Source organism: Battus philenor, unplaced genomic scaffold, assembly GCF_028537555.1.
Source record: "Battus philenor isolate CCGP_79_NKW_IND1 unplaced genomic scaffold, ilBatPhil1.0.hap1 SCAF_16, whole genome shotgun sequence".
Taxonomy (NCBI): Eukaryota; Metazoa; Arthropoda; class Insecta; order Lepidoptera; family Papilionidae; genus Battus; species Battus philenor.
Genome location: NW_027181678.1, coordinates 7,794,970 through 8,371,685, shown reverse-complemented (window position 1 = coordinate 8,371,685; position 576,716 = coordinate 7,794,970). Strand labels below are relative to the sequence as shown.

Below are 576,716 nucleotides of genomic sequence, written 5' to 3'. Positions count from 1 at the left end.
GCTTCTAATAGTATGAAAATAAAAATATTGTTATTATAAATTATTATCATACTAGGGTTCAATGTAAAGCTCATTAGTCAGCAAAAAAAAAACTAAAGCTTTCATATATATTTCAAAACACCCTGCAAAAAGGGAACACTGTGTATAATGTTACATTTTTTCTATTGGAATGTGACAGGCCAAACGCGTTACATTACTATATTACCATTACGTTATTTATTTCTGAAACAATTGATTTTTTGACGGGGACAACCATACATTAATTGACAGCAAATGAGGTATATGTACACCTTTCTAAAGCTTTTAAACTAAAACCAATCACCCTGTCTATATATATATATATATATATATATAAATATGTTTGAATGTAATGTAATTGAATTTTTCCGATTAATAAAAACCAGGAAAAAGCAGTATAGTTTATTATCTTAGTTATCAACCAAGATAATCGAAGGATTTGCGCAGTTATCTCGTATTAAGGAAGCTATTGAGGAAAGTACTAAGATTTCTCGTGTGTTGTTGTATGATAGTAGATTACACCTGTGTGTCGTGAGTTGAAACAGGAGGGTGTGCTAATTAGCTAATTAAATTATATTTTACATCCTCAGTAGAGGTTATAGAACAAGTCCGAGAGGGGAAAAGATCACAAAGCATCCGCTGCGTGTATCTACGTATTCTGTTCTGTTTGTGTAGATAAAATATAGTTTTTTTATGTACACATATTCTAGATTGATCTAAAGAAATGTCTAAAAATTCGATTATCATCATGTCAGCTAATAGACGTCCACTGCAAGGCATAGGCCTCCCCCTAAGATTGCCACAATCTTCGTCTTCAACCAGCGACATACCGCTACCTTGACTCGTCAGTACACCTAATGGTGGACCTTAAAAAAAATATCCGATAATCTGAAATATTTCCTGAATAGTAATAAGTCGACTTACATATATGTACTACATACATTGGTTAGAAAAACTTGGGTCATAAAACATTTTTTTTAATGTTACATTCAATTCTGTATAATTTTAGACGGAGGAAAATATTTTAAATTTACAGATAAAAGCTTAAAATGGTCACCGTTATAAGTGTGGCTTTTTGATTCATTAAATTGTTCACACCTGGCGCAAGTTTTATCTCAAATAAATAATATTAAAAATGACAAAATATCATGTAGCATTGACGGGATACATTTTTACGTTTACAACAGCTTACATTATGAAGTGCCACTTAATATGCTTGTTGCGATAAGCGTATTCGCGATATCGTCGTGTGAAGTACTACAATATGCGGTTATACTGCAGTCGCCTATATTAATACAGGCTTTTTTCTGTTTCGTGCGAGAATACTACATAACCTTCCATTGCGTGGACTATGAAAGTGTTAAGCCTGACGCCTACCGGTTTTCAATGGTCTTCTTTAAGGAATTTTATTACAACTACGAGAATGCTTTCCGTCGGTGGCCTATTTTCTAAACGTTTAAAGGTAGAGCTGAACAGTCCCACCCGCCCGGGCATTATGCGAGGCGGATTTGACTCTAAAAGACTGAATGAATTGACTTTGAATCCGCGAAGTAAGAGGAGGGCGTGCTATCTCCTACGTCCTCGGGCTTCCAGGTTTTCATTTTTTATTGTTCAAAAAAATTAAAATTGATTTTATTATTACATTTTTGAGATCGTAATCTTTCATTTTATTGTTGAGGGTCTGCTTACGGAAAAAAACATCCGAAGATCAACAAAATGATCTTCGGATGTTTTTTACATCTTATACATTATTTTAGCCGTAGGGCGCCCACGGCTGGACAATAGGCAACCCCATAGATTACCAAAAGTACCGGTGGGAAGCCGACTGCATGCAGCGTTTTTCGACAACCCATATAAAGGTCAACTACCTTGTGTTGGAGGCCACAGTGGACATCTGTTATGCGCACTAAGTGGCATACCTACTGCTTCTTCAACCCGCCAATCCTCTCCATGGCTCGTTCAGCTTATCAATGATGCCCAAAGTATGCCTTCATAACATATTTATTTATCTATAAAGTAACTCATTAACCGTTTTATTATTCTTTTGCAATACTTTGTTAAATTTATCGTCCAATCACCGAGTAAGTCTCGAGTCGCATAAGTAAGTACCTAAGCATTGTGAACAAAACTTAGTAAGATTGATACATTCTCTAATCAACAAGTCTAAATAGCCATTGTTATTAGATGTTGACACACAATATATTATGCACTCGTAATGTACTTATTCGGTCTTCTTCTGGTAATAATTTCTAGTTTCGAACTCGGCACACTACGCGGCCGGCATCTGTAATGGAATAAGAGCTTACCCAGCTTTAAAGCACTGTAGCGGGTGTAAGGCTTTCGTCGGTCTGCAGAGAGAATTTATATATCTTGACAAAGCGCTTCGAGACCGCATATTATGAAGAGAGTGGAATAAAAGATTAAGATACTACCGACAACTTAAGTTTAAAAGTTAAGTACTCGAGGCGTCAGTGAAAGCAATTATCAAAATTAGCTGAGACTATTCTATTCTAGGTATAATGTTTAAAAAAATAAAACCACACTTTGCTCAAATAACAGTGAAGTACCCTGGTTTTTTTTTAACATAAAAACGTACGCGGCATCCTTTATTGATGGTCATTAAGCTCCAGTACGTCAGCATTATGAATTTACTAGCTACTGTGCTTTTTAAGCCCGAGCTCAGTAATGTCCTTCTTTCCGGTGAAAAAATTGTGGTCTTGTAATTTCAAACCAGCACTTTAAAAAGTTTAAAAGATATTTTGCTATTTGTAAATGTATAAGAAGGTTTTACTTATTTGCGTGGATCTTTAGTTTTAAATGAAAATGAATACTTCTTCATTACAAATAATTATGTTTACACTTTGATTGCTTAATGTGATGCGGCTTCGTCGATCGCGATAGGCTCCAGATATCTTGTTCCACCAACTCCATTGCAGTAAATCTCGTAAGGTACGATACTTCAACTTGGATGAAGAATGTGACTTTACCAGTAGTCTAGTTCCCTTTTATATTGAAACAACATAGCAATCGGCTTTTTATGCTAGTTGTCGTTCCTTGGTCGGCAGCCATCCAGCTGTGCTTGTTACTGTAGCCATCAATTGATTTTTTAACTAAACGGATTGAATGATTATCTTGATTTTCAACTGATTAAAGCCAAAGCCTTATGTTTTACTCGTACTGTGAGTATAAGTAATGTCTCTTCAATTATTTATCTTCGTATGTGGAAGAGAAAAAAGTTAGGATAATTTAGGAGAACAATTTGAACAACTAAACAATCTTAATCAAACGATAATAGCGGACATAGACCAACGGATTGGTAAGAATCAAATTCGACATAGTGCGCAGAACACATGGACGATGGAGCCTTAAGGTTTTAGAGAAGAAACCAAAGGACGGTAATCGCAGCATAGGAGACTGGAGATCCACCTACTAGATGGACAGATGACTTTGCTAAGATCGTAAAAGTAAAAAGATAATTATTAGATTTTGAATATTGAATTGGTAAAATATCAGGTGGTCTACGTAACAAAAGGGCCCTTGCACCTAGTGAAAGCCAAACTTTTGCAGCTTCCTTATTCGGTGCATCATTCCGAGCCGTGGTTCCCGAGGGAGATCGCTACTATAGTTATCTACGCCCGCAGCGTTTTACAATCTTCAAACCATTGAACCTGTAAATAATAATAATCATTTTCCATCACAATAGAATAAAATAGCAATATTTAACAAAACACCAGACTTAAGATAAATATAGGCACAACCTGTCTCTTCAAGTGATTTATGTAAATGTTACATTTTGTTAACGTCGTTAAAAGACGTAGGATGAAGGCCGCTTTCAACCCATCCTATTGCAAAGCTATGATACAGTAATGATAATTATGATGATAATCAACGAACGGGTGTGCTGTGTTAAACAATATCAAAAGAAGTTGAAATCTCTAGGGATAAACAAAAATCTGTCTAAATTTATTATATTATTGTATGCATGTAAGTGATTTCCAACTTAGTACTATTTACGAGTTACTTGGAACCATAAGGCTTAGAGACTTGAAATTTGGTAGAAATATTCCTTTCGCCGAGTAGAGATCAGCTAAGAACTGAGGATTTTACGAAATTCCACCTCCAAGGGGTTGAGAGAGCGTTCATTAATTTCGCGAAGCTATCGGTGGACAGTATCCAATACGAATAATAGTAGGGTTAAAAATGAGAGAGCTACGATACTATAGATATGTTTTTCATAAAATTGGCTGTGAATAACGAGCTAATTTAACAATTCTTTTGTGATGTCAACAGGACTAACAATGATATTCCGCACGCCAAATATTTAAAAAAAAAGTAATTGCACTTAATGCATTTTTATATATTTGCAAACGTACGAAGAAAATATCTCGACATTTTCTATTGTTCGGTGGTCTCACTGACAAAAAAACTTAATTAAATATTATGTCGGAGGTCATTGTGAATCAAACTTAAATTAAGATTTTAATTTATCATAAGTAAAATGATATAATAAAATACATATACGCGGATTTGTGTTCACATCATATATGTGGAAATAATTGTGAAAATAAGATAGCTCTGCCCATTATTGTTTTCATGGTTTATTAATAACAAGCCCTGCTAGTCTGTTTTAAAAATATAATACATTTGATTAAAACTATGTATAGGACATGCTTACGCACATATGCGAGCCTCGAGGACTGTACGAACTAATTAGTTAACCTCACCCTTTCCATCTCTCTATGATCTAATCAAACAATCCCGTGTTCGTTCCCCCATCATGAAACGGACCCTAAACAACATAACTGTACAATTTTATTGAAACACTCATGTAAGCAAACGATTCTAACATACGCACGCTGCGGAAAATTATTAAATATTTCTACAAACTAATACAGGCAATAGGTAGTATGTCAAGATATTTTCACATTTTATTTTCAATGACTTTCAATCAAGCTCTTAATTACAAGAGGTTTTTTGAAACAAAGTTATATACGTGCAGAAAACATGAAAAATACTTTTCATTTGTAGAAATTACCGATTAACATACAATTTCATAAATATTATTTAAGCACAATGTTAATTTTGTTTTATTAGTCACGTGTATTTTTATGGAAAAGATTTTTTCATTCGTAACTACTGGATAGCGCATGTTTGAATAATTCATTTTGTATCAAGTACGGATAAACATCACGTTGAACTAAATCCAGTCACTTGTTTAAGTATCTTTATAATGTAGTCAAATTATTTGTGTTAGCAGGTGGATGACGTCAAGAGCCTTCATAAAACAATGCGTGTTATATTACAGAATTTGCAAGATTCAAATACACAAAAAAAATGTCTAAAGAGCAGGATAGAAGAGCCGATAGTTTCTGATGCTTAACGTCTCGACAAGACATCGATAGCCAACATTTTCTCGTCACGGAGACTGAGGTAGAATTATGATATCGAGGGAAACAAGTGGTAGAAACAATGAAACACATTAAACAGATTCTCAATTAATATATTCGTGACTTAACTATGTTATACCTTTTAAGTAGGTGATTACTTCCATTGACTAAATAAATAGAATTTTTAAAAGTTGTAAGTAATAGATAATAAATAAATTATTTACGTTTTCTGGTTTGAATTGAGTCTTTTTTAGTGTAATTCAATTACTGTAAAAATTAATACTGTGTAAAAATTAAATGTATAATTTTTACATAACATTTTCATTTTTTAATTTTGTGTTAAAAAGTTGTTCGTTTTTGATGAGCAGGAGAATTTGTGAAGCTATGAGAAAAAGAAAAATAATTTTCCCTTTTTGTCACAACAAAAGCCTAAAAGTTAGTGTTCGTTTAGCAATAAATGGATGGAGCGCAAAGGGAGTTGACTTTATAAACTCCCAGTTGTCTCGTATGGCACGCGATATTCTAAAGTGCACTTCACTCTCAAAACCAAAGCTGAAAGGTGACGGCTTGTGTTCTGTCGAGCGTTTAACAACTGTTTTTATGAAATAACACATTTATTTTATATTCATTGCCTTTGAATAAATCATTCGAATTCAACTTAATTTAATTCAAAGTTTTAGTTTTTTCTTTGCAATTATTTTCTAGATTACCATTATAAAATTTTAATAATTGTATTTAATTAAAAATTTTCAACTTAGTGAATAGAGCCCATTAACTATGAATATCCACAAGTATACGTAGGCACATTATTCAATGTCTTTTACAGTTATTTTTTATTCTCATTGCGACATGTGTGAAACCGCTGGCGTGTCTATGTAAGTAAATATTTTGAAAAAAATAAAATAAACTGATTTAAGCTGGAAAGTGAATGGTTCGAATTTATAATTTTTTTTAATATGAAGTAGTGGGGTAAATAAAGGAACTTAATATCTAGACAAGCGCTGGAATACATATTTTAATTGTTTTAACAAATAACAGGCTAAAAAAGAATTATTGATAGTAATAGATACCAAAATAAATCGTACTATATATTCTTTATTTAGAATACTTAGAATGCAAAGATTCGTAAAATAACATATACGTGGCATTAACGTCTGTGTTTACAAAAATTATTTTAAAATGGTTAAAAAAATATTTTAATCAGTTTAATCAGTTCAACCTAAGTAAATGATATATGGTAAATGTACATAATTCGTGGAGAAATAAACTAGGTCAAGACCTTTACTTATTTGTCTAGTTATTCTTTTTAAAACCCTGCAATGGCGGACTTAATGTGTTCAGGCATTCATTGCCAATCAACCTTATAATCCTGGTACCTCACCTTGAATTTTCTCATTCCAAATCCTGTGATTTTTACATAGATCGAAAAATTAGCAGTAATGTTGCAAAGTATTTTACATAAGTACTTAGATCTCTAACGACCACAAATACTCTATTTTATTTTAAACAATATTTTACTCTTTTCATTTTAAATTTTAATACTAAAATACGTGCTGTATTTTGTTTACAAGAACTGAGCCGGCGCTCTTTCAAAGAATATCCGTGCGACTACGCACGTCATCTGTTTCCGCCACAGTTTGGCGTCTAGACGACACGGTTCGGCGCCTGAGAAAAATGCGCCTACACTGGAATAGTTTCAATAGATATTATCGTTGAACTTTACGCTAGCCGTGTTTCGAGTGTCAAGAGGTCATTTATTAGAGGTTTTGTGAAATCTATTAAAAATACAATAAAGCTACACTACCGATGATTATCTATTGTTTTGTTTTGCGTAGGAGTGTTAAATACACACTTATTTATCTTGAACGGTTATAAAATAAAAACCATACAGAAACTCCACATTATTATAAATATTTTAATTTGTAAATAAGCAATTGATTTATCAGTACTATATATTGAGCTTTCATTAGTTGTGGCAAGCTTAATTAAGTAAAAAAGATAAACTTTAAATGTTATAAAGCATAAATCACATTTAAATATATAATTTTAAAAATAATTGGTTATCCAAAAGTGAGTAATTTGCCTAATAATATAAAGATATGTTGAATTTGAATTTAAAAGGATTTTATGAAGAATTAAGTTGTATTGTTATTAACAATTATCGAAAAACTTTCGCTAGCTGAAACAATTTATCGAACAAGACATTTTTGATTCACGTTTCAAAATTTATTGTATTGCCTCACATAAATGGTTAGTGACTAAATTCTTTTAATAATTGTTATTCTTTTATCCCGATTAAAAGACCTTGGTTTCAATTTTTGATGTTTTAACTCTTTTTTCTTTCTTTGTTATCAATTATTTTTTAATATATTAACGAGTATGTTAGCGTATTAGTAAAGGATATGCTTATAGTTGTAATGTCAACCCAAGGTATTCAAATACAACATTAAACGCGCACTAAAGAGGCACTCATCGCATTCTTGACACATTCCTTAAAAACTTAAAAAATATTTGAACAACGCAAACCTCATTACAATATTCAGAGGTTTCATCAGGAAAGTTTTTTTTCAATTATTAAATAATTAAATTTTTAACCGATATACTTTCTACTTTACGTTTTATGAATAAATGTATGAAGATATATGTAATACTTAAAGATTATAACTGTGAAAATGCGATTAAATTAAGCGGCAAGAAATTAATATCACGATTTGCTACATATGGTAGGCGCCAGACGTCTAGACGGACCGTCGCGTCACCTGAAGGCTCTACAGGAAGGTCGCCGAAAACCTCCCACTCCGCTTTGCTGCCGAGCCGTGTCAATTGAGTGATAGTTGACGCACCTTCTATGTATGGTAACCATAAATGTTGAAAATAATATGGGACAATACCAAATAATATAAGAGATTCGTTCTTATTCGATCTTGGTAATTTCTATAAAATGCCTCTAAGTTGAACATATCTATAAAATTATAATTAAATATATCCTAGGGTAGATAAATTCTTGGTACATTATCAAGCCAAGTCAAAAGGTTTTATTGGAAAAAAATATTAATTCGATTATCTAAGTTTACTCTACTATACATATTCACCGACACATATAACACAATTTATACGACATAACTTTTTTGCACATCACTTCGATTGTCTTGGATAAAGTAAATACTGTTAGCCCTGGATACATGTGAGTGTGCGGCTTTACAAGGCAGCGAAGACCACCCGGCAGTCTAAGGTAGGATACTGATCCCTCCTTGATCGCGGCGGTAGGGGTAGGAGACCATCCTCGTATATGCATCGGTTTGTAAGTACGAGTAGTGTGGTGCTCGGCTTTGTTGGATGGCACGCGATGTAGAGGGAATGGCGTTTGCAACGTTGTGGTTGTCTGCAGCGTGTGTTATGTGGCGCTTTGATGGTGGGAATCGGTGATGAAGCCGTAAGGGCGCCTCTTTAAGTTCTTGAAGGAGATGCGGGGGTATACCAAGACGCGCTCTCTGTGAGTGGGTTTGGATGAATAGAGGCTGACTTTAAGAAAGTCTTTGTGCAGGGCTGAAACAACTCTTGGACTGTTAGGAGGTTTACGGTGGGTTGGAACCACTCTGCCTCGATATCGATTCGATGGAAATAGCTTTAGGACGTTTGAAGTACGTTTGAAGTAAGTTGCATAAGAAAATACTACTACTTGTAACTCCGAGATATTTGACCAAGTCCTTCCATGGGTTCAAACGGTTCAAGTAGGACATGGTGCACTATTGACGTTGCGCTTCTGACTGTAATCGCAGGCTGATTGAAAGACTCTAGAGAATAGAGTCGCTTGGCTCTTGTTAGTGTTCACGTCAATTTTCCATTTCCTAAACCACTGCCACTAACCACCACACAAAAGGTAGGTGACTGCGGATTGAAGTTGACGCGAGAAGAGGGATGGGGCACTACCTGATTTCTATAGCATGGTATGTTATTGGCAAGGGGCTAAGTTAATCATAGTGTCATTAGCGCTAGTGAATAGCGACAAAAGTAAAGGAGCGAGGCGGGATCCCCGAGAACGCCTGCTTGTAAGGGACAAGCGGTAGAGACTACATCTTCAGCTCAGTATCGAAAACTGCGATTCGACAAGAATTCTCGTACGATATTCACGAGCTAGAAAGCAAAAGCTTATCTGACACGCTGAGAGTACAGCTTATATAATAAGTTATCATGCCAGACTTTGTCGAAGGCCTTCACGATATCGAATAGAATACCGCATATACAGGAGCGATGATTGCGGAAGCCGAACTGTTCGTCTGAGAGAAGATGTTTTTCAAGCGCGACTTATTTGACGCCCTTGAGTATGATACGCTCGGATAGCTTCCCCGGTGTGTTGAGGAGGCTGATAGGGCGGTATGAAGAGGGAAGGTTCTTGGGCTAGGGAATCCCTTTACCACTGCTTCCTTTCAGATGTTCGGGAAAGTACAAATGGTGATGGGGGAGCTCAATATGGACACTAGTAAAAGGGTGAGATGAGGCGGGAGGATTTTTTCACTCTGTTGGAGATGTCATCGGGTTAAAAGCTGACTTATTTTCAGCCTCAGTGACCTCGTCGAAAGAGACGGGAGGGACGTCGGTGCTGTCGGGAGTTAACGCGGATTTAACTTGGATAATCAGCCTTTCTCAGAAGAGACGGATCCATGGGAGAATTTGAAGGAGTGCATTGACGCTTTTAACTGTCCGCCAGGCATTCAACTTTTTCGTCGTCCTCAAAAGCGAAAAAGGAATCTGATTCCCTAATGAAAGGTGGCTTGAGAACGTCTCTGTCTGCTTTGAGATTGTGGGTCAAATAGGCATTCCAGACATCAAATAGGCAGCAACTGGTGCGGCATAGTTGAGGTGGTGAGCTTGCGGGGTGTAGAATGAATGCTAAGCCTCCTCTCCTTTCGGCAGAGAGAGGACTAACCTAGCTCCCGGGAGTCGTTGAGTAGAGCGACGCGGAGCTAAACAAATGGTCAGCTACCTAGCCGATGTGGACATCCCTATTGTTGTTAAGGCGGGAGCTAACGCCGTTGCCAAACACCACAATGCCTGTCAGATAATCTAACAACAATAATTTAACCTAACTCGATTTTGACGTTCTCTTTACCTTACCTACCTAATCATAGCACACATAGACTCATGCCGGGGCCGAGGGCCGAGAAAGCGGTGCCGCGCGGTACGTGATCACCGTACTGCGCGTGACGGTGTAGCAAGCGACGCGTATCTAGTGCACACTACAACTGTGTTCGACACTTTGTTGCACTTAGCCGACCGGATCAAAACGGTAGGAGCAGCGGATGTCACGGCGAAGTGCGATCACTACCAAAGTTAGGAGCCGCCTCTATCATGGGCAACATCACTTAGGTGTCTTATGTCTATGAGGTGAACAGGTATATGGTCTATGAGGCGACAGCCTTGTCAAAGTTTTCGGAAGACGGATGCAGGCCGATTCCATGCGGTCCCAATGGAAATTTCATCCCAGCGAATGCGGCTAAAATGATGATAGTGACTTTTATTGAATATGTATTTTTAATTCAATAAAATGTTGTAATAAATAAATAATGGCTTCAACTATCCGGCACATAGATTTAATGTGCTATCTCTACATACGTGACACCATTTCAGGGAAGGCGTTTGGAGAATGTCCTGCAAAGAAATAATAAATACCATTCATTTCGAAATATTTTTTCTATGTTATTTTTATTGTGTATAGATGAATAAATTAGAAAATATTGATTTTAATAGTTTTTAAATTTATTACTGTTAATGAGGAGACCAAAAGATAAGAAACATCACACATCTGTGATCTGTGATAAATTGCTGCAACTAATTTATGTATACCAAAAAAAATTGATTTTGTCATAAAATAAAGCCCTTTTTTCCACTACTTCGCCTCGATTTTAACCACTTCGATGTCACTACCATGAAAATTTTACATGAGACATTGCTTTACTAAAATCCGTGCAAACATGGATAACTTTATTTCAGTTTTTATTGATTACAGTTGCGCCTAATGTTTAACGCAAAACTAAAACCAGTGCAAAATTTAGCAGTAATCTATTTATTGAATTAAGACTTACCTAAATTTTTTAATAGAGACCTTACAAATATTTAAATCTGACGCGAAAACATAATCGAAATCGTATCATAAGTTTATATGCAAAATGCAAATATAAAAGAACGAGGCCATATAAAGCGGATTTAAAAAAGCGAAAACAATTCGGAATATTAATTATGTCAGCATAATTTATTATATAATGCATGATCCCCTTTAAAACACTAAGGAATTCATCGGCACTGTTAGTAAGGTTATATTTAACATTTATTGGAATTCGCTTAGCGACTTCTGTTGAGAATAAGTCAACAAACAGGTTTGCAATTAATAATTTATGTATGCACGAGCCACAAATTAACAATAACAACAATCAATGGATTCAAGGTTGCGCGCAACAGACGCGTGTAACACTAGTTTATATTTTGAAATATTAAAGTTTTGTATTCGGGTCCAGTGTTATTTAGTTTCTAATACATCAATTAAATCAGGAATAGTATGTCGGTTTAAAGTGTAAAGTTTATGTTATTATAATGTTGATTACATTATTATCTATATATCACCTTTTACTTGTCGTTAAATATCAGAATTATCCATAATCTTTTTAACTTCGGATCACGATCTCTATCACCTTGTTCTTATATGTCCCTTCAACGTTTCAGTCATAATTCGCGTAAAATGGGTCGATTTAGCAACTCTTTAGGAAAAGCAGTCAAGCATCATCAATTTGCTGCAATGGATTCTTTTAATTTGTACGGCACCTATTTCGATCTTTTTTAAAATAGCTAAATAGTCACAGACTATCATTTTGCCTAATATTCAATAATTGGGCGACATAATAATTGCCCGTTTGATATTCTAATGCATTTTGTTGATTTTTATCAATATTTTCGTCTAAAGGTCTACAAAAGCGTATAGTATTTTTGATATTCATGTCACGAAAATAGAACCGTGGGAATGTCCGCACTGAAGTCTGTACAAAAAAAAGTTATTGGCCGCTAGCTACGCTTTTTCTTCTTGGTTGGAATAATAATAAAAATTATAGAATATTCTTTTTTACCGCTCTAACATACGACTTGATTAATTAAACATAAAACACCAGGGACCTTATTTGCCTTATACCGCTTCAATTATATTATTGAATGATAGGCTATAAGGAATATATATATATATATATATATATATATATATATATATATATATATAGATATATATTATTATATAATAGAGCATTGTTTCTTTAATTGTTGTATTGTTACCAATTCCAGTTTTTACTATAAACGAAAGAGTATAAAATACGACAGTTTATAAGTGATGGAATGCCAACAAAAATATACTTCTCGTAGTGTTAATAAAATGGCACCTGGACAAGCTGAAATCGCTAAGCCTGGTTTACTAGAGTGGTAACGTAACGATAATGATATCCGTGAATTAATAAGTATATATACACATAGCAAAAAGAAGAGACGGAAAATTTAACCTTAAGACAAAAGCGATACCGTTGTAACAGGAAAAATATTTGCTTAAAAAAGTGTTTGCGGATTTGCGCAATGAATAAAAATTTACCATTCGGGGTCAGTTAATTCCGTTAGGCCTTTAACACTCTTAAAGCAAAACAGACATTAGACGAAGTGTTTAACAAATAAAAAAAGGAAAAAAATTGTAATAATTTAATTGACATTATATTTTACAATTTATTTTGTTAAATTTATTACGAAATGTACAACTATTTTATGATTAGATATTTAATGAATTTTTATAGATACTCGTAGTTAACAAAATTAATAAGTAAAACTGAAAATGATAGGTAGTAAAAATAATATATAACTATAAAGATTAAATAAACATATAAATACGTAGTTCATTTTATTATTGCATGTCAGCAGTTTTCCACATCAATAAACGAAATGAAGGCGATGTAAAATGTTTTATTTTTATGTTACGATATGCAGACGATGCACATGTTTACGACTTACGAGCAAGGACCTTTATTCGATATCGAGATCCTAAATGCAGTCGAGACGATATTTTTCGTTAAATTTTTAATTACAGGTCGTTTACCCAAAATTGTCTTGTTCTTTTTCCGGTCCATGTAATAAATGAACACCTACCTTAAAATTTGAAAGCATCGTCTTCTTTTGCAAATATCGTTTCGTTTTTAAGAATCGATATAATTTACCGAAGGCCTTGGGAGTGAGCAGTTTGGTCTAATCACATACATTTCCAATACTAATTCGTTTAAAGTTGTTGGCCTTGGTTGATATTAATGGATATTTCACTGATGGCATTGTTACAGTATTTTTAGGAAACTAATAACAAAACACCTATAGCAAGATATTTGACAAAACGTGGGACATTTCGTAAGCTTAATAGAAGTTGCAGTGGGCAGACCACATAGCGAGCAGAAAAGATGTCCAGCATGGCTTTAAGGTTCTGGAGTGGAGACCACGGATCGGCAAGCCTAGCATAGAACATTCACCCACAAGATGGACAGACGACCTTGTTAAGTTTGTCGAAAGACACTGGATGTTGCAACTTACAACTAGTCTTATTGGTAATTCATGGGGGACCTATCTCCAGTAGTCCTCCGGCTTAATAATTTGGACATTCTATATACTTCATCAAAATATATCTGCTCGTGCTATCTATTGAAGAACATATAATGCGTGTTAATCGATAGTCACTTTTAATATTTAAGTATTTTTAACTTCATTAAAAGTAAATTTTTGTAAATAATGGGATTACCAATGTTTTAACCTATTTATATCTATATAAGACAACATCAAAGTTATCGGACTTTAGTCATTGACGATAATCTTGCACCGATATGAGTCTCATTATCAGCGAGCGATAGCGATGCGGTTAGTTTGCAGACAACTTCAGCTCGTCTGGGCAAATGTTTGTGTAGCCAAGTCTGCGCAATATTAAGGTCGGCCCGACGTGTTCCACTTCGTACGTGCTGAATAAATGGGGCATGTCTCGATCCGTTGCAGTATTATCAATTGGAACGTGTCAATGCACTTTAATTCTTTATTCAATTCATTATTAAATCAATACTTTTGTCGTACTCGTATGTCCTCGTACAATATAAACTGTAAATAGAATAATTGGAAATAGATGTAAAAGTTTTAAAGAGGTGAATGTATAGCTAGTTTAATGTTTTTGATGTATGGTACGCTCTATCTAAAAATCAATGTTTACAGAAATAATAAATATCATAATGATAATATAGAAAAATCACTTTCAAAATTCGGATTACTACATATTTAAATTAGTTTTTGTTTATCACCTGTTCATATAGACTCAGTGCTAACAGTAACTGGCATTCTAATAGGAAAAATAAATTAATGTAACATTTTATTTTTTATTTCAATGTGGTCACTTTATAAGGTTGATTCAAAATAAGGCAAAAAGTTTTATGTAGTTTTGAGATAGTATTTAAAGAAGACTTTAGAACAATTTATATGATATAACCACTGCTATAAATGCACTCATTTTACATCTTATTCAAAAACCTTTACAAGTTTTCACTTAATCGATTTAATGCGCTTATTATAACAATCGACCTTCGATACTGATTGAAATTACCTATACAATTACGTTTATTTTTTAATTTTGAGAATAAATGTGAAATTATTTTTAAGAATATTAAATGCAAAGATTATGATTTATAATTTTACTGTTTTTAATATATCAATTATAATTGTGTAGCATATAACGTTTCAGTATTTTGCGTTATAAAAATTTAACTTTTATTTAATATTCTTTATTGTAGGCGCTAGAAAACATACGTTTTAAATAGTTTCATAATAATAAACAAAAAAATACAACGAGCGGACTTCTAGCACGAGGCAATTTCTTAACGACATAAAATATTATGTAAAAAATACGTAAATTAATTGTATTCATTGATACGTGTTTATGTGTCAAAAATATATCACTTGAAACAAATGAGAAAACGTTGTAGACGGTCTTATCGCACAAGATTAATAAATACACTGTAATTATTTTACTATATTTTAGACATAATTCTATCACTCAGGTAGAGCCGTTAGAGGTAATCTATGTGCAATGGCAAACGAGACCCAAATTAGCGTAAAATTCTCTAGATTTTTGACAAGAATGCTATGTATATTATAATATATATATCTCCGTTCAGGATATCCAGACAATATCTCTACTAGAAATAGGCATCAAAACCTTTAAAATATATGCGTTATTATAAGTTTTAATAGTTATTTAGGTCCTAAACTTTTAATTATACAGAATTCCCTCTACTCTAAAACAAGTTTCCAGAGGATAAGCAGCAGCGTACTATTATACCACACTGTGGTCGCCAATCCACCTGCCAAGAATGGTGATTGTAGGCTACCCCCATAGATATCTTTTGCGAAAAGGCCTATGTTTTGCAGTGGAGGTCTATGTAGAAACGACGGGTGCGAATTAACTTTTTCTAAAAGATTTTTGTAATAAAATACTTCACAAAAATGATACTTAAGGACCCGTTTAAATTTTTGTTATGACGAGTTTTGAAATATGAGATATTAGACATATGTTGATTACTTTCTTTGTCTACCGTTATTGACATTAAAATTGATGAATTTGTTGATTATTGATATATTTTTTGTATAAAATTAGCACGAAACTACACAGTTCTTCATTTGTATTAACATAAAAAAGCTTAAATATTCCTTTAAACGTCCATTGTTGAATGTTTTGTTTAGCAAACACAATATGGTTGCGTAATGTAATAGCATTTGATATTCCGCGTATTATCGTCAGCAGAGGGATTAGGCCATAAAGTGCGTGCTTACGCGTTCACCTGCGTGCATTCTGCGAACGATGGCCAGACAGGTAAACACGTAACAGACGCGGCGCTGAGTCACGCGGCCCGTCTGCAATTGTTCGCTCCGCCCGATGCTGCATACCTACATATACCGAGACGTGAACTAGGCCCGCGCCCTCGCGCCGACCTTGTCTCGACACGGATTTATACGTGCGTCACCACGAGCGCCGCAGTCAGCGGGTTTCTCTCGACCAACTTTTTTTACAAAAAAAAAAAACCTTTAAACTTTACTTACCGACAAGTAATCGATCATGAACTTTCTTATTTTTACCAGTTAGTTGCGAAAAATATTTAAGACACCTTTGTAAATCATACAGTCTTCTCATAACATTGACTCGTATGAACTTTTCCAATGCATATTGCATGTGGAGCTCATCGTACGGATATAAATCTCTTTATTTTAATTTTCGTTTTATTGTGTTTAATTTTCTCTCTTTATCTACAGTTCTCGGTGATGGTTATTTAGATTAAATCTAGAAACTAACTACGAAGTATAAGTACCTATATAGGTGCATACATATACTGCTATAACAGATTACTTACTCTGCGTTCTAATAAAAAACAAATAAATACAAGAAAATACAAATAAATAAATACAAGAGTACAAAGAAAAAGTTATCTAATATCTCTGATTAGATAGAAAATCAGCATAATTTTGTCTTTTGATTTTAACGTAAAAAATATTTTTTGCTTTGTAAGCCGGTCGGCCTCAATCCAAAATTTGACACCCCTGCGTTTAGATGAGAGTTTCGTATTAAATTTAAAATAAAATGTAAAAAACATTTTTAATATTGTGATAATCTTAACATACGTCTATGTCGTAAATATATATGCAACGAATAAAAAGGTGGAGAATTCAAAGCTAAGTGTTAATTCTTAAAAGTAAGAGAATTTTATAACACGGTAAATGTTACAACACACGGTAGCTAGACGTCTAGACGGCGCGTCGCGTCGGCCTGAAGGCTCTTCAGGAAGGCTGCCGAAATATCGCTCTCCCCCCTGACTCCCTCGTCGGTGCGGGCCGACCCGATTCGCTACGCGCCCTTCTACGATTACGCAAAACGTAGACGCTTTTAACGTGCACTGAATTTGGAAACACCGTTATGAAATTGAATTGGGAAAGTGTGACACAACCTTATAGCGCTCTTTGTGCGTTTTTTACTTATATTGATATTATAAGCTATTTATCATTATAGAATTATGGTGAATGTACGAAAACATTTATTGACAGACAGTCTTTAAGCGCAAACATATTTACCTGTTATAAATCACTGAGATAAGAGCTACTCACATAATGGTTGATACATTCCTAATTTTGATTAATTATTTCCTGGAAAAAAGCATCATCAGTTTGTGGTAAAACAAACAAATGTTTTTATTGTGAAAGCACTGTCCTACAAAGACTCGCTACAACCTCAATGCTAATTTTTGTATATATCAGTTGTTAAAACTGTATGTAAATATGATTATTTTATTTCAAACACGCAAAAATCAAAAATTATGTTACGTTGATAAATAATTTAGTTTTTAAAATTTTCTACTATTGATACGACATACTTTCAATTAAACTTCGCTGCTTGTCCCTAGCTAGAATGAAAAAGGAGGAAGGTTTATTTGGAATAGATAAATCGGGTGCAGAACCCACAATGCAAAATATTGGACGGAAGATTAGTAAATCTGAAATTGATCCACTCTCATGATCTGTTTAATTTGTTGCAAGAATATAAAAGACAATTGAATTAATTTTTAACTACCGAAGCCATTTTCTCTTGAGTCGTTATTTTAACAAACAAATGAAATAATTTGCCAAAAAAAATTATTATATATTCTCTTATTATTGCTGATTGATGTTGCTGTTGTTGAATTGAATCTTTATTCTTCTTAGTTTCGGCAACAGAGCAACATCTCACGCCTGGTTTTGACACAGCGGGACTCTTGAATTTAAGGCTTTTTGATATCTTGCGTATACCAGAACAAATCATACAGAAAAAGGAATTATTTTTCATTATGTAATTTAATATATAATAGCATCTTATGTAAATCAATATTTATAATTAAATAGTACATAATAAAATAGTTGTAATTTTTTATGGTTTTTTAAATTAAAATTTAAATTAAGATATTACTTTTAGAATTTTGAAGGTTTTTATTAATAGATAAACTATATTAATACAAAATTAATAATCGTGAAATAAAATAATATTTTTCCTATCAATTATTACACTTTACTACTATTTTTGTCATTGTATATCTATGGATAAACAACGATTAATAATGGTTATTTGTAATAGATTTAAATAATATTGTAGCTGTAATTACGATAAATGTTTGCAAACAAAAACTAATCCCGGTTTTGGAACGAACCCTTGAAATGTAACACATCCAAAATTGTTAGTAATAAATAAAAAAACTCCCTGAAACTATTATCGTATTCGAAGAACTGAAACGCTCTATAGTAAATAAATTACTGATAGTTGGAATTTAGAACGGTGATATACTTTTCTATTTTGTTAGGATATTGATATAAACCTGCAACGATGATAATGACTATGTTTATAACCAATATAACTATAATGACTATTGCTTATGGTTTACGAGTTAAGGTCGAAGGTTCGATGCCCTACAACAAGCAGTTTGTTTGAATAACACTACAAACAGTGAACAAAAACAGTCGCAAATAATAAGTGCGCTTAAGAAATTGCATGAATTTTTGTACATAAACAATTTAAAATTCAAATGAGTTGCATTGCCGAAAATTTGAAGTAATGTAATATTATTGTTGCACCCACAATGTCATTGTACGGATTATGAGAAAAAAGCGAATTGACGTATGCAATACAATCAGAGTGTATGAGGATTAGGGAGAGGTCTGAGAGAATGAAAAGGAGACAAACTACCATGAAATAAGTTCTTAAATTACGCAAGCTAAAATAGGATACAGACTTTGATATGGTTTACTTATAATAATAATTTTTGTAACAACTTTTTAAATTAATGTTAAATTTATTTAGTGCCAGTAATAATTTAGTTTTTCTTTTTATATTCCGTTTTATTATAACTCATACACGACAACTTGAATGCGACATATACAGATTGCGGAGACTTAGTGTATTAGTTTTATGGTACCTTGGATATGATGTAAAATATTTTCCCGGCGAACACATTCGTCAGCAACGATATATAGATAAACATAGCTGTCAAGACTGTCATATGAAAACTAACATAGAAATCAATCAACTGGCCAGGAAGTATCAAGTCACGTTTGGGCTGTGTCGTGTGTGAACGCAGAATTGACGGTATATCGGTAAGAACAACCGGCGTGACGCTTTTTGACGTCAATGACTGTTTCTGGTATTGCTAATCTAATATTGTTTCCAATATTTACTAAGATTTCTTGTTTTTTTTTTTGTTTATTACGATCTCACACCCGTTCATAAAACATTAACTAAATTAATCAATACTCTAATTGTAAAAAAAAAATTAAGTACGTCTTAGGTTTGTTTTTATTTGTAAAGGTATTTTTTTAATTTTCAGGTCTTCGACATAAAAAAAAATGTAAAAGAAAATCGATTTCTTTAAAGAAACGCAGTTTCATTTAACCAAGTAATCGCAAGAGCCGCCGTCTTGCGATAACTTGGTTAAATAGATTCTTTATAACAAATGATGCTTTATTTTTAGTATATAGAATTGTCTTTTATCATTAACAAACCTAAAGTATGGTCGTAATAACATAATGAGTTATGATACGAAATGCTTATTTTGTGTTCGTTACCTTGCAACGTAACAGCGTAACATTATAATTATATTTCGTCCAACGATGCCTGGAGACGACTATTGATTAGTGATCTTTGTAATTTTATTCTATTCTTTGTGAATCTAAAATTTAAAAGTGGGTAGTGAAGCAGCATTGACTTCGTCATAAATATATCTAAACATATTGACAGAGACGTGCGGTTCCCGATTTATTGTTTGGTCAATTAAACTATTTGAATAATTTTAACCACAAAAGTACATTAATGCAAAAGATTTCAGTTTCCGTATCATGCTGGATGTATTTCCTCAACTCTCATGAATATTGACGAATTTAGCGTTCTTTAAATTTAATTAGTAAAAATCTTAACATTTTTAAAGAAAATTCGCAAGGCTCAGAAACTTTAGAATTTTTTTGTTATTTACATAAAAACTTTACTTTTACCTGAATTTAATCAAAGATCGTTTATAAATAAAATTCAATTTTTTTATTACTTTATGCAATAAATTATTTTATATATTTTATGAACCGATCTATGGTTCCTTGCGTCGATGCGCGTTTATCAAACAACTGTGTGTAAAACAACGTGCAGACATATATGTACAGTGACATTCAAAGAGCGCAAGAGTAATATTGAACAAAGTAGCGACCCTTTCGTCTAGACAATTATTGTATCACCCCGTTTAGTTGTTAAAATGAAAACATGTAAACATTAGTTAGGTAATTTAGTAATATTTTTACACATTTCTCTTTTACGCCTACTGCGAGGTCGCCGCGACTACCGGTCTTGCGCTCAAGAACCTTTCGGTCCCTACCCCAACGATCATCGGTTGCATGATCGTCGTGCCCCACCTGCAATTCTTTATGCTTCATCGGTAACCTTGGTTCTTCTTCGCATCTCCTCATTTCCGATTCGATCTCGCGGCGAAACTCCGAGAATAGCTCTTTCGATTGTTCTCTGGATGTCCTTAAGCCTTCTTACATATTGATTATTTTTAAAACTATTTTACAAAAAGATAATAACTTTTCCTTCCATTTGTTTATTATATTACAAACGAAATGTTTGCATAACCTGGAAGTGATTTCTCCGAAAATGGGTCTGCAAAAACTTATTAAGCTTTATATTACGTTACTCAACTTCTACAGAAATATCAAGTGTTCTGTAATTAATAGTTATATTATTATTTTAATATAATCATTAACTTAAGTTTGTATATTAGAAAGTAACTGAGCGGAACCTAGCTATGTCCTTTAAAAATAAATGTATTTGTACAAGTACATATTGCATATTTTAATGAATATTACAAATTTTAAACACTGGTAGTAAACTAAGCGATTATTGCGGAACATTACAGCGACTGTTCATGTAGGATACATTGTTTACACATTGGATAGCCGGACTGATAAGATTCGTATATTTTCAACAAGCGACGCGCATATAAGTGCTGTAAACATATATGCAAGCGGGCAACTTATTACGTTGAACGTATACTGTCGCAGTAAATGTTATACATATTTGCTTGTTATAATAGTACAAAGCCATATGAAAAATCTAGGAATTTATTCAGGTGCCAATAAATTTACATTTATGTCCAAGAACAGGGTAACTTGATGTGAAAAATAAAACAGGGAAATTTTAGAGTTAATAAAGATGACATGTTAATTTCATCGGCATCATCATTTCGTCATGGACTGATGGATGGATATCATGGGCGTCTACTGCTGGAATAGGTCACCCCATAGCTTTTCTATAACACCGCTTTTATGTGGCATGCATCCAGCGTCTTATGACGACCTAAGCAAAGTCATCTGTCCACCTTGGGGTTGGAAGTTCTACTGCACTTGCCGGTTCATGGTCTTCATCCAGAACTCGAACTACCACGTCAACTTGGCAATCCGCTATGCTGTATTGGTTACTTTTGTTTGTCTGTAAATATCCTCATGATATGGGTATTCGATATAATTTCGAACATAGCCCGCTTCATGTCTCGTTAAGTAACTGTGAGCTAGCCAGTGAGGCTCAAAATGAAAGACCACGAGTCTGTGCCGTAAGTCATCATTGATAACACAAATTGGTTTTAGATCTTCTTTTAGCACTGAGGGAATATCCCTCACCTCAGATGAGAAGTTGTTTTGTAGACAATTTATTTTCATATTATTACACCGAGGTCAATGTCACTTTCATTAACCATTGTGTATTCTGAAGCCAGTTATATGGATTATACAGTGTAATTATTCGAGTTTCGCTTCAAGTAATATTAAAATAAAACTACAACATGCAGGTAACCAGGTGGGTTATGAACAAAAGTTTGTGGTTTTTTGGCTTGGCTACGTAATTCGTCCGACACCTTGACGCGTCCTTCGGCTGACGTGTGATTCACTCGTTTTTAGAATTGTATGAGCACTTCGACCTAAAAGCGTGGACGAACAAACGCAGCCGGTTAATTTACTTCATAATTGCTGTATTTATTACAAGAAAAAAAAGATTGAAATCCGTTCTTAAGTGAATAATCAATAATTTTGCTACTAGTGTAAATTATTTTACTTAGAACTGATTAATTATTTTACACAAATATTTCCGTTAAATAGCTTATCTATTAGAAACTGGCCAAACAAGTTAATGGGTGATAATAATGACGTGGGAGCAAAAAAAACCAAATCAACCAGGATAGCTATAGATAAAATATGGGCTTATGAATCAACATTGTCACCTTTTAAGCCATAGGAGGCCCACCGCTGGATTTCCGATAGTTTTCCAATAAAACCGGTAGGAAGGGACCTACATACCACCGTTTTTTCACGACCTTCATAAGGCTATCGGTCCTCCTTGTGGACGGTTGCCTTGGGTGGCGCTTGCCGATCCGCGGTATCCATGTTAGAACCTTAAGGCTAGCAGCCATGTGTCAAGTCACGTCATGCCACTTCAACTTACCCGTACGATGGGCTATCGCTTACTTTCGTTTGCCAATGGGTCTCCTCATTTTAGTATCGATCTCGTAGGTGGATGACTTACTTTGAGTATTGTACACTACATCAGTAGGCTTTTAAAGCTATTACTATTCAAATTTACGCAGCCATTTACATCGAGCTGCAGCTATTTTTTTACTCTTGATTATGTTTAAATGATTATTTACTCTTGTATTTAAAGATCAGAATATATAAGATATAACTTAACGAATAAGGACATGAAATAGCCCTAAATTGTTTCTCATAATAAAATAATAATTAAATACACATAATCAAAAATAGCATACAAAACGTACTACTAACGTCCACCTACAAGACTGGACCAGGCCGCATTTTACCAGTCTTGTTGGAATTTTACGAACGAGGCCGAAGAATAAAGACAAAACATTTTATTCAATATTGGCACTTTAAATATTATTGATTGGCACCCTTTATTAATGTGTTTTATTATTGACTACTCTGCTTTGCAAGATGTAATAATTGTGTAGAAGAAGTAGGCAGAAACTTTGTAACACATCTTTTAAACAAAAATTTAACATTATTGATTTAAGTAAACATACCTTTTCCTTGCAGCGTACATTTATCGTGTATATACCATACCTATCAGTATTTATGTAGAAAAATTTATAATTAATCTGGTAATGTAAAAATTTTAAATTTGACAACAACTGACCTATTAAGAAATTTCAAATATTAAGGTTATATTTTCTATGTAAGACATGCAACAACAAAATTGCTTAAGAAGTTACCCGATCGTCTTTCAGGCGTCTGGAGGTTAAATCCACTCCTCACCGTAGTTGTTGAAAATTTCATTACGTTGCCAGTCTAGCTGATAACACTTTAGTTTTTTTTTTTATTTAGACCTAATATTATTTTTTCCTTAAATTGTAAAAAAACAGAAAAATCGTTGTGAAACTACTATTGTATTTTTTGTGTGACCACTTCACCTTCAACTATTTTTGATTAAGGCAAATTTATATTTATAAATAAGCAGATTAATAACTGCTCAATTTTTGTTTTGAACTTTAGTCGAATGGGGGCAATTTTTATTAGTTAATGTTGTAAAGTTTCATTATCTCAAATAATTAATTTAATTAATGACACTGACACTGACAATAATAATTTGTATGGACGTTGCCTGAGATCAAAAAATTATTAATGTTGCCCAAAAAGAGTAAAATAAGCGTTAATGTTTCGTTGCCCCCGGGCGTACATGAAATTAATTAGTTTCGAAAAATATTGTAAAAAAATTGCACCTACAAAATTTGAATACTGGTTTAAAAGATACCTGAAGAGAACGAAATCTCTTGTCAGACGAATATTATAAACTTTTAACAGAGTTCTCAGTTAAGATATTTGACCTTACCCACGCTGCGTTCTACAATAACTGCAACTACAATCCGATAGGTTATTATTATTCTATTGGTTAACTTGGTAATAAAATCTGGAATTTAGTTCTTTAGCCTACCATAAATTCAAGGCAAAAACTTAATGTCTAAGTGAACGAGATTGTTATGGTTATCACTTCTTTCAATTATTTTCAGTTACACTCATCATTCTATTTTTTCTTCACTTTGATAGGATTTTTTCGATCTTTCCTTGCATCTGAATGGTGTATCATACGGTAATTTAGTTCCACCATCCAGCAAAACACTGCTCAGATTGTTCTTCTCGTGTTTATAGAAGCTGCAATTCGTATGCGCCACGTAGACTGGACGTGCTTCATGATAGCAACAATCCACTCCCTGAGACTCAATGTATAACCAGATATAATAGCACTTAGGGAGCCCCCATCCTTTCATATACATCTAAAGTAGATAAATGTAGTCCACTCAGAGCAAATACCACGACTATAACAGGTAAAGGCTATGGGTACAGTATAGAGTGTGCGATTTGTAATCATAATAATAATGTTATTTCCGACAAATGTACACCAGTAGGAGCAGGTTCCGTTAAGATTTAATATATCTTTTGTGGGCAACTGGGTACAGTATTACAATACACTCCCATGTTGTTTCTACAAATTATCTTGTAATAAATGTAAGAAGTTCCATAAATAAAAACGTATAAAATCCTATCATAGTGTGAAGAACTTTTGGTGACAATAGTAGCAAAACTGACTACAAAAAAAAAAACAGTTTTTGTGGGCATTTCTCAGATTAGACGCGTATGAAACTCGTATATTTAAAATGGAAATGTAGAGGATATTAATCTGATTCTAATTTATGTCAAGCAATGTTATTCTTGCATTCTACCCATGATGTACAAGTGCTCATTTTAAATAACCCTATATGAATAATCATATGAATAAATGAATAAAGACAGGACAGTTTACAGGCTAGAATTTAAATCGCAAAACGAAACATGAATCTATATTTCGAAAATAGCTAAATAAATTTCGAAATGAAATAAAAATTTTACATGTTTCTTCCCTTGTATACATAATTCACATTTTTCTTATCTTCTTAACATATATAATAAACTATATTGTAATTTCGAACATGGAATAAAAATATTGAATTAAAATTGATAAGTGTGCGTCATGAAATAATACAAATGTTATTGCGAGTTGAAGTCGTCCACAGGACGGTAAAGGTCGCGCAGGGCGCAGGTCGCCTCGGGCGGCGCAAGGGCGCTGCATCTTGCCCTTGCGGGCCAGACGGTGGATGCACCCTGCACTCCCCCGCTCCGTTTTCCCCTCGCCTCGCACCTCTGACATCTCTCCCACCGACATTGCGAAGCTGCATTTTAATGATATAGACTTGTACGTAACACAATTTTAAAAACTAACAATTACGTCAGAGAAACGTTTCGAAGTAATTGCGGGAAATACTACTACAGCACAGTACTATTGTTTACTTATATTTGAACCAATTTATAGTGTCCCTTTAGGATTGAATGCTAAGTTTATTTCTGTAGTATATTTCAGTATTTTACAAACTAGACTTTACAGGCAAAACATACAGACAAAAAAAATCTTTGAAAACAACGCACAATTTAATTCAGTACTTATAACATGCATCCTTTATTTGCGTTTTAAATCATTATTTTAAACTTTTAAATATAGCATTTATAACACTTACAAAATCATTAATTCGATAAAAAAATTAACACTATCTTTAAAAATTACGTGTCACGAAAAATACTTGAAAATATTTAATTTTTTTCTATGAAAAATAAAATCAACGTTATAATGTATTTGTCGTGATTTCGTACACAAATATTCTCTTGAAAAGTCCCCTAGAACTTTACACGGAAAAAGTTGTGTGAAAAGATTAAAAAGAAAAACTATAACTTAAATTCAAACGTGTACTGCGTTTCAGTTATTAATCAGTTAATGCCTTTTTTTATATAAATAGACGTAATACGTACATACGTTTGTTATCTTGGAGTATTTAAAGTTTAAACTTTATCAGTATTTAGTTATTTTTGTAGTGCTAAAATATGTGGAAATTTTACAAAGATATCGAAAGTATTCGAATAATTTTTTTGCTGTCCGTCATTACGTACTAAAAGGTATATAAGGCAAACACTAAATCTATCTTTTGTATATTGCATTTATAGCATCATGATTTTGAAGGTTTTAAGTATTTATTTATTTTTAACAGTTGTTCAAGGAAGAGAGTTAGAAAAGCAAGCAAATCTTCAACATGTAAAGGATGAAGGTTAGATTAAAAATTCATGAAGTTTGTTACATTTATTTTTCTTCAATATTCAATTGTTAATTATCAACAAGAAGTTCATTCTTCTCAATAAAATTTTTATTCGTTGATAGTAACATAGTATATTTTACCGAAAATTTACAACCTAATTTGAAAAAAATAATAAAAATTTTAGAAGTAACCTGTGAACTTAAATTTATTTTTTGTGTAAATATTGCCGATTTTCCTTGTGTGCAAGTGATATTAGATAGATATTTATGATTTTTTTTGCAGCAACAATTTGTAATAAGAGTTTATTCAATGAAGAAGATATAATGACTATCATTAACGATGTGGAAAATTCAATTGCAATTAATGAGACGATTTTAAATACAACGCGATCGACGGCTATACCTGTACGGGATAAATATGTAAACCGTATTGAGAATTTTAAGAAATGGTTTGAAGACCGCCCAGAACATTTGCAACATATTTTACAGGATATTTCAATGAAACGACAGTACATGAATAAGAGTATAGTTGAAATTAAAAAAACCCTAAGAGATTATCCTAAGTACTCTCAATTATATGAGGAAAAGGTTGGAAAAGCAAAAAAAATAGTTAAAAAGCTTTTACGTAACAAGCAACTTTGTGACATCAACTGTGAATCTTCGGAAGGTAATTTAATTAATAGAATTTTTCAATTAATACGTACTACCTTGGACATAAAATGCGATATAAAAAAGGGATCTCTGTGAAGCACAGAGATCCCTTGACAAATGTCTTTTTTCTTATAATTTTTTTTGAATAATGTTTAATAAATAACTGTTTAACATTGAACCTTTTTTTTTGCAGTGGTATTCAAAAATAAACAAACAAACATTTCCTCTCACTATTGTGGGACCATTACTGAAATTAAAAAGATTATCCACTCGCAGTTGAACAAATTTGCAAAGGACTATTCTTCATCCATTATTGAAAAGGTTAAAACAGCAGATCTTGAGTACGATAAGAAATTTGACAATATGTTTAATGGAATAAAAGATACAGCACTTAAAGAATTTGGACGAACAATGTACGGCATATTAAACTTACAAGATCAGTATCACCATATTTTGAACGATTTAAAAGAATTTAACGCTGACTCATGGCCAGTAACATTTGAAGGATTAAACGTTAAAATGGATTCCTTGTTTTTGAGATTAGAGAATCTAGTTGACGTTTTTGGGATGTACTGCAAAAATTGTGATAGTAAGTATGTTGTTTATATACTAATTGTTGTAAAAATTGTTATTCAAATACCATTTGAAATCCATAATGATTATATTAATACTCCATAATAATGAATAGAAGCCATCTTCTCTCCTTATGCTTACAATGTAATGTGTCATTGCTTGTACTCGACTAAACATAAATAAACAGTTTCCTTGTTTAATTCATTCGTTTATATAATACAGAAACTTTAGGTTTCTTTCTTTCACTCGTCGAGTATAGACAGACAAGATGCGATATAAGAATTTACATTACGGTTCTACCAAGATTTCTAAAATACAAAGCGTAATAATATGAATTTTATTAATTTTCTTGTAGATCAAAGAATGAAAATTTCAACTGCTGTTTTTTTTTTCAGAAAATCATCTTGAAAAAATTGTAATAGAAGACCGACAAAACATTAACACTGAAGTTTATACTAATATTTTAGATTCGCTATTACATATCAAAATGAACGAGATAAACAACAATGCCGAAGCAGAGTTGACAAATGTATTTCAAGAATTAAATGATAGTTTAGATAAAAGACTTTTGGAGAACTTATTTATGGAGAACGTTACGCCAATGCATAAAAAAATTACAGAAATGACTAAAAATGAACTTGAAGCTTTTAACACACTTACTAATTCTAATTTTAAAATTAATAATGAGCTTATTAAGAAATTAATAGCCGCTTCTAGAGTTTTAAAAAGCGCTATTTCGAGAAATTTTCAGGCAATGGTATTGGTTACAGAAAAATTAACGCCCCAGTAACCAAGTTCAATTCCAAACGATACTTTTTTTAGAAATGCTATGGCTGAAATAATTTAAAAATGATGATGACAAAATATTATATTACTCTTATTTTTTATATCTGTCCTAGTTTTTAATAAATATATATTAAAAAAAGGTTTTTTTGTTTTTTAATTAAATAAAATACCATTTATAAAGAATGAACAAAGCAGTATAACTTGTTAATGTCGGTTGGAAGATGCTGGATGCATGATTCTTCCTACCTGTCCTACTGGAAATTTATGGGAGAGACCTGTGTCTAGCAGTGGGCTAAAATGTTGATAAAGGTTTTTTAATGTAGTGACCTTAAACAAAAATTCATCCTAAATATAACCTTGGGTTAAAAGTGTATTTAAGTATTTTAACTTAAGTAAATTCAAACTTCTAGTTTAAATATGCAATACATACAAATACTATATAAAAGGGACGTATTGTTACTTATTAAATTATTTTTTTAAATATTTAATAAAGCTCATTATTTTAATAATTTAATAAATTTTGCAAAGCAAATAATTGACGCAACGGAAATAAAGTCAAGAAAGAAATGATCGAGTTTTTTAAATATTTAAAAATGATTAATAATATTTTTTTATGTATACTTTATTTTCTTCAACAGCCTTGTTATACATTATTGTATTCGTTGACAATTTTTTTAAATTTCGAAATTTATACTTTTCCTTCTTTATAAATGACTAAAAGTAAAAGATTAAGTTTAACACGAGAACGCAACTAAGCAAAAACGCCATGTCACTTGTTATTCTTCTTGCAATTTATAATACAACAAATAATGTAGTAATATTACAAGCACGACATTGCTCAAAGTTGACACTCAAAATAATCTTTCAATGCAGTGTATATTTTAAAGTGAACGTGTCTGACAAATTGATGTCATCGCCTGCTTGAACCACCGTTTCCCAAATTTAATTCACCATAAGCCGCAACACTTTTGTATGCGTCCGCGCACAATGCCTATTCAGATTTATTGAGGAGCGCAGAATCGGCAATCGTCGATCCGCCCGGTCATTGAACTTTTATTATAAATTCAATACAAGGACATGTTTTAGACAGGACAAAGCTGCTTTAAAATTTGTATTATTATCATAAAACAGTAGCTATACATAAATTATTTTTTTTCTCTTTCATAAACCGATTACTTACGTCTATGATTACAAACATGTGTATAAATTACACACGTTAATGTAAATGTTTTTAAAAAAATTGCTATTTAAGTTTTAATTTTAAAAAACAAGGCAATAACGTCCCCACTAACAGCGTATGTTGTATCTTAATCAAAATTTTTTTAAAGATTTTTACGTTGTTTTATCATTAAAGACAATGTTGTTATTATTTTTCATCAGCGAATCTTAACAGGGAAATTTTTGACATCATCAAACCGGACAAATAGGCCGCCTGGCAGTAATTTTTTGTTACAGAGTGATTTCAAATAAATATTGCCTGAAGAAATCTTTACCTGTTCATGTTCATGTTCATCTTTTCATCAAATTTATTCTAATGGCTAGTAATAAAAAGTGATCAGTGTGCAATGTGAACACATGAGTTTAGTTCTATGGTGTGTTCCTGATCATCACTCGATGACGATATTGTAAATAATACTCGAGAATTATTTTATCTTTTAAGTCTAAAAATACATTAGTCATAACATTTAACAGCATGTGTATAAGAATATAATAATTATACAAAGGAAAAGAACCGAATTTTCTATGCATAATGTATATTCAAAAATTAAATAAAACATAAAATTTTATTTAATGCAATTTATTTTTCAATAATACAAAAAAATTTCCAACGGCCTTTTAACAATAGCTTGCTAATAGTAGACTGATCACTAAGGTACGACATCCTTAATCACGGCTAAGATGGCAAAAATTTCTCTTGAAAGTGCGTCGATAAACTTTTTCGTATTCGCAATCAGTTCTTTAATAAGTTCCTTGTCTATTTTGTAAACCACATTGTTTAAATCTCCTGCTATTTTTTTCCTTTGGGACGCATCCGATAAATACGTTTCATTATTGCCAAATATGTCTATTACTCTGTAGTTTAAAAGACCATCTACATCACGATCATCAATGTTTTGTAGTTTAGCTTCTTGCTTCGGTATATTTTGAAATTGGCTCTCTGGAACTTTAAATAGTATTAAATATTTTTTGTTATATATTGAGTACATGTACAAAAATCCACACGGACAAATAGTACACAATAATCACTTTAATTTGTAGAACTCACAATTTTGAATACTATAAAATCGCTACTTTATTTATTATTTCTGAAACCATTGCCTTTTGGTTAAAGGTGTACCAAAAACTAATTGAAAGCAAATCAAATGAATTACACAATTCACACCTTTAAAGGTTTTAAGTCTGTAATCAATTACCTGTTTATAAAAAAGGGGGATGCCTAAATTAAAAATAATGTCTTATGTCTTTGAGAAACGATACGTGCAACATATACACAACGTATAGATACACGTAGAGTCGCACGTGTCCGGACATAGGGTCAAAAATGCTACTGCCTGTTTCAGAATACTTAGAATATAAAGAAGAACCTGTGAAGAAACTCGAAAGTTATTATTTTAACGTTTTCTGCTTTTTACGTGAAAATCACCATGATACTAGTCTCCGTATAATCCCAGACATGTTTGTCTTCTATAATCTTTCATATAATATGTTTTATTGATAAATCTTTTCACTTCATAATAAGCATTGAATTATTTCGCGCATTAATGTAAAAATAATCCAGTGATTTTATTACAGGAGCGTATATCTTGCCTCAAAAAGGATGAAACAACTTTATGCAAACAAAAACCGGGTGTTACAAGCTCTTCTTGTTGTTGTAACCTTTTGCTAAAAAGCTTTAAGATCTCAATAAGTACAACTCCATAACTTTGTTCTAGTAAAACGGAGCTATTTATCATACATTTAAAATTAATTTAATTAAGTACAAAAAATGTTCTCAAAAAAGTCATATTGAAGAGGGGTGATGTTGAGTGGCCATCACAAAGTTCTCATTTGTCGCCTTGTGATTTATTTATAGGGATATCTCAAGAGTGTTGGATAACTCTTGTAAAACACTTGCTGAATTTAATCAAAATATCAGAGAAGAAATGGCAGGGATTTCAATATATTAAACTTGCTGGCATGTCTTTGAAAACCTTTAGTGTTCTTTGAAAGAGTTTTTACGAAGATCTATCTGGACAATATTATATTGCGAAAATTCGTCGTTATTGTTTCAGACCACAGATGCCCACTGTAAGGCATAGGCCTTCCAACGATATCTATGGAGTATATACCATAATCGCGACGCTTGGCAGGCGGTTTGGTGATAGCAGTGTGGTATTATGGTACGTAGAAGAAGCCATTACCCATCCTTTGGGTACTTGTTTGTGAGCAGTGGCAATCCTATAAAAATTGTTGATGAAAACAATGTGTGAATTATATAAGACTCTTATCTCATAACCGCGACCTGTGATCTCAGTTCTATGCCGCTGGGCTACCATTGCTCAGAAAATTGATCATATTGTATCTTTTATTTATAATATTTAAGCATATTTTATTATATAATTTTCAAAAGCGGAATTTATTATCGTGAATCTGAATGATGAAGGTGTCATCAACTCTGCTTTCTTACCTTGTAGTACTTCCTTTTTGTTTAGTTTATTGTCGCCTTCATTCAAAGTCTTTCCTTGAATGATAGTTATTAGTAGATAAATACTCAATACTTTTAACTCCATAATGATAACAATCATTTACTAAATTGTATGTGTTAATTCATGCTTTTTAAATAGTTTAAAGTTTTAAGAAAGAGGTTAAAGAATTTTTAGAATTACATAAATTTTTAATAAAAATTCTTGTATATTTTACAACCATATTTATAAACATAGGATAAGCAGTTAAGAATTTAAATAATTAAATATTTTATTGCTGTAAATATATTATGTATTTCCGTGTGATAACACGTGGAATTTGCTAAAGCAATAAAACATTCAACTTGGTGGTTTTTTTCCATGGCTAGCCTAAACGTTTAAGAATAAGGAACATGTTATTAAAACCGAATTGTTTTTAATTTTTTTCGTAAAATTATAAATAAATATATAGTAGAATTTCTTAAAATGTTATATGATCACATATAAGCGGTATAAATAATTTGGAAAATCTTACAATAAGTCACGGAGAACCATGTTTGTGATGGAGCCAGTTACGCGAAAATTATGGATTTTTTTAGAGCTTAATATGACATTATACTTGTTTTATTTCGTTAGCAGCTCCTCTACTTCTTTTTCTTTGACGAAGGTGAGAGAGGAGCGCCATCGTATGATGTTGTAAGACTGTTCATTCACATTGAACACATTGAAGATCAACAGATTTTTTCCACAACAGCATTTTGTTCGTAACGGTGTGTCAATATGGCGAACCGTCTTGCCTTATTTATATTTAAGTTACGGCAGATTGACGGTGACAGATTGCTAAGAACGTCTAGCCTAGCAGTTTTGGAAATAAGCTCCACAGTTTTTCCAGAAAAGTCAGCTAGGGCCCTTACAATGAATGTTTATTTAGATCAGTGATTCCCAAAGTGGTCTATATCGACCCCTAGGGGTCTGTGACAACCTGCAAGGGGTCTACGTCAACGAAAAAAAATTTGGGGGTCCATGAAATGAAACTGGGGCCACGATAGTGGCTCTCAACACATACACTGATATGAATATTTACTTACATCATACTATTTTATAATATCAAAACATTATTTATAAAAGTTAAAAGTGAAGTAAAAAAAATTATTGCATATGTGATTTTATTTATAGTTTATTTTATGTTTATTTAATGTTACGTATATTTTACATAACAGATAGTAGATTTTTCAAAAAATACAATTCTTAACCTCACTTACCTCATGGCTGGATTTCAATGAATCAATACAATAAAAAATAAAAATAATGCCAATTATGAATAAATTATAAATTTTTTTCTACACCGATTTAACATTTAACGTCAAATGGCATTGTATCAAAATGTATGCAATATGTATAGGTATATACTCTTGTAAATTGTTAATTTTGTTTCTTTTTTAAAATCGTTATGAAATATAACATTGACGTATTACATAATTAGCCTTCATATTTGTAATCAAAGTTTAAAGTTTAAAAAAAATGATAAAAAAAACTATTAGGATATTACAAAGCGGGAGATTGACAACCGAGATCTTGCCCTTAATTTTATTTTCTTAATGTCTGCAAACACAAAGACATTTTATTTCCATGTTTACAGTTTATATTATAAATAATAAGTACAGACATCGATGGTTTTATTAACTGCTGTGAACTTCGACCAACAAAGCTCTGGCTATAGGGGTGGTACGGTCCGTAGTTATTTATCCTACGGAACGTATCATCGCTACCCGTGGAGCGCCTGTGTATATAGACAGCATCCTGCGGGTGGCTATACCATCATGCAGGGATATATGACTATCAGCTCTGGTGCACTTCCCGTTTCTGGATTTTCTACAGGACATGAATACGGGCCAGTACAACCAAATTCGCATCCTCCACCATGACACCAGTGGCGAACTACTCGTAGATCATGTATTGCAGGCGGTCGATCGGCGGCAACAATAGTTCGCGACATGTCGCCCCAAGCTGGCAGAAGAGCATGCATGTTGTTGATACATTCTTACCCATCTTCAAGGCCTGGATACAGCAACGAGATGGAAGGCTCACCTTGCAGCTAAAAAAGTTGATCTGTATAGAATTGGATGCGAAACGATGACGATCTGCTTCCACTTCTATGGAATGACCAAGGATTTTTGGCTACCTCACGCTCACGTAATGTCTAGTTTGACAGTCGAGGCAGTTGTGGCTGTTCTTTTCTTATTAATTCATTCGTTATTTAAAACTATAAGAATAGTCAAATTAACGTCAATTCTTGGGATCAGAAAAAGTTACAAATGTTTATACATACTTTTAAATTTTTTTACATAATAAAAGACGCTCTTTAATTTAGTAGAAAATTTCAAAGTTTATAAAGGCATTAAATTATAAAAACCTGTACAATGTTAAAATATATGCCAATTTATGAACCGTTTGTATTTAAAAAATTTTAACACGACTATTTGGTATTTATGTTTTATTATGTTCATGTTAAAATGCCTATAAAAGCATATGATAATGCACAAACAGTTAATGTAGTTTGAGCACTGCAGCTAAAATGATATTCCAAGTGTTTATTTGTACATTACTATCCTGTAATATTATTGTTTTAGCGCAAAGAGAACTTACTGCAGGTATGTAATAATTTATTAATTGTACATTTAATAAGGTAGATCAAGTTAACCAGGGTCATTTGTAGTGTCCTAAAAACGGTGATATGGATATACTACACTATATTTACCTGGTTGTTTCACTGGATGTATCTTGGGCTAAAGGTGTCTTTGAGCTAAAGTTCAAATACCTAATCTACATGCAATTATAAATTTGTACATTGTTCTAATATAGAAATATAATAATTTCAGATGAAGATCAATACTTGAAATTATCCAACAATTTGCATACCGATAATTGGGACGACTTATTCAGTAGTTCACCACACCTATTTAAAGCGCTCAATGGCAATAATGGTCAAACATCACTTAACGTGAAAAGTTTAGAAACAACACAAAAAGAAACTAATGAAGTTGCACTAAATGCACAGAGCAATACAGCTGTTGGTGAAGAGAATACTGAGGTTAAATCATTAGTCTCGGATGTTTTAGAACTGATTGCAAGTACCAAAGACTTAATCGACAAACTTATAAAAGAAGTGCAAATAATAAAAAAAATAATGGAATCTACCATTGTATAAAGAACACTAAACCGTAAACGAGAAAATTATTAGTCCTTGGTAAAAACTATCTTAAAGTAAATAAAACGATTCTTCCTAATAGGTGATTTTTTGGTTTATACATAAAATTTACGGTTTACCAGTTTATACTAAATATTGTGAGTAACGCTTCGATACGGATAAAAAGTTTCTGTATTATTTAAATTAGTCGTGGTTAACGTTGAAAACATATACAATAAAACTCAATAAACAAAGTGCTTCCTTGGAGAAAAGTTGTTTTATTTCATAAAGTATTTTAGTTTTTATAAAGTACCATGATTAAAAACAAAATCTAATGGTATCTTACACAGTCAGGTTTAGCAAGTAAGGAAATGAAACGAAATTACTCATTCTTAATTAATATTTTCAGGAATGTTTGTATTTGTAACGGGACATATTTATCCAAGGTTAATATTTATTTATATTACTGTTCACTATAAATCAATAACAACGAACTTTTGTGTACATAATGAGAAAAATGCCAGAAGAACCCAATTTGACAGAAACCAAAATTAGGTTGAGCTCCGCTACATAAGTCTTCAAAAAGCGCCCTGATCTAAAAATAACCCCTTAAATTTAAGACAGTAGTTGAGCAACAACAAGTTTTATTATCATTTGAAAATCCTTTATACTGTAATAAAACTTTTACCAGTTGAAAGAAGAGCTACTAAGATTGCCAATCTTAAATATAAATCGAAATTTTTCTAATATTTTGTAATAATCTCATGTATATAGAAGAGATAGAGAGAGTGAGCAGAAGTAGCCTAGTGGTAGAGGATTGAGACTTGCGATCGTAGGTCGCGGAGTGGATTCACGGGACACATTCTTATACAATTTACACTTTGTTTATGAATAGGATTGCCACTGTTCAAAAACAAGTTTCCAAAGGATGAGCAGTTATTTCCTCTGGGTATCGCAATACCACACTGCAATCGCTAAACCGTTTACCAAGGGTGACGATTATGGTACTCCTCCATAGATATCTTAGAGGGAGGCATCTGCCCTGCTGTAGGCGTCTATAGACTGAAACGACGACAATACCTAGGAGATTATCTTTTGTATCAACTGTGTACTGTCATAATTATTTCTTGCACGAAAGTTTTTTTTTGTTGTTTTTGGGTCTCATGTTAAAGCGATTTATTGTGTCGATAAAAGAAATAGTCATTCTATTTTGATACAATACATGTTAATACGAACATACTCAGAGATATAAAAAAAACTTTGTAATTACGTATTTCATTATTTAGCACAGGTAGAAAAAATACTAAAATATATTTGCGTGACTTAATTTTAAATGCGTGTTGCCTTATTAAGATAAAAAAATAATTAATTTTGTAAAATATTTAAATGGTTACATATTACGAGAGATGTTAATTTTACATAAAACATATTAAAAAACATATTTCATAATATTTACATTAACTATTGTTACCTTCTTTTATTAAAATTTATATTTTATTGTTCATTTGGATTAGAAATTGCAATGAAAATGAATTTGTATGAAAAAATAGGATATTTGAGCGTATTATATTCAATACAATCATAAAGTAAATATACATATTCATAAGCATATGTTGCAATAATTTTAATCAATACCAAGAATACACTATCTACCTTTCAATTGTTAACCAAAAATATATAATAAAGAAGAGCTAAACCAAAATCTCTTTTCCGAGAAATATAGTTATAAAATCTCTTAATAATCATTTCTCTACTTCATCCATACTTGGTGACGTATCCAAAGAAAATACTCTTAGGCCGACGCCTAACCGTAACTCATCCAACTGTTCGCTCTCTACTTTTAAATCGTTTGCTGCATATGATATTGAGAGAAGCATTATGTCAATTTCTTCAAGAGCAGTTGGAAGTGACTGTGTTGGTCGCAAAATGATCTTTCCCAACCATGACATAATCTTACCAATTATTTGCCATATCCTTAATTTCTCTATCACTAGAGGGACCTTCCCAACAATTTGGAAAAATGCTCAAATCACTCTCATTCCTAAAAGTCCCTGTCAGACTCTAGACCTGTATCAATCCTGCCATGTCTATCCAAGGTCTTGGAACGCTTAATCCATACTCAACTCTGTAAATTCCTGTCTGAAAATAATCTTCTTAACATCTTTCAATCTGGCTTTCGACCCGGTCACAGCACTACCACTACTCTAGTTCATATTAAGAATGACATCACACAAGGTGTGGAGCAAGGTAAGTTAACAGTTCTTGCTCTCCTTGGCATATTGAGTTCTCTTAACATATCTCAAATGGCAATCACGTAGTTTCGCAGTTACCTGTCTAGCCGCCGACAGCGAATTTGCAGTAACGACAATTATTTCTCTTATTGCGCTACAAGCGCCGGTGTCCTACAGGGCGGTGTTCTATCTCCTCTTCTATTTACTGTATTAAATAATACAATTTCCCAACAATAACGGTCTGCCTGTCACCATTAGGCAGAAGATCTTCAAATTTCTTCTCAAGTACCATTGGATATGATTACGGAAGCTATTGCATATAGTTATATACATATAAATAGCAATGTCTATGGATTAGCTGACAATCCATCTAAAACACAAGCCGTTGTAATCGGCAGCAGTAGGATGCTATCCAATCTAAACTGGGCGTTACTACCATCACTAGCTTGAACCGGCACAGTGATTCCTTTCAGTAAGACAGTTTTTTTTTCAGAGACCTTGGCATTCATTTTGATAAACTGCTTTCGTCGGGTCCACAAGTTCGGGAAATAAGCCGTAAACTATTTGCATCGGCAGAGTCTTTGCGACTTCTTAGCTACTTTTTACCTACTACTGCTAAAATTTCTCTTGCACAGTCACTCCATCTCTCCCCATCCTTGATTATGCAGATGTCAGCTATCTAGACCTCACTGAAAACTAACTAAATAAACTTGAGCGCCTTCAAAGGTCTCTTCCTTGTTCCTTTCATATTTGGACTCCAAAAGTATGATCGTGTTTCGTAATTTTGTGCTAAGCTCAATCAAATAAAGCTCAATTGCTCAATTTATCCATAAGGCTTCGCCAGAATGCTCACATCCTTTATCTACTTTGTAATATTCTTTTCAATCCACTCACTCCCTCTTACCTCAAATCAAGGTTTCAATTTCTTCATGATACGCATGAGAGGTCTTAAGGATCAGCAAATAATCTGAATTTAAAAATACCGGCTCATTCTTCCTCGTTAATGGCCAAATCTTTCACCACACAGGCCGTTCGATTATGAAATAATTTATCGCTCAATAAAAGACGTACTAAGTCACTACCCATTTTAAAGAAAATGGCTAAGAACTATTTACTAGACCTATGATAATTTATCTGTTCATTTATTCCTTTATCTTCCTCTGTTTCTTTATTTTTTCTGAGGCAAGTGCAAACCAAATCAGTTTGATGTTTTTATTTATTATATATAGTATTATATTTATATTTCGTATTATACCTTATTTATAATAAATATATATGTTATATACACATTTATGTATGTTAATGTACGTTTGTTTGTATATGTATACATAAAAATGTTTATATATATGTTTTGTATACGTTAACTACCATCATTAGTATTTCTACCTTGTCCAATGGTTGTCTGTAAGAGATTACCTTATGTGATAAGACCATCATTTGTACTTTTATGTATATTATTGTGTAACTGTTTAAATGTATCCTTACGTGTACAATAAAGAATATAAAATTAATCATGTGTTTTATCTTTTAACCTTAACCAGTCTCTTTTTCCTTCAGTTCAACTAGGCGAGTTTTCATGCATTGTAGTACTTAACATTTGAAAAAGTAAGTCAGATGCATTAATTGGATAGGAGAAAAATATAAAAGAAGCTTTTGTAACGCAAATGTAATTTAATTAAAATTAATTTAAACATTTATGCAACATTTCAAGATAATTTCTCAAAATAAATGTTGAAATTTTAAGCTCACACGAACTATTTGTTGTCAACAGAAGTTTTCCAATAACATCTTATTACCGCATATCCAAAAAAGAGTTAAAGTTTAGAGAAAATACTTTTGATCACAGCAGCGATTAATTCAAATTCTTTTTTACATAACTTGCTAACCTCTTTGGTGATCATAAACAAGTTTTCTAAATCTTCGGACAAGCCCTGAACATTTTTTTTCTTTTGAGTAGTTAGCGATTTGTCATTAATATCATTAAAATCCATCATTGTATTTCGTATCAAAGAATATATGTCAGTAAGAATTTCATGTACCTTCTCCATGATTAAATGTATATTGATCCTTATTGTAATGTCATTTGCTCCCAAAGTTTCTTGTCCTCTTCGGATGTTGATAACATCGTTCTCTATATAAAAATTAAATAAGAGCGATTTATATTTTTAAATATTGATGGAACAAGATATGACTGTGCCTCTAATATAATAATACAGCTACAGCGTTCAACAAAGGACGGGACTTGCCTTTGATAACAAATTTGGAAACCATAATAAATTATTTTGGTTATCTGTTTAGTTTTTTATCACAAATTATTATTAACTAACAATCCACCTAAAAGGTTTTAGTGTCTTTGACACCGATGATTCCCTGATTGTTAAATAGTACAAACTTATCTTAAACAATGAATGACAATGCTGAAAAATTATTATACATATATATTATACAATAAAACAGTTACCATTTTTATCCACGTATAAAGCTGCTGATTCTTTTAAGGCTATAGTGGCCACAAGTAAAAGTGGTAGAAATATTTTAATAGCCATCTTTGTGATTCAGTAATTTCGCACAGTGTTATTTTATCAAGTATACGCTTTTTATATACACACGACGATTTTTAGAATGTTGAATATTTATTGCTTATTTGACAAACAATAAATATTCAACATTCTATAAAATACTCTGCAGTTTTAAAATATTACAGTAAAAATATTTTAGTTTAAAAATAAATTATTCATTTTCAATTTCTTTCATGTATATAGATATTACATGAAAATGTTTCATTTTGAATTCTTCACGTTGAATTTTTGACGGCGTAAATTATCTGACAGGGAATAATTACAATAATTAATTAAATTCAGTTAAACTATTTAATATCGGTTGTAAATATTTTCTTTAAAATCTTTATATTCAACATATAACGGCTGCTATCGTTCTTGTTAATTTTAAAATTCGTAGTATACTAAGAGTAAATTAATTAACTTCAAATAAAGAATAATAATATAATAATGAAAATATTATCCCAAAAAGTACATGGCAAAGAAAACGACAGCTTCCAACGCTACATCATTAAATATTATTCATTTTTGTATTATATACAAATATAAACCATCCTAGCGATACCTCGGGGTAACTTATTCAATTAAAAAGTTGATACCAGAAGACACTCGTATCGTTAATTGGAAAATAACACTAATTAAGCATTCACGTGACTTATGCTTAGAAGGAAAACGTGAGGGAGCATACCGTATCAGAGATGTTTAGAGATCTGCAGCACCTACCTGCGATACAGCAGCAGTTTATTATCCTTCTAACCCTCTATTGTGAGAGGTCTGTGCCCTGCAAGGGGATGTATATAGATTGCATTTTGTAATCAATTAGGGGAACTCTCACAATAAACAATCTGCTTTCATTTTACCTCGCTACTGTTAATAATTAAGATAGCCTGCAGCTAAAGTACTTTTTATGTTAGAAGCATAAAGCTATCTAATATCTTATAACTTTTTTCTACATAATTAATAGGAATAAAGGTGAAGATGCCACAGGTCGGATAAGAAATTAAAGGAATAAGAGGTGAAGTAAAACTTTAATGCGAAATAAATAAAAAGAAAATAAATAAGTCAGAAAGTTATATAAATAAGCAAAAATAGTTTAATTGTGGTAAAATGTGAAATTAAATGAGTATATTAATTAAAGATATTGAATAGCAAGGCAAGAATGTAAGCCGGTAATAATAAAAGTATTAATACCTGTATCCGAAATAGTTGAAGAACGAGGTGATGTAAGTGAGGCGAGGCATGAAAGGCAATTAGTATGTTATGGAATGCTAGAAAAATTGTAGAACGTAAAAAAGAAAGATCATACGACGAATGAAAGATGAGCAAAGAATTAAAAACATTACGTGAAAAAATTAATATTATTGTAATGCCTTGCCCCATAAATAAAATAAGGGAGATCGAGAGGCCCTCAATAGTGGCGGCTATTAAAAATATCAATATCATAATTTAAAAATATTACTACAAAATATTTAACCAAAAAAGGTTGTACAGGAAAAACCAATTATGTTAATGTTTGTTTGTACCCCATTACACAAAAAGATTTGGTAACTCTGTGGAAAAATCCAGCATCCATAAGAGAGGCTAAACAAAATCTGCTACAGAGGATAGACAAGGCCGCAAACAAGCAGCATTAAATCATCAATCAGCATATCAATACATTAGAGAAAATGACGAACTTAATGATAGAAGATCTCTAAAAAAATAATATTCATTAGAATCGAGCATGTGTTTCACATCATCTCTACAGAATAACTTCAAGGCGAATTAATTATTATATCGTAGCTTAAATCGTAATTTTGCATATTTGACGTTTAAATAATTAAGACATGTATCTTATTGTATCTCATTCATCACAAATTATTATTCATATCATACGAATGCATTGTGTTTGTCCTACTCGTTCCGATCACCATGACCTTACCTCATCAATTTCTTCCCTTTCCTCTCCCTTAATGTACGCGACATCATACGACTTACATTGCATTTCCGCCACCTTAGTATTTTACATTGCCTTGCCTAATTTAGATCATCAAGCACTCAGTAGAAATTACCCACAAAAGCGCGTGTACTCATCATCTTTATTATTATTAACAATAAACTTTTCAGAGGTGCCATATCTCTTCAAGCAGAGAAGGTTATTTGAAATCATTTTGGCGATAATACAGCCCTGCTGATGAATTTTTCGGAAACATTTTCCTCGAAGATTGGAATAAGAGAGACGTTCTTTTATTTCCTCTCATCACTGCATCTAAGAAAAGTATTCGCAAGCAATGCGGTCCTTAGAGAAGAATCAATTTGCTTTTAATATTATAGAATGTACCCAGTATGAATTTCATAAAAGTGACGAATGCTTCACTTGAAGATATTTTACAGACGAGTTTCAGTATGATGTAAGTTATAAACATATTCTTTAGAACTGGAATCATCTTTAAGGCAGTGTAATATAATAAATAGCCCTGGCAAAGGTTTTGAGGCAAATGTTCGGTTATTGTAACACAACTCTCTCTTGGCAATTCTTGGATAACCTTGATTTACCAATCGTATATTAGCCAGTACTTATTAGTTAATCCTCATTAATATATTAATCATTTATTTTTCATTAATATATCATATTACACTTTTTTTAAATAAGTTTTTGTTTTTTTAAACTAATATCGTGATAATAACGCACGCTGCCAATTTATTTGCACGCAGCTTTAGTTATTTCTCCCGAGAGATTAGACCTAGTTTACACGAAAATCTCGATAATATTTTAAAACGTATGTAAGAGCAGCCTAACATTGCTTTGGATTAACAAAATTACTGGATCCATTTATCGGGACGCGCCGGGAAGGGGTTTGGGGAGCATGTAGGTGGGTGGTGGCGAGGCAAGGGGTGGGGTCAGACGGATTTTCAAGGTTAAGGGTAACCTGCGCCGTCTGCCCACGGCACGCCAGCTTAATATTACTTTTATAGAATTTCATTGCTTTAAATATGTATTTTTTTAATACCTACTCCACATTTATATTACATTTTAGAGTAGTCGCTAAAACATATAATAACGAAAACATATTCAAATAATTCTGTCTCAAATTTTAAACATTGTTTATTTCTAAGAAATTAAAAAATTACAACATTATTCACAAGTAAACATTTTTAATTGACGACTTTTAATAAAAGTATTCGTGGCCTTTACCGCAATCTACTTACAGTTACTTCTTCGGCTTTATTTGGTATTGATTTTCAATGTGCCCTCCACATTGAAAATCAATACCAATTTTCATTATTACTATGTTAATTTAGTTTTAAAATGTTATTAGATGTGAAAGTTAATTTATCTTTGGCAATTACAGTATCAATCACCTGCAGAAGAATTTTCATACATGTTTCCATATTTCGGTGTTAAGCCTACATTATAGGTATTGGCAAATAACATATGTCAATTTTATATGGTTTTCAATAACCAGTTTCAGACGAAAGTCACGGCAAATGAATTATAACAGCATGAAGGGCGTGCGTTAAATTTCGCGCCTAAACATCCGTAACGAGGAATGACGTGCGCTATATAAGCTCATAGACTACCTACGGACAAGGTGCAGACGACGCGAGATCGAAAATGTGCCGAATGACGTTCAAGGTGCGATGCATGCTCGACGCTCCCCAGACTGAGCGACGCGCCTGCCGCCACTAACGTGACGTCACAAACGGTGTTCCCAATATATTCGTCTTTATCAGGACAGACTAAATTAAAGCGAAAATAGTATAAATTAGTACAAATAATTTTTTAATTGAAGAAATAAATAAATACATAAAAATGAGAAATGTCGATAACAAACAATATTGTTGGATTATTATATTATATCGAAACTAGGTAATTACAGTTTTTATATTTAATCAATTATGAATAAGATTTTGTGTGGTTGCAGTCAGGAACGTTATTTCGATATCAGACATTATTGGCATGAATTAAATTATAGATTCTGACTAGTTTTGTCTGTTGGCTAGGGCAAAAAAATCTTTTTATTTCGCGCTGGAAAGTAGCAATAGTTTTAAATTTTCTATCAACTCAACATAACTATTTCTTACAGAAACCCAGGGAATATCTAAATGATTCCGACGACGTGAGGATGAATGTGCGCTGTAGTGATAAACCGACATTGTGTAAGGGGACACCACGTATCCAACCGCGACACCATCCGTTACCATCGGTTACGTCAACGCGCATCAAATAACAATTACCCAGCTCAAATGTTTCGCCCTCATTGTCCCCTTGCGGACTAAATCATGACTCACTTCGTTAATGGTACAGGTGTACAATACAACATTTTTTGTGTAACAATTTTATTAAATATTAAAGTCAACAGTCACCGTTAAGTTTCTGGCCGGCTCTTCTAAGCAGAACAACATTTCGACCCGGTGGTAGCTTAATAATTATAATTTTAAAATAATCGACGATTCAATAGTACATGTAAATGCATATTGGACAAAGAAATTTTAGATTAGATTTTTATTATCACGAATAGATTTCAATGATGAATAGTACACTAAAACATAACTCAATATCATGGTTAATGCCGGCTTCATTTTCTAAAAATAACTGATATTATGAAACTGCACCTTTGATTATTTTTTCATAATAAACGTATTACGTTATTTCAATTATAATGAACACTAAATGAAAAGATATAGATAATAATATTAATATCGCAATAATTTTAAAGAAATACAGCATATTAAATCGAAGAGCACATTTAATTAAATATTTAAGCGAATGTTTAAAATTAAATAACAATTATTGTACTTATTTTGGCTGTATCCGAATTTTTTTTTCCATAAAATGCGATAAAGCGAACAGGGCATTCCTGTTAACAGGTGAAATAGGCTTATGGATAATAAAGTTTCGTAATGGTACGTCTCATTTAAATCTGGATTGATATATAATAATGATAATGCTGGCTTTTGTGCAAAACTATTTCATAATAGTAGCAAAATGCTATGTGGAAACAGTTTTAAGTAGAATCTTATATTCTACTTCAATCAATGAAAAGGTTTTTTTTTAATTCAATTGAATCATTTAATATTCCACTGCTGGTTACATTGAATAAATGTCACATCAAAATATTTTATTTAGACGAGACGTTTTGGATTTTAGCCAAGTCTAGTCCATGTACATATTTAAAAGTAGATACAAACCACTCGTTCTTCTTGTAGTTAATTGTTTAATTTCATATAGTTTCTTCCTCACTTGTTTTGGTTTCGACACATGGGTAACTATAGTGTGATGGTAATTTTTTTTAACTTGTATTTTTTTTTTTGGAACTAATTCAACTATCTAATTTATAATATAAATGGCAAATAACTTTGGGCGGTAATAGTCATTGTCTATAAATATATACAATATTCTACTCTTCAGAAAATAGAAAATTCTGCTTGAACGTTCTAAAGATGTAATGGTTCGAAAATGCCCCTGGCGCCAACTTTACATATGTTGCCCTACACTTTAGAGTAAAAGTTTGCATATAGTTAATAGTACGTCTCTCACACGATGCCGACCATTAAAGTTTTTGTCTCGGGCGGCTTTGTGTCTTAATGCTAAGCGGGTATTTTCCACGAGTGACAGACCAAGCCAGAGCCGAAGCGATCAAATCCTCGGCGGCCTCTCAATTCGGTAAATTAAAACAGTATGTAGCGGCTCGTGTCCAGGCTCCTCCCGTAGCACACAAGCTTCACTTACCCTAGAAGAGGTCTTAGGCTTAGGCCAGATTCCTCCTGCGCCCTGCCACCTCACCTGCCACCATAAAAAAAACTTTATCCATGACGTTGATATTTTTTAAATTAAATTAATAGGAAAATAATTTGCGCTCGGAATATCGACACGGATCCTATTCTCTGACTTGTTTAACAAAATGTATGAAGGCTATTTAAAAAAATCACCAATAGATAGATTTCAAAAGTTACAAGACATATTTTATTTAATTAAATATGAATTAGATAATAAAAAGTAATTTAAACCATAGGTATAAGAGATGTATATTAAAAATTTATTTACGTGTGTTGTTCAATAGTTTGTAAAATAAATAAATGCTTGAAAATAAACATATATAAGTTACACAAATTTTGTAATAAACTTAAAAACATAACATTAAAACAAAAATAAATAACATTAAAAACTAGTGGTAAAATTGGCATGACTACTTGCAAAATAAAAATATTTCCCTTCGTGATCTTATGACTAATTTGGTACCTTTGTACATTTTTATTACTAATGCAATAGATTTGTTAAACTGTATAAACTGGTTTCCTTAAAATGTACTGTTTTTTTTTTCAATGTTTTATAATCATTGATATAGGATTCCCGAAAGATTATTGAAGGAGATTATAGTGAGTCAGACAGGGGCCAACCGACGGAAATGAGTCCTTCCTCCGCGCTATCGGCCGGCACTTTTGTTAAATTAAAATGGATGAGGTTTAAAGTGGTGCGGCCGTAACTAACGGTTGGCGCGTCGTCTGCCCGCGATTACGACAATCTGCTGCGCCGCAAAAAATAGGACGTCGCGACGCGTGGGGTCGCTCCCTCGCACGCCCGGCACTCACCTCGTACGCAAGTGTTGCCTCCTAATCGCTTTTTATTTAGACTACAGCTCACAACGTAATGTAAACTGACAATAATAATTGCAAACTGACCTGGTCGTAGTTTTATTGTCCACCTTAGCGGTGGCAACAAACATTAACTGTAATGAGAAAAATATTGATAACCTAACAATCGATGACATTTCAAACCCACTAGCGTGTGATTAAATAGATTTATTTGATATAATTCATCATCTTATTTACAGTGACCACATGTTTATGTCATAAGAAGAATGTCAGTAGAGCCCAGTTTGATAGATACTAAAATCAGATTGAGCTTCGCTGTAATGGCTTCCTCCAGCTTAAACCTACGAGGATTCTAAAGGCATCATAATCCAAAAAAACACAAAAAACTCAAACGTCTTTTTTGTGGTCGCTTTCATAATTTTCTTAATACACTGGTAAAGTAATCAACTCGAGAGTTTTTTATTACTTGAAAATCTTTCACATTGTAAAAGAATTTTTGTCAAATTTATTTTCTTTTTCATTGTTATATATTTTTATGAAAAAAAAAATATTAAATTTACCAATGGTAATTACCATTATTGGGCGACAGTGAACACTTATCAATGTAGTTTCAAAGTAAGGAAGCTAAAAACACCTTTCGATGATGAAGATTAAAATGAAAGCAAAAGTGTTTCGACGCGCAATCAAATCCAACGTCTCCCGCAGTGAACCAAAACAGCGAAATTGATTCGCGGCACCGCTACCGTTACATTTAATTATCGAAGCCATTGTAATAAAATAGCCAAGATTGTCTAGACGGTAGTCTGTGTTGCAACAGACTACTAACGACCATGCGAAAATGTCCGAGGCGCGATGCTATCGAAAATCAGACATGAAGAGTCTTCACGAAATATTAATTTCAAACACTTATAAAAATGGCCGTGTTTTTAGGCATGTTACGTGAAGAAACTTCCAGTTTCCTCGATATTTTTTCTTTTTTTTTTCAAATAAGTCGTGTAGTATATATAGAACACTAATAAATAAAGTATGTTTGAAGATCATTCTACACAACCAGATAATAATAATTTAAATGGTAATATAGTATAAGTTATATACATTTTAGCCACACGTAATGAAAGTCATATGATAGGGGTTGATCAATAGATGCAAGGTACCTTGGTATCAAATAAAGAGACTTCATTTCAGCCACAAAACAAAAAATGCCTCCCCATAGGAGGTAGATTTCATCCAGCGTCTTCGGAAGTTTGTCTGTCCACTTTGTGGATGGGACGTCCTATGCTGTACTTGCCAGTCCGCGGTCACCGCGCTACAACATTGAGGAACCAGCGACTATTATTCTGCGCAATGTATCATGAAGACTGCCAATATGATTTAAAATTAATAATAATAAATCGGTTAAATCATAAGAATAAGTGACGTTCTTAATAGACGTGTGTATTGATTAATAAATAATAATTTCGATCGACTTTAAAAAATGTCCATGTAAAATATTTACAAAAGCGAATAACAATATGCTTATTGAACTTTTGATTTGTGTAAATAAACGTCTAGGTATATAAATTTCCATAATGCAATTCGTCTAGACTTGACAAAGTGCGCTCGCAAGCGCGTGCCTAGCGGAGACACCGTCTGAAGGTGAGTCGGGTAATACTTGCACCGCGCTGCACTCAATGACATTCGCATTAACAACTTATCCTTTTATATTTATTTCACCTTTGCTTTACAACGTTTTGTTTTGAATCTCGCACCGCATATACACAGAACAATGTCGATTATATCGACACTGTTTATTACTGAAAGGAATACTGCTCTTAACTATGACGGCATGCAAAATATTACTCACTGTATAATCCTCATCGCTTGTTTGAAGCTACACGCGTGATAGTTTTTATTTCATTTATTTCAATTATACGTGACAATAGCAAAAAATGATATACATTTTCACACTACAATGTTAAATATGTTTGCCTATTTTAGGCATACAAAGACCTGACCGTAATCATGCTAACTTATTACTAAAGGTTAATAAATTATTAGGATAAAAATAATGTAAGGGCTCGCCAAATAATAATATAACAAAGTAATATAATACGACAGTGCATTTTTTACTAACATTATTTTCATTCATATTATAGAGAAATGATTTACGAGTAAATATAAATCATTATATAATTTTACCGCAGGTAAAATAGAAACAATTTTATGTAACAAAATCAACATATAATGACTACATTCAAGGGTACAAATCCAATGTTATCATTAAAGGTAGGTTTTATACGCAGGGCTTAAAAACCAACTTTTTCAAAGGAATATACCGCCATTTAGAGCCAGGATTTATTTGACATTAGATTTAAAATAAATTTTAAATTGTTATTTGTTATTTTAATTTACTTAATTACTTGTTTTTGATTTAATAACATATTATGTATGAAGGCGAGTGTTGCTGGGTTGTTCAATAAAAAGGGCCAAGCTAGTACTCGTTGTTTGTCTAGTACGGTGTAGGCTAGTCTAGACAGCTGGCAAGCGTGTCGGAGGACAGAGGACAACAGACGAGGCGTGCGAAACGTCTGGAGGTGAGACCAAGGCCTCTTAGCTACCTTATAAATGCACCGACGCCCGTGTTGTGAAAGTGCGCCGATACGGTACAATGCGCACGTACACTTTGATTAAATTAACAGCGTCGTTGGGATATTTTATTTTACGGCTTCAAAATTACAATTGCTGTTTCAAGAATCCTTAATTTTTATAGATATGTGACAGAAAGAAATACACATATACATGGATATTGGCGGTTTTCCATGTTCCCATAAGCACTCTAGTAGCTAATTTAGCGTTGAAATTATCTTTAAAAAGTCCTCATTGATGATATTTAAAGACAACATTTTTAAAATTTGAATGCAAAATGCATATTTAATTCTAATGTAATATATACATTTAAAAGGTGCATAGAGAGATGCAATAATATAAACAATATTACATATATATGCAATAAAATATCGACAGGCAGACTTAGCAGTACGCATCCGTTATTACTTGCGACATCCAGGAAGCAACGGAAGCACTCGGCTGTGGGGATTGACGGTGGCATTAATTAGCGGCTCGTAGAGGCACAAACAACAACGGGCCCCATGCCTAATGGTAGCCGTCTAGACCTAACCCCTCCCGCCATCGCAATAGCTGCCGTGGCAACTCTAACATCTGGACTTTTGTAAAACTGATTTAATATAAGTCCTTAGAGGATTTGTTTAATCTGTTTAAAAAACGAATCACACGACAGACGTATACATGCGATTATTAATTATTTACATATTTTTTCTAATCACAGATCGATAGTAGACCTTCCTGCTTATAATTAAATTATAAACAGGCATAATACGCAAATACGCTGAGCAGGCGGCTTGGCGATCGCAGTGTCGTATTGTTGTACGTAGAGGACGGACGGACCGACTACTGGCCATCCTCTGGACACTTGATTGTAAGCAAAGGCAGTCCTATATAATTAATGCACAAAATGTTATATAAGATTCTGCTCCGGGAATTGAAGCCGCGACCTACGATCACTAGTCTCATTCCTACTGGGCTACCGCTGCTTGTCATCAATATAACTAATTCAAATTGAAAAATGAACTAATTGTGCCTAAATGTAATTTTTTTTTAAAGTTTCAGTTGAAAAATAAAGTTAAAATTAAGATTTATGGAAATTTATTACAATGACCAATTGTTTAATTTATGTGAACCATTTTGTACCCGTATATTATTTTATTTACTAAATAATAGGAATGTCATCTTTAGTATATAAAAACCAAATGTTTACTGCTGTGTAGTGTAAACGAATTTATAACCGATAGAGATTTTAAAATATCCCCTACGTACTATAACATAGATACGTAATATATTTAAAAATAGATTAATTTACATAAGCTACAACATTACAACTTAAACCTGGGTAAAAGAAGAAATAATAGTGAAAAATTTAAGTACAAAGCAATATAGTCTCAAATTCCATTTATAAGGTTACAGTATTCGCCATTAAACACGACACCAGCGAGCACGTGGTTGCGTGTGAATTTGTATCGACTGCCCATACAACATAATGTAATACTATGTAGAAGTCTAGACGTGGGGGCGGAAAAGGTGTAGGTAGGCTACCGACTAGGGTTGCCATACCAAATCTCCGTATTAAAAATTCACATCTAGGTTAATTTTACTCTTTTCTAAAATTTGTCAGTCCTTATGAACATTAAACCACCTATTTCTTTACAATATCTTTAAATAAAATGATCAGACATTACACAGGGCAAATTCATAATAAAAAAGTAAAGCGTTTTGTACACAACGTAGGTAACGTTGCGCTGATGCGATTTAAAACAACATCGCACATAGTTCAGGAGTTTTACAACCGAGAAACTCAATAACCGCATTAATTAACGCCTAGTTAGTTCCAGGACTGTTGATCAATCAACCGCTTGAACGAATTTAATTTCGTTCCACACAATTTTTATTTATATATTAATAATCAGAAATGTGGAAGTGTTCCCGTTTTTCTGCGTGAATACAATTAACCGTGAATATCACTGAAAACCACATCATAAATTACTAATAATCAATGCATTCATTGACTATATAACAGATTAGGTGCGTGTCTTAAACTTTTGATTTATCTAGTAAGCATTATTAAGAATTGTACTTGAGAAACATTGGACGAGTTTAGTGAGTTCTAATGCAGACTCCCGAAAATTGGTCCTCATTAGGATAGTTCTAATTTAGACTCCGAGAGAATCACTGATCACCAAAGTTCTACTTGAGACTCTAAAACAAAATCCTCAAAACCGACTTCCGGGAAATCGCTCTCTAAACCCAACACATAAATCGACTCTAATGTTATATCTTATTTAGATAAACACGTTTAATTCATTATGTAATTTACAAAAAAAAATTTCAAAACGAAGTCTGTGCGTCAAATTCAACCAAGTTTTAAACATTTTGTAAACTGATGCACGGTTTTCTTTTTATTATATATTCGAAAGTAGAAATCGTTTAGAAAACAATGGGACATTGTAACCCTATTTTGATTCACCGGCGCGAGACGCCGGGAGCGCCGTAAATTTCACGACCCTAACGTTTCAGGGCACGCCGCTCCTTTTATTCGGGGAATTAGGTCATGCAGTGGAATATACCTACACCTATATATGGCATCCTTTAACAAATAATTACGTATTCCTGAACTAAAAAGCTTAACGATCGCATTACTTTACTTTTTTACAACGCGAAATTACATCATTAACAAAGCTTTCGTAAAAGTTAAGATATAATCCCGCCCTCCCGTTCCAAATTAAAAGTTAAGTCTAAAAATATTTATAGCTAAATTATAGAGCACTGATATCAACTTTTTAAAAGTAATTTAATTAAGGTTTTATAACATAATTACATAGTCCTTTTTCTTTATATCTCAATCACTTCAAGGCGAGAGATTCGTTGAGATTCTATTATTTGTCGTTTAAATAGGATTTCTAAAATTGAATATTTATTTTTATATCAACCTATGCGTGTATAAGTGAAGCTATTTGCAGAAAGGTTGAGACACACATATAACTATACATCTAAATGAAACACTAAATGAAAATTTTCATTATATTTAATTAAACTGTACGATATTGAGAAACATATTTCAAGTATGATTGTATATGTATTCTGAGTGATTGTTAATAAATATAGGCAACTGTAAACCTACCAGTTTTAAATGGTTTAATGTATAGCTCATTTATTGTCAATTAATGTTTGGTACACCTTATCCAAAAATCAATGATTTACAAATAATATATATCGTAGCGATAATAAATCAATAAAAAAGATTTTCAAAGTTTGGATTACTACATATTGAAATTTATTTTTGTTTACTATCTGTCTCTGACTTCGTACCACCCGAAATTATTGGTTTGTCATTTCTATAGAGAAATCAAATTATTGTAACATATTTCTGATTGATCACTTTACACAAGCTGTTGGAAATATGTGTAAAAACTTTAAAGGCAAATATGCTATACATTCACAACCTTAAAGATTTTACTACTTATTTCCGATCACCCGTACATGGTTTGTAAGTTTTTTGTGTTGAAATATATATGTACATGCATGAATACTGGGTGTAAAACATTTTATATACTGTCTTATTCTAAATACGTATCTTTAATTTTTGTACAATCTTTCCGCTAATTGTAATGTCTCCATCCAAAAGACGTATGAAAAAGATCGACGTTTTTACGCTGTTGCGTGAAGCGTTTACCATTAATTTATTACTTTTTTTATTGATTTTTATCCTTCTAAATGTATTTTATCGTATACAATGAAGTATAAAATGAATGTGTCGCTATTAGCAAATTTCCTATTTAATGATACCCAGACGATTTAAAAAAAAAATTTCCACGACCGTAATTAGCGGAGTCAAACTCAGAATTTGAGATTTGTTAATATGTTTAAGACTCCCAGGGGTGACACCGTCTAGTGACGTCTGAAGGGTTCATAAATAAACGGTGCAGGTCTAGATTAGGGCAGGGTACGACAGAGACGGTATTGACAAGGTCCCCTGAGCGTTAAGTTGACACTCAAAGTTGTACAAATGTATTTGCTACTTTAAAACGACTTTTGCCTTTAAAAAAAACATGTTTATGCTTATAAATACTGAACTCCCGCCAATGCATTTTGGTGCTAAAATTCAAATCAAAGTGGCAGGCCAGATTTTATTATTTACGAATGTTTATAATTGCCCTTAAATATTATTAACTAACGCGAATCATAAATAATTCAAGGTTATCACCACCATAGGGGCCGAATGGTTCTCAAGTGGCGACCATGAGCCGGTAGACGCGACGTGGGTAACCCCCCCCCCCCTCGGTGAACCGTCCTTTACTGGATTTAAAAAAAAAAATTTTTCAGATATGTGTCGGGGAACCATATCTGTGCTTCACATCAACTTGTTTCTTTTAACTCCTTAGCGATATAACACTTTATGATTTATCCAAAACTACTTTAGGTAATCGGTTAAATTCGTAAGTAGGCCGTTCGGTCTAGACGAAGTGAATAACCTTCTTGCCTCCATCCCCGTCGTTAATCCATGTCAGTGGCAAAACTACGTAATTTACCGTTTTTCCTTTTTCGTTTATGAGTCAATTTTTTTTAAACGGAGCTATATGTAATCTTAAATTATTAACGTATAGAAATCTCCACATCAATTAATATGCGAAAATATTTACGACATTCTATTATACAAGTTTATTTGTTATAATTAGGACACCATTGCCTTTTTAACCTAAAAAATAACAAAATGAGCGTCTACCAGTTTATAACCGTGTATTGACACTAATGATTTTTAAGTACAGTCCGACCAGAACCGCTGTACTGCACGTTAGATACGCTCGCTTTCTTATCGCGCAGTACTGAGGTACCGGTGGAACTATAGTCGCAGCATCTTTCCCAACAAAACAGATATCAGATAGACAACAACAATTTGAATAAAGAAAGCAATAAACATAAACGAGGTCATATATTCTTAATTGACTATTTATAAAAGAAATAACTTAGCTATAGCATGTTTTCTTATAATATAAAAGTTATCACTGGCGTAATACAAGAGAATCGTGTTTGTATTCCGCCGTCAGTACAGATAAAATAAAATTAGCGGGCTACTGTTTAAATTTCTATCTATAATGTTTTTTTTTTATTTATATGTATTTTTCTGTGATGCAGAGTTTAAGAGAAGGTAAGTTTAATAAACGTAATATGCGCCTTAGCGAGAAATGAGTTTAATCAATAAAACCTTGGTTACGCGTCGGCAACTTTATGAATATCGCCACGGCGTAAACAACAACAATTTTATATTCAGTTCTTTCGTTCATCACCAGTATTTACATGGAGAATACGGGTCAAGGACAAACGGCAGTGACCGGTGGACGACGGGAGCCGTCAATAGATCCAGTAAAAGCTCAAGGAATTTTGTAATAAACTTTTTTTTTTTTAATCCTTACACAATATTGTTTCCCCCACGCCATATAGAAATTGTCATAAATGGCATAGATAATACTTCTCTAATCAAATCAGTACTAAATGTTTGTCTTAGTAAAAACAGTAATGATATATTCATTAATAAATGATACATAGTTCCAAGTCTTCGTATTTAAAGAAAAACTGTCATATAAAACATGGCCATTGTTAAAATCAACGCAATTAGATGTTAAACTAATAAAAATGAACAAAATATTTAATGTATATCATTAGTAATATATTTTTATTATTATATATTATTGTACAATATTTTTTAAAATAACATTTTTTTCCTCTTCAACATCATTCAAAGCATTTTTATAATCACAGGTTTTAATAAACAAATATTTAGTGGTTAAACTTTTTGCATTCATCTTCTTCTTTTCGGCCGATAGAAGCTCACTGCAAGGCCTAGGCCTAAACTTAACTATGACGTCAGTCTCGTGGTCTCGTGGTCGCCACTTGAGAACTTTTTGGTCCCAACGATCGTCGGCTGAACGAGCGGTGTACATACTTGTATTTTATTCTAGTTCACGGACCCTTCCGCTCCGTGAACTTAGTACCGATGAAGCTGTAAAAGCCTTTAAGCTAACAGTATTAACATCTTCAGAAACTATAAATTGCATTTTACATTATGTAAAGTGCGATACATACATCCCTAGATCGCTACAACAGCAACAGTTATTATTATACATATCTAAGAAATTAAATTAATTATTTGAAAATCTTTCTATCCTCATAGAACGTCAGTGACTAAAAAGGAAAAACATGCAGCACGTTTATGGAAGCAACGATGGGGATTTTACACAAAGATGAGAGAGATACAAGAAGAGGAAGCTCAAAATATAGGTAAGGTCACACTGGTTTTAGGGACGGTAGGTATGTAAAGTTTTTACGTATCCAATACTTTATAACATTGTTTACAATAACGGAAAACAACGCCGTACAACTATTTCATATATTTATTTGACTTCTTTGCAATTTTTAACTTATGTTAAAAAATGAAAATGAACTGTTATTACCTTATTAAAATTATATATCCATCTCGTATATATTGGAAATGAAAAAAATAAATTTACATAATTTTACTTATGACCATTTTAACTTACCCGATGTTATATTCACAATGCATTTAAAAATGATACCGATGATCGAACTCTTGAATTAATTTTGCTGCTTTAAGATTCGAGATTGGTCTCCATCCGAACTTAAATTAAACACTAATGTGAAGTCAAACGCTTGACTTTACTAATGCTAGTTTTAAATAAATTATTCAGCTATATAAAGTTCTGATAGTCCTGCGGCCTATCGAATGGTACGCAGATTGTTGTAGCGACGTTTGTAATTGCAGTGATTTTTTTTTGTAACAGACTATCGCTGCTGCCCAAATGGCATTTGCAAATTCCGTAAGGTTGGGTTGGCAGGGGGCAGGGGGCGCCTAGTCATAGCACTCTTTTAAAGTAATTAAAATCGGAGGGCTCCCGGGGGAACCTCGGCTCGGGCCACCACGTACTATTTTACCAAATTGTTAGACCACCCAGCTCTTATATCGCTACGGTAAACGCTGCATTTAGTTACCAGGTTCAAGGGCTTCCACAAGGGAACCTTGTCTTAGGCTACTACTCGTCAATTATACCTCAGCGATATTTAAATTTTAATACAGAATGATCGATTATTGATGTAAAAGTTTTACATCTTTACACGTATATTATTGGCCCGTAGTATTCCAATAGAATATATAAAGTAATATAACATATTTTAAAGTGAAGATTTTATACGGCTTGATTAGAAATAGGTTAAACCTTTTACACCTAAAACTGATCAACCGGTAAAAAAAAATGTTTCAGGCATGTCAGTCGAGGAATATCGCGCAGCTCTCCGCACAGTGAGTTGTAAACCGGTGGAAAAACATCCAGTAGACATCGAGCCCAGTCCTATACCCTTGCCTTCAACCTCTTCAGGCAAGTAAGAATATTGATGAAGAAAAAAGTAATTAATAAACAATAGTCAGACATTCAAACAAAAATCGTCAGCATGTTAGCCCATAGACGCCCTCTGCAAGGCACAGGACTACCCCAAAATAAAAGTTTTAATGTTATTCGATCAAAACCTAGATCGTTGTATTTTCTAATATTTAATTTTATCTTCATTATAAATTGATTAGATTGTCTTGGATTGTTTTTGCTGTCTGTACGCACTGCTTATTAATAATAAATTTTCCACTACAGAATCTATTCTGTATCAGAAGAATGGATTGACGAACTAGCGTCCACGTTATGCTCATATAATTCATTGCTCGTAAACGTCCACTGCAAGGCCTAAGGTTCCCTTAAAAGTATATATTTATAGTATGTCAGAATCTTGAATCGGAATTGGAAAGAACAAGATACTTTTTGTGAAGTACTGTACTATAGTGCACCCGAAATCGCTGCACCGCGCCTTAGAAAGATGCTGTGATTCAAGGACCAGAATGACAGAAGACTGGCGAAACAAAGCAGGTTAAACTCTCCGCCGCACGCATATCTAAGACGCGGTACAGCTTTGTCGGTATGTACTTGCCTCTTGCTTTTCTTAAAAATACATCAAAAATTGTCTTAATAAATATGAATTGCTTTAAAAATTCCTGAACAGGTATGATTGGACGTCGTGCTCTCTGTCCACTAGATCGCTACGGCCCACTTGTTAAAACTGGACGCAACTACCCGACTCGCCCACCGCTCCCGCCGGGACAGGTCTACGATCCTTACAAGCAAACCATGATATTCTTAGGGTAAATAATTTTATAAGTAAACTATTACGTCTTTCAAAAAGATAACTAAAAATTACCGCATATGTTTAGCAAAATGAGACATAGTTTGCCTCAATAATCAAACTAAGTTACTAAAGTTTTTATTGATAGTAATAAAAGACTTTTTATAAAAAACAAATGAAAAGGTACAAGTAAATTTTAAAATGTATTCATATGCGACTATTTTTAAAAAATGGCCAAATTTTTAAATTTTTTTTTCAACAATTGATTGACACAAAATATCGTCTATTTGGTGTGAGTCATTCACTGCGCTTGTCACCGTTGTTCAAAAAACAAGCCCGGTATAATACGCTAGTTAAATAGTAATAATTTCAATACCAAGTAGTTGCATAAACAGAATCATTCAATCTAAGAGCAAGAGATGGCGTACGCACCGTGAAAATTACAGGTGCATGTAGACGCATTCTTAACTCGTGATTATTAACCAATCAGATAAATTGTGCATTATTAACTGTATGTGGTCCCAGGCGCAAAGTTAAGACAGTGCTGCTTGGTTGCGAAAACCAACCCGCAAGTACACAACGAGACATCTGTGTCTGATAAAGAGAGATTGCGCATTACTGAAGATAATTACTGCTATTTAATTTTTCTATTTCATAAAGTTTATTGTCGACGTCAGAAAAGAAATACGTAGATGCATAATAATTAATAGAAAGTACAATTTTTATTTATATACACCTTTACAACAATATCTTGTTATCATTTAATGTGCATGACTTTTTTACAGCGGAGGTATAGGAGATTTGATATCTTACAAGCTTCCCCCGGCGCGCTCCGAGGTTACCGACGAGATGTGGTCACGACCACAACAACTCACTGTTTCACCGTTCGAGTTTTAATACTTTGAATAATGATTGCCAACCTACATTTGCAGCATAGAATAAATTAAATCAATAATATTGAGTATTTTAATTTTAAATGTCACAATAAGGTCATCAGAAAACTGTGCAGACACCGCTTCCAATCGGTCATATTTGAAATCCATGGGAGAGGTCCTATGTACAGCCGTAAACAGTTTTACAGCGGATATAATGACGATGAAAGTATTGAGCATTAAATTACTTATGCTATCAATCACAAGGCGACCTCTTGCGTGACAAACCTGCAACTTTTGACTCAAATATTTTCAGTATTTGTTATACAACGATTTTTTTTTATTTCTTTATAAAAGTATACAAAAATGGTTAAAAAATTATTTTTTTTACTATAACAATAACATACAGTATCGAGTTTTCGAAATATCAACCTTGTTCAGGCAACTTTTAATAATAATTTAACTTCATTTCACTATTACGATTAAGACTATTAAAAATGAAACTACGATTATATCGTATGATTTAATATAACAATTACATTGTTCTGTGCCATAGTACTATAAATCATATTATCCCATATTATGCCTTTTAGTTGCTAAAATGGGTGGAAGTTGGGATACAATATTTTCAGGTAAAATCTCTAGTGTAACTGCTTCGTCGTCGCCGATCCAATGAAAACCCGCTAAATACTGTAATTAAGAAAAAAACATTTAAAGCACTTTTTTCGGTAACTATATATACAGAGTGATTGGTTATAGATGTAAAAGTTTAAAAGTGGTAAATGTATAGCTCATTTGCAAAAATGGTCATCGACAAAACTTACTTTTATAGGTATGATTTTAAGATTCATACCGTCGTTATTTTTATTGAACTTTTTCTTGGGTTTTGGTTCATGACTGGTATTCTGAAAAGTACATACAATTATTAATTATTATTTTAAAACAAATAAAATTACTTATATTTTTTCACGTCCTTACAATATAATATAAAATTTTAGACATGATTTGCAATCAATATCAGAAATATAACAGAAATAATAACTAAACGATTGAATGTATGGAATTTTCGCTTCCATACATTTTGATTTTCGATTCAAATACATTTTGAATTCAAAGAAACAGAGCTTAGGTTAAACATTTTCTAGTAAATAAGCTCAAGGCTTCCCAGCATCTTATATCGCCTAGGCGGGAAAAATGCTCTGAAGATTGACTGAGCGCAAGCTCGGCTTGTGACGTCATGCAATTATTATTACGTCGACATATTATAACGATATACGTCGATTGATAATACATATAAAATCCTTAAATAAGTGAATGTATAGCTTATTAGCTCTCAATTAATGTGTGGCAAACTCTATCCAAAAATCAATGATTTCAGAAATTAATTTATAATTTCTACGAACTAATTTAAAATTTTTCATCTGTCGGACTGCGACAGGCCAATGGCTTAGGACTAAAGTCTTTTGACGGAGTTTTAACATTTTGATTATTACAATCGAAAAGTGAAACAACATTAAAGACATATAATATTTGCCGGCTCTATGAATGTACACAAAATACAGGATATAAAAGTTATAAGTGTAAAAGTTTTTATGTATTACTCATTTGTGTCAATTAAAGTATACCCTCTCCAAAAAACTATGGTTTCAGAAATAATTATTAACGTAATTATAGTAAAAAAAGCATTTTCAAAATTCGAAGTACAACATATTAAAAATTATGTATTATATAATAATTGTAAACTATCTGTCCATGGGCGCTTTGGACTGCCAGAAGTAATTAACCTGTCATATATACAGGGTGATTAGAAGTGCAAAAGCATTTTATTGACAAATATGTCATATTTAAACAAATTCAAACGAAAATATAGTATAATTACCTGTGTATTTTTATCCATAATCCATAATGATGTGTCATCTTGAAACACAAGCGCGTCTCTCTTAGTGTGCGTGGTGATGGAGGCGACCGAGTTTTGACGCGAACGCCACTGCACCGGCAGCGCGTCGCCTGGCCACTCGGTGAACTTCTTATTCGGCAGATCGTACTCGATCAACTGTAATGTTGTATTTTCTTAGATAATATAAACATACTTTTAATTTTACGTGGTAAATAGTATATACATATAGTTTTGCTAACTGAAATTAATAAATGAACATAACAGAAAAATAACAATAAAACTACTATATAAATAATAATATAATAAACAGACAAACAATGTAAAAATAATTATAGACAAGATTATGTAAAATAATAGAGCATTATACATATCCGATCATTTAAAGCATTTACGTAGACTAAAAATATTCAATTCGGAAATGTTGTTTAAAAAACTTTACCTTTTGATCCACATAAGCGATTATGATCCTTTCCTTTTCACTGTTTATAGTCATTGCGGCCGGGAGGCACCGGTACTTAGGTAAGGTGACATAATGTTCAAATTTTTTATTACTTTGTACCCAGACTACAATGGTGCCCTCTGTGTCCGCTATGATCAAGTACACTAAATTTGAAGGTGTCTTTGATGACACGTGAAAATGTAGCGCAGTTTTGCTGTGTAAATCTAAAAAATCATAAAACTATTTAAGTAAAATTAACTAACGAAAACATGAATACTCAAAATTGTACGATTTGTAGTCTAATATTTTCATATAAGGTATTTTTGTGAAAATATGATATACTGTCTAGTGTAACATTAAATCATCATCATTTCAGCGGAAAGACGTCCACTGCTGAGCGAAAGCCTCCTCGCATAAATTTACAATTGGGCTGATAGGAAACAACCAGCATCCAGCATCTGTCGAGGACTTTTACAAGATCACCTGTCCACCTCGATGGTCTTGACTCCAAAACCACAAGATCCCAGTGGCCAACACTTTTGTGATATATGGCACGCTCATTGCCATTTCAACTTGCAAATCTGCTGTGTTATATTTATTATTCTACTGTTCTCCTCATTCCGGCTGAAGACAGACACCCGGCATCGGTTGGTTTTGCAACTGGAACTAAAGGTCCGGTTGTTTCGACTAGAGTACTGCGGCGACCAGCAGCACGCTTACTGCGAGAGCGGTATGTACAGGTTATTGGTGTTGGACTCGTAGTGAATATATGGTTAACTCCAGACTTCGGACTTCCAGATGTTCGTTTGCTTGGTTTGGTCTCTGACCGGACGTTGGGCGTAGCGCGAAGTGAGTGGTTATTGTCACAGATCTTACGAACGGGCTGCATGAAGAGCGGTCGCGCGGTTGGGAGCGACCGTTAGCGCTTGCTGGCAACCGGCGAATTGCACCAGCTCGGTTACTTGCCTGCTCAGTAAGATGTATATGCAAGATAATACACACCGTAGCCGGCTGTAGTTTAAGCTAGATCCCGTGATGGGAATCAAGAAATAAGAAGACCTTACAACTCACCTTACAGAATTTATTATTGAAACGGTGGAAGCAAGGCCTACCGTAAAAAGTTCCCTGTTGTGGGGTTCACAGTAGGGACCTTTTTAGGAATAACATAACGGTTGAGAACTTTCGGAACAGTGTAATCTACCAATTAGAAATAGGTCAGAGAAATATCTGATCTCCTCTTTCTTTGTTCAATTTCATAGAGAAATCTCGACCATATCCCACTCTATTGTTCAAATATTTTTTTATTAAGTTATAATATTGAAAGTGGTACTAGAAATAACAAATTGTATCTTTAAATTAATTATCTATGATTTGTTAGTTCCATATCAACAGCATCACATCCCCATTTTGATTTATTTTATCATTCAGTAAAGAAACCACTTGGCAATTTAGAATGTACTTACAGAGACATTGTTACTCTAGTAAGCCATAATATAGTAGTATTGAAGGTAATTTAAACTAAAAAAGTTAATCTTCATCATCAAGTCAACTGAAAGACGTCCACTGGAAGACGCAGGCCTCTCCCAAAGATCACTACGATTATCAGTCTTGTCATTAGTCCACCTAATGGGATCCCTACCCACGCCGTGTTTACTGACTCGTAATCACTACTTGAGAACTTTACTGTCCCAATAACGGTTGGTTGCACGAGCGATTTCTCCAAACTTAATACCTAATTATATTACGGACATAAACTATGTTGTTATTAATGTACATTACGTTTATCTGTCGATATTGTTTGTACAACAGTGGCGCCGGCCTCCGGGTCAACATGGAGAACTTTTATTTCTCCACAAGAATGTACCAACATTGTTTGCGAGTCCTCAGTGAATGTAACATGATTACACATTGAGGATAATCCACTAATTGATACTTTCGTTAAAGATATGTTGCTCTCGTCTTCCTGTAAAGTTTTAAAATCATTAATCAAATCAATAACGTGTACTATATGTATTCTGAGTAATATTTTCTGTTATATTGTGTCACTTAACAGAGTCGAATTGGTATTTCAGATCAGTTTAATTGCTAGATCAGATAGATAAAGCATTCTGTCACATCTACTTTATTGTTATCAAAAACGCTAGGAGGAGCGCCAAAATAAAGTATGTGAACTGCCTTTGCTGCAGAGCTGTAGCTGTGTGTACTTGTAAGCGTGACAGACACTGTTGATAGAGGAACTTCATAGAAATTTTTACACGCACCTTCCTAAACTCCATAATAATATTACTTAATAAGTTGTAATTCAGTTGTGAATGATTTCAAGCAAATTATAAGTCAATCATCATTCCAGCCGACAGACGCCTAAACTATGCATTGCTGTAGCGTCCTCCAAAGATCCCCACGATAACTGGGCTTGGACTGTTCCCCTGTGCCCTCAACTGTCTGAACAATGTGTATACCTTTAATATTTAATAAATTTACTAGACAATACGTAAACATATTATTAGCCAAGTTTATATTTGTCCATAAGTGAAAACCCCTTGTCACAAATCACATTTTTAAATACTATTAACAATTTAATTTTTGAGTGTGTAATGTTTATATTTAAAAATAATACTTACTGTATCTAATTTAAGCATTCTTATATTGCTGTCAGTTGAATATACTATAAACTGGCCATTTGGTGACAACTGACAACTGAGAATCTGTTTGTTCTTTTTAGTTTTCACTGAAACTAGTTGAACTGGCTTTTCAGTTAATGTTAGTTTTTGTGGATCACTGGTATTCTTATTATCCTTTTTATAATCGGCTATCGCTGTGTCTTGTTCAAGCATGGTGTTATCATTACCTTCCTCTAAATTTTGTTGAATATTTACATTCATTATCATCACATCACCTCTTTCATCAGTGCCATATGTACCCAGTTTCCAAACCTCCAAATGGTTGGAATACCTTTAAAGATGTAAATACATGCAACAAACATTAAATTCAAATAAAAATGTAAAAAGTATAACATACTTTTACTATAATAATGTCAGTGCCTAACAGAAATTATGTAAAATTACATTGATGGTCAGCACCATAATGTTTTCACAGTTGGAACATTAACTACCTCGGTGATGAGGGTGTGGACGTGGGTAGACTTCTATAAGTGTGTAATAATATAATGTTCTATAAGTGCAGATTACTAGATGTCAGATATCTTCTGGTTTTTGGCCTGGTTTTCTCACGTTTTCTTCAATTGATTGCTTGAAATTGAAACTGTGACTTCATGAGTCTGCTCAATTTATTAATATTATGCAACAACTCAGATACCTAATAGACTATTTTTCTTGACAGTGCTCTTTAAACAATGCAATTATTACCTTAATAATAAAAGTTTTTTTTGTGCACATACAGATGACCTGATTGCAGGTATCATTGGTGGTATTCTCATAACCCATTTGGGTGGATAACTTGATAATGTAAGATATCCATCTGCGCCAACAGAAACCAGCTTATCTCCATTCAATATTAGAGCTCTGAAAAGAATATATATTTCATTAGGAAATTGGGGATACTTTACAAAGAAAACAAAATCATTCTGTTTTGAAAAGATTGTTCCTTTGTCTTCTCTTGTCATGTCCTAATGGGCTGGTTTTCAAAACCAAGCGACACTGCGCCCATTTTGCGTCAAATTCGTTCACTTTAATAATGTAAAAATTTCTTTATATAAAATTATGACCAAATTTTACGTTTACGATTATACTAGAATGCAACAAGACTAATTTATTATGGCAAATTATATCCCACAATTGTGTGATATTAGACAAGGTTTTACAAAACAACCAGGTAACACTTTGTATAACATCAATAAAATCAAAATAAAAAGAAACCAGAAATGGAACTGTGTATGTCATGCCAAAATCAGAACATAATGCTTAAATACACTGTACAATATGGTGATAGGTTTTGCCTACCTATATGGCCTAATTAGCAACTTTACATTAGTCTGTTTGTGTTTATACATTTATAATTAACCTAATTAATATATTAATAACTTATCTGTGTCTTAAAAAATATATGATCTAAAAACATTAAATTAAAAATGTATACCTGACGTCATGTTCATGAATGTTTCTCTGCACATTCTTCACCCACTGAGCACCAGATATTTTACCAGAACCCTTGCTGACTTTAATAAAATTCATTATGGCTGGGTCTACCCCACTGCAATACAAACTCTTTTCATCATCAGATACCACTATTGACAATATATCAGACTTATGAGTTGTATATGATTCTATCTGAAAAAATAAACTTCACTAGTGAACTTAAACCATGAATTAGTATTTTTCATATAAATATAGAGCAGAAAACATTTTCTAAAAGGTTTATTCCCATGTTCAAAAATATCTGAAAAGAATGAACATTTACCTGGTCACCAATGGTACCATCCCAAAATGTTAGCCTCCCATGGCTGTCTCCGGACACTACAATGTTGTCAGAAAGCACTGCAAGACACCACACTATTGTCTCCTTGCCACGTCTACTAACAGATATCCTGCAGGTAGCATGACCTGTTTCTACATTCCAAACCCTTATTGTATCTGTGGAGCCTAAAATTATTAAATTTTGTCATTATTTTTCATTTTATTTTATTATATAAATAAAAGGTTGACACTTCTCCCAACAAAAAGAAAAGTTCCAATTGTAAAAAAAATTGATTGGCCATACACATGGCCAATACATGGTAAACAGATATTCATGAAATTGCAAGAAAGGACTGGAAATGAACTACAACCAAAGGATTCAAATAAAAAAAAACTATCAACTAACATTAATGAAACACTAGACATTACTAATATTATTTTAATGTAAATTTCTCAGTATTGGTAATATATAGCTTTCTTATAATTAACATTATTAATTACATTATAATTATAACTGCCTATTAAAAAAATACAATAACTCAACCAATTATTGATGTCTTTTAAATTATTGGTGTGTAGTACACTTGGTACAATTATTGCTGATTACTGATTGTACAATCACTTTTAAACAAATTTGACTATTGTGATAGGTAACAAAAGTTAGGCAAATTTGCGACTTTGGTTTATTTTAATCAAATCACAAATATCAAATTTTTATATAGTATGAAACTTTAGTTAACATAATAAAACAAATGCTTTCAATATTATAATGACAACAGAATAATACCTGTTACTAAAATATTTCCAATTTTGTTGAATTTGCAGCACATTATTCTACCTTCTTGCTTATCAAATAATTTCTTATATAAAATTTCATCATTCTCAACAGAATACAGATTAATATGTCCTTGTTCTGTACCAACAGCCACTAAAGTATTGCTTGGATTAACATCAAGGCACCAAGCAGCATATCCTGTTAATACTACTGTATTTTTAATACTTAACGTATTAAGATCCCATTCTAGTAAAGCTCCGCCAAGCCCAGTTGATAATAATCTATTATCAACCCATCCCAGTGCTTCCACAGACGTATTTTCTGCACCGGGTATAAATTTTATTAGAAACGGAGCATAGTTTAAGTCCCAAATCTCAATTGAAGCATCGGCTCTGCAAGAAATAAGAATTATTGGTGTAAGTAGAGCACAATAAAGAAAAAATAATATCTGTGTTATGGATTTATACCTTGCAACTGCAAGTAATTTTCCGATTTTGTTGAAAGACACGGAATTTATAGGTTCTGGTTTGGGATTATAGTAACGAACTCTATGTAGTTTGCACGCCATTTTAAAATCCAAATTAACAATTCACAATCTTAAAACACTTTTAACATTAAACATACACATGGTACATGAGTAAACTATAGATTGACAACTGATGACAGTCAAGACAGCCGCCGTCAATAACCACGTGTGTAATATTTACAAAGATTACTAACGAGATCTGTGTGAATGACAAATATTGTAAAATTGTAATGAATGTTTTGTCATAACATTAACAAATCGTTAATTATAATTTAAAAACCTTATGTTGTTACTTTTTATATGTCCATTTGTTACAATTTATCAAAGTATTTATTTTTTATTTCTCTATCTATTTTTGTTCTTTGTGTTAACCTTGTGTAATGCTCCTGTGGGTGTATACGGTTGTGACTTAAACCTACTTTCATCGATAGCGTCCAAGTCTACACGGGCTAAATGTGGGTGGTTGGTGGATTTCATATATTTGCTTTCTTAAACCTACGTTATTTGTATCGATTACTGTATTATACAATTTTTCATCATTTGTGATCCTATGATTAAATGCACATAAAGTAAGTAATCGTACCAGTCATCTACTACTGTATTGAGGCTATAGAATTTTAAAGTTTTAAATTTATATTTTCGATGAAAATTGTTTTACTTCAAAATTCAACTAGTAGCCAAGTTTAACAAAATTTGTACTTTAAAAAAATAAATGAGAGTGTGATATTATAATGAAATAATCATCAATTGATGCATTTTGGTCTTTTATTTATTCTCTTAGGTAGGTACTGTTTTATTTGTTTAAACCATATATTAATTTTTGTCTATGGAACCATAAACATAATCGATTTGACGTTTTAGGTTTTTCTTTACTTGTTCACAGTAAACTGGTATGACAATTTTCGTCCAAAGAATTCCTTGTTCGCGTAAAGATATTTACATATTGTGTTGTTGAAATTTTCGTTATCCAATGGGGGACGGACAAAGCGAAAATCAACCCCTTCTTAGGGATGGTAAGTACTTAATATTTTAATGGTCTATGAGTCAACGATTTCGTAGTATTTTTATTGTTAAACAATATATACCTAAACAAACTGATAGATAGTCTAGTTACATTGATAGTTTACGTTGTGCAACTAATTGTTCATTTATTACGTTGGTTTGCATTTTTGTTACGCATACACATCACGTAATTTTGTTACTTTATCCCACAGAAGAAGTGAATGTCAGCACAATTTCTCCTATCGGGCCGGATGAACTTCCACCGCCCTACCAACAGGCAGGAATGCCTATGGTTACATGCCGCGTTTGCCAGTCTATGATAGATATATCAGGAAAAAGGGAACAACATGTTGTAAAATGTTCAGTTTGTCATGAAGCTACGGTAAGGTTCCTACAATTTTTTATATAAAAAAGTAACTCTATGATCAAAATTACAGTAAACTTCGTTGATGACCCTAAAATCAGTTGTTTGATTTATTATTTGATTTTGAGAGTATCAAATGAGATCATATCAATTTTTTTTTCTCATCAAGTAAATTATCACAATAATAATAATCTTTATTATCACTAAGTATTCCCATTAACAATGTATATTATGTATATATTATTTTCACATAAATTTGTTTCATATTAGAAACTGCACTAATAAATGAAAAATAATTTAAATTTAAATTTTAACAATAAATGTTCTTTAATGTACGTAAATTTTTCCTTTCAATAACATTATTATGTTTATGACACTATGAAATTTGTTATTGATTCTGTAGTCAGCACTGCTCTTATGCATTCATAATACAATTCTAACCAAATAATAAGCACATCATCACCTTTTGTATAACAACAATCATAATTTGTATTTTCAACATAAATATTTAATTTGACAACTAAATCAAAGATATCTTAAAGTCACCATTGTTCACATCTTTTGGAAATGTCTAATAAGAGATAATTTCAGATGTATGAAAATTTGTACAAAATTAACAGATTTAACAATTAACAGATTTTTAACACATTAAAAATATAAAAAAGAGCTAAAGGGGTATTTATTTATGTCAATAATGTAATGAATTGTGTACTAAATTGATTTGTGAGTGTGTTAATGTATAAATATAAAAGGTATAGCAAAATCTGATTGGAGCCTACATATTGTAAGAAACTTGAAAATTAGACTTTGTTGACTAAGGTCTACAATATTAAACAAAAATTATCAAAAATAACACATCTTAACCAATTAACAAGTCTGCAAATGTAGATAGGGAGGGGAAGTCTTAGAATGGACATAATAAACCAATGGTTTTTATTAAATTTAATCAACCAAAGTCAAAAGTTTTAACCTGATTAATAAATTCCAGGATATTTAAAACTTAAGAAAGTAATGAATTTTCTTTTTTTGTTATGAAATCAAAATTAATAAAAAGAAACTTATTTTTATCATCAATCAATTATTGTTTCATTAAACATGTTCTTTCTTAGTTAAAAATATGTTGCATATATTACTACAAATACAAAAACATTTAGTTTTTTTCTTAGATTTCAAATAGTTCATTAATCAATATGTACTTTTTATATAGAAAACTAGGAAATTCTTTCTGTCCTATTAACATGATGTATTCGGAAATTCATACACAGTGCCTTTGTAATATTATAACAGTTGGGATATAGGCCTCTTTGATTATAGAAATTTGGAATAGTATGTTGTATATTGGTTGGATTACTTAAAAAACTACTATCTTTTGTTTAAGTAAGTAAAACTGGAACATGTTCTCATCAAAAATTTTAAAAAATTAATTAACATAAAACACAAATGTAGATATAAGATATGAGTAATAATTATCAATATTAATTATGTAAAAATACTTTTATGATAGCTCAGCAATGATACTTCCTATTATTTTACTCTACTATTATAACTTTAAAATCTTCAGTTTCAAATAATTTGTCTTAAGTAATAGAGGCCAATTATAGATCTTGCCAAGACACAAAATATTTTTCCTTTGCATTGATTCCTGGGTAACCGGTTTGAAACAAACAATAACAATTACTTAAGGAACCCTTAGGCCATATTTCAAGATGACAATCATAGACATAGTAGAGTTTGATGTTGTAAAGCCTTGCTATGTGCCACACCTTTATGGATGTGCTGTATCACTTACCTACAGATATATAACAATGCTTATCAAGATCTTTTTTTTTTCAAATTAGAAATACCAAGTTAATTGTAACAATACCAATTAAAACAAAATATTTGTTTGTAATCATTTGTCTGACCTATTTTTAAATTAGATAAAAAGAGTTTATTGTACCTTTTATTTCACCAAAAATACACATTCAACAATTTATTGAAAATGGATTGGACCTAAGTCCAGTAATTGATGTTTTAATGTTGTAATATGATGACACTTCACACATTTGTTATTGCCAAGTTATTTGTGTATTTATAATACTTATTAACCGCTGATAGTAGTATAATTATTAACAGCAGAAATATAAATTCTATAAGTTGTTCTTATGAATATATTTATATCTTTTTTCAGCCGATAAGGAATGCACCTCCTGGGAAGAAATATGTGCGTTGTCCTTGCAATTGTTTGCTGATCTGCAAGTCGTCATCGCAGCGCATTGCGTGTCCCCGACCTGACTGCAAGAGAATTATTAATCTTGCTCCTTCACCAGTGACCCCTCCGGTGTCCACACTGCCTGGCATGTGCAGAGTTATTTGTGCACACTGTCAGGACACTTTCTTGGTATGTAGCATAGATAATGTTTACATATCATAATTATCGAAATAAAAGCCATTATTTTTTGCCTTGTATTAGCATTGTTCATTGGCATTAACAGTTTTACAGATTTTGAAGTGTCACTGTAATGGATGGCATATAACCTAGAAATATTTAAGGTAACTCTCTACGAGATCTTCGCCAGCCGCGGCTTCATTCATTCTATATTTGTTTCAGCAGACTGGATAAAAATCTTTTTTGTAAGTGAAAAGACCATGGAGTGACCTCGGCTTGGGTGTCACTTAAAAACTCTTTAATGTGTTGATCGAAAGGTGTCAAATTTTGGCTTGACCATTTGCTCCAACCAGATTTTTATTAAACCATATCGTTATAACATAATTAGGTGAGAAAAATGTAATCATACAAAACAACAGTGATTACTTCAACAAGTTTTATAGTTCTTTACAGCAGGTCTTAATACTTAAGGGGGTAATAATAATGGGATTTATTATTTTCATTGTACTGTTTAATTTTAAACAAAATGTTTGTTTATTAGATTGTATTACGATGTTTTTAGTTTTGATTGACGAAAAATATTAGACAGTTATGGACAAGTATTTAATTTACTTGGTTGGTATTTAATTTAATTTACTTGGCTAAGAATATTGTTATTTCTTTATTATTTATTTATTATAATTTTTCAATTTTTTCTCGCCATTAAAATTTCCTTTAAATAATGGTAATATTAATAAAAGCCACTTATTTATAAATCATTATCATCCAAATATTATTAGTGTTTCCTGAATGTTTGTTGTTAGTAATTTTATTTTTTAATACTTCTTTGCAGGTGGGCATTTATACAATATTTATATAAATTGTGACAAAATTAGTTCCTTGATAATTTTAATCATGGTGGATAAATTATTACTCATCTAATATTTCGCATGAGCATATTTTATTTAGTTGATTTTCTTACATTTGTTCTTTTTAATTGAAAACACATTTATTTTTATTCTTTATTGCATATATTAGTAAAGTAATATGTGATGCATATTAACTAAAAAGAAGTACAAAGGGCGGTTAAATTACTCAAGGCAATTTTTTACAGACAACCAGTGTATGGAAATAGATAAACAAGTAGTGGGTATTCGACGTGTACATACGATCAAAGATATATTTGTTCTTCTCCTTTTGCAGCCGATAGGCGCCCACTGCAAGACGTAGTAGATCTCCCCAACGATATTCAGCCTCGCCCTGCTCGTAATCAACGACATCCCGTGACCTTGATTAGGTCGTCGGACGAATAAACAGGGGGGCCTACGCCGCGTCTACCGGTTCCTGGTAGCGACTAATGAATCTTTCGGTCACAAAGATCGTCGGCTGGCTCAGCCGAATTGTCAGATTGCTACGTCGAATAACTTACAATAAATACACTACTTCTTTTGTGATGAAAAATGACGATTTATGTTCCCAAGGAATGATGTTACTACTGCAATATTTACAGTATCAACGCCTGAGGAATGCGCCAGCAAGATGTCCCCACTGCCGCAAGGTGTCATCCGTGGGATCCCGCATGACCTGTCGCGGGACCATTTTCGCGGTGCTGGCGCTCATATTCTTTGCGATCGCACTCGGCGTGACGCTGGGCACTTATTCCTCAGTCAACAGCCATGGCATCTACGTCGCGTACGCCGGAGCATTTGCATTCGCACTGTTCCTGGCCACGCGTTCCGTTCATTACTTCGGAATGAAAGTGAGCACTATCGACGACCCAATGTAAAAACCTACTCAACGGTACTTGATTTTGTGATAGTATATTTAGGAAATGATAAAATTATCTCAATTCCATATTGCGTGTGTACACTATATAAAGTTAAATAAAATGGGTGACCATATTAATATGATCACATAGACTCATTTTGTTTCTGATAATCAATGAATTAGCTGGTCATGAAATACTTTGCATGTTTAACCAATAACTTAAGCTCTTTTATCGCATTACTTTCATGACATTAATAATTAAGTTGGATATAAAACAATTTGAAGTATTTAATTATAAATCTCAATATGATGTTTTCAATGTTTTGCCATAAACAGTCTAAACATTAATGTACTTTTTAAAATTGATTCCATTTTCTTTATTAATTTTAGTAATAGGATGTATAATATCGTAGAAAATTGCTTTTAAAAAAATTGTGGTTATATGTATGTGTGAATCATCTAATAAGAGATTGTCATTTTTTACTATTATAAAAATACAATTAATTTATTTATTTTAAATTTTATGATATGTTATAAAATTTGACTACTTCGTGGAACAGATATGGCTTTGTTTATTTACTGTTTATTAAAGATTTTTTATACCATATATTAGAATGACAGGTTTGAGTCCCGGTGATAAGTGATAAAATTCTTGGCCTGCTCACGTTTACCAACACTGGATTGTCATTTTAATAAAACGATAATCTCACTACACGAAACCGGGTAAGAAAATTTTATAATGGGTATTTTTGGCGCTGGATTGATAAGACGCTAGAGTCGTTCAATAAATACAATCGTTGCTGAATAGAAATTCAATGTTTTGGCCAAACCATAGTTTACATATATGTTAGTAATACAAAACAAATACGCAATAAATGTATTTCGGCAATATTAATGTTGATGAGATTATTATTAAATTTTTTAATCGGTAGACGAAAACAATATTGACAGGATGGTGATTACGTCGACATTTTCATCTGAAGCAAAGTAAGCGTTGTACAACGCGATATAAAAAATTTAAAATTTCAGTCTTGTTGTATCGGAAAAAAACATAAATTTTGTTTATTTTTAACATACAAAATATTTTATCGCATACAATTCTGCTAAGTGGCTAGCCACAAATTGATTCTCGTCTCAATATTCCCAGACTGACCTTGCAGCCCAATTATGATTTACCATTTTGACAATAACAAATAATAACGCAGAGAGTATATTACATATAGATAATAAATAATTGGAAATGTAAGTGTCGTTTAAATATTTTGTACTTTGTAAATTTTTCACTTACTATTTTTATAAAGCACTAGTGAATGGCCCTACGTTATTGCCGCTCTTAATACATTAAAATTTGTAAAAGTGACCTTAGATAAAAACTCATTCCTTTTGAATTCAATGACTAATAGAATTATGTCTTATCAGCAAAAATTTATCCGCAGGGTGTTGTTTCTTACTAATAAGACAGGCAAATTGTTTATAAATTTTGTTCATATACTTTTTTTGTTCAATTTTTAAACATCTTAATTATTATGATTTTCAATAATTTTGATATGTTCTCAGGAACCTTTGTTCTGTGGTATATGTAATTTCTCTTCATGCTCATGCAATGAAAAGTTTACATAATTATAATAGCTAAAACTGAAGATAAAGTTCTGTTTTGATTGTAAGCTTGCATATGTTTACGAAACCAAAAGTTGATTGAAGAATAATTGTTGTATAATAACATGATGTACCTGTCTGCGAGGAAGTACTGGGAGCATAGCCATATTGTTAATATCTAAATTTAAATGTTTTCGCTTAATTATATGTTTATTTGTATATTAAAGGTAATTATTAATAATTCATTTTTGGTAATGTTTAAGTTAATGTTGGCTTTTAAAAATTAACTTTTCGACTTTGACGACTGTTGTTAATGAAGCCAAAATCATTGATCTTTTATGACTTTATAAGCCAAATGAAGTAAATGGACAGAAACATGTGAATTGAAATTGTGTGTAAATTATTGAGAATACTAGCTCAATAATGAAACTAGCAAGATCATTAAATATGTTTAGAAATTTATATTCAAATATACGTATAATGATAGCAGCAAACCTATTATTATGATTATTGTCAATATGCATACTTTCATAAATGTTACGGCTTTACATACATATATCTGTAGATTTAAGTCAAATAAATTGTACCTATGAAATTTTGTTTTTTTTTTACACGAAAATCTATAAGTAGGTAAAAAAAGTAAAAGATCCTATCCTAGAATGGCAGTAAAAAATGAAAGATTAAAGTAAATTCCTATTAAGTAATTTTGTAATTACTGAATTATTTGTCAGCGATTTAATTAAGTAATAGAGAAGACATGGCTTGCAAATTTTTATTATCAAAAAATAATGTTAGTAGTGATTTTTACAATATAATATTTTTTATTCTGATAATTAGGTATCACCTCGATTACATGTTTGACAACAACTGACCTTGTGTGGTATCCCTCATTTCGCAGTTATGGCATTTGTGCCGGTTTTTGACGGTATATATTGCTTGAGCTACTGTGGTTTCGAGCGCTCTTCCGGACTATATTCGACGCCTGATTAAACAAAAAAACGCTGCCATGAGACTCCACGATAGGTTGGCACCGAGGAGAATATATAATAACTGCGCCTTCGCAAACTTCAAAAGCTGGTCAAAGAACGGCTCGCGGAGCACAGAAACAAAAAATGGGTCGATCTGCTTAGTGACCTCAAGCCTACAAAAGACGCGTCTGGCTCGAAGTCTCAAAGCAGACGATAGCTCACTCATGCTCCCCCTCTTTGAGAATCCGACTCCTCCTAAGCGTTCGAGGACGACAACAAGGATGAATGCCTGGCCGACAGCTTAGAGCAACAATGCACGGAATCATCTTCACCAGTGGAACCCATCCATCTGCGTACGGTCGAATCTGAGGTCCGGATCAAATCGGCGGTCCCACCGAGCGGACCGGAAATCCCTCCCGTCTCCTCCGAAGAGGTCGCAGACCTTATAAAAGGTTTTAAAAACAAATCAGCCCCAAGACTTGATGGCGTATCCAACAGAGTCCTAAAAATCCTCCCTCCGCACCTTATTCTCCTTTTACGTTTCCATCCTCAACGCCCTTATCGCCAGCCGCTCTTTTTCAGATATATGGAAGGAAGCGGAGGTGGTAGAGATTCCGAAGCCTGGCAAACTAAGAATTCGCCCGTCATCTTATCGCCCTATTAGCCTCCTCAACAAGTTGGGGAAGCTATTCGAATGCGTCCTTCTCAAGGTTTAAAGACGTCGCTCACAAGCAAAAGCTCCTCCCGGACGAACAGTTCGGATTCTGAAATCACCACTCGTGCTTCCATCAAGCACACAGATTCACGGAATCCATACTCACCGGCTTTGCACCACACAAGCCTAGAGACACAGACGCTATCTTGCTCGATATCGCCAAGGCCTTCGACAAAGTCTGGCACAACGGTTTATTATATAAACTTTACGCACTCAATGTGCCGGATAGACTCGTTAAGATCATACTAGCCTTCTTGTCGAACCGCACTTTCCGCTATCGTGCGTAAGGAGTTTTCTCTACTCCCTGTCTCATCCGGGCAGGTGTCCCTCAGGGATCCGTCCGCGAACACAGTACCAACGAAGCTGTAAAAGCCTTACGGCTAACAGCAATAACATCATCAGAGAAAAAGCGAAGGTTTCGAGTGTGGTTCGAACCAGCGGAAGGGCTGCTGTAGGTTCTACAGGCAATAAACGAATTCGTAACCTTAACTTCCAACACCACATATCAAGACAGCCGACGCGTAATCGATCCGCCTTTTTTAAGATCCAAATCACAGCCCCATATAAAAATATGGAAAAATTTCTAAGAAAAGAAACCACATGGAATAATTATGTTTATTGAAAGGTACAATCAACTTCTATTTAAGATATTAAAATTATTTAAATTTACGAGGACATGGTATTTTATCATTTACACTTTAATATTTTCCAAATGTCTTTACAAATATAATATTTTTTTGTACACACCATATTAAGACACTGATCATAAATTAATAAATAGTCATAGAAAAGGTTAATTAAAATGGGTTATTTTTAATAATAGACTAATCTCAAGACTAGACATAATTACGCGATAAAAACAATTTTACATGTTCTAATTTTAATATTTGATAAGATTTTTTCAGTTTTTTTTTAATGAGGAATTAAAATTGTTCATTAAAAAGCAAAACTTATTTGTCCACCATTCATTCTTTCATAATACACGACTACAATGCACGAAATACTTAGTAATATAATACCATTTTATAGTAGAACACGTCTTTTAAAAGCTAATTTAAAATAAAATTTAGATTACGTTTTCGTAATTATTATAAAATTTATGTACCACAAACAGATACATCAAGTAAATAAATGAATTTAAATTATTTTCGTGACCATAGACAATTATGTTCTATTTATATATGTCAGTCAGTACGTTCCATTTAATTTAACGTGTTTATCCCTGTTTATCACGCATCACCTTATGGAGAGTTTTCCCCCATTACTTCGTTCAAAATTTTTAATCTCTGTCATAAATTTATGAAGTGTTACCACATCCAACTACCGATAAGTGCTTTAATTAACTCTTGATACACAAAGTGCTTTAAAGACTAAAAATCGTGCGTGCGCACATTATAAAAATATTGTCCAATATTTGATTTTGTTTGCGCCACATAACATGGGCGTTTTCACAATCTACATAAATAAAATAGAAGACTTGTTGTCGACTCAACTCTTTTCGTCTTTCGTAATTTACAAAAAAATTTTGCGTCATGGTATAAAATTAATGTTCTTTATAATGAGGCTGGTATATTTCGATTTAAAAATTATTTGTTCTTAATAATTTTTACGGAATTAACCTAGTTATTAAATTGTTACATAAAACATGCTTAAACAATCTACTTTGTAATATTTATGGAATTTTAATTTATGTAATATTCAATTGCAAGTTATTTTCCGTGTTAACATATTAGGCATGTAATTACCACAAAAGGGCAACCTTAACTGTGTTTGGACTTTTATTAATGGGATTTATCGTAGGTATCCTTATGCTGGTATCCAGTGACGTAGCCCGAGGCGTCGACAAGTTCCTTACGTCCGGCGATGCCTTTGCCTTTTCCGGTGTTATCAAAACGTTGCTTGTGAGAGCCGGTGTATTTGCTTGTATCTGTCAATCTGTCCACAGCTGCAGCAGCTGCCGGAGACTTTGGCAGCTGCAAAGTTTTGATGGTTTAAATTTTTACTTCAGAGACAATAGCTTAGAGTAATATTATATTAAAGTTTTGTAATTAAATTATGACATTTGTCGAGAGATGTAGATATAAACAGTCTAATGAGTAAAGACAATGAAGTCAGAAGTAGAAAATTTTAGAAATGTTTGTTCTACATAATTTACCTAGGGCCAATGATATATTTAATATGCTTGGGAGCGTCATGGAATAACTATATTTTCAGCCATTTGTGTCTATTTATTATTTGAAATAGGACCGCCAGTGGTAGTTATAATCATTGACATGTACAAACAGTAACGAATTGTGAACAAATATTGTCGTTCCTATTTATAATCATATTAATAAAGACAGTGACAACATCCACCATTTGTGATTCTTATTAGCACTGTATTTAATTAAAAACTAGAGCACCACAAAAACTTAAAACTAAAACTGTGTAATGCACAGGAACATAAAACCGAAACCTAAATACATAATTAAATGAAGTTGTGTACAGAAGCCATAGCATTAAATGAGATAAACAAAAACACAATAATAATAATCAGGTAATCAAAACTTGAATAGATATAATTGTTTGTGGAAAATAACTTATACCTTAATGGCTTTAATTGCTTTCTTTTGAAACTAAATAATATTTTATCCCAAATATCAAAAGATTTGTTAAAAATGCAATCAAAAATTTTCAAGCCATATTTTTATACAGTTTTTTACAACTACAATTATGATGTCAACTAATATTGAAAAAATAATACTAAATGTGTATAATTACGAAACTTACATGAGTCGTTATCCCTGGTTGTCCACAGGTAGTCAACTTTCTTTTAATGTCTTCTAATTCAACTTTCTTGCTCTTGGCCAAGTCGTCTAGGAATTTTTGGTAATCGTCAATGCCTACTTTCAAGGACTTAAGCTTTTTGAAATGAATAGCCGTGTCCGTAGTTGTTATTTTCTTCCCATCGATCACTTTTGCTTGTTTCATCCATTTGTCGCTCTGTGACAATGTGATTAATTTTCCGTCGGATTTCGGATCCCCGAATTTTGAAAACAGCTTAAAAGCATCCTGTGAAGGTATAAACATATTTGTTTTTATTATCTACGTGAATTATGCTAGTAATAATAATGAACATACCGTGTTCATTTTATTTATAAGAAATATACCTGGTACCTGAACAATGTAATCATTTCAATCAACACAAGTTTTCCGTTAGCTGAACGAAAATTTTGTGCCAATTAATGACAAAACTAATCTAAACTAACTCTAACTTGATTGCACCAATTACTCTAAACTAAATTTGTAGTAGCAGTGAATGTAGTATGAAAATTATTACGGCACGCACGTAATATACGACTACCCAGCCTATTTCTGTGTTATGTTCTTCGGGTTTTCTGAATAATAAATATAGCGTATCGCTCCTTTCCGCATGAAGTAAAAGATAAATATCACAAACTTAATAATTCCACTATTTTCAAACCAGAACACAATGTTCTAGCGCACTAATATTTAGCAGGAGAAATGGTTATAGTAGTACCGAAACCGCTGTACCGCGCCTTAAGTACGGGCGGCGAGACGGGGATAATATTGACAACTCCATTCTTTAAGTCCGTCGACAACGAGATTCTTTTCGTCGACCCGCACCACGTCGCGTTTCCCTATAGTGCGGTATATGAGTTTCGGTACTACTATACCTATCTAAACGGTTTGTTTAAATATGTTTCGCCGCTAAATTCTTCTATATTAAAAATCACAAACTTTAACATGTTGAGTTGTTTTATTACGTCGATATTTTTCCGTTCTTTTTATCACAAAACTTTCTACAATTGATTTACCCTACTACAAAACCTCATGCAGAAGAGATTAAATCGATTTAGGCTAATATTCCATGGATAGTACAGATTATAGTACATGTATTATAACGCTTTGTTTTTTTTTTTTCAAAAAAAGAAACAATACAATTGTAAGTAACTATCTAAACGTGTAGCACTTTTATTGGTCTCGTTTTAACAACCTTCTAAAAAAGTTTTCACTTAATGCTTTACGAACCTCGCTCAATATAGTACGCCTATTTCCTTAAAGGTAACATAGTCTCTTTTGTTTAATGAGTCATTTTATTTATAAAACAATGTTATCAACTTGTTTGAGAATCTCACAAACATCGTAGAAGTACCTGGTACGGTCGCGTGTCTTTAGTAAATAGCAGTAAAACTGATAAGTCGAAAAACGTGTAAACGCCTAGATTACTGCCAATTCTAACATAAATTAAAAAACTTCCAACTAAACGTTCTGAAATAAGGGTTTTTAGATTTGGATATTTAGATACAAATGTTAATAACTGTTAGTTTAAAATTCAAATCGATTTATTCACGTAGCGAATTCATTTTAAGCTTTAGGTTTAATAGCAACTAAAATTTTTGTTCGTTAGTTTATTTAACATTTTTAACATGTGATCCGATCTATGCCTCTCTGGTTTACCTCAACCTCTCGCCGTCACAACGCTTTGTTTCTAACAATAGGGTCTTTCTTTTTATCTTGAGGAGTGCCCTTTCATTTTGTCAAGGTACTCACTAACATGTGTTTGGCACATATGAAAGATACTCAATATAAAGAGATAACAACACTAAACACTAAAGGCCTTTCAATAAAGATTTTCATTTCCTATCGTGTGTTTATATTAACTTGTCGTAAATTGGAAAAAGTTTTCTTTAATGGTATTTATTTCAGTTAAACATTATAATGTTACATATAATTCACCTAGAAAAATATTACTATTATCGCTAATAGTTCGTTAAATCCTGGTTTAAAGTTTTAGTCTGGGTGATCATTGGGATTTTTTTTGTGAAATACTTTTACCTCGGATAGGCTGTAAGGTGAAAAACGAAGATACAAATGTTTAATTACCTTAAAGGGAATAACATTGTCCTCATTCTTGGTTGGCGTTCCATTGGACGCGCGCGGGGCTGTTCCATTCTCTAACTTGACGTCCTTGATATCCTGCGTCACTTGTTCCACGGCATCCCGAGTTTGAGAATCTTCAGACATTTTAGAGAACTGAAATATTTATTATATTAGGTTTCAATTGAAAGTAAAGTTAATTTATAGACGTTGCCGTAAAAAAATTTAGGACGGTCGTCTTCTCACCAAAAGAACGATTGAAAAAGGATCTGTGTCATGTTACCTGCAAAGACAATATTACGGTAATTGATTGTTCTCACAATTTTACCTATATTTAATTATTGTATTAAGTAAACATATAGTTGGTTTTTATCGGGGGGCCTTTGCTAGGTACATTATTTGTGTAATAAATGGGTGTGCTTAGAACATAAATAGTAACCGGAAATTACTGACAAGAGCTAGTTCAATAATTCATAAAAACATAATCAATGTACATTATTAAATAAAAACCTTGTTTGTTATAATAGCATCGGTACGTAACGTACTTGAAAATTTTTGCCTAAACTTTTTTTTAAAAATAAAGGGCACCAAGATATACTTTGTTAAAATTAATTGTCTGCTTAGTACACGTAATCTTGTGCATAGAGATGTGCATTGTGATGAGATTCGTGTTATATTAACAATTACGATGGCTTAGTTACGGTCGAATCAAACGAATGGCACTCGTTGGTTAATCTTTTTGATTAAAGAGATAAAAGTAAAATTTCATGTTGTAATCTTATTGATGTAATGAAATTATATTGTATTTTTGTGAGTCTGATTTCTAGGTTGTAATCTTATGTAATAAGGACATCCTTAGCATTAAACTGAAAAATGTAGCAGAGAAATTTAAATATGGTATTCTTCTGTTTTTAATTTTATAGTTGTATAACAACATAAAACTAACTGCAAACGCTGGTGATGTCATGCAAAAATACACAAAACGTAGCTTTATTGACAACTTTAATAGCGCCTCACGTCTTAACGCTAAACTAGGCAATTACATCATCGGCCTTGTGCAACCAATTCCCACACAGTCATCGTAAATATCAGCTGATATTTAAAACTAGCTTCTTTATAAAAATCTTTCCAAAGCCGTAGGTTTAATGACAATGAACATTGTTGCTTATACTTATATTTAACACACGTTTAAGAAATCAGAATTTATTTTGTTATTTATGGGTATTATTTACACCATGATTTTTATTAAGTTATTATTGTCAGTCATTTGTTACATTAACAATTTGAAAAACAATTTCATTTTTAATTAAGTTTGTTTTTGAACAACGAGTTTAATAGATTTATGAAAGAAATAAAAAAATAAATTAACCTTATTACTATTAGTAGGTTAAATCCATATTACACATAAAAAAATAAACATGTACGATATTTGAATTATTTTGGACTCAACGAAGCCTGAAAAGAATGAGTAATTATCATTGATTTTAAAAAAAAAGCTCCTAAGAAAGACAATTATTGTTTTTTCAGTGCGTACCAGTAAACATGTGTATAACAAAACAATAAAATTATTTTTCTTTGATGGAATGGAATGGAAACTTTATGATTAATTAAAAGAAATTATTTTTCTGAATGTGCCCCAATCATTATTAGAACCTTTGATAACTCTATCCTTGGTTAAATCTGTAAAACCTAATAGTGATAACATTTTAGTTATTTTGGACTTTACTGCTAAGAAAAAAGTGTGTTTATGAGGTCATGTACTAAACTTGAAATATAAATAAAATAGGATATGACATCAAATCTTTATTCAGCTTGACCTTGATGAGAGACCTCGACACTGGCGATCAACTAAAGGTGCACAAATAAAACGATACATAAATAGGAAGGAGACAAGAATTTAACAATTACTCCTCCGCTAGAACTGTAGGTGCCTGATATTAAAACTAGACTAAATTACCCGACCCACGTGTGAAGGACGTTGCGATGATGTATGTGGAACTATCCGGCTAAATTCAGATTGACCGAATGCGTAATGGATTTAGAATAGCACGCTACTCATTCAAAATTTCTATATATACAGATGGTGTTTTAAATTTTCTGTTCAATTAGACTTATTATGAAACTCTACATTTGTATTTAGGTTAATTTCCGATATACAAAGTTTTTAAACAACAAACTAAATTGCCATTTATTTTTAAAAATGATTCAAATTAAAATATAGCTAAAGGATTATTTAAAATGGTGTCACAAGTTTCTATTCTAACTTAAAGGAATTAATAACGTCATCGTTAAGTAATTGTTATAAAATAACTACGAGCACATTGTCTGCCGACGTCCACTGCTGGACATAGGTCAGCACCATAGATTTTCAATAGAACTGTTTGAAGCGACTTGAATCAGCGTCTTACGACAACCTTAACAATGTCGTCTGTCCATCTTGTGGACAAACGCTCTACGATGCACTTGCCGAACTAAGGCTCCGGCAACCATTCGTTCTGCGAGCTATGAGAGCTGCACACTGCCACTTCAACCTGCCATTCCTCTGGGCTACGTCGGTTTCTTTCGTTCGTATACGGAACTCTTAATTCCTGACTCAATCTCAAAGTCTCCATTACTCGTTATATTAAAACAGTTATGGGAATTTGATTTTAATTTATAAATAAAAGAGCGGTTTTAAACAATAACTCGCTGACTTAAACGTATTTTCGTTAATGTATTCAGATCAGTTACAATATTTAGTATTTGAGTCATTTGCATGATAGAAGTAAAACTAAAAAAAATATGTTTCTAATAAATCAAAATGTTACAAAGCATTCGATATGAAACAATTTAATGTTAAACATTGTTACCTTAAGGTCAAACGACACTAACGGTTCACAGGTTAAATCAAGCGAATTAAAAGTCGCATTGCGTAGCGTCGATTGTCTGTCATACCTGTATGATTCTTCAAGGTTAAAATATTAATAAATGGCATCCATTTTCTATGTTTTATTTGTTCGAGTAGAAAGAGTTAATATAATAACAAAAATTCTGATACGAAAAAACTATTTTCGAGTTTATTGAGCAAAATCAATTATTCTACCGTATTTTTTACGACATTAACTTCAATTTCTCCACAAAAGTCTTGAGTCTTGAACGACAACGCGAACGAAGTTTCCCTGGACGTAATGTAGAAGACACATGAGATTGGGTCAGCAAACAATATAGCCAGTAATTACCCATCACTACTTTAGGATTTTGATAGCTCTAGATATTTGTGATAGTTTTGAGGTGTTTTCAGTATTAGATCTTTGAAAGATAAGGTCGTTGTCATGGCTTACATCACAGTATGTATGTGTTTTTAATACAAGTGGTAGTGAACAAACATTTTGTTTCTACATAAGTATGGTGCTGCACCGTATTTGAAATTATAAAAGGTCGCGAGCTTCGGCACAATTTTGCTACTGTTTCTAGTAGTCGTGTTGCTTAAAATTACAAGAAATACAAACTCTGATACGTCTTTACTAATAAAAAAGTGTGTCAGAAAAACTGTCCGTACGTCGATTACATTAACGCAGCAACACCCTCATTAACCTAGTTTCCTTATTATGCAATCCCGACGTGAGTATTTTGGTTAATTTTAACTAACAGCCTATACCATTTAAAATCAATACTTTCGGAATACTATTAGAATTCCAAAAATGTACCTAACTGTGACGCAGGTAAATAATTTTGCGCTATCATGGAACTTTACAATTATTAATCGTTTACAGAAGTCATTAAGAACATTTTACAGTTAACGAACATTTCAAAGACCTCAAGTTTGTTCTGTATGCCTTCTGTTACAGTTAAAATGTTTCTTCTGCAAGTATTTCAAGTGTAATGATAACGAACTTTACCAAATATTACATGTAACTTTATAAAATTATTTTATACATTTTATTAATTTCAGCCAGATCTATTTCTGTGTTAGATCGTATCACCTTCCCCCACTTCATAGATTTCCGTTATCTAAGAAATCGAATTATTATTTTATATCTAAACAGCAACAACTATTATGTTTGTTTTTAAAGTATTCTTTATTTATCCTGCGCTGTTCAATTTAATCACTAATAGAGAAATATCATACTGAATTTATATCTATAGAAGCTCTGAATCTTAGAATTTATCATTATTTCTACCTAGTCTCGGAAGTTCGCCGATAACTATTTTTCCCTGCGTCTAAAGCATCTCCTTCCTTCAACCTTGCCAATCATGATAAGTTGATGCAAGTTATATCTATCATGTTTGAGCACGTGACCTAGGTTCCTTACATATCGGTTTTTTACGGTCTGTCAGTTTTCTGTTCTAACACTACATCGTCACACAGTCTCATACTTCACCTTGTGTTTCCTATTACGGTTTGACACATCTTAAATGCTTATGTTCACTTTGGAGGCCATCCGTCGCATGTACAAAACTCGGAAAATACAAAACATTTTTAGCCAAGCAGTAGCAACCGTCTAAGTTCGGTACTCTCTAAGCCGCCCTTGTGTCGGAATGCTAAGCGGGTATTATCGACGAGTGATAGCCCAAGCCTAATCACTCCATGCATCAGCCAAAGCAATCTATGAGTTCGGCGGCTGCCTAATCTAGCAAAAAAGTAGTCCTTTTTTGACTCCTTCTTCCCTGTTGACCATTAAAATTTCCTATTATATTTGATTATAATATCTTGTAAGCGCGCCATGAATTCATTAAGTTTTTTTTAAACAGACTTACTTCTTTAAAAATCCTATTTAAAGCAAAGTTAATTTGGCAATATATAGTTAGTTGTTTATAGCTAGGCAATTTATTTGTTAAATATAAAGATTGCTACCCTGTCAGATATTTTTAGAAATTCCAGTATTTCATTTTAGAGATAATTTTAACTCCATTTACGACAACGAACACGTTATAATAAAATACAAAACTGCAAAGATCTAAAGAAGGCTGGTGATAAAGGTATAATGTTACATAAAGGTGCTAATTCATTATGATATTCATTTAACCCATACGCCGTTTATGTGGTATCGACGAAAACAAGCTTCTGTATAATTGTAAATAATGTTTAAAACGAGAAAATGATTCTTAATAGTAATAATTCAAATCTTGAGAAAAAACACGTAGTTTACGAATGTTAATAATCCCGATTACAATGTAAATCTAAAATTTTTCAGTAATTGTGAGACGAATACATAATATTAATTTAAAACAAATTTCCATTATCACTTTTATCATAAGCGCGAGTGACGCACAAAACTATTAAGTAGTAAGTAGCGTTTCTAATGAGCTACTCGCTCAAGCTTAATTAGTTAACAAACGAGTAATTGACGAGTTAAACGTAGTATATTTTTAAAGTTGTAAAACGTAGTATACTTTTAATATGACAAAATTATCGCAGGTGACATTTATGAATCACATACAACCTAACATTTTCTGCGCTTCAAGCATGACTCATAGTAACAGGAGGGGTGATAAGAACCTCATTTATAATGTTGTACTTTTTGCTTAAGAGAGGTCGTTCTGTCGTAAGTGACGTAAGTTTTCAATGCGAAAAAAGAAATGCAGAGTACATATATACATAATCTATCTATTCTTAAATTCGATATCGGAACAATATCTGACGCTTTCATATATATCAAAAATTTCAACGGCACCATAAATATTTTTGTAAACTATTTTATTATAAAATTATTTTGACCAAGAAAGACAATTCGCACCCGCGCTACTTTTGCCGAAGTTAGTTCCAGGTTAACTTCCAGTCAATCTCATCTATTTTTGCTTCGCGAAAATACACTCTCTGTATTGGGTATGGTTTTTGAGGCCTTGACGGCATAGGAAAAGGGCTAAACATCGTTAACTACAAAGAATAGATAAGTCATGGTTATAAATTATAATTAAATCAAGTGTAATTTTACTATTTTTGCTGTTAATGTGTGTAAATGTCCAAAGAAAAATATAGCTTCTATAGAAAACGACCGAAACATTTAAGAAAAAGTTACTGCTTTAACAATATTTCTACTTTAAAAATTATAAAAGTGTAGCTAGTTATAAATATCAAGCTTAGAATAGTGTTACTAGTTCTGGTTAAGAAAACAAAAACTAAACTACTAAACTTCCCTATTATACATATGAGGTTTATTTTTATTCCATGCTTAAGATGCAAGATCACGCCCCGTCCAAAAGTGAATATGGCACAATAGGATGCGTCATCATAAATGATGAATGATGTTCATCGACTACTTACATCCTTTTCTATTAATAAAAGATTTGGGTTTATTTATATTATACAACTTCAGGTACAGATAACCATTGTAATCCTGTTTACGAGATACCAATTAAACGAATGCAAAAAGTACTGATATAATGCAATTGAAAATCATAGCAATTTACGAACACAAAAGTTAAGCTAATGATCAATAAAGTTGTGTCAATAAGTCGTCTGGATTTATCAGAAAAACTCAGGATTATTTATTGCACTATAAACGGTCGACCATGTTAAATAATAACAGAATCTCTTTCAGTTCATTTACGATATACTAACCTAGACCATCGTAAGTCCAAAATTGTAAAAAAAATATATTTAGGAATCATAATTATATATTCTAATATTTCTTTACAACCGGAATAGTCGGTCGACGAGATTATTCTTACTAATTAAACTTAATTTGATAGATGCGAATTATTAGATATCACAATGCAGTGCCGCGTACATCTCAAGACGAACAACAACAGTACAGCATTATTGCTTGATCATACGGGATTTGGTATCACAAAGCCTTGGTATAGCTCAACTCATCTTGGCCTGTGCCTTTACGTACGTTTGTACTTGCTCGTAAACAAATTAGCATTATGTAGCAATGACGATGTCAAAACATCATTTGTTGTCATGGCTTTATTGTGCAGGTATAGTCAGTATTAAAAATTACTTCTTCCTCTAGAAATTTATGGACGCCCCAAATTTCTTCTTAAATTTGTTAAGCCGTATATATCTTTAGCTGCCTTTCAGTAGAAGTTATAGTAGAACCTACATACCAACTGCCCGATTTTTTGACTAGATTTACAAATATAAGAATTTCGTTTAAAACATCCATTAGGTTTACTTCACGCAACAGTGATTATTTCAGTTAGGATAGGAAACATCTCTATTCCTATACTTTTAATAAATATAAAAATCAAACAAATTCACAAACTTTCGCTATTAAAATACTAGTGAGATTATTCGAGTGGAGGCACAAAACAAATAAACTCCCGTTTATTTCATTAAATCGGTCACTATCTGTACAAACTTCACGCACACAAAGCACCGCGCGCCAATATAATTTGATGTACGTATACATTGTCAAAGACTAAGCGTGTCATCATGGACATGCAAGGTTTTCCGTATAATCGAGATAAGTTAAAAATTCTTACCTTTTCCTTTGTAAATTCTCTAACTAATTAACTGGTACTTATATACTCAAACGTCTAAGGAAATTATTAAAGAAAATTACCAAAACATAAAGAAGGTATTAATAAATAAAAAAACCGGTGTTGTTCAGTGATAACCGAATGATAAATAACTTTTGAGAAAAGCGACTGTTGTGTAATGACATTATATGTAAACAAACAAACTTTGATTTTTTTAGTTACTTCGATCGATATCCTCTTTTCATCCATTACGAATATAAAAATATATTTAAGGTGTTCCAATGTAAATACAACTATGTAAAAAAAAACTACTAAACGTAATAACCAAACAGATTTGCAATCACATACATACATGCATCTCCGGCAATATTTACTATATCTAATATAAATTCTCGTATCACAGTGTGCGTGATTGAACTCCTCCGAAACGACTCGACCAATTTTCGTGAATCTTAGCGTGCATATCGGTCAGGGTGGAGAATCAGACATCTATTTTTCATCCCCCTAAATTTGGTCCACCCCAAATTTTTTTTTATTTTTTTGACAAATTTTTTTGTTTTTATTTTTAAAGAAACAGCATACAAAAATACATACAACTCTAAATTTTCATTCCTCTACAATCAACCCTTATTTTTTATTTGTCTTTTAATGTTTCCTAGAAATAACATACATGGCAAAACAACGTTTGCGGGATCAGGTAGTAGTATAAAGATACTAGCAAGTGAATATTGTCGTAAACGTTTAATATTTAAATACAATAGATTTACTACTGATTAAAAACAAAAAAAAACATGATGTCATTTTTAAAACAAACTACTCGTTTACGTAATGAACGAATATAAGTAGTATGCATGCATTACGTAAGCTTCACAATAACAGGTTTTAAAAACATCCATAGTTTAGAAATTAAGTACAATGTAAGGAGCTAAGAATTAAAGTTCTCGTGTATAGTTTACTGCTGTGAATATTGGCGAGTCCAAAACGCAGCTAACCGTTAGTAGCCTCTAGTTAGTCATGCATGGGTCATAATGAAATGGCACTACTATGACCATTAAGTGAACAAAGTCATATATGAGGGGACGTGTCTCATTCTCTTAAGTCCTTAAAAATGTAGACTTTTAATAACCAAACCATCTATTAATAAAAGAGCCGTTGGTAGAGTTTCTTTCAGATGCCAGGAACCTCTTGAACCAAGGTCCTAGCCCTTACGAATTAGAATATTAAACGCGCATCGAGTGACGGCACTAGTCGAGGTCCCCACTCGGTTGCCTCCCATTCGTTCCATGGAGCGTCCGCTTAACCCTCCGTGTGCTGTGACATGGCGCCTTGTTTATGACGATCTTGTGGTCCGTAGTACATCCAGAGAAAACGATTTCAAACTTTATTTTTAAGTAGATTATAATGTAGCCTACTTTATTTCGAGCAGATCTGACCCGTACCTAAGGGAAAGACGCTTAGTTATAAAGAAGCTAAGCGTCTTCAAAGTTCTATCACTTCAATCCGGTGAAGGTGTTAATGACAACGGATAAACAACTTTTGCTTTTCCCAAAAAAAATAAAAAAAACATTTTGTAGCAGTGTCGTTCGAACATTATTCGTCTTCATCTGTATACATATATTGTGCTTGCAATGTATTTATTAAATACTTGACCTTTCAGTTTTCATGTTAAAATAAAAAATCTACTATTTTCGTTTTAATAAACACTATAACCTGTGTAAACAGAGGGAAATCCGAAAGTGAAAATAGCGTGCGAAGTTTACCGCGCTAATGGTCGTATAAGTTTCTACGTCGCAAATATACAAGGCAATATTACATAAATTTTCCTAATGTTACTTCTGCAATTCTCATTTTATTGATAATGTTTTGAATATTTCAACAATCTTGCGTCTTTTAATGTATACTATAAATTATCATTTTAAAATTAAATAGGCATTTCAGGAAGATTTACTGAACGGAAGACGATTTCTATCACATAAATAGTAGTATAGTAAAATTAACATGTTTACAACATTTTAATTTTGTTTCCAATAATTAAAACGACAGTATGCTCATAGCTCACAAAGGTGTTTATCTTATCTCGAAATCGCATGAATTTGTTCATCCAATACATTATAAGACCTTTGATAAAGAGCTTATCATTACGAAATTTTTTATGAAAATATCAATTTACCATATTTATTTTATGCATTTACTAATAAACAAACGATGTACGCAATTTATTCCTATCTATTCATCGAATACAATATTGAGTAAAAGTAGAACTTGAGAACTATCTCGTGGAAAGGGTGCCTACCAAAACTAGAAATCACCAAAATAATTCACCCCTCAATTAAATTAACAGCTGATACATTTGATCCGATTATTGGTTTTATTATAATTTTTAAAAAGGGTTTTAAGTGCCTTACTACCATTTTATTTCTATTTATTACAAAAATATTAAATTTAATTTGCATAATTAAAAGGTTTTAGGCAGATAATTCTTTTTATTACATATTTTAATCATGCTACTAAACATTATTAAATATACTTTAATATTAATAAATATAATAGCTTACATTAATTCGCCGAGATGCTTTAAATAATCACTTAGGGTGTCAGAGGCGATGATATGTGCGTACAACACAGACGTCCGGTTCCCGCACTGCACCTATTACTACGAACGACTTATGCCGTACTCTATGTTGTCTGTCTGCCGACAAACCGCTACGGATTGAGCGCCGCGCAATAGAGCGCATGCGCGTTTATGCTCCGCACGCGCCATTTTTGTTTTTCCCATCTCCTTGCCCTCTTTATAAGCATATCCCATGAATGCTTTTGATGCTCTGCAAATGTCCTACTTTCATCTTTTATGATGCTACAATACGACGCTATTGGAAATTTACAGTGTTTTATTAGAAAGCGTTAACGGAGTATCTGCTTATTTGTATATTTAGATATTGATTATTAAACAGTTATTTAAAATCAAAGTAATTTAACCTGTTGTTAATAGCAAAAAGGGTCGTTAAACAACGTATTTTACATTCCCACACGGAGTCGAATTAATAAGGTACATACATTTGATTAACAAGGTTATAATACTTAGTGAACGTATATATAAAATATTTTCAAATCAATTATTTAATCTAATTATAGTGCACTTTACAAAATTTCTAGACGTGTGTATTTATGACAAAACCCAATATTTTTATACACACTCTAAAAATGAATCTATGGGGGAGGCCTGTGTTTAACAGCTAAAATGATGATGCGTTTCCTATAAATTTCTAATAGGGTTGGAAGCGGCCAGCATCAAATATTGTGACATCCTTGTCGTTTGTTTGCCTTGGCGGTTGTCCTACGCTGTGCTTGTCATCGTGTGCTTCACTTCAGAACCTTAAGGTCACAGCGGACATTTATTCTGCAATCGTTTGGGTTTTGCTGTAAAAGACACCTGTCTTTAACCCTTAAATGCATATTGTTGTTTTTAAACAACATACTAAAAACCACAGGTAAAATTGACCTTCTTTTAATTTTTTGTTAAACTTGACAACTAGTTCTTATTTCTGTACTAATTTTGTACATTTTTTAATGTTAGCACTATCCAATGTTTATAAGTATTGAAAATAAGTTAATGTCAAATGACATTTTGAAGAAAACTTTTCTAGTGCCGCGAAACTAAGTTTTGTAGCTGTGTTTGGACTTTGATAAAATATCATGTAAGTATATAATATATTTTTATTCGCTTGATCATATCTTCAATTACATGTTCACGTTGTAAAACATCGAAAATCACTTGATGCTACAGTCGAATAGGGCGAAATCTGGTATGTTGTAGGAAAACTACAATGCGCATTGCCTGCTAAATAAATGCATGTTTGGTGAAGGATATTTCTTTTGGTTTTTACCATGCCGCGATTACAAGAAAGCGAAATTACAAAGTATTTAGAAACTCTTGTTGATTCAGAAGATGGTTTAGAAGAGTGAGACCCTGAAGTAGAGGATGAAGGTCACTATTATCAAATCGCTCAAGATGTTCTTCGGAACCTTCAAAATAGTGATGACGGTGAGAATGCCCAGCCTGATGAAGTGGATGCTTATCCTCTTCTCGTAATCGACAACGATGAAAATATGCCAGACCCTCCTATTTTGGAAGCCGAAGAAGCAGCACCCCAGAGTAAATCACAAGGGATTCCTAGACGACCTCTGGTTTCGCGAAAACGAAACCTTGTTACTGCTGAAGACAGCCTTATTTTTAGGGGAAAAACTCAGATAACAGAAGCATTGAGGTCTTGTAACACGTCGTATGTTTTTTTTTACATTTTATTTTACATCAGATCTAAAAAAGAAAATTGTAGAACAAAGTAACTTATACGCAGCCCAGAAACAAATCTACTACTGCAAATGGCGCTAAACGTGGTGAACCTAGTGGGAGCACTATACAAAGAGAACTTGTAATGAAGAAGTTCCGAGAATCAGCTCAAGCAATTCCTTTGAAAGACGTCAGATTGGATCAGACATGTCATTGGGCAGTTGACTGGATAAGCAGCAGCAAGTGCAAATTCCCAAAATGTCCAGGCTTCACATTCAAAATGTGCCAAAAATGTCGTTTATCTTTGTGATACGAAAAGAAGCAATTGTTTTTATAAATATCATAATGAAGCATAAATAAATACTTTTCAAAAACAGTATTTACTCTTATTTTACCCATACTTGCAAAATCTCAATGAATGCGCAATGTAGTTTATAAACAACATTCACATTATTGCAAAAAAAGTATAGTAAATTTATGTCTAGATTTTTTTTATCATTTTTCCTAGGCTATAATACATGTCTATTAACAAATATATTTTTTTAAACATGTAAAAAAAATCGTGCATTTAAGGGTTAATTTTTATGTCTAATAGGCAGTTTCGTCATTTTCCTTCTGGGTGGTCAATGCGTCATTTGTTTCTATCACCACATATACGTGCCAGTTACTGTTCTGACGGCGTGACAAATAAATTACCTTAATATATTTATTGCGTTAACTTTTTCAATGTGAAAAACGCGAATACCAATTTGCGTATGAATTTAGGTTTCAGGTCCTGGGTTGCACTGCCTTGGGGGGGGGGGGGGACGGTATAAAACTTTACATTATACGAATATGTTACTAATTTTGAATGGTTATTAAACGAATTTTGAAAATAAAACAGTCTTAAAATTATTCATAAGATATAGTGTTAGACACGGTAGTAACACTGTTTCAAACTTATTTTTTTAGTAGCAGTAATATCGTATTTATTTAATAATTGTGTTCCTTACAACTTTTCAAAAACACTCAACTTTTTTTTACTCGGTAGATACGTTGCGTAGAAAATTGTGCAAAAGAAGTAATAATGTAATCTTCACTACATAAGTATTTATAAAATAATACAATTAATTTTAATACCAAAAAATTTAAATAGTTTCCAATAAAAATTCAATTGAAATTAGGAATAAAAATAAGTTATGCAATTATTCCACGCTCCCTGATAACATGCGTGCACGTTTATTACGAACAGAACCAAAAATTCTATCATTAGTAGATCTGTAGGGTTTGATTAAAATGAAGAATTTCGTTCTGTAAAAACGGCTTTTGTTTTTGCTATAAACTGACCGACGGCTTGTTTACTTACTACTTATATACACCCTAGCTTTACAGTATTTTTGCAATTGTATTTTGTTACTTAATAGGAAAGTTTCTGTAAGACACTGCAAAAATTATAACAAAAAATAGGGATTCGTGCTAGAATAAAAAAATCATTTATTCCTATTGATGCACCACGATATTTTAAAATCGTGTAAAAAGATAGTGGGGCGTATTAAGAGAAATGTTAATTTCATGGCAATAATTATTTTTCATTCAAAACATGTTTGATTTAATAAATAAACTTGCTAAATCCAAGTATCAAAAAATTAGTTTCTTTTACCTAGAAAGTAACTATATTTAGACTCATTCTCCTCAAAACAATGTTTTTGAATTATAGTCGTATCGGATAGGAAAATATAGAAATAGCAAAATATCAATCTGTCAGAAACAATGCCTCATAATAATTGAAAATATGGTCAAAGAATACGTTTTCGACTGATTAATATTTGCCACGTAGTTTCCTTACTCCTAAAAACAAAAAAAAATAAAAAAGAGTTCGAGTATATAGTGTTGTGAAGTGGACACAGTACCAATTATCAGATGACACTCAGATGATAGATAATACAGTATTAACTTATTTTAGACTGATAATTCATAATTAATTAAAATTTATTAGCAATTAAAATGAGCTTGTATATTTGTTACCTGTAAGCCAATCACTATTTCAGGAATGAGAATATTTAATTTTGAACATAAAGATATAATTTTATTGTGATTTGAATTCTTTTATCCAATTTAAATACTTGTATTTTAAAAATCATAGATATACTGATTAATTTCCTGCATTAAATATATAGTTGATCATATCATTCAAGGCGTCAAGTATGGGTGATAATACAATGGAATAAAACAAAATCTGTACACAAGTATTATTGTTGTTAAAAACGTTATTCTTTTCGTCCAATTGTTGTTGATAGCAAATACAGATGTCCAGCATGTAAAGGATTTAAATATAGTCTAATAAAACATATATCACAAAAAATATGGGCATATATCTATTATTCTTGGATTACAGCAATGCAGGAAGTTTTAACTTAATATATTGTGGTGACGTAAAGCGGTACATTTTTTTAAAATTTAATGTCTTGTCATTTATCAATGTCTCTGATACTGAACAACAACAAATTGACTTTTTGTGAAAAAAATGTAATGTAATAAAAAAAAAAATATGACCAATTTAAAAAAGATATAATCATAAAGCAAACATCACTTTGTTCAGTATTATCCCAGTAATCCACAACAGAGATTGTCTAAATTTGCAGTGTTTAAATCTATATAAAATAGATAACATTTGTTTCTTGCTACTAACATTAAAACATTGACAATTTTATGAAAAGCATTCAACAGAGCAGATTGAAAATAAGCAAAAAGGTTAATATGTTTTCTATGTGAAAACATATGTCTCTAACCTGGTAATAGTAAAAAATAAGACATTTAAAATAAACATGTTGGTATTAAAATATCACATCTTAGTGGTTAATTGCACTATTAAATATATAATTGCACTGCTTATAAAATAAACAATAAATAAATTATCTAGGACTTCTTTAGAGTTTTCTATGTTTCTATAAGTGATAATAAATCTCCTAGTTTCGGCAGAACAACATCCGGCAATGGTTCAATTTTATCTTTACTTATTTTCTCCAAGTCTTTGGTTGATGTTACACCCGTTAGTACAAGGAGGGTTTGAAAACCACAGCGAACTCCAAATTCTATATCAGTATTGCACCTGCAATAAAAATTGTGATGGTTGTAAGTGTAAGTAATATAAAAATTAAGAATATAATTCTGATATTACGAATTTTTAACCTATCTCTACAATTACTATTTATTATAATAACATAACATGAACATAATGTGTATCTGTATCAGCTTGTAATGTAAAACACTCTCATCATGAGTGTGTTAAAGAGCAAGAAGGGCGCTCAATGTCGCAGCAGGTAAGAGTGGGCTGTGCACATTCACCTGTGGCTGTCGGCTTAAGCAGATGCTCATACCAAAGGGGTAATATAGTAAATGTCTCAAGAGTCTACATATAGTAAAAGATGCTAGCTCACTTCTCTTTCAGCTGAATGGGACATAAAGTCCTTATTAATTAAAAAAACATTAATTTCTCAACATTGCTAGATGCTAGTAGAAATAAACTAAACTTATCCTAGAAATTTTTTCTTTTACTAGTAGCCTTGAGAACTTCATAGACACAATCATTTTATACTGGATAAAACAACAGCTGGTAAGAATGTTTGAGACACAAAAACTATATATGGTTACATACTGTTTGTCCTGTAATTATTGGCTAAAGTTTATAGATAGAGAAGAACATGTTTACAGTTGTGATTGTATGATTAACAAGTTGTTCTCCCTATTGCAACAAATAAATGTCCATAAGTAATAATACTATTATTAAATGCATAGATTTCTATATTAATAAATTAAACCTACACTGAATGGAATATATCTTAACACAAAAAATTATAATAAAATCTAAATAAGTGTCAAGTAATGGCAGATTTTAAACATGTTTGCATATAATTTATGATTTCAAAGTATACCTGTCACCAATCATCAATGTCCTTGCTGGATTCAAGCCACTGGATTCGAGAAACTTTCTGATGTATTCATTAGGTTTTCCAAGTACTAAAGCTTTTCTCTCTGAACATGTTTCAACTGCTCTCACCAATGTACCTGAACCAGGTACAACAATTGAGCTAGCTTTTGGAAAACGCTCATCAGTATTTGTTGCTATAAATAAACAATCTTCGGAATTTAAGTAAGTAGCAGCTTTCATGAACTTTGGATAACTGACATGCTCATCAAAACCAACAACTACTGCTCCAACTTCAGGGTCCAAATCACTTAGTTGCATTGATTTAAAATCCGGTTTAACATGATCTGGCTAGAATAAACAAACATGCTTAATTAGCACTAAATACAGTATACTAATAAAAATAAGAAATTATGATCTAATGCTCTTTCATTTAGTCAATGATTATCAAACAAGAATTAGTTGCTAATTTCTTTTACACAAAATTAGAGACACAAGTATGTTTTATTAATTTGTTTAGCTAGATAATATTATATGTAAGGTAAGCAAGTAAGATTTCAAAATATACTTGTCAACTTTAAATTGTCTTTCAGTTTATATAATTCTGTAGGTTTTGAAATAAAGGAAACAAGATTTTGAAACTGCTTGTTATTCTAGTAAAGACATTGTTTAAAAAGTTTTATCTAAACTCAATTGGAAATTAATAGTTTTAGAACAACAACCTAAGTTGGTTTTAATTTTAGAAAAAATGATCTTATAACAATAATCAATATCTTACCCCCACTCCCACATGTTCTATACCAACAGCTTTCAACTCATCCCCAATTCCATTAGATCCTATCAAATAGACTTTTCTCTTAAATCCAATACTTTTAAGATAGTGTGCGACTAAGTAGGAAGTTGAAAGTATTTCATTCTGTAAAAATATAATTGATTAGACAATTATCAAGTTATTCAGATTGATTTACCATAAACAAAATGCTTTAAAGAAATTTACCTCACTTGCAATGAAACCTAATTGTTGAGCTTTGAGAGAGAAATCACTGCGAATTTTTGTAGAGTTATTGGTGACAAAAAATATTCGTTTGCCGAGTTTTCGAAAGTAATTCATGGTATCTGCGGATCCAGGAATTGCATTGTTGTCGATCCATAAAACTCCTTAAAAATCATTCCAAAAATAAATTTAATATTGAATTACATTATTCAACAGTATCATATCTATCATTGTCTCTTACCATCACAATCACTAAGAACAGTATCAAATGAATTAAGAAACTCTTGAACTTGCTCTTTTCCAGCATCTTTTAGGTTATATACAGCAGACTTGAACATGCTAGTAGAAATATTAATACTTGGAGGTGACACTGAGGCTATGACGTTCAAAACACCAGGCAGTCTATAAATATGCCCAAAAATATGTTTTACACTTATCTTGCTTAAAACTCTAGTCATTACAACAATCAAAAAACTTGAACGTCTTAATCTTAATTTATAACATAATCATAACTTCCTAATAATCTTTACTAAGACTGGTTTTAATTATACTATGTACTTATCTTACGTTCTGTCAAGTCAATGTCACAATCATTTATCAATGTTACCACCTCAGATATTCGGATTCCCTTGCTGCAATCAGAAGTTTATCATTAATAGCCAAATTTTTGCTCTTGTGCGCAGGAAATATTCGGGGTAATAAAAGTTATCACTATCTTAAAAGACTTGGTGCTAAACCAAATAATTTCATCTACTGCTTATTAATGTTATACTTAATACTTAAACTTCTTCCTAAAACATGTAATCGTCATACTCAAATCTCCATAGCCCTATAGCAACAAAATCCAGTGTCTAATAAACAAAGCTACAAGAAAGTCGTGCTCAACGCCTTTAGAATATAAGATGTTTACTAACCATTAAAACAAATTCCGTTCTTGAATTTCAATGTAGCTTTTTACAATTACTTTTTACTTTATTACAATAAGATAAAGTTACTCCTAGTTATTATAACTTTCCTTTTCAAATGGTAACTTTCCTAGGTATGAGAACACAGTATGGCTTATTCACCTCCAGTAGTTATTATTTTCTATTGTATATTTAAAGTGTATATTTAAACTAATTTGAGCTTTTCAGTGTTGTTAATGTGAAGAATATTTATCTAACGAATAAACTACACTCAGCCCAGTAGGTCAATAACAATATTTGATTTTAATGAATTGTTAAGTATTGTTTAATTATTGGCGAGGTTATATTTGGCTTGTTTGTTGTGGTAAATAGCTCTGGATAAATGAATCAAACATAAATTAATGTAATTTTAACTAGCCAGTTTACCAGATGAAATAAATTAATAGCAAATAATAACTGTCATAAATTTTTTCTAATGATATTTTACTGAATCCTTGATTGTTAATCTTCATTTTGTCTTAGGCGTCTTTTGCATTTTACAGGTTTATATTGTTTTAGGTCTTGTTCATTAGATAAATTAATACATATAGCATTTCTTAATTGTTCCAGCTAATATTTTCGTTATAAATTTCAATAACATTACGTAATTTTTATGTAGCTATATTTGCCCGTTACTTTGACTAAAACTTGTGAAATCACCACACAGATAAATAATGTATGACAATAATTATTTCAGATTCTCAATATCTAATTTCTTCAGAAATGGACGCAGAAAACAAAATTGTTGTCAGTGTTAGAGAAGCTGTAAAGTTGATTAGATTCAACAATCCTAAAAAGAAAAATGCTATTGACAAAACAATGTATCGTAGCGTAACGGATATACTAAACCAGACAGCTGTTGACAATGAAATAAGTATGGTTGTGTTAACTGGTACAGACGGTTTTTACAGCAGCGGCAATAATTTTTCAACCTCAGATATGGTCGATGTAAATACATTAAAAGATTATGTTAAGGCGTTTATTAAATTTCCTAAGTTACTTATAGCGATCGTTAATGGTCCTGCTATTGGAATTGCAGCCACAACTTTGGCTCTTTGCGATTATGTTTTCGCTTCTGAGAGTGTACGTTCTTTAAATATTATTTTTGTATTTAATATAATTAAGCAAATTTAGGAATCTTTATGAGTTTCATGTATTTATACGTACCGACGTTGTTATTAATAAATATGACATCATCTCAGCCGTATGGCGTCCACTGGACATAGCGCCTTTATAAATTTCCCACAAGACCGGTCGACGTCCTACGCTGCGCTTGCAAGTACGTAGTCTCAATTCCAGAACCTTGACGCCCTAGCGGTCCAATAATAAGTTAATTGAGGAAAAATAAAGACGTCAACTTTCACATCCTAATCTTAATAATAACAGCCATTATTGCGCATTGTGTTGACCTGTAATTCTAGGGAAAATATTTTAGGACTACAGAACCAAAGGACTAGGAAGAGGTTCCCTATCCTAAATGAAATGAAAGACTGTGATGTTTTCTGATTTCTGTTGACTTAAATCGGCACGACTATTACATAGGGACTTTGCGGAATGCTTGTATTTATCAAAGTTACATGGGTATTTATAAAACAGAGGGAATATAATCATGAAAAGTTCCTCACAATCGCGCGACGCATAAGCTAGAGTCCTATGGCATTCTTAGATGGGTGTCGGTAAAACGGTTATTTTCGCGACGGAATTTTACACCTAGTAAAAAATGTAAACGTATAAGAATTGCATTGAAATCAATTAACGATTTTTGTGATACACTAATTCGAATACGCGTCATGTACACTTATTTATGATAAAGATACTATTTTATACTGTAATGTAACTAATGAAGTATTTCTAAGCAATAACAGAAATTTACTCTTGCAGGCTTATTTTTACACACCATTTACAAAGCTGTACATTACAGCTGAAGGTGGTTCCACACTCACATTTCCTAAGATACTCGGACAAAGAAAGGTTAGTTATAATTTTTAACCAACGCGACTTTTTGGATCGGAATCTCTCTGCTAGCCAAATAGCATTAGCAGATTTCGCGAGTTTAAGGTGGCAGGGCGTAGAGGGTGCTTAGCCTATGACCTCCTTAAGGTAGCGAAACTCCAGGGATCCCGTGAGAGCCTCTGCTTGGGAGCAAATGCGAATATCGACTAGCTTTTTGTACACAGTGTTTTTCTGTAAAAAGTTCCAACTTTAAGATTTCTTTCTGACATTTTAGGCTGCAGAAATGCTACTTTTTAATCACAAAATGACAGCGAAAGAGGCATTAAAATGCGGTTTCGTCAATCGCGTCTACACATCCGAAGAATTGGAAAGCAAAGCCTGGACAAAAATAATGCAATTTTCTCAGCTACCTGCCAGTTCAATACTCGTTACCAAAAATTTGTTACGTAGAAATGATTACGTCGACTTGCTAAAAACTAATGAAGTTGAAATGGAAGTATTAAAAAGTATTATTAATCAAAGAAGCAGTAAATTGTGAATAAAGTTCGTGGTATCGAAAAGCATAATTGAGTTATGTGTGGTTATAAAATATATCTTTAAAGACTAAATTAAAAAGTTGTCATTTTTTAAAGTCAAGACTCATTTTCTCGTTTTTATTCAACTTATACAGATATGTTAAAATAAGTAATATCGTACACTGTATCAATTCGTGACAGAAGCAAGAGAAGCAAATTCCTAGACAAGTTTGTTCTAAAAAATAAATATAATGTAAAGTAGAAGTAACAAAATGTAGCGATAAATCCTTTAAAGTGAAAATTTAAGTGCAATATATGTTATTTATTTTATTTACATTATTGTCGTCGAAACAAGGAAATAAACCAAAGATGAAAAAGACGAAAATATGTATCTTTAATTATAAAACAGCTTTGAATGAAGTGTAGCAATTATGCAAGAAAATTTCCGCAAAAAAAATTAAAAGGTCGAGACCTACTCGATTAAAAATCAATTTGATTGATTTTAAACATCAACGACAACTGCAACAAGATGAATTCAAGAACAAGTTTCTCGTCCATCACCGAATTGTTCAGGCCAAACAATCCTAAAAGACTTAGATCAAGAGATCTGAGCAGTATCCGTTTAAATGCATTGAAAAAGGAAATCGAAACTGACACTCACCTTATTCCATTAAGTTCGTAAATATAACGTTTAAACATAATAGTCCAAACTAAATGTGTATATATTTTTCATAGCCCATTTAGTGAATAGTAACATCCTCAGAATTAGAGATCTTGATTAGTGATAGTTATAATGACATCATTTCAGCCATAGGACGTCCACAGCTGAACAAAGGCCGCCGTCCTTGATTTCCAATTGGAATCATAGAGTATATGGCGATTCTCACCACGCTTGTATGTTGTGTTGCTAGCAGTTTTCTTTGTATTTTTAATGTAATTAGAAGATAATGCTGCCCATCGTCCCTGAAAAATTATTACCCATGAGTCGGCTTTTTCGGCAACTAATGATGGAGAGGGTGATGACTATATCAATCATCATTATCAACAACGCGTCTCATAAATGTTTCTATGGGAAAATTATTTTTAGAAGTTTACGTGATTGAATGGTTTGAGATGGACTATCCAGAAGTAGCCTCTCCGTAAGAGCATAGTGGGCAATTTAGAAGGCGAGGTTGTAGTATGCGGAGTAGAGGATCGTGGCTCTCTATATGATTGAGACTGTTTTCACAGCAAAAGATTCGCGTAGGGAGAGGTCAGTTTATATACATAATCGCCATGCTTTCATCCCTACGATTTAGCAACGGCATTGCGCTTTGAAAAAAAATCCGAATATCATCCGTTAGCGATTAAATCTAATGATGATTCGTCAAGGCCGTCTTTAAATAAATTGAACTTAAGAATATTTATTTGGTGAGACTAAAAGGTAAAAGGGAATTTTATCATTTTTTAAGCGGGTGCTTGGGGCTGCAGGTGTAAAAGTGAACGTGAATCTGCAGTGTAAAAATAAAAAAAATGTACCGAAGAAGGAATTTTCTTCTTTTAACATTCTGGTTAAATGGACAGATTATACTTATGCCTTACATATCTGGCAAGCAGTCTCTGTAGCCAATTAGTCGTGCTATGCGACCGACCAAGTGTTCAATGTCACATATGTCGTGAAATAAATTAATTCTATAAATGTTTTTTAGAAGATCTTTACATTCGTTTTGGAACGGATCCTGTCAAAGGTCTGACGAATGCTGCGGCAATGGAATTACTGGAATATTATGGTTCAAACACTCTTACGCCAACGTCGCAATTTCAATGGCCCAAAATGTTATTAAAATGTCTATTTACAGGTAACACTGAAACGATATTGATTTTTATTATTAATTAATCAAATCACTGAAAATAGCTTTTAAACATCAATAAATTTAATTATATAATTAATTTTAAAATTCAATGTTCAAAATTTTAGAACAGGAATTAAATATATACTTGTCTTTTACGTTCTTTGACGAATTAATGATTATTACGCATGAACTGTGATTCAACGAGCCATTGAAAGGACTAAAAAAAGGAATTCAAAAAAGAAATGAGATCTGTAAAGTACGACGTACTACGACATAGCTCAACAGATTGGAAAGTTGAAATTAAGGAAATGGGTAGCCGAATAGCGTGCAGAATAGATGTTATCTGGAACCTTAAGGTTTTGGAGTGTAAACCACAAACTGGCAGTCGCAACGCAGGACTTCCTCCCATAAGGTGGATAAATGCACGTCGCTTTTCACGTTTCTTTTGGTAACCTATAGGGGAGGCCTTCGTCCAGCAGTGGACATCGTACGACCCAAAAATTAACAAAAAGAAAACAGTTTTCATATCGATTTCATGTTGTTGAAAGGTTTCTCGATATTAATTTGGCTCGGCGCATTGCTTTGTCTCCTTGCGTATATTATTGAATCATCCATGAAGGCCCGCCCCAGTACGGACAATCTATATTTAGGCTGCGTGCTCGTAGCAGTGGACGTAATCTGCGGTCTCTTTAGCTTTTTACAAAGCTTTAAAAGTTCAAAGGTAACGTTTATTTATATATTCGTTTTTTCAAACGTGTAATTTAAAAATAAAATACAAATGAATGATTTTGTTTGCGCTAATTTTTTTTTCGTGGTGACTTGTCATTTTCCAGATATTAAAGACATTTAATAATATGATTCCTATGTATACAAAATGTATTCGGGATGGAGTATGGAACACGAGAATGCCGGTTATTAGTTTAGTCAAAGGTGATGTTGTGCACGTGAAGGCTGGTGACGTAATTCCCGCAGATATACGAATTATAGAAAGCAAAGGATTCAAAGTAAAGTGAATAGTAATTTCATTGCATTTTTCCAGCTAACATATTTACACCTAATTTAAATACAAGTTAGATGTTCTGTATAAGTGGCACACCTTTCTTTTAAATAACCTGTTCCCGCGGGTCGCCTGCGGATCTGGGTGATACAATCATAGTCTTCTATGAACAGCAACAGAGGAGTCACAAGCTTTAATCATCAGACCCCTCGCTAAAAAGAACTTAATAGGCAATACTTAAATAAAAGTTTTTTTTTAAATCGAAAATTAATATATAATTAGTACTGTTAATGAAATGATATCCTATCTTTTATGGAACTGTATTAAAAAATCCGCAACAGGTAACGTTGCGGATTTTATATATATATATATATATATATATATATATATATATATATATATTTTAGGTGTATCCTGTTAAAAGATAAAATTTGGACATTTTAAAAAGGAATTTTCTACTCTTTTTTGTTTTGCTTACTTAACAAAATGTTAGCAAATATTTAGCGAAACCGGAAAATATCAACTCTAGCAACTTACCTCTTTACTTTTGCTTTTGTAAACTCCCTTACCTTTTAATTTATTTTTATTTCTGAATGCTTAAAATAGAAATAAAAAATTATTAAGTACATTAACTATTTAAGGTTGATAATTCGTCGTTGACTGGAGAATGCGTAGCTGTTATGCGTTCAAACACAGATGGTACACCCAATATTTTGGAGTCACAGAACGTAGCATTCTTTTCGGCACAATGCGTCGAAGGATGGGCAATTGGTAAACAAAAACTTATTAACTAACGAACGCCATCATGTAATCATGACTTTAGAATGACAAATTTATTTAAATAACAAATTACCAGTGGGTAATCTCTTTAAGAGTCCATCTAGGCTAGGACTACAACGGCGTTTCATAACGTCAAACTGCTAATAATCATACTGCAGGATATAAATCCATCGTAATTAGTTACAGGTGTAAAGGTATGTATAGCTCATTCGTCAGAAACAATTTTAAATCTTTTGCTACACCTATTTCCATATATTTGTACAAAGTGATGACTCTGAAATATGTTACATTTTTTTTTCTAATGAAATGTGACGAGCCTATAACATCTGACAGTCCAAAGCCTACAGGGACAAACAGTAAACAATAATTAATTATAACATGACGTAATCCAAATTTCGTAAACGGTTTTCATTACTGTATTATCATTACTTTATTTACTATTTATGAGATCATTGGTTTTTAATAAGGTGTACCATATATTAATTTACTACTACATTTACACTTAAAACTGGCCATCCTGTGTATAAATCGTAATGATAATATCATGTTGGAACGACTTCAGAAGTACAAATAAAAAGTATTCTCCGACGCTTATTTACGATTAATAATAACATTGATTTAGTACAATATGAAACAGGCAAGTTAGTCTCGTCTGTTTTAATCCTAAAATCAGAGACAAAAAATTTAAAGAGAGATTATGATATTTTATCAGTATAACCAAAATCGCTTTTCTTTTATATTTATAGAAAAAGGTAACATGGGAGAACGTTTAATTTTGATGAAAAAATAATTGCAGGCGTTGTGTTGTGTTGCGGTGACTTAACAGCTCTTGGTAGGGTAGCCGGATTGGCAGCCCGACTTCAGCCTGCGCCTTCACCTCTGTCTCGAGAAATTAGTCGCTTCATGCGTTATGTATCAATATGGGCTATCGTACTAGGAATTTTCATAGCAACGTCTTCGATTATGCTTGGATATCCCTTTATACAAACTACGATTTTCGTGATAGGAATTATAGTTGCTAACATTCCAGAGGGTAAGTTGTAATTGATACTTTAGTAAATCGTTATCGAAACAGAGTAAAAAAATCGCCATTCTTATTTTAATTTAAATGAATTCTTTGTCAAAATATTACATTATCTATTAAAAATAATAAACAAAATTTTATCAGAATACTAATTTTTAATAATAAATAAAATCAATTTTGTTTCTGAATTTAATCAGGATTGCAGCCAACTGTAACAGCTTCATTGACGTTAACTGCCCAACATATGGTTAAGAAAAATTGTCTAGTTAAGAATCTAGAAGCTATTGAAGCTTTAGGAGCAGTCACTACAATTTGTTCAGACAAAACCGGCACACTCACGAAAAACAAAATGTGTGTATGTAATATTTGGACTTGGAACCGTTGTTACTCTATTCTGGACCCGCAATTTGAAAGTAAATATAATTATTAGCGATAGTATAATATTACAATATTCTTTCATGTAATGTATCTGAATTATGGAGTAATAAATTTAAGAAGTTCACTAATCTAAAACTTGTTAAATTTGGGAATGAATTGATCTATTACTGTGGGACATTATGAAAGTGACTTAAAAAAAACTTGTGTTTGTTGCGGGCTCTTAGATGTTCTGAGCTACCAGGCTTGCAAAAGCGATTTGCAATTAAAAGCCTGGTAGTTTGAGGGATGCCATTATAGGCAAGATCAATCTGATTCTAGTTTCCATTAAATTGGGCTCTTCGTGACTTACATAGATAGTCGCTGTAAATAATTCTATGTAGATAACAATATCAATAAAGATGTTGCAAATTATAGTCTTTCAGTGCAGAAGGTATATACGTGCACGATACTAGTGTATTTTTTGAGTTGTTAACAAAAGTGCTACTTCACTATATTTTCGCAGCTAATGAAGATGGACAATTTTTGTATCCAAGAGATAACGTGTAATAGTTATTGTGTTCAGGTAGTAAATACACTAGGGTTTATCTTCAAAGTGTAAGTGTAAATAAGCTTTGCTCTGTAATAATGTATTCAATAAAGAATTAAAGGTATTAATTATTACGGAAGCCGCTATTCATTAACTGCAGACTGATAGAATTGAGCAGCGGGTGCTCCCTTGTCTCATTGCGCGGGACCCCAAGGCGCGGTACAGCGGTTTTGGTAGCATATAACCGTCACCATATATATAAACCGAATATATATATGCATATACACATATATATACATAAATATATTATTCTTGCATTGCAGGGCTTTTAGGAAACAACCAAGGTACATAAAGTATTTTATTTGGATTAGTTTCGTAGAATATGTTTAAATATTATTTATATAACATTATATATATAACGTGACTTCCTAAGTATTTATTCATAATTTTAAAAGTTTCCTTAAAGTTTCTATATAGATGTACATTTTTAGTGTATATAACAATTAAGTTTTATTATTGAGATTTGAATACATACACTTATTTAATATATATTAGATAAACCATTATTGACATAACTTAAATATACAAATCCTAAATTTGTATGTCCGCAATATATAGTATGTATTTATATATTATTCACACTCCATTTTTATCACTTCTTTTTGGGAGCACGCCCATGTTGGAAAAATGTAAATTTGTAATTTTTGTGTACCATTTCCTCTGTTTTTAAGAAAAAGTACTCTTCGAAGTAAATAATTTTTAATCGTTAAAAAACATAATACCTTTTGAAAAAAATCAATTACATAATTTACACCTATTGAAAATTCTGAATTTTGTTTTAAATCAAAATTGTTTTTTTTTTGTTTCTTAATGATTTTATTACAATTTTTGAATGTTTTGAAATGATTTTTTTTTAGTGACAGTGCGGGTTTCAACGTGCCCCCATAATTATTCCGATAGATTAACAAATTCCTTAACTTCTGTAGCAGTCAATGTATGTATGTAAAGTGAAAACATCTTTAATCGTCTGTTTTTAGCGATAACCGCCCTGAAAATATGTGGCGCCTTATGTAGCACTGCAACGATTGAAGAAAACGGTGAAATACACGGCGACGCATCCGAAACGGCTATTTTAAATTTCCTCTACACGTATAATGATCCGATATCAATAAGGCGTAATTTTCCAAAAATATTTGAAATTCCATTCAATTCTACTAATAAATACCAAGTATGCAATATTTTTCTTGAACATCGGCACGATTATTAATAATATATATACCATGTACTAAGATTTCTCATAAATTTTAAGACTCTTTAATATTTAATGGAATCAGGCGTTATTTTACGGAAGTCCATCCTAAGTAAGAAAAGGACCAATATTTAGCCACTTCCGCACGTGCAGTGGTAGTCGTGCAACAAAGTACACCGCCCTGAAACTGTGTTGTTTGACAAAAACCGCGTGACTAAGAGAGTTCCGTCAGTAGCGTGGTGACGTTTGTCAATGCGTCGACGTGCAGCTGCTTTCTTGAAGTCGAGTTGAAACAACAAGGTTTTTAAAAAAGTATTAGCTTAAAGCATACTATCGGTCTAGGCCCGCGGGTTAAAAGTTGTGCGACATTTGTGTAATATATAGGCAACTATAGAGTCCTGTTTGTAATAGTGGGAATGCTACTCGATGACATGCTCTTGATGACAGAAAGATTCTCCATATTTATTAGGTAGTTTCTGTCCGTAGACGCCTACTGAAAGACAGAGGCATTTCCCAAAGGTTTAGTGGTGGATATACCATAATCGCCACGATTGGCAGGTGGGTTGGCGATAGCACTGTGGACGCTGTTGCCCATCCTCTGAAAAGTTGTTTGTGAGCAGTGCCAATGCTATATAGTTAAGGCATAAATGTGAATTATATAAGTTTGTATCCCAGGAATCGAACCCGCGACTTACGACCGCAAGTCCTAGTCTTCTGGGCTAACTCTAGCTTAGCTAGTTTATTTATTTAATCTTTATTTAATGGGAGATTCAACGTTTTGTAGGAATTTTTATAAATATATCTATTTACTATTTCAAATTGTGTAAACTCAGTCTATCTTACTAATTTTTAGGCCAGCGTACATTTTGATAAAAAGACAAAAAAACATTTTGTTGTAATGAAAGGTGCCCCGGAGTGCATCATGTCGCGATGTAAAACAGTTGCTTCGGAGAATAATAACGTAAACATGTCCAAGGAGATAAAAGAAGCTGCAAATAAGGCCACTGAAGATCTAGCAAACACAGGTGAATAATAAGACTTATGCCGATGCATAATTTTAATCAGATAATAAAATTGATAATTTTTTAAGGTGAAAGAATATTAGCATTCGCAGATTTGGCACTGGATCCTACGGAATATCCTATAGATTACGAATTTGATACGGAAGAAATCAATTTCCCATTAGAAGGTCTGCGCTTAATCGGTATAATAGGATTAAAAGACCCACCACGGGAAGAGGTATTAAAAAATAATCGTCTTAAAAAAATAACAAAAGAATTGTTCAATATTAATTACCTCAGTTTTATTATTTTACTTAAACTTCTTTATTGTGAGAGGTAAAAAATGCCTACTCTTTTAATATAAATCTCTTGTAGCATTGCATGCTGGAAAAGAGATTTGTCCAAAATAAACACTTTAGTCACAAATAAAGTTTGTGCATTAATTATATTTATTACTTTCTGAGATGCAATTTTATACCACTGCTAACAAACAAGTTTTTAGAGAATGAGCAGCAACGTCCTACACGTACCATAATACCTCACAAGATCGCCGGCCCGTCTGCCAAGCGTGGCGATTATATCTCCCCATAGATTTCTTTGGGAAAGGTCTATGCCTTTCAACACTGAAAGGCACACGCCTCTACGGGCTGAAACTTTGTAACACGAATTATTACGAAAGAAATGTAACACATTTTGCCAAGTATAGAATCGATCTCAGAATCCTCAAGAAATAGGAACTTATCAAGTTAAAGGCTACGTGAAAAATCGAATATTACCATTTAGGCCTACCGACACACCGGTGCATCATCTCTCACTGAATCGTGTAAACAATCTCCCCTTTTGTTGCTGTGAGCTGCGGTATAAGGTTCACCGAAAACGATTGCCATAAGCTTCACGTACTACTTAACAAAACGTACATAGAGGTGAGCCGCTTGGCCCCGTTGCCCAACATTACGGCGTGGTTCTCAATTCTTATGAAACATTTAGGTTTTGGACCTTTTGCTATATCGCTGAAACTAGACGGCAAATGCCACTAATTTAATTTATGTTTAAATATCTGCACTTTATATACTTAAGAATGTAAATCTCAATTAATAAAAAAAATTTATTGGGATTTTGGCCTGATTTTGGCTTGGTACCAAAAAAGAGATAACTTAGCCTAAGTTATATATTATAGGTCGCAAAGCATACGTGTTAAGATAAGATAGTTAGTCGCCTTATTTTTTTCTTAATTCTCTTAATTATTACCGTTCCTATAACACTTTTTTTTTCAAAATACATATATTTTCGTAGTACTTCAGAAATGTACGTGCTTGTTGTTACGACAGGTAAAAAATGCAATTAAACGAGTACGAGAAGCAGGAGTTCGCGTAATAATGGTAACTGGTGACCATCCGGCTACGGCGCGAGCTGTGGCACTAGAAGTGGGAATCGGTACCACCACGTCATGTCACGTGGTTACAGGCAATGACTTAAGGAATATGACAGCCGATCTGCTCTATTTAACTCTGGAGAAGCATTATGAGATAGGTGAAAATAGAATTTGAATAACATTTCAATTTAAATACAACAGCTTAAATAGCATTTCTTCAAAAAATATTATTAACATTTTTAGAAGGAGGAAGGAATTTTAGGTTTTATTATTAACATTGAAAGTTTTTAATATTTCAGAATTGAGGCTTATACAACATTCGAACATGATTGATGGCCTTTTCAGGTGGAATGCTTTTACAGTATCCTAATATTGACAAAATTACATGGTTAATTATACACTTGCGGGAATAATTTCATGAGGGGTTCTCATAGTTGCGCCGCATGTGAATGGCTAGTGGTTATTCGTGAACACGGTGTACTTTAGTAGTAGAATACTTTGGGCGTTACTCGAAATTATTGATAGTGAGTCGCAATACAAACCAAACGATTGTATTCCCTTGACTCAAAGGTGCCGTCGATCGGGACTTGCGGGTACGACTGCGCCTGTAGCTTCTAGAGTGACAGTTACATACTTATACGTGATTTTTTTTAATTCGTTCCCCTATCTTATTTGTGGGACAGGGACGTTTTTATCTTTTAATGATTCACTTTCTTTTCTTTTTTATTTCCATGCCCTTCTGTCATACTCCACATGATCTATCTTTCTTCTACTTACGTTCCACAATTTCTATCTTTCTTTTTCTTACTTTCTACCGTTCATTCATCGCCTCACTTTTTTCGCCTCGTTCCCTACTACCTCAGCTTTTGGTTATCACATTATTTTTACTTCATCTTATCTTTTATTTTATATTTAATCACAGATTACATAGGTTTTCTTTTATTTACTACCTGTATTAGTTTTGTTTACATTTATTACATGTTTTGCTATTTTTTTCAATAATCAAGGAACACTGACCAATCGGGTTTTTGGTCTATTGATGAGGCGATGGTGTTCTCACTTTTTTTTTACACAACCTGTTTTCAAAATCGTACCGAAATCCTCCGAACGAGGGACAGTGGGCTACAATGTGGACCACAGTCTTGTTCACGCTCCGTTCACAGACTTATACGCGATTAGCGGGTGGTAAGTTACCCCCGAGCTGTCTGTTTGTTTCTATGAGACGAAGGTCACCGATGTACTTGATTAGCAGTTGGAGGTGACTTACCCCCCGAGCACGTATTCATTCCTACTTTATGGCGAGAAAGATGATAACTTAGAGTGGTAGAGGATGCGTATTTTTATATTTATACAGAGAATATTTATAATTTACATTTTCGATCCCAACACGATGGCAGTACCTTTAAAGTATAGTTGCCGTGGCCAACGATACGAAGCGTGATACGCTACATACGCGGAAAGTAAAGACGTTTAAAAAATCAGTAATTAAATCGTGACGGATGTTTCGTAAACAAGTATATATGAAATATATTCAATGGCCTAATTGAAACATTAATTGCTTCAGTTGTAAATTTAAATTAAAACCACTTGAAAATGTTCATTTTTCTTACACATAGTATTAGAATCTCTTAACCATATTTTTAATTGTCTTATTTAGTATTTGCTCGAACATCACCAACGCAGAAACTTCAGATAGTAGAGGCATGCCAGAGACACGGTAGCGTAGTGGCAGTTACTGGTGATGGCGTGAACGATGCTCCTGCCCTAAGACGAGCAGATATTGGCATTTCAATGGGTATTACAGGTTCACAGGTGCTTCATCTTATATGTTACCGAGTTTACTATAAAAAAAACAATCACCTTGCGGCAACATCTGTCATTGTTTTAATTATTTAGTATATATATAGTTTGGTTCTTTATAACATATATCAACATTGTACTAATACTTTATATATTATTAATTAAAACTCAGTATTTTTCCGATATGCACAACCAAAACTCTGATGGTTTTTGTTAGAATTTGTCTAATGCTGCAGTTTATACCAGATTACTATCACTTTGTATGTCTTACAAAGTTTTCACTATTAAATACTTAATTCACTACTTGAGATCAGAGAGAAGTGAAAGCATTTTATATTGTGAAAGCTTTATATTTCTTTTTTTAACCGTTCCGGTAACCACTTGTGCACGTCATGAGAAGAATGCCAGAAGAGCCCATTTTCTTAGTTACTTGAATCAGGAGTAGAGAGCTTCAGGAATAAGTCTCCTTATTGATGAAGCTCTCTACTCCTTACTCAAATGAAAAAGAGAATGCTTGCAATGTTTGACAAAGTTACAAAGCTTTTTATACATCTATGGAAGTAATAACAACCATTCGTGTTTTTGGTACGATTTAGGGGCGTTACTCGAAGTCCGTCGCCTGTCAACAAGACAATTATACCCTCTTTGCTTAAAGTGTGTCGTCGGTCGTGACTTTCGGGTTAACAATTGGCCGATATAAGGTGTTGAAGTTACAGCAACTTCAATCTAAAGCCACGAGTGTTTCAAACGCGTCTTGATCTATTCAGAAGAGCCTAAAAAACTCAGTATACCTAACGTGAGCAGTTTTTAGGAGATCGAACCGAACCCACGTTAACTTATGATCACAAATCTGCAACCAAAGGGTAACCGCTATTCGAAGTTTTTATAAAGGCCTTGAAGAAAAGTCAAGTTTTATTTTTTTTTTACTAAGATCAAAAAACGAACAGTGCTATGTGGCCAGTACGAATTTTTTTATTCCTAATGCGTAGTACATGAATTATTTTATAGGTTTCCAAACAAACGGCGGATATCATTCTAATGGACGACAATTTCGCTACGATTGTAACAGGAATTGAAGAGGGTCGGAAAATATTTGACAACTTGAAAAAGTCCGTGTGCTACATTCTTATATCAAACGTGCCTGAAATATTGCCAGTTTTAATGTTTATCTTGTTTTCTATACCATTACCATTGGGTACGTTGAAATAGAAACATGTCCTTTTAAACTTTAAAAAATTTTAAAAAGATCTTTGAACTATAAAGAATAAACTAAATGCTGAATTCTTTGTAGGTGTTATGACAATATTATGCATCGATCTGGGCACCGACATGTGGCCTGCGGTCACTTTATCCTTCGAGAAAGCAGAGGCAGACGTAATGGTCAGGCCACCGAGACAGTCGGATCCATTAGTCTCGTCACGCATGTTAACCCTCGTGTACGGCCATCTTGGTCTCATGGAATTCGCTGCTGGCATGTTCGCCTATTTTACTGTTATGGCAGAACATGGTTTCTACCCTTCTGAATTGTTTGGTATGAAGAATTTTTTTGAATTTAATAGTTTTATATTACCTAGTTGATTTAGATAAAGTTTTAAAATCTTGTAATTTAAAAAATATATGAATTAAGGACGTGTATATTATAGTGCGTGCGGAAGTGCTTATTTCTGTCTCAGGTACATGAGTGGGTAGGGTAGGGTGTTATTGAGCAAGACACACACGTGATTTTTGAGACCAGATGGCTTATCTCATCCCCTTTCCTACTACTCAAATACTGGGGTAGTGACTAGCACTTACGCGCACTTTATAGCAAAACATTTCCATTATATTTGTCGACAAAATAATATACCACTCTGAACACAGCTTTCAGAGATAGGTCGTTTCTTTAATTTCTCTTATTACATAATTTTAAAAGTGTATATTAGTGTATATTTAGTGTGTTTGGATGAGTTGTAGGAGTGAATTTTTTTAATACCATTCATCTGATTTACTGTCAGTTTCTGAGTTTCTTACTTCAATAATAGAATTTTAAGCCTTTGATTCCATGTCGTGGTATATGGTATTATTTAGTTCATTACGTTTTAGTTCGGTATAAAATCTAGCTAGGTTACGAATATAAAGATTGAATAACGACGTCAAAAACAGGACGTTAACCGCGTGTGCACTCGTAGTCGAGAGAGTAATGTAATGTGCCAGGTGACCTGGTGCAAAAGCGAATCAGTAAACGAAATATGCGCAGACGAACAATTTAAATAATTTAACTTTGGTTGACTGATAAGATGAATTTAACGCTTTTACATTATAGAGAACTACAAAAAAAAGATATGTAGTAACATCTAAATAGTGGGCTGATATATTATCAAAATATAGTAAGACTGAGTGACACAAAAATAGAGAATTATGAAAGTGGACTTACAAAAACCACTGTGTAGTTAGGTTTTAACATAAGTATAAGTTAAATATACTGACAGGTCTAACAAAGATTTGAATTGTAAAATATTTTTCAAAAGTGTAATAAAACCTCTAAAAAGCTAACTCGCTGCTGTATGAGAGGTTACTACTTGGAAGCGGCCTGCAGCCAGCGACTTTCGACAATCTTATCAAGGTCGTCAGTTCATTTTGTGGATGAATGTTCTACGCAACGCTTCCTTGGTATCTTCTTAAATCTTTTAAATCTTAAGGCCGCACCGACCATCTGTTCTGCGTGTTATGTGGCCTGCCATCACTTTAATTTGCCAATCCGCTGGGCTACGCGGTAACTCTCGATTGTCTACGGGTGTCGTTTCTGGTTTAATCTTGTAAAGAAAGACCGAGCACAACCCTCTCCGTAGTTCGTTGAACAACCGTGAGCTTGTCAATGAGGTCAGTGTCATACATGTATTAAACTAACATTTCGTTTTAGGTATTAGACAACGTTGGGATAATGAGGCAATAAACGACGTTCGTGATTCCTTAGGGCAAGAGTGGACTTACGCGGAAAGGAAAGAGTTAGAGCGAGCATGTCAAACTACCTATTTCGTCGCAGTCGTTATAATGCAAATGATGAACGGTGTGATTTGCAAAACTAGATTTAACTCGATACTGGACGTCGGTAAGGAACATAATGTTAACTGTGGTAAAAATACTGTCAAGTGTTATCATAGAGAACATATAAATTTTGAATACAATATTATTTAAAAGTCAATTATGTATTTTAAAAATTAATAATTTAATTTCAGGCATGAAAAATAAAGCACTAAATATGGGATTGGCGTTTGAATTAACGTTGGCTTGTATTCTCTGCTATGTCCCAGGTCTTAATGATTTCTTTTATACATACCCACTGCGATTTCAATGGTAAGTTTAAACAAAAAGAAATACATATTGGGGAAAATTTTAAGTATTTTAATTATTTATTTTAATCTTGTTCTACTAATAAAGGCATAGAGAGAATTGTGAAAAATCAATATTTTTTAAAATATGATTACTTTGCCTCAGGTGGTTTTTGGCACTTCCATTCACTGTTCTGCTACTTTTTTTCGATGAGTTCCGAAAATATTGCATTCGAAATCAACTTTTCGGCGGATGGTACAATAAACTCACATACTATTAAAATTTAACTTTGAGTCAGAATTATCTAAAACTAAATCGGGGTACTAATCTGTGACCTGACCGGGTGACCCGATTTCATAAAACTTTACTTGTAATAATGTATTACAAGTTTACACAAATAAAATCCATATTTTCAAATTAGCGAGTTTCATTTCATTAGGAAAATAGATTTACGCTATCAAGGCAAATAAAAACAATAAAATGATTGGGGCTGAAAAAAATATTTATTATTCTCATAGCCATGATCCCTCATCTCTTTAACCACAAACTCATTATTCTTAACAAAACTCTCAATTAAATTAATGAGCAATCGTTTATATTCAACGTAACACCACAATTCAAAACATATTTCCATGAACATTTAGCTTCTTACAATTTGTTTCTACATTTGATATTTATTACGTAACTATCGAAATAAGGCACAGGAAACTATTTCTCGCTTATTTTTTTAATTATTAATAAAACGAAAATAACAATATAACATCATTTGAGTGTGCAAGATTGAGATTAACTCTAAAATTAATTAACTTTGTCTAAGCATATACAAATAGAAATATTTTAACTACTCTATATAAAATATTTGAAGAATAAAACAGAATTATATGAATTTAAAATCAAATATACACAGATTGCCATATACACAAAACTAAAATTTATTTATTAAAGGCATTAAGTAATTATCTTAAATATTATAATAAAACAATGATCTTCAATTTAAAAACTTTTTTGAAAAAATAAAAACAAAACTGTAAAACTTTATATTTTATAAATCTAAGTATTATAAACAAAACAGCAGTACTAGAACATGAATATTTGGTTTAATAACAGCCAAAGCATATTTTAAAGCAATGGTCTTAATTTTTTTATTTATTTGGAAAATAACTTTATTTCTTAATCATTTTGTGACAAACTGTTTATGAAGACTTACAAAATAAGGTTTACACAAAATAATCTTTAAACTAAAAAGCACACATGATCCAAAATACTTATATAATGTTGCTGCAATTCTTTAACTTGAACTTGAAACTTTTTACTTTGATAATTATTATATTTTATTTACGGCATATAGGTGTGCAGTATTTTGTATGTTAGTAGCTCTAAAATACATAAGATTGTCAAGATTAATCAAATAAACTTAATTAACCCCTTGAAGCAGCAACTGTGATAAAAAAGTTATTCTTGATTGTGAAACATACTTTATACAAAAAAATATATATTGCCAACATACCATTAAGCATTTATTATTACATTTCATTATTACACAATAAAACAAAAATTAAATATATTTTTTATCTGATAATTTAAATTTACTTTTGCAAAAAAATTAAATTAGGTTCAAGTGCATTAATCAAAGTACCCTGACTACCGCACTAAAATGTAAAATTTATATGATATGGATAGATTCTTTCCTAATCTAAAGTCTAGACTTTCAGTAATAAAATACTTTAAAATGTAGAAGTAAAAACCGTGATAAAACATCAATATTTCATTCACAAAACTAATGTCTTAAAATTAAATGTATACTAATAATAAATTGCACTTTGCTTTGATTTATTAAATTAACAAAATATTTACTAAATTAAAGAACAATAAATTTATAACCATTATCTTTGTCTTAAAAGTTGAGGCAAGTGTTTCAATAATATCTCTTTTTTTTTAAAAGGTAGGTATTTATACCATTTTCAAAATAAGTATCACATAACTTCCCATAAAATAATAATTATAATCTTAACACTTTAAACGGTATCCAATATTATTGTATTTATTAACCATCATTAGTGTAAAAAGTAGAACAATAAGAAATAGTTTTAAGATATATTTCTCTGTGGCCATTAATTGTAAGTACTTTTTAAACATTATATAAAAATTTGTCAAGTACATACGTAATATACAAAAAGGTCTCTTAATAATTGTTTCTCTATTTCTGATATGAATTACTTAATTAATTAAATAAACAATATACTTCTAAAACAACACTTCATTTTTTGACTAGTTGGGTTCGTGTCTTTTTTAGTTTTGGCACTAACAGATGATAACAATATTCTAACTATGGAAACAATTGACAAGTTTTAAAATATTCTTATGGTGATAGGACGTTTTGTTACTGTGTCTGTTAATTTCTTAATCATTCTTTTGTCTAATAACCGCCAGCGTCAAATAACATCAGACAAAGCCCATTGTATTTTAACTTCAAAATACCTAAATCAAAAATACTATAAGATAAACATAGATAAGATCTCTTCTATTTCCTCACACAAAATCTTTAAATCTAGCTAATTTTTCTAAATCTCCAAAATATAAGGAATTAATTAAGTATTACTATGATATTCAAGTTCATTTAGTTCATTGAGCGAAATTTGTCTGCTTACCACTTAAAGTTATACAACGGTCCATGATGTTAATAAACAATAAATTTATCTTTGTACGTACATAAGGGCATCTGCTAATATAAATTTCCCAAAAATTAATTATAATTATTATAGATGAAAAAGGTAAGTGGTTAGGAATGATTTTCCTAGACAGTGTTATATATATTATTGAACAAGAAAAATCTTAAAATATCTAGATGACTACGAAATATTTAAGTATGCGAGTCTAGTGTAAGTAACAGCCGCTTACTAATTTGTTGTTTGTCTACTCAGTACGGTTCGGGCGAGGTGTACATCCACCGCTGGGACCCCACGCAGATCGGCGATGGAATGCCGAGTCTTCATTAAGGCTTCCTCTCGACAAACATTATCTTGTAGTATACAGTCCATAATTTTAGCTACAATTGTCGACGGTGGAACATGCGGATTCCCTGTAATTAATTGTTTTTCAATTACTTCAGTAATTATGTTACTTATTTCTACGGTGAAGTAAAGAGACGGATAGGTATTAACCAAATGGCAAATGATACGTCCAATCGTAGGCAACACTTTCGTGGCAACAATCTGGGGGCAAAAGTGACGCCACAACCTTACCTACTTAGCTTATTTGTTACAGCCCCGATACCGTTTGTCAGATGCAGTTTGGTTTGAAGTGCGGGAGCGCTGAAGGCGTTTAGCTTAGGACCGTTAACTAAGGTTCAGGCCTTTACAGGAAGCCGTGGAAGGCATTATCCGGTTAAAGGGAAACGCTTGATAAAGTCATTGTTTATCATTTCTACCATCTATTATTTTGGCGTAGTAAAAGGTCCATTTCATGCAAAACCGCGATATTTTTGTGTTACACACAACTATGTCAATCCTTGTTGATGAAAAATGGTTGCAATTTGGATTGTAGTCGAAGTTGATGGTTGCAATTTGAATTGTAGTCGAATTTATTTATATGCACCACTATGGTTATACCTCGATAAGCATAATCAGATTATTGTGAAAATATTTTAACATTTTGGAAGGGTTAACTAAAAAAACCTACTCTAAAATATTTGTTTTCGAGAAAGTTTGCGGTTTTAATTTCTAGAATTGAATTGTTAGAGTGTAAATAATAACAATATGCAAATCTTACTGACGGATATTTGTTATGCTAAAATATATTACAGTTAATGTTAAGAGGTAAAGTAAATAGACTTTTAGAATTACATTGTTTACGTAAAACCAATTCCATTTTAAAGTTTTGAATAATATTAAAAGTCACATCCAAAACAATAAATAGCTCGACATAACTTGCAGGAAGTGCTCAATTTACTTGTTGACGAGATACTTAAAATAGTCGCTTACATGTTTTCCTTACATGCAAGGTCAGATTACTCAATAGATCCCACACACTAGGGAAGTAACTATAAAGAACATTTACATGAATTCAAACAATAACAAAAACGTGATTTCAAGGAATATGTTAGTAAAAAAGCAAAGTTCTGTGAATTTTATTAAAAACAAATTATCAAAAGCGATAAGAAATACACAATCTATGGATTGTCACAAAAAATAGTGTTCATGCAATGTTAGTACAAATTATTGAAGGCAATACTATAGACTGTTAATATTAAATATACATAGTTATAATAATCAATCAACTAATCAATTCATTCATATAAATGTATTTAATTCTTATGATTACTACTTACTGTATAGCTATATCAGGAATCTGATATGGCCCCTGAAAACCTGTGGGCACAGGTTTCATGAAACGGCATACAGGTGTGCAGTGTTCTGTGAGTTTATTAGTCTTGTTAGTAGCTCTAAAATACATTAGGTTGTTAAATTAATTACATATAACCCTTTAAAGCCCTTGAGTTGGCAGCAGTGATAATGGGATGTATAGATGAACTTATGTACCAATGAACCCATTCCTTACAGTATACACAAAAACTTTTAAATATGATTTATCAAAAGTTTATGTTAGTATCATAAATATTAAGACAGAAAGGTGAAACTTTTTTAAATTTTACATATGAACATTTTAATATTAGATACTGACTGAACAAATGTTGTTTACCCATTAACATTGACAATTTTATTAGAATTGTGACTGAGTTGAAGGTAATTAGGCTAGATCTGTTTAAATCGAGGCTCCTGGGACAGCTTAATCTCTTACTTTATTTATTTTATCTACTGAATGATCATCAAATTCTTAGGTTGTTTAAACCAATACCAATCCATGGAGTGATAGAGAAAAAGGACCCCAAAGAAGCTTAGTTTGTAACTTTTAACACAGTTCCAGCTTGATTAGTTACTATTATTGTATTAAAATAAAGTAAACTAGATAAAGTTAATATGAAATAAAATCCTATGCAGCAACATCTTTGCTCTTGTCTTCTTATCACATGTAATTATGTTTTATTGGCATAGCCATAGCATTAGTTTACAATTCACGATGAAAAATAAAGCTCAACAACTAAGTTAGTATGTAAGATAGATATTTCTAAAGCAATTTAAAGACAACTCACCGGTAAGACCTCTGTATCCAAATATGCCACAATCATGCATACGCATTGAAAGTTGTTCATCCTTAATAAACTGTTCCGTACTTATTCCTTTTAACTGTAAATTACATTGGCCAATTATGTATGAAATTAATAAATGAGCATTGTAAAAAGAGACTCTTGTCATTTACCTTTGATGGTACCAGGAATCGGTCAGGTATTCTTTGCAATTTTTGCTGTTTTTCACTTGGCCCAAAACCCAATGCCAATAGAACTGATTCAGCATCAACCTTTCTGGCACCAAGAACATTGAGTACTGAACTATTGCTCGATCCACTTGCATCGGACTAAAGTAAATAAAAACATGTTACCCACAATATAAAATATAATGCTGAGAGTTAGCAATTATAACTAAGTAGTAGCACATAAGTTTATTTAATGTTTTAAAATATATTTTCAAAAAATGAGAATTGAAAAACATAGTTTTATATAACCTGTAGCGAATGATCTCTCAGCAATGGATGTTTAAATCTTGATGAACAGCCTTCTGAATGCACTGAGTTATCTCTTTGTAGTTTCTTTTTAGCACTCCTGTTATTTGGTGTGCTAGTAAGCATTCCACTTTCTAGAGACTTCCTTTTCCATATTTCTCTTTGTGAAGGAACATCTAAAGTTTTATCTTCATTAAACTTTGCTTTGTCTGCTTCAACAACAGTATTCTCAGTTACTGATTCTTCAGCTTTGTTGTCATCAGATTGTGATTTTACAGTTTGCTCTTCTGGCATTTCTTCAACATCGGTATCGGTGGGTAGAGAATCTAGCCATTGCTGGACTGGGCTACTGCGTCTCATGTCTTCAATGACTCCAGAGAGCCAACCTCGAACTTTTCTCTCTAATATTGAAGAGACTGTTTCATTAAATGTATCTGAAAGTTAAAATCATGTTATGGAATTTTATTGTCTCTGATGTATAATATGTTATATTTTTAATTTTTAGTTATAGCTTGGTATTAATATATATAATTTGTATTATATATATTAATACAAAGCTAATATATATTGCTAATATATATTCTTTGTATTAACATATAATACAATTTATTTCTAAAAAAATGCTTAGGTGGAACATTTATGTCATAACATATTCAGATAACAATTTAATAAACTAATATTGCAAATTAACATTTATGTATGTGCCATGAAAGGCTTAAAAAAGTTTATTATGTTTCGTCTTTGCTTCTAAAACTTCAGAGATATTTATTACAACGTTGAAAATGTAAAAAATGTTAAAAAGAAACTAACATAAAAAATAAGTTCTAAAACATGTTTAGTCTTCAATAAAATTTAGCACATAGTGGAAAAAATCAAGAATTATGAGTTAAAAAGGTAAAATTTTTTGGTCTTTGCTAAAACAAACCTTGTTTGTGCTCCATTCCTCGTATGAGATGAGGCTGCATGCAAGAGAGGAGAGGTAAAACAATCGTGCAGTACCAATAAAACATGTAACACACATAATATACCAAAATTCGATAACCAAAAGTCTACTTACCACCCTAGTGAAGGAACGAGGAATAAAATTTAGACTGTATTATTTACTTCTTACTTTGACGAATATGCAACTATAACACATTCTTGACATTGACAGTATAAAAGACAGTCTTGTGACAGATAGAATACATTACAAGTAATAATTTTTTTTTTGTCTAATAATATTATTATTTCTTTTTTACAAAACGTTCACAGTTCAGCTTAAAATAAATTATCAGAAGTCCAAAACAGTTATATTATTAAATAACAACCTAAGTTGCTGCCTCTTCCAATAATTTGCGAGATTCTTCCCAAAGTCGGTAGTTCAAGTACTAAGAAGAAGTGTGTACATTCATCAAGATTAGCTTATATTTATACCGATTTAAAACTATAACAACAATGTTCAAGCAAACCTTAAAAAATCACAAGTCGTGAAGAATTGTAGAACGTCCTTTTTTACCCGATGTATATAAAGAATTATATTTCTATGGAATACCTCTTTTCGATGCGCCGCTGCCGATGATTTTATGTAGTTATTACAAATTAAAGCTCTTTGACCAATCAAGGGTAAATTGTTTCTTGATATTATGAGGAACATGCCGTTTTCTAATATCTTCCTTGGCGTTTATTAAAAACTTCAAAAAATAATAAAAACTAATATCCGAAAAATCGATCAGTAACTTTTAAATAGTGAATAAATGTAAGTTGTGAATATGACATATTGATTTAAAGTTTTACATTGCCAATTTTAAGTTTATTAAAACATTTCATAATAACTTGTTGCTGTATTGTATATAGTTTAAAAATCATGTTTATATTTTAATTTTCGCTTTTAATAATTATTTCCTATTGTCTGAGGAGATTTATTCGTATAGATATGAGCTGGAGAGTATTTCTTACAATAAGGGCCGAATGGCTCCGACAGGTTCCGACAAGCTTCGAAAGAAAAGACGTTCGGCGATTATCGGCGCTAGTGTTGTGCTTTGTATAGAAACTCGGCGCCTATTACCAGCGCAGATTACTCGCGCTGGCTGGTTCCGATAAGCGCTAGTAGATCGGCGCCGGCTACCAGCTTTCTTTCTGTATGCGGCTTAACTCGTTGCTCCCAAGTGCTCCTATGACGAGTATGTACTTTTCGGCAACTCATTTCCACTGTATAAATAAAAAAAAAAACAGAAAACTAAATGTTTACATTAAAAAGTAACACAAGCTGTGAAAAATTGTGCCGTTTATAGACTTAGTATAAAATTGGACAAAGTTATTTCAATATGGAATTGTCACCTTGTAGTAGGACGTTCGAAGCTACGCTAAGTGAATTAAGGCGCAAGCAGACATGCCTTCTATGCATTATGCGAGTTTGTCAATGAGGCCTGTAATGAGAGGCGTTATAGCGTCATAAGACATTACTAATAACACACATTTACTTTCGTGTTAATACATTGGGAGATGTTGGACTAAAAAAATATTTTGTAGTTTCTGCAACGCTACCCAGACGAGCAGATTCGACGATTGTCCATTTTATTAAAGTTGGTCATATATTGAGCTTGCGATTGATATTAGGTTGGAACGATGCAGGTGTTTGACATAGTTTTCGTCTTAACCATGTATTAGCGGTGGTTGATGCCGCATCCTTGCTTTTCCAAGAACTTAAAGATATCTTTTATGCTGGTAGTAAACAGTTACGCAGAAATAACGTCTTCCCATCTCAAATTCCTTTTCAGCTGGATTTCTCTCTTCGTCTACTCATATAATCGAACCCACTTGGTGGCGTTATTATATAAACATTTCAATACTACAATGTACGAATAGACATTTGGCGTCACTGGAGGTACTTAAGCACCGCTCATGTTTTGACAGAAACGAACGCTCTTTCATAGTTTAAAAACACTAAACGGAGCGGCTAATTATAAAACATGTTTTTTTAAGGGTCTGCAATACCGGAGGGAGTGGTCTATGTTACGAAAGCGTTTTTGGAAAGTGGCTTCTCAATAGATGAAAAATTATTAAACCAGAGTTTGAGACACTTCGCGATGTCCCTTGAAAACAGCTTATAAACATGACTTAAAAGCATTTTAGATCTGTAATTCTTCAATAAGATGTTATTAATACATTTTAGAAACAGCATTACCCCCCTTTTTTCATAGTTTTGGCGTTTTGACTAGTTAGTGTCAAATCACTTTTCGAAGTTCTGATATTATTCTGTTACGCACCTTTTTTTTGAGTTATTTCAGGGTCATCCTAATCTCTTACGTATTAATGTCCGCGTTATCCTCAATATAGTGCTGGGATAGCTTGGCTATTAGGTATTTAGCCATGTTATCAACAGGCTTAGCGATCGATATGTACAACTGTTCATACAACCATGTGAACTCCCTTGTACCTTGGCCTCAGTCGAGCTGTTTTCTCTTTTCAGCTTCGTCAATAGGCTTTTCCTACAAATTTTGCAAACACTTTGTGACCTATTGTTGTACTCTATCGTCTTTTTAATAATATTTTCATTTAAGATACATACATCGTGTTGCAAGCACTTATGTATCTGTCTATAGAGCTGTCTATGCAACTCAGCTTCATTGGGATGACTGCAGCTGTAGGGAGCGCCGACATAAGATTTCGATGCTGATGTTGGTCATGTATTTTTGAAGTCTATTTTTACAGCAGAGTCTATCATATGTAACTACACCTCCGCCGTACCATGGTTAGTACGGGCGTACCGCTAAGCTGTTACTCTCGCCAGAAATAGCGTAGCGGACGAATTTGTGAGCTTGATCTTTTAATCTTTATTCTCGTCAATATGCCATGCTTGGCATATGAGCTTGCGAGCACAGTTTTTTTAATTTAAAATATGTGTGAGAGATGTTGGTATCATCGTCCGTCTATATTTTCACTTAACCGGCTTACAGCAACCATGAGAGGAGAGGATGGGGACTATTCTATATGCCGGTAGTTTAAACAGTCGATATGTTACGGATAGAGGCGGATACTACTTATGAAAAAAAAGTAGAAGAATATAGCCAATACGATATGCCTGAGGAGATGACAGTGGGATAGCAAGGACGTTATTTATAATAACGTTTTGTCATTGATCAGGATGTTGATTAACTACTAATAACTGCTGGAAAGATTCAGATAAGAAATAACTGACCGGAAGTGGGAACGTCCAATCTTCCTCATGATATCGTCACACTTAACTCATATATAAACACTCTTTTTCCCGACCTATAAAACCCATTACAACACTGCATTATGGCATATCATATACTATATCAGGTTATAGTAGCATTTTATTTGGATGGTTGGAAACAAGAGCGAGATATTCGGCTAGGTTCGTTTTTGTAAAGCATCATCTTTGCCTATCTTAATTGCCAGGATGTGAGTGGATAAACTAAAGAAACCCGCCGAACCCAGCCGATTTTTCCCATAGGTCTTAGTCTTCTGCTCGAACTGCCAAATCAATTGCCAGGTATTATAATACTCGATCAGGGTCTTTTATAATCACTATATGTGTAAGTAAAATGAGATCCAGTAAAATAAAAAAAATCTTTTCCTAAAAGAGGTAGGAATATAAATAAAAACTCTAGGAGCAAAAATGAAACCTTTTGTATTATAAATAAAGAATATTTATTTTTCTATAAACACATTATTCTTTTTATATCATCAATGGTTTCACATCATATAAATCGCGAATCGCATTGGGCTTTCGTCAACGAAGTCGTGTGCGTGGATGGAGAATAGTTCAGCGGGGACCCGCAGGGCAACGCCGAGACGAAGCGCACAGCGCGCGCGGCTCCTTAGCTAAACAATTTGTGCATCGAGGTCTGGTAGAGATTACTTTATTCGCTAAATCACATTTGGACACTAATATACATGTATAACTACGTTCAACGAGTGTCAATATTGAGCAGTGGGAGATGGGCCGCGGGGGGGCGGCGCGCAGCCGGCGTCACGCGGGCCCATAGGCACACTCGCCGCGCCGCGCACCTGCCCACGCCTCGCCTGGCAGCACCGCTGCGCGCCGCCACTCGTCGCGCACGCGCTCCACGTGCCGCAGCACGCGCACCACGTTCATGCCGGCCAGCTTGCGCACGTCCTCCTCGCTCCACGCGGGGTCGCGCAGCAGCTCAGCCAACAGGTGCGGGTACCGCGCCACGTCCTCTAGCCCCTCCGGTGGCGCGTCGATCCCGTCGTACCCCGCCCCCAGCCCCACATGCTCCACCCCCGCCACCCTCCTCACGTGGTTAATATGCGCCACCACGTCTTCTACAGTTGCTCGCTCGCCACATGTTACTAACTTCGCATAAAAATTAATCATCACTACGCCTCCGTTCGCAGCAACCAATCTTAGAAGATCATCTGGAACATTTCTAGTAGAATTGCAAAGCGCCGCTGCACCGGAATGTGAGAAGACTACGGGAGCCTGCGACATTTCTAACGCGTCTCGCGCTGTGTCTTCACCGGCATGCGAAAGGTCGACGATCATCCCGAGTCGATTCATTTCTCGTACAACGGCGCGACCGAACTCTGTTAGTCCACCCGAGGCGCCAGCGGCTCGCGCCCATTTGTTATCACACGTGTGCGTTACTGTGAGGTACCGAGCGCCCAGTTGGTAGAAAGCCCGTAGTACTGCGAGCGAGTCACCTAGAGCGTGTCCACCTTCGACGCCGATCAGTGATGCTATTCTACCGTCTCTATGTGCGTCCAATAACTCCGTGGCATCAGTAACCAATACTAGATGTGCAGCATTCATTTCAACCAAGCGTTTGATAACATCCATTTGTTCAATAGCGAGCTGGACGGCGTCGCGATCTCTCGCCCCGCACGGAACGTACGCCGACCAGAATTGCGCGCCAACCTGGCCGAGTCTGAGTCGTGGGATATCTGTGTGCGACCAGCGCGAACGTGCCCACGGCTCGAGGCCTTCCAAGCCAGCTGAGAGATTAAAGTCATTAATTTTATTGTGAAGAAATTTTCGGACATTCCAAGCTAAATCATTGTGACCATCGACAAGGGGATAATCTCGAAGCAAGCGGCGTATGGTGACGAGGCGCTGTTCAGGTGTGGCGCGGCCGCCGCCGCCGAGTGCGAGCGGGAGAGCGAGCGCAGCGACGAGGGCGGCCAACACGACGAGCGCCGCGAGGGCAATGCGCCAGCGCGGCCGGCGAGGTGTTGGTTTTTCGTCGGAACTTCCTGAAGCGGATGCCGACAAAGAATCCGGAGCCCAACGCCCGCATCGCTCTGCCACATCTGGCAGCGACCCGGGAAACGTCATGCCCTCTGGAACTGCCGCCTTCAACAAAAATAAAATATTTTTGAGTACATGAATGTTTTTATTAATTATTGCTAAGAGTGAAAGTTATTATCAAGAAAATTGACTAATTATCAAAAATACAAACATCAAAATTCATCATCATCATCATGTCAGCTGATAGACGCTCAAGACATGTGCCTCCACCAAAGATCGACATGGTTATCGATCTTGAGTTGACCGTATCCTACCATCTTGACTATGTCGTCGGTTCACCTACTAGTACGCTACCTTCGTCAACGACTCGTTGGCCTCCTGGGAAACATTCGACACTATCATCCGTCGGTTTAATAAGCGGCGTCCTTTATTTATGTATTAAAATTATAAAAATATAAAAATGAGCGATTTTGATCTCTATTATCCAATATCGGAACAAATTCCATCTCTATAACAGTATCTAATATTTAATTAAATAAATAATAATAATAGAAAATAATGAAAAGAAAATTTAAAACATGAATTATTTTTAGAATAAATAAATATGTAATCACAACATCATATATGTTTTTGTAGCTACACAATAAAATGATACCAAAGAGAACATAACAAACGATGGCCGAAAATAAGAAAATTGGTCCCCAATCATTAGCCACTCGCATTTTCAGTGTGAAATTGTAACATGAAAAGGCTTTCACTTTTTAATTAGCCTCTTCTTTATCTTTGTTTTTCTTTTTCAAATGAAGCGGGAAAAAAAAAGAAACCAATACTCTCTAGATGAAAGTACGAACGTTAGCTTTTATAAAATAGTACATGGGTCAAGCAATTATTGTCGCCGGGTCACGGACGCCATGTGCTTGTTTTTGAGCACATCATAGATATCTTAATGCCCGGCGCCATACATAGATAACATAAAAATATTTTAGGACCTGCTGTTTATTTCTGGCTAAATTATGTTTTTTTTTTTAATTTATTGCTTTGCTTGTGCATTATATTACAGGGTATATTAATAAAAACTTATCTGTTACATAACTAGTTCTATATATATTTTCATTACTACAGAACGACCCATCAAATTATTGTTAATTAGGTATCAAAATATGAACAGAAAACATACAATGTGTCATATTAAATACATGTTCAAAAATTGTAATAAAATCAAGAGAAATAACTAAAACTTTAAATTAACAATGGACACATACATGTTTTTTATATGTAGAAATAGATGTAGAAAAATAATAATTAAAAACGACCCATGTATGGATAAATTAGAAATGTGGTTTTTATTTTATTCACAGTAAAGCAGAACATATTAAAATTTAAACAAACTTAAAAACAACTGCAAACTTAAAATTCTATTATGAATAAAAAAAATGATAGGAGACAAATTTGCAATATTGAATAAATCCTAAATTTAATCTCGCTTCAATAACAAGCGACGCGTAAAGGTCCATCCGGATTGGGTTGTATATTAATTTCCAGTTTGGTATTATTATTATCACAAATAATGACTATCACTCTATATTGTCTGTACTTTATGATTTATTTTTTTCCTCACACTTATTTCCTGCTCAAATAATGTATAATCTGTCAGACATGGCGCCTACAAATGATAAATATATGTGAATAGTTTTTATTTATGGTCAATAGGTAACGTTCATACACATTATTATAAAAATAAAAAATACTAAACGCTTAAAATGTAAATTTCCTTATCGAGAAGAAAGGCTATAAAATTCTTTAGGAAGATTATAATGCCATCCTTATAGAAAGAATTAAAACATTTTTCATTAACTTTAAAAGGTTATAAAAGTAGAAGAGACATAATTCACTGTAATTAACCTTCTGGGATAATCACTGTCAGAATATTTTTTTAATTTTATCGTAATATGAAACTTAATTATTAATACGAGTTCTTTGACTCTGTTCGCATAATGACATTTTTAATGATGGGAATTATATCAACTCGTAACTGAGTCATTTCTTGTTCAAACCAAATGTTATTGAACATTTACGATAAAGAAGTAAAACGTCGTATTATGCGAAGCACCATCCCATTCTCTTCTGTTCAGTGTTTTGTTTTTCAAAAAATGATAATGAGTTAATATTGATTTGTAAATGCCACATCTGGAAATTAATACTGAATCACTATTTTGTACTCTTACGTGGCATTGATTGTGACCATCTACGTTAAAATCCGTATCCCGGTCACGTTGCTTCCAGAATAAATAGCTTAGCGGTTCTCATTGTTAAGTCGTAACCTAATCATCGAAAGAGAATTAGTAATAGTATTAATATAGGCATTACATTATTCACTGACTGAAAATTATAGAAATTAAATTAACAGTAATTTTACAAATAAAATAAAACATATACCGTAAAATAATATTGAATAACAAATAAAGCCTAGTATAAAAAAGTAGTTATTTTAGATATATTATTTAACCATAATTAGACATAAAACTTAATAAATATTGTTATACAAAGATTTAGTTACATATATAACCAGCTAATACGCCCATACTAGGTTTATATGAGATGAACAAGTTTGTAGATTTTAAGAGGTGCAGATGTTTGTACCTACAGGCATGACAATAATTTGCCGCGCGTTCAATTATGCAAGGGGCACACATAATACGGGGAGGTGTCAGGGGGACCTGAATAGCCTCTGACCCATTTACAGGAGAAACTGGTACGAAGGCTTCCACTCGCCGGGATTTTAGCCCGCCGTGATGTACCAAAATATTAATATTACACCATCCAGTACTAAAAAAATATATAAAATGGTTATTATTATTCATTAACATTTAAACAATATAACTTCATTCTAGATCAATATTTTACAAGATTTTTGTCAAAAATGTAAAGACATTAATTGTTTGTTTATTGTCACTTTCTATTTCATTATACCCTATGCTTGACTTGAAGGCAACATTTTCATATGGTTAAAGCTTAGAGCGGTTCTCTACCACGATCGCTCCCATATAAGGTTATAAAGTTACATCGAATATGTAAGAATAAATAAATAATTTATTTAAAACACAATGTGTGATGAACCACCAGATAAATTTGGGTTTTAAAATAAATTATAACCTTTTTTATTCCAGAAATTTACATTATAGAGGTGCCTTTTATAATATATCTTTTTAGTTGTTAATGATTTACAAATACCAGCAAATAGTCAAAGATTTTAAATCGAAATAGGTGGAATCGTAAAAGGTTTCGTGCACACGCATGTATTAATAAAATTTATATATTTATTTACATTAATACTGTATTACAATTAATTCTTAGCGAAATACGTAAATATAAACTCATGTGTTAAATTAGAACCACTAAAATGGATATTCATTCCGCATAGTTAGTACTTAATACAGTCGTTGCCGGTTCCAGAATTTCAAATAAACATTACGAAAGGCCTTTCATCTGTTAGGATAAAGCAGACAAAAAGATGTGACTAAAAGTGGATCTATTGTTTTGAGCGCAAAAACAAAACACAATCCCCACAACAACTGTTTCCTTTCAAAGAATTATCATCACCTTTCGCTTCTCACTGCCTTTGCAAATAAAGACAAATAATGCTCAATGCAGGATAGCGAACGCTGCTTCCTAACTTTGTTTGACATAATATGAGAGCCAGGTTTTGATCTAATAAAATGTTTCTACTAGCTTGGTAATTGTAATATTTTGAAAATTTTGTAAATACTAACAAAAAGAAAACATAAAAAAAAATTAATGTTAAAAAAACTTATCTTTAAGGAAAACTTAAAAAAAAATTAGTAATAATTCAATAAAATAAACTGTTACAGTTTAAAAAACAAAATAATTGATTTTGATGTAGCTGTCATGAAATAAATTAATCGATGATTAATTCTTCAGAAGATATTTAACTAGCTAATTGGGTAAAAAATTAATAAAACCAGTAATATATTTTTACTACTTTACTTATAGTAACGTAATAAAATATTGTTTATAAACTATTTTATGACAAATTGTTTGCAAAGAAAAAAAATAATTATGTTAAGTAGTACCGAGACGGCGTTTTTGGATTCTATGTTCCACTAAAAAAAAAATTATTTTTGAATACAACTACTTTCCTCTACAGAAAGGCTAGTTGTTCTATTTAGGTCTTAAAATCCAGGACAAAATGTTGAAATATTCAATTGGAAACATTAGCACATATTATAGGAATAATGTAGATGAATATATTGAAAATAATGCTTGCATATTTGCAAACTAAATTTTACATTTCTTTGCAATTTCATATAGAAATATGTAGAAAATGTGCATTGCCATAAATACGTAACTAGGTTAACGGGTTTCAATTACAGCTGTTCTAATTATCTAAAATACAGTTGTTTTAACATGAACAGTAGGTTGTTAAAAAACTTTACTTAGGAAGACGGTCAACCAGTGCAATCATGCTACAGTTAATTATGTTAAAATGTCAACTCTTTTGTATTTTTATAACCTCTTACGTAATAGAGCTGTTAGTTAGACCTCTATAAAGTTTAAAATTCATAAGATGAAGTATATTTTATAGGATGATCAATCTTTCTAGGTATGTAAGAGAAAATGTGCCTTACCGGAAAAGCTATGGGTGCCGATGGAATATTGTCTTTTATACTAAAACCTGTCAACGATGGAGTCATCAACATTGCGACAGTAGTGCCTAGGAGTACCTGAACATGTCCTGCAATAAGTATAATTTCGTTGCTATAACTTATCAATTCTAAAACATTTCATCTCGGTCGGATTCCCTTTAGTATACAATTAAAACCCCAACACTTAACTCTCGCGAGCTCTAGCCCTCTACTATTGGCAAAGGATACTTAAGCCTAGTTCTTCATAGCCTGGAATTAAAGTTCGAATAAAAAAAGACTCGAAACACATTTTCAATATTTCGTAGTTGAACGGATGTCCAATGAGCAATATTTATGTTTTAGTAAAAAAATGCAAAAAGATTATTTTCATAACATAACGAATTATCACGATAATTCAAATTGTTAACTTATTCATCTCAGGCTATAATATTTAGATGTTTCAGAGATGTTCATAGTAAACGTAATATATTAAAACACATTGTTACCTATATTTCTCTGTACATGAATAAATTGCAGTTATTTTAAATTATTATACATTTTCTCTAACAATTTATAATAATATTGGTCTTATTATTTTATAAATTTATGCTTAAAAATGTTTCTTTATGTGAATCCAGTAACTTATTACGAAAAACGAAATGCACATCGTATTGATCAAAAAGCCGCCACAATCCTAATTGTGAGCAATAATTTCTGGGCGCTTAGCGAGCTTTGTTCCTGACACGAAATGTTACGACCTTGCGAGTCCTAGTTTAGACGTAAACATTGCTATTTAGGGGAAACTTTATCTGCCAGCACTAATTAATGAACTTATGCTGTTAACTTTGTAGAAAAAAAAGCATTAAAGATCTGAATACTTAATGTCTTTCGTTTCTCTTGCTTCTTTGAAATTTCTATAGTGAAGATAACTGTTGCTTACCCAAATCAAGGATTTCTGAAATAATTTCTTTGTTAATGGTAATCGCATATCAATAAACTAAAATCTACTATGTGACTAAAAAGCAAATTTTACAAGTTCTCAGTTCTATCCATTTACCAAGAATATTGCGACCAGTTGTTTGCGCACGTTTTTATTAAAAACCCGTGTGTACATGGGACTTGACTTGCAAGTTTTGGATTTTATTATTTTATTATCCTTTGTGAAAGAAAATAATATTGAATATTCCTAAGCATATTTACATATGACGTAACTGTAAAGTAATTGGGGCCTTACGGTATTGGACGGGTATATACGCCGTGTACGAATTACTTTGATTTAAGTAAGTTTATAATAAAATAATCCCGTTTATTCTGTTGTTTGAAATAGCAATTGCGTATTTAGCATAACGCATTTAGAGAAAATATAAGTGAAACATTCTATTAGTGGTATGTTATACATGAAAAAAGAAGAAAGTTCTCAGTATGCTTTTCACTAGCGCAGATATTTGTACATTTTGAAATTTATATCTATTACAAGATGATTCTAAGAAATTTAACAAAAATGCTATCACCAAAAAGTAAGATTACCATACTAACTTATTAATAGTTAACAAAACAAAAAATTAATCCCGTTATGACATTTGTTTTTAATTTAATAATATTGGAACAGAGATACATTCTGTAAAAAAATCGTTAAAAACTTTGAACACTGCTACCCTTAATACGATGTATTTTGATTTCGCCTATTGGTATCTATTGGTATCTTCACGATATTTAAAAATAACGTTTCCTATTACTTTAATGCTTAAAAAATTATATAAAATTGTACATAGAATTAATGATTTATTATAGGACAGTAAGAATTAAAATCTGTCTTGTCCTGGCTGACGCCTCAATATCTTGTTTCATTTTATTTTATTTGATACATCATCGACGGATGATCAATCAGAAAGTTTTTAGAATTAATCTAAGTATCAACTTTAAATAATATTTACTGTTTTTTTTTTAAATGTCCTCTTGTAATAAAATAAAACTATTGTTAAAAGCTGTAGCCCACTCCTTTTCACACGAAGTTTTACAATGAAGCTATCGTTTCTTTGACACCTTGAAACTGTATTCAACATTTTTTTAATTTTTTTTAAGGAAAAAGTGAAAGTCGCACGGTTAAGACTGTGCATAGATAATCACTCAATAATCTAAATTACACCAACGTTAGTCAAACTTAGTTGTTCGTTTGGCCGAGTCCACTGACGGGTTGTCCTGTTGAAGTAGGTTTCGGTTGTGCGGATTCCGCCTCGCTCACGTTCGCGGCCCGGCGTGGCAGTCGGAGCGGCGGATCCTGGCGGACGAGATCGGACAGGACCTTTCCTCGCCAGCAGTCGTGTCGGCGATGCTGAGCGGATCATCAGCGTGGAGGGCCGTGGCCTCTTTTTGTGAGACCGTCATGGTCCAGAAGGAGGCGGCCGAACGGGATCGGCAGAGGACAGATCCCGCTCGGAGACAACGCCGTCAGCGCAGAGACGCGCCTCGCGACGGCCCTCCGGTGAATGGTGCTCCCCAACCATATACGGGGCCTTCGGAGTCGCGGGAGTTTAGGGTGGGGGCCCTAAACTCCCACTAGCTTCGGCGACTCTGAGGCGGACGATGGTTCGACGTGGTCTCGAACCATCCTGATAGCACCACGAGGGTTTCGGGGGTAGCGTATACACGTATACCCCAGGACGGGCTATCGAAAAATAGCACAGCGCGAGGCAAGACCGCGTGGCGATCCCTGACCGGGAGATACCGCGGTCCCCCGTTTAGCGCAGAGGGCGACCACCGGGGGGTTTTAGTGGGTAGGAATCCCACATACCCCTGTCCTCCCCCCAGAGGCAGGGCATCTTGAATACCGGAAGATTTCCCCCACCGAAACAAAAAAATAAAAAAAAGGTCTCGGTTGTGTGGATCTTGTCGAACATTTTCCAAACAACATGCACACTAATGTTAGTGTACCACTCTGTTGTTATCGTTTTCTTAAATTCACAAAATCATCAAAACAATTGATTTCATATTAGATGTCACTGTTTGACTAAATAACGAGGTCAACTTTTTTATATGCTTCTCTGCTTTCTCTTCTAATTATACACAAAATTCTTCTAAAGAAAACACCCACTGTGAAAATTGTCTCCTTTTTTCAGGATCATAACAATAGATCCAAGTTTAGTGTGTTTTATTTCAAATACAATATTTGAAACCGTATAATTTCAAAATCATTTAACGGCACCAATGCAACAGTCTTTTTGAACATCGATCGTCAAAGTAACGCCTAAATGATAATGATAAAGATGAACTATAGAATGATGTAACATACGAGAAAATAAAGAGACCCATTTTCAAATTATAAAACAACTTTTTTTAACTGGCCAGTTTCAAAGACTTTCAGTGTGACCATTGTAACATTGGACATTATCCATTATCATCGTAGAAAAATTTAACGAGTAAAGGTGCTTTATTACAATTACAACAGTTGTGAAGAAATAGACTTTCTTAATATTCCTCAATGAAATGGAGATATTTGAAGGTGAACGGTAACAATGACAACAACTGTAGAGAGCATAACTTTCATATACTATCAACAATACAGTTTTTTGATTTTTTTTATAAAAAAATAACAAAATTTTTCGCTTTTTTAGATTTTTAGTAATGATACAATTCTACTATGCATAGCAACGTTTCCTTCCTGAGCTACGTCGAGTGAATGTTTAAAAAAGTATCAGACGTCGCTTTGTTTTTGATAGCATCCTCGAAAGCCGTGCATGTGAAACAAAAAGTCTAGTCTCAACATGTCGCAACGTCGGGGGTCAACACTTATGTTTTATCTTCTATTGTTGTGTTTTTACGGCAAACTGTTGAATGCTATGTGTAGCTGTCAGTGCTTATATATTTTAAAATAATTCTCTTAAAAAGTTTATAACGTTAAATAATAAGAATTTAAAATTAATTTTGTTAACAGATTACGCCAAAACTTTTTATAAAACATATGGCACGAGATATTAAGAACAATTTGTTTCTTTTGTCATTACAAAAACCACGTTTCCTAACGTATTGCAGCGTTTAGTAAAAACGGCTAGTGTCTTCTAGTAGACCTGTCTAATTAAAGAGATTATAATATTCAAACTTCTATTTTGTCCTTTTAGAATAGATATTTAGTGTGTAACAGTTTACGTATAATTATAAACATTCTTTGATATACTGCGATATAGCTGAAGAAGTTTTTGAAACTATAATAGACAGTTGTACTATTGTTGCACGGAAAAATCCTGAAAGATTTAGCAACTCGTCTGGCAAACGTAGCAAATATCTTTATTAGGCACTAAAACGATATGCCAATGTTTTTCCGCCCTAGTGCTAACAGCCATTGGTATATTTCATAAAAGGCGACAGGAACAACGTAAACCTAAATTTGCTTTGTCGCCTTGTATTGTGCTTCTGAAGTCACTAAAATTTCTGTTTTACCTTCTTTTTCGAAAGCGTTTGTACGCTGAAATTATTTTGTTGTTTGTTCATAAAAATAGCGATTATTTACCAAGATTTAAATATTTTTATTACGGTAAGCTTTTACAACCGTCTATACCATTGTTCTACAAAATTAATAGTTACATAAGTCATACAATGCAGTAACGTTTGTTCGAGATAATTAACACTATATTTGCCTTAAAATTAAAAATTTATTCTAAAACAATTGGTGTCATTAGTTAATACTACTATTTATTGTGTAATTAATATAAAAAAACTGTATTTTCTTAATAAATAGTTAATGGGAAAAATTAAATCGATGCTTAAAATCATAAAATAATGTTTTTATTACTTTTTAATATTATTATTAGAGTTAAACGGTTACATTTAATTTTGAACACGATAACTAAAATAAATTGTTAGAATTTTAAATAAAAATGGGCATTTAAGTTCTTAAGCTGTTTTGTGTAAATATTTAATGGAATCAGGCGTTACCTTGCGGAAGTCTATCCTAAGTAAGAAAAGGACCAATATTTAGCGACATCCGCACATGCAGTGGTAGTCGTGCAACAAAGTGCACCATTTTAGGTGCACCGTTATTAGGTGATAGCCGATCTTCAAAAATATGAAATGTTTTCCAAAAAATATAAAATCTTTTTTGTTCTGCGATCCAACGATAGGAACATGTGTAAGATTAATATATATATATAAAAAATCAACATTATAACACACAACTAAATCCTTAATTTCATATAAAATTTTGGAACTTTCTTTAAAATTTCCTTAATATTACTTGAGAAGTAATCTAACCATTATGCGATCTCCCAAGCGTGAGATGTCAATAATGAAAGTAATCCCGTCACGTCATTAAATATGTTTTGAGAAATTCTTTACAATTACAATGAGATATGTAAAAGTAGTATATAGTGGTGATAAAATAATAAAAAAATCTGTTTTCCTTTACGAAATATTATAACTTAGTCAAAGGTAGATATTACTTTATTAAAAAAAAATTAACGTTTTTGTAATCATTATTCTTACTATGTGCCTCACGCCAAAATGTTGCTTTGACAATAAAATCTCTTCCGTTTTGTGCGGTTGAAAATGTAAAAAAATACTGCACATTTAAAATTTCACCTAGTGAACGTTGTTACATATTCAATGTTTGACGTTCTAAAATATTGATTTATTCCAAATAACGGAGTGTGGCAAACCTTGTTTGATTATTCGGCAAATATTCGTATTTTGTCGTGTATAAAATACACTAGATTTACAAAAGTACAAAACACCATTCCAAATTAATATTTTCCTAAAAATCGACGTTATATGACTTATGTCGTTTTAAATGGAAACTTAAATATTACTACAATCAGTGAAATAATTTTTATGAAAATTGTTAATTAAATTTAATCTATTGCTTTGAATGTTTTAAGACGTGTTAAATCCTGCACTGTTTCTCTATATTAGGAATTCAAAATCAATAATAAAAAAATGTGTTCATACTGATAGATTTTATAAATTACTGCTGTTGATATGGAGAAAACCTGTTTTTTAAAACTATGGTACTCCATCGGGTATAATAAACAATTTGAAAAATGTCTTCAGAATGTCGCAAAATTGATAAATAGATGGAATTAGACAGCAGTTTTCTTGAATTGGAGTAAAGTAAAATTTGATTATTTAGTGGAAGTATTTATAGTTAACACAGATATTTATACATAAGGCCTAATCTATTATTTTATCGACATATTGTTTTAACTGAAATTTAATAGTGATTTATAAATTATCATCTTATAAGTAATTAAACGTAACTATATTGGATTTTAGAGTTTTTGCACAGATAAAATAATATATTTTACATCATTAGAGCATAGTAATCAATGAACAGTCATAAACTTAATTGATGCGTGGTTCAGAGGCGTTCAAATAACATGTATTTGCGTGGACTATTACAATAGTACAATGTATCCTTCTCAAGGGAACGCCTGAAGTAATTAGCGGAAGACGTCGTCGCGGTTGAAAGGCAACCAGGCGGAAAATTCTTGAATTGTAGCTCTTCCTACGATCATCTTTAAGCTTTTGAAGAAATAATCATACTTTCATTAAGCTTAATCTATTTAAATTTGTTCAAAATAAGAGTTTTGATTAATATGTGATATATTACAAGAAAAAAGTTTTTAATGTAGATAAAAAACCGTACATTAAAATTTTATTCTGCTTTGTGCGTCGTGTTTTGCAAGTACATTTAAGCCGTGTTAATGTTTTTCTATTATATCTTAAGATTGACTTAAATATATATTTTGATAGAAGTTACATTCCAGAAAATGCTATGTAATAAAAAAAAACGGTACTGAAAGACGAAGTTTTTCTACAGTATTGTACAATTTACAGTTAAGGTAGATTTACTTTATGGTTTTAAAGTTTAATGGGGCAACAGACAGTGTTGATAATAGCGCGAACAATTTGCTAAGTGCACACACAGAAGGCTATACGGTGGTTAACAACGTTACTCATTTTATTTACCGCAAGCTCCTAGTAAGTTTGCGAGTGAGAGTCGCGGCTAGGCGGCGACCGACGGGGCCGGGAGCGAGCAAAGTTGCGAAAACATCTCGCGGTAAGGGACGCAGAGGTGGGGCGGAGCTGCATCGATTCCCTGCAAGCCAGACACCGGGCTCTCTCGGCCGAGGCTGCCCCCACGGTTGGCATAATGTTGCGTGAAATTTGCGCCCCCATTGTTACCTTACTAGCCATCCGTCCGCAGACAAGCTCTTTTATAGAACGCGGACCCCGATGCTTCCCGAACCGTGTCAGCTACGTGTATTGGAACGCGCTTAACTTACTTTCATCTAGTGGAGCAAACACTTTGCATTGTTATTTTTGAAAAGTCTAATTATACAAATACCTCAATAGTTTTTAACCCTTGAATAATTTACAATAGTTTATTCAAAACCTACGAATATTTAACAGAACAAATAACATAAATTAAAGTTACAATAGTATTATGTGTTTTATCTAAGAAAAATTTGCTTAAAAAAATTAAAACAAACATTCCTTATTTTTTTAGTAAAAAGACCGCATTCTTAAACCTAACATGGAGGTAATGCAAAAAGTACTTTAAATTGAAAAAGTACTTAACACAGGTTTCTCTTTGAATTTATAATTTTCAATTCGTCTAAAAGTATTTAAAACTGCGAATTATTATGAAATCATTTTAATTAATTCCTCTTTAGCGATTACTAAAGTAGGTGGAGGAAAGGGTTAAACTTTGATATAAGCCACTCGGTAATAAAAAATTGTCACATTTATTTTTATACCTTGACTAAAGCAAATATTAACTGATATTAAAAAATTCGGATAATTTACCTGTCTAAAATCAGACCACGATGAACACTAAAAACGGTTAAACTTTTTTAATAACTACATTTTTTGATTCACATTTGAAAAATTTGGTAGTGCGAATATTTTACACCAGAAAAAATTTAAAACCTTTACTTAATTTACCTAATTCATAAAAAGACTAAATTTCTTCCAGACTAGATTTGAGTACCACGCACTATTATTTAATCTGAATAAAAAAGTTATAAACTTACTAGTCATAAAATCGCTTTTATATAAACTTTCATAATCCGAGGGGAGACATAAAAGCCTTTTTGATAAATTTGAGACTGCTTCAAATCGGTCCAATTGTAAAGCTATACGTAAAATCTATGTCCCACGATAGACGTGTTGTGGCTGAAATGAAGATGATGATATATGGTAAATGTTTGTATACAAATGAGTAACTGAAATAAAACATAAATAACTTGTTTTCCTATTTTAGTTGCGACGTATGCATTTAAATAAAGTCGATTGTAATAATATATGACACGCGTAATTGTGTTAAAGAGTCAACTACAACGCGAACCGTGTAATAGCTGCAAAATTAAGATCATTGAAACAAGTCGATTAAATTATTTTGTAAAATCTTTCTATATTTAAACTCCATGTAGGTTTATTATTAATATCATTAACGGTATATTGTCATTGTTATAAACCTTTTATAAATAGGATAATATTATTAAAGGTATTAAGTAACTAAGGCTACAGAAGAAAGTAGATATAATCAAGGTTTATTTAAATTATTTGCAGAGAACTTTCTCAGTAATTGTCATATCAGTTATGCAATGTGGCATTGCATTAAAATGCTGCCGACCTTTTAAGTTGGCTTTTCTCGAATTAAAAGCAAAAAAAATGTGAATGTTCCTTTACTTGACTGGAATCTTAACAACTTAAACATTAAAAATGATACTTTATGTTTAGTGGAGATTCCATTTCAATGTTTCGATTGTATTTATATAATTTGTTTAAAAAAAGATTTATGTTTTATTTCAGCACTCTGTAGGATTGTCTTGTTAGTCATGATTGAGAGAACTAAAGTAAAAACCATTTTCAGTGGATAAAATAAAAACTATTTTAAAAGTATATAATATTTTAATTATTAAACAATAGATTAGTGCATTAATGATTCAGTTTTCTATTCGTTTCTATATTAGTTATTGGTTATTTAACATAACAGTAAAATAAACCACAATTGCTATTTTTTTAGAGGGAGAATCAACACCTAGCACTTGCGCTGGGAATTCTCTTTTCTCTAAGCTTCTCGTAATTTTGTTTTTAATTAAACACTTGTGACATATTGTGTTCTCAAGCATATTTGAAGCATGTAATATAATAAATGAGCTCTCTTACAGACAGGTTGTTGTAAACGACGACAATGGTTTTTTTAGGACTGTTTGTATCGCATAAAATTCGCTTGTTTTCACGCAGTGGTTTGTTAAGAACAATGTTAAAATATCTGTGGTTGCTAACAGTACGAAGATAACAACGAATAAACATACTTAAATTTTTCTTTATTCTTTCTATTCTTCTACATTTATTTTGTTTCTGCTGTAAAGTAAAAAGAAGAACGGATGGCTTGAGACTGTTTATTCTTCTTGAATTTAATCTGAAGGCGTAAAACCTCATTTGATTTACGACATTGTGTTTTTTCCATCCATAAACTTTTTAAAAATAGAGTGTAATAATTTTGACGATGGTAGTGATAGAGTGATCGTAGGTGATTATGCTAACTTCAGGTGAACTGTACTTAGTTGTTGGCATTTATTTCCCTAATTTTATTCCATATTTAGTAATCTATGAAATTTCTTCTACCCAATTAATTACATCGTAGATGACTTTTGTAGCTACTAGTAATTATCCAAGGATATAATTAAAGTCCGCTTTACGGCAAAGATAACTATTCCAATTGCTAAAATGTTTTGAAAGCTTATCGCAGAAGAAGTGAGGAATACATGTAATTATTTTTATTCATTCCGGAAAGAGCGTGCCGTACAACTTTTTATCGGTTCGACTTTCGTTCTATCGCTACGAGAAACTCGATTTATTTAACTGTTATCCGCGAAACTTTTTATCGCACAAGTATCCGTATTTGGCGATAAGGATATTCTTTATAATTAAAATCTGAATATTATTTACGTTACGTCAATGTGAAAAAAAAAATTAAAAATAATATGAAAAAGGTACCAATTTTTTACCCGCATATTTGACAGGGTGTTTATCCACATTAAGAAGGAAATAGCTTGTAAAATTAAAAAAAAGTTTTAGGGCATGATAACGTTAAAGTAAGGCACCAATTTACGTAACACAATTTTGTTTATTGTAATTATGTTTTTTTTTTGTCATTATTGAATTATGATCTTTTTTGCATACAATATTAATTAACTAAATATTTATTTAAGACAAATCCTTAGCCTTAAAAGATAAGTCTCAAGTGTATTACAATACTCATACTAATTTAGTGACTCAAGTATGTAAAACATATTAATGTAATATATTCTTGACTACAAATTATCCTTTAAATCAGTAATATAATTTTTATTATTAAAACAATTTGGGTTATATATCCCGTGAAAGAGCATGCACTTTAAATATATTGTACAAAGCATAGAAACCAGTCCAATGAGGCAACATGCCGACTTTATTACACTTTTTCAATGACTGTCGTAAAGGAAACCTACTTTACTGGGATATTCCGAAGCACGTGTAATATCTACTAGTCTCCATTGAAGTAACGTGAAATATGCTATAAGACATACTTTTATGTGCGAAAGCCTCCATCCTTTTAGTAGGTAAATACTATTGAATTTTTAATACTATTTAATGCCTCAATAATACTTTTTAATGTTTTTAAATTTCACTTATTTTTAAATTGTTTCTTTTGAAACATAGTGTTAATTTACAGTCTTTTATTTATGTGTTTTTTAACTTAGTTTTTTTACTCATTGGATTTACACATATTGTTTTCTCTATTATCTGTGTATATCATAAAACACAGATATTTCCTTTTATATAATAAAAGGTATTGGTTAATTACAAAATGTCATTACACAAGGGTGGCATTGATACATCTAAAGTCGTCAACTCTATTGTCCAGCTGTTAACCGAATGACCGAATAATCGAATTACGATTTAGTCCGCCGACTCTATTTTGGGTACAAATGTGAAAAAGAATATTTTAAATATAAGATAATTAATTCATATTTATTAATAACATAATACAGTATCGTAGATTTCGTATAATGACACATTGCCGACAAAATTTATTATCTTATTCCGACTACACGACCCACAATCATCAACTCGTCGTACCACAGGCTACATTTATCACAAATAAAACAGTATACCAGAACATTTCTTGCTAAAGAGGTGCACGAGAACAAAAAAAACCAAAGGTCTTTTTAATAAAATAATAAAATTTAATTATAATACGTTACCAATTGCTGATACTATGTACTTTAAATTATTAATATTATTCTTAATTTTAGCTAATTTTAAATAAAAACGATGATTTTAATGGTTGTCGGTAGAATTTGTCAGTTTATGTAATACTAACTTTTACATGAGAATTTGTGCGCCATACAAATCCTTAAATTGTCTGATAAAGTATCCAAATTCACACTTTTAATTTTTTGTCGTCATATAGTACAAACAATATCAAATTTATTGCACATGTGTGGAAATAGCCTAAACATTTTGAAAACGAGAATGAAAATAAGAAATAATGTTAAGAAAAACATTGAATTATATTAAAAACAAACTATTGTGATAGCTATAACACTTTTAGGCTTTTATATTGATGACTTTCAATAGTTTGTCAAATCAAAAGAATATATTCCATTCCAAATCATAATTAAAGTAAAAGAAAACAAACTGTGTCAAAATTTATAGTGTAACATGGCTATAAAATCAAATTAATAGAGTGAAATTTTAAGTGTGTCATCTACAGGAAATGAGAGATGTATGTTAAATATGTTTGTTTGCCTACAATCCAAGAGGTTTATTACAAATTCATGCAAATGAAATGACAAGAAAACTTTTTATAGCATATGTCAAGACAAAATAATCCTGAAGACATTAATGTCACGGACTCGTGCCTTCACATATTTAAACAATTATTATTCAAAATGAATTATACATTCATTACATTATGGATTAGTTATAATCTTAAAGCCATAGCTATAAAATTTAATAAATACACTTATTAATTCTTTTATACAATCTGTTTGCTCAAAAGTTTTACTCCCACAACTTTGAATGCAACGTTTAGTTTAACAACGCTTCACCTAAAAATGTTTAAAGAAAAAAAAATGAAAGGCGTAGGTTTTATTTTTTTCTGCTTAACGAAGCATTGAGTAGAAATTTTTGCCTCAAAATATTTACCTTATTTTAGTTGTTTAAACTTTACAACTAAACATTGTCGGAAAATTAAAAGTTTAAAAATTTTAGTTTCATTGTTTTAATCCGATTGATGCTCCACAAGACAAAAATTATTAAATAAAATTACTCCCAAAACTTAATCTATCACATTTTAAGATAAAAAGAGCTAAAAATATATAAGCAACGGAAAAGATTTGGTATAGAAGGAAATGAAAAGCAGAAATGATCTAACAAAACATGTAATTAAAATTTACAACCAATAACAAATCGTGAAAAAATGATATTGTAAGCTGTACTGGAATCCCTCACATACCGCTGTCCACACAGCACATCTACTGCATACAATGTGGGTGACATTGAACACTAAAACGGAAGAGCGTGGAAGGATCCCTAGAGGAACGGGCATGCGGGACGAGGCCGGGGCGACTGCGACGCGGCAGCGACACGTACGTGGGCGTGCGGCGAGGTGATCGCGCGGCAGAGGCAGGCGTGCGCCGCGGGCGCCACGCGGTAGTCCATGTAGTTGCCGTAGCCCATATGGTCGCAGGTGCAAGCACAGTTCTCGATGTGCCGCCGGAGCTCCAGCTCGAGCTCCCAGGGCGGCTCCATGGGCGCGGGTCAGCGCGCGACGCGAGCCCGGCGCGCGGTTAGCGCGGCAGGCGCGCCCGGCGCCGCAACGCGCATGGCGGGACCCGGCGGGCTAATGCCGCGAGCCCGGCCGGAGCCCAGCGCACCCGGCCGCGCAGCCGCGGCAAGCTCACCACGTGCCGCCCCCGCCCGATCTCCTCGCGGCAAGTTGCCCTGCGCCCACCGACCTCCCGCCCCCTGCCTCCATCCCGCCTTCAGCCCGCCGCCCGCCGGACAAATCTCTCAAATGCACAATCGTCAACCATCAATTTAGTCCGCAGGTACAGCTGCGGCATTCATGAAAATAATGCAATACAATTTATTCGCTATTCAATGTCCTCAAAAACATAATTAGATTAGTATTTAATTTTCCTTGTTGCTTACAATATTTGACGCGTAAATATTACTTCTCTTGTGTGTAACGTTTTCCGAATCTAGGTTAAACGGAATGACTAACATTTCAGCTAAAAAAAACATACCGAGAATAAAAGTAAAGTAGTAGTAAGATCTATAACAAAGATTTCATCTACGAAAAGTTTCTTTTAATGTTTTCTGGTCTTTGGTCTGTTCATAGATGCGTAATATGTCTTGATACGTAATCACCGCGGGATCTACTTCAGTCGTCAAGTAGTCGTGCGAAAAAAACAGTTTCATTCTAAAGGGTGTCTTAGTGAGCTAATATACTACGTTAATAATTTGTGCCCTTCATGTTTCGCAACAGATGCGGCATTACGTTCGGTTCTATAGCACAAAACCTGAGCAGTGCCGTTATCTTCCAACAATCTTATCAAAGCTTTCTGTCCATCTTATGAATGGACGTCCTAGGTTGCGCTTTCCCATTCGTGGACTCCATTCTATACCCTTAAAAGTCTACCTCCTATATGTTCTGCGTGCTATGTGCCCTGCCCATCACCACTTAATTTCAAACACGTACGTACAGTCATGACAAAATAAAGATATTTAAATAAGTTTCTATTATATATTAATCACAATAAAAATACGAAAGGCGGCTGCATATACTTGACGTGAGGTTTCTTAAAACGATAAATAAACATTTCTCTCGAGTGAAAATCACAGATAAATATAACGAACATTACGAAAATGTGCGCTACTGACTTGCTTGAATTTAATCCCAATTGAATTATTCACTTTTCGAGCTCGCGTAGACGTACCCACTCTACCGCGTAAATAGAAATTTCACCTAATGCAAAATTGTAGAACAACTTTGTTTTTCAAGTAATTTTAACTATCATACAAATTACTAACGCAAAAACGGACAAAAGTAAATGAACATTAAAATTCTGTCTTGCACAAATGTAACAATATTTAATTATTACGTACCTTGTAATCCTGAGATTTAAATAGACGGAAATACAAACAGAAAACAAATACACTCGTGCTGCATTTTTTTATTTGTGAAACCTTGCTTTATGAATCACGAAAACTAATTCTTGAATTTTTTTCTATTTCAAAAAATGTTCAAAAACATTTTCCACGTTGTCGAATTCGTAAATTATTACCTTTGTTTTAACAGACGAAGCGAGAATTTACATTAAAATGGAGCAAAGCATGAAAAATAAAAACAATATGTTTGTTTTACAAACCCATTCCACTTAAAAATCGTCTTAAATAACAATTAGTTTATCATTATCAATGTCGAAAAAGCCCTCGTCCAATAAAGCAAACACTTATACAATTTAAGGGCAGATGAACACATCTCTCATCAATCCCTGATAAGATATTCTGCTATGACTGATTGTTTTAATGTTTCAAGAAAAATATTGAAACTATCGTATTCATTGCATTAAACTTTATATTAATGTATTATTTAATTACCTAGTTTTGAAAATTCAAGTGTCTCAAAGATACATATTTGTGTACCATAACGTTACCACACATATGTACATTACAGATGAAATACTAAGCATATAGATAGAAAATTACAAAAAAAATATTAAAAATATGGGAGGAAGAATATGAGGAATTTGCTGATTAATTCTGAATAAAAATAGTCCGCTTTATTGTAATATGTCAGCTCTTTGGCATGTACGTATTTTTAATATAAATTTACCTGACCAATGGACCAATCTTGACTACATTTGTGTGAACATGTAGCCAAGAGATAGTTTTACACAACTAAATCTAATCGTATCGCGCATCTCGACAGTCAGATACTGTCGAGTTCATTTTTGTAAAAAAATCCTGTAGCTTTTGATTTGTTAACAATATATTTGTTTGCTTGTTGTAATTATATAAGATATTATAAAAAAAAGTATTATAAAAAAAATGGAGTAAACATTTTTAGACACACTAATATTTATTTATATATCAAAGTAATTGTCAATAATGTTTATTTTTCAATAAATGTTCAATTGAAATAAACAAAGAAAAGTTACACCTCTGCTCTATATACAAACAGTAACAAGATGACAAACAATTACGACAGGCTGAAGTCATAACAATTGATTACTTTAACTATCTTTAATTTTTTATTTTATTATAGGCTAGAAGCTAGCTTCACAGAAACAGGTATAAAACATGATAAAACAGAATTAGTATTATACTACCACACTTTTGTAAATGCAACAAAACAGGCAATTGAAAAATTTGAAAATCCCTGAACCGAATAATATAAAACACAATGTTCCATATTATAATGCACAAGACCCATAACGTATTTTATTTCAATGTTTGTTTGGCTATTTCTGGCATGCTACCGCCACTCAAATTGCATTAACGAGTTTAATCTTACAGCATTCAGATTTTAGCATGAACTTTGTGTAAGAGATTTGAAATTAATACACACGTTACATCTCCATTAAAAGAAGTATATTGTTCTTTTTATTGAAATTGAAATATTTTTATCATCAGTTTAACTTTAGTTAGCGATTTTATTATGCACGCAAATTTGTATACCTGCTTTTGTAGTTGATTAATTAAATGCTTCCTGTAAGTTTCAAGTTTCGCTTAACTTTCATTTAATATGGAATTCACTTTATAGAATTCGTTTCCAATACAAAAATTTTACTTACTACCAGCACTTAGTATTTGTGTTATACATGAAGTAAAATTAGTCTATTTTACGGATTATTATTTTATTCATTTGACGTACAAAATGTCCTCGTGACATCGAACATCGATAGCTGGCAAGACTGTTTAGCGAGTCTTTTGAAATTAAACAATACACTTATATTTCAATAAGAAAGTTACCTAGATGCTTCCATCGACTCTGTAACACCTAATTAATATACGGTGTAAATGGTTATAAGTGTAAAAAATTAAAGCCTTTTTGCTGACAAACTATACAATAGCTATACCAACTACCGTAAATAAGTATAAAACAGAACATGATACTGGAAGGACTAATGATTACATAAGCACATTCTGCATAAACCTTACAATAATAATCAACAAATTTGTAAATACATCGGGTTATAATAATAAGATTAAGAGTCATAGTGAGAATTATGCACGAAGTTTCTCTACGAGACTGAATCAAGAAAGAGGCGATCCCTAAACGAATAAAAGTATGGGCCATAGCCTAGCGGATTGGCAAGTTGTAGTAGGAAAAAATAGGAAAGCCGCATAACGCGCAGAACGGATAACCGCTAAGGCCTTAAGGTTTTGGAGTGCAAGCGCAGCATAAGACGTCCACTCACAGGCCGATTGCGACAGGTCCTATAGGAAATCTATGAGGGAAGTCAAGGTACAGCTGTGGATGTCCTACCGCTGAATTGATGCTGACGAAAGACATCATAATGACTAAGACATATGGTCTCAGTCCTCGGTTTTATCGGCCGCGGTTTTATATTATTTATTTGAATAAATCTTAGTAGAAATTTGTCTCGAGGCTTATTCCTTTGATGATACACAATACTAAGTGAAACATGAAAACAAAATTCTTGGATTCCATTTTCATTACAAAAATAAACGAAATTAAATTTTAGTAAATTTCTAATATAAACAAAGTGCTACTAAGCACTTTATGTTTATATTAGATAGATAATGTATAGTTTACATAGAGATAAAATCCAACTACTTACTTTGAAGATATCTTAGAGACAAGACAACAAATCAATTTTAGGTATATCAAATCTTCCTAATAATATTGAACTTACTTCCCTAACAATTACACCAATATTAAAACAAATCTAATATCAATTTACGTTCTCCGAAAAATGAAGCTTCTTTAAACGTGCAAGATGTCATCACTTATCGACGTAAATAATTCCGGCAATAGTAAATAAAAAGGCAAATAGTAGAACGTTCAAATATCCGTAACAAAAGAAAATGCTCGTGACGTCGACGTCACTATTACAGCGAGGCGGATGCGCCCGTGACAAAAACCGACCGGACCATGATACGAATAAGGATTGTTATATGTTATTCAAGCTTTACATCCCAATTCTGCTTACGGTACGTATTTTTAGCGTAATCGCGTCGTTCTATTACCGCGGAGCGACGACGTCTGGAAAACGAGTCGTGAAACCGAACGAGCTTCGAGATGGATGTATCAAAAAGTGTTCTTGAAGCGATTGTTTTTAGAGTCAATTTCGTTTATAGAGTAAAAACGGGGCGCCAGGAGCCAAGAGGCTGTGCGCGCGCCTCTCGCAGTTGCCAGTTGGCGTGGACCGCAGTCGGCATGAGGCGCGCGCGGAGCGTCACGGGGCCCTTACGGCGAGCCCACCCTGCCTCTGGGGCCACCTGGAATGTCCAGGTACACGCCCTCACCACTCTCACAACTTATTAAAATTACTAATCTAATGTTAATAACCCTTAAAACATTTCTATGGTGCATTTTTTAATTCATACGGTTACAAATTATTTAAAAGGAAAGAGCCCGTATTTAAGTGACTATTGGAAACATACTCAACAGTTTGCAGAGGACTTGTTGCGCACGCAGCTCCACTCACTGCGTTGAATACATTTAAACTATTATTTATTATCATCGGCGTAAGTGACAGATGAATGGAAATTGAGGTGCTCGGTATTTATTTCCTCTGCCCCTTCCCACAAAACGATCGATTACCCGGCGCAAACATGAGAGTTCTCCTTTAACGCTAACACACTATGTTAGTCTTGGGTAAAGTAAATACTTTTTTTATTATTATTACTCTTCAAAACTTTGAAAACTTACAAAAATAAATGAAATTTTACTCACGATATTCTTCTAAACTTGGATATTCACTTGAATCTCCAAGTTCTCCAATCTTGGCCTATTAAGCGTTTGATTTCTTTTGCTGTGAAAATTATGTGGTTCACAACTAAATATAAAAATTTCAGCACCCAACCAACCCAACTTAATGTATGTTGAGTGTGTGTGTAGTATACTATGTTATGGTTACCTGTGGAGACGGCCTGTCTTGCAGTAGTCTATCGGCCGGCATGAATAAATGAATAAAATATATTTCTTTAGGTGGTCCGGGGCAAGATGAGCTCGCAGTGTCTGTGGCACGCATGTCGAGCCTTGTCTGCAGGACTATTGCTGATGTTACTAGGAGCGGCTATGGCTGTTATAGGTACGCACACATTTACGGTTAAAATTCTATACTGAACGTGTGGTTTAAATCCATGAGCGTGCATTTTCTTTCGTGCAATTCTCCAATAAGACAAAAAGTTATTTTAAAGTTAAATATTATTTTTAAATTCAATAAATAAGATGCCGAGATAGCTTTTTAATGATGCACTTAATGTAAACAAATCGCCATTACTACACGGTTTATAGCAACGCCTAGTGTCAACTATAAGACTACGTAAGTATGATTCATATTAAAATAGCGGCCAGTTAATAAATATTACACATACTAATTTAATCCCGATGGAAATAAGAGTGGGTCGCTGCAGTACAAAGAGAGCTTTCACTAGTTACCTTTCCGTTACTGACACTTCCGGCTTCCCGCTTCCAACTCATGTTGATGGCAACGCATGCATGTGAATGCAAGCAGTATTACATAATAATATCGCAAAGTTAAAAATTTGCTTAACTAGAATTGGTTGATGAAGTTAATAAGGTAAGACATTAAAACAATAAACATTTAAAATTTGGTCATATTTTGAAATGAAAATTTTAGTAATATACTTTAAAAAGCCTTGAAAAAAAAATACATTTTGAATAAATTTCCAACAAATCATGCATCAGCACAAGTTCTGTTCAAAAACACAGTTTACTACAAACTTACAACAAAACAAAAATAAAACTATTTACCGACACATGTATAAAAAGACCACTAAACATGTTCAATAAAAAATCTTTAATTATTTATTTTATTCTTATATTTCTTTACGAGAAGTATTTATGAAGTAGGTATTTATAGAGCATATGTTACGTTATAATTCAGAACGGACAGTAAAATAATGAAATTGTTTTAGGATACTATGCAGATACGTTATCGGTGGCGCAAGAAATACGAGGAAATGCTACAGTTTCAGTAAAGGATGAGGCTAGAGGGTTTCACCTCAACAATCTCTCTTACGCAGGACCAATTGTCATGGGATTTGGAGGTATACTTGCTTTTGTATTAAGTTTTTTTCACCCATGCTTAAGGCTTCTGAAACTTCAAAAAAATACAGTTCTGTAACAAATAATGTCTATACACACAGAACACGTGGAGAATGTCATATCAGTAGCAACACTAAGTATACCTACGGCAGGGTTGGGGTCGTGGGATGCCTCGGGATGCGGGTTATCATGGTGGTATTTGGGAAAGGTCTTGTAGTGCACGTCTATCGGCTAATATGATGATGATGATTATGCCATAATCTATTTAGTGTAGCTATTTGTCCTCAGTTCCATTTTTTGTAATTTTGTAATTGTGATGCGGAATAAATGTTTATCTTATCTTCCTTATGTTATAGTAAAATTATAAGATTAAAACGTAGGACAGTTAAAGTAGTTTCTCTGTTGATTAGGTTTTATAGTAGTGGCGGCATGTGTGATGACATTTGAAGCGCGTGATAGTGCTGCCAAGGTCACACCGGCGAGACCTCAGGCTTTACCAAGACCCTTACCTAGGAGAGGCCCACCCTGCGCGCCGGCACGCCTCGACCAACTAGGCGTATACCGGCTACCACACGCTTTGCCGCTGCCACTCCCACACGCCTTGCCAATACCAACTACACACAGAACGCGTCCGACTTATCTATACACGAGGTATTTACTGTAGTTGAAAATAATTTTAGCTTTGTCTTACGTTAATATATCTAGAAACAGTGCAATGGAATCACAAATCCATCATGTTCGCGACTTAAGCTTTATAACCATCGGTAACCTTGCTTAAAGTAGTCTTACAATCATTGTCTAATGTATACATTATAAGCGATGGGCATAGTTTAATCATACGTCCAGTCACCGTTCCATCTCATTAATCATTAAACAGCGACGGGAACCAGTGAATGTGTATGACACAGGAGTGATAAGGCCAGGGAGCGAGCGAGATTCGGTTCTGCGCCGGATTTACGTAGCGGTAGCGCGAGACCACCTCTGCCGGTGAGTGCGCTACGAAGACCACTACGCCGCTACGCGCTTTCTGTTGACGAACCACCTCAATCAGCAGTCAGGTATAAGGATGGCACGTCATAAATATAGACTTACTTTCTTTTAGTATTAGTTGCTTACACCTAAACCTATACTTTTATGTACTTTATTCAATATGAGGCTAATGAATTACTTTTAAATTTTATACAAGTAAAAAATTTATACCTGTTAGAATAATAATGTTTTTCTCAATAATAGAATGCATAATAGAATTATTATATTGCAGAACCAGAGAATGCTATATGCATGCAATATAGTCTCTTGCATCCATATGATATAACTAACTAACACCAGACAAAATTACAGAAAAGCGCTTGTGTAAAAACGAATAATAAATTACCGAATACACATTTTAATGATTATCTAATGCACTGACCAGCATGTTTTAAATAATATTATATCGCTTAATTAGTTATTATATGTACGCCTCTCTTGTGCGTATTAACAGATTACAGTAAATATAAAGATAATATTTTATTCTTTGGTATAATAATAAGATGGAGTAGTTCATAACTTATATCACATAAAACATACATTTACATGGAACGTATTAATAAACGAAAACATCCAAAAAAAGGTAATTTTAAAGCATAACAAACTCGCGTCTCATAACTTAAATAAATATTTCTTTAATGTATTTTTAATAGCACCTGTTATTCGTTATGTAAAATCAAGAGATTCAAAGATTAAAATAATAAACATTTTTGGCAAACATTATTATTAATTCTGTTCCCAATTCTGAAAGCCATAAAGCGGTCGTTTCTTTTTACTCACATGCATAAAGAGCTACTTATACTTAGCATACTCTCCACCGTATTATTCAGTAAACCGTAAAAAATTTTGCTCTTAAGGTTATTTTTTTATGTTTGTGTATATATCAACCATCTAGTTTATTTTTATAAAACTAATTGAATATTTAAGTTTGTGAATTATTAAAAATTAAAACGCGTCTAGTGAGTGAATACGAGCAGGGGCGGTAACTCAACATATTTGTATTCATCTTAATGGCGAGGAAAACGAATGCCTGGTGTGATCATTGTGGTATGTAATATATGTATCCTATTTAAAATTTTGTCCCGAACATAATGGCAGAGACAGCATCACTGATTGCGTTCGAATTTAAATTTGTACTTAATATTAAACATTACTAAAAAATTTAGCATAAATTGAATTCCTCGATCATAATTGAAAGATCTTTTCATTATCATTATATTATATAAGTTCACTGCAAAGCATAGGCGTCCCCCAAAGATCAACAAAATCGTGGCAATTACCGGTTTTGCGCTGTCTATATTCAGCTACTTCCTGCGACGTGCCGTATGTTCTTTTTTAAATTTATGTAAATACAAATAGTTACAAAAGGTTACATAACTGCATAAAATATACACTAACTTCAACTTCTTCCAAAACCTTAAAGCTGAACATAAATAACAACGAGAGAAACGAATGTGGTTGTATCATATACAATGGCTTAAGCCGTTGTTAATATCGTAATACAAGTAATCGCTTCTTGACGTCTTCTAACGCAAGTCTAGCATGCATATCTAGAACATTTGATTCTTTTGATTTTTTTTCTTTTTATTGGTGAGCGTACATAGCGCTTTGACTTTCCATGGGCTTATAATAAGTTTTTCTTATTTGAAATACTCGAGCTATATGAGAGCTTAGTATAAATCATACAAACTTTTTTGCTACTTACTCCCGATTTTAGAGCGTTAAAATTGATTAAATTATTAGGGTAATAGAAGAACAAAGCTAAGATAGTATGTGTTTACAAAATAAAACAATGAAAAGTCAAGGCATCAATATAATTTGGATATAAATATATATTTAGAAATTGTATTATTGGTTGCATTTTTGTGAATATACTATTGCCATATTCAAATTATTCATTCCATCAAGAAGACTCTGGAATAATGATAGTTGCTCTTTTTAAAATAATTTTACAATTTTGTTGTCTTCTATTTGTCATTTAAAAATCAGCATGCTAAGCACAGGCATGTTTGTTTTTAAAATAATATTTTATACAATAATATGCTTTATTGATCAATCTTTCCATTATTGTATAAAAGTGTAGATAGAGAGGAGTATTTTTTTACTAAAAAAAATATATTTTTCTACTAAACCTTGTTATTCTAGGATCATACATTTTACTGCTTATTACCAAAGAACAAATTGTGCATTATCTATGTGTTGATGCATAAAGAGGACGAAAGATGAAAATAAAACAGAAAAATTATAATAAAATCTTTTTAAAACATGAAGGGTTTTTAAGTGATAACAGAGCTAAGGAATCAATTGCTCTGACTGCTGTTAAAAGAATATTGTAAAAGTGACTACAAAGAAAAACCCATCTGAGTTTGTTTGTGAGCTCTTCTAAGCGTTTGGAACGCTAACAACTTTAGGTTGAAGGATACTTTATAGGTTCAATATGCTTCTTGTTTCTATCAAATCGAGCTCATATGGCAATACTTTCATGATCTATCCAATAATGATCTATTTAAATGATTTATGTGAATAATAAATTAAATAACTGAATATACAATATAGAGAGGACACAAAATTTTCTGGGACATTTTCTTCTGATTTGAGTAGGTTGTATTTATTACAATCATAAATTATTTACACTAGGGTATAAATATAACAACTGATTTATATAATACTACTATTTCCAAAATGACGAAAGCTGTATGTAGTTAAAAATAATACCCTGAGTATTATTTTTACTAAAAATCTTGTTTTTTTTTTCAGACAGTTTATCACTTTTTTTTAAATACGAAAAGTAATAAAATGTTCAAGGGGGATGAACGTTGAGATTAAATAGAGTCAATCAATAATGATAGAGCTTAATCACGCAATGTGAGTGAAATGTTCTAAATGTTACAGTGCAAGTGTCGCGGAGTCAGAATGCGGGTCGCAGTCGTCCTTGGCGCTAGATCTGCACGGGAGTGGCGCGTGCGCAGGAGTAACTTTGCGCGTACGGGACAATACTCGCCGCCGTCCGCTTGCCCGGCAACAGCGCCTACGAGAAGATACTCTCTTTCGTGAGAATATTTTACACGATTATTAAAATACAATACAATACCCGATCTATCCATCCTATCCTATACCTATCATATTTCTTCAAGATTAAAAGATTATGAAAATTAGCCCGTCAGATAGGGTTCTTACCATTAAAAGTTATACCTTCTGGCTGTACAAAGTCTGCAGGGACAGATAGTAAACAATAATTTATTTTATAATGTACTATTCCGAATTTTTAAAACACTTTTTATTACTGTATTATTATTACGTTATTTATCGCAGTGTGATGTTATGGTACGCAGAGGACGCTGCTGCCTAAGCTCTGAAAACTTGTTTGTAAGCTGTACCAAAAATCTCAGGCCTTACCGCAGGGCTACATGCACCAATAGGATAGTACTACGTAGGGAGGGGATAGGGCGTATCGTACATTAATTGAAAGCACATGAGCACTCACCCTGTTTGCAAAGTTTTTACACTCACAACCAATCACCTGTAGACTCGTTTAATGTGTTAATGCTAAACAAAGATTACTTACAAAGATAAGTTCTATATTTGATACACTACAAGCTGTCAGTATAAAGTGACTCATAATCATCGTTTTAGCCATAGGATTTCCGCTGCAGGGCAGTCTCTATCTCACAGATTTCCAATAGAACATTGTGGAAGTGGCCTGCCCACTAGGTATCCGCTAAGAATGCCGGTTACTTTCTATCATCTACGGATCTTATTATTCCTGATTCGAACTTGTATCATAGCTCTTCCCATAGCTCGTATAAGAGATACGATTAGTGCCAAACACAGAGTGAGCCCAGTGTGTTTGGCACTAATCGGTGTAACATAACTCCTGAAGATGCCCCGTGGAGGGGTGAAACCGTGTTGAGTAATTTCGCGGTGGCGGTTGTGTGATTCGCATTGTTTGCCGCATACGCATTTATCAGCGGGCTGGCGGGCGGTACACTCGGTTGCACGACTACCACTACATGTGTGGAAGTGGCTAAATATTGGTCCTTTTCTTACTTAGGATGGACTTCCGCAAGGTAACGCCTGATTCCATTAAATATTAAAGCATTACACCTTATACCCATGAAACAAAATTTAAGGGTCACAAAATAGTGTCTATAATAAAAATATGGCCATGAATATGTTTAAAAAGTTACGAATAGAAGTGATAATAAGAGCATATCAGGCAAAGGAAACAAAAGTAAAAATTTAGAAAAAACTTAATTATTTCTAAAAATTTCATTATTTCTACTTTAATTATTAAATCTTTCAGCGCTGTCAGGTGAAAATATCAGCAGCATAAATAATAAAGAAGAATCGTTACCGAGGTAAGTACTTTATAAAAATTTAAGATTTTTTAAAATAATGGTAGTGGTATTAATATATCGGCACTGAAGCATTATATACACTATACCCATAATTGCACGCCAAACCCGCCCACACGCAAAATACACGAATCTTAGAAACAATCCTGCAGCGCAAATTAGTGACGAACGGTATTATTAACTAAAGTTTAGTTTATGAAATTGTTAAACATTTTTTCCGAATAAACTGTTAGCCTAATTTACACTAAGTATGATCATTAACAATATTTATTATCTTACCAATAATTGAAAAAAAACTAAAACTTAAAGGATAATGAGAGGCTCTGTCATACTCCATAATAACGATGATATTGCATTTTTCTGCAAATAACCTATTATGGTTTTTTATGGCCCCCGCTATTAGGGGCCTCTTGTTCCCTTATCTTATTTGTGGTTCAGGGACGTTTTTATCTTTTAATGATTCACTTTTTTTTCCATGCCTTTCTGTCATACTTCTCATGATCTATCTTTCTTCTACTTACATTCTACGATTTCTATCTTTTTTTTCCTTACTTTCTACCGTTCATTCATCGCTTCACTTCCTTCACCTCGTTCCCTACTATCACAGCTTTTGGTTATCACATTATTTTTACTTCATCTAATCGTTTATTTTACATTTTATAATTTGGTTATTTTACATTTTACCACAGATTACATAGTTTTTGTTTTATTTACTTTATAATTATTTCTAATTGTTTTTAGCTACTACCTGTATTAGTTTTGTTTACATTTGTTACATGTTTTGGTTTTTTTTTTCAATAATCAAGGAACGCTGGCGTGTCGAGTTTTTCTTCTATTAATAAAGCGACGATGTCCTCACTTATTTTTTTACTTAACCTGCCTTCGAAATTGTACCGAAGTCCTCCAAACGCGGGCTACAAGGTAGACCACGGTCTGGTCCACGCCCGGTTCACAGAAGCACGAGGGGTTCTCCTTGTGCTTAAACCGGTGAAGGTACTCGAAGAACCCCCCAACTTAACTTATTATGTTAAATACTTGACAGTTACTTTTAATCAAAGTAAGCGACAGGAACAGCTAACTAAAATGTCAGAAAGCTTTAGATAAGCTCTCCAGAGAAGCTTTTTTTAGTATTAATTTTTTCAGCCTGTTTGCTATTCTTACTGGGAAAATGTTATGTAAACTTCTTGCCAGTTTCTTGGAGCATGAAAAATGCGTTGATATGCTGTTTGTTCCGGAGTAAATTTGGTCCTTCGCGTTTGCTTTAGTTAAATTCTATTATCTGTTGTTCATTTTACGTGGCATCTATAGATTAGTAACCGTGTGTTTCAATGTCCGAGACTAATAAATTTAAGTATTTCGCTTTGTTAATTTTTCTAAGACTGCATCAAAGCAGGTTGGTTAAGGCTTTACTAGACTTCAATAAAAAAAATTCAACGTCTTATTTTACAAAATCTATATTTCTTTTACAATCAAGTAACACCGGTTGCCCGGTGACAGAAATTACTTAGTATTAATTTATTGGTAACCGCTAAGCGAGAAAGTTGGAAGGTAACTGCGCTAACTTTTTAAATCGTAATTACGAACTATAATAATAATATAATCATAATGTCGAGGTGTTAGAGAGAAAAATGTTGGTTTGCAATCGACGCGTATTGTAAATCAAATGATCCGCTCGTCGCAGATATTTATTCGCGGTACAATATTCGACGTTTACTATACACCAATGTAAAAATTTTATTCACATGGATATTTGGAATTTTAGATTCATTTTTATTGATTATTTTCTGCCAATGTTGTACGAAAATGCTGCTCTCTACTCACACATAATTTAAACAAGTGCCACTCCTCACACGCTCAGAGAGACAATGGTGCTGCTTCATAATTTCTCCAGGTAAATTACTAAGCCAACGATCATTTTGACGCTACAAGAAATAATTTTTCACTGAGCTAACGGCAGCTCTAGGTTTTATTTTAACAAGTCTAAAGTTTACTTCAGCAAGTGGCAAGAAATTTTGAGGCCAGAATCCAAAAGTGTGTTCAGCGTGTAATTTTGATCACAACTGTTTTTTTTTTAAATTTAATTATGCATTTTTAAAGTTTTAAAATTAATGTGTACGTTTATTATTTAATTTTCAAAGCCTAATTCTGAAACCGGAACCCTTGTACATATTCTCAGTTCTTTAATAACATAATTTCTATGCTTTGATTGAGCATATAATCCCAAATTATCTACTCTATAATCTCCCTTAGGCCTTTTTACTGTTAATGTTTCCTTTAACCTTTTACTCGTCTAGAATCGTAGATGGCGATGTCGCAGCTGACCCGGTGGAAATGGTGCATTTGTCAGTCGAACAAGAAATGCGCTCCAGTAGCGCCCCTCCGCCGTTATACAACTCTCCCACCGCATCGCCCAACGAAAAAGAATCTCTTCAAAACTCTACCTTACCGTCCGTAACTGATACTTGTATACTTATCAATGAACCTGAAAAAATGTTCACTGAAAGCATTATAATCGAAACACAAGAAGAAAATTAAAAATAATGAAAGGAAAAAATAGACATCAATAGAAAAGAGAATTTAATACTTTAACACGTTTTTAAACTCTTAATGCGTTGCAGCCCTCAAGACTTACAGTGAACAGTGTTCTCCTATTTTTAAAGTCTCAAATTAGTTGCATATTTTTATAAATTTAGATATACAGTATCTAAAAAAAGTATTTACGAAAATTGAGTAAATTGAAACTTTATAGAGGCCGCCGTAATTGATTAAATTCTTTATATAAAAATGTTAAATTGACTAAACTATCTGTTCTTATAAAATTGAAAATAATAACTATTAGATAATTTATTGTACATTTCATACTCTGGTTTTAAATGACACGTATCTAAAAAAACTCTTTAGAACCCCTTGTTAAAAGATAAAAGACTGATAAAAGCGAATTTTGTAAAAAGAATCTACTATCTAATAACCACATAATTTTATTGTAATTAAAACAGTAAAACTTTTATAAAACTACAAAACGGGAAGTGTATGTTGCGCTTTGGTGAATATTATCGTCGTTTCAATCATAAGATATGTGTAATTACTGTAGACATGTGGTGTTGTATTCTTGTTTACAATTATTTATTCTTAATCTTGTCCATAGAAAAATGTATTTTCAGTAAACATATATACTTCTATTATAACTATTAACCTCTCTACCTAATAAGAGGATCCGTAAAAATGCCATTAAAAACTTTGATCATATCGAAGAACATGACATGTTTACGCGTTACTGTCTTCACGGTGGCCTCTTAATTAGGACTTAAATTAGAGTACCCTCAAGTTAAGTATGTGTCAAATGTGATAATTGTGTCTAATTGTTTGTTAAAAAGTGCCATCTATATCAGTGTATCGTAGAAAAAATAAACAAGGTAATTGATTAGATGAATTCTGTAATAAGTAATATCTATAATTAAGAGTTACCGAAAAACATTACTTAGGCTTGGACGTCGACGTGCGTTGTCTCTATACTCAAGTGTTCTAGTGTTATGATGTGTATATTGGTAATAATGTAGTTTGTCGTATGTTGTCGTAACCTTAATCCTTATATCCCTGACAACGGCTCTAAAATAACAACACGCACTTTTTTAAACTTAAAAAAATATTCTTTCCTTATTTTTTCCAAAAAAAAATAATGTTCTTTTGAAATAAAATTATAACTAATAAAGCATTAAATTTAAAGAATAGTTAAAGCACAAATAACTTCATGCAGCATAAGTGCACAGTAAGTGAAATAATGTTTATTTCTTTGTAAAGGTAAGAAGGTATAAAAATACGTTATAATTAAACTGTTTTGGTACACCTTCTGTAGACAAATGTTATTATAAGTTAATATAATTATAATTAAAAAGGTATCACAGTAAAAAAGAATATATTTAAAATGAAGAAAATATTAATATTTTGTTCAATGGATTAGAAGAATTTTTCGTAATTTAAAGCATTTAAAAGAATTTTGTTCTTACTAAACTAATAAAGCAATAAAGCCCGTATTGACCGTCATGTAATAAAAATTAATGCTAAACCATGATGAAATTTGAGGCGTATCCTTTTAAACAGATTTATTACAGTTACGTACTTGTTGAATTTAGAGTCTCAATTTTTAAGGCAAAAGCCTAAAACCTTAAAAAAACTATTAGTATTTATTTTGTATTTTTTAACAAAACTTTTACCATTTTATTGTATTAAACAAATAACGAGAGAATTATAAAAAAAATCTACTATACATTTTTAAGCAATATTTTAAGTGGGAACCTTGTAGATTCTACATTTCGTTACTTTCACATCAATTGTTACATTTTTGTTATATTATGCAATTTTTATTACATTTGTCATAATATGTAATTAGATAGATTGAACATTAATTGACATTGTTGTGTAGTTGTTTACACTATTTAACGAAAATAAATATTAAAGAAAATCTTTATCGGTTAAAACATACAAAATTAAATGTTCTTAAGAAATTTTAAATGTCAGTGTGTAGAGAGTATTACAAGAACATGGAATTTTTTTACTAAGCATAGATAGCTAGATCTAAAAGTAATAAAACTAACCAAAATTGTTGAAAATTGTCAGAATTTTTAATACATCAGTGTTATGAACATCATACTAAAACAATAATTTGTAATGGCAAATAAAGGAAACAATTTTAAAATTTATTACGTTGCGATACAGATGTCATCTTTACTTTCGAAAATAAGTTAAAGCAAATATTTAAGTTCATGGTTCGGTAAATAAAAAAGAATAACTTAATATTTTTTCTATTGATTTTTAAATTATCCAAAGTGAGTGCAAAATGCAGCCAATATTTAAAATCCACCCCCGTAAGATGACAGGTTTCACTTAAGATTTATATAATATGCATGATATATTACAAAATTTCTATTAAATATCGAATTGAGCTGCCTTTATAACACCGTTCCTTTAAAATCTCTTCTTAAAACTTATCGAAGTAAGTAAAATATGCTAGTAGTAAACTAGTGTATTATTGAAACAGGTCAAGTTTTTAAGTAATTGATAAACATTTACTATGACATTTATCTTTGACAGGCTTATGAATAAATATACCTTCCATGACATTTAGTCTTAAAAACCAACAATAATTTTTCGCCTTTTCTGTATTTCATTTAGGCTTTAATTTCCGTGGTTTTAGTTTTGTGACGTTTTGTGGAGCTTTAAGTTCCAGTGGTTGATTTCAAGCATTTTTGACAGTTTTATACTTACATTAGCATTTTTATATTGGAGAGAAATTTACAACGTACTTGAAAATTTTAGTGTGGTATAAGATTATATGTAATTAATCCAAATGGTTGTTGTGATGTCTATTAAAATTGTTGATGAAACCATATGCTTTTATTTTTGAAAAATTAATTATGCGATGGGATTTTCTTTTTCTTAATTATTATTCAAATACGAAAAGATCTTTAAATAATAAATTAAACTATTGTCTAGTACAGGTACGTTAAAGCGACATTTATATGCCCATTGGCATTTACAAATTACTAACAAACTCGGGCCATTTGAGAGTCCCCGAACTCTAAGCCGCTTATTATAGGTGTGGTTTCGCTCACTCCCCGACTCGACTAGTTACAAGGGCCCCAAGAAGGGACCTCGAGCTGTCACTCGAATCGCATTGACCATTCGACGACAACCAAGAGAGATGGACCTTAGCGGGACCGGTCGCTATAATTAGATTATCGAGAAAAGTTCTAAAACAAACTTTACTACTACTGGAAGAAACCACCTCTTCTTTCAGAGTTAATGTAAAAAGAAACATACCGGTATCGTCAGCATGCCTAAGACCGTGGTTTGGTAACAAAGCCGCTTAATTTGGTTCTAAATGTTGTCACATCATCCGAGAGGATGAGAGCGTGTGTCGGTTTTGCGGAGAATGCAATGCTTGAATTTCTCTAGGGTCTTGAAGGTGATTACCTACGATCATAGAGTTGCTATTGATGGCAGTGTCACCGACCTGATCCTTTTTTAAATAATTGGCCCATAGTTGGTAGTTCCTGCGTTGACAAAGATATTCAATGCAAACGTACGGAGCGCCAGCGCCCAAGAATCCGTAAAAATTCAGCGTAACAATTTCCGTAACCTCAAACTATAAGATTTATCTAGGTATTTTCTTGTAATTTGTCTTACTAATATTTTAGCAACACAATTTTTTAAAAGAAATGAAACTTAGAAGCATGTACGTATATTTCAATAGTATACAATACTTGAAGATTGTGTCTGTCGGATCGAAATAAATAACATTTTGTATTATTCAAACTAAATTAAAAATAAATGTGTATCTACTTATTAGATCTGCGAATAAAGAAATTTTCAGTAGCGAATACAGTAAAAGGGTCGCAATTTTTTGATTGATTGATATTTTTTGCAAGGAAGCGCGAATAAGGAGTTTTGATTGTATATAAAATTATGTATATAAAGTAATAATAAAGTAATATATTAATTGAAAAATTTGGTTGCCTGTAAGAAAGTGCCACAAGCCATAAGATCGCCCATTGTACTGTTTTAGTAATGTTTCTATATATTTCTTTCTGTAACGTTTAAACAAAAAAAATATTAAATAAATGAAAAACAAAAACTAAAAAATATGTCAGGGTAAATTAACTTAATTAAAAATACAATGATTAACTAAAAAATACGTCACCGTATCTTCGTAGGACACGTAATTCCCCACCATCCAATTACAGCAATGTTGTTAAAGTTCAACGGATTTAATTATTAGGCGTTAATAGTCACCTCTTGTTCAAGCAACAAAACGAAAAGCTCATTAATTATACGGTTTCACTTAAAAGCGTTCTCTTGTTACGACACCTTTGATTCCAATAATAGAAATAAGCATCGCATTCATTATTGGAAATCTATGTCATTGGAATCGTGGAAATCTCTACTAATCCTATCACTGGAATCTACGTGGATAATCCGTTAAATTTCATTAGCAAATGTCAGATATATAACGAGGGAACGGAGAACAACAGTCAGCAGTCAGTCAGTTGGTGGATTCAAACACACTACCGAGGGCTGCTCACAAGATGATCCCGCCCGCCGTGATGGACAACCACACCGATAATAATTATAACTACGGTGCTTACTTTGCACCTTACAGGTATGTGTTTTACTTGATTTGTACATATTACGAAATATTTATTCGAGAATAAATATTTAAAAATTATAATAATCAATTCAGCCATAGGACGTCCAAAGCATGACATAGGGTCCCCCCTAAGTTTCCACCGGTTGGAAGTGGCCTGCATCCAGCGTCTTTTGACGATCTTAACATGTTGTCATGTTTTTTTCCACCTTATAGGTGGTCTAGCGCTATATTGCCGCTCTGTGATCTCCAATAAAGAACTGTAAGACCCCTACGGCCATCTGACTTGCACGCTATATGGATAGCACTTTACCGCTTCAATTTGCAAATTCGACCGGCTATCTCGGTTATTTTCGTTCGTTCAATATCTCTTCATAGAGAATTGCCAATTCTTAGTTGCCTGCCACGATGACTTACAGTTATCAAGTAAACTACTTCTTTATTTATTGCATATTTTTAATGGACATTAAAACTGATATGTCGTTACTTTTATAATCAATATTTGTCCACAGATCAGATGAACCCGTGGAGATGTTAGGAGCCGGTTTAACTGGTGTTGATTTGGAAGCGATCCCAGAGCATTGGTTCGCTTACGCTGCACCTCCTGCGAGCGCCCATACGGCTCTCGCCCTCGTTTATGTTTTCTTTACAGCCGCTGCTTTAATCGGAAATGGACTGGTCATTTTTATATTTTCCACGTTCGTATGAAACACTATTAACATTTAAATAAAAAAGATTATAGTACTCACTCGGTTGAATTAAATAATTAAACCAAACTTTATTCTAACGATAGCATTCCTCATACAAACTTATGTTTCTAGAATCGCTTAACTCCCGTTCATACTAGGAAGACGCGTTGCTGGAGTTTCTTCTCCCATCGCTAACGCTTATCTATGAAATAGTAGTGTTATTAGTCAGGCAATAACAACGACCTAGTTGAGGTTCGGTCCACTCGAGTGTAAATGAAATATGAAACTGTTGAAATTTTTTTTTTTTTAAATGAACCTGATATTTCATGGACGTTTTTGAGCCCAGTGACTTTGTGGAGCCATCCGACGAAACGATTTAAGAGCTCGGCCTCGTTCGAATCCGTTGTAATAATAGTACATAGCGCCTCGGGACGGGACTCCCCTAGGAACTCTCAAGTTTTGCTACTATAAAATAGATCTTGAGCTATGCGCCCTCTGCGCCCTGCCGCCTAGATCTCACAGAATCAGGAAATATCACTTTGGCAGCAGTGAAAGTTCCATAAAAAATAATCGCTTAAATTTACTGCAGAAATAAAAAATGAATGCCGATTGACAAATAATTAATTTTCCAGAACAAAGAGTCTGCGAACTCCTAGCAACCTTCTCGTTCTACAACTGGCTGTCTTAGACTTTTTCATGATGTTAAAAGCACCAATATTCATTTATAATAGTATAAAACGTGGCTTCGCTACTGGCGTTATTGGGTGTCAAATTTTCGCATTTATGGGTTCGTGTAGTGGGATCGGTGCGGGACTAACCAACGCTTGTATTGCCTATGACAGGTGAGCATTATTTGTAATTATTTAAATACAATATAGCCACTATCTTCATCATAACTTTTTACTCAGAATTTGAACCTTAATTCGTGCATGGTGCGGCCAAAGCATTAAAACCATAGTCATATTTATGGATCTATATGTATTTTTGATCTCAACAAACCATCATTATCCTGTCAGCCGACAAACACCCACTGTAAGGCATAGGCGTCCTCCAAAGGTCGCCTCGATAACCAGTCTCAAGCTGCCCATAATCCCCGCTTTTATTACCCTTCTTACAAGTCTAGTTAAATAAACATTTTTAAATTTCTGCAGGCATTCAACAATAACTCGACCGCTTGACGGCCGACTCTCACGTGGTAAAGTCTTACTGATGATGGTCTGCGTTTGGTTATACACCGCACCTTGGGCAATACTGCCATTGCTACACATCTGGGGTCGATACGTACCAGGTAATTTATAATCAATTCATTTTAATTTTCATTAAAAGGGACGAATGTTACGTTCTTTACAAATAAATGTACAAAAGAATAATTAATAATGTTAGAACCTCACTTGATTAAATCCCTAAAAACATTTTATTTTCACTACAAAAGGTAATTACTAAGTTATTTGCAACTAAATTTATTTAAAGAATCATCATTAATGTAATTATTTACTTTATCTGATTAAATTGATATAAAACATTTGTCATTAAAAGAAACTAATACTAAGTTTGTTGCGATTAAATGTAAAACATTGAATGATTATTAATGTTATAATCAATTTCAGAGGGTTTCCTGACATCCTGTACCTTTGATTACCTTACCGATACATTCGACTATAAGCTATTCGTAGCTTGTATGTTTGTTTGCGTCTACGTGTTTCCGATGCTTGCCATTATGTATTTTTACAGTGGAATCGTTAAACAAGTATTTGCACACGAAGCTGCTTTAAGGTAAGTATACATAATCTTGTACATAACATTAATAACAACACAATCAATAACAACAAAGATCGATAATTTATAAGTATCTGAAAAAAAAATTGACTTTTTAACTCCAATTTGAAATTTAATGTGCGTTATGTCAAATAGGGAACAAGCGAAGAAGATGAACGTTGATTCGCTAAGATCGAACCAGGCCGCTGGCGCGGAATCGGCAGAGATTCGTATAGCCAAGGCGGCACTGACCGTGTGCTTCCTCTATGTTGCATCGTGGACTCCCTACGGTGTGATGTCACTCATAGGGGCTTTCGGTGACAAAACTCTTTTGACGCCTGGGGTAACATTGTTATTTATTAAATAGTAATAAGTATCTCTTTCGTTGAAAGACACTGCATGCAAACCCGTCCTGACCGGTCCCATTAAAAATAAACCTGCAAGACCTTCTTTGATTCGGTTTTTATCTCCTCAATCCTGTCAAAATGACTAACCCGCTTTAGCCTTCTAATTTTGCTGATCAGCCAGAAGTCACAACAAGCCATATCTGGCGAAAACGATAATTGCAGAGCGATAAGAATCGAATTTTTGACGCTTTTTTCAAAAATTTAACTATTTTGGTACCAAAGGAAAATTAACACGTTTGACTCAAAACATCTTTTAAAATGATTTGGACTGAGCCATATGATATTCGAACTATTGACAAATAAACACTTGGTAAATGTTATAGACAGTCCAACCAAGCTAGGAAAAAAAAACCTGCCTTCCTAATTCCGGGGCATTTTAAATGACAATTTCATCTTCCTTTTTGATAACTGTACTATATGGGAGAATCCAATAGTTAGCATCCTACGGTTGAACCGATGATGATGATAAATAATGACTTCAATTACATATAAAGTACTAAAGAAACGAAAACACGTCTTTGATTTATTGTTTATAATATCATTAATGAATTTAAATATCTGTTAGTTCTGCCATAAACAGAACAGTAGATCCAGATAAGTCGCACGCTTTCCTCATAATGTTGCATATCGTCATCGGCTCGTTAATCAAACTTCACCAGAATATAGTGCAATATAAGTAATTTTGAACGTGTTATAGATAATTAATATTAAATTGTTAATTTTTTCCCCCAGGTAACAATGATTCCCGCCCTTGCATGTAAGGGTGTCGCTTGTATTGATCCATGGGTTTATGCAATCAGTCATCCAAAATACAGGTTGGTATGGTCATCAAATATGAGTTTCCGTAATCGTTTCAAAATATATAGATTTAGAATATAGAGCTATTATAGTAAAAAAGGAACAAGATTCAGAGATTGATATAAGAGTAACTACGCTTTACATCTTAATTTTTTTATAGTTTTAACAATAATTTGTAACGAAATTCGATTATTTTTACATTTCAGACAAGAACTGCAACGTCGAATGCCGTGGCTCCAGATCGACGAGCCCGATGATAATGTCTCTAATGCAACGAATAACACAGCTAACAGTGCAGCAACAGCGTAACTTTAGAAAAATAATAAGAAACATAATGCGCAAAAAGTTACTGACAAACACAGCTTGAGATAACTTTTTGTAATGGAAAAGATATATAATGGTTATCCGAGTAATATAATATTTAGATTATTATTTAAAATATGAATAATTAATACTCAATATTGTAATTTAACCCCATAACGATTAGTATTATTATATATAGCGTAACGAGCTTACAATGAGTTTTAAAAAAAATCGGTGAAAAGTAACGAAACGGCTCGATTCATGGACTTCGAATTATTATACTCATTATATTTCATGGATATGTAAAAATGAAGCATTAAAATAAACTGGAATTGTAAAAAAATATAATACTTTTAATTCTCTTCGCGTACATCATACGCAATCAACCTCTTAATATCAAATCTCTAGTAATCCGTAATTTAAAAATGTTAACGTTTTACAAATAAACCTGTCAATAAGGCTAACAATGTGGTCGTAAATATAAAGTACAAAACAATTTAAGCCTTAACAGTAATTATCAGTACATTGACAAATACACAACTAGTCTGTGTAATAAAAGTTAATTTACGCAAAACTTAAAAGATCTTAAAACAATTTTTTTAAATATATAAAAGTAAAATGTATACCGATTATCTTTTATTTTTATTATAATTATTATCTATTTATAAAGTGGTACTTTAATTAAGCACTTAATTGAAGTACTGCTCTATAAATAGAGTATAAACATAGTAGTAATAAAGTATTAATAAGCCTAATAGTAAATTATAATTATAACACTTCATACACATCTTGTAGTTTATCATTAAAAATAAACTCAAAAATTATACATGACTTGTGTTTTTTGTAACTCATCCGTTTTGATAATTGTAATGAGTTGCAACACTAGGAATTGAGAACCTTTGGAATAGAGGTTCTCTACTCTATGGGTTCTGAAGATTAATTGAAATAAAAGACTGTTTTATGAAGTAAACCGCATGACTGTTGCAGACGGAACGGTGTTATGGAATGCTCGTGTTGACAGAGTTACATGGCTATTTATGCACCTGCGGGAATAACATCATGAAGATATTTAATAGAATCAGGCGTTACCTCGCGGAAGTCCATCCTAAGTAAGAAAAGGACCAATATTTAACTCCTGAAGATGCCCCGTGTAGGGGTGAAACACGTGTTGAGTGATTTGGCGGTGGCGGTTGTGTGATTCGCATTGTTTGCCGCATACGCATTTATCAGCGGGCTGGCGGGCGGTGCATTTTATTGCACGACTACCACTGCATGTGCGGAAGTGGCTAAATATTGGTCCTTTTCTTAAATCATGAAGAGTCACCACAGTCGCACAGTACATGAGTTACAGGCCTGTTGCGCTTTAGCCGGTATTTGAAGTACGTCGTCTGTCAATAAGAATATTATTTTCTCCTTGCTTGAAGAACGACGTCAGTTTGAGCTTTTCAAGGTTCAAGTAGGGTAGGTATAGTAAGTAAAGTCTACGGGTAATTTGATGAGTTCGCGAGAACTGAAGTCCAGTTTATTGGCACGCTTCCTGTTGGCTCGTCGGTAGACTTCCATGAGTTTGATGAGTCTTCGTTGCTATGCTCCGTCGAGCTTAGGTATACACACTTAACATGATGGATTAACATTGTAATCTGCTGGAACTGATTCATACTGGCCAGGGAAATAGCATCTTGATTTACGTGTGAGAAGTTCGTGTGCCTTGTTCTTATTGTTGATGGAAGGCGTGAAGTGGTAGCGCATGTGCAGCGTAGAACATTCGCTGTAGATTTGCTTGTAGAGGCAGGCACTTAGATTTACTGCACCTTCAGACTATCGTATTACAAAAGAGTAAGTAGCGCTCAGTCATGCTGCAGTACCTACGTTCGCTAAATCGCCGATGTGCGGTGTAAACGCAGTGAATCGTTTCGACACAGAATAATGCATTGGCGATGACGTTGTTAGTATTTGGCGCGGAGTTCCGCAGTTTTTTTTATTTTATTTGTTCTTTTCCAACATTAAATAAAACTTACTTGACATAATTTTAATATGATGGTGTAAATATTTAAAATTATCTACAGAGTCCTTTACTAAATTAATTGTTCTAAAATTATAATGGTGTCCTCTTATTTTATTGGAGACTTAGCCGAAGAGTCGATATCAGTAAGAGTCGTTATGGTCTTACAATGTTTAAAAATTGTACAATTAAATCTTCATTTACTCGCATGTTCTGTTTAGTAATAACATATAAAGTGAAAAAATATATAAATCTTTTTCTGGCAACTTTGAATTGAACTTTATTGAATTCACAGGAATCAAGTTTATGAAAAATTTAAAAGAATTAAGCAACCGCTTTCAAGTATCAAGTATTACATTCGTTTGTTTTAAATGAATGTCCTGTAATTTCTGTTGCTTTACTTTTACAACTTATCATAACTATACTTGGAAATCGTAGATCCGGAATCCCAGACCTTAAACCACTTATCAAAATGTAATATCATGCAGTGAGCTTTAGCTTAATCACAGTAACTTAATTTTGTTACAATTGTAAAATAAAAACACTGGTCCGATTGGAGAATCACAATAAGATTCACTTTCATTTTGATTGTTGAGTTGGATACAGAGAAGCAATATATTCTTTAGTCTTATGTAATGAAAGAATTAAGTCCTTGTTGTAAAAACTTTCAATAACTGAATAAACAGTTAACAAAAGCACAAAAATTTTTTCCAGAGCAGATAGAAAATATTTCTCATTGGGTGCCTAACTGCCTACACAGTTTAGCTCCGAGTTCCCCAAACTTTTTTGTGTCGTAGACCCCTTGCCAGGTTTTCCCGTGTTGGGTAGACCCCCAACTTACCTGATATTGATTTCCTGTAAATTTCTAACTGTAGTGAAGTTTACTGTTAAAAACTTAAAGTAAAAACATGTTAATTTAAACATTTATTAATTGAATTGAATATAAAACTACTCAAATTAAATTTTGTATCTGTTATGTAAAATATACTTAACATTAAATAAACATAAAATAAACTATAAATAAAATAACATAAGCAATTAGTCAATATTTTTAGAGAGAAGGATGAACCTGATGCTTTAATAATAAATTATCAACATTTGGCGTCAATTTTGTAAGGGTTAATCTTAAATCTCTTCGGCTAATTATGTCCAGTCTGTTTCTTTTTTTCGTTAGGAGATTGGTAACAGCGCTGAGCCCTCTTTCCACTAGGTATGACGATGGAAAGGAAATTAAAAATTTCCTTGCTATATTCCATAATACGGGATAAGTAACGAGTATGTTGCTTTGCAGCCAGAATTGCTGATAAAAATATCCTCAAACCTAGATTAAAAATCTGAATAGAGGGCATTTTAATGTTGAATGTAAGTTGAAACGTCGTCTTCCTGGCAGCTTGTCTGTGACAAATTGGGGAACTAAGAAAATTCGCCCCGTCCAATATTATGCTTCATTAGTTTAACTTTGGCAAGAAACGCTGATAAGATGGACTTTGTTTTAATCAAATTTAAACAGTCACCTTGTAATTGCAAATTAACCATATTAAATTTTGTAAACAAATCTGTTAAATAGGCGATGTCTGATTTCCTCTTCATTAAATTTTCTTTTAATTTTTTTTCTTTAGTATCCAGAAATTCTAAAATAGTCTCAAAAAGTGCAAAAAATCTTGTCAAACATAAGCCTTTCGACAGCCAGCGTACTTCAGTGTGAAGGAGTAATTGATGAAAGTGTTCGTCATTTTCTTCACACAACTGCGCAAATAACCGCGTATTCAACGCGTTGCTTCGGATTCGGTTTACTGCATCAATGACTAAATGAAGTGATTCATGCAATCTAACACTCAAATTTTTAGCAACCAAATGTTGTCGATGGATGACGAAATGACTAACACTAACACCCTGACACATTTTGTTTTAAATAGCTTATAAATCCACGATAACGTCAAACCATGGCAAGTGCTCCATCTGTAGCTACTGATATTATATTTGGTAAAGGAATTGCTTTTTCAATGAAGTAATCCTTCAAAACATGAAATATTGATTCCCCTTTAGTAGCAGTTATCAAAGTTCTTGCGAAGAGCAGTTCTTCGTAGATTTCTTGATTTATAATAAAACGAACATATGCCAATAATAATGCTGTATTATCAGGTGAAGTGGACTCGTCCAGTTGTATAGAGAAATGGGTCATTTGCAAATAACATAAGAAGCTGTCAATATCAGAACTCATTTCATCAATACGTCTTTCAACAGTATTATTGCTTAAGGGAATTCTTTTAATGATATCAGATGCGGGTTTGTGTAAAACAGTTTTTAAAACCTCTTCAACGGGTGGCAAAATTAACTTCTCTCCGATAGTATGCGGTTTTCCGGATTTTGCTATAAGTAACGAGATGCCCGCAAACCATCATCATTTCTTTGCGACGTCGAAGCGAACATTTTGTCCAGAGTAGGTCTCTTCTGTAGTTTATCTTTGAGTGTTTGAAAGTATTTCAAATCTTTCTCTGTTTTATTAGGGTGGCATCTTCTCAGATGATCTTGCAGTTTAGATGGTTTCATAGCGTCATTGTTCAAAACTTTGTTGCATAAAAGGTCGTTTGTCCAGCAATGATGGAATCAAGCCAAATTTCAAATAATGAACACTGTACTGTCTACATTTTTTTTTAGATTCGGACATCAGTCATCTGTGGGCAAAATTAAATTATTTAAATAAGACAGAAAATCCAGCAGGTGTATATTAAAAATATTTTTGGATTTTTCCGAAAACATTCCATAATTCGAACATCTTGCAACAATTAGCTCGAATTATGGAGATTGCGCTGTAATTATAATACCGATTGCTAAAACTTTCAAAAAGAAACTATTGAGGAGTACTCGTGTAATTTTGCATAATTGAATATTAAACTACTAATAACTAAAGTCATGATTGGCTAACTACGGGTACAAAACTAAAATTTAATAAAAAATAATGTACTTACTTTTCTCCAGCACTCTCAAACAAAATAACACTGACTCATTATAATTTGTGTGATATACTATCTGTTTATATTTTTTAAAATATTTTCTTGGCACTTTTCTTTTCAAGATTCAGGAAACGAATAAACGTATTTATCCCACATTCGTATTTATAGAGTGACGAATTGAACAAGTCAGTGCAAGGTAGCTAAGCTCTGAGACTGCGACTCTCAGGTTTTTACAAGTTCAAAATGTATTGCAACCACAAAGCGAATACCAACATCCTACAACTTACACAATTTTATAAACATATATAATAATTTTTTTACTTCATAGGTACCTTTAAAAAATAATATAAATGTTTTGATATTATAAGATAGTATGATGTAAGTAAGTAAATAGGTACTATCAATGTTTGTGTTGAGATCCACTATCGTGGACCCCCATTTTCATTTCATGGACCCCCAAATTTTTTTTCGCTAATGTAGGCCCCTTGCAGGTTGTCATAGACCCCTAGGGGTCGATATAGACCACTTTGGAAATCACTGGTTTAGCTTAATCATAATAAATCCCTCAATGCATGTTAACTTAAATTACAAGTTTGAAGTTCATTGGTTTAACCAGTAAGTTTAAAATTGTCATATAAATATATTGAGGCAATGATTGTTAACATTAATATTCAGAAAAATTTACCCCTATACTGGAAATTAAAAAGAATGTTTCAATGAAAGAATATATACGAGGGTGAATCAAAAAATTCTTGGAATCAATATTAAAAAATGCAAAGATTTAAATAATAATATTTTATTTTTCTTAAATAATGCAATGCATTTAGAATAACGCGTTTCTAACTTGCTTATTCCTTGTGAAAAAAAATTATTTTCTTGACTCTCGAAAAAGTCCTCTACGGCAGCTATAACCGCGTCATTATCGTGAAATTTTGTTCCACGAATTTCCTCTTTCAATTTTGGAAATAAGTGAAAATCACTTGGGGCTAAGTCCGGAAAATATGGTGAGTGGTCAAGGAGATTGAAGCCAGCACAGCGAATTGCGTTGAGCGCAACTTCCGATCGATTAGCAGGAGCGTTATCTTGAAGGAACGACACGCCCAACGACAGTTTTCCACGACGTTTTTCTTTAATCACTTCACGCACTTTCGGGATTAAATTTGCATAATAGGGTCCAGTAATCGTCTGGCCTTTTGGCATGTAATCAATAAAAAGGATTCCTTCACTATCCCAGAACACAGAGGCCATAACTTTGCCAGCGGTAGGAGCAACTCGAAATTTCTTAATGGATGGAGAGGATGGTCGTTTCCAAGACATGCTTTGTCTTTTAGTTTCAGGATCAAAATGGTGGACCCACGTTTCATCCATGGTGACAAGACGACGGCAAAAATTATCCGAATCACGCTGGAACATTTCGAGATTACGCTTGGAAATTTCCAAACGTCGCTTTTTGTTTTCGTCGGTTAACATTCGTGGCACCCATCTTGCAGACACTTTTTTGAACCCCAGTGAATCAATTAAAATGGATTGAACGCTACCAAAAGATATCTTTAGGATCTCAGCTATATGTTTTATAGTCATTCTTCTGTCTTCCAAAACCAGATTCTCAACCTTTTTGACATTTTCTTCTGTAACGGAGGTTGAAGGCCGCCCAGAACGCGGGTCATCTTTACAGCTTGATCTACCTCTTTTAAATTCAGCCACCCAGTACGCAACCGTAGAATAGGGTACAGCATCACCCCCTAATGTCTGCTGAATGTCCAAAAAAATTTCCTTCGTAGACATTTTTTTCAAACTGAGATATTTTATCACCGCACATAACTCACTTTTATCTATAGTTTTGACTTTTTAGCAACTCATTGCACAAAAAAATTTATTACATGCGAACGAACTGACAAAAACAAGTGACAGTCTGTATAAATATAGTGTGATAGACACTCTTTAATTGGAATATCGAACTTGATCCAAAAAGGTTTCATATATATGCACTTCTAAGAACTTTTTGATTCACCCTCGTAATAATTTTATCTTAGCTCTAACCATATTTTATGATAATGAAATCATTGTTGTATACTCATCACCATTATTTTTATATACTATCAGCGAAACATGTTTCATGAGTATAGTAGTAGTAATAGATCACACAATGAAATGAAACACATCAGAAGTTTAAAAGTTATGGTAATATTTACAAATAATTTTTATTACATACAATAGTATCCATTTATGAGATTCTAAATGTTATACATGTCATTTCTAACAAACAATATTTACAAAAAATAATGTTGTTATCTTAAATAAATCTAAATTTGCCTCATTAATGCCTAAAAATGAGGTAAACATACTTTGCCTGCAAATAACTCTGATATAACAGTTATCCACAATGATAGTACAAACAAAATATATGATATCCCAACTTGATGACTATTTGGCAGTTGATAGGGCTGACCACCAATTTCATCAACATGAAATCCCATTGGGAAGATTACAGCAGCAAGACAAAATGCAACCACTGAAATATTAATGTTAGCTTTATATGGTATTTAAAGTATCAAGTAACTAACTTTTATATAACACACATACTTGCTGCAAATCCAACCCATCTTGCATATGGAATTACGTTCCGATCAAAATGACTTGAAGCCAGAAGAATCACTGTACTTGTAATACAAACACATCCAATCAGTATACATATTAAAGCTAGTAACCATTCCGGTTGTAAATCTGGGGTAAAACAAACTTGAGGTCTATTATACAGCGTCATACAAGACCACATTAATCCAAGTCGAGTGTCACCTGAAATTAAATAGATTAGAAACAATTTCTTTCGTTAACATGTCATCTTATCCTTCAGAATTTTACCTCCTACATCTGTAATTATCCAATCAGGCATAGCAAGGCTAACAATTGCAAAAACATCTGCTGCCATAAACAGAGTTCCGGATATAACTGTAAGCTTATCCATAATCACTTATTCTAGAATATTACTAAAAAACAAGGATAAACAATTTGTCACCAGTATGTAATAACATTTACTCTATGCATGAGAATAAAAGACAGTCACTTGGTATAACTAAACCATCTCAGTTGTGAGAATTGTTTATCTTTTGCTGAATAAATTCTGTCTTAATATAGCTGTCACTGACTTTGAATGAACTACAGGTAATAAATATTCAATGTATTTTTGAGCGTATAAGTCTCTATTCTATGGCGGCAACAGTGATGAAACTAAAATAAAATTCCTTTGTAGACTTCGTATACTGAAAATAAAATAGACCAGACAAAGTTATTTCTCATGTTATATCAATATTGTAGGCATCAGTTACTTAGTCTGGCCATAAATACTATTATTGTAAAAAATAAACGGAATATTATTTTCTAACTTGAAATCTGTCATTTTTATATGATTGTTCATTGTATTTCTAATTTTCGCGCCAAAATATTGTAAAAATATTTAGTGATATTATAATAAAGTGAAGTGGTAAGTATTAGTATATTGCATTACATTAATTAGGTTTTGTGTAAAATATATTTTTTTTAAATTCTCCTTACGTTTGGTATTAGTCAAATGTTTGTGTATGTATGACTATTGATAGGTACAATTAAAACTGTGTTGTTTGTAATTGTGTGTTTGGTGCGATCTTAACTGCGAAGAAATGGCTTTGCCATATTTATTAATGAAAAAGGTACCAAAATGTCGTCACAAGTGTATTAAGACACAATTCTTGAGGTGGTTAAGACTCTTAACACGTTGAACGCCATGGCGGATACCATGTGTCCGACAGCATACTGTCTCCTGGGGCCACACCATTAAATCGAAAGTCGTCAAAAAATCGCCAAGGTGTTTTTTGCAAATATTGTCAGTAAAACCCTTAAAAATAATGGGCGACTTACGGAAACAGCGATTTACCCATTATTTTTCTGCGAGGCCGCGCGGGTCACATGCCTTTAAAAAAACAGTCGAAACACTGTCCGTTGGCTCTCTAGAGGCTTGTGAAGTGATCGAGGGCTTGCGGACACATGGTGTCCGACACGGCCTCTTGGACCCAACATGATGGCAGTCACATGGTGTCTGTCGCGGCCCACTGAACTATACATGGTTTTTAGTCTGGCGTTCAACGTGTTAACAACGTTATGTTCAATAACCAAGAATGGTTCTAACAGCAAGATTCCGCCTGGATTATAAAGCTTGATGCACCCAACCTCGGTTAGAAACAATGTTTTGAACTTCCTCATAGCTGAAGATCGGCAATATAGTCCTGATTTTAATAAACTAGATTAAGCTTTACTCTAAACACTGTGATAATTTGGAGTCCCTAAAACAATCCATAAAATTGGCAGCCAAGCCTTTTCTCTTCGAAAGAGTGCATTCTGCTATTGACTACTGGCTTCAAAATTTAAGACTATAACAGCCAATGTAAACCATTTCGAATAAGCTCTCTATTTACTATATTAATTTATTAAACTAATACACTGTAATAGTAATGTTACATATAATAAGAAAATGTTTTTTTTAACAATTTTTATAGCAAAACTACTTTGTAATAAAAGATATTAGACAGGCAAAATATTATCTTACTCTGTAATTTAGAAGCACTATAGTTGTTTTTTTGAAAATAATATTAATTAGTGATTTATAAATAACACAGACACTGCTGTTGGCATATAAACCAGTTAAAGCCCGGCATAAAATAGAAGCTAAATTGAAAATCTCTTTCAAATTATTTTGACACAAGAAAATGAAAAAGTAATTACTTAAAACTTAAAATGTTGATAATTCATTAGATTTATGTGACCTAACAACCTAACTCGGTGCCAAAAAATTAGCCCATTTTATTAGTGTTAGCAAAGCACTCTGGCTTAATGTAACAGTCGTTTGTTTTCTTTCAATCACAAATTGAAGTAAAATTCCATTGATATAAATTATTTTTATAAGAGTTTTGGAAACTGAAATTATAATTACAATCATAGTATATAATAAATAAGATATTTATGGCTTAGCTTAGTAAAAAAAAAAGGAAAAACATTTAGCAATTATTTACTAAAATGTGTAAAGATTTGCTGAAAATAACCAAAATAGAATAGATCATAATCACAAATATGAAGAACTTGAGAAATTCATGTAATATGAACTAGATAGTAATCCAACAGAACCTCATATTTTAAGTCATTATCATTTTAAGAAATCTTGTGATTTATAACGACAGATCAAAAACTCCAGGACAAAGTAAATGGTTTCTAAGATATTATTGTAACAATGCATGTCATAAAATATCTATTATTACCAGCAATGTTGCATCACTCTAAAAGAAAAATTAAATAAAAGACATGTTTTAACTTTTTTTTTATTTGATATAAAATCACTTTTACCAACATATTTAACTATATTAATGAAGCACATTACTCAAAAATATTTAATATCATTCAAACTTTATATACAAAACAATTGCTTTACATGCTGTCCATTATTAACTGCACTATTTCTTCTTAAAGTCAGTAGCACTATAACATAGTTTAACACAAACCTCCCAATTTATAAATAGTCTATCACATCTTCATAGTATGATGATTGCATTTTGAAAAAATGAGGATTTTCACGGCAACCTTCTTCTGTAGAATATTGATATAAATTACTTCGCCACCATAGCATCCTAGTAAAATCCTGATGAATTTGATATGTGGTTTGTTGGTGCAGCGCTGGACTATTGACACCCGCAACTGTGTGGTGATTACATAACCACACAACAACATGATACTACAAGAGGATGCCTATTAAACAGAAAATGTTAAATACCCATAGCATTTGGGAGGCTGGCTTTGCAATCTAGTTGGGTTTGATCACAGCCAGTGTATATAAATGAAAATTGATTTAAGAATTTTAGGGCCTTGGAAGTAGACTCAAATGCCAGCTCTCGAACGATGAAGTCCACAGGAACTGACTGCCTGTAGCTGAACACATAAAATAATGTTATTAAAACAAAACCAGCACAGCTGGTTAACACATTCCAATAAATTTATAAATCCTTTATAATATTATATTTTTATGTTTTCAGAATTCACCTCTAAATACTTACCCAAAAGTGAATATTTTTGCTACAGTAAATACCACAAACTTTTGCATTAAATATGTTTCTAGTATATAAATAATATATGTAACAACTAAGATGAAAAAAATAGCCTTTTCCTGTTTTAGTCTACTAAGATAGTTAGCATAGATATACCTTCTGTTTAATTAATTTATTAATGCATCATTGGTATTTCGTAAAGGAAAGTTACTAAACAAGATTTTTTGGTTTAATTTGAAAATTGTGCCATCCTTAACACAAGAAGGGATGTTTAAGATTCCAATGACGAAACAATTTATCGTGTTTGTCTAATATTTGCAGAATAAAAGATATTTTGTGTAGCATGATGAGTAAATATGTATTAATGTATGTACATTTTTTTTAAATATAAGCTTTTTAAAAACACATTGTATAAATTATAAGCAATATGATTAGTGCATGTTAAATGATTTAATTTCTTGTAATGTTAATTTAGACTAGGTGGATGGATTACATAGTCAAAGTTGCAGAAAATCACTGGATGCAGTGCACAACTGGTCATTGTACAATCTTTGGATAATTTGGCTTATGCCTAACAGTAGGAATTTATTGGGTGACATCATTGATGATGACATTGATTACTATTTAGATAACTTCAAAACCAGTTTTTCAAAAATGCATAGAATGCAGGGAATACAAATCAAAATAATGATTATCAATTTTGGTGTAGAAATAATGCTATGTCATGCTCATGCTTTAATTCAGATTCGAAAGTTAACTTAAAGCTAGTTAAAATTTTGCAACAATGATAAAAACATATTATAAAAGTAAAAAAAACATACGACTTAATGATGTATTTCATGTATCGTTTTCTTTCTCTCTCCACAAACCAGTCCATGAGATATCCTGCCATTAAGGGGGCGGATTTATACAACAAGAAAAATTTATGAAGATTTCCTGTTGTCCATGCATGCCTTGTGAGAAGTGCATGTTTTATGCATTCATTTTCTCTATCCTCTTTAGAAAGAAACTTAAATATTGTTATCAAATCTAAAAGAAAACATTTTAATTTATGAAATATCTGTAAACTTAATTAGATATGATTATAAATTAGTTTAAAACTTTTTTTATTACATTCTTTAAATATTCTATTGTATTTAGTAATCAAATACTATTTATGTTATATCTTATCTACCAGTTAATAATGTTTATGTCTAATTTAAGAATTCTGTTCATATATTAGCTTTACAGATACGTTTCATTGTGCATTTTTATTACAGATAATTGTAATTAGGCAGTTGTCAGAATTCTAACATAATTTAAACATTCATAATTTATTTATTAGTATAAAACATGTTTCACATTCATGAACAGTATTTAAGATATTATAATTTGAGTAATGTAGTAGTAAACCTTTTAACTACTTACCTAGAGTATTTGTCGTAAATATGTAGTAAAGTATCCTGTAAGCAGTAAATTCTGCTGCATTAACTCTGCTCTCTGGTAGCTCTGAGTAGAGCATTTTCAGCTGCGTTTGGCATTGGTTGAACTCCTCATGATCTCCTCTCTCTAAGGCTATCCTTGCATGCGTTTCATATACTTCTACTGTAAAACTATCCCTAATACCCTGCACCTAAAAAAATATTATGTGATACAAAATAAATTTTAACAATCTTGAATTTTGATTTAAATTTGTAAAGTACTTGTAAACAACCTTTGAATTTCCTATTTTAGATTAGTTAAATGAAACAAGAGAATGAAAAAAAACGAAATGTTTGACATATAGGTACTTTTATACACATGACATAATAATTTTGATATTTATTAAAAAATAATGATCATCATGTGACATTTTAAGAGTTTCTTGGTATTGTTCAAATCCATATTAATATACAAAAGTTAAACTACTACTTGGAAACTAAGTATAAAGGTAATAATAACCAGAATTTATGATTTCTAGTTTAGAAATGGTCTTGTACAGTTAAAAATGATTTATAAAAAGTCTTACTGTTAAATCCTGTCTTATAGATTTAAGCTGGTCACATGCATAGCGGTAGTCTTGTTTCTCTATCCATTTCTCTTTCACATTTCTGAGTGAATTCTTCAAAATGGAAACAGGCCTTACTTCACATGCCTCAGGTGCCTTTGTTAATCTTAAAAATGATTTTTCAATATCTAAACATGTACCCACAATATGCATATTATTTAACTCATAATCCCCTTCTGTATCTTGAATAAATGGTCTTTTAATACTTGGTTCCAATTTACGGGTACTCATTTGTATAGAGCTAGCAATACTAGGTACACTTGTATTCCCAAATCTCTCTGCACGCTTTTGCAATTTCTCAGCATTTCCTTGTACATCCTCAACAATAAATTGATTATAATTTTTTTTCTTGCCATTTTTATTGTATTTATCAGATTTTTTTTGATCTAATGACAATCTGTCTTTAACCTTAAGACGATTTTTATTTTTCAAGGTTTTCTTATCCTCGAACTCATCACTAGATGTTGATGAAGTACTGTAAATTAATTTAAAACATAATAATATCAAGTTAATAATGGAATATAACATGGCAACTAATGAGTGGGTCCCCCATTAGTTGGAACGACAACATACTCAAGTTTCTGGAGAAGTCATAAGATGCTGGAAGAACCAGACTGGTCATTGTGACAATCTTCTCTTAATCGGGGAAGCCTTTACCTTGCAGTAAGCATCTATCAGTTTACATGAATTTATAAAATATGACAACTTGTCTCAGTAAAAAGTGCAGATCTGGAGTAACAGTTATGAGCATTCTTAATTACTTACCACCCCTAAACAATATATTTTGGTGTAAAAAATTTAGATGTATACCTTGTATGCTTTTTAGGACTTCTAGATCTGCTTCTGGAATGTGGTCGACGACGTCGTTGGGGAGAGTTTTTATGTCCACTACTGAAACTCCGGCTTCCTACATTACTTCCTGACTTGGGTTTAGTATCTGAAAGATTCTCATTCTTTTGATATAAAGGTAAAGTGCCACGCACAGACTTGACCGTTAAATTATTGAGTTCACTATGAACACTTGGAATTGGTTCTTCATCCCAATTTCTGGTCCATATTTCATCTTTATTGGCAGCTGCTGTAATACGTCCCTTTAAGCATATATCAATCTGATCACGATCAAAAGCTGTTCTACATTTTTCATAGCATCTTTTAATATACCTTTCTAAGTTTTCAGGCCATGCTCCAGTTGATGATGGACATATAGTAGACGATTGTAAGAAATTTGATGAATTTACACTTGACACATTTTTTTCAGCTTCTTGCTCAATATTTTCCCCATTTATTTTTTCCTCTAAAGGTTTAGGAATATCTTCAGTTGCTAATGGTGGAGGTAATGGTACATCAAGGGGTGGAGGAGGCGGTGGTTTTGGTAAATCTGGTGGAGGACATGGGGGTAGTGGCGGAGGGTGATCAGGTAGGGGCGGTATTATAGTCGGTGCATTATCATCAACTATTTTATTATTTTTCTTACGCTTTTTCTTATTATTATTTCCGAGGAGAGGATTTTCGTTAGGAGGAATAGGAGCAGATTTTCTGTAATTGTTTAAATTGAACCTGATTGGCGACTGACAAAAAAATGGACGATTGGTATCAAGAGGTGAAATCCCAAGAAGTGGTGTTGAAGGCGGAGGTTTCGAAAAATGAGGATGGGCAAAATTTGGCTTCGCCTCATTATTTTGGAACTGATTACAATCATTGTTATGAAACCCTCCATTATTTACCATATGATTATAATACTGGTGATTGTAGAATGGCGGGCACATGCCACCGTGATATCCATTATATTGTGGATGTACACCGTACATCCACATATTAGAATTAGGAAGCCACATGTCGGCATTTTGTAATGCAGAATCTTTTGACGTGTTTTCTGTCATAATTATTATTAAAAATAAACCTTAAATATTTCAAAATCTTTTTAACGGCGAAATCACCATCCACAAAATGGCGTCGCAGCAAAAGCATAAAAGGGTCAACTGCATTACTCTTTACACAGCCACATCTTCCACTTACTTTTATTAACAATTAGATGTAATATTTCCGAGTTGCAACAATGCTCAACACAAATATATTCCCACTTATTGAACAAATTATGATTGAAGAAATAACTAAATATTCAGACTTCTTGCACGTACGTCACTGTCTTTACGACAAAAAACTGCAGATATTGACTAAATCGGTTGCCAGATATATCGCGATGTATTAAAAAACATCGATATTTCCCTTTCGTTGTATCAAAATGTTCCGAAACGTCGGACCGTGAAATTGATTTTATTCGATTCAGTGATGTATTTTTTCGTAAAAGCAGAGACTTTCTAAGCCTCTAGGAATCTTTAATTTTTCGATTTACCTCACGCCGTGAGCTTATTACTATCAATCAATAATGATCTGTTTTAAGTAGATGAATGCATCAGAATTTTTATTCGTCGTTGAAGTTATAAGTAGTCAAAAATTGATACACCAAAACTTTGTTTCCTTTTGATATTTCAATAAACATTGATGCAGTCGTTTCGACAGATGTATCGAAAAAATATCAATATATATTTGAAACGAATTATGTAATTTTCTAGGGTATTCCATAATACCTCAATGTTTGCCAATAACATTGCAAATCGTAAGGCATTGTAAAAGTTGTAGCTACTCCGAAAGTTGTATTTTTTAAAGTAAATTTGATGAATAGTTGGTTCCGCGAGACAAACATCATTAAGATAAGCATATTTAAGATAAAACGAATGGAAATGTTATATACATTTAAAATTTATTTATTATTTAGGTAATGAATTAGTTTACAGGAGCTACATTACGAGTTCCTCATAAACATTAATTCTTTATATACATCTGGCGACAAAGCGCACTCTACAATTCTCACGACTTGTGCTTGGTTGACGATTTTTAATGATCGGTATAAACATGGACTAAGCTTGAATGAATATACACATTTCTACTTCGGACTTTGTGTTATTACCTCCAAGACCAAGACCTGCCGGCCCTAGGAACAATTCCATAGGTTAAAGTGTTTTTGAAAACCACAGAAAGCCTTTCGAAAGTTACCATTGCCTTTATTAATGCGCGAGGTTATTTCATAGACTTGTTGATTCTCCCGTTTGTTAAAATCATTCCAATCGATATCTTGAATAGAATTAGGAAGTACAGTAGAGAGAAATCACAAATGAAATAAAAGATTGTTGTGTGAAGTAAAATGCATGGCGGGTACAAATGGAATGCTTTTAAGGAATCTCGTTATAATAGATTTACAAAGCTATTTATACACCTGCGATAAACTACTTAAGTAATATACAGGTTGTAGCCCGCCGCAACGGCAACAAGAAAATTATTTAAAAAAAGGCCGTTCCAATGTATTTATATATATTTTCATATTTCATTTTATTGAAACTTTATTATATTTCTCCATATTTATTTACCGTTTTTCCGATAATTCAATTTAATAAACGCTTTATTTAAAATAAATATAATAATAAAAAAATTAAGAGAATGAATGTGTTATAATTTCTTTGGGAAATAAGTCGAAAAACTTAAGTATACCAGGTACTTAATACTTTAAAAAATCTTTATTATATATATTATAATATCGATAACAATTTTATACCCTAATAATATTGACATATGGCACTGTCATTATAATTAAAGGAAGATATCACTTCTGGGAAATGAATAATCATATTATTGTACGTTATTTATTACAACAAATACACCATGGGATAGTGAACAGAAATTCAAGTACATTACATTTTTATACAAATTAATATATTTAGATTTGTTACCAGGAAATCGTTTTTTAACTTTACAAAAATTTTGTTACACCAGTAGTAACTAAAAACCATTGTTTAAATTATTTATATATTTTTTTATGCTGTTTGGGTGGTCACTAGAAAATGATTTCGGTAGTTTAAAAGTTTTTAATAGAATTGTATTTAATAGCAATATGTGAACTCCGTCAGAGTAGTTATACACGTAATCTAAAGAAGGACTTGCCAGTGATTAAATAATTTATTTATATTACTTTGGAGACATCATGGATTTGTTAAAAACTCCATCTATTCAATCATTATTAGATTCTGATCTAGAATCTGTTGGAAGTGTTCAATATGTGGATATAGAAGAGGTATATGAACCTTAAGTAGATTATCTAATTCCATAGAAATGTACCAAATGTTAAAGAAATATTGCTTTTAGCTTGATGAAATAGAATATGCATTACCAGAAAGTGAAGCTCCTACTTTAGCAGAAGTCCTGTCTACAGAAGATGGGGAAGTTGAAGATAAGACAAATATCAAAACATTTAAAGATCCTGTGATATGTTCAGCGCTTCAAGTAGAATTTTTACAAGCAATTTCACAGCAATTAATGCAAGGTCAAGTATGTATGCTGCATTTTGAACAATTGTTTGTTAAAAATAATTTTATCTCAAACACTGATTGTGTTCGAACTAAATAATAATTGTGATGAAAAAATCAGTAATGTAAAAATCATACTTTAGTACTTGGTACTATTGATATGGTTCAATAAACTCACTTCTATAGTTGTTGGCCCAAATTGGTGAAAATGCTATATGTAGAAACTTTAGCCAAGGTTGCCAAAGAAGCTTTGCTTCTTTATAATGTTTTAGGCTAAGCATTCTCTGTGCTTTGCCCCCCTATATCCCATCTGCATAATCTATGAATGCCATTTAGGAAGAATAAGTCAATTCAGAACAAATTATTGTTATTGTAAATATGCATTTTTATCCTTAGTCTTTAACGAAATTAAATTTTTGTTATAACTGTCAAGTGTTGCTCATTCTTGAATATTATATATTTAATTATAAAATGATGGATAAAGATGAAAAGAGAATTTACACAATGAAAAGTAATTGCTCTTGTACTGTATCAACTTCCTTCTTAAGTATATGTGACACATAATCTTACATATTGCTGTAGTTTTATAGGATGTAACTGTTAGTTCAAGTTAAGAGCATATTTTATATTTAAGTAAAAATAATAATTATTTTAAGTAAGTCAGCCAAGCTAGATTTAATTTTATATATATAAAAGATGGATATAAGTCCTGAACTGATGTGAGAATTTACCCCTAAAATGTAAAAAATGTATGAAAATAACTTTAAATTGGCATTGAACTTTGATGTATGACTGCACGTGCGGAAGAGGCTAAATATTGGTCCTTTTCTTACTTAACTTTAAATTGTTTGGCTTCAAAATGTTTTTGTTAAACTATCGTGTTTATTTAAGTAAAATAATGATATTGCCAATTTTTTTCAGTTAAACTGTTACTATGTTTTTATCTACTTGATGATATGTAGACTAAAGATTCAGAGCCCTGTGCTTATCCTTTTGAATCTTACATCCAATGGCATCTTTGTTTTGTCACCAACATAATATAAGCTGAAATGACATTTTATATGAAATTTTGGCATCCCAACATTTTTATTCAGAGCCTTTTCACCATGAACAGAAAGTATAGTTATTAAATAGCCCTACATCATTAGCCCATTAGTGAAGGTCTTAGGCAGCACGAGGATATCACTTATGATGTGATTTGTCATTAGCTTAATAAGATTTTGCTCTATAAACCAAAACTGTAATAGTTTATAGGGGCTACATAACATTAACATTGGGGGCGCATTGAACATGGCTATATTTTGACATTTATTATACATTCTGTGATAGTTTATCTCCATTTTTGCACAATAGGAATGCAGTAAATAAACTGATTTTTTAATCATCTTAAACATTTTTTTAGTATTTTCATGTTTATGTTATTACTTTAGCAAGAAAACATTGGTTTTAGGAAAGGACCCTAGTAGGTGCAGCAACAGCTTTAAGTGTTGGTAATACAGGAAAAGCAACAGTAGGCACAGCTCGTGGGCATCTATTATCATTCCAAGATCAAACTTTGAGATGGGTGTGTGATTTAAATGAAGATTGTGGTGCAGTTACTTGTTTATCATACAATGTTGATAGTACACGACTATTAGCAGGATATGCACGAGGTCTCGTATTTCAATATGAAAGTGTAAAAGGAGTTATTCTAAGACGAGTAACTCTAGGTGGAGAAACATGGGGAGTGCTGCGAGTTACATGGGCTGGTACTTCTGGCTTGGCACTCGATACTGGTGGATCCGTCTGGTTAATGAAATTCTCTCGACCACTCGGAGTTCGCTCTACGCGCGTATCCTGTCTTTTCTCAGGCGCACGTGGTGAAGTAGTAGCAATGACCGCAAGGGACGCACGTATTTTGGCTCTGGCGACGCTATCACGCGTTATTATTGTTGCTGGTGGGAGAGCTGCTGGAATAAAGTTGGATGGACCAGCTGATACATTGCCAGTTTTGGAATGGTGTGAAAATGACAACAGAATGCTAGTGTGTGCACGATTTAACAAGTTACAATGGCTCTCTATCAATATAACGGGGACAGCAATTTCGCTACGTCCAGTGCAAAAAGTTGAATTGACCGCAACACCACTGTGGATGGGCTGGCTCGGCGGCAGCCTCGCCATATTCGACGTCAATGAAAATCTTCGAATATTGGGTGATGATTATGACAGGCCTTTGGATCTGTGTTACATTGAGCCAGTATATTCATCAGCTTTTTTCAAGGTATAAAACTATAACATACCTTATTATTAATGTACTTTTCCGCAAATTAACAAGATTTTTTTTGCGAATACTTAGTAAACTGTAACTCACCAATTGTATAATTTCATGAATATTGTTTTGGATTTATTAACGGGTCCCTCCGTATGTAATCATCCTTATGTTCTTAGCCATATAATCTGAATTGAAGAAAGTTGAAGTTACGAGTTATTACCTAATATTATGAAAGAACTTTAGGACTTAATAATTCCATAACACAATTTTATTACAGCAAAATAATTAAAAGGAATATAAAGTTACAAATAAAACAGTAGGTATAGGGAAAAGATTTCGACAGATATAACTATTGTATAACTCAACTGATAATTTCAATTAAATGCAAATATAACGTTACTTTCTTTATTTCTCTTAAAGAAATGATTAGAACTGTTTATATACATAGTTTTACTAAGTTATTATTGTATGTTTACGCTGTTATATTCATAGAACACTATGATGTTTAATCTAGAACATTTTCAGGGTCTATGGACAGATGGTCGTGTATCGGTTGCAATGTGCAAGGCCGGAGAAAGTGCGTTAGCTGGAATTTGTATTTCAGAAGGAACTTTGTCAATACTTGGACGCAAAGGCATCATTAGGGTACGCCCTCGAGACGTACTTGCCAGAACTCAAGCGTTCATTGCCTCCGGACGACATTTGCAGGCTTTAAAACTACTATGCTCTACAAAAGGCCCTAATGCTAAGACTGTAGCCAAAGATCTTGTGAACACATTGTCCGAAAGGCCTCACATACTAGCCAATAAGAATGTCTCAACACAAGCCATCAAATTATGTTTGAAATTTAACTTAAAGTAAGTTATTTAAAATTTCTATGTTATTCTAATCATTATATATTTATAATCTGTAATTATAATTATACAACATATTTTTAGCGAAGAGTTATGGTCTTATCTTTGGGAGAATTGTTCTCATGAAAAAGCTTTTGTGGAGGCATTGGGGGATGCTATTGTGCGTGGAGAATTTTCTTCTTTACTACCAACCCCAGATTATATGCAAGTATGTAAAATCAACTTTTTATATTACTTTGGTTTATTCCAAACAGGGACATACGGTGCAGTTCCAGAATTTGTCTGTAAATTAAGAAGCTATTTTAAAAGTGCAATAGAGATGTTTCCAATAATAAACGTTCAAGCAAATACATGATGACTTAACCTATTAACTCTCTTACAGAAGTACCTAGAAAGGTATATATTTATAGACACAAAGTTTACTAAACAGAAAAAATTTAGATAGTTGCTACGCGCTGTACCATTATGTGAATTTATCAAGTTGGTAGATATTTTTAAAACTTACTAGGGTCCTGCATGTTTCCCTCTTTACTTCTCCTAGTAGGATCAATGATCCCAATTCGGAGACAAATATTCCGTTTACTTCATTACCACTGCAGTAATAAAAAGAAAATAGTGTCTGCATTGCTATATACAGCCCTTTCTACCATATCCAAGTATGAGGTATAGCTCTATTACAGAATTAAAGTTGGAACTTGAATTAACTACCATAATCCGGTAAAAACCGTGAATTAGATCCTAATTACGACGTCAATCTTACAGTGACCACTTATAGTTAGCTCGCATTAAAGCGAGGGCGGTCAAGAGAGACCCGTGGCGCTCCCGACCGCTGATAAGTCGTCGCTCCGCATAACTTAAACTACACCTCATTCACTACACTATACACCTTCACGGGTATAGTCCGTCTTCGTGCGTACTTCTTCGATGTAACTAAGATACGATCACCCAGCGTAATTTTTTAGTCCGTGAACCTCCTATTTCCGCGAAATCAATTACGATGAAGCTGCACAAAGCCTAAATCGGCTAGTAGCTCAACTTCAAACACATCAAATGCAAATGCACTTATAGAGTTTTATTGAACGTGACTCACGACGAATTATGTATCATTTGATTTGCTTCGTACATGGCTAGGCCGGCGGACAGTGATTATTGATTGCATTTTTATCACTGACGGGCTGTAGGTCCTGAAGCCAAGCAATAAAAACGAAAACTATATGCATCACAACAGGCCACCGTGGTCCAGTAAAACAGATGAAATAACTTTGAGGGATTTATTCGATACAAGTTAGATATAACCCGCCCATACCCATGCGAGAGAGATTATGCTTAGGTGTGTATCATTATTATAGCGTAGAACGTCTAATGGTGGACAGCGCCTTTTTCATTAGTTTTACGAACAGACCGGTCATCATCCAACGCCTTCCGACGACGTTAACAAGGTCATCTAATCTACCTTGTGGGTGGTCGTACTTCGCTGCGCTTGCCAGCTCGCGGTCTCAACTCTAGAGCCTTAAGGCCCTGGCGGCCACCTGCTCTGATCTGCGCTGTGTGGCCTAGCTAAGGCATTATGCACGTTTAAAAAAACTTAAAAACTAATCATCAACACGCTAATCAACGCAACATTCTAGTTGTCCATAGCACATAGCTTTTCGTTGATTAATACGAACACTGTAAGTTTGAATAATATATAATATACAAATATATAAATAAAACATTTTCTTTTTAGGCACTTATTGAAAAGTTATCCGACTTTGAACCGGACCTCGTGGAGAGGGTCGTTGCATCTGTTCCTTTGACGTCACTTGACCCGCATCGCGCCAGTGTTTTTACAAGAGAAAAAGGGTTATGGCGCGGAGTTGGCGCCATTGCGGCAGCGATTGGTAAAATATATATTTATGTTTGAAGGCAAAAAAATACTAGATATATGACTTAGTGTCAGGGAAAATTGTTGGTATAAGGCAAGATTGTGACGCATTATTACATTTCTATTTAGAATTAATAGACTAATAATCTAGCATTGCAGGAAACCTTAGATAAAAAACTTCATATTCAAGAAACCAAAATCCCAAAAGTCCAATCCGCGCTGCGCCTACTTTTGCCTACACTGATTTTAATTGTGTCTAAATCTTTATCTAATCATCTTGAGCATTGTCTAACACTGCATGCCAGTCGAAGATATTGTTTCGACCTAATTCACTCTAGGAGACACTACGAGGCTGTGCCTAATGCAGGATGTTTTGTTATGCAGTATTTACACTATACTGTTACTACTACATTCGATGTTATGGAATTCAATTTATTATTATTAAATCTACGATAATACGTTTTACGTCACGCAAGAATGCTTATAATAATGGCTAATCTCTCCCTTGGGTTAGAATTATTAATCTATACTCTTACTGGAAGCAAATTTAGATCAGCTTGACTGGGCTAACCGAGTCTTTTGTTATAAAACCATAACGATTTTCTTATAGATGGTAGCAGCGGAGCAATGCGTACTCTAGCAGAATACGTATCAGATGATTGCCCGGCGCGTGCAGGTGGAAGATGTGTTTGCGCAGGGGCAGCATTGTTGTTGGCGGCGGCTGACGCACTGGCGGGCCGCGGGGCCGCGGGTCGCCCGCTGCCAGAGCACGCACGCCCATTGGCGCGCCATGACGCACTTCACACATTACTTCTAGAAGTAACGACTCATTTCAAACCAGTTGATTAGTCAATTGAAATTATATTATTAATGTGCGGTCGTTCATTTAGAAAGTTAAACCTTACGTGTCGTATGTTATATGAACGGCACCTGACAATACCAAAGTTATTTAGAAAATGTAGCATATGTAAAGTTTATTTTGTAATAGTGCTTAGTTTAATTTTGTAAGGTCGTTTTAATTGTATATTGTAGTTATTTTGATATTGGTAACTTAAATAAAATTAAACAGTGCTTTGTTTACCGCATGCGCATTTATCAGCGGGCTGGAGGGCGTTACACTTCATTGCACGACTATTGCTGCATAGCGGAAGTAGCTATATTAGCCTTTCTTAGTTAGGATGTAATTGCGCGTGGTAACACTTGAATCTATAAGACATTTAGATAAAATTATTATATTTTTTGTGATTCTTATTTTAAGAAGTACATTATTTTGTTTACGCTATTACAGCCTGCAAGTTATTAAACATTCCAAACAATACGGCGTAGTTAGTTCCAAGGGGTAACGGTACCAACCCATATGGGTGCTGAAGCTTTTCATGAGTAATAGTTGCTCCAAAGACAAACAGGGAGATGTTATGTAATACCTCTTTTTTATGTATTATATTTTTATTTCATAAACACGTTCCTCACCTACAAATACTACAAGTAAAGACAGAAATTTGTTTTCTTTGTATAATTAGCCTAAAATTGATATAATTAAATGCTTTGTAAACCCTACCTAGGTTGGAATTTCTTTTTCTAATAAATTTGTGCATATGTTACGTTATAGTGCATAAAAGGTTGGTAACTTAGGCATAATGGAATAAATAATATTACATTAAATTAAAACTAGATTTAGTGAATAGTGTGGCTGAGTGTGAAACTAAATTTTATTTATTATTAATCTCATTCTCAAAGTTCTACTTCGTAGTAATTTTCATTATAACATTCTTTTTGTTTAATTTTAAAGGTTAATAATGGCATGTCACCGCTGGAGGTGTTGGTGCGTCATGATGCAGCGGCTGCTGTAAGGTTGCTGGAACAAAGCGCTCGGGAACCCCCTTTCGCCGGCCCCCTCGCCAAGCAGAATAGACTGAGGGTAGCGCGCGCATTACTCTCCCTCGCACCCAACATACAGGTAACATTGTATTCAAAAATCAGATGTGATTGATAAAAGGTTGTCAAATATCTCCCTTCCGCCTTTTTGTCTTTTGAATTTCGCGGCTATGTACAAAGCGCTACAGAGCTCGTATCTGGCAATACTATACATTATTTGAAAGGTCTTGACATAACCTACAAAACGACGCTAGACGTGTAAACATGGAGTTCACTAACGCCGAAATTCGCGCTATTTTAAAGTTTTCCTTCGTTAAAGGCAAATCCGCTAGAGAAACGTTCCGTGAGATTAATGGTGTTTTGGGGGATGGTACTCTATCACTTCGAACCGCATCGGAGGAATGGTTTCGACGATTCAGAGCCGGCGTAAACGACACCATGGATAAGCCAGCCGGCGGAAGACCTGTGACGACAAATACCCATCAAATCATGGACTACATCGAGTTAGACCGGCATGTGGCATCTCGTGACATCGCCCAGGAGATGGGAGTTAGTCACCAAACCATTTTAAACCATCTGCAGAAGGCTGGATACAAAAAAAGCTTGATGTTTGAGTGCCGCATGATTTGACGCAAAAAAACCTTCTGGACCGAATCAACGCCTGCGATATGCTGCTGAAACGGAACGAACTCGACCCATTCTTGAAGCGGATGGTGACTGGCGACGAAAAATGGATCACATACGACAATATCAAGCGAAAACGGTCGTGGTCGAAGGCCGGTGAATCGTCCCAAACAGTGGCCAAGCCGGGATTGACGGCCAGGAAGGTTTTGCTGTGTGTTTGGTGGGATTGGAAGGGAATCATCCACTATGAGCTGCTCCCATATGGCCAGACGCTTAATTCTACCATCTACTACGAACAACTGGACCGCTTGAAGCAGGCGATCGACCAGAAGCGTCCAGAATTGGCCAACAGGAAGGGTGTAGTGTTCCACCAGGACAACGCCAGACCACACACTTCGTTGATGACTCGTCAGAAGCTACGGGAGCTCGGATGGGAGGTTTTATCACATCCACCATATAGCTTGGACATAGCGCCAAGTGATTACCACCTGTTCCTGTCCATGGCGAACGCCCTTGGTGGTGTAAAGTTGAACTCAAAAGAGGTTTGTGAAAAGTGGCTGTCCGAGTTCTTCGCAAATAAGGAGGGGGGCTTCTACGAGGGAGGTATTGTGAAGTTGCCGTCTAGATGGAAACAGATTATCGAACAAAACGGCGCATATTTGAACTAAATCCGATCACTGCAACACTTTTTATAAAGCATTGAATAAAGAGCAAAAAAGCGGAAGGGAGATATTTGACAACCTGTTATTTAATTATTTATTTTATCTTGAACTTATCGATATCACTCGGCTCTTATAGTGTTTTAAAAAACCATCTTATTAATTGTGTATATCAATGAAGTTTCCTTTTTATTAATCGTTTTTTATTTGTTTGATATTTTTAATTTGTATGTACTGTTTCTTTAAGTTAATAAATTTATAAATCTTAAAAAATATAGATGACGCTTCAATGAATCGTCAATGAATTTTAATTATAGAAACTATTTATGAAGTTTCTACCTACGCTCAAGAAGATGTGGTTTATTGTCGCAAGCGCATTCCAGGTTCTTTTCGATAGAAAAGTGCTATCAATAATAAGCCAACAATAACAAGTGTTTAATGTGTCATCTGTTTCTGCAAAACACATATTAAACAGAAAAATGGAATTGCTAATTTTAATATACAATAGACAAAATAGCTACAGTGAATTAAGAAATGGTAAAAATTTAATATTTAAATCGAATTTAGAGATCACTTACTGGACCTCCTGAAGTTAATGAACACGCCATTTTCTTACACCGCTTTAAATCTTGAGTTGAGAACGTTTTTTAATAGCCATTACTAATAATGTGGATACAAAACTGATTTCGTTATAAAAACAAAAAAATAAGTTCATTTAAAACTAACATGTTTGTTTCAGGACCCTTCTTGCCGCATAGAGATACTTGATTTTATAAGCGGACAGTTACAATCGGGCTCGTTGCCCCTAGACCAAGAAGTAATAAAAGGGATTCAATTATTAGCTGAAGCCCTGGTTGGTGAACGGTCTGACCGTGCATGGCTCGCGTTGATGATGCGTCTACGTTCGCAAAGAGACTATTCTCTTACCAATTATCGAGATGCGATACTTCGGCCGCGCGTGCAGTGGAGAATTGATGCAGCTCTTGATTGCCATGATAATGTCTTAGAACATTTTTTAAAAATAGAAAGTCCGTCCTCATTGGATTTAGACGAAATTTTCGAATATATACGATCAAGATTCGAAATAGATGACAACATCAAAACCCGCCTACAACCACTTCTACCGAATTTTATCAAATTATATCCACAAGCTACTGCAGCTATTGTCAAGGAACACTATGATGTTTCTATTACGAATATTTTAAATTCTTTAGAAGACGAGGTTACTCTTCAATTTGGTCAATGTCTTCTCGATATGGCATGCCTAAAGGGTGACGCCGCCGCTTTATATCTACGTAGCCTATGCATGTTACGGCCTGCGGAAGTAAAAGACTTCTTAGGCAATTGCGTCGGCATCGTTCGACCAGAAGACGCTTTAACTATAATTAAGGAGCTCGGCCCTCGTGATGCCGAACCGACGTGTCTTGAGGCTACCGGTGATGCATCTGGTGCTCTAGATGTTTTACTTGAACTCATTTCTTCCAATAACGACACTAAAGCAAAACATATTGCAGAAGCGTGTGATTTATGTGTTCGCGTTGGGCCGACGGTACCGCCAAACGTATCTGCAGAGATGTGGACCCGACTGCTTCGGAGGGTAGATGAGGTACCCCCATCGTTATTGTTCGAGGCGATCGCCTATCTGCCGATAGACGAACTGTTAGTCAAAACTTGCAACTCGCCAAAAGTGGCATTAACTATATTGGAGAGCGGAGCGGGAAGAAAGCGTGTCTGGGAATGCGCACGGCTCATAACTGAACGCGAATCTCACAGAGCTTTGGTAAAGGCGTTAGCGACAGCGCGCAGGGGACTGGCAATCAGAGGCGAATGCCAAAGTTGCGGTGAAAGATTAGTGTCACGCATGGCTGTTCGAAGCACGCATTGCTCGCGTGCAGTTCACACAGATTGTGAGGGAGAGACGGCTTGCCAGATATGTGGCAAACGCGTCCCATCCCCAGTTTACATTTTGCCGCCGCTGCACCGTCGCTTAATCGCATCCACGCCGCAAGACTGCCCGCTGCTCTTAGTGGCACCGCCCAGACCTGACCTCGATGGCGTTGCATAATTAGGCCATTAACTTTGTAAAATATTTTAATTAATATTCTTTGATTATTCACTATTATTGCTATTTTTAAATTATTATATAAATTTTCGACTATAATTTCGTCAACTTGTTTAAAATTTCGTATTCGTTACAGAATTATTTTTATACGGTACATCATTCGACATAAATTAGAAAAGAATACTCTAACTTTCTTGAGAATAGTTTTTACATCAGTTTCGCTCTTGTTTCAATTCTGTTTTTTTTTTCGTTGTCTACGATGGTTTGGTGTTACTAGCTTATTTAATTATCTCTATTATTACAATGGCATATATACATAATAAGTGGCGCCTAATGAACAAATGTTTGTCTTTGCAAGGGTTTTACTGGGTGATAAAACCGATATAGTAATGAAATGCCAGGCAGAGTTTCAAGATAATAATAGAAATAATAAAAACAGATAATGTTGAAAAAGGTTGATATTTCCGTTTAGCCAAATCAAATGCCGGATACTATACTCGTTTCTAACGGAAAACTATTCGAAAGAGGTACTGTTATGTTCCGGTTAAAATAATAGTACAGTAGATAGTAAAATAATCGATAAATGGAATTTCATCGAAGCAAACAGCAAATTGAGACAAAAAGTATTTTCTGGTAAACCATGGGTCAATGGCCTCGTCGTTGCATAGTGAAATTAACAGAATTAAACTGGTTGAACAAAGTAGAAAAAACTCAATAACAAAATAAGATTGTACGAAAGGGTTCTTGAAGTGCATTTACGTTTATTAAAACATACTTAATATTGTATTGTAATTAAAAATATGCTATCTTTAATTAAATCTAACAAAGTTTATTTTACTTCGCTTTTTTACAACATTCCTATATTTAACAGTCATATGAATTTAACTTTTAGATTGACAAATTACATCACTTTACACACATTCCTCCTCAGCGATAGTTTTTAACAAAAAAAAACATACAAACTTATGTATCGAAAGAGATCTAGTAGTTTAAAAAATAAAATTATATGTCACTTAACCTAATAAATGTTGCAGAGTTGAGATATAAGAAAAATTTTGTTTTTAAAAAAAGTAACGTTCTTAACGTGACAACAACTATGACAAAAATCTGGCACTGCATTGAGCTGCGCTACATTTTTAGTTAAATGTAAATTTTAAACAATGGGATAGGCCGTAAAAACTAAATAAAACTACGATAATGAAGGTTACGGAGCAACGAAGTTCTCAAAGTTATTATCTTTTAATAGCCTACATGGTTTATTCAGCTAATTTACAATGGCATTCATTACAGTACGCTTATGAAATGTTTATATTTACTATAAGAAAATAAAAACACAGGTATTCTACAATAAATGTAATACACTCCAAGTAATGACGACATACAATGCTCTTGCAATGTTTTTATGTAAACTACGCTTTAGGATTGATATTAATTAATAACAAAACAACTTCGTAAAATAAATATTAATTTCTGTAAGCCGACTGACAAGGTTCGCTTTAATTTAAAATATAGCAAATTTTATCATTCTAGAAGTTTGGAAGGATTTTACTATATGTGAAAATATCTAAAAATTTTAATTTATTTAACACATAACGACTGCCTAGTATTTTTATGTAGCCTCTTGTTTCGTACATTTATTTAATTTAATACTTTTATAGCATAATTTTTACAAGACAAAATATTAAATCGTGCATTTATTTGTGCTATCAAAAAATATAAAAGTTATATTTTTATAAACAAAAATTTAATCACAAGGTTTGTTAATTAGTGTTGTAACATTTTCAATCTGATATGTGATTGTAAAAATATGTCGGGAAAAGTTTTTTCATATTTTATTTTCATAAGTTACTTTTGTTAACTTTTTTTACTTTTAGTATAATTATTATAGCAAATGATTGTTGATAAAATTATGAGATTTTATAAAACAAAAACGTTTAATGTTAACTTTCGATTTTTTAAAGTTTCAAAGAGACTGAAACAAGCCACAATTCATGTAAGGTCTGTGCTGTATACTAGAAAGAATAACACAATCAAGCCTTGGCATTCAGCTGTTAGCTCAATAGGTGCACTTTTAACCTCACTATATTTTAATTTTATTTGTATGTACTTATATTATTAAAATATATTTTATTTATTTTCAAACCTCTTCTCATCAATTTTAATATATTACCTCGGTAAATGTTTAAAACTATTGAGATTTTTAAGCAGTACATTATAATACAAATTACTGCATTATCACAAGAAAAAAATCAAGATTTCATTAGAATTTTTATGCAAACACATTTTTCTTCATGAAATTGAAATATTTTTAAAATTATTTTAAATTAGTCTTGATAAATAAAGCTATTGAACTTAAATATGAAACCCAAAATTATTTGGTTTTAAAAACATTTAAACAAATAAAGGATATAAATTGAATAGTCTGGAATTAAACTTAACCAACTGAGGTTTGAATTAGTTGAAAGTTTATAAAATAAATAGTTTTCTCTCTATTTGAACCTGACACTGGTAATAATAATAAAATAGGTAGTAGTAGTAATCCAATCGAAACATGTAACGCCTCTATTTAAAAATCAAACTTGCAACCGAAAAATTCAGTGACCATTAATAGTTACTTCCAATTGATACTCCTGGTTTCTTTCGCTTTGTGTTCAGCTACTATTTCCTTGCGCAAATTTTGCGCTCCTATTGAAACATTTAAGTCTAAGAAGCTTCAAAATATGTTTCATTTGTATTGCAAATTTCTCTTTTGTAACCTCAAAATATAACGAGTTTATTACCTACACCTGCTGTTTTAACAACCAAACAAAATGATATCAAAATATTTGGACATTTCATCTTTTTTCAAATATCATCCATTTAATAATTATAAAACACTAAAAACCAGTCAAATAAGTAGAAGTAAAGAATTTAATCAGGTTTTGAACTGTACTTACATTAATAAATACCAAAAAACTTTTCCTCAACCTGATAATATTGGAACAGCAGTGTTTCAATGGAAAATGTCTACTTTCACATGTTAAAATCTGTCTGTCGCAAATAAGTTCTCAAAAGGAAATAAAAATTGTACTTTTTAATGTAAAACTTGACCAAGCGGGGAAATGACTAAAATAAATCATCTTCTAATGATTTTGTTATAGTATATCTTAGCTACTAAAATTTAGAGTTAGGATAAATATTTTTTTTATAATCTTTTAAAAAACAAAGTAATTTTGAAACTATCTCTGAATTGATACCGAAGTTTAATATTTAAATTTATATATATATACATATGTATATATAAATAAATTTAATAATAATACATACACATATATATATATTGCACAAACGTATACAACTACCAATTTATAAACCTTGAAATGAAATATGTTATTTCTAAAATACATAAATGAATATTGGTAATAAACTCTTTAAACTATTTTATGTTATTTTAAACTCGTAAAACTATTTAATGAAATGATGAATTATTGAATATTAATTACATCTATTGATGTAGCTATAAATTCAATAAAACATTATTCAGCATTATCATAACGAACCCTGAAACAAAAAATAAACAGTAGTAAATTTAATATTATTACGAAAAAAAATACTGTCATAAATCAATACACTTAATGAATACTTAATTAAGTTAGTTTAGTTTGAGTCTTTATTACAAAAGATTAAGGTTAGTAAGTAATATGCAAGCACTGTTATGACTCTGTTATTCAAAATTCACAATATTGCACAAACAGCACTATATTGTTATGGGTAGAATTGTTCATTACATACATATGAACATTTGTCTTTGAATTTTGTACTCCATTTAGTGTCCAAATATAAATAAATATAATCAATATTTAGGTTATTAAAACAGTGTTTTAAGCTCTGTGCACAAGAGACTGGTGCAGCAGTCAGTGGCTCGACACACTAGCTTATCAATGAGACCCTTTTAAAATAAGATCAGATTTACTAAGTGCTATTTTTTGCAACTAATACATAACAAAGGCTAACTTTGCCAATGGCTTTACGCATACACAAATTATATTTTTAAACGAAAATAAAATACATAAAAAGTTACCGTTGACGCTGATTCTTTCTTTTGCTGAGTCTACGTCCTGAACTCGGAGCTTGTAAAGTAAATCTATTTGTAGTTTCAGGTGCTACTCTCAAAGTTCGAGATTCAGTTGAGCGTGCTGCATCTACCTGTAAATTGAATTCATATGAATTATTGTAACTTTGTGGATTTTTTACTTTAGTTCTAATGAAGAATTTATTTTCTCAACCATTTTTTCCAATCTTCCTTTTTTCATTGCTTTAAGCCTGAGAATATTTATTAATTGGTGAAAATTGACAAAAATGCAATTTTACTAAAACAATTTATTAATCAATAGTTAACTAAAATCATTGTGATATATAATAGGGATTTTTTTCCCTGCTTATATGCAATCAGTCTTGGATTAGCAAAGCAGATTTCCTTTTCCTTTAACACAATTAAGATGCTCCTCAGCAGAAGATACCTCACCTTCACCATCTGTCACCAAGTTTTTGTATAAACATATTGTGGGATTTCAGTCATTTAGTATTGGATAAAAGAAATTATCACTAATTGTTGGTCATATTAAAACATGTCTTTAAATATGTGTTTGCGTACATTTGTCACACAAATTTTTACTTTTATACACACAGTGGAAGGCAGTACAATGTCTTAATATTGTGCTCTATTTTGAAAATACACAAAGTAAAGTATTGGTAATTGTATTATGAATAAGAACACCTAGAAAATTGAAGTGACTAATTAGCCAATGATATAAAGGTTAATTTGAAACCTTGCATAAGAGGAGTTTGGATATTAGGATCACATTAGTGTAATTGTTTCATTACATGTTCCAGTTTGTGGGCACCTTAATGAATTTTTTGAGACACCTCATCTTATCTCACCTTGATGAGAGCAATACATAAAATTATATAACGAAAAGCCTTTGTAGCATCATACTGTTATGGGTGAACCATACCATTTACCATAAGAGGAACACACATTTTTTGACATTGTAGTGTATAAAAACGTTAGTTGTTTTTGTAAAGATTTTACTTTTCGATTTTATGTTTCGCTGGTTATATTTTTACTATTTAATTTAGAATGCATAAAGTATAATTAGTTTATATAAATACTATTTTATTACCGAAAGATTTTACTTAACTTGCAAAAATAATGTTTTACATTAATAAATTATGATAACAGGTGGCTATCAAAACATAAATAAAAGGTATACTTATTGGTTCATACTTTTTCCATAAATTTCTTTATTAATTCAGGACAGTTAAGATTGCTTTCTGGTTCCCAAGAATCAAATTTGCTTGACCATCCCTTCCAGTGAATTAGAAAATCTCTTTTTCCTGATTTCTTGTGATGCACTTCCAAAATACGTTCAACCTTTAATAAATTATTACATTAAAAGTTTGTGAATATAATAAGTTCTTGCATTTATTGTGACTTGAATTAGATAGTTAACCTCATATTCAGCACCTTCTTCTGCTTTTTCGCCATCCCATTCTTTATTTTTTGCCTTCTTAGGTGGCGGTTTGCTTTTAGTATTTGATTTTCGCTTATTGCCTTTTTTCTTTTGTGTGGAATCGATATCTTTATCCTTTGAGTTTTCTGCCTAATGAAATAGAAACAAAAAACAGATTTAATCAAATTATCTTTCCAAGATCATATTCTACTATGAATTTTATTATATACTTTATAAAAGATGTAATCTTTCATTTACCTACAATATATAACAAAATTTTCTATATACAACAAATACATGGTAAATGAGGGTTCTAAATCATACACTGGTCACATATTTTACCTGATAATAGATCTAAGTGTTGTGTGAAAAAATAAAGTTTATTAATTTCAGAAACAAATATTTAATGTTTATGATTTATTCATTTAACATTTAACTATTATTTGAATTTAAGTGTAAAACTGTGTACATATATATGCTTCTGAAATAATGGTTACACAATAGTTTTAAAGGAAAAGAAAGGAATAAATGTTTATTTCTATTGCATTGCTTATTATAAGTGTGTAAAATACCAAATTTTTTTATCACAAAAAAAGCTTGAGCTATAGGTGTATATTGTTACTATTAGTACTCACTTCTTCGTTAAATTTATTGATTAATTCAGGACATGACAGAGTATTTTCTGGTTCCCAAGTATCACTTTCAGCAGAATAACCTTTCCATCGTATAAGATAATGTAGCTTTCCTTTAATTCTTTTAGAGTCAACCACTTTCTCTACCTGTAAAATTCAACATTCCAGTTATCATAAAATTGAGTAACCGTGTAGACGACCGAAAAGACTATAATAACATAAAACATACTTATTAATATCAAATGTACAAACCTCATATTCTTCTTCAGCTTCCTCTATTTTCTTTGATTTATAAGCTTTCTTCTTTTTATTCTTACTCTTATTTGTTTTCGGTTTTTTAGGAGTATTGGGCTCATCTTTATCGGAACTGTCAGTAGAATTATCTTCACCATCAGCACTCTTGGCCATTATATCCCTTGCGTTGTCTTCATTTGAATGCTCTTTATCTTGATTTCCGTCATTTTCCACAGATCCAGATCCGTTTGTGGATGATATTACGTCGTCGTCTGTACGAGTTTTTGATATCTTCCTCATTGCAAATGGATGATTTTGCGACTTCTTTAATTTTTAATGTGTATAAATAATACGTAAACAACCACAGGGCACAAATGTCGCTATCATGAAAAGGAGGGAAAACGAAAGCAAGCGTCTATTAAATGTTACCAACTCACTAATAAACAAAAAAAAAATTAGGTACCATGTTTAAATTAACCTACATTACCATATTTTTACCCTAAGTCATGGGCCCTATTATGGAGCAAATTTAGAATAAGTGTTTTATATTTTATCTCATTTAAAAACCTGATTTTAGAGATGACCTTATATCAAGGGTCAAATTATGAAACACTTTATGAGCAGGAGTTGTCTAAGAGGGTCTTTGAGGGAAAAGTTCTTTATAAAAATTTTTCTGTTTTAAAATTTGAAACATTATTTTGGAAAGATTATTTACATTTAACTATAGTATGTAAGAGCCATTTATTCGATAAGTTTTTTTTCTATCTTGAACGTGACATCATGAAAAAAATGAGACAAGTAGTATTGTTGCGAGTACTAACCGACATCATCCTTAGAAGCAATAAACCGACCCAAACCCAAATTGCTATTGGACGACCAGTTAAAGTGACAGCGAAGGCCGACAACAGAACTATATCTCAAGAACCAGGTAGTAGAGATATCTCCGGTTCGACCCTAACTCCATCCTACGGAACATTAAATTATCAAGAACAAATAAAGCAGAAATTACAAATTTAAAGCTCTCTACTTCACCGACACGAAAGCTGTTCCTGCCATCGTTCTTGGTCACGTTCACGTAAAAAACAGTCTTAACAATAGCACGGATATTGTTCTTATCGGCAACAATGCTAGAAAATGTGCATTCCCGTGCAACTTCATAGGCTGGGCGGACTTCAGCGTTAGGATGTCTTCAAGCAACCTTTACGTAACTGACAAGAAATTAACTATACAATTTCTAGGGAACACGGGTGCCATAATCCCAGTTATACTTTAACACTTTGATGCCACCGTTCAACCACTCTTATTCAAGCTGTACACCGCACACAAGACCGTTATACCTACGTATAGCGAAAAGATGCCGAAGCTCTACTTAGATCTACAACGTTCATGCAGATGGAAATTCATAGCAAGCATGAACAAAGCCATGCTCGAAGCCGATTTTCTTTAACGCCTTAATCTTGACGTCTATATCGAAAACGCCAATTAATTGACAGTATTACAAGCTTAGCTGTAAATACGCCAGCTTTCAAGTGCACCACACTGACAATCAGAATATCGAGAAACAGCAACAGAAGTAACAGAATAATATCGGAAACTACCTATAAACTGTAACCCTGTAACTGTTTTCCAGCTTTGCTTCGCGCACGACCACTACCACCACATCGCTACATAGTTGCGAAGGAGAATACGAAGTAATGGTATAGTAAAGATTGTGTCAAGCTAAGCAAAGCTCCTGGGCCAGTCCGCTTCAAGAAGTACCCAAAAAGAAAATTCGTCCGGCAAAACACATTTTTGGCGGAAACCACCACCACCTGAACGCTATACCGAAACCTGAACGCTGCCCCATACCGATTTCACGCACGTACTTCATGGAAATAAATTGTTTTGAACATTAGATTTCACCCGAGTACATTAACAAACCGCTGTGTTGACCCGGCATTGAAAGTCCCTTTCCCCCCTCCTTTTTCCTCCCGCGGATGTCTTATGAGGCGACAGTAGGATTCAGTTTTCAGAGGATGGGCAGCAGCGTCCTCTGCATACTATAACACCTGACTGCGATTTCCAACCCGCCAGCCAAGCGTGGTAATTTTAGTATATCCCACCAGTAGTACACTTAAGAAATTGACCCCTAATCCCCTGCGGCGTTGCTGTCTCTGGCTACAATAGCAGGTCAGGCAAGAGGTTCTAAAATATCTGGCAAGCACAAGTGGCAAGCACCTCGTCAGCAATGTTATCAAGATCGAAGTTTTCTTATCTGATACTCAAAATAACCAAACGATTTTCGTTGAAGGTCATAAAGGTGAACGCCCCGATCTCGACTTATTTCGATGATTAGGAGGAGGCAAAGTATAAGGTGTTACTTACTACAGTTGTATGTGTGAGTGTTATGTAGTTGATATGGGGGACTTCAACGCATGGCTGAGAACACATTAAGGTGACGAGCTGCGAGAGGGACAATTTGACTTAGGCTGACTTAATCCTCGAACCAATCCAATTTTTTTTTTTTTTTGTTTTTACTCTCGTTCCCCTATCTTGAGTGGGACAGGGACTTAATCTTTTAATATAATTTTTTCACAGAATTTTTATTGTCTTTCTCTTCTATCGTTCTTCACATAATCTTTCAGTCTTGTCTATCTTTCATGTTACATTTCGTCTTTCTTTCTCATTCGCTCTATTCTTCTGACATTCTTCCCTTTTTTCTCCTTTTTACATTTATAATTTTAATTTCATTTAACATTGTTTAACATTGATCTTATACTATTATTTTACATTTTTGTTCTTCTAGCTTTTTATTTTGTTTTATATTTTTTATACAATGTTTGTTTTGTTTCTGTCGATGGCTTTTTTTGCGATTTCTCGACATAGGGATAAAAATGTCTTTTTATTTTCGCCACTGATCAGGGAGGGTATTGTCTCCTCCCTGACTTGAATTCCAGACCGGCACTCGAAGCCGAACCGGAGTCCCCCGAATGCGGGACACCGGGCCACAAGGTGGATCACGGTCTGGTCCACGCCCGGTTCACAGAAGCACGAGGGGTCCTCCTTGAGCTTAAACCTATGAAGGTACTCAGAGAACCCCCCGTGCCCCGTGAAGAGCTGGGCCGAGACCGCGTCCACCTCGATGCTGCGGAGCACGCGGTAGGCTGAGACGGCGTCCGGGAAAAACATCCTCGTTACCGAAGCCGTCGTTCCTTCCACATACCTCCTGTTCCATTCGTCGAGCGACTCCAGTCTCAGTTGCCGCTTGACGAATGAAACAGGGCATCTCTCGTACTCTGGTCGTCTTTTACTCTTCAGGGCCGCTTCCTTGGCCAGCTGGTCCGCCCTCTCGTTCCCCTCCATCCCCGCGTGCGCTTTCACCCAGAACAACCTTACATCCTTCCCTTTTTCTCTCGCTTTCATTACATTCTCCTTCACTCTTAACGCTAAGGGATGGAGGGTGTCCGATCTTGCGACAGTTTCGAGAGCGGACCGCGAGTCGCTCAGTACGGCGCAGACTTGCGCCGACTCGCCGGCCGCGTACCCTGTTGCCTCAGCTAGAGCCAGCAGCTCTGCCTGGTATACGGTGCAGAAGTTGCCCAACTTGAGTTTCTTTGTGTATGACTCTACGGCGCCCCGCTTGACGCAGAACGCCGCACCCACCTTATCCTCTATGCGGCTGCCGTCGGTATAAATTACCAGATCGGCAGCCGCGGTGGCAAGTCGGACTTCCTCCGCACTTTCCCCCAGACAGGAGAACTCCACACCAACTTGACCAGACGGGTGTGGTAGTCTCAGGTAGCTGACCGGTACCTCCAGGTCTCGAACCAATCCAATTGCAGAGAGGTATTAGACGTGGAAATGTTATTTCTCCGAAACTGTTCACCGCTGAAGATGTTTTCAAGCTCATAGGCTGGAGGGGGCTTAGCAGCAACATAAACGGCGAATACACCACTCACCTTCGGGTTGTCGATGATATAGACGTAATGGCTGAGGCCATGGAGGACCTGGGTGCAATGCTCGATGATCTCAGTAGAGCCTCTGGACAATTAAGCGTTAAAATAAACATCATAAGACAAGTGATGAGTAATATCCATCATGACGAGCCACCTCAAGTAGCTGTAGGAGGTGCTACACTCGTAGTTGTGGACGATTGAATATACCTGGGACCGTTCGGCTTCGTAAGTAAAATTTCGAGAAAGAAATCGATCATTTCCATAATTTTTTTTACTAATTCACGCCATTGGTTTTAGTGTTAGAAAATTTTCTCCAAAGTAAAGTAAACTGAAAGTATTTTCAAATCAAAACATCATAAACTTCTTGTTATAATTATTAAGATTAAAATTGTGCTCAAACAATATTTTGTGGGTGGAAAATTACTTGCAATCCTTTTAGTCATTACTACTTACGACAAAAATGTGATTTATTTCAGGTTTTTCCTTATGTTAGGTAAATTTAATGATAAATTAAGAAACGTAAAAAAATTAATTTGATCCAGCGGACGTAGTATGTTGACCTTCGATTTAAATATTTTAATAAGTGTTATAAAACAATAATCCAAAAGTACCTTTCATTTGACACAAATGTATCATTTTTCCATGACGGTGAAAGGTGAAACATAAGATGAACATAAGTTAAATTCGGGTAAAATATTAACTAAGTACGCTTTTAGTTTCAGTATCATTTACATTAATATAATATCTACTACAATTAATTAGTGACTGTGGCACTATCGGAATACGACAAAAAAGTTGTTACTGTCAATGTCAAATGCCAGTGTCCTCATTTAATTTTTAGTAAAATTATTTGTACAGCAAAGATTAATGTAAATTTGGTAAATCATGACTAGCAGAGCCAATTTAAAAAACTCACGGATGAATTACAAGTTTCAAAATGAATCTCCCCATGATTATAAAGGAACAAAGCCTATTCGAGAGGCTTCGTCTATTTTAGAAATAATGAGCTTGATGATTGTGCACATTTGCAAGAAAATGCTATTCTATGACACCAACTTAAAAATAGCTATATATTTAGGTGCTCTTTTTTTACTATCTCTGATTGCAGATGTGCTAAGCTTTCCTAAATCGTATTTTTCTAGAAGTGATAATATTTTTAATCAATATTTTGTGAAAATTGGTTGGTTTTGGACATTATTCTTAACAGTGCCTTATGTTTTATTAACATCATTCACCACTTGTTGCGGAAAAAGAAGAATTATTATTACAGCACATATGTCTAGATTGGTTATTGCAACGTTTTGTTGGTATACATGGACAACAATATTCAATATAATAGAATCAAAATATGGTCGTTGTAATTCAAGATCTTTTGACAGTAAGACAACCTGCCTAAAAAATGGACATTTCTGGAATGGATTTGACATTTCTGGGCACTGTTTTATACTGATTTATTCAAGTTTAGTTATGATTGAAGAAGCCAGAGCTATAAATGGTTGGGAAAGAATTAAAGATTATATAAGAGACGAGATTTATACACGAAGCCTTAATGACAAATCAGTAAGTGTAAATCCCCTTAAAAATGTTTCTGTTGATGAATTGAACATCCTTAAATCATCTTATGAAACAGTAACACCATATGTAAGGGCACTGTTGATATCTATAGCTTTATTGCAATTATTGTGGGATATTATGTTAGTCTCTACAATACTATATTATCACATCATGATAGAAAAATTTATCAGTGGTGTAATAGCAATATTGACCTGGTTCATCACATACAGAGTATGGTTCACAATGCCTAATATTTTACCAAACTTACCTGGACAAGGTTTATTCAAATACAATGGTGGAAAAGCAACAGTTATAACTCCAAATAGAAAAAAGTTCAACACTTCAAATGGTAAACACTTCATGGGAATGCCTATTAATACAACACAAGATACAATGGAATCATCTAATGAAGAAGTTAAATAAGTATAACTTTTTATAAATTTAAGATTTTTCTGCCTAATTGATTTGTGAAGGATTTTGTAACAAAATTGGTTTGGACAGTAAGTATTGTACATATTGTATGTAATTAATTTAAAAGTTGTTAATGTTTTAATTTATTTTATTTATGTAGTCTCATTTTTACTTGATAAATTTGTTATGGGAATTCTTGACAATGATGTTTGCTTTATTGGGGTCTGTTTCATCTTTAAATATTAAGAGAAGGTGCTTTAAATAAAAAATTTTACTATTTTATCTGTGTTTAGTTTTATTTACTGTATGACATAGACATACAGAAAATTTTTTGTTACAGTTATTAGTTTTGCATAGATAAAACTTAAAAGGTTTATGTAGTACTCACCTTCAAGTAATTTTAAAGCAGTCTATTTTATAAGACTTATGTTCAATGTTAAAATGTTATTGTTTAATGTGCATCCCTATATATTTTGTTTCGCTGTTGCATTTGTATTAAATAATATAATGTTGAGTTTTTTTCCTAATACATATATAAATCAATATTAAAATACTCCATTTTGTTTATAATATAGAAACTTTGAAGATAACATTGAATATTAAAGATTTCATTTTATATACATACATATATTATATACTTCAGACAAATAATAACTGAAGTATGAATATAAATAAATGAAGTAATAGCTTCATAATACTGATTTATTTGACTTATTTAATATTGCACATGTTAAAACATAGATAATCTAAAAACTACAAATATCATAGCAAGCTAAGTTTCATTAAAATTGTCTGTTTCAATAAAATTAGATTGGTATGTAAAGTTTATGGATTTAACCATTTTTGTTGTCATCACTTAACACCTAAATATCCAATATTCTCAGAATACTGGGGAATGTGTAGGTTTTCTTGATGATTAAATAATTTTTTTCAACAAATAAGCTAGAGTAACAACAATACCTACTGACACTAGACCAGCTGCACCTATATATGCTGGGGGTTGCGAACTTACTATCATCTTTAGGTAAATAGCTATATTTGGTACAGTTTTGATAAAAGATTCACGAAGTTTTATTCTGTTAAAATAATTTTCAATGTGAGGTCGTTTTCCATTGGTCCAGAACCTTTCTTCAAATCCAAGTTCCCATAAACGCTGAAGAATCATGGCCAAATTTATATCAGCAATACTAAAGTTTTCACAGCATAACCAACTGTCTGAGAATATTAGAAAAACATATATAACCACAGAATTCTTTATAGCAGTGTGATACAAAAAAATGTTGGTGGCAGTGTCATGATTACATACCTTCACCTTGCTCTTTTAATTGCTCTTCTACTTGAGACAGTACAGCATCAACTATGTTTAAAACTTTTTTATACTCTTCTTCATTTGTTAATATTTCATGTTTTCTTTCTTGAATCTGAGCTTTATACATTAAAATATCTTTCACTTTAGGATTTTCTTCTGCTAACTTCCTCAGATTTTTAGAACTGACCAAATCACCACCTAAGATCATTGATGCTGTATATGACATTAGCATAAAAAAATATCATAAAGATTAAATATGTACTCACTCTTAAGTACCTCTCTTACTGGAAAAATAAATGGTAATTTTGGTTTTCCACACAAGTGAGGATGGAAAAATGAGCCAACAGTAATGACACCAGCTGGTAATGCTTCCAAAATATCTCGAAATTTGGTAATATTCTTAATTACTTTGCTATCATGTGACACATTTATAAGAGGTTTTGACTCTAAAATAAAAAAGGAAATATGAAACTTGGCTATTGTTGAGGGAAAATTAAACACAGAAGCTTATGATTAATAAACCTTGCTCTAAATGATATTCTAGATAGTCTATAATTCTAGTAGAATCTGGAATAATTTCATCATGGACTTTCAGAACGGGTACTTCCCCACGAGGATTGAGTTCCAGAAACCAAGAGGTATATTGTTCGCCTTTTGTAATGTCTACCGTTAATGGCTCAAAGTTGACGTTTTTTTCGTATAAGGCCATTAATACCTAAAACATAAATTGCACTTTTAGATATCACATTTTCAAAAATACTTATTAAAAAAAAAATAAGTGTACTAACCTTTTGCGAATAAAAACTGTAGTAATTACAGTAAAGAAATATATTTGTTTTATTTCCACTCTTCTTATTATTTATTTTATGAAATTGGTATTTTTCTAAATATTGGTGAATATAATGCATTGCGGTGGTTGTAAATAACTTTGCCAAATTATTAAAAGAAAACTAAGCAATACTATGTATTACTTAAATATTATGAATAATACTATTCCTAAAACTAAGAACCTAGTGATAAAAAACTTTAACAAAACATAATTAACATAGATCCAATTCAAAATAAATACTACCAACATTATCACATAAAAATCAGCTGACCGTTCTGTTTTTTTATGGTAATGCCAATAATCTAAGGACTTTTGCCAGTGTATAAACTATATATAATATGTCGGAATTCTTTGTTATTTTCATTATATTTTCGTTTAAATTAATAAAACAATATCTTTTAAGTACTACTCAAAAAAGTATTTAAAATGCTTAGCGATTAAACGCTAAAGTATATTAATTTTTGCGTTAAGATTTGGTGAATTTAAGTTGAAAGATATATACTGTTGTAGTTTGATTATTTAAGAAAATCTTATTTCAAATAATATTAATTCTGGTCACTCGAAAATTAACAACTAGGGTTGATATTAAATAAATTCCAACTTTACCATTCATCCGATTTATTCTGTATCAAAATTATAACAGAGATTAAGCAATTTAAAAATATATGTTTAAATTAAAATTTGGCTACTAATCACTAAATTTATTTGTAGGCTCTCTATTTTTTTTAACAATGTTTGGCATGGTATTATTTAATTTCGTTTGGCTAAAAACTCTGTATGTATTTGTTATAACTCATATATGCCTCATTAAAAAGTTTGAACTTTCAAATGCAGTCTGTGTTTAATGCTTAAACTTAGACTTCGTATTATTGTAAATGTATTCGTTAATCATTTCATCAGCAAACTTAAACTGAAAAAATCTAAGATTAATCTGTTTGAGGACAAAACCCTTACGACTCAATTCTGAAAATGTATCAATAAATTATTTTAGGAATTGTGTGTAGCAATTGCAGTGAAAATGGAGGTCTCAAGCAACACCGACGCCGTGAATTTGGGCGTAGGTGAAGTAGAAGAGGAAATCGGAGAAGAGCTAAAGCAACTGGAAGAAGTAAAAGATTACGATACTCGTAGTGAAGTATCCAGTTCAACTTCAAGTGATTCCAGTGCACCCAGCATTAGTTCTGTAAGCTCCAATTCTAAAGATAGACGAAATAATCGTAAACGAGCTAAGTCTGATAGTCATTCCCCCATACAAAACAAGCGACGGTGTGTAACAGCAGCTAGTAAAGTTAAAATCTATGATTATATGACAAAATTAAACTATTTGTTTCGAGACACTCGGTTTTTTTTAATCAAGTCTAACAATGCAGAGAACATAACATTATCAAAAGCAAAAGGTGTTTGGTCCACTTTACCGCAAAATGAAGCTAATCTGAATCAAGCATATCGCCAGTCTAGAAACGTACTACTTATATTTTCTGTAAAGGAAAGTGGCAAATTTGCAGGTTTTGCCAGATTAGGAAGTGAATCTCGACGTGACGGTCCACCGATATCATGGGTATTACCACCGGGACTCTCATCAAAAGTGTTAGACGGAGTTTTCAAAGTGGATTGGATATGCAGAAAGGAGTTGTCATTTAGCAGTACTCTTCACTTGTACAATCCTTGGAACGAAGGCAAACCTGTAAAAATTGGAAGAGATGGACAAGAAATTGAACCTAAAGTAGCTGAAGAATTATGTAGACTATTTCCAGAAGACGATGGAATTGAGATGACCCCAATATTACGGAAATCAAAGGAAGCTTCAAAAAAAGCATACTTAAAAAGTGGCGGAACCTATAGAACATACAGAGCACCCTTGGTCTCAAGAGGTACTAATTTTAGGAATCGTTTGAATCCTTCATCTAGAAGCAGGAGAAAAAGTTTCATATCACCAAGAAGTCGGTTAGCTTCTAATTCATATAAAAGAAGATCCCCATCACCCTACATGCGTGACCGAATACCTTCATGGTTTGGAAGAGGCCGTGATGCTTACAGCAGTAGTAGTTCTGCTGCTGCAGAAGCCTATGTTGCAGAGTACATGCGGTCAATGCACCACCAGCTACCACCTCTGCCATATGTACCACCACCAGGATTCAGTGGAGCACTAGCAACCTATGATGGGTTGCCACCACCACCACCTCCTCCACCAAGATATTATGATTTGGCAGATTATCCACGTTCTGTGCTTGTGTATGATAAAAGATCTTATGAGCGTTCAGTAGATGAGTTTTTGTGGCGTACTACAAATCGTTCTCGTGCTCGTAGCAGGGATAGGGATTCCCAAAGATCATACAGAGATCGGCGATAACATACAATTTTCCATCAATGTATTGAATATTTCATATAATGCTAATAAAGATTGTGTTTGAACTTTGAACTTTAATTGTAAATATAAGTGTTGTGATGAACTTTAAATGATTGGAACATTCATTTACTTATTTTGGACAGTCCTTACAACTGTAGCTAGGTTTTATACAAGGACTATTATGAGAAATAAGTGAAATGTAGAAATGATCTATGGTGAGGACTATTCGTCTGAGTTCTTCACAATGAAAGTGTGCCTGTGCTGTCACTATTTTAAAACAATTTACATCCAAATCAACCTTTAATTTTGTATGTACCTTCAAGTTTGTAAAACTTGATTGTTATCAAATAACATAGGAGGTTTGAGTGTAAAAAAATATTTACTCTTAGTTATAATTTTGAAACTAGATAATATGTTTCTAAATCATAAATGAGAGTGGTTAGTACATGAGACTAGCAACTATTTATGGTTGTGTAGCTTATCTGTGATAATAGTTAAAGTATACAATTTTTCGCACTCTTTACCAAATATACTATGAATAAACAATATTACTATGATATAAAACATTAATTATATTCACTACATATATGTTTTTTCAAGGCTTAAATAAATCTACATCATTCATTCCAATATATAATAATATGGCAACTGTGTTACTCCACATCATCTAGCAGAGTTGCTGTGAACAAGGTCAGGCGCAAAGGGCAGAGCCGTGTGCTCAGACAGCGAGCATCGATGACATCGGTGCCCATAAGCAGTGATGATGTAGATGCTCTCAAACATTTATCATCCTAGTGAGAGCTCCAGCACGGTGGCAAACCCATTTGTTTCTTTTGTTTATTTTCATACCGCATGACCTATTAAAAATTATTTGGCATACCTTATAAACTCATATTCACAAAAGTGTTGATTACAGTTCATATCTGATGAGTTATGTCCTATAGTTATGCAACAATTATTAATACCAAAATTCTTACAATCCATTACATTTTAATGTGACATTTTTAATATAACCAAAATTATCACCACTGATTTCCATTTGTTCAATTCATACATTTAAAATTAAAAAGTAATTCATTTTGTGGGAATATCTCAAATGCTACTAGATAGTATTTCTTTGTAAGCAATATTACTATTGCTAACATAGAATTACTACATAGTACATTGGTTTGCTAAACTGCTATTAATCCATTACATTCTGAAATATTAACATGATCAGTTTACATAAGTTTTGTAATATGTATTAAATATACACAGTGGCGTACCTAGGGGGGGGCGGTGGGTGCGGTCCGCACCGGGCGGCACTTACCTAGGGGCGGCATTTTTTATATTTACTTATAGTTGTAAAAAGCAACTTTTTCATTTCAAATTTATTTTCTTTCTTGAATAATAAATTATTATTATAAGTTTAATATTTGATTTATATAAATTATGATTAACTTTATGATTTCGAATATTATTCGTCGGTGTATATAAATGCATTTTAGTGTAAATTTTGGATTCTAATTCAAGAACAAGATAATAATTTTATTTTATCGTATTCATTAAAATTCGTTGAATTCGTAAAAGGATCTTTACGACTTTGTTCGGCAATTTTTCCTAACTAAAATTTTTTGATGTCAGTTTATAAATGTCATTTCTTTTGAAAAGTTTGTATGATTACTTTGAAGTGATATATCAATATTTTTTTATTATTTATATTTTGATTGACATATAATAGAAAGGGCGGCAAACTGGAGATCGCCCCGGGCGGCAAAAGTTCTAGGTACGCCACTGAATATACATAGTCTATTTGAAATGTTGTGACAGCCAACATTAATTTTAATTACAACATTCAATCTATTTACCCACATTAACAAAGCTTAAATTAGTTATGTACATGCAATCATACAATCATAGATATTTATAATTCTTAGCAACAATCTAATTGACAATTAGTTCATCCCAAGAATATCATTGTGCTAAAACTGCCAGTGGTTAATTTGTAATTTTGGTCTTTCCGTCTTCAATACAGTTATGAATTGTTAAAATGGCATTATTATCTACACATTTATATTTTTATTATAAAAATGGTGAGCGAAAAGGTTGCTGGTTGCCATTCTTAGCTGTCTAGTGTTGTGTATATTTGGCACACATTACCAACTTTGTATAAGGCACACCAGTGTCCAAGTTGAGGCCTGCAGTAGGCTATTGAATTAAACTAATATTAAAAATTTAATGCTAAATAGCTAATTTATGATATATACTATTTATTGAAACTTTATCTTAACATTATAGTTTATTTTTGCATTTTTATATTTTTTTCCTTGCAAAAGGAATCCATACCGGATGCTCTTGCTTAAATGAATTGTTTACAGATTTTTTCTTTAAATTTTGTTGCTGTTATATTTGATATTATATGCCTTGGAACATAGAATGTCATGGTAGAATTGATTTAAAAGCCATGTATGAGCGAATTCCGAATCGTGATTTTTTAAAATGTCAAGTGCAATGAAAAAATGCACTACACTAAGTAAATTATTCTGCCTACTGACATTCTGCAAATATGGTCGTAATCAGTTTTACCCCAGGCGAGACCCACGCCTCACAGGAGTCAATTCGAAAGTCGATTCTACATGAGTTTAACTCTTTCGCTATTTTAAATAAAAATTATGAATGTTGGAAAATATTGGTTATGGGAAAAAAATCCAGCAGCAAAGATATGGGAATTTTTCGTCAAATTGAGATAGATATTATTCTCAAGCAATATTACGATAAACGTATTTGTACCAAAATTTATCCACAATTGTTTTTACAGGCTACTTAAACCAATCTTTAATAACGGATATGGTAAAAGAACATCACAGTATCTAATACCACATCGCATAAATAACATATCTACGGATATCAAAATAAAATTTACACAAAAATTTTAAACGTCTATTCTGGTTATTTTTCTTGAATATTTAACCATAATTCATATACATAAAAATATTTCGATATTATTTACATTTTACTATTTGTTGTAGTTTTTATTTTTACACAATTATATCTATATATCTATTCTTATTTACTAAACCTATACTGCTTGATTTATGACAATCTTGGAATCTTGCTCGACCCTTTTTAACCCGCTTTTGAGTCGTAATCTTTTCTACTGTATATTGTACTACTTTCTTGGAGAATTCTTGAAATAAAGGGGAGATTTCTCGACGTCCACGATGGAGACGATGCTGCTTTCTTGGATCCTCTTCCTCATCTCGACCTCAAAATAATGGCGGACTTTACGAACTTCATGACATTAGCCGGTATTTTGCTTGGACCTGGTTTTTAGTTACCATTTTATTTGTCACAAGTACGGCAGCCACAACTAATTCGGGTGAATGCAATGTCATGATAAATCTACTCAAGGTTTTAAGATATTAAGTGTCATTTATGTACTAAAAAATATGTAAAGTAAATAGATAAAATTATGTTAATGCCCGCTTATCTCATCCGCCCCTTTCAATTGCTTACGAAAGTGCGATTGAAAGATCCTTATAATAACTAGGTCCTGCGACTAATGTATAGTATTGCCTTTAGTTCTGAGTGGTGGCTACATCAATAATAATAGGATTTTTAATTTTCGTTTAGCTAAATAGCGAAGAAGACAAAGGTGTTTTTCTTAAAAATACAAAAGAATTCGGTTGAACCATTGTTAAGTTATGAACGTACAACATTTAATTATAAGAATACACACTAGGCGGTTTGTGGCTTTATAATTTTTTTATATAAAGAACATTTATCATATACTTCTATTCATATTATAACTTAAACGAGTTAAAATTAATAAGGCCATAAAGTATTTATTCAGAAAAGCACTCCTTTAGCAGATGAAGAAATTTTAATACACTCGCTTTTTTAAATTTTGTACAAAATTCATAATATTTATGATATAAAATAGCAAATAAGTAACAGCAAGAAAAACCGGTTAAGACTAATAGCCATATACATTTATAAGTCTCGTGTCGTTGACGATCTTCCTTGTTAATGACGATGATGATGTCGATTCTATCGGGCGGCGCCCCTTTTCTTTACGTTTATGCGGTGAAACTAGTAAAGACATCTATCGGCGCCGGTCGCAACTACAGAGTTCCGACGTATTTATTTCAAAAATAACCATCTTTATACAAAAGTTGTACACGTAGGATCTTAGTATGATGTCTGAAAAATAAATGTGTTTTTAATACTGACGTGATAATGAATAAATGCGAAAAGAGGCTAAAGGCCAGGTAGCTGATAGAAATATTTGCCTTAATTTTAAGGGGCTTATTTACGTTACATATGGAACTTACGTATTTTTAATCTCCCGTTATCAAGACAATAATTTATGTAGTTGTAACTGATGAAGTTAATCCATTACGCTGCTAAGGTTCACACGAATAAGTATTATAATAGAATAACCTACACTATATATCACTGCTTATCGCTTTAAGACATAAGACAGTAACTCTTGCCGAATACAATGATAAAAATTAAATTAAAAGAAAAAAATAAATACTTCCATACTATACATGTTCCCGCCTATAAAAACAGAGAATGCTACAGAAGAGCCTTACTTTAGCACAAATATTGGAAAAAATATATAAAGGCATAAAAGTGCCTGGTTATGATTTACCTGGAGATGGCTACGTGTTGTGTTAACACTCATTTATAAAAAAATATATTGTTGATATATTTATAACCAACATTAAGGTAAGTAGTGGAGATTAATGTAAATTACTCTAAATAAGGGGTAAAAGCTTGTTTCAATGGAATCCTATTTAAAACTTTTCAAGTATTATTTATAAATTGCTCTTAATGTTACAGAAAATGCATAGGTAATAATGGAATATGTTGTTATATAATAAAAACTAAATGTATATTGCAAAAATTTTAGCTATGCTGATTATCAACGTCTTAAAATAAAGTAAATATTTTCAAATAGCTTTGGTACATGTTAAATTTAAATATTTTTAAATCTTTAATTTCATATTTCCTCAAAGATTTTGACTAAAAATTATCATAATTAATAATGATAAGACTGAATTTAGTTTAAAAAAAAGTTATTCATTCCTATAGATGCCTAGAAAAAATTTAAACCCGTTTTGAAAATTGAGTGGACTAGAAGAATGATTTATTAAAGCTTAAAACAGAGATCAGATTTTCCTGATACTTGGTTAATGTGGCTAAAATACAAAACAAGTGGCTACTTGAAGTGTCTAGTCGGTTGCGAGCTTAACAGGGCTTTGTAGACGTTTAGCTTCGTTACGTAACGTTTACAGGAGGCGTGGATTTTGTAAGCGTCTGACGCATGCGCGATTACTGGAGGCGCGCAAGGGATGAGGGTGCGTCAGTCGACGCTCGGCGACTGGAGGTGCTCCGCGCTTTGCGCCGCGCCCCTCTCCGCCAGAGCGTGGCTCGGGGCGTGGCGCTTACGTAAACACGCGTGGTACTAACTGGCGCTGCAGGCGGCCACGCTACTGTCCGTCCTAGATCGACCCCATGTTGACCCGCCGCTTAAAAGATATATGTGGATAACTCGCAAGCCGCTGCGCCGCCGACGCGGCCACTGCCACCACCGTCGCTTATCGCGCTTATAGGTACCATTTGCAACTTTTTATCTGATATGTGAACAGTCTATCATCATTATTGTCTTGATAAAATTATACAGTAACATCAAAGCTTTAAGATTATGAAAAACGCGTCTGTTAAGGATATCATTAATGAAATTTGAAATAAATGTTAAATCGGATTAATTAATCTATATTCAATTTTGCTATTTATTAATAATAGAATACATAAACGAAATAGTACTTAATTTTTTTTATTTATTAAACATGTGGCAATATTTATGTTGCTTAACATATAAAATATATTTTGTCAATTTCACGAATTTTAAGTGTTTATAAATAAATAACGATATCCTTGAAAAATCATAATGCATTAATTATTAGGATGGCTATTTAAAGTTAAGAGTTGTAAACTCTCTGGATGTATTTCTGTTGCAAAATATCCGACGTTTTACTTAACATTGTACTTTTAAAGAGAAAAGTTTTATTAAAATATGTGCGATTTAATTCATGCATTTGTAATTAAAAGACAACATTAAAGAACTCAGAGAGACCCATAAAAGTAAATGGAAAGTAAAAACATTTTACATACACAATTTGATTATAATAAGTACAGTAAAAGTTGTTTTTGTAAATGCGATTGATTTTATTTATTTTGTTGTTCAATACGTTTAAAAAAACTATAAAGGAAAAGCCTCTTGACACTTGTTCTTACTAATTATCAAAATAGGAAAAAAGTGAATTAATCTTAACTTCTGACTTTTTTAAAGATGAAGTACTATTTATAATTTTAACGTTAATTTTTTAACCTACAAGTAAAAAAGGATCCAGCTTTTATGACTTGAGTCTCGGTATTCTCATCGGTGTCTTAAATAGTATTCGTAATTATATTACAACAATATTTATTATTTTTATATAACAGGAGAAAATATTAAAACGCGCTCTAGATTCAAACAATTATAATTAAGATAGAAAAGATGCGCTTTGTAAAAATTTCGCTATAGACTAAATTAATGTTACACAATTTTCAATATAATATAAATGAAACTATTTTCAATTGGCTGAAAATACAAGAGATAACATAACTAATAGGCCACAAAAAATTACCGGGTACAGATAAACCAAAATATTTTCAAAATTGTTTGAATGGCCCACTTGTATAAATGTGTTACAAGATGCTGCTTAATAGACTAGTCTGAAAATATAGTTAATTTGTTAAATTTAATTATAAAAAAATAAATTCATTATTTAAAAAGGCGAAAAAAGATGATGGTATATATTCTGAAAAACGTAAAAAATTGTATATTTCCCTCGTTAATCAGTGCATCAGAAATGATTCTGCACTGATACGTGAAGTGTACACTATACTCGTCGATAATATTGCCGGCATTTCAACATGGAATTCTCTAAAAAGACCATGGACTTTGGATAACTCTTGCAAGGGAAAAAATCAATAATGATGAGACTGCCACAAATTACTCTTCAAATAATTCCTCGAATCCCACTTTAAGGATTGTTTAAGAAAAGATAAAATTGCCGAAGTTCATTGTAGCAATAATAATACATGGTTTTTATAATTTCTTCCATGATTATATTTTGATTCAAAACTACAAATTCATATGTAATGTCCACAAATGAAGTTCAAGAAAGAAGTGAGTATTGACTATTGTAATAACAACATCCTTATAAAGATTGTATCTGGCGGTTTCATAATTGTGCATTAAAAATTTGAAAATAGCAGGTATTAGGAGACATTATGTTAAGGAATCGACTTTTCTCAAGGGGATGACAAGCCGTCGCGAGGGATTAAGTGCGAAACAAATTTTAATAGATTCGACATTCAATAAGATGTCAACTCTGACACGATTCTCCTACGACTTCGGAAGGTAATTAATTCTATCAAATAGTCACAAACTTATTTTGTCATTATTTGCTAGAAAGCATGACGGATGCAATAGACTGGTTAAGAATGCTGATTGGCTATGCAGGATCTAACTGACCGTTGTAATGATAATACAAATCACTTGGAATAAGTATCAAAGTCCATGAATATCCGAGAATTACGCATAAGTTACAAATTAAATAAATACCTTAATGAATTTCAGTCGTCTGTATAATTTAATACCTCCTCTTTAAAAATGTAATTATTATTCTTTACTGATAAAAATTGTAAGAACTCTGGTAATTTGGTCATACGATCATTATTATATAATATTGTAGTTTTTATGACAGGTCGAAGAAAAATATGTTATTTCATAAATTTTATTCCACAGTTCCTCAAAAAATTGTTAGTATTTAATAACGTGAACAAAGTTTGTTAAAAAGTTCATCTCAATGTTCTTTAAAATTTTATGAAGTAATTATTACTGCGATTACAAGCTATAGAGGACCTAGCATTTAGAAACTTTGAGGCTTACATGGGGATGAAATGAATAGATATTGATATCCCCACTACTGCTCTACGTTTGATCCACCGAATGTGTACTTGTACCACCCTGTACATTCTGATATATTCAAACAATATTTTCTTGATGATGATGATGATTCATGATGTCAAAAGTGTAGACGACCAGGTCACCTACCTGGTCGTCTGTTTGTAACAAGTGTGTTTTGAATAAAGGTGTCGTTTTTATGATGGACTAAATTTAAAAAGTATCATTGAATTGATGGCCTGGAATATCGTCAGAGTCCTATAAGTTTCAGATATAAAGAGGAAATTTTGAATAAGTATAATTTTAATCTTTTATGCACGAGAAAACCCAATGTATATTTGGTCAGTGAATCCAAGATGTAGGTCCCGCATGTGTTACCTTCACGTCTGCCAGATGCCAGCTAAGATTTAAATTCCATAGAACACGTAAGACACTTTAAAAGGAAGAGCTTTAGTAATGTACACGATAACGTTTTTTTATTTAGTGTATAATAAAAAATTGTCTATGCTAAATTGTCTTGTGAGTATTATTGTTAAAAATATTAAAAACTCAGTATTTGCATTTTTGTTTAAGAATTGCGTTAGTCAAGACAAGTTTAGAGATTTTGTTAATTTTATTTACATTTTAATTAAAATTAAATAGTGTACAAAAACCCAATCTGCAATAGGTCCCACGTGTTTATGATTTATCGAACAAGCATCATCAACCATCGATACCACCATATGCAATCTAATCAAAAAACTAAAATTCAATAAATAAATTAAAAATGTCGATACTTTTATCAGTTTATACTGCTGATATCGATACAATTTTTGTTATAAAAAATGGCTTTTCTTTCAATAATATGAGACGTTGAGTCTTTCTTAGAGAGAAGGTTTTGTTTGCTGGAATATAGATTATGGAAATACTTAGTCAATAATATATTAAAGTTAACAAAATACTGAATTAATGTAAAAATGTTTATTGCAGCATCAAAAGCCGAGATGCAGGCGCGTAGTGCGCTGATGGCGTTGGCAGCAATAGGCGCGCTGACGGCAGCGACAGCGGAACGCGGAGGCGGCATCAAGGTGGGCAGCGCGGCGGCGGGCGGAGCGCGGGACTCCGGCCGGGGCGGCGGCGTGCGCCTGGGCGGCGACGGCCTCCGTCGCGCGCGTACATCGCCCGCTCCAACCGCGCCACGAACGCCCACCATCATCACCGCCGCGCTGGTCGTACCCCACAAAGCCTTTGGCGCGCGCGACTATACGCGCGCCGAAAAATCGGCCTTAGCTAAACTTCCTCGTAAACTACAAAAACTCTTCTCGCATGTGCGCCTAAATATTACGCTTTCTATGCAGGGACTAACGCCTAGTCCCATGTGTAAGTATTACTCTGTTTTATTTCAATAAATTCTACAGTAACTATTTATTCTTCAAGACCATCCTCATTAACATGAACAGCTTGCAAACTTTTACATTATCAGAGCGTTTGAATACTTGAGCTTAAAGGCTTTGTCGACAGACGAAGATTCGTTCGTTGACAAAATTGTCTTCGCTTTGTATTCCAAAAGTGATAATAAGCTTTGATCTATTCGATTAGTGTACCTATACTGTCAGCTTATCGACATTCTTGGTCGCGTACGAAGGACTAAGGAATAATATTCTGTTTTAATAATTTTATTTGCTTTCAGCTATCTTGGATTCGCTATGTAAAGAATTTTTAGCAGTGAACGTGTCTGCTATCCTTTATCTTATGAATCATGAACAATACGGGCGTTCTACTGCCTCTGCACAATATTTTCTACAACTTGCCGGATATCTTGGCATACCGGTAATGCTTACATACTTCATTGCTCTTTCTCCTGTTCTCTCAATCTCTTTTCTTAAATTCGTTGGTGTTGTTTGATTAAAGTGTCTCTTCAATTTATGTTCTCTCTACGCAGGTTATTGCGTGGAACGCGGATAATAGCGGTCTTGAGAAAAGAGCAGCTCATGCATCATTACGACTTCAGCTGGCCCCGTCCATAGAACACCAAACCGCCGCGATGTTGTCGATATTAGAACGATATAAGTGGCATCAGTTCAGTGTTGTCACGTCTGCTATTGCCGGCCACGATGATTTTATACAAGCCGTGCGTGAAAGAGTCACCGCTCTACAAGTATATTCCATATTATGCGTGTTATGGATCCGTCTAACAATATTACATTGAGTTCTAATTTTCTTTTAACTTCGCAGGACCGATTTAAATTCACTATTTTAAATGCAATTGTCGTAAAGAGAGGTTCGGATTTAAATGAATTAGTGACCAGCGAAGCACGAGTTATGTTACTGTACGCGACAAGGGAAGAAGCTGCCGATATACTCTCTACGGCAAGGGATTTGCATTTGACTGGAGAAAATTTCGTTTGGATTGTTACTCAAAGTGTTCTCGGTTTAATGCAACAACCGAACAAATTTCCAGTCGGGATGCTGGGTATGTGTTCTTTTTATTAAAATTTCTTCAATTTGTTTGTTGTACTGTCTATTGACTGTAATAATAAAATTAGAATGTAACAAAATCTAACTTTGTTAGTACATTGCTATGTAAACATCTTAATAAAGGAGATGATGTTGGTGAAACGTGTGTGGTAAATAATAATAAAGTAAAATAAAATGAATTGCTCAATTTTACTACCCTGCTGAGGAGGAGAAGTATATTTTCGAAACAAGTTCCACTAGCTAATGTCCGAGTACCATGGAACATTTGGAGAACGTACATTATCATATTACGAACGGTAAATATTATGTGAATAACAATACTTGCACCACAAGTCCGGTAAAAAAGAAGAATCAACACAACTGCTAGTAGATATGGTTATAACAAATAATGGGCTAAGAAAATGCTAAAGATGAAGAATCTATTAATATTTGGTTACATCTTTAAAATGTTCTAGCGCATCTGATTACGCCACTTTTAGATTGCAAGAAACTATCAAGCGCAACAAGGTATTAATTAAAAGACTGTGAAAAAAGTAGAAATAGTAAGGATATAGCCCACAAACTGTTGAAAGAAATACCCGTAAAGGAAGACAGAAAAATTACAGAAAACTCGTATACAACTATATGAAACTATAGTAATTATACCAAAAACAAGGCCATAGATTTATTGTAGTCCGTTTCTCAAAAAACAAATTCCGAGCTATACTAAAAAACGTAGTGGACGGAAGAGTTACTGACGTGTAATTGGATAACGATATTAACGATAAGAGTGACAATCAAAGGATGGTTTGAAAATTTTGAAACAGAACAGATCTTCAACAGATCACTCTCTTGCCATAATATACAAAGATAAGTTCCATGAGAAGTCTGAATCTACTAAAATCAACGTGCCTATTCAACAATTCAGTGATAATAAAGCGACAGGTAAAGTCAATATCATAGAAAAACTTATAAAATATGCTGGAAGTCCCACGACAGAGTAAATTAACTTATATCAGACGGACTTATAGTCAAATTATTGACTTTTTTTAAACGTTTTGTTTTAGAGAAGAAAAAAAGGTATTTTCTTGATTATGAATAAATCAGCAAACTGCAAGATTTTATTCAGCAGAAAGTAACGGTATGAACACAGTTCATTTGAAATCAATTAATCCCTTTGGGCCAGAAACATAAACATTTACTCGGAATCTCGACTATGTAGCCAAGCGAACAAATGATTTAGTTCGTAAGGAATATAATGTGTAATGTATTTACAGGAAATTCAAACTCTATGTTTGTAATAGCAAGCATATTCAAATACTGGTAAATATGTAAAAATTGGCAAAAATTCATAAATGTATTACTGTAGCTACCATAAAGTTGAAAGTATACACCTGCACGATTATGTATATACGCGGTCATAACCAGCGACCGTAGTTCGTGTGGATCAACCGTTCGGTTTACTTCACACAACAATGTTTTTATTTAAGTCAGTCACTACTAAAATACTTACCGCTGACGGCCTATCAACAAAACAGTAATTACAACTATCATCGCCCTACGACGAAACCACCATTGCTCTACGGTGCACGTTCTACATCTATACATTTGTCTTCCTAAAACTCGCTTTAAACGCTGTCCATGGGATACTTCACTCGGAAATAAAATTTAAATACAATATGTATAATATAATATATTATGATATACTGAATCGTCGATGAGATGCTTATATTCATTAGTATTTCTACCATGAAAACATATATTCATTTTTAATAAAAATATATTCTCATTGAAATTTTCGATCTGTTTTTATTGTCAGGTGTGCATTTTGATACATCGTCTGTAATTACGGAAATCGCAACGGCGGTAAAAGTTTTTGCATACGGTGTCGAGTCATACGTTTCGGAAGCAGAATACATGCGTTACCCCCTCGGCACAAGGTTGTCATGTAGCGGTGTGGGTACCGGAGAAGCGCGCTGGTCTACCGGGGAACGATTTTACCGCCATTTGCGCAATGTCAGTGTCGAAGGTGAAGCTGGCAGACCAAATATCGAATTTACTCCGGAAGGCGAGCTCAAAGCCGCAGAACTAAAGATCATGAATCTTAGACCAGCGATGGGTGAGCAGGTAAATGTTTATCCATTTTATTTAAAATAATTTTAATTGGATATTTTGTAGTGTAAAGGGCATGTTTCATAAAAGCTCCATTCAGCATATAAGTAATGTGTGTCGAATGGACGGAGATAATACAACAAATAGCGATTACAATCGTATCAATTTGTCCTGAAATATGTAACTATAAAATTTACTTGTGATGTTAAAATAAAAGTATGAATTTATATTTGAAAACTTATTAACTCGAATCCGGAAAAAAATTGAGTCAGGAATGAGGAGATCTGTAGCCAGACGAACATAGCCCTGCACATTGGCAAGTTGAAATGGCAGTGGGAAAGCCACATAGCACACAGAGCTAATGACCATGGACCGGCAAGCCCGGCGTAGGACTTCTTTTCAAAAGGTGGACTAACCTAAATGTTAAGGTCGTCAGAAGACGCTGGATGCAGGCTACTTTAAAACGATCCTTTTAATAATCTAAGTGGGAGGCCTATGTCCAGCCGTGGATGTCCTACGGCTGAAATGATGATGTTATCTATCAGATGTATCGATGCTTGTATTTGTTTTTTTATACTTTTCTTTACAATTATATTCGGCGTATTGTCTATGTTATAGTTGGTATGGGAAGAGATTGGAACATGGAATTCTTATCCAAGAGAGCGGTTAATAATCAAAGATATAGTATGGCCGGGCGGATTGCACACGCCTCCTCAAGGTGTGCCGGAGAAATTTCATATGCGAATAACATTTCTAGAAGAACCACCTTACATTAATCTCGCGCCGCCAGATCCTGTGAGTGGACGTTGTTCTTTAGACAGAGGAGTGATTTGTCGCGTGGCGCCTGAGGTAGACGTTGCCGGGTATGTAACATGATACTAATGCTGATTTAAATGCCAGTTCTTAAATATTTGCGACTTTATTATATTTAGAATAAAACCAAGTGAGCAGGTTACTTAGGCGTCAAGGACGACGAATACCGTAAATCGTTTGCCCGAGAAACAAAATATCTTGTTTGAATTTTACAACATTTTCTCCACCATAGGTGTCTTTCACCGTAACGAAAACCATTGTAATGAAACTAGGGTATCCGATAGATGTGAGATCCATTAAAATGCTAACAAAAACGCTGTACGGCGAGTTGGGGATCTATGATAAAAGAGCATGAGCGGCGCGGTCGTGAACGTTGCTGGTGAACTAACGAAACAAAGAGGCCGATGCTAACTACGAACTAAATTAAATTAACTAAACTTAATTACTAAAACGTGGTGCAGTGGGTACGGTAGTACGCGTACGCGTCTACTGGCCTCTCAGGTTTATACAATAAAGTGGGTACATCGACAATTTTGACGAAATAAAACATAATTTGGTGAGTTCAGTTTCCTGCGATAAGTCCTGGCATTTAATTATTTATTTTTACTTTGGTGGTTCTTTAAAAGACAAATTTTAGTTTTTATTAATTAGTCATTTGTTAGTTGTCTCTGAGCCTTATTAGCAAGTTCACAATCCCTCAATGAGCCGGACATACTCTGGATTTTTCTACGAGATCAATTGAGGAGAACTATAGATGAACGAATCGACATAGCAACAAGAAGTAGCAGTGAAAACCAGAGGCTGACAAACACAGCGTAGGATGCCCACCCATTAGGATGAACTTGTTTAGGTCGTCGAAAGTCGCTGGATGCAGCCCGCTTACAACCGGTCTTATTCGGATCAGAGAGGGGAGGCATATGTACAATAGTGGACGTCCTACGGAGTGTTATTAAATAATAATATCTCAGATCAACAATGTAAGCGTACACAATGTTTCCGAAATTTTATTTTTAGTGGAAACTTTTTTTTAATAATTATTTCATTTTGCATTCATCATTTCTGCCATGTGAATCAAGCAAATAGGGTCAAATCGTTTAAAGGAAATGTTAGACAAAACTAGAATAGGAATAAAATAAAGGATTTTTTTTCGAAAGACCTACGATTATTGCAATTTAATTTCGTCTGTAGGATAGAAACAGGCACAGCACACAGAAATAGCTCGTTATACCAATGCTGCAGTGGTTTTTGTATTGACTTACTGCAACAACTGGCGGAGCAACTTGGCTTTACGTACGAGCTCGTGAGAGTGGAAGATGGCAGGTGGGGTACACTGCATCATGGAAAATGGAACGGTCTCATTGCGGATCTCGTAAATAAGAAAACTGATATGGTAAAAAGGTTTTTTTGAAAAACTATAGAGTTAAGTTTATTGTGAATATATTAAATACAGTACTTAATTTTAATTTGCAGGTTTTGACGTCACTAATCATAAATTCAGACCGAGAGGCTGTGGTAGACTTTAGTGTACCTTTCATGGAAACGGGTGTTGCGATTGTGGTGGCAAAAAGAACCGGGATAATTTCACCTACGGCCTTTCTAGAACCCTTTGACACGGCCTCGTGGATGTTAGTTGGCGCCGTCGCAATTCAAGCTGCAACATTTTCCATATTTTTTTTCGAATGGCTCTCTCCGAGTGGTTTCGATTGTTCAACTGGAAATAATTCTAAACGGATGCCACAAAATCGTTTCTCTTTATGTCGAACTTATTGGATTGTATGGGCTGTACTATTTCAGGTAAGAAGACCTTATTGATATACATAATGATATCTATTATATTGAGCTATAGATAATATTGTTTATTATTATCAGGCCTCAGTGCACGTGGACTCACCGCGGGGTTTTACGGCGAGGTTTATGACAAACATGTGGGCGATGTTTGCGGTGGTATTTCTCGCCATCTACACTGCAAATTTAGCAGCATTTATGATAACCCGTGAAGAGTTTCATGAACTGAGTGGCTTGGATGACCCAAGAATAGCGAGGCCGCTGTCTCAACGTCCACCGCTAAAGTTCGGCACTGTACCCTGGTCGCACACAGACGCAACTCTTGCCAAATATTTTCCTGAGCCCCACGCTTACATGGCGCAGTGAGTACAAAAAAATTGTCATTTCTCCAAAAAGGTCAATTGGAAACGGCCTTCATTAGTCGTCTTCAAAAATATCTCTGCAATAACAAACTAAAAAAAATTTCAACGATTGCTGCCATTGCGGTACATGTATTTTGATAGCATGGTTAGATATGGTTAAAAGAGATCATCACGTTGAACATTAAAATATAATTCTGTGTTTTTTATAATTGCGACGAACGATGATAACGAATGCTCATATAAGCGAGGTTAATGATCTAAAGACATATTATTGTTGTTCTTTTTTTAACTCTATCAATATATCAATAAAATATATAAAACGCAAAAATAATCAATCAAAAATTATAGCGTTCAAAGCTAATGAAAAATCTTCAACGTTTTTTGTAACGACATTATTTATAAAGTTATTGTTGACTATTTGAAAATCGCTAAATATAAAAAAAATGTTATTTAATTTAATATAACGACTAGAGTACTAAATATGATATGATAATAAAAAGCCGTCTGAGCTGCCAAGTGCAGACAACTGAAGAGGGCACTTGGCGTCTTTTAGAGATGTTACTGTATTGTCCTGAGAAGAAACAGCACTTTCTAAATTGTGTTTTCTAACTTAAATTTCTTGTGTTCAATGTATTTTGTAAGTATTATTGACGCATGTTTTTCTCTCAAGGAATGTTTAAAAGAACAAGTCCGTTGAATATAGTTTATTTCATATCCACTCTTTAGACTAAATATGAATGGTCGTAATGTAATGGAGTTTATATTTCTTCTATATAGCTTTTGATGATTTCGAAAAGTGGACATTAGATTAAAAATAATGAGGTATAAAGTTTTTACTAATTGTCGCTATTTTAATTTATTCAGATTCAACCGTAGCACAGTGGGCGCTGGCGTTACAAGTGTTCTTACCGGGGAACTCGACGCTTTTATATATGACGGGACGGTACTGGACTACTTAGTCTCACAAGTAAGTCAATCTATTTCTAAACCATGCGATGCTCTATTGTTATAAAGAGATAGTTAATTTGACACAATCATTTTATAGGACGAAGACTGCCGGCTTTTAACAGTAGGTTCGTGGTATGCGATGTCCGGCTATGGATTAGCGTTTACGCGTAATTCTAAATATCTTAGTATGTTCAACAAAAGATTACTAGATTTACGTTCAAATGGAGATCTTGAAAGATTACGCAGGTCGGTATTATGCTAACTTTATTATAAATGTTGTGCGTGAACATCAATTCCATCACTCAGACTCATGTCGTGCATCATGGACACGTTTTCAATACAACTCGTATCATCAAAGCGAATCATTGAATACACCACTGAGCACCGTTGAACTAAGCTTTTAACTATTTGGCGGATTATATGAAAAGTTATTGACCTATTTAATGGCCGAATTTGTAAACGCTTCAATAGCCATTTCGCTTATTATTTAAACATTAGCTTAGGAGAGTTAATTGGTTAGTACTCATGTGCATGTGCGTGTAACGTATATGATTTAATTATGTGTCCTTTGTTAAAAAAATCGATTATTTTCAAATAATAAAGGAGAAATATTTTTAAAATTGCAGATACTGGATGACGGGCACGTGTAAACCTAACAAGCAGGAACATAAATCTTCGGATCCATTGGCCCTGGAGCAGTTTCTGTCAGCGTTTCTGCTGCTTATGGCCGGGATATTGCTAGCAGCACTCCTGCTGTTACTTGAACATGTTTACTTCCGCTACATGCGTGAACACTTGGCTACCTCGAGAGTGGGCTCGTGTTGTGCCCTTGTCTCTTTATCCATGGGTATATTATTCATTTTCAATAAGAAAGTAAATTATATAGTAAATGAAAAAAAAGGTATTTTTAAATAGAAAATTGATTACTGCTTGTTATAAGACTAAGTTGAATTTATTTATCTGCCACGCTATAACCATAGTGGCAGACGGCACACTTCATCACGCGTAGGGCAGATGCCCGCCTGATATCTTTAAGATTCTGGAGTGAAGACAGCAGACCAGTCGGACGCAACTCACAAGATGGATAGACGTCCTCGTTAAGATCGTTGGAAGACGCTACAAGGAACCCGATTTTAACTGATCCTATTGTAAATCTATGCGAGGGGCAGCGTCCAACAGTCCTATGGCTAAAATGATGGTGACACTAGAACCAAAATACTATCGCACAAATGATAACCCTCGAGCCCCGACCGACGACACGCTTTGAGCAAAAAGAGAACAACATCTTGTTTGGCAAGCGACTCGCCTTCTAGAGTTTCAAGTAAAAAAAGAAATTAAAAAATGGGTTTACAAACGTTGCCTCAACGTTCCATTCACACGCCGCGCGACGGAACCCTTTATTTCCGTTGTGTAAAATTAGCTACTTAATTTTGTCAATGCAAGTATTTCGTATGAGACCCTCCATGCGATATACTTGTGTCATACAATTTAGAATAGAGAACCTTTCTACTCTTAAAATTATTGCTTATTGTGTAAATCTCAAGAGATTATCATATACCTAAAGATTAAACTTTTTCACAGGACAATCATTGTCTTTCCACGGTGCGGTCGTGGAGGCTGCTTCTCGTGGTTTCGGTGCGGGCGGACGTGGCTATTGTCGCTCGGCGGTGTGCGCAGCACAGGTAAGCATTTGTTTTTGCTCTATTTACTCGAATATTTATTTGACATTAGCCCCGATACTCGCTAATCGATAACCAATCGGTTTCCTCGGAAACAAGGTCGAATCGTATATCACAGGGGACGCCAACTCCCGATCGTACTAGATGCAAGCGTGGCTTGAGTTTCTTCTGTCACATCTTCTTCCAGCGCCAACGCTTTCCGAAGTGGTAGAACTGATATTAGGCACACAATCGTAACTGACGATTGACAGCGCAAGCCAAGGTCCCCTCAAGGGACCCCTTGTGTGTAATCTCTATTAGCAATCACTATCACTTAATGAAACATCCTCGGTAGTGGTATAAGACCTCGGCAGCCTCCCAATCCTGTAAGATAGTAGTAAGTAGCAGCGCCAGCAGAGGCTCCTCCGGAAGCCCTCCGGTTTCATTACTTTAAAAGAGGTCTTGGGTTAGGCAGCTTCAGCCTGTTACCTCGTGGATTCTGCAAATGGCATTTGGGAAGCAGTGACAAAAAAACCTCGTTATACTTCATACTGTACTAATTTAGCCCGACGCAGTTCATTAAAAAAATAAACAAATAAAACGTATTTCTGAGTGATTACTTTATTGCTTGATTTAGTATTTCAATAAAGAGTTCCTCGAGAGTTCTCGATATAGAAAAAACTTTAGTCAACACTAATCAATTGTGCCTTTAGTTAATTTATACAAGCATGTGTGGTTGACATAGATAAATATACTATCAATCCAGTAATTATGTATGTAGTATCTCGAACCTTTTTATGGACATGTTTATTTATTTGATTATTTATAATTTATATTCCATTGACTATATGTGTATAAGCTACAAGGAATACCTCTACACCAATCAACTAATATTGATTGATTTTGTACATTATCTAGAACAATGTTTCCTAACGTGGGGCAATTTGATAGTTAAGGGGTGGCAACTCGCAAGTGAACTCGACACGATTTCAACCCTTTAAAAATACATATGTTACTACAAAGGTTGCCGCAGAAATTTTAGAAAGGATAAGGTGGGCCATGCCACATAAAAAGTTGAAAAATACGAGTCTAGAAGATTGAAGAGTTGTATTTCGCGTTTGCCGCACGCGCATTTATCAGCGGGCTGGCAGGCAGTGCATTCACGACTTCTTACTTTCATTGCAAGACTACTACTGCATAGCGGAAGTAGCTATATATTAGTCCCTTTCTTAGTTAAATAAACAATAAGCAACGATTACCTACAAAAATTATGTTGCATGACATTTTCATTCCAATCCTTTATAGCACAAGAAATATGTTTTAATTTTCTTTGCAATTGATATGGGAAAAGAAAAGTGAAGATTTTAATATACTCGTAGCAAATATTCCTTTTTTAGTTACTTTGTTACCCCCCTCCCCTTAAAATAAAATATTAAAAATTGACCATTTGTAGGTGTGGCGCGCCCGTCACGAGCGGGATGCTGCAATGGCGCGCGCGCGGCAATTAGCGGCGGCCTTGGCTGCACATGGGTTGCAGCCGCCTCCTCGGCGCCTAGCGTCGGCCGCTGCTCTGCTGGCCGGAGGTTTGCCCCATGACGCTACGCGCCCCCGAACGCTACGGGCGCCCGCCGACCTACTGCCAGACTTAGATCGTCCACTTTCCTGCGGCGATTTGCGCTCCAGGTCTGGAATTCCTTTGACTTACGTCATCATCGACGTCTTTTACCATACCGACGACCTTATTGGCATTTTTTCATTGGCAAGCGCAGTTAACATACACCCATAAAGCAGACCCACAAACCTATTAAAGTCATTGAAAGACGCTGGGTACAGGCCGTTTCCAATTAATCCTATTAGAAATCTATGAGGTAGGCGTGTATCCAGCTATGTGCGTCCTACGTCTGAAATGAAATCTACTTACTTATTTTATTAAATGGATGGCTGCAAAGCAAGCTGCAAAGAAAATGTAAAAAACCGCACAATTAATCTTATTTTACGTAATCCCTGTGGCATACGTTTAATTATATTTTTTTCAAGGCAACCATTGAACTTTAACAAAACAAAAAAAAAATTTGGAAAATATTGCCCTATGTAAACATAGCTGCAGTGTTTATTAAATTCTCGACTATAAGATGTTATAAATAGGAAATTTATTTTTACATTGATTTTGGATCGTATATAACGAACAATTAGTAATTCTTTCCTTTTCCCGATGTAATTACTGCTAAACTTTCCTGATTCGTGTTTAAAATGTAGGCTTCACACTCACATACCGCGATCTATTCGTGATTGGTAAAGTCGTTCACTTCACAGAGGTTAGGTATTAGCCAAGTGTTTCGAATATTTCGAGGTACGCTCAACAATCAATAAATTTGCATCCTAAGTAAGAAAAGGACCAATATTTAGCCACTTTCGGAAGTGGCTAAATATTGGTCCTTTTCTTACTTAGGATGGACTTCCGCGAAGTAACGCCTGATTCCATTAAAAATTTGCATCCTTATATCCATGTGCACTAATTAAAAATAAATTATTTTTCCAAATACATGGTTGGAAATAAGTATCAAACTACTCCCGATGACTCGTAATGAGATGGCTCGGTTCTCTCCGGCGATGAGATCCATAAATGAATGTGAAATCAATAAAGTCGGGCGAAACATAGGCAATTGTATTTATTTACTGGTGGAATTAACTAAGGTTACAAAAGAGTAGCAATTACATGACCTACGATATTTATATAATTTTTTTATATGAAATTGTAAATATAATGCGGATTCGGCGAAATACTTAAAGGTTTATATTTAAAAAAATAAATTAACAAATTATATAAAGGTTTATTGATTTGAATAATGTTCGGTATATAAGGACTAAACGGTTGTTGATTTCAGAGAACGGACGCGCGTGGAAATGGAAACAGTGCTGTGAGGTGCATATTGCACCACCCTATTTCAATTCCTGAAGGCTGTTCTTACACCAAGTTATACAAGACGAAGTTAGTTTATATCTAATGTTAAAATACGAACAGATAAAAGAAGCGTTGTAATTATTAAATAAATTATTCCAATTATTAAAACAGAGAGAAGGATGTAGATAGCGAAGCGTTGTTGCAGAACGCGCGCGCGGCATAGGCTGGGCGCTGGGCGCGCGTTCCAGTGTTGTCTACTACAATAAAATATATTTTTTGGACAATATCACATGCCTTTCATTCCTTACCTTTAAAAAATATAATAAATATCATAATTATAACTCTTACTCTCTAGATACATTTGAATTGAAATTATCTTAGTAGATTCACGGAATCTCCAGTCTGTTTAAATTGACTACAATTACACACTAATGTAGCAGCCCGAGCCGAGGATTTCCCCGAGCTCCTGTCGAAAAAATCTGACGTGCGTTGCCTTACGTGTTCGGTAAGATGTTTCGATGTGGCTGTCGATGTTGATGAAGACATGAGTGGCCTGAAACGGCTGTATTTCAGATGCACAATAAACCTGATGTAGTGACTTGGTCACGTGGGCGTGTAACAGGCCGAGGAGTGGCTTAGGAAATAGTTGAGTAGCAATTCTATCTAGCTGTGATGCTCGCGTCTTGAGAGTAACAACTTCAAGCATTGTTATGACTATGAACTACCGTTTAGACAGTAGTTCCGTCGTAGCGGGTTGTTAGTCATAGAATAATTCTTCGTCAGTTGGCCATCATGTCGGTGGCAAGGAGTAGAGTAAATTGATGCTCCATCGTAGCTCTATCAAGTCGAAACCATCGCTTTAGTTATAGAGTACATTAGGTGTAAAGAAAAGGTATACCAAGATCCTACAATATACTATAATGAATTTTACAAAATGCTTGTATTTGTCAAAGTTACATGGCTATTTATACTCCTGCGGGAATAATATGATGATAAGTTTTCACTCGCCGAGCGTATCCAGCTTCAGCTCTCACTTGACAAATAAAACGGGGCATTTCATACTCTGGTCTTTTTTTAGTCTTTGGGGCCGCGTCCTTTGCCAGCTGGTCTGCCCTTACTTATTCTTCTCCGCGTGCACTTCACCCTGTACATCATTATATTCTTCCCTTCCTCTCGTGCTTTTGTAATACCGTATTTCACTCTCAACGCTTCAAGATATTTTATATTATATTAGCGGCCCTGCACAGCAGACGATGATTTTGATATGACTATTGAACATGGGCCTATCATCAATTGTGAGGCCTAATATCCGGACCTCCTTCCTAGTCAGACCAAGCGAATCATCTCCCAGGTCCAGTAGTGGGTTGTCATTTAGCCTATTGGATAGCACCATCACCTTTACCTTGTGAGGGTCGAACCTAAGCTTGTTTCTGACTCCTTACTCGCGTACATGGGCGAGAACCCCATTGGCCTCACTCGAGATATCCTGAGCCTTCTGCCCCGTGAACCAAGACCACCACGACGTCATCGGGTGCGTGAAGTCCTCCTTGATTGTCTTCTGCAACGCTACAATCACAGCCTCCTTTCATCTCGTGGGGAAGGGAATGAGCGCGAAACACCGGTTAGAGAACGCGAGAAACAGAACGGGGTTTACGGCGACTGTCGCACAGCAGATGTCCGCTTGTCCTCCGGTAAAAAACATTGGCTAGCATGCCAAGTAGATGTAATATTTTGCTTACAATTTTTGGATTTGATCGTCGCAGTACTCTTGTTTCATCGCACTGAACAATTTTTTTCTATAATTTTCCCGTTTATCACAGGAAAAATCTGGGACTGATCATATGTTGTAGGGAAAGAAGAGGCCCCCTTTCTCCCGCCACAGTTGCTACGTGCACGTTGCCACGTGCTGCTAGTTGATACGTGACTTTACGTTAAAAAATCTATAGCGTATCGGCTTTTTGGTTTTAAGCGTATGACACCTTTTTGACTATTTTTGCTATTTTTTAAAAATCTAGTTTTTAATCCTTTTTTATTTTTCTTACAACCGCGTGATCCTGAGCTCAGGACGAAAATCAGACAGACTTTTCCTCAATTTTTTCGTGATCTAATGTACGTATAAAAACAGCGACGGGACGTGTTTACTGCTCAAGCGTGCTGATTTAGAGCGATTGATTAATATTATGCTCTGCGGGTGTTTGTACTAGACGTGAAAAATCGTGTGATTGTTGACATGGTCATAGTTCTTGTACGCGAGCAACTTGATTCTTATTATTAATTCTTATACAGTTAACATGGCATTAATGATACGTCTTCTTACTTCCACTTTCTGCAATATAAACTTATTTATAATGTACATAACGACAATGTATGTAAATATTAAATATACTCTATGAATTTAAGTTGTCAGATTTTTACCTGTCAATTCATTAGTGTAGGTTGTAAATGTTTTGAGTATAATACTTTTTAAAAAACACTCCACCGGCCGTTTCTCAATTTTTCTCTTAAAATGTCGAGAGATATGGTTGTTCTTGTTCCAAATGGAAGAAGGGTGAAAGTTCACTGTACAGCCGATACTAGCATCTTACAGGTCTTAAAATATTTGTTTCATATTTTCGCTTATCATCACAGTATTCAGTAATATAGTAACATTATGTTTATAATTTCAATTGTCATGATTTGAAACGCACTATTTTGTTTTTATCAAAGGTTTTGGAAGATGTTTGTACAAAACAAGGTTTTCAACCGTCGGAATATGACTTGAAACACCACAACACAATCCTCGATTTAACAACTACTATCCGGTTTTGTAATTTACCCAATAAAGCTATGCTGGAAATGGTAGAAACAGATAGAAAAAGAATAGAAACTAATGTCACAATTGGGTTAACATTAAAAGATGGTAAGTTTTTTTACAGAAAGGGGATAAAGTGGAAAATTGTATTACTTTTCCATATAAAGGTTACCTGTCGAAATCTACCTCTTGATTAGATAGCTAAACTTTGACCATATTACCACTACCACTACTAATAAAGGTATAGTACAGATATAAAAAATGTTATAAAAATTCTTACTTCTTTTTAAAATATTCATACCTAACTTTAAATATTTTGAGAAGAATTGCATTTTTTAACTATGTTAAAAAAATTGAGGCAAGTACTTAATGTGTGTAAATAAATAAGTGGACTACTAAATTACTGAATATACATCTCTTTTTTATTAGAGGCTATCTAAGTAATATTTTGTTGCAATTACAATTGCTGCCAAAAATGTGATTTGCTGTGTTAATTTAAGGATACCATCACACATAAAATTACAGATGCATCTGTCCATAACAGCAGATTGACAACATTGCACTTTTATAGGTATGCTAACTGACCTTTTCACACACTGGTTTTATTATTTTACAGTATAAATAAACATAACATTGTGTAAATATTTAGGCCATTGATTAACTTGTAATTGTAAATACACACATACCTCAAACAATGTCACTCCTTCTATACAAAACTTTCATAAGACCCAAATTTTCCTGTGCATGTGTTTTCTTCACCTGCTCCCTATCTTTAGTCTGTTATCTTTATGCAAACATTTCTCAATTGGTGTATGATCAGGCCAGTTCAGTGAGCTCTTATTATGCTCATGGGGTTGCTTAGTGCATAGGTCTCTGAAAGATCTTAGATTGGGTTGTGACTTGATATGTTCAAATCATAGTTTAAGTAGTTACTACTATCAAATCATACAATTGATATGGTTTTCTAACAATTCCAGGAGAGAGGCGAACAGGCGATTTCCCCCCTTGCACATCCTTATTTGAGATGATCATGTCTCTTGCTCCAGAAGAACTACCTTCTTTAGAACATCCCTCAATACTTTATATGCGACAAGAAGTTACAGGTCTTGAAGCACTCAAAGAGAAAACTCTACGGCAATTGGGACTGATTACTGGTAGAGCAATATTAAGATTATTGAATAAAACAGAAGCTATGTAAGTGTGTTTTATGAGCATGTTTACTTCAATTTGTTTTTTATAAGTAAAATATTAAAAGATTTTTTTGATTAGGCTATTACATAAACCCATATTATATATTAACAGCCTTATTTCAATGGCTAATTTACTTCTAAAAGGACAAGACTTTAGAAAGTGTTTCTTTTTTACTGTGACCGCCTTTATATGTTGCCATTACTGAGTCATTGGTATAAATACCCTCAGTATAAAGGCAACCAACAGTTAGTGGAACCTTATACTATAATATACCATAGAATTCGGTCTGAATTCTTACCCAATTTCTTGAAGAATTATTAATTAAGCATTCTATTTATTTGTTATATAAAATTTTACTCTTTAGTGGCAGTTGAAACCTTTTCCTTGCAGATTTGCAATATTTTTGGTAGCATTTTCCAATAAAAACGAATTTTTCACAAACAGATCTAAGAACAAAGTATTCAAATTGCTTATTTTTGTAGAACTAATTGTTACATATAAACTCTAGGCAAGCAAATGTGTCAAAAGTGTATCGGCGGCCTCAGATTGAGAAGCAAGTAGAAAATCATAACATCAATGTCCCACCAGAAAAAAAACAACATTGTGATGAGCCGTCCTTTCCAGGACCATCAGGAATTCATAAAAAGAGCAACACTGTTACTTTTAATCCCATAGAAGCCTTAAAACAAGAACAGCTAAAAAGGGAAATTCCCATAAATGAACCATTAGAAAATGAAGATAACACAACTGAAAATACTGATATGAAAATGGAAGTGGATATGTTGGAAACAAACATATCTGAAACATCGTCAATCAGTACAAAAGAATCCCAAGTGACTTGTCCAATGTCACAGGAGAAACTAGAGAGGCATTTAAGAATAGAAGAAGAAGTTGTATTTGTAAGTCTGTTTAATTATGGTTAAATTAGAATGTATTTATATGTTTAATAACAGAGATTGGACATTTGGCAGCATATTTACATAAAGGTAGTGTTACCTTGTCATATAATGTAATTTTGTGTTGAAGAAAACAAAAACAGATATATGTATAAGTATGCTTGTATGAAGGTATTGACTGAAAATGGTATAGTATGTAAATGTAGTGCAAATCATGAGGTGTTGCTGGAAGTGCGCAGTGCTAGATCAGTCAACATGTCATAAAGCTTCGCTTAGCATTGAGTTAGTTGTTATATATGACCTTTCGACAAAGCAAAAGTTTGTAGGCAATGTCCTGCAAACTCCTGTTAAAATCTTGGTCTCGTTAAATGCAATTTTAACTTTTAACGAACAAGCGCATTTTTTTAGAACGATGACCAGTTGGTCGACGGATTTTTAAGAAATTAAATGCTTTATATCCAGGCATTCGATTTTTTTAGAATTTTTGCAATGTCGCGAGGATGGCGGCGTTAATTCGCTACGGGTTAATTATTTGAAGCCTTGTTGTATATTATCTTACACCTATCACTATTACACCTACCATATTAAATACTTAAAGTTATGTATATAAAAAGAAAGTAGTTTAGTAGTCTACTGAAGGCATTTAATCAAAACCGGCTATTTGCTTGGCTTTATTTATTATTATGTGGTTAATACGAAAATTATCCAGGATGTAGTAACCAACGGATCGGCTCTTTTAAAGATCTGGCAGATTGCACAAATATGCACAAAAATTACACATTACTATTATCATGGTATTCATATATTATTATCATGGTACACATTACTATTATCACATGGTATTATCTATATCTATGGTATTATCTATCCATCAACCACATAATGAGGTCTGAACTTATACTTTAGTTAGGCGCACAAAAGGCGATAGCGTTTATGCAACCAGATGAAATGGAAGATGAATCTCACGACTTACCAGATGATTTTTACGACCTAACTATAGAAGAAGTTCGCAAAATATACCATGACTTGAGAGAGCAACGGATAAAGCTCGAAAACACACCATTGATGACTTCTTCACAAAAAGCAAATATAGAAAAACAGGTAATTGATTTCGCTTGTAATTCCCTACATTTATTAAAAGTTGGCAATCAGTTTTGCATACTACTTGCCTCTTCTCTCTTGTTTCATCGTCATCAATTTGATCTGTACTACCTCCACTGCTAGACATACCCTTCCCTTATAGATTTGCAATAAAACTGGTTAAAAGTGCCAGTCCACCTCTGTAATTCTTGAGCAAAGAGGCTTAATTTTTATTTATGATTCTTTCTTGAGGAAAGATTATGTTTAAGGTGATTTGAAATTAAAAAACCATGTTTGTAGATACTCAATGATAGAATGATCACATTTTGTTGCCATAATCTATTCATACCTACCATTTCTTATATGCTTTCTTGATGGACTGGCAAGTGCAACATAGGATATCCATTCACAAGATTGACAAACAAAAATTAACAGGGTAAGAGTTGTTGTAAGACACTTTATGGGACCCTATTTATAAGTCTGCACAGATCACTTTCAACCAGTTGAACCTTTGGAAAATATATGGAGAGGACTATCTATGTCCGCTAGTACTCGTCCTACAGCTGAAATGATAGTGATAACGCATTCTTGCTCTATTACATGCAAAACACTAAAAAGTGACAAGACTCTTTGCATGCCTTAATCCTTTTAATTTAAGTTAAAATAACGGTTTGATGCTACGTTAGAGCTTGTAGTTCGAAATTCCTGGCAACATCACATCTGCACACTAGAAGGTTGTACCATTTCGTTAACCCGGTATCAGAAATCATGAACAGATTCATGAACATGGGCGATTGATATTCTGATTTCGGATACCTTATTACAGTGGCCTCTTGTATTTTTACAAGCTACACTATGCTTTTCGGACCCTTTCCGAACCTTTTGTAAATGTAATCCTCTGTTTTATTGAACAATGTAAAATCAAGTAACTTGTTGATCATGGAACAGGTTTCTATGCCTGTAAGTGAAAATCTATTGACTGATTTAATATTTTCATGCCTGTTACCTATTTTTGCTGTTCTTAATTGTCCTAAGGGCCTAAAATGTTAATGATTTACTAATTTCGTGCTGACCTAAGGAGTGATCTTAATTTGAAATTGATGATTGTCAACTAGTTTTTTGGAGCATATAAACATCCAATTTTTTATTTTTTTTGTGTTCGCGATCAGTCCCAGGACTATAAGCGGATTTGTTAAGTGGTTATAGCTTTGGAAGGGGTCTCCCCGGCGGGAAACACTCCTAGTTCACCATCGAGCGTCTAGTCTCTGGATGACATGGCGTTAAAGACGTTTCCTGTACTGGGTGCAAGTCAATTCGAAAGCCCAGTCATTTGGGCGTTTGTCTAGCCGATTTTTATAATTAGTAGATGACTGCTGGATCTCCTCCTTAACTGTTTTGATCTCCACAGCTTCGTGGATTTCAGAGTTCGTGAGGAACCATGGTGCGCTTGTTATGGTACGCAGTATGCCATTTTGCAGCCTTTGTATAATGGTTATGTCGGAGTTACAAGCGCTTCCTCAGAGTTGGATCCCGTACATACACGCAGATTTGAATATCAGTTTGTAGATAAGGAGCTTGTTGTCGACCGATAGTTTGGAGTTACGAGCCAACAGCCAGTACATAGACCGGAAACGTATGTTTACCTCATCACGCTTCTTTTTAATGTGGTGTTTCCATGTAAGTCTTCTGCCCAGGTGCATTCCAAGGTACTTCACTGAGTCACTATGGGGTAAAGTGTTGTTACCCAATTGTACGGGTGAGCAGTTTCCTTTTCTAAGCGAGAAAGTAATGTGGGTCGATTTAGAGGCACTTGCCTCAATGCGCCACTTCTGCAACCAGTCATATATTTTGTTAAGGCTTTCTTGTAGAATGTTTGAAGCAGTCTGGGGATTTTTGCTACTTGCCAACAGTGCAGTATCGTCAGCGAATGTAGCATTCATCACTTGTGATGTCTGTGGGAGGTCTGCTGTATACAAGGTGTATAGGATTAGGCCAAGAACGGAGCCCAGGGGTACTCCAGCCAAGATCTCATAGATATTTGATACGTCTCCACTTTCCCGTACCTGAAACATGCGATTCGACAAGTAGGAATTCATCAAGGTATAGTAGGTGTGTGGTGGAGTAGCTTTTTTGTTTAGAAGAGTAGGCCCTTATGCCATACTTTGTCGAACGCCTGTTGGATGTCGAGAAACACAGCAGAGCAATACTTCTTAGCTTCGAGGGAATGTCGTATCTTATCATAGACCCGATGTACCTGCTCTATAGTCGAGTGTTGATTCCTAAATAAAAATTGATGTTCAGGGATTGCTTCATTTTCCTTTAGCAGTGGCAGTATTCTGTTCAGTAGAATTCTCTCAAACACTTTGGACAGGACAGGTAATAAACTTACCGATCTGTATGAAGTAACATCATCTTGGGGTTTTCCAGGCTTGTATATCATTGTGATGACTGATACTTTCCACATGCTTGGGAAATGTTGGACCCTAAGGACACCATTAAGAAGCGTATTGATGAACACCAAAGCTTTTCTAGGAAGTTGCATTAAGATTTCCTTGGTGATCAGATCAAAGCTTTGTAGTTTTTTATTCTTTTTATGGTCCATGCCAGCTCACGCACCGTTATTGGCCTCGGTGGCAACGACAGTTGAAGGTCCTGCTGCAGGTGGTCGTCTACTTCCCTCTCAAATTCCTCGCTTGCACCATCATTTGGTTTTAATACTTTGTTTTGCGAATGTTTCTGCCTTATCTCTGCCAGTCTTAGCCCAGTCTCCGCTATTTTTTCTTATGGCAGACTCAAATTGTTGTGGTCTGTTGAATGTTTTGGTGAATTTCAAGAGCGCATATTCCGATGATGTGGTAGCCGTTAGATTTTGCAGCTTACTTTGTAGAGTTGCGTTGTTTATGCTATCCAGCATTTTCTTTAATTCTTTTACGGCTTTGTTTAAGACGGTCTTGTCAGATTTGAGTCGAGATTGGTGCCAGACCCTTCTCAACTTTCTTTTTTCCAGTACTTTTTCATTAATTTCGTGGGGAATGTTAGCAACGGGAGCCCCTTTCTTTTTGGTTGGGGTGTTTATCCAGCACGCATTTTGTATTAGGCTAGTGATGTAGCTTGTAGCATCTTCTATCTCCTCTGGTGTCTGTAAGGATACATGTAGTTGTATAGTATCCTCTATGTATTCTCTGAATACCTCCCAATCGGTGTATTTATTGGACAAGGCTTCGGGTTCTTCGTAGCTTATTAGAGTCGTGCTTACGGTCAGAATCACAGGGGTATGATCAGAGTTACTGTCGTGGCAAGACTCGGTTCGAGGTAGTGTCTCGAAAGTCCGCCGGTGATAAAAAAGGCTTTTTCTTTAGGTCTGTAGGCCAGAATGTAAGTTCGCCAGACGAGATCGGGATTAAGTTATGTCTATCTAGGCACCCTTTGAGCTGTCTGCCTCTTGTAGTAAACATCTAATTTTAAATTATTAATTTTCAACAACAAATTATACATTGAAACAATTTCATCATAAAAATTAACACAGCAAACAAAATATTGGTGTAGCTAAAAAAATGAAATCATTCTTGTTTATTAATTTCAGTTTAATCAGGAACAGAAAAAATCTTACAAAAATGTTGTTGTGCGGATACAGTTTCCAGACCATATGATATTACAAGGCATCTTCCCACCAACAAAGACCATTGAAGATGTTATGAACTTTGTAAAACAATATTTACATAACCCTAATAAGCCATTCGTTATATGTAAGTTATTATACAGAAATATTTTCTTTACAATTCATATGATTCAATATTAGAGGTCTGGAGTATCAATGTTAAATAATCAGATGAAAATTTCATTGGACTATATCTCAGAGGCGAAATATACCTACAAGGTTAAATGACGGTCTTGTTAAAGTTAAATGAAAACTGAAATATATGGGAAACGCCAGTAGGCCATGGGATGCCCAAGTGTGGACACCCTACAGTTCAAATGATAATGATGATGTGATTTCCAAAGTAAGATGTAAATTACATTAATGAAAACTTAGTTTTAACTATAACATCAATAAATGAGTCTTGTTAAATTATTATTTTATTAAATTATTAATGAATTTATCGAGTGTTGCTGATATAACGTACTTTGTTCCATTTAAATGTTATCGAAAAAACAAAGTGTCTCCGTCTTTAAGTTTTTTGAAATGCTGAGAATGAGCAGTTAAGTACAATTGACGATAAGCATGTATTTTTGTTTTACCTTCTCATTTGTTTAAAACCTAAGCTAATCCAATGATTCTTAACACACGGTGAACTTTTTGCCAATATACCATTCTTTAGGAAAAGTGAATGCAAGTTTTTCTGTTCTAGCTCATTCTATTTTATAAAAAAATATGGCTTAAGAAAATAGTAAAATGCGTGTTTGCGTGTATTTTGAACAAATCCAGTAAAAAAATCAAGTAATAGCCCCTAACAAACCTCAATTTTGTTTATTAGAAAACTGAAAGAATTACATATTATTGAGCGATTTTGCTCGCGCCTGGTTAACGAAAAACTATGCATATATATATTATATCATTTCAGTTACTACGCCTTTGAAAGAACCTTTAAATCCGTCAACAACTTTACTCGAAGCCAAGTTTGTTCCATGTGTTCATATGCATTTTAAATGGTCTGAAGAAAATAGCAGTGGGCCATATCTTAAGGATGAAATATATTTAAAGAAAACATCGAGTGATGCTGCAAGTATTCTGGCCTCAAAATATCGGTAAGTATGATTGATCATTTTTAAAAATGATCTTGAGTCCTATTTTTTTATTCCTTCGAGTCTACCGCCTGAAAACATACAGGATGGGAAAAAGTGTAATTTTCATAGTGTGTGGATATCATTAGAATTCCTAAAATGTTTTTTAACTCTAAGTTGCCAAAATGACTCAACAATTTCAAAGGCGTAAACCTCATATTAGACATGCCACAGCAATTTGAGCTATTCTCAAGTGTAGATTTATTTTTTTAAAAATTGGTCAATGGTAGTACCTAAGCCAAGCCTGTATTTCTTTTCTTCAAAATATAGAAATACTTTTATATTTCTATCTATAAGGCATCTGAAATCGTGCAGGGCCATATGCTCTATTTTCTAAAAAAAATGAAAATCATTCTCTCTTCATTTTTCCCTTTTGCTTTTATTTTTACTAAAAAAGATGAAATTTGGGTTAGAAAATTTGGTGGAAAAAATCTTTAGGTTATAATTTGAAATAATCACATATCATTGAATTCAAAATAAACCAGTTTTATTCAAAAACAAAAGTTTATCATTAACGCGAGCAAAGTTGTCTGGTGTGTGGTTTACAACTAGTAACTTTTGCACCAGCCTAACGGAAATTTATCAAACAAATTATTTGACAGGTTGATGTGAACGTTAACCACAAAATCTATTAATCTACAAAAACGTTCGACATTCAATAACCAACTGCTATGTCAGAAACAAGGTCAAAAAGATAAAGTGAGGCCGGAAACGAGATCGTATATCACCGAGGAAGCCAAACCCAGATTATTCTAGTCAGAAATGTTGCTGAAGTTTATTCCGCTACTTCACCCAGGCTAACACTTCCGAAGTAATAGTAGTGATAATTGCCAGGCTTTAGCAAGCGATTAAGCCGAGGTTCCACCCTTTCGAGTGCCCTTATGTCGGAATGCTAAGCAGGTATTAGTGACCTCACAGCATGACTATGGAGTCGCTAATACCTGTAACTACTCCATAGAGCGCCCGCCGATGCGCTCTAAGAATTCGGCGGCCCTCCAATTCGCTAAAATAGTAGCCCGGGAGCCCTCGAGCTACATTGAAAGTGCTCTTAGGCTAGGCGTCCTCTACGACCTATCAACCCAAACCAACCATTTGGGAAGCAGTGAGAGTGCATTTCAAAAAAAAAACGTGGAACAGTAACAAATTGTTTTTAACTATTATAATTAATTTATCTTTTGATTTATTGATAAAAATTGTTTGCTATTTTTACAGAGCACCTTCAAGAAACACAGAAAAACAATCAAACCAAGTAATCAGATCAGATGAACCATCGTCTGCGTCGAAACAAAATAAAGTTCCTAAATGGTTTAAAAAATGAAATGTAATCGTTTATTTAGAATTTACTTACGAAATAACCTTTTTTTGTTCAATATCTAAGTCAATTTTCAAATGTGTATGAAGGGATTATTATATTAAATAGTAATTTAAGTAAAAATATAAATATCTCACTGAATTTTTATTTCATTAACCTGAAAGCCTTTTCGAAAAGAAAAAATAATCAAGAAAGAAGCGTTGCGCAAGACCTTACTGAAGGCAGTAGTAGCGTATTTGTTAGTTTCTGAACAAAGTGTAGGACATACACAGACATCTTCAGAAGCGCATTGAAAAGAATAATTCCACAGAAATATAGTTCTTTATATAAATCGAGCATAAGGCAGCTCTACAATATTTCTCGGCTTTAAATTGTTTAACAATTTTTATTGGCTGAACATTGTTTTCATAGTTTTAAATCGGTATAAATATGATACATGCACTGCTACTTAGGGACTTCATGTTGTTATTAACTTCAAGACTTACCGGCACTAGAAAGAATCACACAAAAGTAAAAGGTGTACCACAAAATTATATTGAGTATCGTTTTAGGGGCGCCATAGCTAGAGAAGTTGCTGGGCAAATGAAACACCTACGTCACTGTATTTGTTACCTTTGTCAAATAATGAAGTCAAAAGGGTAGCGAAAGAAAGCTTGTTAATCTTATGTAACATTAACTTATCCTAGAAAAGCGGTCAGCGGTTCAGTCATTAGCATAAAAATGTATTAATAATAAAATTTTGAAAAGGAACGTAGCGAAACTAGCACCGTTTTTAGAACAAGCCACGTCAAGCCTCAAAAAAAAACAAGCTCGAGGCTGATTTGCGCCTTCGCTATAAAAAGTGAAGACTTATTTATAAATTTATATGAAATGAGCTTCTGCAAATGCATTAATTTTCTACTATGTACTAATTCTAAGTTTACACTAAGTTCCTAGATTCATCATCGAGAAATAGCACACAGAAAGCGTGATTGTGCCCCGTAATTGGAGCACAACTTAAACTTTAATTATTTAATAAACTGAATCTCACACTTCACAAGCCTTTTTATACGATTTCGGGTTCTTACATAAATATTCAAATCATTACTTTGATAAGTGATTACTTTGCTAAACATGTCATAATAAATAAATGTATTAGAATAATACTGCAGTCATTTTATTTATCACGTTTAAATATTAATATTACTTTTTTATAAAGTTGTTACTAAAAAAAATATGGGACTACCGTCAGTAAGTTTTTGGAAAAATATATTAAAAACTAAATTAAAAAATAACTAATGAGTAATTAAAAAGGATAAAACAAGGTTGGTAAATAATTAACTTGATTACATAGACTTAAATTATCACATGGATGACTATTGCAAGATGAGAGGAACATCACTGAGACTCTGTTGCTAACTAATGAGGATTGTAAGAATGAATTATTTTTTATTAATACATGTTCCATGAATTAAGATTTAAAAGGAGCAAAAAATAACATCTACATTTTTTTAAATTTATTCATAAAAATACACAAGTTAGACTTTAAAATAACTACAATTTTATAAATGATGGCAAAGTTCCTAATTTGCATCTGCTAGGTTTGATCACATTACAAATATTTTGTTGCTCGCATTCATTTTCACATTTTTTAAAATACCTACTTTTGGGATCACTTTCACCTGGGATTCCAGATTCATTATTTGACATAGATTTTCTTTTCAGTTCCTTTTTTTTGTTATAATTCGATTTTATTTTGAATGTTTTTGATATAATGAATGAACTAGTTTGACCAGAATATTGACGCTTATTATTCATACTATATTTTACAACGGTTTTTAACTCCTTGTTTACGTGTCTATAGATGCACTGTTCCCCCTTTTCACAATAACCTTTCAAAAACTCTTTACATAATTCAGCTTTATTATTTAGTTTTACGTGTAAGTACGGGCAATTGTCTTTATTACAGTTTCCTTTCAAATAAAAATAACAAGTTGGCATTTTTTTCGCACTGATTTCATGTGAAAATGAACATAAAGCATCGTGGCAAATACCTTTGAGAAATTTCCTGCAAACAGACACATGCTTTTTATCATGTAAAAATTCACAATTGCCATGAACGTTCCTTAGACATTTTCCATATTTTGAAAATAATGGACAAGGTATATTATGCTTTTTAAACCGTCCCGGAACTGTTTTTTCGTTAAATTGATAATTTACGTTGCTCTTCCTCACATTTCGCGTCATATTTTTAAAGACAAATGCTTTCGATTCAGCCAATTTTTTAGGTGTCGTCTGTTTATTAATTTTTACAAATTTTCTAGCAACAGGTATTTGAATTTTTCTTTGTAAGACATCTTCTTGTTCTTTATATAATGACTTATTCGTTTGTGCCACTGGTAATAATTTATCTCTCGTCTTTTTGGATTCTTCCGCTATATGCTTTTTGACATAGCTTAATCGTGCAGTTTTGTATTTACTTATCTTTATTGTAATTTTCTTTTTGGTCATCGCTGACTTGTCCACATTTTTTACGCACGAGTCGGTCTTTCGAATAAATACATATCGGGATTTGGATGGTGATGGTGTGAATACTGTAACGGGTTTAGAACATTCTTTGTTGGTCTGATCTAAATAAACTTGATTGTCGCTAATAACTACATTAGTAGATTTATGCATCAAGGTATTATGTGTCGCAGTATGGAGTGATGGTAAATTTAGTACAGAGGTTCCAATATCGAATGTTTGATTTGGTTTTATAAAGTTAGGATTTACAAAAATTCGTCTTTTAGATATATTTGCATTTTGTTCTAAATCATTTTTTAATTTGACTTGAGGAAAATATGGATTAATATGCATATTGTTTGTAGACGGAAAGGGTATGGTAGTCACATGAGATCTCTGTTCAAAATTAGGATTTATGTATACTCTATTAAGGCTTCTCTCCATTTCTTCCTATTCCAATTGATATTGAAAAAATTTGTTACCACTTTTACAATTAACTGTGTCTATAAACACTGATTCAATTGTTTTTCCCACTTCTTTACTTACTATGTTATTCAAATTCTCTATATAAGATTCAAGCAGAGTCCTTTGGTCACCTTCTATCCACAATAAACTTATATGGAATGATGGATCCTGAAATTTTTACACATTTTCTATTCAAAACTTTTGTTGCCACATAATTAGTACTAAAGTTATACTGTATACTTACGTGATAAAATTTTTCCAATTTAAATTCTCCTAGAACTTCATCAACTTTATGAACTAAAGCTAACAAACTCCTTTTGCTAAAATAATTTACTTGGATTGAAATAAATGTTCGTGTTTTCTGTTCATTGCAAAATACTTCAATATTATCAAGACCCAAGTAAAATCTGTAAGAGAGAATTTGATGTCACTATTGAGTTTTATTAATGTACTACACCAAATTATTTTTAATCTAATTTGTCACACAATAAAAAGATAGGATACTTAAGACAAGATCTGCAACTTCAAAAATTGTAATACTTAAAGTGAAAACGGGAGGACATGGAAAACAAGAATTGGAAAGACAATATTTTAAAGATCTAGGCATACAATCATAGGTTGTGGGTTTGTTCCTCACAAAACCACAAATTATTAAATACAATGTAAGCCTTATATAATAGTAAATAATACATAATAAAAATAAAATATAAATAAAATAGTATATAATAGTAAATATCATTACAATATAGTTTTAAACATTAATTAAAAAATTATGTTATATAGACTTATGACTCCACTTAACCCCTAGTGAGATAGGAGTGTTATATTTAAAAAAAATATATAAATTGTTACAAAAAATTAATGCACATGAACTTAATTAGCATATAAATACATGCACAATATATGTATAACTGAATTTAAAATATTTATGTAACAAGCTTTTAAAGTAAAAAAAAAAAATTCAATAAAGTATATGAGATAATTTAAAACATTCAAAAAGTAATACATTTTGTAGAATACAAATTAGGTTAAAAATTTAAATATCTAAATTTTAAAAATGTTTGTTATAAAGTGTAATAAAGTTTCAAATTTAATCAATAAAAATAAATTTTACCTTTCACACACAATTAAAGCTTTTTTTAAACTTTGTGTAAATGGTATAATAGTGTGATAATTCAAAACCACAGTTTTTGATAAACTTAAATGAAAATCATCACATAAGTGACTTAAAATATGATTATTTGATAATAGATTCTTCAATTTATTTGCTAATTTCAATAAAGATTCTTCTTCTGGATCTGAAAGAATATAAGTTAAAGATAAGCCAGGCCTTTTTTATTATCTAACCACAAATGTGACCATGCAACCACTTTGCATTTGTAATAAGCATTCTTGTTGCTTGAAACAGTTTTACATGAGATTCAATACTATTTGTATATAACTTAACCCAATCTAAATATATTTATTGTTTCTTGTTGCACTCTTTGCCAATATATGTGTCTCTTGAAAGAAAGAGACTGGATTTTTTCAGTCCTAGTTAAACTCCAAATTATAATCTTCAATTAACATGTATTAGGCTTTAGAAAAAATGGCTCTAAACACTCTCTTTAAAATTGTATGAAGTTTAAGGGTAATTAATTCATTAATTTGGTGACAGTTTTGCTTACACCCAGCTAATAGAAAAGTATTGATAAGCTTATGTCCATTTAAATTATCCAGTTGGCTTACAACATTACTAAATAAACAATTTAAGGGTTTGAAAAAATAGTGGAATCATGACAAAATTTAAACATTATTTCAAGGTTATTTAGTGAAGAGTACAAATAGAAAATATAGATAATTATATAAAGCAATGAATGTTATAAACTAAGCATTTATCTGTGTTTCATCTAAGTGTAATTCCCACCCCTATTACATTGAGATAATCAAACTTTAATTTTATAAAACACAAAATAAAAATAAACAGTAATAAAAACTTTTGAGAAAATAGATGTTTTAAAAATAATTTCACATTGAAAATCTAAAATAGCTAACATTTTATGTAAACAAATGTTGCCCAATTTCCTCGTACATGTGGGAAACTTCTTATGCGGCCATTGTGGAGTTCAGGAACATCAAAATGCTGATCTGTTACTGGTACTGGTATATGACTAAGGTCTGGTGTAGGTAATTTTGTCCTACAAAATACGATTATATTATTGACAAAAATTCTTTGTGTTATTGTGGATAACACAGTTAATAAATGAACATTTCAATCACGAAATATAGCATAAAATCCTTGTCTTCGATATAAAAGCCGTGGAAGTGAACAAGCTTTTAATGTTGTTTGTATTTCGCAATTGTTGAAACGCTATTATACTTTATATTTAATGAATATTCCAAAACCAAACACAAAGAGATCAAGTTAAATTTCTCGAACACATTAATTATATCATTATATTGATACCTAAAGTTCAATTTCCTAATTTGTATGTAAATAGTGTAGAATAAAACAACAATTCAATTACTTTTTTACTTCTGGCACATTATCTACTTCACAGTCATCTGAATCAGATTCACTCCCGTAATTACAAATATACAATAGTCCAGACATTAGCTCACATATGTATGTAATTGAAATATGGAATGAAGTCAAACTATGACATTAACGTACAAATTCGATCCAATTTTAATTAATAAACTTTTAAACAGAACTTGAAATGTAAAGCAATAAATATTGCAATATGGTCAACAAAATGTCGCCATATTATATATTGAAATATACAATTCACTTGCGAGCAGGCAAACAAACTCTGTAGATGCCTCAATAAATTTTTTTACCTATTACTAGAGGTACGGAATTTTCGCAAAAAAAAATCACCAATTTCGCATTTATATTTTTCAAAATTTGCAAATTTCGCATAAATTTCGCATTTATACTTTAAAATTATAAAATTTGGGTAAATTAGGCATTTATTAAACAAAAATTTTTGTTTAGTAATTTTATTGCTAGATATGAAAGTAAAATTTAACAAAATTTTAAAGTACAAGTCTTAACATCAAACAGTTTTAATTAATTAAAAGATAACATTGTAAAAAATAAAGATTCGAGTTTTTAAACGTTGTTTTTTGGTCTGTACGACGAGATTTTATATGCAGAAGAAGCGTTAAGCGTCCACGCTGTTAATTGCACTATGTAATGCTGCTTCAGCCAAAAAACGAAAAGCATTTGACGGCCAACAATATGTCCTGCACATTGGGGTTTTTATTTATATTAATGGACCGAATAATTAGCCTATGACAGTGTGCATATTTATCAATTAGCTCATTTTGAGGAAGACCTTGGAAAAAAGAAAAATACCATACATTTCGCATTTATTCGCATTTATGAGTAATTTTCGCATTTATTCGCATCTATTTCGTAAATACGAAATTTCCGTACCCCTACCTATTACATTACTTACAATATTTTTTTACATTCTTCGTTAATATATTTAATGTTATGAATTCAACCTCAGCCTCCTTTTTTCTGAAGTTGGCTGGTAAGAATACACTAAAGGCTTTGGTAAAAAAATGTAAATTATTTTATAGAAGTCAAGTGTTAGTTATGATTACTCAGATACGATTTTTACTACTCTAAATTTAAAATAAATAATATCTAGTGAAACATTAATATTTTTTGTATGTTAGTAGTGAACATACAGAAGAGGACTTAGCCCTCAATTTCCTTTTTGAATACATAAAGAATTTTTGAAGCAGAAATAATGTAAGTGAATTCATTTTATTAGATACACAATGCAGTTTATTTTTATTATCGAAAGGATTTCAAAATATTAAAATTTACTTTGAAATTGAGTATTAACCAAGGAGCGAATAATATTTATTTTTTAAAATTTACATGTGACATGGTTTTTTTTGTACAAAAACAAAACAAGTTGAATAAGACGTTTATGTGACGATTTATTCATGATTTACGTATAAACTTACCACGGTTTTAAATTATATAACCCTTGTAATATGTATAGTCGCAATTTTTAAGTAACTAACGTTGGTAATTCGATGTTGATTTGTAATAAAATAGTATTGAGGCCTTGTACTATAAATGAGAAATACTTTTTATTAAAATATTATATATCATACAAATTTTTAGTAATATAATATAATGTGCCGTTATCCAATGAGTAAGACCTATATATTGATTTATAGGCATATTACAAAATATTTAAAAAACGTCAAAACGAAATGTGACATACCAATTGTAATACATATTACAAAAACTGTACGTTGAACTTTGACGTCATGTTTTTGTTTATTTAGATTACTAAATCTGGACTTTGTGCTTTAAAGTCATATTTTTGATTATTAAGAATTACTTTTAAAAGTTTCAAAAAGAAAGATTTCACAGTAAAAAGAGTTATTCTTGTAGATACGAGTCATTTGTAATGCATAGTTTTCATAAAATAGTCACTAAATTTAATAAAATGGCTACTGTTTATCAACATCGCTCGACTACAAATTTTAATTCAAATAGATTAAAAGGAAAAGTAGCTATAGTTACAGCATCATCAGAGGGGTTAGTTAATATTAAACAAAAAAAAAAATTCATTCATTACGGATTTTTACTTCACGTGGATTATATGTTAATTTTTTTTGAAGAAGGAACATGTGAAGCTTGATAAAATCATTTTCTTTCTTCAACTTATTCAAGTCATTAATGAAAGTATTTTTTTGCCAATCTGTTTTTAATTATTTTAGTATTGGTTTAGCTATCGCTAAAAGATTGGGTTATGAAGGAGCTTCAGTTGTGATTAGCAGTAGAAGGGAAGAAAATGTAAAGAAAGCGACTGCTATTTTATGTAAGGAGGGAATTAACGCAGAAGGGGTTGTGTGCCATGTCAGTAATGCAGATCAGAGAAAAAAATTGTTTGAAACTGTAAGTAATATAAAAAATCCCTAAATATTATGCTATAGATTCATATTAATGTATACCAAATTGTGCATATCATGGTTTACAAAAACAGTGTATGCCACTTGGTTGCAAAACCCAGCCTATGGAAACAAAGGTAGTGTCAAAACAGAACTTAGAAAATTTAAGTAGCAATATGTGTCATTTTTTAGCTTAGTACCCAAAAAGGAAAACAAAATTTTAGTACACAAAAAAAACTCCTGCATTTTTCACTCCAGTTGTTTCCTATTTATTTGTTACTGCCTAATGCTGATTGCTTGCCATTTACAACTATACTCGATTTGTGCTGGAAGGGCTACAGGGGTATTTCCTCTCGACCTTTTTGTAATAAATAATAAGCTTGAGTTCTCTTTCTAGGGCCTGGTTTATGCTTTTATGACGTTTTTTCAAACTCCAAATAAGAACATGAAATATCATCAGAGTTAATATAAACATTGTGATACCAGAAGCTTGTAAAGGAACTCTTGTATGAAATTTCTTCTATGAAGCAGTATGAAATTTATTATAAGGAAGTTCATTCAGACTGTGAAATTAATAGGCAAGAAAGAATTCTTCCAGATGTGCAAATTTATTTACTAACTTGTAGCTTTAGAAATAAGTTTGAACATTGTAAAATGGTCTTATGAGATTATGAAATGTTCACGTGTATACTCAAATAGAGTAAGCCCGGTATAAAGTAATTATAAGAATATTATAGGTAGGTATATAAGCAGCTATATGGGGTTGATAATAGGGTTAGCAAGAAATGAATTGTTATGCTATGTATGTAGTCTGCCACAATATTTTACATTAAGCAAGTAAAAAAGGGAAATTACTTGAATAAAATGTTTCTGATTCTTTCCCTAAAGCCCTAATAATGAGAAGTCTTTTATGGGGTAGAAAGAAGTCCTTTAAATTATAAAAAAACAGTGTGGAGAACAAAACAGTGGTAGTGAAGAGGAAAACTGGTAATAAGCCTAAGATTGGTCTAAAAGGTTTCACCTCGTAGTTTTATTAGGTAATAGGTAAATAAATAAGCAAATGTATTGTTACAGGCTGAATCAAAATTCGGTGGATTGGATATTCTTGTGTCAAATGCTGCTGTTAATCCATCTGTGTCTCCTGTTTTAGAGGTAGGTAGGAAAAAACTTATGGAAATAATGTAAAATTGTTCCCAAGAGGTTTTTTTTATCAAGTACATAAATATCTACAAAAAATGTAATTTTTCGTTATTTCTAAATAAAATCAAGGTAATGTATTTATAAAAGTAGTATTTGTAAAACAGAATTTTTATAAAACTAAATCATGGGAATTTTAAAATCACTGTTTTTTTCTTTTCATTATAGATTTAATTTAGTCAGAGTGATTGCAGCTTAGAATAAATACAAGATCAGTTTTTTAAATACAAATATATATTTGTCTCAAGCATGTTTAACTATTTTTGTTTTAATTTCAGACAGAGGAAAATGTATGGGACAAAATTTTTGATGTCAATGTTAAAAGCTCTTGGCTTCTTGCCAAAGAGGCTTATCCCAAATTAATAAAGAGAGGCGGTGGAAACATTGTATTTGTGTCATCTATAGCTGGATACCGACCCATGGAAGTTAGTCAAATTACATGTTATTTTTGCTTACACTATGTAAAGGATGTTGCTTATTTATTATCACATTACTTCTCTGTTGTCTCGCCATTATCTCATTGGTTGATAATAAACAACTACAGAATTTTTACCAATGCGGAAAAATGGCTATCGTCTACACAAGTTGTTTACATGAGGCAAACAAATTCTCTTGCCTCACTGTTTATAGTTCTAGATCGTTATACATCTTGACTTAGTTCCAGACTGGTTTCTGGTTGTAGGGCCAAGAATTAATTAAAAAAATGTTTTGAAACTTTTGTTACCAAGGTTAGAGATCTTTTGTATTGATTGTAAAAAATTGTTGCCTGTGCACAGTTTACTGAGTACATCTGTAATGTGCATTGGTAAACAAGACAGAGTCAATACTTAAAGAGCTTCATAGATAAATTCTTAAAAGTAACACAGTATTTTTTATTTGCCTTATGATGATGAAACAATCTGAATCTGGAAGCTGCACTCTTAGAGTAAACACTTTTTTAATTAAAAATAAGCTGATTTATTCAAGAGTTTTAAGGGAAAATTGATAAGAAGTTATTAAAACTTAGAAATTATTTCGAAATTTAACTCAGTTCTTCAATTAACAAATATATATACACTATTTGGAAAGTTTTATATAAAAAAAAGTAAATACTGTATTTGGCAAAATAGTTTTTACTGTATATATATATATATATATAGTATATTAATAATATATATTTATAGTATATTAATAAAATTTCAGTTTTCTCATCTTAAATAATATACCTTGTTCACATTTTGAAAATGTATTTTAATTTTGATTAATGTTAAGTTTAAAATATTTTCAATATTTTGTTTTGTTTTTATATTCAAAGAAACCAATAAAAAGAATGAATACGAAATGATTTTAAAAATACCAACGACATAAACAATTATACCTCTATAAATATGTGGCATATCCTTCTTTAGTAACATTTTATTGTAATCTCAAAAGAGAATAATAGACTGCATTATTAAAGGTTTTTTTAGTGATAATGAATGTTACATAAATTTAATTAAAATATTCGTGTGTGAGCAATTGCCATTGTTGCTTCGCTACCAAAGGTACATTAATCATCACTTATTCTCCATTTACTTGAATCAGCGCTAATTTTAGTACGTGTATTTTTCGGCAAGATCATCCTTAGAAATAGAGTGAGAAAATATAATGTCGTTGGTTGATAAGTAATGCTGGTACTCCTGTCGAAGATACCTAGACGCTTCTATATAATATGGTAATGTTTATTTGTAGTGAGTGATTTCTTCATTTACACCAAAATGTAAACAAAAATATTGTGTTTTTTAGCCTTTAGGTCCTTACAGTATAAGCAAGACTTCATTACTCGGTTTAACAAAGGCAATTGCTTATGAAGTTGTTCATGACAATATACGAGTGAACTGTGTGGCGCCTGGGATTGTGGCGACCAAGTTTTCTTCCGCAGTAAGTTTTAGTCTTATCTAAACTACAACTAACCGTTATTTACATGAAATAATTGCACTTCATCATAATAAATGAACAATGAGAAAATCGTTCAAATGTTGCAATAAGACGGGGAAAAAATTTCTTTGCAATTCATTATTCGGGGCACCTTTTTAAAGTTTATTTACATTTAAATAAAGTATAAAGATACTATTTTGTTTGTTGCTTTTTTCTCAATTTGTGGGTTGTAACATGATGCTGTTGCTGTGGAATTTTTAGAATTTGTTTAAAAGAATGCGATAAGTAATTTTATTAGTTCTTTTTTAATCTTAAAGTAACGCTGCGGAAAGAATTCTGAAAAGAAGAAATCTCGTAGAAATTTGAAGCGCTCCAAGGCGGCCCATAATCAACTCCCGGCCGACAGTGGCGTAGCTATGGTATTTGGGGCCTGGGGTAGATTGGGGCTTGGTGCCCCCCACCCCCCTAAAGAGTAAATAATTTCAAAATTCAGAACAGAATATAGTTAATGTATATTTTTTTTGGTTCAAAATAATAATAAATATATATGAAATAACATTAGACCTTAATAAAATTTATTGGGAAAATTTAAAAACGAACATTCCTCGCTTTTTGGCCTGCAAAGTCATTAATCACATTTTCAAAATCAATAGTGTCGACTAATTCATGTTCTATTGACATTATTGCAAAATTATTTAATCTATTTATCATTAAATAATCTTGCAGTAATGTAATAATTTATAATTTTGTCATTTAGGGCCCTTTTAAAAAACACTTTGTGTTTTGCGAATGAAAGGCTTAAACACTGTATATATTATAATTTGTAACCGTTTTTTATTTAATGTTCATATTATTTAACAACTTTTTAGCATAAAAATAGTAAAATTCGATATTCTTTTTATGTTATTTACTTTAAATAATGGTTTTTATTTTTCTTTTAACATTTCCTTATTCATTATTCAAAAAAAAAATCTAATTTTTTTTTTAACTTTGGTGCCCCCCCCTACTTGTGGTGCCTGGTGCGGCCGCCCCGCTCGCCACCCCCTAGCTACGCCACTGCCGGCCGAACTTTTAATTTTTGCTTAGTAGCTAACTTCTTCACTTGATTAACTAAGGCTATTTTCTCACAATTTTTTGGTTTAATTTCCTCAGTTGTTGGCAGTTAGAATCGATGGTTCCGCTCAGCGATAAAAACTCATAATAAGCAATGCCCTCCTAATCCCACCACACACACACACACAGCATCACCTTATTGTTAATTAACTGCGAAGTTAACCTAGTTATGCCACAATCCGTGATGACTGACCAATCTTCGACCGCAGCTTTTCAGCATGTTGGGTACATGGTTCATTAGGTTTCCTTGCAGTGAGTTCGTGTGATACCAAAATCGAGTCTATTTTCATTTCTTTAATTGCGTCGCCGCTAATGATTGCCAATCTAATCCACTTTTTAAAAAATGGGATGGGAAAAATGGATTTTCCCTAGCTGGGTTACCAGAGCGAGGTGCATCTTGATATTATCTCATATTCCTGAGTCAAAAACCCTTAAACCATCTTTGTGCTACTCTTATTGATACTGCATTAAGTGGATAAATACGTTAGAATATTTTTCGTGGCTTACGTTGTATTTTATCCTTTTTAAAGTGGAATTTTGAACTGTTTCTAATTTATTCATTAGAATGAGTAATTTTGAGAAAAAGACAAGCAAATAAATAATAGCTTAAAAGAAAATTTTACTAACTTGTGTCTTCTTAAATGTAACCTATTTAATATCATTAAAAACGAACAGATATTAATAGTGCAACCAACGGAATTTTATTACAAGTTTATATGTATACATACTTTGTGCAAAAAGAAATTCCTTATACTTAATATTTATATTGATGAACTTTTATTATTTACATAAATACTTTAAGCGTTTGCAACTTTTATGTGCCTACCCCAACATATTTTCATGAATTTATGTATCGTTGTACGATGGCTGTATGGAAAGACTATTGCAATCGGTGGAATCAATTTTTTTCACAATAAAAAAATGTGAATATTACACAAACTTAAAAAATCTTTATAAAATCATAACAGTTTTTACATCAAAAGAAACATTTTTTTAGACAATTTGTTAATATGACATACATATCTCTTCATTTCATCAGTATTTAAATAAATATAAAATTACATGAAAACAACCACTATGGCTATTGCAGTAATGTATTTTAAATAAAATAGAAAATTATCAGAGATGAATAAAAAACTTTTTTTTTTCGTTATTATATTTACAGATAACAATGGATGAAACAAAAGATCAAACATTGTCAATAGTACCAATGAAAAGGTTCGGCCAACCAGAAGAAATTGCAAGTGCCGTCGCATTTTTAGTTTCAGATGATGCCAGTTACATCACAGGAGAAACGATGGTTGTGGCTGGAGGGACTTATGCACATCTTTAAATAGCGTAAATAATATACGATTCCTGTACCATTTATTAACTTTATGTAGTACTAGAATATCACTCACTGAGCTGATAAACCAGAATAAACTTTTTTTAAAATCTGAACAAAAATGTGTAGTGACTTAATTTTAACTTTTAATTATTATATGGTTTATACTTTATAATTTATTAGGTGACAGGTTTTGATAATTATTTATTATTTTAAAGCATTAGGGTACTGAACTATTTATTATGAAGGACACTACACAAAAGTTAAATGAATATAGTCATCATCAATGACTGGTTATTGCAAATTTTGAACAATAAATATTCTTTTATTTATAATACTAAATGTTAAAAATTTACGAATCGAAATATAATCACCGAAAAGGAGATGTAAGATATTTGTTAAGAAAAATTTTTTTGAAAACAAAATCTCTGGATAAATGTATGAAAAAATGAAACTCAACAATTCATATATCAATTACTAAACAGGGTAAATTGTAATAAAGACTACAGGTAATAATTTATATTTGGGTGGGCTTAAAATTATATACATAATGACAGAAATAAAAACTTTATTTCAAAAAGTTGAACATTAAATTAAGTGGACAGGCAATGTATTCTCACTTGCTTAGATGGAAAACATCAACTATTATTGTGATATCTTACTATTTACTGTACATAAAGCGGGCCAAATAAATAAGCTTGATTTTTTATTTTTATATGATTAATAAAACTATATTATTTAATTAGGTGTATCTTTTCTTTTATTATTTGTTACACTTTTATTCAATCTCATTTTTCGTCTGGATTAGTATTAATAATATTTAGTATTAAATGATATAACTAATAAATTATATGCTTCTTGGCCAAAGTAACTAAATCCAACGAATGGTTGTTCATATACACTATAATTTTACTATTGAAGCTTTTAAAAATGGATACTTTATTATGAAAAACGTAATTAATTTATAAACTGATTGAGCAAATTATATATATCAAAAAGTAGTATGGGTATGAAAATGGATTAGTACAAGAGTTAATTAGGAGCTACTAATTGTCTTTTAAAGGAATTTGCATAAGAATGCAGCAAATGTTATAGTGGATTCTTCACTCCAGCGAAACGACATTTTTGCGGTAAATAATGCACGTGGAGAGCGGTGCTACTCGCCCGATAAAAATAGAATAAAATGGATCAACTCGACTTAATTACTTACTAACCTATTTGAATAAACCTTCGGCGTTGACACGTTTAGGTACTAAATTACTCGCTCATCGACTAAAACACAATCATTGTCCGAACTAAGCTTTCAGCAAGCAGTTTAGCATATATTTCATTTACGGGGTTAAAGTCAATAACTACAAAAATTATGCAGTGGCCTCTACCAACCTTCTGTAACCAGATAGGCGTGGGAAGACAAAAAAACAATTGAGGCAGATCATTTACTTTTTCTTTGACACAGGTCCATCTTTACAATTTAATTTCGAATATTTGAAGAAAGAGGTCAATGGACTTAAAATATAATAGGGGACTCCTTTGCTTACACAAGATGATGTTTAACTGCAAAGAAAATTAAGAAATTCTTGTTACCAATCTTTAATTACAATAATAACAATGTTATTGTATTACAATGATATTGAAAAATACTAATATTGTTACATAAAATCTAAATAATTTTTCTAGTATTTTTTTAAAAATTCTGTATTTCAAAGTTCTCATTCATTCATTTAATAATCAGCAATCTTAGTAAAGGAATTTTCCACTCGAAAGACACGACTCCACTCTTCTACGCCATGTTTTAATCATTACATGATAATAAACCTTATTCTGACACAAGATTAGAGATGATAACAACTGCCATAACATATTTATCTCTATTGACCATGTACTATGATTTTATACTCAAAATTTAATCAATAGTGGTAAATAAAACAAATCGCTGAAGCAACTAATGGGGATGGGGGCGAGAGGTTCTCAGGTGGCAACCACAAGCAGGATGTGTGGGTAAGCCCTCCACTAGACCCGACGACATAGTCAAGATTGCAGGAAGTTGGTTGATGTGTGCAGTACAAGATCTGTCATTGTAGCAATATTTGATGAAGAAGCATCCCTTGCAGTGTCCGTCTATCAGCTGACATAAAAATGAATGGTAAACAATATGTACTATGTTTGATTGTTTATTTTATAGCTTTACAGCTCAATTTTTATGAGGTTACAATTAATCTGTGTCATCATCAGAGTCTAGAAATTCTGTTTTATCGATTCCTATGGACCGTAAAAGAGTGCTTGATGGCCCAGAAAGCCCTTCCTCTTTTATACTTTTAATGAAATTAGATAGTATGACTGCATCATCAGAAGAGTTTGTGTTTTGTTCAGAACAAATTTTTGCTTTTAATTCTTGTTCAAGTTGTTTCTCAGTGACAAGGAAATCTTCAATTTCATTGTCACCAGACTCACTTGATTCTTCATCACTTATGCTTAATGTTACTATGTTTAACATTTTTTCAATAGATTCAAAAAATTCACTACTATCAAATTTTATTTTATTGTCGTATTCAATGGGTGTGGTCCGAGTTTCTTCAACGCCTTCAAAATCTGATTTTTGTGAAAGAAAATTGGATAACCCAGAGGTGACAACACTTGGTCCTATAAGATCTTCAGATTCCACTTGTTTTCCATGGCTTTTTTTCAACATATTATCTAATGTCTCTGAATCTATGTTTAACCAATTGTCACTATCTTCATCACCTAAATAGTCTTGAGGTTTTTGTATCAATGACTGTTTAATATCAATATATTCCTTTGAGGACATTAGATGTGATATTTTTTCATTCACACATGACTTGGTAGAACATTCTGTGTCCAAAAAATATTTTTTAGCTTTGTCCAATAATTCATTATAATTTTGAGACCCTACAATGTTATTTTTGAAATAACCATTTTGAGTTAAGTGATTTAAATATTTCTCAAACTCCACAGAAGATTTGTTGTTATTTGCATCGCTCATAATGATTTTGAAGCCGCAAGCTAATTTATAACCAATTTCAGTTCTGCTATTAGTAGAAATGCATTTCTTTCTTTGTTTTATGCCATTAATCAGTTTAGTATGTAATAACATTGCATACTGAAACTTTGTGAACTTGATAGTAACATCAACACAATTTTCCAGTTTTAAATTATGACAAATTTTTGCATCAATAATATCATGATGGCAATAAGTGTTAACCACATTTGATATCAGAGTAGGCTCTAGGATTAAGAGGGCAGCTAAATCAATTGGAATGGTAATGGAAGTTCTGTGCAAAAGTTCTTTTATTCTATTAGGGTAAGAATTAAATCGTTTCCGAATAGATGTTTCTATTACAGCTGAAGCTTTTGTTTCTTCGGCATAGTCTTTTACTAGTTTTAATGCCTTGTTTATTTCCATAGGAGTTTTAAGTTCAGCTATGTTTGGAGGAATCAAATGTAAATGATTGTCATATATAAAAACCTGAAATAAAATGTTATCTTTACCACATAGTTCTTTTACTTTATAAAAAGAAATTTGTGGGAATTTGGGTATTAGATGATACCAAAAAAATAATATTTGTTTGCTTCAATATTAATGCTGCATAACAATTTAACATTAAGTAAAATCATTTAATTCAAAAACACTTGACTTTCATTATTTAAATATTGTTTACATTGTTTGGTCAAAAATGTATATTTGCTTAGTTTTTTGTTAAGCTATCAAAAGATAAATTAACTGCTTACCCTATTATAAGTTGTTTCAGGATTAGCCCATGAAGGTAAAAAATCAGCAGCTTCTATTAACAAGAAGTCGCCGTCATTGTCTTCAATTTTAACTATTAAGTCATTATGTATCTCCGTTAATTTGAATATTAAATAGATAATAAACCATTCATCTTCAATGTTTTCTCCAAAAGTGGTTGTGCTAGCAAGATAAGGTGGTATATCTAAAAGAAAAAAAATACAATGAATTTATAAAAATTCCTATGCTATATACAATATATAATGTGGACGAGGAGAAAATCCTTATACCTCGTTACAACTACATACTTGGACTGTATATTAAAAGAAAAGTTTTATACCATTTTGGTTATTATTTATTGGCTGATATATTTTTAATTTATCTTGATGCCAAATGTAACCTTTACTTAAAGCAGTAATAGTCTCATTTAAAGTTTCACATAATTGATTCCAATTAATATTTTCAAGTGAAAAGGAGAAGAAAAAACATTGAATGGTATCTTCACACTTAGTATTCTTTGTGTCCATGATTGATTATTCAGTCTTGTCAAATATTTTTATATCAGATTTTTATTTATTTATATGTATATTTACATAATCAAAGTAAACTCAGAACTATACAAATTTTGACTTCAGCTTTTTCTATATATATGTTATTTATATATTTGGTTATCTGTGTCCATAGCCTTAAAAATCTATCCATTACCTAAAAAAGAGCATAGAGTGGTGCGCGAAGATGTACACGTACTAAAATTGATAATTTTATTATTTACGTTTTTTATACAAATATATATTGATTGGAATATATGATATTTATTATCTATTTTTTTTTACTAATTACTTGTACTTTTTGAAATGAAGTTTTGAATAAATTCCTTGACAGTTTTCAATTTTTACCGAGGAGAAAATAATAATATTGTGTAAAATTTGAACACTATGTAATATCCGATGGAATCTTAATGACTTCTTCTCAGAAACATTCGTTTGACCGCGCAGCAGCCTCTGGCCAAACCTTGTTCCGTAATAAGTCGTCTCAAATAGTCAAGAGACTGGTACTATTTCAACTTCAATATCAATGAAAATATATGAAATGTATAATGAAATACCGAGATTTGTGCCGATATAGAAAGCTATTAACACATCCTAGATTTGTCATATGCGCGGCTGATATGCCAGCAACCTTAATTTCATATTCCACGGAGGACTTCACTTTTACTTTTAGTGTCTTATTTAAATTGAAGTATGATAGCCTTGGATCAAATTAAAAACAGTAGGCTTCTAATAAAAATACAATTGCTGCAAATAGGTTTGAAATTATGATCAATTATGAGCCGGTGTCATTGTAGTGGACGAGCAGTGTAATCGTTTTACAATTTAAAAATATTGAAGGGTGTAGACCGATTTTACTTCTGAATGTTACTTCCTTTGTTTGTAGCCTTCAGTTTAATAGAAAATTGGCCAGTTTTATAGTTATTACAGCGCTACCAAATAAACCGTCAGCGATGTGAATATCAGAAAAGCCTAATTTGATAGAAATAAGACAGACCAAACTTCAAATTTTAATACAGATCTTTATCTAAAAAGAGCCCTCAACAAACTATGAACATTTAAAATCGATTACATGATAATTCGAAGGAGAGAGTTTATAGTAAAAGCAATAAGCAAAGTCCGTGCAACTTAAGAAACAACCGCCTAAGCTTTTACAGTAGCATCTAAGTGGGAGAAAAATTATATCATAGCATCGTAACTGTTTATTGTTGTTTAAAAGATGTGTTTTAAACATAGGACTGGATTTACGTAGCTTTAAGGTCAAGAGTGAAGTCATTACGTGCTTTCGATTTGCCAACAATTTAGTCTTTTTGTGTGGAATTAAATTAAAATTTTGATAAAAGTCCTGTAAATGACCCATTCATTATCATTATAAGCGTAGGATGTATTAAATAAGTTTCAAAGTGATGACATAAAAATTCTAACACTATAGTTACCTAACGAACGAAATTTTAGTTGAAAAAATATACGTTTATTGTCTATTCTATGCAAAGTTTAAACAATATAAAGATTAGCAGTCAAAACTTTCGGCGGTACGATAGAAATGGCATATTCAATAGGTAAAAAAAAAACGTCCTGGCGAATGTCATTGTCGTTTATGTATTAGTACCTTTCAAATTTACGTACGTTTTATAGCTCCTGCCTAAATTGTTTTAGATCTTAAATCAAATTAGTTGTTTATTGTGCCGATTTTTAATTTTCTTTCAAAACATTTTAATATGAAATTTCTAAAATGGCTTTTCATATACGAAAATTTTTTTATAAGTATGCCAAGTGTTTAGGAATAACAGTTCTAACTACATTTTTTATTCAAATATTAATTTCTATAACTTTATTCCCGACTGTTAACGATAATCTGTTAAAAAAGTATGGACATGTGTCTTTAGAGCAAAATGATATAGGTGATGTTTCTGCAAGAAAAATAAATAACGTAGATGATGAAGATTTTGCATTGAAAAGTATACCGAACTATAAGAGAACTCCTCATTTAAGGACAGAAGAACTAGATTTTATTCCCGCATGTGATATCACAAATAGAGAAGCGATATCTGCGATACATCGTGCTAAAACACAGAGTTGTAAACAAGAAATTGTTAATAAAACTTGTCTTATCAATAATGGTAATTTTTATCCAATTAAATTACCTAATAACTGTCCATCACACGGTATGAGTCACGGCAAGTATTATGGATGTTATTTAGACGAAAAAAAATTAAGAATACTGACAGGTTTTTATGGAAATTATGCTACAACAAATACAGTTGAATTTTGTTTATATATATGTGTTCAAGCAGGATTTCCTTTCGCTGGAGTACAGTATGCGTAAGTTTATTAACATTATAACGATCAGTATAGTTAAGTCAGAAGAGGTATATCTGCTGTACCATATTAATGTGTAATTTTGTATGTGTAGGATGAATACTTTTCTTATTGCTTAATTTGTAATAAGCAGATAATTGAATCTTTCTTATTCATAGCTTGGACTAATAACATTTAAAAAATCAAAATTTTCAACTACTCATCATTTAATCTTATAAGTTAAAATTTATTTCACTTAGATAATGATTGTAGAGTTGCATAATAGTAGTAAATAGGGGCCCCTTCATTGTCTGAAAATTTATTTTCTGTGTTAGACCTCTCACACTGAAATGATGACAATAATAACATATTTTTTTTTTTAATATTTGGTTTAACATGTTCTTTGCCATAGCAATTTTTGAAGATTTTCCATTCAGGCCGCGTGGGGTGTATATGACCCACACTTTAAAAATTTTAGAGTAGTTAAACATGTATGCTTTATACTTTTTCAATACTTCAAAGCTATAATTGGCGGGGAAAAGTTATAGATTTTAATTTGTATTACATACATGCATATGTGATGTGATGTTATCTATATTCAACCCTATAATGAATTTATATAAAAATCTTTTGTTTTTCATTGAGAACTGCAAATGACCTGAATGAAAAGTACAGTGGGTGTATACAAATACGCCCCACATGGCATGGAATGTGTTAATATTTCTGACAATAGTAAGAAAATCATTAATAATTTTCTTATTCCTATTTGTTATTTATTCCAGCTCAGAGTGTTTTTGTGGTGATACACCACCGCCATTATCTGTAAAAACATCTGATGGATCATGTGATATGAAATGCCCTGGGGATAATTCAAAGACTTGTGGAGGATATTTTACCATGAATATTTATGAAACAGGAATAATGAGTATGTAAATACTACCATTAATATATTTTTTACATACTATAGTGTAAATAAAAAGGTAGCAGTGGTGGTAGTTATTAATTAAGGATAATAATGTCTATCTGAACTATTATGTATGTTCTAATGGTCATATAAAAAGGTAGTAACATACCTTAGATGCTGTTGGAAGAATAACAGATGTTAAGCCAAAACAGACTATTACTTATAATAATGATCATTAGAACGTCCGCTAAAAATGGACCACTACACCACATAGGGTTTTCAAAAAAATCACCACAATAACAGTCATGTGTAATCATACTTAGCTATTTTGGACTATTGCACACTGAAACAATTATGTAAAATGCACATGGTTAGTTGCTGTTTTGGCTTCAGTAAATTACTAATAGATAATTCAACTAAATTTACTCTACGGATCTGGCTGTATATCTTGTTTATTTGCAATCTGGAATTTTTAAATATATTTCTTATAATAAGACAAATTTTGGCTTTAGACAAATAAGCTTGTTTGTATCTAACCTCTGTTTTTTGCAAATAATGATGGCAAATATCGCAAGGAATCGGAAAAATCACCTGTGATCGACTAAAATTTGAAAAATTATGTGAAATTGTTGATCTATTCTAATGATCCTGACTGTTCTCCCACACAGATGAGGCTTTTCTTTCAATAGAGGAAAATGTCTAATTAAATAAAATATTGCTCCTCACAATCACACCTTGTTATACATCACATTAGTAATTCCCTATTTTTTTATTTAATTGCTTAGAGGCAATCAATGACAAAACTTTATTTCACTTAGAGATGTTTTGAAGTAAGCAAAAATATCCAGATTTCTATAAAAGTTAAAATAGATTTTGTAGGAAGTCTTCTTATGCCTTTTTATGATATATTAGCCAGGCACTAACAATCAGCCAAGTGTTCAATCAATCAGTGACAGCCCAGGCCAAGGTCCCCTCATAGAGGCCCTTGATCCCAAATGAAAAGCGATTTAAGAGCTTTTGTGGCCTCCCAATCTGATAAAATAGTAGTATGTAGCGACCCATGTCAGTCTCCCTAAGGAGCCCTCGTAAATCGCTACCGTAAAAGTGGCCGACCTCAATAAATTTATTTAACTTTAGTTTATATTTATAATAATAAATCCTGTTAATATTTTCCAATATAATATTTTAAAATAGGTAACAAAAGAAATTGTTATAAGGTCCTGTGGTTACTAGAAAAATATTCTTAAAGTATCTGGAATAAAAATACAATAATACTTTTACTTGTTACAATTATTCGATAGTAATTTTATAGAAATAGAAAATTTTATTAAGTATAATCTATAATAATTTTTCTCAAATGCTTTGTTAAAATATAAAATTCAACATCTTTTATTCTATTTTTAGAACAACCAATAGTGTTATATATTAATATGATTATACATATTTCTTATTTTATACAATATATGTTTTTATGAAAGCTTACATGTAGAATAAAAAATATTATTGTGTAATAAAGACAAATATGTACAATAATATTATGTGCATAAATATCTTTTGTAAAAAAAAACTTCATTTTAATATATGAATTTAGATTAACATATATTCATTCTTTCATTTATTCATGTCAGCCGATAGACGCCCACTGCAAGGTATAGAATTAACCCTAAGATCGCCACGATGACATGTCTTGCGCCGCCCGCATCCACCGACTTCCCGCGACCTTGACTAAGTCGTCGGTCCACCTAGCAATAAAATATAATTAAATAACATAGCATACATTAATATTTGAAAAATAATTTAAACTGATTTTAAATAATTTGCACAATATAAAATGGTTTATTTGATATTGGTTCATTTGTCAATGGAAATAAATTAATTATGTACATTAAAAAGTTAATCCTATGACAACAAAAATTATGATAAAATCGGAAATATTTAGTGAGTAAACATTGAGTTTTATTATTTTGTGTCAGTTTTTTAACTTTTTTTAAGTACCTCAATGGAAATGATATGTTCTATAAAATGTGTCTTAAACAAACTCCAAAAAATTTTTGTACTGTATAATATATCAAAGAAATAATTTTCAAAAGTGAAATAGTTTTTTGAAACTGTTTCAGAGTTTGTACCAGTTAAACCAAAACTGTCCGGTGAAGAGAAGGAATCTGTACGAATAGTTTTTCTCTTGACTCTGAATGGACGTGCCTTAAGACAGGTACATAGGTTGATAAATGTACTATACAGGAGTCAACACTATTTCTATATACATGTGGATAAAGTAAGTAACATTTTACAATAGTTTTGTACACCCGTACTCATATTAATCCAACATTTATGCTTACCTTGTGTAGCCATCTTAACTTAAAGAGCTTCGTAATATTGAAAGTTATTCTTGGTACAAAAATTGTTAATATTGTGTTTTTTTTAGAGACAAGATTACATGCATCGTAAGTTATCGCCTTTAGAAAAACAATTTCCTAACATAAAAATAGCAAGAGAACGTTACGCCACAATATGGGGAGGAGCTTCGTTACTCAAAATGCTTCTGTCTTCAATGAAAGATTTCATATCACTAGGTTGGCAATGGGATTATGTTATTAATTTAAGTGAAAGTGACTTTCCGATTAAATCTCTAGAAGATTTAGAGAATTTTTTGTCAAATAATAAAGGTTTAAACTTTGTTAAATCCCACGGTCGGGAAGTGCAAAGATTTATTAAAAAACAAGGCTTAGACAAGACTTTTATAGAATGCGAAACGCACATGTGGCGCGTGGGTGAAAGAAAGTTACCGCAAGGAATTGTCATAGACGGTGGTAGCGACTGGATCGCACTGTCGCCTGAATTTGTGTCATATGTGGTTGGAAAACAAGATGAGTTACTCAGAGGCTTAGACATTATTTTTCAGCATACGTTATTACCCGCAGAATCGTTTTTCCACACTGTTTTAAGAAATTCAATGTTTTGTAACACGTACGTAGACAATAACCTTCATGTAACGAATTGGAAAAGAAAATTAGGTTGCAAGTGTCAATATAAACATGTTGTGGATTGGTGCGGATGTTCTCCTAATGATTTTAGAACTGAAGATTGGCCTAGAATACAAAGCACACAGAATCGCCAATTGTTTTTCGCTCGTAAATTTGAACCCGTCATAAATCAAGAAGTTATTTCAAGAGTCGAGCAACTGATAGGAATCAACGATCACTACCGTGTGCTTAACATCGACGCGTACTGGCAAAACATTTACGACACGCAGGACCCGCCCGCTGGCACTGATGACACGCTATTATCTCACGCAAGCAGCATTTTACGTCTCAACGCAAAAGTTTTATCTCAAGAAGAATGTGCAATAGAACTTGGTGAAGTACTTGAAATTAATTTATATAAATACGCAGACATTTACAAAGGAAACTTAATACTACATAAAGCTTTGTTACAAAATAAATACGAAGTTTTAATAGAAACATGGTATAAACCGAAACATTATTTGGAGTTCGATTTTTATAGCCAGTATAGCGACATTGTTGAAATATTTAAAGTAAGTTCTGAATACGACCAAAAAGAGATGACTTTTAGGAATTTGGGAGGCATTTTAGGGCCTTTGTCAGAGCCTGTTTTAGTTTATCAGTTCACTCCACAAATTAGTAAACTAAATTTTAATTTAACTGTAATTTTGCTAGATCCAGCAGGTGTGATAGCCGATGTGAATGTTATTTATAAAGAAGAAAACAATCTTACTAGCTTTATTAAATTTTCCGTAAAAACTCCACTTTTGCCGGGTGTATGGAAAGTGGGTTTAATGGAACAACAAGTTCTTATAGCTGTTACAAAATTCCTTGTGACTCCGTTAGAATTTTTTTCTGGAAGAGAAATGTCTCATCAAGAAACTAGTTTAATCCATAGCGGGTCAATGAATTCATATAAAAATTTTTCACATATCAAAGACAACGATTTTTTGCCGAATGCTGAGAACAGTTTATTGCTTCAAGAACTTGCGGCATCGAACATTAAGAGAGTGGGGTTTGACCTCAGAGAGTGGATCGACAGTTTAAGTACAGTATTTTATGATATTTTAGGCTCATGCGTTAGTGTTAGTAGTGAAGAGTTAAAAGAAAACCTTAAGTGTGGAAAATACAAGTTCCATGATTGTGTTGCCACCGATTGGAGTTCTTTGTCTCCAGATCCCAAAGGTGTAATTGGCAAATTAAATGAAAGAACCGGTCGATTGGAAAGAGTTTGACTTAAGATAGAAATTAATAAATTACATTGGTTTTCATGTAGGTATTTTAAACAGAAAAAAATATTTTTGTACATGGGATTGCCACTTTATTATTAAATAATGAACAATAATTCAGACTAGTCTTTTAGAATTAAGAGTCAATTTAGATGCAAGAAATGTTTGTAACTTTATTAGCTATAAAATATCACAAAGTTTGCAGATGTTGTAAGAACATGTACATAATAATATAATACATTTGATTCCCAATAATGTTTTATTGAGTGTTTATTTATGTCTTAGAAAGAAATACATTTTACAGTGCATTTATTAGCCACCAAAATATTGCACACGGACACTTCATTGAGCGTGTGATATAAATTATTAAATAAAAGGTGCAACTTGTATTATAACAGCCAGCGGGTGAAGTAAGATTTTTCATTATTAGTCGCCATACATTTCTACCGCTTTGGGTAGAGCCCAAAGTCGTAGAAACTTAATTTCATTTAATTAAAATTACATATTTAATTTTTTATAGATTTAAGCCTAATTCTATATAAAATTTACATAATTTCCCTCTTTCTATTACTTTCTTATCTATTTATGTTATACAATCTTTAACAGCGGCGCCGGATGTTCTGACTGCGGGCTACACCTTCGTTCCGCAAGGAAGCGTCCTCCTACCGTTCTTAGCCTTAAGGTCTATGCTTAGCTTCAACGCTCTGCTACCTCTAAATTAGAAAAGCTGTATATTCGTTATCCACTAATTTTGTTAATATTTGAGCTACATTCAGAAGCTGAGCCCCAGAGGTTTAGTCAGCCTTGAAAAAAACATTGGTTTTGTGTTGCCACCAAGTATCTTACTCTATCCTTCAATATTCCTGGATTCTTTCATCTAGATCGATAAATGACGTTAATTTGCTAAATTATTTGCGCACATGACGTGTAAATAAGCCATTGCGGCAGATTTTCTATTTCAAAACCGTATTACAATATATAAAACAATCGGCTCATAAGTTAGACAAGTAAAGATCTTACTTGTTACTATATTTAGTTACAAATGAAAAGGTAAACGCTAATTTTACGGGACATTTTCTGCATCCGTGCGCACTCAAAATTCTCTATAATTTCAGGACGCTAATCCGGTTACTATCTACTCACGAAATACTATTAGTAATAAACCTAGTTATGATTAAAGTCCGGCTTATGAATTTTATTGCAACAACGCCGTAAATTTAAAAAATCTTAGCATGCTCTTCCTATACAGGACGGAAAACATTCTTGATACTTGAAAAATTAACTACGTAGTTATTATAACTTATTTTACGAATCTCAATGAGGCGTAAACAATAACCAGAAAATATAATTTAGTACTTCAAAATAATCATCATAAAAGTAAATATATCATATCCATAAAACGTAACACGTGTAATACCCATATAGTTTTTAGGTTGTGTTACGATACTTATTGAATTTCTATTGCGCTTTGGGTGATCTACAGCCATTTTGGATCTTTACTCAGACCAAACTAACAACAAACATACTAATCTTGTCACAAGGCTGTAGTGAGCAGTATGTAATCATAATAAAATATGTTTGCGTGAAGTAAACCTTTCGACTGTTCCATACGGAATGCTCCTATTAACAAAATTACATGGCTATCTATACACCTGTGGGAATATCATATATTAAGTACGTTAAATATCATTGTTTCAGTCCTCCTTATGAGATACAGTAATTTTTAATTGAGTTTTATTTGACATAGTTATTAAAGTATTAAATATTTGCTACTAAAACAGAAATTTCTTGTATATTTCCAGACTCAATTTATGGCCCTCACGTAATCACCCTAGGGCTACGAAACTTCTCCTTTTTAATATCATCCAGATATTAGTATTTATTTATAAAGTAGCTATAATACATTTTTTCCCATCGAGAGGAAAGAAACAGGTTTAAAAGTTACTTAAACCCTTTCAAACTGCAACTAGTCCCGATTTCTATCGTCTAAAAAAATCCTTTGGAAAGGTTTATATTAGCCAATTTAATAAATTTCATGGATACTTAAGGCTTTGAGACCTAACGCATAACAACGGGACTTTCTAAAATCAAACATTAAGTAATGACTTACGATTTATAAGTCTTTGATATTTTATGGATGTTAAATAGCCGTAAGTAAAATTTATTTATTTTAATAACTATTCATTTTCGTTAATGTTTTTTTTTTAAATATCAGATTTAAATATTCAATAGTATGTTTATAATTTAACGAAAAGATTATAAAAAATGAGCATTATGAATTTTAAGTATACTCTGAACGCGATTAAAAAAATATTTAGGCGGCAAATTTTTGCATGCAAATGTCATATTTTCGTTATTATTATGTCATTTGTGATACGAGTAAATAACGAAGAGCTTTTAATAGGCTACAGCGTAAATATTAAGTCAATACAAATAAATCAGCATGGATGTTATCGAAACTATAAAGAAGGACAAAGCATACTTGAAATGTAAATTCATTGTCAAAAATTGGGAGAAGGAATTTAAACTTAAGCATGCTAGAACACCATCAAAGTTTGATATTAAAGAGGCTCCGTCTAATATAAAATATGCCTATAAAAAATATTTTAACTTAAAGAGCGAAGCGCTTGAAAACTCCCTATCGGTTTATGAGGCAGACACAAATGATATTGGATCACCAGAAATAGAAGATATTAATTTAGTGATAGATGTCAAAGATTTGGATCAAGAACCAATATTATCAACTTTGCCTACCGGCCAAGAATTGGAGCAATTGTTATCAAATTCAAAAGTACAAAATAATTTTATTTCATCGAGCCCTTTCACAGAAAATCTTTCAAGAAAATTGTTCCAAAATAGAAAATTTTCACTACGAAATCCTAGAAAATTTTCTTCAAATAAATCTTATTCACAGCCATCCAAAAACGATACGGATCATTCTGAAGTACCTAAAAATAATAATGAAAGTATATTTAGTAGCATGTGTCAAATATCAACTAGCATTGAATGTAAAAAAATTGACTCATGTGTGAATGATCACAAAACTTTAGGATCCACAAGTATTACTGATATTTATGTCAGTAATATGCATAGTACTGTCAACAGTATAAATGATAATTTAAAGACTGCTTCTGTAAGGCAAATTAATACAGCATGGTTGGAAAGAGCAACTGGCATGAATAATGAATTTCAAATAAATAAAAATGTAGAAGTAATTGATAATCCTGTAAAAGAAAAATTAGGATTAAGAAATGTGGATCTTACCCACGCGGAAAAAATAAGTGATTATATTGAAAATAGTGAATCAGAAGTGGAAGATGTTATTATAGAAAAACTTAAGCCAGCATTGAAAAAACGGAAAATCCAAAACTTAGATACACTTGAGTTTAATGACAAACATGACAACAAAAATTTTGACAATGGAAATTTAAATGAAAAAGCTAAATTAAAAAGTGTTAAAAGAAAATCTAAAAATATAAAAGAACATTTGATAGAAAAAAAAGAACAGTGTAGAGAAGAACAACCTCCTGATATTAGGGAGTATTTGCCATTCGGTATAGACAAACAAGTAATCCCTCGAGCAAAAAATGTCACAGATATTTTAGACACTTTAGTGCAGCCCTCTGCTGTAACTTTAATTAAAAATCAATCTGATTCAGAATTGGGTAAACTAGAAAAAAAAATTATGAGTGGAACGGTTAACGACAATTTTGTTAAAGTAAATTTGGAAAAGAAGATTTATGTTCGAGGCCGTAAAAGTTTTAACTTTTCTACATATAAAAAGAAACAATGGAAGAATAAAAAAGCTTTACATAGTGGAATGGAATTTCCAGAATCAGGTAAAATAGCATGTTTTAAATGTGGATTGACCGGACACATGGCTAGATATTGTACTTCACATAAAGAAAATTCACTTTTACCATTGGAAAATCTTTCTGGTGATGATATTCCTACTTTAGAAGATATGGAAAAGATTGTTCAAAAAAATCCAGAAAGTGAAACTATAGAAGGTGTGTTAAGTACATGTATTAATTCATCAAGTGAAATACCAGAATATTTTTTGAAATTACTGGAAGAGAACCCAATCACAGAGTCCAATAGTGATAGTCAATTAATATGCCCTGATAAATATCAAAATAAAGAGGAGTTGTATGATGCATTAAAAATGTTTGGATATGAATCCTTTAGAACAGGACAGGAACAAGCCATAATGCGTATATTGTCTGGCAAGTCTACTTTGCTAATTTTGTCTACTGGAGGTGGGAAATCACTTTGTTATCAGTTGCCAGCTTATATATATAGAAAACATACCAAATGCATAACTCTGGTTATATCTCCACTGGTCTCACTCATGGAAGATCAAGTTTTAAATATGCCAGATTTTTTGAAAGCAGGATGTTTGCATACAAATCAACCTCCAACCCAGAGGCGCAAAATAATTGAATACCTAAAGAAGGGAGAAATAAATGTACTTTTAATATCTCCAGAAGCTCTAATATCTGGAGATACTTCTAATGGATTTGCAGGCTTGTTTAAATCATTACCTAAAATAGCGTTTGCCTGTATTGATGAAGCACATTGTGTTTCACAATGGAGTCATAATTTCCGACCCAGTTATTTAATGATCTGCCGCATATTAAGAGAGAAATTAAATGTTAAATGTATTCTGGGCTTAACAGCTACTGCTAGTCAGTCTACAATTAAAAGTGTGATTGATCATTTTAATATTCCTGATGGAATAGAAGGAGTTGTCCAAAATCCAACTTTGCCAGATAATCTTTATTTGTCTGTGTCTTTTGAAAAAGATAAAGACAGAGCACTCATTGCTTTCCTTAATTCAAACAAGATAATCTATTTTAATTCCATTATTGTATATTGCATAAGAAGAAATGAATGTGAAAGAGTTGCTGCAGTTTTACGGTCTTGCCTTTCACAACCAGAAAAAATTAATATGGAGAAACAAAATAAAAAACGAAAAAGGATGTCCTATGTTGCTGAAGCTTACCATGCAGGGATGTCTGCAGCTCAAAGGAAAAAGATTCAAAAGAATTTTATGGATGGAACACTAAAAATTATTGTTGCAACTGTCGCATTTGGCATGGGTATAAATAAATCAGATATTAGGTGCATTATACACTACAATATGCCTGCTAGTTTTGAATCCTATGTTCAAGAAGTTGGCAGGGCTGGTCGAGACGGTGAACCAGCCTATTGTCATGTGTTCATTAATGATTGTAACAGCGACAAAAATGAGTTATTAAAACATATTTATGCTAACTCGATTGACAGATCAATTATTAGACGGCTGTTACAAAAAGTCTTCATCCCTTGTAAGTGTGCAAATGAGTTAAAAAATAACTCCAGATGCAGAGGTCATGAAGTTGGAATTCCAATTGATAGCACTGTAGAAGAATTAGATTTACCCTCAGAAAATATTGCGACATTACTATGTTATGTTGAATTGCACTCTAAGCAATATATTAAGGTTTTAAATAATGCCTACACCTGCTGTAAAATAATATCATATGGTGGTCCAAAAGTTATTTTGGAAGCAGCCAAAACCTGCCCTCCTCTTGCAATGGCTTACCTTATTGAAAGTAAAAAGAACCCAGATATTATAAAAAGTAGTATTTTAGAATTAAATGTAATAGAGGCTGCTGCTGCTATAGGTTGGGAAAGTGGTATGACAAAATATCATCTAAAAAATCTAGAATGGGAAACAGTTGCGGGATCATCAAAAAGGTCACAATTAAAAGTTGAATTGAACACTCTTGGATTTAGAATAAAAGCTCAAGGAGACTTAGCTCCTACAGAGCTTGATAGTATTTTAGATGATTTGCACAAACTTGTTTGCAAACAGGAAGCAATCAACTTACACCAACTGGAAGAAATTGATAAGACTTTTCGTAACCTCTGTAATTGTTTAGTAGTGAATGATGAATTTGATGATCAATTATTAGAAAAAAATTCAAATGAGTTAAAAACTGTCATAAAACATTATTTTCAGAGAGAAAGCGATTTTCCTACAGACATTGATTTGCCTAAGCGTCCATTGGATATTGACTGTGCTATTAGTGATATTCGTGCGCTCATTGCAACCTACAAAGACTGCAAGTTTACAGGGAGAAGTATAGCTAGAATATTCCAGGGTATATCCTCACCGAATTTTCCTGCTATAGTATGGGGTAAATGTAAATTTTGGCGGTCGCACATTCATGAAGATTTTCACGAATTGACTAAAATAGCAACACAACAAATTATACATATGAATTAAAATAACTGGGAAATGTGAACATATTTTTTTAATTTTTATTACGTATTTCTTTTGTGATTAACTAAACCACAGGAAGAAATTAATGTAAACCAAAACAACATCCATAAACCACTGACACCTATAATGTTATATTGTAATATATTTTACTTCAATAAAGTACTTAGTTAAAACAGATTAATAAAATGCTTTAAAAAAATTTGATTTTAGAAATACGAAAAAAACAATAGAAGCACTTTATCGCCTAAAATCAAGTATATTTGTGTTTATCAACATTTGTTTGTGATTGGTGAATAATATATGTCGAAACAATTAACAATTAATTATTATTGCGGTGCAAAATAATACCTGTCGGACTTTTAATGCAAGTGCATATTACCTGACTAATTATTGGGAAATATGGCCATAGATGACTCATTTTCGTTTAAAATTGAATGAAAAATAAATTTGGTACTTGGGTGCATTTTTACTTAGTTATTTTTAGGTTAAGATTTAGAGGCGTCTTTTGGGAGTTAATTAATAAATGGACGATTTTCTGAGTAAATTGTTATTTTTACAAGGTAAAAGTTTTTCATATTAAGCCTAAACTTTACGTTAATATGGATTAGAATATCTGATTTCTGGTGACATTAAAAATATATGAAATATTCAGGCTGACATGACAATGACGAGTATTATATTTGTAAAGCTCGTCAAAAATTGTGCTGGTGAAATTACTGAATGAAATAGACGTGTTTTTTTTATTGTGACTTACGTCAAGGCGACTTTTGAAACTTTTGAATCTGATGAATAAAAGCCGTGTATATTTAATCAAAATTATAATATAGTATAACATTTATTTACAAAATCAAACAAAGAAAAATATAGATAAAATTACATGTGTGCTATAGTTACTGTAGGGTAGGTTTGTAGATATCACAAACGAAAATGTGAATTTAAAGTTGATTTTACTGTAAGGCTATAAAAGAATTAAATGTACAAGCAGTACTAAGAGTCAATATAATAATGATGATTTTAAGCAGTACCAAATTATAAAGAAGTTATTTTTGCTAAAGAAAACTTGACTATCATAAATAAAATATGCTTGGACGGAGTAGTTCTTAGCCAAGGCTAAATTAATACATTTTCATAAAGTACCCTCACCCTAGAAATTTAAAGTACCCATGTAGTCCAGGTAAAAAATAAATATTTTAAAATAACAGTAACCATTTGGTATTATTCTGGACTTTAAGTTTATCTACATTTTTCGTCTTAACTAGAACAATAATTTAAGTTAATAAGCATTTTTTTGCTTTTTTAGTACCTGGTATAAATAAACAATTGTTAGAGACCATAAGTCCTTTAATGTATCGCACAGTTAACATTCAACCAAATAAATATTAAACCATCTAAAGAAATTATACTTCATAACCAACACTGTTATTTTAAGCATAAATTAAAAATCACTTTTATAAGTTATTAACAAGATTTATAATGTTAATTACACGGAGAGTGACACGAAGCTGTTGTATTGGGCGATATTGCGTTTCAAAATATCTGCACACAGACCCAAAACTCTCTCGAATCTGAAAATTAAATAATCGTCATTAGTCTTAGAGTAGTAAGGACCGTGAACGCTACATATGACTACGCTATGCATTATTTTGCGGATTTCGGATCCGCGAGCCCCGAGTCCCAAGAATCTCTGTAAAAGCCGGAACGGCTGGCAGCGTGCAGCACTAATCAAATATAGCCAGGAGCATGAATGCAATTGATTTTTTTTTATATTTGTGAAAACTGAATGGTCTTGTTTATGTTCTTTTAATATTATTTAATCTGGCTGTAAATTTTAGGAAATTAATAAATAAAATGGGTTAGAAGCGTACCTGGCGCGGTCGAGCTTAACGCACTTGAGGGGGCAGAGCGCGCGCACTGTGGCGGCGCGAGGCCGGTCTAGTAGCAGTGCGATCTCTCCGAAGTAGTCGGACGGGCCCAATCGCCCCACTTCCACCGCCTCGCCCGCCGCTACCTCCGAATTTCCCTCGCCCGCGCCCCGCTGCTGCAGTACCACCGCTGTACCTATTATATAAAGAAATTGAGTGTGCTGGGTCATGATCCATACAATAAGCCTTAATCAAATAAAGTAACAGAATTTCTCACCTTCGACAATAATATAAAAATCATTCCCTGGCTCCCCTTGCCGCACGATAATCTCGCCTTTGTTAAACGAGACTGGTTCCAGGGCATCCGCCACCGTCAGACGCTCCCACTTTTCCAAACTCTCTGAAAGTTAAAAACTGTGTCAACCTGATAAAAATATAATCATCATACAAATTGCCATAGTGGCGATATTGGAAGGTTTATCTATGCCTTGTAGTGGGCGTCTATCGGACAATGTGATGATAGTGATGAATTGTATTTCTAAGTATTCACATTATTTCTTTATTTTATGTATATATCAATTATTAATTGTTATCCAGAGCTCCTCGATGTTTAAAAACACCGATTGTGCCTTTAGATAATTTACACAAAGAAATGTTTGCTGGTTGTGGTTATTGCAGTGATTACAATGTCATACAGTGGGTGTCTTTCGGTAGACACAATGATGATTGGATTATTTTTAAATGATAAAAAAATCTTACCAAGTATGGAGACTCTGGAGAGGAACTCATCATACATGCGGCGCTTGCGTATAGTGGAGCCCATGAGGATACGGCGGTACGAGTCCCGGTCCAGCCCCCACAGCTTAAGCTGCGAGCGGGCCCGTACTGTGGCAGCTCGCGGGGTTCCATATATCAGCGCCAACTCCCCGAAGCTTCCGCCCTCCCCTATCGTCGTCACGAGTTCCCCATTCACTAGAACCTACCAGGTTATATACCTTATCATTAACGGTGGAAGAATTCAACATGTTGCAATTGTAAACACTTTTTACTCGAAGTTTTTTGTATTCATATTACTTAAAAACTCGAAGCGTTTTTAGTGAAAAAATTCTATTCACATTCAAGTTAATGTTAATGCTATAAGCATTAAAAGAAAAGACGTCCTTGTATGTCATTACATTTTTAATGGTATATGAATAAAACGTTATGATCTATTAAATAAAAAAAAAAACAAAAACTACAAAAATAAAGGATTTGTTTCTGTTCTGATGTTAAAAATAGAAAATTATTTGCATTTTGCTCTTGGAACCTTAGCTTGGGCTATTACATAGACATTTTTAATCTATATTTCATAGAAAGACGCATCCACTCAAACAAGTTGCATCTGCGCAAGGTCTCTGAGAGGTAACTCAGGCTTGGGCCTCAAAACACGATCTGCATTGCAATTTGACGGAACGAAATTCGTCCCTATCGTTTACTATTGTCACTCTGAAAAAAATCGCTTGTTACGGTGTGATTGAAAATAGGTGTTAAAGAGTGAATGTATACATAGTTTGCTCTTAATTAATGTAAAGCGCACTATACTATTTATGCTAAAATCAATGGTTCCACAAATAATAAATAATGTAATAATAACATTGTAAGAAACATGCTTATGTTAAATGTAATTATTTGTTTACTATCCGTCCCTGCAGACTTTGTACTGTCAGTAGTTATTGGCCTAGAAAATAAATAAATTAATATGATACATTCATTAGCTTTTCCTGTTGGAATGTGACAGGTATTTCTTATAATAGCAATGGGCACTTTAGTTCACACAACAATGTTCATTTCAGTTAGAAAAGAGAATATCTTTTATCAAAAACCTTTAATAATTCTTATAGAAACTGGTATCGGCTACCTTGCTACAAGTTATTTGAAAAATTAATCATATCTATATAAACTCGCAGAAATAATCCGCGAATGACTAATGATAGAGAAACGGTTTGTGGATTCTCTCCAATCTGATTATGTACAGCATGGATGCCAAACCGCGGGCCGCATGCAGCCCGCCGGTCGAATACTGGTGGCCCGCCGACAGCAAAAACAATACTCTCGTACATTCGAAAAATATTGAATTCTATTCCAGAATAAAACCAAAAAGATTTAATTACCTATACTTCTGGCGACCGGCCCGCCATCAGTTTATGATTTGCCCGAGTGGCCCCTAGTCTTAATAAGTCTGTGCAACCATGATGTATAGGGTAACTGAATCAGACTCAAATAGTAGAAATGTTCCTCAATACATCGTACGGAATAACATATATTATCATACGGAATAAAAATATATTATCGTAATACAAAACCAGTTTAACTTACTGCTTTCTTTGTTAGGTTATATCGTTCCTGAAAACATAGCTTAATTTTTTTTAAATAATCGATTTAAATGCGAAAAATATACCTCAACTTCACCAGAATCGATAATGTAGAAGTTATCTCCTTCATCGCCCTGTCTAATAACCGTTTCTCCCTGTAAGCACTGCACGGGGAACATCGCGTCAAACATATCAGCCCGCTCCGACTCATCGAGATGTGTGAAAAGCACGTTAGACGCGATCGCCCGGGACAATGCACCCATCGTTTTGTAGTCTTTTGGCACGACCTGCAATGCGAAACAAGAAAAAAATATTTGAAATGTATGCATGGTGCCTAGTCTTAGAATCATTAAAATGATGTGGTTGGTTGATTAAAATTAACGTACTTTTGTAAGTGATTACTAATAATTATAGGGATAAGAAATCTTGGAAAAAGTAGGTAGTAGGGAATTGACGCGTAACGGCCTAAGCCGAGATCAACTAGTGCCCTAACCGAGCCCTTGGGGCAAGTCACTTTGTGGAGCGTCCACCGAAGCGAGCCCTCAGCCACGATATCTTAGGTTTTAAGCTAGGCGCCTTCTGTGCGCTACTGTCTGTGGAATCTGCGGATGCCACTCGAGCAGCAGTGACATTTCGTTGTAGTAAGGATATCGCTTATAAAGGTGGGTGTAAGGGACGCGGGGACACCGTTCTTCGACTGTTGTGGGGGGCACTCTACTATAGATTATGTTAAGAAGAAATATATTAAATTTGTATTGAGCTTGATTTTATACCTAGGAGTGTAGTATTAGTGTAATATAGTTCCATGTTAGCATACGCTCTCCGGTGAGCCATATCTAACTGGGATCAGTGACAAATGGTGGTAGTTTCCAAAATCTAACAAATACTTTTATATTTTTTGCAATATAGCTAGACGGCAAAAGAAAGAAGAAGGTTGGTAAAATAAATTGCCATGGTAATTGGCTGTATGTCAGTCTGTTTGACAGAGGACGAGGCCAGGGGAGGCAGCAGAGGTTTCTCCTTAGGCGAGGACAATCTAAAGTGCCGTGGTCGTCTAGACACTTTACGAATCCAGGGCGAGCATAGCAGCTTCTAGAAGAGTGGCCATAAATTTGGGACTTGAGGCATTGGCCTGAGAATGCCGCTTTACGTGGCGGCTCAAAAGTGAGCACCCTTAAGGCGCAGATAATGCGTAGAGAAAAGATCCTCTGGTAGCACATAAACGGGAAAGTACACTTTTCTCGCGCAAAAGCGCGTGATAGTTCGATAATCGTCTACTGTTTCAAGCTGGAGCTGGATGCCCTGGCTCGTCGACGTTGCAACATGGTTGTATTTATTCGCTGTGGCAGATTAGAGGGTTGTCCACTTTTCGGCAGTGTGAGTATAGATTGGCGGGGGTATTTGTTTCCACCCAACGGATGGGACGGGCTCGAGTGTGGCGCTTTGGTATGTGCTCTGTCGAAGATATGGGTCTCGTTGCGGGTTTGGCTGCGGTGGAAACCACCGATTCGATGGCTCCCGGTGAAGCATGGGCTTCGGGCTTACGTGCCGTAATGTGACGATGGGCCGATAATGAGACGGGCGAGGAGCGCTTCTTGCTCTTTCTTTTTCAATTAGTCGACCGTTTAATGTACGTCTTTGGTCTCCATATCGGAGCCTGTATCCGTAGTGGATTCAGAAGAATAAGAATTGGGGGCTCTTGAAGAGGATGCGGGGGCCCTTAAGCAGGGCGCACGAGCTGCCTGCGCGGCAGTCATTTCGGCGAAAGCATCCCACAGTAGGTACAGAGGATCTCGGCAGGGAGTACATATGAAGGTTTTCTGCTAAGTCGTAATTACAGTTATTTTTGAATTTGGGGGCATTTGTCTATTTAGATATGATGCGTGGCCCTTAATAATGAAAGATTATAGTACGAATTAATTTGTTAAACTGCAATATTTATCGACTCGCTTACTAGAAAAACATCTTTGGGAAATGTTAAATGCAGGCTGCTTCCAACTGTTGTTATTAGATACCTATAGCCTATGTCCAGCAGTGGATATAGTGCGGCTGAAATGATAATAATAGTGACACTAACTACTGCAATTAGCAACTATCTACATTACCTATTTGATTTATGTTTAATACCTAATTAATATATTTATTGTCATTACAGGTGTTAGGTGAGTGTGGTAATCAGAGCATACTTTTTTAACGTAGCTTGTCGCATCTTCTTCCGTGACAGGTTCAGCGCTGATGCCACCACGGCGGCGAGGTAGTTGTCCGCCGGGTAGAGGTAGTGGGGATAGTTCGCCATCGCCCTCCCCCTCTGAAGTAGCAGCGGCCGCTGCGGCCGCCTTCACTTGATCCTATTAACACAATAATATATGTAGTATAAACAATCTTTGGGGGAGTCTTATAACTTGCAGTGGACTTATAACGGCTTATATGATGGTGATAATGATGAATCTATATACAAGATATTTTGTAGGGCACAAGAGTCAATCACACTTGCAATGTTTACCTTAATCCAACTCTTGTAAACAATTGAACCAAGATTTGGCTGTTTAATGCACTTCCTCGTCACAAATTTACATATAGAGCAACAATCCAAGTTAGTACACTCCTTTGAATACATTTTAAATGTATTCTTATTAGCTCAATAACAACAACTACCACAGTGTACACCTAGATTTGGCATCATTTTTAGTATTGTGTAATCATATAAGTTTCTAGACGGTAAGAGATCTACCTCACTCTATAATACTATTTTGTTTTACAACAAATTTTTATATTCTATAAGAAATTATAAAACATATTTTTCTTTGTCACCCATACCAGTAAATATTTACTATTCACATAATAACGAGAATGAATGCCTGGAGGATGAAACTTATTAAAATTAGGTATTCTTCTTAGGAGGTGTTACACATAAACCCTTTCCAGAGAATGGGGAATCTAGAGATGCATACTTTATTAATAAATTTTGATGAGATTTGATGAAATTGTTTTGAAGTTTTTCAGTGAATTAACGGTTAAAATATTTTTTTATGAATAATTAGAGTAAGTTCAATATATTTATTTTATACTTTATTGTCCAATTCAGTTAAGGAACCCACAATTGACAAAACCAAATATTTCAACTCAAATTTCATATTATACTGGTCTGTACTAGGTGGGCAGAGACCTTACTTCATCTGATCATTTCTTATAAAACTTACTATAAGTTTTTCAAGAAACTAGTTGGAGAACATCACTTAATTTCAATTTTTAAAAAAATCGTACATTAAAAAAAAATCTTACATATTTAATCTTCTTAATGCAACTAAATAAAAAAAGTTCAAATCCTACAAAAATTCCCGGTAAATAAAACTTGCCAGGGTTTCCTCCACCTTCAATCAAATAGTCGCGTTTCTAAACCTATAATCGAGATTTTTCAAAGGCTAAAAATAGGCAACTGATGAATATTTGATCATGTTTAAAGTTCAAGCTTAGAGTGCATTATGCTTAATCTGAAAAACTGAGAAATAATATAAATTTATTATAATGCAATTTTACTTTAGTGGCAAGGTAAGGGAAGAATCGTCTGAATTAAATATTTTGGAGTACTCCAACCTTTTCAGGTAAATTACATACCCTTTCCAACTTTTGAAAATATTGGCGTAAAAATGTAACTGGATTGTCTGGTTTGTTTATGCAAAGTTGAACAATACAATCTTTCAACAACAATTGTATGTTATGACTTTGGATATAACTTTCACATTGATGTAAACATTGTTGTTCCTCCATCGAGTCCATTTCTACGATTAAGTCACTAATTACCACAGATTATAAAGTAACAAATACTCACTTATATGTTGACAAACCAATAAACATAGACAGTAAAATACTTTTTTGGTAAAGGCCAATCCGAGGAATCGGAAAACCTCAAAATTTTTCCGGCTCTCTCATAAAACTTTAGACCACTGTGAAAAATAATCCAGAAACGCTGCTTAAAAATAAAATATAGTTATTATTTAGTATTAAAAACGTTCTATCCTTCAAAGATACGCAAGGATCTTGATGAAATTAGAGCATTTTAAAAAAGATTTTGATCAACTTTAAGTATTAAATATCTACAAAAGTTTTATTTAATGTGCTATTGGGATTAAGCATATTTACAAAAGACAAGTTAAAAAAATACTTATTATTCCTATTGATTACTAAAGCAAGTTTATTGGTTAAAATTATACGGTTTATAAATTTATTTTATTTTTCTTGTATTTGGCTCTTTTGAATGATAAATTTGTCAACTGCTTCTAAAGGCAGTCAAAGGTCAATTTCGCTTCTTAATGTTAAATACCTTTACCGTTCGTTTGGCTTAAAGTCTATATATTTTCTTCGTCAATAACTTGCTACATACGTTATGATTTAAGTTTTTTATTATATTTACAACTATTTATACCTATAATTTAACTACATATCTGCACTTAAAATTATGACTGCCTCATTTGAACTTTCGCGGACTTAATTGCTAACCTGCGAGTCAAGACCAAGGTTACACTTCAAGCAAAGAGATACTCTCTTCGCTTTGTTGTCAGACGATGGACTTCGATTATTTATAAAGCACTGGAATTTTTGCTGCCCAATTGGGATTTGTAAATTCCGCGGGTTCGAAGTGACAGCGCGCTGTGCTTAAGAGCTCTTTTAAGGTAACAAATCTCGAAGGTTCAACTTTAGTCGCTACATACTACTATTTTATCGAATTAGGAGGTTGCTGTGCGCTCCAAATAATTCCCACGAAGGGACCGAGGCTTGGTCCATCACTGTTTGGTAAAACCCGTCGTCTAGCATTCAGATACAAGGGCGCCCGAGAGGGCCAAACCTTGGGTTGGCGTTCCTTGTGATATACACTCCAGTCTCGTTAACAATGAGAACGGTTGTCTATCGAATGGTGAAGTTGATGATGTACAGTGTAAGTGGCTTGTTTTATTGTCGTCGCATTGTCCGAAAATTCGGTGCGTTTCGCTCACGGAATAATGCAGCGCTTAAATGTATCGGACGTGTTAGCTTTGTAAATGCTTATACATATAATCAATGTGCTTATGTGTTAGGCAGCAGAGTCAAAGTAATGAATCAAATCGCGTTTTAAGTTAAGCAAACGTTGACAGTTCAAATTTTTTATGCAGGTTTTAATTAAGCATTAGACAGATATATTTTACACCCGTTGTTTAATAATAAATAGGTGGTCGGGTGTACAGGTCCGATGATTTAAAAAAGCTAAATCACGAAAAGAAAATGTTTAAAATATTGCCTTGTTGAGAGTTAACAGCATCGTAGAAGAAAATTAATTAAAAAAATTATAAGTATATACTATATTGCCTTTAATTTTCATTGTCTAAATTCAAAAAAAGTAGAACTTTCATAGTTTAATGTAATATCTATATAATTGCAACTTTAGTAAATAAAATATATTCACTAACATTACATGCTTAAATTACTTTATAATTTGTGGCAAAAAGTTAGGTAGTATCACCAATACTAAAAAAAATTAAACAACAGGTTAATTCTGAATGTGTCTTGACTGTGGAGTTTTGCGACAAAGATGGAAGCCGAAAGTGTTGAAGCCAGTAGTAAAAATCATTTGGACAATGTTTTATCAGAAACTGAAGTTGCAAATTTACCAAACGGAGTTGCAGATAAAATTAATGCGTATATTGATACAAAATTTGAAGAATACCTTACCTCCAAAGCTCTGCTAGAAAGTAGCAAAACACAAATAGGTAATGAACCGGTCTTTTTTTATTATAGAGCATCTATTAGGTTCCACTTTTTAATATTATCTAATTTTTTTGCTATTTTTGATATTACACTGAAAACATTGTCGATAAGATGTATATTTCCAGAAAGGATGTATGACTTGATGAAGATCTTGTCATTGCTATAGTTGATGTTGTTTTTAAGAAAGTTTGATACATTAGTGTAATTATGTTATAATTACGCATATCACACCATCTAACTCGTGTTTTAATTTTTATATTTATTGTCATCGTGGTTTTTTTCTTATTGTAGGTTAAATAAATTGAAGAATTCTTGTAGTATCTCTCTTGTTGATCAATAAAAGTGTTTAGTTTTTCCTATTAATCACATTTCCATGTGATATTAATACCTGCACATTAACATTGAAAATACCGTGATATAAGTTATAAAGCAATTATTGATTTTTGGTTATAAATTATACATAAATTTTGTAATTGCACTGAACCTTCTGTCATACCCATAGTCATTGCATCTTTGCAAGCTTATAGGAGATATATTGCTATGAACTATGATGAGTTATCTATAATGACATAAGAAATAAACAATTGTGTTAAATTATTAGAGTACATATTGTGATTATGAAGATGTTCATATACTCTAATAAAATTGTTTGTTTTATATAAACTAGAGCATACCAGCCTTTTTTTGCCTCTCCCCTATGTAACATATAATTTTTATATTAATGTGTAAAGGATTAAACTCATGTTGAGTTGTTTTTAGAATTTCCCCCCTTAAAATTCAAATTACTCCATGGGGACATGGTCCACTGTTAGGAAACACTGATTTAATCAGTGACTTCATCTAAAATGTTTTAACACTGCTCTTTTTATAACAGCAAAATGTTGATAAAATTTCTATACTTTTACTTTATTATTTGATTAAGTAAGAATTCCATATTAGTTTTAGATGTATCTTTTTAAATAGAAACTGGCAAAAATTTTTCATTTATGTCATGGTCCAGACATATTACATTTTTGAAAATAAATTCTTTTTGAATATTTAGCATTAACTGAGTAGTGACGTTGATGCATATGATGGTAGCACAGGTAGTGCTAAAGAACGGTATTGGGAAGTTATTATTTTAATATTTAATTAATATAATCAGTTAAAAGTAACATTTAAACATAATTATCTCTTATTATTATAGCTCTGTGTAATATAGTATTTACAAAAATGAATTGTAAACAACTCCAAATTATTTATGATATCATTTTGTAGAGTTATTTATTTCGAATTTTTCTATAGAAAATAAATATGTGTAAATACTAATGAATAGTCAAAAAATCTGTCAAAACATACTTCACAATCATAATAAAAACTCCAATACTTCACCTTAGCATTACAATTTTATGTTATTTTTCATACATTGAATTATAATTAATTATTTTACATATTTTCTTAAGATGTCAAACAGCATTTATATATAAATACAACATATAACTATATAATGGTCTTATCCTCTTTGTCTTTGCTTTATTTTGAAAAAATTGAAATAAATTTAAAGATAAATATGTTAATGGGCTATTACAAAGACACAATCACAACAACAAACTTTACAGAAAAAATGATCTTGTGCTTACAAAAATCAAAATTATTTTGTGTGTTTGTCTTATATTAAGCTAAATTATTCCTATCAGAAGTTGTACAATATCATTTTAAGTAAAGGTTTCATAACAACATAGAAAACACAGTATTGTCTATGTAAGCTCTGTCTAGTTAACTGTCCTTTGCTCTATACATCTTCATGTATACAAATAATATGTAGGTAATCAGGATAGGAACAATTGTGCACTACAGTAAATATAACAGATAAATTTAAGTTTTAAATTTATTATTCTAGCCCTTATTTTAAATATTAACTTTGCAACATTCTCTAAAGCATGTAATATGGACACCGCCGTCAGAAAGTCATTGCCGCCGCTAGTTCTATGTATGAATTTATCTAAGTACCGTCATATATTTTCCGAAGTAACGGTCATTTTATTAGACCATTAATCTCTTAAACATTTTTGGGAAAATCTACGAAACATTAATCCTCCAAAATGAAGACATTCATGAGGCGAAAAGAACTTCTCATTCCTGACCAGTTTGATTTTCGCGCCAAACACTCCTGCATTCATCAAAAGTTTCAAGGAGCACATACTCGCCAAGTGAAGAAAGGGATTCTACATGGTAGCCATCTACCTTGTCGTGGTTAAAGCGTTCGACAAAGTCTGGCGTTATAGACTCTATACAAGGTAAACAATGTCGGTATGCTGGACCGTTTTGTACGCATAGTACTAAACTTTCTTATCGGTCGAACGTTTTAGTATTGCGTCGAGGGAGTCTGCTTCCCGCACCGAGCGTGGCGCGAAGATCGGTCCTTGAATCGGTTCTATGCACGCTTTACACGAACGACACCCCTCGTGTCAAGCGACCTATTCGCATATGACACCTGTATTTTCATTTTTGGTGTCCCCTTTGGCGTTATCACCAGACCGCATCCAACGTCCTTTGAGGGTTCTGGATATGGGGGTTCGAAATTAATACCTCCATAAACCATATTACCAGCTCCAATCACACTCATAGGCAGTCCGGTGTCATAGGTGACTCAATCCCTTTATCTAGGCGTCATCCTGGATAACAAACTTAATTTCAATGCGCATGTCTAAAATGCGCTAAAAAGGCAGCTTTCGTGCTTGGGTGCCTCTATCCATTGCTCTTAAGCCGTGGTAAAATGTCATTGTGTAATAAAGTAACCCTCCATAAAGCTGTTATCAGAGGTTATGAAGACGGGCTTCACATACGCAAGTCCGTGACTCCCACATGCTAATCAATCATCAATCGCAGACTCCAGATCGTACAGAACAAGTTCATGTGTAGGGCAACGGCTGTGCCGTGCTACGTAAGCAGACTCCAACATGCATGTAGTGGACATAGATCTACCAACAATGGCACAGTTCGTAAAACGGGCATCCATTAATTACTTTGAGCTCTGCTGTTCAACACGCGAATTCATTAATAGAAGGTGCCGCCACCTATGTTACAATCGCACTCTGTACATAAAAACGCCATACCGTCCTGATACCGAGACGTACTCAAGTTTCCAGATGACGCGATGGCTATAAGGCAAGCGTACACCTCACACCATCGTCGTCGCCATTTGATAACCATCCGGTATCATCCGAAACGAGGTCGGATCATATATCACATGGAACCCATATCCCCGATCATACTAAATAGATGCGTTGCTGCAGTTTCTTTCGCTACTTCTTCCAGCGCTGTAATTTTCTGAAGCGGCGTTACTGAATATCACCAGGCAATAGCGACCGAACAAATAGAGGTTCGACCCTCTCGGGCTCCCTTGTGTTGGAATACTTAGCGGCGACGAGTGACAACCCAAGCCGTATATGCGATTTGAGAGGTCGGCGACTACCTAATCAGTTTCAATAGTAGTAGCGTATCGGGAGCTTTCGAGCTTTGCTACCATGAAAGAGGTCTTAGGCTAAATGCCCTCTGCGATCCGCCGCCTTGAACACGCGGAATAAGCTAATGCAATTTAGGTAGCAGTGAGATTCCGGTCCAAAAATAATATATAGCACTATAAATCTGTTATCAGACTCGTCCTCACATTCGCTAGCTAGCCTCTGCTTCGCGCATGATAATTATTAAACAGGTTTATGCGTAGGACCACGGGCAAGTGATACGTTGGTATTTTTAAAGTTTGCCTAGTAGTCATTATATGGGAACGCGCTATCAATGTACCACATTAATCGGCTGAAGAAGCTAAGTCTCGGTCGTAAGGCATTAAAGATAGTAGCCAAGTGAACTAAATCTTCAAAGCCCGTCAAAACACATGCGGTGTTACACTCATTGTATTAATAAAGTTATAAGTTGTGTATGTTTTTAACTCCTAAATACTTAAATTATTTTTAACTTAAGACTACACATAGACAATTATTAGCTAGATGGCTTCTTTGTTTTATTCTAAAAAAAAAAGAACTAACATTTAGATTCATATTTTTTCACCTTTGGAAGACTCAAAATAGTAGAACGGTAACTGAAAATAGAAAAAATATAGTATCTCTCTATATATGTGTAGTATAAACATTTACTTAAAAAATATTGGTCTAGAATAACTAATAATAACAACATATTTCATAAAATGGTTCATTGAATAGAGAAGTACTTCTTATATTGTGCTCTTAATGGTGTCATAAATGTTATGAAGTGATTCATTAGTCTTACCTCAATTTTAATTTCATTTAATATCAATAAATAAATGTTTAAATAGGTAATATATTTTATTAACCTTAATACAACTGAGGAATAAATTCAGAATTTTTTGTTTTAGGCGACAAAATTGCGACAACAGAAGCTACAATACTAGAGTTAACCACAAAATATGAAGAAACAGCAAAAAAGTTGTTGGTTGCGGATGAAACAATCACAGAACTCGAAAAACAACTTGGAACATTAAGTTCGGAGTTAAACAAAGCAAATGATAAGATAGTAAGTTTAGAAAATGAAATCATTTCACTCAAAAGTGCCCGAGATGCTGCAATTGATGAACGGAATGACTTAACTCGAATTCTGGAAAGACGAGATGCAGAAATAGAGCGTTTAATTGCTAATGAAACTTCAATTTCTCAACAATTGCGTGCAGCTATTGACTCAAAATGTGAAGCATTAGCATTAAATGATGAAATCCAAAGTAAAGAATTATCCTTACAATACCGCGAAAAACGTATAGAGCAAGAAAGAACACTACTGAATTCCCAAATATCTAGTCTTACAGAAGAAGTTAATAGATTAACTTCCGAGCTACAAACACAAAGGTTAAACAACACAAGTCGTTTGGTCACTGTAGAAACTCAGCTATCTGAGAAGATCGAAGAACTAAATACAGCAAATGAAACTATTGCTCAGCTCAATGAAGTAAAGAAAAACCTAAATAATCGTGCAGAAAATCTCACCCAGAGATTAATGGAACAGCGAGAAATTGAGAATAAAATGTCTGAAAACTATAAAAAAGAACTAGATGCTAAAACTAAACTAGCAGATTTGTTTAAAACTATGCATGATGATGCCGAAGCTAAAACTACAGAACTTACTGATGGAATTACAGAGTTGCAAAAGCTTTTAAATGAAGCTACTGAAAAATATGGTGAATTAGAGACAAAATATAAACAAGCAGAGTTAGATCACGATGAGTTAATGGAGAAGAAAAATGAAGTCATAACATCATTAAAGAATGAATTAGACCATGCTAATGATTTACTTAAAGCAGCTACTTCGCAGAACTTAGATATGGCACTCAATGATTTGGCACCCTCTGCAGCAACAGCAAGTAAACTTTTAAAATCAGGAATGTCTTTAACACAAATATACTCGCAATTGGTAAAAGTCACTGATGAGTTGAGTCAGGAAAAAGAAGAGAATAGGCGACTTAATATAACAATTAACACTATTGTTCAAGAGTTGGAAGAAAAGGCACCAATTTTACAAAAACAAAAGGCTGATTATGAAGAAACTTTAGAAAGTAATGTTGCTTTAACGCAACAAATCGAATCTTTAGTAACAGAATGTAATAGGCTTAGGGATGATTACAATGAATCTTCTAAAATAGCCAACCATTACACTCGGGAAAATGCTAAACTAAAAGGAGAGTTAGCTGATTTGGGAAGACAAGTTTGCTTTTTATTGAAAGAAATAGAGGAAAGTCGTGGTGGTTTGCTCAACGGTGATCACGACTCCTCCCATGCCGCTTCTAATACAGTCAATTCTTCAGATCTTAACTCCTCACGGATAATTTCTAAAACACTTGTGACATTCAGTGATATTCAAGAGTTACAAAGCAATAATCAAAAACTTTTACGTATGGTCCGCGAGTTAACTGATAAACAACAGGAACTTGAGAGACATAGAGAACAGTTTGAAAGTGGAGAAATGCAGAATAAAATAGAAACTCTCAAAACTCGTATTTCTGAGTTGACAGAAGCTCAAGAAAGACAAACGAAAATGGTCAATGGTCTAATTAGACAACGGGACATGTTCAAAAAATTGTATCATGATCTTATGAAAGGAAAACGCCACGAGATGTCGGTTTTGGATACTTCGGATTCAGAAAAAGGCGATTTAATGGAGATGGAAACATTACCAGAAAAAACAGCAAAACAATCAATTTCAGATGTATCAGCAATTGAAATTAAATGCAAAGAAACTGAAAAACATCTTGAACTATTGAAAGAAGAATATAAAACGTACAAAGAGGAGAAAGTTACAAATGAGCGGATGTTATTTGAACAAATTGATAACATGAGACAAGAAATAGCAAAATTAACTGCTGCTAACAGCAAATGCGCATCCACATCGGAATATAACAACGAAAGACTTAAAATATTACAAACAAACATTACCACTTACAAAAAGCAAATTAATTCACTGGAAGAAAAAAATAAAGCTTACAATGCTACTATTGCTAAGCATGAAATTTCTATACAACACTTAAGAGACGAAGCATTAAATGCTCAAAGTAAACTAGCGACAGCAGAAATTCAATTAGAAAACTTGAAACTGGAGTGTAAACTTCTTAAAGATACTGAAATTCGGCTACAAACTGAAAAAGAAATAATAAATCGCGAGAGGCAAGGACAATCGTTGTTGCTTAAAAATTTAGAACTTGTCAAGGCATGTGTAGAACGCTTAGAAACGGAGAATCGTAGTAAACTAGAAACAAGGTTGGATGAAACTAGTAGAGAATGTTCAGCTTTAAGAAGAAGGCTACAGGAAGAGCAAGACAGGTTTAGGGAACTAGCTTCACATCTTGAGCGCCAAACAGAAACTTGTAAACAACGTATGCAAGAAGAAAAAGATGCAGCTGATTTAATGAGGAAAGAAATTGCGCAATATAGAAGTGACCTAAACGAGAAGAATAAAGTGAATGAAGAACTTGCTAAGAAACTTAAAACAGCACTTGCCCCTAATGCGGGAAATAGCTCTCTGGACACAATAAAGAAAATAAAGGATTTGGAAACTAAGGTGTCCGAAAAAGATGCTGAAATTAAAGCTCTGATAGATCAATTAAATATTGCCAAGGAACATATTAAACAATATTGTGACATTTCAGAAGGTGCAGAAAAAGAAATGAAATGTCTTAGCAAAGAATATGAAAGTTATAAATTGACTACCAATGCAAAACTTACTGAGTATGTTGAAAAATTAGAACGCTTGGAGAGCAAATGTTCAGAATTAGAAGCTGAATTATCATTACAAAATAATGGAGAGTGTTCAAATATGAATTTAAGAAATGAAATAGAAAATTGTAAAGAACAATTATCAACAGCTTTGAATAATTTAGAAATCAGTCAAACTGATTTAGAAAATGCTCGAAGTGAAATAACTAAATTATCTGAAGCAGTTCAAAAAGCTGAGGATAAATATACACATGAAATGATATTACATTCTTCTGATATTCAAACTCTTTCTCAGGTAAAAGAGGAATTATCAAGGGTACAAAATGAATTAAATGAATTAGTAGCTCTGAAAAATAATACAATGGATAAATTGGAAGCTGAAAAGTCTTCATGGATTGAAAGACAAAAAGCTCTTACTAATGAAAATGAGGAGCTCTTGCAAAGATTAAAAGAAATAAATTCTCAAAATTCTGTGTTGCATGATCAGATTCAAGCTTTGGGAACACAATTATCAGTTGCTCATGCATCAAGGTCTCTTTCTGAAAGCCTCAACGAGTCTGCTAGTGATTCCAACATCAATGTTTCAATTACAGAAGATGAGGCAAAATCATCATTACAACTTTTCCAAATAGTGAAATTCTTAAGGAAAGAAAAAGACATTGCCATTGCTAAATTTGATATTTTACAAGCTGAAACGATGCGTTTAAGATCACAACTTGAAATTGCAGAAAAGCAACTTGATGATGCTAAGTTAGAACTTTCAACTGAGAGGGAAAGATCAGAAGTAAGTATAGTGACGATAAATAGACAATCGGATATTTTAAGAAAAGTGGAAACACTAAATGCTTTAACAGATAGCAATAGAATCCTTAGAGAAGAAAGGTGTAGCTTAGCAGCAAGAATTGAAGAACTCACTAAGTCTCTTAAATCTTTAGAAGAACAACTTGTTCCCATGCAAGAAAAGATTGCTGATTTATCTTCCAAAAATGAAACACTACAATCTGAAAATACTTCTCTTAAATCTGACTGTGCTAGATGGAGAACAAGAGTTAATGCATTGGTCGAGCGTGCTAATAAGACTAGTCCCGAAGACTGGAAACGACTTCAAAATGAACGAGAGACTCTCGCTAAAATGTTGACTAATGAAAAAGAAACCGTTAAAAAGTTGAGTGAAGAATTAGGTGCTATAAAAATAGAAAAGTCTAAACTGGAAGAACAGAATACGCTAATGTCTCGACAACAAAGCGCTTTATCAGACGAAAATAAAAAATTAAATGAAGAGTTGCAAACACTAAAAGATGACATGTCACGACTCACTGAGGAATTGACTAAATTGAAACGAGAATACAATATGCTTTCCGAAAGTAATGCTAAATTAGCACAAGACTTGCACGGTAAGGACGCACAATTAAGTGACATAAGGAACAAGGAATTGCAAATTCGAAAGATAGCTAAAAAATATAAAGGACAATATGAAGAACTAGTGAAAACAGTGGACGATGATAAAAAAAAGAGCGAAGGCGAAGTTGCCGCTGCCGGCGTCGCGTTAGCTGAAACTTCTAAGAAAATGGAAGATCAATTGCATGAACTTCAAAGTCAATTGGAGACCGAAAAATCTAACAATGAGAAGTTGAAACAGGAACTTGAAACTTTACGAACAGCCAATATGGATAAAGAAGAAAAAGCCAAACAGGTTTTAAAACAAGCTAAGAGTAAAATAGTTCAATTAACCGAAATGAAAAACACTTTGAGCCGTGAATTAGATGAATCGCGTAGTAAAATTGGAGCTATTGAACAAAGCACGCGTGATGAGCAAGACGTGCGGTTGGCCTTGATAAAATCGCAATATGAGGGTCGACTTTCTCGGCTAGAAAAAGAACGAGGTGAAGCACAAGCTGAAAAAACAAGAGAAGTGGAGGCTCTGCTTCAAAAAGTAAACATGCTTCAAAGGCAATTAGCTAATCAAACTTCTACAGGGAAACAGCAAGTCACAACAGAAAAAACTACCACTGAACCGCCTACAGCTAATATAAAACCAATGGCTGGTAAGTCTAACTTCATGTAATATCTAAGTATTCAATATTTTTAAGTATAATTTGTAGTGCCATAGCTACCTAAAAAAATTGTTCATATGAATGTGAGAACTAAGATATTATGTTCTTTCGTTGTCGTCAGTCTAATCTTATACTTAGATCAAGGCTTTAATTGACTGGCGCCAAGCCAGTTAATTAAAACTAAATGCTGTAAGCGCATTAACAGATTCAAGTCATGCATTAAAGCATTTATTAAAAATATAGATATTAGTGTTATTATATAAATAATAAGTCTAATTAAACCAACAGGCGTTGCTCAGCAAAGTGTGACGGCGAGCCGACGCGGCGGTGAGACCCCGTTGGCGTCGATTCGACCAATGGCGCAAGTAGGTCCTACTGCACCGCACGACGCACACACAACAGAGTATATGCCGGCATCGTCTTCGAGGCCCTTGCCACGTACAGCTCTTTCTGCTTCGACGGCTTCGACGGGCTCAACTACAGCCGCAACCACTTCCGCTTCTTCAGCTGTCGCTGCCACGTCAGCTTCTTCTGCCTCGTCTGCACCACCAGAATCTACTCAAGTAAGTATTAATTGCTTGCCATAGCTACAGGTAAACCTTTCATCATGATATATTTTAATTTAATAAAATTTGGAAAAGGTTCTGAATGGTGCATCTTTTCATCAAAAAGACTAATCGTCTTTTACACAATAGTTATTAGTCTTATCTGTTCTTGATTAACACTTCTTTTTTAATCTATTTCGAAGGCGCCACCATCCTCATGATCTTCTCATGTTTTATATGCAGCAACGAATGCAAATAGCGCAGCTAAAAGATATGTTATAATTTTATACATACTATTTGGGAAAGGACTTTCCCTGACTTAATATTTAATAGTAATAGTTTTTATCTTAGATTAACTTAAATGGGGTTTATTTTTCAGGATATGGATACAAGCGAAGCCGGTATGGGCAGTTCTGGGTCTAGCGATAATAATGCACAATCGTCTTCATCACATACCCAAGCTCCACAACAAGTATGTTGTATACTGCTCTATAAGTTTATAAATATTTATTGTAAAACTATACTTATTTTTCCATCACTAATGTTAATATTTTTGTAGACTCATATATTATACATTTTACATATATTACTCTACAAATAGCTGTACGACGAAAGAATCATATTAATTGGTGAATATTGCTGAAAAAAAAATCAAAGGACACTTAAATTCTTCAGTTCTGTAATAATTAATTATTATAATTGTTTTCATTAGTTGTATTAGTTAGACACAACTAGCGTATAGGTATACATTTATTATGTATAAAATATTATACTTTAGCATAACCTCGTTTTATTGATGTATATAATATATTCATCATAGTCATTATCATTGTCAAACATTGAAGTTTGTAGTGATAGCAATGATTTCGCGTCTTGCTGTACTAATGATGTCCTTAAAAGTTTGCCTTTGACAGCATAATGTCTCTCGTCGCAGTTCTCTGATGTTCCCGGGAAACTAAAGATTGTTCACATTTTTGCAGGTTACAGTATACATTAAGTCTCTATCTATTTACTAACTTAAATCGATTTATAACTTAAATTAGAGTATTCTGGCTCATTTCCCAGAGTTGCTGGTTACCCTTGACTTTTCTTATATACACGTTATCCATCTTCGAACTTTGTCTTTCCCCGTCCTATTATTCTGTTCCTGGATTCCATCTCATCCGAAATGATCGCGTAGCGGTGTCGGTGGTGGTTTTGCTTACTTGTTCAATGTTTGTTGCATTTTGTTGTCTTTTTGAAGACGAAATTTATTAGGCGCTAAGAGTTTATTTGTATTTATTGTATTCATCTTGTGTCTGCGTCTATTTATTTACATTTTGCGCGCAAATAATATAATTATGAATATTTTATAATAAATTTTGTGAAGCAAAGACTACTGATCCCTCCTCTCACTGCTCTCGCTAAGAGCGGTTAATAAGGTATTAAGTAATTAGTTTTTTGGTACATTCCACATCGAAAACAACTATATATGTTACTTCGTTTTTTAGGCTGTTGCTTTAGTGTTACCGCGTATAGAGCAGCCAAGTGGCGCGACTTCGGCAGGGGCCGGGGGTGCGTCGACCGCGGGCTTGTCCACTGCACCGAGCATCTCCAGCGTTTCCGCAGCTGCTTCGCCAGCACCACCACAACCTGGTAATTCCCTGATTTTATATTTATAAATATGCATTTATTTTTGGGAACGTGCTAAGCTAATTATTTTTTTTAAACATTGGAACGTTCTATTTTACAATAACGTATTCAGAAACGGATAACGTACACGGAAAACGTACCTGACATGTATAAAAACATCAGATTTCGTTACTATCATTTTTATATACAGCAGCTGCAACCAGCGCGGTACCTACGTCAGCTGCCATTGCACAAACTTCTAGCGGCGTGAGTACCTCGCATCCACCTCCGGGCGTCAGCACATCTCACCCTGCTCCCGGGGTCAGCACTTCCCATTCAGGACCTGGAGTCAGCACTTCTCACGCAGTGCCTGGAGTTAGTACTTCTCAAGCAGTACCTGGGGTCAGCACTTCAAACGCTCCCCCCGGCGTTAGTACTTCGCATCCTCCACCTGACGCTCGGCCACCGAAGCGTCGTCTACAAGCCAGACCCGTTTCTTCTAAGAGAACGCGTGTACAGGTATGTTTGTTATAACGTTGTATGTTTTACGTCCCACCGGTGAGCCTACCTTACCACCTCATTCAAGCCAAGCAAAAATAAGGACATCAAGTATTTGTATTAATTTAGATTTACATTCTTAAATACATAAAATGCTGTTATTTATACTCAACCATCTATATTAGTGATATAGTAAAAAAGCAAAGCTCTTATACCTTATAAGTTTTTATTAGATTTAATAACAATGCAGTCTTGTTCAGCCACGGGGCTATGCTGTGCCTCACTTCTACGTGTCACAAAATTTGACTTGTGGTAAATATGAAATATGTAGCTCTTGGGTGACCCCTTTGGTTTAAATGTTTCTCAGTAAGAGTTGGCTCACTGGTGAACCGCACGGCCTGTATAGGAACACTCGATTTCACATAGCTTTCAGCATGTAATATTCTTAATAGATGTTTCCTTCAACAAAAATATCAAAATATTTGACGTCACATCAAACTCATTTAAATTGTGTATGCAGTGAGATCCATATTTATTCAATCTCCTTGTTAGATGTCTGAATGCATACCGCATTACCTTCTAATACATTAATGTACAAGATATTCTATTTCTTTTTTTAAAAAAATGTTTTTATTTTAATACTTAGGGCTTTGAAAGATCTGTAGAAGTAGAGTACCAAGTACCGACATCGTCGCGTTGCGATCAAGACGACGAAGGTGTAATTGTTGTGGATTCGGAGGAAGATGACGAACGATGCACTGGGACCATGTACAGGGTAAAAGGCTACACTTCTTTATTTGCTCTATTATTTTCACTAATAGATAAAGTTTCCATGCAATATCACAAATATTGCTATTTTAATACATTCTATATCTATTTACTGTAAATATAAATTCGCGAAAATATTGCAAATCAACTCAAGGCGGCCAGTACTTCCAGAATTATGTGGTAGAAAGCATGTCGAAATACTAAATACCAACAAAACAGGAAATTTTTAAAATGTTGTATTTGTTACAGGAGGGTGAAGAAGATGAAGAAGACATGGACGAAGAACAGGAGGTTGAAGGTGGGGAAGAAGAAGAGACTGAAGGCGATGAAGTAGATAACAATGCTCGTCAGGTAATGTCAATCTCAAATGGAAAATTGAATCACGTCAATTTAAATTTACATAACACCAATATGTAATTCATGTGTATGGTTGTTTTAAGATTAGATCTTTTCTTATTGTTCTTTAATTCATTAAAACGATTAATAAAACCTTGCCACAGTCCTCTCGTATCCGAGAGTATTTCGGGTTATTCCCTGGAAATAGTATGTTCACCTAAGTGACCTTAGAGTATGACAGCCTTTCAGCCAAAATTTTATAAACATTTGTCATAGTAACATACACTTGTGGTGTAGGAGTTTCTTGCATGAAATAATACAAAATTTATGTCCGTCGTCACTATATAGTCACTTTCATTTTCTTGCTGCACCAATTAAATAAACCAACTATAAATTCAACCACCTATGTATCCTGTTTAGGATAAACTCATTAAAATATAATTTATTACTTATAGGTTATGTCAGATTGCTTTCGTACAACATTATTGTACATATATTTCGTCAAATTACAATTAATAGAAATGTTATTAAAATACAACTTAATGTACTGCATAATTTTGATTACTTAACATCTATTATTGAACTTTATGAAAAAAAAATGTCTCTGAAAAAAAGGTCTTTATAAAAGTGCAATTACATAAAATTAATTTAAACAGTTTCAGTGATAAAATCATAACATCATTAAAAAACCGCACAAAGTTTGGCATGAAAAGTCTATAAAGAAATCAAATGTAAAAAGATATCTAAGGACAATTTACATAATTTGGTTAAACAATACAATGAAAATTAAACATTCAAAATTCATATACACATTTAAATGGCTTCTAAAGCATTGCTTTAGGAAAAAGTAACGTACAATCCATTATAGCTTGATATTGTGACGTAATTGAGCGACGGAGGTTCATATAACAACAGTGGCGTATCTCGTTAAAATCACTACCATCTGTATATCACATATATTATAAATTTTTATTTGTGTATGTATACATACATGTAGCCCAAAGTTTTTAAAACCATAAAGTTCTTAAACCGTTATTTAATAGGAGTCGCCTGCGCAGTCACCGGAGGCAGGAGGCGCTGGTGAGGAGGGCGAGGAGGTTGAAGCGGGAGCGAGTGGTACTGCAGCGGCCCGCGAAGCCGACAGCGAACCTGCACCTCATCACCCACAGATCGAAGCCATTAGTAGTGGAACAGAACGTAAATTACATCATTTATCACGCGACTTTTTTTTAAGAGGCCCTTGAAACTTGTTTTCGATTTTTACTGAGGATAAAAGTTTAAACATTGCTTTTCAAAGAGGTCCAAATGGATCGGCTACCACATGGATTTACTGGACTCTTAACGGGGTTAACTTTTTCGTCATAAAAAATGGGGGTTCACAATTTATAAGTGGGGTCTACGAACATGTATCTAGTTTCTATAGTGAAGAACTAAAATATTGCCTTGACTTTTATAACTATCAATGTAGACATGTGAAGAACCTCAGTGATGGTCACTTGTAAAAAGTTGTATATACCATGTTCAGTACATTGTGTCTAGACACAATCAATCCTCACTTTTTTTTTCTTTCAAAAACTTAATTCGTGGCTGTAACTCAGCCGCGACGCAAATTGTAATAGTTAGATCTTGTTATTAATTTTCAATATAGTTTTAGGAATATAGTAGAATGGTAACTCCAGTTAAATTTTGAAAGTGGTCTATGAGAAAAAGTCTTTAAACCTCTGGTTTTATTGAATGAACGATGTGTCCCGCCCACAGCTACTTCATACGAGCAATGCTTAAACCCGTGTCGGTGACTTTGATTCTTCTTCTGATATCCCCATTTCTGATTCGATCTCGCATCTTACTTCTCTTCATTGTTCTCTTGGTTACCTTGCATCTTCTTATAAGGCCCGCCGTAAGCTACCATGTAGATTGTGTTTATATTAGTACTACACACTAATCAATATTTATTCGCCTAATTAACAGCAGCCGGCACGCTTTCATTGGGCGGGAATGGCGGAGACGATGGCGACGATAGCATAGTACCTTCAACACCGACTTTGTATGTGCCGAGAAGAAATGATGGGTAGATATCACAAGTTTTTTAAGTGTATGGACAGAGATAATAAATGCATAGCATTAGCTAAACGGATGGTAATGATTTTTTGACGTAAATTGTAACAGCGCGCTTGAAGATTAATTGTACCTTGTAAACTCAATATACTGTCTTCTTAACAGAATAACATTATGACAGTGCGCGCCTCATAATACACATTGAACGGTGTCTCTGCGACACTAATCCCCAACGCTACTTTTTCAAGGATTACTGTACAATTCTAACGATCGCATTAATAATCATTACCAAATTAACCTCACTTGACCAACTACACAATATAATGATTGAAGGAACACCATAGTGCATTATTGTCATAATAATCCATCAGCCAATGAAAGCGTACTAAAAGGCATGGGCCTTCTTCAAGCATTGCCACGATGACCTGTGTCGTGATGCCTGCAACCAGCATCCCACATACAACTATGTCGTCGATCCACTTAGTTAGGTCATTCTTGTGTGCATCATGTATATAATAAATTTGAAAAATTAACTCAGGTTTGGTGAAGCAGTGGTGTCTCCTCTGGGTGCCGGAGCCGACGCCGAAGCGACAGGCGGCGCACGGTTCACGTTCGCCGAGGGCGCCGCCTCGCACCACGACACGCATGCCGACCTAGCTGCCGCGTTGCCGCCGCCACACGTCACGTTGCCACAGCACGCACGCACCGCTTTGGACCGCCGTTAGTACACACACTTTCACATAGTCCTGGGGAAAAAGCATTGTTATAAATTCTTCCGTCGTACCTCACGGCACCTAATACTTTCTGCAGAGTTAGTAGTGGTAACCAGACGGATTGTTATTACAACTTATTGAGTTACGATAACTATGGACTAAATGAAACAGCTTCCATCACACGCCGTCTTCGCCAAACGAGGACGAAATTGTGCAGAATCCCGATATTACCTTGTACCAAGCAGATTGTCCCCTGTAAAAGAAAGAAAAGCTTCATATCTGTGGACTGAGAAATGGGGACCAAGCTTCTTTTCAAAAACCATGTCCAGAGATAAGTTCATGGAATTTTTTCGATACACATACGTTTCGACAAGAAAAACCAAAGAAATTGGACATTGAAAACGGATATATTTGCGTTAATTTCTATAATATGGGACAATTTTATTTAAAATAGCCATGTTTGCTTTAAGCCTGGGAGAACCTAACAGTTGACGACATTTATATTGCATGTAAAAAATGTATCGAAAACAACTGTGAATAAAAAACCGTTGATATAAAAAGGTTCACAAAAAAAAAATTTACCCGTCAAAAAGATAGATTTCAGTAAAAATAGGTATACGGCCGATACCCGTAAATCTAGTGTTAATTACAAGCAAAATAAGTGTAACACTGCTGATGTACAGTAGTAGTAAAAGCATAATATGAACAATAGCCCAAATTCCTAAAATGTCCCGAGAATAAATACCGTACAATACTTACAAAAGTAGAAAAGCGCAAGTTAATCCTAAGAAATAGGTGTTGAAAATAGAATATACAAAAAATTACATAGATTAAATCGCCATGGAAACAGATTTCAGCATAAGGATTTTAAGGATATGTAATAAAAAACAGCAAACAGCATGTGCTAATGATATTAATTTTGTTATTTTTGTTCTTAGGCAATGAAGGTAGCGAATCTCGCGAATGGGAGGAATCTCGGGTGGAAGAGGAGGCCGCTGCGGTCAGTTCGCAGGGCAGCGAACCCTCATCGCCGCAGCAGGTATTATTTATTCTTAATTAAAAAAAAATTGTATTAAACGCTAAATGCAAAGAATGAGGGCTTTCTTAGAAACCACTTAATAAATTAATTTTCATATTTGTAATTAACATAATTAATTGACTATAATTTAAAGATTTTCTTTCTGACTATTGGGTTGTTTGGAAAGTAATTTCGTTTTTTTTTTATTGTTAAAATGAAAGACAATCTTCGTATAATAAATAAATATTTAACTAAACTATATATTGGCCATTCTGATCACACCTTTTGCCATCTTTCTGGCAGTAGCATGATTCCAAGTGATTTTTGATGTGTTCATTTTAGGTAAAGGTCTTACCGTCCAAAAAATTTTGCAGTGACTGGAACAAATAATAATCCGCAGGGGCCAGGTCTGGAGAATATGGTGGGTGTGGCAGTATGTCCCATCCAAGCTGTAAAAGCTTTTGGCGAGTGACCGAATTTGTATGAGGTCTTGCGGTCTATCTTGGCGGAACACTACACCTTTTCTGTTGTTTAATTCGGGCCTTTTCTGTTGAAGCGCATCATTTAATTTGTCCAGCTGATGACGGTAGACTTCCGAATTAATTGTTGTGTTATCCGGTAAAATCTCAAAAGAGTGACTTCTTTGATAGATATCAGCTTTTGAAATGCCTTGAGCCGGTACATCTTTTCTGCTCTATGATCGTTTGTGTTTGACATTGTTATAAACAATCCATTTTTCGTTCCCAGTAATGATGCATTTCAAAAATGGATCATTTTCGTGACGTTCAAAGAGTGAAGTACAGACGTACGCGACGATACAAATTTCTCCGTGAGGACAGGTGGTCATAAACTGTTTAATTCGATACATTTAACCTCTCGCCGATCTCACGTGTTGTTATCCGCCGGTTTGCACTAATTAATGCCTTTATCGCGTCTTTATCAACTTCAACCGGCCATGCATCTTCGACATCAAAATTGACGGATCATAATTTTGCAAACCAGTTCTCAATCTTCTACATACACATCGGTTAATTTCTTTCTGGCTTGAACAGCATTTTTACCTTTTTTATAGTTAGCTGCTCCATATTTAAAAGGGTACCGACCAAAAACTACTGCGTTAAATCAATTGAACTTATTCACACACAAGCCTTGCTATATCAGCTGTCAAATCATTAATGACAATGCGACTTAAGTATGCAGTTGGTTGTGAAAAAATACAATTAAATGTCAACTCTGTCAGGAAAAAACGAAATTAATTTTCGAACAACCCAATATATCTCATTTGTCTTGACGAACGGACCTGAGCAGTATTTATTCGATCAGTTCCTAACCTCACTTCTCGTTGTTCGGATGCTTCAGAAATGGGTTTCAGCGGCATTTACTCGAAGATATTCCAGCATTAATGTCCGTTGCTCGTCTGATTCTGAGGCTCGTGATGAACTTTTTCTTCCGTGCTTGAGGTGTAGATCGGCCAATTGCTTGTCGCTTTCGAGGCATACTTGTAGGGTTGTAAAAATGCGTTTGAATTTATTAGATGTCAATCAGCAATCCGAAGCTCATAATTTATCCAATCGAATTGAACCGGCAGTTCACGCACAGATGGAAATTTAATATTGACGGTGATCACCAATTCGAGGAGAAAATTTCGGTGTAAAGTCAGCATTCGAAAACTGTTGAAATCGATTTTGATATTTATCACAAACTCACAAAAAAGCACAATACTATTCGTGTGTTCAGTATGAACTGGACCTGAATTTTACAATTTACAGAAATTCCTATTCAACCACCATTCATAACGTCATCATTCGTTCCCTGTTTTCGTTTTAATTCAAATATATGAAGAAATAAATCTTAACAGAAAAAATCTAATATATGAAATTAATTGTAATAGGTCATACCAACATAGAAACCTTCGTGAGGTCTCATGCACAACAACTTAGCTTCACATGATCAAATTTAAAGCTTACGATTCTATAAACGACACACATACAGACAATCATTCGTGTATATATATCACCGAACTAAGTTATTAAAAGTAATTACCCAATAACTTTACTTTTTATCCAGTGTTATAATTAAGTGAAAAATTCAAGTGGAAATGGTATTACGGGATTGTTTTACAGGTAAAACTTATCACCAGAGATTTTGAATGCATATTTGCTAACAATTATTTAATCTAAAAATAGTGGAAGCTAAATTAATAATTAAATCCAATTCGCATCGGTAAGCAAGGTAACACAGGAAAGCCAACTTATATGCAAAAATGTTTCTAAATATCCAATCTCTTTAATTGTTTAAATCAAGGCGCTAATTTTTAAAACACCGACAATAATTTAATTTAGTGCTACCGAAACCTGTATACCGCACGTCAGGTATGGCGCGGCGAGACGAGGGAGAGTATCGGGCGTCAACACTCACGATTCATGCATTTTTCCTCAGCCAACCACCACGGCGTCCATTCCCATAACGCGGTATAGTAGTTTCGGTATAACTGTAACTTATCTAATTTAAGACAAGATTGTGGCATTCAATTATGACGATATACAGTAATTTATTCAGAATTTTTATCATATTTTAGTAAATAATGCTTATCTAGCACGACTTATAAAATGTTTTAATATAATATCACGGCGATGTTTATAAAAAGGAATGTTATGATATAAATCAAGCGATAGGATTTTTCTGTTCAGGTTACTTCTAATTTTAAATGTTTATACCAAGGGTGACCAACTTGCGGATCTCTTTCATTATATCTACCCGATCTCGCGTTGAATTGTTACCGTTATAATTTTTTATGTATTTATAAATTGAATATAATCGGGCTGTTACGTCAGCCGGCACAAATAGCTGAAGAGGGGCGGGAGGCCGAGGCAAGCTCCCCCGCGACGGTGCCGCGCAGGGCCGCCTCCGCGCACGCCGCCGTGCACTCGCCTCACCAACGCTGGATGCGTGCCGCCGGTAACATCCACATTATTTACAAACTGATTTTCTTGTATAATCATATAATTTTACTATCGACTGTACACCAAATTTTTTTTACACGATTTTGAAAGAACGTTCTTCTTTACAGCTGATAGACGCCCACTGCAGGAGCGCTGTATATAAGTTTCCCCAAAAGATCACCACTATGACCGGTCCATCGCTGCCCGTGTCCAGCGATTTCCCGTGACCTTAACTATGTCGTCAGTCTACTTAGTGTGGGGGCCTGCCCAAGTCGCGTCTACCCACTCGTGGTCGCCATTCGAGAACCTAACGCGTTTCACTAACAAGTACAAATACGCTTTACGTGTATTAGAAAGAATCCCTAAAAAAATATGCTTTTTATTGTCATTTTTAATTCTTAAAGACACTTATCTTTATAGTAATATATTATTGGGGAAATACTATACCCCCAGTAACCATAAATAAACAAACTGTCGGTCTGTTTAAGCCTAATAAAGACAATCTAATGGCATGTTGTCTTCATATGGGGAATACCCAATTTTTATTTGAGGTTTTCTCCTTTCGTTGTATCTTTAATGCATTCCGTTATTCACTATTGTCTATTAAAGTCTTCAGACCCAACAGCTGTACTAGATATCAAGTAGTGATTAATAGCCGCAAATTGTTTGTCATCCCTAATTCCAATTTATATTTTTATATGTTTTGTACTAATGTTTTTATTTCTACTTTACACCTATTATATTCTTTTTATATAATAATGAAAAGGAATTGTTTTAAATTTATAAACACTCACGTGATATGAAATTCCTTATTATTTCTTTTGCACGGTTATTTTTTTAGGAAAATATTTAAGGTTTTTACATCTTACACGATTCTTTAAAGATATGTAACATGCCCCTAAATTATCCGCATATATTTTGTGTATGTTACAAAATGTGTAAAAAAAGTTGGGTGTACGTTGTTATAAGTTACGGGCTAAATCTATATCACAGTAAAAATGTTTGTTTTTAACCTTTTGGGCTCTATAAGCGCATATATGCGTTTGGCGAAAGTCGCCGCTGTGGACGAAGGTCACAGATTTGCGCAAAAAACATCAGTCGACTATTATTTCGATTGTTGCATGATTATATTTACGTCAGTTGTTTAATTCATTGTTAAATTATTGCCCTATGCAAAAGTATTACTATGTTTTATTACTATAAATATTTAGTCTAGCATAAAAATATTCCGTCCCTTGTCACTGTTAGAAGTATTCGTCCCGACGCACCGTTTCGACCGCGAGAATTTACAGCCCAAAAGGTTAAAAGTTTAAACAGATGTTTTTTCTGTTTATTATCACACATCATCAGTCACAAGACGTACAGTGGTGGACATAGGCCACCCCTAAACTTCCAATAAGATATTTTTGAAGCGGCTTGCATTAATCTTAACTAGGTTATCTGTCTACCTTATAGATATCGCTTGTGTACTTTTGGTCCTTTAATATTAGTTTTTATTTGAAAGTAAGAAGTCGAGTATAAAAAAATCCGTTTTGATTCTCATTTTGTCTTCCATTCTGGAATAGTAGAAGACGAAAATGTTACAGTGCCAGCTGCTCCACCTGGTTGTACGGTGAGTTAAAGCAGGTATTGATATAACGAAATCTAGAAGAAACTAATGACAATAAAACGGACTAGACGTCGGAAATTAGCTCATAGTGCGTTTTAAATTGTTTGTTGTCTCATGAACGTTGTGCTACTTGATGTTATTACTTGCAAGAATATATGTGAATATTACACTAAAGAGTAATATACTCAATATACACAGCCAAATGTCTTTTGAGAAATTAATAATCCTTTGTATCAATATCAACCAAACTTTAACTTACTGAAATACAGCAAGTATTATAACGAATTGAACTTTGACTGACAAAACCTTGATGTTGCAGACAGTGAAAGCGGCCCACGCGGAAGAGGCATGAGGCCACGAGGCCGGCCCTCTAGAAGATCACACTACATGAGGTTTTAATTGTCAATAAACGCCTGTGAACGTTTATTTTAGATGTAATAAAAAAAATTAAACGTTGTTCTATTCATGGTTGCACGTGTCATTAATTTTATTAATTCATGATTACATCTACATTTAGTAATTAGTCTGTGAAATTACTTTTAAATAGGTTTTTAATAGAACAAAATATGAGTCAAACAACAGTAAATTTACTGGATTTTACAACAATGCTTTATAAGTTTGTGTATGCTTTTCATGTATGTATTTGTTCATTACATATGTTATTAATACTTCTATTTTAACGTCCTTTATTTAAAAATAATACTTTACTTAGATAATAGGATCATGTGTCATTTAGTACTTCTTAGAATCTAAATATTTGTTATAAACTATAAATGATATGCTGCTCAACAAATGGAGGAATAACCGATTAAAGTAAAGAGTGAATCCCTAAACCAGTATGTATTTGACTAAGATGAAACTTTCCAAATCCTATTTAAAGTATTAATCAATAAATGTATTCCAATTTATTTGATTTTTATTAAACCTCATATTTCCTTCACTTTCATTAAAACTTTTCAGATAAGCCTTTAATATAAGAAACTTCAAAATTAAGTAAGCCTTCCAGTGTGTTTCGACTTGCCTATGGTGTATATGGGAAAATCAATAAAATATAGTGATAACAGTTCAAAAATTGAATCTGTATTATCTTAAATAATGGTTAATAAAAAAAAACTACAATGTATTTTAATAGTCTATTTATACTAACAGGCATTCCAGAAATAATAGTTTTTATGGCTATGATGTTTTCTACCTGTCCATGTATAAGTTGACTTGTGTAATAAATAACAAATTTCTAAGATTACAATCCTTTTTATTGTAGTGTTGAGGTAAACGAATTTTAAATTTTCATTAACATTAAATATACTTAGATCTGGTAACAAAGATGTTTTATAATTATTCATTATAAATTAACAGTGACAAAGTTTTAAGAAAACCAGAAGATCTACTAGGTGTAAACATTGATTGTAGAGTGATGAAACATGTTCATGAAAACAATATTACGCATATAATATTCCACATTCCTGCAAAAATAAATTAATAAACGCTTAACTATTTGGTGTCCTCTCCAACTCCGTAGAATAAAAGATTTGTAATGCATTGTGGTTCATATCACTTGCCTTTATACTATAATCCCAAGCAAGTCAGAGTATTGACATGTGCTTTACAATTTGACGTCAGATATTGGCTGGTGGTCCCCCCTTGGACATCTTGCAAATTTGATGTATACAGTAAAATATATAACTCATTCGACAATTTATCTGATGAATTATTTTAAGAATGGAAACCTTGTCATCAAAAAGAATCAAATGTAAGAAAAAAATGAAATTGATTCAAAGAGCCTTTTTAACACAAAAATGTGTAGACATTTTAAGGAAAATTAGATACTTTTGTGAAATATGTATATTCAGAAATACATGATCTTTTATAACGATTATTAAATAAAACAAATATAAGCTGGCAATATAAAGATTACTAAATTATAAAATAATAGATTAGTAAATATATCAAATGAATAAACTTCTCGAAAAAAAGGGAAAGTTTCAAAACTTCTTTTTGTTGTAGTGTAGAACCTGTAAAAAAGTAATGAAAGAGTTAAATGTCATTTGCAAGCAAGGTTTACTAAGCCCTGAATTGAAAAATTAATTCATATATTTGAATATATCCCATTTATTTACTAATTAATAGCATAAAAACCACATTTATGTTTTTTTTTTTTTAACAAAGACATTAATTAATATTTCTGTGTCAGGTAAATGGAGATGTATCATGCTAAACGTTTTTATATGTGAAAGCTACTGAACAATAGAATCTTGAATGTGTTCAATTTAAGAATGCCTAAAATGGTACCGTTACTGAGCTAGGTACCCAGAACTACAGGTGATAAGTGATGTGGTGTACTTATGTTCTGGAAATCCCATTGTACTTGTCCTTTGGTAGTACCTTATCATTTCAGATAGTTTATTATTTGAAATTCATATGAAATAGCTTAAAGAAAAAAGACTATATGAGTAACAAATTATTGATGGACTGAAAAATGCTAATTAATATATGATAGTAGCAATCGCATTGTTAAAAATTTAATGGATTTATATGACCTAACAAAATGGTCTGTAAAACCTTCATTAATATTCATTTTGGACTTGAGGGTTAATTAGTGTCACAATAATTTTTGTTGGTATCAAATATACATAAATATTACAAAAAAATTCTTTAACTTGAATTTTGTTACTTTATTTTACTGAATGTAGTATAGAAGTAATAAATTATTTTCCATGTATAGAGAAATAGGCAACTGCTTTGATCCAAATAACTTGTGGGAAATTTTTAGGGGAGATATATTTATTTGTCTTTATTTATTGTTTATTACAGTCTAAGTCTTATAAAAATAGAGTAATAAAAAAATACAAGAATCAGAAAATAATTTCATAGTGTATTAAAACTTGATTTCCTTTTTGTATAGTTTTATTGTTTAGTTACAGAAATTATTACACTCTTAATAAAACAAAGGAAAGGAAACAATGCAATACTTTTGCCATACATATGTTATTTCTAAAACTAGAACAACATTGCCTTTAAGTTATTGAATGTGAAAATTGCGAAAAAATCAAATATCACCTTTATAACATAATACATCAATATTGCTAAGCCTTAAACCTAAATAATCGCCATATGTAGACGTTTCCACTAATGACGTTGATTGATAGATTTTAGAAATTGGTATGAAATCAGTTAATATCCATAAACATTTTCATCAGAAAATGCAATGTACAAGAAGAAGTCTTCATCGTGATGCTCTTGGTACAATGAGCCCATTGTAGCAGACGTCGGAGGAATAACGTTATTAACAAAAAAGAAAAGCGCGTCTTCTGGCCGCAGGTGAATGCGTTTTCTGATCAAAAAATAAAACTGTCCCACAGTGAGATCAGACGGCACCAAATACTTTTTCTTGTCTAGGTCCCCGAGTCTTGCTTTCGGCGCCTTTTCTACAATTACGGGAACACGGTCCGGATATTTTCGCCGTATTTTCTCCCCTTCAGTCTTCCTCTTCTCGAAGGAATGCTCTTCTTTATATTGGAATTTCATGGTTAGTTAATATGCACGCTGTAATTTGCAAAACTACGGAGTTGATTAAAACTGCGACTAGTTTTTTGTTTTTGCGTTATTGTTTTAAAATGCAATGACGCAATCAGCTGATATGACAATATTGACTTTCAGCGATGACGCTAAGCAGGCTGCATATAAACTAGTTTAAACACAAAATAATCGAAATCACACCGAATCCAGATTAAATAATACAATAAAACTCTTTCACAGTGTATAAAAATATTAGTAGCCAGATCACTTTCAATTAAAGGCCTCACAATATATTTTCTTATTTGTTTTAATTACATTATAACAAAATCGATAATCTTAAGCCTACTTAAATATTAATTCTTTAACAGTAGTTATATAGGCAGAACTAAAATATCGAAACAACACAACATTATCTGGCCGCCAAATCTGAATATTTATATATACGTGTGTGTAGATATACATATTATTAAAGAGCAAAAACAAACTTGACTTATTAAAATTTAAAAAAATTTCTATTTTACTAAAACCATTTATGCTCAGTCAATCAGCCAAAAAACAGGCAGTATGGCAGATATTATAACTACGCCGGTGATGTGGCAATCAGAACAACTAACCTGGAAAGTAGGCGGGTAGACTATTGAGGATAATTTTTTGTACCTAATTCCCCCACTAGGTAGTGTCATTGACAAACTCCAAAATCTAAAGATAAACATACAGCACAGTGCAACTGCTGCATAGCTAAGCAGCGTAAACTTATGATTACCTTTTGCGACAGACGTATACCCCTAAAAAGAGGGTAATCAGTTATTCGATCATAAAATTTGACATACGGAAGCGCAAAAGGGCCCTTGCAAGTAAGCTTGTGGACACCATCTCCTACAGATCACATGAAGAAGCTGATGTAGATGTGCGGCGTAATGAGGCTTTACATGGTCCCGACGTGCACCGTGTAGTTTTCAGCTCCATGAATACCCGTTGCGACGGTACGAAAACAACATACTAAATTTTGAAATGCATGGTTAACACCACAGAGGTAAACTAAAACAGCGAAGAGTGAGTGTCATGAAAAAAATTATGGAAAATTGCGCTCTCTTATACAGACATATTCAAGATAGAGTGAAGTGGAACTATAATTTGATGGGATGAACAGTAGGAAGCAGATTTTGTTTAAACAAATAGTCTAATTTTTTATCTTCTTATAGCGCTGTCTCTTGTAGTAGGTTGGCTACTAATAATAGGCTATCTTGATCTACAAAGCTGCAGTATCTGTAGGGCTTTGGTGTTCATCCAAAATAACTTCCGGGGTTTTAGTCTCCTGTCATTCTTTTAACCTGTTTGAATTTAACCTTTCAGTATTTACTATAATTTTATATTATTTTACTTATTACTCAGTTAAAAGATTGGGAAAGTTACTATTTCTCAATTTAATATAATACAATTTTGTATATTTTATACTTTTAAACTAAAACATTTTAATACACTTTTTGACAGAAAATTATTTATCTTGCAAGCTTTTAGTATATGTTGTTGAAAGAATAATTTAACTGTGCAATATCATTGTCTGTGGTTAGATTGACTTGCTTGCTTTGGCTGTGGATTCTTCCTTGAAACAAGAAAAGCGTCCGTTTACGTCTTGTGCTAAGTATAATTTTAGCACGAATATTAATATATTTAATCATATCGTATCTCTATTTTAAAAATGCGTAAACGAAAATCTCTCAAAAAAGCTGATGATGAATCAGATGGATCGGAACAAGGCGGCGAACCTGAGGAATTTCAAGATTCTGGCGAAGACTGGACACCGGATGCCGATTCGGTAACGTAGATATATTTTTAATAACTATGTAATCATTTAAGAATCTTACGAATATGAAGTTTACGTTATCATTTGTATTATTGAAAATTTTGAATGCGTGCTTAAAAATTCGTATTAACATTTAGTATTAGGTTAGTTCTCATCATTTTCAACGAATTTGCTGCCTAATTTCAAATCCGGATTAAGTGACTGCTTTTGTGTAGTTTTTCACCCAATATTAACAGTATCAGTAGTACTTAATATAAAAACTTGAATGTAATTCATTATACCTACTTTTATTTTTCATTATATTTAACACAAATATATTGTTTGTGATTGTACAATCTTCATACTTCCAATAAAAATGTGTAACGTATTTATTTTATATTTAGTAAAAAACAAAATATATTTAATCTTTATTTCAATATTGTTAATGATCATCTTTTATATTACTTAATTTTTAGAATGAACAATCTGGTCGTGGTGGTCGTAAGAGAACATCAAGAGTTGCATTGAACAGTTCCAAAAAGAAACGCAAAAATTCTTCATCTGATGAAAGCGAAGGGGATGGTGAAGATGATGAGGAAGGTGAAGATGAAGAATGTGAGTTAGATGAAGAAGAAGGATCCGATGAAGAGAAAAATGGGTCTGATGGAAACAAGTCAGATTCAAGTCAGTCTAAAGACATACCAAAGCATTTTCATGTATGTATAGAGTTTATATACAATATTTCAAGAAAAATAACTTATTAACATTAAAAATCTTTACCATTTTAGTCAGGAAATTTTGTTTTGCTGAAGTCTGATGTCAAATGGGATGGAGACACTGTTATTTCAAAGTTGGATGAATTGAATTTGTGGAAAATAGATGGGAAAGCATTATTACAAAAGTTTATACCTATGGAATCAAACGGAAAAATCCTTCATAAATGTACATGTGTGGTATGTTTCTTAAATTACTATTGTTATGTAAAGTTATATATTCATATTTAATTATTACAATTATTTTTCAGTATTCTGGATGGAATGTTGACAACCGGGACAATTACTATCCCATAACAGAAATCCTGGATCGCAATCCTCACACAGATTCAAAGGAAATATGTGTAGCATTAGATCTAAATGATCTAATTAAAGTAAGAGACAAGTAAACTCAAGGTTTTTCTACTTAATTCAATTAGATAAGTCAAAATAAAAATTAAAGAAATCTTTTTCCTTAGCACTGCATTCCAGATTACCATGTGTAATTGATTTTTTAAAAATGGGGATTAAATGTTCAATAAACATTTTTTTTAATTCTTATTTATATTTTCCTTATTTCTTTAGAACAAGTTTTTGCTGCAATCACAAGTATATTTAAGTAGGCCATGAATGATTCCACATAAAATGAATTGAAAATATCTCAATATTTTTATCACTTTTATATATATATAAAAATACAATAATGAAACCGAAGATTACTAGTACCAGCTACCATAAAAAAAAATGAAATAATAGTGTATAAATCAACAAATATTGGAATGCTTTTTATGTAGTTCTAATATGAGCTACATGTGTATCTTTGATACAAAATTATGATCAAATTGACATAAAAGGGGCATAAATTGCAGTTACTAGACTTTATCACCCATGTATTTTAAACAACCCATTTTTCTGCTGCATCCAGGTTTTGCAGTTTTTTAAAACATTATCAGATTAAAACTACCAATTTTTTTTTAAATTTGATTTGAATTTTGAAATATCAATCAATAAAAAATGTACCTTAACTTTGCAATTAATAGGCAGATACAACAAAAATGAAATGGGTAAAAAAATATAATTAAGTTGTAGAGTATGCTAATTACCTTTGTCATCAAAGCTTTTTTCAAAAATTACCAAAGCTTGTATCTTTGTTAATTGATTATATGTGGGTATTCTGAATAAGCCGGCAGCGTTCAATGTATATTTTACTTGCTTTTTTTTCAAAGTCGGCTAATTTTTAACTTTGATACTACACTTTTTAGAACAATTCGTCAGAAGATGAAATATTAAATAATTAATGTAGGTTTCATGCCCTCTTAATAACTTTGCCGTTATATATAAAATTCGTCGATTATAAATAACTGGTAGTAGCAGACTGAATACGACCTCTTAATAATAATTTTAGACAACTCATTTCTCTTGAAGTAGCTTAATATTTTCTTGTTCAAAGGTGCTTTCTATCTCATCTATTATGTAAATCCCAATTATCAGCAATATTTTCTTTGCGTATTAACAACAGAAATTTGCGAAGTGACCCCAATTCGTAAGGTATTTTAAACATTTGATTATCCTCTTCACTGTTACAATAATGATAATAGTATACACTTGCTAATATTTTACTAGTTGGGTTTCTTTTGCAAAAGGTCATTTTCAGATTTGAGACAAGTCTAGATTTTTTCTTACAACATTTTTAGTTTATTTTCGTAACCCTTGATTTTTGCTAAATGACCATTTATTATAAGTCAAGTTTTATATTTTAATAGAATTGCAATGGTTTAGTGCCTCCATGAGTAGGAGAATTCCACCCTCCAAAGACGCGTCTATAAGAATACGTGACTATAAGGGTTAAAACCAGTTATCGCTGTACTGTCAGCTGTAATACGTTGTATTCTCAAGCTACAATTTTTATAATTCATAGCAGTTCATTATTTTTGTATGTTTGCTTTCATATAGTTGTAGAAATAAATAATGATTATATTGAATGGGTATACTAGTCTAAGAAATATTTAAAATAAATATTAATAGAAATACAAAGTTTAGTCATGTCTTTAAAACAGATTTTTAAAAGAAGCTCGTATCTACGTTTGTATGTTTTTCTTTATCGTTTATTGAACGTTCACACAGTAAAAATTAATAAAACATACGGCAAGAAAGAACAGTTTTTGTTACTATCCAGCATATTTTACTATATGTAAAAAAACAATTATGTGCATATATATGAAATTCAATTTTACTGTGTATTTCATTATACGTTTACCTTACCTTTACTTATAATTATTAATCATTAAAAAGCTTTCTTTCCGCGTACTAAAATCTTTGAGTTCGTGAACTCAAAAAATTGTACAATTTTAATTTATTCCTAACGATGATGTAAAAAACACTTAACTTACTTACTACTTAAGCCATAAAGTACATTAAATAATTAAAATAAAATATGTTTAGAAGCTTTGTCGCGATACTCTTACCATATACATCCTTAAATATTAAACATTTGCTTAGTAACTCTAATAATTTTTTACGGTTTCATTTTTATTTTATCCTGATAAGTAATGTTTTGTTCATATTAAAAATCAACTAGTATGATAGATTCTTAAAATCCAAGAGTATTTAAATATTGTATCCCAGTAAATATTTAGTATTTAAAATTGACATACTCTCATTTCAAATTTAATAGACTTACGTCTTTCAATCCACTGTCTAAATAAAAAAATAGTTTTTTCAGTTAATAAAAAAGGCTTTTTAAGGAATTTTTATAGATAATGTTGTAAAACTATTGACAATAAGAACAGAAGTATTGTCTATGAAAATTCTTTTATTTCGAGAGTGTTTCTATAAATTGTAGGCAACTATTGACAGCTGGTATTCATTAACATTGTAAATATTATTGCGGGAGGTTGTTAATAATTTTGTTTATTAAAATATTATCAGTAAATAATAATGGATACAATTAAACCAAATTTTGAAGGTGAGTTATGTTAATTATTTCATAAGAAATTCATCTTTTATACTATTACTCTATGCTACAGATGTCAAAGAAACAAAAGGGTTTTTTTTTTAATTCGTCTACATATAAAAATATTTTTATTTAAAATCTTTTATATTACGCTTGTCATATGTTACAAAAGTGGATCATTTCTTGGAGCGTCTGCAGAAACGATCTAAGAGCTCAGCGGCCTTCCAATTCTGTGAAATAGTAGTTTGTAGCTGCCCGCGTCGAAGTTTTCCACCAATCCCTCGAGCGTGGGTATTTAAAATGAGGTTTTAGGCTTAGCGTCTTCAGCGCCCTGAGACCCCTCAAACTCGTGTAATCTGCAAATGGCAGGTCAAAAAAATTGTATGATTTATTTATTTGTAGAATAAAATGTTTTTGCCATTACTTTCATAATACAATAAAAAAAGATATGATATTGAATTTATTCATAGCTATTGTAAAAAAAATTAAGAAATGAATTCAATATTATTTATAAGCATATAATTACCAATTTTAATTTTATGTTGCATATTATTACATGTTATTCATCGTCACCATTTAATGCATGTCTCTGCAGACTTTGTACTGTCAGAAGTTATTGGCTTGTCTTATAACAATATAAAAAATGAACAAATGTAATGTGCAACAGAATAATAACTTTATACAGCTGATCAGAATTAGGTGTAAAGGCTTTACAGGCTTACAGAGGACAACCAATACCTACTGACAACCACCTATTACTTTGGCCCTTTCTAGTCAATACTTTCATATATAGCTCGTTAAGATGTGACTATAGATAAGCAATTGATATAATGGCGTATTATACCAGCACTGCAACTTTGGAGGAAGTTACCTTTCATTATTTTTTTTATTAGCAACTCACATAAATAATTTTTTGGTTAAGTAATATTAATGTAATTATTTATGTTTAGATAAATATGCATTCTGATTATGATTCTTTTTAATAATCCTGGTTTTAATTACAGAACAATATTGTGCTGTCTGCTTAGAAAAATATGATCATCCAACAAAACTTCCCTGTGGTCATATTTTTTGCTTTTTGTGTGCAAAGGTATGTTCATGAATTTTTCTAATCAAATTCCTTTTCAATTCTATTCTTATACAATTACAAGGCAATTTATTTTTTAAAGCTATTAAAGGAATTAATGAAAATTTGAAAAGACAATTATTATGAATTATGATTTAATTATTTATGTATAGAATTATTATGATTAATTATGAATTAATAATTGGTCTATAGGGGAGACATATGCCCAGCGGTGAACATCCTGCGGCTTTAATAATAAATGATTTTTAAGTTATTAATAATATATATTATTAATAATTTTATAATAATTATTGTATATAATATATATATAATTTATTATAAAATTTTTCTATATAAATAAAATCCTGGCTAAAGTGTTCATATGGTATCCACTGTCAATCTTTCTTTTTAAAGTTCATATAAATTTTTTAAGAGTTATTGTATTATCATAAATTGAAATTTTTTCTTTCAAACATTAATAAGCATTAAATTAAATATTTTAAACAATTATACTTAAAGAAAGGATTTATTTCCTCATATCACATACGAAAACATATTTTATGATTAAAGATTTTTAAAGTTTTTTTGCCATTAGTTCAGTAAATGAATTTTTTAATTTATTTATTCTAAATGTAAAGGGAATTTTATAAATCATTATCAATCAATCAAATCGTCAAGCTGAAGTAATCCCGTAATAATAAGTGAAAAAATATTAAAACAACTTTGACGTGTTTGTTATGGTTAAATGTGGTTATAGTTTTGAATGCATAGATTGGTAAAAATTGCCAATTTGCAACTACAGTATGATTTTTTCTGTTATTTGCAGAAGGTTTACTTAGGTAACATGAAGGTGAACAAAGATTAAAAAGTAAAAATTTTTGTTTATAACAAAGGGTATCTCAGAGGGCATAAAATTATTTACCCTTGTGAGTCTAAATAATTTAAAAGATGTGGTACGAATATTTGTAAATATTTTTTCTGATGTTAGGTACTACTCTACCTTTTCACTTAATTTTGGATTGATATTGATTTACTGGGGCAACCTGTTCATAAGACAACTCAAATTTAACAATATTTTATTTTATTACAGGGTATTGCTCAACTTAATAAGACATGTGCAATGTGTCGAAATGTAATACCAAATGATTACTTTAATAATCCAGACGTAATATCACAAGAAAAAAATACAGAAGAAAATTGCAACCAAGAATATCAGTGGTATTATGAAGGAAGAAATGGTAATGTCTTAAAATTCGATGTTTATGTCAACCTCCTTTGACTACGAAAACAAAATAGTTTACCCACATTTATATTTAATTTAGCACAATGTTAATAGGTACCTAAAAGATTAATTAAAAGATCACATGGGTAGAAATAATTGTTCACCATTTTCTAATAAAGTAATGTTTATAGAAAATTATTGGATCAACAACTGATTCAAGCAATGTAGAAAATAAGAAAAATTGTCTATAGTTAATATAATCCATAAAATAAGTTTTATTATCATACTTTGCTGAAATTTGTAAAGATTTCGAAAAATCGCAAGAATTGTTGTGGTTTTGGATCAAGAGATGCGATAAAATAAATATTTATTTTTATATTATATTTTTGTACACAGACACTTCTTTATTTTGAATATGAATCCGAAATCAAAATCTATTTGTTTTAACCTTAATTTTAATAAATATTGTGTTTGAAAATATATATATACCAGGACAGAAGGAAAATTTTAAGAATCTTTTTTAAATACAATCAATGTATTTTTAAACATTTTATGTAATTGTTAACACGTTAGCTGCCATAGAAGAAATATATTTTTTTTTAGAAAAACTTTTTAATGATATTTGGTGTGGAATGTTAAGATATGAAAATATATCTAACTTAAAGTGAAATCGGTTCGATAGTTTTCAAAATATTTTCAAAAAACCTGACGAGGTCACCGGTGACCTACGTGGCGCTGTGAAGCGAAAATATGTAAAAACGTTACGAAGGCGCCGGAGTGACCGCAACTCCGGTCACCCTCTCCTGGCTGCATATTCGTCGCCATTAAGAAAAACAGTTAAATTATAAAAAATTAGGAATCGAAGTTATTTTAAATACAGCTGTTGTAAATGGATGGATTATGTACACTGAAAATAAAAAAGTTAGAGAAAGTATAGTAGGGTATAGAAGGCAGTTAATAGAGTACCTGGTAGATTCAGGAATGGATAGTGAAAAACCCGAAAATACTGAAAGACCAAAACGACTGAAGCACCAGTTGAAAAACCGAGAGGGCAATGTTAGAAACACAAGACGTTTCTGTTCAGTATGCTACAAACATACTGCAAAGAATGCCCAAACGAACCATATTTTTGTTTGGCGTGTTTCAATCAATCTCATCGTTATTTTTAAGTTTTTAACTAGACATGTTAATATTATTTTTGATTGATACTTTTGAATAATTATTGCGCTGTGATTTTTATACTAAAGTTGTTTTATTTTTCCTTCAACAAACTTTTTGAACCCTTATGATTCTCATATATGTAGGTGTAGAACATTTGAGATTGAAATAGTATATTTCTATTATGTTATTCTTAATCCAAGCTAAGGCTATTCCTATGCTAAGTTTGATTAAATATACAAACAACTTGCTCTTCACTTATCACAAACTGTCATGTTTATAATTTAAGAAAAAAAAATCGAAAAACGTAGGTAGGCAGGAACCACGCCAAAGAAGTATTCTACAGCGCCACTCCGGCCACTTCAGTACAGAAAATGTATCAAAAACGCATCCTCCGGCGTACAAATTCGTTCCAAAAACAGGTTTGCCTTGAGGTCACCGGTGACCGTAATGGCGCGTAGATGTAGGTAGGGGTCCGGTCACCGGTGACCGGAGTGGCAGCTAACGTGTTAATGATGACAAACATTTTTCAGGCTGGTGGAAGTATAATCAAGCTAGTAATTGCTATTTAGAAGAAACCTACAACAAGGGAGAGAAAGAGGGTTCTCTGTTGATAGCTGGTAATTTATATCATATAGATTTTGAGAGAAATGTGCAAGTACGTGTTAATGACCAGAGAAAAACTCGCAAAATACGAAGAGAAACACCACTCTTTCCATCAAAAGGTAATATTTATATAATAAAATAATTTTACTAACAATTATAAAAATTCGTAATATGTTTTTTCAACACCTTTTCTTATTTAATTATTTATGAATTATACCTAAATATGCAAAAACTAAGGATAATTTCTGTTTTAAAATTTTATGTATTTTTAATTTGCATTATTATTTAAAGTGAGTAAAATATAAATTTAAACTAAACTATTCTCAAACATGAATGACAAATTACAAGTATCTTTTACAGGTATTGCTGGAATTGTTATAAATAATAGTATAAATGGAGAGGAATTACAAAGTGATGATCACAATGACGCTAATGATGTTACTTCTATAGATGAGCAAAATATTCCACACGCAAATAACAGTATTGGAAATTCTTCTGATGATTCAAATGATTATGAAGATTCATTCAATGAAATGGTCCGGAATTTAAGGTATGCGGTTTACAATATTTTTCATACACTATTAAATCTTTCATAAACATTTTTTAGTGTTCATTCATTATTTTAATTTAAACTTAATAAAAATAAGGTTTTTCAAACAATGAAATAAAAAAATGTCATCATAGTGTTTTTGTTCTAGAGGCTCTAGGACCTAGGTTCTCAACGGAAGACCTAGCGCCCTTTAGCGGGTGCTGAGTCTTTTAGGAAAGTTACAGAGTTCTAAAGCAAATGGCGGGCGTTTTGAAGTAACCCTATTTTAATAAAAATATTTTATCACTTCTAAGACGTTTATCTTATTTTTTAGAGTAAATAAACAATTTTTTCTTGAAAAGGAGAGGTGTTAAGTGTTGAAAACCTAAGTTCTAGAATCTAAAACATATAAAAACAACAGTAGAAAACAAAAACATTTTTCTACTAAGCTTACTAAATTTTTTTTTTACGTTTTTGTTTAACAAAGAACAGGTAATGTAACAAGCAATGAGATTATCTGTATCATTCAATAACCGAATGCATATGTAATTTCAGTGTCGTAACGTTACGGGAACAAGAATCGCCAAACGATATTCCAGAAACAGAAAACGCATAAATACATACATGCGTGTTGAGCAAAACGAAAACAACCAAAATTCCTTTGTTTATGAATGTTATATTGAATTTTAATTAAAAATACTCAAGATTTATTAAATAAAGATATATTGTTGTTATGTATTATGAAATAAATTTTGTCATATCATGTGCAGTCATCTCATTTATTTTCTCATCTTAATTTTAATTATATGGGTTTTTTATAAAATGTTGGATCTTGATTCGGATTTAAAACATATTTTATGTTATTAAATCAGAAGTATATTATTAAACTTAACAGTATTTGTGGTGTAATTTGTACATAAAAAATTAATGTATATTTTTTAATTGGGATTTCAACAAGAATGGTCATCTGAGCTATATTTCGAATAAGCTTGACTCATTAGCTTGATTAATGCAAACTTATTTGTAGCATAAAATAAAATTATTTAAAACCAGTTCAGTTGTTTATCATCATCATGAACCTGGATTGGTACAGGCGTTTTTACATATTATCTTTTCTAAAAAGTCTTTTAATATAACTGTGGTATAAGATTAAATTGACTTTATTTAACAAAATGATGTAGATATTTTGATACATTGAATTCTCGGTTGTAGTTTTAAAATCAAAATTTATTTAGAAGAATGTAAATTGAAAATATTTGCAAAAAAAACTTTTGCATAATTCATAGAACAAAGGGTATAAAAACCCAAAATGATTTTTTTAAATATTGATTGCTTAGAATTTGTTGTTTCTGACTTGGACTTATCTCCAATAGAATATTTCTTCAAATCAGGTTTTTAGGAGACTGGATGTTTAAATTACTGGAACAGTATTCATTGATGCTGAATAGTTATATGTTAAAAGTATAACCATCACTTTAAACTATTCACAATTATACCTGCAAATGCATAAAGACACCAAAAACAGTATCATTTGTAATTTTATAACTCATTGGAGCTACCTCCATAATTTAGCCAGAAATTTTTAGTATCTATTTTAGTAAAGAAGTATCTGAATATTCCAACTGTATTGAATAAAGTGTAAACATAAATACATTTTATTTTAACAATTTGATGTGATGTCTCAATATAAACAAAATTTTTATTTCATGTACTTAACAAATTTATTTTTTTAAGGCCTTATTTGTAAACTGGAGTGTGGTAACAATAGATACAAGGACTCACCATGTGAACAGAAGATTATAAAGTATTTATTATTACATAGTATAGAAGTGCAAGAAAAAATTATACAACAGAAGTTACAGTCCTACAAAGTGATAATACAATAGAAGACCGAAATATGTATGCCCTAAACTAGCACAATATTTATTTTTATGGTATCTACATGTTTACACATGATGTATATGAATATACATATTTAAATGTTATATTCAGTTTTAATCCATTATTTTAGAACACCATTTTTCATTAAAAAAAGTTAATATATATTGTTATGAACTCTTGAATGTAATTAAAAGCAATCTTAATTTAAATTTAAACAAAAGTTTTTTGTGAAATAGTCGACTGTACAGCTAAATTGTCACTAAAAACGGGTAATTGATATTTGTGTATTTAGATTAAGTGGAAGGATAAAACAAAAACCAAAATTTGTTTCTATACATTGTTTTGTTAATTAGTTTTACTGTAATTCTGATGTTATGGGAATAAAAAAAATATTATTATTATTTATCAACTACAATAAATTTTGATATTGTTGCATGTTGCCAAGATTAGTGGAATATTCTGGTGAATTTATTTCGTTTGAAATAAATGGAAAATGCTAAAAAAATATGCTTACATATAAATTTTCTAAAGTTTGATTTAATTTCATAACCTATTTATATATTTCTTAAAATTATTTTTTAACAAAGCTGTGTACCTGTGTATCCTTATCAAAATTGGTCTCATATGTTATTTTTATTAGTAATAAAGTGGTAAATCTTTTAATATTTGAAACCATGTATTAAAGAATATATAATAGAATACATACATATTATTGTTTGTAATTATAAGATAATACCAAATTCATCATATCAGCCTATAGAGCAAGTGGTAGAAAGTGCCTAAAGGCATTAAGCCCACCTTTACAAAGAAAAGAAGTAAAAAACGTGAATAAATATGCAAACTATTTCAATAACAATCAAAAAAATTAAATTTTGGTGTGCTTCAAATTAAGGAAAAATTACTGAGCTTAATCATAAATCCTGATTTAGGTAATATCTTGAAAACAAATTGAATTTGTTGAAATTGAAATGGCCTGCAATATCTTGCTTTTAGTAATTTAATCTTCAACTTTCTTTTATTACAATTACACCAATTGCTTCAAGGCCACATTCAAAATTGATCCTGATTAAAGAACTGATTGGTGTTGCTAAAATACATATAGCTGTAATATTTTTCTGTATGGATTTTTAAGAGTAAATGATACTGGTAAGGGAATCCTGATTTTTTCTTTTATAAAAAGATTACTGACATAAAAATAACACAATATTTGAGTTTTTATTATGTGTTAGTGTTTGCTTAATAACATTTGTATGTATTATGTAATTAATACCATCAATATATCTTGAATCAAAGACAATTTTATCCATTCATATTTTTATTAACTACATCATAATTTTTAATACTAACAGTGATTTACCATGGCCTTACAGGACTTTGGCTTGCATGTGTCAATATCCAAGTGTTGTGAGGTTTAGGTTTCATTGCCATTTGTTTGTGTCGAGGATGCTCAGCACAAATCACATATTTTCTTTCATCTCGAAAAACAAAATAACACGATTTACAACGACGCTTTACCCGTCCCTTCACTTTAAACCCACACGTTTGGGTAATTGCAGGACTACCGACTTCTAAAAATGTATTTTTTGTTAAGTTATCAAACGTACAGGATTTTTGCACATTACTCCTCAGCAATATTCGAGTAAAAGATAAGATACTTTGCATTTTTTCTGTAACAAATAATTATTATTATCTTTGACTAATTCAGAATTTGTAATCACTCAGGTTTGTTTTATTTCTGTATTAAAAAATAAAACTATTTATAGAACAACTTGTACTTTACCAATTTATTATATAAGTTGTGACTGTTATTACTACAATATTGATTGCATTTATATTGCTTTAAAATAATGTATTATTGAAATTAAAGCGCAGATTTATTAATAATAAATTAACAACATATAACCTCAAAGAAAACTGACAATGACATAATTAGGGATGGGGCGATACGAATAAATACAGGTATTTACTCGATACTTTCCTTCCGATACCAAAAATAGAAGGCGATACAAAAATAAAAAAATAAGTAACATGCCTAGATGTCGATCGACAGGTTACATGACAATTTCAGCACAAAGCGTCGACGTATCTATTGTCCAGCCAGCGCTTTAAAAGCCAACCTATAAAAATGTTACGTTGCAATGTTACCTAAACATGACGCAAACTCCAGTGTGATTTTTTCATTAAAAATGTTGCTCCTTCTTTTTCGTTTTTTTTTTTGCTTTTGACCTACCGACGAGCAATATTCAAGGCGAAACATGAAATAAGTCATCCCGGCGTGCGAACTACTAAAAACTAAATCACATCAAAGCTCTTCTGATCCAGCATGAATCACGAAGTCAGTGTCGAGTCGAAGTCACAAGATATGCATCAGCTGTCAATGAGCAAAAGTAACCCTCCTCACAATGACCCTGCTCACTGCGCTCCCGCCGTAGCAACGATCAAACATATTCACATAGATATCGTTGGCCCGCTATGCATATTTAACGACTATGGATACTGCGTCACGGTTATTGACTGCTGATCTAAAGGGCCTAAAACAGTACTAGTTCGTTGCCAAGACACTCTACGACAACTGATTAGCTAGCTCGTTTTGGCTGTCCATTAGGTATCTTAACCGACGAAGGAGAATACGTTTACGGTTTCACTCCATCGACTGAAGCCCGCCTACATCTACAACGCACCTGAAGAAAAAAACTTCAAGAGAAAAGTACTTCAACATACTGGGAAGCAACCTTATGTCTCGAAAACTGGAAGAATAGTCAAGCCACCCGTACGCTTCGCTTGAGGGGAAGTGATGTAGGAGCTACAATGTTAACGTCAGTAGGGCACCGAACACTAGAATCCCACGCCCGATATAAAGATGTATTTTAAAAACAAGTGAAAGTAGCTTAAAAATTTCATAATATTCTTGAAGTATATGTCTAAGAAGAGGCAATAATAGGTTTTCAATACAAAATACAGCTTAAAGTAAAAGTATTATATGAAATAATTTTGACTACTGGTAAAGAATAAAGGCCATATTTAACAGAGACAATCTATTGTGCTTCCAAATAATCAATATTTTATAAAATAATTCTACGCCGTGTAAAAGCTTACAATTTTATATTTTATGTTTGACAGATAACATGATAGATTTTTCATTATGTTTTCTTGTTTTCGCGCCAATATTTTGTAAAATATTCTCTGACATTAAAACGGAGTGGTGTGTATAAAAGAATCGAATCGCCGTTATTGCATTACATGAAGTAGGTATTGGCCTTAGTCACATATCATCTTCTTGTGACAGAAAAAGACCTGGCTGTCCACGTTGTGTTCGTATAAAAAAGGGGATCAAAGCAGTAAAGGAAAGAATTCGAAAAAATCCGGCCCGAAAGCAAAAGATTTTTTTCGGGAGATGTAGCTCCTAGAACAGTGTCGCATATTTTACAAGATGACTTAGGGCTTGCAGACCATTAGAGACGCACATTTCTTGATTGATAATTTAAAAATAGAATAGAATAAAATTGAAAAAAAAACTACTTAACGAGAGAGAGAACTTAACGGTTACAGAAAATTTTGTTTAAAGATAAGAAATTTTATCAATTGAACAATCTTTTAAAACACAAAATGACCGTATCTGTTTTTTGCTGAAAGCTCTAAAGAAACTTTCCAATTAATCAACAGAGTACAATGTGAAAAAATCTGACTTCGGTAATGGTTTGGTGGGGTGTTAGGTATGAAAGAGTAAATGAACCATATTGTTGTGAAAAAGTTATCCAAATTTCGGCAAAGTGTATCAAGATACCATTCTAGAGAAGATAGTTAAGCCCCTTAATAACACCATGTTCTATAGTCAAGAACGGTCTTTTTAGCAAAACTAGGCACCGGGTCGACAAGCTCGTCCACCCTATCTTGGTTAGAAACAAATGTTCCGGACTTCATTGGAACTGACGACTGGCCGTCATCTAGTCCTGAGCTTAATCCACTGGATTATGATCTATGTTCAATTTTAGAGAGTAAGGCTTGCTTTAAACGCTATGATAATTTCCCTGTCCCTGAAACAGTACGATTAGCTTACGATTAGCAGCGTAGTATTTTCCAATAGAAAAAAAGCGCGCTGTTTTTGATAACTGACCGCAAAGTGGCATCGTATGACACTTCTAATATGCTTTATGTATTTTTAATAATTTTATTAAACTAACTGTAATGGCAATAAAAATATTCCTTTTTTTGTAACAATGTTTATGGCAAAACTAAGTATAATTAAAATATTAATCACCATGAAAAGCACGTGTCTGTCAAACACAACAGCGTTAATAAAATCATAATGCTTTCTTTTTCATAATGATCTAGATGACTGTGACTTCGAGTGTTTATTATTTAATTTAATATAAATCTTGCTTTTGAAATATATATGTTTCTATAGGGAACGATTATAAGACAAAGCTAACATAAACTTCGTATTGTCTAACAGAAACTGCTAATTATTCAACTAACAAACTATTTTTACAAATACCCTTCAACTTATGTAAAGAAGCAGTGAATTCCGGAATGCAGGACTGTAGAAACAAGTGCACAATAATATGTTAATGTAAGACATTGTTCACGAAAGCCTCACACAATTGCTAATGTATTCACGAGTAGGTTGGTCGAGGAGTTTGTGAGTCATAGAGTTTTTGCTTTTTAAATTATTCAAACGCCATGTTGCAGATTTAATATCTTTATATCGAGTTAAAAAGTTTATAATATAATAGAAACAACAATTGTTCGTTCCAACTTATCTTTTGCTTCTTTAACAATGCCAAATATTCATTGATTTTAGGTATCTTAGAAGATAAGAAGGCCAAAAATGCAATTTTAACAAGACACTACATTTCACGATCAGCATAATTATTTCACGGACGGTTTTACGGCTCGACTTGTATATTTTTGTTATTTTTATATCATTTTGTATTATGGTATTTTATTATGGGGCAGTGCCACCGAAATTAAGATTACATTTGTTTTACATAGAAGATTTTTACGCTCTGGACAGTTTATAAGTTAGAGATTCCTTGAAAGATGTTATTAAAGAAATTAGTATTTTAACGACTACTTTCCAATATTTATTTAAATTAATAATAATTAAAAATAATTTATTTAAATTTAAATTCTTATATTAAAAATAGTGACGGGCAATTAATAAAAATAAGGAATAAAAATAAACTCGTAGCGCCTACATTTCGTCTTCAATAAGTTTACAAATCCGTGGACAACCGTCTAGCTTAATAGTATCATAGACCTTAATTTTGTTGGTTTTTTATTTAAAATTAAAGATAATCAAGAGTTTGTAGGAGCTAGATTACGTCATCGTCAGCGACGTATCAAAAAGGGAAATTACAAAACTCAAATTTTTATATACATCGGGCGAAAGAGAGCGCACTACAATATTTTACGACTTGTGATTGGCTGACAGTTATTATTGCTTGACCATTGTTTTCGACGTTTTAAATCGGTATAAATATGGGCGAGGCTAGAAGTTCATTAGATAACAGTAGACTCGTTGCGACATGCTTCATTCGCGTCTTTCTCGCGACCAGCGCTGCTCCGACTTGATTATTCCGGTCGACTTCCGGAACAGCAGAAAAAGGAACACCTAATTGTCGAACAACATTCGGGTGAGAGTGCGTTCGTTACGGTTCGCCCTCTACATTTAGGGCAGGCTACACTGTGTGCCCTCGATTCCCCGCTTTAGTGTGAGGACCGCGTACCGCGCGGCTAGCTAGTCTTACGTGGCCTTCGCGTCGGTCATTCTGTTTGCACACAACATATTAAGAATATAGATAACGTCATAACTTCCTTCCTGTTTATTTTTAATTGTCAGATTAGCCTGACATTGTGATGTCTGAAAGCAGGGGTTAACCGCTTTGTTGAACACCGTTGTTCGGCGGCACAGGAGTGCCCCGATCGGCTCAATAGCCGGTAGGTGTTAGGTTGTAACAGTTCGCGCTTCAAAATCCGTGTCTTCTACATTACGGGTAGACAACTACTAATCTCCTTTCATGTCACCTCCAATCCGTGGACAACCGTCTAGCCCGAAAAGAACCAGGCGATAATGTTTTCACGTTCAAAACCTCTAATCCGCGCAAGCAAACCTTCGACACCAAGCACCACTTTCACAATAACATATACTTGGACAAAGTCTCTGACATCCTCAACAGGCTTTACTTTTGTTTAGGCTCTTCAAGCAAATTTACCCTCCGTCATAAGGTCCATCTTTCAAAACTTGCGTAAAACCTGTTTTCTCCAACGCTAGTGTTGTCTTTGCCCAGTCCCCGAAACCTACACTCAAACACTGCAGAATCGGTTCTCCTGGACAGCTACCGGCGCGGGATGGTTTCAACGCAACGTCGACCTACACAACGACCTAAACTATCTACGATTCAAGAATTCTTCAAGACTTGCTCAAAGATCCACTATGAGTCAACCTACTCCCACACAACTCCCTTCATAGCGAGTACTTCTCGCATCTTATGAGGAGTAAGAGTACGAGAGTCGCCGTAAGATGTAGGTAAGAGGAAGGTAAGAGACAAATAATGTTCACTTATGTTATGCCGATGTACAATTTGGTGTATTCAGCTAAGGGACAGTGCACATGTTCAAATATAGACTACCGTTAAAAAAATAAGTCCAAATTAGTAAAATTTATTAATTAGAATTAGTTTAAGGTGTCGAAATATATGTTACCAACAAGACCTTTATCGGGTCTCCAATGGACATCTGGACACTAAGAATCTTTGCTATAGACCAAACATGAGCCACCTTTAGCGTGTTATATAATGTCCACGTTTATTCGTCGTCTATCCATCGCTAAGGGCTAAGAACTTCGTGTACTTGTGGGTATTCTTTAGGTCTCTAGGCCTTGGCGGATCTTGTTGTTGATATGTAAGAAACCGTTTCCTTATTCCATAAAGCGATGATAGGAAAACATCTTAGAGTTTTAAGTATTTCTAGAAATTGCATAATCAGTTAGTATGAGATTTCTTTCATGTAAAACAACAAAAATCCACGTGTTTAAAATCTTTTACAAAAAATTAAAATACCATCATGGAAGTTACTGGCAAATTAAGTCAATATGATGACAAAGAAGATAAAAGTGTCAATTGAACACTGACGTTAAAAATCGATAAGTCAGATGAAACTAAATTGAGCTGTGTTTATAAAATAGGAATTATATTTCAGTTATCATTTGCCAAGCACGATATTGTGAAGCTATGACCCTTGACCGTTGTCTATACGGCAAACAGTGTGTGTTTAGATGCCTTGGCGACATACTGTAGCTCAGACGTACCGTATAGCCGTAACTAATATGTCCATAACAAATTTTAAAACAAGTACTTCAAAAGCGTACAAAAAAGAAATAACATGTCCTACAATCTATAAACCTGTGGGACCATACAGGTAAGTTTATTAAATTTTTTTAAAATTTTTATTATTGTGAATGTTAATTACAAATAATAATAGGGACACACATATTTTTCGATAGAAATTTAGAACAATATAAATTCTAGCAAGCATGTTCATTTACTTGCGATTTTCTAATTTAAAATTAGAAGTGTTCATGTATTTTAATAGTCTTGTACAATTTAAATAACATTTAATTTTAATTAAATAAAATGTATAATACACTGTGAAGTTATGGTCTTATTAGGTAGTTTTGGGTACCATGAAAAAATGCCATTTTTGGGTACCATGCATTAATTTTGGCGTTGACTCAAAAGCTTATTCTGATTACGAATGACTTTAAAGCTTAATTTTGCATCTAAATACCATCTCATATTTCTCATTAGAACTTTGTCTTCTTATATTTCCTACAAATCTTTTATCCGTTTCATGCAACTCATTACTCAGTTATCCATTATTTCTATTTGAAATTTCATTGTGTTTAATTCAATTTAATGTACATATACGAATACTGTTTACGTATATGATTGTTTTTTTGTAATCACAAGAAAGCAGTTATGGGATACTGGATACAACACTCTGCGTTTTTTATATTATCTTATACACACACACAGTTTCTGGTAATTGATACGTCCCATGAATGTTGTTCAGTATAATATTTATAAAACACAAGCATACATAACCACCAATATGCCCTTCTTATCTTGAGTCGCAATCATCACTACTATACTATGTATACAATCTTTGGCACGCCTTAGCCTTCTATTTGAGACATATTATTATGTAATTTTCTAACCTAAATAAAGCATATTAGAACTTATTGAAATCTAAATCAAAATTTAAAAAAAAAACGTGCTCTTAAAAGTAAAACCGAGTGGAAGCATAGTTTAAATTGAGGGAATTTAAATTATTTTTTATTTCATAATAAAACTTCATATTTTGAATCGCTTCCTTTTGAATGATTATTTAAAGATATTATTACTTTCAAAAATTTGACAATTATTTATTTTTAGTAATAAATATTACACATTATTTAATAAATTACTCCTGTAATAAAACCTTTATTTAAATTTTAGTCAAGCTGTATTAGCAGATAAAACACTGTACGTGTCTGGCGTGCTCGGAATGGACGCTTGTTCCAACATGATATGTGGCATCGAGGGCCAAACCAGACAAGCGCTTGGCAATCTCAAACTGATCTTGGAAGCAGGAGAAACTTCACTCAAAGGTGTATTGAAAACAACTCTTTTATTAGCTAACATGGAAGACTTTCCGATTGTTAATAAAGTGTATGCCGAATGTAAGTTGAATTCGTTACCTACGTTAATAAATATCGATAATTTTAATTTTAGTTTCTTACAGGATGATTCGTTATATATCTATAAAGTTTTAAAGGATTGAATTTACGTATGGTGCACCCTGTAAAAAAATCAATGATTTCAGAAATAATTAATCACGTAATGTTATAATATTAAGAAAAGCCTTTTCGAAATTCAATCCAAAAAAAAAATTATTAACTATCTGTCCCTCTAGACTTTTTACTGTTAGAACTTATTCGGCAGTTGCATTCCTCATCAGGTGATCACTTTTCTTTTTACAGGATGATTAGTTATAAGTGTTAAAACTTAAAAGATGTGAATGTATTTGTATAAACATTTGCTATAGACTAATAAACTATACATTTACACCGGTACAACTATTTTTAAATACTTAGCCAGCCTATGTCTGCGCGGGTTCCAAATCAATGCTTATACATACTAAGGTAATCAAGTGGATACACGTTATCGGATCTTAAAACAATATCTTAATTTTTTTAATGTGATTTGAAATTTATGGACTTTCAAGAACACAACTTCTGTAAAAAATTATATAAGTAACAAAGTTCTACGCATTATCAACGTTCTTAACAATTATTTTATTTGGGCAGTCCGAGCAAATGTTCAGATAACTAATTACGCAAATAAAGACCGTAAATTTGACATGTAGACGGTATCAATAAGTAATTAGGTCAAGGCGCGCTTTGAAATTAAAAAAATAAGTATACCCAAACATCTTATGATTGAGAGATGCAGGCCGGGTTATGTCATTTTTCTTTATATTAAGCGAGTTAAGTGTTGTTTTATGCTGCTTAATCCCATTGTTTCATTAAACCTCACATAATGCTGCTATGTAATAATTTATTTTTAATATACTTTCAGTTAATGCCTATTTTGGTTGTTTTACAAATGTGCAGCATTTATTACATAACACCTGTACAGACACAAATATTGCTAACCGGTTTAGTATTTTGACATTTAAAATAAAGGTCATGTTATGATATTGCTCTGAAAATATTGCAAACTGTAGTATATACTTACATTTTAGGAAATATTCCAATAAAAAAATAAGAACATAAAATTGTTATTTGACATATAAACGAATTTATACCAAATGACCGTTACTTAATGTAAGAAGAATTTTGAGTATATTAAAACTAATAGGTGTCTAAACAATAAGCAGTTTATGAAGCGCCCGTCTAAGCGATCTCAAAGCTTGGCTCGACATCCAAATATTGATGGCGGCCTAAGCGCGCGGGGCATATGGGTTGTGCAACCGACATCTATTGGGACTGAAAGATTCTAGAGGGGCGACTACGAGGCGGTAGATGCAGCGTGGGGAACCCACTTGATTAATCGGTGAAATTGTCAAGGTTGCGGGAAGTCGTTGGATACGGGCAGCGCAAGACCGATCATTATGGTGATCTTTGACTGACGCTTATGCCACGCAGTGGGCGTCTATCAATTGACATGTATATGATGATGAGCTGCCCGAACCAAGGTCTCCGAGAGACCCTGAGCTAGTTTACATAAATACAGATTTCTGCGCTATGTCCTTTCAAACCCGCGGAATATATGCAACATCAAGATTCAATAAAAAGGGTCTTCAGCGATGTGCCATCTCAAGCCTGTTGTGTTTGTAAATGTGAGATTACAATTAAACTTAAGGCGCCGTAAATTATGTAAAGTCTATCTGTATACTCAATACTTCAACTAATGAAAAATATACGTTTCAGTCTTCCCAGACGAATATCCTGCACGTTCGACTTACCAGGTGGCTAATTTGCCTTTAAAGGCTTTGATTGAAATCGAAGCTATTGCTCTCACCGGCGTGGCGGATCCAGCATCGTGTCCTTGCTCGCGCTAATTCTCAACGGATTGTTTTGTCATGTATTTACTTGTTTAGTTTTCATTCATAAAATTATTTTAAAGCATTTTATTTTTGTGAAATACAATAAATCCTTTTATATTTATAAACATCTTATTAATATATCTACCCTTATTCCTACTTCCTATAGGTTTAAGGATGAAATACCAACTAAATCACATATAACACTAAGAACTTTAGCACAATTTTATAAATTAGACCTTGCTGAACCGAGACAATTGTTTAGGTCTACTGTTTAGTATTTTGTTATATAAGTAAGTGGTCGATTTGTTCACCGCAGGTGTTATTTTTAAAAAAGTACACTTTCCTTTATTAAAAAATTCCAGTGTATTATGCAAAAATGTCTATAATAAATTTGTCGGCTATAATTCAGATTTCAAGAAGAAATAGCCCCCGGCATAACCTTCTCGAGTTAATTTCTATAATAATAATTAAAGACTTCCATTTTGTTAATTCCATATTTTAATTTTTGAGCACGAATTATTTTTATTCAGTAACCATCAAGTCTTTAGAAATAAAAGCGATGCTAGAGTTTTTCACGCTGCTTCTTCCTGCCCTTACGCTGGTCTAAGCGATCGAACGTAATATTATCTTTAATAATCCTCCCGATAATAGCAACAAGTGCCGCGGTTTACTCTTTTTCCAGAACCCATGAACCAGAGAGCTAAAAAAGCTACAGGTCCTAGAGAACCTTACGCTCTGTAATTAATAGGTTGTCAAATATCTCCCTTCTGCTTTTTTGCTCTTTATTCAATGCTTTATAAAAAGTGTTACAGTGATCGGATTTAGTTTAAATATGCGCCGTTTTGTTCAATAATCTGTTTCCATCTAGACGGCAACTTCATAATACCTCCCTCGTAGAAGCCCCCCTCCTTATTTGCGAAGGACAGCCACTTTTCACAAAACTCTTTTGAGTTCAACTTTACACCACCAAGGGCGTTCGCCATGGACAGGAACAGGTGGTAATCACTTGGCGCTATGTCCGGGCTATATGGTGGATGTGATAAAACCTCCCATCCGAGCTCCCGTAGCTTTTGACGAGTCATCAACGAAGTGTGTGGTCTGGTGTTGTCCTGGTGGAACACTACACCCTTCCTGTTGGCCAATTCTGGACGCTTCTGGATGATTCCCTTCCAATCCCACCAAACACACAGCAAAACCTTCCTGGCCGTCAATCCCGGCTTGACCACGACCGTTTTCGCTTGATATTGTCGTATGTGATCCATTTTTCGTCGCCAGTCACCATCCGCTTCAAGAATGGGTCGAGTTCGTTCCGTTTCAGCAGCATATCGCAGGCGTTGATTCGGTCCAGAAGGTTTTTTTTCGTCAAATCATGCGGCACCCAAACATCAAGCTTTTTTTGTATCCAGCCTTCCGCAGATGGTTTAAAATGGTTTGGTGACTAACTCCCATCTCCTGGGCGATGTCACGAGATGCCACATGCCGGTCTAACTCGATGTAGTCCATGATTTGATCGGTATTTGTCGTCACAGGTCTTCCGCCGGCTGGCTTATCCATGGTGTCGTTTTCGCCGGCTCTGAATAGTCGAAACCATTCCTCCGCGGTTCGAAGTGATAGAGTACCATCACCCAAAACACCATTAAATTTTTATAATCTTTAAAATAACGCGAATTTCGGCGTTAGTGAACTCTATGTTTACACGTCTATAACTGTTGAACGCAATATCCAAACTAATCATGCATAGCGTCGTTTTGTAGGTTATGTCAAGACTTTTCAAATTATGTATAGTATTGCCAGATACGAGCTCTGTAGCGCTTTGTACATAACCGCGAAATTCAAAAGACAAAAAGGCGGAAGGGAGATATTTGACAACCTATTATGTAGATCCTGAACGACCTAAACCTCCTGATACGAATGAAATAAAACGTCGTAATGTACGATCTGTGCCAAGGGAGGAAAAAGTTCCAAGGGAGCCTGCGAGTTCCGTAAATAGCTATAAAGAAATTTAGGACAAGAGCCCAGCACTCGATACAAAAGATATCGTAACAATATTGCTCTTGAATTAAAACTATTTTTACGAATTAAATCGTAGTTCATTTTTTATGTTCTTCATGTTTCTACTAATATACGACTCTAATTTCTTTTCCGCGAACATATAATAAATGAGATGAACATCTACTTGCCTTGTCAGCAATTGGTACTTTATTCAAATTATTCATCATTTTTAACTCTTAAATGCATGACTTTTATTTATACTTTAAAATATATATATCACGCAGATAAGTACACTACACAAGAAAAAATAAAAAAAAGTCATTAATATTTTTTAAATTTATTTATTAAAAAAATTGTTATGTTGCAGACATATAACACTATGCATTTACTGTACACTATTGTATTCAAAGTGGTATGTTGCTGTTTTTCATCAATATGCCTTTAAGGGTTAAAAATTACTAAACGTTCATGATTAATATGTTCAACTACATTCTTAATACAAAATCACTAACAACATTTAGTAGATAATGTAACAATATAAACTCTGTTTATAAACCTTTATATCGCGTGCTGAAATGTCGTGCGTGTTATTATTTGTCGACCCTACAATAGTAAATATACTATTTCTTTTAAAAATAAAAAGTTCCTTCTTATTTTCGCTCAATATCTTATATATTATAATAAATATAATTTGTTAAAGATTGCTAAGAAAAATAAATGACTTGGTAATTAAAAACTGAACTGCCACTAAGGGCTCGTGCATGAAAAACGAGTGCAAAAAACTCTTAACAAGCGTGCATCAAGGCCAGTGCTAAAATGGGAAAGCCTTTTTACTCTACGATATTTGCGTCAATGTATAGGAATGTTACACTAGTTTAATTTCAAAAAGAAATGCGACGGGGGTGCGAGGTCAGCTCAGTGGGCACCCTCCTCTAATAGGCAAGCAAGTACGATACGATCTCGTGGAGCGCCCAGTCGAGCGAACGACTTGAGTGCGGGTGGACAAGGCGTGATACTTGCAAGTAAGCAACCCTAAGCGTTCACTACTTTATCTCACTAATGGTTGATTTTTAATTTCACCCGTCATGGGCTGTACAAGTAGCACTCCAAATGTATCCGAAGTTCATGCGAATTCTACAGGTGACTTTAAAAGACAACTTAAGTCCATCATAATGTTGTATGTAATGTTTATTTTCACATTATTACATCTGTATTTTTACCTTAAATACGAGTATTTAAGTATATAAAAATGGCCTTCACCAATCACTGCTCGCTTAAAGTTGCTATTTTTATGGACAACACGATAAAATGGGCTCTTCCTTATGCTGTTTTTATAATTTTATTACCTGCATGAAAACTTCGCAAACGAACTAGGGTTAAACGTGCTAAATGAACTCGAGGTCAATGTTAAAGGTAAGAAGTCGCTTAATTTTATTCAACCTCCTTCACGCATATTGTGAAATTTATGACTTAGTTCATTATAATCAACTAAGTAAACCTACGTCCAGGTTTCATTTAAGAAAATTCATATTTTCTTCTTTTAAATTTTATTTCAGATAGAACTATACACTTTGAGGATGACATAGAAAGTAACATTAAAGGAAACGATGAAACGATTAACGAAAATCACAAAATGTCGGAAAAAGAAAATGGAATTTTTACTCAAAATCCTGTCAAAGAAGAACTACAAGTTGATAGTAATCATTGTAATTTAATGAATGATTTATTTAATATGGAAAAACAACAAGGTAAATAAAAACTTGAAATATACCTCACAAATAACATTCACCATTCAATTTAAACATTTCTAAAATAATGATTTTCGTTAAAATAATTATTTTTACCACAACAATTAATTTATTCATCATTTGGATCATCTCCATTTATTTTTTTTTAATATTAAATTATTCATTTTTGTTTATCCTTTTTAAATTAATAGTATATTAGTTATTTTTATTACAATCTTTTAAAAATCTGCAAATCATAACGTAAATTGAAAAATAATCTAAAAACTATAAAAATTTCCTTTAATAATTAGAGTATACAAGTAATTGTTATTATAAAAAAGTGACTTGTAAAACGTGAACATTAATAATGTTACAATTTTCTCACTAGATCTTTTCTTTCTTTTATGTAAAACATATTTATGCCCTACTAAATATTATAAGTTTATTCTTGTTTTTTGTCAATAAAATAGTCAAACTAATCAAAGATTTTCTTACGTGTAAGGTATCATATAAACATTTACATAAGTTTAATTATTGTCGTACTTCAAGGTATTTAAGTCAAGCTAGGCGGTGTCATAAAAGAAAGATTTGTATGTTATATAGACTCTTGAGATCAATAGTAAAACGCCTGTTTGGATGATAAATGCTTCAAATTTCAGTAGCACAGGCGAAACAAACTCGGCAGACTATATATATTTTTTAAAAGAATGTAAAGTTAAATAACATGATATTGAAATAGAGAATACTATTCTATATACAATAATAATAATACTATCTATTTAAAGTGTAGTAATCTTTAACACTTACTTTGATATATTTTTTTTAATCTGGCAAAAGGAAGTATTTTAAAATTACCTGGGATCCTATTGTAAAAGTATATTCATCGCCCATAGAAAAAATTACTAACTCGACGATGCTGAGCCTTAAGATTTCAAGTGAGAACTTAATGTGAGTTCACCTATGAAGGCTTTTGTATTAAGCCGCTCTGTAAAGGTAGTGTCACTATGATGTTGCTGTAACAGATTTTGGACTCTTGATAAAAAAACGGTACCAGTAATTGTGGCAGTCCTCTTTCGTACTGATACTACGTAAAGAATTGTTTTGATGCAAAACAACTGGAAATCAGAAAGTGCAAGGTCAGGGCTATCTGGCGGATACATTATCACCTCCTAGTCATCCGTAACTTTTGTTGATTGGCTAGAGATGCTTGGGGAACAATGTTATCATGATTAAAGATCACACTCCTCCTATTGATTAATACCACCCCTTTTCTTAAGTTTTTCCTTTATTCTCATCAATTGTTTGCAGTAGAGATGTGAATCCATGGTTTTACCCGGCGCTAAAGCTCATTATAAACAATGCCCATCCAATCCCACCGTATGATTAGCGAGCTAACCCGGGTTCTCCTACTGTCTGTGAAGTCTTAGCGATCGCTAACCACGGGCACGTTCTTTTCGTACTTAATCTTCTTTTCATCACCAGTTATCGTTCTCTTCTAAAACAGTTCAGTTTTATTGCATAAAGAATCGTTAAAGTGTATACGGTTTATTAGGTTTCTTTGAGTGAGCTCTTGTAGTACCCTAATACAGAGCTTTTATGTGTACTACTTACTAGCTTTTTTCTAAGAAGTCAAATCTGTTTTGTGGTCAATTTTCAATTATTCCGTTATTTCTTAGTAGCTACACGTAACAACGATGAACACTTTTGTCATCTAATGTCCTGACGGAAAACTCTTAAACAAAGATTTAGCTACTCTTAATGACTTTGCATCCTGCTTTCGTCGCATAACGTCCTATTTTTTCAAATAAAATTTTAAAAAGAATCAAATATCATAGCACGAAACGAAAAATATCACGAAACGAAATTTTAATAATCCTTTTTTAAATTATCTTTACTATGTAATCTATGCCAGATACAAATAATATAAACAAAGTGATTTTACTGTAACTTTATACTTGCTACTATTTTCAAAAGATCCCTTTTCTCCAAACTAAAATTTTGACCTGAAAACAATAAAAAAATTCGGCCACCGTATTTATTTTTTAAAATGTCAGTTATATGATATTAAAATCATCCAGATAAAAATAATACCCCCAAATATTACGGCAAACTTATGATATTCTAAAAATAATCTTCAAAATAACAGGTTATAAAAAAATTAAAAACCAGGCATATCGTATAAATTACAATTATCTAAACAGTTTTATGGTGTGCGATGTAAGTTAAGAGTTAATTCATGGCCTCGTGAAAAGTTAAACTTTCGTCGTCTCTCGTTAATCAGTTCGGTGGTTGTTAGTGATTACTTTTAACATAAGTCAGTAACTATTGAGAGAGAAAAATTATAAATTCAAGTATTATTAATTCAATTATGGTAGAAATTTTTAACCTAATTTGTGGTTATTTAGTGCTTTAATAACTGAAAACTTAATGAAATTGAAAGATCCTCTTAAATTCATTACCAAGGTTAATAAAATGGTAAAGGTCAAATATTTCTACATATATAATATTTCTATATATTTATATATATTCTAAACAATAGAATTAGATATTAACATGATAGTTTGGACTATGTAAAATATATTATTTCAGATTATTATCTTATGTAACTATCAAAAATTTTAATTGTTTAGGAAAAAGGTGATAGCTTTGTAAATAGAGTTTCTGTTATAATAATCTTCTATGGGCGTATAGCTGATAAAATTTCTTGGTTTCTTAGAGATTCCCTAGTATTGCAAAAATAGGTTAAGAAGTGGAAAATTCATTAAGAAGTTCTAGGTTTGGTCGTGGTTTGATTTTAAAAAACCTGGTGAAAATATATATTAAGCCAAATGTGTCTCAATATTAAATAACATTAACAACCGTTAATACCCATTTTAAAAATAAACTTAATTAATGCATGTTTAATGCTGATATTTCCTTCATTTTTCATAACGAACATTATCATTTTGGGCAATATAATGAAATGCAATATAATTTTTATTAAAATCGGGCAACAGAAAACGATGACACTGAAGAAAATATTAAAAAATTGTCAGCTCAAGAAAAAAAATTAGATCTAAAAGAAGTTGTCGAACATGCTTTATCCACTAATTATTTACAAAAAGTTGAGTATTCCAAAAGTTATATTTCCGATGTAAGTCTTAATCGAATAGACGGAAACGAGACGGAAACCCAAGTAGAACAAATTATAGAAACGAACGTTCCGGTAACTGCAGAAGACACGTCTAAGTAAGTAATTCTTTCAATACATTTGACTGTTTGCTAGGGCGATATCATACTTTCGATTACTTCTTTCACAAACTTCGGAAGCGTTGACATGTAGTTAGCTACTCACTTTTACATTCCACAAATCTTTATCGTTCATTTCGCACTTTCAGCGTTTGTTGGCAAGCGTGTGGACTGTATAAACGGATTAAAAAATGATGGTGGTAATTAATATATTTATTATAAAGCGTAACAATAAACTGATAGAACAAATGAAAAAAAAAAAACAAAAACTACACAAACTGTCAATATAAAAAGTATAAAAAACAAATAAAAATATGAAGAGGTCCGTTAACAAATTCCGGGCAATCAATCATAATTGTTCAAAAAAATCTTCTGTGTGTAGTGGCACCAGTTACATAACTATTTTCGAATTTAGTCATCATATTTAATTACATGTTCAAATATGTTATTATCATCATGAGAATAATAAAATCCTAACAATTTTAAACCTGCCATCATAATAGATAACGTTTATACAAAGTTTACAAATCATTTTGAGAATGTAAACTACTACTCGAATTAGTCAATAGTGATGTTCTTTAATTTCAAATAACATCTACAATTTCTAATTGAAGTACAAATAAACTTGGATATGTTTTTTAGACGCCGAAGGTTAGGCTCGTGGACTCTAGTGGTATTGCATCTTATGTGATTAAGGTCTGAGCATAAATATGACACGAGTATGACCTGTACAGGTGCTAGTGTGTATACTAAATACAAAGATACGATTATGTTTTAATTATTTCAAATACTATTGTTCATTGTATCAATTAACTTTCGGTAATGATTGTTTCGATGCAAGCCTACTAAAAAGTCGACACCCTTTACGTCTCGTTACCTTATTGTATTTATAAAACAGTTTCATTCTCAAACACGCAAAAGCTAGTTCATTGACTTCTAAAATATCAGATGTGGGCACTGCGGTAGGCTCACACGTTACTTTTCAAAATTCTGTTACGATGCATCTTTGGTGTTACAGTTAGAAGTCACGAAAAACAGTAATTAATTTTTTATTTACATTATTTTTGACGGTTTATGCGGCACTAGTTATAATCTACTTACGTTACGTTACATTAACTAGTTATAATCTACTACTTAAGAAATTATGATATGATATAAATAATGCTTAATATTTAAATTTATCTTAGAGACGAAGATGTTCAAGAGTCAGCAAGTCCGAGTCAGTCCGAATGCAGTCGAGCGACCCGTTGGGAAGCCCTCGCAGATATGGCGGCTGAGCTACCGCCGTCGCTCACCGTTGATCCGATCACTGGACAAATCTATGCACTGAGTAAATAAAAAAATACGACAATCTTTTTAAATAGGTGCAATAATATTAAACTTGTTATTAAATTCTCTTCATTATGAATAAGTTCTTTTATTCAATACATATCATTATTTCAGCATTGGGTTTTTTTTATCGCTTCCTTGTCCGCGTTTGACCACCAACTTGCTCGACCAAAAGGCACGACGTGCTCGAAAATGAAGCACGCAGACTATTGAAACTATTAAGTCAAAGGTACCTGGGTTATAATTCACGGGACATTAGGAAACCGACAGATCGTTCCATACTCGAGCTGTGGAGATCAGAAATGTCGTCAAAATGCTTGCTACTCCATAAAAATTCCTCAATTTAAGTGCAGTAGTGGGCCGAATTCCTACTTGTTCTATCAAAATACGGGGATGGTGGAATAAGGTCGAGAAGTTTATAGCGTATTCCCCAAAATTAATACTATAAAAATTGGTTGACTAGTCACTCGCCGGTGGTGTTCAAGACGGAGAAGTTTCTTTAAAACTAACTCATAATTACCCATAAGTCGAACAGCACGCCGTTCTACGGAATCAAAAGCTTCAAATTGTTATTTGACCGGGCCGTCCCAAAGGAACGGCGAAATAGGCCTATATTTTTGGAACTGCTTGGACTTTCGCAATCTTCCAACTAGGTGGATCAATCTTAGTGTGAAGGAATAGGCGGAAAAGTCGTGTCAGCACAGGAGTGCGCACAAGTCAACACTAACGCCGGTATTTCGTCAGAACCACTCATTCACTTCTCACGGAGCGATTTTACTATCAATTTTCGATTGATATGGATAATCGTTCATAGTATTTTCATGTTTAGGTATTGTCGGCGGTTTTTCGACCGCAATGTCAAGATAAAAATTCTTTGCAAAGAGGCTCGCAAAAAAAATTTGCCTTCTCCTCAGCAGAATGGGCCAACGATCTGTTGGGTTTAAATAGTGGAGGCGGCGACTGGCGACAAAAGTTCAACTTGATTGATTTTACCAGGAAACAAAATGCTTTACTACCGGCTGGGTATGTGGCATGCTTAACCCCACCGCGGCTAATTTGGTCAAAACGTGCTCCTCTTAATGCCTTTTGGTTGGACTTCGCGGATTTATTGTATCATTCACCTTCATTCCAGAAGCGTCCGAAGACCGCGTTGCCTCATGAGAGATATGCCTTCTGTTTAAACGCTTTCACATCCGCACTTTCGACGCTAAGCCATGAGCTAGGTTTAAGAGAAGGTAGAGCATCAGAGTACGGTATGAAGTACTCCATAACTCGGCTAAATACTGTTGTAATGGCAATGGAACAATCCGTTGGATCCCTGGAAGAAAAGCATGTTTGCCGCCAAGAACAAGATGCAATGATGATGAACTGTAGCGCCATAGTCGTCGAGTGTCCTTAGGACTGGAATCAGGAATAGAGTATGACGATACTGATCTAATTACGCCATCGCCGCAGTTGCCACGAGGCGGAAATGCCGAGATTGAGTATCTGTCCGGATCATTAGTCAGCAGAAAGTCCAGGCAGAGTTGGCTGACAGTTCTCAAAATCCGTAACCCTAGTAGAATCCTGGAATTGCCGGGTTAGACTTAACGTTATCGCTAACTTGGAGTTGGATCGGGACCAACATGTACTTCCCCCATAGATTTCCAATAGGAAGCGAATTATTAATAGCCTGACAATTTCAAATAATATTTTCAACATGAAGGAAACAGTAGAAACCGAATATAACAACATCGTTTATAATGAGAGACTGGTTAAAATAACCGAATGTTGAAATGAAATGAATCTGTTTTCTAACCAATAAATATATTGCTTATAACATCATCGGATACAAAGACATATCACTTACAACAAGAAAACCGTATCGATATTGAAGGGCTATAAAATCCAACCGTTTAATTGTTCCAACAAAACAAATCAATTTAAACAATTGTCAACCTTATTACTAACCTGAGATGAAATTTTAACTTGTGTATTATTTTTTTCTCCGATATTCCCGAGTCTATCCCGTGTTCTTTGCCATTTGAAATTGCATGTTACTACTAGTGCAATAATTGACCACGTGGCTCACAGCTTGGTTTCACGTTTTGTTTATATGGTATTACCAAGTCGTAAAAAAGTGAAGTGTTTTAATATTAAAGAAAAATCACATATTATATGGAGATTACAGAATGTTGAGTCGAATAATGAAATTGCAAAGGAATGTAGTCTAACACTTTACTATATTAACGATTTAGGAGAATAGAGATAGAATTAAGGCTCTTTTCGAAAACTTTTTGGAAATTAAACGATCGAAGATATATAAGTTATAAAGAAATTTTTATTAACTAGGTTTAAACACCAGAGGGCAAATATCGTCCCAATTAGTGGTCGAAACGAACGAAAACTTCTAGTACTCGAAGTCTTGGGTACGTTTTCGTCATAACATCTAGGAGTATATCAGGAAATGTTTGCGGTGAAGCGGCTGGCGTTCCAGATGTGCGGTACAATCTCTTAAAAAACATTTAGTAGTAGGAAAAGCTAGCAATCGGCGTTAGATTTAAAAACATTCACTCCTTACCCTATGACATATGAAAACAGCACTATGTATAAAAATGAGTGCGAAATTACGCAGAATTGAAATATCGAGGAAACAAAATTCTTCTCATAGTAGAAAACGGTCCCGCTCATCATGTAGTCTCCAATCTAAAATTGATAAAACTTGTGTTTTTACCGCCTACTGTCTGTTTACATCGCATGGGCCAAAGAGTGATTTCATGTGTTTCATGTCACATTTTAATTAAAAAGAAGTTCCTATACCTATACTTCAATCATACATATGACTACTACTACTCACTGACGTCCGAAGCATGACGTTCCCTTTAATGCAGTCATATCCGGTTTTGACTGTAATTATAACTTAAAATATATATGTTCATTACAATTAATTTAAAATGTAACAAATTAATACAATTTAATAAAAAATTAAGAAATAAGCAGATGTTAACTTATCTAAATGACTCAGTTAAATTCCATACAGGATTTTTAGAAGTCTTGCTGTTTGTCAGTATCTAACATTAAGGAATTACTTTTTACTAATATATTTTGAAGGATTTAAATAAATAACCTGTTGTCAGTGACCAGTATGATAACATTTTATTTTACTAGTATTAAGATCTTTTAAGTGCAACTCTGGAAGTACATCTTGCACATTTTGATAGATTCTGACATTAAAAGCTATTTTTATAAAGGAATAATGTAGATGCAGTAAGCCATAAAGGCTTACATTGGAACCAGTTCATTTTACCTTACTTATATAACTTTAACTTAATTTGTAAAAAACAATAACAAAATTTAGATAATATGTCGGCGAAACATAGATATCAAAAAGTATATTTCTTTTAAGCCTAAGCGAAAATTGTCTGATGTTCAAAATAAGGTTTTGAAAAAAGTCTTTTATATATTTACCTTTGTAGCGTTCATTTGAACGTTCGAACTTTTTTATAAAATTTTTCCCTTAGATTTAATAATTTCTATTCCTTAGTTATGGTTAAGTGTCAAATCGTTATTTGCAGGATTGGTTCGTTGAAAATTTGCAGAGTATGTATTAAAAATGATAAATTTGAAATATAAAGCTGCTATACTGCATTTAGTTAACATCACACACATATACAACTATCTTTACTGCCCTTTTAGAAAAATTATGTTTAAAACTAGGTGAGAGATGGTTAGCCACATAATTTTTATTTGTTGTAAAGAGATATTTGCGAGGGTAAAGGGAACAAGAACTGCTACCAAATGTAAAGTTATTTTCATAATAAAAACTAAACTTTGAAAAATAGTTATAAACAACAGTTACTAGTTTGTAAATAAGTTGGTACATCTAAATAGTCCCTGTGAGATGTTAGAGTATATAAGAAAAGTTTATCTGCCACCAACTTTAATGATATGTGGCTTAAGTTACCACTAATAACAACCTAATGAATCAACAAGAAGTCAGAAGTGATACTAATTAATAGTGAGCTAAATTTTCAATGGATAAAATAATACAGTAAATTTAACTTGCATCTTTTACTTTCATCATTGCTACACCATTATTATTTGTAGAACCACCAAATAATACAACAAACAACCCTGATTCCTTTATACAATCCCACACTTTTTTAATCCAGTTATCAATTGTTTCCATTTGTTTTAATTCATCTTTAATATCAGTTTCCAATTTTATATGGGCCATGGCAAAATTAAATTCACTAACAGCTTCTGACAGCTTACTTACAACTTCTTCTACATCATCAACTGTACACAATTTAACCTTCTTAAGTTTACATTTTTTTAACTGTGAATTGAAACATTCTTTTGCTTGTGTCAGGTATGTGAAGTAATCACCTGTTATGTTATCACATCCAATTACTATAGATGTTTTCTTCTGCTCTATAATGTGATTAAAAATTGACAATGCATATTCTTGCTTTTGAACAATTTTTGTTACATTTTCTCTGTATCCTTTCCTCTTAGTGTGCACAGCATCACCAAACTCCATGTTCTTCTTCAACTTTAATTGTACAAGTTTCAATGATGCTAATGAATCTTCTGTGGAACAATGACCGTTTTTACCAGATTGAATATCCTCATTTAGATATTCTCTAGCTAACACTTTAAGTTTTGGTTTACGAGTTCGTTCTCCTGTGAAATTATATATTAAGCTTGTATCTATTATATATGGGTGCATCATTTTTAAGGCATGCAAATCTGCATTAAGTGATTGACCAACAAGAATAGCATCAGGAGGTAACAAGTCTCGAATCTCCCTTTGAACATCTTCAAGTCTTTTTTCAACACCTAATAATATTGAATGAGTAATACCAGAAAACTTTGTCAAGTAATCAGTTATATCATTATAAGGTTTAACCAATGCTTCATAGATGCTAACATGTTTTTCATTCACTATTGAGACTCTAGTCAGTTCAGAACCAGCATTTGTTAAGCACATTTCACAATCCAAGCCAAACATTGGTGACTTAGCCGTAACTGGTGAATATTTATCTTTTGTCATTACATAATCAGCATAGGTGTGCTGCAATTTTCCTTTAAGAGGCAGTGGGTAATTTTCTTCTATCAATTGCCAAGCAGACATAATCAGTTGTGTTCTCGGATATGCATCTTCATTGGAAAAATCACCTTTTTCTGTCATTGTTTCACCGTCAATAGGGAAAACAGCCTTCATCATAACCATTAAATCTTTCCTTGCTTCTAGTGCTAAATTCATACTGCCATATCTCTGTATAAGTGATTCTTTATCAATTTCTGACAAAGGTACCAGTGCAAGCTCTTTGACAAGAGAACCATTATATACAGATGGTGTGAGAATTTCCACAAAATTATTAAAAATTTTGTTTGCATTAAACATAGTTTCATTATATTTCTCCCAGTCTTGGATAGACAGACCTTCTAAAACAATGCAAGTGATTTGATTAATATAATCACATTTTTCTAGTACATACCAGCGAGGAGGTTGACTTATATTAATATTTCCTAACAATGGATGCAGGAGGAGATGTTGTAGATCTGTAAGTGTTAAGGGAATTCGTTCTTCAGAGGGTGTAAGTAAAGATGCTGTATTTCCAGCCAATTTTAAACGAAATTTTGGTATATGTTTTTTACGAATTTTTGGTCTTTGTTCCTCAGCAGGATTTTGGTCCTTATCTGCTTTATTTTGTTCTGTAAAAAATAAAACAAAACTTATATAAACAAAACAACGAAAAGGTTAACAATTATAAAATAAATACCTAGTTTTTATCTGATATTTTGAAAAACGGACAATAAGAATCGTTTGTACCTGTGCCTTGTAAATTGTTTCTACGCTTTTTTTTTACTGGTTCTGAATTGTGGTAATTCATTTTCATCTTTTAGAGAATGACAATCAACGCAAGTGAAACTCGTGGCGTACCGATTAATAGATGTTCTTCATCCTTTGACATAAAATGCTTTAATGACATGTCTGAGGCAGCTGACAGTTCAAAAATCTGTTTACTTAGTTATTGTGCTAGATAAAAAATAGATTAATGTGTAACGGTAACTTACGCTATAACCAGTAAAAATAATGTTTCTTATTTCATTTTCGTAATGACGCTATAATAACATATCTATTAAGTTTTCCATCTTTAATTTCCCACACAAGCTACCAATCAATAATAGCGTTATATAAATCATTAGGTTTTTGAAAACAATTTTGATTATTTAAACAACTATAAAGTACACATTGCAAAATTTAAATGTACTGAAATTAATTACTTTCATCATTGATTATCAACCGTTCATCTTGCTTGTTTTCACACTTTATGTGTGTGCACAGTGGCGGATAATGGCGGACATAAATGCCTAAATGGAATTCTCTGGTGCTCAACTTATATATTATAAATTTTCTACAAGATTAATACTTATGCCTAAAACATATAGGTAAACTACATTATTCGACATGAAAGCGTATTTTTTTTGCCTGAAAAATGGATATTAATGACAAATTAAACCACAAGATATTCCTACGCAAAATATACTTAATCTCAAATCAAAACTATTCTACACGAAATGCTATTACGGAAAGCTTGTTTTTGTCAAAGTTACACAGTTATTTATACACTTGTAGGAATAATATTATGGTAAAATTCCACATTCGCGAGACCCTTAAGTTATAATTCTCGAAGTCTGTCGTTTGTTAAAAAAAACGATAATTTTGAGGTCGGTCGGGAATCGTGGGTTAGCAAGCAACTAAAAATATAAAGGTTGGAGTGTCCATATTCTATATAGCTCATAGTTAGCTCATTGCATTAGTCTCTAATAAATTTAATTGAAAATGGTAACATACAGCGAAATAGAACACTATTCAAGAATCTAATTTAATTATGCATCATAAAAAAAATCTTAATTCTTATAATTTTTTAATGTGAATTGTGTGTTGACAAATCGTTTTCTGTATTAAAATCTGTAAAATTTTGTTATCAATCATTATTTGCAGTAAAATCCTTAGAATAAAGATGATGTATTTAATAAACAAAAGTATTATAATGAAACGTATTTAATAAAACAAACATTCTAAGTGGGTTATTGGTATAATGATTGTTTATATTATTTTGTACTTATGTTTTATTAATTTGGTCATTAAATAAGAAATTAATATCCTTACTGGTTTAATTTTTCAAATATAGAATTAGTATATTTGAAAATTACAAATAAATAATAAATTTCAAAATAAATAATACATTATTCATTTAATATTAAATAGGTTTAGTAATCTTTTAAAGAAAAATTGTATGAATGAGTACTGATTTTTCATCAAAATGTTTACAATTTGCAAGCAGAAAATGTGTGCTACTAATAAATTTAAGGAAAATTATTTTTAAAGTAATTCTTTATCTTTGGTTTTAACTTCGCGGATGAAGGTTATATTGTTAGAATATTATGTAAACTTCTGACCTCTCTTTTACTCTTACGAATAAAGCTTAGGCCCACTAGCGCCTTTAATAAAATTACGTCGTGATCCCAACAGAATAAACATTCGTCTACTTGCTACTATTATTTCTTGCAGAGTTGGAGAACTTGAATTTCGATAAGAAAATAAAATACAATGGATTCGGCGTTACGTGAACAAGTTATGATAAATCAATTTGTATTAGCAGCAGGATGTGCACGAGAACAAGCAAAACAATTACTTCAGGCTGCCCATTGGCAATTTGAGGTAAATTTGTGTAACACATGTAAACAAACAATTAAACCATGAAATGGCTGCTACATCATTGGTTGTATCTCCTTAATTATATATTTATTAAAATTCAATTACAAAAGTTTAAATCATGTAATTTCTACAGTACCTTTAAAAATATAGTACGCAATTAAACTCAGGAATATCCTCTTCACTGTCAAAAATAGATTTACGTAAGTTATAATAATGACAATTTAATCGCACAGTTTGTAAATAAACTAACAATAACAATTGAATTGTCAGTAGTAGACCGTATATGTTTTTCGGCTTTTACAAATTTTGTTAAAAACACTTAACTTATATTGTGATATTAATTATGATTTAAACTGTTTATTTTAATAATTGTATCTTTTTGTCAGTTTTTAGAACTAACCTTTGCCTCTATTTTTATCATATACCTTGTTAAAAATAAAACTATAATAAATAAGTAAAGAAAAACTAGTAGCAAGAAGTAACATAGCAAAAAAAATAATTAACCAACTTCTGAATCATTTTTAATTATCTCTTGTTTTTTTTTTTTAATTTTCATTAAATTACATCTTTATTAATTTATGTGTATTTTAGCAGTGTTTACAAAATAAATATATCGTAATTTCGCCAATAAAATCTTTTAAATTCTAAACAAGAAGTATACACATACTACACTTTCAGAAAACCAACATTTTCATAATATCTTACAAAAGTTTGATATGGAATCAACCTTGATAGTTAATTTGTTATTCAAACAGTATTGTATCCCACCCTAACCACAAATATAATCACTGTAGATTAAAAATCTCACAATAGAGATTTGTAGTGAAGAAATCTTATGCTTATTAAAGACAGAGGTAGAGGAGCATTATTATAATTTATAATTTTTTGTAGTCTACCGGTCGGTCTTATATGTTCCATTTAATGGATAACTTTTAAGATTTAGGGTATCATTGTTTTTCTTCAAATGAGCAGGCCACCTAAAAGGAACCAACTTCAAATCTATTTCTTCAACAAAATACTTAATGCAATTATTAAAGTATATTTATCTCAAATTATTAAATGCTTTTTTTTGTAAGTATGCCATGGCATGACTTTGTTATGGTTCATTAGCTAAGGTTACTAGATACCAAAAAAAAAATTGCATAGCAATTCTGATTCTGTGAGTCATGAATTCGAGTCGAAGGCATCAAATATCATTTAATTAGTTAAAAAAATAAACTTTGTAATCATTTTATTAGAAACAATAGTTAAAAAAAACTGAACTATTATGAAATTTGTACTCCCAAAAAATGTTTAAAACCAAAACATTTTAATTGTTACCCTAGGGTGAAATTAAATAAATGCCTATAGTTTAAACATAACAATTATTTCCATTTTCTTTTGAAATTTTTCACTTAAGAATTATATTTTTTTAATTTGTTATAAATTTTGATATTTAATGTTTTCAGACAGCCTTGTCAATATTCTTTCAAGAAGTTACTATACCATCAGGCGCAAATGGTATTGCCGCACCACATTATCACCAGGTCTGTAATAAGCCCATACATATTTTTTAGGAACATCTTATTGATAATTAATTATATTCTTTGAGGGTTTTCACTACATTGACAATCAATCATTTGTTTAATTATCGCACTAATGCTTAAAAAGCAAACATAAAATGCATTTAAATTATCAGAAGTGGCATCATGTTTGCTTAAATGAAAAAAGTGAATCATAACATAATATTCATCACATAGGCAGTTATCAGTGATAATAAATTTTTATTGTCTTAAAAGTTTTGGCATGGACTGCCAACTTGTTGAAATTTTTGGTGGATTATAGTCTGTACTGATAGATTTACATACACCAACAAAAAAACTGAACCAACTATTCAGTGATACATTGATACTACCTTCATAGTACAATTAGATAGCTCGCAGATTCTAAATTCGCGAGACCTGAGTCCAAAGAAGCCAGAAAGGCTAACAGCGCCCACCACCAATAAAATATAGTCAATAACATGATTAAGATGTCATTACACATTCAAAAATTAAAGAAACATTGTCTCAAAATGCATGTAAATTTCTTTGTACTATAATCATAAACAAAGAAGCATTATAGAGGTTCAACCCAGCATGGGATTTTTCAAAAATTCATATATATGTAATTTGTCAAATAATGTAAAATGTCATTTAATGCTGTGATTTGTTTCTTTCAAATAACAAACTATCATTTTATGAATCTTCCAATTAAAATAATATATAATACAAAATTGCATGAATAAAAACAATCTTGCAAGCCTTCTTAAATATTGTAACTTTTTATTACTTGAAAATGGTCTTGGGCAGGTAGAACTTGCATTAAAATTACAAAGTCAAGTCCTAAATTGCTATTGCCCAGAGAAAGTAATCCTTAGACGGATTATTTGTGATGCTAACATGTTAGAACAATAATTGCTGATAAGTATAATATCCAAATAATGTTTAAACATTAAAGAATCGCTTGATAAGCTTTTTAATCTGGTCTAGTGTAATAAAGCCATGCATTGGGATTTTCGCTCTTCAATCAAAAGGCGGTAATTTTGATAAGGCTTCAGTTATTGCACTAGTTGGAGTGTATTCCATATAATCGAACTATAATGCAGCCGAAACTGTCGCACCGCGCCTCAGGTAATTTCACGGCGAGACGGTGGAGTATCGCCCGTTGTGCCTTCTTTTTGTGCTTGCCATGTTGATCTTTATAATAGAATATATATATATAACAAACTGAACCGAGTAAAAATAAAATTAGAGTTGACAGATCAATCAACCATTTGTCAATCTGTTGGAAAGTGAAACCTCTTAAAAATAACAACAGGTTGGTAAAAAATAGGTGTAAAACTTTAAAGCTTTTTGCTGATAATTGACATTACCTTTTTGAAGCTTTTACACCTATAACCAATCCCTGTATATTGATATGATGATCATTAAATGCATTATTTGTTTTTCAGCAATTAATTACGCCCTGTAACACTCCAGCGACGCCACCCAACTTTCCAGACGCCTTAGCGGCGTTCTCTCGTCTTTCGACAACGGGCAGTCCAAGCAACGCGAGTGGTGGGGGGGCGAGCGCTATGGCCCCTCCAGTCTCACCACTCGCTACTCATCCACCACCGCATCCGTCACAGATGCAAATGAACACATTTCAGAGCCCGTCCAATCCGCCGACTAACTACGCACCACTTTCATGCTCAACCGCTGTCAGTACCTGTGTTAATACTCATTGATTTCTCAGTTATTTGCATATGTCATAGGTAACATGTTGCTGTATAGTTAAATGGTATAAATGCATATAATATTCCATGTGTTAAGATATTCAAATATGCCAATTTTATCTCAAATGTTAAGAAATTGCATCTGTACACTACAAATTTTCTAATCTCTTCACATGATCATAAGAGGGAAGAATACCAAATATAAAATGGAGTTACATTTTGTGTCCTTTTAGTTTAAGGATTTACTTAATAGTAAGGAGCAAGAATTACCTAACATCACATTATTTGTTCCTGTTTAATTGCTCTAAAAGTTAATAAGATAATGTATTATAATATACTCATAACCTTTTTAACTTTTACAATTTACTAAAAAGAATAAAAAAAGAATCTTTTGTACTATTCCAGACTTGTGTAGCTTAATGTTACTAAATTTACAGCATGTATTTTATTAACATAGCCAAACTATTATCCCTAAACTTTTTCTTAATTTCAAAGTAGTGACAATATTTATAATTAATATTTGTATAACTTTCCAGGTACGCAGAGAACACATGCCAAGATAAATAAAACATGATAGGTTAGGACCATCTATAATTTATTTTTCTAATGGTGCGCATTGTGAGCTGTGGACTTGTGAATATTTCTTTCCAAACACCCCACTGCAGCTTATGTTTGCTGGACAATATTTGGGGTGCTATAGTCAATCATGTTTAACATATTAAAATTGTCACTGTTTATATAGTGGTTTCTAAAACAAAATGCACTATGTATAAAAACATGAATTGTGTTACAGTTTTTGATACCTTATTAAAATCAATGATACCTGTGATTATAAGAATTTTGGTATCATAAATATGTAGTGGTATAATTGTAATTATAACTGTATAATAAAAACAAGGAAATTGATGTTATCTCCATATGTGTTATATTTATTTGTGCCATCTTTAATCCTAGCTTTACAAACATTTGCATAAATTTAGTAAAACAATGAGAGAATAAAATTTCTAAATATTAAATGCACTTTCAGATTGCATATAATTATAAATATAAATAATTATAAACATCACAAACACTAAATAAATTAACATCTTTTAAAAGAAAACATCACGGAAATTATAATTCAAACTATTTAAATACAAATAATGTAAACATATATACAAGTTAATTTTCATTAGAAATCCTATTTCATAATGTTATCATTGGCTTTTTTGTGTTTGTATCATAGATTTTCCTTATCTGAAGTGCACTGGTTGTGTTCGTTAATGTTATGTGTATCGATCATTTCTGTATCCAAACATTTCTTGAAAATAAACTGAAAATAGAAATTTACAGTTCATATATCAAACAATATATCAAAGTACATATGTACCTTAATATACATAGACGATGTTATTTTTAAGCTCATTTACCTTACACATGATTTTTTGCTCAAAAATCCAAACACTTATTACAGAAAACAAAGAAACGAATACAGAGATTAATAAATAATTAGAAGTATATTTGTAAGCGTTAAGAAAAACATCGTAGCCGCAATTATGAAACATAACTTTTTGCATTTTATATAATTAAAACTTTGTGTTTTTAATCAGCTTCTCATGCAACAAAATAGAAGTATTGTTTATAAAATTCTGCAATCATTCTTTTTATCAAAAATATTTCGTGTTGAACTTTGACATTTACCTTCTTAACTTCAATTGACATTTTTTGTAATAAAGCTTATAAACTTTTAGCCATATTCATAAGCTATTTTAGTTTTTCTGAAAAATATCATTCAGGAAATGGCAGCCCCCTTTACTTTTATTGCATTCAATATAAAGGTAAAGAATTGTATTTCTTTATATAGTATAAATTTAAAGCATTTATTTGCTTTCGGCCATTGAAAATAAATATTATGCCTGTAAAAATTGTATATTATAATAAATGATTTTTCTTTAGTCTGTATTACTTTTATAATCTCTGACCATTTTTAAGAGAACTACAGAGTCAAATTTAAGGAATCGCGTGACCTGTACTTAGGAAAACTAGTGAAGTCTATGCACAGTTTTATTCTCACTGTTCTATAAAAGGTTTTACCTTTTTAAATGCTTTAGTACTTAACTTGTAATAAATCGAAATACTGCAGTTCTTTTTGGTTTTTTTAGCTCTTCTCATTTTATTAACATTCAAAACATTTGACCAGCATATAAGAAAAAAAAAGACTCAAATATTTTATTGAAAACATTTAGCTTATGAATGTATATTTAAAGCAAAAATGGTCTTTTGAACACACATAAGTTGTAACATATTTTTTCCATCTACATAACGAAAATGAAAAAATATAGTTTTTACAAACGTAAAACATATGTAAATTACAAAAGTGATTATAATCATTTATTTCAATAATACTGTAAATTCAGTAATGACTAAATTATTTTGTTTTATCTCTATAAAGATGGTCAGCTTACATGATATAACAACATGTATTTATGTATAAACCTGTTAGTTAAATTTTAAATTAATTGTATTACATGTTGCATTAAAATTAATAAACTAAAAGATTAATGAAATATTAGATAATACAAATTAATTTTTCTTCTGAAATAGCACTGAAGACATGTCGAAAATGTTATCTTTTTTTAAAATACAAATATATATTTTTATTATGTTTAGCTCTTGAAAGTTTTATTTCAAGAGTAACATTTGTTACTCTATTGGTTTCTTTGATTAAATATTAGTTCATTAGTAAATTTACAGTAATTGGATTTACAAATGTTTAAAAATTTTTTAGTTCAATACCTGTTTACTTTTTCTCCAATAGAAGAGGATGATTATTGTTAAAGTTTACTACTTAATCACTCTATGGCTGAACAAGAAAACTATAATTTATAAAAGATGTGGAACAGTTTTGATTAAAAATAAAAAAATACATACAATGGGGATCAAGCATTTACATCTTTCACTCTGTTTACCATCATCCTTTATATGTTACAAAATAATTATTTATTGATATAGCAATTTTTTCACTCAATGGCCTCCTTACATGGATTATTTACTGTGCTAGCTATTGAAAAATCGTTTCATTATATTATGAGATTTTTATACTTTGGCCATGGAGTTTAATGATTTGAACTTTGATATTAATATATTAGTAACAAAACAGATATGAGTAATGATATTTCTGGAAATTATGATATGTACAGCTAATAACACCTACTTTCAGCTAGGACAGAGGTACCACTGCTTTGAATGAATAAGTCTGTAGTGAAGTTGTGTTCTGTTGTGAAACAGGATTTAATGATTGCTGAAGAGCAATCTATCTACAAAAGCATTACTCTAATCACACAAGTATCTAGATAAGATAAGCCATCTAATAACAAACAAAGTAATTTCTTTGGCTAACAAGTGAATTAACTTCAACATAGCAAGTAAGGTTTGAGCTCTTAAGTTTAAAGTATAAAAAATAATTTAATAAAACATGTTTATTCATTAACTACAAAGTTACTTAAAAAAATACCTTAAGTAAGATTAGTCTTAATATGCAGTTTGCAATATTTAAACTAGAAAGTTATAAAAATAATTACAACATGACCGTAAAGTGTTTACATTTTTAAGGAATTTAAGTTTAATACAATAATAAACTGACTCAAAGACCACTTTTACTTTCCACTTACAAAAAATTGTGAAGTATAAGAATATTTTTTAAATATACATCATCTCTGCCATTGATGACATTTTCTTAGGTATATGGACAAGAGTTTCAAAGTAACTTGCTAATTCATCAATTGTGACATCGCAGGGTGGGTTGAGTGCTTGCTGGGAACATGAAGCCATGTGACTTAACTCTAAATTTGAATCTTTACCTAATCTATCAGATGACACATTATTCTTCCACCATGTAGCTTCATCATTAGCTTCTTTTTTGACAATATTGTGCTGGTCACTATCAGAAGATATACACAGTTGATTGCAATTATCTACAAGTGCATTCAAGCTCAAATTGTCCGAATTGAATTTAGAAACTCTTAATTCACATTGATGTAATCGTTGATCACTTTGTAATTTGTGTTTTTCAAAATGTTTCAATAGTTTCAAAACAGGCTCACGGAGTATTCTGTTATGTTTCTTTTTACAGATGGCGATGATTTTATTATTTTTGTGTGCAAAACATGTACATTTGTAGTTTTGAGGGCATGATTTAAGCACATGCCATTTTTTTTGTTGTGACAATAGAGTAAACGGATTTTCATCTTTGGTCTGTTTGTTTGTCTTAATTGGTTCAATTTCCAATCTTCCCATCTCAGCACGGAGTGATACTTCTTCTCCTGTCATATTTAAGACAGCTGTAAAAAGTAATTAATTACTATCAAAAGATCTTGCATGTAGTACATAAACAGGTCTTATTTAAATAATTAATTTTATAACTAAAATACCCACAGACTAAAAAAAACTTGTGTTATGTTTTTAACGCTTATCTGAACTAAATTGCAATGAATTTACAGACCATTCTAGTTTTAAGAATATTGGTGCATTCATAATTAATAATTAGATGTGATAGAAATTAATGCATCAAAAACAAAACTTCTGTCAAAAGAGTGTTAACAACATTTCACGAACAGTACCTTTCGTACCATAATCTTTTTGACAGATCATGGAATAATAACACGCGGTGATTATTTTAAAGACATTAATTTCCACGTGATTGATAGCACATATTTGTAAATAACAGATTTCTTGAAAGTATTTCATGTAACAGACGCGTAATAGACATAGAGCAAAACTGTTTCACTGTGTCACTTTTGTTATGAGTGTGATTATGCATCATAACATTATCTCTTTCTACACCAACAAATTTAAAAGACACAATGTCAAAAACTTACATTATAATGGTAATATATATCCTTCATCAAAATGTGACTTTTGTTTATATTTTAAGAAATAACCATGAACGCAAATTAATGTTAGACAACAATGACAATGACGTATTTTAGGAAAATATGTATTTATGTACCAATGTTACCAGATTATATGACACAAAAATATCGATATAAAATATCGAACACCGAAAATTTGAAATTTATGCTAATGTGAAATTGATTGAAAGCGAGCGTGATCTAGTAGCTAGTAGTCTCGACAAGTTATTTTTCTAATTTAATATTAACCACACGCGCTTATCCCAGACAATACAAAAAGAAGAAAACTAACGAAATTTTATACTATCGCTTTTGTAAACAAGTGAACGCAAACTGTATTAAATGTCAGCCATCTATAAAAATTGAAAAGCCACAATAAAGTTAAAATTTATTCAAAATGTTAAGAAAAGTGTATTTTTCAGACATACGGAATTAAAGTACACACAATTACAATAAAAAATAACCTTATGGAGTTAGATCTGTGTAAGTTTTTTTTTAAGACGAAATGCCATAGCAGTTATTGAAATTTGCAACCTGCCTGAAATCAATTAAGAAGGATACATTAATAAGAAAAATACATAAAACTAATGCTATTTCATATGTTTATTTTGTATCTTCTCCAGCAGGAGAGGAGTTCAAATAATATTCGATTACACCTCCTAACCCAATTAGTAAATAAGGCTTTGTTAGCATTAAATTCGTAAATTTATTCAAAATCAAATTGAAAAATGACAAGCAGAAAACCTCAATTTAGAACTGATTTTTGGCATTTTGTTATATGATAATCATATGTTAAACTTGTGCTAAGAGATACATGTAAAATGATAGGGTAAGGTATGATGGCCTAGATGGCTATAAGACGTCACAGATTCTGGTTATTAATTAGCCTGGGAAAGGTTCAGGAGGCTGCACCGAAAGTAGTAACGCCATTAAATAAAGAAGCAACACCATCCTGTTAAAACTATGTGTGTGAATTGTTATCTGTTTTTTTTACTTTTGGCAGAAAATTATTAATTGAGTATGCTTTGATAACAAACTTCGTTGACAGTAACGGCTTTCCCTCGAAGATTTTCGAACAAATAGGCTCTGAATAATTCACTGCCAAATGCCACTGAAAGAACGCACCTATTATTACTTTAGGACTGTGAAGTGGTTGTAAATTTTTAAAATTTATCACTAATGGCAATTGTCTTTATTGAAAATTCCATTTAAATTCAAAGTGGCTTCTTCGCTCCAAAAGATAGCATTTAGAGTTTGAAAATATGGCAACTTTGTTTTTCACTGAATTTTTAAGAACACCCAATTCACTTGTTTTAACAGCTTGCATAATTTGAATCTTGGAGGACTTAACAGAAGAATCTTAAGGATATTCTTCAAATATTCTTGCACAATATTTTTAGGACCTCTAAACAAGGCGCTCGTATGCAGACATATTCGCAGATTATAGCGTAAAATTTATGCGAATGAGTTCATTATTTTAATTTTTCTCGATGTTCTGCTGGGCCCTAACCTTGTACCATTTGTTGCGTTTGTACCTAGATGTCCCTAATCTCAGTCCCGATACATAATCGATGTTACATAATCGCATAATATAGTACAACGAACAAAACCTGTGACAATCACAAAACATGGATCTTTGGCCTTAAAATACGCTTCGATTGCGAATGTATGTTGTTTTTTTGGCCACTGCGATAATGTGATCAAATAACCAGCAGGAATGACGAAGCTAACGCAGTCACCTTCCCTTTTCCCAGGTTATAGGGAAATTTGAAACCTGCGAATACTGCACACAAGTATTTCGGCTAAATGATACGATAAAACGTACTAATTTCTAAGTCAATAACTTTGAAACTGGTAAAAAATCTATGTAACGACCCATGCCATTCATAGTTACTAAAAGTGAACGATATTTGAGCTTAACGACTTTAACCTCGTCTCCTCTAATCCGCGGAACCTGTAAATGCTACTAAGATGACCTTATTGCTTGTTATTACGTTAATGCTTTACACCATCTATGTTCCTTAGCAGGAATTTTCAAATCCTTAGAACAAACCTTTTGGGCATCTTTCTGTTTATTTCTACTAAGAATACTGTTAAGGAAGATTAATTACATATATTTTAAAAATATATGCCTAAGGATTTTAATTTTAGTTACAACTCTTAAGCGCTAAAATTAATATCTGCTCTATAATGGTATGCTATTTTTAACAGATAGTTGTTACGGGTTATAGCTATATTTTGAATGTTCCGCTCTACTCATTAATTGCTCTGGTTTGCTGCGGTATTTTGTGTCGCTGTCAGACTGTCAGTATATGATTGCAGATAGTAATTGTATCGATTTTCATATAATCTTATAATGGAACCAAATCCTGTAATTATTGCTGCAACAGCAAAACAAACTGCTTCTGTAAGTTCATATGTTGTATTATTTTTTCTTCTAAAGTGTTTATGTATTTAAAATCAATTTGTTCTTTTCTTTTAGCTTATATTCTTGCACGGACTAGGTGATACTGGGTACGTAATCTTTTGCTGTTTTCGGTGTTTTATGATTGTGTAAATAACGCGTCGTGTTTTTATCTTTTATTTTGTAGTCATGGTTGGGCAAGTATTATTGCTGCTATCCGAGGACCTCATGTGAAGGTGATTTGTCCGACAGCATCAACTATGCCGGTGACCCTTAACGCAGGTTTTCGCATGCCTTCATGGTTTGATTTGAGAACTTTAGATGCTACTGCACCTGAAGACGAAGAAGGTATCCTAAGGGCTACAAATCTTATTCATGGTTTAATTGGAGAAGAAATAAAGGTAAGCTCCAAAATTAAGTAATAATTGATGCCCTAACTATGATAAGATTCTAATTATTAAAGAAAGTGACCAGTGTGATATAATTATTTTTTTGTTCAATTTTATACCAGAGTTGACTTCCATTTACATCTCCCCATTTAATTTATACTTTGACATGAAGTCAATAGATCAGCTAACTTACTATCAGTTCTTCAATAATTGTCGATCTTTTAATTAGCAAGTTTAGTGTAATCATTGATTTCAGTATTAAAGATATATGAATCATAATGTAAAGTTTAAATTAAATTTCTGGTATTGTTTTAAAACAGTTCAAATGATTGATTGTTTAGTAGTCCTTGGCTTCAATGGAATTTTGGGCAATTATTTTGGTAAAATAATTATTTAGGTATTTAACTTTAATTTGAATTTTTCTTAGTAACCTCATAAAAATTCTTGTAAACTGGGAAAAAATCAAAATTATCACATGCCCTAGTTTTTATGCTACAATTTTTATGGGATTGCAAATATAACAACATTGTTTTATATGATTTTAGGCTGGCATTCCTGCAAATCGAGTACTTTTGGGTGGATTTTCTCAAGGAGGAGCTTTAGCATTACATGCAGCTTTGACATATCCGGAACCTTTAGCTGGTGTTATGTCCCTGTCATGCTGGTTACCAAGGCATGCTCATTTTCCTGGATGTGTAAAGGCTTCTACTGATATACCAGTTAGTAAAACATTCATTTTAAAAATATCTGTTATTACAACTCCTATCTTTTTTCTCATTAGAAAACTAACACTATTGGTAAACCTACCAAGTTACTCTAGAAGGTTTAGGATAAACTGTATTCTCATTTATATAACATTCTTTATAGATACATTATCTTCTAAATATTTTAAATTGTGTGTAAACGCTTTCAAATATGTATCTTATTGTTTAATATTAAATTATTATAACTATTACAAAAATTAAAAAAAAATTGATTTGATTGTTTAGATATATAGATAGATATTGATTTTAATGATATCTTCCAGTCTCATGGGTTATGGATAGATAAGTCATTTGTTGGATCAAAGTTTATAGTAGATCTGTTGTACAAGGAACCTTTTGGAACCTAAAAGTGTTAATATTAACCCTAGTAACCAAATTGTGACATAGTTCATGTGTATATCATTATCATTCGGTACCAGTTTCCTTTTAAAATAGATATTTCTTAGTTTATAAATATCATGACTTTTATTAAGTTCATCATTTATTATGTTGATTACCTCTGTAGTTATTTAGAATGGAAAGCTGAATTAAGTAAACTGAGTTTATGTTATTCTTGCCCGTTAGCAAAATAGGTGTTAAATGTAGGAAATGCTTGTAAAGGCCAATACATGGTTCGTTGAAATATTAGCATGTATTTTCAGATATAAGTTATATACCACATTTGTTTAATACTATAAAAACTATAAAAAAAGTGTATATATAAGTAGTATTTTGTATTTGATAAGGATGTAAATTTCGATTCTTTAGCTTTAAGTTAATGAACCACCAATTCATATGCCACAGATAGTTTTCTTAAGGACAAATTAGTGAACAACAATTATTTGTAAAAAGACTTGAAGTAATTTATTTAAACTGTTTAAATTGAAAGTTGGACTGAATATTTAATATTTAGTTTTTAATAACAGTTTGTATATTGTTTGCATAAAACTACATATCAAGTTCTCAAATTACCATTTTATATTGATTATGGGCTATTGTTAATTCTCATTGCCTATACATTTGGTAGTTTTATTTACATTAAATTGACAGGAAGAAGGGGCAAGGGCGTGCAACACAAGTTTTAATAATTAAGTAGAAGCCCTTTAAAGTTTGTTTCAAATAATGTAAAGACCAAATCATCCTGTTTTGGTAAATTGAAATAAGAATTTTGAACTAGTATTCATTTACAGCCACTGTTTTATGTAGGAATAAGTCAAAATTGTACTCTAAATTTTTTTTAAATTATGAAGCTAGGTAATTAGGATCCGTCCAACCTCTTTTTTTGTTAGACTTAAGTTTAATTGTTTTCATTTCAACTTTCTATTATCTGCAGTATCATCAATATCTCGTCTTATCACTTCTCTTGTGTATTACAATGGAATGAAAAACACATATTATTCATTTCAGGTTATAGACATCCACTACAAAAAATAGGCCCCCAAAGATATCTGGAGGGATACATTATAATTCAATAAAATATTACAAATGATACATACATAGTTCATGAGTTAAAATTTCACACACACACACACACACGCACGCACGCACACACGTACACACGCACGCATGCACACACGCACGCACACACACACGCACGCACGCACACACGCACAGAGCATAAAAATAACAATTGTTGAAATATCTATAAACCATTGATATATTAAATACCTGCAACATTTTCTTATACTTATAAATTACTTGTAACTATTTTAGGATTAATGACATTTTTATAATGACGGTATAATTTGTTTTTCTAGATTTTCCAAGCTCATGGTGATTGCGACCCTGTGGTTCCTTTCAAATGGGGACAAATGACTGCTTCCTTCCTCAAAACATTTATGAAGAATATTGAATTTAATACATACCAAGGTTTAACACACAGCTCTTCGGAAGCAGAACTAAGAGATATGAGAGCATTTATAGAAAGAAATTTGCCTGCTATGACATGATTGTTACAAATAACTTAAAAATCATATAGCATGTACTTATGTATTTATTTTATGGATAAAATTAATTCCTTTACTTTATTAAAGTGGTAAATATTCTGGTACATATATTACAGATATTACAGTTGGGATTCTTTTAACCAAAAACTGCAACTAGTAAGTATAATTGAAATAAATGAATTAATCAAAAAATCCTTTTTTATTCTTTATTGTGCTTGATCATTAAGACATAGAACATTTCTATTAACAAGTCTGAATTATATCTGGCAAATCCACTAGTCTATACTATTATTATTAATACTATTATGATTTTAGTATTGTCAAAAATAACTTTTGTTTTATGGATAATTCAATAACTAATAGATTAGAATAGAACACGGAAGTAATGTATTAATGTAGTCTGTTGGTTCTTTACTTAATTTATGATATCATAAACATTGAATTCAAAATTGTATTTGTGTCAAAATTGATTAGCGTTATAAGGACAAAAATTGATGTAGTGTACTCGAGTACTAATAATTTATATGTATATATATATATATAAATAATAATAGTTCATAATATTATGATTAACATTTTTCGAAAATATTAGTGTATGAAGTTAAATATTCTTATACTGTATAATTTTACTGACACTATAATTATGCTAATAGCAGTAACATCGTTTTCCCTGTCGCACAATAATCATCAAAATATTTGAGATATGACTTCATTGATAATATTAATTATTGACATGATTGGTAGTTTTATTGGTTATGGAAAATCACTATAGATTTGGGCTATTATTCTTGGAGATTCCGTTTTTTATCTGTATGGGTAAATTTATAATTAATTTTAATTTAAAGCAGGAGTTTGTTAAGACTTATTTCGTTTTTAAAATTTTTAGCAAACCATTACAAAAATCTAACGTTACAAAAGCGCTGAAGCATTTAAAACATATTTTATTTATCCGTATTTGTTATACAATTAAGAGCTACATTTTTATTTTGTTTTGTTTGTTTTGGTAATTTCCTTTCGTTGATATAATATTATTTACCAAATGGTACGAAAATAATGCCGGAAAAATATTTACAATTTAACAGAGGGGTTATCGGTGACTTTGGAACATTATAGTTTTTAGTTTCGAAACTTTAAATGATTTGCGTTGAGGCGAAAACTTGGGCGCTATTGCTATTCAGTAATTTTTTTACACTCTGTCAAAGTCAGCAGTGTACTGTACACAAACGCAATCGATTTAAAAAAAAATGTACTTGTCGACTACAGCTGCTACGGCGCTATAAGAATTAGAGAATTGATGTTAAGTTTGTACGTCAAATTTATCAAATATTACTTCAAATACATAGTGTATTAATAAAATATAAGTGCAAATAAAATGTATAAGTTAAAAAGACAATCATTTCGTGCTTTGATATATATTTGTTGTGTAGTAATTGTATCATATGGCCAAAAAAGTTCTGCCTTGGACCTAGACAGACATGACAAGGGAGAACGTTCAACGAAACCAATATTAGATTTGGATAATAAGATATCATCAAGACCGAAAAGAGCTGCCAGTGTTTTAAATGTAGCCAGTTCAAGTGAGACCAGTTTAACAAGTGAAAGTATAAAGTCGTCCTTGCCTTCAATCTTGACCAGTTCTTCAACTGATGTTCCCGTCTACGATATAGGTCCTTCAAATTCCTCAATATTGACCATAGTTCAATTGAACGCATCATCTTCAGCTGCCACAAACATATCAGAACCTAGTCCATCAGATGCAGCTCCTTTGCCAGGAAAAAGTTCTGCTGAAGATGAACATAACAGTTCAATGGCTATATTTTTTGTATTATGTATTTTAGCACTTGGTATATTACTGATCCACCTCATGTTGCAAACAGGGTTTTCTTATCTACCAGAAAGTGTTGTTATTGTATTTCTGGGGGCTTTGATTGGTATGATTATAAACCTTATGTCCATAAGAAACATAGCAAATTGGCGAAAAGAGGAAGCCTTTTCGCCCACAGCTTTTTTTTTAGTTTTGCTCCCTCCTATTATTTTTGAATCTGGATACAATTTGCATAAAGGTAACTTCTTTCAAAACATTGGGTCTATCTTACTTTTTGCAATTGTTGGGACTGCTATTTCTGCATTTGTTATTGGAGCTGGCATATATTTATTAGGTATGGCACAAGTGGTTTATAAGTTGAGCTTTGTAGAATCATTTGCTTTTGGTTCCCTAATATCTGCTGTTGACCCAGTGGCTACAGTTGCTATATTTCATGCCCTGGATGTAGATCCTGTGTTAAACATGTTAGTATTTGGTGAAAGTATTCTTAATGATGCCATTGCCATTGTTCTCACTACTGCCGTCTTGGATTCTAATGATCCTATGATGTCTACATATGAGGCTATTTTGTCGGCTATTAATAGATTTTGGTTGATGTTCTTTGCTTCTGCTGGTATTGGAGTAGTTTTTGCACTTATCAGTGCATTGTTACTAAAACATGTTGACCTGCGTAAAAATCCATCACTTGAATTTGGAATGATGTTAGTATTTACATATGCACCCTATGTACTTGCAGAAGGAATACATTTGTCAGGTAAGACATCAACAATGTTTATTTTTATTATGAAATTGACAATAATTTTTGTTTTAAAACTAGAAAAGTATAAATTTTACTTAGTTATTTACGTTGTTAAATAGTTATAGAAATATCTAAAGAATATAAATATTTGAGACAGTAGATAAAAGTTTTTAAATATGGACCTTTACTTTCTAAAATAGGTAATATCTGTCTATTTTACAGGAATTATGGCCATCCTTTTCTGTGGAATTGTTATGTCTCATTACACCCACTTCAATTTGTCTACTGTGACACAAGTAACTATGCAACAAACTATGAGAACATTGGCTTTTATAGCAGAAACCTGTGTGTTCGCCTATTTGGGTCTAGCTATTTTCAGGTAATAAAATCATTATTTTGCAATTTCTCATTGTTAAGACACAAGTCTTTGTTTAGAGATGTGGTAAGGGCAGTGTACCATCATGCAGACTCAGTGTAGGCAAGCGGGTGTTACACATTGTTCAGTCCTAAGACACGACAGTGCTTCAACAATGTTTTTTTTTTAAATCCAATATGGGTTACCTTCTGAGATTTGTAACCACCACCCATAATAAATAAGTTGAAATCCTTTACCAGGTCAGCTCTGTTTACGTAGGTATGACTTACATATTACAAATTATTGAGCTGATGGACATGGTCCTGTACAAATCTCTGTAAATGTGATTTAAAGTTTGCTCCGTATTATAGTTTGTAAATAAAAAAATATTTGAAAGTGAAGTTAAAAATATTAAAAAAAGAAGCCAAAAGTTTTTTTTGCATTTTATACTATACTAAGCAATTTTTTTAGAAATTTAGAGATTATTTCCTGAAAAATACCTATTAAGGTGATCAAAAAATTTGGCTTTGGCTGGTGCTGTCTTACCACTAAACACTTTTTATTCAAAGATTCATGAAATTAATGGGTTACACATTAGTATAAAAAGGAATTCTAATTTCATCACTTACAATTTGTATAGAGGCATAAGTAATTATTTCAAAGTATATAATCTCAACATAGTAATTGCCATTCTAGATAATACATTTCAATATCTTGTTAAGAACTTATCTATTAATATTTACAAGTTTTACAAGAGTAGTTTTTGCATAAGTAAGCATTAATTTTTTTGTAGAGGAAATGATTATTATTCTTGTGTAGATATTTTATGTCTTCATATGGCAGTAATTTGACTAGCACAATAATCTTTAGAAACTTGTTACAGTTTTCGGCATCGTGTGGAGCCTGCGCTAGTTGTTTGGAGTATTGTGATGTGTCTATTAGGAAGAGCAGCTAATATTTTCCCATTAGCACTACTGTGCAACAAATTTCGTGAACATAAGATTACTAAGAAGATGATGTTTATCATGTGGTTTAGTGGTATAACATTTTCGTTATTGTCAGACTTGTTTTCGCCTAACATACTATAATTATGTGTAAAAGAAATTTTTTTAATGTTGTGTTGGATTCCCAGTGTTTCTTCGGCCTTTTCACTATAAACAATATTTTTGTGTAATTAATATTATAATATAATTAAAAAAAAATTTGGATCATTGTAAAAGTTGGTAGACAGGGTCAACGAGCCCGTAGTCCCTTACTCTGCTCAAATCAATTTTGAATAGGCTCAATAGCATAGTAGGTGAAGCAATACACTCCGTTGAAGACCTGCACAAGCGTTGTAATAAAGCGCGCAACAAAGAAGGTCACGATACCAAGTTGTGAAGTAGTTTGGTATCACAATTTGAATCTATGGCAGCCTCAAAGTGATGTGAAAACTTTCTGTCGTGGCTTCATGTTCATACACAGCCTGAATTTAATAAAAAACAATTACATATTTATAAGTGACATTTCTTATTATTCCACAAGTTAAAAATGAGTAAAATCTGCATTTAATTAGGATAAAAATATTTATCTGAAACAAAAAACTGTACATACTAGGTAATTTGAAGTTGTCATCTAAATAATAAAGTCTAAAGAAATATTGATAAAGTCTACAATAACTTTGTCACCAAATTTAGTTGCAATACAATTATTTCTTTAGCCATAGTGTGTTTTATAATATTCTCAATGAATTAATTAATCAAAGTAGAACATGCAATCTAACTAAAAATGACATGTTACAGGATTGAGAGGTGCCATTTCTTATGCACTATCCCTGCATCTTGAATTCTCCGACGAGACAAGGCACGTCATCATAACAACTACGCTTATTATTGTGCTCTTTACTACTTTATTTTTCGGAGGTTCGACAATGCCGTTGTTGAAATTTTTGCGGGTAAGTCCTATTTATTAAAAGTTTATTAATTAGTTTAGTAATTTTTGTATCTAGTACGATATAAGCGCAACGTTTATCTCTAAAGGCATGAACTCTACGAACTGGTGTTTAAATTTGTAAGATAACATTAGGTTATTGTTATATATATAATTATAGCCTTTAAGTACATTTTGTTGGTAATTTTATTATTATTATTATTATAATTTGACAGGCAAACAAAAAGTCAAAGCGATCACGTTCTCAAAGGAAACAAAAGGAAGTAAGCTTGTCAAAAACTAAAGAATGGGGACAGGCTATTGACTCGGAGCATCTATCGGAAATAACCGAGGAAGAACTTGAGGTTTGTTTAGTAGTGCATTTGGATAGTGTTTCTAATTATTTTCCCATGACTTTAAATAACCTTTGAATAGCTGTGCAATAAATACATTACTTATGTAATTAATATTTATTGTGTTAATTACAATAAAAATTACTATTATCATTATTTAAAATTATATATTTCTCTAATATAGAAGTTTAATTTAGGTCCTTTAATTTATTGTACTTATGTAGCAATTTATTTTATTGTTAATTTAAATGTGATGCTTGATTTTTTCAGGTTAATTATTCTCATGCAACAAGATTAAAAGGCTTTGTACGACTTGATATGAAGTATTTGACACCTTTTTTTACTAGAAGATTCACTCATCAGGTAAATGTTTATTGATTGATGGAAGCAAGGTAAATGGGAAATATGTGATGTGCAATCTACACACATATATTATATATGTGTGTAGATCGCAGTGTAGATAAATATATGTATCGCTGTCCAAGCATATTGTTACGTACTATGGGTTCTGACTCGGAATGAAACACCACTGGTTCACAAGTTCACAAGGAGTTCTTTATTCACAAATCAGATGGTCACCCTACTTTAACACAAAGTATACTTTCTCTTAGTCTAAACTTTGCTTTCAAATCGCTCAAGAAATCACTGTCCAAATAACTTACCAAATAGTCAATTTGTATCACTGATCTTAATCTTATACTGATCTTAATCTTATAACTCAAAAAAAAATACTGAACTGTCGACATGGGGAGTACACCTATTTATACTACGGAGAAGATATACATAAGTTCGAGATAGTACTCGGTTAGAATTTCCGAGAACCTTACACAAAAATCTATCAATAACTTCAAGGTCACACGTGTTTACGGCACTTCCCGACCCTAGGATTCCGAGTTTTTTCTTTAGAGGGTTCTGTAACTCTTGCTTTGTAACAATATGAATATTGCATATATTTGTTGGTAAATCCCACCACTTGCTGTTCTACATCTTGCCTCTAAGGAACAAAACATTTTATTAGAGGCTATCAAGCTCATTGGCGGTAGTGTAATATACCTTTTCTAAAGTGGAACATCCTTTTAAAAACATTGAAAAAGACTTTACCTTGCTTTATCACAACTGATTTCAGCATTTTTTAAAGCTATGAGATGTATGTTTTCCACCTACTGGTAAGTGATACATCTTATCTGTGTAATGTATTATTACGCAGGTTTTGAAATGTAAAATTGTGTGCTGGTTTCTAATGCACTTGCATTAGCCACCCTTAGATATGAGACCGCATATTTCATCACCCTGTTAAAAATTTAGACCCAACCTTTAGTAAGTTCTAGATGACTTTAAACGGTTATATTTTAAAGTTAAATAAAATCCAAATGCTTTTCTTGTTTAACCTAATTAAGTAAAATCTATTATACTATTTGTTGATTATCTTAATTTAATTTCCTCTCCAGGAGTTAAAAGATTGCAAGAGTCAAATGACTGACTTAACTAACCAGTGGTATCAAGCCATCCGAATATCTAACGACCATGATACAGACGAAGATGAAAGCTTACAACAAAGTTCTCTTTCTAATTCACATACAAGTTTGCAGAGAGGTGTATAATTTTTTCTTTACTTTAGCTTATATCATTTGCGGTATAATATAGATAGCTTTTTGTGTGTCAAAGACAGTACAATATAAATATAAAATTTAAATTATTATTAACTGCTTCGGATTCACTGATACAATTATGAATAAGCTTGTTCACTATTATGTTTTGAAGAATATAAAATACCATGTATTCTTAAAATTTTCAACAACTCCACATTATTTTTGAAAATTCTGCAGTGAATTTATCCTATTGCTATCACTTATAGAAGCCATACTGGTATCATGGAGTATAACTTTTAGGTTTTAAAAAAATCATATCTGTGAGTGGATCAAATTTGTTTCATTATTATTTAAAATTTTATTGGATAATAATTTAATAAGGGAATACTACTTAGGTTTCCATCAGTATTAATAAGATTATTTATAGTTCTTTTGGTGTATATATCATAAAAAGGTTATTTCAAAAAATATCTCTCTATTCTTTTTCTATAAAGGTAATGTATAATACATGTAGATTCTTAACCATCATTTTTAAAGACAGTTACAAGCACAAAAGATAAAATGTAATAAATGATTATGTACATATATGCAGTTAATGCAATGACTTACAATTAGTCAATAAATGTGATAGAAATTTGCTGTAAGTGTTAATCAGCCAAAGTGAATTTAAGAGTTTATGATAATTAATTTATATTAACTTTTTGCCGGTTGTGTAAAAATCTGATGATTAATTTTGTAATATGTAGTTGATCTGGCTCAATGATTATATTGCAGTTGCTTAAGCAATGATTACAAAAAGAAATGTGAATCTGTACTGTTTCTAATTCATTATTATATATTTGGCAAATCTAAATTGCAGGTGATCAGTAAATTACAGTAAGTGTGTTAATGTTTGCATTATTTATTGTTACAGTAGTTATCAATTCATTAAATATCACATTGCATTGGCTTATAAAGCCATTTCTGTGAAATTTATGTTGACGATAATATTTATTAATTATATATTATTTATTAGTAAATGTGCAATATGCTATATTGGCTTATATATATCAAGAAGCTATGTAGTCTTAAATTTAAAGAGATGTTTAAACTGAATGTTTTGTACAAAAATGTCCAAAATTGTATACAAAAAATTATTTCATTACCATTGTATGCCATATAAAAATAATTTTAATCCATAAATTTTATCTGGACATTACAGTGAGAAATAAAAAATGTGTATATATAAATGCATTGGGTTCTTAATTAAAACATCAACTTTATTTGCCATATATATTTAAATTGAGGATGTATTTTATGAAATATATATCCTCATTAATAGTTTCCTATAGGATGAAACATTTTTGTTAACCCTAGTTTACTAAACAGTTTCGAGAATTTATTTAAAAAGGCGCTAATTCATAAGATTTCTAAAAGTACTCTACTTCAAGTTTTAGTCTTCAAACTCACTTCACACGAGGTTAGTGCTCTCTTTGGCATTTGTCTGATTTTGATGTGTGCTTGGCTCATCACTTCTTGTTTTGTCCTGTCTCAGTGGGCTAGTTTCTGCAATATACCAGCACACCACCATCAATTTGAAGGATGTATTTGCAACTGTAGCTCATGGTTCAATCATTGATTAATAGTATCAACTGCTCATTTGATATTGTTATCAATTTGAATGATTTTAGGATTTTCTTGCTAAAGTTAATGCCTGTTTGGACCTTAAAACCACTTGTAATTTTTTTTAAACAAACAATTTTTTTTTATAATTTTTCATTTCTAATATGTCATGGTTATTATTGTGTAGTCATAATAATTGTATGATTATATGGATTACTATAATTGAACCACTGCAATCTTGAAGTATTTTGTCACACTATCATTATTCTGTGAGACTTAACAATTAGTAGCCTTACAAACAAATGTTTTACAAAAGTTCTTCAGAAGAAAAACATGTATTCTTGTAGCACAGGTTATTCATCATCTGTGAGCCTTTTATTTAGTGATCAAGGGTTAATAAATATGACAATGTTTTATGTTTAATTAATTTATTTGTAAGTGTTTTTAAAATGATTTTCAGTATTAATTACACATTCAAAATTAGTTAAGTAAATTTGATTTTAATTAAATTACAGTAGTCCATGGAATTAACAATAGTATTTACTGTTTGGAAGTGACAAATTATAAAACTTAGATTTATTGAGCAATTGTCAATATTGTGTTGCATTAGAAAAAGTACCCAAATTTATATTATAAATCCTTAATTCAAAAATTGAAAAAAATTGTCCTGTAAAGTAAAAAAACATTTTAAGGGAGATTAATATTTTTAAAATGTTGACACAATTTTGTACACTATTCCATGTATTAAAAAATCTTTAACAAGTAACAGTGCAAGTAGTTACTAAAAAAATGTACTTAAATTACAAATTTAAGTGTTTAACATCCATGAGTCAAATGTTTACTGTTCCTGCTGTTTATGTGATAAATATATATAGTAAATTAATTGTGGTTTTATTTTTTCAATTATAAATACCATCCAGTGTTGAAATTTTTAACTAAAATGTGTTGAATAATGTTTTTATCCATTTTGCCTTCAGTCTTCTTCATTTTCCAAATTAATATGACTTCCAAATTTGCCGTATAGGTGTGCTTTTAATTCGCTCATCTGTGACTTTAAATCTTCACATTTTTCTTCTAACTCTCTTATTTCGTTTTCTTTTTTGGCTTTGGTATCTTCTAAAGACTTCTGTAGACAATAAGGGCTTCATGAATTTATAAACGATAATATTTGTATATAGCACAATAGATATTTAATAATTAATCATTTTCGTACTTACATAAAAAAAAAACATTTTAAAGTATGTGAGTAAAAAGGGAATAAATCCGGCTCGATTAGGTTATGTCACAAACGCCATATGAAGCAAATGGTTTTTAAATTAGTAAGATATACTTACTAATGTGTCCTCCAAAGTCTGGCATACAAAAACTTCCCCTATAAGATAGGGAATTTTCTCTGCTTCATCAGCAAGACTCAGTTCCTCTACCGCTTCTTCCAAATTTTTCATGTCGTTTTGTTTCACTTTAAGCTCATCTTTTATGTCATCTGCTTTAGCATTAAGTCGAGCAAATTTATTTATTTTTTGTTGATCACTGTATGATATATGAACATCAGAATCCTGAAAATATGAAGTTAAAATTAAACAATATATTGATAGTATTTAATTAAATAAGTCAAGTATTTTCATACAGGTTGAAAAGTGCCTTTTCCAGAATTAGCCATTTTAAAATGTAGCAAAGAAAACTTGTTTTTTTTTTCTCTCAAACGAATCTCCCCGTATCTTTTAAGATTGTTATTTATTATATATCAGCTGGCCACGGCTTATTAAACACCCAAAATAGAATTGAATTCAAAATTGTAAGTCTGACGATAACAGTTTTTGTAGCAATTGTTGGATATAGGCAAAGGTTTTAGACTTTACGGTTTCGTTGCATTCCAATTGCCTCAAAATTCGAATAAATCATTTCTATGTCTACAAATACTTCTGATTTAATTTTAACAAATAAAAAAAATACCTCTATTTTAAATTGCCTCATTAAGTTTCATAATTGTAGTAAGTTGTTTTGTAAATTGTTGTACTGGTTTTGTTCATTTATTGTGTTGTAAATAATAAAATGTTCCTTATTAATATTTATTTTTTGGTACACTATTTTTTTGTGCAAAAAATTTAAGAATAAATAAATGAATAGGTCTGTAATAAAAAAAACAAAGGATTTTCTTAGAATATTTCTGGATTTGTTTTTACTACTTCTTTATTTCTTTCTAGTTGTCTCAAATTTCTTTTTGAGTTGGCTCTCTCAATCTTGTCTCAAACTTTGATCACTCTTTATTTCCTACATTTTTAAATTATATTCATTTATCAGGGTTTTCCCAGCAGTACTCTTTAAAGTAAGACAATTATTTTCTTTCACGAGACCTACAAATAATAGTATAACAATTAAAAACTAATTATAATACTTACATCCTTAAAATATACCTATTATTTTTCGATTTCTTTACTTTATTGTTAAAAAATCAAGCGTGTTGCCTGGTGTTGAGCACAAACTTACCGCATTTGTAGTATTATGCAATTCTTGTATTTCAATAAATAAAATCTCAAATTTTATTCTGATAATATAATTACTACAGTAAGGCGTACCTTCATGTAGTTTTTAGTCGAAGTGCAGGGAGTGCTGAGCAAGATTTTATTTTTATTAGTACTTCTGTAATATTAAGGGTAAGGCGTAACTAATCATCAAGAGACTTTTTTTTACACTTAACCATACTTTTTTAAAATAATACAATATTGATTAAAATATTTTAAGAATTGTACAAAGTTATTCACAAAACTTATAAACGCTGGACGGTCCATGAGGAGGACTATTTCGGAATTTCTATTAATATGAATGCGGAGATCCTTAGACGCAATAAAGTAACCGATATAAGCATGAGACATCTGCCGATTGATAAATTGAAGTGGCATCCTTCCGTAGTGCACAAAACATATGGCAGCTGTGGCTTTGTTCTCGAGTAGAGACCACAGACAGGCAAACGCAGCGAAGGACGTTCGATCACAAGGAGGACAGATGATCTTGTTAAGACCGTCGAAAGACGCTGGATGCAGGCCGCTTCTAAGCGGTTAAATCGGAAATCCCTGGGGCAGGCCATGTCCAGCAGTGGAAGTTCTATGGCCGAAATGATGGTGACCACGTCAATTTTCTTTGTTATTTGATACAAAGTACATAATTATATAATGCTAGAACATAGCCCCTTAACTTTTATGAAAAAAAATATCATTAGATGCTGTGTTGTTCGGAAGCTATAAAAATGACCAAACAAATATAATAAAACCCGAACTTTCTAAAGTACAACTTTTCGCCATTTGTAAATTGTAGAAGGTCAATTTGAAAAAAAAACACTTTTTATTCACGTTTTATAATAAAGTAGATTTTAATTTAATTAGAATGTCGAAGAGATGTTGAATTTTCAAAAGTAAATTGTATTAACATGAGTGAGTTTTTTTATTTATTTAATAAAAACAGTTATTAGCTATAAGGTAATTATGCAGAAACGTTAAGAGATTCATTATACTATACAAGAGAAAGTTGAACTAAAAGAGTTGTTATGTATAAAAAGTACGACCAAATGGCTTCACTTGCGACGTGGTAATCGATTGATTTCGCCAACTGCGCAGTCGCGGGCTCGACTGTTTGTACATACCAGGGAATGTTTAGCACCAATATTTAGTCTCATTTATATACTTTGAAAAAAAAGAAGATGAAATACTTATGTGTAACATGTATATATAAGATGTTTTTATGATATTTCATAACAACTATTATAAAACATTGCCTAGGTTTTGAAATTTATTTTTAATTTTAATTAAAGCTATCCACGAGGATTATTGAGTTTAATCACAGATTAATTACTAATACCTAACTTTGAATGTACATTTGTTTGGGTAAAAGAGGCTAATTTTTTTTTCTATTACTGAGTAATTTATAGATTTGGGGTAACCACTTTCTGTAACATAGCTAATTATATAAACGTAGGTTCTAAACTTTTCATGTTATGTAATTTGTTATAATATATGTATTTGCACTCCGTGTAATGATTTTTGCTATTGTGATGTTTTGTCGATTCTCTGTATTTTAAAAACAAAAATCTGTGAGCGCTTGAAGAGAAGTTAAGATTCAATTAAATAAATATTTTAACCGAAGAAAAAATGATGTGTTTAAAGAAAGACGAAAGTCTATAGCCAATGCGTTTTACCAATGATAGCTTACTGTACAGAAATGTAGTCTCTCACCTCTGGCCTTTGTGGCAACCTTACTTTTGCTTAACGAGCCATGGAGAGGGCAATGCTCGGGATTTCTCTTTGAGATAGAATTAGGAATTAGGAGATCCGTAGACGAACGAGTTGTTGTAGCACTGAGTAGCCACATCGTGTGCAGAACAGACGGAGTGGAGACTCTGGTTCGAGGTGTCAATGGCTGCGAAGGATATCCACCAGGCAGTAAACAATAGCAGAATGCAACATCTTAAAGGCAGTAGATGTTTTAGGGCTACAAGACTGAAGACGATGTGTATTTGATTTATTAACTTAATATATTAACGAAACTAATGAAAGACACGGCAAAAATAAAGTTACATATTTAATTTGAAGGTTATTGTTTTGGCATTTTCATTGCGATATAATATTACGATATGGTAGTGATTGTACAAAATAATTAAGATTCTCCTTACTTTCTCAAATGCCATTAAAATAATATTAAGTAATCAGAAACCGGTACTAATTGATTGTACATTAATAAAGCTTACTATACAATTACCTTTTGTTTCATTTCTGCGCTTTCTTTTAATAGCCAAGAAAAGAAATACACACTCTAGAATTTGTGGAGTGTTTTTAGGGTTGAACGATTTAATAACTTAAAAAGGGTGGTTGGTTATATGCGTAAAAGCTTTAAAGCGATGAATGTATGGTCTAGTTGTCAGTAAAAGGTTTTATAGCTTTTACACCTTTAAACGATATATATAAACACACACACACATCTGTATATATATATATTATAATATAATATATGTATACACATCTGTATAAATGTATATATAAATATATATATATATATATATATATATATATATATATATATATATATATATATATATATATATGGTGGGTTTGAAAAAAAAAAATCTTACAGTTTCTAATATGCTGATTTAATCATCCATTCCCGTCTTTTTAGATCTTAATGTAGTGGTAGTAGTAGTGGTGTAGTACTGTAGTAGTTAGGATAAGTTAGGTTGTTTGTAAGTTTCTGTGTAAGTTGAGTGCGAATTTCGGTTTAAATATAACGATTCTAAACATCAAAAATTTTCTTGATTGTGATTTTAAGAACTTGAGACATCTAGAGCTTTGAAACATTTTTTTAATTTTATCTGGAGTTTGAACGTACATACTGCGAATAATACATCATACAATCACCATCTCCTTGTGAGCGACGCGGTGCGACCCCACCACGACGGCGCCTACGCCTTACCACACCGTTCACTTGGTTGCCGCACTCCTATTTGGTCCGTCAGTCGATACGCGCGTACATTATTGAATAATTTTTTTGTGACAAGTACACAACCCGTGATGGAGAAGGAACATCAGCCAGATTCTATGGCTACAATTACAATGAAGCCGGAATACCCGCCATCGGAAGTGTATAGCGCTTCTGAACCTCCACCGGTATGATACCTCTTTTTTTTTTCAAAATATTACCTTTTATTTCTAACTTTACGATCATTTCGTTATAATTTACAGACTTAAATTTGTTCTCGAAAAAAATGTAAGGTCTTTTCTACATATAAATATTTTAAGGTTTTCGTGAATAAGAGGAGTGTGAAAAAGTGATGCGTCATTATATCTTTTATGTAACAATATTTGCTTTAGTCCATTATGTTAATTAATTGATACAGCAACAATAACTTGACGGTTCATGAGTTACCGATGTCCTCTATCGCATCAATGCGGGAAAGCGCCTTTCTCTCGGGCAGTGGTACGGTCGGTGACGCGTACCTTCTAGTAAATTGCAGCTTTTAGATGTGTTTGATGGAACAATATTATATATTACGGGTGCCTTTTACTATTATTAGTTATCATATTACATGAAATATTTTTTTCTAGATTAGTTTATTAACGAATCAAATCATTTGGACACTTGCCTGATTTTAATTGACCATTAGATTATACTGGTAATTAATAGATTTTTTAACAACAAAACTATGGTGTTCGTAACCTTAAGTACGCTTTTTTATTTGTTTTTAGTTTTAACAATTAATTAATTAATTATCCTGGTTGAATCTAAACATAAAAAGTAATAGATTGCTCGGTTATCGATACCAAATACAATTTTCTTCGTAATTTGTAAAGTATTGTGCAGAAATCTTTCTTAGCTTGTGCTTTAAAAGTTATGTTTTTAAAATTATTTCCTAGCTATTCGGTCAAAAGATAGTTAAGATCTTAAGGTACTAAGTTAGTTCCTTTCTAGGAATTGCTAATCAGTTTCTTTGATTTGTATGCCCATGAATGTGAGAATTCATTGTTCTATTGTAGGCAAGTATTCGGTTTATTATTATAATCTAACATCTGTAATTATATATGATTGCTAATGGTCTTGTGACATGATGGAAGAGACATTTAGTATATAAAACCTTGTGGTAATTTATTCGGTTAAAGGGTAATTTAGACAAGGACAAGAAACTTTTAATACAAAAAATGCAATGTTACTTTGAAATAAAAATGTTATATGGAACTTATTTACGTACTCGTATAATGGGCAAGAAAAATCCCTGTTCTTTCGTTTTATTATTATACTATTCTATAACCAAATGTTAATAAATAAATAATATCGATTTTAAATTTCTTTTTTAACAGTTTGACTATGGTTATTATTTCGGAACATTTCCAATATAACAAGAAAAAGCACAACCTTTTTTAGTAAACGTTTTTTTTAATTTTAACAAAATTATGAAGACTAGTGTAAATCTTGCATGATAAGCTTCATAACAAAGTTATATTTATATATCTGAGTTTTTTGTTCTGTAATTAAAGGAAAACCATAGCATTGTTATAAAAATAAACATTGCAGTGGAAAGAAATCAGTAGGTATTGACTAGTCGACAGAATGGACACAATGGCGTTTGCGTCATATCCTTATACTTTTAGTGACTTCATAAAAAACTCATTGTTTACATAGACACGTACCAATCATAAATTATTAACAATCAAACATACAATCGATTATTTTCTCCTAGCAATTTAAATCAAATTTTCTTTAAAAAATAACGAATTGTTATTTAATATTAACAAACCAATTAGGTTTTATATATAAGAACAAGACGAACAGTTTAGTAGTTTACTATACTGTAAATCATTTAAACCCTATGTTTTGAATAAAATGTTTTTAGGCATATTATACAAAACTTTATGAAAATCGTTCAAATGTATTTATTATAATGTATTTTGTGAAAATATACGATTCCTTAAAATAATATTTGAACTACGAGAGATCGGCACTGTTTGCCGTAATCGAAACCAGGGTTCAACAACCTGTTGTTATTTATTATCACTCTTTGGAAAAAGTCTTAAAGCAAAACGGCAAGTTATATAATTGTAAGAGGTTACTTCATGTTGTACTTTCGCTGTTTGGCAGAGTAAATATTAAACAAAGAACAGTAAATTTATAATCCGTCTGTCATTATTACTAAATTAACCTATACAAGTCAACGCTATTCTTAAAAGACTTAGACGACAAAAATTAAAATGTCAACTTTTAGACAATATTATGAAGCTTTTTATGTCTTTTTCAAAGACGTTCAAAAACGCCTGCGTGAAGTCTGAAGTAAGTTATCAAACAATGCTATGTAATAACTGAATTTGAACAGAACGGTTTCTTTGTCTTTTACACTACAAAAAGGCTATACTAAAGTAATGATGTAGTAGACTGTCGCATTTTTATCAACAGTTCGAGTGCAACGCGTTTACTGTATGTAAACAATTCCTTGCTCACCGTGCTTTATTTATTCTTATTCGTGCTGATTTTATCAATAGGTTGACGTCTATATTTCGAAATCAGAACACGTTTTTTTTCTTGTAGCGTTCTTTTATTTACTGCCATGTTTGATATTTAACACAAAATAGGTAAACTATTTAATGGTACTATTTTAAAATGTTTATTTATAGTTCACATTATTTTTTTATAAACCCAATCGATGATGTAAAGAGGGCGATGATATAAATGGTACGCTTTAATCATTATGATGCGGGGAAATCTACCAATTAAAACAGTGAAGCGTAAGCATTTGTCACTTGTTAATGAAAAGGATCTTATTAAGAAAAGTTAGCCCAGTTTCTCTAATGCGGTTAACTTATTTAAATTTATAATTTGAGAGTACGTCCTATTTATAGCGATGCCTGTAAGTGGATTGGCATTACTAGCAAGAAGTTATAATGTAAAGCATCTCTAACGTACTAGCACTTAAGTAATACTCCGTCATGTCCTTACTTAGATAAGTTGTTGCTAGTAATATTTATACGTAAGAGCTTATGCGCTGCAGTAGAAATTTTTAGTCATCCTTACTGATGTTGTCTTAAGATGGTTGTAAGTAGATACGACCTACTTAATTTCGACAGCGAATAACTCGTAAATAATCTTATATCCCTGTACAATGACAATTTTCAAACTTATGAAGTATCTTACACCAATGAATATTAAAATAAATGTAAAGAACATGGATAAAATAAATCACGAAGGTTGAAATTGACATCGTTATGCCACCATTCAAATTTGGTTGGATTTCCAAAGCAATCTGAAACGAACTTTCACAACAAAGATGGCGTCAACTGTGCACCTCTCTTGGTCGCCTATGTAATTGTGTCACGGGTTTGTTTATTACAAGTAGTGGCAAAAATTGGAAAAGTGGTTTTAATATTTTTGTTTGGACGTTCTGGAACGTAGGCAGGTCGTTTTAGTGTTGATTTAATAATTTTATTATATTATATAATTTATTATATACTTTGGTGATAACAATGCTGCGTTCTCTATGATTTTCAAGAACAAATTACTGTGATATATTGTCCAGTACATAGATCTTAAAAGGCACAAGTCCCGAAAGCTTAACCGGCTATTGTAGCCTTCAAATAGGAATATATGTATATTTGCAAAAAAAAGCAGATTTTTATTTTTACCGTTTCTTACTACAGTCGTGCACGTTGCACATAAATATGCTGTTAAGTATAGTTTAGTTTACGATAGCCTAGGGACTTCACAATCTATGGTTTGAAAATTTATATTCAACCTAGCAATTGTTAACTTTATATATTTCCTAGCAATTAATTTTTCTTTGAACTACCATATCATTAATTACATAGCATACACTTTTTAGCCCTAAAGTCTGTGGTATTAGTAGATTTTAGAATACAACAATAAATTGAATTATCATTTGCTCCAACAAGAAAAATTAAGGCACAAAGAACAAAGTAAAAATAGAATAAAAGTTTACAAGATTCAGTTTAAAAACCTGTTCTTAAGACATTGTACCCAAATAAGTAGCTTTTTGAGTATATAATAGTTATATACTAATATGTAAAATATTAATATAAATTATTATAATTAAAAGATTCTAGTATATTACAAGTGCAATTAAGATGCGATTAATTGATTGATCGCCGTTCTCACACATTCAGACAAAGGCATTTATATAACGTAAACTCACACATGCGAATTTTCTCATACGGACTCGTGTGTTGTAATTGTTGATTGTTTAGAGTTTAAGTTTATGATTCGTAAGGTGTAATATCTTCATAGTGAGCTTTGCAACCTTCTCACTGCATACTCCTCGATTGTATGCCGTTAATCATTTTGTTATTCTTATGTCTTCTTTGAAGAGTGCAAGTAAAGCATTTTAAAAACGGAATTTAATCGCCTTATGAAACTTTTCTTTGCAGAAATGCAACTAATGTAAGCACATATACTTAATCGCGCACACCGTATGATTGATCTTTTTAAATTTCCTTATACACATCGTGGCATCGGAGCACGTATATGCTGCTTTTTATATTCACCTGCTTAATTCGATCTACGATTTGGTCTATATAAATAGCATTATGTCGTATTATATTGAGAAAAATCTGTAAAAAAATTATTTTAATAATCCTACGTGTGGACATTTAAAAAAAATAGAAAAAAACTACTACATTTAATACCATATTTTTATATATTGGCAGATTTTCATTCTAGCCGTAGAAAGCTTACTGGACATAGGCCCCTCCCATAGATTTCAAATAACACTGGTCGGAAGCGGCCTGCATCTCGTATCTTCTGACGACGTAAATTATAACAGTTGAAAGAAGCTGGATACCTTATATAAGTTGTAGAATTATTTAATTATTCCAGAATATGCAGATAATTACATTCAATTGTACAAACTAAAAAAAAAACTTTGTACTTTTGACGATGTGCATGTTACGGTATAAATATAAAAACATACCAAGCCTGTCAATTTTTAGCCGGGTTATGTTTTACTAGTCGCATATAAGAGAGTTCCTGTGATACGATCATTATGCTGCGCAGGTAATGTATTGTGGTATGTTCTAAGCGGTGCGAGTTCGATAACATTTGACTTGGCTCTTTGAAGAGAGAAGATATGCTTTTCAAAGTAAAAGGGGAATGTGCAAGGAGTAAAGGCGATAATAAACTTCAAGTAGGAAATATTGTGAAAGTATTCAAGAATGATTACGTAGTCAATTTTATATAAAATCCTATATTGGCCGGTCGAAGTTACGAAACATGTAAGGTGATAACTTGATGATGAGTGACATGACACGTTCTAAACAGTTGGTTTTGTACAGTTTTGTAATACAATACTGTTTACTGAGATGACACTATCATGGCGCAGTCTTCCGGCTTCGATACTTCTCTTGATTAAGGCATAGTTCATTTATGCTATCTTATTTAAGCCCAACTTAATTTAATGCTGATGAAACTAATGAATAGATTCTCGTGTACATCACTAAATCTTTCGGTGGTATAGTTCGGTTTGTCTTGTTAGCACATCTTTTAATAAAACTCGACGATTATTTTCTAATTCGTTATTTTTATTCTCAGGCTTACCGTCAAAGAGTGTCATCATCAGTCCAAATTGCCAGGATTGCAGCGCTGACAATTATAGCAGCCTCGTTCATCCTCGGTTCGTTCATCTTAGCATCCAGTTGGGTAGCGGCCCGCGCTTCATGCCATCAATTGGAGCAATTGGACGCCATGCTTGACAAGGAACTCGCCCTGGAAGGAAGAAGTTACGGGAATGACGGACTAATTGCTGTGAGTATATATTGAATGATCTAGATGATGGTTCCTGGTTTTCATATCAATAAAATCACTATAAAATGGCGTAATTATTTTGATTTTTCCGTATTATTTTTATGATTATAAAAATTGTGTTGAGAACAATAAAAAAATTAAGAAGACAAAAATTGAGTAAGTCCGAATAAAAATAGAACAAAACACCACAAAATAATAACTAATAACGACGGACTAATAATTTATTAAAATTTACTACTTTTCAATCTGTGTATGTAAATACGTACACAAATATGTATTTATTTATTTATTCCTTCTACTTTAAATATTATTCCACATTTTCTTCAAAGAAGTCAAACTTGAAACATTTTTCAAAAATATTGTTATATCGTGAATATTTTATAATTATAAATATAATATTTATTTATTGATCGCTTAGTATGTTGACCTCCGCTGTTAAGTGACTCTCTGTTTGATATTCAAAGCGAGTAGGTTTCGTGGGAAGATCTTTAACTGTGAATTGAATCGAAATTGTTTGTTTCGTTAAAAAAGTCTATTGAAAGTGGTACAATGCATGGCCGACTTAAAAATCAGAATTATGTATGGAGTCATTTATTTCAATTTATTGCCTGATATATTTTTCCTATACAGGTTTTTCCGGTTAAAGAATGCACGGTTAATAAAAAATAGTACGGTTTAATTATTTGTCCGTTGTTCCCCCTTGTGTGTGTATATATACATATATATTTTATTATTTCCTTTACATTTAGATTTTTTTCTCCTATATGATATGTGTTTAATTCACCTGCAATTAATTTATCTCTACATTGTCCAAATGATTAACTGGTAGAAAATGCCCTCCGCATTTAGTTCCCCGTTATTTATCCATTGTATAAGAAGTATGTAAATAAATAAATACAGTTTTAGTTTGGATATCGCTTGGAATTTTAAAGTGAAGTCGAGTCACATTGCGCGGCGACCTGCTCACCTTGAATCTCTTCACAAGCGTTGCGCAAAGCCGTGTCTCTAACAGACCTATGTTGTTGGCAGTAAGATGTATTGTAAAACTTAGAAGGTTAAATTAATTGATAAATTTTAACCGCGTACAATGCTCTTTCTTAAGTTTTATGACAAATCTAATTGTGTTCGAATTGTTATGTACTCGTGTCTTAATATTTGTCTGTAAAGAGGATGCAAGTATTTTTTGAGTTTAATTACTGTTTAAGTGTTATCAAAATGGTTCATGTATCCGAATATAAAATTCACAGAGAAAATATACATTTAAATAAAGCTATTGAAAAAATTAGGAACCTTTTTTACCGATAGTTTATAAAACAGAGCCTTGCAAAGTTAAACGTGTAGGTCATGGCAAAACCGTTTTTTAACTAATGTAAAGTTTCTGGAATGAAAGTACAATATGTTATAGAAAAAGACAACATACAGGTTGCGAATAATCTAAAGCGTTTAAGATATTTGTTAAAAAATTTTAGTTTTATTAACTCTGTGTAATAAATTTTTCATTTGATGTCAAATTGAATTTTGACATTGATGTCTAATTCTATGATTAAAATCATTGAATTATTTGACGGTTTTATTGAAAAAAGGTGATTAATGGTTAATACTAGCTTAAGATAAAGTAGATGTATCGTATACATCAGGTTTACAAGTAAGTTCTTTAGATAAAAGAAGATACAGTCAAATTATTTTGTTTGATAAACTCTGTGCTATCGTCTATAAGAACTTCGCGTCCTTGCCATAACCTTCAACTAAGGAGATCCTACTTAGTTGACGATTATGTCATTCGTCAAAAAAAAAAAACAGTTTTTTTAAGCTATGATTATTACGGAACAATTTAGTATCATTATGCACGATGTCTGTATTACGTAAGTAACAAAGACTTGACATGAATTGTTTATAAATATCCATGTTTAACATATGCACAAAGAAATGTAAGGTATAGAATAGACGTGTCATAGTTCAATAGTTATAGCGCTGTGTAATAACACAGCGCACGGCATACCAATAGCCGACTAGAGTTGGCGAAATGTGTGGCGAAAGTTGCGGACGCGGTCATTGAACTCGGGTCATGGATGCATCTCGGAACACAACGGCACATGGCTACTTCGATGAGTTTCGAATGTAACGTTTGTTTGTTAGATGATGTATTAACGATGCGGTAGAAAGTAAGGAAGCGAAACTCCGATGAGCTAAGTTGCAGGTAGTCAGCCAATAATTAAGGAAATCGATAAGACTTTTTAAAACATTACGTTTAATAAGAACCACGATGGGTATGATAACGAATTGTCATTGACTACTAATTAGGATGAAAATAAAAAAACAAACTGTTTTTTTTTTGTTTTTTTGTTGACATTAGTGTGCGTGCCTTTATTTAAAAAAACTTTATAAACTGTAAATGTTTTTTTATTTTTATTTTGTACGTTTTTGTTTAAAAAATTGGAACGAGGGATAAGTACTTTTACTCCTTCCTTCATTATTGTTTTAGCTTCCTTTTTATACCTCGCTTGATTCATAGTATATCACCGTTGATAAAAACTCGTGTTAAAAAGAATACTAAAGAGCTTAGCTGAATAGTTTTTTTTGTCAACCATGGAGTTTCACGGAGATTAACGTATTATAAATTTAAAAGATCTGTTTTTTATTATTTAACAGTTGTCACCTTTTGTAATAGTTTGTAAAGCAATTAAATGGAAGTTGTTTTTTATTTTACGATATAAAGTTTATGTTCTGGTCTAGACTTAAGGTACTTTAGCAGAGTTTTAGTATAGTAATAACATTGTTATTGCAGGACGTAAAGATTTTAAACTGTATTGTGTATATAAAGGTAAATGTATTTGTTTAAATATTTAATGCAAATATTATTTATAGCGTTTTTCTATGCATATTATTTTCAAAAAGATGAGAACCTTTCTTTGTGTAATTAACCAAGAGTGTAAATTACCTGAAGTTAGTTATGCAATAGGGTGCAACTTTTATATATTTGAACATTTCAGGTATCAAAAGAAAGAAAAGAGTATCGATGCATGTCGATATAAAAAAAGTCCAAATATTTACTATAGCAAAAGGTAGGCAGATTTTCACGAAATATTTAAACATTTCTCATTTGAATGAGAAGTAAGCTTTTATTAAATTTTTAAAAATGTTAACAAATCTGTTAGAGCTCGTTTGGTTTGAAAAACTTTTACAAATATTTATTTTATCTACATCTGTTAATGGGAGCAGTTTTTTTATATGGTAAAATGTTAAGTAATTGTAAATTTTTTTATTAATGGTAGAACGTTGAATCACTATAATCTTAGACTTTGAGCAATTGATGCTACCAAGAAATGGATGTAGACTTAATATTTGATTTCTGCTTTACATACTTTTAGGGAAACCTGCTTTATTACAATAAACATCCAGTTATTGCTTTAATTTAATTTGATTTACTCCAACTCCGTTGATTTAGATGCTAAGAAATTTTATCTGTTTGCTGGTGACAATTAAAAAGTATAACATGTTCTTTAAATCATCTGATATATAAACTGTCTCTCGCCCGCTTTGCAATTTTTAATGAAAGCACCCTTCTGCAAGTGGAATTTCGTGAAACCTGTTCTAAACTGACTACTAATCTCACTCTTACATTTACGCTTCCAAAGAAGTCGCGATGAGCATATATGGAATTCTTTTATGTATAACATATAGATTATAAATAATTGGTTTCTAATTGAAATCAAACTATAACGTTCCAGATGTAGTAGTTGAGGCACATATTTTTATATCAGGAATAGAACTTTTCAAGTCAATTCTTTTTGCTGTACAGATATTTGCTAGTGTCCATATAAATTCGAACGTATCTAACTCATAATATTTAACTTAGGAACTGAAATATAAACATTTAATATGCATAAAGAACATGATTCGTGGGTCATGACTAATGGTATTTTAAATTAGCACGTAGTGGTAAGGTAAGCATATCGTGTTTCATTGCTGATATTTATATAGATATTGACATATAGTGTGTATGATACAGCTGTAACACTATATTACATAAAAAATAATTGACAAGTAGATTTAAAACCAGTTAATTGTTTTTATTGAAATTTTAGAATTATATCAGTTAAAACTCGCTTTAAAAAGCCGTTTATAAGATGGTTTAAAAGGGGAAGAATCAGAAAGTTAGATAATAGTTATAGAGTGATTCTTAGTTGAAACTTTAACCATCGAAGACAACTATTGGTAATAAACATTATTTAATAATGTTTAGACAAGTTGAATTTGAACATGTACTTTTACGGTAATATTATTTTATTAATTTAGATAAAAATGAACATATACGGTATATGTTCATTCTCTCTGAAAATGAAAACAGAAAAATCACAAATTTCTAATTATCGTCAGCATCATGTCAGAAGATTGATGCTCACTGTAAGCAATAGGCCTCCCTTAAAAATTGCCACGGTGACAGGTTTTGCAATGCCAGCTTCCAGAGACATGCTGCGACTATAACGTCGTATTATTATAATTATTAAATATTATTTTAATAGAAATAATAAATATTATTTTAATTATCATTTGTTATGTTTTTACTTATAGTTGATTGCTTTTAAATAAGAAGCAATTTTTACTGGCAAATATAATAAATTTAAGTAATTAAATACGATGTTTATAAAGCTAGGTGAGTAATTACTGTTTACTAAACATTTTATATTCTCCTAAAAGTTAAAAAGAGGTCACCAACTTGCTTTTTCCGCAAAAGAAAAGTCTTTGACGTAGCCCAAAGAATTGTTAGTCTCAAGTGACAGGTGGCACATCACACAGATGGACTGGCGACATAGTTAAAGTCACGAGTAGTCGCCGATCTTTGGGGAACGTCCATGCCTTGCAGTGGGATATAAATTGCTTATATTTTTAAGAAACCATTCATTTATTTATAATTTAACGATAAGCATTTTTTAACACGTTTGTTTTATGCGGGTATAAATATGACGAATAATTCTATTGCCAAAGAGATGTACATCTTTACTAGTACTATAAAGGTATCATGGTGGAATGGACTGTCCCATATATCACCCTAAAACTGAAATTGGGTGAAAAGGGTTACCGGTTACAGGTTACCACAAAAAATCTATGTCCGCTTGATGTTGTTTTAAGGAAAATTAAATACAAAATTGAGGTGCGGTACGAGTTACAATTGTATATGTGGAATACCGGGTAGAAAATCTCTCTTGCTATCGTATGAAGCAGGTGTCATCAGGCGTCTTATATATTCATATTTGGTGATGTTTGGTGCTTATTTATTTAAAAAAATAATAAATTAATATGTACCTTTGCCGACTTTACAGCATGTTAATTAATTAATTCATCGAGGTCAAAAAAAATATTTAAACCATTCGCGGCCCGCATCTGTATAACAATAAGCTATTAGGGTTAGGCGGTTTTAAACAGCTCTCTATTAAGTAAGTGTAGGCTATTAAAGGGAGGTTAGTTTGCCTCCTTAATACTATCTGAAAAGGAAATTCTGCGCAAAGAGAACAAGGATATATCAAGGATATACTAAGAGTATTACTGTGTTCCTGTTTGATGTCCTTGTATCTTTTGTCCTTTGTTAATGGGACGTACGTTTATCCTGAGTCTTAAGGTGACGAGTTGGTGTTGCGCTGGGTTTTTTGTTACAGAATTCCGTGCAGAACCGTGTTATCGTAGGTTGCGAATATCCTATTATGTGAATGCTGTTAGAAATATGTTTCACATTGTATGCTCAAATTCAACAAATTTTCTATAAATTCCTATTATTTTTTGTAATTTGTTACGAGTTTAAAGTATTGGTAATGCTTTCTTATAACTGCTTATCGTGAGTAAAACTCTAAGCGGTTCTCAATATAATATATGAAAGCAAATAGAATCTACTAAAAGGGATCTAATACCTATTAACAGTTTTATACTACTAGCTTCGAATTATTTATTATTTTTGTCATCTTAAAATAATATAAAAAATGATACCAGGTTAACAAGGTTTATAAAATTTATTATATGACAGAAAATAATGTAAAATATCTATAACAAATTTAAAAACCTTACAAAAAGTTAAGATATTAAAAAAATAACGAGTTCCTAAGAACCAATCATTTAATATCAGTGTTGCTTCGCTTGTCACTTTTCCATAAAAACTACAGTAAAAAAGTTGTATATTCTGTTAATGCAATTCTTATTACAGTTATATGTTGACACGCCTAATTTGTAACTATTCTCTCGAAGGTGAAAATACGTATATTTAAATATAAGCATCATCATTTGCGTCAGAACGTCCTCAGATGGATATAAGCCTCACCCCATAGATTACCAATAGGACTGGTTTCCAACGGCTATTCCCAGTTAGATATAACTAGAAAGAATTTTGCCGAAATTTATCCTTTTCTATTGATTAAATAAGTTATAAGCGTCATTCTATTTAATACTTAATTCAGTTATTTAAGTATTATAATTTTTATAAAAACTGTTTACAATATTTGTATATTCTTTTAAGGTTTTATGACTGAAAGAAGAATATTAGTTTTTGGTTTATAATAAATAGTAGACGGAGTAGCAATGTCAAGGATAGTTTTTGGTGAAGTGCTACATTTAAAAACGCTGGTGAACATTATCATCGATATGTATTTAAAATCGAATCAAGTCGATACGAATTCGACTTTTCGTATATAATGGGTCATGTCCGCTAATGTATATCAAATTAAAACATATTAAGCATAGTTTGTATGTTGATGATGCGCGCAGAACAGAAGGCCGCTGGGCTCTTAAGGTTCTGAGGAGGCCACGGGCCGGCAACTGCAGCGTAGGACGTTCACTGGCTAGCTCGACCAGACGACCATGTTAAAGTCGTTGGAAGACACCGGATGCAGGCTGCATCCTTCCGATCCTGTTATAAATCTTTAGTGGAGGCTTATGGCGATATGAAGATGGTGTTGATTCATTATTTCCATTCAATTCATTGCATGTTATTTAAAGTTTTTGAAATTGTAAACAGTAATAGCAGTTATTTATTCATTTAGAATTAAACGCAGTTTTTTTTTGTAATTTTAAAACGCTATGTTGGCACGCTCGCATCATGTGATTATAACTATGATGGAGTTGAGCGGAACGGAAATGGATTATTTTCCGCGTACCCGCAACACTGATCTTTCTGCACATCCGTCCACCCGCGCTCCGCCCACAAACTAACCATTATATAATTAATGACCGTCTGTAATCTGTAAATCTGTATTCTGTAGATTCAACTGTCATTATCTAAAGAAAAAAATACCAAGGCGCTTGTCCCAGTGAAGGCAAGCTGCGAAGGTTATTTGAATCGACTCAACAAATATAAAAACTTCTATCTTGACCTGTTGTTGCAATATTTAATTATGGACGTTCACTAGAAAACTTGTATAGAAAAGTTAAAAATTTGATTGTTATTTTCTTACTAAGTAAGATAAATACACGCAAAACATGTTTTTAACTATTAAAACCTACTATTATATTTAAAATAAACTCACCTTAGTTTATACATGGTTCATTATCATAATTTCAGACGTTGTACGCCCACAGCTGGACTTAGGTCTACACTATGAGCTTACAATAGGACTGGGTTTGAAAGATTGACTTTAAAAGATTCGAGATGGTAGCCTTGTCCAACTGAATATTTTTGATTAATTAAACAGTTATGAAACCAGATTTCTTAACTTTATATTTCATCTAATAACTCATTGCTGCATTAAAATTATTAAATTTTAATATACGTTTAATATATTTATTAAAGTGTATGTTTAAAGCAACGCATACATATATAATACTGCTTCTTTAGGATATTAGCAATTGAACAACCATTTTGGAATATATAACATTACAAATTATGAAAGTTATTTATAACGTCCGTATCGAAAGAGTTACTAGTACATATTTTTTATGTCGACAATTTTCTATTGCGAGCTCTTGTTAGTTTCCTTGTTATCACGCAACGTTCGACTCGAGAGGTAATAACGACAATAATCGTTTGAAATTGTTTCGTAAATCTAGTAAAAGTGTTGTGGGCGTAGTGCACAATGCGACAATTGTGCCGGCGACGTAATCGGTGTTTTCTATCGGTTGCGGTCGCGAACATTCTTCGCTCCGCCGGTCGCAGTTAGCTGACACCGCTGCAAGTATTTTCTGATGCTGCATCCATAGGACAAATCTTTAATATAATTTACTTGCAATAACAAACTAGATGCTGTAACTAAACCGTCTATTTATAACTTGACCTTGATTGTTTGTATAATGTTGCACAAACAGAAAAATCGAATGGTGTACAAGGTTTGTTAGTTTTATATATGAAGCCAATAATTTAGGCTCATTGTGTACGTTGTTGGTGAACAGATTTCACAATCACGACCAATACTTATATAAAAATGTACTTATAAACCATTAAAAATACTTTTAATGAAATTCTGTTGCGTAATTTTGTTGTAAAAACATTGTCTTTATAATATATTAATAATTACAAGTTAGACGCAATAAAATAACAAAAAAATAAGAAATAAGTAGCCTTTTTAATAGAAATCTTTTTTTTTCAATATCTATTGTTCATATCATGTATAGTTTATTGTTTTTTACATAAATAATCATTGCATAATATTTTTTGTCCTTTAAAATTCTGAAAGGATGGCTGAATCGCGGTAATTTTTGCTAACCTAAGAAGGTCAAACATTGAAGTATTACGTAACAAAAAATTTTGTAAAACATAGTTCAAAAATGAAACTTATATATAGCGAGAAAAAGCAATTTATCTATATTAATCAATTCCGCACCTCTTCTTTTAATGTTTTTGCAGAAATTAGTAATTATTCTTTACAAAAATGGCTACCGACTAGTAATGAGTTGGGTTGTGATATGTGTGGGCTTGTACCGCCTCGTAAATATACCGTTTAAATGTCTCTTGAGTTACGTAAGTGACGGTACATAGCCGCCATTTTGCGATGAGTCTCTCGTTTTTGCTCTTAAAAGACCGGTGTTAGCTTAGCAACGTTTTCCTGTGTTTATGCTAGAAGCTTACATAAGCATTGATACCTAGAAAATCTATTCGCTTGAAGCGTGTGAGATAAATTTAAAGCATTGGCATAATAATAATATCGGTGGAAATGAAAATGAAAATTTGAAACTGATACATAGAAATTGGAAAATATTTTATTTATAGAAAGGTTTATAAAACGAATACTTATAATTTGGCAAAAAACTTTAATTGGGAAAAAGTGCAAGGCATTGCATAATACAATTGTTTATTTGCTTCTCATGGAAGGTAATTAAGGTGTTTGAGCGACGGACGTACGCCGAAGTAAGGTTTGTGATTATAATGTAAATGTGATATTTATAAGTATATTGTATAAGTATACTTAATGCAATTTTATGCTCAGCGCATAAATATTCAATATTAATAGCCGGTCTGTTAAATTAAATTTATTAAGGTAAATGGAAGTTTTAATAAAGGGCTTTGTTTCTTCTCTTCAGTGAATTCTGTTAATAGTTTTCTTTTGAACAGACTTTTTTATAATCATGAATCATAATTACATCTTTTTCCAAACGTTAAGCTGGTTTTGATGTTATAAGGCATTGGATGTTTAATATTAGTAAAGTATATTTTTTTTGTTGAATAACATCTTATCGAAGAACTTGAACTTAAAAGCTTCCATTATAATCTTTATTTGAGCCGTAAACACCGTTTAGGCTGTGTTATGTCCGTCCTGGACATAAGTCTCATCTAGGCACTGTCAATAGGGTAGGTCGCAAACATACGTCGGCTAAATTAAAATTTGTGTTATGTTTTTTTAAATTAAAAAGGTAAATTGGTTATAAGAGCATTTGTACATTTTTTTCTGAGTGGTAATTATTGCAATTGTTTTAGGATGAACCTCTGCCGATAGCGAATGCACATGCCTTGCATGCAGAACCGCCCTCGAGCTTGCACTCAACGGGAACTTCCGCGCACACCCAGCCAGCTGCTCCCGCTTCTGAGAGCCACGTAAAGGATGATCCTTTGAATCACGCCGAGTCGAAGATCGATGAAGACAAATTACAGGTTAGTTGACGCATAATTTAATGCTCTATTATTGTTTACCTAACTACAGCTTTGGTTCCTTTTGTTTTCCGAAATTGAGAAAAATAGGGAAAATTACGAAACTCGATACATAATAGGTTTCACAGCTTTGAGCTAGGGGGCGGCCTCTTTACTAGAAAATAAAATGCGTGTTTGCTTATGGTAGTTCCCGATAATTCTAAACGGGTTCAATTAGGAGCACTATATTGTTTTTCTAATTTTTAATGTTTATTCACGTCATAATAATGAGACACATTTTACGGCTAGATGAAATGTTAATTTATGAAAATAGAGTATTTCATAATGCCTTTTAGGGAACGGTACCATTACCATTGGAAATCTCTGACAATTCTTATTATTTGAAGTTTAAGTAAAAAAAGTTTTTTAAATGATCATAATAAAAAATAAATTATTAATTCAACACTCAAATGGATTATAACAATTGCTGACGTCTAGTTGAAATGATAAATTCCTCAAACCTGAAAAGAACAGGTGACAGAAAATCAGCAGGACTATGTATTTTTTTATAACATAAAATTACATAATTAATAAATATTGAAATAACCAGAAGTCGAAAACATTATTTCCGAATTGTGCTTTCTATGAAGTCATTTATAACGTAGTAATATACAAACATTCTATCTATTTTTTTTAAATCTAGCAATGGAAGCTTTTTAAATCCTATTATAAAAGCCTATATGTTTTTTTTTCTTTTCAATACTCATTTCCACATCTTTGTTTGGGGCAAGGGCGTTACAATTCGGAAGCAAATATTTTTTTAATTTTTATTGCTCATTCTCTTTCTTTCCTCATAATCTTTTTCTTTCTTTCCTGACATCCTTCACAAAATCTTTCATTCTTCACGTTCTCATCTTCTTTTATATTTCACCTTTCTTTCCTCGTCTATATTATTAATTAAATTGGTTCTTATTTCGCAGCATGTAATTTACTCATTTTATATTTTTTTATTCGACCCTTTATCTTAATCTTCCACCGCTTCTCTGTAGAACCTTATAAATGTAGGAAGCCTATACGCTTGTAGACAAACTTCCAACTCGATGAAGACAAAGTGAAAATGTAAATGTATTTAAAAGTTCCGATTAGCTAGGTGTACGGCAGTTAGGGAAAACTGATATAACATAAATGAATGGTTTTTGTCATAGAAAAATTAAAAAAAAAGGTATTCTTCACTATAATAATATTTTTTTATTAACTCTTCAATGTATATCATCACAAGATATAAAAAAATCAGATTAAATTGATAAAATTGGGTCACAAACGGGAGAGTATAAAGGGCGGTCTTATCGAAAATGGCGATTTCTTTCGCTCTGATACTTTTGGAGGAATAAAATAGTATGAATTCTTACTTAGTTTTACGCTTTTGACCAAGGTATTCTTCCCGAACACCAAAAATTAATTTTACCTTATGTTAAAATATAATTACAAAATGTTTTTTCCACTGTTATAGAATCTGCGCATTTTATTTTTTACAACGCAGATCATTTTGAGGATTCATTTTCTTTTGCTTTCCGCTACGTAACGTTATCATGTCAATCTGAACTAGACAGCATGATATACAAAATCATTCAACTATTTCGTAAAACTCTAATTTTATTTTCTTGAATGTTACAACGTTTCTATTTTTGTAAGTCATTTAATGCTTTACTACAAGTAAACTGATACTAACACAGTTATATTGTTCTCGAACAATGTTATGGTAGTTTGAGGTAACAGCTCAGTAAAAGATAAATATAAAACTTGCATATTTTTAAACCAATGGCATACACATTTGGTACAAGAGATTGGTTCTGTTATAGTTTAATCTTAGATACGCCTATTTTCAATATTGTAAATTTATGCGATACTGGTTCTATTTATAACTGAACATCGGCCACTATGGTGTAAATTTATAGCCCAATACGAATATGATTTCGTGAACAGGTTGTGGTTCGTTACCGCAACGTACAAATCCGACTTAATAGTTCGCAAGTAGCAGTGCAAAAAACCACAAAGCGAATAATTTAAACGTAACTGCTATTCTAAAATTATTTCGTTTTTATTTAGTACATCAGTCCGATGGTCTGATAAGGTCATGCGATACCAAATTAGCCGAAGCAATACATACCGCCGAAGACCGGCACAGATGGCGTAACATAGTGCGCCACAAACTTTCCAAAAAGTGTCACGATCCTCAGTAGTGAGTGATACGATGCAAGGCGGATTTGGTACATCGAAATATGTAGTATGTAATCAATTGAGTGATATTATATATGATTTTCTATTTCTGGTCAAATAATTAAATCCATTACGCATATAAAAACAATAACCTCTTTATAGTTCAGTAAAAATGTTAGTATTATGTCGAATGTTTGATGTCATGCATGTGGAGACAATAAGGTGTGCTGTCAAATAGCAGAACAACAGTGATTAGCATGCGGATTGCTCATTCGCTGAGCGAATCGGGAGCGTGGAATAGCAAATGCTGGAGTTGTATGCGTTACGTAAATGCATTGTACAGTGTTTTAAACACACGGGGATAAAGTGCACGCAATTGTGTGTGGCCTATGCAACTAATAACGTCACAACGAATGGCTTTCACTGCCGGCGCCCGATGTCGACTACCGGCTTCCCCCACTAGCCCCGTGTACTGCATGTGAAAGCGGCCATCTCTTAAGATTATCTTAATGGTTATCCGCAGATAGTATACATAAATAATGAAAATTTCTCTACCCACATTAATACATCCGTGTGTTGTTTTTACGTATTACATAGATGGCGTCATTAGCAAATTCGTGTAAATTTATTGTTTTTTGTTTTATAAATTAATCCTTTTAGTTGTATTAAAAGATTTTTGTGCCAGTATAAATTAATAATTACAAACGTTGTAAAACTCAATAACGGACTGTCTCTCTGTTAGAGAGTATGCTTACAAATACAATATATGCATATAAGCAATGGAAAAATAACACGTTAAAAATCACTGGAATATCCCGTGTGTAAAAGTGTTTTAATACATAGATGTTGATATTTTATCACCTTACTTGATGTACTTTACTTACTTCTACTTCGTTTCACGCTACGGAAACAGGTTTAGGTTATTTTGATTTACTCTTTACTCTCTGTTACTTTTTAATTACGTTATTGCTTTAATTACTGGTAAAACCCATTTTAGAATTGCTACGTAGGTTTGCCCTTATTAATGTTAGAAGTGTTGTTGGATTTTCCTTCATCGTATCTCCCTAAGCTGATGTTTTACAAATATTTGTAATGGTAATTTCTCCCGTTAATCTGATCAAAGTAAGCAGACGAGTTCAGCCCTTTCGAGCGTCCCCAAACTGGAACGCTAAACGCATATCGAGGTTCCGTATGGGGCATTTGTAGGGTGTTGTAGTTCTCTGTTACTACAAGGAGTTCTTACCTAAGTAACCTAAGAGCTTTCTCCTCTTCTTTCATTTCTTGATCTTTTGCCAAGTGAATTAAATAATGTAAAGACTGGGTTTTGCTTTACTATAAAGATACCTTGATACTTAGCCTTAAACGCGTCTTAAACCTGAGCTAAGTTCAAACCTGAAGCTATTAATGCTAACAGCAATCAGCTTTCGTCAATAAAAACTATGAAAATAGTTGCTAGAAATGTATTATCGAAAGTGTAATAATATTCTACTCATAACTGTAAGTAACCTCTTAAGGAATATGTAATAACGGGCTGTTCCCCCCCCCCCTTCCGCTTTGCGAACTGAATGAATTCTGCTTTAACTTTCCTTGCGGGTGGAATTTCCTGAAATTCGTTTTAAGTTGACATCTACCCGGGAAAAGAAATATTCAAATCTCCAAGCTCTATGATTCTAGAGACATCTGATCAGTCAGTATATTGTGGTAATATATACTTATATGTATTTAAATATGTACTTATTTGTATAAAACTTTAATAACAAGTCAGAACAGCTACTTCAAATAAATTTATAAATACAATAGAAGCAATGCTGTTTATAAATCAGCGGCGGTAAGATTAAGATTTGTGTATAATTTTTGAATGGGTCAATAAGTGATGGGCGGTGTGTCCGAATGCTGGCAATATTTACAAACGGGGGGCGGTGGAACAATGGTGCGGTGGTGCATTGTCTCGCGCAGGATGTCCGAGCGTATTGTGCCCGGTAAACAGCACAGAACGAGATATTCGAGTTTCGAACGTCAAGTCCCACTTATTAAGTGCTAAACGGTATTAAATGTATGTAAAAACAATTCACAAGAAACCAACATTTAACAAAAAAACAACTTACCAAAAATTGCTTACAAATGAGCAAAAACGAAATGTTATTGACTTTAATTTTTATTAGAGTTATGCTACAGTCTATAGTATTAAATACGTCAATGTATAAAACGCAGCGTGTAAATGTCTAATGTTATCAGTATTGTATTTCTTTTTTAGGAAAGTGCAGCGAAATATTAGTTAAATGTTAGAGATATTTGATTCTTTATTTTAGCATATTTAATGACATATACGTATTAACTCAGTGGTTTTTTTTCTTTAAGTTGTAAATTACTTGTTTTTCCATTGCAAATTGGTCTTGAAAAGGACTATTATGTGCAGGAAACGACATAAAGAAATCTTCGTTATGTCGCTTCCTTCAGTAAAGACTTTATCCACTTTACTATTGTAATCGTGCTTGATAAAATGTTTATTCATGCACAGAATCAGGACATTTTCGTGGTACACTGTATCCAAAAATCTGTAGTCTCCGAAAAGTAAATAACTTAATGATAATAGGTTTTCAAAATTTGGATTGCGACATATTATAATTAATTATTGTTTACTATCTTTTCCAAAAGGCTTAGTATTGTCAGAACATATTAGTCTGTCACTTTGTATTAGAAAAAATAATTAATGTAATATACTCGTATTTCACATTGATTTCTTAATACTGAGTAATTAAAAAAGGTGTAAAATCTTTGAAACTATTTGCTGAGAAATGAACCAGTCAACATTTTTAAACGTACAAACCTCACTGACATTATTCTACATAATATAAGTTGTATAGGCAATAATTATAACTGTAAAAGATTTACCAACTCTCGGGCTTAATCGTTTCATGTACTTATTAAGACTCGAGTGTGATGTTTATTTAAAAGCAATAAACATACGTGGTATAAACGCAAGCCGCATTACGTACAATGAAACATGATAATAATATTTTTGTTTTATGGTCTTATCTGCGACTACGGAATACAAATCGAGTATTATACAAGCGACATATAATATATCCTTAATATAGGCTTTGGTTAGCATTTCCTGTTACGTACATTTAGATATGTATTTACATACAGCTAACTGCCATGTTCGGAATATTAAATTTTTTTGAGAAAATCCTTGATAGTTACTCTTTTAACGTCAATTTTAACACACGTGAAAAATAGTGTAATATTAATTCCAGACATGTTTGTTTCCTATACAATTTTATTTATATTTATACAATCATATGCTTTATTGATCAATAATGCTTTGATATATGCTTTGAATATTTTTGCGGATAAATTTAAAATTGCTTTAGGAATTTCATTACAGGCGTATATACCTTTATACTTCTAAAGGTTTCTCAAAAAATGTACTTATAATAATTTTTCTATCAACTTTGAAAATTACTTGTTATTGTTGTTACAGAAAATCGACGAAGATAATGCTAAACCTGATTCTGTGAATTCGGGCAGCGACGAGAGCTCCGAATCGGACGGTTCAGATGAAGAGGATGAATTGGACGCCATCAGACCAATGTTCAAGTTGCCTATACAGTTTGATCTTGACGAGCTCGCTGGCGCTTTCTTAGCAAACAACCAGAAGTAAGTATCAATATAGTAATTTTGTCAAAAGTGTAATTTTACACAGGAATGCGGAGATCAGTAGACGAACGAAAGTAGTCGATGTACTTTAACGGATAGGCAACTAAAAGTGGCAATGGGCAGATAGCGCGCAACATATGACCACTGGGGCCAAACGGTTCTGGATTAGAGACCACGGTCCGGCAGGGCAAGGTCATTGGAGGACAATGGTGGTAGCCTATGTCGTACAGTGGACACCCTACGGTTGAAATAAACATCATGATTATGATAATGTTACTGACATTGTAATCAGCGTTAGAAAATACAGACCCATTATTGTCAGAGAGCTTAATAACCTCTCTTAGCCAATTAGATTAATTGGAGGGACGTGCCTATGTACTTTCTGAAAGGCTATTTCAATTGGTCTATGTGAATACAGCTTTTTGATTTTATTGGTTCAATTTAAGCTGAATTATAACAATCGGTATTAATGCCTATACTAAAATAAAAAAAGCAACTGACATCCGATTCGCCATCAAGTTGTTTTAATTGTCAATTGTTAAAAATTGATTGAATAGAATAGACTTGATCAGCATTTTTTCATTTAATGAATTAAATAAAATTTATTGTTATAACAAAACATTTGTGTGATTTGTTCATATTATAAAAATTGTTTTGAACAAGTTATGAAATAAGTTGTAGTAGTATAAATAAAGCATTATTCATTTCTATTTTTTTTGTTCATTTACAGAGGCCGTATGAACTGTGTTGTGGAAAGACGTCACGAGGAGCCGATGGAGAGACGCTTCCCCTTCAATATTCTTGGTGCATTTGCTCCTCGCAGCGCCCAGGCGGAACGCATTGCCATTATTTGCCACGGAGGAGATGAAGCTCGGTAAATAATAATAATAAATAAAGCTTACTTAGTAATAATTTTTATTAAGCTATGTTAACATATCCAGTGTGAAAACATAACCCAACATATTGAAAAATGGAAGTGGCGATAGGCAAGCTACATAGCGCACAGAACAGATAGCCGCTGGGCGTTAAGGTCTAAAACTATGTGAAGACTAAGGCACGGTAAGCGGGGCGTAGGACATTATCCCACAAAATGGACAGACAGAAATTTATATCTAGTTTCATTTATTAAATATGAATGTTCTTGCATTTATAACATAATAAATAAAAAGGTTAAAAATCAATCTTAATTTGTAATTAAGTTTAGTATAGTATAACCATTTGTCATATATTTTCTATAATGAACATAAATATAGATGGTTAGAATAAATTTAATTGTAAGTCCAAAGTCATCTCAATTGTAACTTTAAATAGTAACGAGATTCTTTTAATGAAAAAAAAATGCACAGCTTAACCAAATGTAGAAACTTCGTAAATATCATTATATTTAAAACTTGATTTGTGTTAAAAATAGCAATAGCTATTTTTGGACACGTTTCATTTTAGCGAATTTAACTTTAATTAAAGTTACATCTGAAGACATCTTGAGATATATTGGAGTTGGTGTAAAGTTTACGTTATTGTAAGATCAATCCGTGTCCTATTTTATGCCGTCATAAAAGTACGTACGTATTATTTTAAATAAGCTTTACAGTTATCTCTAGATATAATAAATATATATTTAACAAAATTTTACAATTTGCAAACAAAATATAAAGCCCATTAATTTTTTACTATTGCAATAAGATTATGATAAAGAAGTCATAAAATTGTAATACCAGCAAGCGCATAAAAGACTCCGTCAAAATTCTTTTTCTTAGTCGTTTCCACACGTCTGAAGGCCGTGGCCGATCATGTCGGTCTCTGCTACCTGTTTTCCCCAGGCTCTTTTGTCGTCGGAGAGTTTCATTGAACCGTGTTGCACGCTTTTGTAATTTTGTAAATCCAGCGAGTAGGTGATAGTCCATTAGCTCTTTTACCTTGTACTATCCAAAACAAGAGTATTTTTATGAAATAATTATCATTCAAATGTCTCTATGCAACTTTTCATGGTTTTCTTTATTGATATTAAGAAATTAAAAGTAAAATATATTTGAGAATCCTTGTTATTCGATTGCTATTTATAGCCAATTATAAACAGCCAGTAAAGTTTTAATTTACGGCTCATTTAAATAATCGTATAATTTTGTCGCAGACAAATGCCGGTGTTCCCGGAGCCACAGTCACAGGTGTTCGCGTTCCCGTTGGCCGGGCCTGTGCGCCTGCCGATCAGACCGCAGCCCCAACCACAACCGCAGCCCGAGCGCACAGTAATGCCAGCCCCTGAACCTCGTATGTCACCTTTCCTATCAATGGGACGTCGACCCGCTCCATATCCACTATCGGTAAGTAGTATTTTTCACTTCATAATTTTTTTTATTTATCAATGATGGTACCAAATTTATTTATTATTAAATATAATATTTATTTCATTATTAAATATTTTCAATAACGATAAAGTTCTATTTGATATGTGTATATGTATAAAACTTTACTAATCATGTTTCCTTAGCGAAGCTTAATGATTGAAGTAAATTCATCATCTCCATTATTTCAGTTGTAGGATGTCAACAGTTGAAAATAGGCCTCTGACTTACATTAATATCTATTGCAAGCAACCTGCATTCTGACATCACCTCTTAAGGGTGGACATCTTTCCGTACTTGCTAATTTGTGGTCTTTACTCTAAAATTTTAAGGCTTTAGCGGCCATCGTTCTACGCGCTTCTTAGTTTGCCCACTGCCACTCCTTCATTTCTACCAATATCCTGGGTTATGTTGGCTACTTTTGTACGCTTATGTAAGTTAGTGAAATGCAGAAGAATGTAAAATACAGTTTATTAATATGCCGATGATTTTTCGATTGATAAAAAATATGTCGGTTTGGCATATTTAGAAATATAAATCATTCATAAAATAAAAAAGAGATTGTAATGAGAAACGGTAGCCTATTTCTGTTGCTTAACTGTAAGGACTAAACAAATTTGGTTTGAGCCCACCATAGCTGCAAACCTCACTAGGTAATTCAGTCAGTAAAATGTTTCACGTTCGATTCTTATCACTAAATATTAGGCAAAGTTATACTAGCTCTACTTACTTTCAAATATAAAAAATAGTGATTTAACACATTACACTATTATCGTTAAAATACAAAGATTTTGTAAAAAGCATCACCAATATAAATCCTATACGGAATTAGGATTTTCATTCATGTCATAAACATTGAAAAATGATTAAAATTTACCGCTTTTTAGTTATGCGATAAATTTTTTATGGTTAAAAAAAGATAAACGATTTATGTATTTTCCACTACAAGGAAGACTATCCTATCTTTCTTGTATGATAATACACCTCTAGCTTCCATATATCGAGTGCCTTTTTTATTTGAGAGAAACATTAAGTAGTTGGTTATCACGTAATTGTTTTTTTAAATTTATTAGTACTCTATGCTTTTCCACAAGTCCGGGAATGACAAATATAGAGTAAATAAGTGAGAGGTAGCGTCCTGTATTCAACCTGAACAATTTAATCAAAAAGCAACTCGAACCACAGAGTGTCCGTTGCTGCAGAAAGAGAAGACGCTCTGTCCTTGCATTGCAAAACGATAGTTGGTTGCTCTGGGCTTTTTAGCTGATTTTGACCGCCTCGGCGGCTTCTACGGTAAAACAAATACAACGTCACACATTCCGTCCGTTTTACCAAAGCGGGCGCGAACTGCTCTTCCTTTGTCCTCCCGTGTTTATTAAAACATTCTAGTATGGAATAGACTCATCATGGATCCGAGATTACAGATTCAGTTCTATCACTAAATTTGAAACTTTCCAAAATTAGATCTGAATTAGTTTTGTAGGTAATTTTAAAGCTACATTGAAGTAATTCATTAATTAATCGTTTAAATAATGATTATTTGTTATTTATTATATTATTATGTAAAATATTTAATATTAACAGTTTTTGATTTTAAATGTCAAAATGACGACGGCGTTTAGCGATTTTAAATTTTACATCTTAAAAAAGTAATTATAAACTTGCTTCAGTTTTTATACACTTTTTGATCTGTTCTTAAAATCTTCTATCTATATTCTACCAGCACACCTGTCCCGCTACGCAGTTGGTATATTTTTAAATCCAACTTCGCCTCTTTGATGGTGCCACTAACGCTTTTAGCTCTGCTGTAAAACAAATATGCTGCCATATGGTAGTGAAATTTAAAGGTTACGTAGTTAATGAGACATACTATCATTAATTCACCTACGAAACAAAACAGTTGTGGTGTTGTTCAATATATTGTAATATAAATTCTATGTAGCAACGCATCATTATTAGCGAATCGATTAAGTGGCTATCAGAAGCAGTAGCAGTTTTCGTCTATTGTATTAACATAAATCACTGGGGGTTGGTGTCGCTTGTCTGATAACCTGACATTAGATAACGATCTGATCCATAAACATCACTATATTTTACCAACAAAAAACAAAAAGTAAAAAAAAGTTCCGGTATTTTTTTTAAATCTGTTTTATAGAATTGAAGGACATGACAAGTATATTTCAGAAAAGTAAATCAAATCTTTATTTTATGTATAATTATGTTACTACCAAGTTACCATCAATAATTTAAGTTACGACTATAAAGATAAACAAATAGTAAAATTGTATTTATATAAGAATATTAGAATACATTCTATATTTAATCCAGTGATTTTATCAAATTTATCTTTTGGCCCTCGAAAACAAATGTTACAAAATTACTGCTTAATATTTCAAACTAAATGAAAAAATAAAAATAGGTTTTTTTCCTTTCGCCAAACCTAACATTTAAATCTGTTGTTTTTATTACCTAGTAGTAGTAGGTGAGTCGGCCTCCCATCAAGTGGACTGGCTTAACAAATGATTATTTACTTGTATTATGTACAGTAACCACAAGGTAGACCGATGACATAGTTAAGGTTTTGGGAAGTCACCGAATGCTAGAGAGCGGTCATCGTGGCGATCTTTATTTTTAAGCTTTTGAGTTGCAATGGGCATCTATCGGCTGTTATAATAATGACGATAATACTTGACAGTGTAAAAAACTAATTTGCTCGCTAGTTCTTTAGAGAGTTGAAATGGTATTAACCGTTTGGTGTCCACATTTTAATCACTTTATGCAAAACCCGCATAAAAATAAAAACAAAAAAAAATGACGAAAAAAACATTGGAAGTACAATATGGTAACATTTTATGTTATTAAGTAGAACATGAAATGATAATTAGGATAAACTGATGCATGACAAACCTGTCTTTGATATTTTTTTGTTTTAATTGATGCGGAAATTTCTGATTAATTCTTTAATACAGAACCATATGTTAAAATTTATGTAAATTCTGCACCAAATTTTGTAATCATTCAAAATAACCAACAACAAAATTTGATCACTAAATATATTAACATGCTTAACTTTTAATTGCGACTTAGTTTCCAATGTTTGATATTATATATCAGAAAAAGCCGTCAATCCTTTTTTCGAATCGCAGGTTCGCTTTTCTATCAACCAATAAACTTATTTCGATTTTAGATAAGGATTCTAAAAGTATATTACCAATAGCCCATTCCGTGTTAAAAACATTTTTAAGTGGTACTTAAATACTGACCACCAAGAAATTGTAACCGCTTTGGACTTAGAAATATTTGCTTATAAACAATACATACAAAATTTAAAGTAGTGTAATTAATCCAAAATAAATATTGAACTGGAAGTGACTCTTCTAAAATCACTGTTCATTCGAAATAATACATTAAAGATATTCTCAATAAAACTATTAAAGGCAATCGCGAACATGATTCAGATGTTTTACCCATTCAGACTTAATTTTATTGCATGTTTTTGTCCAGGAATTTTTTCGGGCTTGCTAAAAGAATGATTTTAAATCAGCCTCGACACACCCAAATGGCTTAATAGCGATCGCATCTCGCCTTCCTCCTCCAAAATCAGAAAGAGGCGGCACAGTTTTGATGAACCTGAAAAACCCTCTGAGCTGGCAGGATTAACATCAAGAGACACAATATATAAATATTGATGCCACATAAAGAGATGTCTATTTAACCGGCAATTTCCAGAGCACTAACGCTTTTTATAATAATTTACGAAATTACTTTCTCTGCAGAGCTTTACTTTCCAAACTACAAGTATTCTCATTATTTCTATTGTCAACAACTTACGTACTGAATGTCTTTTCTGACTGTAAATATCTTAAATGCACACCTTGTGTCAAAATAAATAAATTTTCAAATGAGAAAGTAGGTAATCTCTCACTTGTAGTGTAGTGAATGTTTGTTTATAATTGTTATTCGCGAGAGTGCAATCAATTTATTATCACATCACTTCTACTGCATAAATGTAGTCATATAAGATACAATCCGGAGATAAAATTAAGTAAACTACACTAGTTTGACACGTTTTTTTTCCTTCCGACATGATAAATTCGTAAGATATTTTTTTTAAAAAGTCATTAAGTGATTCAATTTTGTGTTAATTAGCGTACATAAGTAAACAGGTTTTCAGATACAAACTCTTCGGCTCTGCAGTTATCTTGGGTCATAAATTTGTGCTTCTCATAAGGTTAGTAATTTCATTAGCTATGATGTCCTGCAAATAAAATAACTAGTGTATACATTCAGAAATACCGTTTGGTGTAAATTTAAATATACATCGTTATGAAACTTTAAACAATTTGTGTCATAAAATGTAAACCACAATTTAGTTTTTAATTAATTTTTAAAAATTCTTGATTCAATTGAAATTCTGTTGATAAAGATCGTTCAAGATTATTAGTGATTATATGGACATATCCTAGTCATTTCATCATGATTTCGCAAGACATCCACAGCTGAACATAGGCATTTTAATACTTTATCCTTGTTGTATTTATGTACTAAAATAGTAGAATACTTTAATAATAACTGTTCATGTTTTTTAAAAAATAAGAATTTTTAATTTGTAATTTGGCACTAGTTAAAGTGAAAGTTAACACGGGATTTATACCGATGTAAGTTATTGAAATTAATTGTATTTCACAATGAATAATTTACATAAAAACTTATGGTGGAAGAATTAATAAAAAAAGGTTAAAACTGAAACAGTCGAATTAGCATGAACACATCTTTTCTAATTTGAAAACAAGCTGTATTTGATACAACAAACATTATTATATGATGAAACAACAATATATACTTAAAACATGAATGACAATACCAATACTTTGAATAAACTTTTTAATGCGGTATTAAAACAAGTAAGTAAATACAGGTATATAAATTAAAATTCCATTTGACGTAAAAGGTGACAGTGTTATTAAATATTCTCTAAGTCTGCTAAAATAATTTACGTAACAACTTTACCTAAGTGTTTGACAAATTTTAGTTGCTCCGATTACCTTGTTAAAAACCTTCCCTTGACAGTCTAAATTATTTAATGGACCTCTACCCGACACAACGATAACGTAATTCTGACGTTCACCGTAACTCGTTATTTCAAGTCTTTAAAACTGTTTTAGTACATTTAATTGCAACGAAAAAGAAACCAACAATATTAATGTTAATGGAAACGCTTATAGTTATAAACGTGCGATTTTTAAGGTTGGGAAAAAACTACGTTCGCAATTTATTTAAAAAACTTTAAAAATTTATATAAAAAACATATTAATAACTACAGTATATAGACGCCATGTTGCTTGATTACTTTTGTCATCTTGTAGGTAGTCGATAAAAAATACGCTACAAGTAGTTTTGGCAAACCCCACTTGTTAACCCGACATTTGTCCAAAAAGTTCTGCGGTGACCATAACAGGTAGAAATTTAAGAGTAAGAGTTCTTTTGACCTTTTTAATGTCACCAAAACCAGTCAGAAACTAATAGTACAGCAAAATAGGTTTTAATACCCGTCTTTATGTACTATTTGTGAAAAGACTTTTTCCCTACCTAATGTAATAGTGTTAACAGGTAATATACTGATTTATTAACAAACAACTAAAATTAAAAATTATAGGCCATTCAAGGTCTATAATTCTCGTCGAGAATAAAGAGTGCATGAGCATTCGGTTTAGTGATCTAAATAGGTATATGTAAGGCGTTATAGCTAACTATAAGCTATCTTGATGGGTTGCTAAATGCTCGAATTATAATAGACCTTTGAAAACCCTGTTGATAAGAGCAAACTATAGTTTTTACTGTCAAGTGTATGCTCGCCTTTTTACTATGTGAATAAAAAAAATTGTAACTTATGTCTCTTTTGGATTGCTTCAGCTGCTTTACGGCGATGTTCTTGCGGTAATACTCTGTGAAGGTGACTATATAACTATAATTTTTAATGTATTTCTCTTTGCTATTCTGCGGTTTTGTATCGTATGAATATTCAATGCACGTACAACTTCTTAATAAGCCTCTTTGTTTGGAAATATTCTAAACTTAAAGATTTCATACGCTAAAGAAATTTATTTTTGTGATATTGTACTTATAACTTTAGTCATAGTTATTTAAAAATAAATTATAAGCTTTAAAATATTTTTTTTATGTAGTAATACTACTTGATTGAGTTTTAATTTGCAAAACATTACGCTCCACGAAAAGTCAGGTTCGTTGGGTCATTGCCCCCACTTTGACTCCACAGTCAGAATGCACACGAGCTTATGCAATTATAATCCGGTTTTGACCACCGCTCGTTCAATATTTTCTGGTACTTTTAATTTTATTTATTTATTCGGGTAACTTAAAAAGCAATGGGAACGTAGTTAATTCTTACGTCATATTGCTTTGCTTAAAATTAGTAAATAACCTTCATTGTATTTATATTTAAGGTAAACTGCAAATTTCATAATATTGAAATAACTCGTCGTTACTCGATTTTTTCACTAATTGTCTGTTGGATACCAGTATTCTCGGCACATTCGTGTAACATGCGAATGTTCGTACCTAGTTTTAGTTGACCGTTAATTATACATTCACAAAGCGCCCGTTACACAGAATTCGACTTTCGTACGGTAATAACCGTGTATGTTTTAATTAGAATGAAAAACAACTCCAGTACTGAAAAAAATAAACAACAAATGTTTAACCTGATAGAAAATTAGTTTTAAATTTACTTCTCAATTCCTGAATAGTCTTTTGTTTAAGTTGTTCTTTAATATTAAACTTGCTACAGCCTTATGGGGCGAAGAAGGCTTAAATGTAGTTAAAAAGTAAAATATTTCTTACAATACTAGAACTTCTTAATGTCAAAATTAAAAAATCGTTTTCTCTATAGTCATCATTTTTAGTTGAGGTATACTATATAAATGTATCTATCAATAACAGTGTTCGACAGATTGAAATTATCAATAGTTAGCATCAATGAGTCATCGTTTAAAATACAAAGCAAAAACATGTTGGTATCGACAAAAACTTTAATAAAAATGCTATGATGTAATAGATTTTTTCATTTAAAGTGCTCGACGATGAAGATATGCGCAGGTCTAATGTGTAGATAATAAAACTGATTAAGAAAACGACAGTGTATTCGCACTAAAAAATAGGTAAACATAATTGAATTGAGTAAAAACCCATATCCACAGCTGAACATAGGGCTTCTCTATAGATTTGCAATATTACCATTACACACTTCTTTATCCACTGGATTATATCGGTGGGTTTCGTTCGTCTACGGATATCCGGATTTATAATTCGAAGGTTTATTAGTAATATTTGATAAACTAATACCTATAGCATTTTTTATGAAATAGAAGAAGAGATTGAGGCAAATCTCGTAACGTTTCTCGTCATTTCATATTTTAGAACATAGATATATGATTCCATAAAGAATATACGATTCGAGACACGTACGAGCGACTGAATGCACTCTGCAAAGTTCAATACATGTACATTGTGACCAAAAGTTGGAGTGCTTATACAGTTCGAAATCATTCGTATTGCATCGGATATTTTGATCACCTATGACGGAGTGAACCATATAACTGTGCCTTACCATGTTTCGTGTCTCTGACATATCTTATTTTGGTTATTAGTATTTAATTTGACTTTCGGAGTCTTATAATACTGTTATGATGATGCCTATGGTGAAACTATTAAAAGCCTGTAAAGACACATTACCAACTTTTATAAAAAATATTATTTCTTTTACAACTATAATGATATTAGTATCATATCATTAAATCATATACGCACAATGGAAAATATATTAAAAAAATACATAAAAATTAATAGAAAAAAGCATTGACATAAAAAATGTTACCTTTAGGAATATCTACGCTAGTGATAGAGTTATGTTAAGAAATTGTTCAAAGAGTTAACAGTTTTTTTAATAATTTACAAAATTAAGCAATATTTAATGTAAAAATATCACTTATATGATTGAATTTTCGTTTAAATTGATATAAGGTAAATAATTAGTTTTTATATGAACCCATAACAAACATAATTTTTGGGTAGAGGCTGGCTAATATGAAAATTTAGTGTGAAACTAAATATATTATAGCTTCTTAAATTCAACTTTTTTTTTAAAGTTAATTTTAACTATAACTCATAGCTTTGTACAGCTTATAGAAATAACTTATAGCTTTAAATTCCAACAAAATTTTATTTACTGGTTCTATTAGGAAACGGCTGCTAAATTTACAAAGATTACAATTCAATGTGAGAGGGGTTCACGATTTGTTTGACTAATCATTAACGGTATTGAATTAACATTGTATTCAACAAGAGCTGGCCCAGATGAGTGTAGGCACATAACGGTACAGTCGTGAGTGAATATAAGAAATAATACGATGTTAGTGGGCCAACTCAGATCATTGCTCATCCTATATAGACTAACTGTACTAGATGTTAATTCTTTACATGCATGTTATTTATTAAAAAGCGAATGGTGTATACTTATTAAGATTTAATAATTTCAACGGAGAAATTGGTTTTATAAAGGAGCTCTAAAGCTAGAAAGACTCTTTATGTAATAATTTATTATATTTCATTAAACAAGTGTTACATTTTTGAAATACACAGCAAAGTGAAAGACTATGCAAACATTTTTAATTGTGTAATAAAAAATAAAAATTGATTAAAGGAGAAAAATGTCTTGTTCTTAAGTTGAAATATATATACCGGCCTAAGTTTTGTAACATTACAGTATTCGTGAGTATAACGGCTAAGATTTAGATGAGATGAGATTAGTGCAAATCATATCATGTGCAAAACTAACCCGCTAGATTCGAAAATGTGCGCCCATGCTATATAGCGTTTATTTTTTGAAAAAAGAAGTAAATATTAAGTAATTTAAAAACTTTTAGTTCCACCTTAAGCTCAGCATTAAATAAATTAATGCAAACTAAACCTTCAATAATTCAGGTTGTATATGAATTGTACGATACAGTTAGTAAAGCATAATTGATGCATTGTGGCCTTGTCCACATAATTTTTAATTAATTAATACTCTTTGTATTGCTTAACTCTTTAAACAATTGTTAGATGAAATTTCATACTTCAAGGTTTTAATTTATAACTTAAACATTAGGTACTTCACTTTTAACGTTTAACATTAAACTTGCACGGTAATATTTTTACGTCAATCAATTTTAAATTATTATTCTCTAGATAATTGGAGGTGTTAAAAAATTGAAACTGATAAAGGAGTCACTAATGTCAGATTTGTTTGTTTTGATGGAAGTCGACTGATAAATGTTCACTGATCTCGTGGAACAACAGCACTTTTTGAAACTGGAATATCTACATTACATTACGATTTTTCCTTACAACATGATAAGGTCTAGTTGTTCTTATGTTTATAAAGTATCACATCGTTCGTGCCTACACGCAATAGTCTGAATGTTTCTAGTATTGTACAGTTTTGTAATTATAAACAATGCGTGTAGATGTACTTTTTTGCTGGTATAAAAAGGTCAGGACAATTTTCCATCGTATTGAATAATTAACGTCCTTAATTCTCACGGACCATACAGAGTTTTTTTTCTAAGAATATTTAAGAATAAATTAATAAGTTTTCGTTCAATTATGCCGAGATAACAGATGTGACAGTAGTTTAAAGAAAGTTGCGATATTTGTTTTTGGTCATGAATAAATGAAAATTTAGGAAATATAATTGATTTATACAAGTTATACATTATACATAAATTTTATTTATTATCATTAAATCTAAGCACAAACATGTCAGGTATCTATATACATGTACATGTATGTATATTTATACTTTTACACACTGTGTTTCGTAATATATGCAATTAGATTTTGTTTAAATAAAAACCAGATTTTATCTACAAAATTAAATAAAATTGTAATTTTCGTTACATATAAACGAATATGACGAATTTCTAAAAAAATTGTAAACACGTCAATTACTACTTCCTTTATTTACAAACACTTTTTTTATTTGCTCTTATACTGAATGAGCAAGGGCATAAAATGAGCGTCCTATCACAGACATTTCAAACAAATAACATGAAGTTCGTTTGTAATGTACACACAAAAGTTGTGAAGCAGCCTTCTTGAACAATGCCACTGTAGCCTTGACATTTGATAGCGTCTCGGCCTAAGGCTCGCGGCCACTAGCCCCAACGGCGAAGTCTGTTGTACCTCGGCACCGGTAAATACGGGTATCGTGCTGGTACCCTCACATTCTCCAGGTTATATCCTCGTCGCTGTCGCACTAATTCAACTCCATCGCTTTCTCTTAACTTAGAAGGACTAACTATTTTCACTACGTTTGATTCAAGTATCACATTATCAGCGGCTAACGCTTCTTCTGGTCTTACTTTTGTAATCAATTTTCCTTTGGTCCTTAATGAGTTTAGATAATCTTCACTGAGTACGAAATTGAAGAGCTTAGGCACTTGGTTGTATCTGATGTTATCGATTTCTCTTTCATAGCCGAATCGCTCGCTCGGGGCGGCCAAAATTGGCGCCACGAGCACGAAGGTAAGCGCGAGGAACGCGTGCATGTTGCGGCGAGCCTCGAGTGTTTGTGCTGCGCGCGCCCATCACACTTTTTATATATGTATGCGTACGATCGATATCATTCGTTCCTAATTTGACTGGATATTTTTTGTTTTCTTTATGTCCAAGCCGCTCTTGAACTTCAGTGTATTGGCCGGTGATGTGAACATGCGAGGACGACTCGCAGTCTTACGATGTCTCATTCGCGTTCGCTTTGTTTGACCGCTACTACGATCGTTTAATTTAGTTATTCGATCCTATAATCATAATTTTTGGGGCACAACTAAACATGAACGCTCATGAACCTTGTTCCACTTGTAATAGTCGACACAGGTCTAAGTAACTCTCGACATTACAAGGTGACTATCACGCGGGTGCGGTTGCCTGTGTTCATGGTCTGGGTCTAATCATGTAAAGTTAATCATATTAGTATCTATGTGTTAATGTGACTGGAACATTATTTATAGCAAAATTCAAACAAATTTGTCTTGATCTACTGCTAATTTAAGTATTTATTAAATGTATGACTATATTAATAGCTATCCGGTAATGTGTAATCGATTGGTACTATTGGTCAATAATACTATGTTTTTATTTGAATATGTTTTTCATTCATTTTTAAATACAAATAATGCATTGCGTGTGTTTGGAGAATATAACAACGTTTTTTGCTAAAATGATTAAAAAAGTATTAATTACAAAAAAAAACATGAAGAATGTTTTTGTCCATCCGTAAAAAAGTTTTAATAATATAGAAATCGAAAAGAATTTCTGATATATTCGATGTCGGTGAAAGCGGACGTATACTATGGACATTAATTTTTACTTGTAATATCAATTTCTTCAACGATTACCATAGAGAATTAAAAAAAATATTTAGCGTGCGTGCAATATGAAAAATGTATTAGGTTTTTACATGTTTACTTCAATATAATTTGTTAACGGTGTAATTATGACAAATGCTAATGTAGTTTACGTTTTTTCTAAGTATTTGTATATGTTGTTAAGCATTTGTAATATTTTTAGGTATTTGCATATATTGTTAAGCTACTATTAATAACATCAAAGTTTATAATTATACATTTATTGTAAAACTAACAGTTGTTTGTAGACTAATAATATTAGTATAACTGTTTGTACCACTCTGATTTCAATAATAATACCTAGATCTAAAGAACGTTACAAATCTCGGTAAGCTTTTTAACTATTATCTAGTGTGGAATTATGGTTAGTTTTGTCTTCTTCATTAGATGAATTCTCTTCTGCAATTTCGCTTACCTTTCCCTGGCACACATTCACTGCGGATTCCATTTTCATTTTGCGTCTCACATCAGGTATCCTGTCCATCTGTGGGTCTTGCTGACATGTCAGTTGCTTTGCTTTTAATACGTTTAACATCATTGATATTTTTGCCTGACATACTCTTCTCTATTGCTCTATGACATTTGGCAAGTCGTTTTCAACTTAAAATCTTGGTAAATTGGTTCGAAGTTAAAAAATAAACTTATCTCATAACATTTTTCGATCTGTTTTTAGTTTTTTTTAGTACTGAATAAAATTTGACTTAGGTTAAAAATAGCATATTATTAGCTTATCGTCCAAAACTAGAAATGACCACAACATTTCGTGATCATTTACACTACGCCGTAGTATTCGAATTTACGTAGATGTAATGTTAACAGAAGTGAGTAAAAAAATTGTTATTTTTTTACTTGAAATTAATTTTCCACTCATCGAATAAACATTTGCTTCTTAACAGGGATGAGTTAGAAAAAAATAAGGATTTTAACATTTAATTCTTGCAAGATGATTTTAATTAGAACCAATGCAATCGCCATCTAGGTAAAAGTTTTAGAAACCGAATAGATAAGTATTTTACTTGTTATTATTTTCTTACACATTTATTTACATATGTATCCGAGTTACATTTTAAAAATCGTGTCATCACGAGCTGCTTTTGTGCTTTCTATACAAGATTGTAAAAATTGCATTAGTCAAACAGGTTTTAGAGATAAATATTAATGAAACTTTGAAACATTTTTATGAGTTACTTAGAGAGGAGGTGGAATCATAAGATTGTATGTACATACTGTTAACGGCCCCGTCCCCGGAGATAGTGGTCTGCTGTGATAGTGGTCCGCAGGTGATTTCGATGTAGTGTGAGTGGGTTGGAAATAATAACGGATCATAATTGACAGCAGCTGTTTTAAAATTAAAATATGCATTATTATAATTTTAAATCGTTTTCACTCCTTTACGTAACTACAGGTACGATACATTTATCATGCTTAGAAAGATTTTATTAAAAACAACGAAACAACTACGAAACGAATGAATGTAAGCTTTAAAATATTGTTCCTTATTTCATCTTCTCGAAAAATATTTACGGTATAGTAGGTACATGCTTGTGAAGAACAGCTTGTAAATTATTTAAACTATTTAATTATTTTCAATTACCAGTACTTTGTTTTTCTTTATTATCTAATTAAGTCAAATTCAATTACGTTATTTTTTGTACCACGGGTGAATGGCTTTTATATCTTACATCTGAGACGTTGTAAATTGCGAGAGCGAAATGAAGTCGAAATGAGTTTGGAGCAGTGTCTGACTTTTTGATTAGATCTCACTTTGAAGTTTTTACCGGTACATACGTGCTCGTAATATAACCATCGATTCGTCTTAATTAAACAGTTGATTTTTTATGACCAAAAAATTAAAATAATGTTGTTGAAAAGAGCAATTTAATTCTAATCATTTATAAATATTATTAATAAATAAGTTCTCAACGTTAAATAATAATTTCAGATTTTTCTCCAGTAGGCAGGTTATTATGGCGTATTCCAAGTCTTGCTGCGTGTGAAACAAATGGTAGTTGGCTGCAGTGAGTATCGTGAACATGTACTCACACGTAATAATTCAGCCAACGTCTCTCGAGTAAAATTTTTCAATATATAATGCTTACCTAACGACGCAGCACCAAGGTTAATGGACAATACGATGAAGTCCCATCTTCCGCGTCTTTATACTGTTCCGCATTAATCACGACACCATCGTATGAATATTAATAAATCGGCAACCAAATCTGATCCCCAATAGCATCCTTTGTTTGACCAACGGTATCACTGTATCTTTTTAAGAATAAACAATTAGTTTGTTTAATAAAAAAATAAAAGGATGTATAGAGTTGCAGTTTATGAAGGATTTTATGAAGTTACAGCGAATAATCGAATTATTTATAGTTGATACGTGGTTTGGTAATAAGATCATTTCGTTGTAATTGCTATGGAATTATCTAGGAGTACGATAAAGAAATAAAACGTCCTATTCAGTTTTTTGTACACAATTGAATGCATTATTCATACCGCAAATGTCTAATTTGTGACATCCTTTGTTCGCACCATAGTTTAAACGAGTTTAAGCGTTATTTGCTTAAGTTTTGTTTTGATCTTTATCGACATTATTTTTTATAACATAACTTTTAAAACTGTATTGATTAGTTTGGATAATTTTGAATGGTATTTTTCCCTAAGTATTTTTTTATTTTCGTTGTTATTGACTGTTGAAATATACGTTACTTCTAAGAGCATGGTGACAATGGAGAAATGATTTTCTTGTCATTTTTGGTATGCTGGTTTTTCACAGTTTAAATTTTTTTCACCGTTTGTAAGCAGTTATATATAGAATAGATAGTACATATATTTTGAAACGATAGATTATTTCTGTGGAGACATCTTTTTGCTACTACAAAAACTTACGAGTTTCAACGAAGGAATACTGTTCCAGCAAGAAAAAGCGCACGTCCAATACATCATCGCTACATGTTTGTAAAGTTCTCTTTAAAAATTCAGCAAAATTTACTTGCATTAGTCACCACGCTGTTTTGTATTGATATTTATGTAATTCTTCTATGCAGTTTTTTTGAGCATTTCAACTTGAAATCCTTCATTAGAAATTTATTTGATTTAATGACATTGGTATCAAGAAATAAAGTATACATTTTGTGACATTACAATTATTAAACATATCTTGTAAGGAAGCCTTGATGCGCTAGTCAGTTATTAACTACTAAGCTTCCACCGGTTTAATATTAAAGATGTAAACAATTTACCTATAATATCAATATCGTGCGTGTCATTTTGTAATTTTTAATGCTTATGTTGTGGAAGGTACAAAAACTTGAAGTTCACGCACTGACTACCATTTTTATTACTTAATTATAAGCTATCTTTTTCTTATGATAATTTGAAATTTGCTTTAATGGTAGACTATTATTTATTATTGTAGAGTAACTATCTGTGCATTTCTCAATCTTTCTTCGTTGGCTAGAACAATGAAAGCCCGTTGTAATATATATGGTGTATTACACCAATCATTCGTCCGATTTCTAGCGTATAAACTCTATTCGGCGCTCGAAATTGTATTCGAATAAGCGATTATAAATAAACGCCAAAAAATGTCGTTGACTGTAGCGCCCTGTAATACAGAGCGTTCTTTCTTTGACGCTGCAACATCATAAACATCACTATCACTAGTCTGAGAACATCTTCTGCTAGACATAGGTATCTAAATAGAATTATAATAGCATACATTTTTATTTAATTCTTGCCATTAGTGCAACAGTAAGTGTAATATTTTTACTAATTTTTTTTTTTACCCAACAGATGCCTTGGGAAAATTCAGAAGAGCAAATGAACATTCCAAGGGAGATGCGTATACATGTGCAGCGCGTGTTTGCCATCCCAGCTCCACACAGCATGCCCCCGCCGCCACCACCAGAATCCATGGGACCTTTCGCTCCTCCACCGCCCCCACAGCAGCAACCACGCGAACAGAATGAGGTGAGGTCTTTTCGACAAGACGTTATAATTTATTTATATACACTGGTCGGTGGAACATCTTCTGAGGATGCCCCGTGGAGGGATGAAACACTAGTGAATTAACGGTGATAGTTGTGTTTCGCATTGTTTGCTACACGCGCATTTATTTTCAGGCTGGCGGGCAGTGCACTTCGTTATAATTTATGTTTATGGCATCATCTTCATCATCATTTCAGCCATAGCATGTCCCCTGCTGGACATGGCCTGCTCTGAAGATTTCCAATAGAACTTCAAGCGGTCTGCACTGAGCATTTTCCGACGACCTTAACAAGGCTGCCTGTTCATATCGTGTACAGACGTGCTACGTTGCATTTACCGTGATTATATGCTAAATTCAGGAATATTGTATCATATTTAATAAATGAAACAACGCTACTCTTGTTGCTACATGGTCTCCACTTGAGAACCTTAAGGCTTCAGCGGCCATCTGCTATGTTGCCTGCTTACCGTCACTTCAACTTGCTAATTCGCTGGACTACGTCGGTTACTTTGCAATGTCTCTGGTCTTACACTAGATATACTTTAGATAGAAATTAGGCACAAACTTGGAAAAACAAAGACAAAATGTAAGATTCTTCGCAGTTGGTGATCGTCAATAACATTGATTTTTTCAGCAATTTCTGCAGCGAAGGAACCACGGTCGAAAGCGATATATCATTTTGGTTTTTTCATGGTAGCAATCAAAATAATAACAGAACAAAAAGAACCGACGCTAATCGAAAGAATTAACTACTAGTCAAACTGGAGGTGCTTCTTAAGTTTATTAAATAACTTTTATTTAATTAAATAAAAAAAATTATTAAATAACAACATAATTACCATGTTAATTATGTTGTTATTTTAATAAATTAAATCTGTAATTAGAAAACCATCGCTGGGTGACAAGTTTTCTTGAAAAAATTTATATCTTTAGTTCATCCAAAAAAACATTTTCGAGCACAAATATGAAAGAGTGTAATAATATTGAATAAGATATGATAATATGCAGTAGATATATACCCTCGTACAATTGTTAAGCCCATTAGGGCAAGGTTCCATGCTTTAAACTTAATTATGTCTAGGAATATCCATATTGTTACAATTTTATGTATATTAATGCAAGTTTCATCGTTAACAAGTCTATTTTAGTCCGTATAAAGTCACCTAAAGCGCTTTACGCCCATCAAATACTGAACTTTAGACTCTTGGTTTGAGTACGTTTTAAGATGCACCAACGGTTTATACACACATGTATTTTAACCTAAATGCTACATTTTATATTTAAATAAAATAACGTCAAATCTGTATAAAACACGTATTAACATTATAGTTTGACATTATGTCTGCTCATGCTAACCAAATATCTTATGAAATCATAAATTAATTCGTGATTTAGTTTCAATTATCTAAACATAAATTTAAATAATAAAATGCTTCCGCTACTTTATTTAATCAAGAATTTGAACAAGCTTGATGTAATGGGTTACTTATGTTTTTACCGTCCTTATATCAACATGAATGCAGTATTTTTTACTTATTAAATCTTAGAATTGATGTGGAGTTTTAATCCAGACCACAGGTTAATTCTTATTTCACATTCTTTAAAAATATGAGGGTAGTAAGCAAAATTAATTGTCTTTTTATTTCTACAATTTATTTTTAACGGTGGTTTTCTAGACTGTTTGACGGGAAAAAATCATTACTTATATGTATGCAGCATGTTATTTATTATAGCCATTTTTACTCATAATATAAAAATATGTTACTTTCGACGAATTACGAAATATTTTCTCGCCCAATGTCCGTCAGTGCCTAAGGGCAGGTTTACTATTAATGAGTGTTACAAGTGTTGACTTGCGACACTAAAACCTAGTTTTTCACTTTGGGCCTCACTGGCAAGCTCAAAGTCACTCAGCGAGCCTTGGAGAGGGCTATGCCCAGGGTTTCTTTACGGGATCGAACCAGGAATGAGAAGAACCATAAACGATTGAAAGTTATCGATGTAGCCTAGCGGATTGTTAAGTAGAAGTGGCAGCGGGTAAGCCAGATGGCGCGCAGATCAAATGGCCTTAGGAGCCTTAAGGTTCTGGAGATCACGGATCGGCAAGTGCGGCGTATGTCAACCAACAAGGTGTACAGACGACCTTTCTAATATGGTCGGAAGACGGTGATTGCAAGCTGTTTCCAAGCGGGTCTACTGGAAATCTATATCCTATTGATGAAAATATGTTTATTAAAAAATTATATGTTATATACTTTACACACGATACTTTAATGGGATGACCTGAACCTCTCTCAGATAACCAATGCACCATTACAAAGCAATAAAAATTTGATTAGTTTAGTATCTCTTCATTGTCTGTGTTTATTGATAAATTTCATGTGACATTTTGTTTTAAATGTTAAATAGTGTATGAATAATATTATTAATTAAACGGCATGATATAAGAAAAAAATAAACATTACAGAAATAGTCAGGGTCGTTTGTTTGAATCCACGGATAAAGCTATAACAAGTTTTAATAACATGAATATTTGTAAACTATTCTGTTTTTCCTACTTGTGTATACGCAGTAATATATTTCGTTTTGTTTTAAATTTTTGGTTAATCCGTAGACGCATACTTAATACCTTTTGAGAGTTATTTTGTTTGTCTAATATTTAAATAAATATCATTCACTAACAAAGGTTTTGGCTTTTTACTATAGAAATTTTTAATTATAGTAACTTATTACAAATTAAAATTTTTGCCAATGCTATAGTCTCTGGATATTATATTGTACTTGGTCCCACGTCAATAGACGGAAATGGTGAAACCTTTTTTTAAATGTTGTACAATATATAAGAACAATAGTTAATAGTTTTGAAAGAGTGAATGTATAGCTCATTAATCAACTAAAAGCTTTAAAGTTTTTTGGCTTGCTTCCTATCATCCTATATAAAATGATCACTCTAAAATTTATTTTATATTGGCATGCGACAGGCCAATAACTATTTGCACAACAAAGTCTGCAGAGACAGATAGTAAACTATAATTAATTTGAATATGTAATGACCCGATTTTTAAAAAGGGCTTTACTTTATACTATCATTATGCTATTTATTATTTCAAAAATCATTGAATTAAGGATAGAGAATAACTCGCATTATTTGACAGCAAATAGCTACACTCACCCCTTTTAAGCTTTTCCGCCTTTAATCAATCAACCGGTATAGCAAACCTCTTTAATTAAACAAAACTTATTTTTGCATAAAGGTTCTCATGCAGAATAAAAAGATAAGGGTTAACCTTCGCAATGAATAACATTTGTAATAGTAGGCAAGATTTATCATATAATCACTAGTGCGTTACTTTGGAGGTTACAGATCTCAGTCGTCTATTAACATATGATCTTAGTAAATATTAAACGTTTCTCTCAATGAACATAAATACGAAAGTAGTAAGTTTAAATATTTTAAATGAAGGTTTTGTTAATAAAATATAAATAGACAATGCGAGTGGGCTCGCAGTTACGCTGCGAAATCGAATCAGAATCATTTTTGATGATCTCCTCATGGAGAGTCTAAGAAGAACCAAGGTCCCCGACGTAGCTCGAAGAGTTGCTCGTTAAAAGTGGCAGGGGGCGGGGCACATCGATTCTGAAACCTATGGCCGTAGGGACCGAATAGTTCTCGAGTGGCAACCACGAGCCGATAGACGCGGCGTGGGTAGGCCGCAGGAAGTCGCTGGAAGCGAGCAGCGCAGGACCAGTCATCGGTCTTATTTGGGAGAGGCCTACGTTTTGCAGTGAGCCTCTATCGGGTGATAATAATAAGATGAAGAAACAATATATTCTTTTAAAGGGTTGTTACTAATATATGCTGGTAAGTAGGCGGCTTCCTTACAGTTCTATTGGAAATCTATTGGGCCGGTCTATGTTCTGCTTTCGACGTACTAAGAAATGTTGAAATAATGATGAAGTGATTAGACTTACAATAGTTATCGCAAACTGCTTTCATAGATTGTATACATTTTTAATGAATATTTAAGCCTTGTTGATCATGATTTCAACTGTGGTGACTTATTGTCTCTAAATATCATTTAAAATATATTTTCTATTAAACTAACTGAAATCCACGTATATCAGCAGGAATATTAAATAATCTATAGAAAGATTAATTAAGCTTTACCTCGGGACAGGTCTTTACCTTTTAGTTTATCTTAATTTTGTATATAATTTGATTAAATTGTTATTCTTCATTGCAGCAACCTGCAGTTCTTCACCAATTCGTGCCACAGCCAGCGCCTACTCAAGAATTAGAGCAGCCAGAAGTAAGATTCTAATGTTAATGTATATATTTTTTAATTAAGTTCTTGTGAAAATAACTTGACACTGTAAATTTATTATGTGCTCAGAATTACATGACCCTAAGTTAAATATAACATAAGACTAAAATAATATAGCCCAGCGGTGACGCCTGAGACTTGTGATCGTGTTTGTTTCCGCGCGCGCGGGTTTGATTCCGAGATACAATCTTACATAACACACACTTTGTGCATTAATTATACAGGTTGGCACTAGTCACAAACAAGTTTTTAGAGATTGGGCAGAAACGTCCACTGCATAAGCTACATTACAATCGCCAATCTGCCTGCAAAGCGTGACGCTTGTTGTATATACCATAGATACCCTCAATAGATAACTTTAGGGGAACCGTACGCCTTGCAGTGGGTTTTTATAAGCTGAAATGACGACGATGAAAATAATAAATTGATAAATGTTTAACCTGAAAATTATAACTCCGATACGGTAATCATATAATTTGACGATATAGGCTAGCTATTGTTAACATAATTATTTGCTGTACAATAATTAACATTGATAAAATGTCAATGCAATACCCTGATTATGACTAACAGGGTTAATCAATTTCTTTGGTGACAGCTTAACGTACTTGTAATCAATTCAACCGCGTTGCTAATCCTTTACAATGAAAAATATATGATGCTACACTGTGGGTAATATTCGTAACAATCAATATCATAATTTATCAACAGTACCGTTAATGGAATCCTTACGACACACCCATGCTATACTGGATAAGTGATATTGGTAATTACAAATTTGCTTAAGTAAATAGTTTTACGGACTATAGATTGTTATGAAGTTAAATTAATAAAATTTAACTAGGAATAACCTAGACGTCAATTTTTCCTCAAGAACACGAACTGGCGCTTAATTAAATTAGTAACGCTTAATAACATAATACTTGTGGTACACTGCTGGGGATTTGTAATCATCAACTTATTAGTGAACCACACATATCTTTTAACATAGAAACCATTGCATTCACTGCGTTCGATTTTTCGGTGTAGCTATGTAATAATTACTATTAGAAACCACTACCCTCTTTAGAAAACTTTGGCGGCGGATCCGAGGTGATCTGCTGCATTTATGTCCTAGCTCCACGGTGGTTCGCGTATTTAAGATAACGGGTGGGAACTGATCTTAAGGAACTGGACCACCGTTACTGAAACAATGGTGGCATGCGAAGGCATTTCCGTAGTTTTGACAAACGTCAAAAAAGATCGGGAAGTTGTAGACAGAAGGGGTCAGGTTGCCCCCGCAACAGAAGACTGTTGCGAAGGCTGTATCCCACACAGGATTTCCTCGCGAGACAAGAAAGGTGTTGTGAGCTTGAACTTCATCAACATATCAGCCGATAGATACCCGTTACAAGACATACGTCTCCCCCAAAGATCGCCACGATGGCTGGTTTTGCGTTGCTCGCATTCAGCTACTTTCCGCGACTTTGACTATGTGGATGGTCACCAAGTGCGTGGCCTACCCTCACTGCGTCTACCAGCGAGCTTCAACATGTAAATTTTAACTTACGCTGCAAATGATAAGTTTTATTAATAAACAACAGACAACTATAATCATTTTTTACCGATCTTAAGAGATCACGTGGTTAAACTCACATAAATCTGTTCACTGTATGCTACTACGATACATTGATCCCGTAGGTTTTAAAGACCGTCTAGCCATTTCTAGTAGTCATGCAACAAAGATCATCTATTTGATTATAATGTTCTGAAACATAATTAGTTTTGCATTGAAACAACCTTTGAACGAAGCCTTTCATATCTCTTAAGTCTCTTGTTATACGAGGAAGCTTCTCGAAGCGAGCATTTTGTAACTAATGAGTTTGATTTAATATAGTATCATGCACGAACGTGGTATGAAATTTATAGAACTTGCCTCAGCTAAATATTGTTCTGTTTCTAGTGATACCTTAGAAAAGAAGGGCGGTGCTTTTGTATTTTTTATGTATTTCTCAGAATATTTGTAATTAATTAACAGTTTAACGACATAAAGCTACGAAACTATAACTTAATTAACAAATGTTTAGTATTACGTGATGTTTATTAAAATATATTATAACGAATTTGAATTTTGTTCCACTGAATTCAGATTTATTCAGTCTTGTATTCTCTCTCTTTTACTCCAGTCCTTGAAATAAATTAAATAAATTAAATCTTAAAATTTAACATTAACTTAATCTCTGGATTCTAACATCAGGTTTATCTCATTTGAGTATGTATATAGGAAAGCCCATTTAGATTAACTTGGCTGGACTTGATTCACTACAAGACACTGCCACGGGGTCTCCTGTTAATTGCTTGTAATAAGACGCATTATTTTATATATTTATAGGGCAAGTGCAAATTGGCTTTTTAGCAAAATTCTCTACATCCAAACAATGGGTAGATGAATCGACTTACTGTTTGCCATTCTGTAAATACTTTGTCTTGTTAGTTTAGAAAACTTTTGAGAAATGGTGTTTGGACAAGAGTATCTAGGATAAAAAATAAGACTTTCCGCAATTTAGAATTATCACTTTAGAAGTGACACTTAATTACCGATAGGGAAATAGTTCAATAGTAAAGAAAAGCAAACATTTTCTTTACACTTAATGACTTTTTGTCATTACCTCTAACAGTGATATGATATCTTTTAAATATAAATTTTTACTAATTTACTGAGATCAGTGGTAGCCCACAGCTCTTTACTGCGACTGGGACTTGCAACGGTAAATGGAAGTTATGATTCTCGGGACAGAACCTTTTATAAATCACACTTTGGACATTAATTTTATAGGATCGTTATTGCTTATATATAAGTTTCCAGAGGATGGGCAGCACCATCCTCTGAGTACCATAGTACCACACTGGAATCCACCAACCCAAGCCAAAACTGGCGATTATGATATATTTCCTGAAAAATATCTTTGTGGGAGGCTAATGCCCAGCTGTGGGAGTCTTAACAGCTGAAACGATGACAGCAAACTTACTAATATTATATGTGCTCACAGAGAGCTTAAGAGGAAATTTCTTGTTATTATTAAATTTTAACTTGATATTCAATATTAATTAGTTATTTTTTAATAAAGCTTACAGCAACTTATATCGAGAAGTACGTAAATATAAAAGATTGTAAATAAACTTCCAGAGTTACATTATTTACGCACTAATTTCATAAGTGCGTTGACAAAAGTAGGAAAATGTTTATAAAATAAATCAAAAAAAGTCACAGTTTGAGTGCCGTCTTCTAACCTCACCATTCCCGTACTTGTGTCTTATTACTTTTAACAAGGTGTTTAATATATTATTAACGTATTTAAAAAAATATTCTTGTTTGTCTTCAAAAAAATCAGCAGAAGATGCATATGGAGGCTACACCTGTTCAAATGAACCTGCCTTGGGATTTGACACCTGAAGACCTGCACATCATACATCGCACAGCACAAGACGCAGCTGCTAGCCAGCGCAGGGATCAACAGATGGATAACGATTTGCAGGAGGTAAATGAAAACTATTTGTTAAATTTATTGAACATTTTTATTTCTTAAGAGTTAATTATTTAGTTAATTTATGTTTAGTAACCAACTATGGCATTTGCGAAAGCTACAATTCGATTAAATCTCAACACCGATAGTGTTTTGTGATTTTCTAGATATTTTAAAGTCTTTACAAGCATAAAAAGATTATAAAGGAATAGTCATGCTGTAAACTACTACTATCACTTACTAATTTTCCTACTAAAGGATGTTATAGCCCGACATCCTGATGATGATCGATGTAGATGTACAAAAACAATTTATTAAGTTTTTTAACCAGAGAGGTATCTCTGGTTAAAAAACTTTGTGAACTGCATTTCGATAATTTAATGAAAGGTAATGTTTATTTATTAATTGGTTTCATTGTTTCTTCGTCTTACAGTATCTTAACAAGAGTAAGTAGTAAGTAAATTCGCAATCTAAATTTGTTCAATAATAATACATGTCACATTGTTTCAGGTTAAGACCATCGTGAATACTCTAGCGGCTGCTGCAGCGGAAGCCGAGGCGGAGGCCGAAGTGCAGGCGCAGGCGCAGGCCGATGCTGAGCGTCGGCAGGCCGAGGCTGAGAGACGTCAGGCTGAGGTCGAGCAGCGCCAAATTCCGCAGGAAGCCACGATGCAGGTGCCCCGTGCTCCGCCCTCGCTGTTGCTTCCTCAAGATATTGATGAGAGGCCTCATTGTAAGTTTGTTAACATGTTGCGCGTAATTTTGAAACCTGAAGTCATGATTAAATACATCATTAGTAGACATTGTTTTGGCTTGGAATTATGACGTAAATAGTAAAGATTCTTGTGCAGTCATAAATTTGTCTGCTTATAAACTTTGTGTACTTATCAACTCCGTGTACTTATTTATGAACTCTATGTACTCAGAACTCGGCATAATTTCGACCTCTATGTACTCTGAACGTAGAGTACTTTGAATTATATGTACTGTTATTAGAGTTTATACTACATGTACTCATGAACTATATATGTACTCAGAACTATGTGTACTCATGAAGTCTGTGAATTCGTAAATTTTTCTACTAATGCATTCTATGTATTCATAAATTCGTTTTGCAGACATGCAGCCTCGCTCCGTGCGCAGCGTAGACGCGCTGTTGCACCGCGAGAAACGCGTCAAGCGCTGCGCCTGCGACTGCGCTTAATGCACGGGGTCCTCACCTTCCCGACCCTGTCGGAATTTCTTTTCTCCGTCCAATTTTTAAATGTAAATTAACAAAGTTGAGTTTTGTCATAATAGTTTAACGCGGTTTATGGTTATTCTATTGTAAATAAAACGTAACTGTTAGACCGGTGGTTTTTAATTAAATGGGAATCTGCACATAACCGGTTCTTCTTACTACATCCTTTAATTAATAATTTTTTCGGATACTGAAATGTTTTATACCTTAAATAATTATTAAATTTATGTTATAAAATGCAATAAATAGATTTAGTTTTGTTTGTATTATGCCAGTAAAGTATTGGATTAATTGAATGCGAACCAAATATTTAAGAAACATTTTAAATTTCGGTAACATTTCAGACGTTGTCTGGTGTTTGCTGGTTGGAATTAGATCTTTAATCATTTTAATAAATAGAGTTGAAAAACTTAACCATGTGATCCTAAATTAAAAGTATTAGTTTTAATATTCGTCTAGTTTTAATTAATTTCCCCAAAAAATGTCATTTTTTAATTTGTGTCAATAAAACTGATCCTTGATCTTTCTCTTAACAGTGTTCACTTTACTTTATTTTAACGCTTTTCTTCAAAGTATGTTATCAAGGTTTTTACTTAATATTTTAAGCATGTCTATACAACAACAAACATGCCGACACACACATATGAACACACTAAGCTAGATAACATTTTTGGAAACAGAGGGGCTCTCGATTACACTAGATAGAAACGTTGCTGGAGTTTCTTCCGCCATATCTTTTCCTAGCAACCGATCAAGTCGAAATTCGGGCTTCTTGTGCGCCCTTGTTTCGGAATACTAAATGGACATTATCGATGATTGACAACCCAAGCTGAAATCCGCTCGTGGGGGCCATTAACCTGGTCACTCCATGGAGCGTCCGTTAATGCGATCTAAAAGCCCGCTCTAAATCTCTCCGTCCTACCAATCCAGTGCAATAGTTATATGTAGCAGCCGGGGCCGAAGTTCCTCTGGAAACCCTAGAGTTTTGTAACCTAAAAAGAAATCTCAGGCTAGGTGTTCCCTGCGCCTTGCCGCCTTGAACCCGCGTAATCTGTTAATGCCACTTTGGCAGAAGTTAAAGACCGATTGCAAAAAAGGCGAGATTAAAAACCATATCTGGTCGGAACCATCAACCTAGCCAGCACAAGCTAACCCGCTTTTTTTGTTATTCTTAGTTTATTAATTAGGCAATAAATTGATGTTTATTATTATAAAGGTTCTAAAAGTAATAATAAGTACTCGATACCGCCGTTACTCTGATCAGTTAGGGACAAGATAAGATAAGATTTTAAGCATTCACACTAGAACCTGCCACCAGCGATTTTATTATTAAAAAAGTTGTTTTCTTTTTTATGATTCGCAATGTACCTCTGCCTAAGTGGTAGTTAGTCATTACAGACATTTCATCATTGGGTTTGGGGAAAATGCGGGAATGTATTTTTACGGTATGTGCAATCTATCAATGTCAACCGTGACGTCACAATTATTATTTTAATTTAGTGATATGTAATTTTTGCTTTTAAAATATTACGAAAATTGTATTTTTTCTAGGACTTTAAGTAAATGACACACGAGGTGCTGCTAAATTAATAATACAATACAGAAAATAAAATAAAGTTTTAACTATTACATATTTATTTAAAAACAAATTCTTTTTTCGTAAATGATCAATAAAAATATACACGATAAAATTTTACCAATTAAATCGATAAGGTAAAGAAAACCATCAAAACATTTTTAATTGTCTAATCTACAATAAATTACCGGTATTGACTTTTATGTTGAAATTATACATTTTTTTTAATTCTTAACGCATTTTCACATTATTTTTACATGTATTTCCAAAACAAAAATGTTTAATATTATGGATTATAAAATCTCTTAAAGACACAATACAACGAAATGCTTCTTTTAACTTATATCAAATATGAAGTCAATATAAAGTTGCAGTTTTTAAAAAATATCTATGACTGAAAAGCAATTAATTTTTGTACGTATGATCTGATAAATTTTGTGTTACCTAGTAAAACTTTTAAATTATGTCACACCTGCTCCAATATAAAGCAGGGCAATAAAAGTATCGGAAAAAGAATTTCGTTCAAAATGTGTTCTAACGAGTCTCGCTTCTTCTCATAAAATTCGCATAAAAAATTTCGGTCATGTCGATAATATGTATTATAGATGTATAGGGGTACTGTAGTAGGCAAATCGCCTCAGGTAGGCAACGCAATATTCAAGACGTCTTGACGAGCCTCTTTTTCGTTGCGGAGATTATTACCTCTTTTTCTCAAGTGTACACGTTTTATCATCGAAGTTTTGCGAAAGATTTATAACACTTTTTACATATCGATAACGGTTGAGTTTAAAATAAATACTGTATACACACGCAAAATTTCTTTAAGATTGTGTGATTTACAATATATCTTACCCGTATCAACACATGTCATCTCATTTATTATCTTATCTTATGGTATACTTTTCATTCAAATCACTTAATTAATAATAGCTTTTGTTGAAATGCATCACAAAAATATATTTCTCGGCAGCAATTCAGCGTCCACGTACCACATTTTTTACCTGTTTAATTAATACAATAAAAGTACATAGTTAAAATTAATTTGATAACACGTAATAGTTAAAAAACTATTACGTGTTTTATCTTGAAACTTTACAGCAAACTTTGATTTATTTTATACATTACTAAGGTGTAAGCGAAATAAAATTAATAATATTAATAAGTAAATCGTAAGATGTATTTGCAAAATACAGCTCAGTTCCAAAATTACCATGGTTTCTTAAATTCTTAGTATTTAATTAATGTCTATGGCTCGATCTACCTATCTTCATTATCTATATTATATTCAGGTACAGAGGTAGTAGATTGAAATTTCTTCTTAAAATTTAAAATGATTAGAATTAAGTAGAAACAAAGAACAAGAAGATTTAACGTGAAACCTAACAAGTAATTAATTAAAACAGTCACAAAGGATTTAAAACACCATAGCTCGATCACATCTTTGGAAAACAAATAAAAGTTTATGATTAAACATATGAAAAACGTGGTGACGGTTAAACTTCTTGCAAATTTTCTAATCTTATCTGTAAACACTCGGTACAATATTGCGCTGTAAAATATTGTTCCTACTAAAATTAGCGGCCATCTGAATATACAACAAATTAGTAAATATGCTAACCACTCATTCAATATTTTTGCTGAAATAATACCAGTCCACGCTGCACTAATTAGCAGCGGTAAAAGCCAAGCGCAACATAACATTTTTAATAATGTTCCTTGATTTATATTTACTATAACAACTATTAAGCTGTCATACATGTGTTTTATAAAAAACACAACTATGATGACAATAACAAAGTCGATGTAAGTTTGTGCGGCTACCAATACTATGTCTAGGCTTGTGGGTGTACTTCCTGTGAATTTTTCATGTGTAAATTCAATGTAGTATATGATCCTTTTGATGAAACGAGCAATACTCAATTGTATTAACATTTGATTTCTATAATTATGTTTCCAGCACGGTATCTTGATAGCTGCTATTATCGATACGATTAATTCTATAGCTGTCATTACAATTTCTGTTAAAATGAATGCTTCGAATAAAGGCAATGTGACTGGTAGTTCATTGTACGCCGTCGAGTTAACATTTAATGAAGCATTTCGAAGGCTTTCATCTCCTGATAACGTGTTAATAGTGTTTCCAATAACGTCACTTTGATTATTTACACTTTTCTCTATTATAGTCGAAATCAAATTAGGCATACTCGTCGCACCTTTCACAAACACTGTCACTTTTTCCATCGCCATTTTGATATCATTTGTTTCTACTATATGTTAAAGTAAGAACGAATCTGACACTGCTTACATACTCAGTGTAGAGGACGCAGACTGACTGGTGCGTAGAACGACTGCGTCACAATACTTAAACAGGAAATATCTTCATATTATTCATAAAGCAGGTGATTCGTCCTTTTGATATTTGCGGTTTACGGACGTCATTTCAGTAGTGTACACTACCGAGTACTTCAAAATTCCCCATGAGTATGAGATTGGGATAAAAAACATATATTCATGTTGTACGAAGTTATGCAGAAGCAAGTAAAGCTTACATAGATGTTACTTTCACGATTTATGATTAACTTCAATAAATATATAAAAAATGAACTTTATTTGAAAATCTCAGATTTGTAATTGAGTCCTATACTTACATCTTTTTAGCGATTAAATTTGTACAAGGACTTTCACGTGTGCAACTTTTATGTAAATAACTAAAAAAATAATTGATTCTAGCTGTAATTCAAATGATATTTTTAAATATGACAAAAAACGCAAAATTGATGATTTTCGAATATTATTTTGTATCGAAATTTTAAAAATGTCTAAAATTATTCTTTGTTACACTGTATTATTAAACACTATACTGTTATATCGGTACTATAAAAGTAAATCGTGTTTTTATTATATATATTTTGATCTTTTGTATTATTACAGTAATAAATTATCACTTCATTATATTGTAAGTTAAATAAAATATTCTATTGAACAATAATTTATTTAATTTAAATGTTTTTTAATTCAACTAACATTATATGACTGGTTAATATTATTTAGGACTGAATGTAATATGTATAATAACTAACATAAATCTTATTAACACGGAGTAGGTGCTATAATTGTGGCACGTGCTAATGAGTGATTGATCACTCGCACGTACCAGTGCGTTAATTACATACACTGACGTCATACGGCTGAGTCGGTAACGCTGATCGTTGTTTCATACAACTGATATTATTTAGCTCGAATTTAAACAAAGCTTACGAAGTTTAAACGAAATTTTCGAGTATTGATAAATATCCATTATTTTCATAGTAATTAATATTAAGTTTAAATATTGTAAATTATCACTAGCTGTCTCCCGCGCGGTGTTCGAATTTAATTACATCACCTCGACCCCTCTCACGGATATATAAAAGATTTAAGCCTGTTTTACTTCATCACAATACCTATAGAAAATAAGGCTTGAAATTTAGCAATAATTTAGCAAGTTTTCGAGTGGCGATCACGCACCACTAGATGGACCGACCGACATGGTCAAGGTCACGGGTAGTCGCTGGATGCGGGTAACGCCAGACCGGTCATCTAGGCAACCCTTACAACACGAGCCTTCTTGGAAAACCGCACCTCTTGATATCGTGTGGAGGGCGCCCGATCCACCAGACGTTCACTTCTAGCAGGAGTACCGCAAGGCTCATTCCTATCCTCATTATTATTCTCGCTGTATACTAGCGACATACCTAAAGACCCATAAGTCGGACTAGCCATGTTCGGGGACGACACGGCCCTGTTCAACTCGGAATCTCTACTAGCCCTGAATTCGACAAAAATGTAACAGCTTTGCACGGCTAACAACAAATTCAACAATCGGAATAAATAAATAATTTTTCGGAGACGCGTCAAGGACATACTTTCAGGACACCTTACACCACCGGAACTATCAGGTGGTACAAGTGGCCAGCTACATACCAGAAAACAACCCGAGAATAGCCCAAGCGTAGGCCACGCCACGCATTACCGAACGAAAATGCACCGATCCCGAAAGGGATCAAAAAACGCCCCCCAAAAAACGAGGGGCCCCCAAAAAAGTCACACACAAAGTGACTGGACACGCTCAAGCAAGAGGGCCTATCGGAAAGAAGCCACCAGGAGGAAGGAGAGCACCGAGAGTAGCGGCGGGAACAACGGCAACGCACCACCGACGCAAATACAGGAATTGTTTTTTAGTTTAGAGTCCTGAATTTGTCGAAGTTGTAATAGCCATGCACGGCTAGTAACAAGTTATAACGATCGGAATAAATATATGAATACATCTTTGCAAATTTTGATGAAGGCCTATGCCTTGCAGTGAGTGTTTATCAACTGATATGGTGATGATGGTGATGAATGTCTAAGAAATTAGATGCGGTAGTTAATTAATAAATATTTATGCACATTTTATCCAATACATCAAAATATTATACTGTATATTTCTAAATATACCCTGCGTATTAACATCCCGCCCTTGTAATATCATTCGCCGGCGATAAAGTGCTTTATACGACAAAGGATTATATTCAATATACGAGTTTATCGCCAAATTGTGATAAAGCTCAATGAGTTTCTGTATTGATGTTTATTACATGCCATAATTGATTCTTTTCATAGAACGCAAATAATTCATAAAACTGACTAGGTTTAATTCATTTCGCTTGGATATACAGTGTGATTGGTCATAGGTGTGAAATGTTTATAGGGATGAATCATTTCATTTGTTGTAAATTGATGTATCAAAAGATTAATGATTTTAGAAATAATAACTAACGTAGTCATAAAACATTACAAGAAGCATCTTCAAAATTCGGATTACTACTTATTAAAATTAATTATTGTTCACAATCTGTCCCTGCAAATTTTTTAGTATCAGAGGTTATTGGTTTGTCGCATTTCAATAGAAAAAATATTTCAAACTGACTGACTGACTGTGGGTGGATAGAAATAGTTAAAAAAAAGTTAAAAGCTTGTGGCTGTCAAATTATGTTTATTTATAAATGTATTCGTTTAAAGCCTTTACACCTATAATCAATCATCTTCTATTTGCCTTGGAATCTGTGGTGATATTAGAAGAACCGGCTTTCGTTATATTATATTAAAAGTAACCATAATAACTTAAACAAAGCCAAAGCCGTTTAAGTTCTAGAACTGTAACGTAACAGATGCTCGGAACATAAATCATTTAATACAACTTTCTCCTAAAGAAGATGTTTTATTAGAGGTAATTTCTTGTAAAATGACTTATAAATAACGTTTAGTTAAAGGAAATTTTTATTTTTTATTTTTTTGTTTTAATTACGTCATTCTTAGAAATCTTCCATTTATGAAAATATGTCACTATGTTATTACATTTACAAATTAATAAAACTGTTTAACAGGTAAATTTTTCAATCATTCATTACTTATGTGTAAATAAGTCGCAGCGTTAATTATTCTTTGTATAGTTCAATTAATGAAATCAATTTCCATTCACATTATTCGCGCTATTAATAACAACCACGTTATTTGCAATACTCTGTTATTTGTAAGTATAGATAAAAAAAACATAAATCGGATTGAACGTAATTTTTAACTTAATCATCATTATGATCATCATAAGCCGTAGAATGTTCACTGCTAATCATCACCTGTAGATTTCTAAAAGGATAGGTTGGAAGTGGCCTGTAATAACGGTCTCCCGAGGAATTTAACGAGGTCCACTTTGTGGGTAGATGTCTTGCGCTGCGCTTCCCGGTACGTGGTCTCCAAAGAACTTTAAGGCTCCGGCGGCCATTAGTTTTGCGCGCTATGATTTCAGCCTACTGTTACTTCGTCTTGCCAATCCGCTGGGATATATCGGTTACTTGTGTTCGTCTAAAGTTCTTGTCATCCCTGATTTGATTTGGTGGGGAAATCCCGAGCATTGCCCTCTATATGGCTTGCTAAACGACTATGAGCGAGTGTTTATTTTTCTCAGTAACAATAGAAAGTATACATTTTTAAATTATTTGTTTGAAATATTAAAATAATAATGTTTTTAATTAATCTTATAAAACAATATTCAGTTATTTTGAGAAAGGAAAGTTATATTTAGCATTACATAGGCGTCTCATTTGTAAGTTAGTTTTACTAGCAATGTCGCTTTCATTCCGGTAAACAGTGATAGTTCCAAACTAAAGTTTGGTACAATTTTTATCTAGCGTGGTAGCAGCTACACATAGACATCCATGTGTACCGGGTAAATGTGTATTTATTACTTTTGTATATTTTGAATAATTACTGTGACTATTTTTCTTCCTGTGTTTTTTAAATTTTTATACAGGTTTAATAATTACCAAATAAAGGTATACAACTTTTTTATTATCTATACCATTTTGTTTTAATATAATTTTAAGTATACAATCAATACGTTTTCTGATTATTTTTACTTCTATTTATACAATTTCTGGTAACTTTTGTTACTAAACTGAAATTACCCAAAGTTTTGATGGAGAGAATCAAGTAACTATAATATTATAGTCGTTAATTTTTTTTGTTTAGTATTGTCTAACGCTGCACACGTGTCCAAAATTACATCAACCTAATTCCGAACTACGGGACAGGCTGTGCCTAATGTTGAGTATTTTGTTAAGCAGTAAGTTTTATCGTTGTTTTATGGAAATTAAAATTATTAAAATTACTTTGATATTTTACTGTCCTTATGAAATATATAACATAGTATAGGATTACAAAGTTATAAGTAGACGTTCAAAAAATTAATTAAGATAATCCTCCCAAATTAAACAATTTAATTACTTCCACTCTAGCTTCCTCTGAATATTAATAAAAAATCTCAAACGAGATTTATTTAACAAATACATTAATTTTTTTAATAAAATGTAAACACAACGCAAGTAACTTCGTAGGCGTGTAATGATTTCGTTTTTTTTTATTATTTTTTTTTTAAACGTTGTAACATGACTTACCCACCGTTTATTTTGTCTTTATCGGCTTTTAACGAATAGGAGAGAATCCTATTTGATTTTTAGTTCGTCTGTTGTGTTGTATTCACATTAATTAATCTTTACAAAAAACCGAAAATGTATCGAACGAAGAGACTTTTTGAGTATATTACTAACTCAAGTTTGTCATTTCAAAAGAAGTTTCAAATACTCGTTAAAATGAATAAAAAGTACAATGTAGTAAAGAAGAATATAATATCGATTTTCGTCCTCCACTCCAAAGCGCAATCAACTCGTCTAGACGTCTTGTATGTGACAATAATTATTTAGTGATAAAGATTTCGAATTTCTGACAATGAACTGTTAACTGAAGGCTTATCACTCATCGATTGTATACAGTGAAAGTAACAAATATGTAGTTTATCCTCACTGAAGTGGTCGCTATGGTTTACATACTACGTAGTAATAACGAAAGTAAAAAAAGGAACTAAATGGTTTAGGGTATAATGTGAAGAAATTCTTAATTTTTACAATGTTAATTTTAAGGATTTCCAGCACCATCTGTCCCGACCATTGCTTTTGTACTTGCTTTTTGTCCCATACCCCTTAATCACACTTTTTAGTTATTATCCTCACCTACTACCTCCATACCTATACATTTCACTTAAAGATTACAAACTATTGTCAAACTTAACTTTGAAATATGCCTACTTAAGAGTACTATTTTTAGACACCTGTGATGTATTCAGGGTTTCGATATCGTTCCTATGATATTGAACGCAATATACATTGAAAGTTAATGTCAGTTTAACGTATACATATAAGATAGTTAATAGAAAGGTCGACAACCACTTAAAACTATATTTCCTATGTATAATGATACAGAAGATCAATAAGCAGTGGTAGCCTTGCGGAGGAGGAGTGAGACTTGCGATCGCAAGTCGCGGTTTCGATTTCGGAACTCTATATTTATGAAAACGATTTGGCTACCATTGACTGCTTTTACAATATGTTTGTACATTGTACAAGATTATTTTTAAGATTTCTATGTTTATTAATTGTATTTAATTCTGAATTTAATAGTCAGTCTTTTAAAGTTAATTTAACGCTATTCCAAATACGTTTTTTTAAAAATAAAATATGAGTTTGTCGAAGTTGAATGTTTTATTAAAAAAAAATTATAAACATTCAAATCTAATGTATATGAAAATCACATTCTTGTAATTGAACTCTTTTAATAAATATATTCTACTTTATGCAAGTCAATTTCAAGAAAACACAGTAAGGGTTAAGCTTGCCATTATCGTAGTAAACGTAAGAAAATAATATTCATATTTTCTTTGTTCTTCTAACATTTGTTTTTTTTTCACAAATTAACGTCTGGAACTAAGGTGTTTTCACTTTCTATTACATCTTTAGCTAAATTAGATGAGGTGTATAACCTAATCCATTGCTTGAATGAAATGGGTGCATGTTAGCAGTTTGGTCACCGTCTCTGTAATGCAAATATAGAACCAATGTCAAATTTTTATTTATTTATTCGTATTCCTGAAGCAATAAGTTTTAAAGTCAATAAATTATGGAACGTATGACAGTTAATGCATGTTGACCTTTGCCCGTCCATCGATCAATAGCTTTGAAATATGGGTCAAGTTCGCTTGCACCGGACCTGACTTCAGGTAATACGTCGTACGTTTGTTAGGAATTGAATAATAATAAAAATAAGACATTTTGCTTTCCATCTCGATTTTTGAATAAGAGATTTTATAATAATATTAACTCTTTAGCTAAACGTTTTATTAATTTACATCTAAATATTTAGGACGTCCACCTACAGAACAATCTAGTTACAGATACAGGCGGCTTCCACCTGGTCCTTTTTTAAATCTATGGGATAGCTATATGTTCAGCAGTAGACATTCTGCGGCTGATACAACTTTATATATTCTGCATTTTTTTTAAAGCTTAATCAGAAATAGTTTTTTAGTTTTATTAGTTAGGTTTATTATACGTCACGTATCTATACGTGGGACATTGGTAGACTTGTGAGCGCGGGTTCGATGCCCGGGATACAATCATATTTAATTCACGCATAGGGCATTAATTAAATAGGGTTATCACTGTTTACAAATAAGTTTTCAGAGGACGCGCAGCAGCGTCCTCTGTGGGCTAAAATACCGCATCGCGATTACCAACCCGCCTACCGAGCGTGGCGATTATGTATATTCTTTTATAAATATCTTTGCGTAAAGCCTATGCCTTGCAGTGGGCATCTTTGGACTGAAAACTAAAAACAACAATGACATAGATACATTTTTTTACTTAATACCTTTGTACACTTTTCTTAAGAGTAAATATTAAGAGACATTTTCAAAGAGGGCATTGTTCACCTCTTTGAAACAAAATTTTCAATAGAACGAGTAAAGCATTGTCATAGTTTCTTTGATAAAATCACAGAAACTTTGTATTAAAGACTGTTGTATATTCAAAACTATTTACATCAGCTATATAGAGAGAGTGTGAGAATTTTACTACTAATTTAATAGAGTTGATGATCTTTGTTACCAAATAGTATGATGTTGATGTAAAGATATTTTCAAATAATCGATTTTGTACTGCCAAAGGTTATTTATTGGCTACTCACAGTCGAATAGCAAAAAATAAAAAAAATAAAAAATGGATTTTAGAGAGATCACTTTATTTGTTGATTATTCTTAATAATAAACAATCTTTGCTCACAAAAATAGGCTCATCGTTTTGTACACTGCAAGGCTTTAGTAACACTGTGATTATATTTGCGTTGTTATATTCTATGGTTTACGTATTTTTTATCTTGGCACTCGTTTTATTTTATTTTTAACTAAAAACTTTACTTGAAATGTTTAACAGTATACAGTACATAACAGACAGGAAGAAACAATAATTAATTTTAATTTGTAGTAATCTTTCTTACAATATTATCATTACATTATTTATTAATTTTTGGGTTAAATTTTTGCGCACCCGCAAACCCGTCGTACGTTTCGTATTGTTTGAATTACGTAAAACTCCACGTACTGTTATCACTAATCAAGTCCATTGGGCTTCTAATGTCTCTGTATAATTTGCCGTTGTTGTTTGTTTTGGTCGTTCGATATCATGTAGGTTCATAAAATGATATCGTATTGCTATGTTACAATTGACTATTGTTGAACTATCTTATGGTTATTATGTTTGTATAGCTGAAACATATTTTTTCTAGTTAAATATGGTTTGTATTATGTTGTTTTACATCTGTCATGGTCTTTTTACGTACTTTGTGAAAGGCATGCCAGGAAGAGGAGAAGACTGCTACTTACTTTATATATATATATATATATATATATATATATATATTTGATTCAAACTCTTGCCAGACACCCCCACACTTTGATGAAAATTTAGTTGCGTTATAATATTGAAGCAGAGTTTTGCATATTGTCAGTGTAACTTTCAGAAGATATTTCCTCAGTTGAAGGATAGTTTTGACAGTTCCAATGTCTACCCAGACTTGTTTCTGATACCTGTTACCTGCCAAAGCTAATATGAATCAAACTTCATAGTCAAACATCACTTTTGCCCGTGTTGTGAGAAAAGAGAACTTTTGTCTTTTATAAAATCACGAAGATCTGTAACAGACTCGACAGCTACTAGATTGCATTATTAGTACTAATTTCATTATTATTGTACAGTATTAATTTTTATTTTAACTGGGAATTTCTTGTGAATCTAAGGAATTTAAATCATGCCTTAATAAAAGTTACAATGTTCCTCGACGAGAAGGTTAATTACGATATTAGATAATTTCAACGACTATTACAGAAATAGCAGTGCTCCGACTTTGGAAAACGCAGCAAAGGAAATTTAATAGCATGAAAATTTAAAATGAAATTTCTTGAAAAAAAAAATCCAACATTCACTTTTTGTAGTGGACGAGTAAATCAAGAAAAAATTAGTGGTGAATCTCTACATTTAAATTTTAATACTAATTTCATTTATATAAATTAACAAAATAAAAGTTATAAACTCTCATTTAACATGTTGCGCTATGCTCATCGCACTGTGAATAGAAATTGTAACGAAAACTGTGTTTTGATTTAATTTTATAACTAGCTTTATTTAACGGGAATGACAAATATGAAGTATCAAATAGATGTTTTTTTACAAAAGTATTAAATCGCAACGTCTGTTATTCAAGTTTTCTAGAATTTTATATCTACTTTTACTCAATAAGACTAAGCTTTGTCATAACAACAGAATATTCCGTTTTAATAAAAAGAAATAGCGGCAGGAATCTTTTGCAGGTATTCGTATTTCTCAATACGCCTCGGCGCCTTATCTGGCGCCAACAAGTAGCACGCAAGCATTGCCAAGTTCCGGCTTGAAGGGCGTCTCAGCTAGTGAAATTATAGGGCTTTGTGAGTTCCGTAAATTCCATCATAGTGTGTTTAAAGTGACATAGAAAGACGCTGCTTGGGGTTAATTTCGGGCATTGAATCTGGAATGTGGAGGTCCGTTGAAAAAAGATAGTAACTAATATAGCCCGGCTGATATAACTATTGACAAGTTGAAATGGCAACGTTCAGGCACATTGCGAGCAGGATAGACGACCACTGGAATCTTATGATTATGGAGTTGAGACCACCTTCAAGGTAGACATCTGACCAGTAAGGTCGTCGGAAAACTATGAATGAAGACCGCTTCCTATCGCTACTATTATAAATCCATGGGCCTGCAATGGATATAAGAAGATAAAGAGATTCATGCTGAAACAACCATGATTTTTTATGGATCATTGTAAAAATCGCAATAGACAAATTATAGGTGAATTTAAAATATTTTAGCCTTCTATGGCAGAAAACAGCTATTATTTTTACTGTGACAAGAACAAGGATTTTACACGATTGTAAATACATTACATGTTATCAAAAATATTGTTGATATTGTATTTAATAAGGAGCACAGAATATTGTTTGTCTTAAATTTATTGTTGTCTGTATATGCCAAACGCTACTTCAAACATAAAACTAGCTGACTATATTAAATTGAGAAAAGAACGGTATCCGCAAACAGTATACACAAGTTGCATCCTTTGATTTATTTGTCTATAACAAATATTTATATTCGGACGGAACATCAAACATTAAACGTACGAGTAAAACTATATGAAATTGTTTTAGTATATTGTTTGCATTGAACATTGTTATTTTTCCAACTTCATTTTTCTGATTATTTTGCTTATTTGACTATATTTTTTACCTATTTTTAGTTATTTAAATTGTTTAAAACTTTTAAATGAAAATTTTAATAACTCATGTTTTATAAACTGCTAGGTCCAAAACAGTAAACCATGATTCTAGATTTAAAGAAATAGACATAATCATATATGTTCTATTATAAAAAAAGTTTTTATAACCAACATTTTATTATTTATAATTGAGAATAGTGTCAATGAAATTGATTAACAGACTATTATTTGAATGGTTAAAGAGAAGAATGCGCTTCAAATGAAATAAACTACTGGTTGTTATTAAATTGTTATTAAAATTAAGAAATAATTATTAGAATCACTGAACTTTTATTTATATGAAGTTACAATTTCATTTTACCAACTTCGACCATGTAGGTTGAAGTTAAATTTTGCCGTAAATTCAAATTTATGATTTTGATTACGCAGTACTTGAGAAACTTAATTACAAAAAGCTTTAACAATATATCATAGGAAAGAAGGAAGCGTTACAGCTAATTATAAAGATAAGGGCTAAATTAATAGATGTTTTTCAATTAGCGCATGACGAATTCCGATAGACGATTACTAAAGTAAAATGTAGGTCAAGTTGGTATCCGTTATAGGGAAGGTTACTTAAAAATGGATATTCTGTGTTCCAGAGAGGAGCAAAAAGAGGTGTTTTTGCATCGAGGCCGCCGTGGGAGATCTAGTCTTGGCCAGATGTGCCAGAATACTGCATCGAAAGGGACGTTTGCGTTTTTGCTGAGATCCAAGGATTCCCTGAAAGTATTAAGGACAACTCTAGGGGGAAGGGGCGTCCTTTATACATTACATACATCGTCCTGCCCCGGGTGGCAAGATATTTTGTGTACAAAATATTTCTCAAAAAACGTAAGAGGTACCACTAGTACGGAAGAGTCATAACGTACACTAAAGGAAATTTAGATAAAAGAGTGAAAGACTGAGAATGACGTAAGATGAGTATCGAAATAAAAAAAAATTGTTATTTTAAAAAGAAGCCTATCCACCCATGGTAAGGGTTGAACGAGGGGAACAAAACACGGGGCCAATAAAAAATACATACACTAAATACACCGGAGCAAAACAAGGATATCACTGTAAAGATCTACTATGACTTTACAAAAAGTATACAAAAGCTACATCTGGACTTCCTAGATATTCGCTTTAACAACAATATAACACTTTATTTCATATTCATCTATTAATTTTTAAATAATTCTTAATGGATCAGTTCATTTAAGCTTTAAATACAATGATAAAGTTGTTATATATAAAGGGAGTTTTGATGTATGATTGTTGTGAGTTTCCTCATTGATAATTGTTTATACCACAGAATGGGCATAACACTCGCACGATTTTCACCGTCACCGTAACCTATGTTATATACGTAATCCGTAATATATGTTACCGTGTGCGTTCACTTTAAAATAATGTTTTGAGTCCGCTTTTTCCTTTTTCCATGTACCTCATAGATGCCAGGTATTTGCACAAAAGATTTCACCCGAAACTAAAAAGAAATTATGAATAATTATTATAGACTCTGTGATTTGTGATAGCCTCTTTAGGCTCAGTGGTACGAGATCGCTACGGGAATTTATGGTGATATAGATGACTCCACAGATTATACTTAACCTCTATTTTTGTATTCTTCCTAAAAAACAACTGAAAAATTTACTTATTGAAATTATACTTTGAAAGCTCTATGGTCTACTATACCTTCATTAGATTTGGTGACCGTTTACAGTGACGGTTCTGTGCTTGTGTCTGGTATACGAACATCTATATGAATTTTATTGCAGTTACATTAAACATTCTATCTAAATGTATGCACCAACAAACATTAACGTATTTACATACACAACTTCCATATTTACACAGAATTTTCTACGATTTGTCTGTACATCGTGTTACAGAAATATTGAAACAGATGTTTCCTTTCCCTTTGAAATAGGTCATGTATTAATAAATCGATAGCAATTTCCTTGCAAATTTTATTTTAATGATCAATCCAAGTTATCGTAAGTTTCTTTTAATCAGAAATTTACCTCTTCTCATTTATTACCAAATAGGTATTATTGTAAATAGAATGTTTACGATGTTGTATTGATAATGATGTTAAGTCGTAACTTAATTAACTTAAATCAAAACACTGACTAAATTCAAACCATAATTTAGATTATCTTAATTAACTCTTACGCACATTTCATACATCTTATAATTACCACTTATATATTAAAAGTTTGCGTAAAAAATTTAGAATAAAGAAAAACATATTACTGGCATTATAAATGTAAGACAAATAGCGACGTACATCAGGTTAGTAATAGAATTAATGATAAGATTGTTTTATCTTTTTCAAGGCTTCATAAAATTAGTAACTCCTGAATACTTCACAGTTGTAATCAAACTAAAAAGTCTTATCAAGTTTTCTTAATTAAAATTGTTTTATGGATTTTTAAGCGATAATAAAGATAGGACATTATTTTCTCTACCACTGCATTTAGGATGTTGTAAAAGTGACTAAACGTGAACTGAGTATGTTATGGGGTCTTTTTTAAGTATATAATATATAACTTTGCGAATGTATAATTTAATAATTAAGTGTACATTATTGTATATACAAGACCATTTATTATAAGGATCTCTGTGAAAATGTACTCGGACAAGCATATTCTGAATACCTAATAAAGTTTTCTTTTATATAAGCAAGTGGTGAAGGTATCTTGGAAACCTGTAGTAATCAAAATTCGATATTATTTTTCAGTAATGTAAAAGATTATACTCGATATTGAAATTATTGTATATTTAAGTTCTAATTGTTTCAGCAGAAATGAATACCTCGATTTTACTGAATGATAAACGAATGTTTTTTAAAAGAAAATATAAAAATTGTTGAGTGTTTATACTTTTTGAAATATTTTTTAAATATATTTTATAGTTTTTTTAGTTGCTCTATGAGTCTATTTTATAAAATTTTTAGTATTTTTTGTTACAATATATATCGTACATAAATTCATTACAAAATTACTAAATAAAATTAACGAAATAACTGAAATACTCGGTTATACTAGTGAATACCAAGTTAATTCATAACCAGTAGAGGTGTTTTCATATAAAATGTTTGTATTGTTTGTACTAATATCGATTTGGCATATGCTTGCTTATATCAAAAAAATTATATACTGATGTATTTTAAATGATTCTTGTGATTATTGTAATTTTATGAGATACAAAGGACGTAACCCGAATATAAATTTCAATTCATACAGACATACAGATACAATTTATTTAATAAACTCTTTAGTTCATTAAATTAAATGGCAGTACCAACTTTTGCTATACAATCTGTATTAAAAATACTAGTATATTAGAATAGTGCTTTGTTAAAAATTACACAGAATATAACAGAATTAATGAAAAAGTTTAAAGAAGATAAAAAAAATACTATACACATTCCAGTTTGTGTGCGTAAATGATTGAGAGCGCGCGAGTGAAAGAATAGGCGTGTGTATGATTGTTTCAATCTTTGCGTTAGTAAAGACTGTGTATAAAGCTATAAGTAGTTTAGCATATAGATTTGTAATTTTTTAAGAATAATTACTTAGACATAGATTTTTTTGACATTCTTTTAACTTTTTTTCTTTACTTCATTTATTTCTAGGGACTTCAGGATCTGTGTAAGAAATTTTGGTTTGTAATCTTTGCATTCCTTGCTCTCTCTAACAATGATCTTTTAAGCCCCTAGGCGACGGTGGCCATTACAAGTTTAGACGCATTTGGGACCAAAAGATCCGATAAATTTATTGGAAGAAGTAACTCGCAGTTTGGTGTGATGTCTACCGTACATATCTGTTTGTTTCACTAATATTTATTATCAGTTTTGATAGTGATATGAAATTAAAAATTGTAGTAAAAAATTTTAATATTAAGTTTATTGTTGTTATAGAAGATAATTGAAACTACTGAATATAGGTTGCCAAAAGTCGGGATTGTTCGAATCGTGTCATATGGCGGAATTAAGTTGGAGGAAGTCACAATCCTCACGATGAAGGAAAACACAAGGAGGAGATAGAGCCTTTTTTGGCTAGAGGCAATTTAAAATGGTACCATCACTGCGTCCATATTTAAACAGCAATTCGAGGCGCCGAAGCGCAAATTCCTATTCATTAAAAAACTTACTTTCTTAAGCTCTATCACATTTTATCGATGTATTAAATACATTATTGTGTCCTACGATTCAAAAACCTATAAAATTCATAAGAATCAACTGTATCGAAAGTCAAAAGATAAAAATTAATGAAAACCATGACACCCTTTTGTTATGAGCGGCTATATATATAGTGTATATATAAACTTGAGATTAGCAGGACATCTTTGTCCTTTTTTCGGATATTTTCGTTAAGGCACATGAAAAATTTCGTGGAAAGAATTAGGAAAATTGTCGGCTATAGTAGGAATGCAACAACCTTCACTCAAAAATATTACAGCAGGGTAAATTAACACAATGAAACAATAATAAAATAACATGAAATAAAAATGAAACAATAAAAAAATAATATAACAAATAAAATAACACATGGATCTAACTGAAAACTCACTTGAGCAGTGGTAGTCCAGCGGTAAAAGATTGAGAGTTGCGATCGAAGGACGCGAGTCAAATTCCTGCGATATAACCTTCTATATTTCACACTTTGTGCATTTATTATATAGAATTGCCACGTTTCCAGAAGATGGGCTCAGATAACTATAATACCAAACTGCGATCCCCAACCCCTCTGTCGAGCATGGCTATTATGGTATATCCCCCATAGATATCTTTGGGACAGCCATATTTTATGCAGTGGTCGTCTGTGAGCTGAAACAAGTATCTAACTGAAAAAAATTTAACCTTGACTAACACTAACAAATACATAATATCATGTAATCACAAAAGTTTACTGTAAAAAATTACGAAAATAAAAACGGTACGATAAAAATTATTGACAAAAAAATTATTACTGAAAATCTCTCAGTGTACAAAAGAGAAAGCTTATTTTTGTAAGTAGTCATTTAGTATTATCAAGACTAAATAAATAAAGTTTTCATAATGAAATACGTTTATTTTTTTTAAATAAGAACTCAGTGACTACTATTTAGTAAAAAGAAAATATTCAGGGTTTTGATCTCATTTCTTTGTTCTTCGAAAAATGTTACATTATTTTCAATATTGCGTAGTAAAGGATTCTATAGGTAATTCTTTCTTCTGAAGTATATGTGCAAAAACTTTAAATGAATGCGTGTGTTCTCATTTGCTGTCTATTAATGTATACTATTTAAAAGCAATGGCTTGAGAAATAATAATTTAATGGCATTAATAAAAAGCGTTTTCATAATACGGATCATTATATATTTTATTAAAATTAATTATTGTTTACTGTGTATCTCTACAGACTTTCTACTGCTAGAAGTTATTGGCATGTCTCATTCTAATAGAATGAATAAATGAAAGTGCTATATCACAGAATGATGGCTTTATACAGAATGATTAGAAATCGTTGCTGTAAAGGCTTTTTACTGACAAATGCGTTACACGCTCAACCTTTTCAAACTTTTACACCTATAACCAATCACTCTGTACAACTTGGAACCTGCAATATAAAGTTAAAATATTATAATATATATCTTACTTTGGCTTCATTAAGACAGCTTAGTAATTTCGTGGTACAAACATGATTACAAATGTGTAATGCTTGCGAAGTTCATTAGAACGAAAAAAATATTTTCTTTACCTAAATAAGTGTTTGTAAATATTCCATTAACTGTCGAGGGTTTACTTTATATTGAACAAACAGTCGGTTCAATTATGAAAAACCAGGGATTGTATAACCTTAATGGTCACGCTAATGGAATGATTTTAATTAATCTTTCTAACCTTTTTTATGAAAGTAAAACGCGTTATGAATTTGTCATATATAATGGGCAAGAGGGGTTAAGTGCCATAGTATAAGAAGTGAGTTGAAGGTTAAAGTAACATCTCTGTGATCTAAAGTACATTCAAGAGTATACTCAAGGTTAGATCCGCTTAGACAAATGTTACTAAAATTGCTAAAAAAAACATCACAGTAAGGCATTACAAAACAGAAAAGGCGTGCTAAGCAAGCTAACATTTATCGCCCATACACATTTAATTTTCACTGTGTACAAAACAATAGTTATTTATTTTATGTTACACCATTGTGCGTACTAATCACCATGAGCATATGGAAGACCTGAGCGTCACCGTTCTTGGTCCGATGCTTAATAGGTCCGTTTGCAAACATACACAAAACATAACGTAACCTGCATAGACACACGAATACAGACACCACACGCATACACAAGGCTTACTAGGTTTAGAAGAAGTTAGGCGAAGGATACAATATCGAAGAACAGGAAGAGTTCTTTTTTAATATGAAGTGAATAGCAAGGACAGAATATTGATTCTAGAAGCGACAGCACAGGAAGTCCTGTTAACCGAAAAAGAGGTCGCTCAAGAAATAGATGGATGGCCGAAATAGTAACAGAAACATGAAAGGAATGGACTAGAAAAGATAATTTTATAGAGCTTTCCACAAAACAATTGAAATAGTGAACATAACACAACTGCGCAATTGGTGAAGTAAAAATGTTAGAACTTGAATATTAATGTTAAAATGAAGAATGAAGTTAAATGTTGAATGGTGCTAAATGTTAAAACACGGAAAGTGGAAAAGCAAGACAAAAATATTCATATATTGTTAAAAAGGCTTAGAGTATATTACAATCCACGTCTATTAGATAGCTGGGAAAATTCACCAACTTTTTCAACAACGCTTATTAATTAACAACAGCCATTTAATTAACAAACTTTTTCACTTTGGGGTATACCCTGTTTAGATTAACTTTTTGAATTCTCTAGATATGAAAGGTTCTAAAAATCTAGAGATTAATTTAATACATTTTTAATTAATTCATATATTTCATTATTACACTTCACTCATATAGCAATTTTCTTTATCAACCAAGCGAAACGGGGTACATATTTATTTCTCTGTCGATTTATGTATTGTGTTCATAAATATAATTTGATAAAATAATGATAAAATTTCTCAAAAGTTGAAAAATACATTGTAAATTTTATTTAAGCTATTAGCAACAGCTTTTTTTAAAGCGCTACAATGATCATTAACTAGGTAATTTTGGAATTGCTAATAAGGTAAAAGTTTGGAGAAAAGTAATCTTGTTACAAGCTCGAATAGCTACTTACGATCTCCAATGTACCTCGAATTCAGAAGTTCTTTGTAAACAAATGGTTTATTGCTCTAGGATAAGCACTTTAAAATTTAAAGAAGATGAACGTTTTGAAAATAAAGAGGACAAATCCAGTCTTGTCAAGTTAATTCTTATCTCAGAAATGTTAGTAGAATATAATCAGATAGAAAAGACTGGTAGTTGTTTTTTATGAATAAATGCAATATAAAGTTCAAAGAAGGGTAGGCAAACGAGTCAGCGGTTTATCCGAGGGAAAATAATCTGTCGGCTACGAACATTCTTAGCATTTGCGAGACACGCGATTGCGTCGCAAGTTTTTGAAGAAAGATTAAGTACCTACTTTCTCTTAAATTAAATTTTATATAAAACACATCATCTGCACTTGATACAATCGGATACATACACTTGCTTAAATGGTTCCCCTTCGTTTGCTTGAAGATATTTAGCTGAATACTGGTGAAGCAGTAGCCAAAGGTTTCCGTTTTTAACATTAGTTTTACGAAAATGTTAATTATGTTTAATTTGTTATTTAGATATACTAACCTTAATATATGCTAAATAATAATAAATACTTAATTGTAATATTAAAGTATAAAATACATTTTCCGTGTATATTAAATTAGCTGTCATTTAAAATAAGTTTATGGACACAGAACTAAATAAAATATTTTACGAGGAACTATTTTAGTTTCTATAGCAAAAACTTTAAGTTCCTTACGGTCTTCTTTAAGTATCATGTTTAAAATATACTTTATTATCAATGTTTGTTCTACACTAGGTATAAAATAAATGATAATCGGATGATTTCATACGCAAGAGTAATCACAGAAAAAGGTAGCTGGCTTAATCGTAATTATTCACAAGTAAGGAAATGTTTTTAATAAATATAATGCAATTTAGAACTTCCTTCATACGATCACGGAGTTTAATAAAAATAGCGAAAAGGGATAACACAAAAATCTATGCGTAAAAAAACGCCGTGCATGCCCACTTGACTGCGAAGATTAGGCTGGACAGATTGAGTAATGTGCTCAAAATAAAATACATTATTGATTAAATATTGTACTTTTTAAAATATTTGGTACATACAACAAGATACAGCCCAGGTACAACACAAAATTTTCTTTTTTTATTTTATTAAATGTGTCAGTGATGACTTTAGGATGAAGCTCTATGTACTATATATACTGCATGATATAGGAAAAAAGCAAAATAAAATTTTTACTTCATTATATTTCATCATTATCATCTTCATCGTTTTAGCCATAGGATGTACATCGCTTGACATGAATTTCCTCCGTAGATTTCTAAAAGGACGCGAGAATAGGTTGAAAGCAGTCCGCATCCAACGCCTAATAATATTTTATACGGTCAAAAAATTTAAATCCAATTTATTTTTAAAGAGGCACTGGATTGGAATAAAATAGACTTTATCTCGATTACTATTTCATTGGGTCCAGAAAATCGAGAGTAATTTATTATGTCGTTGCTAATTATGTCAAAATGTAAGGAGTAATAAAAAATAGGAAGATAATAAGGATTGCAAAAAAATAATGTCATACTAATTAGTGACTGTTTAGTGAATTAAATGTCTGTTATTAAAAATATATTATAGCAAATGCATTAATTCAGCAAAGGCAGGAAACTGAAATATTAAAGCTGATCTTTAAAATAAAGCTACGTTGACATAAAATCATCACATTTCAACAGCAGGATATGCACAGCTGAACCCAAGCGTCCCCATAGATGTTCAATAAAACAGGGTTGGCCAAAAGCGGCCTGCGTCCAGCATTTTTCGACGACCTTGACACAGTTGCTGCGCTCGTGGCGAGCTCAGTCCCAGAACCTTAAGGCGCTAGCGGCCATCTGTTCTATACATAATCTGGCCTAACCACTCTCAATCCTATTTACCAAACGACTGGGCTATTTCGATCACTTTTGTTCATCTACCGGACTCCTCAGTCCTAATTCAATTTTGGAGAGAAAGCTAGCCTCGTTAAACAATAATAAGCTAAATAAAACTGTTCTGGCATATTTAGATAATATGTATATTTTATCTTTTTTGAGTACTGGTTTTTCATGTTACATTGAGATTTTATTTAGCCGATTTATAAGTATATGTAAACTGTAACACTTTCCGCTATATAAATACTTTGAGGACTTACACAAATGTTGACTGAAAAGAAAAGAAAATTCGCAAAAAAAAAACGTTTGTTATGCCCTCGGGGATATTGAATACAAGTTACTTGTGCGGAAACAAAACATTTAACAATTTCTTCTTTTACTGCTATGAATCATTTTCATTGCTTTATTGTTTCAATATAAATATAATTTAAGTAATATTGAAAATTTGTGTAATTTTGTCATAGTTTATTTTATTTTGTAAATAGCAAATCTTTAAGATAAAACTTTTGATAAGATAGTAGTAATTTTGTTCTGCAAAACTATGGAGTAGCAATGTGGCGATCATTTTGACTAACAGGCATAAGCCCAAGTATAACTGTGTCCAGATTTTAAGTGAAGCCTAGCAAAAAAATTTAGGTTTAAGATGATTTTTAAAATAAAATTCTTCATCTTTTTAATATTACCAGGCTTTGAGCGCTAATGCGGTGCTATGTAGAATTTTATGAGGATATAATGATGTACTTTGAGTAATTGATTAGTTTTAAATTACCACAGTTGGAAAACGTTTGAAAATAAAAATAACGATCAAAACTTCAGTGATGTTATAAAAGGGTCAGGACCACCTGTCGTAACATAATCAACAGGAAGCACATCCGGGCGAGGCTCTAAGGAGCACGCAGCGTGCGGGGGAGTCAGTCGCCGCCCAGCCGCCCTAGGAGCGAACCGTTGCCGCCGCTCTACTAGTAACGCTCAATACCCCAGCGATAACGCACCGCGCAACGCTCTCGCGGTCTATCATCAAACACCTACCTTCACTCCAAGCCGAAGAAATTTCTTAACTAGCTAATCATTAACGCGGCAAAAGTGTAAACTAAACTAGGCGTCCTAGCCACATCCATCAGAGGGATTGGTAAGTTTTTATAAAAAATACAGAGAATTTTTCAAATGTTTTATCATAATTTCTCATACAATTTACGGCATTTTTAGAAAAGAAAAATACTGTTTATCAGTACCATAGTAACACATCGATCTTTCTGTATGTCTGTGATTTTTTCATTTAATAGCCTGATATTTGTGTTTGAGAAAAAATAATCAAGTGATTCATTTTTGTTTTTAAAAAATATGAAGGTACGACTAAGTTTCATATTGCATATATAGCATTGTGTTTTTCCATTTGTTTACATCTTTAATAATTAATTATAAATCATAATAATAATTAACGAATAATTAACTTGAGAAAAAATCAAAACAAATTCCTTATATAATCTCTTTCTGTAATATGTTTTTCACAGGTCCTTTTAAAAATGTTTTTACGCTACAGACAAGTCAGGACAGGTCCTTTATAAGATGACTGTTGTTGAAAAATCTTTTACAACGTCAAAGAAAAAATTTGAGCCATTAAGCTCTACTAAACCGTTTTCCAAACATTTTTCTTTAGTGGGGTCATCGTTTTCTCAGAAGCATTTTCTTTACTTAGTCTAAGCAGGCTTGATTTATTTTTCTGAATACGCTAAATAGTTTTTTGATATTTATTGGCTTTTCATGGATAGGTCAACTCTTTGATAGTATATTTGTACTCCTAATCAAGTTTTATTCGCACAAAAGCAAACGAGCTTAAATAATATAATAATATAAAACATAAAAAAGAACAAAAATGTAGAGGGAAACATTTATAATTTTTTATAGGCTACATATTTAAATAATTTTGCGATAAATTTATTGCTTATTTAATTATAAAACATTTCTTTACGATCTAATTCCTGACAGTCTAATAACATATGAAATAAAATATTGTGTAATTGCTTTTGTTGTTCTTAGCAAAGTATCAAGAATGTTAAATCTCATTTTTGTTTTGATATTAATTTTTTTCAAATGACGAGGAAAACCCCTACAAAATAACAAATCAAAACATTTGGAATTTTCCTTTTATTGAGTAGTCTAATGGTAAAGTTCATTCGTCTAATCATGGGCGGAATATTAATTAATTTAAGAACTTGATTTAGTTTATAATTTTAAGAAAATAGAATCTGCAAATTAACTGTACAAAAATCGCTTTCGAAAAATAATTGCAAGTAATAAATAAAGAGTGTGAGCATTTATTAGTAGTAGCGACGGCAACGTCTTGTCATAGTGTCACAAACACTATGATATTTATGTAACTATTTTTATTCTGCTAACAGGAACTGCCTAAATTAAAATAATTAAAGCCTATAAAAACAAATCTTTGAGCAAATAACAAAACGAGGCCTTTGTTAATTTAAGTAAGCAACAAATAATTTAAGTTTTTTAAAATTATTTGTTAAAATTTAACGAAACAAACAATACTGTGTACATATAAACGATAGCAGCGTAGAAATATACACCAGTATAATTATCTTCTATAAAGCTTTACCAGGAATTTGATAGGGGCGAATAGGAGTTACCTTAAAAGCATTAATCGAATAAAGTATCATGTTTCCAATTTGGATTCGCCTTACTATTTGTCTTGACGACTTAGTGCTAATTAGAATCGTTTGTAAGATCACGACATTTGAAACAGGTGCCTAAATAAAAACAACATCAACAACAACGAAAAGGTATTTGACTACAAAATATACTATTTTTCAACATCATATCAGCTGATAGAAGACAAGGCGTAGGCCTCTCCGGTTTTGCGCTACCGCATTCTGTTCCCGCGACCCTGTGTCATCATCGGTCCAGCTTGTCGGGGTCTACTCACGCCGCGTCTACCGGCTCTTGGTCGTCATTCGAGAACCTTTCGGCCACAACGGCTATCGTTAGTGTTTTTAAATTGTTCAAAGAAATAAATATGTTTTCAAAACGCCAATGTATTTCGAAAATAAAGTCGGAGAGAATAAACTTGGTTTTAAATATAAGTTTTTATATTTTAGAGACATTCAATTATATGTCTTTAGATCTCTTATATAAGAGATTGTATTTTAAGAGACCTGAAGAGTTTGTGACGCTTATGACTTGGGCGCAGAATGCTTTAATTGTTTTTTTCTGTTAGTTTCTGCTACAATTTTTTAATAAAAATATTTTGTTATTTACCTACATTACTAATGTTTAAAACAATTTTGGAAGTCTTTGCGAGGTATTATTTATGGCTATATTTATTTGTGTAGATTGTTATATTGAAAATAGGCAAGAAAGTTTTAAAAGGGGTGAACATATAATTCATTTGTCAGCAAAAAGCATTAAACCTATTTCAAGTCAAGGTTGATATGAAACAGATCACTCTGAAATATGTTACATAAGATATTTTTCTATAAGAATGCGACATGCCAATGACTTCTGGTAGTACAAAGACTGCATGAACAAATAGTAAATATTAAATATATATATATATATATATATATATTCATTGATTGCTAGTGAGCTACACATTCACACCATATAACCAAATACACAAAGACATAAAACCAAATAATAACAATAGTATAATCTAAAAAAAAATTGAAAAAAGTTTATGACACAGGCGTATTTTGAAAGGTTTTGGAAATGAACAGTATTCATTTTGATTGTTTTGGATCATTTTTCTATAAATGAAAATAATATACTAATGCCTACAAGTTTTCCTACGTTTTACACTTTACAGACAAGTGTATTTATCAACAATCTTCTGCAATAAATCTTGAATAGAGAGGTTATAAATTTTATGACAAAAAATACATGTTCGAGTTGATATTTTAAATAGAATCGTATGAATATTATTACATTATTTTCCCCGCCTAAAATATACATAACCCTAATAAATTATTCATGCGCACCACCTTTTTATCTTTCAGTAGAATTTATCAAAATGTGTTGTTTGATCCGTTTTAACTATTAAAGGAAAAGCGTATAAAAATAAAATTTGGGATAACAATTCACTTACAATTTTTCCTTGAGGCCGTTTAAGTTAATGCGGCAGTCATATCTATCGCCAAATAGTTGTGTACGAACATTGTTTTGCTTAGGGCGGAGAATATATAATTGGTGACAATGCTCGGCTATTGAGACGTATGTATAATAAAGGTGACAATGTATGGATTTGTGTACATTTTATAAAAAAATGTTCAGTATCACTTGCGTCCTTGCAACGTAATTGGTGATTCTAATCACTTGCCATCACCTGATTTCCATATTCGTTTCTTAATCTGAAAGCCGGCAGGGTCCAAGTATATACCCTCGGATTGTCTCTCCTGACGGTCTACACCAATGAAATTTTCCTCAAACGACACCCGCTTTTATACCTCTGGCATCGTTAGCAACGCCATTAGCAAAAGCCTCCAGTTAGCCACCGCCTCCAGAGCCAATGTTCTAGTAACGAAATTCTATAATAGAAATCAGTCCGAGTAAAAATGCGGCAATGCTCTGCTCTATACGTAATCGCTCCTTTTCTAAATTCATCATGCTCATGGTCTTTCCAGTTTCATGGGCTGATAAAGTTCAGTACTTAGTTATTGTCCTGGATGATAGTCTCTATTTAATATAAATTCTATATAATATAAAGGCGGTCTTCTTTCTCAGTCGCCTCTATTCATTATTAGACAGCGAAAGCTGATTGTTACTTTTAAAAAAGTGTTTAAAGCTGTTATTAGACCAATCCTCACACTCAAGCCCGTACTTTGCGCATGCAAATCCGCGTGTCATACTTATATTTCGGGTAATAAAACCGGTCTATGCATAAGGCCACGGGTGTGCCGTGGTGCATGCGTAAAGAAGGCCTATGTAACCCAAGTCCACACTCAAAGCTGCCAATTATTGATCAATTCTTAAAACAAGCATCAGTCTATTATTTTGATTCTGCTGCCAAACCTCTAAATTCGCTAATTATATGTGACGGCACCTACCCAACAAACGCGCCATCTTAGACTAGGACACGTATTCTAGTCTCCCGACGACATGCCGACGTTAAGACAAGTTATGTACAACGTAATTTTACTCATTTCAAAAACAAACTAGCATCGACGGTTAGGTCCGCTCGGTAATCACAGTGGACTCCAACCGCCAATCATATTACATAGAAAGTCACAGGAGTTTGGTCCATTAGCGCTCTTCTTCTCCTAGTGCTAATGCTCTCTGAAGAAGAAGTAATGTTAGCAAGCAGACCAACAGACCAAGTTGAGATTTTTCCCTCTCAGGCGCCTTTCTTTAGACGGTAGTTAAACGGGTATCGAAAGCCTGCCTACTACTGCTACTTAATTAATTCAGCTTTTTGTTTAATTCAGCCAAAAAAGGAAGCTCGATTTAAAAAAAGCTTATTTCATCATATGTACATAGATGTAACAAAACCAGCCGGTACCTCGTTCAGACATGAAAAAAATGTTTTTATGTATACAATCCAAAACACAACATACAGTGTTTTTATGTGAAAGAATACCTTATTAATTTGCTTTGTTATGTTTAGGAAGAATATTTTTTTTATTGACTACTTGTAACTACTAATGTTTCACATAAATATATTTACCAAAAGTAGTTACATGTTTATAATACACTGAATTTATTATCACATATATACCGATATTACACAGTAACAAGTAATCTTAGTAAAAAAAGATATTTTGTTTATACCTTACTTATTAATTTAATTTTTTGTTTATACGAATAAATACAAACTATGTTGTTATCATTTTAGGTTAGGTGTTATTTATACTAAATATAAATAGTAAGTATAATTTTTTCACTTTTTTGTGTTTATTTCTTTGTCTCATATACCATAACAAAATAAAAATTTCAATATATTATAATTAGTTTTAATATGTTTTTTAGCAGCTGCTTAAGCTAATTTATTATTAAAAACATAAAAAAACAAGTCGCCACAATGCATATTTTAAAAGGTTTATGAGGTATATTTAAATTTTAATGAAGTATTCTACTTCTTTTTTAATACTTGTTTCAATTAAATCAATTAACAGGGTTTACATGTTTTATTTGAAATTCCCTATTTCTGAATTCTTCAGAGAAACGGACGCGACATCGAAAAAATGCTTTTCCATGTCATTGACAGACGTTTATGCGGGCCGCGACATGAAAACGCACTTAAATATTACAAATATCCAGACGGAGCATAGACTAATCTTGAAATACTAAAATTATTTTTTTCAGAATGTGTTTGGAGTAGTTTCTTAAAGTTTTATAATGTTTTATCTATTATCATCAAATGTAGCATTGAGTGTTATTAGAATAATAATGTTGTTTTTTTTCAGGTTTGTGATCAAAAATTATGATAGAACATTAATAACATATAAAACTATGTGCGAGGACTTCGCTTAAGTTATTTTAATTTTTTCGTGTATGAACTAATTTTTGGGACAAATGCGTGCGGTGTAAGTGGTACGGAAATGAGTTTTTTTTCGTCGATCGGTCAATATGTGGCCGGGGTGGCGGATAGTGTCGCAGGGTTGGCGCTTTCGCCTCGCCGAGCGCCTCCGCCCCGTCATCGCTCCGCCGAGGAGTCGCAACAACAGCAGCAGCCCTCCACGGCCACTATGCGGGGTAAATCATCATCAGCATATCACACGATGGACGTCGCTTGCAAGACATAGACCTCCCCTAGAGATTGCCACATAGAAGGGTCTACCCGCGCCGCGTCTATCGACACGTGGTCACCACTCGAGAACCTTTTAAGCCCAACGATCGTCGTTTGCACGAGTGATGAGCCCCGCTCAATGTCAATCTAAGTTAAACTACATTGTTAAAAATATACCTCGAATTTTTTATTTAATTTCATTCATTTAGTTTATGTTTAAAAAGAATATTCGAGGCAGAATCAACGTAACTTCTATAGCTTCTTTTTTATTTGTATTATATGCTCTGTTTAAGTATGTATTTATTAGAAATAAAATAAAAGGTAAAGTATTTATCACGTACGTAAGCGTACGTAAGCGTAGTATATAGAATTTTATATGTTTTGTATTATTTTTATGTGACATTTCATACCAGCCTATTTGTTATCTCTTCTCCACTCTAGGTTTACAGCTATAAATTGCTAAACAGTATTAATACCGCTATTACACAATGTGTTAAAAGAGTAATTAAATAAAACAATATCGAACAATAAAAGAAAGGCTCTCAAAGAATGTTATTAAATAAAGGGTTTCCACGCGTGGTGCCAACTGAAGGCGTATCAGCTCTGAGCGGGCGACGGCGCACCCTGGATTGCTTGGCTCCAGTAGCTCAACCTCGTCGGGGAGGCTCATTACGCGCTCCTCGACAACCGCAGCCGCCTGAAAAACCAACTATGGCTTTCTGTAAAAGACGCCTCTCCTGGCCTGAAGTGGACAATTCTGTTAACTCGGGGTAAGTATTTGAATCAAAAATGTTAGTGCGACCTAATTAATATCATTCTTTAAGTTCTGCAGTAGCTAAATTCGTCTTAATAAATTCTATAATTATTTAATGGAATCAGGCGTTACCTTGCGGTAGTCCATCTTAGGTAAGAAAAGGACCAATATTTAGCCACTTCCGCACATGCTTGTAGTCGTGCAACAAAGTGCACCGTCCGCCAGCCAGCTGATAAATGCGTATGCGGCAAACAATGCGAATTACACAACTGCCACCGCTAAATTACTCAACAAGTGTTTCAAACCTCCACGGGGCATCTCTAGGAGTTATGTTACACCGATTAGACCCAAACACAAAGTCTGTGAGCACTCACTCGGGCTGGCTGGCGGTGCACTTTGTTACACGACTACCACTGCATGTACGGAAGTGGCTAAATATTGGTTCTTTTCTTAATTCTATAATTATTTACCATCACTGTTTCAACAAACATGTATGTATATATATACGCTCATCAAATATATAATCATAGATTATACTAATATCCCAAACGTCTCGCTCGATAAAAAAACCTTTACTTGAGTCATTTGGTAAGTAGTCGTTTTAAAGACAGTTAAATATTGCATGAACCATGTAAAAGATAAACTTTTTAAATATTTCTGCCAGGGTTTTTATACGTGAACTAGTTTTACGTAAAGGACGCACTGCGATCTGTGTGCTCGATATAATGGTGTTGGGACTGTGGTTGTTATGTAGGGCGTCCAATATATTTGCAGAGATGCACACAAAAAGTTTTTACGCTAAAAGTAGACAAACTCCATGTTTAGTCGTCAGTGTCCCGCTAGTAATATTTTTTCGCGCGTGACCATTGATCGATGGGACTCTCCTTTGCGGTGTTATTATATGTACATATTAACTAGCTACAATTGGTAATAGTATAAAAAATACAGGAGTTATTGTATTTACTAGCATTTGAGAAAGAATTTGTCTAAGCTTCATTTGTATATACGAGGTAAATCGTGATAGGTGTAAAAGCTTTGAAAGGGTGAATATACGGCTTATTGGTTGTAAATTATTGTATTCAAGGTGGTATCACAAAACCATTAGTCCAAGAAATATTAACTGACGTTACAATAATTTAATAAGAAAAAAAGTGTTTTCAAAATTCGGATACTGCACATTAAATATAATTGTTATTTACTAAATAACCTTGACACAGATAGACTCTGAACTGCCAGAAATTATTGGCTAGTTATATTCTAATAGAAAAAAAATTAATGTAACATATTTCAGGGTGATCACTTTATGCAAGGTGATTGGATATGTTATAGAAATACAAGTAATCATAAGTAATTTAAAGCTATCACACGAAATTTAATTTGGATAATGGGCACTAATAAAGTTTTGTAGGTGCGACTTGAAGCCCGTACGCCATAAGATGATGATTCAATTTACGAGTGACAATTTTATTATAAATCGATTAATTCTTTATTTAGAGACAAATCTATTACACCTTAGTAATTAATGAAATAAACGTCAAAATACACTTACTATTTAAATGAGAGTTGACCCTAAAACTATATTAATTTGAAATAAAATGGAAATTGTTGAATAAGTGTTTGCATAATTAGTTGTCAGGTTACGCTCCGTAATAAATGCTAGTATATTTTACATACATGCAGATCAGATGAAAATATAAAAAAAACTATTAATGAAAGTTCTGGCCAATAATGGTAAATCAAATTGGTACTAACTTTTTAGATCTATTATTAATTAAGTTAGTACGCAGGGAATCACCGAAAAGAATTTAAGATTCTTCAATTATGTTCTTAATATATAAACTCTGTGTTTTGTTACTAAATATGTGTAAATATATGTGATCTACTAAAATGGGCACATGTCTGTCGCTGCGATTTTATATAATAATTTTACAATAAGTTATTTACTGAAAATTTTTGAGTGAAATTTAGTGTTCACTAGGTAGTAATAAAATTATGAATTATTTTTAATAAAAGGTATGGTCATTAAAAACAACAAAATAAATTTAATAAGTATAAAACGTAGCTTAAGCAAATCTAAATTCACGTAGGACTAGAATCTTGGCATAGATCCGGTGCTCGAGCCTGCTATCTAGTTTTGCATTGCTAATTTAGTTTCCTTTTAGCTACGTCGATAAAAAGTACGAGAAAACGTTGAATATTTACTATATAAACTTGTTATTATTAAGAATTTAAAATAAACAAACAAACTATTAATAATTATTATTCATATTAGATTAGTTATGTAATAACCTCTTTTAAATAAAGAATATTCATTTATTGTACTTACGTATTTTCGTAGTGTATATAATTTCTTCCTTACCCTCCGTTATTTCATAAGCCCATTTAAAACACGCTCCGAATATTTCGCTCATAAGATAACACCGTTGTAATTTTCTACCGATGTTCGCTTCCGACAACTAATTACTTCGGCTTTATTCGCCCGACATGCTTTCAGCCTTCAACGCGGACGAGTCGTAAACGTTAATGAACATATAGGTATTCAAATAAAAAGTCTATTAAATCACTATTACACAAAAAAGAAAAATTTAGTTCTTTCACTCCTTTTATAATCATGCTTTACTTTAATTTATTTCCTATATCTATCTTTTTTTTCGGGAAAGCTACAGCTTCGGCTACGGCTATCGGCCCACAAATTTCTAAACGTTTCTACTTAAAATTTGAAATTAGAAATCCTCACTTACATGGTCGGAGTGTCTTTTCAAGTTTATTAAGAGATTCAGGGTTATTGAAACTTGCTTTTAGTACGTTTTTTTCTTTTATATATATGTATATGTGTATTTTATATATATATGTATATATATATATATATATATATATATTTATATATATATATATATTTATATATATATTTATATATATATATATATATATATATATATATATATTTATTACTAATAATAAAACTCTCTTCCAAAATATTTATAAATATATATTAGTAGAGAGCGAGACTGCTGGTGGCTTTTTGTCAAGAATAAAAAAAAAACTTTTTCCGTAGCAAACTTTCTCGAGTTACTATTATGCTTTTCTCTTTTAGAAAAACGATGTTAATATGTAATTAAACATGACCTAACAAAATTTTTCTGGGTTTTTATGGATTATGTAATATTCAATACCAAGCGAATATTTTTAAATTATGTAATAAACATAGTGATAATTATGTTTATGTAGAAATAACAAGAAATAAATCTTTTCTGTGCATATTTTCCGAATAGCGTACAAGATACAGATGGTTCTTACTTCGAGAGCTTCACGGCTCTGTCTTGGAGGCAGGAGAATAGACGACTAGCTGCACTTCGCCTGGCCGAGGCAAGAGCTGAACGTCCACCGCCTGCGCCGCACCAGCTCGGTCTCTCAAGCGTTTCTGCGCAGTTGTCACATAAAGAACATGAACATCTTTACACTGAGGTTTGATGTTACTTGCATTTTTATACTATTTTGTTATTGCTTTTATGATAGACTAAGAAACCCAAAAAAAACAACTTTCTTGTAATCATCGTACTTATTTCAACTGTAGAACGACTACTGCTTGACAGAGACTGTCTTCATAGATTTCTTATAAACCTCGCTAAAAGCGACCTGCTTGTCTTTCTGTGACCTTAAATACATTGCCTGTCTACCTTATTCTGTTAACGTAAAGTATGTAAAGTTATGTTCTGCGCGTTATGTGGCCTGTCTACTGCCACTTACTCGTTAATCTGCAGAGCTAAGACCGATACTTTTTTTTCATTTTTTAATATGGTTCCAAGAAATTACTTATGGCATTATTAGACGATCGCTCCAAGGATTCTGACACCATTTAAATCGTTATAAATGATTTTACTTACATGTGAAATATTTTAAGCTAATTTTCCTCTTCTTTTTTATATTTATGTTCTATTTCAAAGTTTTGTAATTTTTTTGCATAACACTTTTGTATAGTGTATAGCGCGCATTTAACTTGCTGTATTGTATCATACTTAGTAGTAATTTATTTTACAGCAAAAAATTGTTTGTGTTTGTTTCCATAATAAAAATAATAGTATTTTAAAAATGTTGATGGTGATCATGTCGTTTGTAAAATAACTTTCCCAATTTGTCCTCTAAAAATAAAAATACTTTTATAACGTCTTTCAACAAAATAATAAATTGTTGTTCTCTATTTTATATGTCTTACATAAGTGTTGTTGTAACATGCCAGGTTTTGTATTGCATCGAAAATGCAGTCGGCGCCCCTGCACCAGACGGACAGTTCGCAGCATACAAAGAAGAAGTAATTGAATATGCCCGTCGTGCATTTAGAGTTCCAGCTGATATTCATGCGCGAGCTCTTCGTGCCGCCGGTAGCGAACGACCACCTACTGTTGTCCTCGGCTGTGCCGTTATTGAGGCCGATGGACTGGAGGCCAAAGACGCTAACGGTGCGTATATAATTTTAAACTAATTTGGTTATTAAACTTGTGGTTTTGAATACGTAGTGTTAAACATTATTTCTTTTTCAATATTCATCTAGTAAATTTAATAACAATAATAATATTCAGGTAATAGTAGAATTTATGAGTTGGTCTTGTGCAAGTGTTTTTAATCACAATCATAAAAAATAGCATTCGAATCATGTATTAAATATAATCGAGATTTGTAAGCTAGTAGCTAGCTTTGGTACAGTTATTCAATTTTATATTTTTATAGGATGACTGTAATGTTTTAACATGAGCATGTCATAGTTTTCTTATTACATTTATTGAAACATCTGTTCATTTTATCGAGAGCGGGGCTACGAAATTGGGACATGTCTTTGAAACTGTACATTAATCGGTTAATATATAATACGAAAAAAACATTTTATGAAGTTAACAGATAACAAAAAGCCTGTTCACAACATTTACGTTATTATCTAGGAATACAAACCTGGTGATGCTTACGGGGTAGTGTTTTTATTAGGATTTAGCGATCCGTATTGCATGCTCGGAATCCAACCGGCGTCGTTGCCTGCATCGCCTCGGGCGTCCGAAGACGAGGGTCGCAAACACGGTTTCCGGCTGAGTTTCAAGCGTCGCGATGGACGCCAGCAGCGCGACAGCCTCGGACGACTGCCTGCACGTTACATTCGCGCCACTAGCGTTAGACCGCACACTTTATCGCCCAAATGGAATGAGACATTTAAATTGTAAGACAATTGGCACATATTTAATTCGACATCTTTTACGTCAGCTACAATATTTATTTATTTATCGGGCATGTCAACAATATAAACTCTAACATTCGTATTATTAATATTGGTATATCCTTAATAACTAGCATTTATTTCTAATACATATGTGTATATATGATAAATATATATAGTATATAAGTCTATTTATCATATGTAAATATCTGACAATAATCACAAATGACATAGTTTCTTTAAAACCAACTGAAATAAAAAATAAAATATTAAAATAAATTGATGACTATAGTGACCAACAAAAATTTTGTATAATTAACAAATTAAATACACCATCATCATTAACAAATTAAATAAAATTATAACCATAACACAAATTACAATTACAACTTTTTATTATTTATAATATCAAAAAACGATTGTATGGCTGTTCATACCTTTTTTGATGTTATGATGGCATGTGTTTTGCTTTAAACTTTTATTTTGAATGTGTCTGGACTTTGTAATCAAAGTCGATGGAATAAATGTTCAATATGTACATACGTTAATACAGCTTTTGTGACCTTTACTTACTGCTTTTGCATTAAATACTGCTGCTTTAAATACTTTTCAACTAATTTGTGTTTTCTTATAGCATCGATTATTGATTAAACCTAAATACTAAATTGGTGTAAATTTAAGAGATATCTGACTTAATTCCAAAAATTAACGAAATTTTGATTAAATTTTAATATTTTCTATATCTTGAAGTTGTTGTAAGTATAATTAGCGGTATTACTTTTTTATTTGTAAAAATGAATGTTCCTGTGGATTTAAATGTTTTTGCTAAATGCACGAAGCCTATTGATGTCGTTTTAGAGACACATTGAAATGTTAATAGAAAAACTATTTTATCTTTTAATGAATTGTACGGCAGTGACATTGATGATGTATCTTCCGACGTCCTGCACCTGGACATCTGGGATCACGATGATGAGAGTTCAGTGCTGGATGCCGTATCACGACTCAACGAAGTGCGTGGCGTTCGTGGTCTTGGCCGCTTCTTTAAACAAGTATGCCAGAGTGCACGACAGGGCAGTCAAGATGATTTTCTTGGTGAGTTCACATATTATAATAGTCTCTTAATATTGGTATTTTTAAAACATAAGCCTTGTAAAAATTATGTCGTCTAAATACTGACCATTCACATTGGGCACAATCTTGGAATCTGGCCTTAGTGTATCGTGCCACTTGCTGCAGAAGTGATCGTAGGATAGCACACCTCGCGGACGATATTTTCTTTAAACGCTGAGACGGGCACAAAAAAATCATTGGAGTAAGATCCAATGACCGGGATGGCCAAGGGACATTACCTAAACGATTTTACTAAAGGACACTAATATAGTAGTATAGTTTATAGTATAGTTTTTTAGTTAAGCTATTTAAGAATTTGAAGCAAAGAATTTTCATTTGTATAAAAAAAATATTATGTGTTCAGTTGTTTACCACGTTCTCTGGTTGAGAAATATGCCTCTTTTTAGAGAGGGTTCGGGCTGTAATCCACCACGCAAGCTAAGATACATAAGTCTTTCCGATACCCCAGTTTGCTTATGATGTTTTCCATCACTGTTTGTGAGTCGGGCAATATTACAAAATTTATCTGGCAATAATATGACATTCATTCCTTATAACGGAAACCCTACTTATTCAAATTTTTTAGCGGGACCGAACAGAAAATGTATATGTTATACAGAGCAGGCACTTGTTTGAGTATTCTGGCCGTTCATGAGGCACTTAAAAATAATAAGATGTGTTACACAACAATTATATGAACACTTCCATTCTTTCCAGTACTGACACAATTATTTCACACCCATAAAGAGTACAATATTTTACTTAAGTGACATTTGTTTTTGGTTAGGATGCGTTAACATACCTCTTCGAGAAATTCCATCAACCGGTGTAGAAGCGTGGTATAAGCTGGAAGCAAGATCTCAACGCTCTTCGGTGCAAGGACGCATTCGGCTGCGTTTATGGCTTTCAGCACGTGAAGCCGGTCGTCATGACGATGATAATTGGCAGCAGGTGATTTTGTGCTTAATGTTTGTTAGAACAAAGTTTAATTTAATATTTTACGAGCACTATCAAATTTGTAAGCATCATTACCACGTTTTTTTAAATTAACTTTTATATTCTGTCATAGCAGTAAATCTTTTTGGATGTTTCTAATCATTTATATGTAGGAATAGGTTTGCAGATATTGTCTAAGAAAAGTAACCTTATTGACTTTCTTATTGAGGTACGTCAACATGAACGTCTGTTCGGGGTGCTTCTGGCCCATGAGGTGGAGACAGCGCATATGCTTCACAGTGTTGAAGGGGGGGAAGAAGGAGAAGCCTGCAGTAGCATCGTATGGGAGGGGGAGTTATGTGGGGCTGCACAAACGCTGCTACACCAACATGCCGTGCAAGGCGATTTGAGTACTCTACAAGCTGCTATTGCTCGTTTTGCAGCGGCCTGTCGCCTTAACAGCGAGTCTCCACTTGATCCCAAGTATGTAATTTTATTCAACTTCATTATTTCAGTCGTAGAACGATCACCGATAAAACCGGTTCGTAGTGGCCTGCATCCAGAGCCTTTCCATATCAAGTTCGTCGGTCCACCATAAGGGTCGACGCCTTTTTGATTATGCTGGTTTTATTTAATTTAAATACAAATTACTATAATTTTTAATATTATTGGTAAACTGTAGTAAAAATCTGGCCCTGTTTAAAACTTTTTTAACCTCTAGGTATATGTACAAGTTGCTAACAGAATTGGAAAAAACGTGGTCCTCGCACGAGGCTCTATCTAGCGGAGGGAGCGGAGATTCAGGTGCCGGAGTATCACGCGATGAAGAGCGCTGGCTCGCCGATTGCTTTGGCGAGTTCGTCGACCGGGCTCTGCACCAACTAAGACTTCATAGAGATCTGTACCCAGTGCTCCATAACCATAGCCTCAATCAGTAGGTGTAATTTTATTAAAATAATTTTTCTTAAATATTTTAATCTGGCATTCTCGGTGATTAAAATGTATTAATAATAACACAATTTTTAACATTGTGACCGTTTTTATTGCAGATATAAATAAATTTTGCACTTTTAGGCACCGTACATGATTTTATTTTTTTACTAAAATGAGTTGTGATTGATGATCTGATGATTTGTTATAAACCTAAAAATTACGTGATAAATGAATCGCTTTTTCAATTTCTAGACTTTTATAAACATATACGTTGCAGGCTAGAATACCTGTTGCGATGTTTAAATCAACTGTCTCAAATGAAAGCTTTTTGGCGTTGCTGCCCCTTCAACAAGGAAATCAGGTACGTATTAAAATATTTTTGTTATATTATAATATATTAATAATATATTTAATATATATAGTACAATAGTACATTTTTTGAAAAATGCAAATTTTAGTAGCCAGGTATAAATAACGGTTATTTGTTCTGAACTTTATGCAAAATGATACGAAAAATTAGTTTTCAAACGTGTATATCAAATTTTGGTTAGTGATGCTTTTTACTATTTTTGTCCTCAAATATAGTAGTAGCGCATCATTTATTACTGTGTGTTTAGATTAAGTATAGTTTTTTATTTGTTTTCCTAAACTGTATTTTACATGACCCCGTTATTGGGGGCCTCTTATTCTCCCAGATCTCGTTAAGGAACAGGGAGCTTACAATTTTTAACTAATTATTTCACGTCCTACTTTTTATTTCTTTACTCCTCTTTCAGCCTTCTTAAGATCATTCATTCGGACTTCTAACATACTTCACATGATCTTACATACTCATTCATTTTTAGTTAGCTCCTTTACATTACCTTTCATCCTTCAGCTCACTTCTCAAATGTCGCAGGTGTTGGGTTTCATATCTTTTTTATCTTAATTTATTTAGTGCTTAAACCATTTTTACGAATTAAACTTGTTGATATTATTACAGTTAATATTATTTATTTTAATGTTTTATTTACAATTTTACAATACTTTTATTTTTTACTGTTTTACCGTTTCCTTATTATCATTTTTTTTGTCAATTGCTTAATTTCACTTACTCGACATTTTTATCAATTGCTATTTTTATAACCATGAAATACATGAGAAAGCTCGGTCTATCTACTGCATCCCCCATTATCGAGGCTATGCTATCTTCTCAAATTTTTATACCTATCAGGAGCTTTTGACCTTTTGGTTGCAGAACTAGGTTACAAAACCGACCACTGCTGCATATCCAATCCTGAAAATGTCAAAAATGTATTAATTAACCCAAACTTATAGCATATAAATAAGTATAATATATATGGTACAGCTTGCATTGAAATATTTATTCACTTTTATTAATTTGCATGTTACGTACTTACATTATCTTATAATTACGTATGTTTGTCTTAATTATGCTCACATTTAATTTTATTTCAGAATTATTTCTTATTCTGTTATACATAGAACACTCGGCTATTATAGAGATTTAAATTATTTACATTATTTTAGAAGCGAAATAGTAGGAGCATTACGCAAGGGTTCAGCGGAATGGTATGAAGCACTTTGTGCTCAAGATACAAGATCCGAACGCGGTGAAGATTTAGTGAACCTTATCACTCTTGTTCAGATTGACTTGCAACAGGGACTCACTTATTATCATCCACTATTCGAAACGTAAGAATAACATATATTTATTAATTAAACACATAACATGCCTCACACATTTGATGACTTTATTATGCTTCATTAAAATTTAAATAATATTATGTAAAACTAAATTAAATTAAATTCGTGATCTTTCTTATTTCAATTCACGGCGTATCTAATTTATTTGTCTATATATGTCTTGTATATTATTATTAATGTAAGATCACATACAGTGACCACTTGTGTACGTCAGGAGGAGAATGCCAAAAGAGCCAAAATTGATTGGAACTAGAATGAGAGGAGCTTATCTCCTAAGGACGCCATTTACTTCAAAGTTACGAGGGCTCCAAACACTCATGTCTGAGAAGAGCCCACAATAACTAGAACGGTTTTTTTATTTGTGATCATGTCCTTAATGCAGTAATAGAAAAATTCCATTCCAAGCTTTATAATCACTTTAAAAATCCTTTAAAGGAGTTTTTTTCAAGATTTTGCTAACCTTCATAACAATAATTAAATCTAATAAGAGTATCATTTTCATCAGTTGAATCGTAAATTAACAATTTCAAACTTCTATCAAACGGTAACTCAAAAATCAAACAATGTGATGAAAATATTTCGTCATATTTGGCAAAAATTACAATTGTTACCAACATTTTATTTACTCATTTTAATAATCATTCGTAAAAATAACTTCATGTAATATCATTTTGTTACAGAACGAATAATGTTCCATACTTTAACGTGGTATTTACACAGATTGATAAGATGGTAAGTTTCATACAAAAAATTGATTATATTACAAGTTTTGCTGAATATCTCATTAAGAAAAATCAAAGCGTATTATTTTTATATTTTGTAACAATTATAGTTTTTCTTAAAGAAATAAATCTACTAAAATCCTATTAATATAAAAATTGTTACGAATTATTTGAAATAAAATCATGTTCTCTCAAAAAAAAAAAATATTAGTTGTCCGAAGATGTCAGACAATGCGTCGAACACTGGATAGCGGAGGGTTGGTGCGGAGTAGCCGAAGAAGAGATATACGATGAACACGGCAATGGAGGTAACAAATTATATACTTTTTTAATGATCACTGCGATGATATTTCAATAACAAATCCGGTTTTTTAATATTTTCCGATGCACATAATACTTTACCATCAACTTTAGGGTGGTTTTCTCCACCCTATGCAGAATCTGACACGTCCGTGCTTCTCCTTCATAATCGGACGAAGGCAATATATCCATTAAAATTGATAATCACATTCCGACAAGTTCAACACAGTCGGTACTTCGTAACTCTACTTCCTAATTTTCTAGCCGTGATTTCGACGAACCCGTAAAAATTGTAAAGGCAACAGCACTGAACACCACCGAATATGAAGCCATGATCATTCCTTCCTAAGCCATTTATATGTACTTATTTTTATCCTTGCCACATTTTCTTCACTGTTGGATAAAAGCCAGGCCAAGCGGCTTTCAATTACTCCTTTATTCCACCTTTAACGATTTTCTGCAAAGACCTAATGCCCACAGATATTCTGAAGGTCGTCTATATATTTAGGCTTTCCTGTTAACAATTAATATTAGCAATGATAATAATAGAAAGTTTACACAGTGTGCGTGGTGTCAGCGAAGACATTACCTTTCGAAGTGCTGGCAGCGGTCAGAGAGCTTTGCGCGGCGGCTGCCCCGGCCCCATCGCCTCACCCACCGACCGATCCACCACCGCAGTTGCTCGAGACTTATTTGTAAATATGTTTACTTATTTTCTCATTAAAAGAATTTGTCAAGCAGGACAATTCCCAATAAGAAAACTTATTATGGTAATAAACCTTTTAAATTCATTTAACAGAAAGAATTTTAAAAGTTAGTTACAGACTGAATCGCACTAATATAAATTAGCTATAATTAAAAATTACATTTTTGAATTAGTTTGCGAGTACAATTCTCAAAGATTACTTAATTTCTTGTATACAATTTCAACTTATAAATTGTTAATAATGATAGTTGGTTCGAGCCGTTGATTGATCGTTGGCTAGCAGTGACGAAGACCATGGCATTGCAAAGAGTTCGAGCTGCAGTTGAACTTGGTAATATTTTTAAGTTTATTAATTTTTTCTATTTTTTGATTATTACATATAATAAAAAAACAGATCTGTTTAAATAATATTGAATTTGAAATTTGTTTAAACTGAGTAAAAATGTAAGTAATGACATTTAAGGATAAGCATCCTTGTTGTCCTATATATAAAAGGTTTATCGACCCACATCACTTTCTTTAATTACAGTCAGGGCAGCAAAAGGTTCGCTCTAAGATAGAGCGCCTATTTAGATAGATATCTAAGTTGGCGCCGCACGAAACCATTAATTAGTATGATACTGATGACAAAGAGCTTTAAACGCTTTTGCAATGAATCATCAAGTAAAATCAATACCAGTCTATTTATAACAGTATAAAATTTATTACTTACATGACAATAAACCGACGTGATAGCAATCAAAATTAATAAAAGTTATTATCGAAATAGAAAACTTTGTAATATTATTATGTCATTAATCGGTTCAGTCTGCGCAAAATCATCCTGTTTTAAAAGTATCTGTGACTAGATTTCAAAATTGTTTTTTTAACTAATATTAAATTTCGTATAGATCGATCAGTGGAAGGAGAGCACATTGTCAAACATAGCACTTCTTCAGTGGACACTGCCGCTTGGTAAGCATTTTTTGCTAAGAACAGGTTCCAGAAGTAATACTATAAGTATGATAGTAATATTAAAATAGTAATACCTTTAATTTAGTAACCTTTTATTCAAATACGTTATTTTAGATCTTCATTATTTCAGCCGCATATATTTCCATTAGGACCGGTAGGAGGCAGCCTGCGCTCAGCGTCTAAAAATGATCTTAAAAAGTCGTCTATCTTACCTTGTGGGTAAACATTGCACTACAATTTCCAGTTCGTGATCTATTCGCAAGAGCCTTTAGGCACCGGTGGCCAATAGTTCTGAGCACTATATTAACAGGTCACTGCCACTACGCGTTGCCAGTCCGGTTGCCTATGTCCGTTTCTTTTGATAGTCTACTAATCTCTTCATTTCAATTGTACGATAAAAAATATTAATAATTTAAATATTCAACATTTTTAGCCTAACAAAATAACACCATTTTAACAGCAACAATCAATAATAAACTAATGTTTCTGTTATTTATTCATACAAGAATAACATGTATTAGAGGGACCGGAAAGTAATGTCGCTTTCTCAGATAAATTCACACGACCACATTCTTAACAAGTTTTTTAATAACAATATATTCACCTTCAATATTTAATGGATTCAGGCGTTACATTGCGGAAGTCCATCCTAAATAAGAAAGGACCAATATCTAGCCACCTCCGCACATGCAGTGGTTTCGTGCATGAAAGTGCACCGCCCGCCAGCCCGCTCGTAAATGCGCATGAGTCAAACTCGGTGTTTAGCACTAATCTGTGTAACAACTCCTGAAGATGCCCCGTGGAGGGGTGAAACACGTGTTGAGTGAATTTACGGTGGCGGTTGTGTAGTTTGCATTGTCTGTCGCATGCGCATTTACGAGCGGGCTGGCGGGCGGTGCACTTTCATGCACGACAACCACTGCATGTGCGGAGGTGGCTAGATATTGGTCCTTTCTTATATTCACCTTCGTTATCTTTTCCCACTAGTTTTCGGTAAACTATGTCGACAGCTACGACATTACTCTCCGGTCCCCTTAATATTTATTATTTAAACACATTACATCCCTTACACATTTGAAGTCTTTGTTATGTTTGTTTTCAAAATAATATTACACTCGTATAAGTCACAACAACAATGTCATAGCTGCTCAATTGGATAGAAACTAGAATCCAGTTTTTTTGTTTAACCTTTCATGTGCCGCAAAACGGCGCCTGTCAGTTTCAGGAACGAATTTTTTTAAAGTATAAATGAAATATTATTGTTTGTGATCCTGTGGTCTGTAGTACATCCATAGCAAGCGATTTAAAACTGTATATTTAAGGTGATTCGATATAATGTAGCCTACTTTATATCTTTTTGTATATTTCGGACAAATCTGACCCGTACGCACCTGGGGAGTTCGGACAGATATGTCCATAGGAAGTTTACAGGTTAAGTCTCGCAATTTCATGCGATCACTTCCTAATGTTATAAGCATAAACATAAAATTTTATTTGTATTGTGTGCAGGAAATTGAAAGTTAATATCAAGAAATCACATTGTTAAATGTTACATATGCCCATAAAATCGGTGTTTTCTTTTTTCTTTATACAGGATGATTGGATATAGGTGTAAGAGCTCTAAAGATGAAAATGTATAGCTCATTGTCAAAAAGAAACTTTAATGCATTTACACCTATTTTCAATTAACCTGTATAAAGTTATCGGTTTGAAATGCGTTACATTAATTTATTGTTTCTGTTGGAATGCGGCAGGCCGGTATCTTTTCGCATTGCAAATACTGCAGGGACCGATATTAAACAATAATTAATTTGAATATCTGGTAATCCGAATTTTAATTTTTATTATTATTATTAAAACGCTAACCCTGTCTCTCTATATTATTATTACCTGATTTAGGAATAGGGTGTACCATACATCTATTGACAGCAAATGAATTATACATTCTCCCTTTAAACTTTTTACACCTATAACCAATTACCCGGTATAGTTTAAGTATTTAGTAAATTTAGTGATCATTTTTCAATTTTTATTATTTCATTTTTATTATCATTGATAACATTAGATACATACATACACCTTATTCGTAGTTTATACCACATGCGCTTGGTATGGCGTGCTATCGGCGGCGCCGAGGAGAGCACGGTCGGCGGAGGTCTTCGGCTTTTGGAAGCTGCTTGTGCCACTGCATTACATTATGCAGACCTTGTGCACGGCGCGCTCGCTGATCAAGGATATTACGAGAACCACGGTAAGGAAAAAATACCTTCTTGGTTATTTTATCCACCTTAATTTTATTGCTGACATAACTAACAAATGCTGCATTGTTTATTTTTTTCAAAATAAAACATTGCTGACACAGGACAAAATAAAACGACGGAAGAGATATGCATGATTGTGAACAACTTGGAATATGTGCGGCGCTCGCTTGCGGAATATGACGATGAACAAATGTAAGTATAATAAAAACAAAGTGTTTTCTCTATCTTTCACTGAAGTTATCGTTTGCTTTTTGGATGAAAGAAAATGTTTATTTTTAAATTTTTTGGTAAACTTTCCATTTCCCTACGCTTTTTAACATTTATTGCCAAAATAAATAAAGATATAAAAGAGGTTGAAGTATTTTTAGCAATCATTAATGCATATGAAAATAAATTTAAATTTTAAAACGAATTTCCAGATGAGAGATTTCTTTTTATTTCTTTTAGTTATAAACTTTGTAATATAATGTACGGTGTAATATAAAAAACGGTTTGTGAAGATAACTGGAAACAAAATCGAGTTTAAACGTTTCTGTTATTTCTAAACGAGTGAGTAATTTATTTATACATTGCAGATAAAACACGAAGTACTTTTTAGTTTATGAACTTTTTTAAGCTAGGTGCCAAAATAAGCAGGTACTATAATATTACTTGTTTTTAAATTTAACACTTTGGTTTTATTTTAAATATGATACAGTGCAAACGATGACAATGCGAGGCAACTAGTGCGAGGAGCTTTAGGTACACTCGATGCACGTTCAGCTCGCGCTGCTGCTCCACTATCTGCTCGCGCCCGACCGCAATTGCGCAAGGCTGTGTTCCATCTCGCCTGGTCACCGGATACTTTGCCAACGCCACAGGTATTAAATATTAACACTCATAAACAAAACGCTTTCACATTATTTCATGGATACGTTCCATGTTCAAATTGAATTAAATATTAGTCAATGGAAATATTAATTCGTATTTAAGTTGAAACTATACTTAATTAAATATAATGTACTTAACTGTATTAATATTTACAACGCTTTAACTGTGAGCCTCATTGTTAAGCTCATAGTAACTCAACAAACCATGGACCTTCTCTATATAATTATAAAATAATTAACTAGCAGTGAGAAGCCTGATAGGAGAAATCTCTTTTGTAAACATTTTCTCATCGTCGCGTATTTTAACCTCATTTGAAAGCACACAGTCAGTCAACCAACCACGGGGAAAATGTACCAGAAATTTCACTGCGAGTTTGAATTAGGAATGAGAAGATTCGTGGACAAACGAAAGTAATCGGTATAGCCCAACAATGGCAAGATGAAGTATCAGTAGACGGGCCTCAAGGTGTGCAGAACTTATGGCTGCTAGGACCTTAAGATTCTGGCAAACTTAGCGCAGGAAGTCCACCCAGAAGATGGATTGGATGAATACAGGCCGCTTTTGACTAATCCTATTGGAGATCTATGGGAGAGTCCGATATCCGGCGGTTAAAGTGAAGATGATGAATTATTACAACTTCTTTAATATGGATTGATATATTTTTTCTGGATTTTATCAAAGTGACCTTTCTCTACCAGGCCATTACTCCTTTACTGGAGTTTTTAGATCAACATCTATCTTCATTGAACACATGGTTGCTGCCACGCGCATTTATTCGTTCTCTGGCCGGATGTTGGAGCGCTGTGTTAAAAGAAGTTTCGGCTCAAGCTGACGCGGGGGGCGCGGAAAAACCAAGAGTATACCATCATAGACTGAGGGAAGCGTTGGACTTGCTTGCCGAATTTTTTCATGCCGAGGGCAAAGGTAAAATTTACCTACGTACATTGAATACTTTATCCTTTTAATTTTATTACATAGTAATTCGAAATCCATTATAACCTATTTATTAACAAAAAACATCTGATTAGGCAAATGCGAGTTATAAACATTGATATTTTATTTTGGAATATATGTAGGATATAATAACTAAAAACCAAAATTAGTTGTTGGTTAATATAACTAATTAACTTCATTTAAATGTTGCTTAAGGTTATGTGAAATTGATGCTGCTGTGTGTAATTAAACTTTGTACTCTGATGTCTATTTTGTATGTATTTAATATATTGGAAACAATTTATAATATTCATTTATATTTTTCGAAGTCACGGGTACACATATGTCTGTGTGTGTTATTCGAAGGTTTACCAATGTCTGAAGTACATAGCGTTGAATGGACCCGTTTGGAACAAAGGATGCAGTTCCATCAAGCTCAGACGGAAGAATTACTCGAGTTGTGGCTCGCGGACCGTATAATTGAACAATCTCGCACTCCGCTGCCTTCTCCGTACGGCTCAATACTAGTCAGGTATGTGTATAGACACAATACGTTTAACAACAGATAATGTTTCCATTTTATTTATTTTATTCATTTTATTCAAATTCAAATACAAAATGCCTTTCCAGTAGGTATTTATATGCACTTTTGAATCGTCAACCATTACAACTGGCAATTTAACACGACCGCGGCCAGAAACTCAACAGTTGCTCTTTTTATATGAAATTTAACAATGTTTCATGTATACATTATAATATCAATCTCGCAAATGTCAACTCAGTTCTACAAATCTTAATGAACTAAAAAGTCTTCAAAGCATTTAAGATTTATTTACAACATACTTTTAAATTTTGATTTAGAACTAAGAAAACTTAAAAAAAAAACTAAACTAACTCTTTTGAAATAACAGGTACTTTAATTAAGACAAGACATTTGGATATAAAGATAAACCCAATGTTTAAAAATGTTTTTTTTTATTACTTCTGTAATATTATATTTTTTATAAGTAAAATAAGTGCTTTGGCGTAAGGTAATGAATATACCTTAGTTAAATTCACTCAAAACTTATCTCCATTCAATTCAATTTTCCAAAACATTATGTTCTTAGAGTGTACTTCAACCACGACTCACTGTGTGTGGAAGTTTTGTCAGCGCGAGACGTAATCCCCCTCGACCCCAACGGATTAAGTGACCCATTTGTTGTGTTGGAACTGCTTCCGAAACGATTGTTTCCAAAAGCTCACGAACAGAGCACTAACGTTCAAAAGGTAAGTTTAATTATACCTGACTTAAGTAACGCCTGTGTGGCCATTTAATTTTAAAATCAATTACATTGTGTTCGCTATTTATTTTAAAGTAATATAAATTTATCTTACGTATTTTTTGAAGTTTATGAACATGTCTTATCTTCAGCAGTGAACACCTTGCGACTAAAATGATGATAATGATGTAGTTTACTATGTTATAAAATGATGTAGTGTACATTTACTCTGTTATAAAAGATAAAAAAATAATTTTTACAACTGTTTTTCTTTAGGAGTTGTAGTGACATTCGATCATAAAAAAATTTTTCCACAGAAAACTTTGAACCCGGTGTGGGATGAATGTTTCGAGTTCGGGGTTTCATTAGATGCGTGCCGCTCTCCTCAGGCCGCCTTGGCTTTATCAGTGTGGGACCGCGATGTTCTTACAGCAGATGATTTTGCCGGCGAGGCTTTCATATCTCTATCACGTGTTCCGGGAGTTAACAGCCATGCTCCCCCAGATCCACTGCGTCCGGTTGAACTGCCTCTCATGCAGTTGCATGATCGCGGTAAGTGTTATAATTTTAAACATGTCCACCCTACTTTATTTTACGATAGATACATTCCAAATCTTTCACACATAGTGTTAAAATGCACGTGTCGTATGCTAAATTTAGTGTTATGTTATGTAATAAAAAAAACTAAACATTTTTACAAAAAAATCGTGCAAAAGTAATAATCGTGTAACAACGAATTCCATATTAGTATTTAAAAACAAAAACAATTCATTTTATTATTTTTATGGTTTTTATTGATATAAAGGGGCTCTTTTTTAGGTTCTCAAACCGTTTATACAATTATTGATATCCAGCTATACAAAACTTAAGAATACGTTAAAATTTTAATGCACGCTCCAAATAGAAAGTACTCTTTAAAGTTTTGTGTAAGACCAAAAAAGTGTGAAAAAGTGCCTTTATTCTTAATATTGAAATATCTTATATAAAAAGAGTTGGGTATACAAATAACCATTTATGCAATGTAAAGGTGGTTTAGCTTCTAGCTCGCCTGTATACAAAATGTTTAGCTAACTCGATACGTGAAGGTTTTGACTTTATTATGGTTCGATAACTTCAATCAGGAAAAAGTAAATGTAATAGACTTTTAGAAGCTCATTGTGGTTTATACTTAAATAATTCGAAGTTATTTTAAGTACTCTTACGGAAATAATAAATAATAATACGTATTGATGTAATAGAGTGGAAGGTGATAAGTGTGAAAATAAGTTAAGACATTTCTGCTAACATTTTTTAAAGTACAACAGTTTTGTGAATCGAAATAAATAAATAAAATAACAATGATACAAATATTTACAAAATTACTAATTGAGAGAAATATAAAAGATGTAAATGATTAAAAATATTATGAAGTAAATAACAACTTAAAAAATAACACTTATAATCATTCACATTCGTAATACCATTAAAATATTTGCAGGACATCCAATCTTGCAAATTTTGGAGTCACGTACAACGGACAAAATGGCGATGGATTTTGTCAAGAAACAGAAATTGAGATTCGCCGAACAGTAAATTTAATGTAACTTTTATTCTTTCTATCTCATTCGTCTCCGTTACGTATATTTACGCTGTTTGTGTAAACAACGTCCATTTATATGTCGACAATATATAAAAAAGGCTATTGGCATAAAATAAAAACTCTGTTATTCATATTAATATTTTAAGCATTCGTTTGTGATGTTATAAGACATCAGTATTATTAAAGAATTACTACAAGACTGTATTATTCTTCTATTCATGAGAGAAAATGTGTAAGTGAAATTTCAACAAACTTGTATATGTATAGCATGCACTTTCGGAGCTTATGTCCCTAGATGTTAGTCTCTTGTAGAAACTCCCGACCAAGTACTCTAAGACTTGTTGTAAACTTTCATTTTTATATTTCTTACGATACTATAAAGAAACCGCTTATGCAATTACAAAACTATTGTTCACAATTATTTTGCTCAAATTTATAAAGTTCATATGTTGTGCCATATCAGACTGTTGATGGTAGGTGAAAGAAAACAGCAACTCGGCAACAGAAGAAAAATATATTTAATTAAAATGGGTAGTGGGCAGAAGGCCTGGTCTGATTTTACTTCGCAGCTCGGTACTCCCCTGATGGTGGTGGTAGCCAGTAGCACGATCTCCCAGGACTGGTCAGGCGGCAGCAAGTTGAGAGCAGGGAGCTCCGGTAGTTCACAGGATGTGAGAGTTCCGGTGCAAGGTGATATAAATTCAACCTCAATGCTCGTTGGTTATTTTTAGTATAAAACTCGCACCTGTGAATAAATGTCACAGTTATGATATACATATATAAATATGTGTACAATTTGCTCCGCCGACAGTAAACCCCGAGATGGCTTGCGACGAAGGAAGGGACGGACGAAGCCGAAAGCAGTTGGTGTGATTGTTTACTGTCAGAACGGAGTTACAAAACGTAAAGCACGTAAAACAAAAATAGGAGAGATAAACAAATAAACAAACTGAAAAGTAATAGTGAATACATAATGATGGAACTATGGACACAGACAAAATGTTGAGCTCTAATTTATAGCTAAACGCTACTTAATATTAATGTCTTTATAATATTTGTTCAACACTTACCCCTTTGGGGTGCGAGGCGATATAAAGGTTGTGGCGTGAATTAAATAATGTCTGAAAGAATGAAAAGGACCAAGATGTGAATTTATAACGTAAATTCTAATTGGCCCCGGCGCGTGAGACGTCACATAGCTGGTGAACGTAACCGACACAAAGAGTGTGCGTCGGTGCGTGAGACGACACCTAGCTAGTGAACGCGACCGAGGCCAAAATCCTTCTCCCGGGCACTGTAAGCTCTGTGGCTAGTGCGCGAGCGCATTGGAATGTTTGTTATAAAAACAAAGATCCGCTGAACCAATAACACGCTTCCACGACCCCACGCCACATGAGATGTCCCGTTCCCCGCCAAGAGTTGAGCAATTTTTTGCTGTATTGCGATTTATGAGACGTTCCTCATGTTTATATATTTTTTTGGTTAAAATTTTAACTAAGATTTATGGAACGTTAACTTGCAACGTTACAATGTAACTGAAACTAGCTCAAATTAAATAATTAACGATTGAGTTACTTAATAAAAAATTATGAAACTGGACAAAATCATTTATTAAGTTAATTAAATTTTGAAAATTCACTACTCACATTTTATTTAAAAATAATAAAAAGCATTGGTTATAGATTGCTATATTTCTTACAATTTCTCCGAAACAAATCAGGGTTTATAGATATGAAGTCCTATAAATTTTTTATAAATGTATTAATGTTCTTACTTTCTCAGTGACTCTTGTGTACCCGAACGTGCACCATTACTTGCAACTTTAGCACCAATCTATTTTAAAGTCTCTGTCCTGTCTCTTTAAAAAGGACTGATTATAATCGTTATTAATGATCTGTAGAGGAAGCTAAATTTTATAATTATATAAGAAAAGATGTTCATTGTGTATACACAATTATATATTGTACTTATTGGTAAAAATATATCGGTGTCTGAACTAAATAGGGTTACTACTTAAAATATATATTAAATTTCGGAATGTATATTATGTTTGGGTAGTGGGAAACATTTATTAAAAAAGCATATAACGGTTTTATTTTGAGGTAGTCTATATGAAATCTTGCTTGGTGGATTTTTTGGTTATTTTATAAAAAGTGTTTATACTTTTAATTGAAAGAAGAAAATCTGTAATATATACCTACCGTTTTAGTATTTTATAGCTATTGCATTTTGCAAGGAATCCGACATTTAAAATTAATTTTGTGAATCGTAAATACCCAAACATAATAGAGAAAAGTTTTATACTTGCTATTGTAAACACGAATCTTTGTAACTAGCCTGTAAATTTACTTTCCGAGTATAAAATTTTTGATGTGTCTTATAACTGCTTTAAATGTTTACTTATTAAAACCTAGCCGTTAATCAGTGAAAGTCCGTTTTTATTGAAAAGAAGCAACCATATCTAACGTAACGAGGTCATATCGTGGAGCTTATAAAAATAATCTTTTATGAGTAAGAAATTTTGGCAAATTAAAAAAAAATATTTTGGACGAAATTCTTGAAATAACGACGTTTTTGACAACTGGAAGTCAATTGAGGAACATTAGGATAAATCAAAAAGTAATTTACAAAAAAATAAAATGAATATCGATGCATAAGTTACAATTATTTTCGTATACAATCCGAATGATAAAAACATTAAAGTATTCTGTGGAAGTAAATTAAAGTTTCAATAAAGTGTTCTACATACAAATCCGTTCTTAGCGATGTTTCTTCCATGTGCTCGCTTAAAAGAAATTATAAGCTGATATTAACACGTTGTATGTGCTTTTAATTGTGAAAAATATCATTCCGTAGCCTAGATAAATTAACTATACGTTTTACTGTAAATGCTATAAATGTATATTGCATTACTTATATAATACATGTATACTTATATGTTCCTAGCTTTAATAAAATAAGTAGATCAATGTATTTATTTACATTCTTTTTGTTGTGATGAATAAAATATGCAAAAATTTCAATTGTTTTTTTTGAGACTATCAATTATAAAAAATATAAAAATGTGATTTAGCGTAGCCACAACATTCCATCAATAATCATGTATTTACTGTACAATAGTACACAATTAGTTACTGTACAATAATACACAAACTTTTTAAAAGATGACACAACAAGGATGACATTGTAGCAATCATTAGGAAGGGCCTATGGCTTGTTGTGTGTGTCTATCGGCTGACATCATTATGATGATGATTTGTCCCTTCTTAGTACTGCCAGAGGTAATAAGCCTGTCGAATTTCAATAGAAGAAGTTAATTAATATAACATATTTCCGGGTGATCATTTTAAATGAGGTAATCGGAAACTATTCAAAACTTTAAATATATTTGGCAAATGAGCTGTACACCCATCCCTTGAATCTTTTACAGCCATAATCAGTTAACAGTCATAGTTTATTTCGTCGGCTCCTTTATTGTATTGTATATCGTTATTTGTAATGTAAAGTTTTATCGGGTTGAAAACTTTGGCATTCATGCGAAAGTGTTAGTTTCGTGAAAGTCAGGGGGTTGTTATATCGACGTGGCACTGAACTCCTTAAATAGTGAAATATGTTATGCTACTAAGTTGCCTATTAAGAGATGTTTCTTCTGAACAGGGAAAACCGTAAACATATAAGTTTACGATTTTTTGTGCAGGTGCTAAGATCTGTGATTCACACTCATCATTAATATTACGTCAGATTGTAAAGCTTTCAATATTGTTACTTAAAATATTTACAATTATTAAATATGTTTACTAGACGAACATAATGTTAAAATATTAACTAATTATTTATTGTTTAAAAGCTCTTTGGGCTTAAGTAAATTAATATATTTATTTAAGACCAAAAGGCTTTTAAGCAATAAATAATAAATATTTTTTGATATACAAATTATAGCATACTATTTAAATTACATTCTTGAAATGTTTTAAGGTAAAATATAATTATAAATATAGTTGGATTTTTATTGGATAATTTAAAAACTCTCTGACATCTAACTCCAGAGATCAAACCCTTTATAGAAAGTGCTATGCAATCTAAATGAGATAAAGAAAAATAAATTGCTCAGTATTTAATGGATGTGCAGCAGCATGTGTGGAAGTGGCTAAATATTGGTCCTTTTCTTACTTAAATTGCTAAGTCTAAAAATAAGTCTATTTCAGTAATTTTGTGAATATGTATTTCAATCTCCGTCAACTTAAAGGTATGTTAAATTCTGTAGCGCAGACTCATGATTAAGTTAGTCCCTTAGATAATATCGCAAAAGCACTCTGAAATATTAAACTTAACGTGAAAGCCGCTTTATTTATTATGCAAATGTACCCTTGAAAAAATGTACTTGGTATTTTTTAAAAAAAATTGACTACTTTCATCTCACCATGTTTTCGATTAAATGATCTTTTCGTTCCACTTAATTACATCTCAAGTATTTCCGAGTAAGCAAAATATAACTCAATTGCACGAAAATGTAATAAAGTGAATATTTAATTTGGTTAATGGACGTCGATAAAGTGAGTGGGTGTAACTTGAAGCAGGGTGCCTCCCGCTGGCAGATGAGTCGATTAATCAGTTAGGGCTCAATTTACCTGAAAAGGATTTTCACTTAAAATGTAAGTCAGAATGTAATCATAAATACCAGTATATTCATTTTAAATACAAATTGTTTATATGTCTGAAGGTAATATGTCACATAATTACTTAACGTTTTATCAGGCGAAGTACATTAAAATTTTTTTAAAAAGCTTCAAGCTTCATGCATATGGTTTACCGATATGTCAGTTCAACACATATGCCACATATCACATGTTCACTGAAACAACACCCGAGTTTATTATTTGTAGGACTGTGCCTTTACACAGCCAATCTAATAGATTCATTGTTTCAGCCCATAGACGCCCACTGTTAGGTATAGGTGTCCCCCCACAGATATCTAAGGAAAGATAAACCAGAATTACTACACTTGAAAGGCAGATAGATCATCACATCGTCGTATTGTGGTACGCAGAGGACGCTGCTGTCCAATCTGAGGAATCTTGTGAATTATACATAAGATTGTATTTTGGCAACAACCGATCTTTATTGCATCAATAATTTCCTATGTACAATATATATCAAGAACATTTTGAAGAGAAAACAGTCACAATTAAAAATGAACGTTACATTTTTTAAATGTTGTAAATATTTATGAATATTACACTAAGTGATATATTTTTATTTTTTTGTATGTAAATAAATCATCATAACATTTAGAATATAAGTAAGTGCATACTTAATCATGTTAAATTTTAACATTCATCTTCTATATTCTTCTAAATGAAAAAGGCCTATGACAATAATAATATCTTACAAAGTTCTCGAGGTTTCTATCCTTAAATATACCAGTTTAGTGTGGAAACCCTACTCTGACGGCTATGTGAAACGTTGGGAAATTACAATGAAAATATCTATATTATATTATATCGTCCAGAAAATATTACTCAAACCTCCTAAAACAAGATCTATTATTTTAAAAAAGATGTTTATAATCTTCGACTGAAGTGAGCTTGTGCCTTGAATATTAACGCCCCAAAAAGAATCCCCCGAAATATCGCAGCATCATCATCTTCAGCTTAATCATGTCAGCCGATAAACGACTCCCAAGATCGCCACGATAATCGTTGCCAGCGGGCTACTGGCTCATAGTCACCACATGAGGACCTCTCGGCCCTAACGGTGCTTTTTTATTATTTCTTATTTGTATCGCTAGTGTTTTTTTACAATATTTACTTTTCGCTTTAACTAAATGCAGACAGTTTTAAAAGAATATAAAGTTGAAATATTTTCATAAACCTTTGTTTTATATTATTAAATTCTTATTGCAAAATACCTTATTATCCTTACTAAGATATTGCTGATAAAGATGTTGCATATTATAAATATGGTGAAGAACGATATTTCCAGGTGGATCCTCTCATATAAACACAGATTTAAACATTTTATTTATATTCTGACACACGCTTAAAACAGTTTATTTGATTATGTATGTAAAGTAAATTTTCACACAGTACGGAATAAAACGGTGTTTATTCTGTTTTATATTGAGTCAATTACAATTGAAAGATAGTCACAACACGTGCCGCTTTAAATTAAAAAAAGTTCCATTGAGAGCTTCTGGACAAATTGATACTGAATGAATGATGTTTTTTTAAATTAATTCTCTACTAAGTATGTCTTGTAAATATATTTTTCTTGTTAATTATACGTTACTTTACTTTTTTTACAATATCGTAATACTTATCTATTCGGTGCACATAATTTTAAACTCTAAATATAAATATTTTATATTGCACGAAACCTATATGTCAACAAGCATGGATCTTCATCTTATATTATAGTAATTCGAATTGAAAATTATTCAATCTAATTGCAAAGCTTTGTGACCATTTTTGTATTAACACACAATTTCTCTTATTTTCTATTATTACCAATCTGTTTCATTCGCGACTTAAAACATTTTCTTATTTGAAGCATAAAAACATTGGACATGTTTGTACCACGTGTAAGACCTTATTATTCAAATTTATAAGTTGACACATATACAATCTATTTCAACTAACGATAAGAGTCTTTTTTAGTTATATGAACAAGCTGTTTTCGTAATATACCATTAGATTTATGAATTTGTGTGTATGTACTTATCAAGTATACTTTATTAAATTTAGTGCGAAATTTCTATCTATATTATCTTAAAAAAAACGTGTAGTAAAGGACCAGTCTGAATGTTTTAAATTTGAACCATACAAGAAAAATGTTACAATATCTGTTTTTGTGTTATAAATGAAACAAATATTTTATAATATGGGAGAAGTGTAATTGTTAGATCACCCTTCTTACAGATCTTGTATCATGCAACACTCATTTACTCGTATTTCCAAAAATAAGTTAGAAACATTGCTTAAAACCGATTTAACATGTCAAAGAAGCGGTGTCTGCGCTGAAGATCCCCAAAATAAGGAAAGTCCATTGCTTCTCACAATGGTTTTACAGGATACAATGATGTATTAATTACCGAGGACTATTTAAAAAAAAATACTTACAAATTGATACCTAGTTCTTTATTAGTTCAAGTTCATCTTGTTATTATTCTAAAAACTTTCAGTGTTACCTCCCGTAAACAAAGATAATTTACATTAATATTTAACGCAACTTAAAAGTTGTTTCCAATCCTTTGTTGTTCCTGCAACGAACGTGGAAAATCGTTTTATGTGGAAACTTTTATTTACGGAGTGAACACAAAGAGAGGGAAATGTAATTCGCGTGAACAGAAATGTAATTTTATTTTCATAACTTATGCGAACATAAATAGTATAGAGGCGAATCGCAACTGTTAAAACCTAAACGTTTTATAGAAGGAATTTTCTTTACACCAAATGTTAATTTTGTTTATTTAAATTATTATTATGACATGACAGTGAATGTACACAAGTGACCATCGAAATATTTTAAAAAGATATTACGATAACAATTTAAATAATTGTGACTTGTTCGAATCATATAAATTGAAATATTTTATTACTTAAGAATTGAAGATGATTAAAAACATTAAAATGTCGAACACACGATTATTCTTCTAATCCTAGCATAATTTGAAATATTCCAATTAACTGTAGGGTTCTGATTAAATCCGCACACCTGAATACATTTGCACGTCCAATGTATGTATGCACGATTCCACAATAACACAGTCGCTAACTGTTAATTGAAAATTGAGAGTAGCAAACATTCACATCGAAACTGAATTATAATGTAAATTGGTAAATAGTGCAAAATTATGCTTTTGTGAAAGAATTATCACTGATCAGTCAATATAAATAATATAAAAATCATCATCTGACAATCATCGAATTTAACTCGCAGGAGCAATGTTCGGAAAACTACTAAAAATCTTCTCGTGCAATGCACGAGCAATGCAGTGCAGTGTCTTAAGATAGTCTACGACCAACGTGGGCTACCAGTAATGACTTATGACAGTGAAATATTATCTCTCTTTTTGATCACATTGGCTCACAGTTGTTCTAAGAGCCATGAAGAGAACTATTCATATATCAGGATTTGTCTACGAGATCAATTTGGGAATGAAGAGATCCATCCGTAGACGGACGAAAGTTACTGCTTAGTTCATTGGCAATTCAAGTGGCAGCGGGCAGACTATATAGAGTAGAGAACAGATGGCTGCTGATGCTTAAACGTTCTGTAGTGCAAGTTACGGACTAGCAAATATAACGAAAGACGTCCACCCATAGGTGAACAGACGATCTTAGTACGGTCATCAAAAGAAGCTGGATGCAAGCTGCTTCCAACAGGTCCTATTTGAAATCTACGGAGGAGGCCTAGTGGAGGTCTTACGGCGGAAATGATGATGAAATAATTATGATACTTCCATATAAAAATATCACATTTCCAAAAGTAATAATTCTTGATCATTCTCTAGAGTAATGTGTTAACATATCTTATGTACACGTTTTTAAGTTTTTACTATCGTAAACTAAATTAATTAAAAATAAAGGGACAATGAGATATAATACAAAGAAATATGATTAATAGGCTCTGTTATAACCACAGTATATAATGTACATGTTTATAGCGTAGATAAGATTTGCAATAGCGTTTACAACACTACGATGACAGGATTCTCGGATAAAGTGTAACAGTGTTTTTTTTCAGCAAGACTTATATAGAGTTATTTAAAATAATTGGCTCTATGTTCTGTTGAGAGATATTGTTAAAACAATTTCCTTTGCATAAAGCGGTAGCAAAAGCGACATAATTTTTGTGGTCCGCTTTGTTATAAATTGAATTTCGTTGCAAAATACTAGAGAGAAATTTCACAGACAGCAGGCGTGACGAACTCAAAAAGCTTTTGTCGAGCGTTCACACGAAAAAATGATTGTGAAGTTGAAAATGGATTTTCACGTATAACACAGATTGTTTTGGTTTGACCTCTTTGCAGTACTATTAAAAGTTTTGTTTTACTTCGAAGCTGTCTTATATCAAGCACTCTACTTTTTTTTAGATTTTTTTTTCAAAAAAGACCAAAAGAATAGTTTATGATTACGACTCGCGAAGGCCTTCCTTCTGAAACTATAAAAAATAATTTACTATTAAAAATGTACATCGATACGACTTTTTAAAGTTTTCGGAAGATAGAAGATGCAGAGCCCTTCCTTGTGTAAATCTGTGGCAGAGTCCTATGTTCAGCATCCTTCTACGGCTAAAATGATGATGACGGCTTGAATGCTATTCATACGCGTAAGATTAATATCAAATGTAATATATATTAAGAATTTTATTGATTTCGTACATTAATATTGTTGAATTTGTTTGAACAATAGCAGAGGAAAAGCAAAGAAATTATATTTCTTAATTGAGTTGTTGATGTTTCATACACTATTTTACCATTGCGATAACTGTATCAAAAAGCCAATATGCCAATAACTGCGAAAGAAATCTCACACTCAAATGATGTAAAAACCACTATACTGCGTATGTGATCTGTATCTCATCAAAGCTAGACAGGTAAATCGCTCGCCCATGCAGCACACCCTTGTCAGCAGTTTATTGCATTGTCAATCCTTTTGATTCGTTCAGACCAACAAATATGTGTACGTTATTACGTTGAGTCTACGGGTTATAAATATGAATACTCCTGCTTTTACTGGCTTAAAATGGATATTATTTATTTCTATTTGTATTTTGTTTTATGCTTATATTTTAAAAAATATGATTATCTTTTATAGAAATTTCAATCATGTCATTAATTGTAAATAAAGTCCAAATTAAAATTTTAACTTTTAAAGTACTTTTAGTGATATTTATATGTATTCTAAATAAAACGTTATTAACAAAAATATGACATAAAATTTGCGAGAATAAAATGCGTCGTATTACATACAATAAATGGATCTTTGAAATCTATGGAATTTATTATGTGTAATCATAACTAACTTAGATGTAAGCAGACTGCTTCCCTATTCAAACTCGAAGACCCAAAGTGAAATAGGTCGACATAAAAGCCAATTAACAATACGGGAACCTGTGAGTATCCGAAATTATGCGAGTAATCCAGAGTTAATTAAACTGAGGTTACCTAGGTAAGTTTACGGTTGTTTTGTTAGAGATATACTCACTAAAATTTTTCGAAACAAGATTATTTTGAAAAAATTGCTTACAGAAGATGGTAGGACGCCCACTGCTGAACGTAAGTCTCCGTCATAGATTTTCCACAAGGTCAGTTGGAAGCGAATTCAATTTAGCGTTTTCCGACAAGCTTAATAGGTCAGTTGTCCACTTTGTGGGTGGTCGTGCTATGTTATGCTTGCTGGTTCCTGGTCTCCACTTCAGAACCTTAAGACTCCAGCGGCCATCTTTTCTGCGTACTATGTGACCGGCCTGTCCATCGCTACTTCAACTTGTCAATCTGCTGCGATATATATGTGGACGTTCGTCTGCAAATGTCCTGATTCCTGATTGCATTTCGTAGCAAATCCTGAGCATACCCCACGCCATAGCTTGTTGAGCGACTGATTTTGCCACTGAATCCGAAGTGAGAGACCAATTATTTATCCACTTAGTCATCAAAGTTTTGATGAAAGAAAAGTGAAGATGAATTTCGTCATTATTTTAGCTGAAAGTCGTTCAGTGTTGAAATGTATATGCAGGGAAGACATAAAGATTTTCAATAGCACCACTAGAAAGTGGAATGCATTCAGCGTGTTCCGATGACCTTAGCAAAGCGGGCGTAGATGGACTATAGCAACAAATTTTAGTTAAAATAATTTCTTTTCTACTTATAAAGGTTAAAAATATTCTTTTTTTATAAAAACTTATAACAATGGGTGAATATAGTAAATAACAGTTACATTTGTTTTCGATTCGTTACCAATTGTACTGCAATAGACTATAAACTTAACTACTGTTTTTAAATGCAATATTATTTTAAATGTCAAATCAATAATTTATAATTTTGAAAAGTACATACACATATCTTCATCCTAATCATAATGTAAAAATGTAAATATATTCAAACATAAAAATGAATTCCGATACTGTTGGCATAAAAATAATAAAAAAGTAATGGCTTATACTCTTCACGAATTACATTTATACTTAATTCATGAATTTATCAGTGGTATTTATGAGTGTGATTAAAAGTAATAAAATATATAATGTAGTATATTCTTCCACCGATAATAGCCATGTTCTTAATTATATTAAATTTCTCAAGACTTATCAGGATTGAGACCCAATCATAAATATTAAGTGCATACAGAGTGATTGGTTATAAACCTTTTAAGGATTTTACGACTTAATGTACATCTCATTTACTGTCAAACGCGTTACAGTTAATGTATTTTACACTTTGTCCAAACTTCTAATCGTATTGATATATTTAACTAAAATATAAATTCATAATGCGCTAAAAATTTTATGTATAAAACGTGAAGGGTATGTTAGAATAGCACTGTACAACATTTAAGTAAACATTAAATCGTATCAATAAGATAAAGTACAATGTAGTGAGTATACAAAAGGTTTACGAACAATACCTTTGAAAAGCTTACCAACATGTCATTCGACAATAAACAGAAACTCAGACAATAAGCACGTAACGTCATAGTCGTGCGTGTAATTATATATTATATATAGTGTAATTTAAGAATATCCCTTTACATTTTTACTATAGAAATATATGTATGTATAACGTTAGGACGTGTAGTCCTTGAAATGGATAATAAACAAGTTTGTATTTCTAATCAAAATAAAACGAACAATTTGTTTGTAAATTATTGACCTTTATATTTGATGTATTGTATTTTAAAAATTATTCTCGGCAACTGTCACCACGACTGAGCAAACTTCATCATTATTTAAGCCGTAGGACGTCCATTGTAAGACATGGTCAAGCAAGTAGACAGGTTTCGGTTCATTTATCAAAATTTTTAATCGAACTATATTCAAAAAAGCGGCACCTATTATTTTATCACGACTAATGTTTCGTGTTTTAAGGCTGCAGTTGATTCAATTGGCTCTGTACATATTCTATCTTTTACAATTACCCAACAAAAAATAATCTAGTAGTGCTAAGCATGTTTAGGTAGGAACTGATATGTTTATTACGAATATTTCGAAATTAATTCATAACTTAAAAGTAAACAGTGAATTATTGTTTGGCAGTATATAAATTGATAAAGTGAAATTTTGATTAAATATGAAACAAGTATGCTAATGCATTTGTTGTTTTATTAACAAACAGTATTTAGTGGTATTAGGTCTCTTCGTTTTAGACATGATATAGCAATGATTTCCTCACAGTTGGTAAATTCAATATGCAATTTTAACTGAGTTATAAAAATTACTACAATCATCTTTTAAATTCCTATGTATAAAAAAAGTACATTAAAAATATGACGGTTCTTATTCGACGCTTGCTCCTTGGCTTTAACAACATCATTAAATACGGGGATGGCAAATGCCGTATCCTTACCTTGTATGATTTACGTCAGGTTTGGTGTATAATAACAAAGTATAAACATGGAGAGGTGTTTAGTTGAACATTTAATAGTAAAGCAATACCAGTCCATCATGTCGAGGTTCGGCCTTCTAGTGCTAACTTTTGAGTCGAAATGCTAAATGGGTATTATCGAAGAGTGACAGCCCAGGCCGCTTCGTTGAGAAACCGAAAGCGATCGAAGAGCTCAGGAGCCTTCCAATGCGATAAAATAGTAGTATATAGGTGTCCGAACCCAGGTTCTCCCGGGAGTCCTCGAGCTTTGTTACCATAAAAAAGGTTATAGGCGACCGCTCCGCCTTGTCGCCTCAGCCTCGTGGAATCTGCAAATTCCACTTGGACAGAAGTGAAAGTTCGGCCCAATAAAAAGAAAATCGAAGATAGTTTAATGTAAAATGAACATAACAGTCCTTGCACCGCGAAGACGAGTACAATTGTCACATTTGTAATTTGTGTAAATTAGTTCAACAATTATAAACCTAAATTCTTTAAGTCTTTATATGTTATCATTAAAGTTAGGAGTAAGGTGTTTTTAAATATTTAAATGCTATACGGGCCTTAAGATCTACTTATAGAGAGATAAAATAGATTCACCTTCAAATTCTCGGTCTCGTCAAAAAGTTCTTTATTTGATTTATGTTAGCGGTTTATCCAATTTGCATTCAATTTGACAAACGACGAATACGCTTGTCTAGAACCAAAATTATATTCATATGCATTTATAGCATTTGAAGCGGCGGTTAAAAAAATAAAACTTAAGAGGTGAATAGTTTATTATCGGGAACCACTTTTGATTAATATATTTACACGGCAACAAGTAATGTTTTACAGTTTCATATTCGGTTAGCTTTGCAAGTTAACATGGAATTATGTAATCATAAAACTGCTGCATTGCCTGAAAACGAAGATCCACCAGTGTATGTTGCGGGTGATGTCTTACGGATTAAAGACGTGATAGCTTACAGTGCGCCTTATAAGAAGGGTCAAGGTCACTTAAAGAACAATGGAATTTACAGGGAACATCCCTACGAATAAAAAATGAGGAGATCCGCAGAAGAACCTAGATGGCCGACATAGCTCGAAGAATTGCTTGTCTGAAGTTGAAGAGGCACTTCGCTCGTGTAACCGATGTCAGTTGGGGCCGAACAGTTCATGTGTGGTAACCACGAGCCAATACACGCAGATGGGTTACCTCTCCCCCCCCCCCTCCCCACAAGGTGAACCGTCGACATAGTTAAGGTCGCGGTAAGTCATTGGATGCGTGCAGCGCAAGAATGATAATCGTGACGATCTTTGGGGAGGCCTATGCCGGTGGGTATCTATTCTATGATATGAAAAGGGTAATTACGTTTGTAATAAGTATAAAAAGCTAAAAAAAACTAAGTGTTAAAGGCACCTACAATGTTTTTTTTAACGTATTTATTTTTTTGATGTACGAAAGTTCTTTTAAAACTATTGAACTTCCGAGTAAGTATTATTAGAGCTCATGTAATTTACCGTTGTACTCTTTCTCTTTGCGTCGTATCCCTCACTACTGAGGATTGTGACTCTTTTTGGAGAGATTCATATACCGGTCTTCGGCGGGGTGTATAACTTCAGGTAATGAATGATGAGAAGAAATTCTAATTTTTTTTAAACTGGTAGCGCTAACCTATACAAAATAAATAATAAGAAGGTTTTGTTTCCCATTACTAAATAATCATTTTTTCCTAAAATTTCACTACATTATATGTCACTCTGTCATCGGAACCCTACACGAAATACAAGCCTCCTGCCATCCTTCTCCGGCTCAGTACAAACTTCTCTACGCTTCGCCTTTCTTTTTTATTCTTTTCTAAAATAGCCATAGCACATTTCGTGGCTAATATCTACATTTTGGGCAGCCTCGTCTTCATTTGAGCCATAAAACTATTCAATATTGCCGGCATTGGTAAACCAAGTTGCCAGTTTTAAATAGTATTACAAAATCATTTCAGCAACAATAATTATGTGTCAAATAGTATGTTAGCTTAGTAAAGATAAACACAAAGCGACCCTTGCCAACAAAGCAATGTGTCGCTGTGAGACGCCTCTTTATCTCCAACTATAGCTTTAAAAGTTTAATAACAGTATGCATGTTTACCGCATTTGCGATGTGACAAGTGAAATTAATATTTTTTTATGTACTAACATTGGTATATAAATTAAAATCATTTCATAACGTCCAAATGAACTAGAAGTCAATTCTAATTAAATTTTATCCAAACCTCTGTATTAAAATTCTTATCTAAAATTAAAAAACAAGTTTTTGGTTTCGAATTTTTGAAAATAAAATGGAAATGAAAACGTATGCTGCTGTATACGGAAAAGTACCGATAACCGGTATTTTAAAAGAAAATTTTTAAATATTTTGTATCAAAAGCAGAACCTCTGAATAGACAAACAACTTCCGGCTAATTAAGTTTTAACATTTCTTTACTTAGATTTTCCATAAAGAAAACATTTTCCTTGTAGCAAAGTTATACCTCCTTTACTGATCTTTAAGCTCTTTATTAAGTGACGTACTATATAATTAGGCATTTCAAATGAAAGTAATGTTAAAAAATTATCGTAAAATTTTAAATATATTTTATAAACAACTGAATATTAATAAGTCATAATATATTAGAGTGCAACATAATACCGCTCTAATACAATGCAAAATATGACTGATTCTATCTGCAATGACCCTAAATGCGCGCAAGAAGTAGAAAAAATACATTAGTATTTACAAGAAAGTTTAGACGTTCTTCATTCTTGGCACAGTTTTAAGAGCTTACACTGACATAAGCGCTGTGAATATTCTCATGTAACTTCAGAAACTTCGTACGTGAGGTTACAGTGAGTGTTACATAAACAGAAAATAAGCTCCTCTCTACGTTTATTATAAAATTTACAGTAAAAATATAACAAATAGTGGTTGGGGAAAAAGTTCAGTCACATTTTGTAAGAAAATTCGAGACATATTTTTTAAAGTTTGGTTACATTTGACTTCCTTGACCTATTACAAAATTATAGCCTCACTATGTTCAATCAAATCGTTAATATTCAAAAATGACAACTGTCGGGCAGTTTCTCATTGTTAAACATAAACAAAACATGATAATAATTTTGAAGTGAGGCAAAATACAGACAAAGTAAGTCAACTTTCGAAGCTACGTAACATGTGCATGCATTCACCTTTAACATTTAGGAAAATTAAAACGTCGAGAACAAAAGCGAGCTACGGGAGCCGATAAAATAATATTTTTGCTTTTATACTTCCATTTGCGAGGTCCGTTTTATAATTTGATGTACAAAAATTTGCATTCTTAATTTTAATGAGGTATGGATTGAATCAAATGTATTTGTAATTTTAAGTTTAGATATACACATATTGTACATAAATATATCTATAGGCACATTGTGTTACTTGTATGCAAAAACTTATTCTAGGATAGCTTAAATTGATAGTTTTAATATATAAATTAACTATCGCATCTTACTACTTACCATAATACACGACTCGCGTTTTTAACTTCACTTACGCTATTTTTAGACGTATAAAGAATGTCATTATGCGAATCTTGTTATTTTTACTACAACTTATTTCTTAATAAAAATATAAATAACTATTACATAGAAGTGATGTTTGGAAAACGTTAATGCCATACGGCCTTGTACATCTAAGCCTAACTCTTTAATTATTACTGATTACTTTCAACTAATGGTAATATATAATAATAACACAAATTATTTTCTTTAAATGTAAATAAAAAGATACCGCTATTTATACTCTAGTACTTTAATAGACTAGAACAACACAAGATACTGAATATAGCTAATATTTTGTACGAACTTGAGTTTTCACGGTAACGTAAGTTTCAACGTCACGCTACGTTAGACTGTCGCGCTCGATGAATATTCACATGTCAATGGATCTTGATATTATTATATATGCTCAGCCTACGTTAATTTTATCCGCCAAAGTTGTTATTACATTTTTAAATAAAATCAACTACGATTTCCGCAACTAAGTTCAAGTACATTTTTTTAACTAAAAAAATATCAGTAAGCCCTGAACTACACACTAATGACCATTGTGATTTTAGCTGTATATTGCAACTAACGTGAAACGTTATAAAATATACTAACTAACGTTTCACGTTAGTTGCAATATACAGCTAGCTTTCAACGTTCCAAAATAACGTTTCATTAATTAGTTTAATGCGTTTATTTTGTAATAGCACACAGAAAAATACATCAAGAAGGTATTTTATGTTCTTACTAAGATTCTTACAATATTAGGAACTAATGACAAGGAGTAATTTATCATGACACATAATAATAAATATAATATGCATTATGCATAGTAACAAATAACTACGACTAAGGACTATATATTTAGTTACCCAGTGCTGCCGGTGTGAGTGCATTCCGGCTGTGCTTAGTTTAGTATGTGCCCAGGTGGCTAAACAAAGGGAAGATCTTCCCCGGTTGTACTAAGAAGCGTTGCTGGAATTTCGACAGCTACTTCTTATTCTAGCTTTTTGAAATAGTAGTAGTAGAAACTAGTCAATAGCAACCGACCAAGTTGAAGTTTGGCTCTTTCACCGGCACCCTTAAGCCGGAAAGTTAAATGCGTAAAAGTGACAGCTTTTCACAGCCGAGGTCCCATATCGGGAGCACAAGCAAAAACACTTGTGTCGAAATCATAAATTACTTTATAAATTCAAGAAGTGATGAGTGTAAAATGAAAAGGTAACGTACTTCAGAGGGTTACGGGTGACGTAATGCATGCTATGAATGCCCGGATTCGCTACGGGTCAACCAGTGGCCTAGTTAAGTTTATATCTATGTTTTGATGAAGATGTTAAATATTTATGAGGATAATAAAGCAAATAAATTAAATAAATAATCAGTATACCAATTTTCGCATGTTGAACATGATTTTCGTAAAGTGACCGCAACTGCAGCATAAAAACTAGCTTATTTTCCGTAGTCAACTAAATGATAACAATAACCTGAAAATTGCATGAACTGTGTACTTTTGTAATCGTCTAGAACGATCTTGCCTTATGTTCATTACTATAAATTAATATTCTTTTTTGTTACATATCCAGAGTTAACAAAATAGAATTATATAAATACATTCACGCCAAAATTGTTAAATAATCCTGTAATAGTTACCTGTTAATTAGAATTAGTTAAACCTAGACAGTGATAAACGTCAGTGGCACGTGAACAACTCGCGGTAAAGTGTACGGTAGGATATATCCATCAAACTTGTTATCCAAGTGTTACGCTACGACTAACCCGACACTTGCAAATAAGCACACGGTACAGATCACAAGAAGCTCACGATAACGTAAAATATATTATCATAATGTTATGTTATTCGTAAATCCTATTTCAAATTATTGTTGACAAGAATATTAATTTTCATTCCAATACGATTAGGAGAATAAAAATAAAAGATAAATAAAATTAGTGAGCTAATATTTAACTCATATCTATATAAGTACAAACACTATACGTCAACATCACACAGCAAACCAGCAATATAAGAGTAATGAAACATAAACGATCAAATGGCTTACTGCAAATGAACAATAAAGCTTTTATGTGCGGTCATTAGGTCTGTAGATTAGCAGTATCAGGTCGGTATGCAATAAAACTCCTGCAACAAAGGTCTTGTTATTAAAGTTCTTACGTAAAAATGCACTTACAGACAATAATAAATTTGTTTATTTAAAAAAACGACTCGATCAATAATTAAATTAAGACGTAATTGAATATGATTAAATTATTTTAAATTTTCCTTTGTTCGATAGACGCCGTCGTTTTCATTCACTATTTATGAAGTGTCGATATTATAACCTACAATGGTAATACATAGAGCAAAGTCATAATTCTAAAATGACTCGCATCCCATTTTAAATAGGTGTCCAATTTAAATAGAAATTACATAAGTATGTTTAGAAAAATTAAAACATTGACTGTTGCTTTTACGGGTATGAAAATGTATAGTATGTCCACAAAAACCTTGCAGATTTTCGATGGATTTGTCGTGTTACATACAGTATATAAATAATTATCTGAAACAAAAACAAATTTTCTTTACCTAAGACTCGACTTCATCGTGTCAATAAGTCTACTTAGTTAGCTTTTACAATATGATCCCAGATATTGTATAAAAAGCTCCCTTCGCTTTAAATTTTTTTTTTACGGAACGTTTGTATGCTTAACGTAAACTACACTGTAAATGATTTTACAGAAGATACCACACCTTGGGAACTATGTATTCGGCTTTAGGCTATTTCTTTATTCATTAAATATGAAATTTTGTATTTTTAAAAAACATGTCATGTCGTGGTACCTTCGCCTGTTCTTCTGAGGTCACAAGCATTTATCATCCTAACAAGTTATTACAAATTGACCTCTCCTTTTGTGAAAATGTTTGAAATCGCAAAATTGGATTTCATTTCTTAGTTTATGTGCAGCGCATATACTACGTAGCGATTTTACCGAGAGAGCGATTTTGTATGCAGAAGTAAATCGACCGCTGCATGCGACCTCGCTACCTCAAAGTTGATTGATGTTCATAATTTTTCATATCGTATTTAGTTAGACGATATTATAATGTTTTAGTTAGAAATTATTTGCATGTAAAATTAGTACATAATTTAACACTTTGATCTTGGATATTTGAAAACAAAGAGGTTTCTAAGTTTTACTTAAAAATTTATACATTTTTAAACTATTTTTAATCATTTCATTGAATAAGAGAAAAAAAGTACAATCCGAAATACTGTAATGTATCATACTATTTGTTGGCATAATTATTATCGATCCGTCGGTCTGTCGGTGTTTTCGGTTGCGTGGCCTGGAAGAATGGGTAACCTCAAGCAACTAATTCTAACTAGAAACAATGAGGGTAAATGCACGAGATAACATACACCATTTAAGTGGTCATTCATGTTACCCAGCACTCTAGAACTAGATTGCTTTTTAGAATGAAAAATACAAACAATACATCATATTTTTCAAACAAATCTGCCAGCAAACTGTCGACTTTGACTTGACCAAAAGTTCTCGAACATTCCATTAACACCTAAATAGTATACTAGCTTTAGTTAATTTGAGATTTAATTTGGTCATACTGTAAAATCTGTAATTTTAAAGCAATAATTTTTTTTTTATATTGTATTCTTTGTTAAAGTTTTCTTATAAATAAATAAATAAATGGTCAGATCAATGCGCTCGATTCTTCACACCAAACATCATGCGGCGCTCAGCGAGACTAAAGGTAAGAACAAGTGTAGCACCCATGAAGACAATGTTACTCCATATCCACGGGATCACTAAACAATGATTAAATGATTCTTGAAAGAGGCAGAATTAGGTTCAAGAACGACTCAGATCTACACGGCATATAACAAAATGTATCGTGTAAAACACAATATGTTACTAGTTTATTTATAACACGTAATATGTTCACAAGTATATTTGATCAGAATAAATTAAAATAACACGGAGAATAACGTTATAAAATCATAATAATAGCTCTGACAAAATGGAACAACATTTTGCATGGGAAGCTCAATAACTTTCATGACACGTTTGTGCTCGGAGCCATGTTAAAGCAAACTCATTAGTTGCAGGAAGCGCGCTTCGAGAAGCTTCTAAGTATAACTAGCTACTTAAAAGAGATAAAGACCTTCGTTCTAAGGTCATTTCAATAATAAATTATTTATGTTCCTGAATACTATATTCTAAATTGTAATATTATTACCATTTTACTAGTTGCATTATAGTTGTTGACAACTGTTTTTTTTAAATATACTTTTTTATATGATTATTACAACCAAAATGACTCATTAAGACTCAAAAGTTAGGATAGCCAGACTTCTACGTTCGAGAAACAGGCTGACGGAAGAGGACAAAAATGAAATTAAGAAAAATAATAAAATTGTAACGTATTTTGTTTTACCTCTTTGAGGGCAAAGATTTTCTTCCCCCTCGGAGGAAAGCTCTATGGTTGCCATAATCAATGGCATGGGGAGCTTGCGGGTGGGATGGTCCTTGGCATCTGCCTTGTACTCGTCCGGGTATTTCATGGCCCTCTTACGGCCGAAGGAGATGACCGACGTCCTCGCCGAAGGGAGGTCCCGTGTAATGACGCCAGAATTGCGTCATTGTTGGGTGTAGTGGTGAAGTTGAAATCGAACTACTCAGCACCTCCCTGCCGAACGGCAGGGGGGAGGGAGGGACACTGCGAGCACAGTACGATGGAGAGCGCGGGATCGCGAGAGTCTAAATGAAGTGACCTCGGAGGTCACTTTGGGCACCGCTGTGCAGGACAGCGGTGTCCGACGGGAGGTAAACCCGCATTACTGAGCATCACAACGCGTCAGTAAATCTAACTAAGCTCGGCCCTAAACAACCCACGCGGGGGTGCCTAGTCACATTCGGATCGCGGCCCCGCCCTAGGGTGGAGTATAACAGCGACGACGCGCGACGGGTCTCGGAACAAGGAGGTGCGGGGAGCGGGCAGGCCGCCAGATGTTTACCGAACACGTGGCTCGGGTGCGGCTTACTTCTTGACTTGGCACGACGAAGAAGCCGTCCAGACCGAAGCGACAGGAGCAGCGCAGTCTGCGGCCGTTCACAGGCTGAACGTGCGTTCACTGCCGATTTCTCAGGGACGACCTTAAACATTCTCTAACAGTTAGAAACAATAATCTGCGTCAGCTACTAAGGGAGGCGGGTAGTCCAGAGATACTACAAACGGTGATCGCAGGGTTTTCTTGTACTGAAGTACAAGAAGGCGGACACTACGTCGGCAACTACGGGACGCGGGAAAGTCCGAGGACACTTCCGACACCCCAAACGACGAGTGTAGCGAATCCATACGCAGGAGTACAGGATTTAACGAGCAGCAACAGCAGAGAGCGCAGCGGGAAAGTCCGAAGACAATTCCGCACTTCCAAACGCTGTGCGCAGGAATTCCTTGCTCCGGGGTACAAGGCAGCGAACCTAATTGCGACACAGCAATACGGGAGATGGGAAAGAAGGGAGACACGTCCGAACGCTCCAAGCGCTGAGCTCGCAATGATGCCGCCGCTTGAGTTATCAATATATGTTTGAAGGTGTTTATATAATCTTGAAATTATTAGATGCTCGATGCGGTATAAGTCGCTTCTAACCCTCATCCCACCCCCTCCATCACGTGATTCTCGTCAAGGTCGTCTGAAGACGCTGGATATATGCGGCTTCCAACCGGTTCTATTAGGAATCTATAGGGGAGGCCTATATCCAACAGCGTACGTTCAATAGCGCAGGATCTTTGTTGCTGAAAGAATCATAGCGCATGTTTCCTATAAATTTATAAACGATGTTGGACTACGAAGTTTTATTCATTATGGCTTTGACAGATAACAGGTACCAAAGATGCTTGGAGTTTACCTTCGTAAAAATAAAGGATTCATATTTTGTTAGTTATAAGGGAATATTATCAAAAATCACATCATCTAGTCTTAGATATTTTAAAATGGAGTCCCCTGGCCAAACCCCAAAACTTTAATAAATTGTTACTTTCCTTATATTATAGTGAAGAAGCTAAATCTAACATGTTACTTAGATTACAGAATTTTCACGGCCTCTTTGACGTTTCAGCCCATAGACGCCCACTGCAATGCATAGACCTTCCCAAAAGATATCTATGATGGGATATATTATAATCGCCACGCTTGGCAGGCGGGTTAACGAGCGTGTATTCTCTGATGATTTTAAAATGATTTTAATCATGAAAATTTACGACCATTTTTTTACGAGCTTATTTAGTAACGAAGAGCAAGATTAATTTATAGAAGATATTCACTTAGGATTAAGACACCTACATACATTCCATTATCTATTGAAGAACAAGGGTATATTCTAATTCACATTTTTCGCTAGCTACATATTCCGTTAAAGCACTCAGAGTGATCTAATAATAACCGAGAGTGATTTACGTTCTAACTCGGCTTGGCTTTTATCCTTAATAAACGTTTGCCTTCGGTAACAAATTATTTCTATAATTTAATAGACTCTATAAAGGATTACTTGATAAATTCTGTTGAATATTAATTCAGACTTTGAGCAGTGGCAGTCCAGCGATAGAAGACTGAGATACGCGATCGTAGACCGCGGGAATGATGGTCGGTATACAATCTTATATATTTATTATATCGGATTGGGATATCACTGCTAACAAACAAATTATGAAAGGACGGGCAGTAGAGTACTCTGTACTCTCAATACCACAATGTGAACGCCAACCTGCCTGGCAAGCGATTATGGCACAGCCAACATAGAAACATGGATATATTTGAGGGCGGCCTATGCCTTGCAGAGGGCGTCTATGATCTGATACGAATTAGAATTTAACATATTCAATTTTGGCTTTTTAAAAATAATAAGTTCCTTTTTAATATCCCTTAAATTTTATGTAATTTTTACATGAAGACTGATTTACACAGTTTTTGTACATGTATTTAAAAAGTGTTGTGTCGTTTGTTTCAACCTATAAATGATAATAATAATATTCATTAATTGATATTGATTAATTAACGGTTCTGAAGTAGTAATCGCTGGTCTGGAATGTATGTTATTTGACAAAAGTTATGCTTCTACCCGGCTTTGGTTTTGTGCAGATCAGCGAGCTAAAATTTTACGCTGGGTGATCATACCATTTTAAAGCGGAGAGGCGGACGCGGTCGCTGGTGTCTTGAGTTCTTAAATGATGAGTGTTCGGGGCATCGCGCCCGACGGGTATCCAAAGTGCAGTGTGTATCGCAGCATTGAGATGACGAGGAGAATTTGTTTTAATTATTCTTTAATTAAAATCCGCTTTAATTCTGCGGTGTCCAGTGACTTCGGAGAGTCAATCAAGAGGAGTGAGAGGCGGTTATTGGCCTGAGACATATATTCCTCTGGATAGTTTTGGCTAATTAGATGGGTGAAGGTTATGTTAGGATCTTCTTCGAAGGGGAGACCCGTGAGTTGGCGCTAATACTGAGCAATGACTAGCTTCGGTATGGTAATGCCGGGAGGTAGGGCGGGAAGACACTGCGATCACGAAATCAATGCGATTAAACGCGGATAACCTACACGGTTACCCTGAGCACCTCTCTGCCGAACAATGGTGTCTGAAGAGAGTTTAACTTGCGTTTTTCAGCGAGTTTCTCGGATTCGGCTTACTTCTTGATTGGCACACGGAGTAGCCGTCAAGATCGAAGCGACAAAATAGCTTGGTTGCGACTGGGGTCGCGTACCGTACGTGCAATCACTGCAGTCTCTCAGGGACGTTCTGACGTTCTCTTACAGAAACAAATGGCTCCATTAGTTACTGCGGGAGGCGGAGAAGTCCGAAGACACGTCTGATCGCTCCAATCGCTGAGATCAGAATACTATGTGACAATGACTGATCTGGGAGTTCAACGTAAGATGTACACCGTAAAAGTGGGCAACGACAAACGAACTTGTTACGGTCGCCGAAAAACATCGGATGTAGGCTGCCCTGCAACTAGTCCTTTTGGAAATTTGTGGAGGAAGCTTGTGAGAACTATGTTGTGTGAACTATGTTCAGCAGTGTGACTTATGGCTGAAATGATGATGATAATAAATTAATATTGGTTAATAAATATAAGTGCTCATGTATATAAATGCGTATATGTTAGCTACATACGAACAGACTAATCAACAAATACAAACAATCTCTTAAAATATGTTAATTTTGTTAATTGTCAAAACTTGGACACCGCAAAATGATGAGCACTTTAATTTTAAACTGGGGATTAACTTGTACATGCAGTTTGAGTCTTTATCGTCATCATTATTTCAGTCGTAAGGTGCCCACAGCTGGACATAGGCCTCAATCATAGATTTTTAATAAGACTTTAACAAGATCGTCTATACATTTCGTGGGTGGAGGTCTATTGATGTGCTTGCTGATCCAGAACCTTAAGGCCGCAGCGGCAATATGGTCTGCGCATTATGTCTCCGGCCCACTGCTATATCTACTTGCCAGTCGGCTGGGCTATCTCGGTTTCTTCCGTTTGTCTACATATCCCTATACCTGATTCGAAATCTTAGAGTAATACCGCGAAGAACCCTCTCTAGAACTCACTCAAGTAAGACACCACGTTTCAGTGCCGTGAATCATCACGAATAACATATAATGTTTGAAAACCTTCGTCTCGTGACGTGCTATTTATATTATATTGTTTTTACTATCATTCGTACATTAATTTAATTGAACGCGTATGGCAAAACTATAATAAATATTGATTTATCTCTGAAATCACGAACCAATGTAAGTGCGTGTAACTAGAAGCACCGGTGTCTCACCAGCAGATGACTCGATCTATCAGCGAGAACTACATTTACCTAAATCGTATATTAAATTACGTAACACTAAGTACAGACCGCTTATTGTTTGTTTACGTGTAAATTAAAAAAAATATATCCCCAAGAAAAAATAGAAAATTATTAATAATGTATTACAGGCTTTTTGATTCATTTTTAAATACAATAGAAACCATTTAATAGAAAAAATCGGGTATTTTACACGATATTGAAGTTAATTAAATTTTTTATTGGTCATAAAAGCGTACTTTAACAAAACCCCCATTAAGTGTGTAATATTAAAAGAAAACGTGTCTGAGCGTGTCGTGTGAATGAGCCGTGAAATTTTACATCCGCAACTTACACGATCATAAATAGTAAAGATATAAATCTCTGCTATAGCAGCTTAAAAGCCTTATCTGTTCCATAGCAAAAGAATTTTCAACAATTATATTCTCTGTTCTTTTACATGAACGAATTTTTACGTTTTTAATATCTTACTTAATACATAGGAATACGTTAATGAAACCTGTTTAATTATTTTTCAATGAAATATTAATTAAAATTAGGAAAAAATTTCGTTTTAATTACTTTTTTACTGATTAAGAGTTATCTTAAGAATAAATCTTTGTCTGCCATGTGTTTGTATGACCATTACAATAGGTGTTCCGCAAGGTTCGGAGTTCGCCAAGCTCTTACATCGCATAAGTGTATGCTCCGTAGGTGCTAAATGTGTTAATGTAAAAATAAATAAATATTATGAGCTATACAACTATTTACCCACAGTCATATATAATCATTTTAAGTTGTTCATGTTTATTATTTTAAATAACAGACAACGGGGTTCATTAGTGAATATATGCTGGCATCAGTGAATTCCTGGCTTCATAGTTTTTGCTTTTATACTAACAATTATAAGTAACGTGATAATATCCAAATTTTATTTATTATCTGTTTCTCTGGCCTCTCCTTTATTTAATATTAGTATCTTGCTTTTAATACCAGAGTTTTAAAAATGTCGGATGCTGAAATTTGTTAATGCTATTGTGTGTGTTAGGAATTAAACAAGGTTTTTTATTTTATTTAAGCATTAGTAAGATTGGTGTGTATTCGTTCATTTTCTTCAGTTTCAGAGCTTGTTACAATAACATTTTAACAAATTAATGAATTGCTTTTGTTACTTTATTTAATTAAATTAAGTCTGCTAAGTCCGCTGATAATTGTTACAATTTACCAAAATATAATTCTTACATACTTATGGAAAATAAGTACGATAACAAATATAAGCAAACTACAATAACACATAATGCAAACGATGATAGGCTGTTTTTCAAGGTCCAGAAAGACAGAAACACAAGAGAGAGATGGATGGATTAGAGAAAATATAATAAAACAATTCTATGTATTTACCACATAATATGGCTAGAGGATAGCACGGTCATTCATTCCAGTGGACACTAAAGATTAGATTAATAGCAAATTTCTTTAGACAATTTGGACGAATGCGATGAAAAAAATAAACATAATCAGCTAACAACCCTAAAACTACTGCATTCGTTTGCTTATTTACACATTAGTGGTAATGGAGAGTTGATTCGTGGTATCGGATGTTACTAGCTAATAAATAAATATTTTTCTAAAAGCATTTACAAATTATGACACTACAATTGTATGAACATAAAGCATACAAGAAATGTTACATCAGACATAACGCTCTACCAACTTAACTGTTACAAGTCACGCTACATCGGAACTATGAAAAATTAAGCTTTTAAAATTCACTTTACGTGGTAATTTATTCAGAAATAAATGTCAGTTTCGGTTAATTTTATAACAAACTGGTTGCCGGCTCTAATAGCTAATTCCCATTAGTCACAATAAAAACTAATTTCAAGATATAAATAATACTTGATAATAACACCAACATGTAATCAATGTGAATAATAGGGAAAGCTTTAACCAATTCATTATTTATATTTCCACATACAATCAACCATTTATTAAACATCAGCGTGTAATAAAATGTACTATATGTTTACAAAAAACATTTCCGGTTTTCCTTTTCCTAGAACATTTCCATTTTCCTAGGAAATATGATATACATAATGTATAAATACCTGACGCCAAAATAATTTTTCTAAACCTAAGACTCGACTTACTACTACGACTACTACTTAGTAATTTTTTCTTTGCGACAATGGCTTTTGCAATAGTATTCCAGATAATTTTCAATAAGTTTCTATAGATAGATATTAAAAATTGTCAAAAACATTTGAGTGTCCAAGGTCCTCTTTTATCAGCCAATTGACGCCCACTGCAAGGCATAGACCTCCCCTAAAAATAACTATTAGGGAATATATCATATCCGCCACTCTTCCCAGACGGGTTGGTGATCGCAATGTGGTATTATGATACTCAGAGAACGCTCTACCCATTCTCTGGAAACTTGTGATTAGTGGCAATCCTATGTAAATAATGCATAAATATGAATTAAATACAATTGAATCTGCGACTCACACTCTGTCATCTACTGCCAAGCTACCAATTCTCAGCTAAAGGCATGGGAATGATATTTTTACCTGTAAACTATTTCAATGTTAATTAAATAATTAATTTATACATTTATTATCTGAGCAGGTGATATACACATCTTAACGCCACTTAGAGATCTGATTTTTTATACCATGAATAAAACATTTTTGCATTTGGATTTAAATTACTACACAGACGAACGTTAAGGAACATTTTTGAACATTTAATCTTATATTTTTATTATATTAATCATTAGTTTTATTAATTACTTATGATGAATAAATTTGGTCAACATGGGTACTCTTTATATATTAGTTATTATTTAAACGATGATATTTTTTTGTATGTTTAATGTTTATTTTATTATATTTAAGGGTTCCTTGTTTTTTTAATATAAGAATAACAATAATAATATATTATTACTTTTCGTTATGAGAGTCACAAAAATAAAAAACACGGGAAGTATTTACTTCTTGGAAAACATAGTCCCCAATAAACCATGAAAATAGTTTAAAAAACTGAACTTATTAATCAGCCTATTATATTATTTTTTATAACTTCAACTTAAAAAAGGCCTGTATAGGGAGTTATAATATTGATCTCAAACGCAGATTTCGATACACAGGTCATACAAGGTGGCCGGCTCAAGAGTTATAAGGTGTAAATTCTTAATTTCTGTTAGGTAGGTTTTAATTTAAGTAATCTATAATCTGTCATATACCACTTATAGTTATGCATATATATATACAGTATGACGCACAACAAACCATCACTAAGTGTACAATAACATTGTTAAGGTAAGTTAACTTTTTTTGTAATACAGATGTAAATAAAAAAGTGTCTACGTAGACCTAGATGAATTATTTAATTCAAATATTGAAATTACTGTTCCTCAAAGACAAACATAAGCTTCTGCCTACGTAAACATGCTATCATGAAAAGTATATTCTGTGATAATATTTGAGACTCAGGAGAAATTATATTTAATGACAAAATCAAATGTACAATTGCCTGTCTATGCAAACTGAGGAAACACAAAGCAAATTCACAAGACGTAAAAGGCAATTAACAAACACGTAGAAGTGAGGAGCCAAAATTATATTGATAAACGTCATTCAATCAAAGCTACTTCATTCGAACAAACTTAGATTTATTCCTTTACAAACGCTATTAAAAAAGTCTAAAAGTCACGGGTTACTTTTCATATATGGAGAATAGTTATGCTTTAAGCTGACACAAATCGTTATGCATATAATAAAGTTATCCTCAAAGACTACATAAACGCTTTTGCCCACGTCCACAGACGTAGAACTTCTACTTTCATTTCCTTTTCATTTAATTCTCCTCACGCTTCTTTACATTATGCATGATTTAAATTATATTCAATGGTTCCTACTGCAGATTTATCAAGTTAGATTTTAAAAATTTTATAGTGAATAAATTACGGTAGTTTCAATTGAAAACTAACAAAAATTAGAACAGTATTTTTTTATTTTATGGGCTATATCGCCATGATGCAAAAAAGGAAAAAAAATATGTAGCGTATCTTAAGGATCAGTTTTCTCATATAGTATCGATCCTGGCTTCGTTTTCATCTCTTTAAACAGCTGCAAAATTTCACAGTGAAATACTGGCGAAACCGTTAATCTTTTAGTCGTCCTAGTCAAGCTGCATAGCATTAAGACCTGTTTACTCCAATGATTTAAAAAGTAATAATTACCACTAATTTTATATTACAATTATAAAATCGATATACTTTAAATTATAACTTATTTGAAAATAAAAAAAGTAAACATAAAAATAATCTGTACCTTCTTCTTATTTCTTGTATTGTTAAATACAATATGTTGAATATATCATGCTAATTTTTAAAATCGAGGTATTTAATTGTATGGTACATTATTTACGTAGTAATATATTCACTTTAATTTTAGCACTTTAATCTTAAGTGTTATTTATTCGTTCCTTTATTTGTTTAATTAATACCTTACTGGTGCAGCGAAATAGTAATTAATCATCTAATGGCCAATCCATCAGGCATGACCTTACCGTGTCGTAAACGGTCATTAAAGTAAGAGTGACTATCATTCTTTTTGTTATACATCCGTCAAATGTCAGTTTAATGAGTTTATTATGTAGCAAATAGATATAAGTAATATATTAAGAAAAATACGAGAGAAATAATAATAGGAAAAAAATTAATACTATGTTCAAGTTATTATATTCATGACAACATGTAGAATAAAAACCTTGTAACATCTGTCATATTCCTTTTATACCATATATATATATGACTTGTTGATTATGTCCAGAGTATTGCAACTCTACCTTTATACGTTTTCCTATTATAATAAATTTAATGAACAAAAAAAAGAAGTTGACTACATTGGTTATGAAAAATTAAAAACCCAATGTAGTAATAATGGTTTGAGACGACAAGGAAGATATCGAAGTGACAACGAAAGTATTATAGCGTACTAAAACGTACTAATGTATATAAACGTAATCTATAAATGTTCTAAAATGTACAAAGATTTCATTCGTTAATTATAGTTATATTACAGAACTCCAGTAATACATTATTTTCTGATAGCAAAACTTAAGACACAGATTAAAAAAGTACGTTGATATTACAGTTTAGCAATCAATTTAATATACGCTATTTGTTTACACTAAAGTAAAAGCTTTTTTTTGTGAATATCTTCTATATTTCTTAAAAGCCATAAGTCGCTGAAGATACTTGCCATAACGTGACGCTCCAATCGAAATCGACAGTGCTGTTTCAATAATTTTTCGGATTAAATACAAATTTTATTACTTATTGCAAAATAGATTTAATTTAATATTCAATTCCTTATACGCTATTCTTTATTAAGGGAATAAATTTGCTACGCTTTACGACGGGCTTCCCCATACATTTTTAAAATTAAAATGTAAATTGGAAGTTTCACAGTAAAAGGATGCTATGCCCTTATTACAAAGTTGGAAGCTTTTCAGTTTTTGTAGGTTTTATTTACGAACAATCATTTAGTTTTTCTGTGCATTTTAAAAATTTTCAGAGAATTCAAATGTGGAGTTGCAGAGTTATGATGCGTGTAGAATTTGCTCTACACTTAATATTTTCTTTTATGTATTATACAAATAAAACACAATAATTGTAATATCAACTTATATCTTAAAATGCATTGATTATCTATCAATGTAGATGCATTTTGTGAAATGTTAGTTTTAATTAATTTTTTCTGTAATTCGTAATAGAACTACAAAGCCATTGAGCTTTCGAATCGGTCGTATTATTTATGATTATACACAGGGAATTACAATAAAGTTGCGTATAGAGTCGCGTCAAATAACTAACACATATGAAAGCGATTCACAAATGGTAACAACAAATCATTACGCTAAGGGTTCTGAACTTTTATTTACAATATATTTTTACGTATCTAAAAAAAATATAAATACTTTCTACAGTCAGAAGCTACTGATCTGTCGCGAATCAATAGAAAAAAATAATAAATTAATTAAGAGATTATAAATAGTTTTTTCTTTGCCTAAATTCGCCTCTTATTCATTTTGAAAAAAAGACATCCATCTTCTTTTTCTAGGAGATATGCCCCAAAATACTATTTATGGCTTAAAATTTAATTTGTATGTCAAACAGGCCTGTGCAAGTGTCCACTGAATTTTGCGAATTCAGTTTTTGCATTTTAATACTTTGACTGACATTCTACAGGCCATTTAAGTTAATAATAAAAATAAAAGAATATAGATATGAATTTATGTTTTTTTATTGTTATTTAATCTTGCTGTAAGTTTTCTGAAGACAATAAAATAAAAATAACGTGTAGAACCGATGGCCACAAAGGTCCGAAGATTCTGGAGAGATGAGGGAGGATAAGTGCAGCGCAGGACGTCCGCCCTCAGAATGGACAATCGATTTTGTTAAGTTTGCTGGATGAAACCTAACTAAACTAGATTCTTTCAATCGGTGCTATTGGAAATCTATGGATGAAGCGCATATTCAGAAGTAAACGTCCTTCTGCTGAAATGATAATGTTGATCATCATTGTGATGATTAAATAATTTGATGCTACTATGGTTCATGTTATCTCCATAGTCAATAGGAAGTCTAATGGAAAGTTACTGCCTACACGAACGACCTCATAAAGTCGCTGTAGATGAATACGGGCAATCGTTCATTATGCCGTCAACGTACGCTTACTAAAGTCCTTTAGACTCTCATAAATTGACAAAAAACTTTCAGTGATCAGCTTAATAAAGTTATATCACCCTAAAAACAATAACAGAACATTTTTATTTACTTTATTAATTCCAAAAATGCTAAACAATACATAAGTTTTAAATTAGTTTCATTTAATTATTACAAAACTAAAATAGTTTGCCTATTATGTGTACATAGATATAGCCATAATTACGCTAATTTGTATGTAAGTATTAATAACTGAACAAAAAACAGAAAACAATGTTAAACGATGCATTGTTAACTGACTAGCAATAAATTAAGAAATAAAGTGGATATTACTATAAATTATAATCTAATAAATATTGTTAGTAACAATAATAATATCAACACGTGTCTATACAAAAATTGAAAATATCAAACCAACATAATGAAACACAAATAATATATCGAATTAGGTCACAAAATAACTTGTTGCCCGCTCAATGACAATTGATTTTATTCATGTGACCATCGCAAATTTTCATAGGAGAAATATTTGTCTTTATTTTAGGTAAATATTCAATTCCCTGCGGCCAGAATATGATGTCGGGGAAATGATCTCAGTAATGTTTTTAAAAAGGTATAACTTTGGTGATTACATTAAATGTCCCATACAAGACCCGAACTATCCGATCAGCAAATCTCTTCTTTTCGTGCCGTCATTGCGTCGTTGCATGTACCTTGTTGACTAAGAAATAGTTTTTAAAGTTAAAATTAATTGAATGAATTGAAATAGGAAAGCCTTTTATTTAAGCTAATTAACGTTGTTTATATAAAATGAATATGACTACATAACTTTACATTCTTATGTATTTTGAAGTTATGTCAAATTGTCGGCAAATCATGTTTAAGTTTATCTTGTACCAGTAATAAATTTTTTACACTGTAGTTTACAGTGTTGTCAAGAACACAGTTACTTTTCCTAATTAAGTACTTGCTTACTTTGTTGAAACAACTCTTACCTTTGACTAAAAGAACCTGATGTTGAAAGAATGATGATTTTTTAAATTAAAATAAAACAGTTAAAACGTAGTTTTTCCAATAAAAGACAGGACCTCTTATTGTATATTTATGCCATACTATGCCCTTTGGCAAAGCATGAATGCTTATACCACTTCGTTTAAACAAATTTAAAATCATCTTCTTTTTTATTATATATATTATTTACAATACAACTTATCATTTACTTATTTATAGTACGTTCTAGTCGGCTATACTGATTTTCAGATGTATAATAGCCGTCAGCGCCCTTCTACTTAAGCAGGGAAATATTAATTAATACACCGCAGACGTTGAACAGCGCTAGTCCAGCGGTAATGACTGAGACTTGCGATCGAAGGACGCGGGCTCGACTCCCGGGATATGGTCTTATAGCTCACGCTTTGTGCATTAATTATACAGGATTGCCACTCTTTATAATCAAATTTCCAAAGGCTGGGCCGGAATTTCCTCTGGGTACCGTATTATTACTAGGATCGCCAATCCGCCTGCCAATCGTGGCGATTATGGTATATCCCCCCTTAGGTATCTTTAAGTGAAGCCTTCACCTTGTAGACTCCTATGGGCTGAAACCACGAAACGCAGAAATCTAAGTAACTTATACAAAAACCAAAACTATAAAGATATAACATTTATATTACCATAATACAAATAATATTTTTTTACACTTTTTATGTATATACGTTTAAAGTTTGCTTTGACAGTAAATGCATTTCATACATTAACCCTTTTAAAGCTTTTTTTTTAAACTTTATATTAAGTTGCAATTCATATGATGTTTTCGGCGGGCAAATATTCAAAATGATCAATTTGCTCATTATCAATAAAATTGTGATATTATGATTCGTTATGGCTGACATCTGTTAAATAATATACGGTGTTTCGATAATATAAGCTTATTACACAATACATTACCGCAGATAATTAATATTTGATAATACATAAGCAGACACAAACTTAATTAGGTCACACGACCTTTCATGCGCACTCAGCTATTTACTCCCCTTTACCTACTTCTCACAAATCTACTTACACATGAAATACAATGACATTTATTTCTTTTCTGTTTTAGGTATTACCAGATAAATGTATGACGTCAAGAAGACTTTATTAAATGCAATGTACGTTCAGATATTTCTAAAATATCAGTCGGCTTTTCAGATATAGACCGTAAAGCTATGTTGCGTACCGATGGACAAAAAGCTCACTGATGTGTATATTGATAGGGGGCAGTAACGGTCTCGTTTACCCATCACTGCTTCTGCAAACTGTTGTACACACGAGGACGTTAAATTTTATGCCCGTGCAAAAGCTTAGTTTACCTATTCCGCAACGTAGTGAGGCACGCATCGTTGCATTTTATACTGGGCAACAATTACCATATCACTAATTTATCACGAATATAATTATATAATTGTATAAGATTGGGATTGAATTTAGTGGACTGTATTAATTAAAAGGTCTTGGTCCAGAGAAAGAATTAATTTATTAACACTTAATTTCACAAGGAAGCGGAGACACGTGTGCTCGGTGGCGGCAGGGAGCAGAGAGAGAGCGAGCACAGATAAAATATATTACAAATTCGCCAAACCATAGACAAGATCTAACATTTTTGGTTGGTACTATTGCCAACATGTTCGGGGCGCAGCCGAAGGCAAAAGGAAACACAATTAACTAAAATTACATTAAACTAACATTAGCGGCATCTATCACATGTTTGCACGACAATTTAAATAAAATTCTACACAATATATTCAAATCACTTATTACTATGAATCATTATCTAAAGGTAAGAGGCTTATCTTGGTGATGGAACGAGTGTGAGCCTTGCTATTGGAGGTTTTAACTTCTACTGCTCTCACAAGTCCGTCATGACCAGGGTAAACCTTTGTAATTCTGGCCATGGGCCACGACATAGGCGGGCAATTATCCTCTCTTAATATTACAAGCCTACCTACTGTTACATTATTATTGACTAAACGCCATTTAGGTCTATTTTGAAGCGTGTTGAGATACTGCTTGTACCACATTTTCCAAAATGACTGCTTTAACTGAGTACATTGCTGCCAAAATTTAAGTATATTCTGAGGCTTATTAACTAAGTCTGTTTCAGGATACATAGTCAAAGAATTTCCTATTAGAAAGTGACCTGGCGTTAGGTAGCTGAAATCATTGACATCGGTTGAAATAGGTATAAGAGGTCTAGAATTGATTACAGCTTCTATTTCTACAAGCATAGTGTTAAGCTGTTCATATGTGAGAACATTTTTCTGCAGTATTCTTTTTAAATGATATTTTGTTAGAGAAACACAAGCTTCCCAGAGACCTCCATAGTTGGGCGAATAACATGGAATGTTATGAAAATTTATGCCATTAGGCGCGCTATAATTTTGGACCAACTGTTGGTGGACTTGGGAAGAATGCAACTTATACAGTTCAACTAATTGGTTCCTTGCGGACCTGAAGGTGCTGGCATTGTCAGAGTATATATCGCTGGGATACCCGCGTCTTGCTACAAATCTTCTTAAGCAAGCAAGGAAACTATCGGTTGTGAGGTCTGAAGCTAATTCGAGATGGACCGCCTTGGTGACCATACATACAAAAACGCAAATGTAGCCTTTGCCGACTACTGACTTTCTTACACGTGACAATTTTACGCTTATAGGACCCGCAAAGTCAATACCGACTCTGACAAACGCACGAGTAGTTGCAGTCACCCTCTCGGCCGGCAAGGAGCCCATCAGCTGCCTTGCTGCTTCAGCTTTCTGTCTGAAGCACAACATACATTTTTGAGTGACCTTTTTCACTTCATTTAATCCATTTATAATCCAATACTTTTGACTTAAATTAGTAAGTACCAAACTAGGACCTTTATGTAAGAGCTTTAAATGCTCACTAGTGATAATGAGTTTAGTTATTACAGAGCTCTTGGGCAAAATGATTGGATGTTTTTGTGAATAGGGAATATTAGAATGATGTAACCTGCCACCAACTCGTAACAGCCCGTTTCCATCAATAAATGGGTGAAGCGAGACTAAATTTCCTTTGACAGGACTACCTTTTTGCAGAGAATTTATTTCGTCTCTGAATAAATTCTTTTGTTCATACTTAATGATGAGCATAGTAGAATGTTGCAATTCGCTACTTGATAAAAAATCTGTGACCAATGCGGGTTTATTTGCCCTGGTATTATTACAAAATCGAATAACGTAAGCTAGAACCCTTGTCATTTTGTGTATGCTAGAATACTTGCGTAATCTCTCGAATACGTTATCCTGCGCAGCTGGTCCAGCAGAAACCTGGTTGCTGGCTGCTGCAGCTTTTATCTCAGGTAAATCAACTGGCATGTCTAGATTTGAATTAAATTTATACTCACTGTCATGTAGAAACGCAGGCCCAACAAACCACAAGCTACATGCCCCAAGCTCTTGAGGGTTGACTCCTCGACTGATAAGATCAGCGGGGTTGTCCCTCGAATTGACATAAAGCCAATTAAATTCAGCTGTGTGCTCTTTTATTACCTTAACTCTGTTGGCCACATAAGCCTGCAACCTTGTCAACTCAGTACGCATCCAAGCAAGCACAATCTGTGAGTCGACGAAGAGATAAACACCGTGAACGTTAATTTTTAGTTTAAGCGTGCTGCGAACCCGTGCGACAAGTTTTGAGAGTAGAAGTGCAGCATTTAGCTCCAATCTTGGGACTGTCATGCCCTTGTTCTGAAGCGGATTTATCCTGGACTTTGAGCAGAGCAAGTGCATTGTAACTATACCTTTACAGTCAGTGACACGCAGGTAAACGCAGCAGCCGTAGGCAGTGGAGCTCGACGCATCTGAAAATCCTATGATCTGGACTGTATCTGAATCATTCACATGGACATTTCTATTAAAATAAATTGGTTCCATTACCGCCAGACTAGAAGCAAACTCTATCCATTCCTTTTTGATATTCTCTGGGGGTACAGCATTCCAGTCTGTGCCAGTCGACCATATCTTCTGCATGATAGCCTTTGCCTTTACTATAATGGGACTTACTAGGCCCAAAGGATCATAAAATTTGCTTACATGGCTGAGAATGTCCCTTTTAGTTACTTTATTAGGATTGAAAGGCTCAGGGCAAGACATCTTAAATCGATCTTCCTTCGTGACTATATGAAGGCCTAGCGCCTTTAAACTACAACTATCCTTCTGCAATTCAATTTCGTCGAAGTGCTGTTCAGTTGAAGGAGTGTCACCCAAAACCAAGCCATTATTAGACGACCACTTATGTGTTTCAAAGCTACCTAAGCTCAATAGTTTGCGCAACTGTGATTTCGCCTCAATAACCTTCTCTAAACTATTTGCAGAGTATAAAATATCATCTATGTATGTATTATTTTTAATAATGAACGATGCCAGCGGCAGTTCGCGCTCATACCTAGTAGCAATCTCATCGAGACAACGTGTAGCTAAATAACTTGAGCTTTTCAATCCATAGCTAACCGTGTCAAGCCTAATACATTTTATGTTCTCATTGGGGGAATCCCTCCAAAGTATGTTCTGTAATGAAGTATGCTCTTCAACCAAACGTATGTTTCTGAACATTCGTTTGATATCCGTAGTAAATGTGTAATCACCAAAGCGAAATAGCATTATGATATCAAATAAGTCTCTTTGAACTATCGGCCCATTTAATAATAAATCATTAAGAGAGACTTTTTTATTAGTCTTCATGGATCCGTCAAACACTGATCGCAGACGGGTTGTTTTACTATCAGCCTTGACAACGCCGTGATGCGGCAAAAAATAAACAGCATCCTTATTTAAATCGTACATTTCTATGTCCACATAGTGCCCATGATTTAACGTTAGATATTCATGAATGAATTTCTGATATTCTGCAAAGAAATCAGGATTTTGATGAAATTTTTTCTCCAGATTCAGAAATCGTTTTAATGCAAAATGAAATGAATCACCTGACGTATCCCTAACTTGATCCAGAGGTAATTTGAGTGGTAGCGCCACTTGAAACTGATTGTCCTTCAGCTGAACAGTCTCTCTAAATATCTTTTCGCAGAGTTCTTGCTCTGAAGACCTTTCATTGAAAATCTGAGGAACACTCTCGACTTGCCAGAAGCGTGTTAGGGACTTGGAGATCTCGGACTCACAAGTAGTGCATTTTAAAGAAACCTTATCGCAGACTTTGGAGGACTTATGCTTGGGTATGCTGCCTCCGATGACGTGACCGAACTGCGTGTTGATGATGTTAGGCCGTGGCTCCACATCAGGCCGCTGCGGCGGCGGGCTGTCAGGCTGGGCTAGCGTCGCCTGCTGCTCCTGCTCGCTGCTCAAAGGCTGCATTGGCAGCAGAGCTTGGAATACTACGTCAGCACCCATTAGTAAATCTATTTCACTAGGAATGTTGAATTCCTTATCAGCTAGCCTGATATTTGGAGGAATTGTGAAGTCGGTCAAATCAAATTTGTATTGGGGCAATTTGCAAGTAATGTTTTTAACAACGTGACAAGTAGTTTCAACTTTATATGGAGTGATTAAAGATTGCACTTCCACTGGTAAGCAATATTTTACTAGACCTTTTGAATTAGTTATACCTATTATATTGGTATTATTTGGAGTGGGTGTCAAACCAAGCAGCTGTACCGCCTTCTCTGATATGAAGGACAGCTGTGACCCACTGTCTAAAAGTGCCTTCAGATGTACCTCTCTGCCGTCCCTAGCTATGACTTTGACCTTTGCTGTGGGAAGAAGCACATCGTTGCTATTAATATTGCCTGCAGCCAATGCGTCAGGATATGCTGCGGCCTGATTTGTTGCGGCTGGTGTGACCGGGGCCGAAGCTTGTTTATTGCCTGCCAGTGCAGCAGGAAAAGCTGCGGCCTGATTTGTTGCGGCCGGTGTGACCGGAGCCGAAGCTTGTTTATTGCCTGTCTGTGTGGCAGGAAAGGCTGCGGCCTGATTTATTGCGGTCGGTGTGACCGGGGCCGAAGCTTGAGAAACTGGGTTCACTATAGCCGGAGGGACATTCTCGCAGTGCAACAGAGTGTTGTGTGCTTGTTTGCACTCTGCACACCGAAAATGAAACCTGCATTTGCCGGCATGTGACCCTAGACATATCATGCACAAACTCTTTGATTTCGTAAATTTGATCCGCTCCGAGGATGTTAATAATTTAAATGACTTACAAGTAAATATCCTGTGATCACACTTACAGTAAGTACATTGCTGCACCTTCTCTCCTGCTAAGTGGCCGACCATCTTGCTGGAGGCAGGCTGGCGAAACTGGCCCGCTGACCCCTGTTGTGTCTGGAGACGCTCGGGCTCAGAGTTCTCTAGTGCTAACGCCCTCTTACCCAGAAAGTCGAGGAACTCGTTGATGGAAGGCTTCTTGCTGGAATCCCGCTCGAGGTGGTAGGCTCGTGCAGTATACTGGTCTAATTTGCGAGTGAGCACACACAGTATTATAGCATCCCAATGACAGACTGTTGGTTCTAAATTTGACAGCGCAGCCAATTGCTGCCTAACAATAGATATAAAGTCCCTGAGGTTAACTGATGTGGACCTAGTCATTGGCTTTAAATCCAATAAGGTGTATATATGATCATTGACAATTTTAACAGTATTACTAAATCGGTCTGTTAATAATCTAATAGCTTCATCATAGCTGCTACTAGTCAATGGCAAATTTTTTATTAAATCTAGTGGTTCTCCTCTTAAGTAAGAACGCAGGTAGTACAATTTTTGTAATTTATCAATAGATTGGTTGTCATGGATTAGTGAGTTGAACAAGTTTATAAATGGCATATATTCCATAAACTTACCACTGAACACAGGAATCTCAATGGGTGGCAAACGAATCTGGTTGTGAGTGGGCGTAAGATGGGCTTGAGGCTTACTGTTTGAAGCGGCGTCTGATCTGGAGTTAAGCTCCTCGTTAATCATTGACAACGCGGACACATATTTCGTTTCGTACTCATCAAACTTTTCAGCATCAGAGGGATCTGCTGATAATATTGCAATGTTGTATCTTTCATACTCCTTAAACGCTGTCATCAGCCTATCTCTTTGCGTCTTCAAGGCTTCAGACGCACCTTTAAGGTTTATAGAGTTATGTATTCTTGTTATAGAACCTTTAATATAGCCTCGGGCCGCCACTAATTCTGACAGCTCCATCTTAAACTCACTCATTATCGTACACAATTCTTAATTAATTATAAATTAAGCTACGCTTTACACTTTTGAACACTATTACTAGATTACTACGTCTAAGCGACGATTGCGCGCGCGCTGCAAGCTCCGACACAAAATGGCGGACGACGTTACGGTGTTGACAGCAGGATTCGTCCGGTACAGGCGTCGGCCGTCTCGTGCCCCGCTTCCTGCCCACTCTCGTGATGCGCGATTTCGCTTGATGCGACGATGACTCGAATCTTTGATGCAAACGTTGCACCGCTGATGCACTATTCTTATTGTAGCACAACACGAGCTTACTTACTGCACGGCGTATATGACTGCACGGCGTTTAATACTGCACGGCGTTTATGACTGCACGGCGTTTTCTGAATGCTCTTTGCTTGAAGTTGCCCGAATCCACTCCGAACACTGATGACTGCTCGGCGATAAAATGATGCGCCGGCGTGGCTTTGCGGTTTCCTTCCCTTGCTGCGTAGGTGCAGGAATGACTGCACGAGCTTGTTAGTTGCACGGCGTAGGAGACTGCACGTGTTTGACAAACTCGGCGTAAAAACTGTTGCACTGCACTTACGTTACGATCGTAGACCGGTGAGAGGACCATGTATAAGATTGGGATTGAATTTAGTGGACTGTATTTAATTAAAAGGTCTTGGTCCAGAGAAAGAATTAATTTATTAACACTTAATTTCACAAGGAAGCGGAGACACGTGTGCTCGGTGGCGGCAGGGAGCAGAGAGAGAGCGAGCACAGATAAAATATATTACAAATTCGCCAAACCATAGACAAGATCTAACATTTTTGGTTGGTACTATTGCCAACAATAATTCTATGTTAGGCGTAAATCCATTATAGCACCAGATTGAAAAGAAATTCATTCCTAACAAGCATTTTCTAATTATAATGTTCTTTCCGCTCTAGGGGGCTCTTACACTTAGTTACTTTATGGATTATCTGCCTACATGACTTAGGTCACGTCATCTAGGTGACTTTACAACTATGAGAAATATGAAATGTAACGACCTGAGTTGAGGCCCAAAAGAATGTACTCAAGCAGGCAACAATTTTAAACACATTTACATAATATTATTGTAGTACATTTATATTTATAAAAGTCAAATTAATTTTATTTACGGGAGATACTTATTATATCATCATGTTTTGTCATCTTTATCATCATCATTTCAGCCGTATGAAATACCCTATAAATTTCCAACAAGACTGAATGAAGCGGCCTGCATTCATCTTTTTTCGACGTCCCCAAAAAGGTCATGTATCTTCCTTGTAGGTGGACGTCAGTCATCTTACCTTACCAAAAATAACATGATGTCCGAGCTCTGTTCAAAGAGTAGCCCGAATTTCGAATGAAAAAAATTACGAAAAAACGGTGAAAAGGGCCTAATACCTGCAAATAATGCATGATTTCGCGAAGTAATCCGACAGAAAGGGAAGACAATACCGCAACCAACGTAATCCTGAAACTTGATAACCTACGAGTTTTCATGTTTCCGAAACTGATGTTGACGAACGCTTCCATTGAAAATATTTTTTTGTTGTGTTTCAAGAAAGACTTTGAAGCGTAAAAAGGAGAATAAATATTCGTGTATAAATAAACATTAAAAAACACAAATTTCAAAATACTTTTTGAACAGACTTGTTACTTGTTAAATAAGTATGCGTAGACCACCTACGCAGAGACGCCTCCGCGTTTTTAGTTAAACTTAATATTCTATACGCTTCATAACATATTTGTAAAGGTTTTTTAAGTACAAAATACTTAAGAGTAAATAGAAAATTGCGCCAATATTGTAAATTGTTATAAAACTCAATTATTACGTTTATAAGACAACTGATAACAATTCATTTAACATTACACTTTTGAAAGTGTGTTTTTCCCAATTCTACAATGAAATCTAGACGAAATTAAATCAGTCTCATTTTTCAGTAGTCTAAAAACGAAAACAAATCATTTTTTTTTTGCTGATTACTGCCAATAAGCAGCTCACATGGCGCGCAGAATAAATGGCTGATAGGGCCTTAGAGCTCTGGAGTCGAGACCACGGACCAGCAAGCGCAGCGTGTGACGTCTATCAACAAGGTGGTTAAAGGAGCACGACGTCGGAAGACGTCAGATGCAGACCACTTCCAACTGGTCTTGTTAGAAATATATAAGGGAGGCCTACATCTACCCGTGCACATCCTACGTCTAAAATTAAGATGATCATGAAAAACATATGCCTTGAGAAGGGAATGGTAGACTACTAGCATGTTAAAACGGATGTTATAAATAAAATGATTTGTAAATGCAAGTTTATCTTATGATAAGGATTTTGTTTTGATAGAGATTTCCTAGGCCATGTTTTAAATAATCTGTTATTCACCCATACGTCTAATCTTCTTTGACTTGATGTTCAAGCATGAAAATATTTTTTGAGTTATTTCTGAAGTAGTCGTTTTAGGTAATAAATTATTACTACTATTTATAGATGCCTACATAATAAGAGTTTATTCGATTTCAATACCTTATCATTAGAGATACAGAGGCTGTGTAAAGATGGTTTCGCATAGCCCAGCGAGCACAGCGTGTTCAATCGTTTGCAATAAATAAGACAGGAATTTCGCGACGGAAAGCATATGCGTTAGTACTAAGGCGTATTCTAGCGTATACTATGCGTATACTATGGCGTTTTATTACAATAAAAGCGAAGTAACTATATATATATATATATATATATATATATAATGTATCCTGAAAGTAATTACTTAGGTGTAATCTGCATTACTTTATCTCAAATTATTAAAGTCCTACGCCAGTTAAACTCGTGTTTTTGTGCAATTTATACACACTTATTAGCAAAAAGTTAGCCCTTCTACTAATAATTGGGTGCGGATCAATGGTTCAGGTTCGTACTAACAAATCCATATTTATAGTACAAAGACGGGTTTGTTACAACACTTATAACTCGAGATCTGTTGTTGTCTCCGCCCCGAATAGCAGCATACATCTTAGAAGCAATTACCGTGCATGGTCGACGGCAAGTGTTCCAAACGGTTTCCACGAAAATTGACCGGCAGAGACCATTACAGACAACGATGGTTATCCATTGTATCGGCATCGATCGCTCGATGATAATGGTAGAACTATCACAACTAAAGTGAAAGGAAACGATTTCGTAGTTGTCAACAGTTGGATTGTTCCATATTCGCCACTTCTTTCCAAAACGTTCAAGGCACATTGTAATGTTGAGTATTGCAATTCGGTCAAATCAATTAAATACATTCGCAAATATGTCACGAAATGGAGCAACATGATGGTTTTTGGTTAGATGGATGCCGTACGGCTCACCCAGCGTAAAAATTGCCATTAAACCTTCAAACTACTGAACAACCGACATGTAACATTTCGAAACACTCCGTAATGGCCAAAGTTTTAGTAGGGTCAAAAATCATCATTTGGGACGAATGCATAATGGCGCACAAACGTGCATTGAAAGCACTAGACCGAACATTAAAAGATTTGCGCAATGACTCGAGATGTTTTGGTGGTGCAATGATTTTATTATCTGGCGTTTTCAAACAAACACTACCAGTCATTGCAAGATCTACTGCTACCGACGAAATAAACGCTTGCCTCAAAGCATCAAATCTGTGGCGATATGTAAAGAAACTTCAACTGTCTGTAAATATGAGAATTGCATTGTTGAACGATCTATCTGCTGATGATTTCTCGAAGCAATTGCTGACTATCGGTAATGGCCGTGTACCTGTTGACGAATCGAGTGGTTTGATTTCATTTCCTCCAAATTTTGTGCAATTTCGTCTCATCAAAAGACGAGCTTATCAACAAAGTATTTCCGGATATCATTGCTAACCACAAAAATACTAAATGGTTAGGTGAGCGAGCAATTTTGGCGGCTAAAAATAAAGATGTAGATAGCCTCAATTTTATAGTTCAAAATCAAATCGTAGGTACTCTGTATTCATTCAAATCTATCGACTGTGTAACAAACGCAGAAGAAGCCACTAATTATCCAACTGAATTTTTAAACTCCTTGGATGTGCCTGATTTACCACCGCATAATTTACAACTGGAGGTTGGCTCGGTAGTCATCATGACTAGAAATTTAAACCAACCAAAACTATGTAATGGAACGCGTTTGGTGATAAGAAAACTGATGAGCAATGTGATTCACGCGTCGATACTTAAAGGAAAATTTAAAGATGAAGAAGTTCTTATTCCAAGGATTCCGATGATCCCAACAGATATGCCCTTTGAGTTTAAACGAATTCAATTCCCGATTCGCCTTGCCTCCGCCATGACAATCAAAAAATCACAGGGCCAATTCTTGACTATTTGTGGCCTCAATCTAGAGAATGCATGTTTTTCTCATGGTCAATCGTACGTGCCATGCTCACGTATCGTCAAACCATCCGCTTTATTTGTTCTTGCGCCTGACCAAAAAACAAAGAATGTCGTTTACCACAAGGTGCTTAAATGAAAATCCAATTAATGAATTAATCCGAGTGTATCCCAATCTGCACAACATAGTTTTCAATCATTTTTTCCTGACATATGTTTGAAGTCTCCAATTATTGTTTTTTTTTTAATTTTTTGTTCTCATTCTGTATGTATTCAACATCATTCATCATTCATTATAATAAAATACTTTTATATTTCTATCTATATTAATAATATTTTGTATCATTTACGTTCATCAAAGCCTGAATTAGTTCAGCTAAAAGGTAACACGACATTCATTGACTGTTAGGCGGTACGAAGTTCGCCGGGTCAGCTAGTATTTATATATTAAGATTTCTCTCGTTCCTCATCAGCCATGTCAACTGATAGACGCCTTGCTGTGGCAAAGCATGGGCGTTTCCTTTGAGAGATCATTACAATGACCGGTCTTGCGCTGCCCGAATCCAGTGACAATGCGACTTCAACTATAACATGACTGCTACATCGATAATATCAATAATTGCAGAAACCGATATCCAATTTCATGTTTTTGAGGATTATGCATTATTTCTTTATTCTTCCTTGTCATTTGCGTTAAGAATAAATTCGTTTTTTTGTAAAAAAAATCGACCTCTGCCGGATATTTATTTATTAAAAGTTTTTATCTTTCATGTTCAACTTTTTTATCTGGTAGAAACTTCACTAATGTCATTATTAATAAAGATTAGCAACTATGTAACCATAACATTTTATAAAATTTTAATGGTAGATAATTAAATCGTTAATTTATTCTGAAATAATTCATTGACAGGGTAAGAATGAAGTTTGCTAATATAAAAATGAAACGAATCAAATTTTATTGGTGAAAATAAATACGATGTTTTTATAGTAGGCAAAATTTAACCTCTGTACTATTACCGAATACGGCGAATTTATTGTTCGTGTACAGGGTGATTGGTTGTGTATATACATATCATTTGCTATAAATTATGATATATCTATAGTTTCATAAATAATGAATAATGTAATGTTAACATAGTAAGAATAAGCATTTTCGAAATTCGGATTACAACAACATAACATTCATTATTGTTTACCAACTGTCTCTGCAGATTTTGTACTGCAAAAATATTGATCAATTTATACAACCTGATTTGAAATAAATGCAAAACTTTAAAGGTTTTTACTGTCAAATGTATTTACATTTAAAATTTTAAAGTCTTTATTCTTATAACCAATCCATACCAAATACAAGAATAAACTTTGCTTGTATAACTAATTGAGAAAAAGTATAGAATGAATGTACATAAAAAATTGTTTTAGAAAAAGTAAATAAAAGAAACAGTGGAATATTTTAAATTTGCTGGACTGGTACGAAGTGATTTCTGCAACTAGTTGCGATGCAGACGATTCTCTTTATAGAAACAGTCAGCAAACGACTGAATAGATTACGATAAGATCTGCGCACTCGAAATAAATTGACTAGAGGGAAATATACAAGTTAGCTATAAATTTTGAAGCAAAACAGATCAAACAGTAATAATAAAAGTAAACTTGGAATATTCAGAATTGAAATAGTATTTTTTAGTGTTGTTGACTGAAGTGGACTGAAGTTTTTTAATCAGTAAAAAACTTCAGTCCACTTCAGTCAACAACAATCCAGCCGTAGTTCGTCTATTGCTAGACATAGATTTCTAATAAGACCTTTTCGAAGCAGCTAGCGTCTAGCGTTTCCCGGTGACCTTGACTCTTTGTGGATTTCCTACATTTGCTGCTTCGTGATCGCCAATCCAGAACCTAGAAAAGCCTCAGCAGCCATCTGTCCCGCGCATTATGTGGCCTGCTCACTGCCACTATAACTTGCCAATCTGTTTTTTTTAAGGCCCCCGTTATTGGGGACCTCTTGTTCCACCCCGTATTTTGTTGGGAACAGGGTTGTGTTGGGGCAATAGTTTATTCAATTCTCTTTTTATTTTACAGTTTCTTTTCTCTTCTTTCGCTCTTTAACTTTTGCTCTATTACATTTTTCATTTATCTTTATTCCTTTTATTCGTCATCTTTCATCCTATCCTCAGTCATTATGTATTACATTTTTACTTTGATTATTTATATATATATATATATATATATATATATATATATATATATCAGAAAAACTCCAATTCACAGCACATTAAATACTTTTATTCCACTTTTAATACTCTTATAGGCCAACTGGCATAGTTTCCACTAGACAACTTATCACTTCGATAGTTATCCAACGAGTGACCGAACAGCTCCCTACTCAGTAATCAAATCGCTGTTTCAACCCCACCACTCTCAATCCTTTTACGGGAAGTTGTCACGAAAGAGTGACGGGGTCGAGTAGTGTTGCCATTTAAGAAAAATAAAACTACCTTTTATAAAATTATTTCATACATTTTCATTTTCAATTTTTTTTTCATTCAATATTTTATTTACATTTTCTTTTGTTCCCATATTACTCATATCATTTACTATTAGCAGACCGTTTTAACCTAAGTTTTATTTCTTTCTGTGATGTTTTCTACGACCCTTCGACAGAAACTGAGGAATGGTGTTCCGCTTTCTTCATCTGCTATTATGGAGGCAATTCTCGCCTTCTCAATCTTTATACCTACTCGGTATTCGGTCTCAATTCGGGCCCTCCCGAGTCCGGGACAGTTTTTCGCCAATCTGTTGAGCTACGTCGGTTACATTCGATCGCTTAAACAAATCCCGATCATAGCCCTCTCCATGGTTCATTCATAATATACGATACGGCAATCGTATATTTTACTAATTTTCGTTTGAATTATTTCGTTTTTTTTTTTCAAATACACTATCAAAACTTTTTACTCGTTTAGTTTACTTACCTATTGACACCGAGGATGGAGGATAGTATCAGTTGAATATTAAGATTACGACCATCAGAATAATAATTATTGTACCAATATGTACATTCTGTGATACAGTAATTAAAATTAATTTTGCAGAAATTTATAAGAAAGTTTTTAATTTTATGCAAACTGAAAATACCACATTATTTAAATATAACAATATTGTTGTCTTTAAGTTGAACTATTTTGTAATGCAAATTTTATTTAGCTCAAGTTTGCTTTTTCCATTGTGAAAATATTATGAGTAAGAAGTTAAAATTTAACTTAAATAGAACAACCGTTTGATTGTTATTATTTTGTTAAAATATTGAGTATACTGGAACTTCAAAATACAAATGAAAGTTATTCTGATTTCATCGTGTCCACCGAGAGACGCTCACTGCAAGGCATAGGCATCCCCCAAAATTACCACTATGACCGGTATTCGCGTCCAGCTACTACCGCTATATCCGGTCTAAGCAAATAATTCTTATTTATATTCTACTATAAATTGAGTACAAAAACACTATACAATTTAAAAACAAAATTATTCTTGTAATTGCTAACAGACTGTGGCAATGGCTGATCTGTGAAAGTTGGTCTATACGCAATTAATAAACTTCCTGACTCCTGAAATGAAGGTGAATTCACCAAAGGATACTGAAGCCGATACGACGAAAGCTTCGCTCTTCTTTTAACTCTGAATCATAAACAGTATCAAAACTTTTAAATGTAACTATAATGCTTGCACTAGTTACGATTTTCTCCGTAGGCTTGAACACATACCTAAGAAGTAACTATTACCTAAAATATATCTAGATGATCTTAATAACAGGCTTACCATAGCAATAACAATATATATAAACCTGTTATGTCCATGTAAATTAATCCTTGTTACCTAGGCTTGTCCGAATAATATTAGTGTTGAATTGTCGCAAATGGTATATAAATTAATTATATACCATTTGCGAAATACCTTATCATTACACGTAAGTCGCTAATCACATTATCTCAGTTTGCTTTACTTGCCATTAAGATTATATTCAAATTCAAAAAAATTCCTTATTGAACATATCTTTTATTGACTTCAAGATTAGCCTACCCCTTGCTTAGATTATAAATGTCTGAAACCTGAGAAAAACAATCGAAATAAACTTAGAAATAGAGTCCGGAGGCGAACACATCATTCCCAAAGTGTGTGTTGTGTATTCTCTAGAAAGGCATTCACAATATAGTAACCCTTAGCACAAAAATGCTCTTTGTTATTTTTTTCAGTATTTAATAGTAAAATTAAAACTTTAGTTACAAACGCTTAATTACAGCTACGGCTAGCTGCAGCTAAAATCATTAAGTAATCAATACAAATCAATACTATCATCGCGTAATATAAAACCCATTTTTTATTGCTTTTTTCGACAAAACGTTTTTTAATATTTAATTACAATAATTTTCTCTGTGTAACTTAAGATTTATCAATTTTCCTTTTTATATTTTACTACATAATAATGTATTTATATTTAAAACAAAAACTACCGGTTTTGGCATATCCTAATTATACTCGTACATAATCATGATAATATTTATATTTAGTCAATCATTATTTTATATGATGACTAGAAATAAATGCCGCAAATCCAAAATTAAATCAATGAAATGGTACTCGTTGATAATTTTCAATAATTCCTTGGTCATTTATATACTTTACTCTGCTGGGTCATAAACGCATAAAATTAAAAATAATGCAATGCAATCGCTAAATGTGATTTGAAAACTAAGTTTCTATAAAGTAATATATTTTTAGAAAGTAAAGGTTTGTTACCTTTAGTCAGAATTCAGTTTGAGAAGAGGCCGGCAACCTTCGGGGCCAGTCGACCGCACCACGCACAATGTTCACGTCAATATAAGCCACTGCTTTAATGAGGGTTGCTTTGAAAAACTTCCCATTTTTCTTTGGTGTTTCGTGAGCTTTTTATATAAAATATTGGCAGGTTTTTTATGTTTAGCACGCGCACCTTTTTTGCTGTGACCAAAGCTAACTTTGTCGACTTCAAACAGAAACTAGAGAGTTGGCATATTTTAAAACCCAGCGATTTATTCTCGGTCGAGGGCCTCCTATCATAAGCAATAAAGTTGATTCCTCGGTATATACATTATCTGTGTGTTATGTACACCACAATTTTACGTTTGAGATTCTTGTCATATGTTAAGTGATAAATGATGGTGTCCAAAGAATTTTCTAGATGACGCAAGGTGTGCATGCTCCCTCGTACTTGTTACAAAGTTTTTTATGCTGAAAATGATTTATAAGGATCTTCAGAGTCTTAATTCCATAACACGTTTATTAAAATAATGCCTCTGTTTTCGTTAATACATATTCTCATATTATATACTGCTTAATCGGTAGTTTTACAGACAGCCGAGACAGAACTACAAATTACTTTAAAAAAATGTTTGACAGAAAAATAAAAATTAAAAATTTGCGTTAATTTTTTAATAGTCACAAGCATTTTAAACAATTCACTACTTATTTCAAAAAAAAATTGAAAAAGTTATTGAACAAACGGACTTAAGATCTATCGCGATTGTGAGGTACTTGAAACAAAATGCAGGTAATAGCTATAATCCAATTTCCTATAAAGGTGAGTGAAGCTCCCGTAGATAAATAAATTACTGCCGGGAGGCACTGTCACTTGCCGGTCGTTCTCAGTGGACTCGATGTATGTGGGCGAAATGTAATTTGAACTCTTGTGATCGACAATAATTAGTCTATGTTGCCGCAACAACGAGCCTAATAAACGTAATATCACAATGCCGGACGTATTTACGCGTGTTTCGTACGTTCTTTTTACGTGTTTTAAAAGAAAACTATAATAACCCGATGTTTTTACAAGTTTATTCTCTTGTTGACTTTCAGGCCAAGTTAATTGACGTTTTGCAAGTTATGTATCGCACAGAAAAGAATAATTAAATATAAAAAAAAACATCTTCAAATTGACATATGTGGTTTTCATAATGTGAAACTCGACAATTAGAAATATATTCAACGAAAATCATAAAACATAAAATAGAGCACTTTAGTTACTAATAAGAACACATATTAAGTCACTGAGATATTTTATTGATCATTTCCAATTTGAGACATTTGTTATATATGATCTATATATAATTCATGACAATTGCAAAATTTTCTCAATTATGATCAATGACAAATTCAAACTGCAAAAATTAACAGCCGCTGGGGTCACGACATGCACAGCGTAGGACATCCACCCACAACGTTCTCCCGGCGATCTTAACAAAGACACAAAATATCGTAAAGATCGCTATATGCAGGCTGCTTACAACCGGTCCTATTGGAAAACTTTGAGCAGCCACATGACCTGCCGGGGTGTTGCGGTTTATTTTATTTTTATATTTCCGTTGTCTCGAAGGTTTTGCAGCAAACATGGTTACGGGTCGAACTGAAATGTTGAACGTTTATTTGTTGTTATATTTGTGCTAAAAGAACAAAGAACTGACTTAAACCTACGCTTAAAGTCTACGCTTAAGTCCGCAGCCTATTAAAACATGTATTGGTCTGCATCCGCTAATACATTGCATTGTTTTATGAAACACAAATCCTCGTGAAAGAATATCAAAATTACAAAAATGAAAATATATAATTGACGGTAATTTTTTTTTTAAATAAAAATCATGTTGTCTGCTTTCACTGTCTTGAAAACGTATAATTTATGTGATATAAAGGAAAACCAAATATAACACTGTACCTCAAGAACTCATTTTGTCGTTACTTGATCAAACAAATAAACAAGAACCAAACTCAAAAGAGTTTGCAATTTTCTGTTAATGAGGTAACTGTCAAATAACGCTTGACCCATTAAAACTTTTCTTAATTACCGTTCAAGGGTTCTGATGAAAATTTTCATGAATTTTTTTACTTCCATTTAGTTACATTTAGGCTGCAAATATCATGTTATATATAGTAAATATATATTATAGCTATATAAAAGCCCTAGCTAATCAAGGTTCCTATTGAAGAGACAAACCATACTGTTGGTTTTCTATGCACGCGGAACACGCAAATAAATTGCTTTAACCTGTGAAGAGTAATTAAATGTTCCAGAGCCGGTAACTTACTGCACGAAATTGAATACATGCACCTTTGACGTAGCCCAGCCATATTTACTGAAGTTTATTGATTTAGACTTCAGATTGGCGATTAACAGTTTCTAATTGAATTTCCGTGCACACTGCACTGTATCCTCGCACACTAAAATATAAATAAAAAACCTGTTAAGTCTGTTAAGGTCCTGGGAAGACGCTTTTTACAGGCCACAACTGATCATATTGAAAATCTATGAGGGTGGCCTATGTCCAGAGGTGGAAGTCTTACGGCTGAAGTGAACGACGATGATGATGATGATTCTCTTCAACTCGCATTTATCTGCATTTAGGCAAACGCTTAAAGCATATGTGGGGACTGCTGAGTGGGGCCCTGTATCGAGTACGGGCCTGCGCAGGGACCGGCTCACGCGCAGCTCGGCCCGCTCGGCGCGCGCTCCCATACCCAGTCAGCATAACCTCTTAGCGAACAACACACGTTATGCGCAGCCACTTCGGTGACCCAAGATTACTGAACCACGCAACGTTTGGTGTGGAAGTGAAAATGCCAACAAGCGCGGGCGCCGCACCGGGCGCACCAGCGAACTTGAGCGCGGGAAAGGATGACGTATTTGTGTCAACCGCGTGGTGGTTAGATTACCGCCATTTTGGCACGATGATTCAGATATGTGGGTTGCTCAGATTGAGGCTCAGTTTGAGACAGTGGCTATTAAAACTGATGCCACGAAATACACTGTGGTAATTCAGCAGCTTGTTCAGAATTTAGCCAGAGAGGTACGTAAATGAATAATTAGCCTTCTAACCGAGAGTAAGCACGAAAAATTAAACTGTGAACTTATTAAACGGGTGGCCACGTCGAAAAAACAGCGTATGCGGCAGTTGCTGACACATGAGGAGTTGGGGGACCGCAAACCCTCACAGTTCCTACGTCATTTGAGGACCCTGGATGGGGACGGTGTTCAGGATGAATTTTTGCGCAGTTTGTCGACGAGCCGTTTGCCTACCCAGACACTGTCTATCGTGGTTTCTCGTCCAGCTGTGGCGGATGTGGACGACGATAGCCAAGGCAGTTAGTAGAGGCGGCAAGTGGCTGCTCATCTCCGTCCACCCGCCGATTATTCATTACCAATAAAAAAACTTAAATTATTTTTTTTATTAAGTTAATTAATTAATTAAATTGATACAGGATCCAACGTGTTCGTTTTTCCACGGAGTTACCTTCGAGGGCGTCGGAATGCGACTGACTACACTCTCACTGCCGCAAATGGTATAATCATCCAGACTTATGGCATCGTGAAGCTACACCTGGATTTTGGCCTGAGACGGAATTTCGCTTGGAACTTTCTGGTAGCGAGTGTAGGTATGGTATGGCTCATAAAATCTACGGTTTGATTTCTAATTTCGGTTTGATCGTGGATTGCAGAAACGGGAGACTGCTCGACAGCGGGACATCCTTATCTTCGCCTACATCGTTCACCACCTGCTAGCATAATATCAAGTACAAGTATCAAGGCAATTTTGGAAGACACTGAGTACCATTAATTTTTAGCTCAGTGCCCAGGGCCGCCGGTCTTCTGCAAACCTAGCCGACTGGCTCCGCAGAAACTTAAGGTTGCGAAGGTGTAATTCGAGGAGAAGATACGTGACGGCACCGCAAGAAGGTCAGAATCAGCTTGGTCTTCAGCTCTACACCTTGCGCCTTAACGGGGATAGTTGAAGACCCTGTGGCGATTATCGCGCTTTAATTGCGCGTACTATTCCAGAACCATAATTCTCCCAGGGGGGGATGTGGGGACTGCTGTGTGCGGCGCTGTATCGAGTACGGCCCTGCGCAGGGACCGGCTCACGCGCAGTTCGGCCGGCTCGGCGCGCGCTCGCATCCCCAGTCAGCATAACATCTTAGCGAACAACACACGTCTTGCGAAGATATATTGTGCTAATTATATGCTCCGAAAAATCGTACTACAATGTAAGTTACAATGTAGGTTTTTTCAGTGTTAATGCAGATTGAGTGTGTGTACATGTGTCTATGCTCGCAAATCAGCACAAATATCCTGATAAAAAATACCGTCTGCGTTAGTTGTGTGCTCTTCAAACCTTGTAAACACCTATTTTCCGATGAAGAATATCGTTATGGAGGAGCTCGATTCCATTCTAGTTATTAACGAATTAGACTCTTCTGGCTTTGTTCTCATAACGTAGAGTGAGAACACTATCGCTCAGGGGTAAGCAAGCATTTTAACACACAGGCCAATTTAAATATAATTTTTCGGGCGGGCCGCATACAATATAACACCTACTAATAATTTACAAAATTTTAAATAGTAATAAAACTAGAAAATTTAAAAGAGAAATTTGCAAGATTTTTTCGATACAAGCGTATATACATTACGTTCGAAGCTTTCTAATTGTACATCACTTAGTTTTGATCGTCGGTTTTTATTAATTAATTGTTTCGGTTTAGCGTGAACCACCGTTTTGTTTCCATGCTGTTTAGTCGTTAAAATAATTCAATTTTAAAAATGATTGGTAGGCCGCATAAACGTGTTCAAGAGGCCGTAAGCAGCCCGCGGGCCGCGTGTTGCTCAATAAATGATACAAAGAAAATAATAACAACAATAAATTAATATATGAGTGCCAGACTTATCAGTTAGTAATAAGTGATACGTATTACACTTAACATTATGCTAAAAATAATTCTTAAAAGGAATGTAGATTTTATAAAATATTAGTTAGTTGCACATTTTTTAGCTTTGATTATAGTAAAACTGTGAACGGTAATCTCAAACTTTAATTAAAAAATTGCTATTATTTTTTCACGAAAAAAGTCACAGTTAACATGATCACGGAAGAACAAAGACAATAGAAAAACCATTAGTGTGACTCTGGATTTAGCTGCCTGTTTGAGCACTAAACATTTTTAGGACATGATGCAAATAATAACATTGTGATACGCTATCTTTTAAACTAAAAAAGAAGCCGTCTTAGTACCGTTTTTAAAACAGAGTTTATCCGCTAACTTAATAAAACTTCTAGTTCATATTACGACCTAGTTTTAGTATTACGTTTCTACAATAAAATTAATCTCAACGTCAGAGCACGTACTCAGAATTGTACCTAGCTTTTTAAATTGAGGATACGACCTCTTTCACTTGACTTTTACAGGATTCATGTTTAACTTATACACTACTTACATTTTTTGTTTTATGTATTATTATCTAACTAATATGGAGTCAAATAAATAACATGGTTAATTATGTATATTTTCGTTGTGCATGTACTTCAAAGAGCCATTTTTTTATTATCATTATCATAATTTAAGACGTAGGACGACGACTGCCTGTCATAGTATTCTCACGTACATTTCCAATAGGACCGGCAGGCAGCTGTCAGCAGCCAGTATCTTTTAAGGACCTTAATAAAGTCATCTATTTACTATATGTGTGATAGTCCTACGCTGCGCTTGCGGATCGGTGGTCTCTTCTCCAGAATCAGGAGGCCTTAGCCGCCTTCAGTACCTCGCGCTATTGTATCCGTCAAAGATGCTTTCTACACTTTGATGACGCTTGTTTATGTAAATCTTCGGAATAATATTTTGTTGTGTGCAAGTTTTTCTTATGTGTATGTTATCCTATTAATATAGAAAGACCTAAAGCCAACGTTAATCAAACCATTCGTCTAAATTTTAATATCAAACAATTAACTTAATTTTAATTTGAAGGGAAAAAATTATGTTCCTAATTCAATGATCTACAGATAGTGAGGAATGCTGACAAATTATTAGAAAGTTGGTATAAACTTTCAATAAAGTAAACTTTCAATAAAGATATATCAATATATATCTTGAAGGTTTCAGATTTATCCCTGGAAAAGATACTAAAACAATCGGAAAGAGACGTAATAAACGTCGTTGCGAACCAATACTCCTTCGCTTGAAAAGTCTTGCCAACTGTATGGTTCTTTACTTCTGCTTTAAAAAAGAAATCCAATAATCCAGTCTTTGCTTTTAAGTAACTGGAATTGAAACGTGTCTGAAGTAGCATCATTCTATCATAGAACTTTTTGAAATTAAAAAGTAATCCAGTCTTTTCATTTAAGGAACTAAAATATATACGTGTTTGAAGTAGCATTGTTTTATCTTAGAACTTTTGGAATTAAAAATAATCAACAAACTTTACTTTTAAGGAACTGGAATTAAAAGGTGCTTTAGGTGGCTTTATTTATTAACTACAGCGTTTGACCCACCTTTAAGACGCCTATTTATTTGCTTACCACCACAATCACGATATCCTATAGTAATATCTAACGTCAGAGCTCAGGTTTAAAAAATTAAGCTTGCATATTATTGACTGAATGTGCTTATTTTAAATGGCTCTAAAAGAAATGCCCTTAATGATTTTTTTTTTTATTTCGAAGAAATCTGATTTAATAACAAGCGATAAGATGAATATTTAATTCAGTTAATGGAAGTGGATAAAGTGAGTGGGTGGGACTTGAAGCAGTGAGTCTCTCGTCGATGGATCAGTCAATTTATCAGCAGGGAGTCTATTTACCTGAAATTGATATTCGATTAAACGCGAGATACCTGTTTATTACTTTCGTAAGTCGAAGAAATCGCCGCAGTAATTTTTTAAAAAGCGTGCGATGTCTAATTTTTTTAACATTACTAATGTAATTTCGATACAACATAATTTCAAACAATCTTTATCTTTGACTAATCGCGTAACTGTCTTCAGAGACAAGGAGACAACTATCTTGTGTTGTCGGTGCGTCGCTGTTTATCCATAAACAAGCAACTTAATTACTTATATATTCGTCCGCCCTCAATGATTATTCTTTAACAATTTCGTGTTTATAAAATATAGCTATCCCAGAATTTTAAATTTTCAACAACTATGCGATTTTTCAAAGCAATCAAGTCGTCAAGTATAACAAATATAATAATTATTATTTTTAATCAATGATAGATTGGGCGTATTTTTAAAAGTTCGATAACCCTAGAATTTTAGTATTTTAAAAACTGACCAAAACCCTTTTCCTGGCCTATACATGATAAATTAATAATGAAAATATTAAGACCTTAAAAATGTTGAAACATAAAATGTTTGCATCCCTTAAATGTGAAATATAATAAAAAGCCTGTTCGCATGGATGAGCTATAAATAACTTATACTACAATAGTAAAGATGGAAATCACTGCTTTTCCGCTGGGAAATTGTTAAAAGGCTTTTAAAATTAATAGCTATGTTAAGATTTATATTCTCACTGCTCAGTGTTGAATAAAGAAATTTTTAGTATAAAGAGTAGATTAATTTTTTAATTTAAAATACAAATTGAAAAAGAATTTTTGAGTAGGTAAAGGTTTTGAGTGTTATGTTAACAAAAAAATCTATTACTTGCATGAACCCTAAAATAACAAAAATTACTTTATTAAACCAACACCAAGATTTGGTAGTAATTTTAAGTCTCACAATCAAATATTAATTTTTATGACAACCGACAGTTTTTACCTTAACAATATTTTAGTATTCTTTCCATAGGAAATTGAATTCAATAGACATTTGGTAAAGCTTGTATTCTGTTACTAGCTTGATTCAACAACAATTTCAACATACATTTATAAAGTAGCTGACGTGTTGTCATAAAAGATGAAACGTGCAACGAATACTGCAATTTGCATACCGCTTTTTACGCTACGAATATTTTACTGATTATAAATAACGCTATTTCGTAACAAAATACGCTTCTAACTCAAGTATACATAATCACATGTGATAAAACACGGTTAACAATAACAAACAAAAATATAGAAACATCTGAAGCAGTCAACAATATTAAATTAATTTATTCCTATATATATATATATATATATATATATATATATATATATATATATATATATATATATATATATATATATATATATATATATATACATATATATTCTTTTAAAATATAGAAATAACTGTGAGTGATATGTGAGTACTCTTAATAAAACAAACAATTAAAATCAAAAATCAAAATTATTAAAAACAAGTTAATAATTTTAATAATTGAGTGAAATAAGTAAATAAGCATTTAAATATTTACAAGTTATTACAATACAGTTTTATATCTAGTTCGAGTTTGAATAAAATTTAAAACTCTTTTATTACCTTTAATCGACGGTTTGAGTGAAATCAGTAACATTAATTGCTAGTATTTAGCAACTTAAAATAAAGTCCTATTGGCTGGTGTTTGTTGGCATACTCGAAATTTATAAAAAACTTTATTTAGTCTCCGTTATAAATTTTTAGTAGCGTTATAACATAATTTGGAAATTTCCCAGTAAAAGAGAGCCTGTTACTTTATTATAAAGTTTGAAGCGTCACAGTTTTAAAAGAAATTACTCGTGAACCGTAATTTAAAAATTTTTCTTTTGAATTTTTTCAACTTTGTATTATATAATAACACTTATTTAATCTTTTTAAAGCAAAAAGTTTATAATACTTTTTAAAATAAACAGATCAATTAATTGTATTATAGAAATTCGCTATTGCAATTTTTTTATTGTTAAATGCTTTAGGGCATTTCTATGTATATATATCGGTTTTACCAAAATATTAAATTAAACAAATCTTCGAAAAATTATAATTTTACATACACATGGTGAAATCCATGAATTGGTTTTATGGTGCAATGTGCATGGGACTGAAAAATAAATTACAATAACAAAATACAACTAAAACTAAAATCCAATTTGCAGCTGTATATTTAAGACACCTGTTTCGGGTACTATATAAAGTTTGATACAGAAATATACATAATATTATTATAACAATCATTATAAAAAGTCGTGGGAATACATGATAGTAATTATAAAAAAATTGTATATAGTGTTTTATCGCATATAGGTTATAATTATTTCAGCGATTTGTTATTGGTGCAAAACCTTTAAAGGGTGTGTGTATGATATATAATGTAAAGCAAACACTTTTAAAGCTTTTACAACTATATAATATAAAAGCCTCTGTAGACGCTGTTTTATCGCCCCGCACAAAGTGATTACTATAAAATATATTTCATTTAGGATTTATTTGTTTCGTTGGAATGCGTCCAGCCAATTACTTCAAGTAGTAAAAAATCTGCAAAGAGAGAAAGCAATTATTTTAAAACGCTTTTTTTTCCTTAATGTATTATCATTACGTATTAAATATTTCTGTGCTGCTATGTTAATGAGCTACACAATCACTCCTTTAAATTTCTTACATTATTACAATCACCATGCATAAAGTTTGCTATAGATATTATGTTATGATTTTATACTATTGTTACAATGAGAATTACGTTTGTGAATATTGTCGATGTAATTTGTCGCATTAACTAATTATATGTTTTTGAGACATTAGCATAAATTAGCATAAATGTAAAATATTTTTTCCTGAGAAATTTTATTGCAATTAAACATTTGCACTCTACAACTGCGCAAACAAATTAGTATTGTCTTTAATTAAGCTGTTGAACACGTCATCCAGTAGAATAGCAACCCATGTCGGCTGCAATAAATCTACAACTGTAGAGTAGTAACTGCAGAGAGTAGCAAGTTGAATGGGCAGTGAGCAGGCCACATAGCGCCTAGAACAGATGTTCGCTGAGGTTTTAAGGTTCTAGAGCGGAGACCGCGTACTAACAAGCGCAGCATGAACAGACCACCTTTTTGAGGTCGTTGGAAAACGCTCGATGCAAGCCACTCCCAAACTGTCCTATTGTAAATCTACGGAGAGACCTATGTCCAACACTAGACGTTTTATGGATAAATTGACTATCGTCATCATTTTATCCGTGTTCTAGTTTATCATTAGATAAACTAATACTTCTGCCATTCATAAAGAAACAACAATATAAATTTGTTTTTAATAAGCAAATAAAATAATTACCACCTTAAACACAATTTAATATTTAAAACATAACTCTCACGCGGCCAATCCTTTACCAAGTAATTAAAAAAAATTGAAATTTATAAATTACCTTTGTTTTGTTCTGTTGTGTGTTATTTTAATGTTTATACATGACGGGATCCGATTTAATTTGCTTTTTGATGAAACCTTAAACGATAATGGTAAACTACTTCATATGAGTTATATAATCTTTTCGATCCGACGAAGGTTGACATTTACTTAATATGAAAATCTGTGGACGGAGTAATACTTTCTTTGAGCTCAAAAAGGCTTTCTCCACTCAAAGGTCTGCCTTAATTACGTTCTTTTCTTCTCCTAACTAAATAATTATTATTCCTTCAAAGTTGCTAATAACATACATACAATACTTAACTATTGTATATTACACGACTACTTTTATGAGATTTACAAAACTTTCTCTATAAAAGGGATTTATTAGTAATTGAAAGATAATACTTGATTAATACGGGTTTAATTACGCAATAAACCCAAAGTAAATCAATCATAAATGTAAAAGGTTATACATATTAAACTTTTAATTTTTGTGTGAAATTATAACAGGGTTTTGACTCGGTTTGCCTCGAATTAATTGATCACAATAAACATAATGTATATTATTTTCTTCATTTACTATTTTCAATTAAATTCATTACATAAGTAATGAGAACAAGAGAAAAGCAGCGGTAGCCCAGCGGTAGAGGACTAAGACTTGCGATCGTATTTCACTTGTTCAATTCCCGGGATACAATGTAATATAATTTACACTTTGGACATTGGTTGTTGGATTGCCACTGCTCACAGACGAGTTTCCAGAGATTGGGTAGCAGTGTTGTCTGCGTACCATAATATCACACTACGATCGGCAACCCCCTGCGAAGCGTGGCATTATATCCCCCCATAAATATAATTGAGGGAGACATTTGCCTTGCAGTGGGCGTCCATGGACTCAAATGACGAAGAAATATAAGTAATCGCTGCGAATAGACAAAAGTTACGGGAGTGTAGAGCTTCTTAGAGAAATTTACAATGAAAAAACGAAAGAGCGGATCAGCCATAAGAAAACCTTTAGACGAACGAAAATTACCAACCTAACTAACTGATCGGATTGAAAAATTTAAGCAGCAATGTGCAGGCCATATAATGGGTTGGACATAAGGCCGCTACCACCTTCAGGTTCAAGATTTAAGACCATAGACCCGCAAGCGCAGCATACCGCGTCTCCCTACAAAGTAGACAGACTTTTTTAAGCTCCGTAAAAAACGTTGGATGCACGCCGCTTCTAGAAGGTCCTATTGAAAGTCTATGCTTTATATCCTTTTAAAATTTATGTCCAGCAGTGATATGTTATTGATGATGATAATGAGGAGAAGAACAAACCTGGAGGAATTTTAATCTGTGTTCGTCTAATTTCACACAATGAAACGAATTAACTTTTTTATATGTTAAGTTCCAATTAACCGTACGAAAAATTTTTGGCAGTAAAAATAAAGCATCTTACAAGAATCTCTAATTTTCTTTATTTGTTGCAAGTACATACGTGCTATGATTTTAAATTTTTAATTTTTATTTATTTAATCTTAAGAACTGTTCACTACACACTATCGAATATGAAAAAGACACTTTACACGGTGACCATTTGAAGCAATATCTTATTAAACATGTCAATATAATGAAAATTTAAGACTAATTGTATCAACTAATACTTTAATATAAATTAAAAGTGCATCAAATAACATTACAAATATAAATTCACCAGTGCATTATTAACGAAATATTGTATGTTACATTGATTTTCACGTTATCTACGTACACAGTAGCAAATAAAACTCGCCATGAGGCCTCGCAATGTCGCAGTTGATGAATGTCTGCTATTTTTCATAACGTCGTCTACCATTTTTCCTTTACTGCATACCATATAAAACCTTTATTTAAACGTAATACAGTCCTTCTAAAAGCATTTTTAGCATTTTCTGATACCGAAAAAAAAATCAATGTTGATTGATGGGAAAATTAAAAAACACTTTCCATGATCACTGTCTATACAGGTGATTATTTCTTTTTGTCAAAGCTTTATAGAGGTGAATATATTTACCGTACATTTGTCAGCAAAACGCTTTAAAGCTTTTACAGCTATATTTGCAATCTACCTGTATAAGGTGAGCGCTCTGAAATATGTAATATTTATATTGGAATGAGACAGATCATTTACTTCTGTTCATACAAAGTCTACAAAAACTAAACAATAATTAATTTTAATATGCAGTAATCCGAATTTTGAAATTAACTTATCTTACTATATTATCATTGAGCTATTTATTATTTCTGAAACCATTCAATTCTAGATGTAGTGTACTAAACATTTATTGACAATGACTAAACATAAACATTCACTAATTTCAAGCCTTTAGACCTATACCAATTATAACAAACTTATTTTTAAATATTGTCTTTAGTCAGTCAATTAAGTAATTAATAATGAAAAAGGTAATAGCTACATTGTATTGCAGAATAAACAAAAAAATCTAAATATCAATAAATATTATATTATAATTTTAGATTTGTATTATATCTAAAATTTTAAATATTGATCTGAAATATGTTGTGGATTACAATGGTATTATCAACATGTGACTAAGCAATAAAACAGTCAATATTACTCATCAAGTCACCAATAAACAGAATTAGGTCACGCATAAACTTGTTGCGCTAATAGACACGAATGAAATTGTTTACATGACCATCGCCACACCCCATTACATTAAAACCGAAATCATTTTAATTTTATATTTTACTAAAATCCAGTGTTTTATTTACGTTCTCATTATTACCTATAGTAGGTAAAATTATGAATAAAAGCTTTGAAGCGGTGTATATTTCTGTTCATTTGCTGACAATATATATATGGTCCATCCTATCAAAAAATCAATAATTTCAGAAACAATAAATGACGTAATGATAATATAGTAAGAAAAATCGTATTCAAAATTATGATTACTTCATATTAAAATTTATTATTGATTTATATTGCTTCCGGAAGACTTACTACTGCTAGAAATTATTAATCTGATGCGACTCAATACTATTGAAATATATTATTTCTTATTTCAGAGTAATCAGTATATGGAAAGGCTTAAAGTATTTTGCTGACAAACGAGCTAAACCGCTTTAAATCAAGTATACCTATAGCCAATTACCCTGTGTAGTTTTATGATTAATGATCGATTTTTGCAGGAGACCAAGTTGGTGTCACAGAAACGTCAGTTATGCCAAATACATGTTTGTTTGTCTGCGTGTTTTTCTAGATCAAGAAATCAGGTCACGATAAAACCAGGAAAGGAAGCGCTAAGCAGCACAGGAAGTGATAAGAAACATCATGCAAGGTATAATCAAACGGGACACGCAGCGTGAATAGTATATCCGGTCATATAAACAAGAAGGGTCGTTCTTCATGTTCCTCGGAAACATCATTCGCGGCGTCGTCGAATACGCATTAAAATTGCTCGGTAAAACTCTGTATGGATTTTGGAATTGATATCATAATCGTCAATATATCAATCGGAGAATGTAAGATTCTGAACGAACATCCTTTACAGATTTGACCAATAAAAAACCGCTTGTTTTCAGCCTCTTTTGACAACCTGCACCCTTTTTTCTGCACCCTGCCCACTAAAATTTTCACGTATCAATTTGCTGGTATATATCGATTACTTCCAATCTTCAGCATTCATTCCTGATTAGACCCTCTCCAAAGCTTGTTAAGCGACAGTGAGCTTTCCAGTGAGGCCTAGAGACACCACGTTTCTGTGCATGATTAGCAAAAAACATTGGTCGTAATATTTATTATACATCCTCCATGTATAAATAATTTAAAAAACATAAATCTTTATTAAATCTTTTTTATTATGCCTATGATTTTATATCAAAATTCCTAATTGTTTTAACCAAAGTTTTAGAATATACCTTTAAACAAGTAATTTCTGTATTTTACTACTTTATGGTTTAACGTGATGCCCACTTCGACTCCTTTAGTACGTCAAAGCGACTTGTCGATGACTTTCGAGCACTTAAATGTAAACAATATAGTCTTTAAAGCATTTTTCTCGGAATAGCAACCTGATTGTTAACCTCTAAAAAATAGTTCACATCGATTGTACAAAAGATACTCTTGTGATAAAATAGCAATCTCAATCTACGTTGGAGTTGGGTTAGTATATTTGTATCCAACAGAATCTACTGAGTAGCTTTTAATGTATACATTATAATAATGTCATTAAAAGTTTATTACATTACCACAGATAATTTACAAATCACAACATATAGATAGTCACAAACTTAATTAGGTCACGCGTCGACCTGTTGCGCATCCAGTTATTCATCCCCCAACCCACTTCTCACGCGTACCTCCCCGCGTGCTCCTGACGACTGGCATCAAATTGAATTTATTCCTTTTATCTTTCCAATGTTACCTATATACGTATACACGTGCGCAGACGTAAAATTAAATTTCAAGCGTTTTAAATTTAGAATCAGATCTTTCTTCTATAAAATACCGTTTCCACTCAGATAAAGATCATACTTATTGAAAATATCATAACCAACAACACTTTAAATGTGTACATCGATCCAAAAATGAAATCCGTATATGAACGAAAGTAAATGACGTAGTCAAGAGGAATAGCAAGTAGTCAGTGGCAGTGGGTGATCCATATACCACGCAGAACAGATGACCTAAAAGTTTTTAAATGTAGATTGTCGATTGGCAAGCGCAGCGTGAGACATCCACAATTAAGGTGGACAGACAACCTTATTAAGGTCGTCGGAAGACGCTGGAAGCCGCTTTCAACAGGTCCTGTTGAAAATATATGAGGCAAGCTTTTGTATAGTCGACCTCCTACGGCTGAAATGATAATGAATGCTTTATGTGCGATAAAATATTAATGTGTGTAAACGTTTATCGGAGGCAGTAACGGTCAGTTTCACTAATAATTCCTTCAACAAACTACAATAAAATTTGTGCTTAATTAAAAGCTTAGCATCACTCCCCTGTCCAAATGTTCACGGATGATTGCACTTTACACTTGACTTTATTATCGGAGCCTTTATTACACGTTGTTAAATATGCTATAAAATTTCCAGCTATGTAAATTCTCTCAAACTTATTTGAATAATCACTTTGGATCAGTACTTCATATCGCGATGACTGCTGAGTAGTTAAGGAAGATTTACAATAGCACATTGAAAGTTCGATCCCGGTAATGCCTATATTTTACATATTATACAGTTGCTGAATACAAATGTTGGAATATGAAAAATAACACGATATCTATGTATTATGTTATTCTTTTCCTTCAGATCCACTTAGTAAATTCAGGTAAATTTCTCTGTCAAAAATATTAAAACTCTATGTAGATTTTTTATTTTAATTTATTTTTAGTTGTTGTTCGTTACACTGTGACTTAGTGCGTAGCAAACTCCCAATTTTGGCAATTTACTGGAGAAAAGTAACTCTTTCAGCAAAAATCGACTCGATCGTATCACATCACAATTCTCCGACAGCTAAATAGTTTTCACTAGACAAATAGGTATCTATAATTAAAGATACCTCAACCTATCCTGGCGCAGCACTATGTGTGCTTTTGCCTGCAAATATACAACATTATATTATGTAGCAGCGACGCAGCAATCAGCATCCAAGCAACATGTGGTTTTTGCTGTACTATTTTTTGCTGTGCTTTGTATACTTTGTTGTGAAGGTACAGTGAGCATTAAAAATTTCACTCTCCTGAATTTGTCAAATATCATCCAAATCGATCAAACCGTTTCTAAGTTAACAGACATTTTCTTAAAACATTGTATTACTATAAATTTGGTACTTAGATAATATCTCCTGTCTGTGTTAAATAATAGTTATTATACTATTTTTTGTCAAAAGAAGAAGCGGTAATTTAATAAGTGTACTATAATACTGAGAACTCTTTAACGAATACATTAAATTTCATTAAACTTTTCTTTCTAACCATAAAGTAAGATCATGTTATACCGTTAAATTTTACCACGAACTATGTTAAATAATCTGTGAAAATGTGGAGTGTCGCATGTTATTTCTGAAGTTAATCCTTTCTATAATATATATTTGTTTATTTTTCGAATCCCGTCACAGGCCTATTAATTTTGAGCTGTCACTTTTCTCTTTTTGTTACATTTATCACTTCATTGAGCCTCTGTGGCTGCCATATTACGAATATTTTACATTCATAGCTACCTGATGCCTATGTATGCATTTATTAAACTAAAGATTTTTTGGTAAAGACATTTCACTTTTTTTAAATCTTATTATTTTCTTGAACATAAGTGAACATCTTATATTAACATTCAATAACGATAATCATATTTATGGACGATACTTCAAATAATGTATGTAGATATGTCCAAGGTTCATGTCAATAATATCGCTGAGAGCATTCCGTTGTTACAACATAAAATGCTAGTTCGCTAAGTCCACTATCAACGCAGGGATGCCTGTGTGTAGAATGATATTATATCATTCTTTTTCGTATACGACATTAGAAGGGAACACAAGTGTGATTATTGCAATATTCTATTATGATTTGAAATATTCCTAATACTCTAGAGACGCAAAATGGCAAAACTTTATACATTTTTCCTTAACTTGTATTTTGTATATTACAGCAATAATAGAATATTATATCATGCAGATATATAGTTTCACACTTTCAAAATAATTAAAACGAAAATTCATTTCTACGACAATATTAATTGTAAATTTGAAACCTCGAAAATGAATTTCTATATTTTTAGCAATTTGTAAAATGGAATGCAGGGAGATCAAGTAAAGCTCTTCGTTGTCAGGAGCGTGAAACCAAAAGTAATTGTTTCTGTGTTTTAATATTTAAAAAAAATTGTTTCGCTAGTAGCAGGTTTAAATTTAAATAAAACGTGAATTTATGGAGGAGACCTACGTCCAGCAGAGGACGTGCTAGGGCAGAAATGACGATAACAATCTAACTAATGATAATGATGTAGATAAAGAGATTTTGGATATTTTGCGTTAGCCGGCTGCAAAAACCGCTATTAACTTTTTATCTATTTCGGGAGTAAATCTCCGGGATATTCAGACGAACTTAACCTAACTTAATGTTATTTTTTAGTTCGGGTGGAGATACAAACTTATTAAAAAAATATAGCTGCTCTATATATTTACTTGTTTATAACAGACATTTATACAAATAAAGGAAAGGGAAACAATATTTGTATTAAGGCTTATTAAAAATGAATTTTTGTTTGCGCGCGGGTGACGGAAATGTGCCAAAATTATCAAACTTTCAATTTATGAAAAGTAATGTTACGTCTTAATTTATTATGATATGAAATATAATCTTAATTAGTCCAAGTATCTATGTCAAGGTAGTGATCAACTTATTTTGAAATATTAATTTTCTGCCTTTAGTTTTAAATGCTCTCAAATCTCTTTTGTATAATATAGTCGCACTTATATTATAAAAACCGCAAATAACGTTCATTTTAAATTAAATTGAATTTAACCTTTACATTGTAATTTCCCCATAATTTGATCTAACTAAGCTTGTGATTGCACCAGAACCGTAGTCACGGTAATGTTCTAGTAAATGAGTTTCCATTTTAAAGAAGTTTTTATATTACCAAAGAAATTTCATTAAAAATTGGAATTGGAATTAGAGTAGCTGTCGGAATTAAAAGCTCTTTAATTTAATGGTCATAGGGGTGGTATTTTTTGTATTTAAATTTTAGGTTAAAATCCTACAAATTAATGTAAGTTACTACAGAATATAATTTATACGTTTTAATTATATTACAATGTAATTTTAATATATATGAATTGTAAGTATACCCTGTATAATGTACTCTGTATTATATGTTTTTTGTTATAAGTAATCTGTAATGATATCTCGCTCTGTTTGTCCGTATTAATCAAATCTATCCAATGATATATCTGGAAGGACTTTGTTACTCCCATAACTCCTGTGTTTATGCACAATAAAGAGTAAATTGTTAAGTCAATGGAGAGAACAATGAAATTACAATGTATATTTCGTCACTACTAAATTATTTCGCTAGAAACCACTGGGAAAGCGGAATTGTCACTTTCTTTTTTCGCCAATGGAAAAGCAAGGCGTTATCCTCTGAATCCTTAACTTCTTCAATCAGTCTTGCGATTCAATAAGCCTTCGACGTAGCTGTAAAAATTTAAACGACCGAACATCATCCGGGTATTTAATTCCTAGCATGTCCATAATTACAAACAACAAAGAAAAAACCAGAAACTCTTGTATCTGCAGTGTCACCTCACACCTGGTGAAACTGTAAACAAATGTCAAATAAGAATTTAACGAAGAATAAAGAATGATAAATGAATGATGAAGATGAAAAAATATGCGCTGGAAATAGAGAGCTTAAACGTGAATTCAGCGATTACATAACAAAAAAATGTGTATCGCCTCATTATTACGAAGAAACCTTATCATATATCGTAAATAAAAAAGCGTCAGTATTACTTAGCGAAATTATTACTCATTTTTAATAAAAGATCCATTTAATAAAATCCAAATTATTTTTTTTACATAAAGACAATGTAATAATGTCAGTAAGTTACATTATCTATCTAACTAATTTTGTTAATTTTTATCTATAATAATCAAATAATAATGTAAAATAAAAAATCCCTATCTGCTTTTCTTTTTATAATTTCCTAGTGTTAGTTTGGGCTCCATCGATTTTTCAATTTATTCGTACAAACTATTATTAACAACGAGACGCTTAGTAACAATCAAAAACTCGCTACTGAAGTGATAAGTTGGATTAACAGTGTTAGGTAATTATTTAATTACCTAATTTAAAATATTGGCAGCATTCAAAATCAAATAAAGTATTATCATTCATTATCGACGTTTTATGACGTTTGATATTTTTATACTTACCAGTAAGGATTATCTACCTCACCGCTTTTCGCTTCACTTCACTTAATCGTTTCACGGAGCTCATTAGATTGCAGTTCGCTGAAAGCTGAGATTCACTTAGACATTTCAATTTAAATTACGGTATCTCTTTACATACGGGTTTTTATATTCTTTTTTAAAACAGAAGTTCACGACGAGTTCTTGCTTATCCACATCTATGTAATTCTGTATAGTTTTTCTAAATACAAAAAGCTTTTAAGCCATAATATAATAATGTTTGCATACTACTATACTTACTATACTATACATACTACGTGTTTATTAGACTAAAGATACGCTCCGATGAAGTATGACGATTTTCAAGGGACCAATCGTCAGTGAATTGTTTAAATCTTAGAAAAAGCATTTAATACTTTTTAAAGTAGCATTTGCAATTAACAACAAACCTGTCCTACAAGTTATTACTCTTCGTACAATCTTTTACTGACAAATTTTACGTTTCTGACAATTTAGTAAATAAAACAATTTAACTAGAATTTTATTTATTCTATGTGCCACATTTTAAGGCGCGATTTCAACTGATTGCAACAAATTTATAACACGGTCTAACAACAAAGATTTTACATCGATCGCCCACATATAATCCAAGTGAGTAAATAATGGATTAGGTACCAACATCTTTATTCCTACTCCCAACTCTTTATGTAAACGGTCGACATCTTTAACTTGAGATAAAGGATCATTATGAGAATAATGTAAAAATGTAGGAACTTTTATATTTGACAAATTATATTGCGGTGGTGTTCGACTTCCGTATGTCTTCAAATTTTTCAACCAGCCATGATCGTATCGGCGAAATTCCTTCCCAGCAATACCTTGACCGTAATGAGCAAACTGTCGCAAGGCTGCACCAGCGGGAGTATGACCGAAGATCACAGGCATCATTGTCTGTGGACATTGACAAGTGGACAATAAATACAAAAGAATGTGATGTAAAAATATTCATACGCATTGTATGGACAGTCGGAACTGACTGTAACGTCAAATTAATCTATATAATCAACAAATATTTCTAATTAGATCTAGATTGAATTTATCGTAACAAACAAAAGTTGCCGGTTATCTTAAGAAGGCAACCGATAAGATAGAAGCTATAATCATCATAATGATTTTTAAGTTCAAACATCTTGATTCATCAATCAACCATTGATTAGATTGTGATTTCAAATGGAAGCTGGCAATTAGAATTATTGTTAAGTTCAAAGCCAGAAATTGATCGCACAGGCTTGGTACTTACAGCATTGTGTTGTTCTTCATTCCATCCTCCGATAAGGAACAAAATGTTGGAACAAATTGCTTGGGTAACCACTTGATCTCTACAGAATGCTTCACCAGCCCATGACATTATCACACTGTTAGGCAAGAATTCTCCAAGACCGATCACACCCGCAAGACTCTTTAATGAAAAATTTAAAATTATTCATCATCAATCAATTGAGCTGTCGAACGTCCACTGCTGGACATAGATCCTAGTTATATATTTCTAATAGAGGATTGCCGTGGTGGTACAGGCGAATAGAATAGCTCCCCCCCCCCCTCTCCCTCCATAATTATCTTATGATAATTATGAAAGCTAAGCCAGCTAAGGGAAAACTATTCGCATACTATCTTCCGAACATTTTTGAAAGAAAATCTGTAAAATATTAAAATAATATTTGTATAATAAAAATTTACGTCGGCAACCCTCGTGCTAAGCGGGGATGGAATCGACACCTCCCTTTCAGAATTCAGATGAATTCTATTAATATTTTCTTAATACAGATTATTAAGAAATGTAACGGTTATCAATTATTTGCAACGTTGTTTTTCATTATCCCACAACGATTTTGGTTTTTGGAAAAAAAGTCTAAAGTCACTTCATATTCTCGGCATAATGAAAGCACTAAAGACTAATTTATATTTACCTCGATATTATTAGCATGAGGAGCTAATGCATTTAATAAAGGACTCTTGTTATGTGCCATGTAGGCAACTGGTGCAAAGGCGTGCATGGATATAATCTTGCTGTTATACTCTGGACGAAGAGAACCCATGACGAAAAACACTGTTGTACCTTGAGAATGACCGACGTAATGGAGTTTCTCTTGACCGGTGTACGTCAAGGCATAATCAATCATTGTTGGCAGATCTATGTTTCCAATTTCGTCCCAGCTGAATTCCCAAAAAGCTATATTTAGCAAACTGTCGGGATTTAACCGTACGTGCTTCCGAGAATAATAGTTACCTCGTGCATTGCCCATCCAAACATCAAATCCATTTTCAGCGAGAATGTAACCTGTGAAATGATTAGAGTCAAAGATATTTTACTATTAATATGAAATGTTTTAATACCTACGCGATTAATAAACGAGAGAACTACGATATTCAGATAAAAGCAGGCTTGGAATGTTCTGAGGTTTGGCTAAGGCACACTTTAATCGTAATACTACATACGTATCTAGTGCAATATAAGCCGCAGTACCTAATCTAACATGCCGCGCAAGGCGTCACGCTGGTTACTATTATAGAAGTAGAATCTTAGTACTATTCCCAAGAGTCTAAGAGTGAGAGGTGCTCTATTCTCAATTGAATAAGACTGTTGCATGGTGTAAACTGCATGAATGTCCCATATGGAACACTATTACGAAATGCTTGTATTCGTTAAATGTATATAGCTATTCATACACCTGCGAGAATAACCGCGAAGGAGTTCCCACAGTCTCGTGGCGCATAAGTCACGTATATCCTCTTACTGACACGATAGTTGTTGTGAGGGTCGGGGCTCACGGCTTAGCAATCGGCCGAAATAGGTTTAAGTGGTACCTACACTATAAATAGGTTAAGGTTCTGCCCCCTCAAATGTAAAAAATTAGTTTTTGGATCACTTATTAAAAATAAAACACTACAAACCCATAAAAGAAATCATAATCCAGAGATGCAATAAGATTCAGAGAACAGAATGCCACTACATATTTACTTATTATACACGACTGGCAAATTCTGCTTAAAACACAGAATAAAACCGTCTAACGTTGGTAGAAACGAATCTGAAAAATGTATTATGAAAGGAATAGCGAGAGCCTTTTTGAATTCTTCAAAACTTTTTAACAAAATATGTAGTATGTGTAGTTATCACAAAAATAAAGTTATTATTTACCAAAAGAACTTCCGGGACCCATAACTACCCAATCAGCTGACGAACAAAGTAATCCGTGCATTAAAAATACCACAGGCTTCTTGGGACCCGGGATATTGTTTGAATCTCTGCCGTGCGGAATTCGATGCATCTGCAGGATATATCCATCTGGAGTGGTCACGGTGTGCACTTCCAGCGGATATTTGTATTTTCGGACGAGTTCCGGCTTTACAACAATGTGTTAATATAATATCTTTATAAGGAAAGTACAAATTATTTTTATTATAATACATAGAAAAAGATAATTATAATTACTATTTCAATAAACTCAACACATTATAATTTTAGAAATATGTTTTATAGCTGGGAAATATGTAATCTTTTGAAAAGCCAGCCCATTAATCGCAGACCAGAAATCAAGCTAAAACTGCATTAGGGTCTTAAGGGGACCAAGCCCTCAAAACAGAGAACATTAAAATGATAAGAAAGATTTTACTTTAAAAAAAAAACTTAATCGATATAAATATAAAGTTAGAATAACTGTCTTGCCCCTGTCATGATTATTTTAAATGTCTACGATATAAATAGTCGTAAATTTATTTTAACAGTTAGTTAATAAATTTCGGTAAGGTGGTCAATAAATAAACCATTGCAATTTATCGTTTAACTTTAAGAAACAGTTGTTATCTTACCACATCCAGATTAGCATCTTCAAATACATTATCAGAGAAACGAGAATAAAATTTGTTACTTTTGACTAATTCTTTAATATAATCAGAGTAATGTGATTTTCCAGCGGACACAAATGTTGACCCAGCGAATAATAGAAATATCACTCGTAACATTTTCACTAAATGTATATGAATATCAAAATAATTTTTGCGTTTTAAGATTTTACACAAAGTATCACTTGTGTGATACTAACTGATATGATCATCGCAGTGATCGACGTTTTGAAGTACATAGTTTATCTGCAATTTACCGTTACGAAAACATCGTTTTCATTAATCCGACTTAATTGACAAATTATCGCATGCTTTCGAGATATTTTTCAAGGACATTATTTATTAATCAATGATAGTAACAATCAACACAAAACTAATTAAAATAGTTTATTAAATATGTGTAAGTTAAATATAAGTAAAAAATAAGCACATAATGACAGATTTTATTTTAATTTTGTTTAAATTTATTCCTATAAATTTTTTGAAAGCCTCTTACTATTTTACTTCGTAATAAAAATACCTGAAAACAAATTAATTATAAAAAATGTACTCAAGGGTTTCTTGGGATTTCTCGAGACATTAGGTTGGCTTGAGTAAGGCTGATCCCGACGCAAAATGAGCACAGTGCCGCTTGGGTGCGGAAACCAGTCTGCAGAGAAGAACGTCACATCACACTCTTAGAAAGTATTACTTATTTTTAATTAAAGAATCTTTTAATAAAATCCATATTGCTTTTTTTACATAAAGACGTGAATGTCAGTAAATTACATTATCTGTTGTAATCAAATTTTAACTTATTACTTAACTAATTTTGTTAATTCATTTTCTGTAATTATGAAATATAATAAAATAAAAACAATCATAGATACTTTTCTTTTTAAAACTTCTTCGTATAAGTATGGGCCCATCAATTGTCCAATTTATTCGTACAAATTATTAGTAACAATGACACGCTTATTAACAATGAAAAACTCGCCTCTACAGCGATAAATAAGATTAACGGTGGTACTTAATTACGAGATTAAAAATATTCGTAGTATTTATAATCACATAAAGAATTGTTATTCATTATCGAGGTTGTATGACGTTTGATATTTTTATACCTACCAGTAAGGATTATCTACCTCAACGCATTTTACGGAGGTCATTACATTGCAATTCGCTGAAAGCTCAGATTCACTTAGACATTTCAATTTAAATTACGGCATCCCTTTACATACGGATTTTTATATTATTTTTTAAAACAGGTCACGGTGAGTTCTTGCTTATCCACATCTGTGTAATTCTGCGTAGTTTTTTAACACAAAAATTTTAAAGGCACGTATAGTAATGTTTGCTCATTTGCGTTACATACATAATACGCCTCGACGATATAAACTAGAGTTTCCCAACATGGAGCCTACGTACGACATGAGAGTAATTTGATCGTAGAGGGGTTGTCAAAATTAATAACAAAAATACAAAACAAGTTCATGGGCAGGGCCACGGACGCGCCGTGGAACGTGCGTAATAAAGATCTGCACGTAGACTTGGTACTACAAGCGATCGCCCAGTTTTTAAAACGGGCATCTATATTATTGCTTTGACTCTACCGCTTAACTCACAAACTCGCTAATTGTCGGCACCTACAATTTGCAAAACAACCACACCCGACCCATTAAAACGCCGCGCCGTCCTTTAGGTCAAGACATGTGCTTAACCCTCCCGACGACTCGACGACATTAAAACAGGCATCATACAAAATATTTTACAGACGTTCGATAACCAACCGGCCTCGTTGGAATCAAGGTCGGCTCGTACATCACAGAGGACGCCAACTCACGATCATACGTTGCTAGAGTTTCTCTCGCCACTTCTTCTCCCAGTACTAACGCTGTCCGAAGTGGTAGTAATGTAAGCCAGACAATGGCTACCAATCAAGTTGAGGTTCGGCTCTCTAGGGCGTCCCAGAGACGGAATGTTAAACGGATATTATCGATGAGTGACAGCCCAAGCCGTGGTCCCTTCACGGGTTCTCCTGAGTCTAATCACGCCATGGAGGGGCCACCGAAGCGATTTAAGAGCTCGAATCAGGTTCATTGTAGAATGTAGCGTCCCTTCCTAGGGAGTCCTCGAGTTTTAGTACCTTAAAAGAACTGAAGCTCCACGATCCAATTAATATTATGTTTTGATTTCAGAATTAAATAGAATTCTTATACAGTGTCTTAAAGTCTAACATATTGCGCAAAAATGTTCGTTTTGATGTAACGTAGGTTAAAAGTTGTATATCAAAATTCTTTTCCGACTCCATTAAACTACGAATTCTATTAGTTTCTACATTACAACATTATTAAACAAATAAATAAAATTACAAAAATTGTATAAGAGTAAGGCAGAATCAAGACCAACAAGTTATAAGTTTAGTTTAATCGTTTTATTGTTAATTTTTTGTACAATATTGTAATTTAATTACCTCCAAGAAAGATTATGTGGCGAATCTCTCGCTCGCTTAACATTCAACGTTCCCAAAAGCGAAACTAAATGTACCTAAGGTCACTCCTTCATGCGCACTACTTGTAAACATATGACACGAATTTGAAATATTGAACCGTTCGATTTTATTGTGGGTTAATGTAATATCATATAACTTAACATTTACCCCTTTTGATTACACCAAAGCAGAAGACAATATCCCATAATCTTTTACTGATAAAAATAACATTTTTGGTAATTTAATAAATAAAACAATTCAATAGATTTTTTTTTATTCCATGTACTCAGTTCAAGGTGCGTTTTCAACTGATTGCATCAAATTTATGACACGGTCTAACAACAAAGATTTTACATCGATCCCCCACATGAAATCTAAATGTGTAAACAGTGGATTAGGTACCAGCATCTTAATTCCTGCTCCCAACTCTTTATGTAAACGGTCGACATCTTTAACTTGAGATAAAGGATCATTATGGGTATAATGTAAAAATGTAGGAACTTTTATATTTGACAAATTATATTGCGGTGGTCGTCGACTTCCGTATAACCTCAAATTTTTTATCCAACCATGATCGTATCGGCGAAATTCCTTCCCAGCAATACCTTGACCGTAATGAGCAAACTGTCGCAAGGCTGCACCGGCGGGAGTATGACCGAAGATCACAGGCATCATTGTCTGTGGACATTGACAGGTGGATAGTAAATATAGAGGAAAGTGACGTTACAATATTTATACGCATTGTATGGACAATCGGATAAAACTCTAACGACAAATTAATCTACATAATAAACAAATATTTCTTATTAGATCCGTCCAAAAGCCAGCTTTCATTAATTTATCATAATAAAAACAAACATCGCCAGTTTTACAAATAAGGCAATCGATAAGATAGAAGAAATTATAATCGATATAAAGATTTATAAATTTAAGTATCTCGAACCATTGATTAGATGTCATTTATTCTAATATTTGAAATGGAAGCTTAAAATTAGAATTATTGTTTAGTTGAAAGCTAGAAATTGATCGCAAAGGCTTGGTACTTACAGCATTGTGTTGTTCTTCATTCCATCCTCCGATGAGGAACAAAATGTTGGAACAAATTGCTTGGGTAACCACTTGATCTCTACAGAATGCTTCACCTGCCCATGACATTATCACACTGTTAGGCATGAATTCTCCAAGACCGATCACACCCGCAAGGCTCTTTAATGAAAAAAATTAAATTATTCATCATCGCTCATATCAGCCGAAGAACGTCCACTGCTGGACATAAACCAAAGTTGTATATTTCTAATAGAGGATTGCCGTGGTGGTACAGGCGTTCCATAATTATCATAAAAACCGGCCAAGAGAAAACTATTCACAGATTATCTTCCGAACGTATTTGAAATAAAAAATACTTCCGTCGCCAACCCGCATACCAAGCGTGGCGGGAATCGGCATCTCTTTTATGAATTTTATTAAAATTCCTAAAACTGATGTGAAATGTAACGTTTATCAATTATTTACTACGATTTAGATTTTCTGTAGAAAAAGTCATCATATTTTCATAATATATACATAACATAAGTGACACAAACTCCTCTCATTGACACGACAGTTTTATGTGATAGGCAGGACTCACGACTTAGCAACCGGCCGAAAACAAATATAGGTTCCAGTGGTAGCTACACTTTGAATAGGTTTAACCTTCGCCTCCTCATACATACGAAAAAAAATGAGTGAAGATTAGCCACATAAGTAAAAAAAAGATAAATGAGTTTTACACATGTAAAACAAGTGTGTTTGGTTCACTTATTAAAAAAAATCACCAATAAACGAAAAAGGGATTCGCAATACTACAGATGCGATAGTATTCTACGATGCTGAAACGTAACAGTTATTAAATATTTACAATATTTTCTTTATTTATATTATCTCGGTATACCAAAAGCTCTAAAGACATCTAAAAAAATAGCAAAACAAAGACACAAATAATAATTTATATTTACCTCGAGATTATTAGCATGAGGAGCTAATGCATTTAATAAAGGACTCTTGTTATGTGCCATGTAGGCAACCGGTGCAAAGGCGTGCATGGATATAATCTTGCTGTTATACTCTGGACGAAGAGAACCCATGACGAAAAACACTGTTGTACCTTGAGAATGACCGACGTAATGGAGTTTCTCTTGACCGGTGTACGTCAAGGCATAATCAATCATTGTTGGCAGATCTATGTTTCCAATTTCGTCCCAGCTGAATTCCCAAAAGGCTATATTTAGCAAACTGTCGGGATTTAACCGTACGTGCTTCCGAGAATAATAGTTACCTCGTGCATTGCCCATCCAAACATCAAACCCATTTTCAGCCAGAATATAAGCTGTGAAATAATTATTGTGAATGACAAATATACTTTTTAATTAATAAACGAGAGAACGACAACATTTAGATAAAAGCAACCTCGGAGCGTCCCGAGGTTCAGCTAAGGCACACATTACATATTTATAATACTACACGAGTATTTAGTGGCAAAACAAACTGCAGTCCATAATTTACCATGCTGTATAAGGCCGCGCACTGGTTACTATTTTAAAAGTAGAAAACCTTAAGAATAGAGTTAGAGGTTCTCTATTCTAAATGAAATAAGACTGTTCTGTGATGCAGGGGCGACTTAACGAGAGGTCGGGCTGCCGACGCAGTTTGCTTTTCGGTCGATGGAGAGCGTCGTGCTTGATTTTGGTACAATCTCACGAGTTTTTTATGCGGTGAACGGACTTCAGTGAAGGGGCTATTGCTGTGGGTGTATTTGCGCTTGCAGAGTTGTGTTTTATTCGTTAAAATTTAATGGAACTTAATACCTGCGAGGATTACCTTGTAAAGAAGTCCCACAATCACGTGGCGCATATTTTACATATTTTCTGTTACTGACACGATAGTTTTTGTGATGGTTGTTTAGCGACCAGCTGAATAAATACGTAGGTTCAAATGGCAGCTACACTATAAATAGGTTTAGGCTACGCTTTTTTGAAGGAATATATACACAAAAATAAATAAATAAAAAGTTACCTTATATGCATGTGCAAAAATGGTGAGTGAGTTTTACATATATAAAAAAGTGTGTTTGGTTCACTTATTAACAAAAATCGAAGAAAGAATTCCCAGAACTAGAGATGCGATGGCATTTTGCGATGCAGAATTCAACTATTTGCTTATTATTTATGACTGGCAAATTCTGCCTCAAACGCGGAGGAAAACCGTCTGACGTCCATAGAACCATGTTCGAAAAACAATGTATTATGAAAGGACAGGGCCTTATTGAATTTCTAAAAACTTTTAAACTTAAAACATATACATATAGTAATCATAAAAATAAAGTTATTATTTACCAAAAAGGACAGAGCCTTTTTGAATTCTTCAAAACTTTTAACAAAATATTTACCAAAAGAACTTCCAGGGCCCATAACTACCCAATCAGCTGACGAACAAAGTAATCCGTGCATTAAAAATACCACAGGCTTCTTGGGACCCGGGATATTGTTTGAATCTCTGCCGTGTGGAATTCGATGCATCTGCAGGATATATCCATCTGGAGTGGTCACGGTGTGCACTTCCAGCGGATATTTGTATTTTCGGACAAGTTCAGGCTTTACAACAATGTTTTAAATTATTATTTTTTTATAGAGAAAGAATAAATTATTATTATTATTAAATGTAAAAAATAATAATTATAATTACTAGTTAAATAAACTCAACACTTTATAATTTTAGATATGTTTTTATAGTTGGACAATATGAAATTTTTTGAAAGGCCAGCCCATTAATCACAGGCCAGAAATCAAGCAAAACCGCCTTAGGACCTTAAGGAAACAAGACCTTAACAGAGAGAACGACAAAATGATACGAATGATTTATGTTTTTAAAGAAAACAATTGAAATAAATAGAAAGTTATAATAACTATGTTGACTACACTGTAATGATTATATTAAATGTGTACGATATAAACAGATATATATTTATTTTACACAGTAAAATGATACATATAGCAATGTAATAAATAAGTAACTCATTTTAATTTAACTTTAAAGTCAAATATTATGAAACACTAAATATCTTACCACATCTAGATTAGCATCTTCAAATACATTATCAGAGAAACGAGAATTGAAATTATTGCTTTCGACTAATTCTTCAACATAATCAACATAATGTGATCCTCCAGCTACCACAAATGTTGACCAAGCGAATAATAGAAATATTACTCGTAACATCTTCACTAAATGGATATAAATAAAAATATTTTTTGCGTTTTTAGGTTTTATACAAAATGTTGTTTGTGTGATACTAACTGATATGATCAAAACATCGATCACTGCTGTTGTCGAAATTATCGGTAATATTATAATAATATGCTTTATCAGCATATGTAGTGACTTTTTCATTAACAAAGGACATTAAAAAAAAAAACGAAATTTTAACTCAAACTGACGAAATTATACGTTATTTTTTTATTTATTAAACCCGCTAATGCACGAAGCTCCATACAGAACTCCAGATTTTTTTTTCTTATAAATATATTTTCATACTTCTGGCTTATCAAAATTTATCTTGCAGACCCTTAAATCAGACTTATTTTGAAGCATTGCCATTACTCATGTGCACAAAACTTGGACAAGACAAACTTAATTGTAGATGCTTATATTTCACAAGTAATAGGTGGGGGGATAAAAATTATTCAACATATTTACAATTTACTTAGTCTTTTATTAGTTACTTCAAAAAAAACCTTTTAAAAAAACACCAGAGATTCAATGATACTAAGGAACCGACTATTACTTCCCAAAGTGGTCCAGTTGGACCTCCATGGCACCACAGGAGACTTGCATGGATCAAATTATATGCCAAAAAAAAAGGTGGGGTTGACAAGGACAGTCTATGAATATTTATCGACTTTGGCAGTAAAGAACCAGGTAGTGCATTGGCTTGACTTCGCCTATTAATGTAGGTAAATATAATTTTAAGAACCTTAGCAGCAATCATTTATAAATATTTGCATATTCCATATTCAAAAGTTGAAAAATATTCAGATCAATTTATCACTTCTTTTGCAGTTTTGGGAATATAAACATAGCTGCAGGTGTCCACTAGAACAATCTATTAGAAAAAAGTCCAGGAATTTATAGAATAGTCTATCTGAAGTCAACTTGACAAACACATGTATACAGCAGCTTTACAACCCAATAGTACCCCTACCTACACAAACTCTACACAACAATAATCATCCATCCAGTATGTTCAAATGGATGCAAAGGTATGTCTAAATTCCAACATTTTTTTCCAGCAAAGGTATTAAATGAACATTTTTGTGACTACTACAGTGAAATACAAAAATAAGAATTGACATATTACATAATAACTAACCAACTGTTTCTACTACTTCAATTTTATTTTTTTGACAACTAACACTAGAAAGTAATTAAATTTAGTTAAATTAAAGTAATTATTAAGTAAATGTCATTATATTTCAGTTTATTTTATTCTCTTTGTTAATATTACAAGTTTTATTAAAATACAGTCTGGATCTTAATTCCAATTTTTTTTTCAAATAAAAATTGAGACAAAAACACTAAAATCAACACAGAGATTGCAATAACAGAGAATCTGTATTCAAACCATATACGGGATATTTGGAATTATATCAGTGATATATTTTAGCTAACATACTGATGAACCATTTATTTTCTTCAACCTAAAAGAAATTATAAACAAAATTCAGTCAATAAATATAGATATGATTGCATGGTTATCTCTCAAAGCTCATTAAAAATAGTAAGATTATTTTATGTGCTAGAAGTCATCATCATCTGAATCAAGAGCAGCTCTTCGACGGTCAAACTTTACAGTGCTAGTAGACTTAGGCATTTGTTGGTTAACAGATTCTAACAACTCGATCAACTCCTTTTCAGAAATTTTGCTGCGCAGTTGACCCATCTGTGCCATTTGGCATATCATGTTTTCCACCATTGCACCTTTCTCTGGTTTACTAAACTTTATTGTGTTCACTGAAAGAAAAAATTAATTAAATTTAGTAGCTCATAAAAGCAAATCTATGCCGGTAGGTGATTTTAGTAGTAGCGGTAGTTTTTTTACATCTGGCTCTGGCGTCTTGACTAAGCACTTGTGATAAAATCGAATGTTTTGCATCTTCAATAGCCTTCATCTTTTCTTCTTGTGCCTTAGCATGATTAGGATCTCCAGTGCCCTGAAAAAAAATTAGATGTTATTTTATGGATATATGGCCCTATCTAAACAACCAAATATGTGCATAACCTACTACTGGTTAAAAACCTACCCCTTGTTGTGATTGTAGCTGAGCAAGACGTTGCTGTCTGATTCTGTCCAGTTCAGGATCATCCATTATTAAGTATTTAGTTAGGACAAAAACTAACTATGAGTAATATACCACAAAGATTTTTAATTTCTAGTAAGCAGTATGGAATAAATTCTTGATTTTGACAATAGCTGTCATAAAGTAACTGTTTCGGTTAGTGTTGGTGTTACCAATCATAAATTTGGGTATTTCTTCAAAGAACATTATCTTATAAACTAAAGGTGTAATGCTTACTTCAAACCATATTTTCTTAGCGAATTGCACAAAACCACTGACTTGCCAATTAGTTTCTCATAAGGAAAGTATGTTTGCTTTAAAAGCACGATTTATTACGTTTTTAATAGTTAGTTAACCTTTATTTCTTTTACGAATTATATTTGTCATCTCCATCACCGTTGGTTTTTAATTTAACGCTGACTATCATATTTAGATGTTATATAAAATTTTCGAGCCGTTGAATTTTAGTTTCGGAAACATTAACACTTAAAAGATGGAGATTTTTTATAAAACTTTTAAATGCAATAATTTCTATGCATTTTAAAATATCGATTTGTAGTCGAACAAAAACAGTAACCTTTTCAATGCCAGCCCAAATTAGCACTCGTATTCTATTCACGCTATAATGTAAATTCAATGAAATTACCTAAAATCAACTAGGAATTTCGAAACTTCATCGCTTTTAAGCATTTTTATTAAGAATGTTACACTAAATTGTGTTCGTGACATAAACATCTTCTTTAACCCCATTCTAATTTTTCTAATGCAACATTGAAAGAGATTTTATACTATTTATGCTGCAAGTTAATAGTATAAAAGCAAAATTTAGTCGAAAAAATCGATATCATGTCAGTCAATATAAGTAATGTTCATTGCCCGCTGTATTATCATTGTCACATTAACACAACAGATTCCTATGACTTTTTCTTATCAGAATTTCGGACGGCGCAGTAAACACCTCACTAATTGCTATTAATCAATTTTACTTTGTGATAAATTAAATAATTTATATTACATAGGACCGACTTTCTTTTTTATCAATTTATAAGACCTTATTTGATTTTTTTATGCAAGCAATCGATGATTAATATAGCTAAAAGCATGGACAAAATCAGCACAGCTGATTTCCGCCTAGAAGTTGCTGGTAGTAGGACCTATTGTCCCTCAGAAAAGATATGACCAACTACGTAACTTATGATTAGGCCCATTATAGATACCTTAAGGCTACTCTCGGGCATAGAGCATGTAGGGAACTGAGGTGGAAACATTATTCTAGGCTTTCGCAGCGAGGGTGGATTCGTGAAAGAAACGGAACATTGGTATTGCGATAATCACTAATTTTTCCTCTCATACGTCGCGGAAGCAATGGCGGTGGAATCTTTCTCCCTGAATGAATTGTGGTTGGCGACGAAGCCGAAGACCAGACTCGCCGCAGAAGCTGAGAGAGGTCTTCTCTTATGGATATTCAATTATTTTTTCCATTGGCTCATCATTGATCAGTAAAGATGTGAACCTTACGAAACCCATTCTTACCAGATCACAAGCACGGAAGCACTTCCAAATTAAAAGAGAATATAGCTTTCAATAGTTTTGTAATTCGACAAGTAACTCTGAACCAATGGCTCCTTTGTCCTCTCGCTGGAGTTTCAACTGATTGGTGATTCTCAAGGGCTAATTATACGATTTAAGATCATTTTAAGATGGTTTATAATTTTTAAAAAGGTTAGTGTAATGAAAAAAATGGAATGGCAAACTATTTTAATATTTTAATCTTTTTTGTTTCATTCAATTTATACCATCGTGCCATTGTAAAGTTTGATACTCTACATTACCATAGCTATTACAAAATGCTAATATAGCTAACTTATTAACTGCTACTGACAATCGACCAAATGCAACAATATTTGTTGGACGAATAGAGCACACCGTGTCATATATGCACCGTACCATATAAGTTGCATGAAATCGCATAGGGTCACCTGAAATATAAAAAAAATAATTATAGTTCTAGTACATTGCACGCTTTTTTCAATAACATATACATCACTTTAATACGCTAGCAATATGAAATAAAATAGTATTAACATTAAGGCTACTAATGTTAGAATAAGAAAATATCATAAAATATACTGGCGATTATACAAAAAAAAAATCCGTATCAAGGGTTATTTAGAATTGAACATGTAGTCACTCCGAAAATATTAGGCTATGTTAAATATTGCAATAGTATAATATATTTACAGTACCCGGCAATAAATATTGTACATCGAACTTTGGAACGAGACAATCGGGTAATTTCGGCTTCGTAGAACACTCTCTATCCCACACTACCTATGTGACGTTTTGTCAGTCGTTGCATTTCGTGCGTTATAAGTAGTCACCTAATACATTTATCTATTTATTTTTTAGGTTATAATATTTAATAAATTCCCATTACAATGAAATTATAACAAATTATTCCATTAAAGACAATTATCGAAAATTGCGATATCAAAAAAAGAAAGATGTTGTGAATCTTTAATTTTAAACTTTCACCTAACCTGTCCAAAAATCTTGAAGAAAAATTGTACAAAATTACTAATATTACAATTGCTACACATTAACAAACAAAATGAATTTACTCGACATAAATCTAGGCCATTGATTGACAATAATTCACTCAAATTAAGTTGCATTTCGCTACTTTCAAAAATGGTGACTGTAGGAGAAGAATATTAATATAACTGGCTAATAATTAGACTTCTTGACAATTCTGAAACAATAAATGTAAATGTAAGAATTATATGTATATACCTGGATATAACAAATAATCAGACCCAAATTTGGATCCGGAAGTAATGTAATATCCTCTTCTCCAAAGATCTTTAAAAATTTTATATCTGATACTTCCATCATGATCAAATACACTAGGCTCCAAACTATCGAGTGGCAGTTGTCTTGTAACTAAAAACAAAAATGTTATATGAGTACCAACACTATGCTTTATGATGTTCATACACAAAGATACTATATCTCCCAGATGATGAGACAATTATAGCTCAGAACAAAATTAAACAGCATAGCAACTCAATTATAACACGTTCTCGCTAGCCAATGGCTAATCAGGGGGTATGCAACCTTTTTAATCAAGGGGCTATTTTAAATTTTAATGTTTTTAGGCGGGCCCACACATAATGTGACAATTTTTAATAAACATTTGAATAAATATATATATAAACATATATATTTATACATATATATATATATATATATATATATTTATATATATATATTTATATATATATATTTATATATATATATTTATATATATATATTTATATATATATATTTATATATATATATTTATATATATATATTTATTTATATATATTTATATATACATAAAAAGCAAAATAAAAATAAACGAGATAACACGGAAAAACTAATATACTTGAAAATTTTATTAGGAAATTTGACACCATTTTTTCAATATAAACTTCTATGTGATGCATACTCCTGCAAGTTTCATTTTTAATCAGTGGCAATTATGTATTAATTAATAATGGTTTCTTCTGGCCTTAATAGCTAAGATTCATTATCCTCTAATCGGAATACTGGCCCATATTGAGAGACAACCCAAGGTTTTCACTAAGAAGCCCTTGCGCGCATTAAATTTATTGAGCATCAGTCTTAGCGGCCTCCTCATTTGGTGGAATATCTAGGTTAGGTCCCAAACAGCAACCACCTAAGGAGAGCTTGAAGCTTTGTTATTACAAGGATATAGACAAAATCCCGGAGTGCTCTACCATCCCATAACCAATGAAATCGATGATATATACATTATTCATGTACTTGTCAGCGGATGGGACAGAAAAGTTCTCGAGTGGTGAATATGGGCCGGTAGACACAGCGAGTTTGCTGGTCCCATTAAGTGCTCCAGTGTCACAGTAAAGGTTATGGGAAGTCGATCAATGTGAACAGCACAGGAACTAACATGGCAAGAAAAAATATAAAAAAGAATTTTGACAGTTATTTAGTCTCTTTACTGCTTGATATTCAAAATTACTTACCTAATTCTCTATGATGTTCTGTGGGTAAGTGAACCAATGCTTGTGAGGACACCAAACTTGGAAATTTATTAATTTCTTCTTGTAGTAAAGACTGTTTATCTATTTGCGTATCTAAAATATAATTAACAACATTTTTGTAGCAAAATACTAAAATTTAATTTTAATATAATTATATCAATTTACTTGTAATTCCTTTTTGCAACAATTTTTGTTTCTTGCCAGCAATAATAACATCAATTTTTTGAGATATCTGCTCGATTTTCTTTTTTCTGAATGCTTCATTTTGCTCTTCAAGTACCCTAAAAATAAATATAAACATTAATTTTGTATGGCTGCCACTTTCATGTAAAAATATTTATAATAAAAGTCAATTACACTATATGAGCACTGGTCGGCAGTGCATAAAATTTATTTCATCTAGAACAAAAACTGGCTCATATATTTAAATCTTGGCCTAATCCTAGTCTAAGTCTCATAAGTTCACTCCAAGTTAGCTTGATTAAATCAGCTGTCCATATTAAATAAATGTAAAGGTAGAAGGCTTGTTTTATAGAAAGGATTATCTTGAATAATCCTTGTCATAATATAAGCCTTTAACATTTATAGATTTTGTTGGTAAATAAGTTGTTATATTCATATGTATATGTACCTTGTTACATTATATTATAAATTTAAAATATTAAAACTATGAATTAGTTTACAAATATAAAAGTAAAATAACCATATCTGTCTGAATACATACTTTGATTCTTGTAATTTGATTAATTGTTTTTCTTCTTCTGATGGGATGTCATTAATATTATTTGCTAAATGTAGTTCACAAACACCCATTTCAACTAAAAATGCTGCTTCTTCAGACATCAATGCCATAGGTAATCCTAGAAAATGTTGTTAAATGATTAGCCATTGTAAAACATATGCTACATGCACTTTTTGAAGATTCCTACATTATACTACTCAGATAGTATTATATACTCTAGTCAGGTCTGCTTTACTGCACATTAAGCTGTTAGATGTAGTTAACACAATGTGCAGCAGTTCTGGTTGGATTATAACCATTCTCTAGTTTTGACTGCCATGTTTTTTTAACATTATACCATGTACTCTTGTTTTAATATGCCCTGAGACTCCTAATATACACTGAGACTATACCACTTACTTAACAAAACACTAATTTCAAAATGTCTTTTATTTCAACAATCTTAATTTTTATTTTTACAAACCTTTGAAATCATTTTGTCTAGGAAAAGAAGGAACTGTCCCCAACAGATTACCACATATTCGATTTTTCGTACGCAAAGTATACCAATCTAAAACAAAGATGTTTATGTTTAAATATTCTTGCATTTTTTAATACCGAGTTCCAATATGTTCTATAACCGACCATTAGCTCTCCAAACATAAGCCACTCCGTCCTGCACATATAAAGGTATCATAATTCAGATGGTATTGACACAGATTATTCAATTAAGAATATTTAAATGGTATCAATTAACATGGTAGGCCTTAGTAAAAGAAAACAATATGTAAAAGCTACTATAAATCTTCATTCAATAACATTCTACGATAAATAATTCATTGTGCACATATTAGTAACTTTCTATTGTACAAATAATGCTTTGATGGCATGTTTATAAAACAAAGTGAAGAAACATAAAAGTGACATTAAGTGTTTATATCCCATAGACAATAACTAACTTTAAATTATTACAAATTAATCGATAAATATTATTCTCTAGGAATATACATTATGTTCATGACCTGTTAAATTGATGTTTAATATTTGTAACTACTAATTATATGCATATTTCCTTGAAAAATACGTTGAAGGTGAAAATTCTACCTTTTTCCGAAATAATTCAAGATTTATCATGTTATAAGTGCCTTATTACTTGCCTATAGATATGCACATAGTCGTTCAACAAGCCCCAAAGAAGTTTTACTATATAGCTGTAAAGTTAAACTTATAAAACTTCACAAATTCGTTGACAACTTCGTGAAAAAGAGAATTTGTCTAACGTAATAATTATATAATTATAAATTTAAAATATCTGAATTTAGGAATATTATTGTTTATTTTTAATTGTAACTAGCTAATAAGTTTGTAAACGATGGTAGTTATAATTTAATATTGGCGAAAACTTATGACTACTGTCATTGTACCTTAAAAAGTTATTAATATCTATCAGATGATAAATATTTAAATCTGAATTAAAGTGTTAGTCCTATTGGGAGTAAAAATATTTATTAAAATATTTTATTAACACTTCACACTTTCAATTAACAAATACGAATTCTTTGTAGTGTAGTTACATAATCTTAAGTTATGTCGACAGGAAAAGTTTTAATCGGTGCGACTCGTAACACAAGATTATTTTAACGGTAACAAAATAAACTTAAAATTTTCATTAATTAATGTTTTTTTCGGGCAGGCGGAGGCACGGGTTTTATAGGTCAAAACTTGAGCAGATTGCTTAGAGCTAATGGTTACAATATAATAAACGTTTCGCGTATGCCTGCTACTAACAACATATCTTGGTCGACTGTAGAAAACTCAGGTTTGCCAAATTGCACTACTGCGGTCGTTAATTGTGCTGGACAACAATTTATGGACTTCAAACAAAGTTGGACACCAGGGTAGGTTTACTTACGTCACAGGTACATATCACTGTTATACATAAGAAGCTTTGCATTTTATCAAAGTTTTTTGACTTTTCTGAAAAGTTATAGCCTTTACGATTTTTTTTCTAATTCACATACATACTCTTAGTATACAATATAATATAAACTCTTAAGTTAACTTATAACTATCAGCTCAGCAATTGTTTCTTTATCCTTTGAATTCACTGCATGTTTTTTTACCAACTTAAGGTTTTTTTAAATGTGAATATAAAAAGTTCCGTTTTCTTATTCAATGGCTGACTTATGTAAATAAACATATAAAAAACAAACTATTTTTTATGTATTTTTCAGATTTAAACAAAATGTCCAGAATTCACGTGTATATACAACAAAAGCATTAGCTAAAGCTATTAATCAGAGTGTAAATAAACCTAAGGTCTTTGTTTTGGTTACTGGAGTAGGTGCTTATGAACCTTCAGAAACCAATAAATATGATGAAGCAAGCCCAACAACTGGTACTGACTTCTTTTCAAGACTCTTAGTAGAATGGGAAAAAGCAGCTTATGTAGATCCACCTGTCAGATTAGTAAGTTTATTACAATTTGTTTTGTTTATTAATTTTAGTACACTTTTACTATGTTTATCTATGAAGAATTCCTACAGAATTTTAAGTAATTCTACCAAAAGTATATGAAAAGAATTATAAAGAATATATTTTTAATATTAAATGAGCAATCAATTTGTATTATGGACAGATGTTTTATAATCTTTTGAATAAAAATTGTATAAATAATTGAAGTATAAAGAGAGTCAATGTAACATATATCTTTAAATAAAAAAAATTATAATCAGGTACTGAACTTTTATAATAAATCATCAATTATTAATACTTATTTCAATTTAAAATAGGTTCCTATAACTTAATTATAATAAAAAAATTGCATATCCAAATTTCAGGTCATAATCCGTTCAGGTGCAGTAATTGGTAGAGATGGAGGAATGATTAAGAATATGATTGTACCTTTCTTCTTAGGTTTAGGTGGTAGACTTGGTTCGGGCAAGCAATATTTGCCATGGATTCATGTTGATGATCTCACACGATTAATACAATACTCCATAGAAAATGAAAAAGTCAAAGGAATTTTAAATGGTGTAGCACCTCAAGTTGTGACTAATGAACAATTTACTCAGGTAAAGTGTCTATACATTTGGGTAAGGTTAACTTGATATAATATATGAGACGGATGTAGGTCTTGATGGGGACACAGGGAAAGTGGCACTATGCCTGGGCCAATTCAGCTCTGTCCAACATACTGCGAACATCATGAATCTTTTACTGCATCGCAATGTTGTTTGTGTATATTGTTAAATAGCAATTATAATATACATTTAATATATTAGATCATCATTTGTGTACTTTTAAACATTAAAGTCATTATGATGGAGCACTGCAAAAGATTTTTGTAGTTAGAAATTTTAATTTTTTTTGTTTGTTTCAACATGTTTCTTCTAAACCAAAACTTCAAAAATTATTAAAAAATTAAATTTCAGCTAATTGAAAGAAGTCTGTTTCAATATCCTATAATACGGGTTGTACTTTTATTTTACATGAGAGAATACAGACAAATCTTAATAAATTCATTATTGTAGACTAGAACTTCAAACTTGAAATTTGTGGTTTGATATATACTTCAGAATTAGATAAAATTATTAATAATGCATAATTATTCAGCACTATTTTTAAATAATGGTAAATTTTCTAGTAATCTTCAACAATACCACATTTATAAGATTAATGAGTTTTATTAGTAGTTGTAAACTGCAGATAAATGTTTATCAAGACTCTTAGACAAAAGGAACCTTGACCTAAGTGACAAAATTAAAGGAAAATAAAAAGGATGATTTTGTTGTAACAGAAAAATGTATAAAAACAACAGTAAATTCTTACATAAAATATCTATCTTTTTATTTCAATGAAGATTTCAATAAATTAAATTAGAATACTGGACAGTGTTTTATTTTTTTATTGAATTGAAGATTGTAATTTTTTTTTCTTTTTTCAGTCTTTTGCAAAGGCAATGAGTAGACCAGCATTTTTACCAGTTCCTGAGTCAGTATTAAACTACATGCTTCATCCTGAACGAGCCATGATTGTAACCAAGGGGCAGTATGTGGTACCAAGAAGAGTCCTTGAATATGGATTCAAATATACTTATGACAATATTGATGATGCTTGTAAAGAATGTGCATATCTCTTTCCAAAAAAATAGTGTTCTTTAAATTCTTCTCAAGTTTACCAAGAGATTAGCTAGAAGATTGTGTAGAATTTGAAAAAATGTTTTTTTTTGTATTCTTCAATGTAATTTAAGTATGCTAATTTAAAACTATAAATAATTTATTGAAAATGTTTAAATATTAATTACATTTTTTTAACATTCGGTTACAATTAAGTGTAAGTAAAAGGTAAAAAGAATGAATAAGAGAAGTTGAATTTGTTTATACTCCTTACAAAAACTTAAAATTAAACTTATAATTTATATTGTACATTTACATAAAGCTATTTAAGTTTGTTAAAAACAAATTGTTATAAATTCTTATTCATTAGTGATTAAGGTTACAATTGTCAAATAAATATTTTGTTATTCAATTTTACCATTTTTATCAATCCGCCTCTTTCATGCCATACTCCTTTTTTTAGTAATGCTATCTTGCAAGAATTATTTTAGACTCCTGTATATATTATTGCATCAAATAACAATGGCCAAGTGTTTATGAGTTTCGGTCTAAAGTGTGCTATAAGTATAAGGTAACGAAGCTCGAAGGCTCAACCTCTGTGCTCTTAGTTTGTTTCAGCAGACACTCCATGGAGTGACTATGTTCAAGGGTCCCCACGACTGGGGTACCTTCTCTTGGGCTGTCAGTCATCTATTATACCGGTTTAGCATTCCGAATCTAAGACACCCTTGAGGGCGGAACATCATCTTGTTCTGTTGTGATACTTGTGATCGTAGATTGCGGTTTCATTTCCCGGGATTATTATATATGATTGCCACTACTCATAAGTTTCCAGAGGATAGACAGCAGCATCCTCTAAGCACCGCGAGAGCTAAGTCGCCTGCCAAGCGTGGTGATTATGGTATGAAACCCCTTAGATATCTTTGGGGAAGGCCTATACCTCGCAGTGAGCGTCTATGGATTGACAATGTCTACCACATCGGAAAACGTTAGCGCTGGGATAAATGGCAGAAGAAACTCCAGCAACGCTTTTATATAGAATGATCGGGGTTTGGCGACCCATGTGATACATGAGCCGACCTTGACTCCGACGAGGCTGTTGGTATTCGAATGGCTGTGAAATATTTTGTACGATGCCTGTCTTAATGTCGTCCGGAGAGTTAAGCGCAGGACTCGGTCTAGGGACGGCGCGACGTTTGAATGTGTTAGGTGTGGTCGTTTTGCAGGTGGCGGCAACTACAATCGGCGAGTTTGTGGGTTGAGCAACAGAGTCAAATTAATGGACCGATTTTAAGAACTTTATGATCATTGGCAGTTCCAAATCCAGGTGCAAGTCTTAATTAGACACGTACCACGGCGTGTCTATGGCTATGCGCATAAACCTGTTTTATACGCATTTCCTGTTTACATGCGCGACGCAGGGGCCTGCTTATGTAAAGAACGGCTCTGATTACAGCTTTATAGAGGATCACTTTATTTGACAGTGACATTTTAGTCTCGCTGCTTAGTAAGGGACAGAGGCGGCCGAGTACAGAGGCCGCTTTTTTTAGTACGTTAGCGGCGGGCGCAATAAAGTTTAGATTGTCATTAAGGGCATCTAGAAAACGGACTTGATTAGTAAGATTGCGTTTACACTGGGGAAAAATGTCAGTTCACATCTGTCGTTTGCATGGTGTGGGTGTGTTCCGTAGCTTTAATTTTGATTGTTCGTTATTGTTCAGCACACGACTTGGTATTGGGCTGATTTCTGTGTATAAATTATGGTGTTATTTAATCTATGATTTATTAGAAAACGATGGATAATTCATATATTATATTCATATAAACTCTGTCCAGCCAAGGTACCTTTTCGTCTCGTAATAGTGATTTTATATTCAACTCTGGGTACCACTGTAACGATCAAATCGCTAGTGTCACTTTATGGATATGAAAACATAAAGATCGTAAAAATTGTGGGTTGTAAAAGTTTTTAACGTAGGGGGAAAAGTGGAAGCATGCTTGTAGATTATGGAAAGAAAAGTTTTTTAACTTAACTTAACTTAACATAATTTATTTCTTAAAAGCGATCGTGGCTAATCATAAGATAAAAACTAAAGGATTCATTTAAACTCTTATCTTATAGTATCTAGATAAATAACTTGATTAGCCTTTTTTTAAGGATGTTAAATGTTCGTTTTCAAACTCACAGTATTAAACAAAAATAAACACTACGTTGACGTTTCATTTTATTAATCATTGTATATCATACACGTAATTCTACTTTATATTATGACAAATATTTTAAATACGTTTTTATATAATTTATGCATGCAGGTTCAACGTATAGTCTAACTTTTCGAAAAGTTTTAGCTCCATAAAAAATTATAAAAATAGATTAATTAAGCTATTACTAGGACAATTTCCAACGAAGTGTGAATTACCGTTTATCATGAATTTTAATCGCAGTCGGGCACTATTCTATTATAATTATTGAAAGGTTTATAAAAAATGCTATTATATAGATGCTACCAGTTTTTAGTTATAAAACCACTTAAATTTATAATTTTTATCTATGTTAATTAAAATATGAATTCTATATACATATTTTTTCAAAAGTCTCCTACTTATTTCTATATATGATTATGAGATTACATTTACGGAAAATCCGTTGTTATCCTTACATTAATTACAGTTATAGATGTACAATGTATTAGAAATTTTTTTAATGTGTATCAATGTATCTATACAATATGATGTCATTTTCTAAATATTTTATTTACAAGCTAGTAAAACATCAAAGTAGGACATTCTTATGAATCTAAAATTTGTTTATAGATATCCAAACACTAATCACTGATAGTTTTCTTTCTCTGCGAATCTCGCTACAAGCTTGGAAACGTATTTGCGGAGAATGTCTTGTCTCATTCTTCCCACATCTAATACCTCCTCGTGGTTCGCTTCATCATTTTGGTCATAACTTGTCACGCATTCATTTGTAATTAAAGACAAGGCGAACACGTTCATATCACAATGCCTGGCTATTATTACCTGGAAAATACAATCATTTTATTTCACTAATTTTTATTCTATTCTGTTTACAATTAACCCAATTTACTGATACACTAGTAAAAAAAATAATGTATTTCATTTGTTCTGTAAAATTTCTTGAAAAATGAATTTTAATTATTAAAGAATTTTGTCAGCTGATTTATAGCTTTTGTGATATACAATTAGTCCTACCATTAACAATGTACACAAGGATAAAAAATCCTGTGCAGCTGTATTTGAACGTAATTCCTAGAGACATAATAATCATTCCAAACAAGCTCATTACAGCAATTCTTAAATTTGGTATTTTCAGAAGAAATATAGCAAAAATAACTTGGGACTCGTTAGTAACATATTGGAAAACCTGACCTTAATCTTGATTTGGTCGAGGATAGACTTTTTGGAGCGTGTCGCTGTCTATGGTATTTGTATCGTTTTTCTATTAGTTAATAATTTACTATCATTAAACAGAATGGACCAGGTGGACCGAAGACATAATCAAGGTGGCGGGAAGTCGCTGAATGAGGGCAGCGCAAGGCCAATCATTGTGATAATGTTCGGAGAAAGCCTATGTCTTGCAGTAAGCGTGTATCGAAAGACACGAATAAATGAATGTATTATTAAAATTACCTCATGAACAGTAGACATGCCAACAGCGTCAACTCCAACCATTTTCAACATATTCAATTCTGCAACAGTCTCAAAGTTCGGCCCTCCTAAGCAGGTATAGACGCCTTCCCGGACTATGTTCTCAATATTAAGCTCTTTTGCTAACTGAAAAAGAATTATTATATTTTACTAAGTCCGCCTTAACTACAGATGTTCAAATTACCAGACTAGAAAAAATTAATTAAAATTAAGTCCCTGACTATTTTCAAATATTATGCTTTTCCTATGATTACACAAAATTGTCATATTTTTAAAATATTCTACAGATAATGTTTTTTTTTTTAAATAATGTAAAACATGTTATATGTTAGCAACAATTTTGTTTTTTGTATAATTCTAACCTAATTAACCTATAGATTTATAATTTTATCTCTTAAATAAATATAGCGAAAAATTGCATAAGAATATTTGTACACGACTTTTAAAAATTGATATTGACATTTTTGTAATTCGTAGTATTATGTTTTACTAACAAAATCTTAAAGACGTGTGTCATTCCCAAAATAACATAAAGTTATGTGCCTTTTGAATATTACTTATGTATTTACATATTATTTTTAAATGTTTACTTTGTTCGGAACATAACGATCCTAATCATCATTTGAACTTAGATAACCTCAGCCTTTAGTAACGTTAATGTATTTAACAAACAAAGACACCTTAAGAAATATTTCTTCAACATATTTATAAATATTAATATATCGAGATGAATTACGTATTGTTTTGCCTAAAGTATTATATTTAATATGTGATGTATAACTTTTAGTATCCATAAGTAATATAAAATATAAAATAAAAAAAGCTTTTATACAAAGAAAGGTGTTTGAATATTATGGCTGAAAATTAACGCTTAACCATTTTCCATTTATTTTTGTAATGGTGGGACGTGATGATTTTGATTTATATTAATAGTATAAAAATGCTTTCTTAATTAAAATAAAGTTAATAACAATGCAAGTTGATATTAAATTCGGTAATGTAGCCCCATAGCGGAAAAAAATCTATCATCATTATCATCATTAAAAGAAGGCGACCTAAATTGTCCCAGTATTTGCTTACTATCAATTACCACTAAATATGTTGTTTTAATAACTTCATACGTCAAGCTGCTATAATAACATTCACTGATACAAAAAAAGTTTTACAGCTTTACCCATATAAAGTAAACAATGCCGTCATACAACTTTATCTTAAGTCGAATGGAGGTCAGTACAAGGCCAGAAAGGTTAAAAATAATATTAAGTCTGTTTTAAAATATTCGTAACAGGGTCAAGTTATTGCAAATTTTGGTAATTACTATCTAGTACATTTTTACAATATTATTACATTACATTTATTACGAAGGTGTATGTAAGACCGAAAATGTTTTATCCTGGTATACAACAATCAACGCTTTTTAGCAAATGCACGTCATTCGATGTTATCAAATAGTGATATTAGTAATATTGAAGCAGTTGGTAAAATAATATAGAAAAGAAAGTAAATATAGATAAGCTGTGGATTATTTAAAAGAAAATATCTATGCAAAACAAATAAAAAGAAGGATGAATAGTTAAAATTTTAAAGATCAATGTGGTCCGGAAAAAAGAGAAGTTTCGAATATAAATGGTAATATGTGATGTCTAGTATCTGTAGTCTGCTATTCATAGAAAAATGCATAATAAAATGAAGATTATTTAATTTAAGTATTATCAAAATATTTGCGCATTATAATGTAAATTATGATAATATTATTACCTCTTTAGCAATCTTCCTATATTCATAATTATAAGCTTTGTTCATTGGCGGAAAACGTGGTCCAAACCTTTCATCGTTAGGTCCGTGTAAGGGATTGTTGCCAGCGAAACCCATCATGTTTATATGATCCTTTACAATCATTAGATCGCCTATTTTATAGTTGGGATTCAGACCTCCCGCCGCATTGGTTGCTATGAGTGTCCGAACTCCAATAAGTTTCATAACTCTGACTGGTAGGCAGCACTGTGAAGGAGAAAAACAAGACATGTTTAAAGGTTATCGGTTTAAGTAAGCGCAAACAGGAACCGAATGATTGAAAGCAAAACAAGGTCTTATAATTATAAATGGTAATATAACAGCCTTAAGCAAATCATAACGTCGATTTTTTTTTGTAGATACAGATATAAAATCGTAGATCTGATAGTAACATAAGAAAATACTTTTCTTTTTTCGGTAACACTTTTTACCACGTTTAATAATGAACACCGCTTAAATCGTATGCACACTTATACTCAATAGCAATGTTAACCTACAATAGTTGTACAATATTAAAGAAAATAATAAAAAAATAATCTCGCCTTTTCCATATATGTTTACCTTACCAATTGACCTTAAGAACATTTACAAAGCATTTGCTTCATCTAAGTCATCATGATAAATAGAACTATTTAACTGTGGATATAAATTCCCTAATAATATTGCATATTTTATAAGGTGATAAATACGTGGAAATTTAGGATAAATTGTTCTTTTATTATAATATTTAATCTAAAAAACATCTCTTTAACACAAAACAACATTATTGTCGTTGATACAGACCTATGGCAGATCATTGATGTAAATATTATTTATTGCTAAGCAACGATAACAGTTTAGCGCCAAAATACATTCAAGAGTTGAAACGTAGAAACACTGTTAAACAATAAACACCGTACTATCAATGCGACGTAATTACGGCGGTTTATCTTAAAGCGTCATTTACCCTCGTATTGTGATGTCTGTGACTATAGATAACCTTACTGCTGGGGCTCGAATACGCCTTGCATCAGCCAATCTAGATATTACCACCGGTAAACGTTGCCTTTATTATCATAATGAAAATTTCACTACCAATGTTTCCGTTGCCTTTTTCCCTATTCAATGATAATAACATCTAAAAAAATAATTAATAAATAATTAATTTTTTTCTGTCCAGCTAGAACTATCGCAATTAAAATTTAAATTGTAACTTTCAAATGAATACAATCATCACGCGATATTATAAAAACATTGCGGTTTTTTTTTTATAAACAATAAGTACAGTGTAAATGGGTCCAAAGACAAATCAATTATCACTGAACAACACCCGATGGGATTCTGGGCTAAACATTCAATTATCAATTACAACAGCCTTTGTGTTATTAATTATTATGCAACCGAACCTTTGTACATAATTTCTAAGGTAAAAGTCTCAAGAAACGTATCTACGATAACATTTTATTAGATTTTGTAGGTAATGGTACAACGAATAGTTTCTTACTTTCCACAATGGATATCCCTCGTAGTAATGAAAACGCCCTTGCATGGCGACCACTGGAACACCGTCCAGGTTACCAAACACCAATCTCCCGTGGTGTCCTTCAACAGTGCTCACAGGAAAGTTGGGTATTTCTTCATATGGAATGGATTCTGCCTCCGTAATATTTTCAGCCAAAGAACCTATCAAGTAAAATTTTTAGCTATATTTATGTTTTTGTAAAATGTTTAAAAATCAAAATTTTGAGATAAAAATGAGATTATTGTATATACAGGCGGGTTCAATATTGAACGATGGGTGTAATATTGAATTAGTGTTAAGCTTTACCGGTAAAACCGCGACTAACTATTCTATCTTACATAAGCATGGTAAGAATATCCAAATATTGAATTACATGATATTATTTTGTATAAGTATGAAATTATTTTACAATAAAATGAGATTTGTGATTTTCTAGTCTCGAAATGTAGTGTCTACAATATTTTTAGAGAAACGATATTATGTATACTTATATCGTTTTATATAAATATATAAATAATAATAAAATATATAAATAATCCTATTTTAATGCGTAATATGTAAAAGTGTTGTTCATATGTTCTTGTTTGCCCATTAAAAGATACAAGATGAACTTATAACTTGAAGTAATAGATACCCTGTTTCCAATACGAACCCATCCCAGAGCCGCAAATGACGCCAATGCTGGGTCGAATAGAGGTGCGTGAGAGAAGAAAGTTCGCAGTCTCGACAATAGTTTCATAAGAGTATCTAGAAAATAACATAAAAATTACAAAAAGATGTCCATTATTCACATCTATTTGTTTGACAAATAATTTTAAATAAAATGTGATCTGCGCAAGACTAGTCATTATGGCAATCTTTGGGGCAGAGCCTATTTACTCGTAAGTACCTTCGTATTTGGCGTTTACTTATCGACAATAAGACGATGATGATAAAAATATTATTTAATTGTCACGACGAAAAATGGAGCGAAAAAGCTTATTTCTAAGTGCTAAATTATAGTACTTATAAAAATAAACAGAAATAATCGGTAATATTTGAACAAGGGCTATACAAAAAAAATTATTACATAACATAAATTTGTTTTGTGAACATTCAAGTAACGGAAACAGAATGTAGTATTTAAAAACGATTTTAAATGTTAAAATAAAAATGCGATGTTTTACAAAAAGTAAACATTGCCATAAATAAGTCCAACTACAGTATTTTGTCGAAGATATGCTGCAGAAGATACTTTGACCTCGCATACCTTATGAATACTTTGATGTTTGGCGATTTATATTAATATACTGTAACAAGTGGCATATATTGATACATGTTAGTTCTTACGATCGCGTTTCAGTTATTGACCCTAAAAGGAATATTTCTTTAGTGTACCACAAAGTCTAGACACAGTATTTCCATGTTGCAGCAAAAGTATTAGCCCATAAGTATATGGTGCAGCACAGTTTTTTGTATTAAAAAATGTTCATCGAGTTTGATCGAAATCATCAAAAATGTAAAAAAAAGAAAATCGTCTGTTTTGTTTAAAAAAAACTATGTTGGGCCTCCATGACAATGGGAATAAATTGAAAAGTGTTTCGTTAAGTCAATAATTACTACTATTAGTACTTGATACAGATCCCGTAATGCATTCATAAATGCACAATTCATGTTAGGGACAGAAATAGACACTGTTATGAACTACAACCACCTACATTGAAAGGTATTCAAAACATCTTTTCCTTGAAAGATCGCCCATGCATTTTCGGTGTCGTTACTGATTTTTATCTCACGAAATAATTATTCAATGCATATACTTGCCACTTTATAAGATTAAATTACCTGGTAAATTATTTATAGACTTTGTATATGTTAAAGAAATAAACCGTTATTAAATTGAATTCAAAAGAAACATAAAGCGTTATACATAGTATACTAAATAATACTTTTTGTCCGAAAAATATGTCAAAATGTAGTATTATTCTTTCATTAGAGTTTTTAATCGTGACTTAATGAGATAATTGTTGCATATATTTAAAAAAACAAAGGCAAGTAGCAACATACAGATTTAGAAAGAGTATGTACATATATGAATATCTTAACAAAAAACTCTCAAACTAAAATAGAAACAATAATAAGACCAAAGTGCAATTGGCGGTTTTATCGCATTCCGCGGTTTCTTACAAACAACAGAAATTAAGTATTTTTTAATTTAGTTAACACTTTGTCATATAGCCTGTCCTATTTATTTCTTTGATCGATTAAGCATATTATACATATTTTTTTAATTTTCTGTTTCTCACGATTTAAGTGTCGGAACCCTTACAAACCAATTTTTTTTAAAAAAGTTTGTCTATAATATTTTTCAAAGTTAATAATTTATCTATTTCCTTTGAAAATGTGCACGCAACTATTGTCATTGATAAGATATCGAAATTACAAAATTAAATTACATAACTTCGCTTAAATTACATAATCTCACGTAATAATTTAAAACATTATACTAAGTTAATTTGAGTTTATTTATGTACCCGTTGTTATCTTCTCGTAGAACAAATTTCTTGTCAACTTTATCTCAAAGATGGATATTTTTCCTGAGCTAAGCTTTTCCTTTATTATTTAAAAACAAAATGGAAATTTGACACAAACGTATTGTTGCATTTATAAATGATACGTGTGGAAACAAATTACTAAACATAAAATTTATTTTTCTGCGGAAATATATTTTTAAAATTTATTTCGATTCTCGAACTTATAGTTATTACACGTATTATGCACCATAATCATAAATCCACAATTCCAATTTACGAAAACCAAAATATTTTAAAATATTAACTTTAAAAAGTTTTATTGTACGTGAATCATTAATCAGCTCAGTTTTCAAATATTTTTACTGCATTAAAAGCTGAATAGAATATAGTCAAATAATTTTTTTTTAACTTTTTTTGGGTATGTTTTCCTTTATAAACCTAAATATTCCTATAAAATGTCATAATTCTATTAAACACATGTCAAATTAAAGCGTAAATAATATAATTGTGGAAGCTTGTTGTTAGTATAGTATGTTATAATTGTTCTTCTTAATGTCATATTATTAATCTGTTAGTTTTTTTTTTAATAATAAAAAAAGTAAAGCGGAATTCTAAATTGGAATAAAATTATATTTGTTAACAATCGACAGCACTCTCACTAAAACACACTGGTTTCATGGAAAATTTTATAAGGTTAAGGTATGTTATATGAAACCAGTTTTAGCTCAGCCGTCTTCTTTTTTTTCAATGTAATGAAGTAGATTGACAACTTTGCAAAACTTGTGTAACGTCATGTAATATTATTTCAACCTCGTAAATTTCTTCTCAAATAACTTCTTTAGAATTTACATCGATTACGTATGCAAACACTATTACTTATAGACACTTATAAAGTTGTAACCAGAAAATTAATGATTAGAAGAATTATATTTATGTGTGCTTTTCAACAAATTATTTTCAATAAAATTTTGATTAAATTTATTCATTACATATATTGAGATAAAATGAAATCCAAGTACAACGCTAAATAAACTTTTAATTATGAAATATATGTTAAGGTTAGAAACATTAATAAAAAAGTTTTGCCGTTAATTTAAAATAAATGAATATTATTATTATTGAATAAGTTATACGTTTCTGGTTTCTTATATTATTATTTATTTATATGTATCCTTACATCGCCAATTTCTTACTATATGTATCAGATAGATATATCCATAAAGTATTTGCTGCATGTATCTCGAAAGAGGCTCAAGGATGAACAATTTAATGTCATTTAACCAATAATGAATTATGAAACGACTGTTCGCTGTCCTCTCATATAAAATTCGACCTCTTAGAACGCAATAAATATGTAACTTTATATAAATCTATACTTTAATTTTAAATTAATTATGTTTGAATTAATAATTGTTGTACCTTTTAGTTCCGCCGCTACCTTCAGTTTCAACCTCTGGCAGAGATTGTTTTGCGGAAGTAAAATTTTTACTCCCATTTACATCATTCGCATTGATCGGTGCCATCACTTCACTGATTTTTACTAAAAAGAAATTAAACAAACGTTCATAGATCTATAACGTACGATGACACAGTAATAAATGCGGTGTCCGGGACTCTCGGTTAGTTTTATAGCGATTGGTCGACGCGGTGACCATTTATAACATCTAGTTTAATTTCTCGATGATAAAACACTGAACGCCTTATCAGTGGGCTCGTATCGTTAATGTATGATACAATACCACCTTCCAAGGGTTTCGTCAGCTTTGTTTTTGCAGAAAAATGTTTTTAAATTGTGTACAAAAAACTGATAAAATATGATATACTTATTTTACATTTAAGATAATGTTGTTTTATAGTTCTTTTTATACTTTAAATTCAGTGACGAAATCCCTGATTTATAAATTGTTTGTATATAAAAGGAACAAAAAGAGATACATGACGTGTCATTATTAACATTGTTTTGATTGTTATCATATAAATATTAGTTATTTTTATTGAATTGCAAATTCTTACTCCGAACTTTAAACACGTATATTATATTTCACGTAAATATGTCACGTACATCATTTATACCACGCAATACAGAATGAGTAAGTTTGTTATTTTTTTGTGTCTACTATAAAAGATCAAGTGTATTCGTAAATAATATTATTTTGTTATCTAGTTGGGAAATCTAGCCTAAATGTTCGAAACATGAAATTGAATATTTGAATCGAATTGCTTCATCAAATTCATTAATCTTGTCTGAAAAAAAAACAAATAAAAATTTAGTAATTTTTTTGATTTTGCTTTTTTAATGTCATTTATCAATCAAAACCATGGAGATAGTAAGTACATTTAAACAGTCAAAGAGATTTCATTACTATTTTATACATACTATTTACGAAAAGATTT

At 32.6% G+C, this 576,716-nt stretch overlaps 49 protein-coding genes across 64 annotated transcripts; 25 read left to right on the top strand and 24 right to left on the bottom strand.

Moving 5' to 3' along the window:
- The first annotated feature begins 54,805 nt into the window (after positions 1 to 54,805).
- LOC137919527 (uncharacterized) lies at positions 54,806 to 58,585 on the top strand. Its single transcript, XM_068762620.1, has 5 exons — positions 54,806 to 54,891; positions 55,680 to 55,786; positions 56,785 to 56,898; positions 57,569 to 57,707; positions 58,474 to 58,585. The coding sequence occupies exons 1-5, from the start codon at positions 54,806 to 54,808 to the stop codon at positions 58,583 to 58,585; spliced, it is 558 nt and encodes a 185-aa protein (XP_068618721.1).
- A 484-nt stretch (positions 58,586 to 59,069) lies between these two features.
- On the bottom strand, positions 59,070 to 66,739 carry l(3)72Dn (UTP4 small subunit processome component l(3)72Dn). The gene is made up of 11 exons (XM_068762146.1): positions 66,551 to 66,739; positions 66,096 to 66,475; positions 65,313 to 65,494; positions 64,992 to 65,182; positions 64,262 to 64,417; positions 63,518 to 63,848; positions 62,676 to 62,859; positions 60,897 to 61,120; positions 60,440 to 60,613; positions 59,385 to 59,465; positions 59,070 to 59,250 (listed from the first exon to the last, which is right to left on the bottom strand). Exons 1-11 carry the CDS (start codon positions 66,649 to 66,651, stop codon positions 59,131 to 59,133), a joined length of 2,124 nt encoding a protein of 707 aa, XP_068618247.1. The 5' UTR covers positions 66,652 to 66,739; the 3' UTR covers positions 59,070 to 59,130.
- Positions 66,740 to 67,495: 756 nt separating this feature from the next.
- LOC137919170 (type 2 phosphatidylinositol 4,5-bisphosphate 4-phosphatase) lies at positions 67,496 to 74,260 on the top strand. The gene is made up of 4 exons (XM_068762158.1): positions 67,496 to 67,622; positions 67,824 to 67,993; positions 70,146 to 70,355; positions 71,833 to 74,260. The coding sequence occupies exons 1-4, from the start codon at positions 67,580 to 67,582 to the stop codon at positions 72,106 to 72,108; spliced, it is 699 nt and encodes a 232-aa protein (XP_068618259.1). The 5' UTR covers positions 67,496 to 67,579; the 3' UTR covers positions 72,109 to 74,260.
- A 1,792-nt stretch (positions 74,261 to 76,052) lies between these two features.
- Positions 76,053 to 90,354, bottom strand: LOC137919267 (tubulin polymerization-promoting protein homolog). Its single transcript, XM_068762288.1, has 4 exons — positions 90,212 to 90,354; positions 80,256 to 80,405; positions 78,138 to 78,419; positions 76,053 to 77,341 (listed from the first exon to the last, which is right to left on the bottom strand). The coding sequence occupies exons 2-4, from the start codon at positions 80,394 to 80,396 to the stop codon at positions 77,150 to 77,152; spliced, it is 615 nt and encodes a 204-aa protein (XP_068618389.1). The 5' UTR covers positions 80,397 to 80,405; positions 90,212 to 90,354; the 3' UTR covers positions 76,053 to 77,149.
- A 3,840-nt stretch (positions 90,355 to 94,194) lies between these two features.
- On the bottom strand, positions 94,195 to 100,975 carry LOC137919143 (glycerol-3-phosphate phosphatase-like). Of its 2 annotated transcripts, XM_068762118.1 has the most exons (7): positions 100,916 to 100,975; positions 98,954 to 99,097; positions 97,084 to 97,244; positions 96,846 to 97,006; positions 96,627 to 96,764; positions 95,856 to 96,199; positions 94,195 to 95,032 (listed from the first exon to the last, which is right to left on the bottom strand). In XM_068762118.1, exons 3-7 carry the CDS (start codon positions 97,178 to 97,180, stop codon positions 94,861 to 94,863), a joined length of 912 nt encoding a protein of 303 aa, XP_068618219.1. In that variant the 5' UTR covers positions 97,181 to 97,244; positions 98,954 to 99,097; positions 100,916 to 100,975; the 3' UTR covers positions 94,195 to 94,860. The 2 variants fall into 2 exon arrangements, with proteins under 2 accessions (XP_068618219.1, XP_068618218.1); XM_068762117.1 differs by lacking the exons at positions 98,954 to 99,097; positions 100,916 to 100,975 and having other exon boundaries at positions 97,084 to 97,429.
- Dci (Dodecenoyl-CoA delta-isomerase) lies at positions 97,902 to 100,482 on the top strand. 2 transcript variants are annotated; one of them, XM_068762121.1, is made up of 4 exons: positions 97,902 to 98,026; positions 98,484 to 98,869; positions 99,668 to 99,757; positions 100,014 to 100,482. In XM_068762121.1, the coding sequence occupies exons 2-4, from the start codon at positions 98,510 to 98,512 to the stop codon at positions 100,275 to 100,277; spliced, it is 714 nt and encodes a 237-aa protein (XP_068618222.1). In that variant the 5' UTR covers positions 97,902 to 98,026; positions 98,484 to 98,509; the 3' UTR covers positions 100,278 to 100,482. The 2 variants fall into 2 exon arrangements, with proteins under 2 accessions (XP_068618222.1, XP_068618221.1); XM_068762120.1 differs by having other exon boundaries at positions 97,902 to 98,030.
- A 1,646-nt stretch (positions 100,976 to 102,621) lies between the features above and the next one.
- Positions 102,622 to 114,802, top strand: LOC137919526 (sodium/potassium-transporting ATPase subunit alpha-like). Its single transcript, XM_068762619.1, has 15 exons — positions 102,622 to 102,807; positions 102,920 to 103,090; positions 103,725 to 103,854; positions 104,660 to 104,896; positions 105,085 to 105,300; positions 106,829 to 107,019; positions 107,894 to 108,065; positions 108,131 to 108,279; positions 109,370 to 109,571; positions 111,071 to 111,225; positions 112,222 to 112,408; positions 112,505 to 112,744; positions 114,113 to 114,301; positions 114,429 to 114,546; positions 114,688 to 114,802. Exons 1-15 carry the CDS (start codon positions 102,622 to 102,624, stop codon positions 114,800 to 114,802), a joined length of 2,658 nt encoding a protein of 885 aa, XP_068618720.1.
- Positions 114,803 to 116,629: 1,827 nt separating this feature from the next.
- olf186-M (Ki-ras-induced actin-interacting protein-IP3R-interacting domain olf186-M) lies at positions 116,630 to 121,283 on the bottom strand. 4 transcript variants are annotated; one of them, XM_068762426.1, is made up of 7 exons: positions 121,196 to 121,242; positions 121,064 to 121,097; positions 120,142 to 120,572; positions 119,839 to 119,994; positions 119,672 to 119,765; positions 118,850 to 118,934; positions 117,482 to 117,601 (listed from the first exon to the last, which is right to left on the bottom strand). In XM_068762426.1, exons 2-7 carry the CDS (start codon positions 121,077 to 121,079, stop codon positions 117,565 to 117,567), a joined length of 819 nt encoding a protein of 272 aa, XP_068618527.1. In that variant the 5' UTR covers positions 121,080 to 121,097; positions 121,196 to 121,242; the 3' UTR covers positions 117,482 to 117,564. The 4 variants fall into 4 exon arrangements, 3 of the variants coding, with proteins under 3 accessions (XP_068618526.1, XP_068618528.1, XP_068618527.1); XR_011106729.1 differs by having other exon boundaries at positions 117,525 to 117,601; positions 118,850 to 118,963; XM_068762425.1 differs by lacking the exon at positions 118,850 to 118,934 and having other exon boundaries at positions 116,630 to 117,601.
- Positions 121,284 to 125,113: 3,830 nt separating this feature from the next.
- On the bottom strand, positions 125,114 to 143,793 carry LOC137919416 (dipeptidase 1-like). The gene is made up of 2 exons (XM_068762487.1): positions 143,635 to 143,793; positions 125,114 to 126,457 (listed from the first exon to the last, which is right to left on the bottom strand). The coding sequence occupies exons 1-2, from the start codon at positions 143,791 to 143,793 to the stop codon at positions 125,114 to 125,116; spliced, it is 1,503 nt and encodes a 500-aa protein (XP_068618588.1).
- Positions 143,794 to 148,453: 4,660 nt separating this feature from the next.
- Positions 148,454 to 158,229, top strand: LOC137919525 (uncharacterized). The gene is made up of 8 exons (XM_068762618.1): positions 148,454 to 148,528; positions 149,228 to 149,330; positions 150,181 to 150,312; positions 150,721 to 150,970; positions 151,219 to 151,368; positions 154,232 to 154,389; positions 155,643 to 155,697; positions 157,989 to 158,229. Exons 1-8 carry the CDS (start codon positions 148,454 to 148,456, stop codon positions 158,227 to 158,229), a joined length of 1,164 nt encoding a protein of 387 aa, XP_068618719.1.
- A 4,547-nt stretch (positions 158,230 to 162,776) lies between these two features.
- On the top strand, positions 162,777 to 166,841 carry LOC137919555 (opsin-2-like). 3 transcript variants are annotated; one of them, XM_068762650.1, is made up of 8 exons: positions 162,777 to 162,850; positions 163,348 to 163,533; positions 164,157 to 164,366; positions 164,676 to 164,812; positions 165,132 to 165,297; positions 165,436 to 165,622; positions 166,419 to 166,501; positions 166,691 to 166,841. In XM_068762650.1, exons 1-8 carry the CDS (start codon positions 162,777 to 162,779, stop codon positions 166,791 to 166,793), a joined length of 1,146 nt encoding a protein of 381 aa, XP_068618751.1. In that variant the 3' UTR covers positions 166,794 to 166,841. The 3 variants fall into 3 exon arrangements, with proteins under 3 accessions (XP_068618751.1, XP_068618752.1, XP_068618753.1); XM_068762651.1 differs by having other exon boundaries at positions 162,795 to 162,856; XM_068762652.1 differs by lacking the exon at positions 162,777 to 162,850 and adding an exon at positions 162,942 to 162,959 and having other exon boundaries at positions 163,367 to 163,533.
- Positions 166,842 to 173,907: 7,066 nt separating this feature from the next.
- Positions 173,908 to 174,875, bottom strand: LOC137919427 (uncharacterized protein C16orf52 homolog A). The gene is made up of 3 exons (XM_068762501.1): positions 174,606 to 174,875; positions 174,327 to 174,539; positions 173,908 to 174,255 (listed from the first exon to the last, which is right to left on the bottom strand). The coding sequence occupies exons 1-3, from the start codon at positions 174,706 to 174,708 to the stop codon at positions 174,068 to 174,070; spliced, it is 504 nt and encodes a 167-aa protein (XP_068618602.1). The 5' UTR covers positions 174,709 to 174,875; the 3' UTR covers positions 173,908 to 174,067.
- Positions 174,876 to 177,098: 2,223 nt separating this feature from the next.
- LOC137919326 (leukocyte receptor cluster member 8 homolog) lies at positions 177,099 to 181,992 on the bottom strand. The gene is made up of 5 exons (XM_068762371.1): positions 180,645 to 181,992; positions 179,796 to 180,309; positions 179,216 to 179,420; positions 178,630 to 178,837; positions 177,099 to 177,692 (listed from the first exon to the last, which is right to left on the bottom strand). Exons 1-5 carry the CDS (start codon positions 181,712 to 181,714, stop codon positions 177,530 to 177,532), a joined length of 2,160 nt encoding a protein of 719 aa, XP_068618472.1. The 5' UTR covers positions 181,715 to 181,992; the 3' UTR covers positions 177,099 to 177,529.
- Positions 181,993 to 183,564: 1,572 nt separating this feature from the next.
- Positions 183,565 to 195,306, top strand: Vps8 (vacuolar protein sorting 8). The gene is made up of 9 exons (XM_068762116.1): positions 183,565 to 183,960; positions 184,032 to 184,214; positions 185,643 to 186,452; positions 186,969 to 187,300; positions 187,382 to 187,505; positions 189,024 to 189,177; positions 189,772 to 189,980; positions 190,951 to 191,118; positions 193,059 to 195,306. The coding sequence occupies exons 1-9, from the start codon at positions 183,871 to 183,873 to the stop codon at positions 194,382 to 194,384; spliced, it is 3,396 nt and encodes a 1,131-aa protein (XP_068618217.1). The 5' UTR covers positions 183,565 to 183,870; the 3' UTR covers positions 194,385 to 195,306.
- Positions 195,307 to 197,724: 2,418 nt separating this feature from the next.
- LOC137919372 (chromobox protein homolog 3-like) lies at positions 197,725 to 201,119 on the bottom strand. The gene is made up of 6 exons (XM_068762428.1): positions 200,758 to 201,119; positions 200,509 to 200,652; positions 199,874 to 200,023; positions 199,648 to 199,794; positions 198,442 to 198,566; positions 197,725 to 197,921 (listed from the first exon to the last, which is right to left on the bottom strand). Exons 1-6 carry the CDS (start codon positions 201,037 to 201,039, stop codon positions 197,897 to 197,899), a joined length of 873 nt encoding a protein of 290 aa, XP_068618529.1. The 5' UTR covers positions 201,040 to 201,119; the 3' UTR covers positions 197,725 to 197,896.
- A 4,323-nt stretch (positions 201,120 to 205,442) lies between these two features.
- On the top strand, positions 205,443 to 206,890 carry Fitm (acyl-coenzyme A diphosphatase Fitm). The gene has a single exon (XM_068762445.1). The coding sequence runs from the start codon at positions 205,560 to 205,562 to the stop codon at positions 206,649 to 206,651; it is 1,092 nt and encodes a 363-aa protein (XP_068618546.1). The 5' UTR covers positions 205,443 to 205,559; the 3' UTR covers positions 206,652 to 206,890.
- A 382-nt stretch (positions 206,891 to 207,272) lies between these two features.
- Gdap1 (ganglioside induced differentiation associated protein 1) lies at positions 207,273 to 208,964 on the bottom strand. The gene is made up of 5 exons (XM_068762319.1): positions 208,737 to 208,964; positions 208,471 to 208,663; positions 208,215 to 208,394; positions 207,946 to 208,146; positions 207,273 to 207,854 (listed from the first exon to the last, which is right to left on the bottom strand). The coding sequence occupies exons 1-5, from the start codon at positions 208,854 to 208,856 to the stop codon at positions 207,556 to 207,558; spliced, it is 993 nt and encodes a 330-aa protein (XP_068618420.1). The 5' UTR covers positions 208,857 to 208,964; the 3' UTR covers positions 207,273 to 207,555.
- A 658-nt stretch (positions 208,965 to 209,622) lies between these two features.
- Positions 209,623 to 212,113, top strand: Ythdc1 (YTH domain containing 1). The gene has a single exon (XM_068762322.1). It carries the CDS (start codon positions 209,796 to 209,798, stop codon positions 211,125 to 211,127), a length of 1,332 nt encoding a protein of 443 aa, XP_068618423.1. The 5' UTR covers positions 209,623 to 209,795; the 3' UTR covers positions 211,128 to 212,113.
- Positions 212,114 to 220,109: 7,996 nt separating this feature from the next.
- Positions 220,110 to 232,414, top strand: Nmdar2 (NMDA receptor 2). 2 transcript variants are annotated; one of them, XR_011106738.1, is made up of 16 exons: positions 220,110 to 220,485; positions 220,796 to 220,935; positions 221,048 to 221,263; positions 221,341 to 221,578; positions 223,382 to 223,689; positions 224,293 to 224,537; positions 225,676 to 225,877; positions 225,958 to 226,281; positions 226,357 to 226,634; positions 227,499 to 227,601; positions 227,680 to 227,828; positions 228,209 to 228,429; positions 229,164 to 229,264; positions 230,694 to 230,923; positions 232,126 to 232,229; positions 232,314 to 232,414. XR_011106738.1 is itself a non-coding variant. In XM_068762690.1 (15 exons), the coding sequence occupies exons 1-15, from the start codon at positions 220,110 to 220,112 to the stop codon at positions 232,160 to 232,162; spliced, it is 3,168 nt and encodes a 1,055-aa protein (XP_068618791.1). In that variant the 3' UTR covers positions 232,163 to 232,414. The 2 variants fall into 2 exon arrangements, 1 of the variants encoding a protein (XP_068618791.1); XM_068762690.1 differs by having other exon boundaries at positions 232,126 to 232,414.
- A 2,151-nt stretch (positions 232,415 to 234,565) lies between these two features.
- LOC137919278 (tether containing UBX domain for GLUT4) lies at positions 234,566 to 244,323 on the top strand. Its single transcript, XM_068762307.1, has 8 exons — positions 234,566 to 234,729; positions 234,849 to 235,041; positions 235,911 to 236,127; positions 236,633 to 237,023; positions 237,927 to 238,121; positions 241,684 to 241,846; positions 242,663 to 242,846; positions 244,095 to 244,323. Exons 1-8 carry the CDS (start codon positions 234,649 to 234,651, stop codon positions 244,198 to 244,200), a joined length of 1,530 nt encoding a protein of 509 aa, XP_068618408.1. The 5' UTR covers positions 234,566 to 234,648; the 3' UTR covers positions 244,201 to 244,323.
- A 1,368-nt stretch (positions 244,324 to 245,691) lies between these two features.
- On the bottom strand, positions 245,692 to 247,212 carry ZC3H3 (Zinc finger CCCH domain-containing protein 3). Its single transcript, XM_068762308.1, has one exon. It carries the CDS (start codon positions 247,120 to 247,122, stop codon positions 245,728 to 245,730), a length of 1,395 nt encoding a protein of 464 aa, XP_068618409.1. The 5' UTR covers positions 247,123 to 247,212; the 3' UTR covers positions 245,692 to 245,727.
- Positions 247,129 to 249,862, bottom strand: LOC137919280 (U6 snRNA phosphodiesterase 1). The gene is made up of 5 exons (XM_068762309.1): positions 249,651 to 249,862; positions 249,178 to 249,320; positions 248,258 to 248,441; positions 247,388 to 247,550; positions 247,129 to 247,311 (listed from the first exon to the last, which is right to left on the bottom strand). Exons 1-5 carry the CDS (start codon positions 249,734 to 249,736, stop codon positions 247,129 to 247,131), a joined length of 759 nt encoding a protein of 252 aa, XP_068618410.1. The 5' UTR covers positions 249,737 to 249,862.
- Positions 249,863 to 251,431: 1,569 nt separating this feature from the next.
- On the top strand, positions 251,432 to 258,309 carry Dhrs4 (Dehydrogenase/reductase 4). Its single transcript, XM_068762200.1, has 6 exons — positions 251,432 to 251,695; positions 251,878 to 252,055; positions 253,123 to 253,200; positions 253,524 to 253,670; positions 255,010 to 255,144; positions 257,420 to 258,309. Exons 1-6 carry the CDS (start codon positions 251,565 to 251,567, stop codon positions 257,585 to 257,587), a joined length of 837 nt encoding a protein of 278 aa, XP_068618301.1. The 5' UTR covers positions 251,432 to 251,564; the 3' UTR covers positions 257,588 to 258,309.
- Positions 258,310 to 258,724: 415 nt separating this feature from the next.
- Positions 258,725 to 261,952, bottom strand: ecd (ecdysoneless). The gene is made up of 3 exons (XM_068762198.1): positions 261,664 to 261,952; positions 261,326 to 261,528; positions 258,725 to 261,062 (listed from the first exon to the last, which is right to left on the bottom strand). The coding sequence occupies exons 1-3, from the start codon at positions 261,848 to 261,850 to the stop codon at positions 259,791 to 259,793; spliced, it is 1,662 nt and encodes a 553-aa protein (XP_068618299.1). The 5' UTR covers positions 261,851 to 261,952; the 3' UTR covers positions 258,725 to 259,790.
- Positions 261,953 to 263,460: 1,508 nt separating this feature from the next.
- oxt (Xylosyltransferase oxt) lies at positions 263,461 to 269,516 on the top strand. Its single transcript, XM_068762113.1, has 4 exons — positions 263,461 to 264,193; positions 264,952 to 265,094; positions 267,191 to 267,348; positions 267,499 to 269,516. Exons 1-4 carry the CDS (start codon positions 263,604 to 263,606, stop codon positions 269,308 to 269,310), a joined length of 2,703 nt encoding a protein of 900 aa, XP_068618214.1. The 5' UTR covers positions 263,461 to 263,603; the 3' UTR covers positions 269,311 to 269,516.
- Positions 269,517 to 271,694: 2,178 nt separating this feature from the next.
- On the top strand, positions 271,695 to 275,873 carry RecQ4 (RecQ4 helicase). The gene has a single exon (XM_068762189.1). The coding sequence runs from the start codon at positions 271,748 to 271,750 to the stop codon at positions 275,576 to 275,578; it is 3,831 nt and encodes a 1,276-aa protein (XP_068618290.1). The 5' UTR covers positions 271,695 to 271,747; the 3' UTR covers positions 275,579 to 275,873.
- A 531-nt stretch (positions 275,874 to 276,404) lies between these two features.
- Pka-R1 (protein kinase, cAMP-dependent, regulatory subunit type 1) lies at positions 276,405 to 283,584 on the bottom strand. Its single transcript, XM_068762092.1, has 7 exons — positions 283,404 to 283,584; positions 281,975 to 282,136; positions 279,875 to 280,075; positions 278,197 to 278,416; positions 277,715 to 277,837; positions 277,441 to 277,633; positions 276,405 to 277,140 (listed from the first exon to the last, which is right to left on the bottom strand). The coding sequence occupies exons 1-7, from the start codon at positions 283,563 to 283,565 to the stop codon at positions 277,056 to 277,058; spliced, it is 1,146 nt and encodes a 381-aa protein (XP_068618193.1). The 5' UTR covers positions 283,566 to 283,584; the 3' UTR covers positions 276,405 to 277,055.
- A 1,759-nt stretch (positions 283,585 to 285,343) lies between these two features.
- Positions 285,344 to 307,792, top strand: LOC137919432 (nucleoprotein TPR-like). Of its 3 annotated transcripts, none has more exons than XM_068762508.1 (15): positions 285,344 to 285,529; positions 289,900 to 294,786; positions 295,084 to 295,358; positions 295,720 to 295,812; positions 296,831 to 296,975; positions 297,163 to 297,470; positions 298,096 to 298,224; positions 298,467 to 298,568; positions 299,597 to 299,750; positions 300,525 to 300,621; positions 301,147 to 301,328; positions 302,260 to 302,360; positions 304,682 to 304,810; positions 305,174 to 305,297; positions 307,210 to 307,792. In XM_068762508.1, the coding sequence occupies exons 1-15, from the start codon at positions 285,352 to 285,354 to the stop codon at positions 307,287 to 307,289; spliced, it is 6,984 nt and encodes a 2,327-aa protein (XP_068618609.1). In that variant the 5' UTR covers positions 285,344 to 285,351; the 3' UTR covers positions 307,290 to 307,792. The 3 variants fall into 3 exon arrangements, with proteins under 3 accessions (XP_068618609.1, XP_068618608.1, XP_068618610.1); XM_068762507.1 differs by having other exon boundaries at positions 300,522 to 300,621; XM_068762509.1 differs by lacking the exon at positions 304,682 to 304,810 and having other exon boundaries at positions 300,522 to 300,621.
- Positions 307,793 to 309,801: 2,009 nt separating this feature from the next.
- LOC137919177 (gamma-aminobutyric acid receptor-associated protein) lies at positions 309,802 to 310,581 on the bottom strand. The gene has a single exon (XM_068762165.1). It carries the CDS (start codon positions 310,413 to 310,415, stop codon positions 310,062 to 310,064), a length of 354 nt encoding a protein of 117 aa, XP_068618266.1. The 5' UTR covers positions 310,416 to 310,581; the 3' UTR covers positions 309,802 to 310,061.
- A 1,395-nt stretch (positions 310,582 to 311,976) lies between these two features.
- LOC137919370 (uncharacterized) lies at positions 311,977 to 313,496 on the top strand. Its single transcript, XM_068762423.1, has 4 exons — positions 311,977 to 312,222; positions 312,666 to 312,905; positions 312,978 to 313,142; positions 313,214 to 313,496. Exons 1-4 carry the CDS (start codon positions 312,106 to 312,108, stop codon positions 313,349 to 313,351), a joined length of 660 nt encoding a protein of 219 aa, XP_068618524.1. The 5' UTR covers positions 311,977 to 312,105; the 3' UTR covers positions 313,352 to 313,496.
- A 2,282-nt stretch (positions 313,497 to 315,778) lies between these two features.
- Positions 315,779 to 322,418, top strand: LOC137919216 (E3 ubiquitin-protein ligase RNF146-A-like). 3 transcript variants are annotated; one of them, XM_068762221.1, is made up of 6 exons: positions 315,779 to 315,906; positions 316,899 to 316,984; positions 318,051 to 318,198; positions 319,874 to 320,065; positions 320,307 to 320,496; positions 322,210 to 322,418. In XM_068762221.1, exons 1-6 carry the CDS (start codon positions 315,879 to 315,881, stop codon positions 322,220 to 322,222), a joined length of 657 nt encoding a protein of 218 aa, XP_068618322.1. In that variant the 5' UTR covers positions 315,779 to 315,878; the 3' UTR covers positions 322,223 to 322,418. The 3 variants fall into 3 exon arrangements, with proteins under 3 accessions (XP_068618322.1, XP_068618320.1, XP_068618321.1); XM_068762219.1 differs by lacking the exon at positions 322,210 to 322,418 and adding an exon at positions 321,031 to 321,276 and having other exon boundaries at positions 315,780 to 315,906; XM_068762220.1 differs by lacking the exons at positions 315,779 to 315,906; positions 322,210 to 322,418 and adding exons at positions 316,007 to 316,263; positions 321,031 to 321,276.
- A 7,193-nt stretch (positions 322,419 to 329,611) lies between these two features.
- Positions 329,612 to 333,071, top strand: UK114. Its single transcript, XM_068762497.1, has 3 exons — positions 329,612 to 329,775; positions 330,855 to 331,078; positions 332,831 to 333,071. The coding sequence occupies exons 1-3, from the start codon at positions 329,633 to 329,635 to the stop codon at positions 332,959 to 332,961; spliced, it is 498 nt and encodes a 165-aa protein (XP_068618598.1). The 5' UTR covers positions 329,612 to 329,632; the 3' UTR covers positions 332,962 to 333,071.
- A 12,172-nt stretch (positions 333,072 to 345,243) lies between these two features.
- On the bottom strand, positions 345,244 to 347,216 carry Rexo5 (RNA exonuclease 5). The gene is made up of 2 exons (XM_068762374.1): positions 347,041 to 347,216; positions 345,244 to 346,922 (listed from the first exon to the last, which is right to left on the bottom strand). Exons 1-2 carry the CDS (start codon positions 347,105 to 347,107, stop codon positions 345,259 to 345,261), a joined length of 1,731 nt encoding a protein of 576 aa, XP_068618475.1. The 5' UTR covers positions 347,108 to 347,216; the 3' UTR covers positions 345,244 to 345,258.
- Positions 347,217 to 348,704: 1,488 nt separating this feature from the next.
- Positions 348,705 to 353,087, top strand: LOC137919301 (UBA-like domain-containing protein 1). Its single transcript, XM_068762340.1, has 4 exons — positions 348,705 to 348,936; positions 350,382 to 350,459; positions 351,905 to 352,153; positions 352,705 to 353,087. Exons 1-4 carry the CDS (start codon positions 348,826 to 348,828, stop codon positions 352,729 to 352,731), a joined length of 465 nt encoding a protein of 154 aa, XP_068618441.1. The 5' UTR covers positions 348,705 to 348,825; the 3' UTR covers positions 352,732 to 353,087.
- Positions 353,088 to 354,748: 1,661 nt separating this feature from the next.
- On the bottom strand, positions 354,749 to 357,130 carry LOC137919369 (uncharacterized). 2 transcript variants are annotated; one of them, XM_068762422.1, is made up of 2 exons: positions 357,025 to 357,130; positions 354,749 to 356,487 (listed from the first exon to the last, which is right to left on the bottom strand). In XM_068762422.1, the coding sequence occupies exon 2, from the start codon at positions 356,474 to 356,476 to the stop codon at positions 355,847 to 355,849; it is 630 nt and encodes a 209-aa protein (XP_068618523.1). In that variant the 5' UTR covers positions 356,477 to 356,487; positions 357,025 to 357,130; the 3' UTR covers positions 354,749 to 355,846. The 2 variants fall into 2 exon arrangements, with proteins under 2 accessions (XP_068618523.1, XP_068618522.1); XM_068762421.1 differs by lacking the exon at positions 357,025 to 357,130 and adding an exon at positions 356,767 to 356,899.
- Positions 357,131 to 359,322: 2,192 nt separating this feature from the next.
- Positions 359,323 to 362,701, top strand: Apt1 (Acyl-protein thioesterase 1). The gene is made up of 5 exons (XM_068762358.1): positions 359,323 to 359,464; positions 359,540 to 359,571; positions 359,649 to 359,862; positions 360,396 to 360,569; positions 362,351 to 362,701. Exons 1-5 carry the CDS (start codon positions 359,414 to 359,416, stop codon positions 362,540 to 362,542), a joined length of 663 nt encoding a protein of 220 aa, XP_068618459.1. The 5' UTR covers positions 359,323 to 359,413; the 3' UTR covers positions 362,543 to 362,701.
- Positions 362,702 to 363,703: 1,002 nt separating this feature from the next.
- Nhe1 (Na[+]/H[+] hydrogen exchanger 1) lies at positions 363,704 to 369,803 on the top strand. The gene is made up of 7 exons (XM_068762104.1): positions 363,704 to 365,118; positions 365,326 to 365,482; positions 366,342 to 366,496; positions 367,240 to 367,391; positions 367,603 to 367,731; positions 367,990 to 368,082; positions 369,168 to 369,803. The coding sequence occupies exons 1-7, from the start codon at positions 363,912 to 363,914 to the stop codon at positions 369,318 to 369,320; spliced, it is 2,046 nt and encodes a 681-aa protein (XP_068618205.1). The 5' UTR covers positions 363,704 to 363,911; the 3' UTR covers positions 369,321 to 369,803.
- Positions 369,804 to 371,673: 1,870 nt separating this feature from the next.
- On the bottom strand, positions 371,674 to 372,735 carry Pfdn4 (prefoldin subunit 4). Its single transcript, XM_068762453.1, has 3 exons — positions 372,538 to 372,735; positions 372,245 to 372,466; positions 371,674 to 372,036 (listed from the first exon to the last, which is right to left on the bottom strand). Exons 1-3 carry the CDS (start codon positions 372,568 to 372,570, stop codon positions 371,884 to 371,886), a joined length of 408 nt encoding a protein of 135 aa, XP_068618554.1. The 5' UTR covers positions 372,571 to 372,735; the 3' UTR covers positions 371,674 to 371,883.
- Positions 372,736 to 376,377: 3,642 nt separating this feature from the next.
- Positions 376,378 to 425,123, top strand: LOC137919178 (pinin-like). 2 transcript variants are annotated; one of them, XM_068762167.1, is made up of 11 exons: positions 376,378 to 376,561; positions 381,981 to 382,193; positions 392,083 to 392,256; positions 397,934 to 398,109; positions 398,840 to 398,983; positions 400,241 to 400,430; positions 415,715 to 415,891; positions 420,155 to 420,220; positions 423,610 to 423,753; positions 424,249 to 424,471; positions 424,857 to 425,123. In XM_068762167.1, exons 1-11 carry the CDS (start codon positions 376,466 to 376,468, stop codon positions 424,940 to 424,942), a joined length of 1,689 nt encoding a protein of 562 aa, XP_068618268.1. In that variant the 5' UTR covers positions 376,378 to 376,465; the 3' UTR covers positions 424,943 to 425,123. The 2 variants fall into 2 exon arrangements, with proteins under 2 accessions (XP_068618268.1, XP_068618267.1); XM_068762166.1 differs by having other exon boundaries at positions 423,607 to 423,753.
- On the bottom strand, positions 410,373 to 411,371 carry LOC137919467 (uncharacterized). Its single transcript, XM_068762553.1, has one exon. It carries the CDS (start codon positions 411,056 to 411,058, stop codon positions 410,666 to 410,668), a length of 393 nt encoding a protein of 130 aa, XP_068618654.1. The 5' UTR covers positions 411,059 to 411,371; the 3' UTR covers positions 410,373 to 410,665.
- A 29,366-nt stretch (positions 425,124 to 454,489) lies between the features above and the next one.
- Positions 454,490 to 474,900, top strand: unc-13-4A (BAI1 associated protein 3). Its single transcript, XM_068762535.1, has 24 exons — positions 454,490 to 454,643; positions 455,243 to 455,447; positions 458,704 to 458,896; positions 459,669 to 459,888; positions 460,409 to 460,634; positions 461,548 to 461,726; positions 462,532 to 462,695; positions 462,910 to 463,163; positions 463,402 to 463,614; positions 463,891 to 463,974; positions 465,144 to 465,308; positions 466,001 to 466,052; positions 466,254 to 466,350; positions 466,905 to 467,037; positions 467,297 to 467,379; positions 467,939 to 468,002; positions 470,093 to 470,253; positions 470,365 to 470,455; positions 470,961 to 471,123; positions 471,832 to 472,057; positions 472,433 to 472,598; positions 473,176 to 473,335; positions 473,646 to 473,880; positions 474,806 to 474,900. Exons 1-24 carry the CDS (start codon positions 454,490 to 454,492, stop codon positions 474,898 to 474,900), a joined length of 3,783 nt encoding a protein of 1,260 aa, XP_068618636.1.
- Positions 474,901 to 509,388: 34,488 nt separating this feature from the next.
- On the bottom strand, positions 509,389 to 514,985 carry LOC137919524 (uncharacterized). Its single transcript, XM_068762617.1, has 2 exons — positions 514,475 to 514,985; positions 509,389 to 514,087 (listed from the first exon to the last, which is right to left on the bottom strand). The coding sequence occupies exons 1-2, from the start codon at positions 514,839 to 514,841 to the stop codon at positions 509,427 to 509,429; spliced, it is 5,028 nt and encodes a 1,675-aa protein (XP_068618718.1). The 5' UTR covers positions 514,842 to 514,985; the 3' UTR covers positions 509,389 to 509,426.
- Positions 514,986 to 518,262: 3,277 nt separating this feature from the next.
- Positions 518,263 to 519,343, top strand: LOC137919522 (ATP-dependent DNA helicase PIF1-like). The gene is made up of 2 exons (XM_068762615.1): positions 518,263 to 518,626; positions 518,739 to 519,343. The coding sequence occupies exons 1-2, from the start codon at positions 518,263 to 518,265 to the stop codon at positions 519,341 to 519,343; spliced, it is 969 nt and encodes a 322-aa protein (XP_068618716.1).
- A 24,410-nt stretch (positions 519,344 to 543,753) lies between these two features.
- Positions 543,754 to 547,212, bottom strand: LOC137919521 (lipase 3-like). The gene is made up of 5 exons (XM_068762614.1): positions 547,060 to 547,212; positions 546,389 to 546,593; positions 545,157 to 545,527; positions 544,490 to 544,648; positions 543,754 to 544,140 (listed from the first exon to the last, which is right to left on the bottom strand). Exons 1-5 carry the CDS (start codon positions 547,210 to 547,212, stop codon positions 543,754 to 543,756), a joined length of 1,275 nt encoding a protein of 424 aa, XP_068618715.1.
- A 2,341-nt stretch (positions 547,213 to 549,553) lies between these two features.
- Positions 549,554 to 554,080, bottom strand: LOC137919284 (lipase 3-like). The gene is made up of 5 exons (XM_068762314.1): positions 553,664 to 554,080; positions 552,987 to 553,191; positions 551,557 to 551,927; positions 550,610 to 550,768; positions 549,554 to 550,240 (listed from the first exon to the last, which is right to left on the bottom strand). Exons 1-5 carry the CDS (start codon positions 553,985 to 553,987, stop codon positions 549,854 to 549,856), a joined length of 1,446 nt encoding a protein of 481 aa, XP_068618415.1. The 5' UTR covers positions 553,988 to 554,080; the 3' UTR covers positions 549,554 to 549,853.
- Positions 554,081 to 555,207: 1,127 nt separating this feature from the next.
- On the bottom strand, positions 555,208 to 556,094 carry PDCD-5 (programmed cell death 5). Its single transcript, XM_068762315.1, has 3 exons — positions 555,898 to 556,094; positions 555,696 to 555,807; positions 555,208 to 555,607 (listed from the first exon to the last, which is right to left on the bottom strand). The coding sequence occupies exons 1-3, from the start codon at positions 555,961 to 555,963 to the stop codon at positions 555,393 to 555,395; spliced, it is 393 nt and encodes a 130-aa protein (XP_068618416.1). The 5' UTR covers positions 555,964 to 556,094; the 3' UTR covers positions 555,208 to 555,392.
- Positions 556,095 to 557,677: 1,583 nt separating this feature from the next.
- On the bottom strand, positions 557,678 to 561,605 carry Tsen34 (tRNA splicing endonuclease subunit 34). Its single transcript, XM_068762491.1, has 7 exons — positions 561,367 to 561,605; positions 561,206 to 561,292; positions 560,725 to 560,860; positions 560,166 to 560,281; positions 559,983 to 560,093; positions 558,727 to 558,876; positions 557,678 to 557,912 (listed from the first exon to the last, which is right to left on the bottom strand). Exons 1-7 carry the CDS (start codon positions 561,416 to 561,418, stop codon positions 557,719 to 557,721), a joined length of 846 nt encoding a protein of 281 aa, XP_068618592.1. The 5' UTR covers positions 561,419 to 561,605; the 3' UTR covers positions 557,678 to 557,718.
- A 581-nt stretch (positions 561,606 to 562,186) lies between these two features.
- Positions 562,187 to 565,222, top strand: LOC137919333 (epimerase family protein SDR39U1). Its single transcript, XM_068762379.1, has 5 exons — positions 562,187 to 562,333; positions 562,415 to 562,619; positions 562,956 to 563,190; positions 563,562 to 563,795; positions 564,668 to 565,222. The coding sequence occupies exons 1-5, from the start codon at positions 562,309 to 562,311 to the stop codon at positions 564,872 to 564,874; spliced, it is 906 nt and encodes a 301-aa protein (XP_068618480.1). The 5' UTR covers positions 562,187 to 562,308; the 3' UTR covers positions 564,875 to 565,222.
- Positions 565,223 to 567,051: 1,829 nt separating this feature from the next.
- LOC137919565 (purine nucleoside phosphorylase-like) lies at positions 567,052 to 575,945 on the bottom strand. 2 transcript variants are annotated; one of them, XM_068762662.1, is made up of 6 exons: positions 575,742 to 575,945; positions 572,444 to 572,556; positions 571,792 to 571,970; positions 570,273 to 570,515; positions 568,497 to 568,640; positions 567,052 to 567,866 (listed from the first exon to the last, which is right to left on the bottom strand). In XM_068762662.1, the coding sequence occupies exons 1-6, from the start codon at positions 575,843 to 575,845 to the stop codon at positions 567,669 to 567,671; spliced, it is 981 nt and encodes a 326-aa protein (XP_068618763.1). In that variant the 5' UTR covers positions 575,846 to 575,945; the 3' UTR covers positions 567,052 to 567,668. The 2 variants fall into 2 exon arrangements, with proteins under 2 accessions (XP_068618763.1, XP_068618764.1); XM_068762663.1 differs by having other exon boundaries at positions 572,462 to 572,556.
- Positions 575,946 to 576,716: the final 771 nt, after the last annotated feature.

Coding starts and splice junctions, on each gene's coding strand:
- LOC137919555 (XM_068762650.1), top strand. CDS start 162,777: ATGATCCCGCCCGCCGTGATGGACAACCACACCGATAATAATTATAAC. Junction 163,534..164,156: donor GTCATTTTTATATTTTCCAC/GTTCGTATGAAA, acceptor TTAATTTTCCAG/AACAAAGAGTCTGCGAACTC. Junction 164,813..165,131: donor CTGGGGTCGATACGTACCAG/GTAATTTATAAT, acceptor AATCAATTTCAG/AGGGTTTCCTGACATCCTGT.
- LOC137919467 (XM_068762553.1), bottom strand. CDS start 411,058: ATGCACGCGTTCCTCGCGCTTACCTTCGTGCTCGTGGCGCCAATTTTG.
- unc-13-4A (XM_068762535.1), top strand. CDS start 454,490: ATGAGTTTTTTTTCGTCGATCGGTCAATATGTGGCCGGGGTGGCGGAT. Junction 463,164..463,401: donor GAGTCTCCACTTGATCCCAA/GTATGTAATTTT, acceptor TTTAACCTCTAG/GTATATGTACAAGTTGCTAA. Junction 467,380..467,938: donor TCGAGCTGCAGTTGAACTTG/GTAATATTTTTA, acceptor AATTTCGTATAG/ATCGATCAGTGGAAGGAGAG.
- LOC137919333 (XM_068762379.1), top strand. CDS start 562,309: ATGTCGACAGGAAAAGTTTTAATCG. Junction 562,620..562,955: donor AAACAAAGTTGGACACCAGG/GTAGGTTTACTT, acceptor TGTATTTTTCAG/ATTTAAACAAAATGTCCAGA. Junction 563,191..563,561: donor TAGATCCACCTGTCAGATTA/GTAAGTTTATTA, acceptor TCCAAATTTCAG/GTCATAATCCGTTCAGGTGC.
- PDCD-5 (XM_068762315.1), bottom strand. CDS start 555,963: ATGGATGATCCTGAACTGGACAGAATCAGACAGCAACGTCTTGCTCAG. Junction 555,808..555,897: donor AGCTACAATCACAACAAGGG/GTAGGTTTTTAA, acceptor ATTTTTTTTCAG/GGCACTGGAGATCCTAATCA. Junction 555,608..555,695: donor TCAAGACGCCAGAGCCAGAT/GTAAAAAAACTA, acceptor TTTTTCTTTCAG/TGAACACAATAAAGTTTAGT.
- Pfdn4 (XM_068762453.1), bottom strand. CDS start 372,570: ATGGCTAATTCTGGAAAAGGCACTTTTCAACCT. Junction 372,467..372,537: donor GAAAAGGCACTTTTCAACCT/GTATGAAAATAC, acceptor TCATATTTTCAG/GATTCTGATGTTCATATATC. Junction 372,037..372,244: donor AGACTTTGGAGGACACATTA/GTAAGTATATCT, acceptor TATTGTCTACAG/AAGTCTTTAGAAGATACCAA.
- LOC137919526 (XM_068762619.1), top strand. CDS start 102,622: ATGTTGTTGAAAGGTTTCTCGATATTAATTTGGCTCGGCGCATTGCTT. Junction 105,301..106,828: donor TCTGGACCCGCAATTTGAAA/GTAAATATAATT, acceptor GTCTGTTTTTAG/CGATAACCGCCCTGAAAATA. Junction 114,547..114,687: donor TACCCACTGCGATTTCAATG/GTAAGTTTAAAC, acceptor ACTTTGCCTCAG/GTGGTTTTTGGCACTTCCAT.
- LOC137919522 (XM_068762615.1), top strand. CDS start 518,263: ATGGCCAAAGTTTTAGTAGGGTCAAAAATCATCATTTGGGACGAATGC. Junction 518,627..518,738: donor ACCTGTTGACGAATCGAGTG/GTTTGATTTCAT, acceptor CTAAATGGTTAG/GTGAGCGAGCAATTTTGGCG.
- Pka-R1 (XM_068762092.1), bottom strand. CDS start 283,565: ATGGACTCGATGGAGGAACAACAATGTTTACATCAATGTGAAAGTTAT. Junction 282,137..283,403: donor ATTTTCAAAAGTTGGAAAGG/GTATGTAATTTA, acceptor TTGTGTTAATAG/GATCAAGTGAAGGCGGCCGC. Junction 278,417..279,874: donor TCGATTCTGGTGAAGTTGAG/GTATATTTTTCG, acceptor ATAACCTGGTAG/GTTCTAGTGAATGGGGAACT.
- LOC137919527 (XM_068762620.1), top strand. CDS start 54,806: ATGGAGAATACGGGTCAAGGACAAACGGCAGTGACCGGTGGACGACGG. Junction 54,892..55,679: donor GTAAAAGCTCAAGGAATTTT/GTAATAAACTTT, acceptor CTATCCTCATAG/AACGTCAGTGACTAAAAAGG. Junction 55,787..56,784: donor AGAGGAAGCTCAAAATATAG/GTAAGGTCACAC, acceptor AAAATGTTTCAG/GCATGTCAGTCGAGGAATAT.
- LOC137919370 (XM_068762423.1), top strand. CDS start 312,106: ATGCGTAAACGAAAATCTCTCAAAAAAGCTGATGATGAATCAGATGGA. Junction 312,223..312,665: donor GGACACCGGATGCCGATTCG/GTAACGTAGATA, acceptor CTTAATTTTTAG/AATGAACAATCTGGTCGTGG. Junction 312,906..312,977: donor ACATACCAAAGCATTTTCAT/GTATGTATAGAG, acceptor TTACCATTTTAG/TCAGGAAATTTTGTTTTGCT.
- LOC137919326 (XM_068762371.1), bottom strand. CDS start 181,714: ATGACAGAAAACACGTCAAAAGATTCTGCATTACAAAATGCCGACATG. Junction 178,838..179,215: donor ATTTACGACAAATACTCTAG/GTAAGTAGTTAA, acceptor GTTTTCTTTTAG/ATTTGATAACAATATTTAAG. Junction 177,693..178,629: donor ATGAAATACATCATTAAGTC/GTATGTTTTTTT, acceptor TTATGTGTTCAG/CTACAGGCAGTCAGTTCCTG.
- oxt (XM_068762113.1), top strand. CDS start 263,604: ATGGCTTTTCATATACGAAAATTTTTTTATAAGTATGCCAAGTGTTTA. Junction 264,194..264,951: donor TTCGCTGGAGTACAGTATGC/GTAAGTTTATTA, acceptor TATTTATTCCAG/CTCAGAGTGTTTTTGTGGTG. Junction 265,095..267,190: donor TTATGAAACAGGAATAATGA/GTATGTAAATAC, acceptor AAACTGTTTCAG/AGTTTGTACCAGTTAAACCA.
- Apt1 (XM_068762358.1), top strand. CDS start 359,414: ATGGAACCAAATCCTGTAATTATTGCTGCAACAGCAAAACAAACTGCT. Junction 359,572..359,648: donor CACGGACTAGGTGATACTGG/GTACGTAATCTT, acceptor TTTATTTTGTAG/TCATGGTTGGGCAAGTATTA. Junction 360,570..362,350: donor AGGCTTCTACTGATATACCA/GTTAGTAAAACA, acceptor TTGTTTTTCTAG/ATTTTCCAAGCTCATGGTGA.
- LOC137919565 (XM_068762662.1), bottom strand. CDS start 575,845: ATGGCACCGATCAATGCGAATGATGTAAATGGGAGTAAAAATTTTACT. Junction 570,516..571,791: donor AGGGATATCCATTGTGGAAA/GTAAGAAACTAT, acceptor TCTCCTTCACAG/TGCTGCCTACCAGTCAGAGT. Junction 568,641..570,272: donor ATAGGAAGATTGCTAAAGAG/GTAATAATATTA, acceptor ATTCTTTTTCAG/TTAGCAAAAGAGCTTAATAT.
- LOC137919521 (XM_068762614.1), bottom strand. CDS start 547,212: ATGTTACGAGTGATATTTCTATTATTCGCTGGGTCAACATTTGTGTCC. Junction 544,649..545,156: donor CTCATGCTAATAATATCGAG/GTAAATATAAAT, acceptor TTTTCATTAAAG/AGTCTTGCGGGTGTGATCGG. Junction 544,141..544,489: donor ATGAAGAACAACACAATGCT/GTAAGTACCAAG, acceptor CAATGTCCACAG/ACAATGATGCCTGTGATCTT.
- LOC137919301 (XM_068762340.1), top strand. CDS start 348,826: ATGGATTCGGCGTTACGTGAACAAGTTATGATAAATCAATTTGTATTA. Junction 348,937..350,381: donor CTGCCCATTGGCAATTTGAG/GTAAATTTGTGT, acceptor TAATGTTTTCAG/ACAGCCTTGTCAATATTCTT. Junction 352,154..352,704: donor CACTTTCATGCTCAACCGCT/GTCAGTACCTGT, acceptor ATAACTTTCCAG/GTACGCAGAGAACACATGCC.
- RecQ4 (XM_068762189.1), top strand. CDS start 271,748: ATGGATGTTATCGAAACTATAAAGAAGGACAAAGCATACTTGAAATGT.
- ZC3H3 (XM_068762308.1), bottom strand. CDS start 247,122: ATGGAGAGAAGCCTTAATAGAGTATACATAAATCCTAATTTTGAACAG.
- Vps8 (XM_068762116.1), top strand. CDS start 183,871: ATGGATTTGTTAAAAACTCCATCTATTCAATCATTATTAGATTCTGAT. Junction 183,961..184,031: donor AATATGTGGATATAGAAGAG/GTATATGAACCT, acceptor TATTGCTTTTAG/CTTGATGAAATAGAATATGC. Junction 186,453..186,968: donor ATTCATCAGCTTTTTTCAAG/GTATAAAACTAT, acceptor GAACATTTTCAG/GGTCTATGGACAGATGGTCG.
- LOC137919177 (XM_068762165.1), bottom strand. CDS start 310,415: ATGAAATTCCAATATAAAGAAGAGCATTCCTTCGAGAAGAGGAAGACT.
- Gdap1 (XM_068762319.1), bottom strand. CDS start 208,856: ATGCATTATATTCACCAATATTTAGAAAAATACCAATTTCATAAAATA. Junction 208,664..208,736: donor ACAGTTTTTATTCGCAAAAG/GTTAGTACACTT, acceptor TTTATGTTTTAG/GTATTAATGGCCTTATACGA. Junction 208,147..208,214: donor AGTAAGAGAGGTACTTAAGA/GTGAGTACATAT, acceptor CAATGATCTTAG/GTGGTGATTTGGTCAGTTCT.
- Ythdc1 (XM_068762322.1), top strand. CDS start 209,796: ATGGAGGTCTCAAGCAACACCGACGCCGTGAATTTGGGCGTAGGTGAA.
- LOC137919524 (XM_068762617.1), bottom strand. CDS start 514,841: ATGAGTGAGTTTAAGATGGAGCTGTCAGAATTAGTGGCGGCCCGAGGC. Junction 514,088..514,474: donor TGAGATTCCTGTGTTCAGTG/GTAAGTTTATGG, acceptor CTCGCAAATTAG/ACCAGTATACTGCACGAGCC.
- LOC137919372 (XM_068762428.1), bottom strand. CDS start 201,039: ATGAGGAAGATATCAAAAACTCGTACAGACGACGACGTAATATCATCC. Junction 200,024..200,508: donor TCAATAAATTTAACGAAGAA/GTGAGTACTAAT, acceptor CTATTTCATTAG/GCAGAAAACTCAAAGGATAA. Junction 199,795..199,873: donor AAGAAGGTGCTGAATATGAG/GTTAACTATCTA, acceptor AATTTATTAAAG/GTTGAACGTATTTTGGAAGT.
- LOC137919284 (XM_068762314.1), bottom strand. CDS start 553,987: ATGAAAAAGTCACTACATATGCTGATAAAGCATATTATTATAATATTA. Junction 551,928..552,986: donor GGGCCCTGGAAGTTCTTTTG/GTAAATATTTTG, acceptor ATTATTTCACAG/CTTATATTCTGGCTGAAAAT. Junction 550,769..551,556: donor CTCATGCTAATAATCTCGAG/GTAAATATAAAT, acceptor TTTTCATTAAAG/AGCCTTGCGGGTGTGATCGG.
- LOC137919416 (XM_068762487.1), bottom strand. CDS start 143,793: ATGGAGCCGCCCTGGGAGCTCGAGCTGGAGCTCCGGCGGCACATCGAG. Junction 126,458..143,634: donor TCACCTCGCCGCACGCCCAC/GTACGTGTCGCT, acceptor TTTTTGTTGAAG/GCGGCAGTTCCAGAGGGCAT.
- LOC137919432 (XM_068762507.1), top strand. CDS start 285,352: ATGGAAGCCGAAAGTGTTGAAGCCAGTAGTAAAAATCATTTGGACAAT. Junction 295,813..296,830: donor ATACCCAAGCTCCACAACAA/GTATGTTGTATA, acceptor TTCGTTTTTTAG/GCTGTTGCTTTAGTGTTACC. Junction 296,976..297,162: donor GCCAGCACCACCACAACCTG/GTAATTCCCTGA, acceptor TTTTATATACAG/CAGCTGCAACCAGCGCGGTA.
- olf186-M (XM_068762425.1), bottom strand. Junction 119,766..119,838: donor GATTCCTGGTACCATCAAAG/GTAAATGACAAG, acceptor TGTAATTTACAG/TTAAAAGGAATAAGTACGGA. Junction 117,602..119,671: donor TGGATACAGAGGTCTTACCG/GTGAGTTGTCTT, acceptor AATTAATTACAG/GGAATCCGCATGTTCCACCG.
- Dci (XM_068762121.1), top strand. CDS start 98,510: ATGGACGCAGAAAACAAAATTGTTGTCAGTGTTAGAGAAGCTGTAAAG. Junction 98,870..99,667: donor ATGTTTTCGCTTCTGAGAGT/GTACGTTCTTTA, acceptor TTACTCTTGCAG/GCTTATTTTTACACACCATT. Junction 99,758..100,013: donor AGATACTCGGACAAAGAAAG/GTTAGTTATAAT, acceptor CTGACATTTTAG/GCTGCAGAAATGCTACTTTT.
- LOC137919267 (XM_068762288.1), bottom strand. CDS start 80,396: ATGTCTGAAGATTCTCAAACTCGGGATGCCGTGGAACAAGTGACGCAG. Junction 78,420..80,255: donor ACAATGTTATTCCCTTTAAG/GTAATTAAACAT, acceptor ATACCTTCACAG/GATGCTTTTAAGCTGTTTTC. Junction 77,342..78,137: donor AACCAGGGATAACGACTCAT/GTAAGTTTCGTA, acceptor AAAACTTTGCAG/CTGCCAAAGTCTCCGGCAGC.
- LOC137919427 (XM_068762501.1), bottom strand. CDS start 174,708: ATGGATAAGCTTACAGTTATATCCGGAACTCTGTTTATGGCAGCAGAT. Junction 174,540..174,605: donor GATAATTACAGATGTAGGAG/GTAAAATTCTGA, acceptor ATTTAATTTCAG/GTGACACTCGACTTGGATTA. Junction 174,256..174,326: donor ATGGGTTGGATTTGCAGCAA/GTATGTGTGTTA, acceptor TTAATATTTCAG/TGGTTGCATTTTGTCTTGCT.
- Fitm (XM_068762445.1), top strand. CDS start 205,560: ATGACTAGCAGAGCCAATTTAAAAAACTCACGGATGAATTACAAGTTT.
- LOC137919369 (XM_068762421.1), bottom strand. CDS start 356,893: ATGAAATACTTTCAAGAAATCTGTTATTTACAAATATGTGCTATCAAT. Junction 356,488..356,766: donor AAAAGATTATGGTACGAAAG/GTACTGTTCGTG, acceptor TACTTTTTACAG/CTGTCTTAAATATGACAGGA.
- Nmdar2 (XM_068762690.1), top strand. CDS start 220,110: ATGCAGGCGCGTAGTGCGCTGATGGCGTTGGCAGCAATAGGCGCGCTG. Junction 223,690..224,292: donor GACCAGCGATGGGTGAGCAG/GTAAATGTTTAT, acceptor TCTATGTTATAG/TTGGTATGGGAAGAGATTGG. Junction 228,430..229,163: donor CCTTGTCTCTTTATCCATGG/GTATATTATTCA, acceptor ACTTTTTCACAG/GACAATCATTGTCTTTCCAC.
- LOC137919143 (XM_068762117.1), bottom strand. CDS start 97,300: ATGACTAGAGTTTTAAGCAAGATAAGTGTAAAACATATTTTTGGGCAT. Junction 96,765..96,845: donor TAGGTTTCATTGCAAGTGAG/GTAAATTTCTTT, acceptor ATATTTTTACAG/AATGAAATACTTTCAACTTC. Junction 96,200..96,626: donor TAGAACATGTGGGAGTGGGG/GTAAGATATTGA, acceptor TGTTTATTCTAG/CCAGATCATGTTAAACCGGA.
- Rexo5 (XM_068762374.1), bottom strand. CDS start 347,107: ATGAAAATGAATTACCACAATTCAGAACCAGTAAAAAAAAAGCGTAGA. Junction 346,923..347,040: donor AAACAATTTACAAGGCACAG/GTACAAACGATT, acceptor TATTTTTTACAG/AACAAAATAAAGCAGATAAG.
- ecd (XM_068762198.1), bottom strand. CDS start 261,850: ATGGACACAAAGAATACTAAGTGTGAAGATACCATTCAATGTTTTTTC. Junction 261,529..261,663: donor AATAAATAATAACCAAAATG/GTATAAAACTTT, acceptor TTTTTCTTTTAG/ATATACCACCTTATCTTGCT. Junction 261,063..261,325: donor CTGAAACAACTTATAATAGG/GTAAGCAGTTAA, acceptor ATTTTATTTCAG/GTTTTTATATATGACAATCA.
- LOC137919280 (XM_068762309.1), bottom strand. CDS start 249,736: ATGTCTGGACTATTGTATATTTGTAATTACGGGAGTGAATCTGATTCA. Junction 248,442..249,177: donor AACATTTGTTTACATAAAAT/GTTAGCTATTTT, acceptor ATATTCTTTCAG/ATCCAGAAGAAGAATCTTTA. Junction 247,551..248,257: donor GCTTTAATTGTGTGTGAAAG/GTAAAATTTATT, acceptor TCTCTCTTACAG/ATTTTACTTGGGTCTTGATA.
- LOC137919178 (XM_068762166.1), top strand. CDS start 376,466: ATGGAGAAGGAACATCAGCCAGATTCTATGGCTACAATTACAATGAAG. Junction 398,984..400,240: donor CACGGAGGAGATGAAGCTCG/GTAAATAATAAT, acceptor ATTTTGTCGCAG/ACAAATGCCGGTGTTCCCGG. Junction 420,221..423,606: donor AAGAATTAGAGCAGCCAGAA/GTAAGATTCTAA, acceptor CAAAAAAATCAG/CAGAAGATGCATATGGAGGC.
- LOC137919170 (XM_068762158.1), top strand. CDS start 67,580: ATGGGGGACGGACAAAGCGAAAATCAACCCCTTCTTAGGGATG. Junction 67,994..70,145: donor CAGTTTGTCATGAAGCTACG/GTAAGGTTCCTA, acceptor ATCTTTTTTCAG/CCGATAAGGAATGCACCTCC. Junction 70,356..71,832: donor ACTGTCAGGACACTTTCTTG/GTATGTAGCATA, acceptor CAATATTTACAG/TATCAACGCCTGAGGAATGC.
- LOC137919278 (XM_068762307.1), top strand. CDS start 234,649: ATGTCGAGAGATATGGTTGTTCTTGTTCCAAATGGAAGAAGGGTGAAA. Junction 234,730..234,848: donor CCGATACTAGCATCTTACAG/GTCTTAAAATAT, acceptor TTTTTATCAAAG/GTTTTGGAAGATGTTTGTAC. Junction 236,128..236,632: donor TTGAATAAAACAGAAGCTAT/GTAAGTGTGTTT, acceptor TATAAACTCTAG/GCAAGCAAATGTGTCAAAAG.
- Tsen34 (XM_068762491.1), bottom strand. CDS start 561,418: ATGATACCTTTATATGTGCAGGACGGAGTGGCTTATGTTTGGAGAGCT. Junction 561,293..561,366: donor TTATGTTTGGAGAGCTAATG/GTCGGTTATAGA, acceptor TCTTTGTTTTAG/ATTGGTATACTTTGCGTACG. Junction 557,913..558,726: donor TGATTATTTGTTATATCCAG/GTATATACATAT, acceptor TTTATATTTCAG/GTGACCCTATGCGATTTCAT.
- LOC137919216 (XM_068762219.1), top strand. CDS start 315,879: ATGGATACAATTAAACCAAATTTTGAAG. Junction 316,985..318,050: donor TTTGCTTTTTGTGTGCAAAG/GTATGTTCATGA, acceptor ATTTTATTACAG/GGTATTGCTCAACTTAATAA. Junction 320,066..320,306: donor ACCACTCTTTCCATCAAAAG/GTAATATTTATA, acceptor TATCTTTTACAG/GTATTGCTGGAATTGTTATA.
- UK114 (XM_068762497.1), top strand. CDS start 329,633: ATGCCTTGGCGACATACTGTAGCTCAGACGTACCGTATAGCCGTAACT. Junction 329,776..330,854: donor AAACCTGTGGGACCATACAG/GTAAGTTTATTA, acceptor TTTAAATTTTAG/TCAAGCTGTATTAGCAGATA. Junction 331,079..332,830: donor TAATAAAGTGTATGCCGAAT/GTAAGTTGAATT, acceptor TATACGTTTCAG/TCTTCCCAGACGAATATCCT.
- LOC137919525 (XM_068762618.1), top strand. CDS start 148,454: ATGAGGCGCGCGCGGAGCGTCACGGGGCCCTTACGGCGAGCCCACCCT. Junction 148,529..149,227: donor GGGCCACCTGGAATGTCCAG/GTACACGCCCTC, acceptor ATATTTCTTTAG/GTGGTCCGGGGCAAGATGAG. Junction 149,331..150,180: donor AGCGGCTATGGCTGTTATAG/GTACGCACACAT, acceptor AAATTGTTTTAG/GATACTATGCAGATACGTTA.
- Nhe1 (XM_068762104.1), top strand. CDS start 363,912: ATGTATAAGTTAAAAAGACAATCATTTCGTGCTTTGATATATATTTGT. Junction 367,392..367,602: donor CGTTGTTGAAATTTTTGCGG/GTAAGTCCTATT, acceptor ATAATTTGACAG/GCAAACAAAAAGTCAAAGCG. Junction 367,732..367,989: donor TAACCGAGGAAGAACTTGAG/GTTTGTTTAGTA, acceptor TGATTTTTTCAG/GTTAATTATTCTCATGCAAC.
- Dhrs4 (XM_068762200.1), top strand. CDS start 251,565: ATGCATAGTTTTCATAAAATAGTCACTAAATTTAATAAAATGGCTACT. Junction 251,696..251,877: donor GTTACAGCATCATCAGAGGG/GTTAGTTAATAT, acceptor TAATTATTTTAG/TATTGGTTTAGCTATCGCTA. Junction 255,145..257,419: donor CGACCAAGTTTTCTTCCGCA/GTAAGTTTTAGT, acceptor TTATATTTACAG/ATAACAATGGATGAAACAAA.